Genomic DNA, 576,716 nt, shown 5'->3' with positions numbered 1-576,716 from the left:
GAATTTGCACCAGTTGTTAAAGGTCTAAGTTACTGAATTGAATGAATTGTTTATATGGATTTGTCCTATATTTTCCATATTGCTTTTCAAATGCCTCTTGTATGTCATTTTTCTTGTTACAGCTGTAATAAAAGCCATCATATTCTGAAATAAGAGTACAAAATCAAGTCATAGGGAAAAGAGGGCTAAACTAAAAAAGATGAAGAAACTACATAGTTGATTTGTTAATATACAAACTTTGGTAAATTACAAAATTTGTCCCTATTGACTCTGTATTTTCACAGGAACAGAGAGCCCTAAACTGGTGCTCTTATTAATGGATCCAGTTTATGTGAGAATCTCTACACAAAAAATGCTTGCCATGTGAGATGTTTACATGTTTACATTTATTGTGCATATCTTTTTGGAGAACAGCATTAAGATTTTTAAAAATTAAAATCATTAATGGAAGAAGTATATCTTATATCAGTATACAACAGAGAGCACTTCTACCCAGTAGCGTTCTAAATGAACCATGCTACCAACTCCAATGTCTAAGTGATCACCTGTTGTTCATTGGATCACTTCATTAAAAATGCTAAACAAAATGCCATTTATTATCTTTAGCTTGCTTTTTCATATTTATTTGGCATGTCAAAACTCTAGTTTTCCATGTAATAACTTTGAAATGAGACTATCAATGTATATGGCAGTTTATTCCTTGTGGATTTCTCCTGTAAGAGAATGTTATAGTACATTCGATGCTGCTATAACAGAATATCTAAGACTGGGTGATGTATAATGAATAGAAATGTCTTGGTTCATGATTTTGGAGGCTAGGAAGTCCAAAACTCTGGAACTGTTATTTGGCAAGAGCCTTCTTCCTAACAGTCAAAGCAGAAGGTGGAAAGGAGGACAGAAAAAGAAAGAGGCAACGGGAGAGGAAGAGGGAGAAAGAGAGAGGGAATGAGAGAAGGGATTGGACTCATTCTTTCATAAAAAACTTACTCCTGAGCTAACGAACCCACTCTTTTGATAATGACATTAATCCATGCACAAAGACACAGCCCTTGTAGCCTCATCATCTCCCAAAGGGCCTCACCTCCCAGCACTACTGTACTGAAGATGAAATTTTCAACACATGCTTTTAGTAGGGGACACATTCAAATCATAGCATGGAAATTAGCAAAGATCATTATCTATCTTTGTTTGCAGTCATCTCCCATATTCTTTTCTTATATTGAGAATATAGTGAAAATAACTTTTTGAACAGTATATGCTCATTCAATAAAAATATGACATGTAGCAGGTGCAATATTTTAAAAATACTATAAGCTATATCCCTGTTATGCTTTGGATATGAAGTATCCCCCTCAAAGTCTCATATGCTGAATACTTGATTCCTGGGGCAGCAGTGTTCAGAAGTGGGGTTATAGAGAGGTGATTGAATTGTGAGAGTGGTAACTTTACCAATGGATTAATACATTGATGAGTTCATAGCCAAATGGGCTATTCGGAGATGGAATCTAGTTGGGGGAAGTGGGTCACTGGGGGCATCCATTTGAAGGGTGTATATTTGTCCTCCACCCCTTCCTTTTGCACATTTTCTGCTCCTGGCTACCATGAAGTAAGGTGCCTCCTTTGCCACACCTCCCATCACCATGATGTTCTTCCTCACCTCAGGCCCAAAGCAATGGAGCCAACTGACATTGGATGGAAACCTCCAAAACTATAAACCAAATAAATCTTTTCTTAATTTAGGGATTTTATATCATTATGATGGAAAGGTAAGTGACATATCCCATCTTGAGGAGATGTGCTCACAGACAGAAAATTAATGTGTCTAAATGAGGGCTAATTGTTTAAGTACCCCAGATGTTAATACTTATCCTTTTTTCTTCATAATTGAATTGAACCCTCAAAGGGAAAATAAGTTAATAGCACTCACTATGAAATTAATTTAAAAAATCAAGTAATAATTCTTTCACTTATTTATTTTAATAGAAACTTCAAACTACTAATAGCCATGGTAAAACACTATCTTTTTGACATGGATATGAAGATTTTTCTTGTTTTTTTTTTCATTGTTCTTTTATTATTCATATGTGCATACAAGGCTTGGTTCATTTCTCCCCCCTGCCCCCACCCCCTCCCTTACCACCCACTCCACCCCCTCTCTCCCCACCCCCTCAATACCCAGCAGAAACTATTTTGCCCTTATTTCTAATTTTGTTGTAGAGAGAGTATAAGCGATAATAGGAAGGAACAAGGGTTTTTGCTGGTTGAGATAAGGATAGCTATACAGGGCATTGACTCACATTGATTTCTGTGCATGGGTGTTACCTTCTAGGTTAATTCTTTTTGATCTAACCTTTTCTCTAGTTCCTGGTCCCCTTTTCCTATTGGCCTCAGTTGCTTTAAGGTATCTGCTTTAGTTTCTCTGCGTTAAGGGCAACAAATGCTAGCTAGTTTTTTAGGTGTCTTACCTATCCTCACCCCTTCCTTGTGTGCTCTTGCTTTTATCATGTGCTCATAGTCCAATCCCCTTGTTGTGTTTGCCCTTGATCTAATGTCCACATATGTGGGAGAACATACGATTTTTGGTGTTTTGAGCCAGGCTAACCTCACTCAGAATGATGTTCTCCAATTCCATCCATTTACCAGCGAATGATAACATTTCGTTCTTCTTCATGGTTGCATAAAATTCCATTGTGTATAGATACCACATTTTCTTAATCCATTCATCAGTGCTGGGGCATCTTGGCTGTTTCCATAACTTGGCTATTGTAAATAGTGCCGCAATAAACATGGATGTGCAGGTGCCTCTGGAGTAACAGTCTTTTGGGTATATCCCCAAGAGTGGTATTGCTGGATCAAATGGTAGATCGATGTCCAGCTTTTTAAGTAGCCTCCAAATTTTTTTCCAGAGTGGTTGTACTAGTCTACATTCCCACCAACAGTGTAAGAGGGTTCCTTTTTCCCCGCATCCTCGCCAACACCTGTTGTTGGTGATGTTGCTGATGATGGCTATTCTAACAGGGGTGAGGTGGAATCTTAGCATGGTTTTAATTTGCATTTCCTTTATTGCTAGAGATGGTGAGCATTTTTTCATGTGTTTTTTGGCCATTTGAATTTCTTCCTTTGAGAAAGTTCTATTTAGTTCACATGCCCATTTCTTTATTGGTTCATTAGTTTTGGGAGAATTTAGTTTTTTAAATTCCCTGTATGTTCTGGTTATCAGTCCTTTGTCTGATGTATAGTTGGCAAATATTTTCTCCCACTCTGTGGGTGTTCTCTTCAGTTTAGAGACCATTTCTTTTGATGAACAGAAGTTTTTTAGTTTTATGAGGTCCCATTTATCTATGCTATCTCTTAGTTGCTGTGCTGCTGGGGTTTCATTGAGAAAGTTCTTACCTATACCTACTAACTCCAGAGTATTTCCTACTCTTTCTTGTATCAATTTAAGAGTTTGTGGTCTGATATTAAGATCCTTGATCCATTTTGAGTTAATCTTGGTATAGGGTGATATACATGGATCTAGTTTCAGTTTTTTGCAGACTGCTAACCAGTTTTCCCAGCAGTTTTTGTTGAAGAGGCTGCTATTTCTCCATCGTATATTTTTAGCTCCTTTGTCAAAGATAAGTTGCTTATAGTTGTGTGGCTTCAGGATATGAAGATTTTTCAATTCCTTTTTTGCTTCTTGAGTTTACTTTTTATTTTAGAGTCACTGTGGCATAAGCATTGGAGGCAAAAACAAATAAATACACCTGCATAATTTCAGTCCAATTTTTTGTGAGCATGTCAGGAATGCTGAATTTATTAGTAACCATTTCCGTACAAGAAAAGCGTTTTAGGTTTTGGTTTCAATGCTTTCTTCAATTCAAGTCCAGGACCTGAAGTTTTCTGTTAAATTGGAGAATGGGAAAAAGAATAATCTAGGGTGCAGGTAATTAGAATGGCATTTGTAACATTCATACAGAAATGTATTCTTGCTGGAGATCTCATCATTAGTCCACTGTGCCTTAAAATAAGCAAGAATAATACTGAACGTTATTAATCATTCAATTTTCACAGCAGTGCACCAGCATGAATTTATTTAGCACAGCTACTTGCATTATTTTGACACATCAGAAAAAATATTCTGTCTAATTGGCCTTCAGACTCCCACTTTGACCAGGATGGTGTGTTAATCTATTATTATTTCACATATGTGCTATGTGGCACACAGAGAACACAGCCTAGTTTCAGGTCTGCGAAGTTTCATTGTGCTATCCACATACTCCCTTTAATCATGGTCCTCTTCTTCTTTTTCAGTGATTACAAAAGCATACCGTTGCAAAGACAGATATTCAAACTAAAGTAGTGTTCTCTATACAATTCCATGTGGAACTCCACTGTCTGAGTAGCTTTCAGAGTTTTGAAGACTGAAATGAGAGGCCCAAGTGCTCCCTTTCATGTGTGCCCCATCTGTTTCCTTCATTTCATTATCTAAGAGTAGGTTTATCAGTGTCTATCACAGAGAACTGTACAATACTCACATTCTGTTAAGCCAGGATATCTTAAAATTACTTCATGGAAAAAAATCATCTAAGAGAAATGGTACTCCATCCTTTTATGGCCACAGGGTAACCTTTGCTTACATATAAGCAGCTGCATTATTGGGGCTTGCTATAATAAAGATCTGACGGAAAAGCACTTTGTGGGTTTCAAGGACTGTTTCTCTTTTATTTTCAACTTCTTTAATTCTCTGATGGTTTCCTTAATCTTCTTATGGTGACTTATATTTGGTTTATCAAATGAGAAGCCATCATTGAGGAACTCTGAATTCCTCCCACTAAGGAAAAACATACCTACATCTGCATGCAGGCACCTACTTCCCCCTACTATAGCTGATGAGTTCCTGCTGTTTCTAAAGACTCACTTTCCTTTCCCTGTTTGAGTTCTGGATCCCATTCCTTCTCACTTCCTTTGCAACTTTGTTCCTATTTTTATTCTCTTCAATTGGGTTAGTTCTATTAGCATTCAGACATGTTTTGGTATTATTTAAAATAAAGAATCCCTCTCTCCCTCATCCTTTCCAATTGCCTCACCTTTGTTTCTCTCCCTGTCTCCCCTCCCCTCTTTTCCTCTCCTCTCCTCTCATCAACAAAACACCTTGAAGAGATAACTGTAATTACAACATTAAGTATTTATTGACATTTATTATTGGTATTTTGTTGTTCTTACTTCTAATTCTGCTCCTCTGTTTTTCTTTTTTTTTTTCCTGAGATATTTCAAAATAAAATTTAGACATTGTATTTGCCTGCTCATAATACTGCAGTTTGTATGTATCCCTTAGATAAGGCCATTTCAAAGTAACTACTGTATTGCCACATCTAACAAAATAACAGTAACTTTTAATAACATGTGCTTAATGTTCAGTTTTTCCTACTTGCCTTAAAAAACACACTGTCCCCTTGCCCTTTTCTTGAGTTGGGTGCAATGGCGCCAACCTATCTCCTGTCCCAGATGCTTAGAAGGCTTAGATAGGAGAATTGCTTGACCCCAGAAATTCCAGGCTGGGTAACATAGTGATGAAACCTCATCTCAAATAAAATAAACAAAACAAAACAAATAGATAATGCAATTTATTAATAGATGCAGCTGAATCATGTACCTAATGTAATTTGGTTGATTACATCTTACATGTCATTTAACCATTTAGCATGTCCGTCCATCCCCTCATATCTCATGTAGTTGGTAGACTAAAGGCTTGATTAGATTATTATTATTTTTTCCTTTCAGGGGTAGGAACTGAAATGCCAATATTGATGTTAGTAATGTTGGCTTAGGAATTTCCTTAAAAAAGTAAACATTTTTCCAGTTCTCCACTTTTAAAATGTATTGTTTTAAACTTCTAGTAGTGCCACTCACTCCATGTCCTTCTTGTTCAGCAGATACCTTCTCCACTGCTTCAAAATGAAAGTCATCAAAAGGAAATCCTTAATATTCTGCCAGGGCATTAATAAACCTACTCCCTAAAATACCTGCATTTTTGTTACAATTAGAAGTAGGTATAGTTTTTCTTCCTAAGATTCATCTCTCGCTTCTCAAGGAAATCACTCACTTTTTAAATCAGTCTGACTCTTCTGCTTTTATTATGGTATGGTTTGAGTGTGTTCACCAAATTTTATGAGTTGGAAGCTTAATCCCCAAAGTTATGTATTAATGATATTTGAGAAATGTGACATTTGAGAGATGGGGCCTGTGGGATTTGGGACATTTGGGAGGTGAGTTTGAGTCCTTATGAATAGATTAGTTTTTCATTGATGAATAGGTTATTGAGGGAGTGACTTTACTGTAAAAGCGAGAGCTCTCTGGCATACTTTCTGGCCCTACTATGCGGTGCCCTCCATCATGTCATGATGCAGCAAAAAGTTCCTCACCAGATGCTCTTGGACTCTTAAAACTCCTCTGTGACTGGACTCCACTGTCCAGATCTATAAAACTGTAGTCTATAAATACCCAGTCTCAGGTATTTTGTGATAACAACAGAAAGCATTTGAACATGCTCCCATTTAAAAAATGATGAAGACTTCTCTTTTTTTTTTTCCCAGCTATGCTTTCATCCTGATTTCTACCAAAACACTTTGAAGAAGTTCTGTATGCTTATCATGAATTAATTCTTAACTTCCTACTCACATCTCAGCCCATTGCAATCTGGTTTCTCCCCGCCAACACTTTCATTGAAATTGCAGTTGCCAGGGAAATTGGCAGTTTCTGCATCAGTAAATCAAATGAGCACTTCTTATCTTGGTTTAGTGCCTAGAAATATTTTCCAGTATCATGATTATTCCCTTCTTGAAAACTTTCTCTGTTTTGTTACATGGCAAGGTAATCTTTGCAGACCTAAAAACACATAAAACCCAGTGTTCTCAGCTCCTTAGAAGCTGCCTCAAAATGAATGGGCTATCAATTGCAATTTTATCAACTGGAATGCTATAATCACCATAGGAGGAATTCTAAATTGATAGTTCTGGAATGTTGTATGATCCAAGGTCCAAGACTTCTCTTGCCTTTCTCTCTTTTGTAATTCAACTTTTGTTATATAGTCTTACTAATTTCTAATGCCTAGTTATTTCATACAGAGAGATTTAATCATATAATCAACTACTTAGGAAGAGAATCTCTAGGCTTAAAAGAAGTATATTCTTTTTATTTTATTTGACTTTGAGCAGGCAAGATCTTAGACTTTCTTTCATCAAAAGCCAGCTAATTAGAATGCCAAGTGTGGTGGTGCAAGCTTAAAATTCTAGGGCAGTGGAGGCAGCGGAAGGAGGATCATGACTCTGAGTCAGCCTGGGGTACATGGCCAGACTGTCACAAGAAAACTTAAAAAAAACACACCCCATTCTACCAATTAGAATGGTAAAAAGAGTCCAAACATAGAATTCCTGACCATCAAACCTAAGGAATATTTATCCACTTGAAATGGCAGCAATTATTTTTTTAAATTCTTAAGCCCTAAGGAATTAATTAAAAGTGAATTAGAATAATACCAGGGCTAGATGGGTCTTGTTAGACAAGACATTTTTATATTAAAATAATTAGCTACACTCTAATAATTCTTTTATATACATTAGAGCATCCTGATTCTCATTGCTCATTTGTAAGTAAAACATTTTCTATCCAAATTAAGTCTTAATTCATTAAAATCTCTTATTAGCTATAATTTTTGATAAAAATACCTTGAAATTTATCTTTGTAAAATACTCTAAAGAAGTAGTGTTACTGTCAAGAAAAGGCCAAAATAATTACAATTAAATTTTTGATAATAATCTACTATCCTTGTTAAGTCTATTGGATGCCCACTTTGGCCTTAGAGTCATAGCAATAAAGAGAATTTTGTGGGGAGAGTCGTACATGGCTTGATAAATAGTCTTCACTGATCTTCAGGCACAGTTTGGTATGTTCCAGGTTTTAACTGGGGTTATTTACCATCAATACAGTACCACACACTGAGCTCCTTATGTACTCCCACTTACTTTTGTATTCAGTGTAAAATGTGGTGCTTAGCATAGAAGTAGATAGCAAAGAAATGTGTATTAATTTGAATTCATCTTCTCTTTTTAATTCAGATGGTGTTTAGAAAATGTTATTAGCTAAAAATATAGTTGACATTTTTGTAGCTTATGACAACACATACTACTATGCACATTATATTAATGAAGCCTTAAATTATTAGTGAGTCAGGTTTTATTATCATTTACACTGATGAGGTGACTGAATCTAGGGGACTTGAGAGGTAGTAAAATAGGTGTTCAAGTTAGCTCTTTTGATTTCAATCTCAATGACCTTTTCATTGGATCATTGCTATTTCTGATTATCCAGACAATGAAGTGAAAAATCAGTAATCTTTCAATAAGTGACCTGCACCAGAGAGACTCATGGAATCTGAGAGAGAAGAATCAAGCATAATCTCAGCTCATAAGTCATGACCTTTGAAAGCTGGTTGACTTACAAGGGAATTAGAAGGGGTTGATGTACCCCCTGTAGAGCTCCTCAAACCAAATTATTACACTATACATGTGCCAGGAGCAGAAATCAGACCAGAAAAGAGATTCATTTTCTTGGTTCACACACCAAAAGAACAAAAGGAAATATTACTGTCTAGGCTTTAACAATAACTCATGATATTATACATTAAAATATATCCACAACAGTGAAGCATTAAAATATTGTGAATGCAGACAGTCTAAGGTTACAATAGTAGAAGATACCTGTTTCTTTGAAGATGATATTATACATGATAATACACCAGTGTATATTGGAGGAAAATCTCATTATTTACTTAATTTTGCCTGGTTACTGTCATAGACAATGTGGGAAAGATTTTGACAAGTATTCCTTATGATTTATAGAAATATTAATTCTGTTGTAGTTATGAAGAAGTTAACAAAAATATTTGATTGTGAACTGTTTGTACTTTCTACTTAATTCAATTAAATTTGATTTAAAAATAAGACAAATATTTTGGGATATTGATTTTAAAATTGGAAAAATATTATTATATAAAAAATTATATTGCTGAATGTGCTAGAGTTCATTTCTATTTTGGAAATAAATTCATGTATAGCTTAGATCCTTAGATAAAATTAAGAAAGATTTAATGACTATATATGGTGTGCATAATATTCAACCAGAAAACTAACAACAGGATTCTGGAAGTCCAAGGCTTTTGAGGGTTCTAAAATGTAAAATTGCTTTATATAAGAAGGAAAATGTAGAGCTGTATTGATGTAGAGAAATTATAATTCCAGTCTTTTTCTTTTCGGGCGATTGAACACATGGCCTTGCCTATGCTAGGAAGCTGTTCTACCATTGAGCTATTCCTCAATCATCCTTTACTTCTTTTGAGTTGGACAGGGTTTGAACTCAAGGCTTCACACTTGCAAAGCATATGCTCTATTTCTTGAGCCCCACCTCCAGTTCATTTTTGCTCTAGTTATTTTGGAGATGGGGTATCATGAGCTATTTCCCTGGTCTGGCCTTGAAGTTTGATTCTCCTGATCTCATCCTCCCAAGTAGCCAGGATTATAAACGTGAGCCTCCAGTTACTGGTTCCTTTACTTTTTTAATAAAAGAAGCAAAATCCAAGTTTTGTAAGACTGCCAGAGCATGCAATAAAATGAGTTTCCTTCATAATCAATAGTACACACATTCTATCACTTTATTATCTATTTGCATGGATATAGCAGAAATTTTATTTATGCTTCAGTGTGGTACTTTCATCCCTCCAAAGTACTACAAAATGTTATGAGAATTTATTTGAATTGGGAAAATGGTCTTTATTTACTAAAAAAGGTATTCAGATACTCAGGGAAGATTCCAAATTATAGGAAAAAATTATGGGAAAATATTAAATCAGTCGGGTTGTAATACACTTGTGCATGGAAACAATGCTAGGAATCTCTGTATAGCTATTCTTATCTCAACTAGCAAAAACGCTTTGTCTTTCTTATTATTGCTTATGTCTTCTCTTCAACAAAATTGTTGAAAAGGGCAGAACAGTTTCTGCTTGGAAGCGAGGGGGATGAGGGAGAAAGAGAGGGGATGGGGGGTAAAGAGGAGAAATGACCCAATGTATGTACATATGAATATATGAATAAAAAGAAAAAAATATTAAGTCAGCAAGGATTTTAATAAACTAAACATAGCATATAGTTCTAGTACCATTTTTTTGGATAGATTAAATATCATAGAAGCCATTAAAGGAAAAAGTTGTAATTTGAACATCACCAAAATTAAAACTTTTTCCTTTTTTTTGAGACAGGGTCTTGCTATGTTGCCCAGTCTGGTTTCCATGTGTGCTCAAAGGAGCCTCTTGCCTCAACTCCTAAGTGCTGGCCACAGGCGAGGCATCATGTTAACTAAACTTTTGCTTTTAAAAAACACCATCAAATATTAAAGGATAAACCAGACTCAGGGGAAATATTCATGATGTATATAGCTGGTTAAGGACTGGGAACTAGAATATACAAAGAATTCATATGCTTTAGTATTAAGAAGGCAAACAGTCAAAAATACTTAGACAATTATAAGAAAGATCATTTTACAAAAGAAGATACGGCTAAACAAGCATAAATGCTTCAACAAGCACATGTAATTCTAGCTAGTTGGGAGACTGAGATTGGGAGGATCATAGTTAGAGACCAGCCTGGGGAAATAATTTTTAAGACCCCTATCTCCAAAATAACCAGAACAAAATTGACTGGAGGTGTGGCTCAAGCAGAAGAGCCACATGGGGGAAAATAGTTCATTCGAATATATTTTAACAAATGCACATATTAGTACAGGTATTTGCAAAAGAATGTGTACCACAATGGTAGCTCTTCTGCTAGCTTGTAGATAAGTGTTTTAGTACATACAACAAGAAATTGACATGTATTTTGAATTTGTTATAATTGCATTTTTCTTTTTTGCTCAAAAGTGACAGAAACTCCAAATCAAAATGACTTAGAAAAAAAAGACACTGGTGTCTTACATGACCCAAGTGCTCATAGGTAAAGTAGAATTGAGGGCTGATGAGCTCACACCTGGAATCTGATTCTGGGCTCAATTTCCTCATGGTGAGTTTCATTCTCAGATACAGGGTGCAGGTCTTCAACAATTTCTGCTCCCCATTCTTCAATTCTGCTGTCCTATGGACAAGACATGGTATTTTCCCTATTTTTGGATTTACTTTGATTTCACTGTTTTGGTCAGACGCTTACCTAATTAATTCCCAGGACCAGTGGAGTAGGACTGTTTAGGGCAGAGGAGTAGAGTTTATGGCTTTGTGAGAAGTTTGGACTGAGTATATTGGGAGCAGAGTGCTCCCCAGAAAGAAGTGAAGCTACAGTTACTAGGGACAGGAAACACAACGAGAGGCTGAAAACCATTCCAGCATTGCTCTACATCATTTGAGCTACTTGCTCGTTTTGAAAATGTAAGATTTAGAAACTCTTTATCAAATAAGATCTTGTTTTGCCTTTTAATGTCAATCAGTGATCAAATTGAAAGTATCATGAGGTGCTCCCCAAAGAAAATGTCTATCTAGTGTTTTGTTTATTCCATTTAATTCCAGACTGTCACCTTGACAACTTTATTATTGATACAACTCTTTCAGAGAACATTGATACTTTTGTTGGTGTGCCAATGATGTTAATACTCCATGTTTCAGTAGACTATATCTGACTCATTACAAATGAAATTACTGCAAACCAAACTCCTTTACTCTGTGATTTAACCCATGTGTTTTCCAGGTGTAGAAACTGAAACACAGATAGGCTAAATAGGTGCTCAATGTCATTTAATGACCAATAAGAATAAAATTCAATTCCTACTAGTAGCATACCTCCAGAATCTCTGAATAGGTGGTAATTATTATTATTATCTATATATAAATATATATAACACTAAAATTTTTAAGTTAATTACAATAGTCCCACATATTTTTGGGGGCAGGAATAAATTAGATGCAAATAAAAGTAGGATAGGGAAGTCTGCAAATTAATTTAACAAAAGTTCTAGCATTTGATATTTTAAAGTGAGCTACGTGTCCCATGAAAGAGTGAGTCTCATATTCAAATGCCAGACTAGTGTACCACTTCCTGTTCTGATGTAATGACATCTAAGTAAGTAAAACGTGTCATGGGTTGCACTGAATATTAAAACCATCATGAATAGCATATCAAATGAAGACTATAAATTTGCATGTGTTTTTTTAAAATTGATTTCATGTTAATAACATATGGTAAAGTGGGGATTTTTATATTACTGTATTCTTGTAAACTTACCCTAAGGTCTCTTTACAGTACAGACTTCTGTTACAAATACATTTCTCAGAGTCATTTGTGTAAATACAGTACAACAATGTGAAAAAAGTTATCTTTTTCTTTTTTTTTTTGGTACAGGGTCTTGCTATACCGTCTTTTTAGATAGGTTAAATATCATAGAAGCCATTAAAAGAAAAAGTTTTAATTTGAATGTCAGATTCATATTTGAGGCTCTTTTCTTTGAGGTACTTGTTTCTTTTAAACATCAGGAGAAATACTCAAAATCATTTCCCATCCTTTGCAGAACATAAAAAAAATGTAGAACAATTTGAGAATCTAATAGTTTTCTTTAACACAAATAAGTCCACTTTTGATCTAGCCATGTATAAATTCAGACTTATACTCCACCACTCATTTCTTTATATTCTGTAGTTCAATCATGGCTGGACCACTATTGTTATCATTTATCAAGTGGTATTTTGCTAAGCACTTTAAAATGCAAGATGAAAACTTCACAATTACTTTATGACAGAGATATTATTCTACAGTTCTCATTTAGTACAGAAGAAATAGAAGCTTAGAAAGATTAAGCATGTCAATGATGCATGGTCACCAAGGGTAGCAGAAGCAAGAGTTTTCACCCTCCACATAACTGCAGCCTCACACTCTTATACTCAGGCTATGTATATTGCTTCCTATTTATTTCTTATAAATTAACACTTTATAAACATCTCCATGTCTTTATAAAAGACAGAAAGGAAATGGATTATGATACACACTCACGAGCACACTTGGTTCCTATATATCTCTCTGACACTATGCCCTATTGTGTAAGGAAGAGTTGTCATAGTTCATAATAAAACATCTTGTTAGTTTAAGAGCATATAATAAAATATGGAAGAATGCAAAATCATCTTTTTTTTTCTTTCCTTTCTTCTTTTTTAAACTTTAGGTACAAAAAAATATAATTCAACCCTAATCGAATCTACAGTGTAGTAGAAATTTGAGAGTAGCTTTTGTAAGATATCAAACTGGTTCCTGCTGGGAAGAGGTCTTGCAAAGAGCGAAGAGCTCCATGCTCTATTGCTTTCTTTCTCTTTTGCTTTCTCTCCAATTCCTCACCCTATAAATCTCCTAACACCCTGCCTTCAGCTTGGGTTGGCAATAAATCACTACTTGATCCTGTTCTTTAGGAAGAATGACAAAATAGTAGTGCCCCTGGGATTTTGGTTCCTGAGGATGAGGTTTGGAAGAATGGTTTCTTCCTCAGTTGTTAGGACTCCAGGTGACATACTGAAAATAAAATTTTACTATTCACTTCTGTTAATATATATCTTATATATTATGTGAATAGGGAGCCCATTTTTAGCTTTACACAAAGCTAAATTTATATTAGTGTTGGAAGTGCTGCTAGGAAATAAGAAAATAAATCCTTCCACCATTACAAAATATTAACCCTTAAACTATCAGGTCTCTCTCATCAAAGATTGACAAACATGGTTGATCATCAGAATCACTGAGAAGTTTTCATTCATATTGGTGCTCGTAAGTGTTTATTTTTAAAATGGCTTTCCCATATTGTGGTAATTTTCTGGAACTATTATACCTTGAAAGTATTCAAATCATTCTTACAATGTGCACCATTCCTCATTTCTATCTCTTTATACTAAAATATGCCCATTTAATCATTTGTTACAAGGCTTCATTACTCTTAAATTCCTTTATAGGAATGAAATGTGAGGCTAGATGGCTAGAAAAAAATTAAAAGAGTTGAAGCTGTCACAGTGTTGGATTGGTGGAGCTGTTAGTCAGTTAACAAGTGTTCAGTGAGCACCCATTTGACTAATAAATCATGGTAAGTCCTATGACAACAGTAGATATTGTATAGAAAAGGTACACTAAGGATGTGGTGTTAAATTTTTTCTGGAGGAATTGGGTAAAACTTCACAGGGGAAGATATTTTAAATTGGACTTTTACATGAAGAACAGATCTTCAAAATTCATCTACTCAGTGGTAAGGTTTAGACTTCATATGTAGGTAGTTATAAGCATTTGGAAGTTTAGACAGGCAAATAACTTAACCAGAGGTGTGTTTTAGAGTTATCTATCATAAGTATGGAGTCAGTAGAGACATATCTGGGAGTAGGGAGACTGCTAGAAGGCAATTATAATTATCAGTAATAATGATGGGCAGTAGATGTTAGGGACAGTATAAACTTTTCTCCATAAATACAATCTGTGTGATAAATGTGATGAGGATTAATTGCATATTTTTGTAATAACTATCTAGATGTATGTTGGTAGTATTGAGACTGAACATAGAGTAGCAGGTTGGAGAGAGATTTAAAGTACTGATTTAGAAATTTTAAGTTTGAAGCACTTCTAAATCACTCAAGATGATTTGTCCAGGAGAAACAGAGAATTTGGAAGAACAGTCAATGTAGCACAGTGATATTTCCAGGCACAAAAATGTAACTTCTTTATCTTTTTTTTTTGTGACTTCTACTCCTTGTTAATACTTTTCTGCTTCCCTTCTCCAAATTAGTAAATGATTCCAGTTATAATTTTAAAGTCTTTGATATTATAAAGAAACCTACTATTTTATTATTATCATTATTATTATTTTATTGTTTTATTATTCATATGTGCATACAAGGCTTGGGTCATTTCTCCCCCCTGCCCCACCTCCTTCCTTACCACCCACTCTGCCCCCTCCCTTCCCTCCCCTCAATACCCAGCAGAAACTATTTTGCCCTTATTTCTAATTTTGTTGTAGAGAGAGTATAAGCAATAATAGGAAGGAACAAGTGTTTTTGCTGGTTGAAATAAGGATAGCTATCCAGGAAGTTGACTCACATTAATTTCCTGTGCGTGGGTGTTACCTTCTAGGTTAATTCTTTTTGATCTCACCTTTTCTCTAGTTCCTGTTCCCCTTTTCCTATTGGCCTCAGTTGCTTTTAAGGTATCTGCTTTAGTTTCTCTGCATTAAGGGCAACAAATGCTAGCTAATTTTTTAGGTGTCTTACCTATCCTCACCCCTCCCTTGTGTGCTCTCGCTTTTATCATGTGCTCAAAAGCAATCCCCTTGTTGTGTTTGCCCTTGATCTAATGTCCACATATGAGGGAGAACATACGATTTTTGGTCTTTTGGGCCAGGCTAACCTCACTCAGAATGATGTTCTCCAATTCCATCCATTTGCCAGCGAATGATAACATTTCGTTCTTCTTCATGGCTGCATAAAATTCCATTGTGTATAGATACCACATTTACTTAATCCATTCGTCAGTGGTGGGGCATCTTGGCTGTTTCCATAACTTGGCTATTGTGAATAGTGCCACAATAAACATGGATGTGCAGATGCCTCTGGAGTAACCTGTGTCACGTCTTTTGGGTATATCCCCAAGAGTGGTATTGCTGGATCAAATGGTAGATCAATGTTTAGCTTTTTAAGTAGCCTCCAAATTTTTTTCCAGAGTGGTTGTACTAGTTTACATTCCCACCAACAGTGTAAGAGGGTTCCTTTTTCCCCACATCCTCGCCAACACCTGTTGTTGGTGGTGTTGCTGATGATGGCTATTCTAACAGGGGTGAGGTGGAATCTTAGTGTGGTTTTAATTTGCATTTCTTTTAATGCTAGAGAAGGTGAGCATTTTTTCTTGTGTTTTTTGGCCATTTGAATTTCTTCTTTTGAGAAAGTTCTGTTTAGTTCACATGCCCATTTCTTTATTGGTTCATTTAGTTTTAGGAGAATTTAGTTTTTTTTAAGTTCCCTATATGTTCTGGTTATCAGTCCTTTGTCTTATGTGTAGCTGGCAAATATTTTCTCCCACTCTGTGGGTGTTCTCTTTAGTTTAGAGACCATTTCTTTTGTTGAGCAGAAGCTTTTTAGTTTTATGAGGTCTTTTATCTATGCTATCTCTTAGTTGCTGTGCTGCTGGGGTTTCGTTGAGAAAGTTCTTACCTATACCTACTAACTCCAGAGTATTTCCTACTCTTTCTTGTATCAACTTTAGAGTTTGTGGTATGATATTAAGATTCTTGATCCATTTTGAGTTAATCTTGGTATAGGGTGATAAACATGGATCTAGTTTCAGTTTTTTGCAGACTGCTAACCAGTTTTCCCAGCAGTTTTTGTTGAAGAGGTTGCTATTTCTCCATCGTATATTTTTTAGCTCCTTTGTCAAAGACAAGTTGGTTATAGTTGTGTGGCTTCATATCTGAGTCCTCTATTCTGTTCCACTGGTCTTCATGTCTGTTTTTGTGCCAGTACCGTGCTGTTTTTACTGTTATTGCTTTGTAATATAGTTTGAAGTCAGGTATCGTGATACCTCCAGCATTGTTCTTTTGACTGAGTATTGCCTTGGCTATTCGTGGCCTCTTGTGTTTCCATATAAATTTCACAGTAGATTTTTCAATCTCTTTAATGAATGTCATTGGAATTTTGATGGGAATTGCATTAAACATGTAGATTACTTTTGGGAGTATTGACATTTTTACTATGTTGATTCTACCAATCCATGAGCATGGGAGATCTCTCCACTTTCTATAGTCTTCCTCAATCTCTTTCTTCAGAAGTGTATAGTTTTCCTTGTAGAGGTCTTTCACATCTTTTGTTAGGTTTACACCTAGGTATTTGATTTTTTTTTGAGGCTATTGTAAATGGAATTGTTTTCATACATTCTTTGTCAATTTGCTCATTGTTAGTGTATAGAAATGCTAATGATTTTTCTATGTTGATTTTATATCCTGCTACCTTGCTGTAGCTACTGATGATGTCTAGAAGCTTCTGAGTAGAGCTTTTGGGGTCTTTAAGGTATAGGATCATGTCGTCTACAAATAGGGATAATTTGACAGTTTCTTTACCTATTTGTATTCCTTTTGTTCGTTCTTTTTGCCTAATTGCTCTGGCTAGGAATTCCAGTACTATGTTGAATAGGAGTGGAGATAGTGGACATCCTTGTCTGGTTGCTGATTTTAGAGGGAATGGAAAAACCTACCATTTTATTTTCAGCACAATCTCTGGCTTTTAACTGGTGGAATGAATGGAAACATAGCATAATTTTCAATCAACAGTTGAAGTAAGCAAAACATAAAGACACAAATGTTATATAGTACATTGAGAGTGGGAATCATAACACAGTATAAAAGACTTGACATTGACAAAGGGGATGGTATTTAGTCAGATTTTGAAGAATGAGCAGATTATGAATGAGGATACTGATGCAGAAAAATATAATAAATTTGAAAATTTGGTATAATATGACACTTTTGTAATTATTTTATAGTCTATATTTTCACGTATAAAAGAGAAAATTCTGACCAAATATTGATTTTTTGCACTGTTAAGAATTGTTAACCTGGATTAAAAGAAATTATAACTATTACAGATTTAAATGACTTGTGCCACCAATACACATAAAAATAGAAAATTCAAGATATATGTTATTTCCTTAGAAGGAAAAAGACTGAAGAAGAAAAAAGCAAGCTATCCTTTAACTAAGCATAACATGAAGAACTGTGTGTCAATAGTTCATGTTAACAACCATAAAAAATAAGCAGTCTACTGGTGCAAACATTTGTAGAAATAAGGTGGAGTGTGAACTTGGTACATACTTAGCGTATCCTTCTATGAGATTTGTTTTGGAAGTAAATATTGTACAATTTCAATCCTTTTGGTCAGGAGATACCTGTTAAGTCTTGACTATAATCAATAGAAATAACATCAGTCTCAATGACTAGGAAAACGTAAATATAAATATGAAATGGACAAATAGAGAAAAGTGAAGCATTTCAATTGTTCACCTGAGTAAAGATATAAGATGCACTAAACCAGAAAGAACACTGGTATGCTGCGAAACTTGTTACAGTTCAATTACAGTTTTCACTTGAAAACACTTAACACAATTTGATATCAAATAGACACACACATATGCATTTTAACAGAAACAACACTTTGTTCTATTCATTAAATGTGAGTTCCCCTTCATATCGAATTGTCATTATTTGTATTTTATTTAGTACCTTTTCTGAAAACAAGCTTCCTTTCCCAAGTAATTCATACAGCACTCAAAAAGAACTAATTCTAGACTTGTAAATCATAATTTATACTCTTTTTGATGACAAAACAAACGTTGAATACCTAATAAAGACCTGTCTTGACTTTAATAGTTACCATAAAAATTGGGAAGGAATACTTCAGTTACTGGAATCCCAGTTTAAAGTCTTCAACTCAAAGATATTAAAAATAAATCCTCATGCAATAGCAATTGAGACCTTCTATTTTTTTGTCTTCAAACCCTTATTGGATCGAGTTGCTCTTAAGAGAAAAAAGAGAGCTGGAAGGCACTTCAAAGGACAGAGCGCTGTTGACATGCACATAGCATTGCCAAAACTCCCCTTGGGTTTTGAAAGAAATGTCAATGATGGGTATTAATTCTTGACAGTTTTATTTCTAAAATCATCTGATTGACATAAAAGACCCTCCATCAATTTTTAAAATGGGGAGAGCAGAATGGAAATAGAAAACAAGTACAATCTAAGAGTGAACTCTAATGTACCTCAAGTAATAAAATTGTTTTCTTAATTGAAAGGAAAAAATAAAGCAATTTAGACTATGAAAACACTGACTTTCCAGATTCCCATTTAATAATATATTCATATTTTAAATTCCTTTTATTCTGCTGCACATAAAAATGCTCGTCCTCTTATTAGAAGCTCTCTTGTGGATGAGACATTTTATTTGGAGTACATTTTATTTCATGAAACGATGTTCCTGATAGATTGCTTTTCAGATCTCTGACATGCAAATAGGATCCATCCATACTTTGCTCTGATACACTTTTGCAAAGTCATTAAGAGTAGGTGGGGGTGGTCAGAGACACCTTTGGTTTGCAACTGAATGGTCAATGAAACAATATGGGTAGGTCATTTAATATAGTTGTAATCGATTACTGCTGTTGCCTTTCCGGCCAAGCTGTTGAGCAGGAACAGATTTTTAATTAAATAAATAGCTGGGTCGGCAGGCAGGTGCTCCTGGGCAAGCAACCTGCCCGGGGATTTGGTTTGCAGCAGTTGCTTGGCAACACAACACAGACAGTCTCTGAACAACAGCTGCACCCTCTGTTAGCAGCTAGCAGATGCTCACACCTCAGAGAATGGCATCAGAAATAATGATTTCTGAATAATAGTTCGTGGCGATCTCTAATAATCAGAAGAAAAAAAGCAAGCTTGAATGATAAAGGTCAAAGATATGACAGGCCGTTATGGTGAATGTGAATTTGCATCCAGTAAAATTAACCAGGAAAAGACAATAAACACAAAATACTATACTCCATCTAAAAAAGGCAAAAAAGAAAAGAAACATTATATGTGAAGGAAAGTGTGAGGTGCTTTGATATATGTTTAATTCTTCCTCATTTAATTCTACTAATAAACTTTGAAGGTAAGCAAAATTCTACTTGAGCAGATAAGTTACAAAGTTCCAGAGAATTTAAACTGCTTATAAATACAAAGTTTCCTAATTAATTTAGTAGGAAAATTAAAAATTGCATAGACAATAGAAAACAATAATAGAATATTTAGTGTATTATAAGATAGAATATGTATAGAAAAATAACTGTTACTTCTAGCAACTGGAAGCTGTGTCAGTTTATAATTACATTTCTTATGCTATGCCTACAGGATCATGCTTGAGTTTAACATCACCAAAAATTCTGAGTAATTTGGTTTATTGAAACTAATTAAAAATATAATAAAATGTAGGACTGGAAACTCTGAATCTCTGTATTCATAAGAACACATAATTAAGTTGTGATGAACCAGAACCCCCTACTGTTTCATTCTTATCAGATTATCCCATGCCATGGCCCCAATTTTAATGTTCCTTTGGTACAAATTCTGTTGAACAAAATCATTAGAGTATTTACTACCTGTATTTTGGTAAAATAAAAATTGCTTTAAATTTATTTTTAGAATTACAATACTTATAATTTTTTACAAAACTTTTTTTACAAGAGGCTTTATGATTTTAATGCAATATGTATGTGAGGTTTTTCCCTCCAGTCTATCATCATAGGGTATGAGAACTAATGTACAGATACAGACCACATAATCATAACTGTGTTTTGGTGTCAATGCACTCATCTTTTACTTAACTTGTGACAAGTGGAGACTGAATAATAAGACAGCTAAGCTATAAAAATGTGAGAAGCAGAGTTTAATGTAACCATTTTGATTACATTTTTTCTAGTAAAGTATATTTTCTGTCAAAACCATATTTAAATAAAAACACATCATCGCAACTATTTTTCATCCATCTTGCCATTTTGTATGAATCTTTGGACAAAATATGAACTTTTCCTTTTAAAACCTTAAGTTAGTCAAGCAGCATTTTGTAGGTTATCACATCTGTTGAATGAATAGCTACAGCTCTTTTAAAAAATAAAAAATTGAAACTCCACTCAATTCAATATACAAATTATTTATGATGCAGCTTTGTTAATTTAATGTTGAGTGACTAAAGTAAATCAATACTTGAATTAACAAATAAGATTTTGCAAATAATCTAGTGCTTCTTTCATAATCTTTTTTAGTATATAAACCAACCCAATGACTCAATCATATAAAGAATTGGATTTCTGAAAAGTAGGATTTTTGAAAGTAAATGCATAAGGGGGAAAAAATATTCTTTTTTTTTCTGTTACATGGAAGTAAACCCAGAGCTTTGTACATGCAACCATACTAGATAAATACTTGACCACTGAGCTACATCCCAGTCCAAATGCCTTTTTAAAGAGGGCAGTTTATGGATTAGGCCACTTTTGAATTTTAGGGAAACATGTCCAGTCTATTTTAGCCTTAAGACAGATCTAAATGCTCAATAAAATTTCAAGTAATAGTAAAAATCCACTTCACTCATTGACTCATTAGCGCCATGTATGCACTGAGGGTTACGAGTAGGAAGTGCCCTCTCCAACTGCTTGTTCAGACTGAATTTTCAAGTAAAGTTTGTAAATGAACAGAATTCTATAGCTGTTAGTTTATCTGGGTTAACTACAAGATTTTGATGAAAAACAAATTCCCATTTTGCTCTTAATTTAGCAAGAGTAAGGAGGTAAACTCTTGGGGATATACCCAAAAGACTGTTACTCCAGAGGCACCTGCACATCCATGTTTATTGCGGCACTATTCACAATAGCCAAGTTATGGAAACAGCCAAGATGCCCCAGCACAGACGAATGGATTAAGAAAATGTGGTATCTATACACAATGGAATTCTACGCAGCCATGAAGAAGAACGAAATGTTATCATTCGCTGGTAAATGGATGGAACTGGAGAACATCATTCTGAATGAGGTTAGCCTGGCCCAAAAGACCAAAAATCGTATGTTCTCCCTCATATGTGGACATTAGATCAAGGGCAAACACAACAAGGGGATTGGACTATGAGCACATGATAAACGCGAGAGCACACAAGGGAGGGGTGAGGATAGGTAAGACACCTAAAAAACTAGCTAGCATTTGTTGCCCTTAATGCAGAGAAACTAAAGCAGATACCTTAAAAGCAACTGAGGCCAATAGGAAAAGGGGAACAGGTACTAGAGAAAAGGTGAGATCAAAAAGAATTAACCTAGAAGGTAACACCCATGCACAGGAAATCAATGTGAGTCAATGCCCTGTATAGCTATCCTTATCTCAACCAGCAAAACCCCTTGTTCCTTCCTATTAATGCTTATACTCTCTCTACAACAAAATTAGAGATAAGGGGAAAATAGTTTCTGCTGGGTATTGAGGGGGGGAGCGGGAGGGGGTGGAGTGGGTGGTAAGGGAGGGGGTGGGGGCAGGGGGAGAAATGAACCAAGCCTTGTATGCACATATGAATAATAAAATAAAAAAATAAATAAAAAAAAAAAAAATAAAAATAAATTGGGGGGGGGATGAAGGAAAGTGGTTGAGGAGGTGAATTCATGTATGATATATTTGATGCATTGTAAGAACCTGTGTAAATGCCACAATGTACTCCCACCCATCACAACAATAAAGGAAAAAAATAATTAAAAAAAAAAAAAAAGGAGGTAAAATTGGGTCATTTTAGTTATTTAAATTTAAGTACCTTTGTCTATGTTCCATCCATTTCCCACGTCGAGTACATAGTTTTATGAGCCATGGTCCCAACTCTAGTCTCAGCAAATGTCATTTATAGCAGAAATGTGTATCATAATGGATTGTCTTAATAAATCTTTAAATGTATTAATTGCTTTCTTGTGAACAGAGAAGTTGATGAGGTTTTGCAGGAAGTAGTCTTTTAGACGCTCAGATGTGAGTCAAGATAATTGCGGACCTTTTATGTGAATAGGTGTTTGTTTCAATATGAATTATGTATTGGCTTCACTTATAAAGCTCTAAAATTAATTTGTTGGTCTCCAATACAGACCAACTAATTAGCCTCTCTGGGACTACACCCTTAGAAATGACAACTTTTATACTCTCTAAATGCTTGATCCTTGTGTGAAGCTAGAGTTGAGAATCATTGCTTTAATAAGGATTAGACCTTTCAGTGATGGAAACCCTGCCACTTCCCTTTCCTGTCCCCTCTTCCACACTAGCTTTGTGATCCTGGCCAAGTTTCTTTGTCTTCAAAATGAGGATGAAAGTAGTAAATACCTCACAGGATTGCTATCTAATTAAATAAATTAATAATTGTAAAGTACTTCAGATACTAGTAATGATTGTAAATATCTGGTAAGTAAACATAAAAAAAAAACATATCCTAAACATTCCCCTTTAGAATAAAGGGGAAAAGGGAAGAAATTTTAGGATAGAAAGGAAGTCAGTGTAGTAGACTGAAGTCCTGAGAGCTCTCACTATAGTTGAAACATTTTTTAAGGTTTAGCTTAGGTTTGATCAAGAAGTCCAGTCAGGATTGGGGGCAAGTGCAAGGCTCTGAGTTCAATCCCCAGTATTCAGTACAACCAAAAAAAAAAAAAATCCAGTTATATACATAGACATTGTTGTACTATTTGATGATTTATTTAGTTATAAATGATCCAACTAAAACTGATTTTTTAAAAATACACATAACTGAAAATACCAGTTGTTCAAATTAGACCTGTCTATTTAGGAACACTTTCCCTAATTCCATAAGTCTGTTTTCCTTCCTAAGCTTCATCTTCAGACATGCTTCTCTTCTTCACAGCAAGTAGGCCACCTTATATGAATTCCACTCAGTAGTTCAAGAAAAGAGAGAACTTTCTTTCCCAAGATTGCGTTTCATTGGCTTTGGCTTCTCCTGCCCCAAATGGTCTTTTTTTATTATAAATTTTTTATTAGATTATTCATTATACAAGGGGGATTCATAGTGACAATTTTGATTAGACTTATATTCTACATTATTTACATTTCCCCCATCTTCTCTCCCTCTCACCCCCTCTTCTCCCCACCTCAAGCAATTGTAAGAGGTTATTTATTTCTGTTTCATATAGGTATTTGAAGTCCATCAACCATATACCATCATCTTAATCTCCTTTCTTCACCCTTCCCCCTCCCACTAGTACCCCCCTCACATACTGTGCCTATTAATATTAATATTAATATTTAAGTTGATGTTCAAAGGGGTATCTTGATGTATGCCCTCTGTGGGTGTGCTTTACTTTGGTCTGTTCAATCCCTTTGAATATTCTTCCTTACCCCTTAACTCTCTCTCCTCATTTTTCAACAGTTTTCAATACACATCTTTATATCCTCTACCTTTATATCTTATGGTATGCAATATTACTGATGCTCTACCATTCTCTTTTCCTTTCTTTTTTTCCCAAGTTCCATAGAGTAGTTCCACTGTTACAAACATGTTCTACATCTGAGTTTGTATATGATCATGCTTGTTTTTGCATATATGTTTATCTTTGGATCTATCTTCCCCAAATGAGGGAAAACAATGAGTCTTTTGTGTTTCTGATCCTGGCTAACTTCACTTAGCATGATGTCCTCCAATACATTCATTTACCTTCAAATCCCATGTCATTATTCCTTGTGGCTGAGTAATACTCCATTGTGTATATGTACCACAATTTCATAATCCATTCATCGGTTGTAGGTCATCTGGGTTGTTTCCAAAGCTTTGCTATTGTGAATAGTACTGCGATGAACATCAGTGTGCAGATGTCTCTACTGTATCCTGCTTATGTTCTTTTGGGTAAATGCCCAGGAGCAGTATCACTGGACCAAATGGCAGTTCTATCTCTAGTTAAAGTACCTTTGCTCCCTCATATTACAGGTTCCTGGTTTGGAACAATAAACTCATCACTGAGTTCAGGAAAAGTTGATGCTCAAATTAATTAAATCAAATTCAAATGCTGATTTCAGGAGCCAGGGCTGTAGTTAACCTTACACTTACCACATAGGTAGAGTAAAGTTTAATAATCCCTAAAAGAAAGAGGGGGGATGCTTGTTATTAGGATAGAAAAACAGGGTAACAACAACAGACATCACTATGTTCAAAGAATAATTATTGTATGCTTCTTCCAGATTTTTCTAACTAGTGAGTTAGCTAGCTTTTGAATATATAGCAAATTCAGAAGCTCTGGGAGGGATCTTCTTTCATTGTACAAAGTTGTCCTGCTTGTTATTTCTGAAATTCTTTTAAGAGAGGACATTACATTTATGCTAATGCTTAAAATACAAATAATTCTAGGCAAGAAAACACTTTTATCTAACTTGGATTAAGATATAATTGACTGGCATGAGATCCTGTCTGGGGAAAAATGTTTTGATAGGAGGAGGGAAGAGAAGCCAAAGCACAAAAAATGGACATAGAAAGGTAAATCACTGGACACTCTGGGCAAATAGCCTACTCTGCATGGCTGCCAAGGCTGGCTGTGTCCCTTGTCAGAGCTTTGAAATACTGACTTCTCAGCATATCACATTCTAGCTTCTGACAGCACTAAACGTAGTTCACAGTTTCACAATCTGCCTGAAGTGCCTTTGATTCAAAATCAATTCTTTGGGTGGTTATGGATAGAATGGCTTGTGGATGCCAAAAACAATCCTTCAATTCAATGAAGGACTTGATCATTTGACATTATGTGGATTAAATATTGTGGTTATGAACCAATTTCTTTCATATTTAAAGATGCTGCTGAAGTATCATGCAGACAAGCCAGTTTTAGCTCAAGCACTTGACAGCAGTCGGCAGAAATGCATTATACCTTTAAGGTTTAGAAGCTTTTATCTTGGAAACTTGATCAACAGAAGACTAGGAAAATTTTACTTTTTTCCAGATACTGTGCTTGGGATGCTGTGTCTGTTACTCTTTTGACTTTGCTTGTCGCCTTTCCCCCATTTACTCTTAATTGACAAGTGTGGACTAAGTGACCTGTACATATCAGTGCTCCATGCAGGGTAATAAGGTGGCTTTAAAAATCACCTTTCTGTGACATCTGAGTTGACTGTCAATTCTCTGTGTGAAATTAAGTTCTCATTTCTCTGGACATGAACTGTTACTTTTACCCTCTCCTGTCTCACATCGCTGCCCAGAATTATGTTTACTTTCATGCACTGTAGTCCTCTAATTTTCCTAACTCACTTTCATTGTGTCCTTCTCCAGCTTCCTCACCCATCTTCCTCACCCAGTGTGTTTTGAGACCCGATTTTCTCATCCTTCTAAAGCTAGGTTAACAGTCACTTCATGTGTCTTCACTATCTTTTATTAAAGAACTAATTGCTGCAGTGGGTTCTTCGCATGGTGATATCTGTACCAGAGTTTATACTTCTTAAGGAAAGAAGATGAATACCATTCATTATTTTAAATTTGCTACTCAGCTCAGTGCCTCGAATTAAAGATAAACTCTTTATTCCTTATATAATATATGAAGTTATTTTGCCAGAGCTGGACACTGGTGGCTTACACCCTAGCTATTCAGGAGGCAGAGATCAGTAGGATCCAGATTCAAAGTCAGCCTGGGCAAATAGTTCATGATACGCTATCTTGAAAAAAACCTTCACAAAAAAGGGCTGGTGGAGTCGCTCAAGGTGAAGGCCCTGAGTGCAAACCTCAGTACTGCAAAAAATAAAAGATGAAAAAAAAAAAGATATTTTGCCTGGGAGAGTCACAGAAACAGAGCGTCTAGCCTTTCCAGACCTTGTGGTGATGGAAATAGACCTGATGTTAGAAAACTAGGTAAGTGTGGTGCTCCTCCATTCTTGGTCAAGGGAAATCAGAATCTTTTTCCATCACCAGCTGGTTTGATGACTTAGAAATCAAGGCCCTAAAATTATACATAGATAATGAATGTTTACTTAATTTATAACTAGAATTAACACAGTAACTTTTCACATTTAAAGACTTAAATCTCTGCCCAGGTAGATTCTGATACTGACTAAAAGAATAATTGAAGACCAGAGATTTTATGAAAATAGGTGTAGTGATAATTGTTATTGAATTGTAAAAATTGATTCTGTGCATCCTTAAAAAATGCATATTAACTGTTACAATGGAATTAAATCTGGAAATTTGTACACTGATGAAATAATAACATATGGAGAAAATTATGATGGAGGGAATACTGCTGAAGTCAAGAAGGAATGGCATCTTACACAGATAGATTAGTCATAGTTTAGAGCACAGAGATTATCTTTACCTAACAGTTTTGTGTGTGTGTGTGTAAGAGAGAGAGAGAGAGAGAGAGAGAGAAAGAGAGAGAGAGAGAGGAGGGAGAGAATACCATATTATGTACAGGAACACAGGTGGAATTGTGTAATTCCTCTTCTGATTGGTTTTATTTTCCTATTGAAATAAGTAGCATGTCATTACTGACAGTGAGAAGGTGTTTGAAAAGTAAATAGAATTATGAAAGTATAAAAAAGAATTTTACAGATGGGCACCAGTGGCTCATACCTGCAATCCTAGCTACTGGGAGGCTGAGATCGGAGGATTGGTATTTGAGGACAGCTCAGGCAAATAGTTCAAAAGACTCTGTCCCCAATATAACCAGAGCAAAATGGGCTGGAGACATACACACAAAAATTTATTTTTCCAACCTAGTGGGAAAACAATGAATGACTTCCACATTACAAAATCCATTAGTCAATTTTCAGTCATGGAATCTGAATGACAGAGAGCATTTAAGTTTGTTACTCCCTTTCTTAGAATACTTTCCTCACATGTTTTTTGATTCCCTTTCTGGCTACTCCCCTGAAGCCTTCTTTGATGGCTCTGCACCATTGCCCTGAACTCTTTAAGTTTACATGTTCCACAGCTTAAACCTTGAAGCATTTTCTACCTACACTCCCTGATGATCTCACTCATTCGTCTGACTTTATAAGCCATATATGTGCTGATGGCTCTCAAAACATGTACAGCCCAGATTTCTCTACTGATGTTCTGCCTATTTCTTGTCTCCACTTATAACTGTGAGACAGTACCTCTGAAACTTAGGTACAAAATGGAACTTTTGATTCTCCCCACTTTCTGCAAATCTGATTCTTTTTTATCCTTCCTAAATTCAGCAAATGACAAATCCTGTCTTCTGACTGCCCATACCCAAAACCTGATGTCATCCTTGGCTGCTGTCAGCAAAGCTAATTTCTAATTCACTAATACATTCTTTTTGCTATAATTTGAAAACACATCCAGCTCAAATTACATTTCCCCAATTCTATTGACATTACTCTAAACTAAGCTACCATTACTGTTAGACTTTTAACTATCTATACTTTTTTAAGGATATTCTCTCTTTTCATCCATCTACTTCAGTTACGCTACCCACCTGACTGTTCCTAGAACACACTAGGCTTATTCCCAATTTTGGGTGTATGCACATACTATTTTCTCTGCCTTGAATGCTGTTCCCTGTGTTAGCCATATGGCCTATTCCCACACTCTCTTCAAGTCTTCACAGATGTATAGAAAAAGTATGAAAGATTATATAACAAAATTTTTACAAGCATGGAATGGGTTCTCCAGATGCTGGAATTTAAGAATATTTTCAAGTTTCTATTTGAATCCTTAAATGTTTTCTTAGTTTATTCCAACGAACATGTAATAATGAATTTCTAAGACACTTCAAAATATTTTTTATTCAAATGGAGTTAAATTATCCCATGATGTATAAGCTTGATACTCATTCTTCCTTAGTAAATGTATTTGCAATACCCCACACACACACTTGCAAATCTCTCATCCGTAACTCAGTTACATTAGTGAAAATTTAAAGGGCTAATACTTGAGGTCTTCAATTGCATTTTAAGATTTCTTTTTTTTGGCGGTACTAGCGTTTGAACTCAGGGCCTATGACTTGAGCTACTCCACCAGACCTTTATTGTGATGGATTTTTTAGAGATAGGGTCTTGCAAGCTATTTGTTCTGGCTGGCTTTGAACTTCGAACCTCAAGCCGCCTGATCTCTGCCTCCTAAGTAGGTAGAATTACAGGTGTGAGCCACTGGTGCTTGGCACATTTTCAGATTTTGTATTCACCTTTAACAGATATGGTAAGTTAGCACAAACCCATATAGAATTACTTATATTAAAGTGAACATTGAAGGATGCCTGGGACAGTAATGACAGTAACAATAAGGATCACTACTGAAGGCTGCACTGCATCAGACATCATCATAAGCACAGTATATTCAAATTTAGATGATCTCATTAGGAATCTCTTTTACTGCCCCCTTTTAAAGATAAGATATTCTGACACATACAGAGATTAAATAAGAGATTGAGTAATTTGTTTAAGATCACATGACAAAAAATCAGGGAACTTGAAATCAAAATGAGGTCTAACTTCAGTAGCTTTGGTATTGACCACTTTTACTTTTCTGACAAGTCAGCTCTCTAATGATACAGCCTCCAAAAGGTGGAAATTAGGCTAAACTAAATCTAAATAAAGTAACAGAGACACCCATCTGAGAAATTATTTTTATCTCACACCAGATAACTAACTCCTGAATCTCTTTCACATCTGTTAAAATAAATTGTTAAATTGTTCATTAATACATGAACTTAAGAAAATATAAACATTAAAATCTAGTCCTCCCTCTTTCACTAATTGGGCATAATTTTCAACAAGTTCATTCTACACAGCAGATTTCTCATTTTAAAATGAGTGTTCCTGATTTATTTTTCTCTGAGAACATTTCCAGCTCAGTATTTAAAATTTATTTTATTGTTTGCCTCAAATGTACAAATAACAAATATACATACAACAACTTTGAATTCCAGTTGGAGTCTTAGAAATCAACTTTACTATAACACTAAAATATAAAGAAGCTTGGGCGGTGGAGTGACTCAACTGGTAGAGTGCCTGCCTAGCAAATGTGAGGCCCTTAATTTAAACCTCAGAACAGCAAAAATATACCATTTCTGAGAGACAGAGAGAGAGAAAAGAGAGTGAGAGAGAGAGAGAGAGAGAGAGAGAGAGATGTTTGATGAGTAAATTTTGGATTCCTATCAAATCAATAAAGTAGTAAAGGCATTACAGAGCTATTGATATGTCTGAAGGTAGAACTTTACATACTGTCCTCAGATATGGCTTAAACAATAGCAGCCCACAGGGACACTGATGCTCCTATCCTTTCTGTTGAAATGAAGTTAGAAGAGAAGTGTGATTTATCCTTGGAAATGTATGTTTTATGTAGACAAAGCCTCCAAGAAGCAGATTCCTAGTAGCTATAAAGAAGGTCGATTGTCCAGAGCTTATTGTAATGGTAATTATAACTTATCACCCCTTGGAGGACTTCGCACAAAATGAACACTACAAACATGGGTACTGCTTGGCCAGTGAACACGAGGTAGAGTGTAGAGATTGGCGCTGTTATATGAAATGTACTCTGAGTGACTATGTTCAACTCAGAATGAATAAAAAATTTCTTTTAATTTAAAGATTCAAAAGGTGAACAGAATGAGGAATAAATTTCATCTAGCTATATGATCAGTAAAAATATCTGAATCATGCAAGTTGAGAAGGACTTGGTATTTGAAAGCCTTAGCTGAAAAGGAAGTTTCCTCAGACCTTTGCATTTAGGGGTACCTTTGTATGTGTGTGTAGTATTGTTTGTTTGAGACCGGGTCTTGCTATGTTGCTCAGGCTGGCTTTGAGCTTGCCATCCTTCTGCCTGCACCTCCTGAGTCCTGGGATTATAGATCTGTACCAACACACCTGACTTAAAGGTGTTAAATGTCTGTGTAGACATAATGAGGAAGAAATATTCCTTCTAATTACAGAAACCCCTGTCATAACCAAAGAAATGTGCCTTAAAACACAATGTCATCAAACAGGGATTACTTTATGCCAAGGTTAGTAAGTATTTAGGATTAACCTGCTAAATCAGACTCCCCAATATCTAGCTGGCTGTAGAATCTCAAACCATCTCTTCCCATCCCAGCTATGGTCTTGGCGCCATCTGGTGGAAGTTTGGCCAGCAAAGGGTTGATCCTGGTTTCCTGTAGCTTGATGCCAAGGATTTAGCTTGAACCTTCCACATTAGTTAATCTGTGTTTCCTTCCTCAACAAGAGCGTCTGAGCCAGGAAAATATTGTAGATGATATCCACACTCCTTTTCTTCTGCTGTTCCAGTAGAAGCACAAGAGTCAGCAAACTGGTGGCATCATAGGACTTTACTAAATTAGTATCCATCCATAAAGTCCTAGCTGAATCTTTATCCTGAAAGCTAATGATGGCATCATCTCCTCCTGCTGAGGCAGATATATTTTCTCTCCCTTCAATTAATTTTCTGCCTGGATATGAAATACTCCCCAAAAGGCTCATGTGTTGGGGCTTGGTTCCCAGGTGATGGTGCTATTTTGGGAGGTTCTTGGAACTTTAAGTGGGACATAACTGGAGATGGGGGCATGTCCTTGGGGGTAGCTTGTCCATGGCCCTTTCCATGTCTTTCTCTCTCTGCTTCTTGGCTGCCATGATGTGAACTTTTCTGTTCCTCCACTCCCTCCCAACCCTGATGGACTGAAATCTCTGAAACTGTGAGCTAACATAAATCCTTCCTCCCTTAAGTTGTTTATGTCAGGTATTTTGTCACAGAAGAAACACACCGATCATCCTTCCAGTTTCTATCATCTTTGTCTTGGTGTCATTCTTCAGGTTTTACTGGGTATCTCTACCCTGTATTTTGGTTAATTCTGTTTTGCTTTAATGCTTGCAAGTCCTCAGCTTAGTTTTGTTTAATTAGACACTGACCTGTTTGTTCTATAATTTCCAGAATCTTTTCAGCACTCTTGGCTGTTGATGTAAGTAATAGTTTGGATTTTGTTTTATTATTACAATTTATATAGCTTTCCATTGGTAAGTTGAATTTAGTTTATTTATTTATTTAAGTATTTTTTATTTTTTGAAAGAGAGAAGGAGAGGAGAAAGAAATATGTTTGCTTAGGTAATCACTCTGATAGGTAGTTCCTGACTCGCTTTATTTTTAGTGGTGGAATGTAATCAAGTCCCTTCTATTTAAGCAGCTAATCACTCCATTTCTCATTTCAATGTGGATTGAATGTTTGTGTACCCCCAAAATCATATGTTGAAGCCCTAACTTCCAGTGTGATGATATTTGGAGATAAGACCTTTGGGAGGTACTTAGGTTCATAAAAGGTCATGAGTGCGGAGCCTTCATGATGGACTAAGAACCCATAATACGTGATAGCAGATTCTCTGCCTCTCTGTCACTGTCTCTGTCTCTGTCTCTGTCTTTCTCTCTCTTTCCTTTCTCTATTTTCCATGTTCAAACATAGGGAGGAGACAGCTATCTATAGCCCAAGAAGCCCAAGAGCCCAAGAAGAGGGCTCTCACTAGAACTTGACCATGCTTTGAAGCCAGATGAATGCTAGCACCCTTATCTTGGGTATCCAGCCTTCATAGTGTGAGAGATGAATATCTGTTGCTTAAGCTAACAAGGATATGGTATTTTATTATAGCACCCCAAGCCAACTAACACACACTATGCATTTTCAGGTTGCTAAAAGAAACATATGTTGCTAAATTATATCATATGTTGATTGTCACTCCAATGTTTTCACTTCTTCTCAAAAAAATTCTTGTTTCCACTATTTGGAAAGTCTTTTCTGAACCCCACCATTTCTTTAATGAAAAATGGTGATTGTGATAATTTTATCTTGACTCCACTCTATTAAAACACCATAATTTTTTTGCAAATATTTGTTATCTATAAACTGGTCCTATCTTTCTGCCTAGACAGAATAGAACACTTGTAACTGATGTTTTTTAAATGCAGTTGAAGTTCAGATTAGTCATAAGTATAAAAAGAAAGGCTCGTTATTCTTAAATATTGTACAGCAAATAGTATAGTCATGCTTAATGTACTAGAAAATGTTGGTCCTAGGTGATAGTTGTTTGTGTTTATTTTCAAGTATCTTTTTTATTCTACCTTTGCTGTGAAATCTTTGTCTTTCTCTACTTTTGAATGCCTTAGTTTTCTCATCTATAAAATTACAGTATTTAATTACTCTGTGTTGTGTCCCAGGACAACTACAGTAATATTATATCTTTATAGTCACCAACAATTTGTAGAGCCAAGTGTCACAACAGCAGGGTCATGTTATGAGAAATGGATCATTAGGTACTTTTGTTTTGCAGATATCATAGAAGGTGCTTACACAGATTAAGAGTGCTTGTCTTATGGAACAATCTGATATTATATATGGAGTCTGTTATTGACTCGAATGTCATTGTACAGCACGTGACTGTATTTGTGTAACATTCTGTTGGCAAAGTGCTTTAGTATATTATCAACTAAAATTATAACAGCTTTGAAAGGCAAAAAACAGTAATTGACAATTTTACATTTTCCCTTATCAGAGAAGTCAGGCTTTAAATAATTTACCCAGGTAAAAAAAATTGTAGGTAAAGGAGCGAAGATTGAAGCCTGGAATTTCTGCTTCCAAATTTCATGTTCTTTCTATCATGCCGCAATATTTTCTCATTTGGGAGATCAGTTACATACCTGTGTTCTTTTCCACTAGTTTATCATTTAACGGGTTCCTTTATGTCAAACTATTCTTTCTAAAGTGTATTTTACACATGGTTTATCTTAAGTCATTTCCAAAAGCCAGTTCTACTTTCCAAAAGGGACCCCCAGTAAACACATAGGAAATTCCCACTACTCTGATTACCACTTGCTTAAATAAATAAAGCATGAATGCACTTTTTAGACTATCTTGCTATGATAAGTCAAAATTTACTTTAAACTTTGCTATAAACTTCCCTTGAAACACTAACTCCTACAAGCATAACAAGGCAATGGATACGTTTGGCAGAGCAACTATTTATGTCTTGTCTTCTGTGTTGCCAGGGTGATGGTAGCAATATTGAAAACATTGGAGGTGGTTGTTATTGGCAAGGATCCTGACTTTCATTTCCAAATGGAAGGACTGTAAAAAGCAAAATGTAGGCTGGGATGTGGGATGTAGACTGGTTATGGCTATTCATAAACTGGATGAATGGATTATTGGTGATTAACCAAATGTACATGCTATTCTTGGAAATGTAATCCTCACAGGCAATATTTCCTTAATGATATTTAAAATTTTATGAAATTGTTGTGATTGCATCAAATATTTAGTTTTCTGGAAAAGCTAAAACATAATCACTGTATGCTTTCAAAAGTTGAGATTTTTTTGCTCATACTTCTGTTCCTCTCCTTTCTTTCAGTGGGAGATAATTCAAAAGGCATACTAAACTTTCAATACCTCCTTAAAATGAGAATTGAAATGTTGCCACAGTATTAGTTCAGCTTCTAAAGGATTTTTGAAACACATTGATCACATACTTAAAAGGGAATAAGATGATTACATACTAACCTGGAAAGAAAAAGTCACCTGAGAAGCCTGCTGAATTTTTTTGTCTTATTTGAAAGGACCACATTAGTTCAGATACCATGAACCAGAAGGCGGTAATTGATAACATTTTCTTCCTTACCAATTTTATTCTATTTCTAACTCCATATTAACTAGTATCTTGCTACCAAATTAATTAAAAGAATGACAAAAAAAACCCATAAGAATTCTATGGATTAACACTATCGAATGTCCTCCTCTATAATGTATGTGCGTTTGTGTGATAGAGAGGAGAAAGAGAGAGAGAGAAAGAGAGAGAGAGAGAGAACATTTCTTAGATTCTTTGTTGCAGACTTTCTTGATCTTAATTAGGTTTTGTGTGTTTATATGTAATGCTGTGATGCCGAAAGGCAGCAGTAATATGGAAAGTTTATCTGTTTGACCTATTTTGTTTGCTTCTGCTTATAATCAAAGTCATATTTCTGTAAGGTTTTTCTGCAGCCAAGTTTACTATCTTTTTTCTAGATTCTTAGGTTTTGAAAAGCATTTTATAGCTTCTCTGGAGCTCATTTCTCCAACTGTTGCAACAATTTTTTAAAATTATCTAATCCTCTGTTAAATCATTTTATGCTCGATACCTAATGTAGTTTTGTTTCCTGTATTAAATCTTATCTGATATATATCTTGTGTCCTTCTTCTCCTTAAAAACTTCATTCCTGACCCTCTTTTCAGAGGAAAGCATTCCCATAATTAGCATCAGATTAATGAATCTGTTTAATGATAAATACACTACAATTATAGGTATACTCTTATTTTTCCATACAGCCTGTTACAGTCTGCTCAGTATTTACAAGTTCGTTTTTGGTGGAGGTGGTAAGGCAGTTGTAGGTTTGAACTCAGGGCCTTGCTGTTGCTGAGTAGGTGCTCTACCACTTGAGTCATACCTCCAGCCCTCCAAATTCATTTTTCATAATTCAATATATTTAACAGCACAAAAATGTTTATTTATATTTCTCTCTTCTCCTACTTGTTTTTTTGTAATCTTTTTTTTCACCAAGTTTGCATTCTCATCTTCTTTTAGCATTATAAACCTCCCATGATCATCTAAATAGAATCAAGCCCTTTCTCAGTTAAACTAATCTAGCCTTTTTGCTTCTTTAGGACCCTGTGAACCTCTTTAATACCATTCAATTTCAACTGAACAGTGATGACTCTCTCTCCCAAGTTGTACCATTTATCTACTTATCCAATATTTATTGAGCACTTAACAATGAGCTAGTCATTCTGCTAGACACTGGAGTGAGGCATAAAAACACAGTCCTTGCCTTAATGAGTTTTAAATCTTAGAACCTAGATTGTCATTAAACAAATAAGACACTAATAAGAATAAAGGCATAAACTCTGATAGGTTCTTTAAACACAAGTATTGGTTCACTATGTGCCTTTTACATGCAGTTTTATCTGGTTTGAGGGTGGAAGAATGCAACCTATGGAAGTGACACGTATGTGATACCTAAAGCATAATTAGAGATGACGTGAGATAGGGAGGAATACTGGTGGCATGACATGCCATTAAGTCTGTTGCTAAACTGGCATTCAGGAAGAATATCGAGTTCCAGCTCTTTCCTTCAGGGAGCATTAATCACCGAGTGATTCTAGCAGAACTCAATTTGCTTGGAGTTAGGGATGCGCATTTTCTCAAAGGGAATTGATTTCATCAGAGAACACACTTTCCTTTGCCTGGAGGCTCACTGCCCCTATGCCTTTCCCAGTGTCCCTTCTACTCCCAAGTGTTTTGTGTGGACACACACACACACACACACACATACACACTGGGGTGGGTGGAGTTAGTTATTTAAATTGTGGAAAAAATAACAAAATAATACATTTATTGAGTATTTAGAAAAGCCTTGTCATCTTTCCTATTTATTTACATCTATGTGGCACTGAATCTTCACAATAACCCTACAAAGCAGATATTTCAAAAGTATACTGAAGCACAGAAAATACTGATACTTTCTAAATGTTAATATGGGCACCACTGAGCACTTACTAAGTGTACAACTGTTACAAATATTACTTTTAGATTATTACTGTTATTCTCATTATACTGCAGCAACCAAGGAGACCAAGCAGTGACTTGCTCATAGTTATGACCAGAAAATCAGTTGAATCAGGTTCATTCAATATAGCACCTGTGCTATTAACAACTATACTGTTTTTGGGGGCTGACTCTGATACTGTGATTTTGACTTCTGTTTTAGAGGTAACTCTTTAGAGAGTACTTAGCACTTCTTTATTCCCACCAATTCTGGGACAAGGAAATTCACACTCAACATCCTATTATATATGAGAAATGCACACAACTTAGTATTAAAATATTTGAAATATAATTAAGAATGTATACCTTGTGAATATTTTGTATGATCCACAGCATCAATAACTCTTTTATTTTGAATTGGTGAAGATTAACTAAACTATAGTAAGAAGATATAGTTAATACATACACATACATATTCGCCAAGAACAAGAAAATAAGAATGATGGAGGGGGTGAATCTAATGATTATACATTGTAAGCACATATGTGTCACAATGAAACCTCTCTGTACAACTAATATATGTTAATAAAAAAAAGTACCAACCCCCAAAAGAAGAATAAGAAAATATTTCCAAGATTATTTTGCTGGCAAGAAGATCAGTATTGTGAACAACTTAAATCTGTTACAGATACGATTTGTAGAAAAAAGGTCTTAACACACCTAAAGATCCTTTTCCCATTATATGAAAAATATAGAAGAAGCAGGATTTAAAATACATCCTGAACTGAATTTTAAGAATGCCTGTGAAGTGAGGAGATTGGGGAGCAGCAAACACCTCAAACTCTATGTAAAATTTGTGCTTATTTGTGTACATGTGTTTTTCTGGAGGAAAGAGTCTATTGCTTTTACCATGTTTCCACAGGCTAGGAAATGCTGAGCAACATGGTGGTATAATTATCAATACTGAACAGTCCTAAGAGACTACATCTTATTACAAAAATGCACTCATCATTCTCAGTTAAATAAGAAAAACATGGTCTAAAAAAGGTAGACAAGATAAAACATTAAAAATAAGCATTGACTTACACACCTCTGCTCTGAATGAAGTCCAGACAGGTTTCAAGTAGATTTATCCCATGGATTTGATTTCCTGGTGGCAAACTTTCTCCTGTATTGGCAGCTTATTTTCTCTCTATTCTTTTTACTTGAGGAGATTACAAGTCAGAAAAAGTTCTAAGGTCTAATTTTTGGTTTAAATACTCAGGTTTCCTCTAATATGGTTTGCATATGGTTAATGTGTCCCCGCTCCACCACCCCAATGTGATTTAAGTTTTGGCCCACTGTGATGGAGCCCCAGAGAGGAGTTTTTAAGCTGTGGGCTACTGCTGGACTTATTTCAGTGTGTTCATGAAATTTGGGTGCTAAAAATTCTATCATTTTATTAATTTAGGATTGTCTTCTGTTAAAATGTAAACAATAGACTATAGTAATATAAATAGTACCTGGGGCTGACACAAATAGAAATCACAGCTATTTTCAAATTGTGCTATAGCCATTGCAAATCCCTCAAAATGTTGCTTATGTCCATAAACACTTCAAGTTCTGATATTTATATCCATAACTTAGATGTTTAAATCTTATAACTTAAAATGCTAATAAAATGCACTCATTTATATATTTTAATAATGATATTTCAATAGAATTTGTTTCCTATTTAATATGGTACATTTTATTTTATTCGTTTAGTAAACATTATATTGAGAAAGAGCTCATAGTTTTCTTTAGATTACTAATGAATTCCCTGGCACAAAAATGTTTAAGAATTTTACCCATCTTGGAGGATGGAGAAACAAGAACTTGGAAGGACTGGAGTTTCTGAATGTCTATAAGGAGGAGAGCTTCCTGACAGCCTAGAAGACACAGCTCAATTGTTTTTCAAGAGAAAGAAGGAAGGGAGAGACAGAGGGAGGAAGAGAGGGACACAGGAGGGAAAAAAAAAAGAAATGTATCTTTCTATTTATGACAATCTATTTTGAGATCTTTATTGTTGTGTCAGTCTATGCACACCCTAACAAATATATTATCAGCTTCTGTTTACTTATTGCAGGAACAAAATGCTATTTACAACTTTTTTTAAATAAAAATTAAAACTATTAATCAGGTGTGGTGGCACGCACCTGTAATTCTAGTACTCAGGAGGTAGAGGCAGAAGGATCACAATTTTGAGGCCAGCCTGGGCTACATAGAGATTCTGTATCAAAAAAAAACAAACCAAAACTATAAGAAAAATTATTTTCTAAGTCCTATAAACTAGGAATTCTTTTTATATAGAATTAAAGAGTGACATCTTAATACAGTAAATATCTGTGTAAATACATAATTTTTACTGCAAAAAATAGGAAAATAATAAACAGCAATAATATATTATAGTGGGAAATGCAAAATATGGCAGTAAAGAGCCCATAGGACACTCCAAAGTTGAAGTAATGTCAAAGATAGTATTCATAATTAAAACCTCTGCAACAAACTTCATTGTAGATCAAATACTTAGCAATGAAATGGGAGTGAACAGGCAGCCAGTGTACACACACTAACAAATGATCATATGCTTTAAAAAATGATTAAACAAATTGGACTATAATACATATATACATGGGATTGCCACAAGGAAACTCTCTGTGTAGCTATCTTAAACAAGCAAAAATGCCATTTTTTTCTTTTTCTTTTTTTCTTATACAAAATCAAAGAAAAGGAAGGCAGAAAAGGTCCTGCAGGGATGGAGAGGTTGGTGCCAGTGGGAGGAGGAGGAGATGGGGAAAGGGTGAAGGAAGGTGGATATTGTGCAAATACTGTGTACACATGTATGTAAATGGAAAAAAATGATATATTTGAAACTATTCCAGGACTGGGGGAGGGGGCAATGAAGGAGAATGGTGGAGGGGGTGAATTCAACTATGATGTATTTGATATATTGTAAGAACTTTTGTAAAAGCCACAATGTATTCCCACGCAGCACAACAATAAAAATATGAAAAAAAATGGCTAAAAATTGCTAAGGAAAATTTATTTCTCAAATTATCTATAAATATATGTGTACAATATAAATTTTTAGTAGTTGCAATGCATGACAAGGTTTTATATATGTCAATATTTAATAATTATATTATGTACACATATTTTGAATAATATAGGTAATACACAGATATTTGAAAATAAATCTATCATGTGTCATTTAGCAAAATTGGTTTCTGTTCAGAATATTTGAATTGTTGTCATTGAAACATGCTACTGAGAAAAACATGTTTCAAATTTAAATGCTGAAATCAAGCTCTTGTTGGGTAATTTCTTATCAGACCTTCAGGATATTTTTATTCTCTCTTTGTCTTTTAGTTATTTAAAAATATATTTTCTTGATCATTCCTATTTTATTTCCTGTCTTGTGTCGTCAAGGAATTGGTATTCTTTTATGTGGATTTTTGTATTTTCAGGTTAAAATCTCACTCAGTGAGACCTCATTTCTCTCCAGAGTTCAGCACAAAAGGGGAAAAGATCAGCCTATAATAGAACAATGTAGTGAAGTCTTCACTGAGAAACATCTTGCAGCAGAAGGAGAAGCACCTCCCGAGAGCTAAAGGTTATGTTTTCTCATGGAGCTATGTATTTTCTGCCACCAATGAAAGAGAAAAAAAACCTGCTTAAATGATACCTGTTGAAAATAATCCAGGAATGGGGGTGAATTCAAGTATGATATATTTGATGTATTGTAAACGCCTCAATGTACCCCCACCCAGCACAACATAAAAAAAGAAAAACCTTTAAGTACTTTCTGTGTTTCTGTGATATCCAAGTATTTACATATGCATTAGTAAAGATAGACATTTAATATACATATATGGTATTTTATTTACTAATTCCTAGCTATTGTAATATGGACTCAATGAATAAGCTAAGGTGTACACTAATGGCTTAGATATTTCTGTCTCCCCCCCCATCACAGGCCTATCCTCTTATAATGGAATTAGAAAATGGCCCTTTAAAGGTTGCTCATTTCCACTTATTCTCCACTTAAAATTTTACCTTAGTGATACATTTCTAATATCATTCTTCATTTCTTTGACAAGTGTTTAATTCCCTCCTGCCTGGCACAATGCTTACTTCAGGGGATATGATAAGTATACACAGCAAATCCCTGCTTTCATGGAACATTGAATCTGTATAAGGAAACAAATTATGTAATTATCAATTAAAAATTGTAAAAAAAAGAATAATAGGACAGGAAGGTAAAACAATTCTTGTCTAGAGGTTGGTACCAGTAGGAGGGGTGTAGGGCAGAAGGAAAGGGTGAAGGAGAGGGAATATAATGGAAATGCTATGTGTTCATGTATGAGACCTATTGAAACTGTTCTAAAAATGTACCCACCCATACAATTATAATATGCTAATAAAAAATTTAAAAAATTGTAACCAGTGCTACATTGTAACCAATGGTATAAACAACAGTGTTTGGTGGCTTGTTTGAGGAACGTAATGTGGTGGTGGCTAATGAAGGGAAGCTATGAGGAAGGCTTTTATACACCTGTGTAGGGAAAGAAGTAGAGGTACAACAGCAAGGCTGTGGTACATGAGGATACAAAGAGTAGAAGACTTCAAACCAGACAAAGCCTTATTAGATGCTTTCCTTTTTTTGTTTTTTGTTTTTGGTAGTGCCAGATTTTGAACTGAGACCCCCGCCCTTGCAAAGCGGGTGTTCTACCATTTGAGCCATGTCTGCAAAACTTTTTGCTTTAGTTATTTCTCACATAGGGTCTCACGTTTTTGACCAGGATTGGCCCCCAACCATACTCCTCCTACCTATGGCCTCCTATGCAGCTGGGATTACAGGTATGAACCACCATGGCTTTAATTCTTTGCTTTCCTCTTTATCTCATAAAACAAAGAAAAAAATTCAATCATTAAGAAGCATAAGAAAGTACCTGACTTGTATTTTGAGGAGATCATTTTGCTGCATTTTTTGAGACTATTAGAGAGACTTTGGAGAGTTTGTGGGAGAAAGGGGGTTAATTAAGAGGATAGAATTAATAGGGAAAATTAACATTGTCAGTGAGTTAAATAGGGTACCGTGAGAGAAAAGAAATTGTGAAGAATAACTGCTAGGCTTGGAGTCAGCACATCTAGATGTTGCAATGCTTTACAGTGGAAAGAGAGATGCATTTGGTCATAAATTTGGTTTTGAATACATAAATGTGAAGTGTTATTTACAATCCAAAACATGTCAAGCAGGTAATTGGATACTTAGATCTTAAACTAGAAATGTAAGTTTTTGAGTTATGAGTCTATAAAAGAAAACATGTCTCTATGGGTTAGATGAAATCCACTAGGGAACAGAATGTACAATGAGAAGGCCCAAGACCTAAGCTTGAGTAATGCCAACATTTGATGACCAGCTACCAACCTGAGTCCATGTAACATTTAGCTCACAAAGTAAATATTTTGGGGTGTACTACTTGTCAGTGTTTATACAAGAAGAGATCAGAGGCTGTGACTATACCGATCTGGAATTCTACCTGAACAGCAGCTAGTCAAAGTGGAGCAGTAGCCAGTTTACCTCAGAAGTTGAATGAGTTTCCAGTCTCTAGCATGTTGTGTGAACTCTCTAGGTGGGCTGCCATTTCCACTGTAACTTGTGTTGTGGTTTTCCAAAAGCCCAGCTTCATTACATGTTTCCTGTATGTATTCAAATAATTGAACTTTGCATAGACTACATTTCTTTAAAGTTTAATGGGCATAAATACATGCAAACGTACTCTATGATGTGATCTGAACTCAAATAGATATGTGCAGAAAGCTCAGAGGGTCAAATGGAGGGAGCCAATTGCTCTGTCTGGAAAATAGGCAAAGCATAAACAACAGGGGTATATTTTATGTATACCCCTGTATACATAAAATGTAGCTAAGAATTTGTTTTCGTTGTTGGTTTTATTTTAAAAGGGAAATGGGAGCAAAATTCTGAAAAATTGAATTTTATAAAGGCATAGATGTTTCCTGGTTGACAATTAGAAATTTGATGTATGGGAGAGGACAGACTGGATTTGGGGAAGAAGGTCGAGATGGAAATATATTTTGTGACAGAATAAAACAGATGTTCCATCCTTTAAGAGTTAGAGAGCAATAGGGGGAATTTTTAAGCTGTTAAGTGACTTTCTGATGGATAATCTTAGGACTGTTATTCTGCTTGCAAGTTAAGAATTCATTTTCCTACATTTCAGTCACTTCATCTAGCTGCCCTCATACTTTGTATTGTATGTAAAGAGCTATGTTTCAGTTCAGATATCAATAATTTGCTCCCTATATTTCCTGTTGGTTCTTAGAAGCAGATTAAGCATACAAAAAGAGTTTGTGTCGGCCAGGGCCATGGAGTCATCTAAACCAATAAATTTTCTTCTCCAGTTTCCCTCCCATGTTCAACACATTTTGGCATCTAGGGGGCCAGGCATGGTGTGGCATACCTATAATTCCAGCTACACCCAAGATTCACACCCCTGGAAAAAACACAAGACCCAATCCTAAAACAAGAAAGAAACAAAAACAAAAAAATTCCAAACCAAATCACAAACAGCCAAAATAACAAAAACTCCTTTTTGACCTCTAAAAAACACTTTTTATACTTATCCAGATGCTTAATGCAAATAAGTCAAAACATGTTCACTTATGTGAGATAATAAGTGCTCCTCTTAAATAACAAACTAGAGTTCTAAGTCATTTAAAAATATTAGATTCATAAACACATATTATCTATTTTATTAGGACAAATTAATCCTAGATTCTAAAAATAAGATGTAGACTTCGACAGAATGGGAAAATAAAATGTTGTAGCACAAGGGCAAATGCCAGTTTTTGAATTAAATATAGTGATGATTCATGGGCCTAACCATAAATCTTAAATGACAGAGCACATCTATCTTGGGGGAGTGTCAGAAGCATATGGAAGCTTCAAGTGGTAGAGTGAGTAATGAGGATTTGTAGACCAGAGTGAAATTCCAGCTTACTGCTAAGCCTCATGTAAGTACAGGATGAAAATGGTGTCAAAATTCAAGTGGTTGCTTTTAGTACTTTGTGAACCCTAGAAGAGAAATCTAGTACTGAGTAAATCAGATACCGAATAATCTGTTTAATCAAAACATAGTTTTTAAAAATAGAGTGATCATGTTCAATGTCACAAGCCTTCATGTACAGGCCTTTGTAAATGTGTATATGTGAGTGTTCACAAATTTGTGCATGTTTAAAGCTACAGATTCTTTTTTTTTCTTTTAATATTCATATGTGCATACAAGGCTTGGGTCATTTCTCCCCCCTGCCCCCACCCCCTTCCTTACCACCCACTCTGTCCCCTCTCTCTCCCCCCCACCCCCTCAATACCCAGCAGAAACTATTTTGCCCTTATTTCTAATTTTGCTGTAGAGAGTATAAGCAATAACAGGAAGGGACAAGGGTTTTTGCTGGTTGAGATAAGGATAGCTATACAGGGCATTGACCCACATTGATATCCTGTGCGTGTGTGTTACCTTCTAGGTTAATTCTTCTTGATCTAACCTTTTCTCTAGTTCCTGGTCCCATCTCCTGTTGGCCTCAGTTGTAAAGCTACAGATTCTAAACCTAGTAGTTTCTGTGTCATTGTGAGCATTTCAACCAGCCTTTCTCTGTGGCAGTTTATTTTTAGTGTACAGAAGGTTTAGTTATTTATTTTTTTGGTTTGCGTGTTTTTAAAGGAATACTTTTTTGGATAAAAAGAAACTTCCTGGATAAAGAGAGAGAATTTCTGACTTGGCTAAATATAATCTGCCTGTTAGCTCCAGTTTTGAGCTGGATGGCTAACCATGAGCTACCTTAGAGATTAAACACAGAAGTTCATACCTCATAAGGAGATACTGTTAATGAATTGTGGGGAGCAGAACTAATTTAAACAGTTTCATTTCTCTAGTGCTCTGACATGGCTAGCACAGACAGCCTACATTCAAAAACTGATGTAGTTTTTTGTTGTTTTTTTCCTTTCAGGAAAATAGCTATTGGGTGTATTGACTGCCTGAAATAACAGTGCTTGAACCAAAGTGAAAGGAAAAATCCCGGCCCAGCAACAAGAGCGGAGATGTGGCGATTCCTGCTGTGCTTTTCTGTGCTCTGTAAAACCAAGTGTATAGAAAACTGCCTAGTTCTTATTACATCGACTCTACTGGATCCCACTTACACAGAGCTTTCAATATCTGGGCATCTTTGGGAGACTCCACTTCTTCTAGTTCCTTCAGGATCACTCTTCCTGCTGGCGTAGATTATTTTTAGGTCTTAAGAGCAAGGGTTCCAGGTGAAAAACAAAACTGACTGAAGGGTCAGCCTGTGGGGTGTTTCCGTGTTTAGTTACTAAGAACATGCTAAGTAGAGGCAATGGTGTACCTCTCCTTTAAATTTATTTTGATTATGATTTAGTGCACTTTAGCTAAAAATAATTTTGTGTGTAAGAAAAAAAAGGATAGAAATATAGAAAATAATGACAGAATAAAAGCCAAGATATTGTGGTGGGTTTTAAGACTCACATCTATCAGATTTAATATAATCTCCAAGGAGGAACTTAGACAATTCTGACAGGAGAAGCGTAAATTATTCCTGGCCTTAGACCATTTTCTTCTATGTGTCTGCAATTAGATTTTTGTTGATTTCTCCCAGGGATTTTTTTCCAGATGAATAATTAATTGGAATCCATGTCAATTTTTCATGGTCACTGAGTTCTGTAGAAGTCTTCTTAGAATAAATCTTTTGATTTGTAAGAAGTGATTGGTTACATATTCTGCTTTCCTTGCAATTTTAAGGTTGTCTATGTCCATATGAGATTTGTCATTAAAAACCTAATTAGCCTTCAAAGCATAATCCTTTGCAGTTTCCTTGTTTCACTCTTCCTTTTATCAATTCAGCAGTGTTTGAATTTTATCAATTTTACTATATGATTCAGCAACCACTTAGCACTCATGATAGATTGTAAAAAGTACATATAGCCATTCTCTGCTTTTATGGAATCTTAAATTTTTATTCAATGAAAACATTTAAAGAATTTTTTTTTTGCTAAAAATATAGTATGGAAATAAATGATTGTACAAATAATATGATCACATCATTAAAGATAAAACTGATATTTTTTCAAGAAAGCACAAAATTCATTTATAGTTCTTGCTCTAAAATATGAGGAGTGATTCTATAACTTTCTCTAGTAATTTTAATAAATGTTTATCATTTACACATTAAAATGATTTCACTTATAGTTAATTATCTTATGCATTAAAAAGCCTCCTTCCTAAAATAAGCTTTAAAAAATGCCTTTCTTTTGGATCTCATTTTTCAAATTACTCTATTTGGTTTTGACTTTTGTCAACCTTTTAAAGTTTCCAATCTGTCCTTAGATAAGGAATCAAAATCAAGTTCAATATGAGGTGAATTAGTTCTGGTCATGAGATGCTTTATAATTCATCCAATGCTTATCTTACAAACTCATTTTGCAAAATAATGTATAAAACAGCTGACTTGGATCCAGTTAAGGTCATTGAAACACATAGAAATTTCTGTGTCATTCATTGTCATTATACTGCTTACGGCTTGTTTTTTCTTTTTATATTATTTCTCAAATTTATTAATATTTATAATCATGATGCTGAATAAAATGTTGTAATATTTACTTGTAATTCACCATCCTCTACTCTCTCTCTCTATTTTTACAAATCTGTAGAATCTTCATTTTTCCAACAGTAATATATATAGAGAGAGACAAACAGATTTATTCTGTCATGTTCCAAATTCTATATATTTGCTCTTCCTCATACTTTTCAGCCACTTTCTCCTACTATACTTCTTTTTTGTCTTTTTACCTAAGATTTTCTTGCTTTTACTCAATATCCTGCATAGTTTTCCTTTTGTCACCATCCTAATATAGTAGTTCAGATCTCTCAAGTGTCATAGAAATTATTTAATATGTAAATTAATTTGACACTTTCTCATTTAGAAAAACATTTTGAGTACCTATAACGTGCCAGATATTTTCCTAGTTCTGGTGAAATAGCTTTGAATAAATAGAAACAATTCCCTGTCTTAAGGAAGCTTATATTCTAGTGGTTGAGACAAATCATAAACAAAATAAACCCAAAATTATATACTATATTGAAAGATGACAAGAAAAATAAAACAGAAGGTGATAGTAAACTTCTAGAGGAGTGCTTCAGTTTTCTGTGTTTTCCATGAACTTCTACTTTTTCAAATTAATGATGGTTTTGGATTGAATGCCAGGTTACATATGAAAACTTGTATTCATAATTTGAAGCTCTGAGTAAAATCCCTGGGACAGCTAGTCTGTTTTCATTCCCCTGATACTGAATGACTTGGGGGCTTTTGGAGTGGTGAAAGTCTGAGTAAATCTAGAACTTTTCGTCCTGTGAGAGAACCAGGAGTTTTTCTTAACTTCTCACAGCATCTCAGCTACCACTCATGGCATTGCCTTGTGACCTCAGTGTGCTACAGTAATGCAGCTGGTTAGTTTCTGAGCAACGTCAATGATCTGTGGGATCCTGAGAAGTTGCTGAGGCTCCGTGAAGGACCTCTGCTTCATCAGTGAGGTCTCGGTCTTTGGGAGGATGGTCACCGCACTTCTGCAGCAGGGACTGTTCAGGTCACTTGGATGAAGATTGCATGCAGGAACTCCTCAGTCAGGCAGTGAAGACCCCACGTGAGTCATTTAAAATTGCCATTTCTTATAGCTTTTCTTTATATCCTCCACACCACTTCAAGTAAAATTAATATATAAAGCATCTTATATTAGAGACCCATGAAACTAGCAAAATCCCCTTGCCTTGTGTTTCTCTCTCATTATTTAATGTGCCTGCCATCAGTTGGAGTCTAGGTGACAGGAAATGAAAACATATCTGTGACTTCCCCCTTTGCCCTGCTGGTCTTTCCTTCCTCCTGCCTCAATTCTCCAGGATCACAAGGCACAGACTTTCCTCTTGCCTGGAGGAATCTCTACCATAGAACACTAGGCTTCGTGTCTAAGGTGCTGGGAAAGTACTGCAAATGATTCCTTGATGCTGGGTCTTCCAATTTACTCAGTACCCCTCCCTTACCAAAACAACAACAACAACAACAGCAAATAGACATTCAAACTCATCTAGAAAAAGAAGACATGTTTTTTACCCATGCTCTCCCAGTCTTCTTGCTCTTTACTAATAAGCTTCAAGGTCTGGCTGATACAGATGAGATGCTATTTAATGAGGGAAATGAAAACAGATCAGTTTAGCATTTATAAAATAATGGCTTTGATTAGCACTAATACTGGTACTGATAGGGAAGTTTTCTTATTGAATAATGTCCTCTTCAGTGTATGTTTCCAGTAAAATATTACTTTGCCAATTAAATACCAATAACCTTGTGAGAATCTTGCTTCAACACACAATTTTATCACCAAAGGTCGGTCATAATGCACTAGTTCAAAATAAATCATGTATCAGGAATTAGAAAAATTAATATTTATTCAAACATTTCCTTTTTTCCCTATGTGATTCAAAATATTTCATCAAACCCCAGAAAGTATATAAAAGAAACAGATATCACGTACTTTTCAATTTTGTTTTCTGGATTTAGATAACCTATAGTACTTCAGAACTGTTCATTGGGTAGAGTTTTGATGTGAAAAATGGTCTCACCATATATTTTCTACAGATTTTAACCACAACCACGAAATTCTTCTACTCTATTGTAGTATTAATCCCCATTTCCATCGTCAGGTGTTCATTAAGTGCATGGGCTTTGAAGATAGATTGCTGGTTTCAAATGCCATCTTGGCAACTACTAGCTATGTGACTTGGGGCATATCACAAAATATTCTTTCTCTTACAGTAGAGGTGTTTCTTAACAGATAAGGTCCTTGTCAAGATAATTCTTTAGGATTGATCTGGCCATGCCATTTCTACTCATATTTCTTTTAAACCAGTTAACATTAACAACTTCTGTGAAAATCTAGCATCTGAATAGACTTTTATTTCTTTAATTTCTCTGCAATCCAGCTGTCTCATTTATAAAGTAGAGCTAATAATAATGCTTGGCTTATTGGGTTTTAAAAAGATGAAATGAATCAATGTTTGTAAAGCACTTTGAACAGTGTCTGACCCATATTATGTGCCATATAAATAAAAATCAATGTATGTCCAGATGCTGCTGCTATATTTCTACTAAAACCCCAGGATTATGTAAAACATCCTCTAGTTCCATAGTGAACAAGACAGGAAAGTATTTGTAGAATTGAAAACTACTTAAAGAATATATGCAATTTCCTTGATAAGAAACAGATATAGAAAGCTTGGGGTACATATGGAGGGAGGCAAGCTTACTTAAATTCTAGTAGTGTATAGACCTATTCATAGCTAGAGATAAAACAGACAAAAATTCTGTATACAAAAGTCTAGACTGCAAGAAATTGTCTCTGCAACTGACAGTAAATGCCATGGCATAAAAAAGGAGCTAGTCTGCTGTAGACAGAACAGGATATGATCCTCGTGGGACTTGGAAGAGGCCAGTAGATGGTGCAGAGCTGCAAGATTAAAGAAAACTGAAATCTGAGTAGGAATAGCAAGAAAGGCTATGTGTTTTCACAGAATCCTTAGTGAAGGCTCACAGAAGTTAACACTAAAACCACATCATGAAGTATTTTTGTTTGTTTCATATTTCTTCATATATATATATATATATATATACACATACATACATGTATATATGATTATGCTTACATCAACTGCTTACATGATTAAGTATTCATTTTATAGAGCCTTCAGTCATTTTTAGCAACTCCTTTTAAATAACCAACATTCAAGAACAACTTCTTACAAATAATTGTATAGAGAGGAGTCTGAATTGACAGAGCCCTGAAACAGGCAGTCCAGATACACTTTAGAAAATGATGCATAATGACAATTTAAGACCCCATGATCTTTGTAAGATTACAGATATTCATAGAAACTCTAATGTGTATGGTGATAGTTTGTGGAGAGGAATAGATAGGTTTATTTGTAAAATTTTAGTATCAAATTTATTTCTCTGAACTCAACTGAAACTGCCCTGAAATTTAAAACATCTAAACATTTATTAGAAATTTGACTATATTTCTTAAATAATTAAATATTGTAAGATTGACTCTTCTAATCCTTTAAACAATAGACACACAAAAATGATTGCAAAATTCATTATTACATTTATATATCCTTAAGAATCAGCACTATGTGTTTCTGCCTGCTTCCTGTACTGTTTTTGTATCTTATATTATTACCACTCTTATTTTGACAACCTCTTAGGGATTAAGTGATATCATTTGGTTCCTTTTGAGGGTTTTAGTAATGTTTGCAAGACTCATCAGTCATATAATACTTCTTCAAACCCTCTGAGGTTCTAGATACTGAGTAAAATGGTGACAAAAAGCAGATTGCTCTGTGAATATACTAAAAACCATTGGATTGTATCTCGATAAAACTAATGAAAAATTGATTCTTTGCTACTTCTCTCAAGGGAATTCAAAATCTAGGCACCAGTCTTCATTCTGAGTTTCCTTTTACTAGCTAAATTTGGTTTGTTCCATCAATAGAGATTTTTAAGTTCATATATTTCACATATTGTGTAACTTTTTCAACAAGATGATCTTTAGTCTTATTCAGCCACTATGTAGCATATAATTATAATTCTTTAAAAGGAGCATCAGAGTTTGTTGCTCTGTGAAGCTACCAAAGAGTCTGAGTAGATCGTGATTCTCAGGAGTCCCTGTAGAATGCTGGGTGGTGTAGTGTTTGGCTCTAGAGCCCAACTGCCTAGAGTTACAGATCCCTGCCATGAACACTGCACGTGATTATGAGCACTTTACACAGTCCATATTTTTCAGTCTCCATCTGTGAAATGTAGCTTTTATTATTTATAATAATAAAAATACCTACTTACAGAGCTATTGGAAAGATAGAATGATTTAGCAAACATAAGCCAGTAGATCAGAGTAATATGTTGTTACCATGGTAAGTTGTTACTGTGGTGGTAGTGAAGGTTATTACTGTTATTATTTATCCATGTACCACACCTTTCTATCCATCATCTCTTTGTTGGCTCTCCTTAGATTTGTTTTCTTGTGACCACTGATGGTTCTTATTCTATTTTCAGTATAGTAACTACTTTCTCTGCACTAATTAGTTTCCTCATTGTTCCTTGTGTTTATTCTTCTTGCATTAAACAGATTAGAAACACACTTTATGTGTATTTCTAAAACAAACATATAATATAAAAACACTAAGCCTATAAAAGTTAACACTCTACTATGCTATTGAAATCAATGAAAGAGCTAGCATATTCTATTCACCTAATTTTGCTTGACCCTGATCTTTCCACATACTTTATAAAGTCGCATTCAAATATTGTACATCTATGCCCTTTTATTGATTCATATGTTCCAGTTGTCACCTTCATCACCATTACAATCAATATTATTGCCATTATTCATATTATTTTATTGTTGCAATGATCAGACTTGACCATTAGGAGCTAGTGGAAGTTGGATATTGATTCCTTTTAGCATTGCCCCAGAGTTTTTTAAAGTGTCTTCAGGATGGCATCATCTAGATAGTTTCTTCTGTGGCCCATTAGATCAGTCACCCTCCAAGAAACACTGATCTCTTACAGTGGTGGGAAGAGGATCAGTGTCAAAAGTCAGTGCTAGAACTGCACAGGAAGATTGGGGTTCAGAATAAAGAGAATGATATGGCTCTTTGTGCCACTTCTACTCATATCCCAACTAAGACACAACTCACTAATGTTTATAACATTTCTACATCTATCAGTTCATATAGCTTATGCCATTTATTTCCAATTTAATAAGCTATATTGCTATCCCATGCTTTGAACATACTTACATCTATCACCAAAACTCCTCCCTACTTGGATAACAGGTCAATTTTTAATTTATACTTTAAAAATCAGACCCTTAAGATACTTAAGCACATAAGCAGAAGTTACATATTTTGTCCTTAACATGAACTTTATCATTAATCTAGTTTGACTTTTAGGAATTGAAGATTATAAAGTATTGAAAATTTCCTTTCAGGCCAATGAACATTGTATTGAAATGAAAAATGATTAGTCTGTCATATGGGAACAAACCTTTTAATTCCTTCCTTTTTGCTTCCTTCCTTTTCCTTTTTCTGAACTCGAAAAAAAAAAAAGCTTCTGTTTCTGATTCCATATTACTCTTTCTCCTACTAAAAATATTCAATAACTAAATGCTTACAAAAATGTAACATAAAATACGCATACTAAAGTATACAAATCCCACTGATGTAGGTTATAAAATAGTCTGGTGATGTGACAAACCCTTGGAAAAGAAGGGGGCATTTCAATTAGTTAGCAGTTCCTTTTAAAACCTTAGTAAACTTCACATCCTCATATGCATCTATAGACAAATTGGCACCTGAAACTGATAGTTTTTTTATTATTAATTACAAGCCGTGTAGTGACAATTACAGACTAGGCTCTATGAAGGACTCTCCATGTCAAAGCTACATCTAGTCATTGTCTCTTTCAAAGAAAAACATGAAATCAGAGTAAATCTAAATTTTAGAAGTTTTGGTGCAAAAATGACACCATATTTGTTTCTTCTCCAGAAATGTGCTATGCAGGGCAATTGATTTGATAAGATTATTACCACTACAAATACACACATATTAGAAAAATCCTTTTCAGTACATCAGTTTGGCAAAATCAATGTGTTAATTAGACATAAGAAGGAAAAACTTGAGCTCAAACAGATTTTAATTATAATTCTGGCTCCAGAACCTGTTATAAGGCCATACGAGTCAGGACAAGTTTACCTAACTTCTATAACTTTTATTTCATTGATTTTATTTATTTATTTATTTATTTTTCATTTTTCTTTTATTATTCATAAGTGCATACAAGGCTTGGTTCATTTCTCCCCCCTGCTCCCACCCCCTCCCTTACCACCCACTTCCCCCCTCCCCCTCCCCCCCAATACCCAGCAGAAACTATTTTGCCCTTATTTCTAATTTTGTTGTAGAGAGAGTATAAGCAATAATAGGAAGGAACAAGGGGTTTTGCTGGTTGAGATAAGGATAGCTATACAGGGCATTGACTCACATTGATTTCCTGTGCGTGGGTGTTACCTTCTAGGTTAATTCTTTTTGATCTAACCTTTTCTTTAGTACCTGGTCCCCTTTTCCTATTGGCCTCAGTTGCTTTAAGGTATCTGCTTTAGTTTCTCTGCATTAAGGGCAACAAATGCTAACTAGTTTTTTTAGGTGTCTTACCTATCCTCACCCCTTCCTTGTGTGCTCTTACTTTTATCATGTGCTCATAGTCCAATCCCCTTGTTGTGTTTGCCCTTGATCTAATGTCCACATATGAGGGAGAACATACAATTTTTGGTCTTTTGGGCCAGGCTAACCTCATTCAGAATGATGATCTCCAATTCCATCCATTTACCAGCGAATGATAACATTTCGTTCTTCTTCATGGCTGCATAAAATTCCATTGTGTATAGATACCACATTTTCTTAATCCATTCATCAGTGCTGGGGCATCTTGGCTGTTTCCTTAACTTGGCTATTGTGAATAGTGCCGCAATAAACATGGATGTGCAGGTGCCTCTGGAGTAACAGTCTTTTGGGTATATCCCCAAGAGTGGTATTGCTGGATCAAATGGTAGATCGATGTCCAGCTTTTTAAGTAGCCTCCAAATATTTTTCCAGAGTGGATGTTCTAGTCTACATCCCCACCAACAGTGTAAGAGGGTTCCTTTTTCCCCGCATCCTCGCCAACACCTGTTGGTGGTGGTGTTGCTGATGATGGCTATTCTAACAGGGGTGAGGTGGAATCTTAGTGTGGTTTTAATTTGCATTTCCTTTATTGCTAGAGATGGTGAGCATTTTTTCATGTGTTTTCTGGCCATTTGAATTTCTTCTTTTGAGAAAGTTCTGTGTAGTTCACGTGCCCATTTCTTTATTGGTTCATTAGTTTTGGGAGAATTTAGTTTTTTAAGTTCCCTGTATTTTCTGGTTATCAGTCCTTTGTCTGATGTATAGTTGGCAAATATTTTCTCCCACTCTGTGGGTGTTCTCTTCAGTTTAGAGACCATTTCTTTTGATGAACAGAAGCTTTTTAGTTTTATGAGGTCCCATTTATCTATGCTACCTCTTAGTTGCTGTGCTGCTGGGGTTTCATTGAGAAAGTTCTTACCTATACCTACTAACTCCAGAGTATTTCCTACTCTTTCTTGTATCAACTTAAGAGTTTGGGGTCTGATATTAAGATCCTTGATCCATTTTGAGTTAATCTTGGTATAGGGTGATATACATGGATCTAGTTTCAGTTCTTTGCAGACTGCTAACCAGTTTTCCCAGCAGTTTTTGTTAAGAGGCTGCTGTTTCTCCATCGTATATTTTTAGCTCCTTTGTCAAAGACAAGTTGGTTATAGTTGTGTGGCTTCATATCTGGGTCCTCTATTCTGTTCCACTGGTCTTCATGTCTGTTTTTGTGCCAGTACCATGCTGTTTTTATTGTTACTGCTTTGTAATATAGTTTGAAGTCAGGTATCGTGATACCTCCTGCATTGTTCTTTTGACTGAGTATTGCCTTGGCTATTCGTGGCCTCTTGTGTTTCCATATAAATTTCACAGTAGATTTTTCAATCTCTTTAATGAATGTCATTGGAATTTTGATGGGAATTGCATTAAACATGTAGATTACTTTTGGGAGTATTGACATTTTTACTATGTTGATTCTACCAATCCATGAGCATGGGAGATCTCTCCACTTTCTATAGTCTTCCTCAATCTCTTTCTTCAGAAGTGTATAGTTTTCCTGTAGAGGTCTTTCACATCTTTTGTTAGGTTTACACCTAGGTATTTGATTTTGTTTGAGGCTATTGTAAATGGAATTGTTTTCATACATTCTTTGTCAATTTGCTCATTGTTAGTGTATAGATATGCTAATGATTTTTCTATGTTGATTTTATATCCTGCTACCTTGCTATAGCTATTGATGATGTCTAGAAGCCTCTGAGTAGAGTTTTTTGGGTCTTTAAGGTATAGGATCATGTCGTCTGCAAATAGGGATATTTTGACAGTTTCTTTACCTATTTGTATTCCTTTTATTCCTTCTTCTTGCCTAATTGCTCTGGCTAGGAATTTCAGTACTATGTTGAATAGGAGTGGAGATAGTGGGCATCCTTGTCTGGTTCCTGATTTTACAGGGAATGGTTTCAGTTTTTCTCCGTTAAGTATAATGCTGGCTGTAGGTTTGTCATATATAGCTTTTATAATGTTGAGGAACTTTCCTTCTATTCCTAGTTTTCTTAGAGCTTTTATCATGAAATGATGTTGGATCTTATCAAAGGCTTTTTCTGCATCTATTGAGATAATCAAGTGGTTTTTGTCTTTGCTTCTGTTAATGTGGTTTATTACGTTTATTGATTTTCGTATGTTGAACCACCCCTGCATCCCTGGGATGAAGCCTACCTGGTCGTGGTGAATAATCTTTTTGATGTGTTGCTAAATTCGGTTTGCCATTATTTTGTTGAGGATTTTTGCATCAATGTTCATTAAGGAGATTGGCCTATAGTTCTCCTTTTTGGAGGTGTCTTTGCCTGGTTTTGGGATAAGTGTAATACTGGCTTCATAAAATGTGTTTGGCAGTTTTTCTTCCCTTTCTATTTCGTGGAACAGTTTAAGGAGGGTTGGTATCAGTTCTTCTTTAAAGGTCTGATAGAATTCAGCAGAGAATCCATCAGGTCCTGGACTTTTCTTTTTGGGGAGACTCTTGATTGCTGCTTCAATTTCATTTTGTGTTATAGGTCTATTCAGGTGATTAATTTCCTCTTGGTTCAGTTTTGGATGATCATATGTATCTAGAAATCTGTCCATTTCTTTTAGATTTTCAAATTTATTTGAATATAGGTTCTCAAAGTAGTCTCTGATGATTTCCTGGACTTCCATGGTGTTTGTTGTTATCTCCTCTTTTGCATTCCTAATTCTACTAATTTGGGTTTTTTCTCTCCTCATTTTAGTCAGGTTTGCCAGGGGTCTATCGATCTTGTTTATTTTTTCAAAGAACCAACTTTCTGTTTCATTAATTCTTTGTATGGTTTTTTTGGTTTCTATTTCGTCGATTTCAGCTCTTATTTTTATTATTTCTCTCCTTCTATTTGTTTTGGGATTTGCTTGTTCTTGTTTTTCTAGGAGTTTGAGGTGTATCATTAGGTCATTGATTTGGGATCTTTCAATCTTTTTAATATATACACTCATGGCTATAAACTTTCCTCTCAAGACTGCCTTAGCTGTGTCCCATTGGTTCCAGTAGGTTGTGTTTTCATTTTCATTGACTTCCAGGAACTTTTTAATTTCCTCTTTTATTGCATTGATGATCCATTCTTCATTAAGTAATGAGTTATTTAGTTTCCAGCTGTTTGCATGTTTTTTGTCTTTACTTTTGTTGTTGAGTTCTACTTTTACTGCATTGTGGTCAGATAGTATGCACGGTATTATTTCTATTTTCTTATATTTGCTGAGGCTTGCTTTGTGCCCTAGGATATGATCTATTTTGGAGAAGGTTCCATGGGCTGCTGAGAAGAATGTATATTGTGTAGAGGTTGGATGAAATGTTCTGTAGACATCTACTAGGTCCATTTGATCTATTGCATATTTTAGATCTTGGATTTCTTTATTGAGTTTTTGTTTGGATGACCTATCTATTGATGATAATGGGGTGTTAAAGTTTCCCACAACCACTGTGTTGGCATTTATATATGCTTTTAGGTCTTTCAGAATATGTTTGATGAAATTGGGTGCATTGACATTGGGTGCATACAGATTGATGATTATTATTTCCTTTTGGTCTATTTCCCCTTTTATTAGTATGGAATGTCCTTCTTTATCTCGTTTGATCAATGTAGGTTTGAAGTCTACTTTGTCAGAGATAAGTATTGCTGCTCCTGCCTGTTTTCAGGGGCCATTGGCTTGGTAAATCTTCTTCCAGCCTTTCATCCTAAGCATATGCTTATTTCTGTCAGTGAGATGAGTCTCCTGTAAGCAACAAATTGTTGGATCTTCTTTTTTAATCCATTTCGTCAAGCGGTGCCTTTTGATGGGTGAATTAAGTCCATTAACATTAAGCGTTAGTACTGATAGGTATGTGGTGATTCCTGCCATTTAGTTGTCTTAGTTGTTTGAAGGTTTGATTGTGTGTACCTAACTTGATGTTACTCTCTACTGTCTTGCTTTTTCTTGTCCTGTGGTTTGGTGCTGCCTGCCTTTTTATGGTTAAGTTGGGTGTCACTTTCTGTGTGCAGAATCCCTTGCAGAATCTTTTGTAATGGTGGCTTTGTGGTCACATATTGTTTTAGTTTCTGCTTATCATGGAAGACTTTTATTGCTCCATCTATTTTGAATGATAGCTTTGCTGGGTAGAGTATCCTGGCTTTGAAGTTATTTTCATTCAGTGCCTGGAAGATCTCACCCCACGCTCTTCTTGCATTTAATGTTTCTGTTGAGAAGTCTGCTGTATTTTTGATGGGTTTACCTTTTTATGTTACTTGTTTTTTCTCTTTACAGCCTTCAATATTCTTTCCTTAGTTTCTGAACTTGTTGTTTTAATGATGATATGTCGTGGAGTAGTTCTATTTTGATCTGGTCTGTTTGGTGTCCTGGAGGCCTCTTGCATTTGTATGGGAATATCTTTCTCTAGATTTGGGAAATTTTCCATTATTATTTTGTTGAATATATTACGCATTCCCTTAGCTTGCACCTCTTCTCCTTCTTCAATGCCCATGATTCTCAAGTTTGGTCTTTTGATGGATTTGGTGAGTTCTTGCATTTTCTTTTCACAGGTCTTGAGTTGTTTAATTAATAGTTCTTCGGTTTTTCCTTTAATTACCATTTCATCTTCAAGTTCTGAGATTCTGTCTTCTGTTTGTTCTATTCTGCTGGATTGGCCTTCCATTTTGTTTTGCAGTTCTGTTTCATACTTTTTTCTGAGGTTTTCCATATCCTGGCAGTTTTCTTCTTTAATGTTGTCTATTTTTGTTCTGAGTTCATTTATCTCTTTATTAATCGTGTTCTATGTTTCACTTTGGTGTTTATACAGTGCTTCTATGGTTTCCTTTATTTCTTCTTTTGCTTTTTCAAATTCTCTATTTTTATTGTCTTGGAATTTCTTGAGTGTCTCCTGTACATTTTTGTTGACCCTATCCAGTATCATCTCTATAAAATTCTCATTGAGTACTTGTAGTATGTCTTCTTTTAAATTATTCTTGTGGGCTTCATTGGGACCTTTGGCATAGTTTATCTTCATTTTGTTGGAGTCTGGATCTGAGTTTCTGTTCTCTTCATTCCCCTCTGGTTCCTGTACTAATTTTTTGCTGTGGGGAAACTGGTTTCCCTGTTTTTTCTGTCTTCCCATCATTGTCCTTGGTGTTGTTATTGTCCCTGTACTGTGTGCAATTAAATATTTTCTAGCTTGTAATAATAACAATGGTAATATTTAGAATGGAAGGGTGAGCTGAGATGGAAAGCAAGAAGTTAAAGAAAAGGGGAAAACAAATATACAGACAAGAGGGAGAAAGCAGAACAAGGTATCAGACAAGAGAGTTTCAAAGGTATAAACAGGGAGTGTTAGTGTACTGATCAACAGTAAGCTGAGCAGACATTAGAGAGACAGAGAGAGGATTGAAAATCAAAGATAAAAAAAAGTAAAAAATAAGTAAATGAAAGAAATATCTATATATAAAAATGAATTAAAATAAAATGGAAAATAGAAAATTAAAAAAAAAACCCAAAAAACTTCCAAGTTTATATGCAATGCAGTTTCAGTCTTAATAATTTGGGTGTCCATCTCAATCTCCAGTCCTGGAGTTGGTGCCTCAGATGTTGTTCTGTAGTTGTCTCATCAAAGGGGATGCATAAAGTAGAACAAAACTACACACTTACACACACACACACACACACACACACACAAAAGCCCCACCAAGTGTCCCCAGTTCAAATGCAATACAGTTTCAGCAAGTTTTTCGGCTTGCAGGTGTAATTCAGTTGTTCTCTCATCAAAGGTAGGGAGAAAAAGAAAAAAAGCATCTGGAGACAGTTCTGAGAGTGGTATCTGCAACTGTGGCTTGCCTGCCTGCTGCTCTCAGCCTGTAGCTGGTGGCTTTATTTATGCAGATCTCAGGGGTGAGCTTAGCACTCACCTGGTCCCACAGGCTTTGTTTGCTCAGAGTTCTCCTGTGCAGGAGCCTCTGCTACAGGCTTTCCCCTTTCCAAGCACTGGGAAAGGTGACACTGCCCCTGCGTTGTCAGGCCTGCATGTTTATTTACAGTTCATGTGGGAGGTGGGTCTTCCCCCATCTCCTCTGAAGTTTTCCTCCCACTGCCACTTTCAGAAGCTTTCCTGCTCCTGCTTACTGGGAGGTGCTGCTGCTCCTGCTGGCCGCCTTGTTTATTTACAGTTCACATGGGAAGTGGGTCTTCCCTCCTCTCCTGTGGAGTTTTCTCCCTCCACCACTCTCACAAGCTTCCCCGCTCCTGGTTGCTGGGCGCGTGCCCCACTCCAGCCAGAGGCTCTCCTGCCCACCTGGCTTGTTTATTTACAGTCCCGGGAAGGATTCCCTTCCCCCAATCTTCAGCGCTCAGGGCGCCCCACCCTCTTTCCAGCATGTCTTAACTATTCTTATTGCTTATTACTCAGTTTCTCTTTTTTTTTCCCGGGTGGAGGTCAGTCTGTCCAGGGGGCTATGCTGCTCTGGCCCAGGCTTGTCTGTGGGGGTACCGCAGTACTGTGAAGCTCACCTGGTCCACGTCTTCCCAAGCCATATGGGTGCTGGCCACTGGCGGCCCTGGGGGCCCTCCTCGTTTCTCCGTTTAACGTGAAGTGGAGATTCTCTGCACTGGCTGGAGATGTGAAGGGGTCAAAGTTATGCCTTTTCTCAGTGATTATGCCTGCAAAGTGTGTCTCCAGCATCTCTCCAAGATTTCACTATAGAGGCTCGCTTTCTGCTTCCTACCTCTAGCCGCCATCTTGGAATCTCCTATTTCATTGATTTTAAAACAGGGATGATACCTGCCTCTTAAAGTTGTTGTGACAATTACATGGAATAACATTTAAAGTGTAGGATCATGGCCAGCACTTATAATCTACAGAAGTGATGATTAGATGATTCTTCTTTATGGATACGTTTCATGATTCAATAAGGCTCTTCTCTGCTCAGAGTAACAGGAAAAAAACATAGATTTTTTTCCCCCTGTATTGTAGTGTACTGTGATCATCCCCAAGACCTGGCATTTTTGGAAGTTTCTTATGTTCCTAAAGAAAGCAGGGACTCCAGTAGTGTGGCAGTAGCTGTGGAGGTAGAGGAGGGGCACGGGAGCACCACATAGACCTCAGGAGACAGCTGCTCTTTCTTTTCAAAAAACCCCCCTTGATTTGAATTTGAACCTTACTTTTCATAAGTGGGAATATTAAGCAGAATGGGAAAGACACTTGGGGTTATTTGTCCAATATTTATACCATTTAATCCAGGTAAATCTTTGAACATATAGAAACAATAAGATAATATCTCATTTAAGCGTTTCACAATTTAGATCAGGAATTTATTGTCAGAATTTATTGGATTTTTTTTGTCAGTACTGAGGTTTGAACTCAGGGCCTCAGGCTTGCTGGCACTCATACCACTTCAACCACTCCACCAGCCATTTTTTGGGTTGGGTTTTTCGAGATGGGGTCTCACCAGCTATTTGCCCTGGCTGGCTTCAAACTGCAACCTCCTGAGCTCTGCCTCCTGAATAGCTAGGATTACAGGTGTGAGCCAGACACCAGCAACCAGCAAAATTTACTGGAATTTATTAAGATGTTGCTATGTGAGTTAATTTATGTAAAGTTTTTAAATCACATTAACACATTAATTTCTTCAGCGTGGTTCAATTAGCCCTTCAAAAATTGCCATGATCCTTGGTTTCAAGAAAACTTTTACTAGACAATAATGTTTTCCATTTAGTATCACCATTAGGGTACTAAAGGTTTGATAATTAAGTTCTTCATAGCTAAAAACATGGTGTTATACATATGGTCCTGGTGCCCCTTAGTGTTCAAATGGATTATTACACTTATATTGATATCTTTGTTTTTGGTGCTGAGTTAGTTGAATAAACCTCCACAGATCTACGAGAAAGGACACTAATATTCAAATTCTCAAAAATGTATCTGTTAAGAAAATTTCTACATCACTATCTTCTTTGTGATGTATCTAAAACTCCTCAGGCTTTTTCTGTACTGTCAGTTATCTCCTATTTAGTGACACCAATAGATTCAATTTAGAGTTCCTTTTTATTTTGTGGTACTGAGGTTTTGAACTCAGGACCTCACACTTGCTAGTCTTCCAGTCCCTTTTGTTTTAGTTCTTTTTCAGATAGGGTCTCATGTTTTTTTCTGGATCTGCCTTAGACCAAGATCCTGCTACCTTTGCCTTGTGGCACCATGCTGGGCTTGGTCTTTGAGATAGAATCTCACTAACTTTTTGCCCAGGCTAGACTTGAATGTCAATCCTCCTATCTTTGCCTCCTAAGTAGCTGGGATTATAGGTATGAGGCACCACTCCTGGCCTGTTAGAAGTTCCTGATGTCATAATTTCAGGTTATTGTGAAATGTGAATAAACTAGAATTTAACACATTGTACCCAGCATTCAAATTTAGCCTAGATTGTCCATGGCATTCAGGACACCACTATTTTATGTTTCCTCCTTTAAAATATGCATCATACCATGCAGGCTGAGAATGATCTTCTTATTAAAAAAAATTTTTGAATCTCTGTGACCCATAATGAATAAACAGGTTGAAAGAGAAAATGTAGAGGTTTGTCATCTTTGTCTTAACAATTCTCACTTAACAGTGTATTGGAAATTTATTTATCCAAGGAAATATCTTCATCCACTTTTTATTCATCTCAAATTCAATGCTGTTTTATTACCTTGATTTTTTATTTTATTCATTTTTAATTAATTTATTTATTCTTTTGACACAGGGTTTTGTTATATAGCTCAGGTTGGCCTCAAACTTGCTACATAGCCCAGGCTGGTCTTGAACTTGTGATTGTATGGCCTCAGCCTCTTGAGTGCTGGGAGTGTAGGCATGTGCCCTGTGAAGCCTGACTTCTCACATTCCTTCTGTTACTCCTTATGATTTTTATTAATGGCAGACAAACAGTTCATGAGACCCTATCTTAAAAAAATCCAACACAAAAAAGACCAGGTGGAGTGGCTCAAGGTACAGGCCCTGAGTTCAATTCCAAATACTGCAAAAAAAAAAAAAAAAAAAGGACAATGTTAAACTTAAGAGCTTTTGTCAATCAAGAAACAGCAGAGGACCAAACAAAATGGCAGCTAAGACAGGGAATCAGAAGTAAGCTTCATGAGTTTAGAAACCTCCTTGAGACATTGGAACCACACTTGGATGATTCTGATTGCTTCTAGCCAAAATAATAACCACCATCACATTAGGTGCAGATAAAATTCAAAGACTAACCCTTAATTCAGCCTTTAATTGCACCTAACAGCCACGAAAAGCCTACCTGGCACAGCTAGCAAGGTGTATCTGGCACTGGCCCTGGGAAAAAAGCCCCTGGCTGCTTTATTTTTTTGTTTTCTTTTCATCTTTCTTCCAACAAGCAGAAGATAGAGCATCAATCAGAATCAAACCCTGCAAGATCCTGAACCCCCAGGCTATGGAAAGCTTCCCTACAACACCATGCCAAACAACACCATTTCTCCCCAACAGCTGGCTCCAAAACTGCTTGCATGAAACTGCAGAAGATATAGGTGAGCATCACACACAACGTGTGGCTCCCCACCCCCCCATCCTGGTAAAATAATCCAGTGCAGCCCCTGGGCAGCCTGAATCCCCCTCCACCCCTCCTCCCCCCGCCCCCCAGCAAAACTGAAAGCCATAAACACGGAACTGTAATCTAACACTGACATTGGAGAGGGGGAGGGGCAAAGAGTCACTCTCTCACTGCTGAACAGTCAGGGGTGTGGCAAGGAACTAAGCTGTCAGTGCTGAACTCTCAGTGACTGTGCTATAAAGCAGCAAAGGCTGAGTAGAGGTGGGCTGACAAACCAATCACCTAGAGGAGCTGCTGGCACCCAGCAGAGATCAGGAGTGGAGCAACAATCTAACCTCCCAAAGCAGGGCAGGAGGTGGATTCCAGAGCCAATCTCGGGGACAGAGGGCAGCATCCAAAACTGAATTGCCCCACCTTGCTGGGGGAGGAGATGACAAAACAGAGCTGCAGCTGAAGGGCAACACAGCCACCGCCTGTTCAAAACAGCTCTGACCACCCTGCATGAGCTAGCAGTCTTACCTCACTTCACAGCTCCAACTAACTTTGTGGACAGAAGGTCCAAATACCACTCACAAGCCACTCACCTGGTGAGACCACATCAGAGCTTCTGCTTGAACACCAATACCAGGAATGGACACCTAAGGAATACTCCAGAACTTTTATTAATAGACTGCACTGAACCAGGTTCCTGAATATGGTGGGTTTTTTTTTTAACTGTGTTTCTCTTTGTTTTTTTTTTTTATTCCTGTATCATTAACTCCATTATCACAATTCTCTTATCCCTATTCTCATCCTCTTCCCTTTCCCTCCTCCTGTACTACAATTCATTATTTTCCCTCCCAACTACTTTTTCTGCCCCTTCTCTTCCACTCTTTCCCATGTCTTCACCTCCCCCTCTTATTCTCTCCCAACCTGTCACCACACTACCCTTCAAGCCTCCTACACATTCACCACTTGCAGACTAGCCTATTCTACCAACTATGTACAACCCCAACCCCCTGCAGTCCCTGACACAAACACCCTCCACCACAACAGAAATACACCCAAACACACAAGAGCCACAAAACCCAGCAACCCCCATAACTCTTAACTCACCCACCCACTCCTTCTACCACCCCCCCTTTTTTAGTGCCACCTTTACCAATTCCCCATAATCTATAACCAGCCTAATAACCATTACTTCCTGCCCCCAGCTCTGACTGTTTATAGATATTATCATCAGGGGGTTTTCTATAGAACATATTAACAACTGGTCTGGCATTGAACCTGTGATCTTGTTAATGCTAAATTACACCTTCAGACCAGGGTCAGATAGAGCACATGAAACTAGCTAACAACCAAGTCACCCAGAACACACAAATCAGGGAAAGAAATCAGTTACCAAAAATATAGTGGCACAACACCAACTAGAGCAATGGGAAGAAGAAGAGGGGATGGAAACCACTCTCTTCAAAAAAATAATTCAATACAAGGTTCAGTGGGAAATGAAGAAAATGGGTACCCAGTTCCTGACCTCAATAAAACAATGATAAATGTAACTAAGGAACTCAGCAATGCCCACCAAAAAACCCTCAAAGAAGAAATCTGGGAAGAACTGTCTGAGAAATTCATGGAGAAGATATTGGACATGGTCAACCAGAAAGTACAAGATGTACTCAAGAAATTTAAAGACACCAAAAGCAAAGAACATGAAATGACACAGAAACAAATAAAGGAACTTGAGAGGACCACAACAAACACCAAAGTGAAACAAAGGACACTATAAAAAGAGAGATACATGAATCAAAGAGAACAACAAAAATTACTGAAGAAGAGTTGAACAAAAATTTTGAAAACCTCAGAAGAAAGAGTCAAATAGAAATCCTGGAAATAAAAAGTCCCTATAGTCAAACAAAAAGCACAGTGGAAGGTCATTCCAGCAGACTAGAACAAATAGAAGAAAGAATCTCAGAACTCGAAGATAAAATAAAAATCAAAGGAAAAACAGAAGAAATCTTATCAAACAGGTCAAGAGCTGTGAAAGGAATAAGCAAGAATTCAGTGACTCCATCAAAAGACCAAATCTGAGAATCATGGGCACTGAGAAGAGGTGCAAACCAAAGGGATATGTGACATATTCAAAAAAATAATAGCAGAAAATTTCCCAAATCTCAAGAAAGTTTTGACACCAAACAGATTTGACCAAAATAGAACCTCTCCATAGCATATTATCATCAAAACAACAAACATAAGAAATAAAGAAAGAATATTGAAGGCTGTAAGAGAGAAAAAACAAATAACATACAAAGATAAACCACTGAAATAACAGCAGATTTCTCAACCTGAGGTATTTCAGGCACTGAATGAAAATAACTTCACCCCTAGGACATTCTACCCAACAAAACTGTCATTCAAATTTGATGGAGCAATAAAAATCTTTCACAATAAACAGAAGCTAAAACAGTATATGGCCATCAAGTCACAATTACAGAAGATTCTACAAGGAATTCTGCACACAGAAGATGAAAACAAACAAAACCATGAGTGGATAGGAAGCATCGAACCACAAGAGAAGAAAAGACAAGCAATCAGAGAGTAGCTATGATTCAACTACACACAATCATACCCTTAAACACCAAAAACGGCTAAATGGCAAGAATCACCACATACCTATCAATATTAACACTGAATATTAATGGATTCAACTCCCCCATCAAAAGACACAGTCTAGCAAACTGAATTAAAAAGGAAGATCTAATAATCTGTTGCTTACAAGGGATCAATCTTATTGACAGAAATAAACACTGGCTTAAGGTGAAAGGTTGGAAGAAGATTTACCAAGACAATGGCCCCCCAAAATAAGCAGGAATAGCAATACTCATACCAGACAAAGTAGACTACAAACTTACATTGGTCAAACTAGATAAAGAAGGACACTTCATACTAATAAAAGATACAATACATTAAAAGGAAATAACGGTTATCAACTTATATACACCCAATGTCAGTGCACCCAATTTCATCAAACATACACTAATGGACTTAAAAGCACATATAGACTCCAACACAGTGGTAGTCAGAGACTTTAATAACCCACTATCACCAATAGATAGGTCATTCCAACAAAAATCAACAAAGAAATCTTAGAACTAAATGACACCATAAATCAAATGGATCTAATTGATGTCTATAGAATATTTCATACAACAACAGCACAATGTACATTCTTCTTAGCAGCCCATGGAACTTTCTCCAAAAAGACCATACCTTGGGGCACAAAGCAAGCCTCAGATATATAAGAAAGTAGAAATAGCCTCCTGCATTCCATCTGATCACAGTGCATTAAAACTAGAACTCAACAACAAAAACAACAGCAGAAATCACACAAATAATTGGAGGATGAATAATACATTGCTCAATGATCAGTGGGTCATAGCAGGAATAAGAGAGGAAATAAAAAGTGTCCTGGAAGCTAATGAAAATGAAAATACCACCTACCAGAACTTATGGGACACAACAAAGGCAGTACTAAGAGGAAAGTTTATAGCCATGAGTGCTCATATTAAAAGGACAGAAAGATCTCAAATAAACAACTTAATGCTACATCTGAAGCTCCTAGAAAAACAAGAACAAGCAAAACCCAAAATAAGCAGGAGAGAAATAATAAAAATACATGCTGAAATTAATGAAATAAAGACAAAAAAAACACAAAGAATCAACAAAACCAAAATCTTATTTTTTGAAAAAATAAACAAGTTTGACTAGCCCTTGGCAAATCTGACTAAAATGAGGAGGGAAAAGACCCAATTAGCAAAATCAGAAATGAAAAAGGGGAAATAACAACCAACATGAAGGAAATCCAGGAAATCATCAGAGATTACTTTGAGAACCTATATTCTAATAAATTGAATAATCTTGAAGAAATGGACACATTTCTAGATACTTATGACCATCCAAAACTGAACCAAGAAAATATTAACCACCTAAACAGACCTATAATATGTAATGAAGTTGAAGCAGCAATAAAGAGTCTCCCAAAAAAGAAAAGTCCAGGACCTGATGGATTCTCAGCTGAATTCCATGAGACCTTCAAAGAAGAACTAACAAAAATTGTATGTTCTCCCTCATATGCGGACTTTAGCTCTAGGGCAAATGCAGCAATGTGGTTGGACTTGGATCACAAGAAAAGGGGAGAGCACATATGGGAGATATAGGAATAGGTAGAAAACCCAAAACATGAAAGCATTTGATGTCTCCACTCCAGAGGAACTAATACAGAAACCTTAAAAGGACAGGTTATCACTAGCATGGGATCAGGAACCAGTGTAAAGATCAGTTAGAGTTGAATCAACATGGGTTGTAACACATGGGTACATGAAAGCAATAATAGGAATCTCTATAGCTATCCTTAACTCAACTAGCAAAAATGCTTTGTCTTTCTTATTATGCTTATGTCTTTTCTTCAACAAAATCAGTGATAAGGGCAGAATGGGACCTACCTGAAACTGAGGTGGGGTGGGGAAGGGTGGGGTAGGGGGGGTCAGAGTGGGAAAAAAATAAAATTAACAGTACATAAACTTAGAAGTACATAAACTAAAAAAAACAAAAAAACTTCTTAAAATTTTCCATGAAATAGAAAGAGAAGGAATATTGCCAAACTCATTCTATGAAGCCAGTATTACACTCCTCCCAAAACTGGAAAAAGACACATCTAAAAGGAGAACTACAGGCCAGTCTCCTTAATGAACTTCATCCCAGGGATGCAGGGGTGGCTTAACATATGCAAATCAATAAATGTACTATAGCACATTAATAGAAGCAAAGATAAAAACCACATGATCATCTCAATAGATGCAGAAAAAGCCCTTGATGAGATTCAACACCACTTCATGATAAAAGATCTAAGAAAACCAGGAATAGAAGGAATGTACCTCAACATTATAAAGGCTATATATGACAAACCTATAGCCAACATCATACTTAATGGGAAAAAACTGAAACAATTTCCCCTAAAGTCAGGAATGAGACAAGGATGTCCACTCTCCCCACTCCTATGCAACATTGTCTTGGAATTCCTAGCCAGAGCAATAAAGCAAGAAGAAGAAATTAAAGGAATACAAATAGGTAAAGAAATATTCAAAGTATCTCTATTTGTAGATGACATGATCTTGTACCTCAAAGACCCAAAAAACTCCACCAAAAACTTCTAAACACCATAAACAGCTTCAGCAATGTAGTAACATACAAAATCAATTTACAAAAATCAGTAGCCTTTTCATACATCAATAATGAACAAATTGAGAAATAATACAGGAAAACAATTCCATTAACAATAGTCACAAAAAAATTAAATACCTAGGTGTAAACTTAATGAAAGTTGTAAATGACCTCTTCAAGGAGAACTGCAAACCCCTGAAGAAAGATATGGAAGAAGACCACAGAAGATAGAAAGATCTCCCGTGGTCATGGATCAGCAGAATCAACATAGTAAAAATGGCTATACTACCAAAAGCAATCTACATGTCCAACGCAATACCCATCAAAATCCCAATGACATTCATCACAGAGATTGAAAAATCTACCCTAAAGTCATTTGGGAACACAAAAGACTGTGAATAGCCAAGGAAATACTCAGCAAAAAGAGCTATGCTGGAGGTATCACAATATCCAACTTCAAACTATACTATACAGCCATGGAAATAAAAACAGCATGGTACTGGCACAAAACAGATATAAAGACCAGTGGAACAGAATAGAGGACCTGGATGTGAATCCACACAGCTATACCCACCTGATTTTTGACAATGGTGCCAAAGACATATGATGGAAAATAGACAGGCTCTTCAACAAATGGTGCTGGGAAAAGTGGTTATCTGCTGGCAGAAAACTGAAACTAGATCCATGCCTACCACCCTGTACTAGTATCAACTCAAAGTGGATTAAGGACCTTAATGTCAGATCTGAAACCTTGCAATTAGTACACAAAAGAGCAGGGAATACCCTAGAAACAGTAGGAATAGGCAAGGACTTCCTCAGTAGAACTCCATCAGCCCAGCAATGAAGAGAAAGGATGGACAAATAGGACTAGATGAAATTAAAAAACTTCTGCACAACAAAAGAAATAGTTGTTAAATTGAAAAGTCCACTCACAGAGTGGGGGAAAATACCTGCTAGCTATACATCGACAAAGGATTGATAACCAGAATACACAGAGAGCTCAAAAAACTAAATTCCCCAAAAACCAATGAATTAATAAAGAAGTAGGCAACTGAACTAAACAAAAGTTTTTTAAGGAAGAAATCCAAATGGCCAAAAAACACATGAAAAAATGCTCACCATCCCTGGCCATAAAGGAAATGCAAATCAAAATCACACTAAAATTCTACCTCACCCCTGTTAGAAAACCTACCAACAAGAACATCACCAATAACAAATGTTGGCAAGGATGTGAGGAAAAAGGAACCCACAAACACTGCTAGTGGGAATGTAAGCTAGTATAATCAAGAAAATGTGGTATTTATACACAATGGAATTTTACTCAGCCATAAGGAAGAATGACATTTTGTCATTCACAAGTAAATGAATTGGAACTTGAGAACATCATCTTAACCGAAATTAACCAGGCTCAGAAAGCCAAAAATTGCATGTTCTTTCTCATATGCCGATTATAGACCCCAAACAAATGCAGTAATACTATTGGACATGGGTCACACACTAAGGGGACAACACAGTTGGGAGAAATAGGGAAAGGAATGGAAACCTAAAACTTGAATATGGTTGATGTGCTCCCTGTTGAGGAGTGAATAAAGTAATCTTAAATTGGCAGAGGCCACTATGGAAAAGGACCAGGAAGTAGCGAAGAGGTAAGGTAGAAATGAACCAATGTAGGTTGCACTACACAAGTGCATGGAAACAATGCTGGGAATCTCTCTGTATAGCTATCTTTATCCCAAACTAACAAAAAAGTTTGTCTTTCTTATTATCTCTTATGTTTCTCATCAACAAAATCTGAGAAGAGGGTGAAAGAGGTTCTGCCTGGAAGTGGACAGGGGATGGAGTAGGGAGGGAAGGGGGATGAGGAATGGGGAGAGATGGCACAAACAATGTATACACATGTAAGTAAATGTAAAAACAACACAATAAAAGGAGAAAAATAAACAGTAGAAAATGATTTTTATTAATGATGTTCAGCAAATATTTCCAGTCCTCTTGAATTATATTTCTGTGTTCTTGAGAACTAGACCATAGCTGTATAGCTTGCTTTATTCAACGAAATATGGGAGGAATTATGCACTTTTAAGGTGGGGGTATAACATAGGAGCTAGTTATTTCCTTTTCTCGCATCTCTATCTCTGTGGCTCCTTATTCTGTGGTAGCAACAATAATTCATATAGAAGTTGCCTTGTGTTCTAGAAGGAAAATAGTACACATGGAGACTCCCAGTTGACACAAGATGGGAATGGAATGAAGCATGGATTAAAACATAAATACTTGCAATGGTAAGCCGTAGATATTTGGAGATTGTGCCTTCCTACAACATAACCTAGACTACGATGACAGATACTTTCCACTTTTTAGATGAACCTATTTTTAAAATTACTCCATTGTAAAAGTTATAAAGAATGGAGCTGAGGATGCAGCTCAGTGGTGAACACTTGCCTAGCTTGTGCATGGCCTTGGATTTGATCACCAGGTCTGCAGAAATAAATCCATATGTTTATTAGCCATTATTTGGGTAATGACTCACCATTAATAATAGCAGAAATTGAATTTTTTTCCTAGAAGTAATAAGTTGTAATTAGTTGTTAGATTTTTTTCTTGAGTGTAGTGAACTACATTTTGAGAGCGCATCAAAAGTAAAGATAGCAAAGCATCAATTTGACTTTTCATGGAATGTTGTTAAGGACAAATTATATATTTTATTTATCTGCTATTTGTTTAAGTAGAAGCTTATATTTTACATTCATAAAAAGCTTATTAAGTACATAAACCTTAAACTATAATATCAATTATATTATAATCTTTTATTAAATATGTAACCTGAAAAATATTTATATGTAATTTTTTTCTTTTTTTTGTTTGATATGGGGTCTTGCTATGCTGTCCAGGCTGCCTCTGAACTCCTGGGCTCAAATGATCCTCCTGTCTCAGTCTCCAAAGTGGCTGGGAGTACAGGTATGTACCACCACACTCAGGTGGTGATTTATATTTTATTTACTTATATGTTCACTTGTATTAATTAATTAACATTTATATTTATTTACATTTTTATTATAAGATAAATGCACTAATTAGTTTAATTAATATAATCTTATTAAATATTTACTTATTTTTTAGAATTAAAAAATGAAGAAAATATATAGGTGATTTAAACGTTTAAACCATATCTAAAACTAAAATAATGTACAAATATATCCAAAAAAAATAGAATAAAAGTATATAATGACAATAAGATGCCAATTTGAAAGGAGTAGATGTGGCTTAAGTATTTTATGGAATGAGGTAAATGATAGTGAATATCCTGAAAAGATCAGTTACATATGTAGGTTACCTATTGAAATAATAAATAGTGTATAACATTCATAGTGTGAGAGGGCAGAAATACGGGGATAGGAACTAGCCTAGAATTCTGTAGAAAGATAAATTTCTCATAAAATGCAGAGGTTTGAATTAACGAATTTCAAATATTCAACCATCCCTATCCTAGATATTCTTTAAGCATTCTTTTTCAGAAAATATCTGAGAATGTGCTCTGCAAATAAATATCAGAGTGGGCAGGTAGGAAAGCAAGAGAAATAAATGGAGTTATATTAATTTCTAACAGCAGGAAATTATTTTCTCACAGCTCTGGAGGCTAGAGGTAGCAGGTCAAGGTGCAGACAGAGTTGGTCTTCTCAGAGGCATCTTTCCCTTGGCTTGCAGATGCCACCACTTTCTACGTCATCACATGGCTATCCTCTGTGCAGGCCGGTGGTGACTGTGTGTCTTAAACTCCTCTTAGTAAGTCATACTAATTACTGTATACTTTAGTAACCTGTTTTTGTTTTTTTTTTTCTTTTCTTTTTTCAGTGCTGGGGATCAAATTTTAGGCCTTCACACATGGTAGGCCAGGGCCAAACATTGAGCTCAGCCCCTAGGCCATGGCTTCATTTTATTTTAATTACTGCTTTTAAACAGTGGTCTCCAACCACAGTCACATTCTGAAGGACTGGGAGTTAGGGGTTCAAAATATGACCTTTGGGAAAATGCAATCAATCCAATCTGTAACAAGGGCACAATAAAAGCACTGCTTATTTTCCCTATTAAAATTGTGATATGATTCTATGGAGAAGACAGTCAGCGAACAGGTAAAAGAAATAAATCTTCATATTCTGTAAGAGGAAGTCAGTATACAAAATTGATTATTACTGAACAAAAAGCTAAGAATTCATTGCACACTATGCTACTAAGAACCAGAAGGCAAATAAGATGGGACTATGGAATTAGAAGAGTTTGCTTCTTGGAGTAAAATCTTGGGGTTAAATGGAGGTGAGTACTGTTTTTCATTAAACAATCATAAAACCTTTTACTTTTAAAACCATGAACATATATTAACAACAAAGTTTTGAACAATCCGAATGAAAAGATTCAAAAGAACAAATTCCAGTTAAGACTTTCATGCTAATAAGTACAAGCTGAAATTCCAGGCCTACTCTCTCTATGAATATTCAAGTTTAACAGCTTTTTTTTCCTAATATTTGCATTAGCCATTTCATAGGCAGTTCTATCTCACTTCTTTATTCCCTAGGCCTGATTCTTTCCCTTCCCCCCTCTTCCTTTCCTCCGCCTCTTCTTCTTTCTACACTTCTCCCTCATGTGTTTTTCTAGGTACCAAATGGCAACAATATGTAGCCAGTCACTCATTAGAAAACTAAACATTTGCTTCTGACTACTGCAAACACGTAATCACCGAATCCTATTGATTCTACCTCTTTACCATATCTGAGTCCATTTCCGTTTCTGCAGCTCTGCTGATTCAAACTAGTTCTGGTATTATTGAAATTCTTGCAGTATCTGTATATGAAATACTGTCTTTTTAACTTTAGTTTTGGTCCTTCTGTTTAAACCAATTTTCTGTTTTTCTCTCTTGGGGATCAGTAAAAACCCTGAATCTTTCAGAAAGTTCTTCCTAACATATTTGTTCCATTGCTCACAATGGCCAAGATTTTATATTTTGCCTATCATAATGATTGACATACAGAAGATACATAATTTTGTTTCGAAAATGATTAAATGGGTAGACTGATTGAATGTAGATAAATTCTAAGAGGATTGGTTAAATTCTTTCATGATTTAGTAGGCACCACTTCTCAGGTTACTAAGGTTTATATAAAAAATGCTTGTCTATTCTATATAAATTCTTTGCTGGCTAGAAGATTTCAAAGCTATTTTTATTGAGGAATTCAAATGTTCTAGCTATCATCTGCAAATTCAAACATCATGGATTTTACATAAAATAAGAAACTGCCTGTCAGTGTAGGTGTTTTCTTTAACACATAGGTATAGTGAATGAAAGGTCTTATTATAGAAGGTGTCTTCTACTTGGGGAGGTTAAACTCAGTGGAAGAACACTGTCTACTTAAAAGATGTCAATCAGAGATGTAGCTATTGCTTTTCCTTCTTTTCTTCCTTAGTTAAGCAACTGTCAGTTTGCTAGAAAAGACCTCAACCCTTGTTCTGCTAGAATACCAGGAGATGCATATTCATCTAAGATTACCAGGGACAGGGTGAACTTGGTGGCTGCATTTCACTCTGTATTTATTTTTAGATGAAATTATTTTAACATAAAAAAATTCTCCTTCACATTAGGATACAATTTTGACAGCTCAAGGGGGTAAACAGTCACAAGGGGTTGCTGAGTGGAAAAATTTCAGTAGAGCTAAGTTCAAGAAGAATTTAAAATGAAAGGGCTCTGCACAAGCAACATAATTGTCTTTGTCATCACCTTCAACTTTTCAGTACTGGAACTTTCCAGTCACTAAGCACAGAACTAGAATGAATCTCTTCATAGTTCTTCTTATGCATTTGTAAGTAGGAGGTGGTAAAACACAATTACTCTGTTGTGTACTTTTCCTCTTTTGTTTTCCATGAATGTGATTGGTAGAAAAAAACTGAGCTGGGAAATAGAATTCATATGTTAGATCTTCGTTCATCTCTTACTTTATGACTTAGAAAAAACTATTTCAGCAATATAAAGCAACATTTCCTTTTCTATGATATGGGAGTTGTGTTAGTTAACTTTCTGTGTCTGTGACAAAATACCTGGGAAAATTAGCTTAAAGGAGGAAAGATTTATTTTGCTTCATGGTTTCAGAGCTATCAGTCCATGGTTACTTGATTGCCGCTTCTAGGCCTGAGGTGAGGCAGAACATCATGGCAGGGAAGTTGTCATAGAGCAAAGCTGCTCATCTCAAAGTGGCCAGGAAGCAGAGAGAGTGAGAGAATGCAAGGAGCCAGGGTACCATTAGATACTTAACGATCTTACTTCCAGTGATCTGCTTCCCATCTTCTAAAGTTTCCACCATCTTCCAACAGAACCATCAGCTGGGAACCAAGCCTTTAATACACGAGTTTTGGGGAGTCATTTCAGGTCCAAACTATAACAGGGAGGGTAAGGTGTTTTGTCAGAAACAAATTTTTTAAGTACCTCATTAATTTACATAGAAGGGCATATGAAAGTATTTAAACAATACAGTTTTTTCTTACATGATACATATATCACGTTTGTTATTGAAATTTCTAAGCATAATTATTGGTGAGTTAGAGACACATTGAATTCAATATAGACTGGTTATGTACATTGTTTGTTCATGGTACAAGTGTAGTGAGGTATTTTTGTCAACGAAGGAACTATTCTCTTCCAGAGCAGGGAGGGGTTAAGCTTTGAAAATGCATGATGCTATGATTACAAATTCAGATGGGATCTTGTTGATATAAAGAAAGGGGTAGTATTAGTCTCTCTTTTATTCATTCATATCTATTAGCTCCGTAATATAGTTGAGCTACTGCTAAGTTGCTAATTTTGTGTCAGGAATTAAAAATAAAAAGATGAGTATCATTCATGAGTACCTGTCATCAAGGTATGAAGCTTGTAGTAGGGATACAGGAAGATAAAAACCACTTCACCCATGCTCTCAAGTCATATGAATTCACAAAATATGGATGATTAACTTTGTATGGGGAAGGGACAGAAAGGTCTGGAAATGTCTCACAGAAGAGAGAGCACTACCCTGCGAAGGATGAATAAAGGGAAGAGATAAGAAGGTACTCTAAGTTACAAAAGCACAATAGCATGAAGTTACATAAACAAATTGTAGTATGAAGAGCAAGCTGGTGATAGAAGACTAGGATACAAGGAAGTATGGTTGGGATCAGTGTTTCCCAATGGTTCATGTTTTAAAGGCTTGTTCACAAGTGTGGTGCTATTTTTTTTTAGGGGGGGGTGGTATAGCATAGTAGGAGATCCTTAGGTCATTATGTCCTAGAAGGGGACATAATGGCTTCTTCCTTTTTCTCTTTTGCTTCCTGGCCAGGAGTTGAGCAGTTTGTTCAGCTACGTCTCTCTGCCATTGCTATGTAGCACACTCACCAGAGGCCCAGAACAATGGTCCTCAATGATCTTGGACCAAAACCTCCACTGATTTTTGGCTCCACTGTGAGCCAAAATTAATTTTTTCTAAGTAATGAAAATTGGTTGATTAGAGAAGAAAGAAGGCAGGTGATAAAGAGCTTCTTACCATGCTATGAAGTCTAATCTTTATTCTGCAAGAGTTTTAAATAGACAAATGCCCTACTGGATTGTTTGCGTGCATGCATACATGTGTGCACGTGCATGTGCTTACTCTGAAAGTGGTGTGGAGAAGAAAGTCTAATGTCAAGAAGTCAACATTAGAGTGACAGGAAGTTATTGCAACAGATTTTTGGAATGTAGACCCTGTGAAATGAAATTATTTTTAGAGGGATGGAGACTTGGGGTAACCTGGATGAAAATTTTAGAGGTATAAAGAGAATGCAGATGAAACGTGATAGAGTTGTCAACTTTAAGACAACTGTTAAGATTCTGATTGAGCACTGAAAGAGATGTTGGTTAAAAGCTAGAGTAGATGGCAGGTTTGCAGTAAGACTATTAGTGGTTAAAAAATGAGTTTCACTTCAAATGTATTGAGCTTTAACTTTAAGGCATTCAAAAGGAAATTTTTATTAAGAAGCCATACACTCAAGTTTGACCTCTGTAGAAAAATGACTGGTGATGAAAGAGAGAGAACTATTAGAGTTATTATCTTTTTACAAAGTTGACAGTTAAACTCTTGGGAGCTGATTAAAGGACTTAAGAAGATCATTGAGTGTGAAAATAAAAGAGTTTAGAACAAGAACTCTATGCCTGTGTTTCTTAAAGTTGTCATCAAAAAGGACATCAAATTTTATTCACATTTTCTCATTGTAATAGCTATTTATCATCTCAAATGTGCATAATCGCTGCTGTCTGAGGTGATGAACCTTAATATGTATTCCAGGCTGGCCTCAAACTCATGATCCTCCTGCCTCTAACTTGACCAACTGTTTTTTTTTTTTTTTAAATAAGTGATAACAAAGCATAATTCCATTTGCTACCTAATTTTAAAATTCTAGCAAAAGATGGGTTTTGCTCTTGATATGATCTTGCTTTAGGGGAAAAAATAGGTATGATTTGTATATTTTCTAACTACTAGAGTTATTTTTTATTTGTTGGGTTATCAATATGATTGCCTTCAGGTCACTAAATATTTTTCTTTCTTTATGTCATTACATTAATATGAATAAATGAAATATACAATATATCTTTTTAAGAACAAAAGCAAAAAACAAATTTTTTCATCTTTAATTTATGGAAGACATGTCTTGTAGTAATTCTTATCTCTTAGCTATTCCACAACATTCTCTATAACTGTTTCATTACTAATCCAATCCTTTTCTACATGTGCCTCAGTGTATGATTAAAAACTTAAAAAATTATGCAAACTGTTTTTTAAAAAAATTAATTTTTTTTAAATTCATATAATTCATTTATTTGGGCCATTTCTCCCCCCTGCAATCTGCCCCTCCCCCACCCTTTCCTCTCTCCCCCAACCCCCTCTCTTCCAGGCAGAACCTGATCTACCGTCTATGCAAACTGTCTTGACAAAAAATCTTTTCCTTTCTGTAGAACTTACTGCTTCTATTTCTTCTTTATATTTTTAGAAAAATTTATAAGTTTTTCTTTTAAAATATTGTTTGCTTCTTGGACTGGCAGAGTGGTCTAGCAAGCATGAGGCCCTGAGTTCAAACCCTAGATCCACACAAAAAAAAATTGTTTACTTCCATTATGATTTATGTGTACATTTTCATCTTATTACTGTCTTTACAATCCTACTAATATCCTATTTTTAATAATTTTATGTTAGTTGAAGTACCTATAAATATAGTTAATACAATATACAGATTTTACTGCCATTTTGGTAGGAGTTTTCCTATGTTAACCTATTTAAGATTTTGAACCAAAGTTCTGTCATCAAGGTAGATTTACTTTCAGTTATATAGTAGGACAGAATCAATCAAATTCAAATATCTATTTGAATTTCTTTTCTTCCTGAAAAGAAATTTTTCATTTATTTCTTTATTCATACATAGCAATTATCACTAATCAAATTTGTCATATATACCAAATACAATTTTAATGATTTAAAATAAATTGCCCTAAAGCTGTACACACTGGCATACCCTTGTAATACCAACTGCGAGGGAGGCTGAGGTAAGATGATGGTGAGTTTTAGGTCATTCTGGACAATAGAGTGAGACTCTGTCTCAAAAATATTTTTCTCTATTTCTACATATATAATGAACAGAAAGTAAGCTTTCTTTGATTATTGGTAACTTTGGCTGGCATATTTTTCTATAAGGATAGATAATTATGTTAGGCTTTATAAGAAAGAAGAAATATTGAGGATATTGTAAAGTATCTGATATAATGAGAAAAAACAAATTTCCACACTTTTATTGGCAAAATTAGAAATATAATAATGCTTGAGTGTAATATTATTGTTATAGTCAAGTAATAAGGAGAATGAAATTCTTTTTGGGTGAATGACATTTTATTTAATTGGTCTTCAATTTTAGTATTCCCTGTCATCAAGTTAGTTGCAAATGCTCATTCTAGACTTAGCTTGAAGTTCATACAAAATGAGGTGATCAGCCATATGTGGACTTTGGGCTGCAGTTTGCCAATGCCTGAGTTAAAAGATCTTCATATAAAATTTGGAACACAAAAGAATAGTAAAGGGCTGGAATGTATCTCAGTGATAGAACACTTGCCTAGCATGCATGAGGCCCTGGGTTCTAACTTAGCACTTCCAAAAAGAAAAAAATAAATTAAGAAAATGCTGGAAAAATATAATTGCAGTTATGTAGTTTAAATGAAAGCAAAGTGAAACACAGCTGTAGCTATGTCTGGAAGATTGCAGTGTATATATTGTGCCTTTTTATAAATGTCTTGCTTGATTATCCTCACTATAAGAGAGTGATTGTTCACAAATGAGAGAGGCCTGGTCTGTAGATGATATTATTAAATATATTGAAATATGAATAAGGTTTCACTCTAGAGTGGAATTTGTTCTACTGATTGTCTGACTTCTTTTCATCTTATAAACAGTTTTTCCAGTCACTCCACAGACATAAAAATTATATATAAACTTTTCACCAAGTCTTCTGGAGAACTGAGAAATTGAATGTGCAGAGGTTTCCCATGGTATTGGGTTGATTCTTTCCTTGTGATCTATCAGCACAATGAACTGCAAGGTGTTCTACCCAGTACTCCCTTATTTGCATATTTTGGGCAAGGACCAATCCATAAAGACTCAGTTCTGTTCCACTGATGAAAATCAGGTATCTTTCCACTTCAGTAATTTAAAGAGGGTTACTAATCCAAAAACTGAGGACTCAGTGTTGTTTCTCTTTTAGCTCTCCTCTTATTGCCAACTGGGCCAAATAAATATTACTGAGACATTTTACCTTTGTCCTGGAGATTTAACCTCAATTTGGAGGTCTGATGTCAGTAACTTGGTCAGCTCCTATTTTCTCTAAAGCCAGGGTTCTTGCCTCAGGATGAGAGGCTTCCTGTCAGCTCCAGTCTCAAAGCCAGGGCATGGTTGCCTACCTTGGATCCCTGGACTCTACATTCTGGTCTGCATTTCTGGATTTTCGATCTGGCCATCACCACAGTTTTTATTGCAAGGCCTTGCTCTGAAATGATACGTCCATCAGCTGGGGCCAGTAAATGAATATTTCTTGTACTGAAAACTAAGAAAACCATAGTGGGAAATAAGTACTTAATATATTGTGCTTTTTGCTGTAATGTGTTCTCCAATATTCAGATTGAAATGTCCTTTAATTTGTGTAATAAAATTGATATTGTTTGATCTATTTATTTAAGTCTTTGATTGGAAAAGTAAGTTGACAATCATGTTTGCCTAAAGTTTTGAAAACTATTACATTGTAAAATCCAGCATCATAGGGGAGGGGAGGACAGTTCTAGGTATTTGCAGTTACCTCTTTATCATCTGCATAGATACTGAGAGCGTCCCATTTCCACATGTTGGCAGTTATTCTGCTGGTTGGATCCCAGGCCCATTAGCAAGAACTCACTTTGTCCTGTGGTCTGAAGAATGTGCTATCCCCAGGATGGCTGTTAGGTGAGGAGTCATTTTCTATATTTTACCAATCTAGACACTAGGGCTGAAGTGACTTACATCAAGTGACTAGACTACATAGTCAATCAATGCCAAAGTGGGAGCTAAAATGAATGCCAGAAATTCAGCAAGTGACTACAAATCAGAGTGACTGAATCTATTTATCACATCCAATTCTGTTACAGGAAATAGACTTGATGAAGCACAATACCTTAATCTACCCAGACAAAACTTACGTTATCCATCAGACGAGCACGACATCACCTTCATATATTTTTTTTCCTACAAAATAACTTCCTTATAGGATTGTAGGAAATTTCTAGATTTCTCTACACATCTCTTCATGCCTTGTCTTCCAGTAAACTCCTGGTTGTCCTATTTGGTCTTTTATGTAGGAACAATATTAAGATTCCATTCACCAAGGATTATAACATAAGTTAATACTTAATGTTAATATGTTTTATATTAATATGCTTTTATATACATTTTGAATTTTATATTTGTCATGCATTTCACTAAATGGCAATTGAAAACAACTTTCACAGGTTATATTTTCCCACATGTGTGAATGCCACTGTATAAAACAATAGCATCTTAAATGTATAATATTCAACAGGGTCACTTTATAAGAGCTGAAAATACTACATAGGTGAATGTGAAGTTTAGGTTAAGAATGTTTTAGGAATTGCCCACACTTTCAATTCCCCAAGTGCCTCAGCTTAATCACGATTGGCTCTGTGGTGGGAGACCGAAGGACAATTGCAGGAGTGTTGTTTATCTAGTTGGCGAGGATTCATTACCTCAGACATTATTTGACATGAAAACAAATGTACCCCTGTCACTGCTTTGACCTCTTTAACAAGATGAACAACTAGGCTGATACATTTATTGATCAGAGCAAAAGCCGTTTCACTGGAAATAGACAATAGATGCACACTGGTGTAAACGAGGATTTAACATCTGTCCCAAGTAGATTGGCTATTAATCTGAGATCTGCAGCAACACAAGTAGCAGCATGGCAGGGCTACCTTTTATTGGAGGTACACAGATAACAGGTCTATTTGTGTTGCTTCATGGGCAGTATTTTATGAATATGGGTAATTATATATGAAGCTTGTAAATCATATAAAACTAAGTGAATTGAATATTGAAAGTGTTCATCCTTTTGCAATTGGCTTGCCTCACTTTTCCTTTCCAAATGTAACATAAAGTATTTGTGAATGTTAGTTGGTGCTTATTGAACCATTGATTCAGATATCCTTTTCCTATTTATAATATTTATAAAACTTTATAATTTATATAACACAAATCTTCCAAAAGGTGTAGGATTAATAAAAAATAAAAAATAATGAGGTATAAACAGCTTTTTGAATAAATGGAAAACTCAATTTGGCTGAGCACAATGAGAACAATTTTATAAACTTACTATTTTAAGCTCTTTTCAAGACTTTGTATGAATTTTATTTTTCATAGTCTCTAGGGATTGAAAAAAAAAGCAACCAAGAAATATTGAATGCAAATTGGGTTATATATAAACATATATATGTATATATATGACTAGATGAAGAGAAGAAAAATTACCTTTTCCTCACTGACTCTCACTTCATGACTGAGACCCTTATAATAAGAGACAGATTAATGAGAGTAAAGTATACACATTTATTTAATATGTTTCATAAGACACAGGAGCCCTTACAAGCAAATGAAGATCTGAAGAAACAGTTAAAATGGTGGGTAATTTATAGTAGGTTTGATGAAGAGTGGAAAGTTATGGAGAAAGAGCCTAAGAGGACAAGAGAGTGATCTAATGGTAATTAACTAGAGGAACATAGCAAACCCTGTGTGTTCAGATTCTTTTCTGTCACCCTGTGTCTTCAGACAGAGGATCCTTCTTTTTTGTTTTGTTTTGTATTGCTTTGTTTCATTTTCCTCTGGGCATAGAAAGGAGATCTCACTTATAGTAGTTTTATTTGACCAGCTTCTGGGGAAGACCAGAAAATCCTTCTTAGATTTTGTGACCTGCTCCAGAGGAGAAGGAGCGGGAGGTGAGTGACTTTCCTATCTCTGCTCTTTCTACAAATGCTAAAGTAAGTATCCTGGACCCCATCACTAGTTACCAGGAATCATTCAGTAGCTTCCTGGATTCAAATAAATTAAGGTGTGTAAATAATATATGTCTTGAGGAAGGAAGAATGGGAAAGCAGGACAAAATGGTGGCGTCTGGGTATTGCAATATATTTCCATTTCCCCCAAAATACCTTTCCTGGAATTATGTAGAAAGATCATTAGTTGGATGAATACACACACTCACACATTCACAAGCATACACACACACATATACACACAAGTAATTAGATTTTCTCCTATCTAGTCAAAGTTATAAAAGGAAAGAATTATGTGTTTACTGGATTAAAAAATTTATTTCAGGGATATATGAATCAATCAATAGTTTTTCAAAATGATTTCATGGCTCAACTTTTGTGCCAACTCATATGCTATAAATATTAGATGTGCCATACTGAAATTGCTTTTTTCCTGTAGAGATTTACTGACAAGTCTAAATCCTGCAACATTCTAAATGCAGACTTTTTGTAATGATAAATGTTGCTAACCAATCTTCTATCACTTGTTCATTCCTTTGAAAAGAAGAAAACACAAAACTTGTCTTTCTTGGAGAATTCAATTCTTTCTTACACTAGAATTGAAAGGGACTGGGGTTGTTGCTCAGGCATACAGCAAGTGCTTAGAATGTGAGAGTCCATGAGTTCCATTTCCACTACTACCAAAAAAGCTTTTAACTAAAAACCCCACTTAATGGAATTGATTACAAAGTTATTTTAAATGAAAAAAATCATAAAGTATAAAGGCAATACTCTCAAGTCACAAAAGGCAACTCCTGAAATATGGACACACCTTTGAAAATTAAGAATAATTTTGGACAATTTCTCCACTGGTGTCCAATTACTCTACCTTCTTTAATTGTCTATTAATTTAAAAGTATAAAATCTATTAAATAATCAGAGTTACATTGTAAAAATTGACCATATAAAGACATTTTATCCTCATTGGAATCAAACTTGCTTATGGCACCATTTATTAGTGTCATTCTTTACTAAAGTTCTTTCTGCACTTGCTTTAACTACAGAGTTTGCTAAGAACTGTAGAGATGGTAGAAGTGATTGAGAGGAAAGAATGCTGAGATATTCTTAGCCCTCTTCTTTCAGACAATGACCTTCAGGTCATAAGCAAGATGCAATAACTTTGTATTATGGATGCTACCACTATTTATGATGATTAATATATGCATATCATTTAAATCTAAGAAAATATTTTAATTTATTTTTTTCATTAGAGCTTTATAATAAACTGATAGCATAGGTGGGTAAGTGAACAAAGATTGCTAAGCAAATAAGAAACTGAAACAGAAATTAAGAGGCTGGGCAAGGTTTCATTCTGAGCAATAGACAAACAGATTCATCTAGTCTTTTGATTCCAACTCTGATTTTCCATTCTGCTGAGCTGCTAATACAGTCATGTTCCAAGTGTTGAGTGTCTACCTCATGGTCTATTAAGGGCAGCGAGGCACTGCTGTTCTTCATGATCTTCATTTCAGTAACATCCTATCACTTTTAAATGTAAACACCATAGGAGATTACCTAAGATTTTGTGACTGAATTTAGAATAGTATTAAAAGTCTGGATTGTGTGCCAGGAGACTGCAATAAAGTTAATGTTTTTGGAATTTATGTATTTTCTTAATCCTATGAGAATTTTCACCTCTACAGATAAAAGATTTTAACTCTAATATTTCTACCTTTCTACCTTAAATAGGAAGCTACAGAATAAATTATTTTGAACGATGGGACTACAGATTGTTGTCTGAAATTTGTTCCCCAATGATTGCATTTCATTTTTACTGTTTTAAATAATCTTATGTTCACTTCTATATTCCCAGTGCTTAGCAGATCGTCAAACACATAGAAAAAAGCTAAACAGTACTCAATTACTAATGTATCTACATGATAGGGGTCATGGAAAAGGAGCTGATAAGAGTCAGCAATGCAACTACCACAGGCAGGAGATAATTTGTTTAATTTCCCATAGCAACAATATCTCAAACAAAATTTTAAATTTCTCCATTTTTTGCGTCTTTTTCTCCTATGTACATAATATGGATATGATTTAATTGACATATGTAGAGATTTATATATTATTACAATAGACTTTCTTAATTATAACATGATTTCAATAATCCTGAAGTAATTTTCTATGACTTCCTAATAATTAGTTCACTAAAAAGGAGCAGGAATTTACTTCAACATCTCTAAGGTGACGTTTAGTTTGCTTTAATTATTTTACAATTTTTAAAGATTATACTTTGCTGGGCCCCCATGGCTCATGCCTATAATCTTAGCTACTTGGAAGACTGAGATTGGGAAGACTGCAGTTTGAGACCAGCTTGGCAAATAGTTGGCAAGACCCCATCTTCAAAATAACCAGAACAAAATGGACTGGGGGTGTAGCTCAAGTGGTAGAGTACCTGCTTTGCAAATATGAAGCACTGAGTTTAAATCCTGGCCCTACCAAAAAAATTTATTTTTTTACATATATAGGTTTGTTCACAATTTTTGATTACTTTCTTAGTATAGATTCCCAGAAGAAAAAGTTAGGATAGAAAGATATAAATTGTTTTTAAAGTTGAAAATTTTTTCTCAAATCTGGCTCAATTTAATTTCCATAAGCAGTTTTGAATGCACCAATTTCTCTGTGCTCATGATATATGACATGGTTGTTTTTATAATGGTAATATGATGAGAGAATAAATTAAATTATTCAGTTAATTGTCCTTTGTTTTATACTTACAAGTTTGAACATTTTTGCTTATTTAATAATCAATAATCAATTATATTTTCTTTTATAATTTATTTCATGTATTTTTATTCATTAACAACAATATTTGCTGAATGCTTATTTTTTGCTAGATATTGGTTGACACTAAGAATTTAAAGTTGAAAAGAAAGTCCTTACTTTCAAACAGATTGCAGTGTACTAGGTATGGAAAATCTCCAAATAATTTTCTAGCATTCACTCTTTTTCCTCCATAAATATATTGTTAAGTAGTTTCCACTATCTGAGAAAATGTCACCGAAGAAATTTCTTTTTCAAGCATATTATTGCAAAGCAAATAAAGCACATATTGTTACCATGAGCTGAAATGACAAAATAAGCATAAAGGTGCTAAGATAGAAAGCTTTGGAAAACAGATAATGTCAAATGAGCCATTTAGTAAGGCATGAAATGCAAAAATGTCTATATCCGATTTAAAAATACAAATGATTAATAATCACTCCCCTTTTACAAAACTGCCAAGTTTTCTTTTGTGACATTAGACTAAATGATTTTTTTCTGCACAATTTTCTTTCTTTCCAAAATGCTTCACTGCTATCACATTGATTTAAAATAACTACCATCAGCATTCTATTCATTTTATTCAATGATCACTTTTAGGACATTACAATTTGAGAAGTTAGGAGAATTATGAAACATATTTAAGTATATAGCTCTATCTTGGACCCAAGTGGAGCTAATACTTAACATTTGTATAATTGTTTATGATTTCCAAACTCATTCCACCTAAAAATGTCTTGGAATGATAGCAGCCATGGGAGGGAGAGATGTTTAGAACATGGCCATGGAAAAGGAGCCAAAAGTTCCCAGCAAGGTACGCAATTTCCAAATAATCTTGATCATAAAATTCCTTTTCACTTATCTTCAGCATTTTCTCCCAAAATACCTTTATGCTTCACAATTGCTGTCCGTTTTTTAGTTAATGTATTTCTTACAGTTGACTAATTAGAATATTTCTGCCAATTTCTAAGATTTATATCTAATGTCTTTCCATAATTTTTCCTATTTATGCCTTCATTCATGTTCTGGGGAAATTAATTTCTTATTACTGTGTGTCCCCAAAGTATCTTGTAAATTCCATTATACCACCTGTGCACAGTAAGATTGCTATGTGGTTTTTGTTTGATTTCTTTTCTCTCCTTAATTCCAGCACCTAGTAATATTCCTGATGTGTGCTAGGTTGAAAGATAGGGTAGAGGTGACAGCACATATGGACATATCTACAATAGTACTATAGAAGTTTTGAGAAGGCAGCCAAACACAATATCATACGGTCAATAGTAGTCTATTTAAGATTTCACACTGAAGCTGGGCATGGTAGTTCCCATCTTAATCCCAGTCTGAGGGAGGAAGATCATGAGTTCTAGGCCAGCCTGGGCTACACATCAAGACTCTGTCTCGAAAAATGAAAAAAAAAAAAAAAAAAGCCAACCATAGGAGTTTATTTGTGAGAAAATACTATATTATTATTATAAAGTGCTTTTCATTTTATAGGAAAATTCTATTAGTCTGAGTTTCAGGGCATTTTAATGAAATTTTTTGCAATAAGAATTTTGTGAGATGATATAAATTGAAAATATTTAAATTTCCCATAAAAATAAGCTTAGGTATTTTATTTGATTTTAAGACAAATGAGGGTGAATACTTAGTCTTATCAGTGTTAAAGACAACAACCAAAAATAATGTATGAATTTGCTCTAGGGGAAATATTTACAGACAAAACAAACGGCATTAGGAAGAGATTAACAATCTTTTATAAGAAATCCTGGAGGCCAGATGTATTTTGAAACTCAGTACGGTTTGGATATTGATGAGAGCCAGTGCTACCGAACTTCAGAAGGGGCTAGAGAAGCATTTCATAACCACACACATTAATATTTCTGCAGTGAAACATGAATATTCAAAGTAAATAATATGAATAAAAACTAAATTGCCTTTCTCATTTTTTCTGACCAGGGTTCATAGCTGGATGAATTCTTTTTGAATTCAGTTTTTATGTCAATGTTGAATTTCATTATTGCAGATTATGACTGTGAAATTGTACTACTTTTGAGCTTATAATTACAGGCCATATATTAAACAATTTGTTTAGTTTTAGAAACCAAATAAGTGGCTGAATTTTACAAGCAAGTATTCATGGATTTTTACATATATTGATCCTGTATTTACCTATAGTGTAAGTATCATTTACAAGATTTAGACATTCTGGAGATAGCAGTTTCTGATCACTTTTGAAATTAAACTGGAAATTATAAAAAGAAACTCTAAAAATAAAATTTCTACCCTCTTAACATTAAAATAATAAATATTTCCATAATAGTGTTTGCATCAAATGCAGACTAAGATCTAAGGTCACAGGTTTCTTAGAAAAAAATTTATATGAAACTCTGTATATAAACTCTTCTCCCTTCCCTTGAGTCTCTCTCTCTCTTGGGTCTCTCTCCATATCATTTGGAGATGAGGGAGGGGTGAAAGAGGTGACTCTTTTCTTTCTGCCTTCTTCAAGATGTCTTTATTCTTCTTCTTCTTCTTCTTCTTCTTATTATTATTATTATTATTATACTGAGGCCAGGCAATATAGCCTCTCATCTGACTTTCTTAGCTCTTGTGAAGATAGTTTGCTTAATGAATATAAACTGTGGATATAAATCTATGACATACAGACAGAGTAAAAGCAGATCTTAGAGGAAAAGATATAGACTAAAAGTTATTTAATTAATGAGGAAAATTCTAAATAAATCATTAAATTCTCTTCTTGAGAAAGAAAAAGAGCAAACTAAACTTAAGGTAAGCAAAGGATGAAATTGGTAGAGATAAAAACAAATTAGTTCATTATACCAACTCATTAAATAATTCAAATAATCTTTTTTAAAAAAATGGTAAAATAAGTCACTTGTAAACCTAACAAAAAATAAAGAGATGCAAACACAAAACAAGCAACAAAATACAGGATAAAGGCACAATGGGAATTAACTATGAAAAATTATATATATATAACATAACATATAATATATACAATATATTGGTTCTTTCTTTTTTGTTGGTACTGGGGTTTGAATTCAGGGCCTCATGCTTGCTAGGCATATATTGGCTCTTGTGAGGGTGGCTTGTGAGTGAATGGCTGTTTAAATTTGTGTGTCAAATGAAGGACAGTTAGTAAGGAGATGTGCTTTTACTTTGGTACTTGGTGACTTGCAAAAGTCTGTAATTATACAGCTTATGTTACAAATTTTATGAGAACTTGTTTAAAGATATCAAGAAAATAAAAGCTAGAAAACATTAAAAAAATAAAAATAAAGTTGTGTGTCTCTAGGGAGATGATCACTGGACAATCTTACTCAGTAGCCATCTTGACTGCCTTCAAATAAATTTTTTTTTTTGCCATTTGCAACTTGCATTCCTGAGTATTTAAGCATTAGATAAAGATAAAAATAAAAGCAACCAGGCACATACATAAAGCTGCCCATTCCATTACTTCATTACTTTTACTTATGCTATTAAAAAAAAACCTTGAAATAATCTAAGGAAATGTTTTCATATTTGTGGTACCTCAATATAATGCAGACTAATTGTGATACCGGAATAAGAACATCTAAAACATGGAAATTCAGAAGAATGCACTTTGACATCAATCAAAGCTTATAATCCTAGCTACTCAGGAGACAGAGATCAGGGGGATCGCAGTTTGAAGCCAGCCTGGGCAAATAGTTCTGTGAGATCCTATCTTGAAAAACCCTTCACAAAAAAGGGCTGGTGGAGTGGCTCAAGGTGAAGGCCTTGAGTTCAAACCCCAATACTGAAAAAAAAAAGAAAAGAAAAAAGAAAGAGAAATGTAGAGGTTTCTGGGCCAAAGTCAAAACTTGTGCTCTGCTTTAATTTTAGAGCTTCCCTCCTTCAGTGCTCATGGCTTCTCAGAAGAGTTGATCAATCAAAACTTACAGTGAAGAAAAATGTCTTAAAAATGGACACAGATTAGACAATTTATTTTGTCTTCACCTCATTGCTATAATTTAGTGTTGCTTGGAGGTTTGCCCTTGGAATGAAATAATACTATACTTTCCAAGTGGTAGCAGCTATAAGACTAGGTGGATAAGAAACTATTGATGACTTAAAAATACCATTTTTGTGTTCAGTTTAAATGGGTCAAGTGGCCAAAATAATCTACAGATATAGTCCATACTCAAAGTAACCTAACTACTGGATATGAACATTTAAAATTCCATTCAGAAAAATTAGGATCCAAGTATATGCTTCATGCAATAATTGATTTTTCACAAAGAATCTTTGTAGATATTCCTTAAAAAGCAAAAAAAAAACCAGGCATATTTAATATTAACATTTAACAATTAATATTGTTAGGAAAATGTAGTTTAAATAATCATTCATACTAAAACATTGTTTGCATATGTTAAGATAGACTTGTGCCAGGAAAGTTGTTTTGATGTTAATTCAAATCATTTCATGGGTCATTTTTCTGTTCAAGGTTAGTAGTTTATCAGTGATTTCTCCATAATGTTTTGTTTGTTCTTAGAAATATACAATAATGACAAGATACAAATTCTATTCTATTACTTAAAGATGTATTTTCAGTGCTACATTTGTTATTTTGCATCTGTCTTCATTCTTGGCTTCTCTTAAGAATTACTTGTTTCTGAAAAGATTCTCTTTGTTGCTGGTGGGTCAACAGTTCATAAAATAGGAAATGCATAAATAACTGCTAAGGGGTTGGCCTAAGGCCAACTTAGATACATTTTGCATGATTTGGAGAAGACGTGTCAGCTGACAAGTTTCATATGTCTAAGACTTAGACTCCAGCTAGTGGATCCAGTCTTTATTGGATTGTGAGGATTCTGACTCAGTCAATGGATTAATCTACTGATAGATTCACAACTTGATGGCATTATTGGGTAGTGGTGAAAGCCTGGTTCTGGGGCTATGTGGAGGAAGTGGGTTACTGATGGTGTCCCAGGGAGCTGTCTTTTCCCAGCCCCTCCTGGCTGCCATAAGGTGCAAAGCCTCTGCCACAGGCTCCCACCACCATGACAGTCTGCTTCACCTTAAGCCCAAAGCAATGGAGCCAGCTGACCTTGGACTGAAACCTCTGAATCATGAGCCAAAGTAAATCTTTGCTTCCTTTAAATGATCTCTCTCAGGTGTTTGTAATGCAATGAAAAACTAACACACATCTAAAAGCTTCTGTTCTGCCATTCTCAATCACTAAAGGATGGCTGCCAGAGCTGCCTGGACTCACACAGTGACTGAGAAGTGGAGGAATCCAGATTGGACTTGCAGAGAGTAATACATGGCCTGGCCTCTGAGCTGCTTCCTTCCAGAGGCACAGAGCCTCCCTAACAGCTTGGCTGAAAGTGGCAAACTTCATTTTGAAGCTTCATTTGTGCAAAGAAAAAAAAAAAAAAGAAAGCACCTGCCTCTATTTTATTAAGTTCGTTTATTAAACTAAGCAGAGTGACAAACAACTTAGTAAATCCTACTGAAAATTTGAATTTGAGTCATTATTTCTAGAGAAATAAAGGAAATTAATCAGATACTAAATTTGGGAAAGATGGTCTTCATTTAATTTATTAGTTCTAAATTACCCATGTGATTATAATACTTTTATTTCCCAGGTTTTAATTGAATGAGTTGAATTTTTCTCATCATTTCATTTAATTATACTTACACAATATATCTCAAATGTTGAACTATAGTTAAAAGGTGTGAATATTTCGATAATTTTTTACTACTCACTCAGAAACCAATTATTAAATGTTTCCTAAGAAAAAAAGCAAAATAAATATTTTTCATACAAAATGGTTTGAAAGTAATCCCTGATGATTATGAAATTTAATTTTTAGTGTAAACATTCACATTGTTCTGCTCATATCAACTTTTAGGAATAACGTATTTGGAACTGTAATTGGGAAAGAAGGAAGACATCTTCTTGGTACAGTGGATCATCCAAACTATTTATAGCAATAAATAAGTAGAATAAAAATGTCATAACTGGATCATCTCACTTTTAACCAAATATGAGATCTCTAGAGTAATAACTTACAGGCTGGTACTTTATTTATTCCATACATTTTAGTAAACACATACTCTATGAAAGATACTGAATATCATGATTCAAGAAGATACGAAGATTTAAAAAGAACATACTCTTTTCTCCAATAAGATCAATCTAGTGGGCCTAGAAAGTTCTGCCAATTATTTGTTCAACTCTAGTATCATTTGCAGTGAATCAGAATTAGGTACAATTTTGTTATGGTTCAGATATGGCTTCATAGCTGGAAGCTTGGTCTGTAGAGCGGTGGTATTGAGGTGGTGATGGAAACTTATTTTTTGGAAGTACGAGGGTTTTGAATACATGGCCTCATGTAAGTACTCTACTACATGAGCCACACCTCCACTCCTTTTTGGTTTAGTTTGCTTTTAGTTTGCATTTTTTCCCAGGCTGGCATTGAACCAAGCTCCTCTTATCCTTGCCTTTCCAGAAGCTAGGATTACAGGCATTTGTCAATATGCTTAGCCCTGAAGTGGTGGAACCTTTAGGATGTAGGACCCAGTGCAAGCTAATAAGCTTGTCTGGTAAAGTGAGTTAATTCTCACCAGTCTGTTGCTAAAAAGTAAGTCTATCCTACTCTTTTGGCCTCTTTTACGTACATGGCTTATTTTGTTTCTCCACTATGTTGTGACACAGGCAGGGGTGCACATTCCAGGATGCCAGTGTTCTGTGGGATCTACTATCCACCAGAATCATGATCCAAATTACCTCTTTATACAGTATGCAGTCTTGGATATTTTTGTCATTGCTAAGGAAAAGGAACTGGGACAAGTTTGCTAGAGGATTATAATGCACAGTCTCTAACTGCTTCAGGTAGGTTAGATCAAAAAGAATTAACCTAGAAGGTAACACCCATGCACAGGAAATCAATGTGAGTCAATGCCCTGTATAGCTATCCTTATCTCAACCAGCAAAACCCCTTGTTCCTTCCTATTATTGCTTATACTCTCTCTACAACAAAATTAGAGATAAGGGCAAAATAGTTTCTGCTGGGTATTGGGGGGGGGAGCGGGAGGGGGTGGAGTGGGTGGTAAGGGAGGGGGTGGGGGCAGGGGGAAGAAATGAACCAAGCCTTGTATGCACATATGAATAATAAAAGAAAAATGAAAAAAAATAATAAAAATAAAAATAAAAACACATTTCTTACTGTGATAATAAAAAAAAAAAAAAGAAGTAATCCTCTCCCTGCTCATTCCATGACATTTATTTATGGATAATGAAAAGAGATGTTTCTAAGAAGCATATGAGCATTTCATGGAGAGGACACGGTTTATGCAGCAGCACAGAGATGGCAACTGGAGGAGGCTGCTGCAGGGCTCAGATGTTGTTTAGTGTGACAAGTGCAATGCTCCTCTGGGAAAATGCTAGAGGTGAGACTTTTCACATAGAGGTTAATCTTTATAAGCCATGTTGAGGAAATTTAGTAGAACTTCATGATCAGCTATTCATTTTGAAATGTGTCTGAAAAATTGGTATGAGAGATATAAGAGTGAGGCTGACTCAGATATAAGGTAAGAGCCCATACATGTTAAGATTACAACAGAAAGCACACTCAGCCTAGAATGAACCAAAGAAGGTATGCACATGGATTAATTTCAAAGGTGTGGGCAGAGTATAGGGAATCATAAAACATCATACATGAACTGGGTACTATGAGCAAAGGATGAGGAAAATGAAAGGTTATAGGAACTAGATAAAGGGAGAAATGCAAAGTGGATGGTATCAGAAGGATTAGTTGCCTTTTGTCATAACACAGGCATCCCACAGAGAGGGAACCAGGGAATTATATAAAAACCTTATCCACTTCCCACATTCCAATCTCCCTCCAAGCTGCATTGGCTACCCTCAACCTGAAACCAGAGGCACAGCTTCTCATGGAACAGAACCAGGTGGAGATAGCTGGTGAGTGAATTTGGAAGAGCAACCAAAACACATCCAATATTGCAGTGATTCTAATGTAATGACATATGCAGGTCTTGGGAATAGAGGGAAGTTATGATTTTAAAAATATGTAAAAAGTAAAATAACTTGGACATTGTCTAATAAGATGAATGTAAAGGACATAATAGACAAATATAACTCCAAGATCTCTAACCTAAGGAGAGGCAAGCAATGATACTGATGATGTTATTGCCATCCATATTGCTCCATCTCACCCCCAGTGCTAGGCTATTACTGTCCCATCCTCATGTATAACTTATTTTAAAATTTACATTGGTAAACTAACTGTAACTTTTATTGCCCTATAATCTGGTAGCCCTAATGACTTCTCTTCTTGTTTGTGTGACTCACTAAACACTGAATCCTTGCTTACACTTCTCATCTTTGCCTGCCCTATGTGATCAGAAGATCAAAAACTGGGCATCCTTTTCTGAATGACACCATATCATCATACAGACTTCTGAACTTTATGAACATTTTACTTCTTTATTACATCTTCTTAATTATATCTAAGAAATACTGCACATAACTGTCAACTCCAGTATATTATTTTTATTCCATCCTTCTTTTATATGTCTCATGTCTGATGTCTAAATATATTCAACAAACTACGTACAAGATACACACATGACTGGGAGAAAAGGCAGTATTCTCTTTCATTAAGGTGACTAGACTCCACAAAGAATGTAAATGTAACACATAATTAGTTTGTTAGTTCTACAAAAGACAGAGGGAGTTTTCAGTAGAGAGAATATTATGCTAAACCATATGAAAGTAGAAAATACAAGGCATGTGAGAAATTGCACATAGTTCATTGCTAGGTAAGACAATAAAGTAGAGGATGGCGGAATCCTGAGGTAGACATAGTGAAAAACAATTAGTTAGGAAAATCTCATTTCTTTTTATTATGAGGGATACTAAATGGAAATTTGGAAAAGATACTTATCACAGTCCATGAATCATTTCAGTAATTGAAATATAATATCACAGACTGGATGGTTTAAACAACAGAAATTTATTTTCTCACAGTTCTAGGGCTTAACAGTCTGAGATCACACAGCTCTCTGATGTATTTTATAAAGACACCACCTTTATGACCTTATTTAACCTTAAATACTTCCTTACTCCAAATATAGCTACACTGGGGGTTAGGGTTTCAACGTGTGAGTTGGAGGATTGGCTCACAAACTTTCAGTCCATAACATCTACCTACATCTCAGGTGTTAAATAATGAAGTCAATAGTTCTTTAAAACCTATCATCCACTTAATTAGAAGCATCAGCCAATTTTGTTAAAGTTTAAGCTTTACTATAAATAGAATTATACTTGTTATTGTTTCTGGTCAAAATATATAGAGTATATAGAGCTGATATTCAATTTTTACTTCTCGCACTTTCCTTTGAACAGTCAGTTGAATTTTGAATGCTTTTTTTAGTCCAAATTTTTCCTTAACAGATGTCCTTGACAGATTGTGTAAAATAAGACCATCGATAGGTGGATGCTGTGAGCTGGAGTACTGTTCTTCCTGAAGAATTTTCCAGACCAGTACAGCATTACAAATAGTCATGTCTCTAACTGTCTAAAAATTTATAATTTACCACATAAGACAATTAACTAACATGTCCTAAAGTGACAGAAGAATTTTTATCTCTATCCTTGTACCTGGAACTGCAAAGCAAACTAGCAGCATCACAATTTCTTTATCACCTTCATTTCAGCAATTCAACTAGGAAATGCTATGTGCCATCTATCTTGGGTTTATTTCCCATTAAAACTTCATAAAATTTACTTGAAATGAATGAAAACTCTATGTTGTCTACTGTAGGCTGGTCATTCTGTCTGTATGCCAAGCCCATCATATGAATGCTAAATGCAGAGCTCTGGTTGGTGTTCAGTGCAGCGTCATTGTCAGCTTCTAGTTCATCCAGATGGGGCCGCTTTCTCTCAATGTGTCATTCTTACATTAAATGAACAATTACACCCTGTAGTGCCAAAGAAATATGAGTTGTTTTCCCTTGTACATGAACTTAAGCTCTCTTTAAAGTATTAAAAAATTTGCAGAGACAATTGGGACCTTTTAAGATCAAAGTATTCCCATTGGGAAAATATTTATTCAAATACATCATTGTAGCAGGTTTAATCTTCCTTATATTTTATTTATTTCTTATTTTTGTCTACCTGCTACAATAACTTCCCTAAAAATCATTACTAACACCAGTGTTCCTTAGCCAAATTAGAGTAACTAAGGACAATTTCTCCTTCCATAGGAGATAAATCTTCTATAATAACATATTGCCTTCCCTGCTGCTTCTTGGCAAATGAAGGATAGAGAGTCTGGACTTCTGAAGTATAGGCTGGTGATTAATTGTAATAGAGGAAGTACTTCTAATTGCTATTAATGAGCCTGCATGCTTCTATCTGAGTACCTTAATTACTGCACTGTCACTTCCTCTCCACACCTTTTTCCACAATTAAACAGAGCTCAGGACAGGACTGCCTGTTCAGGAGCCTTACATTTCTAGGACCTAGCAATTGTTTGGTACATAATGAAGAGCAAAAATATTTAATTTCAAGGAGTCGTATAGTATGTGAGAGGAATTAAGAGCATGATCTTTGAAGTCAAACATCTCAATTTGAGGTCTGAGTTTGCCACTGATATCTGGGTAGTTTTAGGAAAGGTGGTCACATTTGTTGTTTTTATTCTTCCCATTGTGCCTCTTATTTCTATTGTAGAACCACAACTTGCTTCCCCTTCTTTGGTGAGAAAAGGCATTACCAGTTGGATAGTCATGTGATGTAGGCTAAATAATGTATATATTAATCAACAGATGACCATTGGCTCAAAGACAGACACATCACCCAAGTCAGGCTCTTGCAAGAGAACTTTTTTTTTTTTCATTTTTCTTTTATTATTCATATGTGCATACAAGGCTTGGTTTATTTCTCCCCCCTGCCCCCACCCCCTCCCTTACCACCCACTCCACCCCCTCCCGCTCCCCGCCTCAATACCCCGCAGAAACTATTTTGCCCTTATCTCTAATTTTGTTGTAGAGAGAGTATAAGCAATAATAGGAAGGAACAAGGGGTTTTGCTGGTTGAGATAAGGATAGCTATACAGGGCATTGACTCACATTGATTTCCTGTGCGTGGGTGTTACCTTCTAGGTTAATTCTTTTTGATCTAACCTTTTCTCTAGTTCCTGGTCCCCTTTTCCTATTGGCCTCAGTTGCTTTAAGGTATCTGCTTTAGTTTCTCTGCATTAAGGGCAACAAATGCTAGCTAGTTTTTTAGGTGTCTTACCTATCCTCACCCCTCCCTTGTGTGCTCTCGCTTTTATCCTGTGCTCATAGTCCAATCCCCTTGTTGTGTTTGCCCTTGATCTAATGTCCACATATGAGGGAGAACATACGATTTTTGGTCTTTTGAGCCAGGCTAACCTCACTCAGAATGATGTTCTCCAATTCCATCTATTTACCAGCGAATGATAACATTTCGTTCTTCTTCATGGCTGCATAAAATTCCATTGTGTATAGATACCACATTTTCTTAATCCATTCGTCAGTGCTGGGGCATCTTGGCTGTTTCCATAACTTGGCTATTGTGAATAGTGCCGCAATAAACATGGATGTGCAGGTGCCTCTGGAGTAACAGTCTTTTGGGTATATCCCCAAGAGTGGTATTCTTGCAAGAGAACTTAGAGAGTTTGTCAAACATGAGGAAAGAGAGCTTCTTTCAGCTAGTAGTTAGCAAAGAGAGTGAGGTAGAGCTGGAATGTATAGTTGTCCTCCCAGAAGAGAGAGGCACGACATAGAAGGACACAATAACTCATATTATTGATGTAATAATTTGTAAAGATCCTGATACAATCATTTCAGTTCTACCTCAGGAATTTTCAGCTATGCAAATCAATAAACCCTTTTTTTAAAAAAAACTAAGCATTTGAATTGGATCATCTGATATTTGTAATTGAAAAGGATCCTGATTTACTCATTAAGTCATTTAAAAGTATGTGTATAAAATTGGGATGATACAGAGCATAATTAGATTAATGGGTTTTAATAATATAATATAAAACTTTGTATTGATTATTATAAAAGTAGCCAATGTTTTTTATAGTTCTGTAAGGCAAGCACTGTTGTAAATACTTTAGAAATATTCACTAATCCCAGTAGCTACTGTTTGGCTTAGTCATTTTTCCGATGAAGAAATTAAGATACATAAAATTTAAGGAACTTCTTTTCAGTCACAGAGATTTTAAATGTCATGGGTGGAATTCAAACCTAAAGAATCTGGTTGCAGACTCTATGTTCTTAAACCGCAATGCTTACCAATCTCAGAACCTGACACTAGTCAGGCTCCAGACTTAATCATCACTCGTATAATCTGCAGTTGTTTATTGATTGAATACTTCATTTCTACAGCAGCTATTGCACTCACCCACTGCAGATGTTATTTTAAAACAGTGATTCTCAAATCGGAGCCTGCATCATAATCAGCTGTGGGATATGAATCTAGATTGCCAGGCTCAGCCCCACAGCTTCTCATTCCCTAGGTCTGGGGCAGTCAAGTCATTGACGTTTCTAATGAGATCCAGGAGATGCTGATGTAGGTGCCCTGCCTACCACCTCTCTGAAAACCTCAACTCTAATGGAACCTTGCTGTGACTCTGGAGTAGATTGCTTGTGCCAAAGTAGAGAGAGTAAGCATCAGAAGATATTTCTTCTTTTCATAACCCTAGGAGAACAGATTTTGTTTCTTGATTTGCAGGTGTATTCTCCAAAGGAACAGAATAGAATGTACATATCATTACAAGAGAGGATTTATTAGATTGGCTTACACGATTAGAGGCTGGGTAGTCCCATATGGTGCCAGTAGGCTGGAGAGCTAGGGAGAGCAGTAGTTTCTCAGTTCAAGAAGTTGGAAGTCTCAGAACAAGAGAGATGAATGATGCAGCCCTAGTCTGAGGTTGAAGGCCTGCAAACTCCTGGCGAATTGCTGGTGCAAGTCCAGGTTCACAGACTGAAGCTCTGGAGTCTGATGTTCACAGGCAAAGGCAGCAACAAAAATAATTAACCCATTCAAGAAGAGTAGAAGTGTGTGAGGAGCTTCCACTATCTTTCCATTTTTGTTCCACAGGCCCCCGGTTTATTGGATGATACCCTGCATATTCAGGGCAGGTCTTCCCCACCTGGTTTGTGTCACCACTGGACACACACACCTTTATATGCACCCAGAATTGTGCTTTATCAATTATCTAGATGTCTCTCAATTTGGTCGCATTAGTGGCTAAGATTAGTGATCACAGAGGGTTTCAGTGGGTTCATAAAATCTCCTAAATATCTTGACTTTCACGTTTTCTTTTTTTTTAATTTTTATTTTATTCATATGTGTACACAATGTTTGGGTCATTTCTTCCTCCCTTCCCCCTGTCCCCTCCCTTACCCCCCACCCAAATTTCACATTTTCAAATTTATTTCAAAAATTCAAATTTTTGCCTCAAATACTGACAGTGAGATCTGGGTTATTTAGAAAACTGGGCCCATTTTCCTTAATTCAAGGACAGACTTTTGTCATCATTGTTTTCTGATACTGGGGTTTGAATTCAGGGTCTTGTGCTTGTGAGGCAGTGCTCTACCACACGAGCCATGCCCTCAGCTCTTTTTGCTATAGTTATTTTTGAGATAGATTCTTATGTTTATGCACAGGTTAGCCTGAGCTGCAATTCTCTATTTACTCTATCTGAATAGTTGGAATGACAGGCATGCACCACCAGGTACAGCTTTTTTATTGACTGAGATGGGGTCTTGAACTTTTTACCCAGGCTGACCTCAAACCATGATCCTTCCAATCTCTGCCTCCCAAGTAGTTAGGACTACAGGCTTGAACCACTACAACTGGCCCAGGTTTTGTTTATTTTTAAACTGTTACCCTATATTTTAAAAAAGGCATATGTATTCCCCTTCTCCCCACCACATGTACTTTTATTCATATAACCCACATAGGAATAGCTTAAAATCCCATTTCATGTCCTAGGAAGAAATCAATTCTTAGCCCAAATTTCTGCAACTTTATAAGGTTTACATCTGTATTTTGTCTTTGTACTTTATGAATTCCTCTGTTCTATTTTATGTTCTTTGGAACAATTTTTGCCTTGACCTACGTGTTTTCTGATCTTGACTCAAACCAAACAAACATTCACACACAGTTTCATGTATGTGTGGACTTGCTAAAACATTCAGGGAGGTGGGAAAATCTTACATTTTAGCAAAAAAAGTCAAACTAATTAGTTTACCATTGACATTAGAACCCCCTACAGGCACTCTAAAAATCATAATCCTTTACCCACCCTCACTTTCTACTTAACCACTTTTTCTTTCTTGTTTGTTTTTCTCTTCTTTTGGACATATACAAAACACAACACTCAAAAAAGGATGGAGAAGCTGGAAATAATAGCAAATCCATCCTGTTCTGCACAACAGGCTTTTTGTACCCCCAAACTCAGCACTGACATTGCTTTGCTCCTTAGGGACTAGAAATACTTTAAATTAGTTCATGCATTGTCCCATTAAGGTTCTTTAGAGACAACAATGTTCTGACCCGGTTAGTGCTATTTGACTATGAGGAAGAATAATGTATTTTGTTCTTCCAATTACATAGGTAGCATGATTTTAAATTCCTGGGGCAGGTGGGCTAAAAAACTCATACTGCTTCCACTATACTCTCCTGACACAAATTCCTTTAATAAAAGTGTAGACTTTCATTTCCAAAACATGGTGATTACAAAAAGTACATTAAATTCATACAACTATTTTAGTGATTAACAACATATGTCCAGAAATCACAATGGTATGGCTGAAAAACCTAGTCACATAACCTCAAATTCCTGTTTTAGCTTTCACTTCTACATGAGGACTTCCCATTTTCCTTGCAACGACTTGTGGACTTCACAGATGTTGAGACAGTGTACCTTTGGAGAAACTAATGTGTTCCCTTATCTGTCCCACAATTCTCCCAAAGTTTCCAGGTTTCCTTGATACCATTTTGGGGGTCCTGGCACCTCCTAGATGACAATGATCCAGGATCTTGGTTAATTGAACAAAGGATTGGACAGAATGCACAGAAGTAGCAAGCAAAGTGTGGACTTATTAAAAGTGGAACACACTCCCACAGGCAGCAGTGGGAGCTGACCTGAGGGAAGAAGTTTAAGACCCCGGTGACTTGTTTGTTTGTAATTTATGGTGGAAGCTGGTGCTGAAAGGGGACTAAAAGGGGGTTTGAGAGGGATGTCCCTTTTATGATTGACAGCTTTGATTAACAGAAGGATGTTATGTAATTTATTTTTCACTGGACATGTCCCAATCCATAATGTATCCTGTGATAATTACACGCATGACGTGCAGTTCATATGTATGAAGCTTCAAATAGGGAGTGTCTCAAAAGGTCACCTGAGGGCAGTTTCCAGCCCTTAGTGCATACCCTAGTTCCTGGACTTTCCCTTTGTACAAACATCCTCTTTTATCATGATGAGGCATCTACTGAGAAGATCACAAAAAGGGTTTCCCAAGGATACTCCCAACCAGATGCTTCCTGAAGGGAACATGTCCTAGGCAGGACTTGGGGCAGGTCCTAAGGAAGACTTTGGATCAGTACCCATTTACCCTTCCTTAGCTACACTCTCCTCTCTTCCTGCCTCATTCTAATCTTCTGCCTCTCATTCAGAGAGGAATGAAGGGAGTCTAGGGAGAAGGAGATAGGTTTAACTCTTATTAAATACTGCGTATTTGAAAAAAATCATCTGAGCACCAAAGTTATAATACTTGTTTCATACAAACTTTCATAAAAGCATATTTTTATGTGTTTTCTACCCTAACTACTCTGATTTATAGTGACTCTCAATGGTGAAAGTAGGGAAGGAAGAAGACACATTAGCCCAGGAAGCCCCATTAAAGCTTCAGTACTGTACTCCACACCTACCTTCATACAGAGTTTCTATGCAGACTAACAGGAGTTCCTTTGGAGAGTACTATAATCTTCAGGAGTGTCTGGGACATCTGACCTCAGATTCTTCAGTCTTTTGCATGTAGACATGTACCACCAACTTAATGGGGTGAAAAAAACCCAGAAAAATTTAGAAAGAAAAGAAACATTGAGAGTTCTTCTTCTAGGACAGTTGTCCTTAAATCTGGCTACAGAGTAAAATCAAATGAACAACTTTATAAAAGTGCCTAAATCCCGAGAGCCAGACCAGATCAATTAAATAAGAACATCTGTAAGGAATTGAGCTTGAGTTTCTAGATTTTTGTTTTTGTTTTCTTTTATTTCTTAGCTTCTTTTTTTTCCTTTATTGTTGTGATGGGTTGTGGTATATTGTGGCATTTACACAGGTTTTTTACTATGTATCAAGCATATCATGCATGAATTCAACCCCTCAACTATTCTTCATTGTCACTTCTCCCAATTCCTGGAGTAGTTTCAACAGGTATCAGTTTTGTATTTACACACATGTGTATACACTTTTTGCACTGTATTCACCCTCCTATCCCTTTTCTCCAACACTCCCCCCTGCTCACTGGTGCAAGTCCTCCCCCGTGGGCAGGACTTGTTCCACCCTTCTGTTCTCTGATTTTGTAGGAGAAAAGATAAAAGAAAAAAGAAAACGAAAAACATGATATTTTAGCTCATTTGAGATAAAAGTAGCTACGCAGGGAGTTTCATGTTCCATGTTGGAACCAACCGCAGTTGGTTTATCTCCTCTAATTGTCTTCATTCTACCTTAGTCCCTTTATTATGGTAGTTTCAGTCAGTTTAAGATTTCTATATTCATTCCTGTGTGCTGAGTATATCAATCCAACTCAAGTTCTTAGTTCCCGCCCTGCTCCTGCGAGTGATCCCTCCTTAGTGTGACCAGTGTTTCATAATATTGCTACATTTATATGAGGGCTATATTCCACAAGCAAGAGAAAGCATGTGGCCTTTGGCTTTCTGAGCCTGGCCAGCTTCACTTAAGATGACGCGCTCCAGTTCCATCCATTTACTTATGAATGACAACATTTCATTCTTCTTTGTGGTTGACTAAAATTCCATTGTACATAAATACCACATTTTCATTCATCAGTATTGGGGTATCTTGGCTATTTCCATAGCTTAGCTGTTATTAATAGTGCTTCAATAAACATGGGGAAACAAGTGCTTTTGTTGTAAGCCGATTCACAATCCTTTAGGTGTATCTCTGGGAGTGGTATTGCTGAATCATAGGCAGGTCTATTTTTAGTTTTTTAAGGAGCCTCCACACTTACTGTTTTCCAAGGTGGTTGTAGTAGCTTACATTCCTACCAGCAGAGTATGAGGGTTCCTTTTTCTGTGCATCCTTGCCAACATTTGTTGTTGTTTGTGTTCTTGATGGTAGCCATTCTAACAGGTATGAGGTGGAATCATAGTATAGTTTTGATTTGCATTTCCTTTATGGCTAAGGATGGTGAGCATTTCTTCATTGTTTTTTTAGTCATTTACACTTCTTCCTTTAAAAAGCTCTGTTCAGTTCACTTGCCTATTTATCCATTGGGTCATTGATGTTTTAAGCTCCCTGTATATTCTGGTTATCGACCCCTTATCAGATGTACAACTGACAAAGATTTTCTCCCATTCTATGGATGGCCTCTTCAATTTAAAGATCATTTCTTTAGTTGTACAGAAGGTTTTTAATTTCATGTAGTTCCATTTGTTGATCCTTTCTCTTAGTTGCTGAGCCACTTGAGTTCTACTAAGGAAGTCATTGCTTATGCCTATTGGTGTATTCCCTCCTCTTTCCTATAGTAGCTTCAAAGTTTCAGGTCTTATATTAAGGTCTTTAATCCACTTTGAGTTGATACTAGTACAGGGTGATAAACATGGATCTACTTTCAGTTTTCTGCAGGCAAATATCCAGTTTTCCCAGCAACATTTTATGAGGAGGCTGTCTTTTCTCCATTGTATGTTTTTGGCCCCTTTGCCAAAAATTAGGTGAGCATAGCTGCGTGGATTTATGTCTGGGTCCTCTATTCTATTCCACTGATCTTCATATCTGTTTTTGTGCCAGTACCATGCTATTTTTATTGCTATGGCTCTGTAATATAGTTTGAAGTCAGGTATTGTGATACCTCCAGCGTTGCTCTTTTTTGCTCAATATTGCCTTGGCTATTTGTGTTTTTTTGTGCTTCCAGAAGAAATTTAGGGTTGATTTTTCAATGTCTGTGATGAATGTCATTGGGATTTTGATGGAAATTGTGTTAAACATATAGACTGCTTTTGGTAGTATAGCCATATTTACTATGTTGATTCTTCTATAGTCTTCTTCAATGATTTGTAGTTTTCCTTGTAGAGGTCATTCACATCCTTTGTTAAGTTTATTTCTAGGTATTTGATTTTTTTTGAGGGTATTATAAATGGAATTGTTTTCCTACATTCTTTCTCAATCTGTTCATTGTTGATGTATAGAAAGGATACTGATTTATGTAAGTTGATTTTGTACCCTGCTATCTTGTTGAAGCTGTTTATGGTGTCTTGGAGTTTTTTTGGGTCTTTTAGGTATAAGATCATGACATTTATGAATAGGGACAGTTTGACAACTTATTTACCAATTTGTATTCCTTTTATTTCTTATTCCTGTCTTTTTTGCTCTTACTAGGAATTCTAAGACTATGTTGAATAAGAGTGGAGAGAGTAGGCACCTTTGTCTCTTTCCTGACTTTAGCACAAATAGTTTCAGTTTTTCCCCATTAAGTGTGATATTGGGTATATGTTTGTTATATATAGCCTTTATTATGTTGAGGTACATTCTTTTTATTCCTAGTTTCTTCAGAACTTTTATCATGAAATAGTGTTGAATTTTATCAAAGGCTTTTTCTGCATTTATTGAGATGATTTAGTGGTTTTTGTCTTTGCTTCTGTTAATATGCTGTATTACATTTAATGATTTGTATATGTTGAATCATCCCTGCATCCCTGGGATGAAGCTGACTTGGTCATTGTATATGATCTTTCTGATTATTGTTGGATTCGGTTTGCCATTATTTTATTGAGGATTTTTTCATCTATATTCATTAAGCAGATTAGCCTATAGTTCTCCTCTTTGGATGTGTCCTTGTCCAGTTTGGGGATGGATGTAATACTGGCTTCATAACATGAGTTAGGCAGTGTTTCTTTCCTTTCTCTTTTGTGGAAAATTTTAAGGAGTGTTGGTATTAATTCTTCTTTAGGTATCTGATAGAATTCAGCAGAGAATCCATCAGGTTTTGGACTTTTCTTTTTTGGGAAACTATTGTTGCTCCAATTTCATCGGATGTTATTGATATGTTTCAGTGATTAATATCCTCTTGGTTCAGTTTTGGATGGTTGTATGTATCTAGAAATTTGTCCATGTCTACTAGATTTTCCAGTTAATTTGAATTTAGGTTTTCAAAGTAGTCCCTGATGATTCCCTGGATTTCCTTAGTGTTTGTTGTTATCTTCCATTTTTTGTTTCTGATTTTATTAATCGAATGTTTTCCCTCCTCATTTTAGTCAGATTTTTCAGGAGTTTGTCAATATTTTTTTTTCTAAAGAACCATCTTTTTGTTTCATTTATTTATTTATTTATTTATTTATTTTGGTTTCTATTTCATTGATTTTAGCCCTTATTTTTATTATTTCTTTCCTTCTGCTTGTTTTAGGTTTAGCTTGTTCTTGTTTTTCTAGGAGTTTGAGATGCAGATTTAGGTCACTTATTTGAGATCTTTCTGTCTTTTTAATATATGCACTCATGGCTATAAACTTTCTTCTTAGGACTGCCTATGCTGTGTCCCATAGGTTCTAACAGGTTGTGTTTTCATTTTCATTAAATTCCAGAAACTTTTTGCTTTCTTCCTTTATGTCTTCTATGACCTACTGATCATTGGTCTATTTTGGAGAAAGTTTCATATGCTACTGAGAAGAATTTATATTATGCTGTTACATGATGGAATACTCTGTAAACATCTGTCAATTCCATTAGATCTATGGTGTCATTTTGTTCTAGGATTTCTTTGTTGATATTTCTCTGGAAGACCTATCTATTGGTGATAGAGGGATATGAAAGTCTCCCACTACTACTGTGTTGGGATCTATATGTGATTTTAAATCCTTTAGTGTATGTTTAATGAAGTTGGATGCACCAACACTGGGAGCATTTAAGTTGATAATTGTTATTGCCTTTTGATATATTGCTCCTTTTATTAGTATGAAGTGTCTCTCTTTGTCTCTTCTAACTAATTTAGGTTTGAAGTCCACTTTATTTAAGTATTGCTATTCGTGCCTGTTTTCAGGGACCATTAGCTTGGTAAATGTTCTTCCGTCCTTTCACCCTAAGCCAGTGTTTATCTTTGTCCATAAGGTGGGGCTGTTGTAAAAAACAGGTTGTTGGGTCTTCCTTTTTATTCCCATTTGCCAAATGGTGTCTTTCAATGGGGGAGTCGAATCCATTAACATTCATTATTAATATTGACAGGTATGTGGTGATTCCTTCGATTTAATTGTTTTTATTATTTAAGGATTTGAATATGTGCAGCCAATTCAATGGTACTCTCTGAGTAATTGTCTGTTCTTTACATGAGGTTTAATACTTCCCATCCTTTTGTGGTTATGTGTATTTTCATCTTCCATGTGTAAGATTTCTTTCAGAATCGTCTGTAGTGGTGGCTTGGTGTTCATATGTTTCTTTAGTTTCTGTTTATTGTGGAAGACTTTTATTCTTGCATCAATTTTGAATGATAATTTTGCTGGATAGAGTATCTTAAGACTGAATTTGTTTTCTTTCAGTGCTCAAAATATCTCACTCCGTGCCCAGGAAAAGCTTTTAAGATTTTGGTTGAGAAATCTGCTGTTACTTTGATGGGCTTATCTTTATATGTTATTATTTTTTTTCTCTCTCTCTTACAGTCTTCAATATTCTTTCTTTGTTCTCTGTGCTAATTGTTTTAATGATAATATGTTGTGGAAAGGTTCTATTTTGATCATGTCTGTTTGGTGTCCTGGAGGCTTCCTGTACCTGAATGGCAACTCTTTCTTGAGATTTGGGAAGTTTTCTGCTATTATTTTGTTGAATATATTATGTATCCCTTTGGTTTGTACCTCTTCTCCTTTTTTGATGACCATGATTTGTAGGCTTGGTCTTTTGATGGATTTGTTGAGTTATTATGTATTCCTTTTGCAGTTCTTGCATCTTTGTCTAAGAGTTCTTCTGTTTTTTCTTTAATATCTATTTTGTCTTCAAGACCTGAGATTCTGTCTACCATTTATTCTAATCTGCTTGAGTGGCTTTCCACTGTATTTCTTATTTGACTTAAGAAACTTTTTATTTTCAGGATTTTTGTTTGATTCTTTTTTCTGAGGTTTTCCATATCTTTGTTAAACTCCTCTTTCACATCTTGTGCTTTCTTCTTTATTTCATGTATCTCTTTTTTATAATCTCCTTTGCTTCATTTTAAAGTTCATTTTAAAGTTTGTTGAAGTCCTCTCTGAGTTATTTAGTTGTTTCTGTGTCTTCTCAAGTTTTTTATTTCTGATGTGTTGATATTCTTTGAGTTTATTCTGCTTGTTCTGTTTAACTGTGTCTTGTAGTTTCTCCATGAGGATCTCAATAAGCTTGTTCATGATTTCCTCTTTGAGGCATTCTTTATGAACCACATTGAACTCATTGGTCATGTTTATCATTGTTCTGTTGGGGTCAGGAACTGGGTATTCATTTTCTTCATTTCCCACAGAATCCTCTATTGAATTGTTGGTCTTTTGAGTGTGGAATTCCTTTGCTTTCTTCTCCCCAGGCTTCTACTTTATGCTGTGCTCCTATGTTACTGATTGGCTAGTTGGGGGTTTTAAATCACCTTTAATCTTTCCTTGGAAACAAAAGTCCTGTGTTGTGACTGGCTTTGTTATTAGCTGGGTTGCTGTGCTATTTCTGTTTCTGACCTGGAAGTGTAAATTGGTGATGACAAATTCACAAATTGAATATCAAACCAGTTGTTTACATTTTATATAAAGAACCCCTTGGTGATATTGTCTATAAGCAGTGGGAATTGGAGTGGTAACAATTGTTTGTATAGAGATAAATACTTGGGTAATTTTAAAAGGTGGCATGGAAGGGGAGGACAGAAATGGAGATGGAGTGAGGGGGGAAGAGATGTGGGGGTTAGAGGGTTTTAGGGCCCTTATGTGTGTTAGGGTATATAGTTCAGTTGTTATAGTGGAGGGTGCTTTTGTCAGGGATTGCAGAGGGATAGGGGTATGTAGGGTAGGTGCAGTAGACTAATCAGTGGGTGGTAGGTGTGGAGGAGGGGGGTAGTGAGGTAAAAGGTAGGGGAAGATGAGGAGGGTTAAGTGAAGACAAGAGGAGAGAATGGATGAAAACAGGCAGAAAAAATAGTTGGGGTGGGGGAGAAAAACCCATTGTAGCACAAGAAAACAAGAGAAAGTGAAGGGAGCAAGAATGGAGATAAAAAAATCGTTGGATTAAAATTAAAGATACTAAATAAAAAAGGGGAAAAATTAGAAAAAAAATGAAATAAAAAAAATAAGAACGTCAGGCACCTGTGGCTCATGCTTATGATCCTAGCTACTCAGGAGGCAGAGATCAGGAGGATCGCAGTTCAAAGCAGCCCAAGCAAATAGTTTATGAGACTCTATCTTGAAAAAGCCTATCACAAAAAAAGGGCTGGTGGAGTGGCTCAAGGTGTAGGCCCTGACTTCAATCTTCAGTATCATAATAAAAATAAGAATAAAGTTGAAAAATGGAATAAAATTAACAAAAAATAAAATCAGTTCAGCAAAAATTCTGGACTTATTACTTTGGCATCAAATTCAGTACTAACAATAGGAAAAGGGGACCAGGAACTAGAGAAAAGGTTAGATCAAAAAGAATTAACCTAGAAGCTAACACACACGCACAGGAAATCAATGTGAGTCAATGCCCTGTATAGCTATCCTTATCTCAACCAGCAAAAACCCTTGTTCCTTCCTATTATTGCTTATACTCTCGCTACAACAAAATTAGAAATAAGGGCAAAATAGTTTCTGCTGGGTATTGAGGGGGTGGGGGGGAGAGGGAGGGGACAGAGTGGGTGGTAAGGGAGGGGGTGGGGGCAGGGGGGAGAAATGACCCAAGCCTTGTATGCACATATGAATAATAAAATAAATAAATTAATTAATTAATAACTCTTAAAAAAATTTCAGTACTAACCCTTGTGACTGGGGCTTTCTCAATGTCTTTGTCTCTTCTCAAGATTGGTATGTGTAGAAAATGGTGCTGCCCCTCTTGTTGGACAGTTTGGGGGGGGAGTCAACTGTGGTTTTTTTACTACTGTTTTTCTTAGTCTGATGGCCATCTGGTGCAGGTGGGATCTCTGAGGTGGTCTCATCAGATGCCTGGTTTGTGAGCAGTAGTTAGTTCCTTCTGCCCCCAAGGCAGATTGTAATTAAGGTCTGTGATTGCTCTCTACCAGATTGTCCAAGTTGGTCAAATAGGTTTCTGTTTTCTACAGGCAGCATCTGAGTTGTTCCACAGCTACAACTCTGGCTGGTCAGCTTCTTCCCCAATAAGGTGGGGCAATTCAGTTTTGTGTGCCACCCACAGTCCTATGAGATTAGCTCAGCGATGTAACACACCTCCGCTCTGGGAGGTTGGCTTCTCGTTCCACCCCTACTCTCAGTGTTCTTTGTTTCACCCCAGCTCACAGAGTTTGGCTCCTTGCTCCTCACCCACCTCTGAGGTTGGTTCAGAGTTCCACCCAGCCCCTGCTGACAGTGGTAAATTATATTCATTGTCCATGTCATTCAGTTTTGTTCAGAGGGGGTGCAATCTGCCCACAAGGTGCCCTGGGTAATGTTCCTGAAAGGGAGTGTAATGATGGACAGCTTTTCCCTAGGCAGATGCTCGCCGGACTGGGCTAAGCCAGAGGGTTGTATGTAGGCTTTCCTCAGGTTAGGGGTCCACTATGTTCAAAGTTCAGTTCTATTTGATCCTCAGTCTTCTGCTTTTTTCAAGGGAAGAAAAAAAATTAAAAAACAAAAAAATGAAAAGGAGAAACAGCAAGAGGCTTTTCCCAAGGCAGACACGACATAGTGGCTGTGCTGTGTCAGGACTTTCCTGGTGTTAGGTGCAATTAAAAGCTGTTTTAAGGGCCAACAGTTGAATTTTATGTGCACCTTATATGTTGGTAGTTATTTAGTTGGCTAAAAGAACCAAGAACCAAAATTACCCAAATGCAGCTACCATGACTCTAAGTGGTTTCTGAAATCATGGAGCTCAGGAATTCTGATTCCCTCTTCTATCTGCCATCTTGGAGCTCTTTTGGCCTGTGTAGTCATCATCTTGGGATGCCCTAAATAAATACTATAAGCTAGGTGGCTTAAACAACAGCCATTTATTTTCTCATAGTTCCAAAGGCTAGGAAGTCCACAAGGTTTATTTCTGATGTCTCTCGTTTTGGCTTGTAGGTAGCTTCTATGTTTCTTTGTGCTCACAAGATGTCTTGTGAGCACAGGAAAAAATGTGCAAGCTATGTGGTGATTCAGCTTATAAGGGCACTAATTTCTTTAAGAGAATCTCACTCTTATGACTAATCTAACCCTAATTATCTCCCAAAGTCCACTGCTCTAAATTCCATCACACTTGGAAGTTAGAGCTTTCACATATGATGTTTTGGAACATACAAGCAGTAATCCGTAACTACTTTCCAGGTGACTCTTAACATTCTGCCAGAATGAAGCCATTAATTGAGGGGCTCAATAGAAAAGGAAAAATATCTTCCCTTTTTCTTTTCCTAGGTTTGTGACTGTGGTCTCTGCAACAAGACAGATTAATTAATTCAAATTGATTTAGTATATGTTTTATGTGACGCAGAAACCTCCAGAAGGTAATGAAGACCTGTTTTTTTGTTGTTGTTGTTTTTTTTTCTGCTAAGTCTGAGAAAGGGTGGATAGTCCTGGACAAGGATTAGAAAAAAAACCTAATCAAATGATAATAAACTAGAAAAAGTTAGCAAGGTTGAAATTCTTTTTCCTGTCTCTGTTTCTTCAGAGAGAAGGTTGTTTCTTTTCTTTGTGTATAGGTAGTACACCCCATAAATGAGGTCCCCTTGACTTAGGGGAGCATCAGAAAATCACTTCTGAGTTTCATGACCTGCTTCAAATTCCTTTAGTTTAAAATATTTTGGAGTAACATATCCAGAACCCTATCAGCTGAAAACTGATCATTGGATTATTTTGTTGTTTGGTTTTTAACTTCTATTAGGCAGCTCAAAATATGTAATGCAAAGGTTTTGATGGGGAGGGGACTCCATAAAAATTTTCTGAATAAAAAGATTGTGCTGTATAAAGCAGAAGAGATTGCAAGAATATTTGCAACTTTATGGGACTCACTGCTTTGGTATTTTCAAACTTGCTTAAGGTTGCTACAAAGAATTTTTCTCTACATTTACTACCAACTTTAAAAAAGATATTTTTATATTAATATAATCCTAAACAGAATTATCATATAAAATCTTCAACCTCGCAGACAGCAAATTTATTCATATTTGCATAAAATCATAACTGTTAGACACACGTCAACAGTTAAATGATTTATAGACTTGGTAAAAAATAGGTTTCAGAATCATGCTTTCATTTTCGAGTAGTCCAAGAAATATCACAAAAAATCATATTCAAATGAGAATTTCTCAATGAAGATTTTTTAGTTGGTATGTGTGCAAATTAGAGTTGGTTTTCAGTATGTCAGACACTTGAACTCTCTCAATACCACGTTTTGAGTGATACTACATTTCAAGTAATGTTCTCTGAGTAATTTGAGATGAATTAGTATATTTCCCATTCACTCATAGAAGGCCCATAAAATGGTTGTTATTCTTTCTTATCTTAGCAATGTTATCATAAAAAAGAGCAAGATTCATTATTGTAGTTCTTGGTTTCAAACACTTTCTACTACAAAATATTACCTTCTTCAATTAAAAAAGTAGTGGAATGATTGGAAACTACAGATATGAACTTAGGTATTATTTTTAGCTCCTGAAAATTAAAATATTGTTTTAATAAACTCTTTCTACTACCAAATGTCACTATAAAGAATCATCTGCTAGTGTTCACACATTTAAGGGGATGTATTAACATTTATTACCAGAAATGTCCTTATTAATATTTTATGAAATAGCTGGTACAGAAAATAGCTTTTTACAGAAATCTCTAAAAAGCTGCTGTCTTGTTTATTTCATGCTTTTACTTGAATTTTGTAGGAGCAGTAGGGGATCAAAGGTTTTAGGTGATTCCACTGAATTATAGACAAATTCATAGAATAGTCACTATTTTTTAAATTCACTCATACTCTTTCCTATTCTAAACATAAAATATGTTAATGAGTGAGCAGGTAAAGTATTTGGGTTACAAAAAATAGACAAGTAAACCTTTAAAGTTCCTTTTAAAAGAACCCTTGAACATGGAGTTCATTCTTGTGTCTTCCCTATGTTGGACTCTGCTAGATATTATGAAAGTTTGGGAGAACTTCTCTCTGCATTGTCTTTACTATAGAGCAACACTTTCCAACAGAATGTTCTGTGATGATGAAGAAGTTCTATACTTGCCAACCTGTATAGTATGATTGCCACTGGACACATGTAGCTCTGAGCACTTGAAATGTGCCTACTAAAACTGAGGAACTAAATTTTAATTTTGTTTTATTTTAATTCACTTAAATTTACTTTTAAATAGTCATGTGTGCCTCATGGTTCCAAATGGGAGAGAGCTACTAAAGATGCAAACCTAAACTTATTTTCTCATTATCCTTTTGCAATTGAGTATGGTCATGTGTTATAGTTATACTGATGAGACTGTATATTTCAGAGTGTAGTCATGAAAACAGAAACAATAGAGATGTAATAAGAATTAATAATAAGAACATAATAGCTACACATCTGTTGGAAGGGTTAAGTATTCTATTTATCTGTTAGGAATGTGCTCTGCAGCAAGAAACAGCTTTCAGGAAGCTGGCCCCCTATGAATCCACCTGTCTACACATCATTCTGGATATGTCTCAGAACTCAAAAGCCAAGAAGTTATTAAGAGCCTCACTAACTGCCTGCAGTAGGCTGATTCTCAAGTGAACTAACTCCCAGAGCCAAGAGAACTTACCTACAATTATTTCAGCTAGTACTGAAATACCATTAAATTTCTTGCTATCAGTGTCCCTCCATGGCAGAATTTAATGCAGAATCATTTTGGATAGATCTGGGTGATATTTTGTGAGCTTTGTCCTCATGTTATAATGACAGTGTGCAAGCAGTCAGGAGATAACACTGAGTTTGCAATAGGCATCCTGGCACAGAGACTTAAAGAGTCTGCAATTACTGATTCATCTTCTTGCTACCTGAAATGAGAAGGGTTGTTAGGAGGGACCTGTGACTGTGAGGAAAAATGCATAGGGATGACATTAGGAATGCTATGATGGTGGAGTGGCAAGAAAGAAAGAGCCTTGGGTCCAGATGACTCTGCTGATTACTGTACCAGCCTTGGATTGTTTGCATTTGTTGTTAAGTTAGACAAATAAAAAATACTATAGTGTATTTTTTTTCTGTTTTGTGTAATATAAGACATTCCTAAATGATAGAAGGAAACTATGAAAATAACAAGGCTTCATTTCTTCCTAAGAAAGAGTTCACATTTAACAATTTTATTAATCATCGGTTGCCATTCTGGCAATCACTTCAGGTTTGTTCCTTCTATCTTTTTTGTCTGATCTTTCTTTTCTTCCTCTTTCTCTTCCTTCTGTCCACTCCATAACTAAACCTCTCCCTTGGTATTTCCCCCTTTTTTTCTTCATTCACTAAATATTTGATAAGGCAATGTAAAAATTAAAATATCAATTTGGCTTTAAAAGATGTTTTTGAAATCACAGTGAACCAACTTTATTTTTGAGCTTCATGCTTTTTAAAAAAAGATTATATAACAGTTTGGGCTTCAACTTATAATTTCCTGAAAGACTATACCAAAAAATATGACATCTCTTCCAAATCTTTATTATTCAAATTGGGATTTAAGGACCAGAAGCCTTGGTATCACCTGGAACATTGTAAAAGAAGCAGACTCTACCTATAAGAAGGATCCTTGTGTATTAAAATTTTCTTTGTGGGTAGTAAAGGAAAAAGTTTTATGTGTAATGTGATTTGAAAAATGCAAGAATGTGGGAAAGTGTATGATTTGGAATGGTAGAAATTTAATTAGTATAAAACACATATACAACTTTGTAAACAAGGTGATTTTCATCTTGTCAATTATAGGAGTAAAAGAATTCCAAAGTCATTCACAAAACTTGACAATATACTAGAGAACAGTCAAGTTTTATATCCATACAGTGAGAATTTGTGACAGTATAAGATAACGTATTAGTAAAAATAGTTTTTCCTCCTTTAGGCTTCTGTCAAAGAATCTGGGAACTCTGCCTTCCTTAAATCCTCTCCCCCAAAACCCTGGAAACTCTAGACTTTGGCTGAGCCTGCTTGGCACCAGGTATAGAAGTTTTGTCCCAGTCTCCCCTCAGGAGTGTTTGTGGCCAATATCTGACTTTGGCTGCTTCATCTTCTGGCTTTTTCTATCCCACAAAAAAGGTGGCTAACTACCAGCACTATTGTCAAGTTTCAAAATTCAGACTTCTTAGAAATAATCCAGAATCATAATATACCTTTTTCTACCCTAGAAAGTATGAAGATGATTCACAAACTGCACAATGTAAATATCCCATTTGATAAGACGTTTAAGTGGCTAACAAATATTTTGGGGGGCAGTACCAGCTATTTATCCATAGAATAGATTTACCCAGACCCAATGAAAAGATGACAATGATTTCTGATGAATTAAAAATAGGAAGAATGCAAATAATGAAGAGATGGGTCAACCATTTCCAAAATCCTTTTCAATGACTACTTTCTATTTCTATTTTGAATTCACTCACTATTGTGTCATTGTTGTTATTATTGTGTTTCTTGTTGCTATATTCCTTCTCCCTGAAATGCTGTCTTAGAACTCCATCACTGACAATAAGAAGCAAAAATCTAATGATACTCAATAAGTAGTCAATTCTCTAGTTTGCTCTAATTTGGGGATCATAGACTCTGAAAGCAATCAATTCAGTATTAGAAAAGTTGAATGTTAGCTGATTAGAATAAGATGTGTTCTTTGAGTTTGTTCTGAGAAAGAAATTATGTCTATTATCATTCTTTTCCATGGCACTAGAATCTATATTTTAAAACAGCATGGAAGCTTTTATTGATCTCATATTGTAAGGTCTGGCATGTAATAAGTGTTCAAGAAATGTTTGATAAATTGGTCTGCAGATAGAGTGGTAGAGTCCTTGCCTAGCATGCATGAGGCCCTGGGTTTGATCCCCAGCCCCCCCCAAAATTGTTTAATAAATTATTTCACTAATTAGATTAGGTAGTTATGCTGCAGTTGAGACAAAAACAAAAGCCTGGCTTAGTATTAAGTGCTTCTGGACAAAATACATGCTTATTACAGGCCAGCTTTGATTCTACTTTAGGTCTTCTTCATTTCAGGTCCCAGGCTGAAGGTGTAGCTCCTATCAGAGACTTTGTTGGTTTCAAGAGAGAGCAAAGAGAAAGAATGGTGGAACCACAGAATGGTTCTTGCAATGGCTTGAATATAAAGTGACCCCAAAAGACTCATTTTTAAAGGTTTGGTCCCCAGCTGGTGATATGTTTGAGAGGTAATTGAATTATGAAGGTGGTTTTTTTTAAATTTTATTTCTTTTATTCATATGTGCATACAATGTTTGGGTCATTTCTTCCCCCTTCCCCCAACCCTTTCCCTCCCTCCCCCCTCATTTCCAAGCAGAAACTGTTTTGCCCTTATCTCTAATTTTGTTGAAGAGAGAGTATAAACATTAATAAGGAGGACCCAGGTTTTTTGCTAGTTGAGATGAGGGTAGCTATACAGGGAGATTCCTCGCATTGCTTTCCTGTACATATGTGTTACATTCTAAATTGATTCTTCTCAAACTAACCTTTTCTCTAGTTCCTGGTCCCCATGAAGGTGTTGACTTTATCAAGAGTTAATCAATTGATGAGTTTATATTAAATGGGTTATTAGGAGGTGGGCCTAGTTGGAGGAAGTAGGTTATTGGGAGCATGGTTCTGAAGGGTGTGTGTATCTTTCTGTGGCTCCTTCCTATCTTTCTTTCTTCTTTCTGCTCACTATGAGGTGAGCACTTTTTTTCCACCATGCCTTTCCACCTTGATGTTTATGTCTTGCTGTAGGCCTAAAAGTCAGCTGACCATGGACTAAAACCCTTGAAACTGTGTGGCAAAATGTTTTTCTTCCCTTAAATTGTGTTTCTCAAGTATTTTGTTACAATAATGAAAAGCTAATTAGCATGTTCTTAAAATTTCTTCTTGGAAGTGGCCACTTTGTCTTTCCATTTATTGGCCAAAGGAAATCATGTAGCATATCCATGAGATGGAAGTACAAAATCTTTATATACACAAAAATAGCACATATTTTAAATCATAATGCAATTTAGTAATAACTCAGAACTATTAATCACTAATAAGAGATTAATAAGTATAACAGGCATGGTGCTAAATAAATTACATAAATTTTTCTCATTGCAAGGAGCTATAGGTTCTGAGAGGTCAAGACTAAGTCATGAAGCTAGTAAATGACATGGGCTAGTGACAAGTACAGTTTAATTTGAAGACTAACCACTTGGATCTTCATATTGCTTCCCCAAGAAAGATTTACTAAATAGATACAATTTGCAAGAAAAGAGCAGAACCACTAGCAGTAGGCTGCTTTTTAAAGCCAAAGTTTTGGTTACTAACTAGACGATAAAGTAACATGCTCTCACAGTCTGTCACAAATCTTTATCTGGAGCTGTTGTTTTTACCAAGGCCAATTTTGCCCTGCAGGAATCATTTGACAAAGTACAGAGACATTTTTGATTGTTGCTACTTGCAGGGGGTGGGAGGGCTAATTGTTTGTTACTGCCATCTAGTGGGTATGCCGCAAAATATCCTACATCCCCAGGACAATCCTACAACCAAGAATTATGTGGTCCAAAATGTCAACAGCATCAAGGTTGAGAAACCATGGTCTAATACATGGACAATATATTCAAGTCACCTTTGGATGAGACTTTATTCTTAAAGTAAATAATTATAGGAAGTCTTTTTCCACCTTGATTAGAATAATGCCATTGATACTTACTCCATATAGATTTACAATACTCCCAAACTTTTGATGTGTTCATATATGCTAAAATTTATCCACTATTTATTTAGAAGAAATGGAGGCGCTCTGTAAGTTTAGAAGGATGATGTAATTCCTTCAGAAGGTGACATTTGGAGCAGAGGCTCTGAGCAGCACAGGATGTGGTCGCCAGTCAAGGAGCTGAAGAGGCAGAAACTGCTACAAGCTCAGGGAGCTCTTGGAACCGAATCACGTTTCCATGCCCTCTAGTGACATTTTCCTCTCCCACATTTCTACAAATGCACTTTATATTAATTAGCTAATGACTCAAGTGTTTTGATAATGAAAAATCAAGTAAATAATTAGTACCATTAATGTCTATCCTATCGCTTCTTGAGTTGAACAAGAATAACTTAATTTGCATGTGATAGGTAGAATTATTTTCCCATAAGTTTACTTTGTTTCCTTGATATCCCTTGGATTATTTCTCAAATTTTTTATATTACTGAAGGTTTGAAAGAGTGATTTCCAAGGCAGTTAATTTTTACAGCTTGCCAACTTTCTGGTCAATTTATGTTCTGCTCTTCTATTTACTGTTTTGAATCACATTAAATGATTGAAAAGTTGTCATTATATAACAAGATTAAATAAGTTCAAATTTTAATATAAACTTGCTTCAAGCATTTTCAGATGGTGCTACTGTTTGAATAAGTGCCCTAAAAGTTCATATGTTGGAAACTTGACCCCCACTTTCATCTGATGATAATATTTGGATGTAGAGCCTTTGGGAAATAATTAGGAATAGATGAGGTCAGAAGGGTGGGGCCGCCAAGATGAGATTAGTAGCTTCATAAGAAAATAGACCTGAGCTTTGATGCTTCCTCCATCTTGCCATGTGATGCCTCACATCATTTTACAACACGAGAATGCCCTTGACTGGTGAAGTCCCCCATTCTTGAACTTTCTGTCCTCTAGACCTGTGAACCAAAAAACTTCTATTGTTTATAATTTGTGCACTCTGTGGAATTCTGTTATTGCAGCAGAAGATAGACTAAGACAAACAATAAAATAGTTCAGAGAATCAAATGATCAATGCTGAAATCTTTACTTGGCATTTGGTCACATAAGTGAAATCGATCTGTTTGCAAGTAAACTATGGTAATGTTTTGAGAAAATACCACTTTATAAGGGTCTGCAAGGTTTTTCTGTAAAGGACAAATTTTTAGACTTTGTGAGCCATATGCAAACTTTGTAGCACAAAAATAGCCACAGACAATATGTGAATGGTTAAAGGTTGCTCTTTTCCCATGAAATTTATGTATAAATAAAAATAAAGCAGCCAGTGGAATTTGCCTTTCAGGAAGTACTTGACTGACCCTTACCCTAGTCAAACTAAAAAGCATTCACAACTGCAGACAAAGAAGAAAACTTTCCTTCTAATGAGAACATAACTACTCCACAAACTCTAAAGCTGAGTAATCAAAACTCTCTACCCTGTGACCTATATTCTTCTCTCAGCTTTTCTTTTCTGATTCCTTTAAATACCTCACAATCAATCATTCTCCTATTCTCCATGTAGGATTTATGAATTCCATGCCTGCTATCTCTATATTTACCTTGTAATAGTTAATATTCTACCTTAAATTCCAGATCTGTATAAAATGCTTAATGCTGGAGAGTGATGCTGATATGATTTCTCTTTGACCCTGTCAAGTAATTTCTTGCATCTAAGATAGGACATGGCAACTGTAGGATTGTGAAAAAAGCACAGGGTTTAGGGTCAGACACATACAGGTTTGCCTCTCAGCTCTGTCACTTGTTAGTTATGTGACTTTGCAGAAGATACTTGACTTCATTGAAGTTTATTTTTTTTCATCTGCAGTATTATATAATAAACACTTGCATAAAAGTCCAATAATTGGCAAAAAAAACCTAGCTTATTCAATGAGATAACAAATATAAGTGCACCGTAAATGCCACGTATCATCTACCTTTTTTCACCTTTATGGAGTCAAATTCATTAAATGCATCAAGTAAGTAAGTAAACAAGTAAATGAAGTGTTTCAAGGCAGTCACCCAGTAAAACTTTTCTGTTCTTATTGAAAACACTTATATGATACCAAAGAGTCATGGTAATCAAACAAAAAAGACATTTATATATATATATATGTATGTATATATATATATATATACACACACACCCAGGCACTTAGGGGATATGGTATGTCCAATTTTGGGGTAGAAAAAGTGTGTTAGCCAGCTTTCCATTGCTCTAACAAATACTTGAGGTAAATACAAAGAGGAAAAGATTATTTTGGCTTACTGTTTGTAAGACTTGCCAAAAGGCCCACCTCTTAAAAGTTTTCACCACCTCCAAATAGCACCAGACGCTGGGAGCTAAGCTTTAACATAAGGGCCTTTTGGGGACATTCCAAAACATAATTCAAAGAGTTAAAAACATTAGGCCATAAAGAAACTAAAGAAAGTATGAGTGAATATATTTACAATATTGGAAAATGGACTGACCTTTTGATTAGCCATTATTACAAGATTAAAAATCTTGACCTTATAAGATTAACAATAAAACTTCTACATGACAATAAGTAAATTGCAAAACAAAATTCAAAAATTGATAACAACTTGGAAAAAAGTTTTGTGCATATGACAAAATGGTAATTTTCTTAATTTATAAAAGCTTATGCAAATCAATGAGAAAATATGAATAAACCAATTTCTTAAAAGCACCAGCCATTTTTCAAAAACTACAAATGACAATAAATTGCATGAGAATTATGTTTAATCTTGGTAACAAGTGAAGAAATGCAAACCATGAAAATCAAATTGCATTTCTCTCCTATTAGACTGTCAAAATTAGAAGAATTTGATTTTCCTAGTTTCTGGTCATGGTGTGGATAAATGTGCTGTCTCACACATTGTTGTTGAGAGTATAAATTGTTGCATCTTTGCTGGAAGACAATTTGACAATATCTATCATAATTTAAAATACTTATGCCCTTTGCCCATTGCTAAAAATTTTACCTATCCATGTACTTATAAAACTTTGTCAAATTTATGTACAAGGGTATTCACTACAGAAATTTTTGTAAGAGAAAAATGCAGAAAATAACCAAAAATATTTACACAAAAGTACAGTTTAGCACTTTATAGCAAATTAATATGATATACTATGCCATAATGGCAAACACTGAAATACTGACACGTGTGCTAGTATAAAAATATCTCTAAAGTCTAAAACATATTTTAATGGAAAACAGAATGATGCAGAGTACTATGTTAAAATCTCTTTTGAGAAACTAAATTTAGAATTCGCAAAATATAGTGGAAAATTATGTATCTCAGTGAAGGGAAAAATCACAAGAAATTGTTAACAGTGAGTACTTTAGTGTAGAGGTTAATATACAGGTAGGAAGGGGACAGGTGGTAAGCATTTTAAATTTTTTGGGCTATATTTTTCCTAGCATTATTCAGTATTTTACATTATTTTTAGTATTTGTCACAGAAGTCAAATGGGTAGTAAGATTAGGGGTATTTTAAGAAAAAAATCAACATTTTAAATATAAATACAGACCCAGGAGCAGATATGTTTTTAAAAGTGAACCATTCCCAAGAAAATTTCTCTAAATGATGTGCTTTGGAGCAGAGTGTTAAATATAAGGTGGATATGGAATGAACAAAATGCTAAAGAACGAGGAAATGATTGTACAGCTTGTGGGTAAATATATCTCGGTTCTTTGGTTTCTGTCAGTTTTTCTGCTTTTAACCACAACTTCTTAAAATATTTATGATATCCTACATGTATATTCTTGAGCAATCACTAGCTCTAGATTATACCTTTTTGAATATATACATGTTAAACTCACTAATTATTATAACAATAGAAATAACTTGTTTGCTAATGGGCATAGTACCAATAATCAATATTTTTAGACAATAAGTAGAGTGGATAATTCAAACCTTCAGGTAGGTATTTTGAATATGGAGATTCTCAAAATGTAATTCTTTATGAATCTGCCTCTATTTAATCCATTTTATCATGGATTGTATTATCTTCAAATATTTTGAAAGGCTAATTGTATAGTTTCTAGTGATGTAAAAACAGAAGCCTACTACTCATATCTTTCCTCACTTAGCTGCACCTCAACTATTGTATCTATCTCAAATCATTTTCTTTTCCCATTTTCCATACCAGCTTTTATAAATGGCCATTAGACTTCTCAAATCCTTGTATATAAACAGTATTCTTTTTTTTATGGAAAATGAGCAAGTTTCTGTCATGGAAACTTAAAATGTAGCTGGAGAAGGGTAAGACTAGATAAAATTTATATGATGATTCATCTGCATATCTGACATTGAATGTCTCAAATATGCTTCACATATCACCTAGTTAAATATTATATTCCATTTATCTCTATAATTTTATTGTCTTTTTTTTTCCCGTTAGGGAGTAGCCCAAGTTAGACTAATTTTTTTAATTTACCATATTTGCTATAATTGGCCTTACACAAGTTAATATTAGCTTATTTTTCACTCATGGGTATTAAACTTTATTGAACATAAGTATGGTTTTTAACAATAATTTATTATAAGGATTATAAAATAAATTTAATGGTGTGTATGTGAAGTTTATGACATGATGTTATGTGATAGCAAAGTAGTTGCTATAGTGAAGTATATTAACATATCTATTTTCTCACAGTTACTTTTTTGTGACAAGAACAGCTAAAATCTATTTACTTAACAAGTCTTCAATACAATGTTATTAACTTTAGTCCTTATGTCACAATTAGATCTCCAGAAGTGTTCAGGATACATGTCTGTTACTTTGTTATCAGGATTTTAGAGAACACTAATTTAGATGGGTCTTTTCAAAGGGTGTTTCAACACATAAAGGGCTCAAAGGGTAAATTAGCATCATCAGATGAGTTCTTGACATCAAACACAAACTGATTTTTTTAGATTCCTGATATTGGCCCAGAATTCCTCTTTAGATTCTGGTTCTTACAGAGGTAGCAGAGAAGGGGAATAAAAGAAGTTGTAAGAGGTCTTGCAAGATGGAGAGACTTGATCCAGGTAAACTCTTATTGTGACACTGACCTCCTATGTTCAAGGCTGTGTACTAAACAGAACCCTGTCCTGGATTGCAGATGAACCTCTGAAGAGAGAGAACACGATTCCACTGGACAGTTCAGCCAGTGCTGTGCTCCTCCTCAGTGACCACAAGCCATAGACACCCCTAGATCCCTGGTAGCCTGCTTCTCAGAAATGTGAGGCTTTAATGTGTGAGTGTCTTTACTCTTCTTCCCTACAACAAAATTTCTATAGCAGAACCTTTCTGACCCCCTTTCTCAGTCTTAGTGGGAGGAGTTATTCCTTCGAAGGGTCTTCACTCTTAAGTATTGATGAAACTCAGTTTATTAAGTATTCCAAGTTTCTTTGTTTTGTTCAACTTTTAGCTCTCTCCCTGATCCTTCTTTTGTGCATATAAATATACTCATTTTTATCCTTTTCATTTTATAGATAAACAAAGTAAAACTTTCCTGCCTTCATCTTCTTTTCTTCTGGTTACCAGACTATATTACTCTTATTTTAAGGGTAAAGCAGTTTAGAGAAGTACATTCTTGCATTGTGACATGGATCCATTACCTAAGGCTCACTTCTCATCCATTATAGTCTATTTTCTCTGATTATCACTCTCAAGGGCCAGCTTGTGTCAAAGCACTTTGTGACTTGCCAACACTAAAAATCAACTGACGATCTTCATTTATTTTTTCACTTACCGTTTATATAGTACTAAAAAATGAAGCTGTTCTCTCACATTTCTTAATTTTTGAAAAAAATCTATCTTATGCTGTGAGGTCTCTTTTAGAGTTCTCATCACAGTTGTCTTCACTGTATTTTCCCATTACCACATGATCTGTAAACATGGTCCTTGCCAGTGTTCTCCTCCCTCTTCTCTCCTCTGTTTCTCTCAGAGCAACCTGAACTAGGTTCACAACTTCTACTTCCACAAGTCCTAAACCTATGATTTGAAATCTGACTTTCCTCAGTTTTAGAGCTCATATATTCAATTTCCTTGGGGCTAATTGTACTATATACTCTCTGGGTCAGTCTGGCTGCTATGACAAAGTACTGTAGACCTTGTATCTTATAAACAACAGAAATTTACTTCTCAGATTCTGGAGGTAGGAAGTCTGAGATCAGGGTCCAGTTCTGGTAAGGGCCCTCCTCTGAGTTGCAGAGATCCAACTTTTTTTTGTAATCTCATGTAACAAAGAGTAGAGAGAGAAATCAAGCTTTTTCTCATAGCTCTTCTACAGGCACTAATCCAATTCATGAGGGGTCCATCTTTATTACCTTATCTAGTTGCCTCCCAAAGGCAATACTATCACTTCCTAATACCATCACACTGTGTGTGTGTGCGTGTGTGTGTGTGTGTGTGTGTGTGTGTGTGTGTATGTGAGAGGGGTCAACATATGATTTTTGAGGGGACACATTCAATCTATATCAGATGTCCAGTACATTTGTCAAACTCCACACAATCAAAACTGAACATCACCTTTGCAAATCTGCTTCAAAACTGAAAATTCTTTTCCAAATCTGCTTAAAATTGAACTTTTCTTCTCAAATTGTTACTCCTCTTTTCCCTTACCTATCATTTGCAGATGTCTTTCCAGGTCTGGCAAGCATCCATCTTTAAAATATCTCCTTAATCCCCATCTTAGCTTTGGTAATGGTGGTGCAATTGGCACCATCCCCACTCAGCAGGTGAGACAATTGCTCCCTAAGCAGCTTGGTTTTGTGGTGTATCCTTGGGAAGTTTTTCTAAAAGTTCAGTTAGAGCCTGTAGTTACGGCTTTCCACATTATCCTGTTAGACCATAGCAAACCTCTTGCTCCTAAATTTAACTGTATCAGAATCTTCTCTGCAACTGGATCCAAACTAACACAGATTTCCAATATAATTTTCCTATGACAACACTGGTGAGCTTCCATCATATCTTTTTATTATTGGAAAGTCAGTTTATTTAATTTGACTGTGAGTATTTGAGGACAATATCTCTGTTGTATAAACATGGTATTCAATATTTATAAATTGAATGAATTTACAAATAAACGGTATGTGACATCAAAGATAACATCACAGTAACTACCCTTTCCTTTGGGAGCTATAAGACTAAATAAAATTATGCTTAAAATATTAATGAAAGTGTGACTTCAACTCAGGATGCTAAAATATCTTTTAATAATAGAAATTATTTCCCTAGACTTACATTTTTCTTTAATAGTCATATATAATTTCCAAATTTTCTTTGATCAAGGAAACTACTTTGATTTTTGTCCTAGAAGTTTTCATGCATGATTTCATTTTCTTTGTTGCACTTGGAAATAGAAATCGAAGTTATAAAGTTATAACCTTAAGATACATTGATGCTGTCAAACTGAAGGCCAGGTAATTTCTTGTTTGTATTCCTCTGTGGTTCTTAGCATGTCAAGGATGACTAGTCACTTTCATTAAGCAGCATGACCTGAGTATGAAAATCCAGAGATATTGCAGGGCTTGTCAAAATAGCTTGGCTCTTTTAGCATCTTGTGTGTCATTTATTTTAAAGTTTAAGAGATAGAAAGCAAAGAGAGATTTTTGAAAAATAACATAGCTATGGTTAGTAATTATAAATGCTAAGCTGAGAATGACGCTGAGTAGTGCTTATATGAAACATAGTTTGGAATCGGGGTACAAAATTAAATGTGTGCACAAAAGGGCAGGTTTTGGAACAAGTGAACTGGGCTAGAATGAACATTTGGGGGAGGAGGACTGAGGAGATAAGATTGTGCTTGGGGTCTACAAGGGCTGAGACTGCTCAGGAGGAATGAATAATTGTCATGACGAAAGGTGGACCCATGCTGGCCAGATCTGATTTTTAAAAGAGAAAACAGAAATATAGAGTATTCATGAATTCTCCTGAACTTCAAATATTGACAAATCTATAGCATTTACGTGAAAGCAAAACAAAACTAAAACTGTGAGTCAATTCCAGTTCACTGAAACAATGTGGGTGCCAAGTCTATCTAAGATTTAATAAGAGGAGAAAATTCATCTTTACAGTATGTTTACATTAAGCTTCTTCAGGAATAAGTGTTTGTTTTTAACTACAAATGTATATTTTTTCAAAAACAAATAGATTTGTCCAATGATTTCTGAGGGTTTTTTCATGTTTAGATCGGTAGTTAGAAACCTAGCCAGTATTTACTCATTCTTATCAAGAAAATGAGTTAATAATTAGTGAATGAATAACACAAGAGTGGGAAAGTATGGAACTGAATGTTAGGAACTTACAAAGCTATTGGGAAAAGTGTGTCTCCACACAAAAATTAATTTGAAATAGAAAGCAATCAATCACTGTAAATTAGTAAAATGTAATTAACCATTATATTAGGACCAGGCAATTTTCATTAGTGAATCAAAGCAAGCATGTTCCCTAAGGGTTATAATTCTAGGGGTAAATAGAAAACACAGATTAGGAAATAGTTCACAAAGTTTTGCATATATTGAAATACACTCATGATTTTGTACAGTTGCATGCCACGTATCCATGAATGACTTTTATATTTGTCACCAATATAATGAAAAAAATGATATTGGGTTAATTACTCAACTCTGTGGCAGATTTCCTGGCTTCCATTGTTAGCATTACACTCAGTAGCTATATACATTTGATTGTGCTGCTTGACTTAACTCATTTCCCCATATCATATCATATCATATCATATCATATCACCATTTCATGAGTTGTTAGGAAGATGTAATGAGAAATGAAGTGCTCAGAAGCAGAGTATGTCATGTTGTAAGCACTCAATAAATCTATAAAGCATTACTCTAAAACATGTAGCTTGACTGACTGATGGACTACTTGATGTCTTGATTCTCCAAATTTTTCATTTACAGAAACCAATACTTTAAGCCCTGTGTGTTAAGGTAAGAACAAGAGAAAGATGAGCTGCTATTCTGGAAGTGCTCAATTACTTGTAAAAGAAATAGAAATATATACGTGCCAAAAATACCAAAAAATGTGATTTATATTCATAAATCACAAAATTTTTACAAAATGTTAAGAAATGTACATGGATCAGGAAGGGTCAAAGTATGTTTAATATATAGGTAATGTTTAGCTGGGCCTGCCATGACGTGACATGCTTGTAATCTCAGCACTTGGGTCCCTGAGGCCAGAGGTTCACAGGTTTGAGACAACATATGCTACATAGTAAGTTCCAGGCCAGCCTGGCCTTCATAGTGAGACCCTGTCTCAAGAAACCAAGTAATCGTGAAGGTGAGCAGAGGAGAGGAAGAAAATTTGGCGTAGGGAAGGAACCTGGATACCATCTACGTGACAGGAATATTGTTTTCTCTTGAGAGTATGTCCAGAACAAGAAGAAAATGAGTTTTGGCTCAGTGAGTTTCAGAAAGTTGAGCGGTCTTACTCATCCAAAGTTCTTTGTGTTTGAAATCATCACAGTACCTTTGTAAATTAAATGAATTTCCCCTCAAAACATTCATGTAGGGTTTCTTTTGCACTGATCTCTATTCTATGTATTGTACTTGTATTTATTATCATTTAATCTTCAAATATATGAGGCAAGTACTTTTATCATCCAATTTTCATAGACAATAGATATAAACACAAAGATGTCAAAAATACTTTCTCAAGGTCACACAGATGGAAGCCTAACTCTATATTCACTCCTACAGTAAGACGGTCCTCACAAAGTCTTAACTTTCTCTGCAAGTAGTTTTCTCACTGTAAGCTCACTAGATTGATTAGAAATGTTTATATATTTGAAGATGGTAACTTTAGGTATAAGGATATAGGAAAGAAAATAATAGTTAGGTCATCAAAACCTTGATTTTCTAGCTTTCATTTTGACAAAAAGTCATTTTCTTGAATTATTTATCATTTTGCATAGTCATATTATACATTCCCCTAGAAAGTCTGCTTTTCTTTCTGTAAGAATCATCAGAATTGGGAAAGTTGGTACACACCTGTAATCCCAGAACTTGGAAGATGGAGACAGAAGCATTTTGAGTTTGAGGCTAGTCTAGGCTATATAGCAAGATCCTCTCTCCAAGAAACAAAACAAAAAAATAAGTAAACAACCAACTAAACTCAACAAGATAAACAAAGCCCACAGAGGTGAATGTGAGGCTGACTATTCTTTCTCTTTCCTGTCCTGTGCATTTACAATCTTTATCCTTACCACATAAAATTGAATATGAGGATAATCTACTCTTGAAAGAAAGATCTAGCTAATGAGAAGAGACTAGAACATGGAAGAGGAAATTTGGTCAAATATGACTTTCCCTTCACAATGGGAAATCATGTATGAAAAAACAGTTTTTGTAAAGAAAGTGCTAATTTGAATGGAAGCAATAAAGCTCCAGCAGAAATTCAAAATGTGGAACTGTGACATAATACAGGTTAAAACTGAGTCACTCTGATGCCAGCTCTGTAATGAAAAATATCTCTTTGCACATTTATACTAATGAATCCCTGTACCTGCTTTGGCTTCATCATTGCCCAAGGCTTGATTCCACATTTTTTTAATTTCTTCCAATAAAGTGTTATTATTTTGCTTGTCTGTTTGGTTGGGTGGTTGGCATTTGGTGATACTGGGGTTAGAACTCAGGGCTTCACATTTGCTAACCAGGCTCTCTGCCACTTAAGCCATGCCTCCACTTTTTTACTTCTGTCTATTTTTGACATAGGATCTCACTTTTTGCCCAGGCTGGCCTGGAGTATGATCCTCCTATTTTAAATTCCTGCCTTAACTGGGATGACAGGCATGTGCCATTATGAATGGATTTTTTTTTCTGTTGAGAGGAGGGTTCACAAACTTTTCCCCTCAGGATGGTCTGGAATCACAATCCACCAGATCTCAGCTTCCCATGTAGCTAAGATAATAAGGGCATGTCACCACACCCAACTATTTGTTGAGATGGGGATCTCTGAAACTTTTTGTGACCATAAACTGCCATCCTCCTGATCTTACCCTCCAAAGTAGCTAGGATTACAGGTTTGAGCCTCTGGCACCTGGCTAAAGTGCTGTTTTTAAAAATCAAAATAATTTAGTGAGTTTCAATTGCTTGCATTTGAAGGAAGCTTAAACATTACCTCTTGATATAAAAGTGATAAACAAATGATAAGAAAATTTAGTGGGAAAAGGAAAGTAGAATATGAATAAGAAAAAGATGCTCAACATCACTGGTCATGAGAGAAACGCCAACTAAAACTATCCAAAGAAGTTCCTACAGACTTGAATATCAAAAAAAATTAGACAACATCAAGTGTTAATGAGTATATGGAGTAATTAGAATTCTCACATAGCTACTGGGAGTACAAAACTACAAAGTTTTTCTCTGGGAAACAGTTTTGTAGTTTCTTACAAAGTTAAACATATATTTACTGCATAATTGAGTGATACAATCCTATGTATTTACCCAAGAGAAACAAAAAAACATGCCCAACCAAAGCCTTGTATTCAAACAGCCTCCAAATGGGAGCAACTCAATATCCATTAAGCAACGAACTCTTGATATACATAACAATCTATGAATCTTGAAATCATTATGCTAAGTGAAAGAAGACTTCTAGAAGCAAAAGACTGTACATTGCGGTACATTTGCTGAGTGTCATGTAAAGGCAAACTTATCTATGGTGTCAGAAAGCAAACGAGATCATTGGGACAGAGAAAAGAGGAATTGATTTTTTTTTTTTTGAGTGTTTCACTCATTTGGTCTTTTTTTTTTTATTGTTTTATTATTCATATGTGCATACAACGCTTGGATCATTTCTCCTCCCTGCCCCCACCCCCTCACTTACCACCCACTCTGCCCCCTCCCTCTCCCCCTCACCCCCTCAATACCTAGCAGAAACTATTTTGCCCTTATCTATAATTTTGTTGAAGAGAGAATATAAGCAATAATAGGAAGGAACAAGGGTTTTTGCTAGTTGAGATAAGGATAGCTATACAGGGAGTTGACTCACATTAATTTCCTGTGCGTGTGCGTTACCTTCTAAGTTAATTTTTTTTTTCATTTTTCTTTTATTATTCATATGTGCATACAAGGATTGGTTCATTTCTCCCCCCTGCCCCCACCACCTCCCTTACCACCCACTCCACCCCCTCCCTCTCCCCCCCCCAATACCCAGCAGAAACTATTTTGCCCTTATTTCTAATTTTGTTGTAGAGAGAGTATAAGCAATAATAGGAAGGAACAAGGGTTTTTGCTGGTTGAGATAAGGATAGCTATACAGGGTATTGACTCACATTGATTTCCTGTGCATGGGTGTTACATTTTAGGTTAATTCTTTTTGATCTAACCTTTTCTCTAGTACCTGTTCCCCTTTTCCTATTGGCCTCAGTTGCTTTAAGGTATCTGCTTTAGTTTCTCTGCGTTAAGGGCAACAAATGCTAGCTAGTTTTTTAGGTGTCTTACCTATCCTCATCCCTCCCTTGTGTGCTCTCGCTTTTATCCTGTGCTCATAGTCCAATCCCCTTGTTGTGTTTGCCCTTGATCTAATGTCCACATACGAGGGAGAACATACGATTTTTGGTTTTTTGAGCCAGGCTAACCTCACTCAGAATGATGTTCTCCAATTCCATCCATTTACCAGCGAATGATAACATTTCGTTCTTCTTCATGGCTGCATAAAATTCCATTGTGTATAAATACCACATTTTCTTGATCCATTCGTCAGTGGTGGGGCATCTTGGATGTTTCCATAACTTGGCTATTGTGAATAGTGCTGCAATAAACATGGGTGTGCAGGTGCCTCTGGAGTAACCTGTGTCAGAGTCTTTTGGGTAGATCAATGTCTAACTTTTTAAGTGGCCTCCAAATTTTTTTCCAGAGTGGTTGTACTAGTCTACGTTCCCACCAACAGTGTAAGAGGGTTCCTTTTTCCCTGCATCCTTGCTAACACCTGTTGTTCGTGGTATTGGTGATGATGGCTATTGTAACAGGGGTGAGGTGGAATCTTAGTATGGTTTTAATTTGCATTTCCTTTATTGCTAGAGATGGTGAGCATTTTTTCATGTGTTTTTTGGCCATTTGAATTTCTTCTTTTGAGAAAGTTCTGTTTAGTTCACTTGCCCATTTCTTTATTGGTTCATTAATTTTGGGAGAATTTAGTTTTTTTTAAGTTCCCTATATATTCTGGTTATCAGTCCTTTGTCTGATGTGTAGCTAACAAATATTTTCTCCCACTCTATGGGTGTTCTCTTCAGTTTAGAGACCATTTCTTTTGATGAACAGAAGCTTTTTAGTTTTATGAGGTCCCATTTATCTATGCTATCTCTTAGTTGCTGTGCTGCTGGGGTTTCGTTGAGAAAGTTCTTACCTATGCCTACTAACTCCAGAGTATTTCCTACTCTTTCCTGTATCAACTTTAGAGTTTGGGGTCTGGTATTAAGATCCTTGATCCATTTTGAGTTAATATTGGTATAGGGTGATATACATGGATCTAGTTTTAGTTTTTTGCAGACTGCTAACCAGTTTTCCCAGCATTTTTTTTGAAGAGGCTGCTATTTCTCCATCGTATATTTTTAGCTCCTTTGTCAAAGACAAGTTGGTTATACTTGTGTGGCTTCATATCTGGGTCCTCTATTCTGTTCCACTGGTCTTTGTGTCTGTTTTTGTGCCAGTACCATGCTGTTTTTATCATTATTGCTTTGTAATATAGTTTGAAGTTAGGTATCGTGATACCTCCAGCATTGTTCTGACTGAGTATTGCCTTGGCTATTTGTGGCCTCTTGTGTTTCCATATAAATTTAATGGTAGATTTTTCAATTGCTTTAATGAATGTCATTGGAATTTTGATGGGTTTCTATTTCATTGATTTCAGCTCTTATTTTTATTATTTCTCTACTATTTGTTTTAGGATTTGCTTGTTCTTGTTTTTCTAGGAGTTTGAGGTGTATCATTAGGTCATTGATTTGGGATCTTTCAGTCTTTTTAATATATGCACTCATGGCTATAAACTTTCCTCTCAGGACTGCCTTTGCTGTGTCCCATAGGTTTTGGTAGGTTGTGTTTTCATTTTCATAGACTTCCAGGAACTTTTTAATTTACTCTTTTATTTCACCAATGATCCATTGTTCATTAAGTAATCAGTTATTTAGTCTCCAGCTGTTTGCATGTTTTTTGTCTTGACTTTTGTTGTTGAGTTCTAGTTTTACTGTATTGTGATCAGACAGTATGCATGGTATAATTTCTATTTTCTTGTATTTGCTGAGGCTTGCTTTGTGCCCTAGGATATGATCTATTTTGGAGAAGGTTCCATTGGCTGCTGAGAAGAATGTATATTGTGTAGAAGTTGGATGAAATGTTCTGTACATCAACTAGGTCCATTTGATCTATTGTATATTTTAGATCTTGGATTTTTTTATTGATTTTTTGTTTGCATGGCCTATCTATTAATGGTAATGGGGTGTTAAAGTCTCCCACAACCACTGTGTTGGAGTTAATATATGCTTTTAGGTCTTTCAGGGTATGTTTGATGAAATTGGGTGCGTTGACATTGGGTGCCTACAGGTTGATAATTATTATTTCCTTTTGGTCTATTTCCCCTTTTATTAGTATGGAATGTCCTTCTTTATCTCATTTGATCAATGTAGGTTTGAAGTCTACTTTGTCAGAGATAAGAATTGCTACTCCTGCCTGTTTTCGGGGACCATTGGCTTGGTAAATCTTCTTCCAGCCTTTCATCCTAAGCTTATGCTTATTTCTGTCAGTGAGATGGGTCTCCTGTAAGCAAAAAATTGTTGGATCTTCCTTTTTAATCCATTTCGTCAAGCGGTGCCTTTTGATGGGTGAATTAAGTCCATTAACATTAAGTGTTAGTACTGATAGGTATGTGGTGATTCCTGTCATTTAGTTGTCTTAGTTGTTTGAAGGTTTGATTGTGTGTACCTAAGTTGAGGTTATTCTCTACTTTCTTGCTTTTTCTTGTCCTGTGGTTTGGTGCTGCCTGTCTTTTCATGGTTAAGTTGGGTTTCACTTTCTGTGTGCAGAATCCCTTGAAGAATCTTTTGTAGTGGTGGCTTTGTGGTCATGTATTGTTTTAGTTTCTGCTTATCGTGGAAGACTTTTTTTGTTCCATCTATTTTGAATGATAGTTTTGCTGGGTAGAATATCCTGGTGTTGAAGTTATTTTCATTCAGTGCCTGGAAGATCTCACCCCATGCTCTTCTTGCTTTTAATGTTTCTGTTGAGAAGTCTGCTGTGATTTTGATGGGTTTACCTTTGTATGTTACTTGTTTTTTCTCTCTTACAGCCTTCAATATTCTTTCCCTAGTTTCTGAACTTGTTGTTTTAATGATGATATGTCGTGGGTAGTTGTATTTTGATCTGGTCTGCTTGGTGTCCTGGAGGCCTCTTGCATCTGTATGGGAATATCTTTCTCTAGATTTGGGAAATTTTCTGTTATCATTTTGTTGAATATATTACACATTCCCTTTGCTTGCACCTCTTCTTCTTCGATGCCCATGATTCTCAAGTTTGGTCTTTTGATGGAGTCGGTGAGTTCTTGCATTTTCTTTTCACAGGTCTTGAGTTGTTTAATTAATAGTTCTTTGGTTTTTCCTTTAATTACCATTTCATCTTCAAGTTCTGAGATTCTGTCTTCTGTTTGTTCTATTCTGCTGCATTGGCCTTCCGTTTTGTTTTGCAGTTCTGTTTCGTTCTTTTTTCTGAGGTTTTCCATATCCTGGGTGGTTTCCTCTTTAATGTTGTCTATTTTTGTTCTGAGTTCATTTATCTCTTTGTTAATCGTGTTCTATGTTTCACTTTGGTGTTTATACAGTGCTTCTATGGTTTCCTTTATTTCTTCTTTTGTTTTTTCAAATTCTCTATTTTTGTTGTCTTGGAATTCTTGAGTGTCTCCTGTACATTTTGGTTGACCATATCCAGTATCATCTCTATAAAATTCTCATTGAGTACCTGTAGTATGTCTTCTTTTAAATTATTCTTGTGGGCTTCATTGGGTTCTTTGGCATAGTTTATCTTCATTTTGTTGGAGTCTGGATCTGAGTACCTGTTTTCTTCATTTCCCTCTGGTTCCTGTACTAATTTTTTGCTGTGGGGAAACTGGTTTCCCTGTTTTTTCTGTCTTCCCGTCATTGTCTTTGGTGTTGTTATTGTCCCTGTACTGTGTGCAATTAAGTATTTTCTAGCTTGTAATAATAACAATGGTGATATTTAGAATGGAAAGGTGAGAGGAGAGGGAAAGCAAAGATGTTAAAGAAAAAGGGAAAAACAAATAAATAAACAAGTAGGAAAAAACAAAACAAAGAATCAAACCAAAAAGTTTCAAAGATATAAACAGGGAGCGTTAGTGTACTAATCAACAGTAAGCTGAACAGGCATTAGAGAGACAGAAGATTGAAAATAAAAAATAAAAAACATAAAGATAAGAATAAAAATAAAGAATAAGTAAATGAAAGAAAAAATATATATATTTATAAATAAAATAAAATGAAACAAAATGAAAAATAGAAAATAATTTTAAAAAACCTCCAAGTTCAAATGCAATGAAGTTTCAGTCTTAATAATTTTGGTATCCATCTCAGCCTCCAATCCTGGAGATGGTGCCTCAGATGTTGTTCTGTAGTTGTCTCATCAAAGGGGACACCATAAAGTAGGACAAAACTTGTCCGCGTCTTCCAAGCCATCTGGGCATGGGCGACTGGCGGCCCGTGGGCCCTCCTGGTTTCTCCATTTAATGTGAAATGGAGATGCTCTGTGCGGGCTGGAGGTGTGGAGGGGTCAAAGTTTTGCCTCTTCTCGGTGGTTTTGCCTGCAAGGTGTGTCTCCAGCATCTCTCTAAGATTTCACTGTAGGAGACACGCTTTCTGCTTCCTCCCTCTAGCTGCCATCTTGGAATTCCAAGGAATTGATTTCTAAGGGAACTTTGGGATCTTTCTGTGGTAATGGGAATGTTCTCTATCTTGCATTTGTTGTTCATGTCTCTGGTCATGTCTTACCACTTCAACAATACTTAGTAAAATACATTATACTTAGCAATTATTAAATATATACAGATTAGACTAATAGGGCTTATTTCTTTCAAACTATAATCTGTACACATGTATGTTCTAGCACATGTGACTAAGTATGCTTTTTTGTTGATATTCTTCTTCTAAATACTATGAACTTAGATACACTGGAAATTCTGAAAGGGGCTCATTCAACTCTTATACCACATTTGGTAAAGCTATTTTGAGGATTTTATGTGTATGACAAGAATTCTAGAAAGTTGTGTGAGTTGCATTTATAGCTTCACATTATGCTAATTTTTTTCATAAGAAGTCTCCCCATCAAACATAAAATAAAGGTAAACATATATAAGTTTTTTTATGAACTAAAGAATATTACTACCAGAATAAGAGAATCTAATTAATTCTCTTAAAGTCAGTTTGTATGGAATTAGTAGCTAATATTTTTTGAACTGCATATTTGGGCAAGGTAATTTAAAAAAATCACTCTTGTTTTTCTCTAGTTTAAAACCTATTTTTCTAAAACTGAAATTGCTGAGTACAACCCATAATATAAAACTTTATAAATATTCTATTAGACTTCTCAAAAGATTTAGATGAAATTTTACCTATGATGACAGATGGGATAAGGAATACAGGACATTTTTTACTCTGCTTGTATTCTGGACAGGCAGGATTTATGTTCCTATTTTCTACAAAGGACAGAGAATGTGAGGATTCTTTCATAAATCTGGATATTCTTGCCATGGAAAGAGTATCACAGCCAACTATTTAGCGTATTGATTTTTGGATTTGAAAGGGTCATTTTATTTTGAAACAGGAGAAATATGGGGTGATGGACAAATGCTATCAGTGGCATGCTGGGAAATGTTGGAAAATCAGTTCTCTGAAAAAAAGGAGAAATGATTTGTAGATTTTTTTTATTTCCTTGGTGCAAATGTTTCAACCATTTCCAATTTCCAAGTCACCAATGTGCCGCAAACATGTTCACAAATTCCTGACAGTTAACTTTGGGTTGAAGAAGCCATCGTCATTGGCTTTAGCAAAGCCAGTGAATGGAACAATCAATTTCAAGCCATTGATGACATGATTGAAATAATTGCAATTCATCTTTTAACTGAAAGTGGAAAATAAACTTCAGTTTTTATTGCACCAAACTGAAAATGCTACTGTAGTATTCCTTTAACATAGAAGGAAAAGGCATATATGTAACTTGTAGTCAAGCTGTTGTAAGAGAAATTGAGATTAACCTAGCCAATTAGAATTGTAAGTAGAGCTTCATGCCAATTCATCTTCATGAAGGACACCATGGAGAAAGAAGGAGCAGGAAAAAGCTGAACTTCAAATTTTGGGGAACTAGATGGACATAATAGTCATTTATCACAATAGATAATACAAGAGAATAAGGAGATGATATTTTCAGCATTGGTTAATTTGAGTCTTAGGTACCTGCAAAATACATAGAGGAGCTGTTCATTAGCAAGAGAAATCTAGTGGTCCACAGCTCTGGACAATGAACCATCAGTATACTTGTCATGGTTAAATCAGAGTGACTCTTAGAAGTGCAACCACTTATTCTCAAACCTCTCATTTCTATTTTCATTTAAAAATTATGGCCAATTAAATATTTAAATTAAATCCCAATGCATTTTCAGTGAGAAGTTTTAATTAAAAGTCAGTTCACTATGGTTTCTCATGTAAATTTGTTGCTTGAAGGCTGCCTGGCAAATAAAGGAGGGATAAAACAGAAAAAGCCTTTGAGGTAAACTCAGCAAAATCATAGATGCAGTTCCTCTGAGTACTGCTGTATTGAAAATCCCTTCAGAGATAAGAAAAAAATCCTGTCTGCAATACTGTACATTCCCCAAACTATGCTCTTTTGAAGCAGTCATTAATAGCTTCCTCCTCAGTGTATAGTGTTTTATGGCCTCGCTGTATGTGATAACATTAAACATCATTAAAAGGGTAATTAGAATAAAAATGGGAAGTTCCATGTATCTTTTGAAATAGTCTGTCCTTGAAACACAACCAATAAGGACATAAGAATAAGTTAACTTTTCTTCCTTCCAAAATACATGGACAGAATAAGAAGAAAGTCTCCATGTTGCTTTAAGAGAAGCAGTATTTCCAAAATAAATTGCTAAAAAATAGAAAATTTTGGTATTTTATGACATTCTTAAGAAAGTAAAACAAGGTTCTTAAGGCAACAACAATCAACCTAGTAATATAGCAGTGAGGCAGGACAGGACATACAAAAACCTGGACTCTTACTGAGGCGGGCTAGAGTTAGGGAAATTTTGGGACTCATAGAAAAATATTGCTTTTCAGATTGACCATGCTCTAGCTCAGGAACTGCCCTCACCTGGCCTGGGAACTGCCCATGCCACTCCCCAAGAGATGGAAATCACCTGTCTTCTCCCTTCTCATAGGTCAGCATAAGTTTTAAAAGCACTTGGAGAAGAGAAACGCACACTGTCTGCCTCCTGTCCCCTACCATGATCCCTTTTGCATTTCCTTTCCCTAACTTTTAATAAACTCTATTTACACCCACGTGTCCTGCCATGGATTCTTCCTGGTGGGACACAAAGAACTTGGAAATCTTCTGATCACAGACTCTACCATCAGCTACCAACATGATGACTGAATATTATATTTTAGATTGAATATTTTTTCTCTCTCTGAACCTCTCTTTCAGCTGAAAAAATTTTAACACTTACCAAATATCTGCAGATTGTTCACTCCTAAGCCCAAACCATCAAACTAGCCTGGGAACAGTTCAAATCACCACCCTAGTCAGGTGATCACCCAATTCCTTTCCACTCATTAATTATTGGTTATCAAGAATTGCACAGGTGTTTCCCCTGCCATAGATTACCACAGGTTTTAAAATCACCTGGATACAGGAAGAGCTCTGTCTCTGCTTCTGCCTCATACCTGGCCCATTGTGGCCTTTGTAACTTTTTCCCCTAACTTTAACAAACTTTTATTTTCACCCTCACTACATATATATATTCTGCCTGATGCATACATGTGGGATATGAGAATCTGGATTTTCTGTTTATTGATAACTACAACAGTAGAAGAATAAAGAAAAATAAAACACATAAATGGATCCTTACCCATTTAAGAAACTGCAGGATCGAGCAGAAAGAAATTATTGCTCAGGTTAGTGAAAAACTGGGGAAAAAATTCCTAACCATTCAACCTAAATATAAAACATCCTTGCAGTGACATTATATAAACATACCAAATATACTTTCAAACATAGTTAATAATAGGTAAATACCCACATTGTAACCTAGGGGAAAAAAATGAAAGAAATCCAGTTTTATAGAGAGAATGTTTAAAAATCACAAGATCACATATTTAGTAACAATTGTCTAACAACACATTCTCTAGAGCTGTTAACTATAAATGAAATAGTAATAATTTTTGAAATTATTTAGGGAGATGATTTAGTGTTTTGTATAGTTTCTAATACATTTTTTCTAGGTGACTCAAGCAAATATAAAGTCAACAATATAGTGAACGTTCTGCTCTAGCATACAGAGGCAGAAGTTTAATTGAAAAGATAATTCTTTTGTTCAGGAAAAATTATGCTACAGGGTTGGGTCTAGGGTGAACTGCACTGATGCATGCATTTTTTTGTCTTTAAGATACTTAGCTTTGATTTCAGCTATACTCTGGACAACTTTCATTGGAAGTTACAACTAAATGGATGTGCTAATTTTTAAAGAGTTTTTAATAAAAATATATCAAAATGACAAAAACAAAAACTTAAACATTCAAAATTCCATATTAAACATTAAAAATTAAATAACTCTGTTTCTGACAAGTAGGTTGGTTACTATGGAAAATACTTCCTAAATGACTTCAAATATTGACATGCTAGGAATATCCTTTTATGAATTCATAAGGCACTTTGAAATTAAAAGCCATGATTTCTATTAGGAAAGAATTTACATTGTGCTTCAGGGGAACAAGATGTCTCTCATTTCTTCATCATTCAGTGTTAAATACTTAGTCACAATCATAGCCCCAAGCCTCTTTGGAGATTAGGAAGCCACACAGGAAAAGATGCTCAACACCAGATTCGAAAGATTGACAAAGTCCTGAAATAAACAGGGTCTGTTTTTCCCCCCTCACCAAGATTATATTTATAATAGAATCATATTTATATATAAAAACATTTTTGAGGCCAAGAGATAAAAAATAAATTCAAATTTTAATGTATATATTAAAATTTCTTTCATATATAAATGTATATGAAACCTTTATACATGTTACCAGAATAAATACCTCTGTTCTTGAGTGCAGAAAGAGACAAATTCTAGCAAGACATCAAAATGTAGTAAAAGTTATAGTAAAGCTTATCAGGAAAGAAATTTAGTATAACAGGATCAAAGTGAGGAGACACGGGAAAAAAGGGAGAAATATTTCCTGCTCCTCATGCAGGGCCCCATTGCTTAGTCATGTCCCTTCTGAGTTGAAGGAATACATGTGGTCATTATGATATGGAATCTGGATGTCTAGAATGGATGCTAAAACAGGGAGGTGTCATCCAGACCTTCTCAAATCACAAGGACAAAAGGTATGCTTTAGAATTTTCACTTGCTAGACATGTCTTCCATGCTTTTTGGCCCTCCACTCATCCAAGAAGCCTTGGATCTTTCTAACATCTCAAAGACAGAAAGGTAAATGCAAACAGCCATGCAACACAGATGGCCCTGTTCTTGTAACTTAAAGATCTAAAAGTGAAACTGGAGTTTTGGACCCAAGGCCCAAGTTTCTGGGATTCCCTATACCAGATCCAGCTACTTGCCCCTATCTGTCAAATAAAGACGGATGGTAAAGGCAGAGAAAGGAGGTTTATAACACATCTCAGGACATGCCGTGAGAAGGCGCAGAGAGATGGGCACTCAGCCCATTTTCAGCCATCTTTGGGTAAAGACATGAGCTATAGGTTTAAATAGACAAAGAATTAGGGGCTGGGAACAAAGGTATACATGGTTAAATAGTTTCAGTCACAGGTGTGGTCTGGTTGGCCATTATCTTAGTCCATGTTCTGGGAGAGGGAGAGTTGTTATCAGAAGGTTGGCTCATCTTGAGGAGGCTCTACTGTTGGGGGTAGTTTCAGTCTCTTGTCATAAAGATGTTATTGATCATTCCTGTCCTTCTTTAATTCCAAGGTGGCTGCAGGAGAGAATGGCTCTAAACAAAAAACAATGGGTACAAAATGGAGACAGAGATGCCAAGCTTTTCTCTTGTTTTTAGTTAATTCATAGGCCCAAGTAAGGAGTCAGTGCTTTTCAGTAAAAACAGTTTAAGCATCTGTTATAAAAGGAGATGGGAGGGTGTGGCTAGCTACTCTGGCTTTTAGTTTTTACTTTTAAGTTTTAATGTCTGAGTCTGGTCCTATCAATATTTATTAAAATAATGTAATTTCCCTGTCTCCTCATCTATCTATCCTGCCTCATCCATCATTCAAGGCTAACTACTAACAAACATTCCTGCTTGATGTTTGCTATACTAGAAATGTTGGTCTCACTGAGGACAATTCTCAAAGACCCTCAGAAAAGTCTTTCTTTAATAAATCCAAATGGAACTGGATCATTCAGTGGGGGATCAGGACTTACCTTCCTGGTGCCACTTCCTTATTGCTACTGAACATCATTGTTTTTAGGGTGCATCTTGCATGGAGACTTTGCTAGCAAAAGTACTGGCCAAAACCAATGTTATGAGCACCATTGGTAACATTGTCAGAAGTGCAAAATCTCAGGACATGCTTAATACTTAAGGGATAAGAACTGCATTTTAAGATTTCTATAAACATTATAAAGCTGGGTTCAGAAACTGAGACAGAACCAGGAAATAAGTCTGAAAAATCACTAGAACAGCAAGAAATTGATTCAATAGTTCAAGAATGTATAGACTTGGCTACCTTCCACCATCACACTTCCTTCTTTTTTATATGTTAAATAAGATATACTGCCTCAGAGGAGTAATTAGGACCAGGACCAGAAAATGCCTGATTTTTGTAAATTTGTGATGATAGAAGAAAAGTCTTTTTTAAAAAAAATACATCATTTAGGTAGACATCCATGTCAAAAGGCCAACCCAGACCATTTGCCTTCAGGCTTCAGTAATGGTATCAAAACAGGATAATTGGAAAGTGGCTAGGTAACCACGCATTCACGTGACCAGTTCTGAACTGGAAATCCCTGCCCAGTTAGAGACATAAATATCCTGGGATGAAGACTGCCTACTGAATCATTTGTTCCCACTTTCTTCTTCAACTTTGTCAGAAGGTGCTATAGCCTACTCTCCCCCTTTCTTTGCACCTTACTTTTTCTTTCTATGTTAAATAAATCCCTGCTGGCCTGCTATCTAGTGTACCTCTTTGTGGATTACTTCAAAATTCATTTTGTCATTATTTTAAGATCCTTGTGGGCAGAGAGGAGAGTCACTGTGGGACTAAAAAATCAAGTAGACAGTTCCCCTTCTTCTGGTGGAGGAATTCTCCCATTTTTCAAATACATTCTTGGTAAAACAATGATTTATTAAGTAATATTTAACCTGTCCATGAAAATGATTCTAAGTTCCCTTCTGTGTTTTAGAAAAATCTTCTAAAATATGGTAAACTAAGTTTTCTCTTGCTAGGAAGTAGGACAGATGATATTCAGGTAACTGAGAAAAGAGAGAAATTATGCTGGATTTGGCACTCTCTCCAGCTATCATTTTTTTTTCTCAAGCACTTTTCCAAAACAGTGGACATGTCTTGGAGTCAACAAATTATTTTTCCACTGAAACTTTCCCTTGGCCTACATGCAATAAGAGATTCCCCTTTCTCTTCTAACATAATCTAGGTCTTGCTTTAGTAAGAGTAAATCTGCCATCTCCAAAAATATGTATGTTTTGGAAGGAAGATGAGTTTCTTTATATGCTTTCCTTTCTTATAAAAGGTCAAGTTTCTTCTAGTTTCATTAGCAAACAAGTGTGTGGAAACACCATTTCCAATAAAATTATGTGTATTATATAAAACTAACTCAGTTTTAGTGACTCACTGAGTAGGCAGGGTTCCATTGAAATTGTCCTTTTTCCCCCTGAGGAAGGACCTATCTGTATCTTAAATGACTCCATTTTGTCCCTAACCTGTCTCTCTTTTAAATTTTTCTCCTCTTTGCAACTTAGCTCAAATTCTAGAAAATATAATCCCTGCAGGCAGTTATGCCATGTCATGTCATGCTGGGAACTAAAACTACACCCCCTTCTCCCAAATCTTGCCTCCAGCAGAACTCCAGCAGGACTTTACAGAATCAGACTTGCAACCAGATCACTACTTGTCTGGGATTGCTATGCATAGTTGAATCTTGGCTCTTTCCCTATCCCCCCCTTGTCCAATCCTGATATAATACTGGAGCTATTGCCAGTACTGAGAAGACAACAGAAAACTGCCTTCCCAGTATGGCAATACCAAAATAGACTCCTTTCCTGTTTTACCACCACTTCTCTCCCTCTGCTTATTGGACTCTTGAGGTGTCAGGTGACCAAATCTGGTCTGTTGAGACTCCCAGTCTGATCTCTGGCCTAGGACTCTGGTAACAATTGTGCTTCAAGCAGTGCCTCAAGGCATAACACCATACAGGCAGCTCATAAAGGTAGCTCACTATGGGAAGTGAGAGAATGCTTTTCACAGCTTATGCATTAGGCTTTGGAATTTTTACAGTAGAGTATTGGAAGCAAGGTGGTCCTGGTCAAATCTTGTCTTGAATTCTTCATCTTCTTTATGGAAATACAATGGAATCAAGATCCAAGTGGAAGCAGAAAGGGTTAGAATTGATTCCTGGTGTAATGTCATAGATCAAGAATCCTCACTAATTAGCTTCCTGACCTTCCAAAGAGAGCATCCTCTCCTTCCTCCTGTCCATCTAATCTCCAGAAGCCTATTTTAGACATCATCATCTAAAATTGAAAGCTATATAAGACACTTTTGTACCTCTTACCAGTTGTTAAATTATGTCAAGAATATAAATTGTTTAAAAGAATTGTATCTTTTAGTATTAGTACTTAACTTTTCTCTCTGATTTTTAAACTTACAAGAGAAAGTAGGATTATAGAAAATCCCAGTAGGTATTTGCCACAGAACAGTAAGGCAGTATTTCTTTAGTTCCAATGCTTTTATGATATGCCCATCATCTTCTATTCCTTTTTTCAGAAATAAAAATGCAGACAGATGGCTATTTAGAATTTAAAAATGGGTTTTAAATATAAAGTATATTTATTGGGAGGTCCATTATCAGTGTAATTTAGGATGTAGTTTATTCATTGCTTATTTTTTAAAAAAAAGTATTAGTTTGGAATTCTTTTCTTTAATGGAACTGTATGTTATTCAAACTAGACACAAATAGTTTCATCTTTAGTTTAAAAAATGAAATGTTTTATATGACTCATAATAAAAAGTAAACTTTGTAATATTAGGTAGATCACTTAAAGTCATACCTCAGTAAATCATAAGTGGCTCATTGTGATTATATTGAATCATGCCTATTAAATCTCCTATCTGGAAAATTTATAGTTTGGAGGAGGTCAAGATGACAGGTTGTTGACATCCCTATAGCCCAGCAGTGATTTACTTCCCTGAAAAAGGAAGATCAGAGGACCACAAAGGCATCCATGTGGTCCCATAACTAGCGAGAAGCAAAGTCCTTTTTGAATCCACAAATAGAGAATCAATTAATCACAGGAAGAATGGGAAGAATGGCTCACAGTTCAACACTCCTGATCCTGTGTCCCTGAAGTCACCTTGCAGCTCCAGGGCTCCATTACTCTGTGCTTAGCTGTAAGTCCTGCTTCCCAGCACACACAAGGACTTGGAACATCATGTTCCCCCTTACTACATGACCTGCTGCATTCACCATGAAACACCAGGGAAACTGGTGCCCCTGTGTAAGCAGGACCAATGGCTCTTGCTGCTCCACAAGTAACAGAATGTGCAAGCCATCAGGCTTGGTTCCCCCAGCAGCAGTGTCACTGAACTGCACTCCCTGAAGCCTGTGTGAGAAATCAGGCCCTGGAACTCCTGTTGTGCTAAGGCTTGGTTCCCTCAAGCTGGCAGCAGTGCCACTGAACTGTGCTCCCTGCAGCCTGTGTAGGAAATCAAGCCCCAGAACTCCCACTATCCAAAGGCTTGGTTCCTCTGTTCCTGCAGCAACTGCTGTGGCTACTGGAAGCCCATGCCCCAATGCAAGTACACCCCAGGACCTCCACTGCCTTGTGGGCACCCAATGATATAAGCCTGCTTGCTTTGCTGCCCCATGGGTACCCTCAACTTGCTACACAGTGCCAGGGGACTGCCTCCATACACCTAAGTGAATCCCAGTCTCTAGGTTTTGCTATTCTGCTGATGCCAGGAGGCTTCCCTCCCCACAGAACACAGAGGCCCAGCACTCCCCATTGTCCCTGACAGCAGGAGAGTGCTTGCTCCCCCGCCAAAGTGCGGGAATGCCAGATTTCCCACTGAGGGAAGGAAAACTGTAGCCTGCTACTCTGTAGGCAGCACCAGAAGCCCCATTCCCCCAAGGTACACAGAAGCCCAGCACTTCATGCTGCACCTCGTGGCAGGAGAGTCATGTCTCTCCTGTCCAAGAGTTGGAATCCCAGCCCCTCCACTGAGTGGCAATCCACTACTCTGTTGGTGCTAGGAGGCGTACTCCCTCCACACAGTGCACAGAGACCCAGTGCTCCCCACTGTGACCACAGGAGAGCCCTTGCACTCCCATCGAGAGTAGGAACTCCAGTCCCCTTGCTGAGGGGAGAAAAGAGGTAATCAGCACCATAATAAGGGTGCTGAAAGGGGTAACATATTCAGCACACCCCTCTCTGAGGAACACTGCTGGAGTTCCAGGAGAACCCCAACTGTAGGAGCACAAGGGATTAAAACCCTAACCAAAAAATCAATTCCAGATAAATCTCAATACAGAATGAAACAAGACAACTGCTCTCCATCAAAAGCCAATTCCACCACCAAAGATCCAAACATCTGCTTAGAGGAAGAGCTATCAAATAATGAATTCCTAAAAACAATAGTAAAAATGATTAACAACTTCAAAGAAGAAACACAAAAGTTAGTATTTGAACTCAAAGAGAATATGAATAAACAATTAAATGAGCTCAAAAAGAATACAAGCAGATGAATGAAATTAAGAAGACTATCCAAGATATGAAAGAGGAAACCAATAAAGATATGGAAACCCTGAAAATAATCAGCTCCATATCCCAAATAAATATCACAATTAAAAGCTTGGGAACAGAGTGGAGCAAGTTGAAAACAGAGTATCAGGAACAGAAGACAAAGTAGAGGAATTAGACCAAATGGTAAAAGGTTATGAAAGAATGCTAAGAAAATACAAATGGAACATGCAAGATATCTGGGACACCATGAAAAGACCAAACCTATGAATCATGGGCAGAGAAGAAGGAGAGGAGACACAAGCCAAAGGCAATGACAACTTATTCAATAGAATAATAACAGAAAACTTCCCTAACCTCAAGAAAGTGAATCACCCAGCTGCAGGAAGCCTACAGAACACCAAACTGTCAGGACCAAGAAAGAAACACCACCAGACACATCATAATCAAAGCCTTCAGCACACAGAACAAAGAAAGAATTCTGAAAGCTACAAAAAAGAAAAAACAAGTCACATATAAAGGCAAATCTTTTAGAATAACAGCATTTCTCAACTCTAAACACAAGAAGGTCATGGAAAATATAACTCAGGCCCTGAAACAAAGCAACTGTCAACCTAGACTAGTCTATCCAGAAAAACTGTCCTTCCTGATTGAAGGACAAATTAAAACCTTCCACAACAAGAAAAAGCTAAAAGAATTTGCAACCACAAGACAGCACTGAAGAAGATATTTTAAGGACTTTTACATACAGAAGAAACTAGAGTGAGACAGGAAGATGAAAGAAAAAAATAAACCCTTGTTTATAAGCAGACCAATAAACAAGGAATAAATGAAGCTAAACAACAGGAGAACAAGAATGATTGGAAATACCAGGTACCTCTCAATATTAACACAGAATGTAAATGGCCTCAGTGCCCCACTCAAAAGACACAGAGTAGCACATTTGGTTAAAAAACAAGACCCAACCATATAATGCTTACAAAGACTCATCTCACTGAAAAAAAATAAACACTGACTTAGAGTCAAAGGGTGGAAAAAAGTTTTCCACATAAATGGACCCCATAAACAGGTTGAGTAGCTATACGCATATCTGATAAAGTAGACTTCAGACTAAAATCAATCAGAAGAGACAAAGAAGGTGACTTCATATTAATGAAAGAACAATTAATCAAGGAGAAATATCAATCCTTAACATGTATGATCCAAACACAGGGGCACCCATCTACATTTAAAACAACAACAACAAAAAACTAATGGCCCTATGAGCACAGATAGACACTAACACAGTGGTAGTGGGAGACCTGAATCCCCCACTATCACCAATAGATTGGTCATCCTGACAAAAGTTGAACAAAGAAACTGCAGAGCTACTCCACACATTAGAGCAAATAGACATGGTTGATATTTACAGAGTATTGCACCCAACAACTAAGCAATATACATTCTTTTCTGCAGCTCATAGAACTTTCTCCAAATTAGATCATATTTTAAGACACAAAGCAAGTCTCAGGGAGGATCCAAGATGGTGACTAGAGGAAAGAAGCAGACAGCCTGAGTTCTGTAAATAAAAAATTTTGCTGAGGTGCTGGAGCCACAGTTGGCAGAAAAAAAACCACCAAGAAGAATCAAAACTCTGATACCCTGAACCTCCAGACTGTAAAAGCTTCTCCACACCACATTACACTGAGAAACCAGGAGGGCTCTCACACCACCAGATGCCAGCTCCAAACCTTCTTGGGAGACGCAGATCAACAGGTGAGCAAATAAGTGACACACCATATTCCCACAGCTACCCTTGAGATAAACCAGCATAGCTCCCTGGACAGACTGAACTCCACCCCGCAAAAAAAAAAAAAAAAACAAAAAAAGAACACAAAAAAACAAAAAAACCCTTAATAATAAACAAGGAACTGAAAAGGACACACAGGCAGGAGGCGGGGTGCTCTAAATGCACTGGAGAAGGGGGAAGGGGAAAGGAACTGATCTGCATGCAAGCTTTCAGTAAACAAAGACTAGAAAGGCAGAAGGGCCAACAGTGGGCCAGTGATAAGCTGCTGCCTGAAATAGGGCAGATAGCAGTCCACAAAACTCATCTCCTGAGCCAGTGAGCAACATCAAAAGTCAAACAATGATGCAAAATTGAAAAGCAGTCAGCAAACCAGCATAACACGCTGACAGCAGAGCCAGCTGATGGATCTCTGACCTTGCCCCAGAGAAAAGGCATGAGGCAAAGAAATAAGCCCCCAGTAAACCAACACAGCAAAAACCCAACTCCAAAGCAGGATGGCTAGTGGTACACAGAGCTGATCTCCAGAACCTGAGGACAAGCCACACCTCACTGAGGGAGGAACCGTCTAAGCAGCTGCCACTGAAATACAGGAAAAAAAAAATGGTGAGTCTCTCCCACCACCTGTCAAGACTAAGACAGAGCTTCTGCTTAAATAGCAAAACCAGGACTGCATGCTGAAAGAGTAACACCAGAACTAGTAAGACTGAAATTCTATTGTTCCTGAACCTGGAATTTTTTTTTTTTTAATGTGTTTGTTTGTCCAACACCTCTCCCTGTTGATTTCTTTGGTTCTCTCTCTTTTTTTTTCTTTCTTTTCTTTCTTCCTTTGTTTTGTTAGTTTTACTATTATAAGTTAGCTAATACCAAATTACACACAGACTAGGGACAGAAACGGTACCAAATGGAGAAGTGGAAAGATGAAAAAGGGATGGAAACCATTCTCCCCTCAAAAATAAATTAGTACAGGATTCAGAGGGAAATGAAGAAAACAGATACCCACATCCAGACTCCAACAAAACAAAGATAAATGATGCCAAGGAACCCAACAAAGCCCACAAGAACACCCTGGAAGAACAAATCCTGCAAGTAATCACTGAGAATTTCATGGAGATGTTATTAGATATGGTCAACCAAAATGTATAGGAGGCACTCAAGAAATTCCAAGACAACAAAAACAAAGAATATGAAAAGACACAAAAACAAATAAATGAACTTATAGGATCCCTAAAAAAAAATACCAAAATGAAACAGAGAACACCATAGAGACATAAATTAATTAAGGATGAAAATTGACAATATTAAAGAGGAAGTGACCCATGATATGGAAAACCTCAGAAAAAAGAATGAAACAGAAATACAAAATACAATGGAAGGCCACACCAGTAGACTAGAATAAGCAGAAGACAGAATCTTGGAACTTGAAGATGAAATGGAAATCAAAGGAAAAACTGAAGAGCTATTAGTCAAACAACTCAAGTCCTGAAAAAGGAATATGCAAGAACTCACCAAGTCCATCAGAAGACCAAACCTGAGAATCATAGGCATTGAAGAAGGAGAAGAGGTGCAAGCCAAAGGATTTCATAATATATTCAACAACATAATAACAGAAAATTTCCCAAATCTGAAGAAAACTATGCCCATTCAGGTACAGGAAGCCTCCATGACTCTAAACAGACTTGAACAAAATAGAACATCCCCATGACATATTATTATTAAAACAATAAGCACAGAGAATAGAGAAAGAATATTGAAGGCTGTAAGAAAGAAAAAACAAATAACATACAAAGGTACACCCCATCAAAATCGCAGAAGATTTCTCAACAGAAACCTTAATAGCTAGAAAAGCATGGAGTGAGATCTTCTAGACACTGAATGAAAATAACTTCAACTCTAGGATACTCTACCCAGTACAACTATCACTCAAAATAGATGAAGCAATAAAAATCTTCCATGATAAGCAGAAAATAAAACAATATATGACCACCAAGCCACCACTACAAAAGATTCTTCAAGGAATTCTGCACACAGAAAATGAAAGCAAACAAAACCATGAAAGGATAGGCAGTACCAAACCACAGCAGAAGAAAAGGCAAGAAAGTAGAGAGTAACATTGATTCAGCTGCACACAATCAAACCCTTAAACAACAAAAACAACTAAATGACAGGAATCACCACATACCTATCAGTACTAACACTGAATGTTAACAGACTTAATTCCCCCATCAAAAGACACTGTGTGGAAAACTGGATTAAAAAGGAAGATTCAACAATCTGTTGCTTATAGGAGACCCATCTCATCATCAGAAACAAACACTGGCTTAAGGTGAAAGGCTCGAAGAAGATTTGCCAAGCCAATGGTCCCCAAAAAGAGGCAGGAGTAGCAATACTTATCTCGGACAAAGTAGACCTCAAACCTACATTGATCAAATGAGATAAAGAAGGACACTCCATACTAATAAAAGGGAAAATACACCAAATGGAAATAACAGTTATCAACCTATATGCACCCAACATCAATGTACCCAATTTCACCAAACACACCCTGAAGGACCTAAAAGCATGTATTAACTCCAACACAGTAGTCATGGGAGACTTTAAAATCCCACTATCATCAATAGATACATCATCCAAACAAAAAATCCTAGATCTAAAACATGGCATAGATCAAATAGACCTAGCCTGATGTCTACAGAATATTTCATCCAACTTCTACACAATATACATTCTTTTCAGCAGCCTGTGGAACCTTCTCCAAAATTGACAATATCTTAGGGCACAAAGCAAGCCTCAGCAAATATAAGAAAATAGAAATAATCCCATGCATTCTATCTGACCACAATGTATTAAAATTAGAACATTGATGAAGTAAAAGTTTCCTGGAAGTTAATGAAAATGAAAACACGACCTACCAGAACCTATGGGACACAGCAAAGGCAGTCCTAAGAGGAAAGTTTACAGCCATGAGTGCATATATTAAAAGGACAAAAAGATCTCAAATAAACAACCTAATGCTACATCTCAAACTCCTAGAAAAACAAGAACAAACAAATCTCAAAGCAAGCAGATGGAGAGAAATAATATTTTTAAAAAAGGGCAGCAATCAATGAAATAGAAACAAAAAAATCCATACAAAGAATCAATGAAATAAAAAGCTGTTCATTGAAAAAATTAATAAGATTGACAGACCACTGGCAAACTTGACTAAAATGAGGAGAGAAAAAACCCAAATAAGTAAAATCAGAAATGCGAAAAGGGAGATAACAACAAACACTATGGAAATCCAGGAACTCATCAGACTATTTTGAGAAAGTGTATTCTAATAAATTGAAAATTTTGAAGAAATGGACAGATTTCTAGATACTTATGACCAAATTGAACCAAGAGGGTATTAATCACCTGAATAGACCTATAACACAAAATGAAATTGAAGCAACAATTAAGAGTCTGCCAAAAAAGAAAAGTCCAGGACCTGATGGATTCTCTGCTAAATTCTATCAGATTTTTAAAGAAGAGCTAATACCAACTCTCCTTAAACAGTTCCATGAAATTGAAAGGGAAGGAATACTGCCTAACTCATTTAATGAAGCCAGTATTACACTCATCCCAAAACCAGAAAAGGACACCTCCAAAAGGGAGAACTATAGGCCAATCTCCTTAATGAACATCAATGCAAAAATCCTCAATAAAATAATGGCAAATCAAATCCAACAACACATCAGAAAGATCATCCACAACAACCAAGTCATATTCATCCCAGTGATGCAGGGGTGGTTCAACATGCACAAATCTGTAAATGTAACACAGTACATTAATAGAAGCAAGGACAAAAACTACTTGATCATCTCAAGATGATCTCAATAGATCCAGAAAAAGCCTTTGACAAGATTCAGCACCACTTCATAATAAAAAGTCTAAGAAAACTAGCAATAGAGGAAAGTACCTCAGCATTGTAAAGACTATATATGACAAACCTACAGCCAACATCATACTTAATGGTGAAAAACTGAAACCATTTCCCCTAAAATCAGGAATGAGGCAAGGGTGCCCACTATCCCCACTCTTATTCAACATAGTACTGGAATTTCTAGTTAGAGCAATTAAGCAAGAAGAAGAAATAAAAGGAATACAAATAGGTGAAGAAACTGTCAAAATATCCTTGTTTGCAGATAATATGATCCTATACCTTAAAGACCCAAAAAACTCTACCCCAAAACTCCTAGACACCATAAACAGCTACAGCAAGGTGACAGGATACAAAATCAACTTAAAAAAACATTAGCTTTTCTATACACCAATAACAAACAAACTGAAAAAGAATATGTGAAATGATTCCATTTACAATAGTCTCAAAAAAAAATCAAATACCTAGGAGTAAACTTAACAAAGGACGTGAATGACCTCTACAAGGAGAACTACAAATCCCTGAAGACAGAGATCTAGGAAGACTACAGAAGGTGTAGAGATCTCTCATGCTCATGGATTGGTAAAATCAACATAGTAAAAATGGCTATCCTACCAAAAGCAATCTACATGTTTAATGCAATTCCCATCAAAATCCCAATGATTTTCATCACAGAGGTTGAAAAATCTACCCTAAAGTTCATTTGGAAACACAAGAGACCATGAATAGCCAAGGCAATACTCAGCAAAAAGAGCAATGCTGGAGGTATCACAATACCCAACTTCAAACTACATTACAAAGCAACAGCAATAAAAATAGCATGGTACTGGCATAAAAACAGACATGAAGACTAGTGGAACAGAATAGAGGACCCAGATATTAATCCACACAATTATGCCCACCTTATTTTTGACAAAGGCACCAAAAATATATGATGGAGAAAAGACAGTATCTTCAACAAATGGTTCAGGGAGAAGTGGTTATCCATCTGCAAAAAACTGAAACTAGATCCATGTTTATCACCCTGTACTAGTATCAACTCAAAATGGATCAAGGACCTTAATATCAGACCTGAAACTCTGAAGTTAGTACAGGAAAAAGCAGGGAATACCCTGAAAATAATAGGTATAGGCAAGGACTTTCTCAGTAGAACCCCATCAGCTCAGCAGTGAAGAGAAAGGATGGACAAATGGGACCTCATAAAATTAAAAAGCTTATGCACAACAAAAGATATGATCTCTAAGCTGAAGAGACCACCCACAGAGTGGGAGAAAATATTTGCCAGCTGTACATCAGACAAAGGACTGATAACCACAGTATACAGGGAACTTAACAAACTAAACTCCCCCAAAACTAATGAACCAATAAAGAAATGGGCAACTGAACTAAACAGAACTTTCTCAAAAGAAGAAATTCAAATGGCCAAAAAACACATGAAAAAATGCTCACCATCTCTAGCCATAAAGGAAATGCAAATCAAAACCACACTAAGATTCCACCTCACCCCTGTTAGAATAGCCATCATGAAAAACATCACCAACAATAGGTGTTGGTGAGGATGTGGGGAAATGGCCCAAACAATCTATACACATGTGAATAAATGAATTAAAAATTAAAAAAAAAAACAAAAACAAAGCAAGCCTTAACAAATTCAAGAAAATCAAAATAACCACCTGTGTCATATCAGATCACAATGGACTAAAACTAGACCTCAACAAAAAAAATCCCTAGAAAATATTCAAACACATGGAGATGAACAACACACTGCTGAGAAACCAATGAGTGACTGAAGTAATAAGGGTAGAAATAAAGTTCCTACAATCCAAAGAAAATGAAATATAACCTATCAGAATCTGTGGTACACAGAAAAGGCTGTGATAAGAGGAAAGTCTATAGCTATAAGTGCCTACATAAAAAAAGAGACCTCTCAAATAAACAATCTAATGATGTACCTTAAGCTCTTAGCAAAACAAGAACAAACAAAACTGCAAACCCACTGAAGAAGAAAAATAATAAAGATCAGGGCTGAGATCAATGAGAATAAACTATACAAAGAATAACTATAATAAACAATATAATAAACTATACAAAGAATCAATGAAACAAAAATTGGTTCTTTGAAATGATTAACAAGATCAAAAAACCTTTAGCCAACATGACCAAATGGAGGAGAAGACCCAAATTAATGAAGTCAGAGATGAAAAAGGGGGCATAACCACAAATACCAACAAAATCCAGAGAATCATTAGAGAGTACTTTGAAAACTTATATTCAAGTAAACTGGAAAATCAAGATGAAATGGATACATTCCTAGAAGTATATAACTAACAAAAATTGAACCAAGAAGATATTAACCATCTAAATACTCCTATTACATGCCATGAAATTGAAGCAGTAATACATAGTATCCCTACAAAGAAGAACCCAGGTCCTGATGGATACACAACTGAATTTTACCAAACATTTAAAGAAGAGCTCACACTGATACTTCTCAAATTTTCTAAGAAACAGAAAGGAAAAGAGTACTACCAAACTCATTGTGCAAAGTCAGCATTATACTCATTCCAAAACCCAATAAAAAGTAACCAGAAAAGAGAATTATAGACCAATATCTTTAATGAATATACTTACAAAGATTCTCAACAAAATACTGACAAATAGAACTCAACAAATTTCAAAAAGATCATATGCCACGACCAAGTCATTTTCATTCCAGGGATGCAAGAATAGTTCAACATACATAAACCAATAAATGTAATATAGCTTATAAATAGAAGCAAGGAGAAAAATCACATGATCTTCTCAAGAGACACAGAAAAAGCCATTGACAAAATCCAACACCCTTTCATGATAAAAGCCCTGAAGAAAATAGGAATAGAAGGAATGTTCCTCAACATAATAAAGGCTCTATATGACAATCCTAGAGCCAACATAAGAGGAAGGAGACAGGGTTGTCCACTTTCCCCACTCTTATTCAATATAGTTTTGGAATTCCTAGCCAGAGCAATAGAACAAGAGAAAGAAATAAAAGGGATTCAAATAGGAAAGGAAGAAATCAAACTATCCCTATTTGCAGTTGGCATGATCCTATACCTAAAAGACTCCAAAATTTCTACCAAAAAAGCTACTAGAAATCATAAACTCTTTTGGCAAAGCAGCAGGATACAAAAATTAACATACAGAAATCAGTAGCTTTTCTATATACCACCAATGCACAGACTGAGAAAGACACCAGGGAAACAATCTCATTTACAATAGCCTCAAAAACAGTAAAGTACCTTGGAATAAATTTAAGGAAAGAAACCAAAGACTGTTTTAATGGTAACTATAAACCACTGAAGAGAGAAATGGAAGAAGACATCAGAAGATGGAAAGAACTTTCATGCTTGTGGATTGGTAGAATCAACATTGTGAAAATGGCCATACTATCAATAGCAATCTACATGTTCAATGCAATCCCTATCAAAATTCCAATGACATTCTGCATAGAAATAGAAAATACAACCATGAAATACATACAGAAACACAAATAGCCAAAGCAATTCTGAGCAAAAGAGTCCAGTGCTGGAGGCATCACAATACCCTACTTCAATATATATTACAGAGCCATAACAATAAACAACAGCATGGTATTGCCACAAAACAGACAGGAAGACCAATGGATCAGAATAGAAGATCCAGACATAAACCCATACATCTACAGCCAACTGTTCTTTGACAAAGGAGCCCAAAACACACAATGAATAAAGGCATCCTCTTTAACAAATGCTGCTGGGAAAACTGGATATCCACATGTAGAAGACTGAAACTGGATGCCTGCATTTCATCCTGTACCAAAACCAACTCAAAGTAGATCAAAGACATTAATATAAGGCCTGAAACTTTGAAACACCTCCAAGAAGCAGTAGGAAATACACTGGAACAGATAGGTATAGTGAATGCCTTTCTAAACAGAACTCAAGAGAAACAATGAACAAATGGCACTGCATCAAACTACAGAGCTTCTGCACAGCAAAGGAAACAGTCACCAGATTCAAGACAGTCCACAGAATGGATGAAAATCTTTGCCAGCTACTTATCTGATAGGGGACTAATATCCGGAATCTCAGCCCCTAAAGAATCAACACACCAATGAACAAATGGGGACATGAATTAAAAAGGGAATTCTCAAAGGAAGAGGTACAAATGGCCAGTAAATACATGAAGAAGTGTTCAGCTTTCCTGGTTATAAAAGAGATGCAAATCAAAACAACCCCAGTTAGAATGGCCACAATCAAAGGTAGTAATAACAACAAATGTTGGCCAGGATGTGGCAAAACAGGAACCCTTATACACTGCTCGTGGGAATGAAAATTAGTACAACCACTATGGAAAGAAGTACAGAGATTCCTCAAAAAACTAGAGATGGAACTGCCATATGGTGCAGTCATATTGCTCCTAGGCATCTACCAAAAAGAACATAAGACAGGATACAGTAGAGACACCTGTACAGCAATGTTCATTGCAGCACTATTCACAACAGCCAAGCTCTGGAAATAACCCAGATTCCCTATGATTGATGAATGAATCATGAAACTGTGGTATGTGTACACAATGTATTATTACTCAGCCACAAGGAATAATGGCATGGGGTTTGAAGGTAAACGGATGCATTGGAGGACATCATGCTAAGTTAGCCAGGACCAGAAACACAAAAGACTCATGTTTTCCCTCATTCAGGGAAGCTAGATCCAAAGATAAACATATATGCAAAAACAGGCATGATCATATACAAACACAGATGTAGAACATGTTTGTAACAGTGGAACTGCTCTACGGAACTCAGGGAACGAGGGACAGGAAAAGAGAATGATTGCAAATGATCGGCAATGTCACGTACCATAAGATGTAAAGGTAGAGGATCTAAGGATATGTATTGAAAGCTGTTGAAAAATGGGGAGTGGGAGGTAGAGGGGTCAGGGAGAGCATCTGAACAGATTGAACAGACCAAAGTAAAGCACACCCACAGTGGACATGTAATTGAGACATCCCTTTGAACATCTACTCAAATATTAATTACAAAAACCAGCATTGTAAAATATGCAGCATGTGTGTGTGTGTGGGGTGGGATACTAGTGAAGGAAGGAGATTAAGGTGATGGTATATGGTTGATGGACTTCATACACCTATATGAGACAGAACTAAAAATCTCTTGCAATTGTTTTATGTGGGGTGGGGAGGAGACTGAGGGGGAGAGAAGATGGGATCAGTGTAAATAAGGTACAATATAAGTGCAACTGGAATTGTCACTATGAACCCCCCATATAATGAATATATCCTAATAAAAATTTGTAATAATAAAAAAGAAAATTTATAATTTGATTTGATGGTAGTTTTATGCTGATCATGACTGCACTCATTTATGTGGCAGAAGAAAACTAGGAGAATACTGTGGTTACCATATTGTGGGCTTTAGATGGTTTAAAAATTATGTTTAATTATACAACTTTTAAGGCACAATACTAGCAAAACCCATAGGAAATTAAAATCAACATCTAAGTAGATCTCAGAAAGGAGAAATAATGACAAGATGAGCAACAGGAACAGAAATAGCTCCTCAAATGTTTCAGATATTGTAATCTGTCATCTATGTTTAAGAAGCAACAGACAAACTTGAATATATCTGCTGGAAACAGGAACATAAGCAAAGTGACATATTGAAAATGAATCTCAAATCTCCTAAGAATAGAAATAAATTACAACTGTTGACTGAAAATGAAATTAAACTAGTTGAGAACAAAGAAAATTATATTTATTTGAAGTTAATTAGGGTTGTAATTCTGGGAAAACACAGGTATAAGTAGTTCTGAAAATGTGCTCTGAGGTTTTAAATGGTGACTATATTTATAATTTGAACCACTGGAGGCTTGGAAATTACATGTTACTGAGGAATTGATTGGTGCTGGCAGGAGCGAAGCTGTCTTTTGAGAATGGGACTGGATAGGGTCTAAGTCTGTTGCTAGTTTGGAGCAGCGGACCCATTGCACAGGTCAGCAGAGTAATGCTAACAGTGCTTCAGGAAGCTGTGGTTTGCTCCAGTTCAAAAGTTAGCTTACATGGGGCTCGGGTTGGATGAAGCAGTGGGTAGGAAGGTGGGGTAGTTAGGTATCTCTGCAATCCAGTTCAAAGGTTCCAATATGGATGTGACTAGAAACATTGGCCTCCTGACTCCATTTTAAGTGCCCTGAACTAATGCTTCTCTATTTTTTTCTTCCTTGACCAAACTAATTTAAAATATCATTACATCAACATAATAATCATACTAGACATAGTTGAAGAGAGAATTAGTGAACTATGATGTATTTCAGAACAAAATATTCAGAGTATTTTACAAAGAGAAAGAAATGAAAATACAGAGGAGCAGAGGAGTGATAGAGAACATAGTGAGAAAGCACATTATAAATTCAATCATTATCTCAGAAAGAAAGAATGGAGTGGGGCAGTTTAAAATAAAGAACTTGCCAGAACCAATGAAGAACCTTAACTTGAAAATTCAGGTGACTAAAATAATACAAATCCAGACAAATAATGAATTCTCCTCATAGACATATGACAAAGAAACAGGAGGAGGGAAGGGAGGTGGAGACAAATAGAATATTCTAAAAGAATTTAGGCTTTTTAAAGGATAGATTACTTTCAGAAAAGCAGCAGCCACATTGAGAAAAGCAAGTTATTCATATGTGAATAAGAAGTGAGATCCTGGACAAATATGGAGCAATTAGTCTTTGATGGAAGTAAAAGTACTCTGTTATAATAAGAAGGAAGATATATATAGATGAAGACAAACTCCCCTTTCATGGGAGGAATAGAAGTTCCCATCTGTGAAGTAAGTCAAGGTTGTCAGTGAACAGTAGAGAAAGGATAAAGCCAAGGATTAGAAAATAGAAGACTAGAGAAAGTTCTCATCAGTGAAGAAAGTTAAGGTTTTCAGTTAACAATAGAGGGAGGATAAAGAATATGGAAAGCCAAGGATAAAAAATAGAAGACTAGAGAAAGTGTACAGGAGGATTGAAGCAGTGATGTGCTGTATGGAATGAGGACTGTGGAAAAGTGATGTAAGCTCTCTTGACAAAAGCAAATCTCTGGATGACAGGAGATTCACAAGATTGTACAACAGTTACTGCAAGCAGGAGGCTGGCTGAACTGGCAAATGACAACTAGGATGTATTTTGGCACACATTAAATTTTCTTAATGATTTCCATAAACATTAACAGATAAGAACCTGGTTAAAAAAAGTATGGGTACCTACAATTAAAAGTTGTAGGACTTTCCAAGTAAACCTTATATTGATAATAGGATCTCACAAACTGCTTGAATCTGAGATCTGCAGTTTCTGAATGCAATTCAGTCAATATCTGTGCACAAATATAGATTACAGTCTTTGCATGCTCACTCCTTGGCTTCAGTCTTGTCTGTGTGTTGCTGTAGAGCTGCTCCATAACAGTCTTGCCCAGGTTGGCAGGAAGCCAGAAGCTCTTTCACATTTTTTATGGTTCATCTTTAATAAAAAGTGTGGAGAAACTCAAAGGCTGTGGTAAAGCTCAATGGCTGTTCCTTGGGTATTATTTTACCTGCTCCCACTTATAAAATAGTTAAGAACCTTGGGATATTTGACTTAACTTGTTGTAATAAACACTAGTTTAGTTGGAAAAAGAAAGTAATTTATGAGTCAATGTCCTAGTACAACTTATAAAATATTTGAACAGCTGGGCAAACATTTTTTAACCAAATAAAAAGGAAGTAAAGGACAATTAATCACTGCAATAATGGTACATAAATGGGTCCAATAAAAGCAATAGTCATTGAATCTTAAGGGAACACTAAGTACTTAACTGCCCTTAACTAGCTTTGAGCTGCAGGAGATGAGGAGCCTTTATGATGAATCATATGGTTTAAATAGGGATTAAATTGAGTGGTTACAAATTCAACATCCCACAAAGTAAATAATCATTTAATGCTTGGTAACCTACATTTTTCCCCAAAATGATCAGTTTTATTATTGTGCTATGTAGCTCTTTGCTGAACATTCACTTATATATTTATATATGCATTTATAGTGTGTAGTTTGGCACTCTGCAGAGAGTAGCACCTCAATAATTGAATACCAATTTCAGGGCTAGTGGTGTTATTTTTCACCTTTTTTTTTTTTTACCATTGTATTTGTATCACTTAAGTTACTACCAGCCCATTAAATTATGTAATCAGTATTTCCTGAACTAAATTATTACACTTAGTGTAGTTGTATTGAAATGCTCAAGATCAAAGTCTGGATCATCATTAAGTTTTTGGAATGGTCTTTAACCACTCAAAATTTGAGCGAAGATGACTGCTGTATTCTAATTTATTATGTATGTCTGTGTTATATTATCTTTCTATGAATTTCATCCTTATATAATTTAGCATATTCTTCAGGGATGCCTTGTTTGTCACTAAGTCCAGGGTTGGTCTTTAGTTTGTCTAGACTTCAAAACTTACATTGTAGCTGGGTGTTAGTAGTTCAGGCCAGTAATCCTAAATACTTGGGAGGCTGAGATAGTGAGCATCATGGTTCAAGGACAGCCTGGGCAAATAGTATATGAGACCCCCATCTCCAAAGTATCCAGAGCAAAATGGACTAGAGGTGTGTGGCTCAAGTGATTGAGCACTTGTTTTGCAAGCATAAAGCCCTAAGTTCAAACCCCAACCCTACCAAAGCAAAAAAAAAAAAAAAAAAAGCAAAAGCAAACTTTGTCACATAGTTAGACTCAGTGGTTAAATCATAGTAACCAAATTCAGAGAAGTGTGTGTGTGTGTGTGTGTGTGTGTGTGTGCTGTATGGGACATAAAACTATACTTTGATTTGTAGTTGGTGAATATTAGCTATAAACTGGGGCTCTTTTTTGATGGAGGGGGTGTGTTACTCCCCACCCCTTTTTCTAATGTTGTACCAGGAAGGTACAAACAAACCCAGCCCTTTTGAACTTTAAGATAGCGTCTCACTAAGTTGCCCAGACTGGCATTGCATTTGCCATCCTCCTGACTCAACATCTTGAATAGCTGAGAGAATGTGTATGTGCCACCACACCTGGCCTAAGGGTTGATGATGGTAAAATTTATTCTTGAGAACTTCTTCCTGGAACAGTCATCAATAATTTTATATGTTGTCTTTACCCTCTTTGTTGTAGGTTTTCATGTAGATCAAACTATTTCCTTCTTTTGGCCTGAATTTTTGTTTAACTAATTAACTTCATGGTTAAACTTTATATAAATTAATATTATCAGGTTTCTTATTAAAATGTTGCTGTTCTCAGATCTTTTTGGACACTCACTGATCTTAATGTATGCATCCTTGTTTTAAATATACTTTTCTGCACCCTAGCCACTGCTAACAAATAAGGCATAACTGCTCAAGCAATAGAGGCAAAATTAAAGTTGAGAAAAATTATTTATTACCTTTCCCTTCTAATTCAAATGCACAATAAATAGAGTAGATTGAGTTTGGAAAACTCAGGTTGTTTATAATACTATCATTTGTATGACACACTATGTTTTTGAAAACATGTTTAAAAAATTGCCTCAATTCAGTTATCAGTACGACTCTTGTTGACTGGAATGAGCCCAATTATATATGTGTGTCACTGAGGCTCAGAGAGGTTTGGTAATTGCTAGTAAATAGATATGAAGAAGTTAAAGGTTTGTTGGGGATACTTTAAGATCAATTCCATAGTAATCAACTTGAAAGACTGTCACATGAAAGTAGACTGCTACCAATAAGCAGGTTCTTAGATGATTGTTAGACTTTGGTGGTTCAGATAGTACATGAAATAGTATATAGAAATATTGTGAGAATTATAAGGACATGATGTAAATAGAATAACAGAACCACTTAAAGAAAGACTTTTTAAAGTATTTAAACTTAAGCATGAAAGGTTTCAAAAGTCAGTAGCATGTATTTCTTCTTTAACTTTTAGATCATTCTTTGTTCAACTGAATTTAAATCTTTCAGACCAGCTAAATTAGTGGACTTTGAAACTTTGCCACCTTCTTTGTGATTTTTCTTGTTCAAATTCTAAAAATAATTTTCCTTCTACCTTCCAAGCATGCACTTTGAAAAGTAAGTTTGGGATCAATATATATTCATCATATATCATACTTTTATTGGGGCTGTTACTGTTTTTGCTGTAACTCTCACAGATTTGTAAACATCATAAAATATTATTTAAGATACTAAGAGGACAAAAAGAGCATAAGAACATTTAAGAATATTTCTTAGCTAAATATCATTGACACAGTTGAAATCTAGATTATTCCAAATTTTCTATGCAAAACAGTAATAATTGCATAATATTCTAAGTATATCAATAATTGCCATAATAGTATATTCATATATATGATAATTTTATAAATCTTTTAAGATGCAAATATTTTGTCTCCAAAATAATACCTGAACACCTTTCAAATTTGAGTGTTTCCCATTTTATAATAATCCCTTGAGTAGAAATATAATAAAAGTACCTGCATGCATCAAGAATTGCTAAATATTTTTTATTTCCCTTAGCTCCAACTAGTACTCCTTGAAAAATACGATGAATCAGTCAAAGGATTTGAATTTTTTAAGTAGCATTTTGCATGCACATATGTATATCTGAATGTAATTTGTCCTAGCATTAATAGTTTCTTACTTACCAAGTTCTTTCAAGTGCTTGAGAATGAACTCAGAGTCTCATTCATGCTCGACAAGTGCTCTGCCACTGAGCTACATCGCCAGTCCCCAACAGGTGTTTTGGTGGAGGCATTTAAACCACAGCAGTGACCTATCAAATCCTTTTAATAAAGAAAATAGTGACTCAAACACATTACTTTTATTGTGAGTAATCACTTCCTCCCCATGAACTTATCTAGAAAAAAAGTCATAAAATAAGCATAACTATTTGATTTCTTCATTATTAGAGGAAATTTTGTAAAGATTTCTTGGTATGACATTTATATATATTCAGAAGTGAAGACATTTAGAATATACTACCCTAAAATGTGGCACCTTGGCATAGCAAATTTTTAAGCTGAAAGAACTTGAGAAATACCATGTGCAGGAAGGATGTTCTGACCTTTCCTGGAGATCATAAGATCATAAGATCCTCAGGTGAGAGGTGCTCTCCATGTAGCTGGAGGAGAGGAACATGCTTTCCTCCTAAAACAGAGGGACATGACGAGGAATGTGAACAAACAGGCCATTTTTTGGGGCCTTCAGTTTCTTATGAAGCCTCCCATGTCATATAAAACTCGTATTTGATAAAGATGCATTCTTTTCTCTTATTAACCTATATTTTGTTACAGGGGCCCAACTGGGAATTTAGAAAGGTTGAAGAAAAAGATAAGATCATTTCCTCCCCTGCAGAATTTACATATTTAGAGAAGGAAAAGGTTGTTCTTTTGCATTTTATTTTGTTATAGCCCAATACTTCAGATCATTTTTGTGATTATGATGGTGTGTGCATTTATTTAAGAAACATCTAAAAATCAGAATTAAAAAGTCACTTTCTTGAGACTCTTTTGTGACAACTATTAGTTTTCTTTCATTTGTCTTTCTCTCTTTTTTTCTCTCTCTGCCTCTCTCAATAAGAAAAATGAGGGAAATTATTTTTGTCCATATTTTGAGATTTATTTTCAGAAAGAAAATGCAAGTTTTTGGTCAGACCATGTGATGTTCTCTCTTGCTCTACAAATGCACACTGTGGAAATTGTTATAAATATTATGATTCACAAATGTTAAAAATATGGCACTATTTTGACCTGCTGTGCTTCCTTTTTCTAAAAATAACTTGTATTTATTACATTTTCTTTTTGAAATTTTAATATCTGGGTATTATAGTAATAAAACTGTTCACTAAATATGTAATGGGTGATACTGTTATGTTAACTACCTACTTTATATTATAGTTATACATAATTTTTGACATCCATAAAGGTGATTGAATATTGTAATAAAGTTTAAAGCGGTTATGCCATTTTTCAGTTTTATTTCAGGTAACAGAATATTTTGTTCCAAGCATGTGGTAACCATAGTATTTGAAGATCTAGCCCTATATATGGTGTTCAGGCTTTCATGTTTCATTAGAAATGTCCTTGGATTAGAAACTTAAAAACTGGGTTTTCAATTGAATTTCACATTACACCAGAAAGTACATGAATTTTTTTAAAACAAGTTCATATCCTAAGTCTCCTTTCTTTTTTTTGTAATATTCAGTTCATGCAGTAAACATTCCCAAGATCTTGCTGTATTCTAAACACTGTGAATATAGGGTTGAAAGGCACAGACTCTAAGAGACTAGAAATGTGGAAGTATAATTTTCAATAATTTAAGTACTAGCTAGGCACTGGTGGCTCACGCCTGTAATTCTAGCTACTCAAGAGGCAGAAATCAGCAGGATCATGGTTCAAAACCAGCGTGGGCAAATAGTTCATAAAACCCTATCATGAAAAAGTCAGATACTTTAAAGCAACTGAGGCCAGTAGGAGAAGGGACCAGGAACTAGAGAAAAGGTTAGATCAAGAAGAATTAATCTAGAAGGTAACACACATGCACAGGAAATCAATGTGAGTCAACTCCCTGTATAGCTATCCTTATCTCAACTAGCAAAAACTCTTGGTCTTTCCTATTATTGCTTATACTCTCTCTACAACAAAATTAGAGATAAGGGCAAAACAGTTTCTGCCTGGTATCGAGGGGGTGAGGAGGGAGAGGGAGGGGGTGGGGGTAAAGGGAGGGGATGAGGGGAGGAGGGAGAAATGACCCAAACATTGTATGCACATATGAATAAAAAATAAATTAAAAAGAAAAAAAAAAGTCTGTCACAGAAAAGGGCTGGTGGAGTAGCTCAAGGTGTCAGCCCCGTACTCAAACCCCAATACTGCAATAATGACAATAATAATAATTATTATTATTATTTAAGTGCATAACTGTCATAGGAACATGAGATAAATATGTGTCAAGGACTTATTTCACTTATTAAAGATAGACTCTATAACATGGTAAGGATTGTGTATTAGATAGATTTTTTGCTCCTGAGACCAAATACCAAATACAACCTAAGGGGAGGAATTACTTATTTTCACTCATGTTTTCATGGTTGCTTGGCCTCATGTGCATGTGGTTGGACTGAACATTATGGCAGTGAGAGTGTGTGGTAGAGGAGAGCTGTTCATCTCATGGCAGATTGAAGCAGAGAGCAGTAACAGGGAGGGGCCTAGACCCAACATTATGGCCCCAGTGACCTACCTTCTCCAACAGGGCAATCAGTTCTACTTCCTTTCAATAACCTATTCAGATTTTGAATCCATCAATTAATTAAACCGTTCTTTAGGTCAGAGTCCTCATAGTCTAATCCTTTTTAGAAAAGCCTTCATAGATACACAAGAGATGTACTTACCAAACTCCTAGGCATACTAATCCAATCAGGTTGACAGAATTAAACATCACAGAAGGTTCAAAGAGAATTGGAAAGAAGGAAATATTTAGAGTGACTGAAAGAAACAATGTTTAATAATGATGGTTACCAAAGCATACCACCCCATTGCATGTCTCTCTGGCATAGGTTTTTTGGAGCCAAAGGCAATTGGAAATATTCAGATTACATTTCCCCAATACCTAAAAGAGAGTATAAAATTCCATTTTGTGAAGGAAATTTATATTGATAAATATGTCTCCTATCAGAGATAACTCTTCATTTAAGAGATCTTATCTACACAATGAAACAACTCTTCTTTGCCATACATAGTCTAGGTTGGCCTCAACTCAATCTTCTTGTCTCAACCTCCAGAGTGCAGGGGTTACCGGTGTAACCATATCTGGCTTGAACCTCATTTCTTTGCATAGTACCAGACTAAAATTTTATTTTTTTGTCTTATTAACCTGTCTTTTAACTGTTTCATTTGTAAACGTGAAGCATTGTAACTAAGAAGGTAGAGAGGAAAAGATTTTTTCCTTACCTACAATAAGATTGCTAATTTAGACAAAAATTAGTTGAACTTACAAGGTTAATGACTATCCTTACAGAAGTACAAATTGTCTAAATCAATAGTAAAATAGAAAGTTAAACAGAAGCATATACCCTTAGGATTTAGATAATCTCTAGCTGGACTTGACCATGTTTGACAAAAACACTGAGAAAAATCATAGCAATCATTTTTGCTTATTTGCAAGTGTCAAAAACAAAATCACAACAAATTTAGCTTAAAGATCTTAATTAGCTTTATTTTGTGATTATAGACTCAGACAACAGTTTACTCCACAAAGAAATAAGCTTTCTGAAGGTCTGAGCAGAAAAGATTAATTTTATAGATGAAGAAAAGTTGAAAAAGTAGAAACAATGAATAAGAAATAGATTGATAATTTCTAAGCTATTATAAGGTTGTTACTGAAGTTTTAGGGCAAAACCCCATTCTGGGTTTCCAATGGACTTGATGAGACCACCTGTCTCAATCCCATTAAAAAGAAAACAGTGGCAAAGGGCAGAGAAAGGAGCGTTAACCAATGGGGCCACTTTGGGAAGAACAGATAAAAATGTTCAGTGACTCCAGATCTGATAAGAATTTTTTTTACAGGAAAGGGAAACAAAAGTGAAGGCTGGATGTTTGCAGAGCTGACAGAGCAGGTAATCTTGTCAGGCCAATGTTCTGGTTGATCATTATCTCAGGCCTGCTTCTGCAAGGTGGTTCCAGAGAAGTGCTTGTCACTGTCATCGCTTGAGGGGAGCGATCTGGTTCCCATGATAAAATTGCTCCCGGTACTACTGTGCGTCAGTTCCCATGATGGAGTAATTTCTTCCACTTAGGGGATGTTCTCATTATGGGGTGATGTATCCTATGTAGCATGGTGATCATTTCAGTCCCTTGTTTAATTGATTGATCGATAAAAGATGTTTATCAATCTTGGAATCCAAGACAACTTTAGAAAAGAGTGACTCCGGAGCAAAAAAGAAAGTTAAAAGAGGGAAAAGACAGCCAGAGAAGGAAAAAAATGCAGTTAGCGAGGCCAGTGATTGAGCTCTCCATCAAGGTGTGGGGAGGGAAACAGAACTATAAAAAAATAACTGCTAGGAGTGGTGGTGTATGCCTGCAATCCCAAAATTTGGGAGGCTGAGGCTGGAGGGTCACAAGTTTGAGGCCAGTCTGGGCTACATAGTGAGACTCTGTCTCAAAGCACAAATAAAAATACTTGATTGATTAGCATCGCATCACTTTCATCACTTTATTTTAGATTATTTTTGTAAGGATTAAAAGATATAGAAATTAAAGCAGAGGGAACTTCATTCTCATACTGACTGCCCTGTTTCAAAAATCTGACCCTTATTCTCATGATTTTGAGAAGATGAGATAAAAACTCAGATTCAGTTGATTTAGCATGGGTGACTGCATTTTGATTTTTCATCTGATCTGTTGGGGCCAGTGCAGGATCTTAATCTAAAACAATGGCTTTCTATAATTGTATTTAAAATAATTTTTGTATATTTTTCTTAGTAGAGAGAAAGATCAGTAATTCAGTGATTTAGGTATAAGTTCTTTGATATAGGCAGGAGCTAGGGTATTATAAAATTACAGCAGAACACTATTGCATACTATGAATAAGAGGGGGAATATCTTCAAGGAAAATGTTATAAAATCTTAATAATATTTCTCCTGAGACCTGAAGAACAGGTAACTAGGGAGTAGAGGAGGGAAAACAGGACATGAAGGGAGGACTCTGCCTGAATCTTCATTCTACTATTATGTGGAATGTGGATCATATACAACAAAGAATCAGCAAAGAAATAATCTGATGAATGAGCAAATGCAGTGGTGGAAAAGCTTTTTGATTGCTGTTTTTGAAGAGTTAATCTGACTCAAGAGTTTGGGCAAATGAAATTGTCCAAATCCTAAATCCTAAAACAAGCTTTGGTGTCAGTAAAAATCTTTCATTATCTTGAAAGACAACTTACTGGAGAGTAATTCTTATATCTCGACCATGGCTTTCTTGTCATTTTGTAAGGTAATCGTGTTGGTGCTATTTATTCATCTCTGGTCAAGATTCTCTGTAGAAGTAGTGCTCACAGTTTCAGATCTTGACTGTAGATTCCATAGGGGCTTCTTTTCATCTCTATAACTATGCTCAGTCACAGACTGACACAGCTTCATTATCCCACTTGACTGCACATCATTGGAGGATTAAATCAATAACCTTGGTATTACCATTGGCATGATAAAATCATTTATTTAATTATTTTCAAATCATCACATCTTTAATTTACTTGCAGATCCATATGTGATTTTTGTAAGTCTTTTTTCTAAAATTTAAGATAAAAACCTTGTTGAACTTTCCATTACATCAATTTTGAGCAAAACCCTAAGTTCATTGCAAAGGTCTCCAGTTCTAAATCTCTCTCAGTATCTTTTAACCCAGGACCTTAGGAAACTAAATAAAAAATAACTTAAAAGGATGTATAGCCAGGTTATTGAATAAAATGGTTTTCATTAAAAATGGTAGCTTTTACATAAGCACACATAATAGTCTCTAAATTAAATATAATAAAGTCCTGAAGGAGCATTTAAAATCCACTTCAACTAAAGAGTTGCCTTTAATGGTTAGTCTTGTTTGTATAAAAATTATCCCTGCTCTTATTTGTAATTTTTCTTTCTCCTTTATTTTCCAAGATTTGTTATTCTCTACTATATGACCAAATTTATTTTTTATGAGGAAGAAATATAGCCCCAACAGCAAAAACTGTTCTTAAACTGTCAATTAGACCTTAGTCTGGTGAGCAGCTCATCCGGCACTTCAGTGTCCTATTGTCAAACACAGACAATTTCATAGGATCTCAATATCATACTATGCCAGAGATGGCACCAACGTCTGTGACAGATAATAGGTGAAGATCCAAACAATATCATTCCATAATCACCCTTAAACACATACAAAACATGAACATCAAAACAAAAAAATGACCAAATTTCCCCCATCTTGATTAGCACAAGTGCTGTTTCTTTACTAATCACAGCTTTAGCCTTGTTTTGTTCTTCCCTCATTCTAGGTAAGAAGTTAAGATATCTTTAACAGACTTACTCTAAGATATCCCAAATTATTCCCACCTTCTCTTGAATGCAGACAGGACTTCTGATTTGCCTTCAACCAGTGGATTAAGGCAAAGATGATGAAGTTTCACTTATGGGATTATATCAAAATATATTGTCAACACCCACCATTCCAGCAGACTCTTTGACGCTCTGCCTTTCTGACTTTGTTCAAGTAAGCTGCAATATGGAGAGGCCCACATAGCTAGGAACTCAGGACAGCTTCCAGTTGTAGGTGCCCCCAGTAAGACAAACCATACAAGGAACAGAATCCTGTCGACAACTATATGAACATGGAAGTGGATCCTTTCCCAGTAAAGCCATGAGATGACAGGACAGCCAGAGTTGACATCCTGATTGTGACTTTGTGAAAATCTCTGAAACAGAAATCTATGTCTACAGTAGCCTTTACCCACAGAAATGATAAGTATGACTAGTTTTCAATTGTTAAGTTTGTGGCTATATGTTATACAGTAAAAGATAAGTAATACAACAGCCAATTATAGAATTGCCCCCAATTCCTGCCAATGGTCACTCTGTATCAAAGTGTGACTTCCTTTAAGCTGACCCAAATTATCCAGCAAAAACTCAGTTTTAAAATGCCTTCCTAGCACCTGCTTTTTGAGACACATCCACATTTGCCATGGTATGCATTTTCCCTTTGCTGCAATCAGAGATCCTTCCAATTTGTTCAACTCTAGCTGCTGTATTTGTGGTGTTTATAGGCTGTTGGGTATTGACACTTCTTTAAATAGTGAGTGAGTTCTGTCTGTTGACCACTGACCTTCCAAGAGGTCAACAAAAGCACAACTAAGTTTCTTAGACCTACTGCAGAATCCAGGTTACAATAGTGTCTTCAAATACAGAATGTAAATGATACTTTTGAGGCTTTCAGACCTTGGTTAAGTGATTTTAAAGTGGTTAATATAAAGCAGGCAACCTGGTTGTGTCTGGACTAAATTAATGATATAATAATTCTGGAGGAGTAAAACTAGGTGGGGATCTTGAAATGGGATTTGATGAACAAAGACTTTTGTCTTGATAATTAAGATATTTTATTTATTCAGTGTTAATTTTCTAGGAGTAGTTTTTCTTAGATCAAGTTGCTATTTTTTCCTTGCCTTTAGCATTGTTTAACATTGTGACATTAAAAAGTAAATTTTGAACTGGTGTTGTTTAGTTTAAGATGGGCATTAGTCTGGTTTCTGTTTCATGTTGTGATGTCATCACCCCTGTTGCTATCTGTAAGTAATGACCTGTCCAATGGCATAGATCAAATTTCTCTAAACATTTAGATTGTATTTGATCTTCTGTTAAGGAGGGTTAGCCTAACATTAGTTATTCCATACTTAATATTTATTTATATCTTTCTCCAGCTTATCTTATTCTATATTTCAATGATAGGGTCCTAGAAAACATACCAAATTGAAACACTAAGTAGTTCGTAACTCAGCATTTTTGGCATTGGTCTCAGTGTCAGGCCCAAATTAAAAACACACTCCTTTCTGGACCCAGCATGTACACCTTGACTCTTCTGAGCAATATTACTAAGAATCCTTCTTGGGCATAGGATCTGAGAATTTTAGTATTTGAAAGTCTCACATTCTCTCCTACACTGAAACATTCCAATACTGAAGTAACAGCCCATTTGATAATTTCTACAAATCAAAACTTCAAGCTATACAATCCTAGAAAAGAATGAAAGCCTGTAAGATTCATTGCCTTGTACTAAAGTGTCGAAGTTACGTTTTCTTCATGGTATGTCATGTGGCCTTCAGTTAGGACTCACCTTTCTTGTCTTACAGCTTTCAGGTCAAACCATCTCCTGAGCAGTGTCCTTTGGAACTTCTTTGTATTTGTTGTCTGAACACAGAAAGGCAGTTTCTTCCCTCACTAGTTTTATAAGGAAACTAAGGGCAAGGGTACAAAGTGTAAGCTACATATCTATCATGGTTGTGGGGTGAACACAAACTGTCATAACTGGAAGTTTATATTGACCAAAATTTAAAAGCAAACCAAATCCCAAGAACAGCTATGTGTAACTCAAGTCACAAATTTGAAGAACGTAAACATTGTAATTCACTGGGAGAAAATACAGAAAATCTGTGGTCTCACTTTCTGCAGTTTTTAGTTATCCAAAGCCAACCACAGCCTAAAAATATTGAATGGAAAATCCAAAGGAATGTGCAGGTCACAACTGCTATAGGATTGCAAGCATGAGCCACTTATTATTCTAATAAGTATTACCAGATAATTAGATGACATCATGCGTTAGAAGGTGATAATTACTATCAGCTTCAGGTTCTTTGAGGGATGAGATGGAAGAAGGTAGTAGGGAAGATGTCACTATGTGAGAACAGCTCAGCTCCTATAAGAAAGGGGTAGTGTCTCTAGCATTTAAAAAAAAACTTACAAGAAAGCCACTGTGGCCAACAAAAATAGAGTGAGCATAGAGAGAATAGCAGCATGACACATGAAGTCAGAAAAGTGATGTCTTCATTTATGTAAGTCCAGGATTTACAATGATTTATTTGATTAAATTTCTCTTTTCAAAAATTATTTCCATGAATAGAAACAGCTAAATGGATATGGAAAATATTTTTATATTTATTATGCTCCATTATAATGTTGATGATAACTGGCATTTGCATTATTAAATATATTATTCTGTGACAAATGGATCTCATTCAGAGTTATGAGACAAATAAAAAAATTATGTTAAAAATCCAACTTTGGAATAGGTTTTCAACAGACAGCCAGGCTATAAAAGCAAAGGTAAAGGCAACTGGGCAACACATACAAGTAGACATAAATCCTACTAAAGTATTTGTTGCAAATGCAGAATTTTCAGTAATGTTGAAGACTTCCTAATTTAGAAGATTTTTTTCCCCAGAAATTCAGAAGTTTGGTCTCTTAGTATCACCTAGTGGTGCTTTTTGGTATAACAAGCAAAAAAAGTTTAAAAATTATTTCCTTATCTCATTTGTCAAATTGGTATGAAAGGAGTAGAAATTATAGGTGGCATTGAAAGTACTGTGATATTTTACTTGGCCACAAAAGGGAATAAAATTTTGTCATTTTTTCAGGTGAATGGATGGAGCTGAAGAACATCATCTTAAGTGAAGTTAGCCAGGTTCAGAAGGCCAAAAGCCATGTTTTCTCTCATATGTGGAATATAGACCTAATACAGGTATGAAAAACAGGTCACGTGAAGGGGGAGGTCACATATGAGAGAGGGAGGTAAAAGAAGGAAGTTAAGAAGGTGAATGTGGTTGATGCACTCTCTAGACAAGAATGAATGTGGAATTTTTAAACCTGTTGAAACCACCATAAGAAGGGGACTAAGGTAGAAAGAAAATAGAAGAGATGAACCAATTTAGGTTACCATACAATATACATAGAAATGTCACGAGCAACTCCCTGTGTAGCTATCCTAAACTATAAAAATGTCATTTTTTTTCTTTTCCAAATCAGAGAACAGGAGACAGGAACAGGTCCTGCCTGGGGAGAGAGCAGTTGGTACCACTGGAAGGGGGAGGAGGTGGGGAAGGGGAATGGGAGGGTGAATACAGGCAAATACTATGTACACTTGTATGAAAGTGGAAAAATGATACCTGTTGAATTCCAGGAATGGGTGGTAGGAGGATAAGGGAGAATGATGAAGGGGGTGAATCAAATATGATTTATCTGATATATTGTAAGAACATTTGTAAATGTCACAGTGAACCCACACCCAGCACAACAATAAAAATAAATAAATAAATGAAAATACTGTGGTATTAACCAATAACATAGTAAAGGTTGTTAAATCAGTGATGTGGGAGAAACAAGAATAATTAATAAGGACTGCAGTTTCCATACTGACACAGCTGGCAATGACCAGACACTGCAGGGTAGTTTTAGAATAAGAATTTTGTCTTTTTTTGGTTTTATCAAAGCTAAGAAATTTCTGAAATTTCTCAAGCCACACAGAAACTATAAACAGCAATCATTTCAATGTGTGAAAGTGTAAGTTCAGCAAAGTGCATGCCTCAAAATATTTAGTTTCATAACATTAAAAATTAACTTAATTTACAGCATAGTCTAGTTTAACCATTTATTCCTAAAATCTTGGTTGACAATTTCCTCCGTTAGTGCCTCAACTTTTGTTGATACAATTCTTTCTATTGAAATATCGTTTTATAAACATATTGTTTATTTTTAAATTACTATATTACTTATTTTATAATTTATTTATTTAAAAATTTATTTTGCTAATTGTTAAATTAACACTTGCTAGAAAAGTACTCTACCATTTGAGCTGTGCCCGTGAGTTTTGATTTTTTTTTTAGATAGGGCTTTGCTAATTTTCTGCTGGACTGGTCTTGAACAGTGATCCTCCCGTCTCCACCTCCAAAGTGGCTAGAGTTGCACTAAGCCACCATGTCTAGCCCAATTCTCAAGTGTATTTGCTCATTTATTGATTGTGTGTGTGTGTGTGTGTGTGATGAAAGGAATCAAACCCAGAACTCATGCATGTTAGGCAAGCACTTTGCCTCTGAGCTTCATCCCAAGTTCCTGAATCATGCATTGTTTTCTAAAGCATCAATGTGCAATTGTTTGGGTACGTTAAGGGTATTTCTGATGGAGCACTGTTCTTGTAGGCATGAGTCCTGCCTTCAAATCCAGCTCCATCACTGTCTCTGTGAACTTAGTTCACACATGACAAGTGCAGGTGTAAATGTCTGAATTTTACAAGAGATTTTACTAAATCACCCTTGCTATATCACATTTCAATTGTTAATACTTCATGTACTCTGGGAAAATGCCCATTAGGTATTTTAAATACTTTTAGATAGGCAAAAAACTTCTGAATCTGATTTTACTATGTTGTGTTGTATGAGTTTCAATGGAATGTTTTATAAAAAGCACACATGCATATCACCTTTTCTGCAATCATTGTTTACTTGAATTCTTACAGTTCAGTGTGTTTTACAGTCTTGAAGAGCCCCAACTCACATAATTTTAATTTTATAATCTTGATTTTTAAAATTAGGGCTAAGAGGTACAGTTCTAAAAATAGGTGATTTTAAACACCAGTGATAAGTAGATCAGTTAGACCTAAAGAGAGCAACAAATCTATGGTTTACACTTGTTTCACAAGGGGCACCTGTTCAAAATACCATTTCCTAGGCTCTGTCCTGGACCTGGTACTTCAGAATCTTCAGAGAAGTCTGAATATTTTGCTTCTGTGAAATGCACCTCTGACTATTGTGTCATGCTGTTATAAAACACATCACCAATTCAAATATAAACCTAGAATAGGACACAATCTTAAAAGGCAAAAAAATGAGAATACTTGATCTTACATTTCTAACTTCAAATACATGCCTTAGTTAACCTATGCCTTGTTGTTTTTTTTAATCTGTGAAAAGGGTGCTGTGATTATAGCTGTATCATCATTCTTATAAAGTGATTTCAATTCTGATGATTAATAGGTGTTCAATAAAGCTGTATTCCCAATAGAAAACTTCCACAATTATTAAATCTGTAGATAAGTTATATTGTGAATCAAAAACATGATCTACTTATGTTTTGTTTTTATAAACTTTGAAATTAAGTATACACTTTTGAGGTTTTAACTTTAAAAGTTATAGCACCACCTTGTGGCAAAAAGACTGTAGCGCAAAGACAATTTACCAGGCTGTTCCTTAGGTATCATGGATGAAAAGATTATTTATACAAGTGAGGAAATGAATTCAACTCTACAAAAACTTGCCAATACATGTAAATGAGTGAATGAATAAAAAAATAAATTCCTAAGTACAGAAGTAAAATTTATAAATAAAATTCTCATTAGAGAATTGAAAATCATGCAGCAGCAGGAACCTGACCTGTTAATGACCTGCCAGTTGGACAAGTCACCCTGGGCTCAGAAAGCCAGTTGAGCAGCCAAACTTCTGGCCCTGAAAAGTCAGTGCTAAGTGTTTGGCCTTCAGGCCATCCCCATGGCAACTCATGGAATCCTGCCTTTCCACCTCCCGTTTTGATCCTGACATTTTTCAAAGTGATCACACCATTCCTTTAGAATGCCAGCACAAACTTCAAAAGTTAATCATTTATTTAATCTGTCTTTCATTGTGAAACACAATGATATGACCTGTCAATGGTACACTGAATTATTTCCCTCTCATGAGTTTAAGTGTAGATTTTACTACATATTGACTTATTTTTCTGACAGGTTAGCAGCACTGACCACTTAAAATTAGTTTTAAAAAACCATCTCATGTAACACAATTAATTTTTAGTAAGCTCCTCTGCATTTTCCTGTTTTGAGTTTAATGAAACTCTTCTAAACACACTTTGACATTCTCTATTTAATTCTCACCCACAGGTATTCAATTATCACTTTATTAACATATACACCAAAATGGCTTCCTTAATCTACTTCACTGTGCTAGCAATTACAAGGACATCACCTCTGAATATGTGGGGGGAAAAGGACATTTCTTTCTGTCATTCTTTTTCTTTCTTTCTTTCTTTCTTTCTTTCTTTCTTTCTTTCTTTCTTTCTTTCTTTCCTCCTTCCCCCCTCCCTCCTACTTTCTTTCCTTCCTTCCTTCTTCCCTCCATCTTTCTCTCTCCCTTCCACCTTTCTTCCTTCCCCCTCCCTCCTTTCTTTCTTTCTTCCTTCCTTCCTTTCTTTCCCTCTCTCTCTTCCTGCCTGCTCCTCTCTGCTTCTTCCTCTCTCTCTCTTTCTTTCTGGAATACTGTCTTTTTAAAAAAAAATAGCACTGGGATTTGAACTCAGATCCTTACATTTGCTAGGCAGGTGCTCTACCACTTGGACCACTCTACCAGCCCCTCCCCTTTTTTGCATATGTTGAGTATTTTCAAGATAGGGTCTCTTGAACTGTGTGCTCAGGCTATCTTGATCTCTGCCTTCTGAGTAGCCAGGATTATAAGTGTGGGTCACTGGCACCCAGCAGCATTGCTTGATAGTCCTTAGAATAACAGAAGTCATAAGAACTTTATTATTTAAAAAATATGCATCTTTGAAAAAGAGAATGTGGAAAGGCTAAGAATAACAAGAACATTAAAGATCTTTATTGTGTTTGTTAATGTTATGATACAAGGCTTCAAAAATGTTTATTTGTTAATCATTGATTATTAAAAGTCTTTTTTACATTCAATGCACCACAGATTCCATACACATTCTTCAAACTGTGCATTAGATATATAGTGCCCAATGAACTTATAGGATAAGGAGACAAAGGAATAAGTATGAGAACAAGCATACCACATAATGGTAACAACTATGAGATTACAGAGCCAAGAGAGGTTTCTCTGTCAGCAGTATTGCTTGCCAGTAATAAGAACTGTTCTCTCATCAGTATCCTTCAGTCCTTCACTCTTTTATCCTCCTGTGTAATCCATCTAAGTCCCATCTAAGTGCCAACCAGAAGTCATTTCCCAAATCTACTTCCTCAGCCCATACACTCAATTAACTAGTTCAACTCTGACAGAGAAAAATCAGAAAAACCAATGTTGCATAATGCCACAAAGTTTCATAGCTTTTATTCATACTTCTGAAACAGAATCACTGTCAGCTTTTTTTGGTTCTATTCAAATCTTGTTCCATACTTTTGGGCAATTATTTCAAAAGTCACCACTCTCTTCATGCCCCATACAGAAATTCCACTACTGTCTCCCTCTCCCTGGTCTTCTATTTCCTTGAGAAACTTGAACTCATCAAATATGTGGTTCCATAAGATTTTATACCACAGTTCATCCCTCCCCATTTTACTTGTGAAAACATAAATTCTTAGGAAGTCAGAAGAAATATTATCAAACATGATAGAAATGACACATTTTGTATCATGTTGACTATGACTTTCCCAGAGAGAAAATTTGTCCTATTCTTTTTACATTTTTACATTTCTAACATATCAGCAGTCAGAAATTCAACATATTGAATCATGATCATATAACATAAGTCCTTTATATATTTAAGGCTTATGCGCTGTAATTTAGACAACCACAATTAATCACTTAATAAAATGGCATATACTTGGTTTGAAGCTGCAAAAGTGAATTATTATTTAGGCTTCTTCAAAGATAAAGCAAAGGTGATACTTGAAATGAGATCTACAGTGTGGGTATTAGATGTGCAAAAAGAATAGCCTGGGAAGATGTCCTGGGGCAGGAGAGAACCAGGATGTTTTTAGAAATTAGAAAGTTGATGTTACTGTAGCAGATAGCAAAAGGTAATATAATAAAAGAAGGGTCTTGGAAGGGGCTTAATCCCATCAACCTTTGGAGGATCTATGCTAAAACCAATGGAAGACCAGCAAAACTTTAAGCTGGGAAATTTAGTTCATGCAGGTTGCTATAACAAAAATACTGATGGGTGACTTTTAAACAAAAGACTTTTATTTCTCCAATTCTGGAGAGAGAAGTCCAAGAATAATACTGCAGCAAATCTGGTATCTGGTGAGAGCCTATTTCCTTGTTCATAGATGGTACCTACTTGCTGTGTCCTCACATGGTGGAAGAGACAAGGCAGTTCTCTGGGGTCTCTTTTACAAAGGCATGTCATCCTTGTCATAAGACTCTGCTCTCATGACCTAATTACTTTCCCAAATGTCCAATTTCCAAATAGTATCTTCTTATGGACTAAGACTTCAACCTTTGAATTTTGGGTTGACACAGCCATTCAAACCTTGGCAGGGATGAGATGATCACATTTCTCTTTCAAGTGAAAGTCTCCTAGAATTATATCCTTATTGCCTAGCATTCATGACTTCCATTGCTATCTCCTCTATCATTCATGGATCAGGTGTAGGCATGTGACTGACTTCCTGGGAAGAAGGAACAAAGGTAGCAGGAAACCTTTACAGATGAACTGTGTTGCCATGTTTAATAATGTTAGCTAGGCCAATCTGATCCACTGTCTTGGTAATTTAAACTAATATATGAAAATAATATGCCAGTTGTGAAAAGATATAATAACGTATACTATATAATAATAAAGCTGAGGATTTATCTAGAGAGGCCATGAATTCGGATATTCATAAAATTATAATAGATTTTTGACTTGGAAATAAAGTAATTTTGAGTCCTTTGCTGTGTGCTTCTTAAACGTGCTAATATATTGATACCTGTGTGTTTTGAAACAGACTACAGTTAGCTACACTATGGACACATCCACACAGAGTAAATGTAGCCTTCAACATTTTCACAATCTCAAAGTGCTTAGAGATCCAGAGGGTTTTTAGACACCATCTCAAATGATTCACTCAGCAGTAAAGAGACAAGTCAAATGGGTTCATTTCAGGTACATAAAGCAGAGTAATTTCAGATACATTTCTGAAGGCTTAATGGAAATTACCTTTTTAATAATATTGCAATGACAACTTCCCTTACTTTATGCCAATTTCCTAAGGAGGCATGGTATTTTGTTTTTCTTATATTATGCTAGACCACTGAGTTTTGCACGAAGTAAACAAGTCTCCTTGTCTTCTTCTATTCTGCTTAGTTATCTTCAACTACTGAAAATATTTCAGGGATACACTTAATATGATGACCTTTAGCTACTGCCAGTGGAGTTAAGAGAGAAGGAAGATGGCTAGAACTTATCTGTCAAAGCCAAAATGGCAGCTGCTTAAAGCACTCAGATCAAAAGGAAATGTTCTACTAGAATTCACCCCAGAAATGAGAGGAACAAATCTTCAGGGCACCAAACTCAGCTGCAGTCTGATAACCTGAAAATTTGCTGACAGTTCCATTGTCTGTTACTTATACATATTATTGTATGAAGAGAGCTCACAGAATTCTGAGGTCAAACAGACAAGTACCAGCTCCAGAAGAAAGTAAGTAGTGATACATTTCATTTCTCTATCCTCAGTGACCAGTTATGGTATGCAAATAATAGCAAAGGACATTAAAGAAAGATTATTATGTTCAGAGATATATTTTGCAAGTTTAGAAATTAAAGTACCTAGTTTACTTTGAAGTTTTCCCTTTGTGATCATTGTTTTATAAAATTTAAATTGGCAAAAAACATTTTCATACATTCCTGATTGTTTTAGACCAGTAGTGTGGAAAATGTATCCATGGACTGGGATTCTCCCCTTCCTCCACAATCACCACTCAATTGATTAGAATGTTCTGAGACTTATCTAAAAGGCAGATCAATGGCATAGACTCTCAAAAGTAGTGCATGGGCAGGGGCCCTGGTTTCAGAGAGATAAGCAAAGAGAAAAGATGCCAGACTTAGGTAAGACAGAATGTAGACAAAAGTCAGAATACTGATCTTTAAAAAAAAATTTAAGGTAAATTTGCAAAATAATGGATTCAGATGTCTAAATCAGGCAGTAAAATAAATCATTCTACAATGGGCCAAAATTATAACCTATACAATTCAACTGTGGCCAACCTTCTTGTGCAGTCATAGTTTTATAATTGTTAAATAACAAAAATGTTTAAGATCTACTTCCCTGTATCTTCTGGGCTAATGAAAGAAGACAATAAAATAAGACATTTCCAAAACATATTGAGCTGTCTCATTACATTTTAAGAATTTCAGAAGAGGTGGTCTATTCTGTTGGTAATTCTGTAATGGAGGTAGATGTTTCATTGTGTCAGGAGACCACTGAAATGTTGTCTTATTACCATATGCCTAAACAATGAATCTTTTTCTGAGAATATTCAATTTTACCCATGTCTTTTTGCCTCTTCCTACCCCTGACCTCAAGACTGGGGACAGCAAGTGATATTTGGCAGCCATGATCTCTAGTGGCTCAATAATGTAAGGGTCTTCTTTAACTACAGAAAGGGAGGAAGAACCTCCACTCTGAATTTGTAATTTTTTTGCTCTTTGAGAAGAGAGAAAACAAGCCACATACCTACAGAATAAAATTTGTCTTATGCCATGCTCTCTTTGCTTTGCAGTAAGGATTTACATATTAGTTAGAAAAGGAAAAATTTTGGAAGACTAGTATACATCATAGCATAGACATTCTAATGGTGCCAAGTCATCATGTATTTCCACCTGAAATCTAGCAGTAAGATTTCCAGTTAAAGATGGCAGATTGGACACACAGACATAGCTCTGCTATCTTCCTAAGGCTCATTAGAATGAAAGTAAAATGTATTTTTAGAGATCTAGCATGATAAGTACAAGAAAAAAAGATAATAGTAACAAAATTTTAGAAGTGGGGAAGAGACCCTGAAGAGCTAAGCTCCAGAATGTCTATGGAGAGATCCTTAAAATAATAATATTTATACTGCAGAACTGCCAAATAGCTCAGAATTTTGTGGTCATGAATACTTCTGATAGTGGGAAATAAAGAAAAACAACAGAAAAAGTAGCATTTGATGAAATTATGTTTAGGCAAAAGCTAGTTTCCATACTTCTTCTCCAGTACAGGTGAGAGATCATCATTTTCCCACTGTAGAGAACTGAATGTTTATGCCCAACCCCTTACATTCATATGCTGAAATCTCAACCCCAAGGTGTTGGTATTGGAAAGTGGGGTATTTGGGTAGTGTTTATGTCAGATTATGTCAGGAGGGTACCATAATGAATAGGATTAGTGCCCTCATAAAAATAACCCAAGAGAGCTGTCTTCCCTTTTCACCATGAAAAGACACAGTGAGAAGCTGTCTATGATGAAATGGACCCACATTAGGTACTGAGTCTGCCAGTGACTTGATCTTACACTTTTCAGTCTCCATAAATGTGAGAAATAAATTTATTTTATTTGTAATCCATTCCATTTATGGTTTTTTATTAGATCAGCTCGAAAGATCCAAGGCAACCAGTCAGGAAAAGCTTAGAAGTTTACACCCTGGAAAGGATGTAATTGTGGCTTGCTGAGGGACTCAAACACTAGAAGAGGGAGACAGCATCATTCTGAAAACATGAAGAGCAAGAAAAAAACTAGTAACTATTTACATGCGAAATATGTGACCTCAACTTTTTCCTCATAACAGCTCTCAAAGCCAGAAGAATTTCCTTCAAGTCTTCCCTGGTGAAGAAGAAAGTGCTCATGATTCTAACATCAGCCAGAGTTTGAAAAGGGAGTGTCCCCAAATCATTCTACAGCAGGATCATAGTTGAAAAAGTTCATCTAATATATTTGATACATTGTAGGTGTTAGGAAAACGCCACACGTCGCACACAAAGGAGGCTCACGAAAGTTATCTCATGTCCAAAAGTTTAATAAGCAGGCTGGTTGGCCAAGAAAAAATGGTGCAGCAGCTTCTCTCAGCGGATCTGGCCTTAAGTTGCATTTGGGAGAAAGCAAGGGCTAGGGACTGGCAAAGAGACATGGCTGGAGATAAAGGACAGTGGGGCTTTGTTCTGCAAGGGATGAAACCAGCTGCTGCTCAGGCTGCAATATGGTGGCAAGGGGCAGTTCTTATCAATAGGAACCTTTGAAAATGCTACAATGTATCTCCACCCAGCACAAAAACAACAAAAAATAATCCCCAGCACCTAAACAAAAAAATAAAATATAAGTTAAAAAAGAAAAACTTCATCTAAACTCAGAATTTCCATTTGGATTTCTAATGTCAAAAAAATAAGGAGACAAAACAAAGAGGAAAAAAAGAGAAAACCTGAAATATGTGGAGAGAAGGAAGACATCATAAATAGCATTAATATCCATACAGAAGTAAGAAGATAACCAAAATAGATACACTGGAAAAGTGACATTCAAAGAACAAATAGAAACTGGGTGTGATGACTCATGCCTGTAATCCTAGCCACTTGGGAAGCTGAGATTGAGAGGACAGCTGTTCAGGCAGAAATCTCGAGAGCCATCTCAACTCATATTGAGTGCTGTGGTGCTCACTTGCCATCTCAAACTATAAGAAAGGCTAAGATTGGGAAGATCAGGATTCCAAGTCAGAATGGGCAAAAAGTGAGACCCTATCTTCAAAATAATCAGGGCAAAAAGTGCTGGAGGAGAGCAATAAGACAGGAAGAAGAAAGAAAAAGAATACAAATTGGAAAGGAAAAAGTCAAACTACTCCTATTTGCAGATGACATGACCTTATACCTAAAATACCTGAAAAACTCCACCAAAAAACCTGCTGGATTTCATAAACAGCTTTAGCAAAGTAGCAGAATACAAAATCAATTTACAAAAATCAGTATTCTTTCTATACTCCAACAATGAACAGACTGAGAAAGAATATGGAAAACAATTCCATTCATAATAGCCTCAATACCTAGGAATAAACTCAACAAAGGATGTGAAAGATACAAGGAAAATTATAACCTATTGAAGAAAGAAATCAAAGAAAACTACAGATGATGGAAAGATCTCACTACTCATGGATTGGCAGAATCAATATTGTGAAAATGGCTGTATTACCAAAAGCAATCTACATGTTCAAAGCAATCCTCATTAAAATTCCAATGACATTCATTACAGAGATTGAAAAATCAATCCCTAAAGTTCATCTGGAAGCACAAAAGACTGCAAATAGCCAAGGCAATGCTGAGGAAAAAGAGCAACACTGGAGGTATCACAACACTTGACTTCAAACTATACTACAGAGTCATAGCAATAAAAACAGCATGATACTGGCACAAAAACAGATATGAAGACCAGTGGAATAGAATAGAGGATCTGGATTTAAATCCACATAGCTATGCCCACCTAATTTTTCACAAAGATGCTAAAAACATATAATGGAAAAAGACAGCCTCTTTAACAAATGTTGTTGGGAAAACTGATATCTGCATACATGAAACTGAAACTAGATCCATGTCTTTCACCCTATACAAGCATCAACTCAAAGTGGATTAAGGACCTTACTATAAGACCTGAAACTTTGAAGCTAGTGCAGGAAAGAGTAGGGAATACACTGGAATTAATAGGCATAGGCAATGACTTCCTGAATAGAATTGAAATAGCTCAGCAACTAAGAAAAAGGATGGACAAATGGGACTACATGAAATTAAAAAACTTCTGCACAACAAAGGAAATGGTCACCAAAATGAAAAGATTGCCTGCAGAATGGGAGAAAACCTTTGCCAGCTATACATCTGACAAAGGATTAATGACATAATATACACAGGTAGCTCAAAAACTAACCCACTCCAAAATCAATGACCCAAAGAGGAAATGAGCAAATGCACTGAACAGAGTTTTTTCAAAGGAAGAAGTTCAAATGGCCAAAAAACATATGAAGAAATGCTCAACATTCCTGGCCATAAAGGTAATGCAAATCAAAACCACATTAATATTTCACCTCACACCTGTTAGAATAAACAATAACAAATGTTGGCAAGGATGTGAGGTAAAAGGAACCCTCATACACTGTTAGTGAAACCACTATGGAAAAAACTAAAAATAGATCTGCCACATGAGCCAGCAATACCATTCCTAAGGGTATACCTGAAGGAATGTAAGTCAGGTTACAATAGAGGCACTTGCATCCCATGTTTATTGCAGCATTATTCACAATAGCTAAGCTATGGAAAGAGCCAAGATGCCCTGCTACTGATGACTGGATTAAGAAAATGTTGTATTTATATACAATGGAATTTTATTCAGCCACAAAGAAGAATGAAATTTTGTCATTCGTAGGTAAGTAGATGGAACTGGAGAACATCATCTTAAGTAAAGCTAGCCAGACTTAGAAGGCCAAAGGCCACATGTTTTCTTTCTATGTGGAATATAGACCTAATACAAATACAGCGATATTATGAAAAACAGGTCACGCTAAGGGGAGGTCAATAAGATAGAGGGAAGATAAAAGAAGGAAGTTAAGAAGATGAATACGGTTGATATACTTCTTATACAAGAGCAAATATAGAATTTTTAAATCTGTTGAGATCACCAGATGGAGACAGATGGGGACTAATGTAGAAAGGAGAAAAATAGAGGAGATGAACCAATTCAGGTTATAATACATATATACATGGAAATGTCACAAGGAAACTCCCTGTGTAGATATCTTAAACAAACAAAAATGTATTATTATTACTATTTTTTATAAAATCGGAGAACAGGAGGGCAGAACAGGTCCTGTGGGGGGATTAGCACCATTTGGAGGGGAGGAGGAGGTGGGGAAAGGGCATGGGAGGGTGAATATGGTGCAAATACTTGTATGTATGTATGCATGTATGTAAAGGGAAAACCGAGGCCTGTTGAAACTATTCCAAGAATGGGGGGAGGTGGGATAAAGGAGAATGATGGAGGGGCTAATATATTTGATATAGTCTAAGAGCTTTTGTAAATGCCACAAAGTACCCCTAGCATGACAATAAAAAGGGAAAAAACAGAGAATGTTTTGAGGCATGGCTCAAATGGTAGAATGCCTGCCTAGCAAGCATAGGGCTTTGAGTTCAAACCCCAGTACTGACAAAAAAATTAAAAATTTGATAGCAGACATGAAGAATGAAAAGCAAGATTTGTAATAGTAATTCTCTCATAAGTGAAGAAAAAGGTAAAGAAGTGGAAAATAGTGAGAATAAACAGAGAAATAGTCCAGGAGACCCAATTTCAATTTTAGAAAAAGAAATAAAAAAGTACTTTTCCCTGTTGGCCAGGTCTTTTTGTGGGGATTGCAGTCACTGTATGAGAGATTATGAAATGGGAGCAGCTGATTACTGGACTGGCAGGAGCCAAGTGGCAGAACTCACGTACCACATGGCCAATCCTGACCACACGATGGACAGGATTGTCAAAGCAGCAATCAGAGCACCCAACTTGTTCAGATCTATGTTGCTTGCTACTTAATCATGGTGCTCCCAGAACTAAAATACGAAGCCTTCTATACTTGATCTGTATAAGCAGACACTTTCTAAGTAAAGTGCACATAATTCTAACCTAAATCATAAAAACAGAGAGCAATAGTCTCTCAGTCAATGCTAGTCTTGAACTACTTTCCGGGCACAGAACTCTAGTTTCCTAAGGGAAAGACTCTGGCACACTTTAAAAATATTTAGTGTTAGTATAGCAGAAATTCAGGGACCTTTTACATTAATGAAATTTCTAGGGCATACAGTGGGGTGAGGCATATTTAAAGTAAAGAATAAGTTGCTGTATCTGGCTGTTCCTATAACCAAAACATTAATGATATGAACACTATGATTTTATACATATTTTCAGATCTTGCACTGCTTAGCCTCAATAATTGTGTTAAGAAATTCTTTAAGGTAAGTCTGTCTTTCTCACTCTCTTCTCTTATTGGCTCTGTTTCTCTGGAGATACAGAATAATGGAAGTTTGAAAGGAAATGAAATGGATTTTAGTAGATTCAAGTTTTCTAAAACCAGATATCTTATATTGATAGAAATTATGCATTTTTTGAGACAAAGGCAGAAGAGTTTTATTGTTATGAATTCACAAATGGTAAACAGCTTAATTTCTATTTTCTATAGGAACTGCTTTGGAAATACTTTTAAGACAGCCTGAGTTGGATATTGGTGGTGTTGATAACAAACATAATTTTCTTTATATAGGAAACTCCTTCCTGATTCTACCACACTACTGTGCTTTTTTGCATAAAAAAAAAACTTTCATGGACTACAAAGGTCACTACAAAATAACACATAGAGTCCAGCAGAAAGGTTCTCATCTCTGAGAGACTGCTGAGAATACAGTTTGTATACTTTCTCCATTAGCAGGGATAACCACTGATTAAACAGTTCCTAGTGTGTTTGGTCAAATCATGTAACATCTATTAAACTGAACTCGTGGGACACCAGCAGAGGGCATGATTCACAAATATTGGAGCAGGGAAAGCTTTGGCAGTTTATGTAAAAGAAACAAAGATGAGTCTGGAATTTCCAGCCTATTTCAATCTCAATTCTTTTTCCTTTTGCAGTGGTCTGGATTCAGACAGTCAGTAGTTCAAACTAATATAACAGAATTCATGTTTTTTATGCTTAAGAAAAACAATGAGAAACAGAAACTTATCTGGAGAGATTATTGAATAAAATATTCTAGAATATTTACTGAAAAAGCATTTCAAAAATAAAATTTCATTTTTTCTTTAAAATAATTAGGAACATATCTTCCTTTGTCAATATGAGCTGCCTGACTGAGACTGAAATCTGAAAGAAGGAAAAAAGAGCACATTTTTAAATGCCAAGTTAATAGAGAGGAAGGGTGACCTGTGAGAAGCACCTTCAGCTTTATAGAAGTTCTCAATATTGAGTTCTAAACATCACTAAATAAAACACCACTGAATAATATTGAACTTGGCTCATTAGATGAGTGTCTTAAAATATATGATACTTAAAAAATATTACTGACATCAAATGAAGAAGAATGAAATCTTATAATTCTCAAATAAATGGATGGAACTGGAGAACACCATTCTGAGCAAGTTTAGCCAGCCTCAGAAGACCAAAAATCGTATGTTCTTCCTCATGTGCGGACTTTAGATCTAGGGCAAATACAGCAATGTTGTAGGACTTGGGTCACATGCTTAGGGGAGAACACATACGGGAGGTATGGGGATAGGTAGGAAACCCAAAACTTGAAGGTGTTTGATGTCCCCACTGCAGAGGAACTAATACAGTAATCTTAAAGTGACAGAGGTCAATATGGGAAGGTGATCAGGAACTAGTGAAAAGGTCAGGTAGAGATGAATCAATTTGGGTTATAACACATTTGTACATGGAAGCAATGCTAGGAATCTGTCTGTATCTCAACTAGCAAAAACACTTTCTTGCTTATGTCTTCTCTTCAACAAAATTGGAAAAAAGGGCAGAACAGGTTCTGCCTGGAAGCAAGGGGGGTTGAGGGGAGAAGGAGGGGGTGGGTGACAGGAGGGAGAAATAGCCCAAACAATGTATGCACATATGAATAAATGAATAAATAAAAAATATTCAGGGGTTATGGAGAAACTGGCTGAGGAGCCAAGGAATCAATCTACAAACGTCATTAGAACTGCTTGGCCTCTCCCTCATGTCAGAACAGCTTTCATGAAAATTTTGAGTGGCTATCAGGGCTTGCCATGTTCAAGTCTGGCTAAGGTTCATGATGATTGGAAGAAAAAAAATTCCATAAGCCTTCCTTCTCTTTCACCTTCTAACTTGAGCGCCCAACATTTAGTCATATTGTTTCTGAGAATATGTTTCTATATTCAGTATGTTTGAGTTTTTAGCTTTAACTTATATTTGGCCCCCCAGTCCTGACTCTTATTGTATATAAGAGGGTGAAAGCATCATCCCCGATGGGGTAATGTTTAGCATATTGAAGACAAAGTGATACTTGTAATAGTGACTTCTGATGTTGTTGATGGTAGTGATAATGATGATGAATAGTACTTTGCAAGTAGGAGAAGTACAGGAAAGAATATAGAAAACAATAGAAATGACCATAGGCTACATATAGTTCATCTGAGACCTCAATGAAAACAGAGTAATTTCTGTCTCAATTACACATCTCTGTATCTAGGTCTCAGGATTTAATTCTTCCTTGGGAGCAAACATACTTTCATATTGCACTTTAGGGGAATACTGAGAAATTGCAAGTGCAGTAGCTCTGTGCATTCCTTTGAAGCATATAATAAGGAGGCTTTTCCACACTATTAAAAGTAGGTTATGTCATCATTAAAAATCAATATTAAAATTCAGGAAGCCAAAGTATGTTTATATAATGGTAAGACATTTTTTCACATTAAAAGAACATCAAATTATCCAAAACAACTTAGTGCAAAAGGTCTCTTCTTGTTTAGCAAACATTTTTTATTCATATTAATATTTTTAGTGCTTTCTTTGTATAATTTTTATAGGGCAGACCTTAAACACATAATATTCCATTTGACATAAGAAATACTCTATTTGAGGAAAACAAACTCTTACTTAAGACAAACAGGAACAAAACCAGTGTTCAGTACTCTCCAAAATGGAATGGAATAGAACAGACACTATTTTCTAATTTTAAACCTAACCCCAATTTGTTCTATAGTCTTAAATTTTAATTTTCATTACATTTCTCTAGCATATATTTCCATATCTTATACTCAATTATTATAAATAGTGTTGGGTATGGAAGTGCCTACCCAGATTATCATGAAAGCCTGCTGTGGGGAGTATGATCACCCAGTAATGTCTAGCTGCTCATGAGCACTGAAACCCTGAATCCCATAGCAGGTACCAGGAAATGGCTCAGCACAGCCAGTCCACATCCATCAGAAGTGATGTTTCCCAAGAGCCTCTTCAGCCTGTCTGAGATTTCCTTACAGTTGTTCTCTGGTCTGAGGCTCTCTGTACTGTCCTTCTGGTTTTTTTGTTTTTCCTCACACTTCACACTTGTCTTCTTTTCATCTCAGTCTGAAGATTTTCCCTGCCTTCTCTTCCTTCCTGTTCCTTTATCTTTCACAGACAACATGCCCACAAATGCCTCGCACCCTCAATCCTCTTGTGGTGTCTTCTTTTTGGAGTCCCCAAACTGCAGCAAATGATACAGAGGGTAGTCTGAGAAAGTAGGTAGCAATATGAGGTTTAGAGACCAGATCCCTCACTGTCTGGCTGGAAAGTAAAACATCATCCTGGGAAATGTGAGGTGTGAGAATCTCTGCATGGGATGTCAGCCCAATCATTGATGATTTCTGGAGTGGTGACTTGGGAAAGGTCCCTATGGAGAGGACTGTCCTTGTGGGTGTGATGAATAAAGCATGTGAAAGACATAGAGTGAAAAATGCCTGTATGACAGTTGAATTGAGATGTTACAGAGGTTGAAAAATTGAGGGCAGCTGACAATAGTCAGAGCTAAGTGAGAGTGTCTCTGAGACTCTAAGTACAAGTTTGTATAGAAGCCCTTGCTGGCTGCAGTGGAAGAGCAGATACGTTGAAGAACAGATCCAGGATTGCCAGCTCTGAGACATTTAAATGTTCGACACACAGTACTGGCTCCCCGTAAGTTTACAGTTCTGGCTGCGAAGTTCTGAAATCCTACCGCATAGGATTGGAGCACCTGAGTGAATGCTGACCAACACGGTCTTAATGCTCCTTCAGCTTGACTGAACTGTGGACAGCCTTGTTCCTGCCTAAGGCCCCAAACCTCTGTTTTATTGCTTTAGAAACCTGTCAATGTGCGTCTAGGGTGTGCGGACCTGGTGATAGAGCCCCTGTCTGGCAAGGGCAAGAAGACTTTAAGTTGAAATCCTAGTACCACCAAATAACAAAACAAAACAAACACTATCATTGTAAATTCTTTCTTTGGTTTTTTGAGGTGTAAATCCTTAAACAAAACAAAAAGAAGAAAAATCAGTTTTACAACCCAGGAAAGTTTTTGTGAAGACTTGGAAGCCGTCCTTCCCAATATAATCATGAGCGAGGTCATTTACCGGTCGTGAGGGGCCGTGTGAGAATAGAAACCAAACTTCACAGGCATCAAGTGGCAAATGTGAATGGTCTGAACACTGAGAGTGTTTGCAAACTCAGGAATAGCGTATCACATGAACCAGCTTCACCTTCTCATTCCCACATCCTCTAGCCCTTTGTTTCAGTGGAGTTGCACACAGACTGAGTTTTGGATTCTCACCCTTTCTTCAGGAGTGGTGAATAAGATATTTCTTATTTTCCAGTGCAAATTTTGCTTTGATAGTCCCTGAGAATTGTGGTTCTTCACACTCCTCAGACTCAGATTTTGTGGAGGGGAAAAGGCCATTCTTCATGAGACCTAACACTTCTCCCACACAGAGAGAAGCTGCAGAGAGACCTGGCCTCTGCAGAACAGATGTCCTTCTCGAAAATTGCTTCTCTTCCTCATCCTGTCTTCCAGGCTAGCTATGATTAAATTCTAGCATAATCTAACTACATCACACTGGGACTGATAAGGGGGAAATGAGGTTATCCATTGAAGATGCTTCAAGAATTAGCTACACTCTACAGCAGTAGGCAAAGCAATACCTCTAAGGTTAAGCTTTTTTTTTTAAATGTCTATTTGCAAATGCAAACTTCAAAATTCTGATCAGAAAACCTGAGAAAAAAGTTGCACTGTTGCAAAATGAGCAATATTCACATATATATTTGCTTATACATATTCACCCACACACATATATGGGTGTATATATATATTATATATATATACATTATATATATATGTATAATTTTCTTTATCCATTTATCAGTTGTTGGGTATCTTGACTGATTCTACAGCTTAGCTATAGCAAACAGAGTGCAATAAACATGGATTGGCAGTTATCTTTATTGTATGCTAATTTACATCATATACATACCAAAGAGTGGTATGGCAGGGTTATAAGTTAGTACTATTTTTAGTTTTTGTATGAAACTCCATACTGATTTCAATAATGGTTGCACTAGTTTACATTCCCACGAACAGTGTAAAGTATTCTTTTTTGCCACCTTGCATCCTTGCCAGCATTTGTTGTTTGTTTTCATGATATAGCTATCTTATTGGGATAAGATAGAATCTTAGTGTAGTTTTGATTTGCATTTCTTTTATGGCCAAGGATGTTAGCCATTTATACATCTTCTGAGAACTGTCTATTTAATTCATTTGCTTATTTATTAACTAGATTATATGTTCTTTTGTTGTTTGGTTTTTTTTTGAGCTTTTTGTATATTCTGGATATTAGCCCTTTATCTGTTAAATAGCTAGGTTGTCTCATGATTCTGGTAATTTTTCCTTTGATGTGCAGAATCTTTTTAATTTGATTCAACACCATTTGTCTATTGTTCTTATTTTCTGGGCAATTGGAGTCTTATTTAAAAAACAATTACCTATGTCAATATCTCCCAGTGTTTTCCCTATATTGACTTTTAGTAATTTCAAAGTTTCATGTCTGTTTTTGTCCCAGTACTACACTCTTTTGTTACTATAACTCTGAAGTACAATTTGAAGTCTGGTATTGTGATACCTACAGCTTTTCTCTTTTTACTCAGGATTATTTTTGCTTTTCACTTTTTTAAGTTTCTATATGCATCTTCTATATGCATTTTAATATTGATTTTTTTTATTTCTGCAAAGAATGGCATTGGAACTTGGATGAGTATTGCATTGAATCTGTAGATAACTTTCAATTGCTTAATAATTTTCACACTACTATTTCTGCCAATCCATGAATATGGGAGGTCTTTTTCCATCTTCTGGTGTATTCTTCCAATTCCTTCCTCAAGGTTTTAGAGCTTTCATTGTAGAGTTTCTTCACCTGTTTCATTACATTTATTCCTGGTATTTTTTTTTGTTTTTTGCAATGCTGAGGTTTGAGCTCAGGCCCTTGTGCTTTCTAGGCATGCGCTATATCTTTTAAGCCCATCCCTGTTTGTTTATTTTTTGAAATAAAACAAAAATTATTATTTTTTAATTTTTTGAATGGAGTTTTTTCCCCTGATTTCTTGTTTATTTTCCCAATTGTCTGTTCACTGTTGATACAGTAAAGCTACAGTTTATCAGATCTAGGAGTTTTATTGGAATCTTTAGGATCTTGAGTATAGAATCATATTATCTTCAAATAGGCATAATTTTACATTTTTCTTCCCTATTTGAATGGCTTTTATTTCTTTCTCTTGCCTTATTGCTCTGCCTAAGAGTTCTAGTACTGAGCAAGGAGAGTGGACACTTTTGTATTGTTCCTGAGTTTAGAGGAAAAAATTTCAGTTTTTCCCCATTTAGTATTATAAAGGCTATAGTTTTGTCACATATGGACTTCATTATGCTGAGGTATGCACCTTCTATTCCTGTTTTTTTTTTTTTTGACAGCTTTTATCAGGAAAGGATGTTGAATTTTGTCAGACTTTTTCTGCATCTCTTGAGATGATCATGTAATAGTACTCCTTTAAGCATCTTCTGCAGTTCTGGTTCAGTGGTCATGAATTCCTTTGGTTTTTATCATGGAAGTTTTTTTTTTTTTAATTTCTCCTTCAATTATGAAGGAGAGCTTTGCAGATATAGTAATCTAAGTTAACAGTTATTTTCCTTCAGGGTTGGAAAATATTTCATGCCTTTTAAGAGGCTTTTTTTTTTTTCAGTACTGGATTTGAACTCAGGGTCTTCACCTTGAGCCACTCCACCAGCCCTTTTTTGTGGTGTTCTTTTTTGAGATAGAGTCTCATGAACTATTTGTCCAGGGTTGGCTTCAAACCGTGATCCACCTGATCTCTGCCTCCTGAGTAGCTAGGATTATAGGTATGAGCCACTGGCACCTGTCTTGTTTTTAGAGTTTTTGTTGAAAAAGCTACAGTTATTCTGATGGGTTTGCCACTTAATATGTGAAAGCAATCCAATTAATATTTGGGCAACTGAGTTATATAGACAGCTTTCAGAAGAAGTACAAATGGCTAATAAAATACATGAAGAAATCTTCAAGAAGAAATGTTCAATATTTTTAGCCATAAAGGAAATGGAAGTCAAAACCACACTGAGATCCTATCTCACCCCTGCCAGAATGGCTATCATCAAGAAAACAACAGCAGCAAATGTGAAGAAGGATATAGAGGATGGGAACACTCATCTATTATTGGTGGGAATATAAATCAGTGCAACCACTATGGGAATCAGTATGGAGGTTCATCAAAAAACTAAAAATAGCCCTACATTATGACCCTGCCATATTACTCTTGAGCATATTCTGAAGGAAGGGATGTAAATCAATATATAATAGAGAAAACTGCAAATCCATATTTATTATAGCATGATTTACATTAGCCAAGTAATGGAATAAGCCTAGGTGCTCAACAACCAATGCATATATAAAGATTATGTGGTAGCCGTGATAATTGTTAAAAGTATAAACATATCCCAGATCATAGTGAATTTTTTGTTTATAAGTAAAAGTACTTTTAATTATTGAACTTCTGTTAAACAGAAAAATTAGAAAAATAAAAGGAATTGGTATCAAAGCAATTCTTTCTTCACATGTGTAGCTGGGGATTGATTATTGTTCTAAATTCAACGAATATTTTACCCAATGATAATGTTTGAGTAGTAGATGTGAAAACATTTGTGTCATTAAAATCAATTTGTCAGGGAAAACAGGATATCTGCCTGAAGAAAAGTGAAACTAAATCCATGTTTATCAAGGATCAACTCAATGTGAATTAAGGACCTTAATATAAGACCTGAAACCTTGAAGCTAGTACAGGAAAGAGCAGGAATACTCTGGAAACAATAGGCATAGACAATGACTTCTTAAATAGAACTCAATTGGCTCGGCATATAAGAGAAAGGATGAACAAATGGGACTACATTAAGGTAAAAAGCTTCTTCACAACAAAAGAAATGGTTTCTAAATTGAAGAGACCACCCACAGAATGGGAGCTATACATCAGACAAGGGACTGATAATCAAAATATACAGGGAGCTCAAAAAACTAAACTCCCCCCAAATCAATGATCCAGTGAAGAAATGGGCAACTGAACTGAACAGAGACTTTTCAAAGGAAGAAGTTCAAATGGCTAAAAAAACACATGAAAAAAATGCTCACCATCCCTGGCCATAAAGGAAATGCAAATCAAGATTCCACCTCTCACCTGTTAGAATGGCTACCATCAAGAACACAAACAACAAATGTTGGTGAGGACATGGGTAAAAGGAGCCCTCATACACTGCTGGTGGGAATGGAAGCTAGTACAACCACTATGGAAAACAGTATGGAGGCTCCTTAAGAAACAAAAAACAGACCTGCCATATAAGAAGCCAGCAATACCACTCCTAGGGATGTACCAAAAGGATTGTGAATCAGCTTACAACAAAAACAACTGCATACCTGTGTTTACTGCACACTATTCACAATAGCCAAGCTATGGAAACAGCCAAGATGCCCCAATACTGACAAATGGATTAAAAAATTTGGTATTTATATACAATGGAATTTTACTCAGCCACAAAATGAAATTTTGTCATTTGCAGGTAAATGATTGGAACTGGAAAATGTCATCTTAGGTGAAGTTAGCCAGACTCAGAGGCCAAAAGTCACATGTTCTCTTTCATATGTAGAATATAGAACCTAAACAATTGCAGCAATGTTATGAAACACTGGTTACACTAAGGGGACATCATGCATGGGAGGTGTAGGGTAAAAGAAGGAAACTAAGAACTTGAATACGGTTTATGTACTCTATTCAAGAATGAACATAGAAATCTTAAACTGGCTGAAACCATCATAAGAAAGGGACTAAAGTAGAATGCAGATAATTTGAGAAGATAAACCAATTGAGGGTATTGAAGCAAGCCTTTTCTTGTTCCTGGTTATTACTAACCTTACTGGGCCTAACTGGGGGCAATGAGAGATGCAGAAAGGACACAGGATAGACAGACAGAAAATTGGGGCCAGGTGTGTTGGGAACTCAGGTGGAGATACACAACAGCCTCATTGCTTTTTATCTCTATTAATCTCTTCTCTTTACTCTGTGTCTTTTCTCTATCTTTATTCTTTAAGGCCTTGCTCCTTTACAATTCTTTAAAACCTTGCTTCTAAAAGTCTTCTTTTCTATTCTTTAAAGTCTCTTTCCTTAGACTCGCTGTGTCCCATGTTTTCTCTTAGCTTTTCTTTAGCATAATCTCTCTTAAAGTCTTCGCCCTCAGACTTGCACTGTCCTGTGTTCTCTCTTTAGCTTTAGCAATTCCCCTTTAGCAGTTCTCCTTCAGCAATTCATTTCCCTTCAGCAATCCTCCCCTCATCAAAAAGTCTCCCTTCATCAAAAAGCCTCCCATCCTCCTTCAGTGAGTCTTTTATACCCAGTGATAAACAAGGAAGTAGAGCAACATTTCTCAGGGAGGGGCATGACATTGTAACTGGAGAAACTTGCTTTAAACAACTTAGAAAAAGCAGCTGAGCTGCATCTTGCCTTCTCATTCTCTTCTGTGGCTGGGGCTGTGCCAAATTTCAGCCTACAGATTATTTGACATAAATATATTAGGAAAAGTAGCTGCTCTGCATCTCATGTCCTCATAAGCTTCTCCTACTTTGCTCTTCACAAGGAATAGCACACACACACACACACACACACATACACACACACATATATATGCAAATACCACAAAGAAACTTCTTATATAGCTACCTTAACTCAAACAAACAAAAATGTCATGTTTTTCTTTTTTATCTTTTCTCTTCTGCAAAATCAGTGGAACAGGTCTTGCCCAGGGGAGGGTTGGCACCAGTGGGAGGGGGGAAGTAGAGAGAAAGGGGGTACGAGGGCGAATACAGTGCAAAAAATGTGTATACGTGTATGTTGCTGCAATAATGGTACCTTTTGTATCTATTCCATGAATCGGGGGAAGGGGGATAAAGGGGAGCAGTGGAGGGGGTGAATTCAACTATGATAAAATTGAGACATTATAAGAACCTTTGTAAGTGCTACAATGTATCCCCACCCAGCACAACAATAAAGGAAAAAAAAGAAAGAAAATAATGAGAAGTACAAGGGGAAAAAATCAATTTGTCAGAAAAAAAATGTGGTATGTATATATATACACAATGCAATATTATTCAGCCATACTATTCTCAATAGCCAAGTTATGGAAACAGTCAAGATGCCCCACCACTGATGAATGGATTAAGAAAATGTGGTATCTATACACAATGGAATTTTATGCAGCCATGAAGAAGAACGAAATGTTATCATTCGCTGGTAAATGAATGGAATTGGAGAACATCATTCTGAGTGAGGTTAGCCTGGCCCAAAAGACCAAAAATCATATGTTCTCCCTCATATGGGGACATTAGATCAAGGGCAAACACAACAGTGGAATTGGACTTTGAGCACATGATAAAAGCGAGAGCACAAAAGGGAGGAGTGAGGATAGGTAAGACACCTAAAAAATTAGCTAGCATTTGTTGCCCTTAACACAGAGAAACTAAAGCAGATACCTTAAAAGCAACTGAGGCCAATAGGAGAAGGGGACCAGGAACTAGAGAAAAGTTAGATCAAAAAGAATTAACCTAGAAGGTAGCACACACACACAGGAAATTAATGTGAGTCAACTCCCTGTATAGCTATCCTTATCTCAACCAGCAAAAACCCTTGTTCCTTCCTATTATTGTTTATACTCTCTCTACAACAAAATTAGAAATAAGGGCAAAATAGCTTCTGCTGGGTATTGAGGGGGGGGAGAGGGAGGGGGCAGAGTGGGTGGTAAGGGAGGGGGTGGGGGCAGGGGGGAGAAATGACCCAAGTGTTGTATGCACATATGAATAATAAAATAATAATAAAAAATATTATTCAGCCATAAAGAAAAATGAAATTATGGTGAATGCAGGAAAATGGCTGGAACTGGAGATTACTGAATTGAGTGAAATAAGCTAAGCTCTAAAAATCAAATATTGTATGTTTTCACTCATGTGTGGAATCTAGCTTTATAATGATAAAAAAACAATAATAATGTAATGAGTGCAAAAGGGACACTGTGGGGTGTTCAACAGGAGGGGGAGTAGAAATGCAGAGGGTATGAGGGGGTGAGGAGAATCAAAACATGTTGCTTATTTATGAGTAGAGATGGCATAAAGAAACCCACCAAATATTATTTTTAAATAGGAGGGATGAGGGAGGAGAGTTAAGGGAACATAGAGACAGAAGATGGAATGTGAGCATATGGTGAACTCCAGTGTGTGAACCACATATTTGAATTGGAATGGTGGGGCAAGGCCATGCCATCTGCAGCATGAGACTTGGTCATAGTACAGATGGAACCCTTGACCATGGGTCAACAAGTGAGCATGTGTCTGGAATTGCCCGTAATGAACTGGGTTTCAGCAGGCTTAACAACAGTTCATTGTAAATTAGAAGTGGTACATTTGAGATCAAGTCTGAGCCATGGCAGAGGGCACAGGCAAGCTGCATTGCATTGGTCCAGACCCCTGTGTCAATCGGGATGGTTGTACCAGTGTTTTTTTCCCAGGTGAATTCCTTATTACCCAGTGAAGAAAGAGAAAAAAATTCAGGTTTGATTATGGAGAGGTAGGCTCACTGTATCAGTTCAAACTGAAAACAGATGACAGTAGATCATAATATTATTTGATAACCATTGGGAGAAGAAAATCTTCCAGAGAAATGGGTGTGCAAGCCGAGAACCTGGTCATCCACTCTGTGAAGGAAAAGTGGTCTGAGGGGAGAATACATACAGATTTCTTGACATTTGATAATGGTTATAAGACAGCCTACAAGGAAAGAATGAAGGATCAGAAATAAGAAGGCTACAGGATAGCATTTGGATGGACAAATGAGGGCTGGCACAGAGTGGGATATTATGTGAATAATGCTAATGCCTGGTAGAAAGTGGCCACCAAAGAAAAGACACAGAATAACATGGTCAAATGACATTTGCCACCTTTGTCATTGACAGTCCAGGGATGGCATGAGGACACATGAATGTAATAGCCCTACCTAATAGTGATATTTCTTGGTCATAAGCAAAGGCTAGATTATACTTGTGCTTATTGATTTATCTTTTAATTGCCTGCTGGAACATTCTTAATTTACCTTAATGATGGTTAATGGTCTTGAATAACCCTTGTGTGCAGTTCTTTCAATATAAATAAATAAATAAAAACACAAATTGACAAAATGGAGGCAATGGTGAAAAGTGTGAAAAGTTGGGATGTATTGAAAAATCCAAAATTACTAATTTGTTCAACCTATTTGCTCACAGATTTTGTAGTGAAGATGTTTTAGAAAATGTTAGCAAACAAACCACTTCTGGGCACTTAAAAAACCCATAAACTTCCATTTTCCTTTTTAAAAGGAAAACCTCTTCTTACATTATTTCATGCCTATTTTCTTGCTTTTTCTTTCCCAGATTCCTGCAAGTGCTTTCATCACTTGGGCAATAATTGTACAATCACAGCATGTTAAAGTCTCACCCGAGATTACTTTTTATCCTATTTATTTTCCAATTTAGTCTTTAACTGTGAAATGTTTTTTACTATGCAAAATGTATTTTATGTAATAGTGATCATTTTGCAAATATTTTACAGGCATTTCATTGCAAGAAATGTTCTGTCAGAATTTGTAAGGAAAAATATTCACTTGTCTAAGACTTAACTGAATTCTAGAATCTGGAAAGAAATCTTACATATGGCCAAGAAAGTTTAATTGATTTTTCATTGCTCTTATTCTGTAGAATGTTGAAATTCATAAAAGTCTTTTACTATTGTACCAGCATCTTTCTGGTTTCAGTCCTTCTTCCTCTTCTTTCCACACCACACTTCCTGACATGCCATCACTTCACTCTTGGCCCACCTCCTTATAAAGTTCTGAGGGGATGTAGTTCTTTGTTCTCTCAGTGTTTCTCATGACTTTGATCTTGACTGTTTTTTTTTTCTTATTTCTTTCCACAGAAAAGAAAAGTGTACCTGTGTATGTGTGTTATGTGCATGTGCATGTATGTGGCTGCTTGCTGGAGATGGGAGAGGGAAGTGGATGAGAACTGAACCGATGACCAAGATAGTCTCAGAATGTCCCTCAGATTGACCAAATTTTAGAAGGACTTCTTCTAGACTCTAGACTTTTCCTATTTCAGGCCTCAGGTTGATTTACAACCCAGGAATGTCCTTCTCAATAACCCGAGAGCCATGTCTTTGAAACGTAATCATCAAGAAGATAGTGCCCCTCTCCCAGTCTCTGTGGGAGGGTAGGACCTAGTGGATGGATGCCTTGCTCTAAGTTGCAAAACTACATCTTGTCACGAGAAGTATGTTCTTTGTGGGAGAGAAAGAGAGGAAGATTTGCTTAGAGCCTGAATTTAAGTATTTATGCTTTCCCTTCTCTTCCCCTCCTTTCCTTTCTTTACCATTCTTCCTCCCATTTTTCTTCCTTTCTACTGATGGCTCTTTTTCTTCATTGTATATTACTGGGTTGTTTTTATAAAATAAACTATTTTAAGTTATTTTATATTGGGAAAGTTTAAGGTATCATGAATATGTTCTCTGATTTTCTTCTAGGGTTAAAACTGTGTGAGAAGCAATAATCCTTTAATTCAAGCAAGATTTATTGAATACCTACTTTCCCAAATACAATGCTAGGAAGTAAGCTTATAATGATCAGCAAAGACCCCACAATTCTTGTTTTTGTAAAGTTTATAATCTTGCATTAGTCAACTAATAACAAAAATCACAGTAATTTGTGATAAGTCCCAAGATGAAAAATATAGCGTACTATATGTAGTATAGTACATAGTACTGTATGTGACTACAGTACACAGCATGTGAGACTGACTTGTGAATAGATGGGCAAGCTCTGGACAGAATTGTGTGAGGCGAAGCTGGAACAGATGGCATGGGTTATACAAGGGTTTTGAGTCTTTTATATTAAAAAAACAGTGTCACACAATCAAAACATATAAAGTTATGGGAGAACCATGAAGGCAGAGAATGATAAAACAAATTTGTCCAATTGCAGAGGAAATATGAGAGAGAAGGGGAGGGAGTGGGGGGGGAGAGACCTGGATTAAAGAGAATTTAGGGGGCTGGTGATAGAAAGTTTATGTCAAGGGTGATGCCCAGTTTCTTGCTGTGGTTTTGGCAATGTGAACCACTGAATAACTTTAAGCAGAGACATGTTAGGGTCAGATGTGCATTTACTGTGAGGAAGATGCATTTGAAGGAGGCAAGACAGCAATACTACTAAGAGGTTGCTGGAGAAGTTCAAGTAAGAGTTGATAGGAACTGAATCAGGCATAAATGCATTAAATATTGTAGGCAGAAATAATTCATCCTGTTAGCAAGTCCTAACTATAAGTATAAGGAAGTATAAGGAAGTAATTCAATAGTGTATGGCTTTCTTTTAAATGTCTAAAACAGCAGAGTTGAGTAACCCCTTCTAAGGAAGTATTTGAGCCATATAAAAATGCTAATCAATTAATCAACATTAACAGTTCTTTGATTTTCATAGGTAGAGCAAAAAATTGAAAGAAAATTCTCCAGCTTAACAGAATAAAGTCTGTCCCTACAATGGAAACTTTCCACCACTAAAAGCACAAATGTCATCTGAACATCTTGGGGTCAGGATGAGCTGAGTAAAATATTATAGAAAATGAATGAAATTGGTCAATTTTGTTAATAATAAGTTATTGTCTCAGGCTCAGCTATCTTTTTCCAAGTGTTCAGGTGCAATTCTGAGTATATTAAAGAAAATGGCAGTCTCATTTTTCAAAACATGTGAAGGATAGATACTTACATATGTCTAGAAATATTTTATTTGCAAAATTTTATTCATAAATGAAGGATAGAATCATATCTGGCCCCTGCTAAATCATATTGCTTATTTTATTACAATATCATCATTCAAAAAAAAAAAAACCAGAATTCATGGCAATCTGATCCAAACACCTAACGAACCTCCCTTTCCAGATCTTCCCATTATAAACTATGCTTGGGAAAGTTTCAGCATTTCTGAAATACATTTCCACCACCTGTTTGCTTGTTAGCAATATTCCCCCAGCTTTAACTGTTATTTTCTTAGTTCAACTAATAAAACTCTATTCACCTTGTAGGCCTCGACTCACAGACCCTTGTGATTTTCCAGATTTGTCCAGGGATGATGAGTTATTATTCTGTCCTGTTGTTTAATTTTTAAATGTGTTTCTATTTCCAATTCACTATCTTTACCTTTATTTTCTGCTTTAGCTAATATATATTTAATCGTCCAGCAATTTGAAATAAAAATCACCCTTCCCGCACTTGCACATCTTTTTGTTGTTTAATCCATTGGACAAATCCTGCATTAATTAAAATTTACCATGTTTCCCTGCTACCCCATTACACAAAAAATTTAGTATATCCTTTCTCTGTTATTACATTTAAACTTTATGTCCAGGCTGGGAAATGTCACAGGTGACAGCAAGGCAGATTGATGTCAGTGCTCATTGTCACTAAACTCATAGGAGCTCTTGATAGGCATAGCATCTTTCTCTTCCAGTCTACCTGTTCTCCCACTTTACTCTGGGACTATTTTAAGCTTCCCTGACTATCTTCCAATAGTTAAGCTAATAAGGATGAGCTTCCTGTCCACTCATACTTTATCTCACCAAGAAAATAGTAGCCATCAAAAAGAATCTCTTTTAACTTCTTCATATAAAACTTCATATAAAACTGTGCCTGTACCAATCATCTCTTTTCCTTTTTCTTTTCATTCTCTTCTTATCATTGTCTCATTAAGGTAGTAGTTTTAAACTTTGAATGCACGTTGACAACATGTGGGGAGCTTTAAAAATATACTTATGCCCAGGCCCAAAAACTAGATAAACACATCAAAGTTGGTATTTTCAATATTTATTAGTGAGGCTGAGACAACAGCCTTTATACAACACAATTTACATAAATTATCAAGATATATCTTGTATACAATCACAAAACCAAGACATATTTTTACATGGAGTAAAACTCAAGACAGATTTACAAGCATTATTTTTACACAATTCTCATGTATTTTAAGGTCAATTTACAAATCTTTAGCCCAAGAATTTGCTTTTGCTTATTAGATTTTTCTAGAGGGATTTAGGTAAACCAATAAAACCAACCAACCAACCAATGAAACAAAAAACCCCAAAACCACACACATGGCAAATTACCAACACGGCATGCAACATATAGTCAGAAACAAGACATATCTCCAAGTATTTTATTTTTTATTTGAAATAAATTTTATTATGATTTAATCTTTCAGACAAGGAATTTTTTCTTTACTATCAGGTATGTTTTTAGAATATTAGCACACAAGTTTATCAGTGGTGGGAGCACCTGAGCACATCACTAAACAAAGAGACAGACACAATCAAATGATAATTATATTCACATGCTGATTTCCAAATGAAATGAACAGTTCAACTTTGCCTATTTTACCAAATGTATACTTATGTACAGGGTAACAAATTAAGAAAATGTTCTCAATCTATTTATCAGATAAGGAATTTGATTAAATGAGTTTGGTTTAATGGTACCTTCAATAGTAACAACATGGGACGTACAGAAAACATCAATGTGTCAGATTAAATGAGAATATCTGCATCACTCATTCATTCTTGTATTACATTAAAGGCAAGTAATTATTGAAGAAACAGCTCATAATTATTCATTGAACTTTCGTTCATTTTCATCTCGAGCTCAAAAAGAGGGAAAATTATTTCTGTCATACATATAGTTATCAACACATGTAGTTGGCTGATTTTGGAATATTAGACATTATAGCAATGAAAATAAGTTTTTAAAAATATTGTCAGTTATGATTTAAATAAAGTAAAAAAATATTATAAACATCTTTATGATATCTCAATGAAATGTAGCACTGATCAAAGAATTTCTAATAAATTGGGCACAATATAATAATCTATAATTTGTTTTACTTCATGTCACCACCACCACTAGCATTGCTACTACCACCACCACTGCCATCACAACTGTTCCTATAGTAGTCAGTATCAGCTGGTTACCAGCTATAATATATCCACAATATGACCATTTTAATGTGTGTGATCCACAAAATTAATCTCACCAATATACTTAAAATATGCATTTAATTAGTGTGATTTATTAAAATATGGGCAATATTGAGGAACAAAGATAATTATTACCCTTTAGTCTTGGATATTGTTCTTTTAAACTGACATGGTAAATGAAGAACTCGAAGTCACAAAAATTTTCCTCAATAATAAGTAAAAACAGGGGAAACACCAACATCTTGCTATGAGTGTTATTTGTGTCTGTAATGATGATTTTGTATTTCCCTTTCTTTTGTAAAAATTCACTCTGTGCTTTTTCTTCTATGGCTCTAAGTTTTTTTAGGACCAAATTTTAAACTAACAAGCAGTTTCAATCTTTGATGATTCAATGAAATTGAGATGTTTTTCAAGGTATAAATGTGCTATAATTGGACCAATACCATATTAATTAGAGATTACAAACTTTGCTGCTATTAAGATTAAAAAAGCTAATTCTAATAAAATAAAATGAAATAATATAATATATGGAAAATCATGTACTGTGGTATATACAAAAAAGTAAAAAAAACACCAAGAGCCCTATTTGCAATTTAAAAAGAAATTGTTTTGTTGTAAGAAGGGTAATTACTCTCACTCAGAAGAAATGAATTCATATAAGGATCAGTGTTGCATAGAATTATTCCAGTACAACCCAGGAGTTTGGTCAGCTGCAAACTTGGCACGCTGTCAGCATCTTATACTCTCCAAGGGGGATGCTGGTGCACAAAAAGAAGCCCTATCATTGACTCTCTTGAGTGACCTAACCCCATCACGAATTCCTTGGAATGGTGAGGCACCTATAATAGAAAGGCTCTCACTTTTTCAGGTTAAATAGCTACTCAGGGATGATCTTGTTTTGGTGGTCCCTTCATTTGTATTATTCGAAAAGAAACTGCAACTAGAATGAAGTAAGCTTACTGGTCACACAACCTCTCATGCATACCTTGGATGCAAGTGGCTACTGAAGAGGACCAGAGATGAGCCACAGTTTCCTTTTAATAATAAATAGCAGAGCCTTTTTATGTGAAAAGGAGTTCTTCCCAGACCCTTACCTCCCTCAATTATAACTGGTGATTAGAGGCTTCCTCAAGTGCTAGCTTTTGCTGGAAATATCCATGGCAACCCTCAGCAGATCTAGTAGTCTCTAAAAATAGCATCACATCTTTGATAATTCTTTCCCCCATGCTCACTTAGAGCAACATTAGTGATAAGGACATTGCATTGTCAGAGGAGGGGGGTAAAAAATAGAGGAAAGGACAGTGATGGTTATATTAAGTTGGGGAAAAGTAAATTTGCATTTCCTTATGAACATAAAAAGACAGATTGTTGGGATATCTTAGAAATTTCTTCATATCTAGTGTTTTATAATCCTTTTGAATTTAAAGTATTTCTCTCTAAAAATGAACAAATTCAATATACAACCAGAATTTTAGAGACGGTTTCCTCTAATCCCACTAAAACGTCACCTTGAATAAAGCAGCAGCCTTTAGATTTAAAATGCTCTGAGAAGCAATTTAATTTATTCTGGGAATGGGATAAGACCAATATAATTTATTAAATTTAGTTTAACAAATACGCAAATCATTTTCATTTAATTCTTTATCTTTTTCAGGTTAAATGAAAGTTTAATTTTAAATAAAAATTAGTTTGGGAGCTAATTTACTGCTTTTATCTATGCTAATGCTTATTGGTTTGGAAGATGGTTTTCATATTTAAAATTTGAGAATTAAAAAGGCAAAATAATAGTTATCCCTCACTTTTATTTATAAAACCATATTTGGAAATGTGCTTTCATCTTTTATAGATGTCTTGATTTAAGCATCCCAACATCCTGTGAAGAAGGCTAGGAATATATCACTAGTTTTATGCTGCAGAAAAGAAAACTGGGGGAAGGTGAGTTTTAGTGACATTTGCAAGGTGACACGTGCAATGTCAACAGCAGAATTAAGACCAGAAGCCAGAACTTTAATCCTGGTTAAAGTATGTTTTCTATACCTCTCTGCTACATTCTTTTCTAAGGTTGGCTGGTGGAAAAGAGGATGCTTCACTTTAATGATTCAGACATTGTTTCATTTTCTATTATTAAAATAGTTCAAAGCATATTTTAACTGCAAATGTTTACTTTTAACATATTTTCTCAACATTGATGAACGTTACCACTTATACCATCACTAATGGAGGAGAGTAGAGCACTGGAGAAAATTTGAGTTTGGTGTCAGAGGTTTCATTATACTATTATTAGTATAATGAATTAATAAGTTTGGGGGAAAACTTTATGGAAACACAGGGAATGACACCAATTAATTACTCAACATCATAGATTAATATAATTTGTTTACCAGAGGAAGAATTTTCTCTCTCTGACAATGCATTACTCAAGAGAAAGGAAATATGCAGGATAGTACATGTAGTTGCAAATTTCACAAAGAACAAATGATCTTATTTCACAGAATGTACCAATTTAAGCTAGGTCATTTGGCATACAGATTGAAAATGCCTTGGTTTAATGGTAAATTATGGAGATTTCAATGTTTTCAACAAAGATTCCGGTATTTTTGTGTGTCAAAATTCTTCATTAACCAGTCTTGTTTTTATGTCTAAATAAATGTAATTTCATTTCTACCTAGTATTAGATTCACTCTACATTATTCCAAATTATACTGAAACAAGTGTGCTTTTTCTACATAGATTCCAAAACTGCATTGTATACCCTGTAACAGACACAGGGAAAACCTGTATAATATGGTCTAAAATCTATGATTTCTCTATCTCCTGATTAATTTTCCCTATGGACATAGCCACCTCACTTCCAGTCTGGTATACATGTTGCAGGTGTATCTCATATCAGAATCTCAAAACAGTAAGTTGTCTAAGAACAGAAGATGAAAAGGGATGTTTGAAATTTTGAAAACAGAGTCATTACATCAGTTCTTTCAATCAAGGTTTCTTTGCATAAAGGATTACTTTTGCTCTGCCTTTGAAAACTGATTTAATCTTTGAGGCTCTGTCTCTACAGGTCAATTTTGCTCAAAGATTTTTGTTTTAATTAATCAAAATTCTTCTCAGTTTCTTTTTACGCTCTCGAGAATTCAAGGTCTTAGAGCTCTATTTTTTGTTGTTGTGTTTTCAACACAGGAACTTTTTCAAGTCCTTTTCTAGCTCCACACAAGAAAATCACACAGCATTAATGTATGATTTTTGCTAGTTGTTCTTTCTCAGGTTTTCCCTTGAACACATACTTGGTACAAAAGTATCGAATGATAATCTTGATTTGAGATTATTTAGGTCCATTTCTATACCCTGAGCTGATATATTTCTTCAATGTGTTTGAGTAGGACTGACCAAAAGTTTATGCCAGTTGACTATTCTTTTTCTGAGATCCACTTTATCAAGCCAAATACAGGCTTCTCCAATCAAGGTCTTTTTCATAAACTTCCCTCCATTGGAGAAAAGTAAAATCTAGAAAAAATAGTTGAAATTATATAAATTACTACACATTTGAACACACATATAAACATTTTTCAACTTTTTAAAAAACATTTAATCATTTAAAAAAGCACAGAAAGAGAAGGTGAGGGTGAGAAGAGGGAGCTGGTACAATTTCAAGAGAACTAATAATGAACATGTCCTCAAAGATTTGTGAATGTAACTAAACTCACAACATTTTTTTTGTTATCCCCCACAAAGGAAAAGACAAATCCCAAAGAGTATGAGAATACTAGATAAGAAAAGGCAGGTAAAACTAGCTAATTCTAACTAGTCATATGCTTAAATTGTAGTTTCACAAAATAACTTTACTAGATATAATTATTTTTTGCTAAATCAAATACAAAATTATTTAAATGCTGAGTAAATAAATAATACTTTACCAAATACTTCTCCTTAATATTTTTACTGATGGTTTTGCTGGAGTATAGACTTAAAACATGGTTTCTTAAATTATTTGTAAAACCTGCATGAATTCACAGGATCCCAGACCAAAAAACCTTTTTTTTAAAAAAAATAGATTGTGGTTGAAAGATCTGTAGGTAGCAATAGGTTGATCTAACCATTAATCCTTGACAATTCTCTCTTCCCCTTCTCTCTTTTCTCTTCAGAATTTGACTCATAACTCAATTTCTTTCCTGTCTAAAACTTTAATTTCTGACTTTAAAAATAATAATTTCTAGATATGACTATCTCTTCTGGTTTTGGTTGGGAGGATTTCAAATGCTTTTGTATCATGACTTGAATCCCTGCCTTCTTATCAAATTAATTTTAAACTCATGATCTTCCTCCTTCATAGCTCCTCTTTCTGATTGTTTAATCTCTGAATGGCATGTTTGTTCACACAGACTTTAGACTTTTTATTCCATTCCACCTAAACATGAGTTAATTCTCTCAATCAATTTTTACTTTGTGATGTCTCATTATTTATCTCTACTGACAGGCTTCTTATACCTGTATCATGAAGTCTTTTTATATTTCTTATCTCTATGCTCCCTACATTTCTTTTTTATTCCTTGTTTCTATGTCTACTGAGGCACACTATGTGGAAAATGTTGTGCTAAGCTATAGAACAAAAAATAAAACAAAACAAAAAGCAATAAAAATGAGACCTTGACCTAGCAAATCAGTGAGAGGTACATATATGATTTATTATAGAAGGCAGATTGGAGTTGAAAGTACAATAAAATAAGCAAAATAATTTGTGGCTAATGTGTGATGTGTTTTATCCAGGGTCATCAGTAAAAGCACTGAGTTTATATTGAAAGATGTGGAGTGTGATGATGGATGAAGAGAAATGAGAAGGGAGTTTTGAAAGGGAAGAAAAATACCATCAAAGGATTGGAGGCTTTACCTGATTTAAAAAGATTCTGGTGCAACTAGAGTATTGAGTAAGCAGAAAAGTATACAAGGAGTTGAGACTAAATCAATACAATTAAACCACACATTGGAGGACTCAGAATGATTCATGATAGTGAGTAATTGAAGGGCTTTAATGTAACTCAACCAGTGTTTTTAAGATAACTCTGGCAGTTGTGAGATGAAGTGAATCAAAGTGGTAGGACACAAATGATAAATTGGCCAAGTAAACTACCAAAATGATGTGAATAACAAATATGGGGACACAAAGAGGACTAGTGGCCATGACCACAGAAGTAAGAGAAAGTCTTGGTAGCTGATTAAATGGTGTGAGTGGGAAGTAGCAGTATTATAGAGATACTGGGGAGCTACCTGCAAAGTTTGATTATTTTTTTAAAATGTTATATAGTGTATGATCAGTACATAAATACAGAATAATTGAATGGAAAATAAATACAATATGAATAAAAATTTAAAATACTAAATGTCTAATATAGAGTTACCTGAAGAGAATGCTCCGAAGGACTTAGGCTGAATCTAAACGTTTCATTAAATGAGGGCTCTCGATCATGTCTACATACTCTTGTTTTTTTCTTGATCACCTTTTTTTGGGTAGAGATGTTCATCACATATAATTTCACATATAAATCTGAAAATAAGAATTCGGCTCATTAAATATCCATCAGTCATACAATTGTCTATTGAAAGAATTAACAACTGCCTGTTGACAGTTTTCCCTATATTTGAGAAGTTGATTGTATACAACGTATTTCAGACAACCTTACAAAGTGAAAAAAATAATTTGTCTTCCTATTTTTCATTTTTATTTAAAGTGTTTTATTTTTAAATTTTTTATTTTTTGGTGGCAGTGGAGTTTGAATTCAGGACATCATGCTTGCTGGGCAGGTGCTCTACCATTTGAGTCACATTTCCAGTAGTTTTCTTGTTGTTTAATAAACACAGCACTCTATTCACTGATAATCTTAACCAAAATCTAGGAAAAATTTGACCCACATAGTAGAAATTAAAATAAATTCTTTTTTCATTTTTTTCCTTATATTTTGTATGCAGACCAAATTTTAGCTAGGATTTCTCATAATATTTAAGATATACTTCAAATAAATTCCTATACGTATCTTATATTGAAAATGTCATAAAATTAGATACCTGGCAAATGGTCAGGAGACTTAAATTTGTAGGTAATATTTCTGCACTGGAGAATTTCAACTATTAGTTGTTCACCATCTGTTTTCATTTCCTTTTTCAATGCAATCTTGATTTCTCCCATTACCTGAGCTTTTGCTGAAAGAATTTAATAAAATAGTTGAGGATTATGCAATGCTATTTATTAAATGATTACTTCAATTACTTCATACAAATCATTTATTGAATATTTATTGAGTGCTTAGCACTTTATTACATTATGTTGATACAAGAATGAGTAGAAGTATTGTAAATACAACAACAAGCTATTAAGAGAGGAAGTAAAAGGAATTATAAGCAGACGTATTACTCATCTGTGGATTCCTTTTGATCCAGAGGTAACAGATGAGATTATAGGTAAAAAGACATACACAAAAATAACAGAATTCTCACATAATTTATAGGAAATAATAAGGAGTCGTGAAATACATGTTGTTTGCCAACAAACGTTTGTTGCCAGGCTTGTTCAAGAACACTTGGTAACACAACTAAATGTCATTGTATATTATTTGGACTTCCTTTCTGTTTCCTTTGTAAAATAGCCAGCAAAAATATGTAGTAAGAAAATCGCATAACGCAAAATATGATGAAGTAAACTGAATACTGCATATTTTCTTCCAGTGTTTTATCACTGGTTTTACATTATTGAAGAAGTAGTTCATGCTATGTCAAATCCCTTATTAATCTACTCTTACCTCTTATCAATTCATATAGTCTTCCATGGGCTCAGTCACCAATATTTTGCTTCCCAACCTACTCTATGCTGGGCACTCTTCTATAGAGAATGAATACATTGTTGAGCTAAGTCATTTGGGAAATATAAGCCCACGTGATTGTAAGTATTGTTAATTGAGACTATGTTAAAAACTTGATTTTTTACCTTTAGAGCACAGGAATCTATTGAAGGTCTCCAAATGTGGCTGCCAATAATTTGTTCTCAAATATTTTGATCTTAAAATTTTTTTGAATTCTCACAAAAACTGACAGTCTTCAAAGAACTTGCTTAGATGGATTATAGCTATCAACATTAGAAATTTTAAAATTCTAATTGTACCTTATTTTATTTTTGGAATCATTAATAGTACAAAGGAAATGCAGTATGGAAATTTCATGAATACACAGAGTACTTTGAAAAAGTTCATTCCATACATTATATATTTCATTAATCCTCTCCCCTCCTTCTCCCTTTTCAAACAGCGTTTGGTGGGCTTCATTCTAAAATAAAATGTAAGTTCAGATAATTTTAAATATTTACTAATCCAGTTAAAATAAAAATACCCATCTACAAATAAGTGTTTTAATGAAAATAACCATATTTTCTAAAACAAAAATAAAATGAGGAGTATTGTTCTATATTTTTCAAATTCCATAGTCCTGGTTTAATAAAGGACAGATGGTATTCTCAGATTTATTTCTAGATTAAATACATTGTAATATTATTTAATAGAAGTACATGAAGCTCAGTTTTACACAGATAAAAAGTTTGAAAATGGAGGAGTATTTTTCTATCCTTTTCAGAAAATTGTAGATAATATTTGATACTACAACTTGACAAGAGTTATTTCTTAAAGGTTAGTGGCAATGAGGAATCCCAAACCAAATCAATGAGCTTTTGTACTATTATTTAAAAATCTATCAGTCCACATTGTACTTTGCATCTTTCAACTCTAAGTTGATAATAAAGAGAGTACTCTAATTTATTTGTTGAAAAATATAGCTAACAACTAGGAAAAAATCACTTTGATACATATCATAGAAGTTGATATAATTTCTTTTTTTCATATTTTATGATATATTTGGTGTACAGGCCAAGTTTTAGTTAGCATTTTGACATTGGCTCATAAAGCAAAGCCTAACAAAAGCAAAATCTAGTTTGTTCCAACAGTCGAAAATATAAGGATTGGTACTTTTGTCAGGTATATGAAATCAATTAGTGACTCGGAGTTGAGATATTACTGTCAGATACAATAGTTTTGAGGTCAAAATTCAGTAAACAAGACAAAGGAAAGCTCTATATAAAGCTAAAATCCATAAATACTAATGAAAATACAATAATTATGAATATGCACCACATATAAAATTGAAAATAAAAAATGAGAGGTTATAAGACATGTAAGGAGGAATAAAGACAATAATAATAAAGGTCTTTAATATTAGCAGAACATGACAAGCTAAGTGGAGTAAAATAAGTAGACAGAACATTGAGACAAAGTAAATTTCATGGACATATTTAGTCTCTATCATCTCTGAGTCTACATCATATCAGAGATGATAAAGACTGTATGTTTTTTCTAATTGATCATATATTGCACTACAAAGAAGATATCAGTGATTTTTTTTCTTTTTGCAGCACTGTGGTTTGAACTCAGTGCTTTACACTTGCTAGACAGGTACTCTACCACTTGAGCCATGCCTCCAGTCCTTTCTGTTGTGGTTATTTTTGATACAGGGTCTCACTGGCCAGCTTGGACCATGATCCTCCTATTTCACAATTCCTGCCATAGCTAGGATGACAGGCATGTATCATAGCACCCAGATATTGGTTAATATGGAGTCTCATAAACTTTTTGCTTAGGCTGGCCTTGACCTGAAATCCTCCCAATCTCTGCCTTCTGAGTAGGTAGAAGTAGGCATGAGCCACCATTTCTGGATTAGACATCAATAAGTTTTATAAAATAAAGCTAATATAAAAATTACCTAATCACATACAAAAACAACTCTTGGGTGGATAATGAAATAATATGAGAAAATAAAGAAGCTCTGAAAAATAATCATAACAAGTGCACTGTGCATCAAAATTTGTGAGAGCTAGTCATGAAAGGGAAATCAGTCTCACTGCATCTATAATCTCATTTAAAGCAACAATAAGAAAAATATGCATATGTAATTCTGCTATCAGTAAAAAAAAAATTAAAATTTCATTGAAATTCTAACTCTAAAAGCTAAAAAATAACACCAACATAGAAAATAAAAGAAAGAATAAGGACGGAAATAATAAAGATAACCACTAAAATCAATGAGGTAGATTATTAAAAAAGTAGGTAAATTAACATAAAAATTTTGTTAATTTGGAAAATATCAACAAAATGGAAAAGCTAATAGTGAACTTAATGATATGCAACCCTTTAACTATAGGTGGATTCTCCTTTCAATGATTTAGTATAAAAGTTTTGGTGTCATAAAAATACTCTAATTGATTCACATCCTGTTTGCACTTTTTTTGTTTTTCCTTTATTGTTGTGCTGGGCAGGGTTATAGTGTGGCATTTATAAAGATTCTTACAATGTATCAAATATTATACTTGAATTCACCTTCCTAACTGATTCCTGGAATAGTTTGAACAAGTATAATTTTTGTATTTACATACATGTGTACACATTTTTTTGCACCATATTTACCTTCCTACCCCATTTCCCTACCCCCTTTCCCTGTCCCTTTTCCCCGCTACCTCCCCCTCCCACTACTGCCACTCTCTGCCCCCCACCCCCAACAGGACCTTTTCTGCCCTTCTGTTCTCCAATTTTGTAGAAGAAAAAAGGGAAAAGATAAAAAGAAATACATGACGCTTTTGCTTGTTTGAGATAAAGGTAGTTACACGGGGAGTTTCCTTGAGCTGTTTCTAAGTATATATGTATTATTATAAATCCTATTGGTTTATCTCCACATTTTCTTCACAGATAGGAAACCACAAATCTCATCTAATAATATTTATTTTTACTTGCAAGCAAGAATCTAGTTCTGGTTAATTGACCTTTTTTATTTTATTTTATTTTATTCAGCCATAAAGAAGAATAAAATTTTGTTGTTTGCAAGTAAATGGATGAAACTGGAGAACATCATCTTAAGTGAAATCGGTCAGGTTCAGAAAGGCAAAGACTGCATGTTTTCTCTCATATGTGCAATATAAACCTAATACAAATACAAGCAATATTATAAAAAACAAGTCACACTAAGGGAAGATCACATGGAAGAGAGGGAGGGTAAAAGAAAGAAGTTAAGGAGGTGAATATGGTTGATGTACTTCGTATATAAGAATGAATATAGAATTTTTAAACCTGTTGAAATTACCATAAGAAGGAGACTAAAATTGAAAGGAGAAAAATAGAGGGAATGAACCAGTTCGGAATATGATACATGTATACATGGAAATATCACAATGAAACACTCTGTATAGCTATTTTAAACAAACAAAAAATGTTTTTTATTTTATTTTATTTACAAAAAATAGAGAAAGGCTGGTCAGGTCCTGTCTGGGGGTTGGTACCAGTGTGAGGAAGGAATATAAGGACAGGGTGTAGGAGGGTGAATATGGCAGAAACATTTTGTACATGTGTATGTAAATGGAAAATGAGACCTGTTGAAACTATTCTGGGAATGGGGGAGGGGATGGGAGGAATGATGGAGGTGGTGAAATCAACTATGATATATTGTAAGAACTTTTGTAAATGTCACAATGTACCCCAAGTACAATAATAATAATAAAAAAAAAAGACAGGGTTTCATTATATAGCTCCGGTTGGCTTCTAACTTACAATTCTCCTGTCTCAGACTCCTAAGTGTGAGTATTGGAATTATAGATGTGAGCTACCACAAGTTAGTCAGACACTTCAAATAAAAATGAAAAATCCATTCCAAGCCATCTGTTTTCTGTTTAAGCACTTTCCCAGGAAAGTAAAGAATCTCTAAAGCAAAAATTAAAAAATAGATCTTAGAATCAACCTTCTTTAACAGCTAGTGAAATTAGAAAATAAGCAAAAATTCAGAAAAGTATCAACTAGTAACAACCAGACAAGGAACAAGCTTTAGTGTCCCACCAGAAACCTGAAACCTGATATCTAGGAATAGAAAGGCTAATTCCAATAAGGCAAAGCTTAGAGCACTCCTGACCACACCATAATAGAAGCTTGACAGGAATGGAGTGAGTTGACCAAACCCTGAGTCTATCTCTAAATCCCCACCATTGAGAAGTAGATGAACAATGAGCACAGCCAGCCCTAGGCAAAGTCAAGCTAAACCTTTAAGAGTGGCAGCTTGGCTCCTCTGAAAGTCTCTGTAGAATTAGAAAAAAACAACCAAGGTGCCCTATTAGTAGGGTTCCAAGATGATGTAGAAGAAACACACAAAGCTTAGAATATCTCTTCATAGGATAAAGACACACCTGTGCTTATTGGAATAAACACTGGCAAAAACCATTTGGTCAACTCTCAAAAGAGAGAGCAAAACCTAGTCAAGTAGGTTGGCATAGCTATCAGGCAACAACATCTCTTTTCTCCAAAATCATAGAAAAGTAGACAGAAGTATTCCCCATCTCTCATTCCATTACTGGAATAGAGGGGAAAACAGAATTTTAAAAAAAATTTTAAAATTACTATTATTAGTTGTACAAAGTAATGGATTTCATTGTGACACATTCACATATTCATATAATATAATTTGATTATATTCACCCTGCCCCTTATCCTATCTTGTCCCAATCCTTCCTCCCTTATCTCCTTCCTGGGAGAAAGAGAATTCTCACTGAAAGGGAAGAAGTCAAGGAACAGTCACACCTACTACTTGGAGCCAAGTAATAGGGAAATTGTGGGGAGAATCGATTACACTCGTAAGTATGATGAATTTTTTTTTGGTAAAAATGCACTTTTACTCTTTGTTTCTGGGCCTAAAACTCCAATACATTGACCATGGGAAATTTGTTGTTGTTTCCCACCTTCTCCCTTGGGAAGAAAGGTAGATTAAAAACTTGTTAATTAAAGTTCTCAAGTCAACTCATTGCCTGTTTCTTTTTTGGAATTTTAACATCACATGCTTTATAGTGTGATACTTGTGAAGCTTTTGATAAGCTTCAACTGTGTTCAAAGGTTTTTTTCCCCAGCTTGCTCCTTAATATTTCTACTAAATATTAGACACATTGACTGAGTTGTCTTAAAACAGCTGATTTTGTTAATTATGGATCATCATATAAATCACATCTGCCCTTTCATAAGTTCTGAGTGACTCTGTCTTTTGAAGCAGATGTATGAATGGAGACAAAATCCAGTGTCCACCGTCTCCACATGGTGGGCAGTAGCTCCTGATCTGCTTGAGACTTTGAACCAGAAAAATGTTACCTACACAGAAGATATGTGATTATGTTTTGGAATAAAGAAGAAATGGCAGTAGAAAATGCTTCAACCAGTCTGCAGGTCTTTTGATGTCTCCAAACTTAAGTATGCTTCTTTGGTTGCACCAAAATAGTAAAATTTAAAAGCTAGAAGAAAAATTTTATGTGTTTTCACTGCAAAGAAATGAAAAATGTTCAAGGTAATACATATGTTTAATCTGATTTAAGCATAAAACAATGTACACATGTATCTAAACATCACATCATTCCATAAGCATACACAGTTTTAACATGTCAATTAAAAAGCATAAAGTTAATTTTGATCTAGAGATTACATTTTTCCTGCAATGTGGCATAAAAATATTACTTAATAGAAAGAAGGAGAAGAGGAAGTGATAGAGGAAGGTAGAGAACATATTTCAAAATAAAATGTCAAAATAATATATGAGGTTAAAATGGGGCTTCAAAATATTAAGAATTAGAAACATCAGTGAACAAAATTAGGTACAACAGAAAGGAATATGACTGTTACAAAGGAAAGAAGGCTTAAAATAATATAAAGAAAAAAATAGCAAAGAAGTTATAGAACAATGAGATATGTAGAACAGAAAGCTCTGATACTATAACTGGTTTCTCAGAAAAAGTAAATTTAAGAGAATAATAAGTAACAAATTTTATAAAATATAAAAATATTTCTCCCATATAAAAGAAAGAAAATCTGTAGATTAAAAGATCTTCCCATATTCCTGGAAATACTGATAAATTGATACATTAATATATCACATTTAATACTGTGATTCACAGCTATAGAAACATTCTTAAAAGATCCATGGGGGAAAAGAATAAATTCTTTGAAAGAGAGCACTGATATATAAAAGAAATGGTCATTCATAAATATTTAACAGAATGTATATTTAATGGGATAAAGACCACTTAAGAAAATAAAGCAAAGAGTGATAAAGAAATGCAGGAAGCAAGGAAGGAAGGAAAAAAGGAAAAAAGGAATTATGAAAGAAGGAAGTGGAAGAAAGAAAAAGAACACTGATTTTTTTATATTTTAAAGTAGACAATAGAATTTTAAATTAAAATATGATATTAAAATCATAATTACTGAACTTCTTAAAATTTATTTCTTAAACAGTGAAATTTTATAAGCTATTACAGCTAAAATATTGATTAAAATTAACTCATTCCTTTATTTTTACTTTGATATGTTTTCTTCATTAAATTAAAAAACAAGGGCTGCAGAGTGGATCAAGTAATACAACACCTGCCTGGAAAGCAAGAGGTCCTGAGTTCAAACACCCAGTACAAAAAAATTATTTTTTATAAAGACTATGAAAAACTCCATTTGACAAAATTGGATTTCATTATTTCTTTAACTTGCTAAAAGCTTCCAACTAATGCAATTGTCAAATTGTCTTATTTTTACTTTCAACACCTTTCTTTTTTTTTCTTTTAACACTTTCTGGTGTTTTTTTCTCATTAAAATATGCAGTGGTCTTCCCACTTTTTTTCTCAGAAAAAAAAAGTTATGCATATTTTACCTTTGAAAAACGTGGTATCATCTTTATCTGACCTCATTTATATAAATACTTCCAACTCCATCTAATTTATATTATAGAAAAACAGATTTTAAGAAAGCATTGAAGCTAGCAAAACAGTAATCATTATTTCAGAAACTAAGGTTTGTATAGTATCCATTTTACAGAGTGGAAAACAATGGTTTGGGAATTTTAAGTAACTTGACAAGTCATAAAGAGGCTCAGGCAGAACTTTCACCTAGATCTTCTGATTTTATGTTCAGGCTCTGTTCTCTCATAAACATCTTATATTTGCTAAGGGTAAGGTTGTTAAAACATTAACTCATTTATGGGAATATTCACTTTGAAAGGGTTTTTAAAGGCTATTTTTTTGGCTTTATTTTAGCCACACGATGGATTTTAAAAAGCAGAGAAGATGCAGCCAACAATTTCTTGAAATGATTTAACAAGTGCAAGCTATCTTCCACAAGTCATTACCTACAAGTACACCTTAGGAGAACTATGAAGGCTATTTAAACAACAAAAACAATAAAATTTTTCTGAAAGACTCAGTTATATGAGATCCTATATGAAATTGCTTAAATATGCAAAGTAATTTTAAAAAGCTGAATAGTGATTGAGAATGTATTTCTTTTTTATTGCATTATTAAAATCTGTAATATTTAACTGGACATCGTGTAAATTGAGTCTTATCTCAGAATTCTAAGAATACTATTGCAACCTCAGGTACATTTCCCAATGTAAGATCATTTTAGACAAAATTCTCCTCAATGGTAATGCCTACTTAATTGAAAGTGAGTAAAATGTTGAAAACAAGGAGAGAACAGTGCTTTGTACAGGGAAGTCTAAAAAAGTATAGTCACTAAAATTCTCTCCAACACTTAGATTTCTTTGCATTTATTTCATTAATAAAGGCCAATCAGCAATGAGGTGACTCACTAGTGCTGGCTAGCAAAGTCAGATTTGGTGTATTCTAAGTGTATTTATCCTTGGCAGTCTCTCACCACATCATCTGCGACCTGGTTCCCACCACTTGTCACAAAGATAAGGATAGTCTAATGTAGAATTAAGATAAACATCTTAAAAAAACAAAAAACTCTGAGTTCTTAGCCCTATGAAATGGCAGGAGGCAAGTCATTAGATCTCTCTGGTTTGCAGTTCCTGATATTTAAAGCAAAAATGCTTTTTAAAGTATTATAAGTACTTAAAATATTTTAAAGTATATTATAAATAATGTCTGTTTCAGCTTTATAGGATAATAAAGTTTTGGTACATTTTCTTATATTGTTTAGTTTTGGTCCTCTACTAACTGAACATTTTCTGTTCTGAATAATTTTTCTGTTTACCAAATCCTATTGTTATGGAAATTTTTATTACTATTCTGATACTAGTTAGTAGCCAAAGTAGTAATGTATATTCACCCATGTATAATTTTATTTTCTTTCCTTTTATCGTTTGTACTCTACCAGTTTCATGTATATGTAATGATTTTTCTTTTTCAAATGTCAACAAGCAGTAATTCTTTTTATTTTCAACATTCTTTAAAATTTTTAAATTTTATTCTTAATGGGAAAAATTATACATATTTGTGTGGTAAAATGTAATGCTTTGATATCTGTTAAAACTGTGGAGTTATGATTATTGCACATACTTTTTTTCAGCATTCTAGATGCAATGGAAAATTAGTTCTAGAACTAATTAATGATTTACTGCAAGCAAAGAGGTCCATACTATTAGGTAAATTGGTCATCAACTTAGAATAAACAAAACAACACAAGAAAATCATGCCTTGAAATATTCAGATGTCAATACACTTAAAACTAGAAATTTATTTTTAAAAAGAAAAGGGACATTTTCTGTTCCTCTGAGCCTGTCAGAGGGAGGAAGGAAGCTCACTATAATTTGTTCTAATCTCTCTATATAATTTCCTACCAGGTGGATGAGCGCTACATTGGAGTCTGTAATAATTTTACTTTCCATGGTGAAATTGCATTTCTCTCTTCCAAAAGTTCAAAGGCTTTTAGACTGTGGATCTCAATAATTATCTAAAATTAGCACTTATCTTTTCTTTATACCATATCCTTGAATAACAAGAAAAGCTACTAGATTTTTAAAACAAGTCTGGCAATCTTATTTGTATTGAATATCTTCTCCTGGAAGGTATAGTAAAGCCACTGACATGTTTCTAAATTTAATTCCCAGAAGCCTGTTTTCTGAACAAAGTTTCTTGCCTATATAGAATAATTTATATATAAGACAAAATAAAAGGAATGAAGAACTACATTTTTAAATGTTTATCCTAGTTGTTTTATGTTTGAAAGGGGGATGCAGAATACAAGTAATTTACTTAATTCAATATCCTATCTTATCCTATCCTAGATACCCTTGTGGTGAGATCTAATGAGGTTGGTTCTGGACAAATCAGCTTGCTTATTCAACGAAAAAGACACTATGTGACTAGCTATGTTATCCTGCTCTTTTTCTATCTAGGTATTTAAGAGAGATGACTACTGGGTATAACACGTTATTAAGACATACTATGAATAAAGAGTTAGAAAGAGAATTCTTAAGATAGGATTTATTAAAAACTAAGAGATCAGATAGGAATATTCTTTAGAATGCAATTCACTGGATTTGACTACAAGATTAAAAATAATATTCATCCTAAAATATATCAAGAAATTTAATTTTCTACTCTTTCATAGTATATATTCAAGTGCAACTGTTATGTTTTGAATATGAAATGTCCCCACCAGACTCAGGTACTAAAGGCTTGGTCCCCAACTGGTGGCACAATTTTGGGAACAGCTGAAAACTTTTGGAGGTGGGGTCTAGCTGGAGGAATTAGGTCAGAGGGCAAGTGTCCTCAGTGGCTGTATCTTGTCTCAGGCCCCTCGCTGTCTCTCTCACTCTTTGCTTCCCCATGGCCATGAGGTAAAAAGCCTCCTTCCACACATGATCACTCCACCATGATGTTCTGCCAGTCACATGGACCAAGCAACTCTGGACTGCAACTGTGAGCCAAAAAGAATCTCTCTTCCCTTAAGTTGTTATGTCAGGTGTTTTGTCAATGCAAGGAAAAGTCTAACACAGTAACTAAATAATATTATGTTATTATGAATGATAAATACAGCTAAATCATTTAAAAATAAGTACGTAAACTTCTGCAATATTATCTCATTTTTCCTCAACCATGTGAAATAGAGTAGGTATTTCTGCCCTCACATTCAAGAAACAATACTGTACATTTTAGATTAACTAAATTTGCAAAACTAGATTAGATGTTTCCAGAGAGACAGGTCAGAGTTATTGGCAAAATTGTGGTTATCTATTATGTGATATTAATTCTGTGCCAAGTTCATGGGGTGCCTTTGTGTATACATGTGTTGAGGAGGGGTTGCAATTTGGGGAGAGGTCAGCATTTGTGTGTGTATATGGATTATGGGGCTCAGGATTTGTGGGGAGGTTGTCCTGGAAAGACTAGGTCCAATCAAGACAAGGAATAAATGATTACCCATTTCCCTTCCAAAGCATCAATTTATGAAAGTGTACTTTATATGTTATATGTAGGAAGTTATGATTGACTTGAATAGCAATGACAATATATAGTGTATTGAACAGGTCTTGTGTTCTGGACACTTTATGTATTGCTCCATAGCCTTTATAGTGTAAAGACTAAGCTTTGTTTTTCCTTGACTTTTCATGCCATAGAAAAAAACACTTAGTCTGTATTAGATATTAATGAATGATTGTGTATAATTTCTCTAATTGCAAACCTATAAGGTAATTATTTCCACTTAGATCTGAAGAGTGATTTTTCAGATTTCACTCAAAAGTCTAGTCTCCGCTCTTCAACCACAATGAGGCCACAGATGAGAGACATGACAGAATTCTTTTGAAGCCTATGGAAAACAAGTGAGTACATGTTTTCTTATTAATTTCATTTTATGTAGTATATATCAGAGGCTCCGTTGTTTAAATCTGTAGAGTGGCATTCTAGTAAATTTTCATGTCTTGAGCTGATTGGGGACTGAGGAAGGAGGTATTTTGTTATGTTTTTATTACTTTTTTCTAAGGGAGAAGAGTTCTGTAAGTTTTTATGAAGCTCACTATTTGAAGTAACCCACAGTTAAGGAGATATATCATACAATAAGACCAACATACTAGACTGATATAATTTAAGATTTCTGTGCAAATAGGACAAGCCTGAACATTTTTTCTATACTCTGTCATATAAAGAAATCTTTTCTTTCTGAGATAAAGCCAAAAAGAACACAATTTTAGGAGGAAAAATAGATTTTTTTCTGATTGATCTCCTTCCACATTTTTGACTTTAAAAAAAAATCCTTTTAGTACATGCTTTTATAGCATTCATTTGATTGTGACTAAAAATATCCAGGCTTCTTTGTAAAAAAATTTAATTAAAAGAATTTTATTATCTGGCATGAAACAACAACAGAAAATTCTCACAAAAAGAGAAACTGAAAACTTAAATGTGCATGAATTTTTAAATGACTCTCAAGAACCTCTAGAAAACAAAGCCCAGGAATCAGGTAGGAGAGCTGGTATTATAACCAATATGCTAATAAAATCCTACCCCAGCTATAAGGGAAGAAAAAGAAGACCAGGCCAGCTTCCTGAGTGCAGCTAGTTTTGGGTGGAACCCTCATGTAGTCCTGTTGACTTTCCACATACAGAAAGGCAGGCCACCCACGTAGGAGGTGTGGGGGATCTACTTATATTCTCTTAATATGGAGGAATGTTAGCATCATCCCATAATAATTCAAAAAATAAAATTATGATAGTGTAAAATATAATGTAAAAGAAATAGAAAAAATAAAACTTTTATGATAGTATAATTTAGGGAAAGTGGGAGCTCCTGTGAGGAAAACTGTCTGTGTGAGAGTAATGACAGAACAACTGCACCCTCTCACAGGAGGGGAAGGAGAACAGGGAGCCACATAACCTCTGGGTGAACACTCTCAAGTGGAACAGATGGTGGGTGCCAAATGTCTATACTGGCCCATGGGGTTATTTCTATCATTCTTTCCTCTCTGTTCTCTGACTTTTTCTACCACTCTTAAAGAACAACAATCTGATTCCCCTTGCACATCTATCAGATGCAACCTATAGGAATATTTTACTGTTCTATTCTATAAAACACGTCTTCAACTTTATTTTTTCAGCTATCATTTTATTGTCTTTTCTTTAGCTGCCATGCTAGATAAAAGTGAAGTAAAATTGCCCCACATTTATTCTTAACACATGTGTGTCAGCCATAGTCTTTTCCTCTCCAGTTCCCCTCTTCATTAGCTTCAGCTTGCTTTGCACACAACGTTCACTAGAACTTCGTCATCTGTGTTTCCTTATCATGCGACTTCTAGTGGGGTTTTAGTAATAGGCACCAGCAGACTGAGGGTAGCAGAAGAGCTATGGATATTTACTTCCTTCTCTCACTCAGTTCTTTCTGCAGGAACATTGTTCACGGCATCTATGTTTTCCCTGCTCCCGTGTTCTAGCTTTTGTAGGGTTCTGATAACAGCCTCCCTCCTTCTGCTTCATTAGACCAAGGGATGGCAAAGGCTTCCTTGTATGGTTTGTTCCTGTGTGCTTCACCTTCCTTTCTTGGTTCTCTTCACTTTGAAAGAGAAATTTCCGTAAGTCTTTTTAACTACCTTCTTGAACGTGTCAACTGATGCCTACTAGGACATTATGTGGCATCTATTCTTGCATTTGAAATTAGATAAGGACCCAGGGTGTTCTTTTCCTCACAGGGAGACATAGACTATGTATTTTTGATTTGTGATGTCACTTTTAGTCCCCACATATTCCTGGATCTATTTCCAAGCTTTATATATTCTGGCATTGTTCCTTTTTGTCTCACACAAATACCGGTTCACTCAAAATTAATAGGATCTCTGATCTTTATTGTCACCAAATCTCAGGTTGATGAGATACCCATTACCTTTTCCTTTGCTGATGCAAAAATGCAAACATGTTTGTTACATTGTCATTAATTTTTTTTATATGAAGGAACTGTCATTTCTATAACTGCTTGTAATTATATTTTCTCTCTTGTGGAAAGAATGCTCAATTATATCATGCAGGCCATTAACATTTTGTTTTTCATTATTTTTATTCATTTTACTTAACCACAGGGACTTGGGATGTCAGTTTTAGAAGACTGATTTTGCAATTCTTTCAAGATTGCAAATCTACTATAGCAAAATATACATACCCTGAAGAAGCTGAAAGAAAAGAGTAGAATACTATATTTCTGGGAAAAACAACTTAGAAAATATCTGTATACTAATGCATTTGAAAATCTTACTGGCCAAGGATTTTAAGTTTCTTCAGTATCATGTTATATTTCATTTTTGCTTTCAGCTTACAAAAACAATTATTTTTTATTGTCCTATCAGAAAGTCTTCAATGATAGAAGCTAAGAGGTCATTCCAAATATTCCTGTAGCATTCTATCTCCCCGTCTCTGAATGAGTTTAGCTCACACTATGACAAAGAAGATACAACTTAAAAAGATGATTATAATAAATGAGGTTGGTGGAATGAGAGAGGCATTGAGTCTAGCAAAAAAAAAAAAAAAAGAAAAAAGTGGTCTGGGTGCTGCCAGGGGCAGTGGCCGAATGGACAGCTTCCTGGAAGAGGTAGGCTGAGGAGTAGGTTTCAAGGGTAGGTGTTTTCCAGGACAGGATCATTTGGGAAGTGGTGATCATATTAGGCAGAGAACAGCCTAAGCAAATGTAAGGAGAATGGAGTTCAGAGCCTTTTTTATATAACCAGGACGTAAATAAAGTAGGAGAAAAGACAAACTGAAGAAGTAGAAGGTTGTCTTGAAATAAAACATGGCTAGAGTCATGTTATTGACAGGGGCCTATAGAAATGTTTTATGCTAGAGACTCACAAGGTCAGGATACAGAATAACTGCAAAAGATGGATTTGAATATGGCACTTCACCTTCAAATGTTAAATGTAGGTGAAGGGAGCAATTATTTTGGTGAGACAGAATGAAAACCAAAACATGGGCAAATAGTTGGAGTAGAAAAGAAGGAGGAGATTCAAGAAACACCTGAGAGGTGAGATCTTTCAGTTGCCCAGCTGTGTAAATGAGATAATGATTGGACAAATAATGCAACCCAGCCTCGGATGTAAAAAAATACAAGGGATAAACTTTTTTTTCTTGTGGTTTTGAGCTCAGGGCCTCATGCTTGCTAAGAAAGTGCTATACCACTGAATCATGCCTTCAGATTTAAAATATAAGAAGAAAGTTTAAAGGTTAAGAGACCAAGTCCTCTGTCCCCTGGTAAAACAAACAAATCACAAACTAAAATCTTATGTAGTTCACCACATGTCTGTAATCTTAGCTGCACAGGAAGTGGATGTAGGAGTATAGTGGATCGAGGTCTGCCCAGGCAAAAAAGCTAGCGAGACCCTGTTTCAAGAAACAAGCTGGAAAACAGCAGAGAATTATTGTTCTTTCCCTCCCCTCCCGCCTCCCCCCCCTTTTTTTTTTAGCAGTATTGGGGTTTGAAACAGGGCCTCACACTCAGTAGGCAGGTGCTCTACCTCCTAAGTCACTCCCCCAACCCTTTTTGCTTTAGTTATTTTTTGGATGGGATCACGTTTTTGCCCAACACCAGCCTCAGGCTGTGATCCTCCTTCCTATGACTCCCAGTAGCTGTGATTAAAGAAATGAACTATTTGTTGAGATGGGGGATTTGCTAACTTTGTGTTTGGATGGGCCTTAAACTGTGATCCTTTCAATCTCAGCCTCCCATGTATCTGGGATAACAGATGAGAACCACCATGCACAGTCTTACAATTATTCTTAATAAGTTAAGTGATTGTATTCCTTCAAGTAACAAAATTGTAAATTTCTTTAAAATGCTATCCATGTTACCATGTTTGCCATGGTAACAATTCAATCTAGACTGAATTCTAGTCAATATTCTGACAAGAAAAGTCATGTTTTTTAAAAATTAATCACTTTAATATAGGAATAACTTTGAAATACTGTTTAAAAAATCCATTGTGTTTTGTATCTTTCTATTCTTTTGACATAATTATTTTCAGAAATATTTCATTAGACTCTTTTAACATTTGCAAGAAACCTTATTAAGGAAAACATCTATGAACAAGAAAATGATTTAGTAATATTAGAGCTTAAAGTATCAAGTGCAAGCTATAGAAATTTGAATCTGAGACTGCTACTTCCACGTTCCTAAAGCCACAACAAAACACATTCTAAAAATAGGTCATATTCAGAGCTTCAAACACCCAAAAACCAACAGCTCATCTCACACACTAATTTTACTCAAATAACCTCATTGGTAACTACAAAAAAGAAAACTGAAGTTGGCTGAGAAATGTGACACAAGTCTCAAAATCAAACTAAATTGAACAAATTGACTAAGTTTTGATCCAGCCAATTCATTATTAATTAAAAAGAAATGAATTCAAACCATTAGAACATGAAAAGTAATAAGCACTTAGAGAAAATTGTCTTGAAAATAAATTGTTGAAAAATGACTCTTGTTCTCTGGCCTCTTGTGGTAACTGAAATCATTTTAAACTATATTTTCTATTGATTAAAATATTTAGAAGCCAAACTGAGGATATCTCTGCCTAATTCAACTCAAAGGCATAGGACATAAAATGGACTCTGATACATCAGTACTAAAATACTGCCTGTTGATTGAAATTGCTCAACCAATAAGCCTGTTTCCATCATTTAATGAAATATTAGTCAGGAAAAGTCATGTTTTTTAAAAAGCAAAATAATCACTTAGTTAACTTTCTTATTTTAGGAGATAAAGTATTTTGATAAATTCTGATTCAATCATTCAATATTCCCAGAAAACTTTGTAAAGAACACTTATCAACATATGTCTTTCCAGATATAAAATTATAACTTTTGATTAAATTTGCTTTCAGTACTTTACGGTAGCATTTTGAACTTCTAATCTCTTTGTATAATACCATAGAGGCATAAAATAGGAAATATTGAGCTAATTCTCTCACTGTCTTCAGACACAGACTGGAAGCTTTTATACAATATTAATAAAAAGAACATCACTCATCTGAATTTGTTTGCCACAGATTCTTGTCTTTCGCTCAGTGCTCTGTGGGCACACACACACTGATCAATAGGTGGAAGGGTTGCGTTCATCATGCATTCTGTATATGGAACAATAGATCAATGTTACCATTTATAGGGTCAAAGTTAAGAGAGTAACATTGAAGCATCCTGCCTAATTTAAGTTCTACTTTACTCTTTTAATTCATCTTTTAAAATGTGCTCTGAAGTGCTGCCAGATGGCTTTGTAAAGCACAGCCAATTTCTTTCTTTAAAATTCTGGGAAGCATAGGTTTGCATTTCATCATTTTTTCACAGATCCCCTCATATTCGTTTTTCACATGACCCTAAGTTATTAACACTTTCTCTTGTTTTCTCCTTGGTAAATCATACTCGAATTTATTTACTGACAGTTCTACAATGGTTGTTATCGCATCATTTCATCTGTACAAAGTTAGTGCCCAAAGCTGTTTTATTATTTGCATTTTGATTCTCAATAATTTTTAGAACAAAGGTATTCCCATTTGTCTTCCTACCTAGCTGCCAGACCTGTCTGTCTCCATTTTTCCTGCCTCTCCTTCTACTTGACTTCCAGTCCTTATGTTGTCTTCTTTGGACCATTGAATTACCTCTTAGTGGGTTCCTTGATGCAGATATATTTCCTTGTAGTTGATCCTTCACTGTAATTTTCCTTTTTAAAATCCATCTATATCTTCCAGTTGCTTATCTATGGTGTGGAGTCTAAATTCTTCCTGATGACATACATTATTTGCTCTTTGACTTCCTTTCAAGCCCTATCTTCCATTACTCCCTCCAGCACAAAACCATGACACAGTGAAACAGAAGTGTCTGCAGGTTCATCCATATCATATATCCTGTCATGTTGCAAAAGCTTTGACCATGAAGTTTCTCCCTATTGAAACCCTTGCAGTACTCTTTCAGCTAGACTATTTATAATTTTATTTCAAGGACTATCTCAAAAAGTATTCTTCCAGGAAAGTTTTCCCAATCTAACCTAAAGCACCTTAACAACAATGTACAATCCACCTCTATCGGAACTCATCCCAAGTGTTCAGGAACTCAGTATTAATCATCTAAAGATCCAGTTGTTAAAAAAGAAGTACAATCAACAAAAAATGCAGATTTAAATATCCTTTTAAATAGCTTATGTAGGGGGTTTTTATGTAATTGTTTTTTGTAGTGCTGGGGATCAAACCCAGTGCTTTATCCGTGCTAGGCAAGTGCTCTACCACTGAGCCACATCTCCAACCCTTGGCTTTCATCTCCCTCAGTCCAGTTATAGGGTGGTAAACTCCTCAAAGGCAGTACATTAGCAATAGAATAACATCGCTTTTTAATATGCTCAGGTATGACAAGCATATATAAAGAATATTAAGTTTTAAAATTCTCTTTCACTATTTCTGGATAAATATTCATTTCCGTTTCATAGCTATCTTAGTAGGTCTGGTTTATCTGAGTTTTGATTTCTAGATTTAATTTTGGGTCAGCAATATTTTTCTTGTGGATATGTTATGTAAGTCCCTTTGCTAGACACAAGGATAACATAAATGCAATACTGGTTATATAACATTGCCATGAGAATTGAGGTCACCAAATTTTTTTTAAAGATCCTAGCAGAGCGCTTGGCAAAGAAATGCTGTGTTGTTGTTGGTATGGTAATTAAGGGGTACAATGAATCATTAAGAGAATGAATATCTACTTTATTCTCTTGCAACAATGTCACAATAACTTGTGCAAGGTAAAACTCTGCTCTTGCTACTTAGTATTCCAAAACACCAGTGAGAGCAGTCAGGGCTCCTGAGTGCCATGCAACTTACAGAAATCACACTGGTGTGCTGCTCCCTGGTTAAGTAAGCATCTGCTTTGAATGATAACAGTCCCAGATCACATCTGTTTATTGCTGGAAAATACTCAAGGACAAAAGATGACTTCTGTAGTCAGCAATTCTTTTTAAAAGAAAAGATTTAAACAGAATGTTCATTCCCCCCACAGCTTTTAATGACACAAAGCAAATAATAGAAAGTATTGATTACTTTAAAGAATAACAAACACTTAATAAGCAAGCAGTGAGCACTTTCCTCAGAGTATATTCTATATAGGTGTATACGTCTATATACACCTATGTGACTTTCTTATCTGTAAAGTTGGTTCTTTGGTGGATAGGATACTTGGCTGTTCAAAGGCTTCTTTTATAAAATGTGCTAGCTGTTACTTTTTTCAGTTCTTTCTTTTTTAAACTCAGATATAAAAAGTTTTCCTTCATAGGAAATTATGTAAATTTCCAAGGCTTGCTGGATATGATAAGAAAGAATGTGTTTCAATTGAGACAATAGTAATCTAAATGGAAAAGCAAAACATGAATTTTAATGTTTTCCAAAATTCTGAATTTTTTTTCTTGCAGAACATTTATAAATTTCATTTTAAATTTTGAGTGAAGTGAAAAAAACACTTAAAATAATCTGGTAGTTTGAATTCCATAGACTTCTCCTCCCAGAGAGTTTGCTTTTTGTTGTCATCTGTTAAAAATCAGACTTTTTAAAAGTGAAAACTCTCTCTATACAAGATTGGGGCTATAAGAAAGTCTTTAGTGAGTATGGTGAAGAAAGTATTTAAATGACTACTACCAGAGAACTTTAAGGCAAATAACTTTTTCACCTTGTTACTCATTAATGTGCCTTGATCACTATTATGCACTTTAATTTCTTCACACATCAAAATATTGAATGCTATATATTTTATGATTTTTTAAAAAATGTCTAATGTCACATACCTCAATGCTTCATTTTGTCTAACCTTTAGTAAAATTGTCAAGAAAACTATTGTCAACATTTTTTTGTTTCATTTATTCTTTGTGGTACTGGGGATTGAACTCATGGCCTCACACTTGCAAAGCAGGCGCTCTACCACTTGAACCACACCTCCAGTGCAGTTTCATTTATTCTTTACATTCATATTTTCGAGATAATTTTATATTATCCTTAAATTTTAAGGATAATATGAATAATTTTATATTATCCTTAAGTTTTAAGGATAATATAAATAATTTTATATTATTTATATAAATAAATATAATATAATATAATTTTAAGGATTTTAAACTTTATTATAGTAGATGAAGAGAAGCTTCCTGCCTTTCACTTGTCTTTCCTCATCCTTGAAATATAGTTATGTTATAATCTTAATTAAACCTTAGCATTCATATAAACTTGACTGATTGTTTTCTCTGCTGAGACAACTGACATATTACATGGAGTTGTTTATTTTTTTTTTTTTTACTTTTTCCTCAAATTATTAATTACTTTGTTTTATAATTTCCTTTAATTTCTATGTACTAATTGTAATTGTTCATATTCCCATGTATACTAAACCTCCTCTTAATTTCATCATTATGTATTTCAATTTCTTTTGTTCCTTCCTGCCCCAAACACCTCACTCTCTTCCCTCTCACAGCCTTGAATACACACACACACACACACACACACACACACAAAATGCAGATGATATAAAAGTTCTTACATTATTTTTAAGAGTGTATAATGAGTTTGTGTAAGATAACAGCTCAGCTCCCTTAGCTTTTGTTTTAGTCTCTATTGCATTCTAGATATTACACATCTACCTATCAATCTATCTATCACCAAATCATATTCTGGTGGAGATATCAAAAAGAAGAAAGGTTTGCTTTCTATGAGAGTATGATGCTTAATCACCCCTATCTTCGATTTTCCTATCCGGGTCCTTTAAGAGATTGTTTAAGTTGGCTGAGGGTCAGTTGAAAATGGAGAGTATCATTAGCTCTGGTTTTGAGTTCCAGCCAAGTGGATGTGCACTCTGCAGTTACTGCCCCCATGGATTGACAAAGCAAAGCCACAACTGAGCCTTGTTGATAGAGCTTGGTGGCCACTGTGTGACAGGTTGTACTAAATGAATTTCTCACTGTCTCAAGCTTTCCCTGGGGGCTGATAATTTTTTTCAGGGCTATTGAGCATATCTGAGACCTCAAAACACCTTTGAATGAAATTCAACATCAAATCGTTTTGAAAGCTGGTGATGAAGCACCACATTCATTTATTTATTTCTTATTTGTTTGTTTATTTATTTATTTATTTATTTATTTATTTATTTTATTATTCATATGTGCATACAAGGCTTGGGTCATTTCTCCCCCCTGCCCCCACCCCATCCTTTACTACCCACGCTGTCCCCTCCCTCTTCCCCCCCACCCCCTCAATACCCAGCAGAAACTATTTTGCCCTTATTTCTAATTTTGTTATAGAGTATAAGCAATAATAGAAAGGAACATGGGTTTTTGCTGGTTGAGATAAGGATAGCTATACAGGGAGTTGACTCACATTAATTTCCTGTGCATGTGTGTTAACTTCTAGGTTAATTCTTTTTGATCTCACCTTTTCTCTAGTTCCTGGTCCCCTTTTCCTATTGGCCTCAGTTGCTTTTAAGGTATCTGCTTTAGTTTCTCTGCATTAAGGGCAACAAGTGCTAGCTAATTTTTTAAGGTGTCTTACCTATCCTCACCCCTCCCTTGTGTGCTCTCGCTTTTATCATGAAAGCACCACATTTAGATCAGATTTTCCCCAGTATGCCCTAAATGCTGGCTTTAGATTCTCCTTATTTCATTATGGAGGTTCCCTACCCTTCTTTTCTCTTGGTGTCCAAGTAATTGTGTGTGAGAGTTACTGTATTTTTATGTGTGATTTATTCTCTATTTTGGTGGAGGATATCTTTAAACAGTTTTCTGGGATAGTTAGCATGGAAAAAATTTTTGATACTAGTCTTTGCTCAAAAAATTTCTTGGCAACCTTATACTTCATGGACATGTTTGAATAGAATGTTATTTTGTAGTCCCTTCAATTTTGAATTTTAAAGGCATTACCTAATATATCCTTTCATTTTTAAGTTTCTATTATTGCCATTGAGAAGTTAGACTCAATTCTTTCTTTCTTTGTACTTAATGTATATGAATTAATTAATTCCTTCTAGAAATTTTAGATCTCTGATTTTCTGAATTATGATGATGTCCCATATTAGTCTCTTAATTCACAGTCCCTCCAAAGTGGAAAAATTCTCTTTCATATAAGGAAAAATGTACAAGTGTTTAACAATATCTCTCTCCATTTCTTGAATCTGTATATGGAATTACTATTAGTTAGAATTTGAACTTCATGTGTTAATCATGTGTTAATTTTCTTGTTTTAAAAATTGTAAGTTCTTTTGGTAATATCTCTTCAGTTAAAGACCATTTTCACTGAAATGCCAGTTCATACACTTTGACAATTTTTTTTCTTGATTATCTTTTTTTGAGCAAAATGTAGGAGATACTTATTTAGGATGGTAATCATTTAGCATTTATGTATGAAATATTTTTAGCTTATCTGTTATTTGTTTATTGCCTTTGGATTATGTTCTTTTTCTATATAAATTTTAACATTGTTTATAGACAAAAATACTTACCACTTCTATGATACATATCGGTTTCTTATTTTGCTTAGGAAGCTGCCACATTCCACCAAAGTTATATGAATATTCTCTTGAATTTCAAACATTTTTGTTATTTTATTTTTGAAATTTATCTCCTTACTGTACCTTAAATCACTTGCTATATGCTATGATCTAGGAATATGCTTTTTTCCCACAAAATAAAATTGTTAGAACTATTTGCTAAATAAACCAGTAGATCATCTTTGAATGAAATGTCTGTTTTATTGGAATTTTTAATAATAATTTTAGAGTCATATAGATTATTACATTTACATATTTGTTTAGTTTGTATTGTTGTTTTTGCAGAGATTTTATGGAAAATTTTAATGTATGATAAAGCAAGATGCTTTTTTCTTTGGTAAGCTACAAAGTGCCTGTAATGGACATGGTGTGGATAACAGTTGTTTGGCAATAATCATCAACAGTGTTGGATGTTTTACTTCCCAAACCATTAGCTCAGTCTTATAAATTGAAGCTATCTTTCCATGGACTAGTACTGTAACCATCGGTACTAAAATCATAGCATCGATTAGTACAATTGCCAGAGTAGAATGATATTAAGTTATTTATGTAGAGTTTAGCCTTGGCTTTTTAATAGTTGCTTTGTATCTCTACTGAATGGTTTCACTGTTCTGGGATTCTGTTTCCTTAACTACCAGGTAGAAATCATAATTTAGGTTATTCCATAGCTTTTTTTGACAAATGAATTGTTTTTTGACAAATGTAAAGGCATTTACAACAAAATAAACACTACATATTTTTAAATGTATACATCTTTTTAAAATTATGTATATCTATGATAAAAATAATCTTAGCTTTTATTCAAGTGCCCTTCACTTTGCTTTGTCTCAGTGTTCTTATCTTGATTCAAAAGCTACTCTCTCATAAGTAAGTCAGAGCACCAACTCCCAGTGCAACTATTTCAGGGACTTCTAAGCAAAGAAGACATTAAAAAATATACAGCAGGTTCCAGGAGTAGGTGTGAACTGGTTATAGTGCATGTTAAATTCGTGGTTTCTAAATTTACAGTTGCACATCTCATTTTAATGGTTTGCTTAGCATTTCACCAGAGCACTGGAGTATTCTTCTTGCACAAATGAAATTGGTCATCTTTCATGTTTCAGTAACTCAAAATAAATATTAATGTTTAATTTGTAAAAAAGTAAAAAATATTGAAAACTATCATTTTAGAAATTAATCTTTTTAAGTCTAAAATAGTCTGGGCTTTAAATTTAGTAGTCGACAATTCTTTGATGCATGCAAAAGCTAAGAAAATTTCAAAATAAGTTCAAGAAATTTTGAAACTACTCCAGGAATGAGGGGAGAGATATAAAGAATGATGGAGGGGGTGAATTCAACCAGGACATATTGTAAGAACTTTTGTAAATATCACAATGTACCCCTAGGACAATAATAATAAAAAAGTAAAATGAAACACTCTGGGCTTTCAATTAAGTAGTTGACAATTCTTCTGTGTGTGTAAAAATTAAGAAAAATTCAAAGTAAGTTCAAAAAATTGAATTCATTTAATTTTTCAGTGGTCAGTTAATAGCCTGAGCTTCTGGCTCAGAGTTAAGACTTGTAATCTTTTGTATTTTCATAATGGGCTATTTTTCAGAAGATGCTTCAATTTTTAATTCCCAGCTGGTGTTCCAAGCCTGGAAATCAATGGTGCTGAATTTTAAACTGAAGAAATTTAAGAAAGTATGGTAAGTTCTAGGGAAACCATCGCCTACAGAGAGGAGGCATTTCTGTGCAGGGAGTCACATAGGAATAATTAAACTGACAAATGTAGGACTCTTTAAAAACATCTCTTCTTGGCTGAAGGCCAAAGAACAGAAAAAGAAAGCATTTTAGAGAATATATGTTTAAGGGACCTGAGAAAATTATGGTAGGAAAATCAGGTACATGATAAGGGGAATGATTGTGACAATGACATTGAACACTTATCCTATGTACCAATCACAGTGTCAAGCCCTTTCCATTCACTATTTTCATTAATCCTTGCAATAAAATATGGTAGGTTTAGCTATTGCAATCTTAGCTTCTGTAGATTAGGAAGCAAACACTAGCAGAATTCAAGTAACTTGTCTAATAGAATGTTTATAAAACTGTCATTAAAAGTGATGTTTAAATAATCATAATTTTCCACTTTAGATCTCACAATGGAAATTCCTCACATTTGCATTTGAGTTTGCTCTTGTGTCTTCACCTACCAATAATAAAACATTCCAGCAAGTTTTTACTTTTTATTTGGAGGTGATACAGAAGGTGACACTTACAAGATACTCCTCACCTAGAATTTCTCTCATAATATTGCTAGGAAAATTTATAAAACTACTTATTAGCAACTCTGTCATTTAAATCTCTTTAGTAGTCAAAGTATTACATTATATGACCAGTGCTTAATTGCATTCTGTTTGCTTTAGGAGATTAGTCAGCATGCACAGCAAAAACTAATAATCGATCTATTCGTTCCCCCTCAAATTACTTGTAAATGGAGTGTTTGGAAACACACACACACACACACACACACACACACACACACACACACACACACAAATAAATTATTGCCATCCATTAATTGTAAGTGCTACCACCTTTTCTCTTATAATATAATGACTTTAAATGAAATTAAATCTCAACAACTATATTAAGTAACATACATCAATCAGTTAAAAAATTAAATAATTTTATCAAATAATAGCAAGAAGCAAGCAGCCGTCTTTCATATAAAATGAACAAAAATGTTTTAAATGTATATGAAGAAAATGAGAACAATTTTACCCAGCAATAATAATATATTATGTAATAGAGAGGCATATGATGTTCATGAGAAGGAAATACATATATATAAAGATGTTAATTCCTTCAAAATTTGAGTTATTACATAATTTAAATAAATCTTTATGTAGAACTCCTTTACCTTCTCAACAAAGAGCATTTTAAAATTTCTTTAGAAGCATTTTAAAAATAAAAAAGATAAAATCAGTCCAATTTAGAAAAAACAAATATAAAGTTAGAATAATTGAACATGGCACTGATGGGTATGAGTGGACAAATCAGTGAAATAATCTGTAAAGTTCATTACCAGAATAAATCTCCTTGAGAATTTTCCCTGTGATGAATATGGTATTTCTTATTAATGAGGACATAAAAGTTTATTCCACAAATATTTCCAGGAAAATTGGTTGAGTATTCCCTTTTCACATGGAATAAAAACAAACTGATTTAAAGAATTAAATATTACTGCTTACATCACAAAAGTACTACAAGAAAAATTGCATAGGAATTGTCTATGCAATATCTTCTATATAGGTAAAGAATCCACAAATAATTAAAGAAGAAATAATAGAAGAAATTATTTATAAACTTGATCTTAGATTTCTACATTTAAGCTCACAAAAGGAAGGAATTTAATGAGCATTGTAAAGCATTGGACTCAACCTTTTGTTTGCATATTAAATCACTGACACTCAGAGTGAACAGTCACCTTTTGAACTTTCCATTCTTATCAGTAACTCCCTAAAACTTCAATTGCCAATCACAAATCCTGGTGAGGCTAGTTAAGAACACAGACTTCAGTATTGGACACAAACTGAATTTATGTTTTGACTTCGTTCTTAAAGAAACTAAAATCTGATATACAATTTTACTATCTGTGAATTGCAAGAAAATAAAGCCTCTTAGATGGTATCACTGAGGTTTTTGTTTTGCTGGTGAATGGGAGTTAAAAGAGATAATATTCCTTGCTGCTTCTGCTTTATGTTATTTTTTCCATAAATGTTTCTATCTCATGACTCTGAAATCTAGATTCAAATTGAGACACATATCCTGAATTCTAGATCTGTAGTCTCACTACATAAAATGCATTTTTCTGCTTGTAACTCTCCTGTATACTTCAAACTTTCAAAAATCTTAAAGACTTAAATAAAGATGGCCATCTTTTACTTGTGTAGAAATAAATGCTGATGCCTTTAAACTCCTCACTAGCATATAATAATTCTCACATCAATCATTCCTTTTGTGCACAGAGCATTGAATTCACATTCCTGACCTAACTTGGTATGAATTTCCAGTTGCTCTATTCTCCCCTTGTAACCATTCTCTAACTTCACTGAATTACATTCCTCCTCCATACACCCAATCCTTCCTTCTATTTCTCCAGATTTTTCCATTAATTTGGACTTTGCTTCTCAGTAACCACTCTCTAAACAACCCTATTTGCTTTTGCTAAGCCTTTTTGCTAAGTGCTGGAATACCACGATGAACAGATCGTGGCTCTTGCCTGAGAGTTGTTCAGTTGTATGGAGGAAACAAGTATAAAAGTAGGTAATTTAAATCAAAGAGAAGTAATAAAACATTCAAATTATGGTATAAGTAGGTAAATTTTGAGAGCTGAAAGAAAGCTTAAAAGGAAAAAGAGGCAAAATGAGGAAGAGGGTGAACTGAGTCCTGAGTGTACATAGTTTGATGCATTTATGGGCTCTCCAGGTAAATCCTGTGCTCCCAGACAGATTCTTTGGTCTTTCCCTTGTTCTCTTTTCAATGGCTGTCACCTAGGTGTTTCCCAGACTCCCTTGTTAAATGGCTTTCAATTGGATTTGATCATTTGCAGAAATTGTAGAACTGGAGGAAGGGCGAAGCCAGTATATTTCTCCCCACCCTTGTCTGTCTCAGTGTGTACTTTCGTCATTTGTTGTATTTCTTCCTTTTCCTGATCCTAGTAAGACAAGCTTGCCCTGATTTTAGCACATACTGTCCTCTAGCTTCCTTCTGTTTCCCCACCATCGTCTTCTTATACTCTTCTATGAGTATATAATCAACAGCCAGCCATATATTTCTTCTACTTTTATATTCACAGTGGCTTCTGTTTTCTTGATTGTACACAAATGCATGAATGAATGTGAACTCTAGGGAAGTATCTGGCTGAATCTGGATTCCAAGAAATTCGAGCAGTGGATTTGGGACTAATCTACACAAAGAAGAGTCGAGTTTGTACAGAGACATTAAGAAAAGGATTGGGGTTTGAGAGTGAAATTCTTAGGAAAATAGCTATAGTAGAGGAAGAACAACTTTTGAGTGAGTCCAAAGAAAAACTGGCAAGAACCAAAAAAAAGTGTAATCCACTTAGTCCATGAAGAAACTGAGGTATTATTTAGACTCTACATTTATCAGGTGAGGTTTCTGAAAGCTGAGAAATAACATCACATATGTGGAAACAGAAAATAATTAAAATCCATCTACTTGTTCTCCTTAGTGACCTTGTGATACCATGCCTATAATTATTCTGTTTAACAATATGATATTTGGTGTCATTTTCTGTATACTTTGCTTTCTACTATGAAATGCCAATATATGCTATCATTTACCTCATAACTCATCATAAAAATTAAACAAGGTAATATGCAAAAAGTGCATTTAGAATAGTGTAAAATACTTAGAATAGTCAAAATAACTGAGATTGATTTAATTCTGAAGGCTAAGTAGCTACCAAATTTGATCACAATATAATAAATGATATTGTTTAGCTCATAAACATTATGTGCTTGCTGAAACTAAAAGATTGTCTTTCATTTTGAAATAATTTAGAATTTGCTTAATTAAAACAAACTTAATTTCAAATTTAATTTTACATTTGACTTTTACTTTAGAAGTTCAATAGCTAATTTTTTTATAAAATTATTTTTAGAGCATTTGTTTCTTCTGATCTTCATATACTTAAGATTTTTCACATACTTGAGACTTAAATGAGGCTTTATGATGGATTTTCTATTTGCATATTTTAAACAAACCATTTCTCTATATTTCAAGAAGATATACTTTCCCCTGAGAAAGTCTTCTGAATCTCTTTTCTGTCACCTTCTCATTCTTTCTTATTTTTAAAATTTCAATAGTCCAAGTTTTAAATATAAATGAGGAAATTGAGCAATTATTAAATGAATGCAAAGCCACTTTTGTTTAATGGAAAACGATGATTTACTAACCAGTGCTTTTTACCATTAGTGCATATTTAATTCATTTTAAAAACAAAGAAGTTATAATGTAGCATATAGATTCTACACAAATCCAACATTGTAAGTTTTAACCTACCGTCAGTGTCTGCTAGTCCTACTCCTCCCACTCCTGGCTGTTTCACAGACTCTTGTCCATTCTGTCCCATCTTCCCTCTGTTTATAAAGCAAATATGATATGTTCAGTTATGATTCCCAAAAGCAAATGAGAAGGTTATGCTTCCAAAAGTAAAATGACATTATGTATTCAGACCTGCAATGAATTATTTCAATGGCAAATTTACAATTAACTATTTTGTCATGTTAATTTCAATTAATTATTAATTAATACATGATCTCACTGTGTAGCCCTAGCCTCAGATTCCTGATCTTCCTGCCTCAACCTCCTGAGTCTTGGGATTACAGACATGTGCCATGACATCTGACTTCCTTAATTTTAGCAAGGAGTTTGTTTATTATTCTTGATCAACCTTATTAAATATTCTAAAATTCAGCAAGTTTTATTTTGTAGACTTATTTATCAAAAAATAAAACCATCATGAAAATTTCAAATTTTTTTCAGATTTTTTTCCCCATCTTAAAAATTCTTCATTTAACTGATACTTAAAAACAGAAAAGTTGCTTATATTAATGGAACAGCATGTGATTGTTCAATATATGTATACCTTGTTGATATCCATACCAGGTCAAACATATCCATGTCCTCAAACATTTTTATTCCTTTTTCATTTTTAACTCAAGAAGGACTTGTTATGTATTCATACTATTAATGTTTTGTTACATAGATTCTTTGGTGAGAAGGAAAATACTGAATTAAATAACATATGGAAATAATACTGTAACCTAATAGGTGTTTCTTAAAAAACATACAAATGACCAACAGTTGTCTGAAAAAATGTTCAACATCATTAATCATCAGGGAAATATAAATTAAAACCACAATGCCAGTAAAAATGGCATGTGAATTGATAACAAGTGCTGCTGAGGTGGTAGAGAAGAGGGAACCCTTACACACTGTTGATGGGAATGCAAATTAGTACAGTCATTACAGAAAACTGTATGGAACTTTGACAAAAATTAAAAGTAGAAGAGCTGGTGGAGTGGCTTAAGTGGTAAGGATGCCTGCTCAGCAGGTGTAAGGACCTGAGTTCAAACCCCAGTGCCACCAAAGGAAAACAAAAAAAAAAAAAAGGAAAAGTATAAAAATTAAAAGTAGAATTACCTTATGATCAAGCAACTCCATGACTGCTTTTGTGTATATACACAACCATGTTTATTGTAGCAACATTTATAAAAACCAAGAAAAGGCAGTGTCAAACTGTTCCATAAATTGATGAATGGATAAAGGAAATATGGTGCTGTACACTCATATGTAGACTCTGAAAAAGTTGATCTTATGGACATTGAGAGTAGAATATTGGTTATCAGAGGCTGGAGGAAGTAGGGAGTGGGGAAGGGCAAGGAAAAGGTAGGTCAATGGGTATCAAGTTACAGTTAGGAGAAATAAGTTCTCGTGTGCTATTACATTGTAGAGTGCTATACATAATGACAATGTGCTATGTATTTCAAAGTGGCTAGAAGAAAGGATTCTGAATTCTTTCACCAAAAAAAAAAAAATGGCAAATGGCTGAGGAAATCGATATGGTTACCCTTATAAGAACACTGCACAATGTGTACATTTATTGAAACATCATATGTATCGCAAAATATTTTCAGTTTTTGTGTGATTTACAAAATGAAAATAAAAAGCTATACCTCAAAATATTGTAATAATATTCATTTTCTTCATTTCAACCCATGATTTCTTTTTCAAAGCCCACCCGTTTTTTCTGGCTGTCTTGAGCAAGTTGGATTTTCAAGTCAAACTGTTTGATCTATGCTTCTGCCTTTGCTATCTGTGGCTATGTGTAATTTAAGGCAAAGTACCTCGTCAAGATTCTTTCTTCTTTTATAACAGAAGTGTAGTAATATTACATACCTTTTTCATATGAGAAAATCAAATGGAAAATGTATATGAAGGTTTAACACAGAGCTTGAGAAATTATAAGCATTCAATAAATATAGTGTATTAACAGGTTAATACGTAGCTACATATAAAATAGCTTTAATTCAGCTAAAATCTGCTACTCAATTTTAGATTCAGCCATATAGTTCTGAGAAAGCCAACTGGATGAAGAATTTATAGGCTTTAAAAACCAAGTTTACAATGTTGGCAATGCAACACACAAATAACTGTAGACCTTCTTATTGCTTCAGCCAGAGGAAAGGCTCCATAGAACACAAGTGATTTGGATTTGCCTTTCTATGTACTTCCATGAGACATTCTAAAATGACAGAATTAAAACTCTTAAATGCTATAAAGGATGCTTGAAACAAAAGAAAGTCTTGACACTGTCTTTCTAGACAATAATTCTAACAGCAAAATTTATTAATTATGATTTTTGCATAATTACTTGGTTTGCTGAACCTGCTGAAAATGTAATACTAATTTCTTAAGAATCTAATTATATCTTCCTTGAAAATTGACAAAAATCCTCTTATTATTTTACTCCAGAGAAAATGCTGAAGTGTTACTGCACATAGTGAAACAAGAACAGATGTAAATTTAGAAATTATTTATCTTGAAGGCTATTATATTGTTCCATTATGACAATTCTAAGTCAAATAGTTAAGCAGAAATTTCTATTAAGTGACCACATGGGAATAAAAAGTGACCACATGAGGATCAAGTGCATGAAAATTATGCAATTTCTAAAGTGTGTGCATATGTGTCTAGTGTGTATGGTTTAGAGCTGAACATATAGTCTTGTTTACATAATGCACAAACTTCAACTTGTGTAATTGCTTCGCTAAGATTCATTGAGTTTAAAAATGAACTCTGCTCTTTTTGTTGCAATTAGAGAGGAAGAAAATGTTAGTAACAGCAACAATGTGCATGCTAGTAAAATGAACCAAAATAGATCTTGCTACTGAGACAAATACATTGAAAGTGAGGATTCCTTTAGCATTGCCAATCCAGAAAATCAGATAACTGAAAAGTTACTAACCTTCTACTATGTAAAACCTCAATAAAAGGAGCTATAATTCTTGGCAATTGTAAGTAAACATTTTTATGATTTTTAGACTTGAGTAACATCAGATATTTATCCAAAATGTGTGGTATGTCCATGTTGAAGATGATACAGCATAGTGAAACTAAATGAAATACAAAGGAAATGTCTCTGTGGGTTGTGCAAAGAATGCACAATTCTGAATTCTCAATAAATAATACTCAGCTCAGAACATTCTGACTACATATATTATTGTTTATATATTGTAATAAATCACCAAATATTTATCAAATGCTAATAGCCCAAGAAACAATTGTGTGAGATATAATGAAGCATTTAAAAGAATTAGCAAATACTGTTTCTTACATATCTCATGTAATAAATTCAAAAAAGTGACTTTTCTTTGAGCTCATATAGTGAAACTATATTCAACTAGACAGTTTTGAGACATTTTGCTTTAAGAGAAAAACAGGAAATAGGAAAAAATCCTCTAAATTAGAATATAATACATATGTAAAAAATACTTATCTAATTTCACAACAGATATTCAAACATTGAGGAAATAACATAGGTTGCTCTCTGGAAGTTATAGCTATACAATCAGTGTTAAATGAAATATTCTGGAAGGTACAGATAAACTGGAAGGATATCAAATTATGTGTGGTGCAGGCCCTTCCTAAATTCATATGATATTCCCAGTCTAAAAAGAAATGCAATGAATTTGTAAAATTCTTTTCAGTCAGTCAAACTGGATTATCAGAGGCCAGAGATGAATGAGATGGTATTCCTTTTAGGAATAATTTCCAGTAAAATAGAACTGATGAAGTACAAGTAATTCTATTGACTCCACAGCCGAAAGTCTCCAAAACAAAAAAACAAATACAAAAACCCCTTAGATGGATAGGGGACACAATGATAATTTCCTTATATTAAGCTGGAAAAATGTAATGTGAAAACTATAAAATAAACACATTACTCACTGTAAAAATCTATTTTCCTGCTTTTCTTTTGTAAACTAAATCATTAGCACCATTCTGGGATCAAAACGAAATGCTTATAAAATCTTTGGTATTAAAATAATGAGAACTATCACTCAGAGAAGACTTCACTCAACACTGGAGAAAATGCAAATGACCTTTAATGAAAGTCGCTGACAGGATGGGCAAGCTCTGTGAAGGCCAGACAGTAATGATTTTCTGTCTCTGTGGCATCCTCTCAGTTCTGTCGTGGCAGCACAAGAGCAGCATCAGGCAACACCTAAGCTTACGAGAATAGCTATGTTGCAATGAGACGACTCAGTCTGTGCTCATTAGAATTTCACTTGCATATAATTTTCACATGTCACAAAATATCTTTTCATTTTAAAAAACATCTTAAAAGGCAAAAAGCATTGCAGCTCCCAGGTCTTAAACAGAAAGCAAAAATAGGCAGCAGGCTATATTTGTTCAGGCCTAGATCCTAGGATTTGGATAGCCTCTTGGTGTTTTCAAAACCCTTAAGACCAGTTCATAGGGAGTAGAAGGAAAGTTCCAGAAGTTTAGATTTGGATATTGGAGCAGACATAACCTACATGTTTATCTTGAATGCTGCTAAATTTTGCCATCAGTATGTCTAAAATTCTTCTAACGCATTTTCAACACAATCTGTTTTAGTTTCACATTTGATTTGCAAAATGATTTCTTGAGGCTTCACGTACTGTGAATGAGATTTATTCCAGGAGAAACTGCTTGATATTTGTTCTAGAAAATATGAAAACATTTTAAAACCTTCAATTCTAATGTAGAGAGATTTACAGGTGAAAAGTCCGTGTGATTACCCTCCATGTGTCAAGTATTTCAAAGATGATGTGGGTTCTTTGAATATGTTTAAGTCTCTCCTAATTCAAAGTAAGTTAATATAGCTATGTTCATCTCAAACATCAATGTTCGTATTTGGTCATTATGAGATTAAAACACCAATGTACCGCTGAACTTTGGTCTGGCATGGTTAGGTTATGATTCTGACAGTTTTATATTAAATTCAGATTGTACAGATTAGGTAGTGCTGGTAATGACTAGCATTCATCCTTAGAATTAACTACCTGAATCTAATCTTTCCTGAATAGTCTATTTTTAGGTAGATGTAAACAGTTCAAAAATTTCAGGGACAATGATTCAGAATTGGATAATTATCTAACTCTTTAACTGTTAAGAATGTCTTACTCATGATGCTGTTATCTTTGTAGTAAAGAAAGGAAAAAAGGCACCACTTACATCCTTGGGATAGGAAATAGATTAGTCTCCCCTGCAGTGCTGCTGCTTCCTTCACTGTCCACACTATACCCACTGCCAAAGCTGCTGCCCGAGGAGCCGGTGGACACAGAGCTTTCTGCAGGACGGTGATTGGTGGGCTTTGCTGTATGATGTGGGAAGAGTCAACACCACAGACAATAAGTGAAGCTCGCCTTGATCTCCAAATGCATAATTGTGTGCTTTCTTAATCCACATTTATAAAGAAAGATCACTACCTTCCTCACTCTGACTTTCATCTTCATTTCCTTAACCAGTAACAAGCAGTGTCAACATTAAATTACTTTACTTTTTTAGTGGACATTAAAAAAAACCTCAGTTATTCTAGGAAAAATGCTCACAATTGTTTAACCTGAGTTTAGACTATGTTAGACTGCAGTTTGTCCAATATTGCAATATTGATAGAGCAAAGAAATAAGAATTTTGGGCTATTTCACTGAGAAAACACTTTAGGAAAAGTTTAGTAACTAGAAATAGCAGAAAACAGAGATTGCTTAATTATTTTCCCTTTTAGTTATCAATAATTCATTTTTCTCCTTAAAAGTAAAGACAAGGGGCTGGAGGTGCAGCTCAAGTGCGAGAGCACCTGTCTAGCAAGCTTGAGGCCTGACTTCAAACCCCAGTGTCACAAAAAAAGTGAAGGCAGAACAGATAATCTTAAGAAATGAGTGATGTGTTTGTATGTGGCTCTACCAACTATCTTCAGGAGGTTTTTAAAAATTAAAGATATTTGTCACCCCTTAGACATATCATTGTTTATGATAGGGACTTATTTCAAAAATTTTGTTTGAGTTTTGGATATATGACTCCACCTTCTCATGGAAACTTGTAAATTTGTGCTACAAATTATTCAGTAGGAGTATGGTACTAATATTGCCAGCAGAGTTCGGATTTAAAGGAAATTAGGAAGAAATATTTATCTAAAAAGAAGGAAGAGAAGACCAGCATTTCCTCATAGTTTGTGAGGAAGAAGTTTTTCTAGCAAGTTTTTGAAACTGTTAATATCTGGTCATCTCGATTTGGGTTTGAGTCCCAATCCACCTTAACAACTCTAAGTCTGAATTTTTTTCATTTGAAAACAGTGGGATCAGGATGTGTGCCTCATAGGACTGAGATTAAGGAGGGACAAGATAAGGAAGGAGCTGCTGGCTTACTCTTCTTCCTCTTGTGATATTATTTGCCAGTCCCCCCAACCTCTTTTCTTTAGGGCTTTGCTACCCATGCTGCTTCCTAGTATCTTTGAGCTTACCAAGTCTTTGGCAATGAATTTCTCTTCTAACTCTAGGTGTGTTCTGAACTATAAAACTACTTTGTCTCCTCCTCCACAAATACATCCCTTTTCCACCAGAAGACTTTTAGTCGAATGGTTTCATACTATGAGTAAAGTGCGGATAATCATTTTATGATATTGAAATAGCTAACTACATATTTCTTAAGGGAATGTATAAAAACACAATGATTCTTAATCTGGAGGAACTTTAACTAATATAAGCAAATAAAATGGTAAAAATTTAGATCCTGTGTGGGAGACCATTTGAAGACAGGATATTCACCACTAGAGTAAGCTAGGATTGGGTCTTCCAAAGCATTTAGCTTTACCCACTCCTCACCCCTTCCCTTCCTCTGTTCCAGCAATAGCAGATTCTCTAGGGCCACCAGAAATTTTCTTATCTATTCCAGTGAAACCAGGATTCCCGCCTCCCCCATAGCGGAATAAAGAAGAAAATTTTAGTAATAAATCATTTGTCTATCAGGTATAGAAAAAGTTTCAATAGTCCATCACCAATGAATTACTAGGACTAGATAGAAAAAGAACAGTTATATCATTTGTTTAATATTTTCTTCAATTTATGTAGAAGAAATGAGATGATGTTATTTAGTGTTAAAGAAAAAAATTTTTTCATTAAAAGGACAATTTAAAAAACTAAAAGGACAATTAATATATATATATAAAGGTAATTCTACTAGGATATAAAATTATGACCATATATAAAGTGGATTAAACTTCAAAACCAAACACATAATGAGTCATATTAGTCAATTGACTGTAAAGGAAAGCTGCTGCACTTTTTTCTAATTTGTTTGGTGGTACTGAGGTTTGAACTCAGGATCTTAAACTTGCTAGGCAGATATTCTACTACTTAAGCCACTCCACAAGCCCAACTTTTTAATTGGCATTGTACAATCCAACCAACTAGATTATTAATATTGTGTAGTAGAATGGAAAACATTAATTTCATCAACACAAAAACTCTTATTTTCAAAGACAAATATTAACAGACATTAATTTTAAGCAACTTATCCTTACTAAAGAAAACATTTCATCTAAGCAACCTCACAAAACATCAGAATTGCAACATTATAGAAATATTATCTTACAATTTATATTTCAAAAACAACCTTATCTTTTGTCAACTTCAGTTTTATCTGATGTAATTTCTAGCTTCTAATTTCTTTGGGAAAATTTCAGAAATATATACAGAACATAAAGCAGCATAATAAGAAAGAACAAGGCTAAAAATAAATTTAAAGGAAGATAGTATTTTCATCTTGCCTATCTCCTTCAACAGAAATCTCATTTGAAATGCCTATGAAAGTGCTGTCACTATTTAAATGAAAATGAATATTTTAGAAGTAATATACATGAACAGAGAAATTATAAGTTTATGTAGCATCTGTACAAAATGAGATTCCATCTAAGGTTGAATGTATAGAAATTTGTGAGCAACTAGGTATATATTTTTTAAAAATATAAATGTTTGGCATTACTGTTAAGAAAACAACCAGTTCCTGATTGAATTTATTCCTAACCTGGTATGTAGATGTAGTGTAGAGATAGATAGCCAGCTATTTAGTTAGTTTCTAAAAGTTAAATTGCAGAATGGACCTTACCTTTTTTACCAGGCTATACCTATGTAGTGTAACATTCTATAAAATATATGAAAATGGACAAATTTTGGTAAGATGATACTAAAATGCAAGCATTTTTAGTAGTTTTCCCATACATATGAAACAGCATATGCTATTTCTAGTTTCTCTTGAAAAACACCCCAAATAAGAAAAGACCAGTTCCATTAAATTGCGCTAAATCTGTATTAGTGCAAACTTCTTAGTGAATGAAGTGCTTTTAGAACTTAACACTGAGGTTCAATCTTATGGAATTTCAAAATACCTGAAGATTTCAGTCAAATTCTCGTTTGCCTCTAAAAGTGATTTATTGGTCTGCTCCTTTCCAAATTTGTGTCCCATAATTTTCTTTCATATTTCTTATTTCAAAGCCAACTCATATCATTTGCTCTAGTTCTCTTTGGTTTGTCTTTGTTTTTCCCAACTTTGTTATGTACTCTCCCACCTCATTGATTTCTTATATCTAGCTTATTTAGTGATTTTTCAAATATCACCTCCTTCATGCCTTTGCTTTGTTCTCTCAGTCAAAAGAGACTCTCTTAAACATGGACTTTCTATAGCATACGATCTGAGGATTTTCTACAGAAATGATCACTTTCTAATTTTGTTTATAGTTTGTACATAATGTCACATTATTGGAAGCAGAGCTTATGTTCACTCCTTGGCAAATTTCCTTAAAAGCTTGTCCTGCGATCATGATCAAGCATTGTTTAATGAATAAATAAATAACAGCACAGTGATACTTCTTTCCCTAAATCAAACAACCAAAACATCTGAATGATAGGTAGTATGTCACTTTTTATCCACTCTGTGCTTTAAGCAAATCATATGAATCATCAAAAAGGACACTTGATATGGCAAGGTTTTTTTTCCATTTTCTTTGCCAAAGAACCTTTGTGGAATCAAAATTATTTGTAGCTTTTAATATCAGAAATGGTGTTAATCTGTCATACATGTAGACAAAAATGACCCAAATCCTCTCAAAACTTTTTGATTGAAGAAAATATTTAGTAATAGTATATAAATACTGGGAAACACACGTTTATGAAATTCAAGAAAGTTCATAAAGTCCAAGAATAGTATATATATTTAATTGTGGTGATAAATAATATGCATAGTACCATTGTGTGATGCCATCATTACTATAAATGCTAAAATTTATGTTCATCTCTTATTTTGGTACAAAGAGAGCTCTAGGCTTTATTTAAGTGTAATATCTTTCTGTCTTTTCATGTTTCTGAAGGAAATAACATATTAAAACATTAGGACTAAGTATGATCTCCCATAATTTTATAATCTCAGAATTAACAATTTAAAAATAGTCTACTTCTGCTTTATTATTCTAACAGTTTTAAGCAGTTTGAGAAATCATGCAATGCTATGTAATTATGTACTAGTATATTCTATATGAAAATGATAATTTTACAGAAGGATTGAAGTTTTTAAAATTTAAAAAACATAGTTTTGGGTCCATTTCTTTATGAGCTACATTTGTGTGTTTGTGTTCATCTCTACTTTCTTTTTTAAAGTCCTAATTACGCTTCTAAGTACCAACTAGAGGGAAGGATGTATGATAAGCATGTAAGAAAAATAGCTCACTACTATGGAGAAGAACCCTGTGCCTAGAAGAGTAAATCTCAGAATAATCATTTTTGAGGCTTGGGGCATTTCAGGTAAACTTTTTTTATCTTCTGTGAGGCAATTCAATCTGCTTTAAATTATTCTTTGACCTCTTCATTTTCTTTGGCTGTTAGTTGGTTAGACATCATTGTGTTTTATTATTCCACTGTGGCTAACCTTAATTAAATCATGTAGTGCCTCTTTGACTGCACATCTGTCTTCAATTAGTTTGCTCTATTGTTTTCTCTCCACCACCTACTATAGCTAACTATGCCAAACTATCACCATTCTTTCCACACGATGGCAGCACTGTGCTCAGAGTCCTCAGATCAAATTGTAGCTTTGACTTTGTAATTGTGGAAGCATGGAAATCAAAATCTTATCAGAATTCTAAAGATAACCTGCTCCAGAACCATTATTCTGCTTTTAGAAAAATTAAGCCCTGTCAAAATTAAGTGAATTTTCCATGTCACATGCTTATTAATGAGAAAAAATTTAAGAAATGTTAATTTACTTTTTAATATCACATCCAGTTGTCTCAAATTAAAAAGGTAAGGTCTCTATCTACCTCAGACTTCAGTGCTTGAAATAGATTTAGCCTTGCTGCCTGTGATGTTCTATCACTTGCTTGTAACTGTGGTCCAGCACAGAGATATTTATACATATAATTTATTGTGTGGGTATCCTGTAATTTCCTGGATCACTTGGCTGATACAATATTAAACATTATCTTTATAGACATGCCTTATAGGATTTTAAGAAATTATAAAATTATTCTTTTTTTATTCCAGTAGTTTAACAATGAAACTGAACTACCTAGTGTTTTTAGAAATCATGTTAAGTTGTGCTTTTTTTTCTTTCAGTAGCTTTAACTTTGAGAATCTTTTTTTCCTTCCTTCCTCCTTCCTTCTTGCCTGCTATTATCTTGCTGAGGAGATTGTATAGTTTTATCACATTTTTAAATCTCATTTGAATGTGGACCTGAAATATCAGGTTTTAAATTCCTATAAGACCAGGATTATTGGATATGTTTTCCTTTGAATTTTGTTATCACATCTTTTTGTGTATTTCTCATTGGAGTTCAGGGTTATTAATTCAAAGAAAGATGTTGCATTTTATAAGTAGTTTACAAGTTTAATTTTCTTTCCTAAATATACTTCAGTATATTTATTATCTACTTTGGAAAAATTTCAAGGAAACAAGACAGAGAAAAATGGCATAGATAGCTTCAATATAGCTACTGGTAAGTGTTCACACACTTTCAAATTGCAAGTTTTCACAGATAAAATTATTCAAATCTGTATCAGTCATTTGTAAACCTTGGATTGAGCAATTGAAGGAAGGATGTAATCTTTTGAAACTAACAAATAAATAACTATATATTAGTTATTATAGCTACTATTCTAGTTATTATTATGTATATTTATATACCACACAACTATTAGTAAGGTATTATAAATCATGGGAAATGAAATATTGCTCTTTTCCTCATAAAAATAAAAACAAGCTATTAAGTTATTCCATATTCACATAGCTTTTTCCAGAGAGGAAAACGTGTTACATCCCAGAAAACATGGTAGGGCTCTTAATTATGTTTATACTTTTCCTTTTCCATGCATATTGGTCTCAGGATGACATTTTCAAGACTTATTAACGAACAATTCACTCTGCTTTTATCTAATGCTACAGCAATTGGCAGGTGTTTCTCATACTCACTAATCACTCTGCCATTATAGATAATAGAATCAGTGTTTACTTCAGGAAACTGAAGTAATAGCATAAAACTTCAGCGTAAGTGAGAGTAAAATTAGTTTAACCAATAATATGGTAAAGAGAATTTTTTCTTACATAAAATTTATACATGACTGCTCAGTACACTATGGTGTTTGCATTTATCCCACTGCCTTTTAAAAATGCCTTCATTTTATGAAATGATTTTGGCTCAGAACTGATTTTGGAAGAAGCCTCCTAAGTATAATTTAAGTTGGTGTAAAAATTTCATAGGGAATGGTGCAAGAAAGTGTCATTATGACATTGTCCTAAATGAAAGTCAATAAATTAAATTTCTTTTACTTTATCTTTAATAAATGTAGGCTGTAATTTTAGCTATGTTCAATTCAATAGAATGAACAAAGAATTACCAAGTGACAAGTCTTGATTTTATGTTAAGTACGCTAGTACAAAAAAGATTTTAATTTTTAAAAGATTAATAGTTATGGAAACAGCCAAGATGTCCCACCACCGATGAATGGATTAAGAAAATGTGGTATCTATAAACAATGGAATTTTATGCAGCCATGAAGAAGAACGAAATGTTATCATTCGCTGGTAAATGGATGGAATTGGAGAACATCATTCTGAGTGAGGTTAGCCTGACCCAAAAGACCAAAAATCGTATGTTCTCCCTCATATGTGGACATTAGATCAAGGGCAAACACGACAAGGGGATTGGACTTTGAGCACATGATAAAAGCAAGAGCACACAAGGGAGGGGTGAGGATAGGTAAGACACCTAAAAAAATTAACTAGCATTTGTTGCCCTTAACGCAGAGAAACTAAAGCAGATACCTTAAAAGCAACTGAGGCCAATAGGAAAAGGGGACCAGGAACTAGAGAAAAGGTGAGATCAAAAAGAATTAACCTAGAAGGTAACACCCATGCACAGGAAATTAATGTGAGTCAACTCCCTGTATGGCTATCCTTATCTCAACCAGCAAAAACCCTTGTTCCTCCCTATTATTGCTTATACTCTCTCTACAACAAAATTAGAAATAAGGGCAAAATAGTTTCTGCTGGGTATTGAGGGGGGGGAGAGGGAGGGGGCAGAGTGGGTGGTAAGGGAGGGGGTGGGGGCAGGGGGGAGAAATGACCCAAGCCTTGTATGCACACATGAATAATAAAAAAATGAAAACAAAACAAAACAAAACAAAAAGATTAATAGTAAGGAGGATCGTATTTGAAAGCAATACTACTCAAGAGGACACCAATTTTTCATGGGCAATTCTTAATTTTTCAGTATTAATTTTATTCTCTTTTGAAGAACTATTCTCCCTCTTGTGGTTTGCTTGCCCTTGCAGTAGGTTTAGACATGTACTTTCAATACCTGACAATCAGAGAAAAACAAAACAAAACAACAAATCAGTCATGAAGGAATCAAGACTACTGTAAAATATGCTGATTGGAAAATAATTATAGAAAAAGTCACTTAAAAATTCTAGAAAAAGTCATTTAAAAAAGTTCTAACATAATTCTGAAGCTATAATAACTTAGATCATCAATACTTTGATAACTAGTATGTTGTCATTAAATGAAATTCTGCCCAAATAGAATAAAGTTGAACACATTTCCAGTATAAATCAATAATAAATTAATAATAGCAAAATGATTTATATGGTAATGCTACAACAGCACTGAATATTGTTTTTTATATCATTAAAATTTGGTCAATGGCCATAGAGTGAAGAGGAAACTTATACTGTTATTGGAGAAATGCCTCTGCAGATCCACGAGTTCTAGCTTTAGTCAATTTCCAAACAGACCATTGTCTCCTCTCATAGTTGGTTATATCCCAGTAGACTGTAACGATTATGAGAGAGAAGTAGAGCTGGATCAAATTAAATATAACTTATTCTACTTGCACATATTTCTAAACATGATGTTTGGTTGCATATAAACTTAAGCCAATGACTGCATTTCTTTCTCCATCTCAGTTAAGATGGATAAAACTCACATGTCATAATTCTCAGATACTTTTAAATTGGTTATTTAATAACCAATTTACTAAGGTGGAAGATTCACAGGGACAGTGATCCCATCTGTTTTTTTTTCATTGTAGTATTATCAATAAGTCAAAGAGGTTCTGGAATATAATGTGCACTTGAAGAAATAAACAAATGTATGTATAAATATGAACAAATAAATGATTCACTGTTACAGAAAATTCAGATAATACTCTATAAGTGACAAATTAAAAGTATTTTCAGAATATGTCTCATTTTTAGCATTAAATATTTAAAAGCTCACTAAATTATATATCTGAAATTAAGCATCAAGTGTTAGATAAGAGGTAAGAAACTTTCAGTATTTCCTCATATTTGAATCAAAGTGATAATCTTCAGATTTTCTACTGTTTGTGCCAACACAACAAATTTGTAATATATAGGGCAAGTAATGTAGATAATACAGTGAGATAATACAGTACAGTAGAAAAGGAATCCTGTACAATCAATTATTTTTCCAAAAACTTTTCATCAAGGCAAGAACAAAAATAAAATTTATTCTCTTTATAATACTCCCATCACTCCATCTTAGGTTTGGGGCAGCTTGATGAAAGCTGATAAGCAACTTACCAGTCATATTTCAAAAGGAAGAAATAATGGATGTGAATATATAATTTAATCTAAATCATGGGTAATGAAAAATTTTAAATTTACTGTATTAATTGAAAATTTTCATATGTCAATCCTTAATAATTAGAAATTAACATTAAATAACAGTGCAAAGGGGACTCTAAAATGCAATTAGAGAGATGTATAAGGTACAGAAAATTTAGATGCAAAAATGGTAACTATGTCTTGGAGGAAAGCCTTCATTATCTAGTCTTTGGCTATTGTAAATATTATGACTGTTCATAAGAATTAGGTTAATGGGTCTAAATTAAAAAAATATTTAGTAATCCAAAAACATTTACTTTACATAGGTTATATCTATTGATATTTGTCATATTCAAAATTAAGAAAACAATTGACAGGCAGATATTCCATTAGCCATCAAAGAAATGAGGTTCTCACACCTTATGTAGCCACTGGAAAACTCCACTGTATACTTGAGAAGAATGACAGTGAGAAAGGCAAACAATATTTCATTATTGAAGTTTTTGGCTTTGCAGAGCCATGAAAGGTTTTCTGAAACCCCCCGTGTTCAATGGACATATTTTGAGAATTGTTGGTCAAGAACTTCAGTGATGGAAATGAATAACATGAAAATGAAAAGAAATCAATTAGCACCAACTAATTAGGGAGTTGCAAAATGTCTACTTTCTATGTTCATCTACTAAGTCATTTTTATATAGAGTTTGCTAAAAATAAGTAGTAACTGATATAATTTGAAATCATATAGCTTTGAATTTGAATTGTTTTAGTGAAGAAAAGCATATTTTGCTATGTTCTTTCTAAGAAACAAATATAACAAAATTTTTATTTCACTGTTTTTATCAAGCATTTTCTTAAAAATTTATCTAGCTTTTATGATTTGTGACATTAATTTTTGATTAGTTTCTATTCAAATTATCACCTATTAAATTCCTTTATTAATTATCTTACAGTATTTTTGAACATAATAAGGTATAAAGCTATGGTTATGTTGTTTCTGTTCACACATATAACTATTTGAACATCCCAACTGAAAGTTGATACTTCTGAAGTGTTTTCTTTTCAGACTATGTGTTTTTGGCTTCTTGGCAATTATATAAAAAATAAAAAGTATATTTTCACAGATTGGTTCAGTACATATGAAGATCCCCTATATCCTATTCCATACCCACATTTCATCTCCCAAATAAATCTTGCATAATGGAGAATGGGTTAACTTTTATGGGTTTTATACAATTTGTGTAATGTATGTAGATGAAATGTAGAATAATCAAGTAATTCATGGATAGCTCCACATCTGGAGTTAGACAATATTGTTAAGTAGCCAAAAACATGTCTCCACCTCTCCTTAGGGGGCATTTCCCTATTCCAAGGTCCCTCCTACTCCAGAGGAGAAAGTTACTGGCCTCATCCTAGTATTCTGACTACCCAGCGTTTCACTGTGCCTCCATAAGCCTTCCCAAGCTCCACGCTTCTCATTTCCTTTCTCCATGAGACTTGCTTGCCTCATTTTCTCAGGTCCTACTCCCTGGTAGCAATTTGATAAAACAACTTCTTGAAAATAATTTGCTTTAAAAACTAGGTTTCATGACTATTACTTGCTAAAGTAAAGACATTTCATATCTGAAGGATCTTGGTACACTAAAAATTAGGACTTCCTCTTCTTAGATCATGTTTTGATAGTGCCTATCTCATTATACAGGCCCCTAGTTAGATCATTTCACTAAGATATAGCAATATTGAAGTCAAGTTTTGATATTTAGTTTGACATTTAGGATCAGTTGATCTTGTTGCTCATGTCAGAGGAAACGAACATAAAAATCCCCAGGGTGGATTAGATCAAAGGATGTGGATGGCTTGGTGGAAGTGTAGGAAAAGAACAAAAGCACCCATTGGTAGTAGGACAGAGGATTGAAAGTGTCACATGAGAAGTGCTACAGATTCCCTGTCTGTGACTGTGCATGCACAGCAGAGATATTTCTGGCAATAAATTCAAATGACTACAGAAATATTCGAAAAAAGCACATGCATCCATTCTAAAAAGATATGAACACTCTTAGGAAACATTTGATTTTCATAGATAACAAAGAAAGAATGCCCTCACTCCTGGGAAATAGGCACAGAACTCTGAAAGTTGAAAAATTATTCAGATATTTTTAGATTTTGTTGGATGTCTGCCATGTTCACAACACTATTATATCAATAGTTTTTAAATTTTAAACTGATTAGGCTTTTTATTTTTTGTATGTTGCAATTTTTGCTTTTACACAAATACATTGAAATGAGGAATGTAAAGTTTGTTTTTATTAAGCATGTACATACAATGTTGAAGAAGACTTTACCTCCAAATGAACCCATTCTGAGTTCCTTTAGATTTCACCTTTCCTTCCCTTCTGATGGGCCCTGTTCTTACTATAAACAAGAGGCTAATTCCTTCTGACTGAAGTGATCCATGTACTTTAGAAGTAAATGAGATGTTGATTAGCCACTATGATCTATCACCAACAATTCCCTCCACTCCCAGTGCCCGCCCGTTCCCAACCCAGCCACCCACTACCGCTTGCCCAAGAGAGCAACTCCCACAGAATGATGGCTTGGCAAGAGTTCACCAAGGCAAAACATGGGCATGAATCTTGTCTTTGATAGGTGCCGCAAATAAGCTTTATTGAAAGTCGAATTTCCAGCAGTGGTCTGTGGAAGTAGCTTCAGCCTTTTCTCCTACAATTCGCCTATACAAAGGGATTTGCATTTTTAATTCCCTCAAACAACTTATTTAATAATTAATCTTCTCATCTAAGCACTTCAACCTGTCCCAGCTGTTCTTGTTTTATTGCCCAGGGAGTAGTGGTTTACTCATCTTGTATGATCTGTTTCTAAATTCAAAACTCATACCTAAAATCTTAGTATCAAACATAGACAAGAATGTTTAAATTGCATTTAAAATTTAACATGTTAGATGTTAATAAAATCTTCAAAGTTTTAAGAAACTTCCATTTGTTTTTGTTTTGGTATGATCTTCAAAAAAGTAAAATTGAAAAAAAAAAAAACTACTTTATAAATGCTTCTTCCCTAGCTGGTATCACAGGCATGGCCTGTGTTCAACTAAGGCACTTGGGGAAAAAAAAAAATGAAAACAAAACAAAACAAACAAATAAAAAAAAACCACCTCCAGGGATCTCTACATGCAAGCAGAGTTGTTTAGGCATCAGGGTGATTTGGCACAATCTGTCTAATCTGTCCCTTCAGATTTTCTAGCATGCAACTAAACCCCAGAGGGAGAGAAGTGACTTTTGCCTCACTCCATAATTCTTGCTTGACCTATATATTATGTTACTTCAAGCAGAAATCTGCTGAGACGCTTACAAGAAATCTTTGAAAAATACTTCAGGGACAATTTTGTCACCCTTGGCAGAAACGCCGAAAGAGGTGCACGTACAGCATCCTCCACAGACCTGCCTCCTGCCTCACTGAGCTTGTGCAAGGGGAAGTTTTCTTCCTTTGCTGTCAACAACTTGAATCACTAGCCAGAGAAAGGAGGATGAGGTAGACAGGGAAATTAAATTGCATTCTGCTACCATTTCTAGTTGTCAATAATAATTTGTAAGAATTTTAGTGATAAATAACAAATAAGTAAATGACCATTGTTTTTATTGGAGAGTTTGATTTGAAGAGTCAGTGTATTAAAAATGCAAAGGCTTCAGAGTCCTAAGATAAGGGTTTTGACTGCTGGTGCTGAAAATTTCTAGCTGTGTGTTCTTACATCAGACATCCTACACCTCTGACTCTCTGATTGCTCCCTTATGAAACAGGAAGAAGAATATCTGAATGACTATCTCATCTACTTTGTGTGAAAAAATGAAAAATGGATGACAAAACACTTTATACAATATGAAAAACTGTTCAAATGTGGAGTATTTTTAGAATGCAGATGGGATTATATGAACTCTATTGTGAGGACTGAAATGGGAGACTTTTGTCCAAACACATAAAATTATTACTAATACTTCAGGAAGTGAAGTAATGAGCAGAGACTTGCTGGCTCTTTATATGTTTATATCTCTGATCAGTTTTTCTCTCCAGGCTTTAAACAAATTACATTGAATTTTATGTAAATTTAATCCTACAGAATGTTTATTATTAGGCATTTGGCAAGATGCATGGTTCAATTATATAATTGTATTTATAGAACTAATACATTTACATTTTAGAAAATAGGGCATTTTATTTATCATCTATTAGGACAAAATGAGACAAGAAAGCATGCTGTGTTGTCTATTTTTCCCTTTGTGACATCAGTAAAGAATGACTTTTGATTCAATTTTAGTGCTTTAAATATAAGAGATATCTATTATAGCCTTACTCAAAGGAAATTTGTATTTTCATATAAATTTTAAGAACTGCAGCTATGATGAAAATCTTACAAAATAATTACATATTCACCTACATCAGAATACTTAAGTAATAAAGCATGAGATAAGGGAAGTAGTTGGTTACTGTGACATTTATAATTAATGCAATATTTCAAGTAAGAAAATGAGTAACAAAGAAATTAACTGATCTTACTTGTGAAGAAAGGGTGAGAGGTGGAATTTTAAATACTTTTGGAATGTACTAGTAAGACTAGCAAGGAAAGAGAAATTGTGTTCTGGTGACAATCTATTAACTGGGCTGACCAAATATGTATTTGAATTATAATAATGTTTTAAGCTAATTGCCTTAACTACCTGGCAAACCAAAGAAACAGCTCAATGGTTTGCCTCCACATTGCTACATACATCTACTGGTCCCCAAATATCTGATAAATTAGATGAAGAGGACATTAAATGTTTTTAATTTTCTGAGAATAAAGGGGCAATACAAGAGTACAAGGTTTCATTTTAACTTTGTAGCAAATATACAAAATACTCAATCATAAAATTGAGTATTTTAGGGCTGGGAGGTACTTAAGAGAGCTAACGCTGCTATCCTGATTTAAAAAAAAACACCTTATATGTGTGTCTGAATTAAATTAGGAGACAATTTTGTGATCACTGTCGTTTGACTTATGTCATTGGGTAGTGGCAGTTTCTTGGGGAAAACTCCACAAATGTGGGAGTCAAGTTAGGGATAGTTATAAGTTTGCTTTTCTTTTTTACTATAGCTGTGGGATCAAGGTTAGCTGCATCTCCAAAGCCAGGGCTCATGGGATTTACTTTCTTCTACGCAGGAACCTGAGAAGATTGCCAAGTAGATCAGACACTGGAGAGAGAAACAGTGGAAATGTTGCTTAGGTTAGTCCAACCCCATTGTTTATTTGCTTTTTTATTAAGCGCTGATGCTTTTACTTGGTAATGACTTTCCTTCTGTCTTTTGTTTCCAGTGTGGAACTTTGTTTGCTCCCAAATGTTTCTGTCATCACAGCTCTCACTAGTAATGGAGCAATGACTATACTCTACTGAAAGGGATTAAATGAGAAAACAAAAACTGACACACTGGTTTTGTGCTGCATCATATAACAATGGCTCAGAACCCAGTAGTTTATGAATGAAATAAAGATACTTTATTTATTACACAGGCACTTGGATATTCACATGCCCAACACATCTGATACACTTAACAACTATGGAAACACGAATGGAAAATGTCTGCTTGTAGGATCAAGAAAGAACTTTCACTATGTAAAGGTGAGTGAGTGCATTAACATTTTTCCTTTACTTTCCTCTAAGAATTTCCAAAAGTTACACTTCAAATAATATGTAACAAAAACTGAACTACATTTCAACTGGTATACTAACTTGAATTGTGAGCAATTTAAACTTTTATCACAATGCAACATATTTATAGTCATGCTTGAACAGATTAGGTTAGTAGCATGCATTCCATTCTGCAATATGAATACTGTTAAAGTCTATTTCCCAACAAAGGTCAAAGATGCCCAATGCATAGAAAAATACAAATCACTGTAGTCAGTATATTACGAGACTGATCTTGGGACTTACATGGTGATGATGAAGTCCTAAAATGCCATGCCCACAAAAGCACATTAAAAAGTGGATAAACATATTTATCGGACAATCTCTAAACATTAAAGATGAGAGCTTTAAATGTGGGGGATTTTCTTGCTGTGTGCTTTGAACAGGGCCTTTCTGCTCACCTCCTTCTGGCTTGACTGGTCCATCGGACACCACCTTCCTGAGGGCTAGCTGGCTTTGGTCTTGGTTGCCATTGGCTGGTGGAGGCAGATTATCAGACTGAGTCCTTTGAGTGGGGAGGACTCCTGCTATGCTGTGTCTGTGATGCTTCCTGGCATGATTAGACTGACCGCTTTTATGTGCTGCTGTGGCAGTGTGGGTGAAATGGAAACCCAGAGTATGTATCCTCAGATGGAACCAGCTTTAATGTTATTCATGCAAACAGAAGTGCTCTTTTGTTCTATTTAAATTGTGTTTTCAAATGCCAAAATGATACCACATGCACAGCACTAAAGGGGTTTAAAACTGGCTGTTTCTTTGGAATAATGATTAGAGAGATGGGGAAAACAACAATGTATCTCCATTGCCTGGCTGATACTTCTTGGAGATAACAGTGCACATACAATTGCAAAACATCTGCATTGAGGCTTTTCTATAATTATATCAGTTGACTAAATTTTCACAAATAGAATGAAAATACAACAGTTCAGATGGGTGAATTATCATATTTTAATTAATTTACAGCTACTACATATAGCATACCTTGGATTTTGAAGGATTTCAATGGTTGGGGAAAAGTGGCCTGTAAGCTCTCTGCTGTCCTATACAAAGTGTGATCCAATAGAATGGACTTAATTGTGCTCCTAAATGAGGTTATATTTCCTCATCACATATTCTTATACTAATAATACGTATTTTTGATCACAAAATTTTTAAGAGACTAGGAGGCTTCATACATGGAAAGTTATATCATCTTACATGCACAATGTCTTAGTGTTTTTAAGCATTGACTTGAATGGCTTTTTTCCCTCTAGGTTCTAGAAATTGACTGTTGGTTTAATTTTGCTTCTGCCTAAAATTTTTTGAGTGTTTTTAGGTGCAACCATTTCATTGCTAATCTGCTCTATATACTTGTGTGCTTGTGCTTTTTTGCTGTAATGCCTGGAAAACTGGCAACCCTTTGTGCTTTTAACTCCTGCCTTCTAAGGGATATTTAAGCACACACAAAAAGGACATACAACGTTGCTTTACCTGCAAACATCATAGACACAGCTACCAAATACTATGAGCCAGGTTGGATGGATGGGGGAAACAAAGGAGAAACAGCCAGTTTTATTGCAGTCTATATAAATTAAAAAACAAAAACTAAATAAGGAAGAGCATATTTATGTATTGATACTATTCTTACACAGACAAAGGGACAGAGAACAAAGTGAGCAGGGAATGCCAAAAACAGAAAGCAAACAGGGAAGGACAGCAGGAGAGAAAGGCAACAGATGAACATTAAGCTGCCATGCTGAGGAATTTATTTGCGTCTTTTACTTGGTTGAATGCGGAGTTGTTGCACGGCAGCTTCGGCTGCAGCTATGGCAGCCCCTGCATCTTCCAGGTGGGTTTGAGTGACGCTGGTCTTGCTTTGACTGCGAGATGGTCCATGAGAGCGGAGATGGCCTTCAGATGATGATTTTGAGCTACCAGGACTACTGTGGGATTTCTCAATGGTAGGAACCTGCATGTCTGGTTACAAAAGGGTAAAACATGAGTTAAAGTTGTTCCAGTCTTCTTACCATCAAGCTTGGTCTGCAAATAATTTGAAACTGTCTAAGATTTATGTTAACAATGCTTTTTATGGCTTATTTATGAAATTTTTTTACCATATTAATTGTGAGTAAACATTTGGAAAATGATTTTGGGAATGAAAGGCAAAAGGATAGCAGTCCTGAGAAGAGATACAGTCATAAAAAGCTACATCTAAGTAGCCTCAAGTAATGAGGCTCACTTCTAGTTTCACCCAGCAACTCTGCTCATTCTAGAAGAGGTCAGTAAGTTTACACTGATGCAGACTTTTAAAGAAACAATGTCATGAATTTTGGGATGAGTGGTGAGAGTCACATAATGTATTAAATGTTAACCATTGTCTCAGGCAATTTTAGAAAATGCACAGATCACACGTTTGCTAGGATAGTTAGATAGAAGGAGAGATCTTTATTCTAATCATCTTGGAGACTGTTAAACAAGGCACTGTTGAGATGTTGGATGGAACCCATAATTGATCTATAAAACCCATTCATAAATAATCTACAACAGTCACTGTAGTCAGTGGTTTACTATATTTACTGGATGACCTGATGGATATGTCTTCATTTCTCATCTCCTAGCACACTTAAATTTGTAATCCAATTCCTTTTTAATGTACATAGAAGTACTTTTCAATTTGATGTACTTTCTGAGAAATGTAGCAAAGATAAGGAAGCAATACTCAAGTCCAATATAAACATAGTATTTAATACTTACAAATAGTTCACTATATCTAGATAAGTTATCACATATATTCTATACAGATAAGAAATCAATTTATAATGAAAATTAATGTGTTGTAGGATAGTTGGTGATAAACCTCCCAACATAAAGATCATTTAAATGGGAATGCTTTGTATGTTACATAATCTAATACGTGGCACTGTTGTTTTAAAAAATAACAATAATTAAAAATTTGTTTCAGTTCAACATTCAGAAAAGACTGAAGAAAATTTTAGCATGTGGATTGTTTTGATGACATGCAAAAAGTATTCTTGATATGATAGGTAAAAGCAGGATGCAAAATTTTATTTATAGTTTAAGAGTACACTTATGAAAAATCAGAAATTCAAACAATAAAAAGAAATATACCTAAGTGATAATGATTATGTTTAGTCAATGTACTAAAAGGTATTTTATAATTTCTTTATGAAACGTGTCAACACATTTTAAAAAATCATTTTATTATAGATTTTGAGAAACAGAAAAGACAAAGTTCATATACTCTAAACTCATCCTTTTAAAAAATTGAAAAATGGAGTCAGAAAACCAAAAATTGCAAAGTCATTTACTCAATTTTGTGCTAATCTGAGATTAAAGTTCATTTTTCCAAATTCCATATAACTCCACAGGATATTCTTTTAATTTCTTTCAATAGAATCTGACTTTGCAATATACATTAACTCTAGAGGCACTCTGGTCAAGAAGCTACTGAGTAAACAAATGTACAAATCACTTTTTGCTCTTGAAATCACTCCTACCCTTGGATGGGTCAGGGAAGATACCATGGCTTCTGCTTTTGATGACAGATGGCTTTGGGGAGTGTTGGCTGCTCTGACTGGAATGAGACTTGCCATGATCAATGCTTTCAGTCTGCTCTTTGAGTGGATACCACCTAGGAGTGTTATCGAGGTGAGATGTGCTAGACAAATCGATCAATACCTGCAAAGAGTATAACAAGTTAATGAAACTTACGTATGAAACTATAATGCATTCATTAGTTTTTTCTGTGATTTAATTATTCAAGGACATAAATCAAAGGATTCGGTATCAACTTTGACAATGATGATAGGATCTTCCTCATTTGTATTTTTTTCTCATTTTTCTTCAGCCATGATAATGAGAACAGTGTTTCCATGCATACTGAATACCTAGTAAATGTATGATTAAATTGAGCTATTTAAGGTCTTTGACTATTAACTAAATTATTTGCATATTATGAAAGAAGGTAGTATAAATCAATCTTATCACAAAACTTTTTTGTTCTATGAATAGTCCTAAATTTGACAAGCAACTTAAAAAAGGTATCATTTTAGTCACAGAGGGACAAAATGAAAAGAAAAAATGAATAATTTGCAATTACTAACTTATTTCTTCAATTTAAAAACACACTTTAATATTTGAAATAGAAATATGACTGACAACTGATGATGAGAAAGCATTGTGTCATAATTTAGCTAACTTTTTTCCTTAGTGGTATATAAATAATGATGCAATTTACAATTGCTGGTATCCTAGATTTGAATATGTATATATATAAAACTCTAGCACCATGGATATATGCAGGTCATTCACATAAATATAAGACAATAAATTAGAAGGACTTCAGTAAGTCAGTTTTGAAACAAGATAATAAATCATAAGTAACACTACATCCTAGAGTAGTCCTGTCTAAGATCAAAATTAGTACCGGAATCTGGACTAAAATACATTGTGAAGATGAGAGTTAAATGGTCTGGTTTGGGCAGGAAAAAGAGGTACAGAATCTTAAGAATTAAACAAGCCTAAATTATCACCTAGACTACATAACTGTTTATATAGTCTTTCTCAAAGGATGTCACATTTTGTAGGCTTTGCATTTCTTACAGATAACTTATTTTTAACATATATGCCAAACTTCTTCTCTTAGAAAAGAGAACTAAACAAAACATGTACTTTCAGAACACCATGTACGAACAAATCCACAAGGTCTTATCACATACCTGATTTCATGATTAGATTATTTTAATTCCTTGCAAACTTATATAAAGTTGTATAAATTATCTTCTTCTGTTTCTAGTTTTGCTTTTGAAAGTATTTGAGAAATTTTTCTCAGGATATTTAATCATAAATAGTAATATAAATGTTACAGTGATATATTCAGTGAGGACTAGGAACTAAAGAACCTGAAATTGCTTTTTTTATTGTTGTGCTGGATGGAGGTACATTGTGACATTTATAAAAGTTCTTACAATATATCAAATATACACTTGAATTCTCCCCCACCATCATTCTCCTTTATACCCCCTTCCTCCATTCCTGGAGTAGTTTCAACAGGTCTCATTTTTCCATTTACATACATGTGTACACAGTATTTGCACCATTCTCACCCTTCTACACCCTTTCTCCACATCCTCCCCCCTCTCAGTGGTGTAAACTCTCCCAGAGAGGATCTGTTTCAGTCAACAAAACAAGCTCATTAGTAATATAAATTTGTTACCTCAAGTTTCATTTGGACTCACAGAAAGATTGTATATTTTCCTATTGGAACAATTAATATTGAATCTTACAAATTAGTCACCAAGTATGTCAAATGATAGAATAAAACCATTTCTCAAGTTGCTGTTCAATTTATTCAAAGACTAACTCAGGAAATAAATTTTATCTGTGAAAGGATTTTATTAAATAACTGTCTTATAAACTTAGGAAACAGACTTTGCATCATGCTCTAATTGGTGGTTCATAATGGCAATCATTAAGGAAAAGCAAATCAGAGGCTTACCTCCCCAAGGAAGTCATTAGAAGAAAATCTATCATAATCCCAAACTGTCACCTCCAGGGTTTTCTTCTTGAGCTATAGTCCAAATAAAATTGTTATTAACCCCATTTTCCCATCGTAATTTTTCATTACCTTTTTAAAAATAAACTAATTTATTTTCATATTTGAATCTTGTCCATTTGTGTAAAAATACTTGAGATTTTATCTGAAACTATGTAGATTTATACTAATATTCTGTGAAACTTCAATGATTATTTTGCAGACCAATCTAGTGTTTGATCATAAATAGCTCATTATTTTGTGATCAAAATAATAACTCTTACTTATTCCCATTTGTTCTATCCCTTCCACCCACCAATTTTTTAAAAATAGAAAGCAGAATCTACATTCTTTAAATATTAGGAATTCATAGACTGAAAAAATTCCTGAGTTATTTAGATAAAGTATTTAGGTTATAGATTTTTGTTTCGATTTCCAAAAATATAGTTGCACTATCTTATCTCTACAGGTGAATTTCACTTATTTTAAAATAAGAACCCAGATTATAATTTTGAAATCAAATTATTCCACTAGTGGATAAATTGAAACATCATTTTGAAGGACAACTTGTTGATAAATTGTCTAATATGAATTAGAATTCCTTCTTCCTGTTTTATTTGTATTCTCTTCTCTGAATTTAACATCATGAACTATCAGTTATTTTCTGGTATGTAAGAAAAGTTATGAAATTCAGAGTTTCAAAAGCACAATCATGTAATATTGTCTAGAATCACTTGTTTGTGGTGATAATCTTTTATACTTTCATCATTATGCCTTCTGTACAGTTTAGTTTCATAATGTCTCTTCTTGGAGACCTTGACTTAGAAAAGAGATGAATTTCAGAAATATTATTTCCTAGAGTAATGCATTTCTATGTATTTTTTCTTTTTATTATTGATGAAAGTCAAAAGATGGTCAGTTGAAAAGTATTCTTGCCCAAATTATAAATACAACTCACTCTATTGAAGTTGAAATTTTTAAATAATCAATGGATCCACTAGTCCTATTTCATTTACTTATTTGTTCATTTTTGGCCACTTTGTCAAAAAGCACACATCTACTTTCCCCCTATCTTTGAACTTCACTCATTTCTTCTCAGTGGCTACATTTCCTACATGTAGTTTACTGAACTGTTTGGTTTGTATGGAAAACACTGATATGGGTCCCAATCTTCCAATAATTTCGTCATAACTATAGTGATATTAGCCTAAATCTGTCACCTGGAAAATCATCATAACATACCTGTTCCATGGAAATACTTTTATAAATTACTGTTTGATTCCACTCGGGATTAAGACTTTTCTGGACATATTTAGTCCTTCTCTTGTACTCAGCACTGAAATGGAAAAAAAGAAAGGGTTACTTTGATTATTCACATTAAGTGATGACTTCATAGTTAAACTGAAAGACATGCAGACTTTTCTGGACATTTTGCTTCAAATCACCATATAATTATCTCATCATCATCATCATCATGCCTTCAACCTTATTTTAATCTGAATACAAAATGACAATTTAAAAATATGTTGGATGTCTTTAGTTTTGTTTTCCCTAATGAATACTTTAAAAAACATTTTTACCTGCATGTATTATTTGTACAGAGGGTTTCATTGTGACATTTCCATACATGCTTACAGTGTACCTTGGTTAGGTTCATCTACACCACCATTCTCCCTCATTCCCCTTCCCTCTTCTTAAAATGATTTTGACAGGTATCAGTGTTCTATTTTCATAAAGTACATTGACCATATTCACCCACCTTTATCTTCTCCATTCACCCACCTACTTCCAGTACCCTCCCTTTTACAGGACCAGTTTTACATCCTTGTCCTTCATTATTTAAGTGTATACTCATTGTTCAAAGGGGTTTCGCCATGGTATTTCACCAGTGAATATACTGCATTTTATTTGGTCTGAACCCCTCTATTACCACTCTTCCTTACCTTTCTCCCATAATGAATATTTTTCAAAAGGAAATGCCTGTAAGTATTCTAACTTTGTTATAATTTAAAAAATCTTATTCTTTCCTGAATGTAGCAGCTAATTACATGAACTGTATGGTAACACCAATACATTCATGCTCTATAATTAATAATTTGGTCTAGTAAACTCCAAGATGTTTTACATTTATTCATGTCAGAAAGTTAAATGGTCTTTCAATTCATATTTTTCAACAAAATAGTCATGATTGCATTAGCTGAGAAAATGATGAAAAATGGCCCTTGCTATATCTGAAATTTCATAAAAATTTATCTAACATTTACAGTATATTTTGGCATTCTTGGTGACATATGGTATTTAATGTAGTTACAAAGCAGTTTTAGTTTAATATAAACTCTTGCTTCATGCCAATGGCTTATGTTACTATTGAACCCCATTCGTTGTAACTTGGAGTATTTGTGTTAATCTCTGACTCTTCCATTCCCCTTGAGCAATAGTTAGAATCTTATATCCTATACATTTCAAAACAACTTATATAAAAACTATCCCTAACTAAGTCTGGGAGTTCTCTGTAGCAGGACCAAATAGTGGTTGGGGTTGGAATTACATTACAGCAATATGCTATTTGCAAATGGTGTCCACACAGGCAAGGCCTTTCTCTTTCATTGCCTTTTTCTGAATCAAATGAATCTCAATAATTGAATAACATTTTTTTTCTCTGGTGATTACCACAGTTCTGAAAAAAACAGATTTGTTCAGAGTTCCTGACATGTGTTTGGACATTAAAAAATGACTTTCCCTAAAGACACTGGATATGTTCTATTTGGAACTCTAGCTATATCCATCTTGGTACATTCTTGGTCTCAAATACTGCCATACCAAGGGATGCCCAGTGTTTTCCCCAGGAATTTATTTGCCTGTGTTCCAGATAAAGCTCTTGAGACTCAAACTCCAATTTGACACCCACTTGTAGAGATGGCTCTATAGCTACATATCTTCCTTCTCACTCTGGTTTTATTCTCTTACCTGTCAGATGTAAGGACAGTAATTTCCAATATTGGTAGTAGTGTATGTGTGTGTGTGTGTGTGTGTGTGTGTGTGTGTGTGTGTGTGTGTGTGTGTCTGTGGGGGACTCAGTCAACACTTCATCCAACTTCCCCTCCAAGGAGAGTCTGATTTGAAGTTAACCTAGGGCAACGCTTGGGCAACACAAGATTTTTTGAAAACTCCCTGGTAAATGTAATGTGTTGCCAAGATTTTGCAAAGACAATAATTTAAAGAAACTGTTATAGACTGTGGATGGAATGTATAAGCTCGTGCACAAACTTTTTAGGTCACTTTGTCAGTCTCTAGTAAAGCATAAGTTTATAAACCCCCAAACTCAGAATACCACATTTCTATTAATTCTACTTCTACCCTAGAGAACTTCTCCCAACCATGTACAGGAAATGTTTTCATATTCATTGCAGTATCATTCCTAATAATGTCAATAAGAGAATGAAAAAATACATTAGGATTTATTCAGCCAATGTAATACTAATCAGCAGATTAAGTGAATTAAATAAATCTCCACATATTAAATTAGAAAAAATTTGAAAAAAATATTTATCAAAAAATTTGCCAAAGGATAAATGTAGTAAGGTATCGTGATATAAGTAATAGGACAAATTATTTAGTTCACTTGAATAACTTGAATATAAGATATTATATTCTATAAAAAACCTGAGAAATATAAATATTAAATTCAATTTAGTGGTTATTTTTGGCATATAAGAATGCGATCTCAGAAGACTTCAGGTATACTGTAAAGTACATTTTATTGGACAAACATCTGAAGTAAAAATCACAAAATATTAATATTTGATAAACCTGGAATAACAAGCATACAAGTACTCATTAAGATATAATTTTCAGTAGGTTAGAAAGATTTTGTAACAAAAATCCAAAAGAGTTTGGTAAGCTATGTTCTTTTATACTCACTTCTGGCATTTTTTTTCAATAATGGCATAGATAGAATTAATGTGGCCACTTCTAAGTTAACAATAGACTTAGGTTGGTATTCCTCTAGGTAGGGATGTAAGAAAAACATAGTAGTATGAGTTTTAACATTTCTGCTTGGTTTTGGACTTAGTTATCAAAGTAGTGAGATCATGGGAAAAGCATATAAAGGATAGGAGTCGTAATGCAGTGAGCAGCAGTAAAGTTTTTGTTTTAAATTCCAAGATATTGAGTCTATATCATTTAACAATAAGGGAATAAATGTTAAATGTGAACTCATATTTTCACTAAAATTCTGTATATGTCTGTATATTAAAATTATCTGCTATGTTGAAATGTCTTCAAAAGAATTTATAAGTCATCATTGTTTCTAGTCCATAAATATGAATAATTATTATTAAAAATTTTATATTCACAGTTAGTCATTCTTTTCACTTATACAGTTTGCAAAAAAATTATTGAATACTAAGTCTGTACCAGGAATTATGCATCGCTATCAAGATGTAAAACTGCAAAATCCTTATTTAGTTGCAGTGATATATATTCATATATTTAACTCAAGCATAAAAACATTTTATAAAGTAAGCCCATTGAAATACTAATAACTAACATTTGTTAAATTCTGACTTTTTCCTAGGCAGAGTTCTGAATGCTTTTTATGTGTTAGCCCATTTAACCCTCAAAGCATTCTTAAAACACAGTTACTATTAATTATCCCATTTATTAGGTAAGAACAACAGAAACTCAGAGGAAATAAAGTATCTTGACAAGGTTGTACAGTTATTAGATGGTAGGATTAAGATTAAAGCATAAGAAATTAGATTCTTTGATTTTAAATGTGTTATATGAAGTGAATTAAGCCCATCACAAAATGCCACTAATTCATCTGTTTTCTTTCTTGTTTCTTTTTTAAATATTTGGAAGCCAAGCAATGAGCTTTTAAAGAATTATTTAATTTTTGAATCAGCATATAGTAATAATAGGAGGGATTTCATTGTGATAATTCCATCCAGGCACACAGTGTACTTTGAGCAAGTTCACTTCCTCCATTATATTTCCATTCTTCTTCTGCCTTCCTTCTTTCAAACAGCATTTGGTTGGTTTCATTATGCAGTTGTCACATGTATATATGAAGCATACTTATAGTCTAATGTTCCTACACCTCAAATTAAATATTTGTTTTAAGTAGATACAATATAAATTATATATAATGTATGTGTACACACATGTCATAAAAATAGGCCACTTTTAGCCTGGAAGTATTCTGAATATATATTTTAAGTGAATGCTGTGGAACAATCAGGGATAATTATTATAAGTACTTATTTTTTGAACAGATCCCATCAGAAGTAACATAGATTGGTCACAAATAAAGATGTTCACTTTAATAGAGTATTTTAATTCTATTAATGAGTTTGATTCTTCAATTTTCTCTATACCCAAGCCCCTTTTCACCAGCTCTGACTGGTCTGTGTAGATACCAATGAAATCCTTTGTGGCTTTTTTTTCTTTGAGATAGGGTCTCACTATGTAGTCCAGTTTGGTCTCAAACTTGTGATTTTCCTGCTTCAGTCTCCCAAGTGCTGAGATTACAGCCATATACCACCATGCACAATGACAGCTTTTTTTGCATTTACATTTCCTGACATTCAGAGTTGGCCATATGAAGCCACCCCTTCCATAACACTTCTTTACAACAACTATGTTCCGACCATCTAGTGTATGATTCCAGTGGGCTTTATTATTACATCCTACAACTGAAAACTTGCCACAATTCTCAAAGTCATGTCAAATCTGTGGAATTACAAATTGAACATTAGCAGCTAAGCTGGGGGATTTTTGAATGTGAGTATAAATTCAGGATGAGAAAAAATTGAGTTTACTCTCCTGTTTCTTTCTTGTTTGGTAAACATACTACAATATATTCCTTCATGGGAAGATTACATTAATGGTATTACATTATGAAAATCAGGCCATATATAATAATCAAAGATGTATTAATATGGAAAAACAAAAAGTCAACTCATAAAGATGAACATGGTGCTTATCTTCATGTTAAAATACATTTGTACTTCTTGTTTTCCTTTAAAATTTACTAAGATAAAATAAGTTTTGGGCATCATATTGTAAATACATGCAATACTTGTCCTGGAGGAAATAGTTTGACATGCTAACAAAGATATTCAGAGAAAGTCTAGCTGTTAATTGCGCTAACAGGTAGAATGATAGTTAAAACTAGTTACGATCATAGCAAAATATCATTAGTGAGAAAAACTTTGCACTTTGCCCAAAGTGTGATGAGAGAAAGTTGAAAGGAGACACCAGGTGCATTTATTTCCATGTTTTAATTATCTGGGCATGCACTGAGTTCATGGGCTATTTGTGCTTGTCATTCTCTCACCTCATCTTGCCTGACATTTGCCCTTTCAGAGCCTATGAGTATATTGACTAAAGGGTAAGAAGAGGAAATAAAAAAGATAAGTAAACTGGAACAGTGCAATTTTTTATTAGTTAAACAGGCTTTTGTTATTTTAGTTTTAATGTACTACATTTTGTTACCAAAGGAACATTGTTTGGTTTTCTGTGTCACATTGTTAAATAACTTGATACAATTTGAGTGGATCAAGCACATGGTATTTCTTTTTTTGCTACATGCAATACTAACAACAACTGCCATTTATTAAGAGCTTATTATGTGGCAGACATTATGCTTACCACTTTTGGCTCATTACTCAATGTAATTCATCAAAAAAAAATCTATTAAGAAGGCTATTATTACTCCTAGTTAGCACAATATAAAACAGTTTTAGATAAATCTCATAGCTTCCTGATGTCAGGGCTGAACTTGCAACCCTAGTTCCTAAGGACTTCATTCATTGGCTTCCATTGCTTAGCTTCCAAATTCAGTACTTTGCCATTGTAATTTCCTCTCACTTTGACAATTTTCCCAGACATAATGGAAATAACTTCTAGATGATAGATCAACTGCTAGAATCTCCCATTTGTAACCTTAGACATTCCATACTAATCTAGCCACTATTCACATTTACAAAACATGCTCTCCTCTAACTTAAATAAAATCACTACTCTGATAATGCTCCCCCAGTTTCTCTAGAAGAAAGAGAAATTCTGAATAATATGATTAATAATGTCTGTTGTAAAAATTACATTATCTCTTTCAAACAAAACTAATTTTATGTTTCAGAGACCTACATTGTGTTCTGGAATGAAAGAACTAGGCATAACAAGAAACTCATCCCAGTATCAAAGTTCACTGCTTGCTGTAATTATGTGGCTTCATGTTTCTGGGTACCAGTGAGGCTGTGGCACTAGTTGTATTGCTTGACATAAATACTTATGCCTTTAAAAAGCACAAGCAGCCTCTTCTGGGCAACAGCTTGTCAGGATTGATAAAGATGTCACATTTTAATATCACAGCCAAAGCAAATGTTGTACCATTAATAATCTGGGTGGGATTAAATTTCTCATCATCCTATTGCTACAGATGGTACGTGATTTGTCTCCTCAGCTAAATAACACATGTAATTTATAATGTGATAAGAAAAGTGCAAAATAATGCTTTGTGCTGTGTATTAAGAGGCAGTATTGTTGATAATGTGTGATTTATTGAGAGTTATATCAGAAAGCAGGCTCCTAATATTGGAAACAAACAAGAATACTCTTATGTCATTGGCAATATATTACAGTAAGATTATGGTTTCTAAATTGCATACCAGTAATTTTGTGCTATAAAGGGTATAAAAAAATGGGAATGTCCCAATACCATGTTCAAGTGAGGGAAAAGACCAGATCTGCACATATTGTCTTTAAGATGAGATACATATCTAGTACATGATATGCAGAAGATCAGTGACTCTAGGTATTTTTATTTGTAATAGAAGACTCAGGAGAACTTAAGATGGGTTTTAAGATTATCACATGAAAAGCTACATAAGATTTAGTGAACAGATTATAAATGAAAATTTTAGTTATGTCTAATTTCAGAGTGATATTTCCTTATTTATGTTTTTAATATTTTCTACTTTTTTGTCTGATTATACACATCTGCTAAAGCTAGTTAGAAATATGGTCAGAAAAGTTTTGCTGATGCATAATCTGAAAGACACCAAATAAAACTTACGGCCCAAATTGAAGTTCAGATCAATATATGTAAAAATACATGAGTATAATAACTTAGTCATAACAGCCTAGTATGACACTGTAAGGTAATCAACTCTACCTTGCATTCTGGACAACCATGACTTGACTGCATATATTCCAAGAGCGGGAGTGAAGGACACCACAGGAAAGTAAGAAAGACAGGAAGAAAATAGTTAGGAACAGAAATAAGGAGGAAAATATGTGAATAACGAATAGAGAAGCTATAGCATAATATATAAATGACATAAGGCAGAAGATAATCTTAGAAGTATGATGAAAATAATTCGTCATAAGTGTAATAAATTCCAATGCCTTTACCATGGTAGTAATTAGGAATAATTTAGTGAAAGAACTAGGAATTGCATATGAGTAGCATAGTAGCTGCCTTTGAGCTAAATCTCACTCATCAGGGATATTTTGATGGAGAAATTGCACCAGGTTAGCTTGGGTGGACCATTCCCTGGTACTTGTACCAGAATGAACTGACGTATTCATGTTACCTGCCTGTCCTGGTTATGCAAGTTTGCTAGACTGCAAACAAACATATCCTGTATAAAGAAAAGACACTCGCTTAATTTGATTTGTAGTATAATTTGAATATTGCTATGGAAGATGAAAAATAAAAGATAATGCTTATTTTCATCTAGTCATTTAAAAAATATTAATTAAAGACAAACTCTTGGGAGTGATTTCACCTTATTTCATAATATTAGTAAAGAACACTAAAGGTCAAGTGACCAAATACACAATTAGAATACAGTTCAGTTTATTGTTTATCCATATATTCACTTTAAAAGATGTAGACAAATCATATATACAACTATATAAATGTATAAATTAATTAACATAAAATAAAAGATTGCCTTTCCTAGACCGGTAGCTGGTGTGTAATCATTATGTAAAATTGCTGAAAGTTTTCAAAAACGTTTAATAAATTGAAACCAGAGCAACTATACCAACAACTCTAAGTTTCCAAATGGAATTATTGGGGAGGATGAAATTAAAGTCTATATACTGAATTTCATATGGTACCTAGCAATTTTCAAATTACTTTCTGAGTATCATTTGATTTGTTTCCTCTGACAAACTGAAAATTACAGATCTGCCTACATCAGCTCTCTCAATATTGACAAGGAAACTGAAACTGAAAAAAATTGGTAATCTGCCAAGGTGACACAGTCAGTGAATAGCAGATTCAAACGCAGCCTGTAACTAATGTGGATCTATTCAGATGCGTCAACTACAGCCAGAGGGCAGACTTTGTATGATTTCAATGCTTTTAAATTTACTGAGGCTTGTTTTGTACCCAAGAACACAGTTTTGCTGAATGTACTGTGTGTACTTAAAAAGAATTTGCTCTTGATGGGTAGCATGTTTTATAAATATTAGATTCTCAAACCAGCTAGGAGCATAGTATAAAGCATCTGAGGAAACTAAGGAATTATTTAAAAATTTTCATGGTGATATATGGTATGATTATTTTTGAGTGAGTATTTCCTAGAAATACACACTAAAATGCTTGCACTAGCAAGTTGCAATAGCTGAGACTGACTTCAAAATATCATGGATGAAGGGAGTACATGAGGGTAAAAATAAAACGTGATCAGCCACTAAGTGGTAACTGCTCAAGATGAGCAATGGGTACATGGTGGTTCACACAGTATTCTCTCTGCTTCTGTACCATGGTTGAAAATTTCCAAGAAAAACAATATTCAAAAGTCACTCTTCAAATTAAAGAAAAATAAACAAAAAATAATCTAGTGTCTTCAAATTACCAATTTATAGTTCTTTTAATTATACCTCCATTTGTTGATTACTTATGGTTTCATCATGTTAATTTGGCACAAATTGTTCAGATAAAGAATAATGATTTGTAGAGGCCAAACCTCCATTTTGAAACCACCCTCGAGTACTGATTTACATAATAGATCATAGCAATTAGCATTAATTATATGCAAACTGAACATCTCCAAAAGCACTTTTCCTTTATTTATTAATTGTCCTTGGTGCTGGGGAATAAACCCAGGCGCTCACACATGCTACACACTGGCTTTATCACTGACTTGCACTCCTCGCCCTGAGCACTTGCATTGTATTATACCGACAGCATATGTAACAAGAAGAAGACTCAAAGAGGTATTTTTCATTTGTTTACCAAAGTGAGCCTCTCAAATACTCTTATTTACTATTATTTTTAAAACATCGATTTGAGAACATGAATGTTAAACATATACATCCTATAAAAATACACAGTAAGTGAACATTGACTTTTTAAATAAATTTGGGAATGTAAGTAAATTCCTTAAACCTGCCACAAGTAGATTTAACTCACTTCACAGTTAACCTGTCTGGTCGTCACAGGACTGGTTCCCAAAATTGAGATGCTGATTTGTTCTCACTGAGGCTGCTCTTATAGAATCCTTTAAAGCTTAATTATATAATTTAAATTCTACCTTATCTACTAATTATAAATAAATAAATATGTCATAATAAAGTCAATTAAGGTGAGGCTTTGAAGTTTGAGACTGGAAGACATTGTCACTATTTTCAAAACACTTTTGGAAAATATTTGGAAGACATTGATTCTTTACTTACCCTCGCCCTGGAAGAAGGTACACTTTAACAAAAGGGTCAGAATAGCCATTGTTATCTCGAGGGACAAGGTTTCTTGCTTGGAGAATATGGATTATGAGATTTCCAAGATCATAGTTGATTTGAAGCTTTAGGGGATAGAAAATAATTCCATGAAATTTTTTAAAACATGTGATACAATATCATTCAATGTTTCTTTGGTGGTGGTGCTGGGGATCAAACCCATGACCTTGCACATGCTAGGCAAGCACTGTGTCTCTGAGCTACATCACTATTACTCTTATTTTCTAGTTTTTAAAAATCTTACAAGAAATATCCACCCTCATTTCCATTTTATTTGAAACTAAACTGAAGAGTTAATGTCTAATTTAATTGGGACCTCCTGGGCACATTTTAATTTCTAATCAACACGCTGTCCAGTCGTTCCATGGTAAAATGTCTTGGCCTTGCTTGCTAAGATTCATTTAGAAGGAAACTCATACAGTGAGCGCTAGGTGCATTTTTACATTGAATTTCTTTTCTTAAGAAAATAGCACAAATTATGAGGATTTTGAAAATAAATAATTGGAAAATTTATTATAAAATGTCATTTGGATTTCAGCAAATAATTAGCAGTGGGTAGAACAGTTATGTAAAGATAAATCTGTCAGTGCTGAAATGTAAGAATTTTTCAAAATGTTTAGGTTTTCCCACTTTCTCTTTTACATTCTCCAATGTTTTTGTCTGCCTACTTTTCTTATAAAATGAGAGACTGGGATAATATGACCTTTCTCCTTAATTTTTCTAGAAGCTTATAAGAAAGAAAAGTCATGTCACATGGGTTCTTACTGGCTGTTCCACATCGGCATTAGATAGTAAAAGACTTACAGTTCAAGTCAATATTTGAGAAGCCTGCATAATCCAAAATCATTGCATTAACTGATTTTCCTCTTTCAAAATTGAAAGATTCTTTTGACATCATTCAGAGTAAGACTTAATTCTCATCAATTTTTTATTTTGGTTATCAAAAAAAAATGGAAGAATGAGCTATATTTTAAAGGGAAAATCCATAAATAAAAATTTAACAAGAACTTCAGCTGCTTTTGCTGAAAAGCTCTGAGTCCTTACTTGAACACATGAATTAATTAAAAGCAGAAGAAAAGCTTGGCATCCCTGTCTTCATTGATTATCTGTTTTCTTTGCTCTGAACTATTCTCTCTACAATCACCTGCAGCTATCTTGGAATACAGGAAGTACAGGACTGATCCATAAGTGTTTCCAACAGCAGAGCCTCCTGAGGACAGACTACCTGCCAGGCAGCAGTGACTTGCTTATTCTAACCAGATATCCTGTTATTGCTATAAAAGGGATAACAACTTCTCCAGAACCTCTCCCAAAACAAAAATGCAGATAAGGATCAACTGGGCCACTGGGCCACAGCTGTAACTGGGGCTGTTTAATCATTATGAATACTTCTCTACCCCTACCCAAATTCTTTGTTTATTTAAAGTTAGAGCTCATGTCTGTGCCCCAAAGATGGCTGAAGATGGACAAAAGTGCATTCTTTCCATGGCATGCCTCTGTCTTTCTCTCCCCTTCATCATTACTTCTCTCTTTATTTGGCATATTGGGGTGAGTGGCTGGAACAGACAGATAGAATCCCTGGAGTTTGGATCTGGGACCTAAAACACTGGTTTCAAAAATACTAACATTTTTATAATCCTTACATATTAGATATTCAGTATTTATATTGAAAATATAAGGTAACTGAAATGAGTCAACCTTTGTTTAAAATTCCATATTTAAACAAATCTTCCTTCTACCATAATTTTGATCTGATTATGTTTTCTAGCAGAAATTGAATCTTTAATTGCCTGACTCAATATGGAAAAGGCTAGATTCTATCTGATCCTCATGAAAGCAATGTGAATAGCAAAGAAACCAAAAAGAAAGAGAAGAAATAGGAAGTTTAGAACTGTGTGTGCTGAAGAGCCACTGAAATGCAGAGCTGGACATATACTACAATTAATTTCACCGAAACTTGGAGTAACTTCCAAATCTTCAGTTAAGGAGAACTACTTCATTGTTCTCTCCTTTCTCTGCCAGACTTGGAATTGACTCTCAAATGATGACGCACCAAACCATTTCTTACTGAAATGAAAACTTAGTCTGCCCTGAGACAATGCTCTTCATATTTTGCTCTACTATGGCCTTAGAGAACACTTAGGGTGGCTCAGGGCTCAGTGCTGGGAGAACCTGATGCCCCCATCAGTCCTCAATTGCCATAGCTCCCCTGCCAGCAGACTCATGGTTTGGTTTTCTATATAAAGTTTCATTTGCAATAAGGCCAAAAAAAAAGAAAAAAGTAACTGAAATGACTACCTTTAGAATATCCCAAGTGTTAAGTGAAATACTATTAGGGTAAATTTCAACTACAGAATGAAATCTTACTATTCAAGGGAAAGACTACTAAAATAAAACAAACAGCAACAACAAAACAATAACCAATGAAAAGGAAACACAGCAAATAATACAAAAGCAAGAAGTTAAAAATGGGAAAGATATTAACAAACAGAAATTCTAGTGTTTTCTTTGTTGCTTGTGAAATGACAAGTCTGGTGAAAATGCTTCCTCTGAGGGGGAAACAGAAGAGACAGCAAGATCTGGAGTCCTTAGGTAACAAGTTTGTCCTGCCAGTTCTTTCTATGTCTATGTGTCGTTCTGCACTTTTCCATTTACACACTCACACCCACCCCACTTTTGCTTTCCTCGCTGTGTGCTGAGATAATCAGTTAACTGATTTTTTTGACTTTGTGTCCTCTCCTTACAATGTTTTTGTAGGCTACTGCCATAAGAAGCTTTATTACATATTTTTTCTATTAGTTTCTCTCTTACTACAAAATATTTGTAATCATTATATTATATAGCAGTTAGTATCCTTCTGCTTGCATCCAAGTTCTTGTTAATGTCATCTCACCTACCTCTTGAAGCAGATCTTCTCATTCCTTAGCTCTTTGCATACAGTACCTTTTCTTATTTCACTCCCCCACCTTTTTTACGCTCAAATTAGTTCAGATCCTATTATCCTCTGTGAAGTCTTTTGTGAGAATTTTCCTATAGATTGTGTTGGAGATAAAACTAAGAGTGCTTCTTTATCTTTTCTGAAACTTACTATCTCCAAGTAGTTCGTTTATATTGTATTAATTCTTTTTATGTGACTTTAAAAAAAATCTACTCTAATTTATTTTTATCACCTAAAATACAGTTTTTCTAATACTTTTTACTATGACAACCCCAAGAAATGCCGTGTTACAATAGACAAATACAGAAATAAAAACCAAACTAAAAAGCCATATTGATCTATACTCTGTTTATTCTATTTTCCTGGTCAAAATTCTTTAATTGGTCTTATAAGTTACAAAGTTGTGATGATCTGCAATATGGAAAACACGTCTCCATAATAATTATTCAGCAATTATAGATTTAAAAAGACAGCATTACAGCTATGAAACTTTTAAAGAAGAACCTTCAGATTTCTGGCAGAAGCTGTTATGCTTACAGCATATGCAACAATTACATAGTAGCTGCCACCATAACACATATTGGCAATGCTAAGGTTATCAGGCAAATTAAAAGTATGGAATTCCATATCTATGACTAGATTTCATATAACTCATATTTATATTAATACACTACACTATACAATTACACTTTATAGTTCTGTATGTGCCAGGAAATAGGGCAGATCTAATGGTCCGTTCACAATTTCAATAGACCAGTAGCAAAAACAGCCAAAAAAAAGGTAAAATGGTGACTTTAAAAACTTTCATACCTGAATTTCTCCTGTAATTGGATGAGAGACAACTTTTGTTGCATCAGTTGGCTGCAATATTAAAGACCATATATTACATTAATAAGTAAACTATTCATAGAATTTATCATTTTAACTTTCTTCCTAAATTAATTTCCGTTTGGTCAGAGCACATTGCCTGGAAAATATATTTTATCCATTTGGCTGCTTCAGAATAATAGCATCTACACATCCTTCTCAATACGTGTTTAATTTTATAGGCACATAAATCTATTTTTCATTTTGGTAAACTTGTTTTGAAGCTATAATTTTATACCAGCAGCATTTTTACTTACTTATGAAGATAAACACTTTTGGTTTAAAGTGCTTCGTTGAAGTATTTCTGGATTTTAAAGATGGCATATAGTAATGTAAAAGTGTTTTTATTCAAGAACTTCCAGGTAAGAGCACAGAAGTTATCGTGAAATGTTTTCCTATACTTAGCTGGGTGCTCACTTCCTTCCTATTGCCTTCTGGAGTGGTCTCTTGGAGTGAAGCACTCAAGTCACCCCCTCCTATTAATGGACATTCTTAATTAAAATTCCTTCCATTTCAGATAAGTTCTCATTTCCTTAATAAGCTCCTTCCACAAGTAAGGCCTTTAAGACAGTTAAGACAGTGATCTGGTAAACAAATGACTGTTCATTGAGTTGTTACAGTTCCAGGAAATATTCATACAAAAGGAGAGATAATGTCCGTGGTTCTAAAATCTATAATAGAATTTCAGAAAATGTGGCATTTACATAGAGGAGATATTTATAAAAGTGGCAGCCACCTTGTCTCCTTACACTTAACACCTGACCTACTCATATGAATGAATCTTGCCTTTACTTCAGTAAATAAACGGAAAGCAGAGTTATGTTTACTGATACACTTGATTAGTTACCCTTTCCTTATATTGTTATTCTAGAAATGAGAGTAGCTTAAAAGAAGACAGCTTTCTTCTAAGTGTTGTTTCATAAAATGACTAAAGAATAAAATTAGTGTAAGCATTGGTAAAGTTAAGGGGGGTGTTACAGTCTTTAAGCCACATACCTTTTATTAGTTCAGCTCATTGTTGATAAAGTACCATTTATTAATACCAAAGCTGTGCTCTGGCTTCAAAGGCTAAAGTATTAATTAGTAAATAATTATATTTATTTAATATAAACATTTAAATTATTTTACTTTTAAATTTCAAAAAAAAGAGGAAAATTAACTTAGAGAACAAAAGATCTACACAAATTCCTGGAACTATTTATATCTTGAGTAAAGATTTGTAGTTTCCTCAATCATGTGAGATGTCCTTACATCTTTCTTTTAATTTTCTATTTTCTTTTACATTTTTAACTGAAAAAAGGAGACATATAAATGGCCAGATAATGAAAAAAAGCCCATCATTAGTCAATGTGAATCAATATAATATCATATCACCCAAATAAGAATGGCTATTATGAGTAAGATTAAAGATCAACAAGTGCTGGCAAAGAAGTGGGAAAAGAGAATCCCTGGATACTGTTGGTGAGAATGTAAATTAGTATTGCCATTGTGAAAACCAATATGAGAGTTCCTAAAAAATGAAAAATAGATGTACAATATGATCCAGCAAACCAATTAATGGAAATACATCTAAAGAAAATGAAATCAGATGTCAAGAAGCTATCAATAGCCAAGAAATGGCAGAATCAAACTATGTGTCTACCAACTCATAAAGGCAATGTGATACATTGATACATCCCATGTGAAACAATGGAATATTTTTGAGTCAGAAAAAAGGATGAAATCCTATCATTTATAACAACATGGATGGAACTGGAGATCTTTGAATTAATTAATAAAGCCAGGCCTACAAAAACAAGTACTACACAATTTCATTTTTATATGGAATCTACAAAAAGCTGATCTCAGAGAAGCTGAGATAGAATGGTGATTTGTCAGTGACTCGGTAGAGGAGGAAGGGGCGAGATGGAGAACTAGAACATTGTTGTAGTTAGACGGGAAGAGAAAGTTCTGGGTTCTATGGCACAGCAGGATAAGTATGTTTAATAATGTATTCGATCTCTCAGCATATTTTAAAAAGAGGACATTGAATGTATTCACCGTAAATAAATGAATAATGAATTAAATAGACTAAAGGTAATGAACATGCTAATCACCCTGAGTTGGTCATTGCTTAGTATATTCTTGAATTAAAAGATAATAAATATGTATATATGACAATCAAAAGCACAAAATAAAAAGATAAAATGTTTAATAGATGTGCTGTAAACATCTAAATATATAATTATGTTAATTATAATTAAAATACTTTAGCTACATTCTATTACATTAATGTGTTACATAATTTAATTAGTCCTATACCTAATGAAACAAAAATAAAATTCTTTAAGTTACTGAGGAACATATGATATATTTGGACATATGGGGCTATCTGACACAGGGATATGTATGTTTTTGATTATACTTAATGTTTATATAATCTCTTTTTTTTAGTGGTATTAGGGTTTGAACTCAGGATCTTTACAACTCGAGACATATTTCCCAACCTATAATATCTCAATATAATTTTTTTGTCATTGTAGGGCTTGGGGAACAAATAAAAGGAAGTATTGACTTTTATGCATACTACATGTTGATGGGTCAAAAATATTAAGTTTATTTAGCCATGCATTCATTTAGCAAAAATTCTTCAAGAAACTCTACCTGCTAAATGTGAAAGATAAATCAAAAAGAAAAAAAGTTGAATAAATAATACTCCCTCTTTTCACAAATGTTAGCAACTATTGAGTATAATTTTTCACTGTGGAATATACATATATATTGTATATATATATCCAAGATAACTAGGTTTGATTAGTGTTACTACCAATAGATTTAGTGATCTTATACAAGTACTGTCCAACAGATTATATTGCAAGCCACACAGGAAGAATATTCACACTAAAAATAAACACTAAAAATTATTTTAAACATGTATTTTATAAAACACAACTCATCTAAAATATTATCATTTCATCATAATTTAAGTATAAAATTGTAATGAAATATTTTATTTTTTATAGTAAATCCTTGAAATTTGTAATTCACATATATATCAGATTCAGAAATGATTACATGTGGCTAGCAGCTATTCTTTTGGATAGTGTAGCACTGTAACTTTGTAGTTTAGCAAATATACTGTAAAACTACATAGTCTCATATTCTTGGCAAACAGAATTTACTGCATGTCATAAAACCTGTTAATACCATTTCCTTAACAATTTCCCACTTTAACTGTTTTCATCTTAAAGTCATTGTCCAGAAAGCTAACATACTATGTTGAATCAGATAGTTACTCTTCATAATAGAGTGGAGATTCACAAGTGATTAACTGATGTTTAACTCACAGATATTTATGTTGTTATTGTTCTGTACAAGTCATTCAACTATATGCACAGGAAAATATAGAGAAAAAAAATCAACAGTTCTTAGTTCTTATGAAACACGTAGCCCAATTGGGAAGATAAAACAAACAAACAAGTAACTACAATCAAGATTAAAAAATGTCTTATGATGGGTAAAGCATCTAGTACTTTGGAAGGAACGAGGGAGGAGGAAGAAAAATTGGAAGGAAGGAAAGAAAGAAAATTTCTGATGTTAGAGAAAGATTACAATCTGTAAAGACTTCATGGAGGAAGCCTTCCTGTTACTCTTCTTCATTTTTACTTAATCCATTACTGGCTCATTATTACCTGCAGACTGCATGGAAAGATCAGGCACAACCCTAATGTTCTCTAATTTTCAACTTTCTAAGCTTCTACTTTATTTCTCACCCCCAGGTCTTGTGTACACCTATGTTCTAGGCACACTATTTTCTGTTTCTGAAAACTTTTTCATGCTGCACTCACTGTTGGGAATGTTGAGTCCTTTGCACCTTTTACCAAAATTGATTTTTAAATATGATCTTTCTTACTGGCATTCTCCCAGTGCCCTCACTCTACTTCTTAATGGTATCCAGCATTAGATGGTCACTGAATTTGACAGATCATCACTTTTCAAACTTCAAGGGGCATCACACCCAGTTGGAGATCTTACTAAAACCCAGTGAGCTGGGCCCTCTCCACAGTTTCTGATGTAGTTTGTCAAGCAAGTGTGGTAAGATTTACATTTCTAACAAGTTTCCAGCTGCTGATGCAGAACTAGGAGCATAATTTAAGTACCACTGTTTTGCATTCTATGGAGTGATTGCATATTTCCATCTTTTGGGTAATAGGGCATTATTCCTCAATTGAAGTGCATTGAAAATTTTCTGTGGAAAATAGGACTAAGTTGAAAACCCTAATAAATAGAGTATGCATTGTGAGGTTATTGGTGAAGATTTGACATTACGCTTATTATGGTAATCTTCCAAAGAAAACCATTTGACCAGCCTCTTTTTGAATGGGTAGAATGAGGCCCTACAAAGAGATAGGACCGAGAATATTTTAAACAGGAGAGTGACACATAACTTACAAATTGTCTATGTTGTCATCTGCTTTTATAAGGTTAAAAATTTAATCCTATTTTCTCTTTTAGTTCTAAAGAAACTTTAAAATAATGGTATTGGAAGCATTTGTTTCAAGTCAAAATTCTGCATTAAGAAAAATTGATTAGCATGGAATTGGGAATAAAATTCAAAATGCTGACAATACATACTGGTTTTCTTTGTTACTGTCTTAGAGTCTCTTCATGTATTTTTTATGTTTTACTTATGTTAGATATTCTAATATAATGTATATCTTTATTTCCAAGATACAAAGTTCTTTCTACAAAGAAGCTCAAATTCACAAAAATGGAAGAAAAATAACCAGAACATGTTTTTCAAGTTCCTTATAATAATAACTACTGAAATATTTTAAGAGATGTGAAAATACATCTTGATAAATCTTGCTTAGTTATACAGTCAGAAGAGGAAAAATTTTTTTTGTTTTAATAGATCATTAGGAAATGAGACATTAAAAGGAAAATACTTCAAAATATTATATCTACAGAGGCCAATAGGAGAAGGGGACCAGGAACTAGAGAAAAGGTTAGTTCGAGAAGAATTAATTTAGAAGGTAACACACATGTTTAGGAAAGCAATGTGAGTCAACTCCTTCTATAGCTATCCTTATCTCAACTAGCAAAAACCCTTGGTCCTTCCTATTACTGCTTATTCTCTCTCTTCAACAAAATTACAGATAAGGGCAAAATAGTTTCTGCCTGGCAGCAAGGGGGTGGGGGGGAGAGGGAGGGGTAAGGTAGGTGAGGAAGGGGATGGGGGGAAGGGGGGAGAAATGACCCAAACATTGTATGCACATATGAATAAAAAAAAATCGTATCTATTCCCTTATTTCTTGACATGATTAAAGAGCCAGAAAATACAAGATTCAGAGGTCACCTCGAGCGCTTCTCACCTTGCTGCTGCTATGCTTCTTTTTGCTCACCGAGGGTGACCCTGGCTGCCCAGGGCTGGGAACAGAACTGGATCCTGCTGACGTAGGACCTGAATGAACGTGAGAGCCTTTTTCGACTGATGACAGCACCAGTGGCGACTGCTGTAGTGAAACCTTCTGGAGCTCTGCTGCCAACTGCTTGGGGTCAACCCCTGGGGATTTTGCCTTGTCCACTGCAACAAGATGACATGACTTTACCTACTTCTTCATTTCATAGGACTTAACAGCATCTCGTCCATTACAACAAAATGAAATGGCTTTATGTGCTACTTCACTGCGTAGGTACTTTACACCATGGAACCTCTTTGAGTTCCAGGTGACAATGGTAAAACGTTACTTATAAACTAAGCTAAACTTTTAAAATTAACTTAATGGTACATTTATATATTCATTTCTAAGGAAGTGTAGCTGGCCCAGAGAAAAGTGGCACAATGCTGAATTATGAAGGGAAACTGAGGTTCCAAATACATCTTAGAAAAGTGTTTTTAATATTTTGTACAGAGATTTGTATGAATGATAGAAATCCTGTTGATCCACTGGAACTCATTTGTATGACTGGCTATTTTTCCTTCTCTAAATCTTACAGTTTTTGTTCTTTAAGGGGGAAATTTCACAGGGAATATTTACATTTATTGATGTATTAAAATCCCTATAAGACTTGGTTTGTTTTGTTTATTTCAATAACTTAAATTTTAGAATTATCAAGGTAAGGATAAGAAGCACTCAAAAAAGTTAAAGAAAAACAAGATATTTTAAGTTAAATGTGTATATTATATTTGATATGTAAGAAAGAATTAAGTTATTTTCATCATGTACTTATGAAATTACATGTTGATGTTTATTTACTATAAAAAAGCAATCAATAGGTCCAGGAAATGTTTCAAAACATAGTCACAGGGCTGTAGATGTTGCTCAGTGGTAAGCATTTGCCTTGTATACAAAAGGCTCTTGGTTCAATTCCTAGCAATGAAAACATAAAAAAAAAAAAGTTATGCTGAAAAGAAATAAGTACTAACTAAAAATTACATAAAATGAGAGAGAAATAAATGGCTTCATGGGTTACTTTCATAGAATGAATTTATATTTCAAGAACTGAAAATGTGAACTCACATAGCAAGGATTTAATATGAATTTCTTATCAAGTCTAAAGTAAACATGTTTTTCCTAAATATTAACACATTAAAATCTGTCTATAATTTTTCTGTACTTATGTTTATGTCTGTGTCTTCATCTACGGCTACAACTGCCTCTACAACTGTTTCTGCATCTGTGTTTTCATGGTTGACAGCAGATCGCTTCCACCTACCAGCTTTTGGTGGCTCATGAAGTTCCAGGTGCTGGAGATTTTCAGAATCTGATAGCATATTGAGGTCCCTGAAAATTAAGACAAAACATTAAGAAAGAAATGGAGGAAGCCCAACACAAAAGGTACTTTTCTTTTTTCCAACTACCCTGTTATTATTTTTTCCCAAGTAAGTAAATGAGAAGTGGTTAATGATATAAAGCAACTCCAAAGCATGCTTACCCTTCTAACCCAATATATATTTGCAATGCTGTTAAAAGTCAGAGCTGATAAAAATGATTATTTAAGGTGAAATCTTTATGGGTTAAATGCAAGTTTGTTTTGATATACTATACACATTCATGAAAACTAAATGAGTTCAGACTTTCATTTAAATGAAGCAGGTTTTAATCAAAGCATGAGAAGGGAGAGCTATTGGTGTAATCAGAAACTAAATTAACTTAATTCTATCTATGCTTTAGACTTTGATTCTGAACACAAGAAATCTATAAACCTTGTATTCACATTATTTTCTTATTACTGAAACTCTTGCTGACTGCCAAAGGTTCCACCTTAACAATTTTGAATTAAAAGAGCCATGAATAGCCAAAAAATGGAAACAGAAAGATGGGGAAAAACTCACAGTCTTACACATATTTCTGCTTCCCCACTTTGCTGACTAATGATACTCTGTACTTCTTCATATGTTTTAGAAGTTAAGGGAATTCCATTCCATTCCAATACTTGCATCCCTAAAAAGACAAATTCGAATATAAAATCAAACATGTGTGCTATCTCTAGTTTGGGTCCATAAGGCACAGAAGACATTTCTTTGTATTTAAAAGTCAAAGCACACCATTTCAGAGAACATTAGTTCAAAGTTCTCTGGAACATTATGTCATTTGAGCTCATAAACTTACCTGAACACATAAAATATCTTTACTATAACATGCAAAATTTTACTTTTGCAAACCAATTAAATATTGTCAAACACATGCATTCTGTTCACACTGCTATAAAAAACATTATTGAATGTATATTGCTTAGACCAATTTGTATAGAAAACAAACAATTATAACCATCAAGTATAATTGGTCAGCAAGCTGCTAGAAGAGTGTAAACTTCCATATTCTATGATGGAATGGGAGTGGTGGAAAAAGTCATTAGGATTTGCTCATGAAGCGCCCCTATAGGAACAAGTGTACCTTGGTTTTGCCCAAATAAAAAGAGATTGCACTTTGTGTCTTTTTCTGACTGCATGCCAGACATTACTGACCAGAATAGCAGGAATGTTGCATAAAGGGAGCTGTGTACAAGGTCCTGTGCTCAGAAAGGCTCCATGCTTGATATAATACTGGGCTAATGGCATATTTAAATTTTTTATAATGTTTTAACAAAGAGCCCAACTGATATCGATTATTTTGCACTGAGTCCCATCAATTATGGAGATGACCTATCTTTTCTATCAAAAAGAAAATTTTATACAAAAAGAAAGTAGCAACATATTAATTGGTTACACACTGTATGTCTAGTTTGTTTGTCCTATTTTTTGATCTGTCATAATACTTTAGGGATGCTTATTTGGCATGACTTATATGGTCCTAATGTGTGGCTGTGTGAGCTAAATATAAACAGGTGAAATCATCTAATGTAGTGCCCAAATATATATGAATGTGGTGAGATTTGCCTGAGAAAAATATTTGGAAGTGATAACAATTTAAATAAAAGTAATAATTATGGAACACTTAGGTTTTAATAAGCTTCACCTTATACAAAATTCTCAATTGCTCACCATTGGTTTCAATAGAAAGTTGAAAACATGGCATGATTGTGTCTTTCATTGTTTTAATGATTATGATATCATTGTAAAGCATATTACCAGTTGCAAGCAAGTAAGGGAAATACTTTTACACTATAATGAAATTCCAAAAGAGTTCCACAAAAAGGTTCAAAGTAACACAAACAAAAATGACTTTTCTATAACTTACTCCAAAAAACCCTTTATCTTCAGATGGGCCTTAGGTTTATTTCAACAATCCCAGGCTGTTGTACACACAAAATGAGAAAATTATGTAAAAGACAATGACAACACCACTAAAGAAATACATATCACATCAAAAGAGGAAAACAAAGCACCTTTTAAATTCAAGAGAAAATGTACATTTATAAACAGATGATTTTGAATTAAAACAAATTAATGCTGTAATAATTCAGAAATTGCATTGTCACATTTCTGCAGCAGCATATTCTGTGAAAAAAGTCACATCTTTATTCTTTTTCAATTGAATTTACCTGTTTATTCTTGTGAAAATTCGAAATAAAGGGCAAATAGATAAAAGATAATAATGCAGTGAAACAAAATGCATCACCTCATAAACAGGAAAACTATTATTGTTAATAAAATTGCTGAAAAAATTATGCAGATAATCAGGGTCTTGCCTAGATACACATCTGAGACCATGAGACCATGTCTGAGCCAAATAATCTTCTCTGTCCCATGGGCAACTCACCAAAGTTGGTACAGTGCTGCAGTTAAAAAGATTCAGCCAGTTCTTTTTCCTGGCATATTGCCCATGACGAGATACACTATAGAAAAGGAACTATTGGAAAACAGCTACTCTGTACCCCTCCTTTCAATTGTTTCCCTAACTTCCTAAAAATCCTACAACAACCATACTAAACAGTAAATGGAATGAAGCACTCTGCATTCATTTCACAGAGTGGCTTTAGAATTTGGGAGAATTAAATATTATATGATTTCAAGAAGGACATATTTTATACTACGTCAACAGAATGAAGGACAAAAATATATGATAATCTCAATGGATACGGAAAAGGCATTTGATAACATTTAATGCCCCTTCATGATTAAAACTAGGAACATAAATAACATATCTAACATAACAAGCCAATAGCTAACATTATAAGGATGGGAAAAACTGCAAGTTTCTTCCTAAGATCTAGAACAAAGCAAGGATGCTCACTTTCACCACTTTATTAAACATAGCTTTGGAAGTCCTCAATAGAGCAATCAGGCAAAAGAAAGAAATAAAGTGTATCCAGATTGGGAAAGGAGTCAGTTTCTCACTTGCAGATGATTTTATACGTAGAAAATCCCAAAGACTCCACCAAAAAAAATACAAATTCAGAAAATTTGTAGGAGTCAAAACCAACATACAAAAAAATCAGTAGCATTGCTACATTATCTGAAATAGAAATCAAGAAAGAAATTCCATTTATAATAACTCAAAAATATGGCTAGGAATAAGTTCACCCAAACAGGTGAAAGAGCTTGACAATGATCATAAAACATTGATGAAATAATTTGATAAGGATACAAAAAAGTGGAAAGAAATCTTTTGTTCATAGATTTCAAGAATCAATATTATTAAAATATCCATAGTACCCAAAGTGGTCTAAAGATTCAACGCAATCCTTATTAAAATAACAATGACATTCTTCATAAAACTAGAAAAACAATCCTAACATTTGTATGGAAACACAAAAACTTCCAAATAGCCCAAACCATACTGAGCCAAAAGAACAAAGTAGGAGGCATTACACTATCTCACTTCAAAATATTTGAAATATATTTGTTAGTTGTAAAGTGCAATAAGTTAGTTTAAAATGCATGCAAAAATTTGTTACAAGTTATTATATATTCTGTGGATGTTCACTAAAGTAATATTTCATCATTTAACAATTCGAATGTATTTTCAATCTTAAAATAACTTTTTATACACTTTTAGAAATGTTTCCTAGAAGATAGCATACACAGAATATTTACTATTATTATGAGCAGACATTCATATTTTCCCTATATTTAAATTATATTGAGATGTATGTTAAACAATTTTTTCAAATTGGAGAGTGCATAGATGATTGTTCAATTATATCCACAGAGATTGCCTATGATAACAGTTTCTAGTAGGAAAGACAAGACACATACTGGATTTTTGACAAATGTGCAATAGCAAAAGTAAGATTTGTTGCTTTTCAAAATTTCAAACTCAATAGGTTACTAAACACCAGAAAATTATTATGTACTTCTAGAACTTTTAAAAAAGTGATCAACATAAAACATTCTTATGTATGCTTTCCTTAACTTCTACATTTTACTTAATTTTGAATGTTGTTCAAATGGCAAAGTCATTTTTTAAAAACCTGCCTCTTTTTTTTTATTGTTGCACTGGGGGTGCCCTATGACATTTACCAAAATTCTTACAATATATCATAGTTGAATTTACCCTCTCCATCATTCTTTATCCCTCCTTCACCTATTCTTGGAATAGTTTCGACAGGTCTCATTTTTCCATTTTCATACATGAGTACATATTTCTACCATACTCATCCTCCTATACCTTTTCCTTATATCTTCCTTACACTCACCGGTACCATCCCCTAGACAGGACCTGTTTTACCTTCCTGTTCTGTTTTTTGAAAAAAGACATTTTTGTTTGTGTAAGATAGCTGTACAGAGAGTTTTTATTGTGACATTTCCATGTATATAATATGTATTATAACCCTAATTGATTCCTTCCCAGGAAAAGCCATTCTTATCATTATAATACAAAACTTCATGCTAGGTTATTATTTGGTATATGTTTAATATGTACCATTAAATGAAAAATATCTTACTGACGGGAATTATTCAGTTAACAGTCAAACCTTACAGGTTGTTGTATATACAAACATGTGTCACACCAAAGCTCTTGACTTTCATTCATTTTGTTCTTTCCATAAGTATTTATCAGCATTTGGTATGTAGCAGGTACTACACAAGTTATCATTTCGTTTATTTCTGACATTTGTTGCTTTTGCAAAAGTTAATTAAAAAGAGATACTCTATTAGAAAAAAGTTAGAAATATCTCAACAAGCAGTAAAATAAAAGCAATTCATAAGGGAGAAAGTCCAAAACTATTGCAAGTATATTAAGAAAAGCCCAGATCCACTAGTGATTAGGTAATGTAAATGAAAGAAAGAATGGCATAATCTAACTCTTGTCATATTGGGAAAAGTGTAAAAGTGTGAAAGCCAGGATATGTGACGTTGACTGGATGTGGCATCAGAAGACCTTGAATTCATGAAAGGAAATTGTACTTGGTAGATGTTTTTTTCCTGGTTGATCCCCACTCTGTGCCATGAAATTGCTATGACTGTGACAGGATGTAAAAATAAAGCAACTTTTTGTTAAAAATTTACAAAGGAGTAATTATCTTAATGAGAATGCAGATGAGTGCAACCTTTCCAGATTGCAATCTGGCAGAAACTAGTTAAACTAAATACACATATATACAGAAATCCTCTCCTTGAGTATGTATTTGTGGAGGTATCAGGAGAAATAGCACTGGGAGTAGAGTAAATGCTAATGATGGAAAAAAATGGCAGAAGTTGGAAAAAACAGACCATACCAGGTGTTAACACCAGAAGGTGACTCCATCTTAAAGAAATCTTTGGCAGGTAAAAAACAAGTGTGAAACAGGATCTAAACTATAAGGCAATGTTATTTATGTGGATTTAAATGATATGCACAATAAAACAACATTATATATTTTACAATTAAGTAATAGGTATCACATAAATTGTAGTACTTGTCCAAGAGGGGAAGAAAAGGATGTGAGAGAGAAATAAAATGAATGAGTTAATAAACAAATGAAAAAGATACAAACACAGGAATCTTGAATGAACTTGTGAGGCTGGTCTGCTATGAAAAGAGGATTTGATACAGAGGGAGCCCAGAAAAGAAAAGCCTACACCTAAATAATAAGGATAATAATAAAAATATGTGAATAATATTTTGTAATTTATTTTACATCTTAACACTAACATTATTAGCCATAACCACATATTAATTTCCTAAACTTGGAAATCACTCTCAGGAATCTTCTATAAAGAAGCTAGTTCAGCACCAAAAAAATCACTGACCTAAAATAGCAAAAATCCCCTGCAAGTGGGCTTTGGGCGTCCAATACACCATCCACATCTATTATACTAATTACTCATTAAGTTTTATGCTCTGCAATATTAATATAAGAGAAATATCACCATTCTCCTATGCCAACCCCACTGCTACAATTAGGCATACTTACAAGAAACTATGTTTTCCCCATCTATGTGAATATGTTATGAATTTCAAACAACTTGAATGTGGTAGTCAGCTGTCCATTACTATAATCAAATACCTGAGATAATTTACTTAGGGAAAAAATGGTTCATTTTTGGCTTACACTGTTGGAGGTTCCAGTCCACAGTTGACTGGCCCTGTTGGTGTAGGCCTGTGGCAAGACAGCACATAACAGTGACAGAATGTAATGGAGCAAAACCATTTACATCATGAGCCATGAAGTTCACAGTCACTTTCAAGGGTACTGCCATAATGACTTAAGGACTTCTCACAAGGCCCTACCTCCCAAAGTGCCACTCTTGGGACCAAGTCTTTAATACATGGAGCTGTGAAGGATAATCAAGATCTAAACTGTCACACTGAATAAGGGTGTAAGAACAATGTATGTTAACCACGACACTATTTCTATAGCTATAATGGAAAGAAGATAATCTGAACTTTGCTTATTGGAAACAGAGTTTGAATTGATTAGAGAAGAACAGTAATTTTTTTTTACCAAATAATTTAATAATGCTTTCACATACAACTACATACACGTGTGATATTTAGAATTTAAAAATTTTCCAATTTGTATGATTAATGAAAATAAAACACACCTCTTGGCAAAAAAAAAAAAAATTCAGCCTCTGTATACCATTTAAGAAACATTAATGATTTATTCACTATAAATATGTTTTATTAACTACTTTGCTGGTAGTAGCTGACAGTTTATACTTTATCTTCATCATGATAAAATTCTGCTGATGCTCTTGAGCAAGTTGATTAATATGCAAGGAAGCTTAAACTTGCAAGATGACTGGCTTATTTTTATTCTGTAATGGGAAGAATGTGAAGATCATGAAAGAATAAGAAACAAAATAATGTTTGTTTGCAACTTATGAAAATGTAATTTTTGAGTTGTAGATATATATGAGAAATTTTAAAAATATTTTAGAAACTTAAAATTTTGATATCATTTTAAATTATTTTCACTATCGACAACTTTTGTTCACATGTACATTAAAATGTCCTCAAACAGAGAAATCATGTTATCTAGTTTTTCTTTTTTGCATCTCTCAGATTTCCTCTCTCTACCATATTAGTGGCAATTTTCCAAAGTATTCTGATTTTTCTGTGGCTCATCAAGGCTCCCATGGTATCATGCATAACTAGTTCATTCAGCCCCCTTTACTATTTCTACATTTGTTTTGAGATAGATTAACTCAAAGTTTGGAATAGCCAATCTGCAATCACAATCTAAATTTGGTTTAAATTTGCATGCCAAATAAATAATTTAGTTCTAATACTATTTAAACATAAAGTCAATATAAATCCCAAATGCATTTCATTAATTTTAGTTATTTGCATTAAATGGTCTCCAGCTATGCTTCAAAATAAATAAACAGTAAAATTTTACTATATTAAAAATGGCTTTAAAATAAATAATGAGTAAAATTTTACTATATTAAGGTGTACATTTTTAAAGTATGTGATATGTCACAATTTCTTCTCTCCATGGTATGAAAATAATGGAATCAATCATAAGTGCATTAGAAATTTTAATGCAAATCTTATACGTGCACATTCTTTCAAATTTCAGTAGTATCAAACATACACATACAGGAGATTTGCAGTAATTTTATACTGTTTTGATTTAACTACTGCATTTTTATATTGTATTGGACATAGGATGAAAGAAACATTATGATGAAAAAATGAATGCTATGATGATATACTGTATTTCCATTCTGGCCAGGACCACTGGCAAGAATCCTGTACAGAAACATTACACAGCTCAGGTAAATTTTGAAATTGTTGCTCAGAATGGGAGAAATTAAATTTTATATTTGAAATTGCTATTGATTTGGGCTGTGATCTGGAGGAATTTACTTTCCATATCTCTTCTTTCACTCACATTTTGGAAAGAACAAGCAATTAAAACCAGAAAAGTAGATCTTGCATATGTAAACTCAGAAAGGAAATTACTTTATGCATTAAAAAAATCTCATTCCGTTTTGAAGAAAAAAAAATCCCTTATGAAATATCAAAGACTGAAGTTGAACTTTCTGAGCTGGTCCGTACTTTGGCCCATACTTTGGTCTAGGTCTTTTGTACATTGAAAAAATACTTAAAATCAACAGCTTCCTGCACTCACATATCTAAAATGGATTTAGTTTCAATCATAAAAAGAAAAATTGAAAAAAAACAGATTCTCACTTATTTTGCAATAATAGCTAATATTACAAATATCTTGGTGGAGAATTATGTGAATCAAATGTGTTGTAAAACCACAGATCACCACCACTTTATAATCTAATGTTATAAAGCAATTAAGTTCTCACAGAGACTCTAGTTTAATCTGCCATCCTGTATTTTCAAAAAGTGACACATAACTCTATCATTATATAGTTAATGACAGTACGGAAAAATGAACCCCAACAAAGTGTCTCCTGAACCAATATTAGTCTCAGTAAATAGGAAAATGTATTTAATTTATGTCAAATAAATCCACATCATAGCTTACCTGAATACAAAGTTCAAATATTAAAACAGGACAAAAGATTCATAAATTATTTATAAGGTCATTTAAATAACAATAAACCAAGATAATTTAGAAATTGTATTATTTACATTACAATATCATTGGATGATGGGCATGTAAAATTGAAGATATTTTGAACAAAGGGAAAGTTGCTATGGAATATACCATTTTAGGGTGGGTAGCAATACAAATGGGGAATGAAGAAACATTGATTGAGTTCTCATCCCTCTCCCCCAGCCCACTCATAGATAAGAAGTCAATATCACATTCCATTATGCACACTGATGGGAAATTATTCTGATCTCTGATGGAAAGGAAAATAATGCGGGAATAATTAATGAAATGGAAGGTGTAGAGTCACTTCTAGGAAGGAGATGGTGGTTGGAGTTGTTGACAGTAGTAAGGACCATCATCCTTCTTGCTCATGTAGTCTAGAGAAGATGGCATTGCTTCATAGAAAAATAGCTGACGGGTACCTTTAGAAAACTGAGCCCTAGATCTTATGATTTTCAACATAAGCAGAACTTCTCTTGCAAAAAACTTGGGCACAGTTAAGAGAGCCACCTACTATTGCCTCAGCAGTTTTCTCTGTTTTAAATATCTTACTGAATATTTAAGAGTTTGATTTAAATTACATTCTTAATCTTTTTTTGAAATTCCTTTTTGAATATTACTTAAATGCATCCCACTATCACACAGTACATTTTAACATAACATATCACCACTTTATTTCAGGAAAATTGTTTCCTAATAAAAACAGGTACCATCTGGAGTAGTAGCAAAATCATTATTATTGCCATTGAGCCTACACATAGGACAATATAAATTCTACTACATAACATTATTTGAAAGATTATACATGCACAGAACTTTGCTTATGTTGCTGAGATATAACTTAAAATCATATATAAATGGGGCAAAAAGAGCATTTTGCTTTTGAGATGTTATAAAAAAGGAATCTACCAATCAAAATATATCAGTAAAAGGAAAATTAAAATATTCTTATCTTACAGCATAAGAAAATAAAATGTTTCCCTTGACAAAAGAGGAAGGAGGTCTCATTGCAATCCAAATATGTTTCTTCCCTAGAAATATTACAAAGTCATCATTTGCTTTTCACAAAAGTTTAATTGAATTTTTATAGGTATTTGAGGAGGAGGAAAGCTTCTAAACTCATTTTTTTAGGCCAACATTACACTGATACCAAGGACAAACAAGGATACTACAAGGAAAGAAAATTAAAGCCCAATGGACTTTATGAACATAGGTACAAAAATCCACAATATATTCGTGAATCTAATTCAACAGCATACCATGATCAAGTAGGATTGGTCCCTGAGATGCAAGGATGGTTCAAAATACATAAAATAATATATGTGATACACCATATTAACAGAATGAAGGATAATAACCAAATGATCAGCTCAATAAGCACAGAGAAAGCATCCAGAAAAATTCAACATCTTTTTATGATATAAACTCTCAACAAATTGAGTACACAAGGAATGTACCTCAAAATAATAAAGACAATATACCACAAGCTCAGAGATAACATGATATTCAATGGTAATAATAATCTGACATGGGTAACCATCCTCACTACTTCTATTCAGCATAGTACTGGAAATCCCAGTGAGACAAATTACCACAAAAAACAATTTTTAAAAGGCAGAGGTAAAATAGTCTCTGTAGATGACATCATTTTATGTGTAGAAACCATCAAGACTCCATTGGAATACTGTTATAATTACTAAACAAATTCAGTAAAGTTGCAGATTACAAAATCAACATACAAAAATCAGTTGCATATCTATATACTACAATAAACTATCCAAAAAAGAAAAATAAAAAAATAAAAATCTGATTTACAATAATTACAAAAGTAAATAAAATAGGTCATAAATCCAAACAAGGAGGTGAAAGATTTGTGTGCTGAAAACTGTAAAACATTGATGAAAAAGAAAGAAGACACAATTAAATGGGAAGATGTCCAGTGCTTATTCATTGGGAAATTAATATTGTTAAAACTTCTATACTACCAAAGTGATTTACAGATTGAATGTAACCTCTATCAGAAGTCCACAGCCTTTTAACAGATATAGAAAAAATTATTCTAAAATTCATGTGAAATCATAAAAGACCCAAAATAGTCATAGCAATCTTGAGAAATAACAAATTTTGATTTCAAACTATACTACAAACTGTCGTCATCAAAGCAATATAGTATCAGAAAGAAAAGGACACACATAGACCAAAGGAACAGAATGAAGGGCTTAGAAATAAAACCAAAAATACATGGTCAGCTAACAAAGATTAGTGCATCAACAATACACAATAGGGAAAAGATAGTGTCTTTAAGTGGTGGTAGGAAAATTGGACATCCATATGCAAAAGAATGAAATAGTATACTTATTTTATTCCACTTACAAAACTAACTTGAAATGGATTAAAGATTTAAATTTAAAACTTTCCTGAAGCCATGAAACTTCTGGAAGAAAATGTAGAGAAAAATTTCCGTAACATTGATCTTGGCAATAATTTCTAGCTATGACACGAGAAGTACAAGAAACAATGAAACAATCAAATGTAACTACATCACACTAAAAAGCTTCTGCATAGCAAAAGAAACAACAAAATGGAAGACAAGTTTTGCAAATGTGTCTGATAAATTGCTAAAATCTAAAGTATGCAAGAAATTCATATGCAAAACCAAAACAAAACAATCTGACTTAAAAATGGGTAAAATGACCTGAACAGACATATTTCATCTTTTCAAAGAAGACATACAAGTGACCAACAGGAAAATGACAATGTTTTCAGTAACACTAATCACCAGGGAGATGCAAATAGAAACCACAGTCCTTTGGGATGTGGTTTTAATTTACATGAGAATGGCTATTACCAAAAAGTAAAATGTTAATCAGGATGTAGTGGAAAAGGGAATGCTTGAACACTGCTGGTGGGATCTAAAATGACACAGCCATTCTGGTCTCAAAAAATTAAAAATAGAACAATAATGTCATCTTGTATCTAGCGATCTCACTTCTAGGGTAAATATCTGATAAGAGTTTTTTGCTTTTTTTTTTGGTTCTGGTGATTGAAGTCAGGTCCACACACTTGCTAGGCAGGTTCCCCAGCCTGGGTTTACATCTGAAGGCAATACAATCTCCTATTCATCACATCATAAAGCAACTAAGACATGGAAACAACCTGTGTCTGCTGATGCCTGAATGGATAAAAAGTGTGTCACACACACACTATTGAGTTATAAAAAAAAAAGAGAGAAAAAAATCCTGCTATTTGCAATGACATTAATGAAACCTGAGAGCATTATTCTAAGTGAAATAACACATATTGTATAATCTCACAAGTGGAATCTAAAATAGTTGCCTGGTGCTGGTGAATGGAAAATGCTGGTGGACACCTGGAAATTTTCAGTTATAAGATGAATATTCATGATGACCATAGTTAGCAATATTGTGTGTGTTTTACATGAAATTGTAAAAAGAATAGAAATTAAGTGTTCTCACCAATAAATAAATATGTAAGACAAAGGCAATGTTAATTAGCTTGATTGTGGTATTTACCGAATAATAAATACACATACAGAAATAAAAGAAAGTAATAAAGTGAAAGCAGTTTTTGAGGAAATTTTAAAGTATTTTCTTGTTTAATGCTGTATGGTTATTATGAATAGTAAAATCAAAAATAAAGAGGTAAGCATCACTAGAAATATCAAAATATACAAACTATATAGAGAAACTACTTCATAAGAAGTCTCAATATTTAGTTCTTTACATCATAAAGAAGGTTTAGCAAATGATCAACTTTGGCTTGATAGATGTTCAATGAATAACAAATGATATTTGATGGTTGAATTCATTCAAAAAGTTCTCAATCACTTTTGATAAGTATGATTCAATTTCAAATGCTGTTAATCAATATTGCAGCAAATATGACATCCTACAATAACTGAATTTCCATTGAATAACAAGGATCGTTTAAGAAGAAACTAGTTTAACAGCATATCTGTCAACTGATACAGAACAAACTTCACTGTTTTCCCTTCAGCTTTCTAAGATTCATGTAGAGAAATAATTCTGCTCATAAGGAAACATGAGTACAATTATAAAAATAGAAATATAGCTCTAAATGAATAATACAGTTTATCATATAAGAAGCTTTTTAGTTAATATGAATAAATTTATTCCAATTTCACTTGGGTTAAAACATGTGGTATTAGTAAAAGTCATCAATACGGGGCTTTAAAAAATAACAAAAAAGTTATTTTGCTCACTTTTTCTCATTTTACCTTCACAGAAATCTAATAAGATAGATTACAATTAGCAATCAGTTATGATTTCCCCTACTAAGGATAAGGAGACATTATGAACAAACACCACAGAAGGTAAATGAGGCAGTGGCTCCAGGGCTAGAGTGAAGTTGTTGGATGTGAATCAGGGAAGTGGGAGTAATGATGGATGATGAATTCAAATGGGTTGGCACACATTGTGAAATAACATTACCCTCAGATTTAGTTCATTTAATAATAGTAAGGCAATAATACAATCATTATTTTAATAACATTCTGCCTTTCTCCTATGTTGCTTTCAACTTTATCAGGTCACTGTCAGTCCCTTCATTGTTTTCTATGCTGTTCATACTTCTATTGCCACACTCAGAACACTTAAATTTACTTATGTAATTGTTTCCACTGCTGTTTTATGACTTCCTATATTCATTGTACATATGTTTACTGAATGAGTGAATAAAATCAGAGATAGACTAGAAGCAAGGAGAGTGGTTAAGAAGACAGGAACTCAAAATAATTGATTTTACATTTTTACATTAAAAAAAATTTTCAGAAATGCTGTCATGATGAAAAAAATGGGATTACTGTGAATCATTTCTTCAAATCATTTTGGAACTTAAATCCATTTTTCTCAGTTCATTAATGCAAACTCTCTAAGCAGTATAAAATACTGAGAGATTTTGCTCATTTTTGTTCCCCCCAAATACTTTAGACAATATTGACAGAGGCATAATTTTCATAAAGAAATACTACATGGTGATTTTTCTTCATGAACGTTAAAAAATATGGCTCATGGCCATCTTTGGCCACTGAGATGTGAATTGCCAGTGGCAGGAATAAAAAGTACTGACTGAGCTGTCATCTGGAGACACACAGGTAAGCACAAACGTTTAAGAGGTTTGGTTCTGGTTAAAGGTATGTATTCATTTGTGTTTATTGAAAACAACGCATAATACTTGGGAGCCAGATACTATCTCTGTAGGTTTGCTATATTATGTACAGATTTAAGTTTGAAAAAAATTATTGGTGTGACTTTTGGCTTACTAAATGTGAAAGCTATGTATTGGAACAAATGACTCACCGTATTGAGGTCTTTTTCATGGAGTTGAAATTTAACATACATATGTACATATAAAATAACTAACCATTTCTCACATCTGCCCTTTTCTCACCTTGTTCTCAACAGTCACATCTCATGCCTGGGTTATTTCTCAGTGTCCTACTTTCCTTGCTTTTACCTTTTACTCCTTTTATTACTATTAGATCAGTAAGAGTGATCCTATTTTGTATATCATTCAGTTCATGTCAGGTCAATGGCTTCTCTTCCTACATCAGTAGAAGTTATAACCTACAAGATTCACCTTCTGTTACTTCTCTACCCAATCCTCTTGCTAACCTCTGTTTCATGTGTTCAATTAGCAGCGGTCATACTGGCCTCTTTCTTTTCTTGCTTCTCCTTGACATACAACAAACAAGTTCTTGCTCAGGGCCTTTCCTTTTGTCAGCCTTCTCTCTATAACATAGGCTCCTTTCTGTTATGGTTTGAATATGAAATGTCCCCCACAGGCTCATGTGATGAATGCTTGGTTCCCACCTGGTGGTGCTATTTTAGGAGTTAGTGGAAACTTTCAGATGTGCGGCCTACTTGGAGGAAGGAGGCCACTGAAGGAATGTCTTTGAAGGTTTCCCGGAGTCTTTTCCCCTTTCTCTGCTTTTTATTCACCATAAAGCACATAATCTTTGCTACATGCTTCTGCCACCATTACATTCTACTTCAATCTGGGCCCAGAAACATGGAGCTAAGGATGATGAACTGAATGTCTCATACTGTGATTCAAAATAAATAATTCCTCTCTAAGTTGTTCTCTCAGGTGTTTTGTCACAGTGACAAAGTATGACTAACCCTCTCTCCATGGTGGCTTTGAAGAATTTTTCCTTCCTCATTGGAGTATTCTTTAATCAATCCTTTTATAAATGCATTGCCATCCTCCTACTTTCCATATGGTAGGCATGCTATATTTTTCTCCTTAGCACTTATTGCTCTTTAACATATGACATTTATAAAAGCTTTGTTATTTTCTGTATTAGTTATTTGAAATGTTAAGGTCCAAGCATTATTGAATAAAGTTCCTACAGGATTATGAAAAGAGATTGCTCTGTATAACAGGAACTGAAACATTTTTTTATTTTTACTTTTGGTGGTACTGGGGTTGAACTCAGGGCTTTCGCCTTGAATCACTCTTCCAGCCCTTTTTGTAATGGATATTTTCGAGATAAGGTCTCACAAACTGCAATCCTAGAATAGCTAGGATTACAGGTGTGAGCCACCAGCACCCAGCTCTAAAATATTTTTTTAAAAAAGAATAAATGAATTAATGATGCCTCTCAGCAAATTCAAGCACCATGGTGGCCGACAATGATGAAGATCTTTGGAATGAGTAGACAGAGTAAAAGAAAACAAAAGTGGTTTAGATAAAATCGAAGGAATCTTAGTTCCTTCCACACATTCAGTGAAACAATAAATATATAAACAAATTTTAATATGAACTTTTTGAGTGTTGAAGTGAAGACCTGTATTCCTGTACAATACTGTTTCTGCATCAGCTCTGATCACCGTATCCAGAATGTAGTAGCACTTTATAACTGTGTCGATGTATTAAAATTAGTACATGGAGTAAATGAAACCCATGAAAGATTTGTATAGTTTCGGAAGTGTATTGTCTTCAGGAGCTTATAATCTGCTCTTTGATACTACTTGACAGTTACTACTATTCTTTGGGCTGGAAGAATGCAAACCTGTAAGCTCTGCTTGGTCATGATACTTGTTCTAATGCGTGCAGAACTGTTCAATGGATTTTGCATCTTTCTATTTTGGTATTGCTTTCAATAAAATGAAATGCAAATATTACAATGAAAAAACCCACAAAATTCTTTAGATAAGGAAAAGAGTTTTCTTAATGGTGTACTTCCCATAATTTTTCAGATTTATTTTCTAAATTTATTTTTTTAATTCATTCAGACTTTCATCAAACTTTCTTTCCACATTCAAACTCTTGTATCCACTTGCCCTTCTAAGTTGTAGGCACTCTGAAAGCAGGAAGAACCATATCATTTCTATTTCAGTCTTGATATACTTTTACATAAATAGTTACGCAGTAAATATTCTGAACTATTTGCATTCTTTGTTATTTTCAGTGTTCCTAATATTCTTACCTCTACTCATTCACAACAACCATCTCTCTGAACTTCCTACTTATCATCTCCATCCATATTTTCAGCATATTACTACTTCACATCAGTAGGTTCTTATAATACTGCATTAAATACCTCAACATCCTCCACCAGGAAGAAAAACCATTTAATTCAAAGGTGAATCCAAGTTTTGTGTAAAGCCTGATTTATCTTATACACGTTTAGGAAAAAGTATAAACTTATGAATATAAAATTAAGTACAAATATATAGTTGTTAAAAGAAGAAAAAGTCACAACAAATTATAAATATTAAAAACTCTCAATGTCACAAAGCTCAGAATTTCTGAGATTTGCAAGCTTATGTCAATGTGCCCTGTGTATCCAGAGGGAAAAACAGACAGGGAGAGCCCCAAACTTAAACCATTTGGGACTGAGTGGGATGTCTCTGTGTTCCTGGCCATGGAGATACAGGAAGAAACATTAGTGTAGATCAACTATTCATTTTATGGGCAAGGAAGCTAAGGGTTCAATTGTGAAGGATTTCTTTATTACCTGAGATTCTTGTAAGGGGAGACTTAAATATAAGTAATGATTGCTCTGTTTTAAATTTCACATATTCTTTTGTCCCATGCAGTTAGTCTCATATTCTTAATACTAGTTCTTGGATCTCTGTCTTTGATAACATATCCATCTTATTTTTGCTTACATACTACTACCTCATCTCCCACCTCCAAATTTTCAACTTTTTTTTTTTTTTTGTCAATACTGGAGTTTGAAGTCAAGGCCTTGCACTTGCTAAGGAGACACTATGACTTAAGCCACTCTGCCAGCCTTTTTTAGTTTAAGGGTCTCATTTTGGGAATGCCTAGACTGTGATCCTTCTATTTGTGCTTTTCCATAAAGTTGGGATGATAGGTGGGTGACATCACAGCTGACTTATTTGCTGAGATGTGGTCTCATGAACTTTCATGTGGTCTGACTGCAAACTGTTATCCTACAGATCTCTGCCTCCCAAGTAGGTGGGATTACATGCTTGAGTCACTGCACCTGGCCTTAGCTCCATGTTTCTTAAGGTTCCATCTGCCCATCATATCTCTTCAACAGGTGAAATGTCTGATAAGTCTTTTCAGACATTGAATTATCTGACTCCTATGCTATGACTGGTTAATTAAAAAGATGTGTTTTCAGTGACAAAGAACCTTACATCAAAGATATTCATTATATTCATGTCCATAGACTTTTAAGTAGAACATCATGATTACTGGTTATCATATTGTAGATAAGATGAAAAAATCCAGGAGTGTTTCAAAAGAGTAGGCAAAACTGTGCTTTTAGAGTTAGAAGTTAATATATTTATATGAGAAATGGTTCAATCACTTTAGGCATTTTATATAAGGCATTTATAATTTATTTATACTTATAATTTATTTATTTATACATAAGTTTAATTTGCTTATTTCATTATACTGATATGGTATTTAAATAATATACACCATTAAATCAGATACCTCTGTCAGTTAGATATTTCCTTACAGAAGTCTGAACTTTGTTATTAGTAATCATCCATGACAATAATTTCACCTATCCATAACAAAATAGCCTCTAAGGCTATTTCCTTATTGCATACATTTATAAAAGACATGAGCTCTCTTGCTGTAACCCTGTGAGTTAGAGCTTAAAGCTTTTTAATTGTACAGATGAGATTAAAAAAAAAAAGACAGAGACTCAGATAATGTGTCATTGGCCTAAAGTCACAAAGATGGCATGCATTTAGTCTCAGACTCCAAGTTTGATGCTTTTTCCTTTAGGAATATTGTATATTCCTATAGCTCAGAGTTCAAAACAGTATGGTCAATGATCTATATACAAATATCGGAACATAGACTTTAAAGTTAATACAGCAAATATTCTTTTTACCATCAAAGATCTTCAAAGTTGAATGTAAGCACAGTTTTGTACCATTTACAAGGTACCAAACTCTATTATACATAGACTATTATCCTAATTTTCATGCATATATATTTATATATGTATAAGTTGTTGACATGGTGCTTGGTTTGAACTCAGGGTCTCCCACTTGCTAGACAAGTGCTCTACCACTTGAGCCATGCCCTGAGTCTTATCTTAATTTTCTGAGAACACAGTTACTAAAAGGAAAACAACTTAATCATGCAGTAAGTGTTAGTCCTGGAATTGAATCCTGACCTATCTGGCTCTAAAAATATGCATTCTCTGTATTATTGGAGATGCTAAAATATAGAATATTTAAAGATCTTGTATGGATATTAAGGGGTTTAGCATCTTGGTGCCCAAAATATCTACTCAAATTCATGAAAATGCAGCCTATTTTATGTCATATTAATTAGACAAATCCAGAAATCTAACTATGGAAAGAATTGTTAATAAAGAGGCAATATCACCTGAACACTCATAATTATTTGGGGCATATTTTCATTGCTCTCAAATTAGGATTTGGAGTATTATACTGTATAGAATAGAATAACTCTTAAGTTTTCTTGATCTCCGTTTCAGAAAGATTATGACTCAAACATCATTTTCCTTTGATAAATGTCAAATTAAATGGACCAAAGAAAGAAATATCATTCTTTGTCCTGGAAATGTAGCTAACAGCTAAAATTCTGATGTGATAAGTATGTCATTGCACCCTAAAAGTATATTACAGCCTACCCATCCAGGTACTGACAATTTGTATTTTTATACCCAGAGGACAGTTTTCCATATATTTATTAAAAAAATCTGTGTCAACATGAAATATACTCTTTTGTCAGGTGTACCTAACATACCAGCTTTAGAGAATTTGGAGAAATCTCATGCTAATGACCAATCCGTACCTGGTAATCCCCCTGGAAGCTCACTCATCTGTGTTCTGTGTTTCTTGATCTCCAACCTTGATCACTGCCATGCCATCTGTAACATATGCCAAAAATGCATAAGCAGAAATAGAGACTTTCTTGCCTAGGAATATTCTCCCTTAGTTACACAGGAGTGTGTCCTCTAATAATGCTAGTGGAAATAACTCTTCTATCATAGACTGCATGTCAGGGACTTCCAGAGGCCATCCTCTAAAATCAAAATCACCACTCCCAAAACAGCTAACAGTCTTCTCATTCCAATCATCAATTTTCAACAATAAATCCAACAGTATTTTCTTGCCAGAAACTATCAATTCATCTTTAAGAAGAGTTAGCTAGTTGTGTCAGTATTAATCACCTATGCTGAAACAACTAAACACTATGGATTTAAAAATATCCATGAATTAGGATTCGTGCACATGCACAGTTCTTCATAAAATGGCCCATGGGCAAGCAAAGAGATTTTTTTCTCATTTTTATAAAGGTCAGGGAGATGCTAATTTGCCATACAGCTCTGGCTGAATCCATATGCAAACACTCTCCTCTTCTGTATGCTTACTGATTCATTAAGAAGTTTCTTCAAGCTGTATTCACACTTTGATGCTCTATTCCTACTGTAGCTCCAAACAACTTTCTAGAAATATTTATCTATTGCAATTCTACAGATACAAACTTAGTCAGACGCTGTATCAGTACATACAGACAGTTGTTTTAGTTCATTAGACAGATGATACTTTCTGCCTTTACGGATTTATTATCTTATGAAATTTGTTGAAATTTTAAAAGCATCATGCAATAATGTATTTTACAATTATGATGTTATGACAAATAAAACTAAGAAAAAATTAATGTGGAGAACAAGCCAAGAAATAAGTGATTAAATAAAGTTTAGGACAAATGATATACACAAAATAGATTAGATTTATCCACTATATTTCCCTTCCCAATATTTTATAGTCTGCCTTTTCTGAAGAAAGTACAATATTTTCACAAGTTGATATAAAAGATACAGCTTGCTAACACATCAAACAATTGCAGCATATTAATTTTTTAGTTCTTTTAAATGTTCTAACTTTATTGTACTAATTCAGAATAAAATGATGAAATCTCCAAGTAGAGCAAAGATTGCATTGTGAACCCATTAAAGACATAATGGATATAACTATATGAAGAGATTTTTTTGCATATTAATCTATGTCTTTACAGTAGTCACCATCAAAGCTCATGAAAATTGGAAAGCTGATTCTAGAATTTAAATGCAAGATCAACGGGTCAAGAGTTGTTCCAAGAGGATTTAAAAAACATCAGTATGGGGATATTCCTATCATATGTCAGGACTTAATATAAAGATATCATAATTAAAGCAGCATGATATTGTTACAGAGATAGATAAAGAGACCAGTAGCATAGAACATAGAAGTCAGAAAAGACCCAGGCATGTATAAAAAAATCAATAAGTGATATACAGTATTGTTGATTAGTCAGAGTAATGATACACTATTCAAAAATTGATTAAGCATATTGAAGAGAAACATAAAATATAAAGTTTCTACTCCAGACCACAGATAAAGTAGAAACAACTTAATTCTATGACTATAAAGACATTTATAAAACATAGGGCTTTAAATTTTAGAAGGATGTAATATGTTTAAGATTTTAGAGCATGGGGAATTTCTTAACTAATATAAAACATGTATAAATGTATGGAAAGAAAATTACAAATTTGACTACAATAAAATTTTACCTTCCTTAAAATAAAGGCAGAAACCAAATAAATAAACTGCATACTAAGAGAAGGTATTTACAACCTACATGCCTGACAAAGGATCATAATAAAAAATATATAATGATTACCCCCAAATCAATAAAAGATGCACAAGCAACCGAATTAAAGAATAAAGATAAAGAACAGGTAAATCACAGATGAGAAAAACTGAAGAGCCAATAAGATTGCTAAAACATGAGCATACTCAGCAGTATTCAAGAAACTTAAGTGCAAGGAACAGTAGATAACATTTTGCATTATAGTTGAAATGACATTCAAAGAAAGAGGAATAGGGATTAAAGAATTAAGAACACCAATTTGCCACCAATGAAAACATTAAAGAGTACAATACTCTTGAGACAATTTAGAAAATTTAACATGGTTTAAAAAACCACATAATATTCTCCTACATTACTAAATAGGATTATAGTCATTAAAACCTAGAAATTTGACTTGTATTGTAGAAGAAACTCAGCATATGTACACAAGAACAGTAGTTTGAGAAATTACATATGGTATTATTTGAAATAGTAAGTAAAATTATAAATAACCTAAATAGTCAGAGTATATTTAAATTAAATCATAGTAGAAATATGCAATAAAATTGATTCCTACCCTGTAGTTGAAGAACAGAATTTTGCTCTGTACTTAAAACAAATGGACATGTACCTTTGGTTTAGGTAATCTCAAAACTTCATGTGGCTAAGAAGATGGAGCATAAAGACATGTACAATAAGACATTATTCATAAACAATTTTGTAAAAAAAAAAAGATGGATTGTTACATAGCTGTGAATATGTAGCACAGTGAAGAAAAGCAAGCAAAAATGCAGTGCCAAAAATTACATCTGTGAGCTTACTTGAGGGTCACTAGTAGGCTTGTGAGAGAGGCTTTAAATGAGTTAGAAGTAGTTACTCCTTTTAAAAATACAAATAAAATATGGTCAACTATTAAGACAACAGTACTCTACGGTGGGTTTGCAACTGCTGGCTGTATTATTCTCTAAAGATTTAGTGCATACTCAAATATTTGTAATGAAAATTTCAGATCAGTGCCTGACTCAATATTAACTTGCATACATTAAACCATGAATGCTAAAAGGTAATCCCATGCTCAATCTAACCTCCTCTTAAATCAGAGAAGGAATAACAGATGTGATCTGCTGTGCTGGGCATCTCAGTAGGTGAGAGGAAGATGAAGGAAGAATATGCTCTATAAATCTTATAAGGTGATTTCCCTAATTGGGAAGGGCCTCAGACTATGAAGAATAATAGCTATTTTTAATGTACATTAAACTTCAATTTCTTATTTTCTGTAGTGATTGTGTAATGAGAAATTCAACCACTGAATTGTTTCAGTAAAACTTTGTAAGATTGAAAGCAAAATACACTCAACATTTAAGTGCAAATGAATCAAAAACAAATGTATCAGGAAGCAAACAATTTCACATAGTACTTACTATTTTGAGTTGAGATTTCAATTTCAAATTTAAAACTCCTTGTTTTGGGCTTTTCACCCTCTCTGAACCACAGAGCATCCACAGTGTTTGGAGCTTCTGAGCTAGAGAAGAACTGGTGGAGAAAAATTCTCCTTCTTACATACAGACACTGCAAGGGAAGATGGTGCTGCAGTTTCCAGATTAGAGGTTTTTATTTATCTATTTATTTTCTTATATGTCAGTAATAATCCTATACACCCACAGGTCTAAATTTAAATTCAAAGCAGAAGCCACTGAGAAAAAACAACAGGAATCAATCTTAAAGTACATTTATGTAAACTGATGAGTAGTCAAGTTCAATGTTGTGAAAAAGTGTTCCATTTTACACATCTTTTGTGAAAATATAAAAGTTATATTACCAAATATTGATGATGTCCTAAGTGTACATGTGAACATAGTTCTTCACAGATGTAGAGTTTATACTCTACATGTTACATTTGACTTGTTTCTCATAATCCCACAAGGAGTCACATTTTATTAAGTATCTGACTTTTGTAGTTAAAAAGGAATTTTAAATCACATTTCTTCTTATATTGCTTGAACTCTTGTTTTATTAGGCATTATGCTGGATGCTGATCATGTAAAAAAATTCACGATGCTGAAGGCCATGATAGATGTGTGCACAGAGGGCTATGGAACACAGAAAGGAATCAAAGGTGGCATTTATCAGATAACAAAATAAAGTCTGTGCTTTCATGATTTAACAATTGTAATTATTATGGATGTCTCACATTTGGGAGAAGGTTGGAACATCAACTGAGCAGAATATATAAAGTGCTATTTTTTGAGAGAATAAATATGTCATGATTTCAAAATTTTCTAAAATTAAAATGACATTGAGTAAGCTTCTCTAAGTAAAGTACAGAAAAGAGAGCTGAGCCTATTAGTCACCTTGTTGATTATACTGAATTTGATATTGTGGTGTAAAAATGGTCACAATCATTTATCTAAGGTAAAGATTTAAAACATAAATGGTAAGTTATCATTAAACATTTTTCATATATTCTAATGTACTTTCAGATATTCAAATTATCAATAAGAAAGACCAAAATGGGAGAAAATATTACACAACATTTAAAACAAGATGGGTGAATATTTCAAATCTCTGTTGCTCTAAAAATTGTTAAAATGTTAATACTAAAGCCAATAGCAAGAAGGAGCACTTTAGAAACTTCATTAGATTAGTAGTTAAATCCCCAACAAAGCTTAATGTTATGCAATTTAAAAAGGAGAATAATAGGTAACAAATTCATTCTCTGCTTGGTATTTGTTCAAGAATGTTTACTAAATGCTATTTGGAAATAAGTTTTAAGATTTTGGAAGATTAAGATCCTGCAAGTACCTGATTGCCTGAATTATGTAAGAAAATCACTGTAGACTTGATGCAAACCTAAAGGATTTATTCAGGAAATTTTGGTTGATGGACTCCTGTACAAAAGCTATTGTAGAAGGGTTTCTTTATTATTTATTATTCTTAATTCTCAGCATCTAAAAGACATTTTCCTCCATTGTTAAGCAATATAGATCACCCTGTTCAGAAATGGTTTTCAAGAAAAGATTTAATCAAAATATTTTTTCAAACAAATAACTGCAGCAGTGACTCAGGAAATATGCTAGGAGATCTTTTGCCATTTAAAAACAAGCACGTACATTCAGAATAGCATTGGCTTATGAGCATCAGAAAACCTCCATGATAGGTCAATTTGTTTTGAATGCATCAATACAGAAAACAAAAAGCTAGAGAAAATTTGAAAACACTTTTGTTTTCCTCAAAGTCAACATGATCAGAATCTATGCCATTGAGCATTAAAATGTCAAACCCTGATGAGTCTAAAAAGACTTTCATATGATTGATGGACAAACTCAGAAAAAGCATTAAACTCAGGCAAACTTTTTTTCACAACAGCTTTGTGTTCAAAATGGGAAAAAAATACAGTTTAAATATTGTATAGCCAAGTGAATTGTCATTCATGTGTTAAATCACCTGAAAGATAATATATGATCTAGAAGAGCTCAGTCTATATACTTGTATATTTCTATATATTCAGAAATACAGAGAGCAAAAATATACCTAGAAGAAATCATTAATTCTGAAGTCAGTCTTTCATTCATTACACAGAGAAATTCAATTATAAACAAACACACATATCATCTAAATTATCTACTACCTATCTCTTCATAAATGAAAATTTTACCTTTGGAAAGAAATAAATTCAAAATATGAAAAATTAACCACCTTTATTGCCTTTAATTAATAATTTTTAAATATCACTGGTAATAAAAAATGTTAAATTACAATAAAATGAAACTTCAAGTGATAGGTAATTGGTGTTATTATAGTAATGCCTTACAAAAAATTCAGGTTGTATCTCAACTACTCTACTCCTTTTAAATTTATGTACAATACATCAAGAGTTGAGCTGAAGTCCTTAAGTGTTCAGGATATGCACAAATTAAATAAATGATTTTAGATTAAACAATGAACACACACTCACACTCATATACATACACAGTACCAGAAAACATGCTGGTGTCAAGATGGCAAATTGTTGTGGATTTCCGCTATGGGTTCCCATATGGGTGGTGGCCTTCTAGCTAGATAATCTAATCTTTGGACTTAAAAGGAATGAACCTTTATTATCCTCAGCTTGTGGCACAAAACATAGGCATATCTCTTGTGAGTAGAAGAAACAACACAATTTATCCTGTGTTAAAGTCATTCCCCAGGATATTTAACATTACAAGTAGTATTTAGGTATTGACAGTTAAAAGAATATCACAAATCTAATATAAATATTACCAAGTGTGTTTATTAAGGACCTATGATTTAGGAGTAAATAAAACTGAAAATGATAAATTACAAGTTATAGGTGTGGGTTCCTGAAAACTGAACTCTAAGCTGAGGATCTGTGCTCATAGAAAAGCCTGCATTGGCGTCATGGCAAAAGTTTGAGAGAATAAATGAATAAAATTTTAAAATCTAATTTTTCTATCATATGCACAGTTTTCATGATTTCTCACATAAAGGAGCTAGGTTCCAAAATAAAGAGTCAAAATGAGAGGACCTTAGTAGCAATCTTAGAGCTTGGAAAAGTCATAAGTATAATTTTAGATTCACACTTCAGTATTCTCATGTGAATGAGTTTGTATTATGTCTATTTTTAAATTGAACTTAAGAACTTAAGGCTACATAAGCTACCAAGTGCAAAGAATAACACTTCATCATAATATACTCCATTGATATTGTCTTTAAAATCATCCTAATTTGTAGCATATGCTTATTACTATGGAGTATGCTAGTCCAAAGAGGGTTATGAAACTTTATCTATAAACTATTCAAGTATCTTTGTGAAGTGAGTGATATCAGATATTGGTTATTATAATCTTCATTTTAAACAATAATCTCCTTCTAGAGTATGTCATATTGAAAGTGATCCTTTTACCCATCTTTTTAAAACTGGGTTTCAGTTCATGTGCCCTAACTTTCGGTAACCTCAAAAAGTAGTTCTTGGCCATGAAAGGATAACACTAGTAGAAAATTCACACAGACCTGGTGTATCATTCATAATTGTTATTTCTTGATTCACACAGTATTTTTCTTTATTAACTGTCTGGCTTCCTCTTTCAACTTTCCCTTTTCCTGAATGCCACTAAAAATATTTTTAATAATATGCTGTTAGTCATGTTTGTTGTACTGTAATCTGGCATTCTAAAAACAAATAAGTAAGCAAATGACAAATAAAAAGTACTTATAGCATTTGCCTATTTCCACATTATAAATAGAAATACTTCCAGCTTGGCCATTTGAAGCTATCAACGTGATGTCAATGAACTTGAAGCTGTGAAGGGATGTATACCGCATATTTTAATAAGTTGGATTAAGTTCTTCCAGCACAACATTGTGATAAGTAAGTTCTGCCTACAGTTTGTGTTTATTCTAATAATTTATCAAAATATCCAAGGGCTATTTTTGGTAAGTTCCAATATATTTGATTTAAAAAGATGACAGAGAATCATTTTTAACATAGTTAAAGGTTTTAAACAACAGGCAAAAGTTAAGCAATGAAGTGACAGAAATACACTTTTCCAAATAAGTATTTTATTTAGAATAAAAACAAAAAGTATTTAATTTAGAAAAGAAATCTTATTTATGATAAACAGTGCTTATTGTAAACAATATCACTGGAAGTTCACTATTTCTATATATTCGATCATCTGATTGACAACTGAAAAGTATCATTTTGAGACAGCTATAGTATTTTACTGAAAAAATGAAATACATACCTTTGGCCAAATGGCTACATCAGTAAATTTCATAACTTTAAGTTTTTTATAAAAAAACGAGGTAAATAACATCTAAAAGTAGACAGTAGCTAGTATAGGGGGTGTCAAAAGTTTTTATCTAAAAGGCTAAAGAGTAAATCCTTTAGATGAGGCAGACTATAGAGTTTTGCTGTTGGAGCAGGAAAGCCCCTATGGTAAGTTAATGACATGGCTGTTTTCAAAAAGACTCTGATTATAAAAACAGGTGGAAGATGGATTTGGCTTGTGGCTCTCTGTAGTTTGCTGACCAGATCTTACCTTGTACTGGAACTTCTTTTAATTTTCATAGCTGATTTCAATATAATTTTCATCTTTTTAATGAATTATTCAGATAAACAAAGTATTTTAGGTAAAATTACTAGTATCACTAAAAACATCATGATTAATTAGTGTTTTTGAAAGAACGTATTATTGTAGTTAACCAACTGCCAAAAGGACAATGCAATTGATAGTAAAATAAACATGTTTGTGATATATCTTCCTTTCTATTGCTACACCAAAACTCACAACCACAAGAAGAGAGGCTTACCTGCACAGTAATTGAGAGAAACTTTGCATATTAAATTAAAATGTATTCAACATGAGTACACTCATTTTACTTTTCTTTGATATCTCTCATTCTTACCTTCCATCAGTCTCCCTGTCTGCTCTGCACTTCCTCCAGGAAGAATCTTGGCAATGTAGGCTCCAATTTCTCCACTATGGCCAGGGATTTCTTTACCTCCCACAATTCTGATTCCTAGTCCATTACCTGTGGTAGAAAATTAGCAAACTATTAGCAATGACTTAAGAAGGGACAACAGTTGTCACAAGTTGTAGGGTGAAGTGCATCAGGGATAAAGTGTATCAGTTACTTGGAACAATATTAAAATTGAAACTGGACATCAATAACAAAAGGATATTATTTTCATTTCAGTAATTGGTGATAAGAAGTAAGGATTTCTGAGATCTTTGTGTAATCTACAACATATCAACCAGCATTAACAAATGCGTATTTGAATTTAGCCAAATATAGTCATATACTAAAGTATTGCCATTTTTAACCATATATATTACAAAAATTTTACAGAAGAATATGTTCAGTGTATACAAGTCACCTATGAAACTCAGGAGCATCTCATGCACACAAAGGAAATTGTGGCTGTTGTAAACTGAACAGACATAATTCAAACAAATAATTGCAACTGATAATGTGGAAAGATAATCATCATCTATGAATTACTATTCACTTTTCAATGATTTTTCTTTTGTGGTACTGGGGTTTGAACTCAGGACTTTGTGCTTGCAAGTAAGCACTCTACCTTTTAACCATGCCTCCAGTCCTCACTTTTCAACTTATTGACTAATATTGTTTGTGCCATGATAACATTTTTCTGGATTTTTTAGATAGGGTTTGGCTTTTTGTCCAGGCTGGCCTGGACTGCAATCTTCCTATTTTACTGCTGTAGTTGTGATGGCAGGCAAGTGCCACCAGATTTTTTCCCTTTGAAATAGGGTCTCACCAATTTTTGTTTAAACCATGATCCTCTCAATTTCAGCCTCCCAAGTACGTAGGATCATGGGCATGAGTCCAGCTTCAGGGATTTTTTTTTTTAATCTAGTTAAAACCTAGCAAGTGTATATGTAAGCAAATATATTTTAGTTACAAATGTTAAGGGTATTTTAATATAAAAAATACTAAGGGAAACCAGACTTCATCTTTAATAAGGACACAATTAACTATTTCTTCATGTTGAAATTCATTCCATTCAGTAATTGAAGTACTCTTTTCAAATGATTTCAGATTCTTTCAAAGTCTCCAAATTTTAACAACTAATGCTTTTTAAAATTCTGTTCCCTTCCTACTTTGGTCTTCAGAAACAATGCTATGACCAGCAACTATGGAGTTCAAACTTTGAAAAAACAGTAGCACTGGATTATGGAGCCTTTTGTCACTGGTAAAGCAAGGACATATTCTGGGAAAACATAATTTCTTCTTCCCAGCTGATATGTTAATTTCTCTCTTGCTCCCTCCCTCCCTTGCTCCCTCCTTCCCTTCTGCTCTCCCTTTTCCTCTTTTATTTCCCTTCCATCTCTTTCTCCCTCCCTATCCTTCTTTCTGATTTTTGACTAGGATAAGTATTCTGAAGATTTAGATTTAAAAAGTGCAAATCAAAATAAAATAAATTGATGATGTGCATCAAAAGGCCCTGTTGTTATGGGTTCATAGTTAAGCAAGACACTGGCTTTCCCTAGCCCCACCTGTGGATATTTTTCTGCCATGATAGTTTTGGTCCAGCACTTTTATTCTTAGCAGAAATTATCTTATGATATAAATTTAATATAGTATAAATTCAATATAATTGTAAGAATATAATCATTTTCTATTAAAGAACTTAATAGTCAGCTAAGTCTGGGTAAAGACATTGAGTTCTTAGATATTAGACTTTAAGGAATCACCAAGACTGACTCTATGGTAAGACATTAGAATACTGTGAATAAAAGGTAGCAGCTGAGCAAAATCTTACTAGTCAGTCTTCAATTAGTTTAGCCTATTTTTTTAATGTGTGAAGGACATTTTAGAAATTACAAAATGATTTTCAAATAGCTAGCTATAAGTAAAAGTCTATTCTATAAAATTTATCTCTAAAAAGTATGCTGTTATACAAAGTTGTGGTTTTGCTTTCTGTGGTTGAATCACTCACAAACTGTAATTCATTTTTTTGTAATGATTTTATAAAACCTCACATGTTTATTGGATTTCCAATGTTGGCAACACATTCATATCAATTTTAGGAAATGGTTAATCTGTGAACTCAAAAGGTGATTCCTAAGATTATTTTAGTATAAAGAGGTATGTTTAAGGTCAAGTTTCACATTACAATTTCTCACATAACATAATTTATGTAGAGTGTAGCAGAGGAGGGAGCTCATGACTTGTACTTGTGTATTTCTTTTAAGCTTAAAGAATGAAATGTAAAGGTAGTATATAAAAATAATTTTACCATTATATCTGATGAAGCCATATACTTAGAATTGACAAATAGATTTAAGATTGTCACACCTTTAAGGGTATAGCTAAAAGGTTAGTTGTTGAAATTCAAAATCTATTAATTAGCATGACTATTTTATAATTTAATTATAGTTTAATTTTGCAGATGGCAATGACTTGAGGGTTAAATCATTGGATCCTTAAAGTGATCTGATTTTTCAATGAACACTTTCTAGAACCCTATAGCAAAGGTTCAGTGGCAGGAAATCGGAACTATATTCATCATGATAAATTAGCACAGATAATGGTAATATAGCCTTACAGTGAATTCAAATAGCTAAAATACTTTTAAAATAGGAATAACTCCTTACATTCTATCTGATCACAACGCATTAAAACTAGAACTCAACAACAAAAACAATAGCAAAAAATACGCAAATAATTGGAGGCTGAATAATACATTGATCAACAATCAGTGGGTCATAGCAGAAATAAGAAAGGAAATCAAAAGTATCCTAAAAGTTAATGAAGATGAAAACACAATAAAGGCAGTCCTAAGAGGAAAGTTTATAGCCATGAGTGCGTATATTAAAAGGAAAGAAAGATCTCAAATCAATTACCTAATGCTACATCTCACACTCCTAGAAGAACAAGAACAAGCAAAACCCAAAAAAGCAGAAGGAGAGAAATAATAAAATAAGGGACAAAAATAATGAAATAGAGACCAAAAACCCATACAAAGAATCAATAAAACAAAAAGATTGTTCTTTGAAAAAATAAACAAGATCGACAGCCCCTGGTAAATCTGCCTAAAATGCGGTGGGAAAAGACCGAAATTAGTAAAATCAGAAATGAAAAAGAGGAGATAACAACACCACAGAAATCCAGGGAATCATCAGAGACTACTTTGAGAACCTATCTTCCAATAAATTGGGGTATCTTGAAGAAATGGACACCTTTCTAGATTCTTATGACCATGCAAAACTGAATCAAGAAGATATTAACCACCTAAACACACTTATAACATCTAATGAAATTGAAGCAGCAATAAAAAGTCTCCCAAAAAAGAAAAGTCCAGGACCTGAGAGATTCTCAGCTGAATTCTACCAGACCTTCAAAGAAGAACAAATACCAACACTCCTTAAACTTTTCCATGAAATAGAAAGGGAAGGAACACTGTTCAATTCATTCTATGAGGACAGTATTACACTCCTCTCAAAACCAGACAAGGACACATCCAGAAAAAGAGAACTACAGGCCAATTTCCTCAATGAACATTGATGCAAAAATCCTCAATAAAATAATGGCAAACTGAATCCAACAACATATCAGAAAGATCATTCACCACAACCCAGTTGACTTCATCCCAGGGATACAGGGATGGTTCAACATACCAAATCAACAAATGCAATACAGCACATTAACAGAAGCAAAGACAAAAACCACATGATCATCTCAATAGATGCAGAAAAAACCTTTGATAAGATGCAACACTACTTCATGATACAAGCTGTAAGAAAACTAGGAATAGAAGGAATGTACCTCAACATCATAAAGGCTTTATACGACAAACCTATAGCCAACATCATCCTTAATGGGAAAAACCTGAAACCATTTCCCCTAAACTCAGGAATGAGACAAGAGTGCCAACTCTCCCCACTCCTATTTGACATAGTCAAGGAATTTCTAGCCAGAGCAATAAGACAAGAAGAAGAAATAAAAAGAATATAAATAGGTAAATAAACAGTCAAAATATTCCTATTTGCAGATGACATGATCCTATACCTCAAAGACCCAAAAAACTCCACCCAGAAACTCCTAGACACCATAAACAGCTTCAACAATGTAGCAGGATACAAAATCAACTTACAAAAATCATTAGCTTTTCTATACACCAACAACAAACAAACTGAGAAGGAATATATGGAAACAATTCAATTTACAATAGCCTCAAAAAAAATCAAATACCTAGGAGTAAACTTAACAAAGGATATAAATGACCTCTACAAGAACTACAAACCACTTAAGAAGGAGATTGAAGAAGATTACAGAAGGTAGAAAGATCTCCCATGCTCATAGATTGGCAGAATCAACATAGTAAAAATGGCTATACTACCAAAAGCAATCTACATGTTCAACACAATTCCCATCAAAATCCCAATGACATTTATCACAGAGGTTGAAAAATCTACCCTAAAGTTCACTTGGAAACACAAAAGACTGCAAATAGCCAAGGCAATACTGAGCAAAAAGAGTAATGCTGGAGGTATCACAATACCCAACTTCAAAATATACTGGAGCCATAGTAACAAAAACAGCATCGTACTGGCACAAAAACAGATATGAAGATCAGTGGAACAGAATAGAGGACCTGGCTATGAATCCACACAGCTATGCCCAATTTATTTTTGAAAAAAGTACCAAAAACATATGTTGGAGAAAAGACAGCCTCTTCAACAAATGTTGGGAAAAGTGGCTATCTGCCTTCAGAAAACTGAAACTAGATCCATGCCTATCACTCTGTACTAATATTGACGCAAAGTGGATTAAAGACCTTAATATCAGTTCCAAAACCTTGCAGTTAGTACATGAGAGAGCAGGGACTACCCTGGAAACAATAGGTATAGGCAAGGACTTCCTCCATGGAACTCCAGCAACTAAGAGAAAGAATGGACAAATGGGATTACACTAAATTAAAAAGATTCTGCACAATGAAAGAAATGGTCTCTAAATTGAAGAGACCACCCACAGAGTGGGAGAATATATTTGCTAGCTATACACCAGACAAGAGATTGATAACCAGAATATGCAGAGAACTCAAAAAAATAATTTCCCCCCAAATCAATGAACCAATAAAGAAGTGGGCAACTGAAGTAAACAGAACTTTTTCTAAGGAAGAAATCCAAATGGCCAAAAAACACATGAAAACATGCTCACCATTCCTGGCCATAAAGGAAATGCAAATCAAACCACACTAAGGTTCCATCTCACCCCTGTTAGAATGGCTATCATCAAGAACACCACCAACAACAAATGGTGGCAAGGATGTGAGGAAAAAGGAACACTCATACACTGCTGGTGTGAATGTAAGCTAGTACAACCACTTTGGAAAACAATATGGAGGCTCCTTAAAAAACTAAAAATAGATCTGCCATATGACCTAGTAATACCACTCCTAGGGATATACCTGAAGAAATGTGACTCAAGTTATTACAAAAGCACCTGCACACCCATGTTTATTGCAGCACTATATACAACAAGCAAGCTATGGAAAGAACCAAGATGCCCCACAACCGACAAATGGATCAAGAAAATGTGGTATTTGTACACAATGGAATTTTATTCAGCCACAAGGAAGAATGAAATTTTGTCATTTGCAAGTAAACAGATGGAACTAGAGAACATAATTTTAAGTGAAGTTAGCCAGGCTTAGAAGGCCAAAAATCACGTTCTCCCTCACTTGCAGATTATAGACCCAAAACAAATGCAGTACAATTATTGTACATGGGTCACACACTAAGGGGAGAACATGCACGGGAGATATAGGGAAAGGAAAGGAAACCTAAAACTTGAATGCGGTTGATGTGCTCCCTGTTGAGGAGCAAATAAAGTAATCTTAAATTGGCAGAGGCCACTATGGGAAGAGGACCAGGAAGTAGTGAAGAGGTCTGACAGAGATAAACAAATGTGGGTTGTAATACACATGTGCATGGTAGTAACATAGGAGTCTCTCTGTATAGCTATCTTTATCTCAGTCTAGCAAAAACACTGTCTTTCTTATTATCTCTTATGTTTTCTCCTCAAAATAATCACAGAACAAGAGGGCAGAACTGGTTCTGCCGGGAAGCAGGGGGGAAGGGGAGAGATGGTGCAAACAATGTGTACACATGTAAGTAAATGTAAAAACAATAAACTAAAAGGAGAAAAGAAAAAATAAAATACTTTTAAGTATGTTTTATAGGCCTTAGTGCTATGGTAAAATGGAATAATGCATAGTCATGATGACACTATGAGAAATGAGATTGTGTACATGGGAAGTACTCTAGGTACATGGTCAATTTTCAAAAATTTCTGTCATTGTTGATGTCACTGCTGTTGTTTTAATGTATACAATAAAATTGCAAAAAATATTAAAAGTTTAAGGATACATGGTACAAAATAAAAATATCTAAGAAATGTAACATTTTTGTTATATTTTTTTACAGTAGTTGCTTGTTACTAATTTAGATGTCATGAGAATGAACTGATTTTTGCAATTTCTGAGAATTTAAATTTGGATATTTGGGCTTCATATCTCTATGGTTGCAGCTTAATATTTTGTATATTAAGTATAGATAAAACTGGCAAAATATTTTTATAAAACTATGTTGCCTTTCTTCAAATCTAGAAGGCAGGTGCAGATGGAAGTTTTGGTACATTCAAGAAGCACATTACTTTTGAACAAAAATGCTTAACTGAAAAGGACCTTGATAACTGATTTATATAATAGCATTGTTTTTCAACTTTTTACACTTTTTTTAATCTCATGTTACTTAAGATTGTTGGGGATCAGTCATGACCCTGGACTGGAAATAATGGAGTTTGCACAGCCTCTCCATACAGGAATTTGCACAGACTCTCCATGGAAGTTTGCACAGCCTCTTCTCTCATATTTTTCCCAGCACCTGGTGTCTTGACCTTTGTTCTTGCGTCTCCTTGAAGAATACAACCTGCCTTGTCTGCATACCAGCCCCCTGATGCAAAACTAGATAAAGTACCAGAACTGTTAGGAAACTCCCTGATGCCAGATTAATCAATACCTTAGATAAAGCGCTGCGTGCCTTGATGATTCCAGAATTGATGTGCTGTCATTAAGCTTCATTAGCCTTAGGAAAATTAGCCCACCAAACCTCATTCCTTTTACCTTGCATCAAGAATTGTTAAAGCTTGATTTTTTACCTGAGTCTTTTCCTTGTACTGTCCTAATAAAATAAACACTCTGGCTCAGATAGGCACTCACGTTTCTCATGAGGAACGTGCAGTCCTCCCAAAACCAGAGCTCTGTTTATGCTGTATGTCTGTATGTTTGTGTGTGTTTTATTTCTTGTTCCCCATTGCTCTTAGTCAGGCTCACACAGCATATCCACGCAGGCCGGGGCTCATGATAATCTCCTTTGCATCTCTGCTTCTATTCCATCTAAAAAATAGGTGAATGCTTCCTCATGTAGATACTATGAAATACATTAGTATTCATCTTAAGTTCAAAATTTGGCCGAGTAGAGACCTGTGAACCAACAGTTACTATGGAGAGCAAAACTGATTTAATACAAAAAAGAAAATCAAAAGTTAAGAGTAATTTCAGAGTATTCAAGTATAGCTATAACAAAGAATGTCTTACAGGGTAATTTAAAATTCAGAAAACAACAAATTATGTTGGGCAGAGATGATCAATAATAAAAATTGCAAAACCATTAAGAAAAAATATTACCTTTACAACTTTTAATTATAACTTAAATACACTAGTCATTTATAGCCTTTATGTATATTTGCTAAATATGTTGTGGTATTTGCTGGGTGATAAAATAAGCAATGCATAAAAATGTGAGTGTTATTTTTAGGGAAAATCTTTACATTTCCACATAAGCTTGCAGTTTATGTCTACATTAATTTTGTATGTTTATTTACATGTTACATTAAAAATTTAGGATTTTAGAGTATCATAAAGAATGCATTTTATTTTCATCATTAAAATAATGTACAAAAGTATGATGTGGTTATAATGAGAGCATCACGTTTAGGCAAAATTACTGTTTCACTTCCACCCTATCATTTAAGCATCAAGGAAAAGAAGAATTTGTATCAGTAAGTATAATTTACCTTATGAATAAGATCTTAAATCAATTATGCTTATTATCTATCTATAATACAGTTATGACGATGAAAATGTAATATGTGGTTTAGTATCTAGTTGGGCAAAAGAGAAAACAGATTATCTGTACAAATAAATATTAATGTTTATGAAAAGCCAAGGCTAGTAGAAATGCCCCTATAGGAGAGCTCAATTACATCTACTTTTATGTAGTTTGAATGTTAATTATACTCTTAAGACAATAGATGTTTATTTTTATACTGTTTCACACACTATGTTATAAATTATAAATATAAATATTTAGCAAAATAAATAAAAGTACATTAAAAATCCAGTGTAATTTTCCCTTTAGGTCCTATGAAAAGCTAAAATTTGTTCATTAATACCGGAACATGAGGAACTAAAGACAATGTCCCTGTTTTTCCTAATTTTCAATAAATTTTTACTAATTGTAAGAAAAAAATTTCTACAATATAGATTAATGACATTATTAACTATATATACATAATGGCATTCAGTAGTATCAACCTGGAAGTTCACACTCTTCCCAAGGCCAATCTAAATTTAAGACTGAGGAAGCAAATTATAAACTCAACTATTCCCATTATCCTTTTCTTATTTGGTCATTGATATTTAGCATTCTGTCCCTCTAGATTTATATATGTACCCATATACAAGAAAAATATGTTCTTTGAATGAAAGATTTGAAAAGACTATTTCATCTCATATTTTAAAAAAAAAACTTGTTTCTTGGTGGGACTAGGGTTTGAACTCAGGGTTCCACACTTGCAAAGCAGGCACTCTACCTCTTGAGCCACACCTCTAGTCCATTTTGTTGTGGTTATTTTGGAGATGGGTGTCTCAAGAGCTATTTGCCTGGGCTGGCCTTGAACCATGATCCTCCCAATTTCAGTCTTCCAAGTAGCTAGGATTACAGGTATAAGCCACTGGCACTCAGCTCATCTCATATTTTCTGCTTATAATTTAAGTTCATAATTGGTCTTTCTATTGTAATAAAATAATATAATTAAAAATTGAAATACTACAGTCTGAAATAGTATTAATACAAAAATTTTATATTTAGCTCAAAAATTTTTGAGAATATCCATACTCACATCAAATTGGATGAGATGAATCCATGTTGGCCTGTCAGAAGACTGAAATGACCATTGCCAGAGGATATAAAGAAGAGAAGTCAAAGTATACAAAAGAGAGGATTGGTATTCTGGAATTCATATTATTAAACATTTTTCAATTAATACATGATGAGTATGTTATTAAAGTGTAATTTTGTTTACAGTGTCTAAGATTTCCTGCTCTTGATGTACTAAAGATAATTCCCACTAAAGTTCCAAGGATTGCAACATTCAGAACTGCATTTTTAATTAGGCAATGACATAAAATTTTCACTCCTAGGTGAATTACCAAATTAGAGCCAGAGCCGGGAAGATTTTCTTGGTACTTCTCTAAAAGGTGGTTAAAATAAATTTATTACATTTAGTAGAACTTAGGGCCTAAAACAAAATAATTGTTTGATAGAAAATTGGATGTTAGCACATTAGAATGTAAGGTCACTTTATAGGTATGGCCTCAATACTGAATTATATTGAATTAGTCTATTATACTTAGATATACATATTAATCTCACTAGGACTAGCAGTGGGGTCCTTCTCTGAATGTATTAAAGTTGACTGTTTTATTGGGAGATGCTTATATAACCTGATAATGTCACTGGCAATAAAAGTTTATATTAGGGCAAAACTAGAATATGCTTTCCAAAATAAATGTCACCTTTACATAAGGAAAATACCAGAAGAAAGAATACTCTTCAAATTCAAAGTTGAATTGCATACATGTATTAGCTGAATAAGTAGTTGAATTAATTTTAGCTACTTGAGTATGCAAATCCTCAAAGAACAATGTGCATATAGATCTGGTAACACAAGAATTATTACAGTATCTACTATTTTTTGTGGTGAGTTCAGAAACTGATTCATGGAAAAAGTTCTAAGTTTGCTGAGTCACTTTAGAGATATAAATAAAATCCAGATTATTTTTATACTACCAGACAAAATTGTTGTCATCCAAATCATTTTGCCAATAGTGAAGAAGGTATTCAAAATAGTTCAGTTGCTTCTATCTTCCAATATATATTAGGTGACATTCTTTCACTGAACAGTTATTTAATACAATCATTTTGGTCATTTTCATAATTTTACCTAAAAATTATTACACTATCTGGTGTGCACAAGAATTAGGCTCATGATGTTAGATAAATGGGCTAAGAATATTGAAACGTTCTATGACAACTGAGGCTTAAATAAAAACAATGAGCTGCTTTAATTTATTTTCATACTATATCAGATTTATCAATGTCTTCATTATCAAAACATTTCAAAATATATGACTTTGAACAAATAGATTCTACTTGGGTTTATTCTGTTTGTACCTTGTGAAATATATATTTTTTATCTTATTGACTATAAACCTTGGTTTCACTACTCTACCTCACATACATGTATCACTGCATTGCTTTGTGCCCCCATAAATAACTGCAATTATAATGTGGCAATATTGTTTTATATTTAATGCATTATTTGATTTTCCTCAGTCTTATCAGTATCTTCTTCACAGAAGGAAACAGAAGGCAATGGACATTTCTAGTTGTTCTCCTGTGTCAGACATAATGGTGTAAGTTTTCTTTTTCCTCATTTTTTTTTTTTTTACTTATCTCTACAAAGTTATGATTAGTTACTATCTACACCATTTTCAGGACAAAGCAGCTGAGGCTAAGGAAGGTTCAACACTTTTAACAGGTTGGCCGGCATACAAAATAGGTAAGATTAGAACTCATTATTTTTTCTTTACTTTTTCTTTCTTTGCTCATCATTCTAATTGTCAAGAAAAGATTCTAGAGAAACAATATAAATCTTTACTTCTTTAACTGAATTTCATTTCTTCTTGCTCATTTCTCCACGGCCAATTCATATATACTTTACATTTACACCCTTATATTTCACATTCATATTAACATTTATTCTCTCTTCTACATATTAAGTATCTGGAATGTCTTTGCCTGATCCTCATGGAATTAATTATTCATGCCTTTAATTTCATTTTATTAAGAGTACATAGGAAAGTGTGCTAAATGATCTGCAGCTAGAAGCAAAGCTTACTTTGTTACTTCCTTAGCAGGACCACAATATACAAGCAATATTTTTCCTTAAACTATCAGAAAACAGTGATAATGTTTCTGGGGCAGCAACCCTGACAATAAAACCTTTTGTTACTAAGGTAGTGAATCCAAATTTTCACCAAAATTTACCAGGAATGTATGACTGCAGCCAATTCAACCTCAACCTTATTTTACTTACATGATTTTAAACTCAATTTATTCCAAAATGGGACTTAAGTTAATAACTGAATCATGCATTACAATAAAAGAGGAAAAAACCATCTGTGTGGGGAGAGAAAGACTTAGGCATCCAGTCTCACTTTGTAGGTTTGTTCAGTTCCACTGAAGTTCCAGCAGCTAGCACAGGACACACATGTCCTTGAGGTGGCAATCGTACTTTGTCTTGGGCTTCCACAACAAGTAGAAGGGATATAATTTGTCTTAATGTTTTTGATTCAAAGACCAGTAGAAAAAAGTCAGTTTTCTCATGAAATCTTCAGGTATAGAATGTTGTAAGGTTAGGATAAAATCCTTTCCCAACAAGTAAATTGCTTAATTGGGCAAAATACAGCACTTTGGAAGTTTAGTAAAAGCATAAAAGCATACAGCAAACAGAGGAGCATTTGTTCATGAAAAGCTACTGAATATTGAGTAAGAACAGGGAATTTTGGTTGTGCTTTGCTGGACTACTTCAATTACCAGCTCAGTTTTCAGGGTAGTTCTAGTGGGCAGGGTGGGCCATGAAAGCCAGAAGTTTTGCTGCTATAGGAAATGGAGGATATGGCAGATCAGCAGGTTATTTGGCTATTAAGCTGGGTGACTGGGAACTGATGTAGCCATAAGTACATTTAATAAACTCTCTACATATCTCTGGGTAAATGAAGTCCTGGTGTGTGTGCTTGGCACTGATCAAGCAGAACCTAAACTCCTCACACATACCTAGCAGAAAGAAGATTACACAAATGTGCAGCACAGATGAGAACCTAGCTAGATGAAAAAATTGCTTGATCTTTGAGTAGTCTCCCAAACTATATCCCATTCCATCAACAAAACTTTACTGCTTTATAAGTAGTTTGAAGTTGCTTGAGGAGAACTTATGACTAATCCTTGGCCAACAACTAGACAATGAAGCTACAACTCCTAGGAATCTGATTCAAATAGTAAACACTGAAACAACAGAAATAAGATAATGATGCTGATAATAATACAATGCTGAGCAGAACTAATACCACATCAGAGGAAAGATTTCCCCTCAGAGAATATATGAATCTAGTGGTGCAACATGTATTATCTAAAACATGGCTCAAGTGGCAGAATGCAAGTGCAACGCCCTGATAACTTGTAGCTAGTTGGTTGAAAGGAAATGTCACCACATGGGAACTCAAATTTACAAGGAGTAACAAAGTGCACTGCAACATTCTTTGAGATACAGTATATTCCAGGCCATAAAACAAATCTTAATAAACTTAAAATGACTGAAATCAGACAAAGTAAGTTCAGCAAACACAATAGAACTTGAAATCAGGAAGAAAAAGAGACCACAGATTCTTAAATATTTCGAATTAAAATGTTTCTAAGTAAACAATGGATTAGAAGAGGGAATTAGAAAATACTATGAACAGAATAAAAATAAAAATAAAATATATGGAACATGGTAAATAAGAAAAGTCCCAAATCAATAACCTAATTTTTCAACTTAAGAATCTAGAAATCAATAGCCAACTAAACATAAAATAAATTAGAGGGAAAGAAATAAATGATCATAAATTATTCAAATATGACAAATAATAGATCATAAATTGATAAAATACAGAAAAAATAGAGAAAAATAAATGTAGACAAAAGGTGGCTCTTTAAAAAGACTGGCATGATTGACATATCTTTAGCTAAATTAGTCAAGAAAAAATTGAAAAGAACAAATGATCAAATTTAGGAATGACAAAATGGCCATTACCATGTCCAAAGAGAAATGCACAGGTTGATAAGAAAATGTTATGAGTAAGTTTATAACAAAAATTATAAAACTTAGATGAAATAGATACATTTATAGAAAGACCCAAATTACCAAAAGTGAATCAAGAAGAAATAGAAATTCTAGACTGATAACCAGGAAACACTGAATTCATAATGAAAATTCTTGCCACAAAGAAATGCTCAGGTGAATTCTATCACTGGTGAATTCTTCACTGAAGAATTCTATCATATGTTCAAAGCATATATGATACTAATTCTTCACAAAGTCTTTTAAAAAATAGAAAGCACTTCCCCTACACATTCTATAAGGTCAGTAGTACAAGATCACTCACAGTCATCACAAGAAAAGAAATCTACAGAATATCCCTCATCATCACCAACATACAATTACTTAACAAAGCAAACTAAATCATGAACCATATAAAAAGGACAATAAGCTATCAACAAATGGAAATCATCCTAGGAATACAAGGTTGGTTCATTATATAAATATCAATTAAAATGCATTTTCTTAGGCAGGTTCATACCCATGTTTACTGCAGCATTATTCACAATAGCCAAGCTATGGAAAGAGCCAAGATGCCCCACTACTGATGAATGGATTAAGAAAATGTATTTATACACAATGGAATTCTATTCAGCCACAAAGAAGAATGAAATTTTGTTGTTTGTAAGTAAATGGATGGAACTGGAGAACATCTTAAGTAAAGTTAGCCAGATTCAGAAGGCCAAAAGCTGCATGTTTTTCCTCTCATGGGTGGAATATAGACCTAATACAAATACAGCAATATTATGAAAAACAGAGATCATGCTAAGGGGAGGTCACATACAAGAGAGGGAGGGTAAAAGAAGGAAGTTAAGAAAGTGAATATGGTTGATGTACTCTCTAGACAAGAATGAATATAGAACTTTTAACCCTGTTGAAATCACCATAAGAAAGGGACTAAGGTAGAAAGAAGAAAAACAGAGGAGATGAACCAATTTGGGTTATAATACATGTATACATGGAAATGTCACAAGGAAAGCTCCATTCACAGTAGGATCACACATAATAAAAGACTTTGCACCACATTTGATAAAAAAAATGCTAGTCTTGTACAAGAAAAATGAAAATTTCAGTAGGATAAATTTAAAAAGATCTAAATAAATGAAGAGATATATGTTTGTGGATTGGAAAACCCAGTGTTATTAAAATAGTCTCTCTAAATTGACCTGTAATTTCAATGCAATCCTTCTGACAATTTAGTTGGGTGATCCTACAATTTTATTAAAATTCAAAGGCTTTAGAACACTCTTTTTTTGTTGTTGTTGTTGGCACTGGGGTTTGATCCCACAATCTCACACTTGCTAGCCAGTCAGTCACTCTTACCACTTGAGCCACACCACCAGTCCAAGAGTCGTCATTTTTTTTGAAAAACAAAGTTTGTGGACTTAAACTACCAGATTTCAAAATTTAATATTAAATTATAGTAAACACAATATAGTGTTGTAATAATAAGTAGACATATAGTCCAATGGAAATAAACTAAGAATACAGAAATAAGGAATTATATTAATGGTAAACTGATTTTTGACAAAGATGTCAGGATAATATAGTGGTGGATTTTTTTTCTAACAAAAGATTTGAGAACAATTGTATATTAATTTGTGGTTCAAAAGAATGAACTCTGATTCCTGCCTCATACTGTATACAAAAATCATAACATAGGCCATCTACTGAAGTGTAAAAAGTTCTGGGTAGAACTACAAAGTCACACTTTTGTGACTTTGTGAAAACAAAGGGTTCTAAATATTGTCAAGAGTCATATGATCTATATAATAAATATATCAGCAAATTGGATTCCATTAAAGTATAAGTTCTTTTGTTTAAAGTCAACATTAAATAAATAGGTGGAGAAGAGGCAGAGAGGAAGGAAATATATGTGCATCATATGCCTTATAAGGACTTATATATGAGGAACTCTTAAAACTCAAAAATTCAAAAACCTAAATAAGCCATTAGCAAAATATTTGAATAGATGTTTCACTAGAGAATATGTATGTATTGTTTACAAACACATGAAAAGATGCCAAAAATCACGTCATTGGTAAATGCATTGAAACAACAAGGCATCACCCGTATCTACTATAAAAAGACAGATATTGACCAGTGTAATCAATGACATTGAGAGAGTAGAACCCTTAGACATTGCTGGCAGGAATGTGAAATGGTACACTCACTTTTAAAAATGATTTGGCACTTTCCTAAGCAACAGTACAGTAAATAACAGCCCAGGAATTTCATGTCTAGGAAACCACCTAACAAAAATGACAAATATCCAACTAAAACTTACATGCATATGTGTTTATCAAGTGGAAAAATCCTATAGGGTAAACCAAGTGTTGAATATTCAAACACTATAGAATATATTTAGCAGTAAAAGTGAAAAACCACTAACTAGCATATGCCATAACATACACTAATTAAATTTTTTTGGAACATTAGAGAAGGAAGTCAGATATCAAAATTGCATATGAACAACTACATTTATATGAAGTTCTTTACAAAAACAAACATGAAGAGCCAGAAAATAAATCAGTGTTTTGTATTTTGTATCAGAGGCACATTGGACATAGTGATTATTATCAAGTTCTAGTTAACTTTTCATAATGATGGAAATTTCTAAAACAAAATTTTGGTGATGATTGCACAATTCTATAAATTTATTTAAAATATTTGCTTGCACATTAACAGAATTTATAAAATGTAAATTATACTTCGCTAAAGTGTTTATAATAATATAATAAAAAGAAATATCCACACTTGGTATTGCTAGTGAGATCCAATGAAATCCATTAGAATTTGTCTACTGTTTCAAAAGACCAAAAAGATGATAAATAATGAAGAATAGAGAATGAGCCACTATTTCTTAGGAAGATACTGCTACCTTCTGAAACTAAACAACATTTTGAATGTTCTTCATTAGTATAATTGTTAATTAGTGTTCATAGCTTCGCAGATGTAGCCAGTCCATTTTGGAATTGCACATAATAAACGCCCTTTTTAAAACCAGAAGAATTTCTTTGGCTTGTTTCAAACAGCTGTGTTTCTGGAACCGTAAGATGGAGTTCTTAATTTAAGAAAAAAGTTCATTTCTTGAGCATTACATTTTGTTCTTTTCTGCTTAGTTCTCTTTAAGTAAGAAGAACATAGCATTTGTTGAGTGTGTAGTAAGTACAAGATTTTGCATTAGATTCACTAACAATTATGTGAAGAACATGGAGCTCTTATTTTACAGGTTAAAAAAAATTACTGTCAAAATTTAAGTAAGTGTTAGAGCTGAATTCCAACTCAGTCTTTATGACTCCAAAACTCATTAGCTGTCCTCACCACTCTGCTGCCTATATGCCTAGTTGAGCAAAGGTTCTGAAAACCATTGTACAATTGTCAAAAAACGCCTATTAATTACATATTTGAAGTTTACATGTTGAAAGTTAAAGGATTTTCTAAAAGTTATAGATCATGTAATATGAAATTCTTGCATATATTTCTCTCTGCATACGTTACAAAATTATAAACTATGATGCATATCTATGTTTGTAGATGTAATATATCTATATATATGTAAGTGTGTGTATAAACAATAAACTTTTATAAATCTCTTGGCTTTTGTCTCAGTTCTTAAAATTCTATGGTAGCAATGACTTACATTACAAGTCCTCCTACTCAATCAGGAGCAGGTTGATGATCCTGGTCTTTATGAAATCCTCTATTCAGAGCATCCAACATGATTTAAGTCATATCATGGGAGTTACATAGGTGACTACCACTGAATAAACACTTAAAACAGTTGCACTATGAATTATAGAAACAAAATAGATTTCATGTCATAAGTTTTTTTTTAAAATAAAGAAAAAAAAGCATATTGCTGCCACCTTTTTTTGTCTTTTTAACGTTTTCTGACAACATCTTTAAAGTTTTTAGTTTCAGGAGACATTTATCACCTTTAATACAACTAAGGACCTCAAAGAGCCTTTGTTTGTATGCATTACAAGTATATTTTCTGTATTATAAATTAAAAATTAAAATATTAATGCATTAAAAATAATAAACTCATTCCACAACAAAATAAATCATATTTTTATTAAACAAAACTATTTTATAAATGAAAACTTACGAGAAGGATGACACTCATTTACATTTTTTCAACTATATAGCTTACAAGAAGAGAGCATAATTCTCTTATCTGCTTCTGTATAATCTCATGTGATGTCACATAGCATATAGCCTCTGCAAATCCTTACTAAGGGTTCACAAGATGAGGAGAGGGTCTTACTACTCTAAAAACAATTTTGACCTGTGAACCCCCTGAAACTATTGTAGGTTTTGAGGGTTCCAGTCTCAACATTTTGAGAATCATGAAAAGGAAATGTTAAAAACAACACTTTCTATTCATGTTTCTTATTTTGAAATTATTTTGTTTCTTATAAATAAAAATATTTTTTCTTTTATTTGAAAAGCATGTTCACTTAATATAAATTTTTTTTATGCTACACTCACCTAGTTTTATAAAATATCATGAAAGGTAGTGTAGTTCTACTTTCAAGTGGTTCACATAACTGAAATGACAATATGTTAAGAACTATTTTCTTCTCTGGTATACTACATTTTATTCTTTACTTCTTCTTTGCACAAATTATCTCATTTTTCAAAGACAGTTAAACCATTAGCTTTGCTAGTTTTTTCATTATTGATAAAGCTATTGCATATTGCTGTATACCTGTGAACATGAGAAACAAGTAAGAATTAAAAAAATTTTACACATATAAAATGACAAGACTATAATAAAACGCTACACAGTTAATTTTCCGGCTCCAATTATCACAAACAAAATACAGCTAATTTTGCTTCATGAATCTCGGCACCATTCTCCACACTTAGTTCATTTTGAAGGAAATCCCAGATATGATTTTCTCTAAATATTTTAGCACGTATCTCTAAAACATATACTCATAGCTATAAAATCATATTATACATTTTTAGTCGTTAGGAGTTAAACTAAGGGCCTTGTCTGTGCTGGGCATACTCTCTACCACTGAGATACATCCTAAGATCAACATACTGTATTTTTGAAAAATGCCCAGTGAATAAATGTAAAGTGTTCTCCCAAAAAACATAGCTGTGTGAGGTAATAGATAAGTTATCTAGCTGTGTTTAGTGATTATACACTGTATATATGTTTAAAGTACATTTGTATATGATATACACATAGAATTTTAAACATCAATTTGAAATAATATGTAAGAATTAATATAAAATGGTAATCATAGCTAAAAAAGTAACTCATTCCTTTCAACAAATATTTAGTCAATCCTATTAGGCTTTGATTTGGGCAGTAAATAGCACAGGGCTAGATAAGAGCAGAAATGTTCCATTCTTTGCCTAATACTAGACACTGTTCACAATGATTGTGTTTCTGGCCCTAGGGTTGCATGAACATGCATTTAAAGTTATTTATAGTTCTACAAACTTATTTGAAATTAGTTTCAAATCCATGGGATCATGGTTCCTAAAGACACATGGATAATATATTTAGTAGTAAAAAAGTGCAATGGTAAATAAAATAGGCAAAAGATATGTTATTATTTTATTTTAGAAAATGGGACATGAAGAGAGATAATACAGTATAGTACTAGCAAATTTATTCTTTAAAACAGTAATCTTCTATCCTCATTTTGCAAAATATACCTACACAAGAAATTCAATTCAGTTTTAAGAGAATATTCAGAACAAGAAATTAATAGCACCTATACTTTAAAACTTTTTTCTAGTTGAAGTAAAAGAAAAAAATAAATATGAACTATAAAAGATAAATAATATGGCCGAGGGGATAATCTTTTAATGAAGAATAAAAACAATTAGGATATGAAACAGATACCCTGATTCACTCATGATTTAGGGTGAATGGTTTGAAGATTTCTATTGTGTATCCTGAAAAAATAATTTTGGCATTGCTGTAAAGTATTATGCTGTTTTGCTTTAGCATCTGGAAGAAACTGAAATAATTTTTGGCAAGTAATAAGTTTTGTGAATAGACTCCCTAGATTTTAAAGTTCACTCTTGGAATTTTTATCAACACCTAAAATACAGTCTGAATATCAATAAAATTATGAAAGCTTGCATTATTTTCTCCAGCAGAAGAAAAATTACCTAATCTTAAAAGGAAAACAACATGAAATTCCTAACTGATTCATTTTCTATGAAAATAGACAGGAAAATTGCCCAAAGCAAAACTCATTCCACATCTATGTTTTCCATGGTCCAGAATCTGTGAGGGCAATTATGAACAAAAAAAATAGGTGCTTTTGTTCTTTGTGATATTGGTGCTTACAAAACCAATTTCACTAACTTCAAAAATTTATATTTTATCTCATTGATTTAAATAATGAAATGTTTATTTGTAATATAAATACTCCAATATCTTTCAAAAGTTTTAAGCTCATGAAAGACAAGGGAAGACTGAGGAATTATGAGGTGGCAGTAGACCCAGGAGTCATCACAATTAAATGCAATGTTGGATCCGGAACCAGGAAAAATAAAAATTGGATTAGTGGAGAAACTCAAAATTTTGATACAGCCTATAGATGTTTTAGTAATGTCACATTGATGTTCATTTTTGGGGGGTTGATCATTTTGTATAGTTAGATATTAACATTAAGGAATCTGAACAGACTGATGGATGTCCAAAATTATTTCAAAATAAGTTTTAACATTCCATCAGCATAACTGATAGTGCTCACATTGAGTAGGTGTAGGTAAATTTATTCATGAGAAGTTCTTAGTTTCCTGTATAAAATGTTTTACATTCCTAAAGCAGTGACCATATTACTGAATAGGGTAATAATTAAGGAGCATTGTAATACCATACACATTTAAAAATGCAGTTAATGAAAACAATGATTTAAACATGTACCATTTAGTGACTCCTCATATTAAGGATCATGTCATTAATGACTTTTATGTTCAAATGGATAGTCTGCTTATTTTATAAGACACCATTTTTATATAAAATGTGGTTTTCTGAAATTTAATAAATCAGTTAAACTGAAATCCTAAAACATATGACAATCTAACATTAGAATTAAAGAGAATTAGATTATTTTATTTGTTTTACCTGAAACTGTGTGATCCTTAGAGTCTCTTGTTATTTTTATCCTTGCATGGGGGAAGACGTAGTGCATGGTCTTTCCGTTCATCTGTATAATCTAAGGTACACATGTGATAAGGTGAAAATCCATGTTAGAGACACTGAAAATACAATACTAGACTATCACCTCTAAAAGCACATTGATTAAATCAATGAAAATGTATTAGATTTTTAAATGTTGACAATTTAAGCATCTTTCACTCATACTATATAATGATTAGTTTTGGAGTTCATTGTGGTATTTGTATTTATAACCACTTGTTCTTACAAACCGATTTGTTCTATTTGGGAACTTAATGAGTACATGTAACAGGTTCACAAAGATTTCTGTTACTATAGAGTGTGTAGTCAATATTCATGACAATGGATAGAGAATATATATGGAAAATAGCTGACTACTAATTTTGCTCTTGACTGCATAGAAATGCAAAGGTAAATTTCAGCAATTAAGTGATGCTAGTGAAGAAAAGCCAGAGATGTGGAGCCACACTTCATCTTTGACACCATAATTAGGATTACATTGTGTTTAAGTTGTTTGATTTTGTTATGGAATTGTACTTCCACAGAGCACAGTTACTAGAAGCTTCAATATATGTGAAGACTAATTCTAAGTAAATAAAGCCATTACTCATTTTAACACTTTCTGAAGCTTACTTTGTATCCATTACTTATCAATTAATATAGAAGTTGCTTATAGTAGGAGGAGTAACACTTAAAGCTACGATTGCCAAGTAATTTCAATTCTCATTACTGAGACTTGAACAGGACTATAGATTGTATTATATCTATTCCCACCTGGTGAAATGAGATTTCTAAAACAAAAGTAAATTAGTGAATGCAAACTCATGCCTTATATATTTTATGGAACTTTGCTTTCAGAAGAGATTTGTAAAATAATGAGAAATTGAGATAATAAATATTTATTCATACCTATACAAACAGGATTTTATTTTCAAGTTCAATTACAAATGAAAGAAAGTTTTAAAAATATGGAAATTTCATAGTACTTATTTTAGAATATATTTAAGAAATATATATCAAATTATTAAATATAATTTAGAAACAAAGAAATGTACAGTTCTGGAAGAAATATTTCTAAGAAAACTTCTTTGGTCTTAAAACCTAAATGTAAAATGATTAGAATTCTGGATGTTAAAAGTCAAATAGTCAAAAAATGCAGCTGAAAGTATAGCTTTTAGTCTTTATTCTTCTTATGGAAGAATAAGCTTGATCAAACCTTAGAGGAACACAAAATACTCCCTAAGCAACAGCCAAATTCTGGAAGAACAGGAATATTATATAAATCTTTGATAGAAAAAAAGTATTGTATTCAGTATTATAAAAATGATTCTCTTAATCAGATAATCATTATCTAATGCTAACTTTCTAAAGCACTGAAAACCTTATTCATGTACTCAACAGTAAGAGCTTACATTTTTCTTTCTTCTCTTGTTTTCTGTTGCCTTTTGTCTCTCACTTCATATCTGCTTGCCTCTAACTTTTTCCGTACTATCTTCTCTTTTCCTTCTCTTACCAACTCTCTTCTGCCCTCCTAACCCTCTTCTTTGTGTGTGTGTGTGTGTGTGTGTGTGTGTGTGTGTGTGTGTGTGTGTGTGTGTGTGTATAACAGGGTCTCCCTATGTAGCTCAGAGCTTAAAGCATGCAACACTCCTGCTACAACCTCCCAAATCGTGGGATGATAGATATGTACCACCACAACTGTCTGGCTCCTTCTATATTCTTTCTGCTTTGCCTTATTCCTGCATGTAATTCACATTTAAAAGATTTTTATTTTTTTCTAAAGAATTAAAACAGCTGCACTGAAACTTGTACAACTATTATATATAACAAATCTTTGCTTTGGTGCCATACATAATTCATTAAAAATGGAGTATATCATTTCACATTTATTTCAAACATCTTCAAATTTTTTGTAGTATTTAATGATGATTTTAAAATGTCTTTTCCCCACTTGGTCAAAAATAAACAAAGAAACACTATTTTGCCTTTGGATCTTTCTAATTTCCAGTCTGTGGAATATTGTAGATATAATCTCATAGTGTAGCTGCAGTATGGTTTAGAAGAGATCATGGGTTACTTAAATTTCTCATCAGTTTTATCAGCTGCTAATTGTGTCTTTTTAATAATGTCTCTGATGATGTTAGAATAAGGGATCTTGAACATCTTCATTTACATGAATGATGCTTTCAGAGCATCTACAATGTTCTTGTAGTTTCTGAGACTGTCTACAGTCAGCTCCTTAAGTACACAAAGCCAAAACAATGAACTGCCATGAGGATGATCAATGTGACCAAGAATCTTTAGAAAGCAGAAGTGTCTTTTGCCACATAGTCAGTAAGCATTACAAGTGAATGTTGAGAAAGTCCTCTAGAGATGGTGTTACTTTTGCCAAATAAGAGTAGGAACAAGGTGAAGGGCAGAATTGGGTTTAAGTGGTGCCCCAGGGCTGGTCTCTGTTACCATTGTCTTTTGGTGATTCTCTACTGACAGGTCTCCTGGTAAAAGGATGTTTTTTCTTCCATAACTACAAATATTTAAAAGTAATTGTTTTCATGAATTGAGTCTTCATATTTTTGGAATAGTAAGAGTTGTGCTAACATACATCTTATTTGTATAGATATTTGTGAACTTAAACACCATGCATGAGAGATGCAGGGAACAGATTGCCCTCCTGGGAACCTAGCCCTTATTCCCATGCACTGTGGTGGAATAGTAGAGAGCTGCTGTGCTCTAAGTGCTTATAGCCCAAAACATAATGCATAGATTTCTACTGGAGAACAGCAAAGAAACTTTTTCCAGACTTTGGGGAGATGGTGTTGATGATGTCAGGAAATCTTGTTGCAAGAGTGGGGCATGCGCATGGGGACCTGAGTGGTAAGTGTCGCTGGGCAAGAGAAGAGAGGAGGAAAAAAATCCAGAGAGAGGAGACAGACTATTGTAAGGCCAGCATGAGAGAGAGAGAGAGAGAGAGAGAGAGAGAGAGAGAGAGAGAGAGAGAGAGACTCCTTCAAAAGAACTCAATATGCCTCCATTCCAGCAGCTACATGGTACATGAGGATTGCAGAGGGCATGCTCATTAGTGCAGAGTGGAGGTGTTTTGTAGTAGTTGAAACATGTTGACTTTTACAGCCACCCTATAAAGAGTACTAATTCCCTTTATGGGTTTATGGGTTTATGGGTTATGTGACTGAGGAAAAATTAAAAAGAAATGTGGTCAGGTGATCTGTTCACTTCACAAAGCAGAGCTGTATTTCTACTGAAGACTGCAGAAGTCAAACATTAAGTATAATACTTGAAACAAATATAAGTTTAAAGATTTGATTATTTTGTAGTTAATATGATTGTGAATCTAATAAAGTTTTTCAGCAATATTTTTCTCTCCCTTTAATGTAAGTTTTATATAAAGTATTTTAAAGCAGATAAATTAGTGTTTGCATTAGTCAATTTGGTTTTATTCCTTTTGCCTCCAGAGCACTTTATGAGCACAAATTCTTATTATGCATATGTTTTCCAATAAAAGCATCTGAGTTTATTGGCATCCAGAGGTTAATATTACCATTTTATGTTAAAGATGCAAAGAACTGAATAAAATGAAATGTAACTTTGTTATTCTCCAGACCAAAATATAGTTAGGATAAGTTAAAGAAGGAAGGCAGTTTTTGAAGATAAGTATTAATGCAGAAAAGCATAAATTTTGAACTTTACATAATAAAACATTGACATGTTATAGAATTACAGAATATGTTATCTTCTATGTAATTCCTATTTATAAATATTATAAATAAAAACAAGGAAATTAGTGTCACAATATCAACACAATTGTTGCTTGGGTGAGGAGAAGATTAAGATTGTAGCATACACAGGTTTCTGGGGCAGGCAATGTTCCCTTTCTTGACCTGTGTGGTGGGTCATAACTCATTTAAAACTTAATGCATTTGCACTTTTGACAACTATTTAATATTTTTAGTTTGTATGACAGATATCAAAGATGTAAAAATTTTAAATCTAAAGATTATTATCAGCAAGAAAATATATCTGTCTTTAGTATTCACTTAGCAAACATTCTTGCTTTCTACTTTACTAAACATAGTAATCTATTAAATAACCCTCAATATACCCTCTCTGCTTAACTTTGTATCATACTAGTCTGTAAGTACATGTTGCTTAAAATATGACATACTATGTCCTCAGTAAATAAGAACTGTAAGTCCATATGTGTTAGTAACAAAAATTAGGAACAAAATATTATTAGGAATATTGATATTTCATCTACCTATTTAGAACAGAATTTTAGAAAGTTTTTAAGGGGTATACACTGATTATTTAAATGTATTCTGAAATAATATTAAGTGGCTAGATCAGCTGGACACCTCCATTCTGAGCACCCCGTGATTAATAGTGTTGGATGGCAAATGTTTAGAAGTTGTTCTTCTTTAATTTCTCCAGTTTATATGGTTGCACTTACTACGATTTTGTTAAAGCATTTCTTGTTTTCACTGATTTTATCTAAGTTTGTGGGGAATGCTGAACTTCAAAGAAATAAGTGAGATGGGTAAGAAATACCAAGTGTACTATTACAGGGAAAGCCTTTCAATAAAAAACACTTAAGAACATTATTTTCAACTGAAAAATTTAGTATTCTAGAATTATAGATTAAAGAAGTAAATTTAAAATTTTAAAACATGTTCAAATGATTTTATTTTTCCTGAAGAAAGAGGAAATACAATGGCAAACATAACATTAAGAATACCAAGATTAGCTAATAAAAGTATAATTCTAAGAAAAGTAAAATTCAGTATCATCTGAAATATTAAGGTCAAGTAAAAAGAAATTAAAGCATACTGAGACATGTTTAGAGTGGTAAATATTATGTCTTTAATACATTTTTAGAGTGTTAAAAATGTAAAACACTAATGAGAGATAAACTATGTAGAGAAGAATCTCAAAATTTCTAGAAAATGAAATAGCATATAGAAAAACAAAACAAGAAAATCCTGAAAAAATAATTATATTTACTACTCAGATGTTTACCCATGAAACCTGAAGTTTCCTAGGACCAAATCAAATTTGAGAGCATAAATAATGTATCAACAACAGTACTTACTCAGCAAAAACCTTGTTTTGCTCTACTTTTCAAAATGATGAACACTTTGTGAATTAAATTCAATCATAGTAAATTGAATTCATGTGAATTGTGTTAGCTGTTCAAAATGTGGTCATCATCTATAGCAACCAACTACTCAGTACAACAATTTTGGAGTTAGCATAAGTGAAATAAGTATGCTAGCTCTTTAGAGGATGTTTCAGTGATCATAATGACTGCCAACAAGCATGTACCTGATGTGCTAGGGCAATTGACTTAAGGCCACTGGATTTGCCAGAGGAATGGCTTTCAATTTATCCAACCTTTATTTTCCTAGGAGTCGTTCACGCTTCAACTCAACATTACCTCATTTGATCTAAGTAAGATCATAAATTTTGGTCTCATATTTATCTAATTGTAAATTTATTTGTTTCATTTTCTTCACTCCAAAAAATCAACTTTATGAGAGTGGTTATGTAGATACAATCCAAAAAAATGATTGTTTTCATATGTAAAGTATCAGTCACCTTTTCTCCACCATGTGAAACCTTCCTTCTCTCCTATCTAACTTGCTTTGGTCACCCTCTTATTTGGTATTTCTTAGTCCCTGAGCATACTGTTATTGGAAAGCAATAAAAGTACACAAATCTACTTTGTCTATTATTCTCGCAAGCTCTACAGGAGCTCTGTATACTCTCCTTCTATAACAGTGCTGCATATGTTAAACAAATTTAATAATTATCTCCTGGATGAATAAATCATTTAAATTACCTGGTAGAAGCATCACAGATATGATCCAATGCCAAATAGTTAGAGCTGAGGAAGTGAAGTACTTACTGCTTTAAGTTACTGAAAAAAATCATGTGTGAACTTGACTGACACACATTTAGGATAATTGAGATCATTTTAGGGTAGAATTAGGTCTTTTCTGATAGGTAAGTATTGTACTTACTTGTTCTTGATGTTGACTAAGTGGTCTAGAGTGAACCAATCTTTCTGGCAGTTTTCGGTCCAGACCATGTCCATTTTCCAAACGAGACTCTCTGGGTTTATCAAACCAATCTGTTTCCTCACGACGCAAGTGATAAGCTTTGGAGACCATGGAAAATCATACATTGCAACCAAAACTAGTCAGATGGTTGAAGGCAGCAGACGTTGTGCAGTATTAATATGCACTAGGCTTGTTAACCACACATGCATTTCAGATAAAACTCCCTCCCAATGGAATCAGAAACATCATTTTCATTATCAGCTCTAAGGGGAAATTATGTTAAAATTTCATACCATAGAATAGCCAAGAAAAATGATGCACATAGAAGTTTATCCCAGAACAAAATAAGACCAAAAAAATCAAATTTTGAATCAGAATAAAATGATAGTTAGGTAATGATGGAACAGATAAAAGAACAGAGCTGTCATTATATTTAACTTCAGCCTGTCAGTTCCCATTTTATCCCCTTTCCCTCAAACTTAAAAAACAAAACAAAACAAAACAAAAAATATATGCCTTGAGTATGGTGGGGGAAGTTTCGGTTACTTTTCCACTGTTACATAAACTCAGTACCAATATGTGGCTACTGGATTTCACATTGACTGATTTAAAAAAAAATGGCATTTACAAAAATGATACTTGTTCAAACTATTCCAGGAGTTGGGGAAGGGGAATAAGGGAGAGCAGTGTCAGTGAACTGAAGTATGATATATTTCATACATTGTAAGAACTTTTGAAAATGTCATATTGTACCCCCACCCAGCACAACAATTAAAAAAAAAAACCCTTAGAGAAAAAAAACTATGGCATTTATATGACATTTGCAAATAAGCAAAAACATTTGTTTCTAAGAATTTCCCAAGTGTTATTGCCAGGGACATGTATGCCTTTAGTACATGGTGGATTAATATTAAAAATATTTCTTAGAATTTTAATACAAATAAATCTATTATTTTCTTAAAGCAAACTGATTTTGAAATTTTATTGAGAATTTGACTGCTTTTTAAAAAATATATACTATGATAAAACTTTACATCATAAAGTAGTTTGTTGAAAATGTGATCATATTTAAAATATACAGTTATTTTAAAATTTCCATCTCATTCCATTACTATTTCAGGTCTCTTAAGGCTATTCTGTAGTTACTAAGTATTCTATTTTACCTAGTAATTTGACTTTGGGCTGGGGATGTGTCTCCAGTGATAGAGCACCTACCTAGCAAACTTGAGGTCCTGAGCTCAAACCCCAGTACTGTCAAAAAAGGGGGAGTGTATTATAAATTGCTGTATTTTTTAAAAGGTCCCTGATTAAAAGTCTTTGGAAATTCATTGCTGACTCCTACATGGCAGATGGAGCATCCCTTCTCCAGTGCTCATCCTGAAGGATTTACTGAAGATACTGTCAACCTTTGCTTTCTTGAAACTGCAGTTCATATGATACTACATTTTGAGTTCTCCTCTCTGTATCATTGTGGTTTCCTTTTTGTGCATACTTCTGACTACATTTTTTCCAAAACTCCCTCCCTAGATTTTTTTCCATGCCATTCTCATCATATCCAAGGCTGGTCTGGACCATTCAGTGTATGTACTACCACATGTACAGGCTTGCTCAGTACTGCTGCTATTTAACCATAGCATTTCCTCCAATAAATATGGAACGAGAGAAGATATGTCATGGGGTAAGTGCTCTTATGTGAGAAATACAATAATCCGTATCTGGTTTGTGGTTGCTTATGTACTTAACTGCGTGCCTACTAGACTATCAGGTGCCTGGAGGCAATGCTGTCCTCCCTGAACACAAAAAGAAGGCTTTGCAATGGCATAACTTTAAATAAATATTTGTGGTATGAATTAAGAACCTCATTAATAGATGCAACTTTTCCCAATATACTCAACAATTACTATGGCGCACAGCATTATTAATTTGAAACCAAGCTACTAATTTACAAAAAATATTCAGTGTAACTGACATTTGATAAGCAAAAATAAAACAACTCCATTGTTTAATCATCATTCTCTGAAATTTTATTAGATTATCCTTAACCACACTAAGGATAGAAAAATTCTGTCTATGTCTTATTATTTTACCTTAATATTTTCATCAAAAGCAACCACAATAAGGACAGAAGAATTTTTTTATATCTTACATGTTTCTATTACCTTATTGTTTCTTACATGTTTCTATTACCTTATTGTTATCTTTTCATGAAAAGAAACCACAGTAAGGATAGAAGAATTTTGTCTATATCTTATATGTTTTTATTATTTCATCTTTATCTTTTCATGAAAAGACACTAATATCCTGAATAATGATGTGTATGAATTTATTTGAATATATAACTTTCCTAATTGCATTTGCAATACACATTTTTAGGAAACACAAATGTTATTCTTGGCCATAGCTACAAAAATGAGGCAGAATCTCAATCTGTTCTAAATTTTTACTGATTTATTTCCAATTCTTTTCACCTACTTTGGTTTTCTGCTATTTCTAATAATAACTCTACATATAATTGAATGAGGAGCTATCATCCCGTCATAGAAATATAAAATTAACCAAAAGCATTGAGAATGAATAACATGCTTCTATACTGGATTCTACCTTTCTCATTTAGAGCCAGTAGTACATAATGGTAATTGCTTATAAATGTAATTGTCTGACCTGTCATGTTAGGGTCACATTTTAAAAATAAATTTAATAAAAAGTAACATGTTCCAAGTTAATTCAAATAATTTCCTGGAGATTAAAATGCTCATTTAAAAAGTTTTTAATATTTTCTTGAATTCTTAAGTATAAAAATGCACATAACCTATTTTGGGGTCTAGTATTATTCACAGATAATAGTCCCATAAATAGTTTAATTATGCTCAGTAACAAATATTGGTTAACTTTTTTTAAAGACTATATGTACTAATTCTTTTGTGGGACACAGGATTAAGCACATTATAAAAGAATGTTTTCAACAAAAGATTTGTTGTAGTAGAAATAAATATAATTTGACCATTTATGGCTTAGCTGGTAACCATAAATATTAAGCACAAATTACATTTCAAAAACTAGATATAACTAGTGTACATCTGAAAAAATCTTATAGCCTATAGCATAAAGTTTAATTGAATTCAGAGAATGCATACAACAAACAACTTGAAGTTAAGTTTGCTTAGTCTACACTAAATAACCTGTTCAAAGTTATTCTAGGAATATTCAAATACAGAAATAGGATTATGTTTGCTAAAATGTATTTAAACATCTGTAACATTATGAGTTCATAAATGTTAGGAGTAATGTCATTTTAAAAAGATTTTATATTTTCCCTTAAATACCCAAAGATTCAAAAATCTGAAAGATTTCAAAAGAAAAGTACAGCAATTTTCAGTAGAGAAGAGTGATACATTTTTATGGTATGAAATCAAGAAAATGTATCACATTATATGATGCATACCTCTTAAAGTCACTACAACTCACAAACTTATTACATACTCAATTTAAGTCAATATTAAAGTTGTCTTTTATCTAATTTTGTATCAACAAATCTTTGTGAACATTTATTTGTCTAACTTCTAACTATATTTATCTCTTAAATTTCACTAAAATTGGTTTCTTCTTTGGTATCATCTTTATCCACTTCAGAATTTTGTAGGCTGCATGATGTTTTATTTAGTTTATCAAAACAATTTTGGAGCCTTGATGACTGTGAGTGTACATCAGTCAAACATGTAAATAAGAAATAAACACTCAGTTGTTTCACATATTGGGCTATCCATGAACATATTTAACACCATGTGGAAAAACATTTGTGAAGAATAAATGAATTTCTCCAATTCTTCCCTATCTGGAAAGAATATGCTCACCTATGTACACAAAAAGTTCAGTTCACACAGTGTTCAGTTATGCAATACATTTAGAGTTTTTGTTTTATTTTGTAAATGTGGCTATTGAAGACCATTGTTATTCTTCTGCAAGTTCTATGTATGTAAAATGTGTGTAAAATGCATATTAGAAAAAATAAAGAAAGCATTAACGGCTGTTTCAACATAATATCACATTTCTGGTAAGCTATGTCCATCAATTAAAATAATTGGATAAATTTTAAAAAGTACACAAATGCAGTGTTTTATTTAAATGACTGTCAATAAAAATGATCAATCCAACAGCCTGGAGAGAAGCATACAGATCCCAAAGTGACTGGACTATTGGGATTTCACATGGAAAGGCAGTTTGTCTTCCTTCACATCAAATGACTACTTAACTTCTGCAAAATCACATCTGTGTCTAGATACTAAAATAGGAAGACAATTCTTTTTATGAAAACACATTTTCCTGAAAGTCTTCAAGAAAGAAGTTAGATTTGAAAGGGAAAATATTCATGCCAGTTTAGTTCTTTGGAGTCTCCAAAGCAATGAAGTAAAGATGCTTTTATTCAAAATGTTTTATTTCCAGGACTATAACTCCACAAACATTAAAATGTAAACCAAAAAGGAAGTTAAGAAAAGAAAAAGAACTGAGATCCATTCTTGGTATGCACAAGGCTCTCCACAATCTCGTACCACTTCTCCGTCATGTTGAAAATTAGACTTGGACTAGATAATTTTCTAAGATCCTCAAGACATTATATGATTAAACAAAAAAGATTCATTTAAATCAGTTTTTAGTTAAGTGTGTGTCTGTCTTAAAGGAGTTGTTCAATATGAAAAATTACCAAAACAATTTAGGGCAAAAACAACAGATAATACAAAAAGCAAAGCCAGGGAAAAGTCAAATGAGCACACCAGGAAGGCTTGAACTGCAAATAGCCAAAATCCCAAAAGTAGTTTATAATTTTTTCAGTTTTAAATCTAAAAAAATACTTCTTACATACTGATTAGATTTTTAAAATTTTATTTAGTGCTAAATTTTCTAGCATGTAATGCAAAATTTACAAATGTGTTAATAATGAGAGATGTAAAACAGAAATCTTTTATTTAATGAAAATTATAGAATTCTGTATTATACTAATATCAGAAAATGATCCAAAAGTTCTCAAAAAGAGAACATTCTCTGAATTAGTGAACACTTATCACATAAAAGTAACATAAATCTCTACTAAAAAACCTAGGAAACTATTACTTAATGGCTGTAACCCAGTTGTGTAATAATTTCACAAACTGAAACTGACCAAATAGTTAAAAATTATTTCAAAAAATGAAAGACCCATACAATGAAAAACTTTCTATTTATGAATTTAAAGAATGGCCATATGTTACTGATAGAATACTAACAAAAGCAAAACAAATCAAGCAATTAAGACAGAACAATAAAAGAATAAACTAAAAATAATTACAGAAACGCATGCCACAAAATCTATACACAAGATAAAATTTCCATGTACAAGAAATAAAATTGAAGTAAACATGCAAAAGATGCAACCAGACAGATAGAATACATCCTTGGAGAAGGAGAATTAAACATGCAGAAAAATATGAGTTTGAGTTTTGAGAGCAGCAAAGTAGTTTTAGGCCCAATTTACCTTCACTGTCTGACATTGCATGTTGGAAGTCATCCATGATGAATGCTATATCGCGGTCATAACCTCGAGTTCGTGATTCCTCTCTCATGTGTTGCTGAACTTCAGGCAATGAATGACTTGATCCAAACTGATCCCTCGTGTCTGCAGATATTGGTGGTAGGGGTCCAGCTGCAGCCCTAGCCATTCCCATTGGCTGGCCAACAGGACTGAGTGGACTTTCTTCTTCAGAATTCTGGGCCACAATTGGTATCCTTCCTCTACTCTGGCTAATTGGTAAACTGGTAGGCTTAGTTCTGGCAGAGGATGATGCATGACTAAAGGAAACATCTAGAGCTTCAGCCTCCTGAGCTTTCAGTCTTAGTGAAGAGCTGGAAGAATCCCTTTTAATTGATAAATCAAGCCCATAGACAGAGGAAGGTCTGGAGGAAGGCCTGGATCTGCTACCGCTACTGTATGGTTTATCTGCTTCATCCTGCAGGGCTGACCGTATGGTACTCCCTAAAGTGCCTAGTCCTGAACCAAGAGATGATCCCATGAATTTTTGTTGGTCTGTAATATTTTTTCGGAGGCCAAAAGTGATGTCATCTTGAAGAAGTCTTGCTCTAGAAGAAATACCACCAATAGATGAAGTGCTAGAAGACATATAGCTTGAATAATCAGGTTCAAGGTCTCTGCTTTCTTGAATAGGTGAAAACTTGGACATTTTAGGGTCAATTATTGATTTCTTATGTTTTGACTGCTTTTGATAAAGTATGGCTGCTGGTAATTGTTTGGCTGCTTGTTTTTCAAGTGTGAGTCTGCTGATGCTATACTTTTCAGATTTTGGAAAATGTCTATAGCTAGTATCAGCATGGTAATAATGTGAAAGACCAGCAAGGTGATCTAAGCTCTCTGTCCCCCTACGGAATTCTTGTTTAATCTGATGTTTCAGAAGCTTTAACTCATATGGATCCTCCATTGGGTCTTCCTCTGCTTTCACATAACTATGTAATCTAGAAGAAGTCTGTAAAGGTGCTAGGAAATCTGTCACTTCTTGAGACCTACGTGTCTCAGTGGTTCGGAGGAGACGATCTGTTTTTGACAGATCCTTTTCATGAAGGCTAAATGCGGTGCTTAATGCTGCTGTTCCTTTGGTAATCTCTCCAATATCATCAATTAGGACATAATTTCGCGAAGTATGATGGTCAATATCTGCATAGAAAGAATCTGCAGATATACTTGATATTGGACTGCTTGCCATGCTACTTCTTTCCTCCAGGCCTATTCTCAGATCTAAACTATTGTATTTACTACCAAGATGGGAAACAGCATATGTATTATCCGTTGAAACAGGTGCTATCATCAGGGGCTGGTTGCGAATCACTTCATAGTTTGAAGTTATCTTGGGCTCCAAATATAATGTAGTTTGCCGTGGCTTCTGTTGTATCACCATCATCTGGGATGGTAACTGGTAAGATGGTTGTGGGGCTGGTGTAGCTTGTGGTGTGAAGGACATGGTTGCTACAGCTTGGAAAGTTGGTTGAGTCTGGTAAGGTGAGACTTGCTGATGGTACAGAGTTTGTTGTTGGAAATGGGACTGCTGGGTGAATGGAGTGGGTGCTTGGGTCGGAAGAGCAGGAGAAGAGTATTGATATGGTGTATAAGGACTAGTGGGAGGAACTAGTTGAGACTCCGTTTGGGTTTGTGGTGGTATAAACTGACTGAACTCAGTTTGGGGAGCAGTTCTTGGTCGCTCAATCCCATGCTGACTTTCTATTCGCGTTGGTCTGGTGCTGCTGACTTCACTGTCAGACATGTAGTCACGGTCCTCAGCTACCCCCTGCAGGTAGGCTCGTTCCCTTTTTTCTCTTTCCTTTAATAATGCCTCTTTCCTCCTGTTAATTCCCATTTCCAGGTACCGGAGCTTGGCATCAATCTCCTTTTCTTCTTCATCCAGTTCTGCTTGTTTCTTTCTAAGCTTGGCAGATTCCCTTTCCACAAGATCAAGCTCTCTGTCTATGTCCTGGAGAATCTTGGCTCGAGCCATGGTATTGGTTCTGCAGATCCTTCTCCTAGAAGCTGTGCCCATTGTGCTGTATGTTGACTGAGTTCCTGTGGAAGCCTCCTCAGGAGGTGGGTTTGGCAGTGTTCTCTTAACTTTTTTCTGGGTGCCAGAGGGTGTCATGGTTTGAGAGCCTTTTGCCTATAATCAAGAAAACAAAATATAGGACTTTATTATCAAAGAAAATGATAAAGACCAAAAAATTCATAATTTATAATTGATACTTAAATAAAAATGATTTCATGTATGTTGTGGCTATCACAGCATAATAAACTAAAAAACTCTAATAATCTTAAGTGTTGGTAACAATATACAATTCACTGCAAAATGTTATTCTTTCCTGACAAATTGGTCTGAAAATTATGCTTTATTATTAACCTGTAATCATAGAGGTGAGTTTTAAAATAAGTGCCAAACTCATTGTTATAATAGTTTTATATTTTAGACTCTTAGGAGAACTATTAAAAACTCATTTTCCATCAAAATTAATATGTATATGCATAAAATTAATTACTGAATCTATTCCCAAAGTACTAGTGTTGTCTGTCTAAAACCTAACTTACATTTGTTGAGGATGTTGGTTTACTGCACTAAATTCATATCACACCAATCTTACATATCCCACCCTTGGAGTGGCTATCATTCTTTTTCTAATCCCTGCCATATTTTGAAATGAAATCCTCAAATTCTCTCATTTTTTTCTCCCAAAAGAATAAACTGAACTAATTTCCTATTTAATATTAATATTTTCATTTTTATTTAAGTCTGTATTTTCTTTTTTTTGCTTTTATCACAGATTGCCAATTTACTTATTTATTTTTGTAGAACCACCAAATGGAAATTTTATTTTTTTTTCATTTATTCATATGTGCATGATATTTTCTTTAAACTTTAGTATTCTTTAATAATTTTAGTTTCTTCTTGGTGCTTTGGCAATTTCTACATGGAGCAAAAAGTACTGATTGTAATAAAAATTCATTAGAACCATTTTTGAATGTGATAAAGTATATAGTTGGTGAGCTGACAAGTATCTTTTTATTTTATTTATTTATCATAAACTTGCCTTCTGAGAAGCACAGGTCTTCAGGAACATATAATCGACTATTAGAAGACATAAGAGACCATTTGACTACTTACAGTTACAATAAACTTGTGCTCTTCAACATTGGTGAAGTATCAGTAACATATTTACAACTAGACCTCAGGTCTTCTGCCTCCTAATCACATATTTTTTACAAGATGCTATCTTTGTTCTTTCTCTTTTGACCCAAGCACATTAATTACTCTCTCTTTCTCCATTTACCAAATAATGATGGCAGAAAAATAACAGAAAATAGATGAGTCTATGAATTTTGGAAATGAAAATTATGGTTTATTAATTAGACCCCATTTGTCCAAGAGCCTGTGCTTTCGTTGAAATTTTTTATCATTTCCAAATTCATGTTTTAATCTGATTCCTGGTATCATTTTTCTGCTTATTTCATGTACTTCCAATAGTTGCTTCTTTAATAGATGTCAGGATATGAAACAATATCCCAACAATTTATTGGAGTTCATGTGCATTTCTGAACTTTAAGATGTTTGGGTGGAAATGAATAAATGCTATGAGTCTATGAAATAGCTTACAGAGATTCTGAAATTGTAGTTTTTTCATCCTCATGGAGAAATCTGAAGAAATATTAGGAAGACATATTTCCAAAGCAGCTGACTGCCATGTCACTTATTCTCTCTCCTCTTTAATTATTTTTATTTTATGTAACAGGCACAATTAAATCATAGAGCTCTTATGAGTATTCAATGAGACAACTGTGTAATAAGGTAGGCACCCATTAACTATTAGCTCCCTCAAAAATCTTATTTCTACAGAAAACCTGGGCTTTTGGTAAAACCATATTCCAAATATTTTTATAAATCCTTATTTACAAAAAATGTATATGCCACACCATTGAATATCAGTTGAGCAAAATTAGTAATAAAATGAAAGTTGAGTTCTGCTATTTTCTTTCTTTTTTGGCAGTACTAGAGATTTAACCCAGGGCTTTGTGTTTTCTAGCAAACTCTCTACCACTTAAGCCATACTCAAGCACTTTTTACTTTAGTTTGTTTTTCAGATTGAGAATGTCTTGGGCTCAGACATTGATCTTCCTACATTGTCCTCTTGAGAATGCAGATGTATGCTGCTACACCCAGCTTGTTTTTTAGATGGGGGCCTCCTAATGTTTGCCTTTGAACCAAAATTCTCCTATCTCTGCCTCCTATGTAGCTGTGATTGCAGAGTAGGCTATCACATCCAGCCCTAATCATTTTAATAGTCAACAGTTTTCCACAACATTAATATAGATATATGTTTCAAGTAATTCTAAAGTTTTTCATAATAAAGAATATAATGGTGTGGAACTGAAGGCTGCTTAAGAATTTAAAAATTTTAAATGTTCTATACTACATGATCATGATTCTGAAATGATTTGATAACAGGGTGTTTAATTCTGTTAGGAAATGAGATGGCAGTGAATAAAATAGAGATATTTCAGAGTAAGAAGTCTCTTACCTACCAAAGGAGACAGACATCCTAAGTGCCTCAATCTTATTATCATACGATGTTTACAAATATCAAAACAGCCTCCTATATCCTATGAGTATGTACAATTAAAGTACACCAATTAAAGACAAATGAAAAAAATGTTGGTTAATGTAAAACTGAATGCAGATCTTGGCAGAAAGAAAACACACGAAACAATTTTTTTTACTAGGAATGGAGAAAACAGAGAAAATGAAATTTCTGGGTACACAAGTATATTTTGAAATTTAATTTTTAAAAATATTGTAGAGACCTATTAAATGAACATAAAATAATTTTTGAATGAAATAATTAAGAGTTGAAAGAGTAGAACTTGTGACTATTTTTAAAGATCCTGAATTTTTCAAAATTCACTGAGTAGAAATGGAGCATGCAATAAGACAAACCACTAAAAAGTCTATAGCATTAAGATTAACAACAAAAATAACATAAAATTTTGTCAACTCTTGTTATTATTCATACCTGCTCACAATTTTTTTTCTTAATTTAACTTTTACTGTTTATAATTTTCATTTGAATAGGCTTAGTAGTCTACTCTACTTTTTGCCTTTTTTATAAAGTCCTAGATTAAAGAAACATTCCAGTTATTGGAAATTTCTAATTATTCTCCATGGTTGCAAATTTTTAATGACCTGTGACTTGTGTTAATTAATATTTTGGGAGCCAGGACATGAGCCATGGAAAGAAGAGACAAAGGTGGTTGGTAGAAGCAAGATACTTATTGAATTAACCTTATTGATCACTCAGTCTCAGACTTAGAAAGTGCTTTGCTATTAGCTGCTTGGTAACACAACAGCTTTTACAGTGACTACAGAAATAGTCACAAAGGTAGAGACTTGTTAAGATGTCAACTGTCTCTCTCGTAAATGAGAGATGGTGCTATTCACTTTTCTAATTACTTTTCTCTGGCCAAACTTTATAATAGTTTCTATCCTAGTGTTGCCTTTTGCAAACCTTGAGACCTACTAAAGGTCTCAAGGTTTCTCTGGGCCTCAGTTTTCTTATATGTAAACAAATGGTTACTATTTACTATTACATTATTGGCCTATCTAAGGAGTAAATGAATTAATACAAACATAGATTAGAAGGTGCAAACAAAACACCTTCCTACCACTATTTTATTGAATTGGTACTTGAATGGGATGAACCCTAATCAACATTTTGGTCAAATTCCTTGTGCCTCAAGTAATCAAACCACAAAGTATTTATTGTTTTCAAAAAAATTATCCGATAAGAAATTACACATCACAACAAAATTGACTTAACTTTCAAAATGTCACCATCTAGTTTCTGTTTAAAAAATCAAAGGGATTATGTTTCTAGAAAGAATTAGTTTGACGACTAAGCACTTTCCCATAAAATGAATCCCCCATCCCAGGTTTCAAAGATTAATTAAGGAGAATATGTAACATTATCAGAAAAGTGTTCTAAAAGTGTACTGTTTTCAAATGAAAATATATAATCTTTCCTAAGTGACAAAAGATTCTTTTTGAAAGAGGAGCCTTTGATAGTACAGTATCCTATAAGGACATTTTAAGTCGGTGTGGAAACTTTTCTGTAGTAAAAATCTTTTTAATCATGTGAAATAAACTGTATTTTAAAATATTTATTGACTGTGAGGAATGATGAAATTACTCTCATAAAAAGAATAGCAAAAGAAACCAAAAGCAAATGAACAGTTCTGTTTTACACAGTATAATTCCAAAAAAGTAAGTATAATAACTCAACTTTATCCACTTAACAAATCAAGACACCTTTCAATCAAGTTCATTTATTCATCCCTTCAGCAAAAATGTTGGGTACCATGTGCTGGGCACTGACATAAAAATGTTAATAAATAGCTTTATATTCCTAGGCTGCTATCTATTAGCATATTGCAATATAGGGATGTCTTAAAATTACATGAACACTTCTAGAAACATAAGAGATATTTTTCCCTCAGTATAGACAACAATTGCTTCTAACATTCTGATTGAGGGCTGATACATGCTCATGATGACATAAATATCCAGAAACTTGGTTTTTGAAAAGGGATTGGATCACAATCTGAGTACATGGGATTAAGAAGGCAGAAGGCTTCCATGCCTAATAAAAATGCAATGAAGACAGGAGGATATCAAGTCAATTTTTCTTGAATCACTTCTATGATTGGCTTCGTAACACAGTGCAGGATTTATATCTACGTCCTTTAGGTATGACACATCAGAGTGATGTGTCAAGTAAGAAGAATAGCTACTAATCAATGCTTGTTCATTTAATTTCCTAAACACAAGAGGTGACAGCCTACAATAACTATCTGTAGTATATAATATGAAAAGAATTGACTTCCAATCCCAAAAGAGTGTCTAAGCTGGACTTCCTCAGGACTTGAACTTTTCATCATTCTTAAATTCTTTGGAATACAATGATGTTGTCAGGGGTTATATTTAAATTGCTGTTGTTGATAAACATGAGGCTAAAATGTAGGTCTAGGAAAGTTACATTGGGGATGAAAATTGAGGGTTATCTTGACTACAACAAAGTCATAAATACAAAAGCCAGAAGGTAACATGGGTGTGTAACCCACCTTAATAGGGTTAAGTATGTGTAACCCATACTTAATAGCTTCCTTTACTGAAAAACACAACTTCTTAACTTGGGCCCACAAATAAATTGAAAGCAGAATAAAAGCTAGGCATCCCAGCCTCCACTGTGTATCTGTGTCCTTTGCTCTGAGCCGTTCTCTCCTGCAGCCACTTTGCAGCTATCTTGGCATCCAGACAGGACCATACAAGAAACAGACTGCCTACCAGGCAGCAATGATTCTTACCATAATAAGGTCTACCTGGCCAGTCCTAAAACGATGAGCTGTCCATCACCTATGGTTACTGTCGATGGCCACCTATGATCATCAGAACACACCTGTGCCTAGGACTATTTAGTAATTATGCATACTTCTCCCTCTGCCCCCAATTCTTCCTCTTATTTAAACATAAAGCAAATTTCTGTATAGGAAAGATGAACTGAAATGCAAACCTCTTCTCTTTCCACTCTGAGCCTGTGCCATGTAATAGACCTCCTTTCTCGTCCTTCATTACTACTTGTTTCTTTATTTGGCATGTTGGGGTAAGTGACAGACTTGACCTCTGAAATCCAGGAATTTGGGCCTATGATCTAAAAATCTCCTGAAACAAGTGAAGCAATTTAGTGTGAGATGAGATAAAATGAAAGCGAATGTGCGGGCTGAGCGAGCTCTCTCTAGGTTGCTACCATTGAGAAACGGAGGCCCTTTGCTGAGAGATCTTTTTCATTCAGGAAAAGTAGTAAATTCAGTTCAAAAATTTGGCCTGCATTTTACATGGCTTCAAAACATTGCTGAGACCTAAAGAAACCAATGTTTTGAACTGCACAGAGTGTTGGAAATCACTGTTCTGAAGAAGATTTTTACAGCATACGTGGAGTGTCTACTGAGAATCCACTGAAGGACCAAGCATAGTTTTAATGGTTGGTAAGTTGAGAGAAAGCAAGAAAATCACAGGTTTTGAACAAGGAAGAGAGTATGGAAAGGAACCTGAAAGAGCCCTAAAGACAATCTCCAGTCATTTATTAAGTTTTATAGTTTTCCTTCCTCATCTCTGGTTAGCTCTAAAATATAAGCACTCATGCATTTTCCTCTGCAACACACCTTTTTTTCTATTGTTGCCAAAATACTTATAACTATTCGATCCATTGAGACGGATAATTTACACTCTTCCTTGGGTCATAGCTCTCTGCCAGGCACCTTTATGTGTAGTGAAACCAAACTCTAGAACCATTTAAAAAAACACGGATTTAAATGTATGTATGGATGTGTACTTTAAGAATTTATTAGTGGTTTAAGAGACAGGCAGAAATATATGAGTGAACTTGAAGTGAGGTTTTGCTAACATATAATTTAAAAGAAAACGACTCTCAAGACCATGAAAACTTCTATATATTTAATTTAAAAATTAAATTAAAAAACAAAAACAATATAATTTGATTAGAGAAGATCAAGAGTTGTATAAGAAAGTTTATCATGATTACAGGTGATGTACTTGGAAATTATGATTAGAGGTGAAAACAGTCTAGAAAAGACTTGGTGTTTAATAAGGTTTCCTTGTCGGCCAGCCTGGTGAAAGCTGTTTTCAGACACAATTCTTGCCTTTACTCTGAAGAAAAATACTGTACTAAAAATAGTGGATGTATACATTTAAGGTATTTTAAAATAACTGTGCAAACAACAGATGAAGGGAATAAAAAAAATGGAATAGCCTAGGATTAGAAGGGAGGTTGAAAGGGAGCTGCAGAAAAGCTAGTTATAAATTGCAATGCCAAGAGAATAATTGGGATAACAAGCAAATAACTTTCAGGATAACTTTTGATGTCCAAAATATTTCCTCAATTTTTTATCTCACAGTGTCCATTTAAGTCATTCAATTTACATGGCAAAAGAAAGGATTTCCTGTTTTTTCTGAGAAGTTGGCAATGTTAATAAAAATAATAACAACTAAGACATATAGAGATACACAATCTTAAGGACTTAAAAATATACATACACATATGTAGTGCATAATCTCAGTGTCAGAATAAGCTAAGATCAACCTGAGAATGTAAAAAAAGTAATACTTACTTTCTTAAAAAAGCTGAAGCTTATGGGGTGGGAGGGAGTTGAGAAATGGCAGGGGTGATCTAACCAATATACAATGTAAGCCTATTAGGAATTGTCACAATGAATCCCCCTGTACAACAAATTTATCCTAATAAAATGATTTAAAAAAAGGTAGACAAGTTAAAGAGTTATTGTTTAAAGTCATAGATGCTATATACAATTATTCAATTGTAATAAAAATGGAAAAAATTAAATTTATTTAAATAGTTACTAAATATAATTCTAACATTCATTGTTCTAGACACAAAAGCACAGAACAAAGTTAGAACCTGCCCACAAAAAATACTAATAGATGGGAATATTTTTAAGGAAATTGTTGTATGAAGAAATGAATTCAAGGTAGATATGTTTAGCATGATTTGAGCATGTACAAAGTGTGTAAGTATTGAGACACATGGTACTTCATTAATATATGCAGTTTTTATGCTGTTGTACATCAGTTAAAAATAAGCACCTCAGAACTTTAAGAAGCTCTTTGTCTCAATACATAGCTCTTAAATACTGTGCCATCTGAGAGACATGGGAATGTGTTTTTCAATTCATAAATACAGAAAGCCACACTTGCTGTTTGAAAAAAATAAATATTCATCATGATAATCATGACATGTCTTGCATTTTCAAGTTTGGTCTTTCAAGTAAGCAGGAAAGACTGTACAAGATGGAGATATGTATTCAATTCAAAAAGTACAATTCCACAAAAAGTTTTTGGAAAAGAATATAGTTTGATAGATAAAAACATTGTTTAATTATCTTTAAAGGTCATGTACACAACACGTTAGTAGGTGAGTTAGAAGAGGGTATGAACAGAGTGCTTCAGGAACCAAATAAAAGTGTTTACTTTTAGCTTTCAAGAGGAAGAGAACAGATGTAACAGGAAGTCTGAGTCTTATTTAAGAGATGATGGGATTTAAGCAGGAGAATGTTTTCTAAGTGGAAAGAACAGTGTAAAATATAAAATTTCAGAGAAATTCTAACAACAGTCTGGCTTCATTTGGGGCTAGAGAATGTATTAATATCTGTGAGATGGAAACATTTCCAGGGAACGCTCAATGCAAGCACAGAAAGCAAAAGTAGAAAAACAAATTAAAAATGTTTAGGAAAATGCAAAACAAAACTTTGAAAGCTGCATTTACATTAAAATCTCAATTCATTCATTTTCTTCTTTTACAGGTGAATAAAGCAACTCTGGTTATTACAAACTGGTCAAATTAACTCCAACCACATGTGAAATATTAGGTCAAACCAGAGAGCTCTAAATGTGTAATCAATGACAACGACTTGCAATGCAGTGTCCTGGGTAGCAATCAGTGTGGCTTTGTCAAGGGAAAATTGTGACAGCCCAATTTAATTTCCTTCAAAGACAATGTTGCAGTCAGTATTGGCAGCATAGAAGGAATAGGTAAAATGTAGCGCTTCTGCCCCAAATTTACTGTTTTCCCAGGACAGTCACCAAAACAGTTTTGGCCATAAGAATATAAAGTAATATAATTTGTCAGGTAAGCATACAGACCATACCTACTCATATTCATAGTCCAGCATTAATGTAGGTAATTAGTTTATGACCCCTGGTACTGATAACATTTTTTGCCCAATGATTCTATGTTTTGTGTGTGTGTGTGTGTGTGTGTGTGTGTGTGTGTGTGTGTGTGTGTGCGCGCGCATGCGCGCGCGCTTGGGGGGGGGGCTGTTCTGTGCATTGTAGAATATTTAGCTGTACCTATAGCCTCTACCTGTCAGATAGCATCAGCATATTGTGTCAATCAGAAATGTCATGATGGTCTTGGGGATATACCCAAAAGACTGTGACACAGGTTACTCCAGAGGCACCTGCACACCCATGTTTATTGCGGCACTATTCACAATAGCCAAGTTATGGAAACAGCCAAGATGCTCCACCATTGACGAATGGATTAAGAAAATGTGGTATCTATACACAATGGAATTTTATGCAGCCATGAAGAAGAATGAAATGTTATCATTCGCTGGTAAATGGATGGAATTGGAGAACATCATTCTGAGTGAGGTTAGCCTGGCCCAAAAGACCAAAAATCATGTTCTCCCTCATGTGCAGACATTAGATCAAGGGCAAACACAACAGTGGGATTGGACTTTGAGCACGTGATAGAAGCGAGAGCATACAAGGGAGGGGTGAGGATAGGTAAGACACCTAAAAAATTAGCTAGCATTTGTTGCCCTTAACGCAGAGAAACTAAAGCAGCTACCTTAAAAGCAACTGAGGCCAATAGGAAAAGGGGACCAGGAACTAGAGAAAAGGTGAGATCAAAAAGAATTAACCTAGAAGGTAACACACACGCACAGGAAATTAATGTGAGTCAACTCCCTGTATAGCTATCCTTATCTCAACCAGCAAAAAACCCTTGTTCCTTCCTATTATTGCTTATACTCTCTCTACAACAAAATTAGAAATAAGGGCAAAATAGTTTCTGCTGGGTATTGAGGGGGTGGGGGGGATAGGGAGGAGGCAGAGTGGGTGGTAAGGGAGGGGGTGGGGGCAGGGGGGAGAAATGACCCAAGCCTTGTATGCACATATGAATAATAAAATAAAATTAAAAAAAAGGAATGTTGTGATGGAGGAAAACAGTCCATGGTTGAGAATCAGTGATATAGGGGATATAACACACAATGTCTTCAGGAAGGATCTCTATTGATGAGGAAAATGCTGTTATTTTTATATAATAATGCTTTAGTCTGAATGGAAAAACACAGGCTTCATAGAGAATCTGAGACTTGAATGGCACTTTGAAAAGACAATTTGGTGGATTAAAAGACAAAAGAAAAAGAACCATTTTAAATGGTTCTGATGAAAATAATAAAGATAAAAATGTACCATATTATTTTGTCTTGTTATCAGTTTGACTTGTGATCCTAAAATTAAGCTCTTTATTCTGATTAGTAATGACAAGAGTGGATTGTTAGGAAGCAAGGCCACCCCACACACTTGGGCCCTATAGCCATTTCCCTTCCTAATTCTCCACCATGTTGTGAAAACCACGTGGGTCAGAGGGGCTTTTGCTAGAGACCAAATTGATGGAGCTGCTGATCTTGGACTTCCAGCTCCAAAACAACTAGGTAAATAAACCATTTTTCTTTATAAAATATCTACCTTCAGATATTTATCTTTGCTATAGCAATAGAATATGCACCAACACTGCTCATAAAAATCCTGGGAAATTCTCCACTGCTGTATTAACTAAGGAAAGGTTAACAAGAAGGGAATTGACATTCTGATTGAAAAAATTTCTAAATTCTAGCATTGTTAAAAGTTATCTGTTATTCAAAGATCTTTAAAAGAAAGATGAATGATATAATCAAAGTCAGATTAAAACCTTAAGAAAAAGGATAATTATTTAGTTTGGGAAGTTAAATTCCAGAGTTAATAAGGGTGATCCAGTGAATAGCTAAGCTTAACTTGAAATTGAAGAAAATCCTCCTATTTTAAAAATAATTTAAGAGAATAAGAACCAAAAAATGTGCCTAGGAGCCCAGAGGAAGTTTAAAAAAATCTAGCTGGGAACATTTATGATGAACAATAAAATATTTGCATGTTGTTCCCTGCACTAAAGAATGAGAGTGTAATGATGGGTAAGATATGATCTCTGTTCCTTAATTGTTCATATATATATATATATATCTATATCAACATAAATTGCATCCAGGACCATTTGTCCTATCCTATTTGAATTGTCCTCATTTATGAACTCCATTTACTTTGAATATGAGAATAATTCTTATTTTTTACCTTGGTAAAAATAATAATGTGTTTACTCTCCTGCACTTTAACTTTTGTCCTTCAGCTCTGTTCTTGACTTTTTATTCTTTTTAGGATGTGAAGATAATCTAAAAACAGCTATTACTCTTGAGCATTAGGAAGAAAGAAGAAATCCTCTGCCAAACAAGATAGTTCCAAAAAATATATAAACATAGCTTGTCATATTTCTTTAACTTTAGAAGATGATAGAAGTAGCTATAGAATAGGCAAACATGCCTTTTAGTCCATTCTTACTATGCTGCATAATAGTTTTCATTGAAATATCAATGAATACATTAATCTGCCTTCAAGGTGTCCCCACCTGTCCCTCAACAGCAACAATTTTCTGGTTGGAGAAAAAAGAGCAGCTGAATATGGAAATATTCAGCAGTCTGTCTATCCCCTGCAGTGTATCATTAAAAATGTGTTCCCAGAAAGACATTATTTATCACCATTGCCTTGTCCTTCACTCCCACCTACACAGACATGTTTCATATAAAGGAAATTCTAAATGTACCACTCAGAAAAATACTTTAAACACTGATAAAATGTTTCAAACTCATTATACATTACAACAGGGAGCAGAGTCTTGCACATATAAAACAGTCTTCAAATATCTTCAATTATAGTACAGTGAGACAGTTTAATAACTATTTTCATGAATCAAAGCACTAGATAAGCAGTAGTATCATTACAAGAATATATTTGAATTATGGAAAAAGTATAGACACATCAATAAACAGACTTGACTCTGCACTATTATTAAAGAAAATGTATCCTTTTTTGAATGTAATTGAAATTGTCAAAAAAGTAGTTTTTCTCTAGTTGTAAGATTCTAGTGGCAATAAAATGTAGAACTAAGTTATAGTACCTTATTGACAAGAGACTAAAACAAAGAATAGAACATTTAAAAGTATCCTACTTATAAGTTATTTCTCAAAATCTAGTAGTATAGACAAAAATGTTCTCCAATAAATATTGTGAAAATGGCACTCAGTGTTTCATCTGACTTCTTTAAGCTTTTCCTAAAGTACCTCCTGTCCTGGTTTGTTTTGTTTTCTTGCTGAAAGTCATTGCTCTTGGGCTATGCAGTCAAGCAGAAAACTGGTTTCTACTTCATTGGACAAAGCATTGGAGATGCCAGTCTGTGTGACATTTCTTGCCTTGTATTTTTTTTGCAAAGTCCCAAAGAAATCATTTTCTTCTCTTTCCTAAAATCTGTATAAAATATTTTAGAAAGTCTTCTTAGAAGTATTTATTCAAGTGAGCATTTTTTGATGCCCACATGTATGTATGTGTGTGTATTTCTCTCTTCCCTTTCCTTTTTTCCTTCCTTCCTATTAAACTAGATGACATTCCTACAATGCGCAAAATAGTGTACATTCTGTTTATAGGTGCCTTTGATACATAGTTCAGTATGAGGACCACAATAGGTGTGGGGAGCGGATTAAAGCCTATGGGAACTGGACACAAGCAAGGCGAGATACAGTTAATTGTGCTAAGATAGGCACAGCCCCTTGGTCACAAAGCAGGGAAAGGCAGAACAGCTGCTTCTTCTAAATTGTGTTCAGAGAAGCAGGAATGCAGGTTTCTCCTGTTGCAATGTCACACCCCTCCCTGTGGCTCCACCCTGCTTGCTGCTATAAAAGACCCCTGAAGGAGGAAGAGGGGCTTTTGCTTTTTGGGGCTTTTGGACTTTTGGACTTTTTGCTTGGCTTTTTGCCTTGGGAGGCGTTTTGCCTTTGAATATTGGGAAGAACCTTTTACTTTGGCCTTTTGGTGTGGGAAGTTTTTGGAAGCGAAAAGAATTATTGAAGGGAAAAATTGCTGAAGGGAAAAGAATTGTTGAAGGGAAAATGCTAAAGGGAAAATCCTAAAGAGGAGTTGATAGAAAGTCTGCACTAAGAACTTTAACATAGGCTTCAGAAAGCAAAGCTGAGAAAGAACTTCATACAGAGGCCATAGGAAAGCTAAAGATAAAGAAAAACCAGAGAACATGGGACAGTGCACAGTGCAAGTCTAAGGACCAAGACTTTAAGAGTTATGCATATGCAGGTATAGGCGGGGCTGTTTGCAAGTTTGAGCACAGAGACTTTAAGTGAGCTAAAGAGAGACGGGACAGTGCAAGCCTGGGGGCAAAAGACTTTAAGAACAATTAAGCTGAAGATAAGCTAAGCGCAAACATGGTAATCTTTGCATCAGGTTATGCTTCTAAACTTAGAAACTTTGTTTTTCTAGTGTTTTGAATTTCATAATTGGATACTGAGGCAACTTTCTAGAAAACCTCCTCACTTTAAGCCATTTCTGAGAGCCCCAACTGCCGTCAAGTCAATCCTTTTACTTTTTTCTCCAAATTACTCCATGGTGATAATGTGGCAGCAAAATTGTATTACCAGGATTTCAACACTTCCCCTCCCCACCTTTTAAATAGTGCTTGCCTAAGGAGAGAGGTTTTAAGCAAGGTTTTAAAGAAGTCTTTAGAAGCAAGGTTTTAAAGAACTGTGAGGAGTAAGGTCTTAAAGAATCAAGATAGAGAGAGGAAGCAATTAGGGTTGGGCATCTCCACCCGAATGACCAACACACCTGACCCCAACTTTCTGTCTGTCTATCCTGTGTCTTTTCTGAATCTCCAGTTGCCCCCAGTTAACCCCAGTCAGGTCCAGTAATAACCAAGGAGCAATAGATGAAAAGATGTGCCCTTTGCCCCAGCAGATTCCCCTAGCAGAGATCAGTAAAGCCAGTACAAGAGGCCCCTCCACCCCGGATGCAGATGCAGGACCAGATAAACAGGATGGGGGCATATGGAATGTGAGGAATGTGAGCGGGTTGTGAAAGACGACCAGATGTACGTGCAAGATGTGCCCTGCCTGCTTGCTAAATGTAACCACGCACGCAAATGCTGACCTTTGAATCTATAGGCTAAGAAGTAATGTACTCTTAAATGGATAGGCTGGAAATGTATGTGGTGTTACAAACTCATTGGCTATGTACTGTGCGGGCTTTTGCTGTAACGGCCGGTAGGGGCCTACATAAGATCTTCCCCAAAGAGGCTCGGGGTCTTGTCTGCCCAATCGGACCTGTGTGTCTGTGTGGGAGCTTGACCCTGGCTTGCCAGCCCAATAAACTCTGCTTTGTTGATTGCATTCACGCGTGACTCTCTGTCTCTCGAAGGAATAGGATTCTCGGACCCTAACAGAGAGAAAACCTCACTCCAGCAAGGGAGGGAGTGCAAGAAACAGCTACCCCTTCAAATAGGTTTCCTTTTTTCTGTCAACTGCTTTCATTCAACTATCACACATAGCTAGAGGATAATAGAACTATACATATTCCATAAAAAAAGTCACAGAGTAGTATTTTACGTTTACTGCTGCAGTGGAGAAAGGTGAATTCTTTCTGAAACTCATTGTAATTAAATGGCAGTCCATAAGCACTAAGGCAATTATGACTGATGATATATTGCCTATGAGACTTTCATCTATCATTTTATCATATATTTCATAATAGTGGGTCTGATATTGTTACCACATGTACAATTCTTGGCTGAACATTTACTGTCCATAAAATCATGACTATTTTTTTAACAACCTATTAATTACTATTTTGTTGCTTAGAGGTGCTTCTGATAGTAATCTTTGCATCAGGTTATGCTTCTAAACTTAGAAACTTTGTTTTTCTAGTGTTTTGAATTTCATAATTGGATACTGAGGCAACTTTCTAGAAAACCTCCTCACTTTAAGCCATTTCTGAGAGCCCCAACTGCCGTCAAGTCAATCCTTTTACTTTTTTCTCCAAATTACTCCATGGTGATAATGTGGCAGCAAAATTGTATTACCAGGATTTCAACAATTCCCCTCCCCACTTTTAAAATAGTTTTTTCTTGTCACATTCTCTCAAATTTCATCTATTTGTACTTTCCTGCCCTGCGTCTTTACACATTCTGATTACTATGCATTTATATTTGAATTTTCTTACGCAAATTTGTATTTCTAAACATCAGTTTGGCAGTCTAGAGGAGATGTGGAACCTTCAAAAGGTGGGGCCTGGGAGGGGAGCTTTTAGGTCAATTGGGGAGGTGCCCTCAAAAGGACAGAGGGATCCACCCTCTTGGCTGTGATCTTTTCCTCTTGCACTTGTCACTATCCCCGTGATGCCATTGCCACAAGGTCCTCATCAAAGCTAAGATGATACCAGTGCCATGCCCTTGAACCTCCAGAATGGTGACCTAAATAAATCTCTTTTCTTTATAAAGTAGACTTCCTATAGTTTGTTAAGAATTGTAGTGTGGACTCAAGTGAAAAACTGGGTAATACATCATATTTGTAGGTAGGATAGGTAGACCAAAGTTCAAAAAATGAAGATAAGGCTTAAGGCTGAACATAGACACAGTTTATGTTCTTTTTACGTGAAAGAGGAGGGGCAAACTAAGTTTACTTTTTTTGGTGGTACTGGGGACCTTGTGCTTTCTAGAGAAGGAAAACAATCGAAGACATGCAAGATTCAAGAGAAAACTGGCAGTCTTCATATAATGATCTTTTTAATCAGGGAAAATACAATGTTTCAACAATAATAACTAGAGATTTGTATTTGAGGCAGGTGCTGGTGGCTTGACTGTAATCCTGGCTACTCAAGAGGCAAAAGTAAAGAGAATCAGTTTGAAGCCAGCCATAGGCAAATATTTTGTGAGACCCTATCTTGAAAAAACCCAACATAAAACAGAGCTAGCAGAGTGGTTTAAGTGGTAGAGTGGCTACTTAGCAAGCTTGAGACTCTGAGTTCAAACCCCAGTACTACCAAAAAACTCCCAAAACAAGAACTATATCGAAGCATGTATTGAGTATTATTGAGAGATTCATATATATAGCATCTTATTAAATCTCTAACATGACTTTATTAGAGATGAAATATTATTATATTTTTCAGTATTACAACTTTATGGATATTTTATAATTTGACCAAGCTTGCAACAATAATAAGTGGCAGACTGGGATTTTATCTATGGTTGTTAATGCTAATGCTCAAACTTAAAAACATGATTTATTTAAAGTTTAAATTAAAAAATCTAAATTTGCAATGCAAATTTGAGGATTAGCATGTATGATAAATAATAAGCATGTGTTAAGACAATGTGCTCACATCTGATACATAAAGTCAATGCTACACTTGGTTCAGAGGAAATTTAGTTTCAATTTTCTTCATAGTTATACTGATCTGTTAATTTTCTAATGATCAATTCTTACTCTGTAAAAATAATATGTATTTCCTAAATTTCTAGATGATAGCTCAAAGAATTTACTATTCTTGGAGTCAGATGTGCTACCGTTGAGCCATGAGGCCTGTAAATTTACTATTCTTAATGAAGTGAGCTAGAGCCATTGTTGATGAGCATAACATTAAATGGATACTTTATATACACGGGATTGGAGAATTCTGATTGTCCATCTGTCCATCCATCCAATAAGTATTTACTAAATCTCCATTTGGTGCCATGTTCTGTGCTAGTTCTGATGAATGACCCTTATATCATTTCTTCCTTCTTGCAGATTTTAGAACTTAAAAATGAATACATATATTTCATCCAAACCATAATTTCATATTACAAATTTTATAATGAAAACATATAAGACCAGGCATGCCAGTGCAAGCTGCATATCTATAATACCAGCTGTGTGGTAGGTATAGGTAGGAGGATTATGATTAGAGACCAGCCAAGCAAAAGTGAAACCCTATCTGAAAAAATAACAAAAAGCACAAAGGGCTAAGGGCATGGCTCAAATGCTAGAACCTTTGCCTAAGAGGCCTCAGGCCCTGTGTTCAAACTCCAGTACCAACAATGAGGGAAAAAAAAGCTCATATATGGTTCTTAGATTATGTGGAGGAAGAAACTTTGTATCTCAGGTTGAAATGATGCACATAAAGCATCCAAGGAGACAATTTGTGTGGCAGATGGTAGTTTCACATGCTCAGGGGAAAATCACAAAGTTTGTAAGGAAGAGATTTCTTGACAGCAGACACATGGTCAAAGACGTAAACACATGGATGCACACACATCCTAGGAACTACAATGCCTACTACACAGTGTTGAAGCCTGTATGGAGAAAAGGAGAAACCGTCAGGAAGAGAGAGATGTGTCAGAACATTTAGGACTTTGAACACCAAACAAAGTTTACATTCCATCATGCAAGCAAGAAGAGCTATTGAAGAGTCTAAGTACAGAAATGATAAAATAATATGTGTTTATTAGAAAATATGTTTGGCACAAGCTTGCTACTATAAATGGTGTATTTTAATATTAAAATTTATCAAAACCTTTTTACCGATATCTAATTGCCCAGGTGATAAATGTTAGCATAACACAAAGTCACTCAACTGATAATTACAAAAGTAGAAACTCATGTACAACGTGGTTAAAGTTTAATGCACAAACTCTGATTTCTGTGGTAGATAATTTTGCATGTACAAAATTATATGTTGACCTCTAACTTCTACTCTTATTTTTTTCCCAAATATATCAAAATAATCCCTTTTTTGAAACTTCGTAGTAATAACTTCTTAAGGCTTTTCTGAAACTATGGTACTAGGTTATGTGCTGCTTCACCCCATAATACTTAAAGTCTAAGGATGTTTTATAATCGTTTGGTTCCTTTTACAAAAGTTTCAGGTAATACTTTGGTAAATCTTTCCTTATATTTCTACTTCTGAAGTTAAGTCTTTGAATTAGTTCAGGGCACCATGCATCCTGCTAATACTCAGCCCCCACTTTGCTGTGAGTCGAGTATTGATTTTGACTTTAGGGAAACTGTAGTGAATAAGAGCTACATGGCCTTTTCAGGGGAGAGAAAAACAGACATTAAATCATAATGTATTACTGATAAATGTTATGAAATGGGAGTTAGCAGAGGGAGTGCTACATGTGCACAGGTTCAGTGTCAGGTAAGAATTTAGGATATGCAGTAAACTAAACCCAGCTGAAACATATTGACCAAGCAGAGGCTAGTGTAGGTCTAGAAAAATAGGAAGGTTCCTGTTAGTCATATTGGCAACTTGTTAACTCAGTGTAATTTCAATGGGAAACAATGAAGAGGAATGATGGCACTAATAACATTTACATATGAAAAACATTCTGGCTGATGTGCACAATGGCAGGGTGAGAATAAAGATAAAATATAACAGATTATGTTGGTCCAGGAAGAAAACATGATATACATTTTGAGAGCAAAGTGGTAGGAGGGGAGGTTAGAACTAGTATGTATTAAACACTAAGGATTTCAGGCTTTGCTCTTGTTGCTTTACTATGTTAACTTATTTCAATTTAATAGTAAGATAAGTTCCATTATTATCTCTACTATACAAATTAGGAAAATTAACAGCAAGGTTAAGCACCTTCCTCACATTCCCACAACAGGAATTAAATTAAGGAAATAAAGAGATCTGAATGGAAACATTTCTAGAAACATTCTCTTGAATAAAGCAATTTAGAGGTTGACTATTAGTTATCTATTGCTCCATGTAACAATTTGCCTCAAAAAGTAGTGGCTTAGGATGACAATTTGCTATCTTATGTTTTCTGTAGGTCAGCAATCGAGGCATGGCTTAGGTATGACAAGAGCTTCTCCTGAGCCTATAATTAAGCTGCTATCCAAGTCCATGGTATCCGAGGACTTGACTGGGAAAGACCAGTTGCAGGTTCACTCATGTGTTTTTTTGATAAATACAGGTGCCAGAAGACAGTTGAACTATGGTTGATGGCCTCCCTAGTTACTTTCTGTTTGGGTCTCTGTGGAGCAGCTTACAACATGGCAACTAGTTTCATCAAAGTACAGTCAGGGAGAGAGTGTTAGCAAGATGGGAGCACACAGGCTTTCGTAACTTAATGTTGGAAATGACATCCCATTATTTTTCCATATTCTATTCATTAGAAACAAGTCATTAAGTTCAGCCCACACTTGAGCAGAGGGGATTCCACAAGGACACAAAGACCAGGATGTAGAGTGTTTCAGAACCATGCAGCAGCTGTGAACCACAAAAAATAGATCTTATGATTGATTGTATATAAAGTATATGGAATCAGGCAGAGTCTAGGAGCACTCTTTGGGAGTACGTAAGATCATCATATATTTGGTGACTGAAAGTTGAGGCAAGTTATATCTTCACTGTAAATTTAGTTATATATACAGTATTATCTACTGTGATAAAGTAGGAATTCTCAGGGATTTGAGCAAAATAGACAATGAGACAGCAAGTTGCGTAAACCTTGTGGGAGTGTTTGGCAGTGTTAAGGTTTCATTGAGATGGGTGGATTTTAACTCATCTTCAATAGTCCTGCTGTGTGTCTTCCTCTGGAAGTGCTCAGTAGGCCAGATGCAGATATTTGGATTCATTCAGGGTAAAATTTTTTTGCCAAGGTTGTGAGATAGACCAATGGCAAGCAGATTGTTGGTGTGTTTATGATAGATACAGAGATGGAGGGTTGATATTCAGGACATTTCAGTGGTCTAGAATATGGGTAGACTTGAAGAACAAATATGAAGGAGGAATGTAAGTGGACACACTGAGAAAGTTTGTATGTTAGGGATACGTATGATTTCTGAGTTAGACAATTTTTGAGTGATTTCAGGTCAGAAATCAATTGTGGGAAGGGATGAACAACATGAAGGGGATACAGCCATCAATGGAGATGAACATTAAGAAGGTGAATGAATAGAGCTTCAGGTACTAGATCCAGGTTTTAGACCATCATTCTCACAGACCCTAAACTCACTTAGTACCTGGCAGAACTTTTGATGGTGAGATGAGACTTTATTACACAAATGTGGAGTCACACGACTAATGTGCATGTGGATGAAACATGCTGGATTATACTGTTAGTGCAAAGGTGTTCCTGGAGAGAAAAATAAGCATCACTGAGCTCTTTATGCCTTCTTTCACAAATTATATATTAAAATGAACCATGAGGTATTTGTTACACAAAAAATGTGGCTAAGATGCTCACAAGCTTTTCTACATTATTGAATCCCCCCATATATAGATAGATGTTATACATATCTATATAACATCTATCTATATATAACATATATAATATATATTATATTTACCTTGCTGATAATATGCTCTCACTTTCTTTTGACAGTTCCTCCACCCCAACAAGTTCTCCCTGGAGAGCCTGTTAAACTGTGTGGACTCATGCCTGCCTTGTTTCACCTAGTCTTTTGGGGTTATTTTCTCTCACACATCCTCAACTCCATACACAGAAGAGACTCGCTGTGGAGCAAGCAGGGCCCCCTAGGTCACTGCTTCAGCCTTTTTTCCTGTCTGACAGTGCCCACGAGGTAAGATTGGACTAGTTACTGAGCTGCTTTCAAGAAATGCAGATCATCTATTAGGCAGTTAATTAAACACCATGGGAACCCTTCCTTGTTTTCACAATACCTCAAGACTTTAGATGAAATCTAAATTTTGTCTTTTGAAATGTACCCTAGAATTTTCAGTTTTCTAGAATTTTTCAGTGGAAATTATTTCAAGTGTTGCTCATACTGGCTACTTTCAGAAAGAATAGGCATTTGAGAAAGCAGCTTGTTCTGGGCAAAATGTGCTTTTTAGGCCTTGCCATTTCCTGAAAGGCCTCAGCCCTCACAGCCTCCTTTTACATGCATGCTAAGTGTTGGGTTTCCTGGACCTTAAGAGAGGCCAGGTTTTTGATATTCCTGTTATATAAGAAATGCTCCCAGTAGGGTCACAAAATGGTGATATATTTTAAGTACTGACGTCAAGCCATTTGGTTCCAAATATATAAAATACGCAATGACTTGTACTTGGAGACGACACCAGACGTCTATATTTTGAGGTTCTTTGTCAAAATAAAGTTCAGATCAAATGGCCTCCCCTGGTTTTCTCTGTGACTCTTCTTTTAAATGAGCAAATCCTTCCTTATAAGCTTGAAAATTAGACAGCTGTAAGAAACTTGTAAGCTTTAATAGTTTGTTTTGTGTGTGTGTGGGGCTAGTTTACTTATAGCAATATATTTATGCCATTTGGTAGATTTGTATTTGGGAGGTTTGGCCCAGTACTCCTTTAAAATCATTATACAAAAATAAAATAAAATCATTATACAAGTTCACCTTATTTTCCAACTAATTGACATTTTTTAGAAGTTAGCTAACTACTACAGCAGCAATAAAATTAATTAAATTAATTAATATTGTTTAACATTAAAACATGACTTTTACAATAATCTAATTGAAAACTTGGCAAAAGTCTGGAATAGTCATTTCTCCAAATAAGAATGCAAATGGCCATGAAACTGGAAATCTACCAATTGGAGCATGTATGCTATAACAGAATTCAACTGTATGAAGAAATAAAGAACTGATACATGCTACAAAGTGGGTGAACCTAGAAAGCTGCTTAGAGTGAGAGAGGACAAGCACAACAGATCATATGTGACATGATCCCATGTGTATCCATAGACTAGGTAAAAATCTGGTTGTTAGGGGCTAAGGAGAGAAGGGAATGGGATGTAGCCATTGACTGGGTGCAGGCTTTTATTTTGGTGTGAGGTTGGAGTGATAAAATGTTCTGAAACTACACAGTTGGTGGTGGCTGTTACAGCATTATAAATGCACTGAATGCCGGTGACTTGTTCATTCCTAATGCTTAAGTTTATTTTATTATTATTATTCTTTCGCAGTACTGGGATTTGAACTCCCTTTCACTTGTTAGGCAGGTGCTCTACCACTTGAGCCATACATTTGGTCTTTTCGCTTTAGCTATTATTTCAAATAGGGTCTTGCATTCATGCCTGGGCCAGCCTGGACAATGATCTTCCTATCTATGTTCCTGCCTAGCTGAGATGACGGGCACACACCATCCTGCCCACCTATGGTTGAAATAGGGTCTTACCAACATTTTGCCTGGGCTGGCCTCAAAAGTCCATCTTCCTGATCTCTTTGATGTGCTTATTATTGTGTGAAATTCACCTTAGTTTAAAAAAGCAGTCCTAAAATAATTACTATTTTTAAATTCTGAGACATGAGCAGAACTATTTTACATTTTAAAATACTCTTCACCAATATTTGAATGTTGTAAAGTGAAATAATCATTGATTACAACAGTATAAAACTTACAGCGTGGCTAGTGCTGATATATTAGAAAACATATTTCTAAGTTTTACATTTTCATTAGGAAGACCTGTGTTACATGAAAGGTAGATGTTTTTAATTGATTTGTTGCTTTTACTTAACATTACATTTTGGTTACTTTCCAGGAGAAAAGGTACTGAAAGTACTGACAGCATCCCTCTTTTCTTCCCTTTCATCTTCCAATGTGAAGTTTTTACTAAGCCACAGCAGTAGTTATGACTGTAAAAACGGGGGCAGCTCTGCCTACCACCCACAGCCAGCTGAAGAGGCCCAATGACTGAGCATGCAGAGAAACAGCCCGGGATGTAAAGATATTCACATAACTTACAGTGACGGATCTGTGATGAGGAAGGATTAAAATAACAGATCAGATCACTGGAAGATGGGGCAGACTAGAGTTCTGGTCCTGTCGTGTGTACACGACATGGGTGCTGTTGGCAGAGTTTACTGAGTGATGTGCACTGTTGTCTGAACTAATCAGGTGCCGTGACAAAGGGATGACTGCATTCCTGCCTCAGAAACTGGGGTGATAGGTGAAGCAGAATACGCATTTAACAGAAGTTCCCAAGAATTAAACAGACGACTTGCCCTAAGACATCCTTACAAATGCCATGTTAAAATACTTCTTGCCCCCTTTCTCAGCAGTCCTTTGGTACTCCAGCGTGCTGAATGCACAGTACTGTCTACCTGTGGATCTGCATTTGAGAAACAATCACTGTTCATACGGAGAGAGGGCAGTGACTCCAATGCCTCCATGAAGTGTTAACCTTCAAGGGAACAAAATTAACTCTATTTTCTATGTTATGAAATTGAAATCTCTAATTATGCTACTTTTCTGGACATGAAAGATTCAAATTATTACTGCTATATAACACACTTTCCAGATCACTGGATCATTAGCAATTTGAAGAATGACTCAATAACTACCCTTCAAATGCTATGGAAATATAATGGTTGTTTTAACAGTGGCACAGTCTTCACTAAATTTCCTAGGGTAACAAAATTATTTTATAGTCAGGTTGTTATAATCCTTAACCACAAAATCACAGGAGTCAGAAGCTCTACTGTTTCTTGTTTCTCTCTCATTGATTGATTATCCCTTGGTCTAGAACACATACTCGGAACATGACATTAAAATACCTAAGAGATGTTTCATCTATCTGTGTTTGCCATGAATAAAGTATTTCTTCTTCATAAACCTAAACCATGAGAAATAGCTCTCCTAAATTTAAATTTAAAAAATTGTTATTGGATCTGATAGAGTGACTTATACTTGTAATTCCAGCCACTTGGCAGAGATTGGGAGGATTATGGTTTGATGCCAGCCTTTGTGAAAAATTAGCAAGATCCTGTCTCAACAAAAAAGCTAGGTATGGTAGAGTGCTCTGTAATTCTAACTATGTGGGTGGTACAAGTAGCAGGATTGTGGGAGGTGCAAGTATCTGAAAAATAACTAAAGCAAAAAAGGGCTAGGGTGTGGTTCAAGTGGCAAAGCACCTGTCTAGCAAGAGTGAGGTCCTGAGTTCAAACACCAGCACTGCCCATGGGAGAAAACAAATTGTCATAAAGTACTTGGTGATGGGGATATTTTGTGTCCACTGCAGAAGTACTTGGTTCTTTAGAAGAGAATACTGTTCAGAACTTATTAAGGGATGGGAATTTCATTAAACTTAGTGTCAAGAAACTTTTTTATATAAACTCACAGGCTTATAAAAACCAACAACTTTTTAAAAGGTTAACTTATTTTAAGAGATTAACTTATTTTCTCAATCCACTGTCTACACATTCAATACCAGGAGAACAGAGGTAGAAACGAAGGGATAATTCAATGATTTTCCAAAGACATAATTCATGAAATCTGAGCTTATTGGCTGCTCTGAACTGGTGATGGCATAGGCTCATGCCATAAATATAGGGACTGGTTGAAACTACCAGGAAAGAGGCTTGTTCTGAATAAAAAGCCATTGTTACTCTTGTTATAACTACTTCTATCACATTAATACCTACATTACACCAAAGAAATTCATGCACATTTATTCAGGTCAAAAGGAAAATCAACATTGTGATTTCAAGTGATTTATGAAGTATTAAAAATTCTGCACTTAGCATCAATTACTACTTTTCTTGGCAGCACTCAGGTTTGAACTAAGGGCCTCATGCTTGCTAGGCAGGCACTCTACCACTTGAGCCATGCCCTTTTCGCTTTTTTATTTTTCAGATAGGGTCTTGTGCTTTTTCGGGGGAGCGAGCGCAGACCTCAATCCTCCTGTCTCTGCCTCCTGCCTGGTTGGGATTACTGTAGTGAACCACCATGCCAGTATGCTGATTGAGATGGGCTTCGTTAACTTTTTGCTGGCATGGAACTATGATAATCTTATCTGCACTTCCCAAGAAGCTGGGAAATATTTCTTTTCCTTTTTAATTGTTTCAGCACTAGGGATTAAACCCGGAGTTTGTGTATTGTAGGCAAGCATTCTACTACTTGAGCTATATCCCCAGACCTTAACTAATACTTTAAGCAGTGGTTTCACCTCAATGTTCAAAGACATAAATGACTAAACTATACAAGTAGCTTTCCACCTAAAGACTTGAGTTTTGCTAGAAAAAAACAATGGGACTCATCTTGTCCTTGTCTTGTCGTGCTGTGAGAACCACTTAGTAGATCAGACGTTAGATTCCGGCTCGCCTACTAAAGGTGATTTATTCATGCAGTTACAATGGGTTAGTTGAGAATGAACAATTTTTGTATTTTTTCCACACACTTTTAATTAATCACAGAGTTGGGAAGGAAGAAGAGCGGGAACGAAAGAGAGATCTCCTTCAGCTTCAGATCTATTGCTGCTGAACCTGGCTCTCTCAGGAGAGCTACTTCCTGTTCCTCACAACACTGAGCTTCTATTTGCCAACTCATAAAATTAGAAGTTGCCCCAATTTTTTTGAACCAGAAAAAAAAAGTCCAAAGCAATACCGTAATATTCTTACTTATTGTTTTCAATGATTAAGGTCATTTTCAACTGTTGTAGCTTGAATTCCTCACAACTTGTCCTTAATTGTGAAATTGAAAGGATAAAAATCGACTCTGTTGTTTATAGCTTGGGCTAATCTCCTTCAATTTACTTAGCCAGCTCGGTTAGGACTCAGTTCACCTTATCATGTTTGTTCTAATACTCTTCTTATTCTACTGCACAGAGCTGTCTCAAGATTAAAAGCCTGCTCAATAGCAGAGCCTTATTTCATGCAAATAGAACTGATGCTGGGTTGGTTAGAATTGATGCTGGGTTGGTTAGAATTGATGCTGGGTTGGCTAGCGATGCAAAGCATGCTGACCATGACTTCAGACTCTTCCTCTTTAACTGTGGTATAAAACAAACATAAAGCCTGCAGAGACTGAGTGGTTTGTACCTAACCAAGGAAGTACATATGGAATATTTGATTTGTTATATGAAGCTAGACTCTGACATTCAGTATTACAAGTATGTATGTGTACACACACTACATGTATGTATATCAATATATGCCTAATGTAAACATGTATGATGCTGTTGAATATGATGGTAACAGAATGCCAAAGAGCTGCTGGAACATGCTGTGATGGTACAATTTAATTTATATCTCAAAAATACACCCTAGACTTTTCCAAATTTGTTGTGACCATCATTTTCAGTTCCTTTTTCATTTTTTTTATTAATGCCTAATGAAGCCTATTAAGTCCTAAATAATAATTACTCTGTAGAAGTACAAACAAAGAAAAGTATGCATGTATGTGTGCAAATCTCACAGCTGTTTGAAATAGAAAGTGTACTAAATTATTAACAATTTGATAAAATAGTAAGCTAATTAATGTTAAATAATTTTCTTAGGTTATTAAGCTATGTCAGTACTAATTCTCAGTTAGGTCAGGGCTACCCCAAGTTAGCTAAACTGGCATATCAGAATACCAATTGCTACGTTTTGGCAGCAGTCTTTCACTGCTGATAAATAAGAATATAAATCTGTTTCTTAGGATTTTTTTTCATATTTTGAAATATGGCTGGCTGAAAAGGATAACAAAAATGATCTTTCCTTTAGAACACAAAGATTTGTCTTATAATTAATCCTTAATATTGATTATAATGAACCAGCAATATAGGTAACGAACACTAACCTGAGATCACCATAAAAAGTTTCTGTTTTTTAATCATTGCCACTTGCATACATGCATTAATTTTTTAATTGATTTTATCAAATCTTCTCAATTATGAATAACTATAAATTATCTCACTGCTATTCATTCTGAAAAACACTAACATAGTACTTCAAATTTTAATTTTATAACAGTTGGATTTTAAGATACAAGATTTTGATCATGAAGAAAAAACATCACATGAAAAATACTAGCAATGAGGAGGGTAAGAACTAGAAAGGATGATGCTTCTATTATTTACAAAACCTATTATTAATAAGTGAATAATTTTTCTGATATTATTTAAATACCCTATTATAAAACAGCCTATTTCATCAGTGTCAATGTTAATAGGATGATTTCTTATGTTGCTTTTGAAGAATAATGAAAAACAACTGCTACTAAATACCATTTTTCAAGCCCCATTTGGCCACCATAGCCAGTATTTATTAAATCTCTGTATTTTAAAAGAAGAAAAAATTCCAAAATTTTGATAGAAATAAATTTTCTCAATTTACACTCTGGAAATTACTCTCAGAAATAGCATTGAAGGGTTTTAAATATCTTAAATTAACTATCCAAACAGCAATCAGCAAAGCAAAACATATTCTTGTAACAATCAGCTCATGAATACCATCTGCTTTTCAACAGGATCCTGGCTTACACTCTAGAACAAAATAATTTTAATAAATAGTTTGTCTAATACTAAAACAGCTCTTGAATTGTTAAGTCTGAGACTCTTAAAAGTCTATGTGCTTTTATGGACATATAGAAGTGTTAAAATTTTTTAAATAGCCCTTTTTTAAAGTGTAAAAAATATTATGTACTATAATTGACAAAACCTGTGCTGTATCTGAAATATATCATCTTTTTGAAATATAAATATCATTAAAAGTTGTTACATCTTAAGAGAGATAAATCTTGGTACGAAATCAGTCCCTTCTAGTTCCAAATTCTTTGAACTTACCTTGCTCTGTCCTCCAATGGTAATGTCACTTTCTCCCCTGACTCAATGAGAACATGGGCATATTAACCTCCTTTCCTAAAGTTATGGATTCTCTAGGGTAGTGATGCCAATCAGTCTCACTGTGACTGACTGGCATCGGAAAAGAAGGAAATGAGGAACATGTTTTTGTGCTATGGTTTATAAAATCTTCATGGACCTGAGGCTGGAGATAGTGAGAAATCTCCATCTGAGCATCTGAGAAAGTATAATGTCATACATTCCTGTAGTGCAAGAGCAACAAGAGGAGAAAAGGATTATAACTCTGAATAACACAAATAGTTAAAAAGTACAGTAGGAAGATGAATATGGTTTTGTGTGTTTCTTTGTTTTGGATTTTTTATTTTGGGTGGGAGTGAGGAATTGTGAAATCTTTAAAATGAAAGTAGTTTAATGGTAAAGAGGTCCATTCACTCATTAATCTATCAAATTAAATTATCATTATAGAGAACCTATTATGAGGCAGGCAGCTCCCTGGGTACTAGGTACATAGCAGTAAACTTAACAAATAAAAATCCTTATTCATAAATACATTTAGAGATTATATTGTACTGGATAAAAAGATGATATTTAATGAAATTCATGATATATTGGATAAGTAATTTGTACAAATTTGGGGACATTAATAGAGACTCTTGGTGATAGTTTTAGAGATGTAGAAGATGGTAAGGGGGGGCTTCTCTGTGGATGTTAAATCTGAGCAGAAACTTGAAGAGAAGAGTGATTTGTGTGAAAATCTGGGGAAAGATCCAGGTGGGGGCCCAGGATGAGGATGTGGGTGGCACATCCAAAGAACAGCAAGGCCTGTGGATGGGGCAGAGCAAGGCATGGGGCAAATACAAAGAATGACCAACGAGTTCGTGAGACAGGCAGTGATCAGGTCATAGATACTTGAAATTGCTAATATAATCTGAACTTGATGAAACACTACTGGTGAGTTGAAGCTCTTTAGCAAGTGATATAACCTTATGCACCTTTTAGAAAATCACTCTAGTTTTTTTCCTTCCTTCCTTCCTCCCTCCCTCCCTCCCTTCCTTTTCTTTCTTTTTTTTTTTTTTGGTACTGGCAACTGAACCCAGGGATTCGCACTTACTAAGCAAGGGCTCTGTCACTTGAACCACACCCCCAGACTTTTTTTTTTTGAGATAGGGTTTTGCTAACTTTGCCTGGACTGGCCTCAAATTCGTGATTCTCCAGTCTCTGCCTCCTGAGAGGTGGAGTTGTTTTATACAGGATTGAATACAAGAAAAGCAAGAAAGGAAGGAGTCCAGAGGTTAATACGTACTATAAATAAAAAAATGACTGATGGTCACTTTGGTCTAGGCTCTTATGGCCAAGTTAATAAACCTAAATAATTCTACACTTTGGCAAATTATATCTATCTCCTGTATGAGTGAGTGACCCTCACTCACCATTCAGTTTCATTTACAGTAAACTTTTTTCTCCTACCCTTTGCTGTATGTCTTTTTATTCATCTGAACCTTTGCACACTGCATTCCCTCTATTCAGAATGACCTCTATTTATCTCTTCATGGTCCCACATAGAGATCAAACATCATGTCCTACAAATTCATTTTTGAAGCTTTTCATGATAGTTTGGGAAAAGGAGGTATAGACACAGAATCTCACACTGTCTTTCACACTGTATTATATGTATCACTATCACCTCAATGTTGAATGAATGATGACTTTTTTCTCCATTTTATTGATCTATGAGAGTTAGCAATTGGCAAACTACAGAGATAAACTTCTTAAATTACACTTATATCACTATGATTGTCATTTACAAAGATTATTCTCTTTATGGATTATTTAATAGCTCATAATCCATACTTATAATGAAGAAATTAATTTACTTTAAAATAGAGTCAAAGTATATCAAGACATTTATATAGAAGTAAATTATAAAATTCATATATTAGATTCAAAATATCTCAGATACTAAAATAACTTTGCTTGGATATAAAATATTCTACCTTGTGCATAATAACAATAAATTTAAGTTTTATACAATTATTCCATAGTAAAGTATGCATTGTGTTTGGTCAATTGGAAGAACTGCTGAGTTGTGTTCTGGGACATAATAAAATTAGTATTTTTCAGACTCTCTATTATTTGGTAATTCCTCCTATTTCTTTTATGATTAGATAGTTAATCAGTATTGCCTATACATTGAGAAATACCACTTATATCACCATTACACTTCTCCTTGCATATTTCCAAACTCAAAGTGAATACTAGGAGGAAAAATATTCACATTTTGAATGTCTTCTTTAAATAAGTTCATTAAAATTAAAGGAGATAGAGGCATATAGCAAGTAGATGATCAGTTCACCAACTGACAAAGCCTATTCTTTCTAATGACAGAAATCTAAAATATTACTTTAAAAATACAATCAAAAACATAATTTGAAGTGTTTTACACAGCTCAGTAAGTTCACTTATAAGCCACAGCTATAAAAAGAAATATCTACAAGCTATAGCTGAGTTAAAAGTTACTTTTCACAATAGACTTAATTCTAGAAATGAAAGCACTGAATACTTCTCTGTGAACAGAATGAATCTCAGTGTACCGGTGGTTCCTTGACTCTGTAGTTATGACCTAGTTCCCCATGTAAAGACAGTTTTACTTCAAATATATACTCTTTGAGAAGGAGAAAGAAGAACGTGACAAAAAATTTCAGTATAAAACTAGAAATTGATTTTTGATTTATTAATATGATCATCAACATGTTTTTGTGCCTGCAAATAGACTTATAGTGACAAAGTTTGCATTCCACAGGCAATATTTAACTCATAATGCTCAGTGAAAATATAACAAATATCTAAGGCAAACCTACTTGTTAGCTTAAGGGTTTGAACCTTGAGTTCAGAAACTAGTATATCAGGGAAACTTTTCATTTAAATAGACATATGCTAAATTGAACTATTATACTTATTGCTCACCTTCTAAACAACATATATTATGTTCTCTTAATAACAATGTACCTGCTTTTATAGATGACTTTTTTTATTTATTTTTTTTCCTTTTTCTTTTATTATTCATATGTGCATACAAGAATAGATGACTTTTAACATTTGCTGTTCTCATTTGTAGAGACAGTCAAAAATATTTTGAACATATCTATATAAGTTGTATCCCTTGAAGCATATCTATGATTATAAAATAATTCATCCCTATTATTCAAAGAAACAGAAAAACTATTTTTGCTTCTATGAGCACCAGGATTAAGGCTCACCTGAGTTTAGTTTAAGAAAGTTGTCAAAAAACAAAATAAGCATGTATGAACCATGATGATTACATTAATCTTTGATCTGCCATTCCCAGAAATATTTTATCAATTTCATTAAGTGTTCTAAGTTGTTTTTATTTTTGTTTTTGTTTTTTTTTTACTTGTTTAAGTTTGTTTTTCAGATAGTGTCTCATGCTAACTTTTGCCTGGGCTGGCTGCAAGCTGAGATCCTCCTACCCCTGCCTCCTAAGTATCTGGGATTATAGCTGTGCCCCATCACACCTGTCCCTGAATCCTAAGTTTTTCTTAATGTAAGCTTTCTGGCTGAAAGAAGACGAGACTGAATAGCTAATCTCAATCAACCCTCTCAGTAATTAATTCCAGTATCCATGACCTAAATGTATGGTCATTCTTTGCCTTATCTGTTTATCTTGAATGTTTATCCCATAATAGTAGGAAATGAATATTAATTACATTTTACTAAGATCAGTCTATAATTGGTATTAAAACAAAGTCTTAAATATTTATTAACTCATAAAATAATAAACCTTGTTTTTCATTTTGCCTCTATAAAAAGTTTTCTTTCTTTGGTGTTTTTAGGTAAATATGTGCTTTACTGTTTTTTTCTTCAATTTTATAATGCAACAGTCCTCCCTGAATTTTAGTATTAGGTTTCTAAATTCCCAGGAGTGCTGTTATCTTCTAAAGTCTGCAAACACATGATTAACATTAACTCATCCACTGTCTTCTAACTGAAAAGAATCACTCTTACCGTGAAGCCCTCGGCATACTGAAAAGAAGCCCTGGAACTTTCATCTGCTGTTGGACTCAGAGGCTTGGGGTCAGACAAAGAACGCTGCATCATCTTGGCTGTCTTAGGACTTGCTGGGGGAACTTTAGCCATATCTGGATGCAGTATTTTCTGTGGACTTATGTCATCAGGGAGGGGTTTCTCATAAGGTACAAAGGCTGATTCTAAGGCTTTGCCTGGTGAAAGTGGTGAGATGGGTGAGTAAAGGACTTTTGGAGATTTGGGTGGGGAAGGAGCCAGCTGGAGTGTGGAATCTGCCCGAAGGTGAGATGATGAATAACCGATCTCTAAAGGTGTGGGGCGTTTCTTGTCTTTGGGTGGAGATGTGGCACTCAGAAACTGAGGACTTTGTGTGTCTGAATCTGCTTCTGTTTGACATCCTAAACTGCCCCCTTTGTAAGTCTTTTCAGGTGCAGAAATGTGTTTAATTATTTCTACCTTGGCATCCACTCGTGCTCGTATGGAAGGAGTTCTGATGGTTCCGACTGGTTCAGTTTGCACAGATATCTCTGCAACTGTCTGAACCGCGATGCTGGAGACTTTGGAAAGTGGTTTGCTCTTGTCAGCCTCTGCTGTGCTGTCACCATATTTCCCTACGCGTGCTTTTCTCCTTGACCTAGAAGGGATATCCCATTCATCCTGGTCCTCATCATCAGTTTGGACACTGGTATCAACACTCTTTTTGGTTCTTCTTCTTCTACTCACATAACTCCGGTCTGCAGTGTCTTCGTCATCAGTTTGCACACCACTGTCCACTATCTTCTTAAAACTCCGGGGATCGTCTGCCACAGTTTCCCCCATCTCATCATACTGTCCCCGGACTTTAGCTCCAGAACTTCTCTTTTTGGTTTGTTTTTCCTCTTTCACAACAACATCTGTCAGAGGAATTTCTGATACAGTGCTCAGGATGCCAGGAGGAGCAATGTACTGAGTCACACCATCAGACTGAACTGTGTACCACCCTTGGCTCTGTGGTATTTCAATGGCTACGACAGCAGACGCAGTGGTGGTGGTATCTTCAGTGGCCCAGAACTGATTGCCTTCTGGAGCAACGTACTGACCTTCCAATATTGCCTGCTCAGTGGTGGTTTGTGGAGAAGCTGTTCCCGAAGGGTCATAGTTATATTGGTAGATCTGGCGAATCTTTTGCTCCTCTAGCTGCTGGTGAAGCTGCTGTTGCAGCTGTTGAATCTGTTCGAGCTGCAACTGCTGCTGAGCTAGTGTTTCCTGCCTCATCATGAACTGTGCCTGTCGCTCTTCTTCTTGCTGATAGAGGAGGTGCTGCTTCATAGACTGCAGCTCCTCCAGCTTTTTTTGAACCATGATCTTTTCTTGTTCTCGGAACCTTTGGATTTCCTGACGTTCCCACTCCAGTTCCTCAGCAAAGCGCTGCTGCTTAATTTTCTCCAGTTCCAAGAGCTCACGCTCCAAGTCAAGTTGCTGCTGTTGTTTGTCTTCTTCAGGGACAATTAAAAGGGTGCTTTCATCTCCCACCACTTCAGAAAACACTTCAGATGCTGTGGTTAAAGTGGGAACAGAGGCTATCGTCTCAGCAGTAAGAGTTTCCATAGTGATAGTTTGCAAACTGGCATTGATATCAATACCAGTCACTGTGATGTCTGTTTCGGATGCACCTGTTGTTATGAAATATGATCGAGGCATTGGCTGGCTCTGGTGCAGGGCAGATAAAGAAGTCACCCCATCAGTTGTATGAATACCAGAGAAATCCCTTACAGTGGTGCTGAAGATGGAGCCAGGTTGTGTGGTGATCGCAAAGGTGGAGGGGACTGGAGTCGCCACTGAAGAATAGACAACACCATTAGATGACCTCAATACACTACCCACACCATACTGGGGTCCTGGTGGTGGAGTCATTCTTGCTGTGGAATACTGTGGGGTACTAATCCCAACTCCTGAAATGACTTGTCGTGTTTCTGGATATGGACCTGTAGTCTTGCTTGAATAATCCATTACCTCACCTGAAATACAGGGTAGAGTTATAGTCCAGTTCTCAGAATGAATGATGCTTTTGGGGTCTTAAATCCCTCTCATCTTGATGAACATAATGGATGGGATGGCATGCAAATCCACAGGTTAACCTAATTAGATGCAGGAGAAAAGCAATGTCGAACATGCAGGCACATGCAGGCGACTTTGGGCAGAACAATTTAAAAAAAAAAAAAAAACGAAGAAACAAAAGCGCACATATACTCCAAAATATGTTGCCAAAATATCCAAAGAAAGAGAAGCAACAAAATTGGAATAGGGACCACATTTTCATCCTGAAATGAGATGAGGAACACCATATTGGTATTTCAAGGAAAGGTCTGTTGCCACATCATACTGACCTGTAGTAATTCTCCCTGAAGTTAGATCTACTGCTGCATCACTTCCTCCAGAATAACCAAAAGCATTCTTACTCTTGTAGAAAAAATGTCCAGCTTCTGCTAAGTTAGTGTCAGACATAGAAGGTTTCATGCCACCTATCCCTCTATAACCATATGGTCCTGATCGATCATATTGATAGTGGTCATCCCTATAACCAAAACGATCCTCAGGAAGAGTAGTTGCAGGCTGCTGTGTGGTACAGCTCCTTCCAAAAGGTAGTTTATAAACCATGTCACAGCACACAGCTCTTCGTCCTGCAGTCAAATCAACAGGCTTTTCATCGTCTTCTATTATTTTGGTCATCACATTTGAAGTAGATTCATCCATTGTTACAACAGTTCTATGAGACTTTGTTGTACTAAGATCTACCGCTTCCCCATCAGTGATCCCCTGGGACATAGTGCTATCAGTCCATCCATTTGTGACACCAACAGGAGGTGCAGTGACAGGCTTGGTAACAGCTGATGTCACTGCATGTGCCGAGGTGCTTACAGACAAGTTTATTGGTGCTTCCTCCCTAACTGTAGGAAAGACCTGACTACTTGGTATCCTGTATGAGGAATCAGCATGCTTCAATGTGGTAAGCTGGAGTGGTGTTGTCATTGTATGTTCTATACCTACCAGGCTTTCTGTGCCTACAGTGTAACTTGCAGTAGCTGTGCATGTTGCAACAGGAACTGTCTCAGTGTCCAGGGGTACTGGAGTCACTAATGATGAAGTTGCACTGAGATTTATAATAGAAGGTTGGACAGCACTAATTTGTCTCCCATAAACTTCATTCGCTGTGGTCTGCCTTTTTGCATCCATTGCAGAAGCAGAAAGATCCATACATTTTTCAGTTGCTTTAACTTCTGTTTTTGGTGCTGTTCGCAAATCAATGGCATCTCCAGCAAGTTGCAACTGTCCATTTTCCTTATACTGATGCTTCTCTAAATGTAGGTTATCTAGTGCAAGAGGCTCTGAAGGAACTGATATAGAAATACTGTTGGGACTAATACTCAGAACTGTACTTCTGGTTGCTGAAACCTCAGCCTTTGAGAATTCAGTTGTGAGAAATGGTGTAAGTGACCCAGGAAGTCCCTGAAATGAAGACGGTGCTCCAACAGGGGCAGTTGAGAAAGGCGCCAAAGCTCCTGAGAGGTACAGGGTTTGCTGTGTAGAGCTTGGAATTTCAGCAGCTGTTACAGGAGGAGCTATAGAAAACAATGGTTCAAGGGAAACCAGATCTTTCGGGGGTGATCCCAAGGGCCAACTGGTAATTGTTTGACCAGCTGAAGAATCTGTTGGAGTGCCAGGTTCAGATGGCAATGTAATAACCACATAAGTTTCCATAAGGGATTTGGAATATCTCGGGGAGGACTTGTTAGAGTGTGGGGAAAGTGGAGAGGTGGGAGAAGGCAATTTATAATCTGCTGAAGTCACTAAATTTAAGGACATACTTGAAGTTAATGGTAGACCTGTTGGTTTTGGGTGTACATCTGTTGTTTTTTGTGTAGTTACTGGTTGCTGAGGAACTGCTGGTTTGGGGGCAATTGGAGGTTTGCTTGGCTCAGGCCTATGTGTAAATACAAGACCAGATGGAATTGAAGAAGGCTTAGGAGGCACAGGAGGAGGTGCAGTAGTATATATTTTTGTTCCAGATAGCGCATCACTCCTCCGAGCAGTTGTGGTCTCTGCAGTAGTATCAGTATCCATCAGAAGTGTAGCTGTACTAGTTGGAGTCACTGAAGCTACAACTGTTGATTTTTTTTTAGGATGAATAGTTGGTTTAGGTGAAGTTGGAGGGGGCAGTGGTGGGGGAGGAGGAGGAGGAGGAGGAGGGGGAGGGGGAGGAGGTGGTGGTGGAGGAGGAGGGGGAGGAGGTTGGGCTGATATGTCCAAAGAAGACCTTCGGACGAATGGACGAGATTTAGTTGGATGAGAGGAAACAGGAGGACTGCCAGGTGGTAACTGAGATGGAGGTTTTTCCTGACCAGAGATCTTTCCAGATTTCGAGTGTGTAGATAAAAGCTGCTCCTTCATTGGAGGGCCTATTACAGAAGAAAGTGGTTGGTCAAACCCAGTTTCATATAAGCTAATTTTTGTTAGTTCAACCTCAGGCTCTTTCCTTTTGTCTTTGTAAGCTTCTAAAACCGCCAGAATAATTCCATCCCCAGCTTCCTTCTTGGTTTTTTTAATTAGATCTTTTTCAGATGCAGCTAAGTCAGTGGAAACAGTACGAACACTTGGCTCCCCAGGTTTCATTCCTACAGATTCGGTGGCAGAAGATGCCAGGTCAGATAAGGAAATTACAATATGATCACCACTAGTTCTACTTTCTGGTACGGTGGCCCGATCTAAAGATATACTTATTTCTTCTGGGTAGTCTATAATGCTGCCTGGAAAATAAGTTGATGAAGACATTTCCTCAGCATCTTCAAATTTAGTTATTATGTCCACTGGCTCTGTATAAACTGTGGTTATGCTATCCAAGGTAGAAATGGGGGAGGAGCTATCTGTTGTGCAAACTGAAGAAACAGATGATGTGAGGGAAGGTGTATCAGAGGGTGGGACAGATGTAGCACTTTCAGAAGGCTCAGAGTAAGTCAAAATTAGTGATTCATGGGCAATTATTTCTTGAATTTCTCTTGTGTAATCGGTTACATATTCATCCTCAATTTCTTCTGTTGAAAAATGCTGGGTTATTTTAACATCCGGAATAGAAAGTGTTGCACTGCTGGTTGAGTCTGTAAGTGATGCTCCTGAGAGAACACTTGATGTCAAAGATGCATCTGGCATCCTGTCAAAGTCCATGGTGGACTCTGTCAGATCATCTCCAAAGGCAGGCTGAGTGGGGCTGGATCCAGGCGTTAACTGCATCTGTTGCCGCTTCATGAGTTCTTCATAGGCAGTATCAGCATCTAATAATTTTTTTTCTTCACCCAGATCCACTATCTCATGGCTTTCTGGAATGATATAAGAGCTTGAAACAATGTCTTCTTGAGGCACAACAGATAAGTTTTCTAACTCATAAAACTCTTTCTGGAAGTCTGTAATTTTCTGCATAGGATCTTCATAAATCTGTTCTTGAAGTCTTATTTTTTGCTCTCTTCCTCTCTGCTGCATGAATCCATTTTCTTCTTCTTGCCTTGTTAGTAGACTCCCAACTACTGATCCGTTGTATGTGTCCTCTACTAAAGATTCATAAATATAATCCTCTATTAACATGCCACCATACAAAGGCTCTTTTTCAAACACCTCATCTCGTTCATTTGCAGCTGGAAAAGCTTTATATTTGTGGGTTTTATGCATCATTTCTTCATACATCTCCTCCGCACTTTTTAATGCTTTTTGACTACCTTCTTTCTGCATAACAGATTGCTCATCAGTTGGGGAGTATAAAGACACAGCTGTGGGCAATTTATAAACTTTTTGTACTTCTATTATTTTTTCTGGGCTTATTTCAAAACCTTCTGGGTCTGATTCTATGCTAGGTGAGTATTCCGAACAAGATGATCTATGGAGCTCCTCCATTTCTGCGGCCTGGCGTAATTCTTCCGTTGGTGATGCATCCTCGATGGGAGAGAGATTACTGGGTGGTGTCTTTGGTCTTTCCCTCCTTCTCTGAGCTCGAAGTTCATCTTTATCCTTTTTTGATTTCTTACTCGAACTCTTTCTTTGTTGCTGTTCTAGTTCCTTCTGCTTTTCTTGCTCTTTTAGTAATTCTTCTTCCTCTCTCAATTCTTCTTCCTCTGAAGAATCTTCAATAGTAGGTAAAAGAGGTCCATGCGATCTGTGGCGAGCTTTGCGTTGCTGTTTACTCTCTCCTTTTTTGTGACTTGGGCTGCTGTCACTGTCCTCATCCAGTGATGACACAGAGGTAGGGGATGTGCCAGGAGTGAAGCTGGAAGCATGAAGACTAGAAGATCCTTCTCCCCTTGACCTGTCCTCTGGAGAGTCTGTCAAGCTTTCCATTTCTAATTCTGGCTCTTCATCAAAATATAAAACTGTTTTTTTCTGTGATGACTCTGTGGAGTATTTATCTGCTATGGTACTATTGAGCTCAATTGTCTTAAATCGACGTAGCCCTCCACCTCCAGCAACTACCAGTTCTTCACTCTCCTGACTTTTAGTTTCTCTGTATTTGAGTTCAGGACTTTCATCAAACGTCTCATCATCCTCATCATGCCATGAATGACGTCTCCCTGCATCATCATCAAAGCTTGCACTACTTCTGCGAGTCAGTCGCCTGTGTTTCCCTGCTGTTCCCTTCCCTTTCCCTTTTGTTTCCTCCTTCTTCTGGCTCTCAGTAATATTACTAATCTCTTTGAGCTGGCACCTAAAAAACTCATCATCTTCAGAACCTGAAGCATCTTCATCAGCACTCATTTCTATGATTTGTTTTCGAATGAAGTCCTCCTCTTCCCCCGATCCTTGACTGTCTTCCTGTTTATACTCATCACTGCTTGATGAACCAACACTAGTTCTCCTTTTTCTTTGTGGAATAGGTGAGTTTTCACTTTCACTACTGTCTTCAACTGAATCATAGGACTGTCTTCTTGCTGTTACATCATCAACGAAGTCAGACTTTTCAGCATGCTCCTTACTGGAAGGAATGCCTTGTTGGCTATCCTTTTTTGCAGTGTCTTTCTTTTCTTCTTGACTCTCCTTGAGTTCCTCTTTTGAAGTAGTAATTTCCAGAGTTTCAGATAAAATCTGAGTTTTCTGTTGGTCCTTTGGCTGCTCAGGAGAAACCTCATCGGGCTGTGTTTTCTTTTCTGATTTTTCACTCACAAGTGTACTTGCCTGAGCTTCCAAAATGGATAAGACTGTGCTTTCTAACTTAGCTAAGTCTGAGGGGCTGGAAGGGCTGCTTTCTTGTGAAAAGGAGTCCTTTTTAAGACCCTTGATCCAATCCTTTTCATCACTTGGAATAAGACTTGGAATTTCACCAAGGGAACTTGATATTCCATCAGAAGAATAGCCTGTGTCACTCAGACCTTGTGGGCTTTTAGGCTGCTGAGAACTTGTGTCTGATTTGTCCTCTTCCTTTTCCTAGCAGAAAGGAAAAGACAGGCAAACTTAACATGGCTGAACCAAACAACAGGCCTCTCCATTACTCCCAAGTTACCTTTAAGAACTGAAGAATAATTATGGAAATATTTCAACTATACAACAGTATTTTTAAAAGTTTAAATGAAAATAAAAGTGGAAACAGTTGACATTTCTTAATCAAGATTAGTTTTCATTTAAATTTTATTTACACGTTAATTCTCAATGGCATTTGATTTTCTTCCATTAACACTAAACCCTTTTATATTTCAATTTAATTTTCCTTCACATGTATTATCTTTCTCACTACATTTATTTTGGGATAAAGTCTAAATCACGGAAAAAGTTTTTAACGATAATTTTTCATTAACATAATTAAGACTTTTGAGGAAAGACCAAAGAAAGCACATCACGGGCTTTATGCTAGACTATGAGTTTTATGGAATGGTAACGATTTTACTTAACAAAATAAGCAGTTCACATGCTATAATACTACATGTGTCTCCTACTACAAAGGAATTGTTTTGCATTTGTTATAAGATTCAAACACAGCACTGCTTTAAAGCAGGACCATGTGAAAGCTGTAAAACAGTATTTATACCTGGAACTGTTGTTGTTACTAGTACTCTATCACTTGGAACAAATGTTTAGAAATTACAAACTTTGAATGTATCTTTTCTTCACGTGTCTGTTTTTTTTCATTACTATGTCTGGCCCACTTATCCCTCCTGGTCCTGGTCTTTTTCCTCACATGCTTCACAAGATTCAATCAATATTTTCCTGTGGTGCTGATGCTGTGATAATTTTGTTTCCTAAATGACTCTTTCTAGTCTATATCAGAAGGTAGCAAGACTATAAAATGCTTGCTCTAGTTTCTGGCAGGTCTAAGATAACATGTTAGGAGTGTTTGATCAGGAAATCAAGGTAGCTGACCAAAAGGCATTTCACTGAAATATTCTGAAGGACTAAGTCATGTACTTATTTTACCACAATATGTTGAAACATTTTTAAAGTCAATTGTTCTCATACTAATTAGCCTTAGGTGCGTAGTCCCCTAACTTGTGTCCTACTTCACTGCACTGTTAGCTTGTGAACCATGGATTACAAACAGCTCCTTTGCCTCTTTGATTTAAGGCACCTAAACTTTTATCTTTACAAATACTGTTAATAATTTTTGAAAATCTCTTCTTTATACAGAGAGATCAGCATAGTACAACATTTATACACTGTTTATCCATTTACCCTTCCTGTACTATCCACTTGCTTTTTGTAAGAGAATTTGGTTAGAAAACTAGGACAGTTTGTACCCATGTAAGTTAGCTAGTCTCTATTGCTTGACACTGCTTCATTAATAGCATCCATTAACAAGAGAAAAATCAGATCAAATAAGAAACAGCAGATGGATCACAGAAAGATGTAAAACACAGTGTGTATGTTAGACCACATTTGCTCTAATTATTCATCTTCAAATGGGTATCTGAAGTACCATAAATCAGGAGGATGTGATCAAAAGATTCATATGAGGGTGAAATAATTTGGCTTGTTTTCTCCCCAATATCTCATTACACAGGACTAAGACATTGAGAATTTTCTCTCAGTTACTTCAAAAGTGTATGAGGGTGTACTTATTTTAAATAAGATATAAAGCTTTTTATTAACATAGTATTTAATGATAAGAATGGATTCAAATAGTTCTTTCTAAATTACTATAGATATGTAACACATATATACATATAAATGTGTGCATAAATATCACTGATTTTTAAAAATATATTTTTTCTCATTTTAATAATCAGAAAATTGGCATTTTTATTGTTTCACTTTTACATGTAATGCAATATAGAACAACCTCTGAAAATTTTACATAAGAATAAAATTCCAAGTGTATTCTTTTTGCATAAAAATTTTATTTGACGGAGGTGCTGAGTGAAAATAACTACACTTAGAGCATATTTTATTTATTTAATTAAAATTTTTTTTGTGGTAGTGGGGTTTGAACATAAAGCCTCAAACCTGCTAGGCAAGCACTCTACTAGAGCCATGTCCCCAGTGCTTAAGTATACATTAAAAAATAGAAATATTATTTTACATTTTGCATGAGGAAAATAATTTCTATATATTTTAAATTTTTAGCATTTGGCTCCATTATACTGACTTTTACTTTTAATATATATTGTACTTTTTCCATGCATAGCATTATGACTACTTGAGTCTTTCTAGAATGTGTATATAAAACAATTGCTCAAAAATACTGGAGGTTAAGATTCCCTTTCCTAAAAACACAGTGAAGAGTTCCTTTTCCTTCCAAATCTTACTACTATTTATTGAACAACAGGTCAGTCAGAGAAAGGCAGTGATTTGTTCAGCATCACTAATAGTGGAGAATGTGCTGAAACCTATTCGCACTGTTGAATTTTGCTGGGCCCTTTTGATAAATGTTGACGCCTATAACCTTCCACATTGATAGAAAACAAAAGTGTTTTTTAATATTATTGTGATTAAAAACTGAATTCTAGGTTATATGGAAAATGTGGAAAGAAAGTCCACAATAAGTGTTTGGTTAATTTTCCTAAAACAATTTAATATTGATGGATTAAAATTGAACCACAAATGAATGATCTTTATCTATTTACATAAGGTTCATGTTAACATGGATTGATGGTCTCACATTTGAAATACTCTAAACAATATTAAGTAGATAAAATTCACTGGGCCTGGAGCAAAAGATCAAATACTTCTACTCAAAACACTGGAACATAAGCATTCTTGTCACTACAGAAAGCCAGATTATTTTTCACCCTATCGGACCATGCAGCCAAGCTCACACAATGGCTATACGCAAACTGTGTATTAATTCTTCAGTCATTTTAAACAGAAGCTGAAGTACATGGTAAAGGCTGTTCAAAGTTTGCTTTTCATCAGAAGGACTGTATAGTCTCAGTATAATATATTTAAGATAGATGAATAGTATTCTGCTTAGGAAAATGTGTAAAAAGAAATCTGAAACAACATGACTTTTAAGGATATTAAGCTAAAAAAAAGCTAAAAAGGTAAACTTTAAAAATATTTATTATATTTCAGGGTTAATTTTAATTCCATCAAATCTACACATTTTGAAAGTTTGAATGGAGAAACAAAATGATGTGGCAACAAGGAAATGTAAACAACATATAACAATATCATGAATAAATAAATAATATAAATGAATGAAAAGTGAAAAGTACATCATTTAGGATTTTTGGTGGGAGTTGCTAAGACAGAAGAGTGTCTATAATAATGAAAAGGCAGTATACTAAGGATCTCCCAGGAGGATAACATCTTATTTGGTGGCTACAAACACAGCTTTTACATGAGAAGTGGACAATAACCTTACTTTCCAGCTATGTGATTTGGGGTACAGCAATCCAGTTTCCCCATCTTTAAAGCAGCTATCATAATATTTATCACAGTGCCAGGAAAATGGTCAGAAGTAAATTCAGTATTATTTTGATTTTAGGCAACAATAGATTTAAAAAACTAACCTATTCTAGAGTCCAGTAGCTGGAGAAGTGACTGCCACTAGGGAAAAGAAGAGCCACCAGGAATTTTTCTGACAGGGTTGAAATAAAGTTGTTACTTCTGTGCTGGTTCAGAAGGGAGAACACAGAATCTGTGTTCAGGAATCATACAAAAGTGTACTGGCTTGGTTTTGATTTCTCAATTGTGGAGACTGGTAAGGGTTTTTTCTATGATATATTGGAGTCAGATTCCCCAGGGCTGAGAAAGTCAAACTAAGCCATTAATATGGGAATCACCATGTGGAGAGCAGAGATCCTGCCAGCTATACAAAATGACCCACTGATCTGCAAGAAGAAAACATTAAGATTATTACTGTATGTTTTAGGTACACAACAGAAAATAAGTTTTTTCTCACTTCTTGTTAGTGGTCTCATGTTCTATGGAAATCCTGGGAGAAAACTGGAAGTTCTAGAAGGACAAGTTGCAGCAAGACAGTCACTTCATTTATTCACCTTTAAATTAAAGATTTTTGTTGACTAAGAAGATTTGTGGCTTACATTACCTAGTTTTGACTAAATAAATTTTCCCCTACTGGGTAAATGGCAGAGAAAACATTCCTGCAAAAGAATTTTATGTTGATAAAGCAATGTAATAATGTAAGGAATGCACACATTAAGAAGGAAGCTTTGGGGGGATCCAAGATGTGGTTAGGGTACAGAATCAGAAATCCTAAGTTCTGTAACTCCAGAAACCACCTTGAGACATTGGAGCTACACTTCAGTAATTCTGATTGCTTCTAGTCAATATAATAACCTGCCAACACATTAGATGCACATCAAATTCAAGGTCTGACCCATAAATCAACTTTTAATTGCACCTAACAGTGCAAAAATCCCACGTGGCACAGCCAGCAAGGCATGTCCCACCCTGGGAAAAAGCCCCTTGGCTATTTCTTGTCCTTTTTTTTCCCAACAAACAGAAGACAGAGCATCAATCAGAATCAAACTCTGCAACATCCTGGACCCTTAACCTGTGGAAAGCCTCCCTACGCTGTGCTGAGAAAAGCAGTGCCATTTCTACCTGCCAGCAGGTTCCAAAGCTGCTTGTGTCAATCTGCAGAATGAACAGGTAAGCATTATGCACCAGGGGTGACACCCCTACCCACCCCTTGGGAACATAATCCAGTGAACCACCCCCCCCAACAAAACTGAAAAGCAAAAACAGTGAACTGTAATCCAACACCAACAGCAGAGGTGGGGGTGGAACACTGAACCTGCCCCAGTCTGCCAAACAGACTGAATTTTTGTTGTGTCGTATCTGCTTTTTTTTCTGTACTATTAACTTTACCATCAGTATTTTCTTATCCCTATTCATACCCCCTTTACTTTTTCTCCTTTTCCTATGCTACAATCCACTGTCCTCTCTCCTAACTACTCTTTCTTCCCCTTCTCATCCACTCTTGACCCTGACTTTACCTTCCTCATTCAAACTTTCCCCAACCTGTCACCACACTACCCCTCCCTCCTACACACTCACCACCTACTGACTAGCTTGCTGCACCAACTGTACATGACCCCAGTCCCCTGCAATTCTTGACATAAGTACCCTCCACTACAATAGAAATACATCTAAATGCATTCAAGGACCACAAAACCCAGCAGCCCCTATACCTCTTCTCCCACCCACTACTCTTTTCCCACCCTCCCTTTATCAATGACCCAAGTTTCTATATCTAGCCTAATAACTATTACCCCAATGACTCCCACTGTTTGTATTTATTGTCACTAAGTAGTTTTCTATATAATATGTAAACAAATGGTCTGGTATTTTACCTGTGATATTATTATTGCTAAATGACACCTCCAGACCAGGGACAGAAAAAGCACCTCAACCTAGCTAACAACCAAGTAAGTCACAACACAAAAAATAAGTGGAGGGAAAGAAAACAGGCAATTAAAACCAATAATTAGTGTGTCAAGAACATAGTTGCACAGCACCAAGTGGAGCAATGGGAAGAAGGAGGGATGGAAACTATACTCCTCAAAAACAAAAAAATTCAATAAAGGAGTCCATGGGAAATGAAGAAAATGGATACCCAATTCCTGACCCCAACAAAATAATGATAAATGTTACTAGTGAGCCCAGTGATGCCCACAAATAAACTCTCAAAGAGGAAATCTTGGAAGAAATCACTGAGAAACTTATGAAGAAGATACTAGACATGGCTAACCAAAATGTACAAGATGTACTTAAGAAATTTCAAGACACCAAAAATAAAGAACATGAGAAGACACAGAAACAAATAAATGAACTCAAAGAGGACTTCAATAAATACCAAAGTGAAACAAAGGACAATATAAAAAAACAGATATATGAATTACAAATGACAACACAAAATATAAAAGATGAGTTGAACAAAGGTATGGAAAACTTTAGAAAAAAGAATAAAACAGAAATCCTGGAAATAAAAAGTCCCTTTAGTCAAACAAAAAACACAGTAGAAGCCCACTCCATCAGACTCCATCAGAACAAGGGGAAGACAGAATCTCAGAACTCAAAGATAAAAATAGAAATTAAAGAAAAAAACAGAAGAAATCTTAGTCAAACAACTCAACAGCTGTGAAAGGCATATGCAAGAGCTCAGCAACTCCATCAAAAGACCAAACCTTAGAATCATGGGCACTGAACGAGGAGAAGAAGTACAAGCCAAAGGGTTATATATTATATTCAATAAAATAATAACAGAAAATTTCCCAAATCTTGAGAAAGTTTTGCCCATTCAGGTACAGGAAGCCTCCAGTACACCAAACAGACTTGACCAAAATAGAACCTCCTCATGGCATATTATCATTAAAACAACAAGCACAGAGAACACAGAAACAATATTGAAGGCTGTAAGAGGAAAAAACAAAACAAAACAAATAACAAATAACATACAAAGGTAAACCCATCAAAATAACAATAGATTTCCCAATAGAAACCTTAAAAGCAAGAAGGGCATGGAGTGAGGAATATCAGGCTCTGAACGAAAATAATTTTAGCCCTAGGATACATTACCCAGCAAAACTATCATTAAAAACTGACAGAGCAATAAAAATCTTCCACAATAAACAAACTAAAAGAATATATGATTAATAAGCCACCACTACAGAAAGTGCTACAAGGAGTTCTGCACACAGAAGATGAAAGCAAACAAAACCACAAGAGGGCAGGAAGTATCAAAGCACAGGAGAAGAAAAGACAAGTAATCAGAAAGTAGCACTGGTTCTGCTGCACACAATCAATTCCTTCAATAACAAAAACAACTAAATGGCAGGAATCGCCACATACCTATCAATATTAACTCTGAACGTCAATGGACTCAACTTCCCCATTAAAAGACACCATTTGGCAATATGGATTAAAAAGGAAGATCTGACAATCTGCTGTTTAGAAGAGACCCACATTATTGACAGAAATAAACACTAGCTTAGAGTGGAAGGCTGGAAGAAGATTTTCCAAGCCAATGGACCCAAAACCAGGAAAGAGTAGCAATACTTATATCAGACAAAGTAGACTTCAAATTTACATTGGTCATATGAAACAAAGAAGGACACTTCATACTAATAAAAGGGGCAATACAGCAAAGGGAAATAACAATTATGAACCTGTATGTACCCAATGTCAGTGCACCCAATTTCATCAAACATACACTAAAGAACTTAAAAGCACATATAGACTCCAGCACAGTAAGAGTGGGAGATTTTAATACTCTTCTATCACCAATAGATAGGTCATCCCAACAAAAAATCAACAACAACAAAAAAAAGTCCTAGAACTAAATGACACCATAGATCAAATGGACCTAACTGGTATCTATAGAATATTTCACCTGGCAACAGCACAATATACATTCTTCTCAGCAGCCCATAGAAATTTTTCCAAAATAGATCATATCTTAGGGCACTAAGCAAGCCTTAGCAAATATAAGAAAATAGAAATAATCCCCTGCATTCTACTGATCACAATGCGATAAAACTAGAACTCAACAACAAAAGCAACAGGAGAAAATATGCAAATAATTGGATGATGAAAAACACATTGCCTAATGATCAGTAATAAGAGAGAAATCAAAAGGTTCCTGGAAGTTAATGAAAATGAAAAGACCACCCACCAGAATGTATGGGACACAGCAAAGGCAGTCCTAAGAGAAAAGTTTATAGCCATGAGTGCATATATGAAAAGGACAGAAAAATCTCAAATCAATGACCTAATACTATATCTCAAACTCCCAGAAAAACAAGAACAAGCAAACCCAAAATAAGCAGGAGAGAAATAATAAAACTAAGGGCTGAAATTAATGAAATACAGACTAAAAAAACCATACAAAGAATCAAAAACAAAACAAAAAGCTGATTCTTTGAAAAAATAAACAAGATTGACAATCCCTGGCAAATCTGACTGAAATAAGGAGGGAAAAGACCCAAGTTAGTCAAATCAGAAATGTAAAAGAAGAGATAACAACAAACACCAAGGAAATTCAAGTAATCATCAGAGACTACTTTGAGAACCTGTATTCTGATAAATTGGAAAATCTTAAAGAAATGGACAAATATCTAGATACTTATGACCATTAAAACTGAACCTAGAGGATATTAACCACCTAAGCAGATCTATAACAAACAATGAAATTGAAGCAGAAATTAAGAATCTCCCAAAAAAGAAAAGTCTAGGCCCTGATGAATTCTCTGCTGAATTCTACCATACCTTCAAAGAAGAACTAATACCAACACTCCTTAAACTTTCCCACAAAATAGAAAGGGAAGGAACACTGCCTAACTCATTCTATGAAGCCATTATTACACTCATCCCAAAACCAGACAAGGACACATCCAAAAAAGAAAACTACAGGCCAATCTCTTTAATGAACATCAGTATAGAAATCCGCAATAAAATAATGGCAAACCAAATCCAACAATGTATCAGAAAGATCATTCACCACAACCAAGTCAGCTTCATCCCAGGGATGCAAGGACGATTCAACATATGCAAATCAATAAATGTAGTACAGCATATTAATAGAAGCAATGACAAAAACCACTAGATCATCTCAATAGGTGTAGAAAAAGCCTTTGATAAGATTCAATGCCATTTCATGATAAAAGCTCTCAGAAAATTAGGAATAGAAGGAATGTACCTCAACATTATATAGGCTATACATGACAAACCTATAGCCAACATCATACTTAATGGGAAAAAACTGCAACCATTTTCCCTAAAGTTGGGAATGAGACAAGGATGCCCACTCAACCCAATTCTATTCAACATAGTCCTGGAATTCCTAGCCAGAGAAATAAGGCAAGAAGAAGAAATAAAAGGAATACAAATAGGTAAAGAAATAGTCAAAGTATCCCTATTTGCAGATGGTATGATCCTATATCTGAAAGACTCAAAAAACTCCTAGACACCATAAACAGCTTCAGCAATATAGCAGGATACAAAATCAACTTACACAAATCAGTAGCTGTTCTATACACCAACAATGAACAAATTGAGAAAGAATATAGGAAAACAATTCCATTTAAAATAGCCTCAAAAAAAAATCAAATACCTAGGAATAAACTTAACAAAGGATGTGAATGACCTCTATAAGGAGAACTACAAATCACTGAAGAAAGGAATCAAAGAAGACTACAGAAGATAGAAAGATTGCTCATACTCATGGATTGGCAGAATGAACATGCTGAAAACAGGTATATTGCCAAAAGCAAGCAAGGTATATGTTCAATGCAATTCCCATCAAAATCCCAATGACATTCATCACAGAGATTGACAAATCTACCTTAAAGTTCATTTGGAAACCACAAAAGACTGTGAATATCCAAGGCAATTTTGAGCAAAAAGAGCAATGCTGGAGGTATCACAATACCCAACTTCAAAATATACTCCAGAGCCATAGCAATAAAAACAGCATGGTACTGACACAAATAACATGAAGATATGAAGACCAGTGGAACAGAATAGAGGACCCGAATATGAATCCACACAGCTTTACCTATTTTATTTTTGAAAAGGGCACCAAAAACATACAATGGAGAAAAGAGAGCCACTTCAACATAGGTTGCTGGGAAAAGTGGCTATCTGCCTGCAGAAAACTGAAACTAGATCAATGTCTGTCACCCCATACTAGAAGCAACTCAAAATGGATTAAGGTGCTTATTATCAGACCCCAAACCTTGCAGTTAGTACAGGAAAGAGGAGGGAATATACTGGAAGCAGTAGGCATAGGCAATTCTCAGTAGAACTCAAGAGTCCCAGCAACTAAGAGAAAGGATGGACAAATGGGACTACATGAAATTAAAAAGCTTCTGCACAACAAAAGAAATGGTCTCTAAGTTGAAGAGACCACCCACAGAGTGGGAGAAAATATTTTCTAGCTATACATCTGACAAGAGACTGTTAACAAGAATATACAGAGAGCTCAAAAACCTAATCTCCCCCAAATCAATGAGCCAGTAAAGAAGTGGGCAACTGAACTATAGAGAACTTTTTCAAAGGAAGAAATCTAAATGGCCAAAAAACACATGAAAAAATGTTCACCATCCCTGGTCATAAAGGAAATGCAAATCAAAACCACACCAAGATTCTACCTCACTTCAGTTAGCATAGCTATCATCAAGAACAACACCAACAACAAACGTTGGTAAGGATGCAGGGAAAAAGGAACACACATACACTGTTGGTGGGAATGTAAGCTAGTACAACCTTTTTGGAAAACAATATGGAGGCTCCTTAAAAAACTAAACATAGATCTGCCTTATGATCCAGTAATGCCATTTCTAGGAATATACCCAAAAGAATGTGACTCAGGTTACTACAAAGGCATCCCACACTCATGCTTATTGCAGCACTATTCACAATAGCTAAGCTATGGAAATAGTCAAGATTCTCCCCTACCAATGAATGGATTAAGAAAATGTGGTATTTATACATTATGGAATTTTATTCAGCCACAAAGAAGAATGAAAATTTGTCATTTGCAAGTGTATGGATAGAACTGGAGAACATGATCTTAAGTAAGGTTAGTCAGGCTCAGAAGGCCAAAAATCACATGCCCTCTCTCATATGCAGATTATAGACCTAAAACAAATGCAGTAATATTATTGGACATGGGTCGCACACTAAGGGGAGAATGCACACGGGAGGAATAAGGAAAGGGAAGGAAACCTAAACTTGAATGTGTCTGATGTCTCATTGTATAGGAGTGAATATAGTAACCTAAAACAATAAAGGTCACTATGGGAAGATGACGGGGAAGTAGTGAAGAAGTCTGGTAGAGATGAACCATGTGGGTTATAATACACAAGTGCATGGAAGCAATGCTAGGAATCTCTCTGTATAGCTATCTTTACCTCAAACTAGCATACACGCTATGTCTTTCTTATTTTCTCTTATGTTTTCGCTTCAACAAAATTAGAGAATAAGAGGGTTCTGCCAGGAAGTGTGGGAGGGGAGGAATGTGGCACAAACAATGTATACACATGTGATTAAATGTAAACATGATAAAATGAAAAAAAATTTAAAACATAGAAAAAAAATGTTTAAAAGGTAGCTTTGTTACAAGCTTTTCATCAGCAACATAATAAGGTAAAATAATGTAAGTGAGCTTTGCCAAAAATGTTTGACGTTGTCAGAAAAACTATTTGAAATCTCTATCTATGACCACTATGAAGAGTAACTAACCTTACCTTAAGCAAATAATGTGCATTGAAGTTTCAGTTAGAATAGTGTGACATCATCACACACCTGGATAATCTTAGCAAAGAAATTTTTCAGCACTTTACAAATTTTAACTGAATTTAATAAAAAACATTTGGAATGTTTGTTCTTATTTATAGTAAAAGACAAAACGTCACATATCATTTGAGGGAACTTCCTGTCATGGAAAAATGGCTTTAAGTCATATGTGGAAAATGAAATGATAACAAACTGAGCTACATTCCTTTGTCAGAAAACATTGCTGGAAGGAACAAAAAGATAATTGTGGAAGGTTTGTGGGAGTTAGTAGAAAAATCAAGAGGGAAAAGGTTCAGTAACAACAGAATCAGATGATGGATATTTCTAATGGTGTACCAATTCATATATCCTGATTTCTGCTTAAGTAATGAAATACAAGAGAATTTCTATAGTGAGAATCCTGGAAAAATGTACCAATGAAGACACAGCCTTAATCTTAAACCATCTGTTTAGTAAAGAATATAACATATATGAAAAACATAATATATATATGAGAAAACCCTGCATATTAAACACAGAGGAGTGGAATTATAAAGTTACAAAGGTCACATAAAAAGCAGTAAATGTGAAACTCATTTACTGCCACCTTTTTAAGTAAGCCAGGATTGGACAGAGTGCCTCAGGATGGTGCTGAAGTAATATATATTTGAAACAATATTTTTAATATTTCATAGTGAGATGAAAAAGAACTATAAAATGATTTTTTTCTCACAGAAGTTTACTGATCACTCCATGGGGCATTATGGTATTCATCTGTAATCCCAGCTATGTAGGAGGCATAGTTAGGAGGAGCTAGTCTGAGTTCAGCTCCAGGCAAAACAGGAGACCCTATCAGCAAAATAACTAAAGGAAAAAGGGCTGAGGCATGGCTCAAATGTTAGAACGCTTGCCTGTCAAGCAAGTGCAAGACCCTGAGCTCAAACTCTAATACCACTAAAGTTTAAAAGCTGCAGAATGTGAAGGTTTAATTCTTTTTCTTAAAAAAAAAAAAGAAATTTCCGACTTCTTAGTGATGCCCTGTGGTAATCAATAAGTCACTATTTATTTGATACTCAGGTAGAAAGAAAACATTGGCTATCAGCAATGTGTTACCTACTAAGTGTCTAGGAAAAATCTGCTCAAACACTATCTGAGAATATGATGAGGGAAACAGTCCTTCTAAGGTACATGCACATTTTGAAATCATCATGTGATTACACTACATAAATGACATATGCTACTTTTAAAACTTTACAAAGAGAAAATTTTAATTCAAAACTTTAGAAACAGTTCAATTTAAAACTTTAGAAACAGAAAATTTCAATTTAATTAGAAATGAAGAACTAGCCTCAAATGAAGGCTAGTTCCCAACTGAAGAACTCCAGAATGATTTTTGAAGCTATTTAAAACAAATAATCTTTTTTTTTTCCCTTTATTGTTGTGCTGGGTGGGGGTACTTGTGGCATTTATGAAGGTGGTTACAATGTATCAAGTATATCACACTTGAATTCACTCCCTCCACTATTTTCCTTTATCCCTTTCCTCCAATTCCTGGAATACTTTCTACAGGTATCTTTGTTGCATTTACTTACTTCTGCACCCAGTTGCATCACATTTACTCTCCTAATCCTTTTCCCCACCACCTCCCCCTCTCACTAGTATCCCCTAACACTGCAAGACCTTTTCCACCCTCCTATTCTCAGATTTTGAAGAAAAAAAGAGAAAAGAAAACATGACATTTTTGCTTGTTTGAGATAAAGGTAGCTACACAGGGAATTTCCTTGTGCTATTTCCATGTATATATGTGTTATATCTCCAATTGGTTTATCTCCTCTAATTTTCTTCATTCTATCTTTAAGAAATGCACATTTTTTTTCTGATAGTTAACAAGACCACATGATGGGTACCAGTGAACATTAGCATTTGTTTGTGGAATTTCCACAATTTTTTCAAATTAATGGTATTTAACTATACATTTGGAAATCAGGTAACAAGATTGAGTATGACCTCTGATCTACTGCTTCCGCTTGTGGGATATTCTTGTGAAATATCCTTTTCTTCTCCTGTGGGTGCTCATTAAAACCAAATAGCAAAATAGCAAAAAAATTAAATTTACATGTAGCTAATTTTGAAGCTAGATTTCAGGTAACTCTAATATAAAATTTTAGATAGAGTTTTTTTTTATTGTTGTGCTGAGTGGGGTACATTGCAGCATTTATGAAGGTTCTTACAATGTATCAAATATATCATACTTGAATTCACCCCCTCCATCAAGATTTTAAAAGATACTCATGCATAGTCAATCAATGTTATCTCAAAAATATTACTATTTTTAATTTCCTGATAGTTAATGGGGTTTGCACTCAGGGCCTCATGCTTGCTAGGCAAGTGCTCTACTACTTGAGCCACTTCCCTAGGTCTTTTTTGCTCCAGTTATTTTTCAGATAGGGTCTGGAGTTTTTGCCTAGGCCAGTCTGGACCACAGTCTTCCTAATTCAGCCTCTCATGTAGTTGGGACTGCAGATGTGCTACCACCATGCCAGACTATCTTGCTGAGATGGGATCTATCTCTCTCTGGCCTGGCGCTGAACTGCAATCCTCTCAATCTCTGCTTCCAAAGTAACTGGGATTACAGGCATGTGTCAACAAACCTGGCTCTAAAATACAATTAATCATCTTTAATGTGAAAAATTTATCTACATTTAAAGAAATATAATGAAAATAGTGATTTTTAGTTTATTTCACTTATTATCTATTCTTTGTGAATATTTTATTATGTAATAATGCATTAGTATAAATAATGCAAGCATTCAATTTATAAATAAATAAATATAGGTTGAGTATCCCTTGTCCAAAATTCTGGTGACCAGAGTGCTTTTGATTTCAGATATTTTTTTGATTTTGGAATATTCACATATACATAATGAGTTATCTTAGGAGTGAGGCCTAAGTCTAAACATGAAATTCATTTACGATTTCTATATACCTTACATCTAAAACTTGAAGATAATTTTATGCAATATTTTGAATGTGCCTGCATTCTGATGGAGATCTATCACTTGAATAAGGTGTGGAGTTCTCCACTGGTAAAATGCATGGGCACTCAAACATTTCAGATTTTTAGATTAGGGTTGCTCAACTTGTTCACATATATTGAGGTTAATATGATGATATTATGATTAATATAATGATTCATGTGTACTAAGATAATGTTTTATCATGATGCTAAAAGAAAATAATAAAAAAATGATAAAGATGAAAAAAAGTAGTACATTGACAACTTATTTGACATCGTCTTTAGGTTACGTTTAGAATGCAATGGAGAATCATTCAGAATATCTGAGCAAGGGAGTAAAGTTATATGGAGAGAAAGGAGAAAGGGAAGGTGTGGTCACCAGTCATCAGAACACTCACAACATTGGCAGCTCATGAAGGCTCTGACCAGGGTAGGGTCCATCAGAAGAGGAGCTACTAGACAGGAGTGTGATCACTTCCATGTGGAGAACAAAGTGGGTGGGGGAGCATTAGGCCATTTGGAAGATTAGCCACTGGGAGACTGGACATAGTGAGTGATGGCACCATTATTACAGACAGAAAGTCAGAAATAGAAACTGCTACTATAGGAAAGTGAAAAAGATTCAGACATACTGAGTTTGAATTCACAGTGAAGCTTTGAAGAGAATTGACTGAAAACAGAGGCAGAAGAAGTTGCACAAGTATTTTAGGCTGTTGTTCATGAGACTCACCTGGAGGAAAGACAACATAACTCAAAGAAAAACTTTCTTGTTTGAAGACTGGCAGAGAAAAACCATGGAGATCATGGACGAAGTCAAAGTAGAACTCATAAGGGGTGATCAGAAAGAAAAAGAGAAAGAAATGGAGGTCATGAAAGCTATGCACAGTTTCCTAAAAGGGGAAGCAGCAGAAAACATGAAGTTCTACAAATGATCTGGAGAAGCAGAGTGGTGACCGCCAGTGCTTGTCATTAGAATAAAGGATGTACTGACAGCCACTTTTTATTTTTTGACTCTTATCTGTATAGTACTCATTTATATAATGAAGAGAGAACAGGATTTATTTAACATGTACAGATGGGTTAGTAACCATGTGTGAAAACTGTAAACAAACAACAAATGAAAAACAATTGAATCAAAGTTGGTCATTTGTAAATTAAAGTTATTCAAATATATATGATGAAAGAACTTTTTGTAGCTCTAAACATTATTTTCTCTAAAAATGATACAATTGTTTGTGCAAATATTACTTAACATGGGGTACTCCCTACAAGTTTCCACTAAAGAAAAGGAGTATTATTCTAGATTCCAGATTGTGCTTGGACTTAAGAGTAATCATTCAATATTAAAAGTATTGAACAAAACTCCTAATATACATAACATTAAAATGATAAATACTAAAATAAACTATGAATTTGTAAAATGATATTTTTTTATAGATTTTAGGCATACCTCTTTTTGTTTTTTTCTGTTATCATGTCAAGGCTGACCATATCTTAAAAGCTTCAGTGTGAAGAAATGTGTTGCCTCTTGTAAAACCAAGTGGCAAAGTGAACAGAAACTTATATGATGACACATTGCTTTATGTTGAAGGGACATACTGATTTTTATGTTCATCATGAAGAAAAAAATGAATATATATTAAACTTCCTTAATCACACTGTATGAGTTTGGTAAATTATTTGACAGAAAATAGAAAAAATAAATTTGTACTTATGCTTCATATAAATTTGTTTAAGCTACCAGAAAGGAAAAGTTATTAATTTCAGCCAAACAATTGTTATGCTTCTCTGGAAATGTAATGATTGTCTGGAAGCCATCAGCTCTGTGCTTATCCCTGAGCAATAAATGAATGTAAGCTAGTACATTGCATACATGACTGAAAAGTTAGGAAAAGAAAACTTACTGTTTTTTCTTTCCCAGGTTCCATCTGATCAGGTTTTGCTATGCCTGCTGTCTGGAGCTGTTCTTTCATCTTTTTGGTAGTCTTAGCTTCTTCCTTATGCAGATCACCCATTTTGGTTTGTGGCTGCTTCTCTTCTTGTTCTGCCTTTGGAGCTACTCTACTTTTGGGCTTTTCATCAGCAATTTGTGCTTGAGTTTTAGGAATCTCATGATGCTCTTCTTCTAGAGCCAATGTCTTTTCTTCTGGGGGTAACGTTTTGTCTTTAGGGATTGGCTTCTTTTCTTCATGAGATGGCTTCTTTCCTTCCAGGGCTAACATTTTTTCTTCTGAGAGTGGTTTTTCTTCTGGGGGTGGCTTTTTTTCTTGAAGGGTTGAAACTTCATCTTTCTCCAGTTTAATTTCTTCTTGTTTTTTATCTGTAGTTACCTTAGGAGGTACTTTTTCAATTAAAGGTGTTTCTTTCACTTTTTCTGGAATGAGTTTTTCAGCTTCGGTTTTTACCTCCGGTTCCTTCTTTTTCACTTTTACCTGGGAAGGCATTGCTGTTTTCTGAGATGGTGGCTCTTCAGGGACAGGCATGGGGGATGCCTTGGGTCCTGATAGCATTTTTCCCATGTCTCCAAGCTGTCCAGAGATTGCTCTCTGGGTTTGGCAACTTAAACAAAGCCATTCTTGAATCTATAAATAGAACAAAAATGAACTGATTAACTATATGCAGTGTATCTACTGCAGTGCATTTTCAAGAAGAAAATTTGACAATGTCTAGTCACATTTTTTGTACATGGAGAGGGTAGGTCATTGTTTACTATATCAATGAAACAGTTATTTCAGAAAGATTATTATTAGAGACAACTTAAAATCTAAAAATGGGCAGAAACTCTATAGACCAACAATCCACTATGCTCATTATAAATGATAAAAGAAAGAAAGAAAAACACATGAAAGATTGACCATGGAAATACCCATTTTCAGGGGTGGGGTGGGGAGGAATTTGCGTGTCTGAAAGAAAATTATTTTTAAGCTTGTTTTGTTCAAACTTAGTATTTCCATCATAAACTCATTCAAACACTATTATACTTTATAATAATTTTCATTTTAACAATTAATTAATCAAAATTTCATTTAGGATTTAGCCTGCTATCTGCTATCTGCTATCTCTTGGTACTGGCCAAATATAGTTCTACCTATCAGTGTAGGCAGAGTTTTCAGGAACAACTTGTGCATACACAATTCTGTGCTTTCAAATTAAGAAAATAATTTGATTGTTAATATTGATCATATTTTGTCATTTGATTCAACAGGAAGTAGTCAGTTGCTCAAATTGTTTGGTCTCTTTCCCTGAGAAGCGTTGTTCTGATTTGTAGACTAAAACATTCCTTTGCATCTCTGCTCTCCAGTGTATAAGCCATGGTTATCTGCACCAAATCAACCGAGGTGGTACTTAGACATAAAATTTCCTAGGGATAATAGCAAAATTGTTTTAGCAGAATCCTGGGAGTAGAGAAAAGAGGATTTGTCTTCTTGGAAAAACTGTCAGATTGTTTTTGCAAACTAAAGAGTGAGAACTAGTCTCTGATAAGAATGCATGGCACATAATCAGTGAGGAGACAGATGAGGCTAGACAAATTGTAGAACTACTCCCTGACTGACATAGGTTGCACTTTTTCCTACAACATACCTACCCTAAAGTAAGAAATAATGACTGCACACGTAGCTTGTTTCTAATTATTATCATTTAAAGTGTACCCATTCTGTAAGATATAGGGTGGGAGGATCCAACAAATAGCATCATTCATATGGTGCATTGTCTTCTGAGATGCTCACTTTCAAATTACTGGTTTTCACTCTTTTTAGGTGCTCAGCTTTAATTATTTAGGGACAAAAATGTAACATACTATCAGAAATCTAAGTTTGTTTTCTAACTTCAATCCTCAATTTCTTTACAGAGATGAAAAATGTTGCTTAAATCTGTGTTTGTTCTATAAGCTATAAACTTTTATAATTCTTACTTGGTAATATAAAAATATAAAGACAAAGTCAATTCTTTAAGTTCAGAAAAAGACTGCCTATAAAACATTAGGATGTATTATGGGTACATTTGCTTTTCATGTGTATGATTAACCAATATCACTTCCCTGCTGGTTTACAGCAGCTCTGAAGTGAATTGTGGCTTTTGAATATAATGACTTTGCCACAAGTCATAGGAAAGAAACTGATTTGATCCCTTGTCAAATACTAAAAGCTCCAGTCCTGCGTTGAATATTCAGTCCCCAAAAGAGGCATTTCCACAAAAGCTTCAGAAAATCAATCAATCTATGCTGTGGTTTTAAAAACCATTACTTGGTACAGCCACATCTTAAGATATTTTCATTCAGAGTCTGTCTTTTTAAAAAAACAAAACCAGATACAAATAGCTGCATCATAATGGGAGTTTTGTCAGATGGATTCTAAAATCGACATGCAGGTGTGTGTTAAGCATTCTCACAAGGCCATGTCCTGATGTAAATAAGTTAGGAACTTTTAACATAGCAGGAATACAGGTTTTATTCTACTGGAAAAAAATGCCTGTTAGAAATGCATGATTATTTTATCTGAAATTATTCTTACTGCCTATAGCACAATGGTACACAGCACTTGTAAAAATGTGTTGAGGAAATGAAGCATGGTGATTATATAAAGGCAACACACTCATTATTTTCAAACCATTTGAAGCTTAAGAGGATAAAATGTATAATTTCACTAATTTATTATGTCATATAAAGTATTTCTTTTTCCCAACTTAAAGCAACACTTGATAAACTTATAACACATATTACTAAGGTCTGTAGTGTGAAAAGAGGCAATAGTATAAATTTAAGGATCCCTTTGTGGGCTACTGCAAATTAATGTTTTGCTTAATTCCTTTATGTACTTAAATCTAGTATTTTTAAGCATTGCCACTTTTCAATTATTTTTAATCTGATGTTGCTATTCTTAGTCCTTTGAGTGCATGAGTGATATTATTGTGAAAAAAAAAAAGACAACATAATTATTTTGACTTTACATTTAGAAATTGACCTTTCCTCTCTCCCTCCCTCCTTGCTTCCCTCCCTCCCTGTCTCTCTCCCTTCCCTCTTTCCTTCCTTTCTTTCTTCTGTCCTTCCTTCTTTTTTTGGTAGTTTCTTGGTCTTGCTATGCTGCCCACGCTGGCCCCAAACTCATGATCCTCCTGCGTCTGCTTCCCAGTGCTGAGATTACAAGCATAAACCACCGCTCTTGGCCTTGGAAACTGATGTCTCAATTATATCAAATAAGTACACCCTAATTCATCATGTATCTATTAAGTATATTTCTACTCTGTTTATGTCTATTGAGTACATATGTCTCTGGGGAAGTGTATGTGCAAAGCTTATTCTATCACAATCTTACATTCAAGTAGAAGAAATAAAGCATGGGTAAAATAAGTATAACAGGCATCCAGCACAACATTAAAGGGAAAAAAAAATTGGAATCCTCCCCAAGAAAAAGCATAGAGATGCTGTGTTGCACCGTATAGTGGAGGAAGACACTATTTCTAGCCAGACATTTTCCAAAATTAGGCCTTAAAATTGATGCATTAATAAATTGTGAACCTAAAATGAAGTTATATTTTGTCAAAATATTTGTCACATTTTTAACATAATAGAAATATCAATTAAATTATTTATATGTGGTAGAAGTTCGTCAAGGTATGAGGACAAGAACATCAGACTGAGACATTATTTTACGCATATTGGAATTAAATCATTAGGGGCATAGCAAACCACATAAACAAGACTGAAAGAAGACAATGGCTAAATTAGCTGAATACAGATTGAAATTTAAATCATAAATGTGTTGTCTAGCTCTAAGATAAAGAGGAAGCTTGAAGAAATAAGTAGAGATACTCTCTTAGCACATTTTGCCAAATAAATAAAGTTAGGTAGTTAGGTAGTTTGTGGAACAAAGTGAGACCAAGTGAAGGTTCCTGTGGAGGACTTAGGCCTGTGTCCTAAGATCAATCTGGCAGATTATGATTACCTACCTATACTGGTAGAAATTAAATATAGAAACAGAGAGAAATTAACATTATTAGAAGAAATAGGACATAATAGATGTACCAGGATTGTCCAATGAATATATGTAGATCACAAGAAATTTGAGGAATTGTATGTCCCACAAGAGTATTTTTTTTAACAGTTTGAAATGATGAGCTGGTGATCTTATGTATGTGTCTCTTTTCTTTTCTGCAGCCCTACAACCAGACTTAGAATACCAACAGAATTCATCAAGCAGAAATTATAATGTCATGTAGAAGTTATAATTTCAATAATGACAATATTTTGTAGGTTAGAAAAATCATACAGTAATAACAAAAATAATATATGTATATATATATATATATATATATATATTTTTTCCCCCTTTCTTTGATGCTGGGAATCAAACCTAGGATGTTAGCCAAATGCTCTACTGTGAGCTATACTCACAGTCCCTTACAAATTTCTTTAAGTATACAACTTTTATTTTTGCTTATTAAGGGGAGAAAAGGCATGCTAATAAATGAAACGGTGGAGGCTAAGTAAAATTAAATGCAAAGTGAGAAAAGCAACGATGGTCAAATATTTAAAAATGAGTAAGAAGGAATAACATTGAATTTCTAAGGACATTCATTTTGGACAATAAGAGTCAGTATCATTAATTAAAAACAAAATTACCAGGAACAATTTACTTCATAAAAACTAACACTGGGGTCTGTGGCATGGCTCAAGAGGTAGGACACTTGCCTAGGAAACACAGCAAAAAGGACAAAAAATGAACTTGGAAAACTTTAACAACATAAGAATATAAGAATCTGTTGGTCACAATTTTTTCCTTCTTTAACAAAATGTGAATTTTTTTGTATCACTGTATTCTGAAATTTAATGAAGATATATCATATTTCTAGGTCCAAAACATAGTATCTTCACTCTTAGTTGCTCGATTGCCACACCATTTACCATCCATAATATTTGCCAATCAGCAGCAACAGAAAGTAAATTACTCAGGATTCCTTAAGATATATAAAAATTCAATGTGTAATGTATCACTGAGTATGACTTTTATTAGCTGAAAAGATTTGAGAAACAAAATATTAAGCCTTTCTATGGTAGTAACAACTGTGAGACACATGGCTCTTCACATTGTTCCTCAAGATTAAATATCAAATGAGTAATAATTTCACCTTTGAATTATTTTCTTCTAAAGACATCTAGCGATGTTAAAATATTTTTTATGTTGAGGATGCTATCTGTTAGCATTGCGTCATGGCATAAACTGTAATAAAAGCTTATGTTTCATCTATATCATGACTAAATATGTTCAACGAAGAAGCCACCACACCATGAGAGTGATCACATTTCTGTCCACTGCTCTAACATTAATAAATAAAAAATAAAAATTCATCTGCAAGAAGTAGAGAATATTCTGATAAACAAATGGTGTCTAAAAAGTAACTCTATGTTGATCACGCACCCTTGAACCTATCCAGTTGTCAGCTAGTACATGTTAATAAAATGCATTTATTTTAACTTCATCAAAGCTTGTTCAAAACAAAACAACACTCCAAAAACACCCATTAATCTTCAGAGGATTGTAGGAATTGAAAGCAATAAAAACCCAGGAAAGGGATGCTGCTGTGCTACTCAGCATTTTTCCATCAATAAGCAATTTGCTTTATATAACATTTCAGCTGTAACTATAGCAACAGTACCATTAAGCAAAATCTCAGAACTTCAGGCCTGCCTACTTGCTTTTCTAAGTGTCTTTTCTAGAGCATGATAATAAGACCTGCAGCAGGTTGAAGTTTGCCTTTAAACTTCAAATGGCAGAGAGGTGATGCTCCAAAAGCATCCATAAGCATTCATATTTGTATTTGGAAATCTTGCAAATAGCATTTAATGTGAATTTTCATTAAAAGACCAAATGGACTGATTTGGAAGCTAATCTCCTTCAATAGAAGTAGCTAAGCAAAGACTATGGCCCCATCTTAACATTCTGCAAGGGAAGACAGAGATTTGACAGATAGAGCCTTAAGTCTTTCTAGAGTAGTAACAATTGTGAGACACAATTGATCAGGAGAGTTTGTACTATGACCAAGTGAGCTCCCTGCCACTGTGCAGTCTTTGAGCTCACAATAAAAACAAGACATTAAGATTTTGTTGGCCTCTCTGTTTGCTTATCATTCAGAAGGTTTTGTTTTTCTTTTTTTATTATATCCATATGTGCATACAATGTTTGGGTCATTTCTCCCCCCTTCCCCCACCCCCTCCCTTACCCTCCCTTACCCCTCACAACAGGCAGAAACTATTTTGCCCTTATCTCTAGTTTTGTTGAAGAGAGAATATAAGCAATAACAGGAAGGGTTTTTGCTAGTTGAGATAAGGATAGCTATACAGGGAGTTGACTTGCATTGCTTTCCTGTACGTGTGTGTTACCTTCTAAGTTAATTCTTCATGAACTAACCTTTTCTCTAGTTCCTGGTCCCCTTCTCCTATTGACCTCAGTTGCTTTAAAGTATCTGCTTTAGTTTCTCTGCGTGAGGGAAACAAATGCTATCTAGTTTTTTAGGTGTCTTACCTATCCTCATACCCTCCTTGTGTGCTCTCGCTTTATCATGTGATCATAGTCCAATCCCCTTGTTGTGTTTGCCCTTGATCTAATGTCCACATATGAGGGAGAACATACGATTTTTGGTCTTTTGGGCCAGGCTAACCTCACTCAGAATGATGTTCTCCAATTCCATCCATTTACCTGCAAATGATAACATTTCATTCTTCTTCATGGCTGCATAAAATTCCATTGTGTATAGATATTATATTTTCTTAATCCATTCATGTGTAGTGGGGCATCTTGGCTGTTTCCAAAACTTGGCTATTGTGAATAGTGCTGCAATAAACATGGGTATGCAGGTGCCTCTGGAGTAACCTGTGTCACAGTCTTTTGGGTATATCCCCAAGAGTGGTATTGCTGGATCATATGGCAGATCAATGTTCAGATTTTTAAGAAGCCTCCATTCAGAAAGTTTTTAAGCAGAGAATTAATTACAATAATAATATGGTTATAAATCTCCTTTTTTACTCATTGACAGTGTTACCTGAGGCTTGTCACTTGTACCATGACATCCATAATCTTAGCGATATGATGTCTATATATCTTAGTTCCATGCATTTTTACAACTCGATTTGATATCTCAATAGACTTTTTTCTTAACTTATAAATGTATTGTCTTTGTTATCTGTAAAAGGGGAAAGGATTGAATTCCCAGTTGGTGAACACTATTTTCAGACAACAAACCAGTAATTCAGACTATAAAATTAGGATGTTAGAATTCATGAGATTGTCATTTATAGTTGCGTGAAATGTCCCTCCTGAAAATGAATGAACGAAATGTGTATAAGTTTCTTTTATTACTACACTTATTTTTTTGCTGGTACTGGAGGTTGAACTCAGGACCTTGGACTGCAATCCATCTAGCTACATCTCCCTTGTACCCGCGATTACAGAGGTACTCATCACATTCAGATTGTTTGTTTAAAAATGACTTTTTTTCTTGAGCTAGCCTCAAATTGTGATCTTCATACCCTTCATTGATATTTTTGCATCTGATTTTCTTTGATTATACCAGAATAATTTTCTGGTGGGTTTTCCACCACAATTTATATACATTTTCCTAACTAAGAAAGTAATCTCAGTATTTGAAGTTATAAACAAATATCATTACACAACTAACATATAACTATGTGCTATAATCATTACATTGATAAAATTTTGACAGAACTCACCAAAGAAAATCATGGGCTTAGACTCCTTTTACAACATATTCCACTCAAGCTGCTTTGATGAAATACAATAAACTTTGTAGCTTATAACAAACAGAAGTTTATTTCTCATAGTTCTAAAGTCTAGGAAGACCAAGAATCAAGGTACTGACAGAGTTGGTGTCTGATGAAGTGTACTTCTAGTTCCTAATTCATTCCAGCTGTTTCCTCAGATAGACGTGCCAGGCCAGCTTCCTCAGGCCTCTTTCATAGGGGAACTCATCATATTCTTGAGGACTCTGCCCTCATGACATAATCACATCTAACACGTCACCACAGGGGCTTGACCCTTCAACTTAGGAATTTTAGGGGGACAAACATTCAGACACTTATGTTTATAGTAGTCTGAATATATATGAATGTTCTGAATATGTGTGTGTATGTATGTGAGTGTAGGTATTTCAATATATTATTTATTTTATATGGGCTTCAAGTTATTTCTTATATATACTAACTTCTCATCCTTTAGTTCTTATAGAGTTACATTTTGTTATATTCCAATTACAAGAGTTGTTTACTGACATTGCATATATGAATAATTGTATAAAAGACAAAAAACCTTTTTAAGTACTTAGGACTACAAACAATTAGTGATTGAATTTTGAGGGAGAGAGATGGTGGGGGTGAACCTAACAATGTGCAATGCAAGCATATTCAGAAATGCCACAATGAATCCTCACTGTACAACTAGTGTATATTAACAAAAATGCTTTGAGTAAAAAGTAAGGCCGTATTTAAAGATTCTAACAGGTTACCACAGGAGATTTTTATGTTTATTAAGATTACAAAGCCATATGCATTTGAAATTATTAAAAACACTCTACAATGAAATAAAATTTCACGTGTTTATAGAATAGATAAAAATTAATCCCCGTTTTTAAATTATAGTATCATTGTGGGGGTAGTATTCTGAGGGAAAAATCCTAAGGAGCCTGGCATGGATAGGAGCAGACAGGTTGGATGATGGAAAATGGACACAGGTGGATGGAGAGATGGGTTAGGGGCCAAGGCCCCTGCAACACAGTACTACCCAGTGCAAAGTCCTTGCTGCAAAGGCTCAGAATGTTGACTATGCAAGGTATGAACTTGTCTAGAATGACTTATGTTTCCTGGAATTGTCTTCCCTAAGAGATTTCCACTATAGAGTCACAAATCACCAGCCATATCATGTTTTGTATGCTCAGAAAATCTAGGCAGGGTCACCAGGTGCTGTTGTAAGATCACACACGTTGTCACTTAAATGTTTGGCTCAGAATAGTAGACAGGAATGCAGCTGCTCTACTTTCCTCTAGATTTTCCATCAGCTTGGCCATCAGCTTTTGGGTTATAGGTGTTCTGGGCTTGTCCTTACGGGTGCCAGTTCATTCTCACTCTCCCCTGTGTTAGGTTTATCTTCCCGTCTTTTGCCAGCCTTTCAGACTTCAAACTTCAGCAGTTTTTCAGCAATCACTTAACCAGGTCCCACAATTACATTAGCTCAAATCGCCAGAGCAAATCTCTTATATACACTATATTTCCTAATGGTTCTGCTTTACTGATTAAAGTCTAAGTGATACAGGCAGGTTGAATGAAGTTTTATTCAATAGGTGATGATATTTTACACTTTCAGACACTATTGGTGTGTGTGCAAAGTAATTCTAACAAACTAAGATCTTATGTTGTGTAGCAAAGAAACTGCACTTCACTGGAATTTAAGGGAAAGTGGGATTGTTTGTGTCATACATAAAGGGACATTTGAGAGGTTTAAGTTTTACTTTTAATAGTGGTGACATATTCCAGTCATCTAAATACTTTGCAGCATAAGGGTAATGGGCATGTCTAGAAGCATAATTCAAAAATTCCATAATGTATACATGCATCAAAACATCATATTGTACCTCATAAATATATACAAATAATATTTTCATGCAATAATAAAATAAAAAATTTAAAAATATCAAAAATAGGTGAACATCTATGTATCCATTATCCACTTTAAAAATAGAACATTGCAGCTGGGCACCGGTGGCTCATACCTATCATACTAGCTTCTTGGAAGGCAGAGATTGGATCACAACTCCAGACCAGCCTGGGCAAAAACGTTTACAAGACCCCATCTCAACAGCAAAAAAGCTGGGCCTGGTGGTATGTACCTCTCATCCTAGATATGGCAGGAAGCTTAAACTAGGAAGACAGTAGTTCACACTGGCCTGGGCAAAAAGCAAGACCCTCTTTCCAAAATAACCAAAGCAAAAAGGGCTACAAGTGTGGCTTATGTGGTAAAGTGCCTGCTTAACAAGAAGGAAGTTCTGAGTTCAAACCCATGTACCACCATTCCCCCAGTAAAGAGAAAGAAATAGAATACTGCCAATATTATTTAGTACTTCATATAACCAGGTGCCTGTTTCACAACACCCTATTTTATTACACTCCAAGAATAACCACTACTTTAATTTTTGTATTGCAATACCTTTGTTATTTGTTATGGTTTCAATATTATGTACTTTTATATATTGTTTACTTTTGTATATTTTTGAACTATATATTATATTTTGGACTATCTTTCTTTTCCTTTTTTAAAGTAAAAATTGCCTTAGTGCATAAGCATCTATAAAATATGTGTGGGACATAAAAAAATAACTTTACAATGAGCACCCTTGAGCCATTTATCTAATCAGTACTTCAGGAAAGTGAAGACATGAGGCACTGAATGAGTTAGGGGAGAAGAGGAGTTGCAGAGAGACAGACAAGAGCCCTGCCAGAAACACATGGAATGTTTTACTTGCACACCTATCCATATGCTGTCAGGGCTACTGCAGGAGTAGTACACAGTGCTCTATGTGTTCCTACTAGAACAGGAGACAGAGTTTGTTACATGGAGAAAGTCAGTTGGAGCCTCACGGCCTGAAATTCTCAGCTGACTCAAGGAAGATTTTTGAGTCAGACAGTGGCATGATTGAATCTGTCATTTTGAAGAGTCTGATAAAGAAACATCCCAAAAAACCAACACTGCTTTCTGAGCCTTTGAGTATGCACAGTATACAGAGCTAAAAAATAGAACTCCCATTTTTAACACATAGCTGGTTTCGTTTAGCATGTAGCTTCTTCCCTAGGCCACATGCATTTGAAGAGGATAAGTTTCCCCTAAAGGAATGACACTGCTTTGCAGAGCTTGCAAGCTTGTATAGATGACTAGGGCAGCAGCAGAAGAAACTGAATGATGGACTTGACATTGCCAAGGGAAAAGAATGTCCTAATTTACAAGGAATATGGTGATTTAAAAATAGAGAAGTATGTCCTGGGGTGGGGGTAAGATTGGATGGGGTATGATGAGTTAAAGGACCTTGTGAATACACTTTATCTCATTAAATTGTCACAACAATCCCACAAGAAACGTTCTATAATTACGTTCATTATACAGAGAAGAAAATGAAACATAAAAACTGAAAAAATAATATTCAAAGCCGGAAAGTGGCAGGCTGCAGAGATATGTCCATAGTTTTATATTCAGAATTTATGATATAGAAGGTACTTATGCCATAGTAAGAGGTGGGGTTTCCCAGAGATTATGTGCAAAGAAGAGACCAGAGAGCAGATTCTTGGAGAATAGCACCATTTAAAAATTAAAGAATTATTAATAAAAAAGAGTGGAAAAGGAACAGTTTTTAGTACACTTGAGTGAAGAAAGAAGAGAATTTGAAGGAAGTAAACAGACATTACTAAATACTGCAATGGGTCTAAGTAACATAAACCTCAGAAGAGATTGGTAGGCATGTCTTTTTAAGCAATCGAACTGCGTACTCTTACAGTTTCTTCTTAATGTCTGCTTTGTTTCTTTCATCTTTGCAATAATGCTTTTGATTTCTCTCAGTCTGCATAACTAGCTTCAGACAATTGTTATGATGTACATCACATTACTCCATCTTTATATATGACTGAAAGCATCTAAACACACAAATGGAAAGACATCCCAGAATTAAACTCAAGTTTCATGGTAGACATCCCCTTTTGAGTGACATTAGATTTTGGAATAGAAACTCATATGTGGGTGTCATTTTCTTATTATACAGTATTAAATAATTAAACTTCATATAGACCAGTTTACATAGAATAGGACATAATACTTTCCTATTTTGCTTTTTTACAGCCTTTAAAATGGAAAAATTAAGTTATAAATAAGAAATGAGAATGCTTTGCAAGCTTTGTATATATAAATGCATACCTAGCAACTACTGCAGGAATCTTTATTCTTAGAGAAGCTATTGAAATATCACTCTGAATAATTCAATTAATTTATAATTCCAAAAATTTCACTAGTGTGTTGTGGTATGTTAATGCTGAGATTAAAGGCATTATTGCTTAGTTCAAGCAAGAAAAAGAAAAGATAAGTAGTCTCAATATCCTTATAATAAAAGTTAGAGAAAATGTTCTGGAAACACATGAAGATATAACTCATGTGAAGTGGAGACAAGGAGAGTCAGGGAAGGGTTTTCAGAGGAAATGACAAGTGAGAAGTAGTGGTAGTGAGTCAAAGAACAGATGCTAAGAGGGGCCAGTTTGACAACAAATATATTATGAACAGAAGAAGAATGTCCATGAAAGAAGAATAGTGATTGAAACTCTATGAAGGAGACTCAATAAATGGGATTTTGCTTTCCTTCATATCCTATTCCTTTTTTTGAGAACCAAGCCAAAACCTAGAAAATTAGATATTAAAGCTTTATTGATTTTTAAAAGGAAGCAAAACCAAATCTGACATTTAGCTTTAAATGCATATTTAGTAGAGTGAACTGGCTATTTAACTTTGAAACACATATTTATAAATGTAATACTATCTAACACACAGCTAGCAATGAATTACGATACTCGATGTTTTGGTCATATTTTAATGTGGTTTCATATGACTGATAAATTCTATGAAATTCAGAATACTTATTCACTGCATTGTTACAAGGTTAGGGTCTAAATTAATCTCTATGCCCCCATATTGCTATTCATAATGATATATGTGACATGTTAAATAAAAAATATTAATGAAATAATAAAATATTACATAAAACTTTATTATATATGAATTTTTAATGTCTAGTCCATTTGTATTTTCATTTTCTCACCTGTGAAATTATGATAATATTAAAACTTATTATATTTAACTGATAAATTATGGAAAAGAGTGAGGTAGAAGTTACTTGGTTTTGGCACAAAAGCAGACAAACTGACCTATGTAAGAGAATAGACCAGAAGTAAATCCCTATATTTACATTCAGCTGATCTCTGACAAGATGCTAAGAACCTGCATTTGAGAAAGGACAATCTTTTTAATAAACGGATTTGGGAAAACTTGATATCCCCATGCAGAACAATGAAACAGGATCCCTACCTCTTATCAGATACAAAACCCAACACAAAATGGATTAAACATTTATGTATAATATCTGAAACAAATGAACCACCAGAACAAAAATATGAGAAATGCTTTAGGACATTGCAATGGATAAGGATGTTTTGAACAGGATCTCAAAAAGTACAGGAAACAAAAACAAAAATTCACCAATGTGGTTATACCAAACTAAGAAGTTTCTTCTCAGCAAAGGAAGCAATAGCTGCTGAATACAAAAGAGACAGCCCTCAGAATGGGAGTAATTTTTGCCAATTATACATCTGAAAATAGGTTAATATCTAAAATATATAAGGAACTCAAAAAATTCAATAGCAAAAAAAAAACCCCTCAAGCAATACCAATTTAAAATGGGCAATAAACTTAAATAGACAGTTTTCAAAAGAAAACATAAAAATGACCAACAGGTACACCAAAAAATGCTCAGCATCCATCAGAGAAACGAAAATCAAAACCACAATGATGTATCATCTCACATCAGTAAGAACAGCTTATATCAAAAAGACTAAAAAGTGAGGGCAAGGATGTAGAGAAAAGGGAACCCTTGCACACTGTGGGTAGGAATGTAAGTTAGCTCAGTCATAATGGAAAATAATATGAAAATTCATTAGAAAATTAAAATAGTGAGCTAGGGGTTTGACTCAGTAGTAGAGTGCTTGCCTAGTATGTACTGGCCCTATATCCAATCCCCAGTATTCCAAAAACCAAAATTAAAAACAGAACTACTATATGATCTATCAATTTGGTGGAGGGAGACCATAACAAATGACAATAGGAACAGTTTCTGAAAAAACAGAGGGTATAAAGTAATTATAGCAGGAAGAAAACTCAAATAATAGTTCACAAGGGAGACATCTTCACATTTCTATCATACATTTTAGTATCATGATTACCAATATATTATATTCAGGGAAAGCCATTTAGTAAGTTTAAATTTTTCTTATAATTACTTAATAAGGTCAGGAATGAGGTCATAATAACATTTGAGAAAGACACAGGAGGAAAATTATAAGAACTATACAATAATTCTGAAAAGATCATTGGAATCAGAAAATAGATTATAGGTTGCATTCATTTTTAAATCTGTCACTAAATTTCATAATAGCTTACTAAAACCATTGCATGTTTCTTATTGCAGATGGCTTCATTCATATATGATTTGTAACAGCTTTCTTCTCAAATATATTTAAATATGTACCAAAATAAATTAGAAACATGCTGTGATATAATTAAAAACTAAGGTTTTTTTTTTATAATTCTAAGTATGCTTGTTCTAAAATAGCAACTCAATTATTCTCTGTAAAGATCAAACTACATTTGAGTAAAGAGATTTCACTGACAGACACATAAGAGATTCTTTTTAATGCTTTCATATTTAAGTTATCAATTTATAATAAATTCCTTATTTTACTTCTTATTGTTAATGTAACAAACATTCTTATTGTTGGTATAATGAACTCCATAGAAAGCTGTTAAATAATAGGGAGTTTCTTAAGTGAGACCCCTGAAGTACACAACTGATCCTTGACCTCAAAACACATACTGTACCAACCTGTACACTAGGAACTCCAGCTGCTTTTTTTTTTCCCTGAGTAAGGATTAGGCCTGGGTCCTGAGCATGTGGGTAAAGTTTTCTCTATTTAGATGTATCCCTCCTCTTTTCAGTGGTTTGAAACTGTGTATTGGCCCAGCTACTACCCAGTCCTGCCTGAATATTGAGAATACTTCAACTGAAAGATTAATGGATATTAAAACCCCAACCAACAACTCTGCCTCAGATATGCAAATCCCAACAGGGACATACAAGAAATATGAAAAAAAAAAAAAACAAGGCCACACGAGTCCTTCAAAAGTCAACAATTCCACAATAGTGAACTCTAAAGACAATGATGTGGATTGAATCATAGACAAAGAATTCAAGGGAAGGAATATAAAATTTATCAACAAAATTAAAGAGGACATAGATAAATGTTTAATGACTTTCAAGAATACCTTTGTCCATAAGAGTTATATATACAGGAAAATAAAAATACTATATTTGCATGAAAAAAGTATTCAAATAAACAGAAATTTGAAGTAAGGAAGACAATGAAGAATATGAAAGAGGAATTCAATAAAGATATAGAAATTCTGAAAAAAATTTGAAATACGGGTAATGAAAAGCTCAGTAAGTCAAACAAAATACTCAGTTGAAAATCTTACCAACAGACTGGATCAAGTAGAGGGCAGAATATCGGGAGTTGAAGACAGGTGGATGAGTTTGGAAAATAAAACAGGAAGTATGAGCAGAAAATATAAGATTTCTGGAATACCATTAAAATACCAAATCTACAAATAATGTCCAGAGAAGAAAGTTAAGAGGTGTAATCTAAGGGCATAGAAAACATACTCAATAAAATAATAGTAGAAAAATTTCCAGATCTAGGAAAAAAGATGGTCATCTAAGTACAGGAGACTTTTAGAACACCAAATAGACAAGACCAGAAAAGAATCTCTATACATCATGTATAATTAAAACACTGTACAGAAAACAAGGAAAGAATATTGATAGCTGCAAGAGAAAAGTCCCAAGTCACAGAGAAAGGCAAACCCATCAGAATAGCAGCATATTTCTCTATCAGAAACGCTAAAAGTAAGCAGGGCATGAAACTATGTATTTCAAGTCTTGAAAGAAAATAACTGCCAACCATTACTGTTTCCAGCAGTTATCTTTCATAACTGACAGAGAAATAACCTTCTAGCATAAGCAAAAAATAAAGCAATTCATGCTAAATCAGCACTGTAGAAGATACTTAAAAGATCCTATACACAGAACAGGAAGACAAACGCAACAATGAAAGTATAAGAAATAATAAATCCCACTAACTATGTAGATAAACAAATAAGGATTAGCAAAGAATCAAACATTATTAAAAAAAAGCAAAATGACAGGAATTTCTGTAGCCCTTTCATGGATTTTTTTTTTCTTGCAGTGTAGGGGGATGACCTTAGGGCATTATGCTTACTAGGCAGGCACTCTACCGCTTGAGGCTTGACTTCAGCCTGATCTCTTTCAATAATAATTCTGAATGCTAATCATCTCAATTGTCCAGTCAAAGACACAGACTGACAGAGTAGATTAAAAAGCAAGACCTGACCTATTTGTTTCCACAAAAACTGTACTTCTCTAGTGATAAAGACACCAAAGGCTTAAAGTGAAAGGATGGGAAAAGAAGTAAATGGCACCCCAAAGCAAGCAGGTGTATTTATACTCATATCTGACAAAGCTGACCAAAATTAGAAGTGACAAAGGCAATTAGCATATACTAATAAAAACAAGAAAATCCACATATTTTATATACCAAAATTGGTAAATATACAAAAATAAAGATATTCCATGGTAGTAAGGTTAAATATATTTTTCAACTGATGACTTATTGTAGGTAGAAGTTACAGCAAATGTATATAATTTATGAACCAGTTTAAACCATCAACCAACTTCAGGTGGAAATCTAAGACTACCAATAGTTTAGCTATGGTTTACAAAATGTATTATAGCAAAGAGATTAATATTATGGAATAGCTGAAACATAAAGTAAAATATTCATTTTTCTGAGTACTAGTTATTTGACTTTTGAAAAAAGTCTTATCAATTTCTGAAATAGAGGTCACATAAGGTTTGTGGGCTTACATGAGGTAGAGTACACATATTGTTCATAAGAAACACTGGAAATAAGTCAGACACCAATGGTGTGTTTTTGTGTGTGTTGGGAGAGAGAAAATATAAGAGTTTAAGGTTAAAATACCCACTTTATGTCAAAGCAAAAGTAGGAGTATTTGAACATGTGGTTGTTGCACTTATTGAACACATTTCTGGCTAATCTGGTAACACTTTAGTATCAGGCAGCAGCCTACAAAATGTAATTTTAAATAGTACTAAATTGTGTGACCAAACTTCTACAGATAAAACTTGACCTGAACTATTAATATTATGCTTTCAATTCAAATAAGAGATATGTTTGGCATTAAGTAAGTTTAATTCCATCAGTTTGAACCAGTGACTAACATAGAGGTTATATGTATGTAAAAATGAAATTAAAAGTGAAACATATTAAACTGCTTTCCCTCATGTCCTTAGTTCTTCCCCATTCACAGACACATCTATTCTTATAAACTAAAGTGAGAAATAGTAAAATGAGAATAAAATTCATCACTATGCTATGTGTTAATATTAGCTAAACTTCTGAATGTTTTTTAAAACCATGACTAATGACCAATGATCTTAAATCCACTGTATTCAAAAATTACTTTAGGCAAAACATTTATAAAGATATAAGATACATATTATTTGCAGCTAGACAGATATTATTCTAGGAATATTAACTGGTACCTTTTTCTTCAAGAATTTCCTCTTATTTCTCTTTATTTTCATCAGATATTTTATTTTTCATTGAGTTCCATGGGCAAAAGATTTAGCAAACCTAGTCTTCTCTCAAATTTGTGTTTCCCAAACTTCAATCCACTGGAAAGATTATGTTTGATGTGCTGTGGCAACATAATATTTTCAGTGCATCATATGAAAAAATATTAAAAATTAAGAGTGAAACATTTCCATATTAAGAAAAAAAAACATTTCCTGTGCTTCAGTGGTGTGAGAGATTGAAGGAAATTTTGGAGGGCATACAAAGTAAGAGGAGGGAGAAGGACCTGAAACTATACTTCTCAGAAAATGCTTACATAGCTGGGCATGAAGAAACATTACTCAGAAAGATTGAGTTGAGGGTAATACCAAGACTGTCAGTGAATTCACTGTGTAAATCCATATGGCTATTTCTCAATGGTTTGTTAAAGTTTTATATAGCTCAGAATGACACCAAAGAAATATTTCTGTGCACTTGCATTGCCTCCTAAACTAACAGAACCATGGAAATAGGAAAAGACATGGCTTACTAAATAAAACATGTGTAGACCAAGACCAAGAACAGTGAATTTCTCCTTATTTTCTTTGAAGGCACAAAACTTGATTATTAGACAGATAATTGGATAATTAATTACTCCCTCTACCCTTCCCCTTTACAAATGCACTGGATCTTGTACAACTATTGCTATAAACTGATAAAGATGAGGTTTTCACTAACTTAATGAATGGGATTCAGAATATACCTTGAATTTTGTTACAGACAAAAATATAATTGAATGGAACTTATCATTTTCACATTTGACATTGCCTGTTGAGGTCCCAAATTAATACAAATATAGAGACTTTGTCCTCTATCATGTCTTTAACAAGGACTTTATTTTATACAATAATGTATTATCTATATGCATGGTTGATGTTATTATTAATTAAATATACTGTCTCCCCAAATATATCTAAATGTGATTTTGCTGTAGGAGAAACATCATTAAGCATTAATATAAATTAATTTTATCATATAAACTGGGAAATTTATTAGGAAAACATATCATGATATAGCAGGCAAAGAAAATCATCACCAAAACCATATATAACAAAACAGCAAATTACCAAATGAAGCATGAGTTATTTCTGTTTTTCAAGACTGTTATTCATTAGTTTCTTGCTTACTAATTTTAGAATCAGTTAGTATTTACTAATAAATCAGAGTAATAGATACTCAAGTTCTGCAAAAGTAGCCATTTGTTTGGAATTACCAAAAATGACTTATTCATATCTTGTTAATTAAAATTTTTTCTTAGATTATTAAAACCTTACTATCCCTTTCTGTTATTGTATTCACATGTTTGATAACCTTGAAGAATATAAATGAGCATTTGTTTTTTGGAAAATTTATATCTATTACAATTAACTGATTTTCTTGTAAGAACCTGAATCAATGGTATAATTGCAGAAGGCATTTTCACTTTAGAACTTATTGACTAGTAATTTCACATCTTGGGGCCACTATTCCCTTTGAAAGTCTTTGGTCATAATGGTATAAATGTAGAGATGATTTAGTTTTTTTTTTAACTAAAATGTTTACTTGGAGTTTTAAAGGAGACATCTCAAAGATATGCAGTAGGATGGGAAGTATACATAAAATTGTTTTCAATCATTATAGTGTATTTTCACTTTATTCGGAGGAGATAGTATTCATACAAAAATGAAGTATTAATGAACTTCACTGTATTTTTATCACATTGCCACAGAACAACACCTAGACTTCCTTCTCAGGGGAAAGAATATATAAAGAAAATATAAAATTCTCAGTGCTAACACCTGCTTAAATTACTTTTATAGGGAAAGCATCTCAGACTTCCTATATATATATATTCTTATAGGTAGTTTAAACTAGTTTATGGCATCAACTTGGATACTTTTGAAAACATCATTGCATATAAAACTTACTAATGACTTAAGAGAGACAAGCATTGCAAGTTTTAGGAAGACAGGAATCTTTTGTCTATATCCTGTAATGTATTTTAAGGAAGTTGATTTTGCTTCTTGATCATCATAAAATCACTGCAAGTTTTCTATTTCATAATCAGAATAGTAATTCTTACTGAAAATACCTTCTGATATCTATTCTGAGTGACTAAGATTGGTAATTCACTAGCTAAGTCCCACACTGTCAAAACTATATCTTAGTATCTGTATCTTTTGTTCCAAAGACAGCTACAAAGACACATATGGCTCATCTTCTTTGTTTCCTTCGAAGATTATAAAAGCTTGTGTCTGGAGGGAAAAGAAAACAAATAGCTGTGTTCTGTGTGCCTGCTGCTCTCCACAATTAATATCAAATAAAAGAATCATTGTTTAAGATGAGTTAATAGCCAAATGTTCCAAGAGTCAATTATAGTGGATTATAATAATGGAACATCTTATCTATCCAGCATTTTGAAATCATCAATCTGGATTGATATGCCTAAATGCCTTTAATACTTCTACAAAAACTGATGCCTGACTCTTTGTGAGTTCAGACAAAATTATGACATTTGTATCATTGCTACACCTTTAAATTTAGGTCATTCTCCAATTATTTAGAAATAATAACAAATGCTTTCTGAAATAGGACAGGAATGATCTGACAATCAATGGTTCTATATCAAATGTGGTTTTTTTTTTGGTGGAGGTGGGTGCTAAAATGATTAAGTACACCTATAGTCAACAATATACCTAGTAATCAATACCTGTGCTCAGTATTAACTCTGTCGTGCACTCACACACTGAGAGTCACAGAAGGTTGTATTTGATTTTTCCATCAAGTTGAAAAAATATACCTTTATAATCTCATCTGTTCTATATGACATAATGTCTCTCTCTATATAATTGCTTATATTGATTGGCTAAAATTTTTTCATGTATCTTACTCAAAAATAAAATTATAGAAGGAGATAAAGTACAAGATATTTCTATAAAATGCTTAAAAAAGTGAAAATTCCATCATTATCTGCCACAGAGAAATTCTTTATTTAGGGTCTTTCATTGTAGTGAGTTTACAAGTTACTTAACTGGCCTGTTTTGTTTCATATTCAGGAGTAGACCAGGTATGCAAAAGGGCTTTAGAGTTATTAATAAAGCTCTGAATTTGAATTCTGGTTCAATCCCTAATATGTAGTTTGATTTGGATAAATTATTTAAAACTCTGACCTTCTTTTTGTTATAGAGAAAAATAGTGAAAACATTTGATGAAAGTAATAGCATGAGATTTATAAATTACTTAAATATGATGATAAAGGCTGCAGATGAGCACAGTGGTGGAGCACATGCTTATCATGTGCAAGGCTCTAGGTTCCACCCCAGTAAACAAAAGAAAAAACTGTTAAAGATTAGGTCTTGTAATAAGAAACTATTAAGAGAGAAAATTAGATTAATTACTAGGAAAGCAAATAGACTGATGCAATAATAAATAACTAACTTGAGAGATAGAGATCGAGGTGAGAGAAACTCAAATTTGAAAATTTTTAATGACAGGAAATTTCTCTCCCTGCATAAGGGAAGTAAAACAATAATCTTAGACTCCATATAAGATATAAACCAAATACAAAAGTCTCAAAGTATGGAGAATCATTTCTTGGAAATATTGTCAATCATTCGATAATTATATATTGATTGACTACCGTGACAAGCAATAAAACTGTGAATGAACAGACAGTTTTCACCCTCTGGAGCTAAAAATGTAGCAGGAAGACAAACAGTAACAATTAATGACAAAATTAACAATTAAAATTATCACTAGTACTAGGAAGAAATATTTCTCTGTGTTTTGAAAATGGAGATATAATTTGGCCTTTCAGGAAGAGAGATTTTTTTCCCTAAGGCAGACATATGTAAGGTAAGAATTAAGCAGTGAAAAGAGAAGGTAAGTCAACTGGGAGATTAGGGTTTATGGGAAGAAGTGAAAAGATGGGGGATTGAACCCCTTGGGCAGTGGATCATGTAAGCTAAATGAGGTATTTTAAATATAATATATCAAAAGCATTGAAGAGAGCACCAGAAAGTGTTTAGCCAGGTAATAGCTTGGTCAGATATCCATTTTTAAAATACCATTATATGGAAAATAGATTAGTGAAAGATAAAAATGGATGAGAGATCTGTGTGCAATAGGATAGGTAAGACATGAAGGATGACTTTTTGGTAAGAGAAGAAGGGATTATAAAGATGAAGTGATTTGAGATAAAGTACATCTGGTAGAACATGGTGCTTAAGTGAATGTAGGAAGTGACAAAGAAGGAAATATAAAGATTATTCACTAATTCCTGGCTCAGGTTTCTGGGAGGATTTTTGTGTCATTTATTAAGATATTAAAGCAGGGAGAAAAAGATATTTGGACATTTAATATTTTGAAGGCAAACCTTAAGGAAGCAAGTGATGAGGTTAACATAATTGAATATAGAGGTCAGAAGCTCAGAAAAAAGACATGATTCCGATGCACATTTGGATGTTACATTGAATGTATGACGTCTTCAACTAGGGGAATGGATGGACTCTGAATACAGCGTTAGTTAGTTAAAATACCTGAGAAAAACATCTTAGAAGGGAAGATTTATTTTGGCTCACAGGTTCAGAAGTTTCAGTTCATGGTCACTTAGCACCATGGCTTTGGGCCTGTAGTGAAGCAGAATATCATGCGAGGAAGTGCATGGTGGAACAAAGTTGCTCACCTTGTGGAGGCTGGGAAGGAGAGAGAGAGAGAGAGAGAGAGAGAGTGAGAGAGAGAGATGGAATGAAAGAGAGAAAGAGAGATGGAATGAGAGACAGAGAGAGACAGAGAGAGAGAGAGAGCAAGCCAGGTTCCAATTCAAAGAATGCCCTAATGACATAATTTCCAACCCAGAGGCTTCACTTTATAAAAAAGTATTTAACACATAAGCCTTTGAGGAACACTTAGTATACAAATAATAAAAGAATCCTAGGGAAAAGATACCAAGTAAGACAACATGAAGGGCTGTTGCCAAGCCCTGAATTTACATAATCTTTAGAAGCTGGGTTGAAGTTAACTGCCTAACATTAGTCTGAGGAGAAGCGAGCAAAGGCACAGGTGGAGCTTAGGAAGAGTGCTGTACCATAGAAAACGAAAAAGGACAGTGATGGAGTTGTCCTGTCTTGCCTGGGTGGGTAAGAGAGTGCAAATAAATTGGACACTCAAAGTGTCTACTGGATTGAAATGCATTATAGATTTTAATAAGAACCAACAGTTTTGGCAAATTGGTGAAAGAAAATACTGGATTGGAGTGTGTCGTGAAGTGGTTGGTATCTGAGGAAATAAAATATAAAATATAAATAGCTCTTCTGAGAACTTTGGCTGTGAAAGGGTGGGTGGAAATTGCTTGCAGTGAATAGAATATCAAGGAAGAAGCAATTTAACATAGTTTTTTCAAGATCACAAAATATGGAATCAGATGGCCTAGCTTTCTTCTCTGGCTCTTATACTTCCTAATTGCATAGTCTTTGGTAAATTACTTATTATTTATGTGTTTTATTTAATACTTACATCTTAAAATTGACAGCAGTCAAATGACTTACCTCAATAGGGTTTTGTGAAAAAAATTACAGAAATATTTAGACTTATGCCTTGTATGTGGTAAAAGCTATGTAAGTGTTTGTTAATATCTTATTCAGCATATCAAATGTCATTACTATCTGCCAATATTTCTACTGGAAGAATCCAATAAAGGAGAATAAAAGTGAAATATATATTTAGGGGAAGAGATTATCAGTAATTCTTATCCTACTATACTTAGGAGTACATTCTATTTTTTATGGTGAACATGTTATCATCCTTATAATAAAAACACTAAATAACATTTTAGAAGAATATTCACAGTGCCATCAAAATGATACATAATGCATTGGGAAAAAATAACAAATATAATCAAAAAGTAGTAGAATTATGATCTGACTTAGTTCAAAATCATGTTTGTATATATATAAAAGAATAGAGTAAGGATTTATGTTAAAATATTGATAGTAACTAATTATACATAGATAGGTTATAGAGTATTACAATTTACTTTTCAGTATTCTTTCATATTTTCTAGATTTTCTAAAAATACCATTAATATTTTTTGTAAGAAGAAAATGTTATTTAAAAATTAAAGAGATTTTTATCACCCACTTGGTGAATGTCCAAGTAGGACTTGGTAGGAGTCCTAAAATACTTACTTGAAACTGAAGTGCTGAACACATCAATCTTGGGTCACTGAGTCAGCACTAGACTTTCTATCCAAATCTTGAGGTTGTATGAAAATCTTGTTAGCTACATACTGCTGTCCAAATGATATGGACAAAATGCAAGTCTGAATATGGTAAACTCCTACATTGTCCTCCTCCTTTATGAATAAAATAGCACTTTTGTAAGCCCTGCCACACACATTCAGGAACCCAAGGAGCACTAAATTACCTTTACTCCTAAGAGTTTAATGTTTTTCACATGGCCTCTTTGCCAAGAAGCCCCTTTTCTCTTTTCTTACATAGTGAAGTGCTATCTGTTCCTCAAAGCTTAAGTTTGTCAGTTAACATTCTCAAAATATAATATAGTGGTAATATACTATACTAATTTTTTCTCTGTGTAGGTTTCCCCTGGACTTTCAGACACTTGTATTCAAGGACACAAACAAACACACACACACACTTTCTATATCTAAACACTGAATTGAAAACATTTTTGTCAAGTGAGTTGACAAAATTAAAGTAAATTGATGTTTAGTGGAACTAAAGATGCCGAAGCCTCTGTAAATATTTTATAAGCAAGTTGTAAGCTTTTGAAAGTACTATTAAGAAAGAACAGTCCTATATTTTTTCATTTATGCCCAAGGAAGAACCTAGACTAATTTTAAATTGAATGGTTTAAGCAGGAAAGACTAGAGTTAGAACAAAGACATTCGGGTCATCGCTGCACTTTAGTGGATAATCAGACTCAAGAGTTCAGTGAAAATTTCCGTATCACTTCATCACTTCACTAGTAGCACTGAGGAATAATTCAGGGAATACGTGTGCACCAGCAGATAGTTACCATGGTGCAATTAAGGTAGCAGTCCTGTCTTAAGAAAAGTGATTGCTGGCTATCACAGGAGAGCACAAGGTCCGGTCCTGTTGGATCCACTCTAGATGGAATCTAGAGCCATTAGCTGGTAAATTACCTAATTATATCACCTAATTTCCTTATTGACACCAAGATAAATATCACCATACTCTTTTGTCATGGTTAGGGGGTATGTGGAGGGAAAATGTTTCCTTTTATCTTTTTTTTTATGGTTGCCAACCTTCAGATTTTAAATAACTCCTTTTAAGTCTGTCTGGAACCTAGGCTAACTGATCAGTAACAGTAACTACAACTTTAAACTATGAAAGCTATTCTCCTCTCATCTCTAAATTACTTGTAAGCAAATAGAGATGTATAAACAAAAATTTCACGATAAAAACACACATACCACAGACAGACTTAGAAAAATCACTCTTATAAGTCAGCCAAAGTTTTTGTCTTCATATCACTTTAATTCAATTCTGTCATTTAGATGAAAAATACATATGCATTGTATATATTTATGTACCTCTGTTACATTCAAAAGAGACTAAATTTAACAGTGAAATCAAAATGTGATAAAAACTGAAAAATCAACTGACTTCTGGTTATAGCATGTAAGGAGCTTAGAAGTCAACACTCCATCCTTACCACAAATGAAAAAATTTTTAAAAATTAGCAACCCTTATTACATTTGGAAGAAAGGTGAACTCACAGGGCATATCATAGTACTCAAAATTGAAGAAACAAATGGGCAGGGTCGATATAGAGAATCACAACAGAGTAGAAACTTGGGGTAGAAACTTCCATAGGAACTAGTGTTGGCATAGGAAAACCTGACCTCTAATTGACAAATTGCCAGAGTCGTGGTGTAGACAAGTCTTGAGAGTTAAAAACTGCAGGATACTGGGGCATGGGGGAGAGGTTCCATGCCTTTGTGAGTTTTACTTCTTGGAGCTCTATCAGGTTTTTACAGTAAATGTTGAGGGGTGGAATCCTCTCATGTTTCTGGCAGGAGAAGGGGAATGAAACCATTTTGAAATAAGCCAGAACACTGTTCTTTTAAACCAGGACTACCTTAAGGAGAAACTATTAATCTAGCACCTAACTGCTAGGGGTATGAGTCTAACTGATTAGGGGGAAGGACATATCTAACTACATCAACTCCAGTCTCCCTCATGGGAGAAGGGAAATGCCTAACTCCAGCTTACTCTAGCTATCCTGTCCCACCCAAGGGTATTGATAGGGACTGAGACACACTTGTGAAGTTCACAGCCCAGGGAATAAGTCACTGAAAGATCGAGACTCAATTAAAGTACTATGGAGTACTTGCTTCCCCCAATACATTACCAGCCCATGACTAAAGGCTCATTTACATCATTTCCCTTCACCCAGTACATCACATAGAGCTGTCAAGAAAACAAATTACAAGGCATACTTCATGGAAAATAAAAAGCAGAGTTTGAAGAGACAGAGCAAGCATCTGATCAGGCATTACAGGGATGTTGTAGTTATCAGACTTGGAATCTAAAGTAACTATGATTATTATGTTATTGATCTAATGGATAAAGTAGACAACATGCAAGAACAGACGGGCAAGGTAATCGGAGACTGAGAATCTTGAGAAAGCAAGTAAAAATAAATGCTTCAAATAAAAAACCCTAATAGAATTAAAGAATGCCTTTGATTGGCTTATTAGTAGACTAAGAATGTATGACAAAGAATCATTAATCTTGGGAATATGTAAATAGACAAATCCTAAACTGAAAAAACAACAGAACAAAGACTAAAAAAATATGCAAAAATTGTGGGATGACTACCAGAGATGCAACATACATATAAGAAGAAGAAATATTTGAAACAATTACAGCTAAGAGTTTCCTCCAAATTAATGTCAAAACCAGGACACTCAGAGAACACCAAGAAATATAAATGAAAAAAACAAAGAAAACAAGACAAACAAAGTAACTTACATGAGATATACCATATTCAACCTACAGAGAATCAAGATAAAAATATTCTGAAATAAGTGAGAGGAAAGAAGTAACTTTTTTCCTTTTTTATTGTTGTGCTGGGTGGGGGTACATTGTGGTATTTACAAATGATCTTATAATATATCATATTTGAGTTCACCCCCTCCTTCATTCTCCTTTATCTCCCTCCCCCATCATTTAGGAATAGTTTCAAAAGGTCTCATTTTTTCCACTTACATACATGTGAACACAGTATTTGCACTATATTCACCTTCCGATACCCTTTCCCCACCTCTTCCTCCTCCCACTGATGTCAATCCCCAGACTGGACCTGTTCCACCTTCCTGTGCTCAGATTTTATAAAAGAAAAAAAATAACATTTTTGTTTGTTTAAGATAGCTACACAGGAAATGTTCCTTGTGACATTTCCATGTATATGTGAATGTAGCCCATCTCCTCTAATTTTCTTCTTTCTATCTTAGTCCCCTTTTCATGGTGGCTTCAACAGGTTTAAAAATTCCATATTCATTCTTGTACAGAGTGTATATCAACCATATTCACTTTCTTAACTTCCCTCTTTTACACTTCCCCTCTCATATGTGATCTCATATGTGATCTCGTATGTGACCTGTTTTTCATAATATTGATGTGTTTGTATTTGGTCTGTAATTCCACATACAACAGAAAACATGCGACTTTTGGCCTTCTGAACCTGGCTAACTTCACTTAAGATTATGTTTCTCAGTTCCATCCATTTTTACCTGCAAATGCCCAAATTTCATTTTTCTTTGTAGCTGAATAAAATTCCATTGTAAATTAGTACTACATTTTCTTAATCCATTCATCAGTACTGGGACATGTTGGCTGTTTCTACAGCTTAGCTATTGTGAATAATGCTGCAATAAACATAGGTGTGCGGTGCCTTTATTGTAACCTGATTTATGTTTCTTCTAGTATATCCCTAGGAGTTGAATTGCTAGATTATATGTCTGTTCTATTTTTAGCTTTTTAAGGAGCCTCCATATTGTTTTCCACAGTGGTTGTACTAATTTACATTCCCACCAGCAGTGTATGAGGGTTCCTTTTCCCCACATCCTTGCCAACATTTGTTGTTGCTTGTATTCTTCATGACAGCCATTCTAACAGGGGTGAGGTATAATTTTCATTAGAGGAATAAAGGTAAGAGTTACATCTGTCTTCCTCTCAGAAGCCTAGCAAGCAAGTAAAGAATGAAATGAATGAAATATTTAGTGTTGAGAGAAAATGAAGCCCAAACAACCAATTCTGAATGCCATGCCCTATGAAATTACCCTTCAAAATTGAGGGAGAAATCAAGGTTTTCTCAGATAAACAAAAACTAAGGGAATTTTCTTTTTTTTGCCAGTAGACTTTTCTAACCTTTATTTGTTCACCTGCGATACAGTATGTAATTCCCATTTTATAGGATTATTGTAGGAATATGTGCAGTAATCATTATAAAGCTGTTATCATAAATCTGGAGAAATAAATAAATGACAGGTTTTTTTCTTAATAATAACAAAAAGAAAACAACTTCTGGAGCAGTTGGATAAACATATACTTTCTCTGGTTTTCTACTATAGTTTTAAAAGAAATCAGCCAAACAATAGATATTTCTCCAGATTTTCATAAAGCATGAGAAAAAAGAAAAGAAGTAAGAACAAAAGGAAACAAAACAATCAGACAAAATAGTAAGAAAATTCTGTTAACCCACTGCTCCATTACTGTCAACCTACTGATTTTGTTTTCAACCTTTCACTATCATTCAAGACAAATATTAGGTGAGTGTGTTTGTAATGAAGTTAAACATTTTAAATTAAAGGATACTACTTTGGGATTTTCTCCTTCCAGACTTTTGCTGCTAAAAATGCCCAGACCTTTCAAAAATGATGCTAGCATTTATAAGGATTGTTTTTTGTTTACTTTCTATGACTTTAGTTGACAAAATAAAAATTTGACAAACTTACTTCAGGTACATTATTTTCACTTTAATTTTTGTGTTTGGCAAGTTTTAAAAGTGTGAGAACCATGGTCCTAAGTATATCACTGGAGCTAGGGATAAAAAAAAAAAACAAAAAACCTGAGCTATGTGGATGCAGAAAGAGAAACAGCGAGAATCCTCGATATTGCTGAAACTGAAATGAAGTAATCTCAATTATGTGACAGAAGGCTATATGTGTTAGCACAGAAAACTTATCTTTTGCATTCATAGAAAATGCTGTGGATAATTAATACTTTGTGTTACATAATGGAATGCATTAGCAGGTACATCTGATTTTTAAAAAAATCAAGCCTTTACTGAGGAGCTTTGTTCACTCTCAAGTTGGAAAGAATATTGGGGTTTGATCAGATATCTATACTGATATTCAAACTTAGTGGCTCCAGAAAAAAAATGCATGCATTTCCCATAATCCTTTGTGTTGGCTGTGACTACATCCAATTGGGGAAAACAACATGAGCTGGGAGAAACGATATGGCCCATGTGCATGTCTGCCACATGGAGCCACTTACAGATGGGCCTCTCTCTGCATATTGTCTTTCATTTTGACAAGCCACAGCAGTTTCTGGGCTGTATCTGAGCAAGTGTGATTTGTGGGTCCTGTTACAACCGTATTCTACCACAGGGGCCATATGTCTAAGTCCTTTATTATACTCCAAAGGATCTACATGAATTTCTTTGTATAATATGGTGCATCTAGATAGACATTTCTTTTGACTCCATTTCTTCTTTCATTGCTGAATTAGTTCATCTTCAAATGCTATTCTTTCCTTCTATGATTCCATCAGAATCTCTAATTAGACATATGCCAGTTTTTCCCTCATTTATTCTATTACCTGCATCATTAGCTTCTCATTTATATTTTCTTTTTGTTTTTTTGAAGGGGGCAGTACTGGGGTTTGAACTCAGGGGCTCATGCTTGCTAGCCAGTTGCTCTACCACTTGAATCACTTTGCCAATCATTTTTTGTGTTGCTTATTTTTGAGATAGGGTCTTGCTTTTTGTCCAGGCTGGCCTCAAACCTCCATCCTCCTGATTTCTGCCTCTCAGGTAGCTAGGATTACAAGTATGAGCCACCAGCACCTTGCTCATATTATATTTTCCACCTTTTTTTCTGTTGCATGCTTATTTTATTGCATATGTTTTTCCCTTCATCTATTTTAAGTCTATACTCAATTGGGTCTATTCAATCCATTCTTGCTCTTATTATAATAATTATGTCTTCCATTTCTCGTTTTCCAAATTGGTTCTAAATTTTATCTTTCACTTTGACTCTATCCTTATACACCCTACACAATCACTATTGTATAGTCAACAATGTAATTTTCTACACTATAAAACTGCCCTTTGATTTAATTTGGCTTTAACCAATATGACTCCATTTTTAAAGTGACAATGTATTATGACGAGTTGAAAAAAATGCTCTGAAATATTAATCCCAGTATCTTTTATAATACTCAAAACTATTAAACCATTAAAAGTACAACAATAGAAAGTAAGTTGAACAAATTATAGTTCAACAAGATAATGGAATACTATAGAGTATTTTAAATGGTGACGTGAACTTGCCTTTATTGACATGGAAGGTTTCCACCAAAAAGTGAAAATAACTGGTTAAGAAGCAGTCATTCAATTGACTATTTCAAAAGGGCTAGCAGAGAGGATTCTGAATGTTCCCAGAATGAACATATAATATATGTCTGAAGTTAAGGATATGAAAATTATCCAAATCTGATAATTACACATTGTAGACATATATTGAAATCTAATGTCACACAGAACCCCAGAAATATGCAAAATTACCCTAGATCAATTAAAAATATATTTTAAAAAGAATCAGTTATTCACATGCACAATATATATTTATTAAACACTTTTTATGTATGTGCCAGACATTACTTGATGTGTTGAGATACAACAGAAAATAAGAGATAAAAACAACAATATAATTGTAATAATTTTCCTCTATTACAAATAACTACTTATTCTGAAATGTGTCATGTGCATTGCATGTATTTTTCCACTTTTTATTTTAAATTTATCATTTGTCATTTTAAACTTATTCTTCCTTTTACCTTGGAAAATGGAAATATGTCTGAAAGATGATACTTTCATGTTTTAAATGTTAAACTGCAATTGGTTTTATGCAGAGAGTTTTCAGCTTTTTCCTTGGCTATATTTTGTATTGCTTTCTTCCACTTGCATATATGTTGTTTGCAAAAGAACCAATTGACATGTAATTATTTTAATAAAAATGACCTACTAGAGCACACAAATAATTTCATAGAATATTTTTAAGGTGTAATCATAAGAAACTTTAAGGTGTATGTGTAAAGATTTTATAAAAGATGCTGGAATTTTAAGTCAAAGCTAAGAGTAAAATGTTACATATATATGTATATATGTCCCTTCTAAATGCACACTGCACAAATACATAATATTAAGATTTGATCACATACATAGTGATGTGAATAAGCATAAGTGTGTAAAATATTGCTAAATAGTCTGGAGGAGATAGAAACACATACACAAAATATGGAGTCTTAGATGTTTGTGTAAATTGATAACAGTGGAGTTAAAAGTAACTGTGAGGGACCTGGTATGGTGGACCTGGTAACAGTTACTTTGGAGACAGAAAAAGGAGGCTCAAAGTTCAAGCCCAGTCCAAGAAAGGAAGTTAATGAGACTCTATCTCAAAAACATGCTGGGCGATGTGGTTCATGCCTATAACACCACCTGTGGGGGAAGTAGAAAAAGGAGAATTGCAGCCAAAGACTGAACCTGGCAAAATGCAGGGAACCTTATCTGAAAAACAAAGTAAAACCAAAATGACTGGAGGTGTGGCTCAAGCCTTGTGATCATTCCCTATACCACCAAAAAACAGTTATCGTGAAAGGCTGCTGGTTTTATCAAATTCTTTTCATTTACCGAGATGATTATTTACTTTCTTCATTGTGTTAATATGAATGTGTATGTTAAACGATGTTTACAGCCCTCAGATGAATCTAACTTGATCACAAAGTGCAATTCTTTTAACGTGCTGCTGAACTTGACTTGTGAATTTCTGTTTCTATGGACTTCAGAGATACTAGCCTTCAGTTTTCTTTTTTTCTATCATCCTTGTCCATATCTGTGGTTTTGCTATCAGAGTGATGCTGGCCTCATAAAATGAGGTTGGACGTGTTCCCTCCACTTCAAGTTGTTTGGGGGAAGAGTTTAAGAGGGATTGGTATTAATTTTTCTATAAATATTTGTCAAAACTCCATAGTGAAGACATTTGGTACTTGGTTGTTTGGGGATTGTTTTATCACTACTTCAGTCTCTAGTGATCAGTTTGTTCAGATTATCTTTGAGGCATTATATGACAAGCCCACAACAAGGGTCACATTCAATGGCGAAAAGCCGAATCCAAACACTGTCAAAACTTAATGACATTCTTTACAGAAATAGAAAAATATCCTAAAATTTGTTTGGAACCTTAAAAATAAACAAATAACCAAAGAAATATTGAGAAAGAACAAAGACTGAGGCAGAACTCTTCCTGATGTCTAACTATGTTACAAAGTTATAGTAGTAAAAATACTCTGATAATGGTATAAAAATGAACACATAGAACAATGGAATAAAATAAGGAGTTAAGAAATAAACCCCATATGATCAACCAAACTTCAACAAAAGCACCAAAAACATAACATCAGAAAAAGATAACGGTATCCACTTGCAAAAGAATAAAACTGGACCCTTATCTTGCATCATACATAAAAAGCAAAACAAACTAGATTGAAGAATTACATGTATGACCTGAAACCATAAAAATCCTAGATTGACCCATGGAGAATAGTTCCTTGACATTGGTCTTGGCAATGATATTTTATATAAGACACCCAAAGAAAAGTGAATACAAGCAAAAATATACAAGATGACATCAGACTGAAGTTTTTTTAAACAATGGAAATAAGAAAATAGAAAGGCAGCCTATGGAATGAGAGAAAGTATTTTCAAAGCATATGTCTGATATGGCACTAATATTCAAAACATGAGAAATTCATAAAGCTCAAGAGCAAAACAAAAAAACCCTAATTTAGAAAATAAGGGACCAGAGTATACATTTGTCTCAAGAAACATACAAATGATCAAGAAGTTTATTAAAAAGTGTTCAATAATCAAACCCATAATGAGCTATAACCTCAAACCTGTAAGAAAGGCTGCTATCAAAAGTCAAATAACGAACAGGGGAAACATTTCAAGATATTGGCATAGGCCATTAGTTTCTGTGTAAGATTCCAAAAGTTCAGGAAATATTAGCAAGAACAGATAAATGGGATTGCATAAAATTAAAAAGATTCTACATAGCAAAGAAAACAATTACCCAAGTGAAGATATAGTTTACAAAATGGGAAACTTTCCCAACTATTCATCTGATAGGAGATTAATATTCAGAATATATAAAACTCAAAAAATTAAGCACTGAAAGAACAAATAAGACAAGAAATTATTTATAAAGCTTTTTTTCCATCCAAAGTTCCTACTTTAGTTTTGTATCTTAATTAAGTACTTGAGGGGGACACTGTTAATTGCATTCATCCTCTACATCATATACAGTTAAAATCATATGTCCTATTTGCCAAGACAAAAGAGCTTGGGAAGTATTTGTCTTCACAAGAAAACGTACAAAAAAATTCCTCCTATATTTTTCAGTGATATCTATAGTTAGAATTTTGACTCAAGTTGAAAGAACTGATATATATTTTTTCCTGAATCTCTGTGTTCTTTGATGTTCATATAAACTTTCTTTTAAATATCAGCTAGATAATTAGAAATTTAAATTCCCTTAATTCATGAAATATTTAGCTCTGCTTTGACCCCACTGCCAGCATTTTTGGTGTACAATTTACAAATCAAAATCATAAATACTTATGGTGCACAACCTGATGGTTTTCCAAATCTATACATTATGAAATGACTACCACAATCAAGGTAATACATCTATCACCTCACATGGATGCCTTTCTTTCTATTCCCTCTCTTTCCCTCATTTTCTTTCTACCTTTCTTTCTTCCCTGTAATGAGAATACTTAAGACCTACTCTATTTGCAAATTTCAAGAATAGGATACATTATAATTAACTAAAATCATGCTAACAATCTGTTAAGATGGTCTGCATTTAATTTTTTCTTACCATTTGCTACATTATGACATGATCTGTTTTACATACTTTATTTTCTATTGGGCTTCTTTCATAAAAACGGAAACTTCACAAGGACTTGGAATTTTTTTGTGTTGTACATGATGTATCCAAAGATCCTTGAATGTTACCTTGTAATAGTAGGGTCTCACAGGGAGTGGTAGCTCAAACTCCCAATCCCTGCTACTCAGAAGGTGGAGATAGACAGGATCACAGTTCAAGGCCAGCCCAGGCAAAAACTTAGTGAGAATTCCCCCATCTCAATCAATGAGCTGTGTGTTGTGGTGCACCTGTGATCCCAACTTTGAGGGAGTACATAGGAAGGAGGATCACAGTCTGAAATCACCTGGGGAAAAAACATGAGACCCTATGTGCAGAATAACTAAAGCAGAAGAAGGCTAAGGGCATGGTTTAACTGCTACAGCACTTGTCCAGCAAGCTCAAGACACTGAATTCAAATTGCAGTACTTTAAATATTTATTGATAAAATTACATGTATTAAAAAGGAAAACTTCGTATTTTCCTTAGAAACTCAAAATTCTCTAATAGAAAAATAGCCTAGGCATATGAACAGGAAAGTCTTTAAAGAAAAAGCTAGAGAAATTTAACTTCATTACTATCCAAAAAATGTAAAATAAACACTAGTGAAAAAGGCACATTACAAATTATAAAATAAGATTATACACAATGTAAGTTAGGGAAACAAATTCATTTCGGTATAAATTGGTATTATATATATAGGTTTATATACATATATATAGGCATATATATATATATATATGTTCCTTTGTTAATAGTGAACTAATTAAATTCATGATTAAATAAATAATGGAAACAGGCAGCACTGTGTAATTAATAGCTGTGAACAAAGACAAACAACGTAAAATTTCAACAACTGGAAATTATTTTGGCAAATGAAAACTATCAAGAGAAATATTTTGTAACACTTTTTTAATTCCAAAGGCAAGATACCGATTTGCTATTGTTAGCTGTAAAAAAGGGCTAAGAATACATACAATATATACAAATCATAAAATATTACCGGGAGAGGGCATTTGTAGAGTCAGCATCTGAGTCTGAGCCTCTTTTCCACCCCGTAAAGCATATGAAATAATGACAAGTTGCTTCACTTAGTGGCATGTCTAAGTCTTAATCTACACATTTGCAAAATGAAGGCACAATAGCACCCACTGTACATTTATGTGATGAGATCCATCCAAAGAACACAGCTGAGTGTCTGAGACACTGAAATGCTTAATAATGGCTAGCTGCTACTGGTGCTGATATGCTTTTCTTAGATGTATGTGAGTAAAAGGTAAAAAGAACTCACAATAAAGCAATAATTTTTTTTAAAAGAAAATAAAACAATATTTTCTTTTAAAAGTCTATGTATATTTCAAGAATGCATGTTGTTTGTATATAAATATAAACATACACAAATTGCATAGGAAATACGTAAATTGCATGACTAAGTCATGTTTATTATAGGATCCCACTGTCCTACCTGTGGCTAAAAATAAAAGATTACATAAAGCTGTCTCTCAGTACTCACAGGGACTGGTTCCAGGATCTCTTGCAGATAGCATAATTCATGGATTCTGAAGTCCAGGATATAAAATGGCATAGTATTGGCATATAAACTATACACTGCCTCCTGTATATCTTGACTAATCTCTAGCTAGATTATTTACAACACTTAATTCAACATAAATGCTGTATAGTTGTTACACCATATTGTTTATGGGCTACTGAAAGAAAAAACTCTGCATGTGTTCAGTACAGACATATTTCCTCACTTTTATTCCATACTGGGGATGGAACCCAAGGCCTCTGAATTCTAGGCAAGCACCCTACCACTTTGACCACTGCCCAAGCCCCTTTTGTCACATTTCCTATCCATACTAGATTGAACCTGTACACACAGAGCCAAGAGTTAAAGTGAGATGAGTATAGTAGCAATTCTTCTCTAAGGATTGGACTATATTTAACCTATAAAATGTAAGGGTTTAACTACCAGCTCGTGTGGTTGAAGTGGTCACTTTACTGCAGAATGACTCCCTTCATTAAAAACCAGTTTATATGAAAGAAACAAGAAAATTTCTGGTAAGTTTTAATTAGCCTTAAACTCTCAGGGCATGGATATTTGTGGAATGCTTTCTGTATATGAGGCACTTCATATATTTTGCAATTTAATTATATCCTTGTTTACAAGGAATACATTAATTAGCATATTAAGGATCAACATTATTAATAACAAATGGATAAACTGAGGCCAACCTTGTTGATTTAGTGGCAAAGTTCATGGTCTTTCCACTATTCAATACCAACATATAGATTTGTTATTAAGAATACATGAAAAGCCTAAGGATGAATAACCATGAGAAGGAGAAATATTTTTTAACGTATTTATTTATTTACTTATATTTTATCATTTTTGTATTTACTTACATGCATACACATTGTTTGGGCCACCAATGTTTTATGGGCTGTGGGCAGAAAAATAATGTTCATACATTTTCATTAAAACATATAATCTCAGGTAGCACAAACAGTATTAAAAGAGTCAGGAGAATTCTATAGGAAATCTTCTACAATATATTAATTATCACATTAGTATTCATAGAGGAACATTACTGGTTCAAACAGATGAACAAAATATGTATAATCTGATACATATCATATTTTATATTCTGATATATATCTCCAGATAAAATGTATACTCAAAGTTAAATGAAGTAGAAATATAAGGGTAAGTGGATAGAAAAAAGATACATCAAACAATTATCAAGCAAATGCCAGAGAAGCGATAATAATGTAGATGTTTAGGGAACAAGCTCATGCATTCAGTCAGGCACTATATAGTGATGGCATGAGGGAGGTTGTAAAGAAATAACAGTTCTGAGTTTACACGCACCTCAAAACACAGAATCAAAACTTTATTGCAGCAAAACTTAAAGCACTAAGAAGAGATGAGAAAATTCACAGTTATGGGGAAGGAATTTTAACTAATTTCTACTAATTTCTCAGTCATTGATTGTTCAAACTGACAAAAGAATTAGTAAAATTGAAGAATACCTTTGATTTAATGGCATATATATGAACTTATACTCAATAATCAGAGAATTAATATTCTTTTAAAATAGAATAGGTTATTTATTAAAAAAAAGTGACAAAGTGCCAGGATATAAAGCAACTATCAATGCATAGTAATAAACCAACATGATGCAAATGATAATATCTGACCATCATACAATAAAATTTAAAATTAACACAGCATAATAAACATGTCTATATATAAAAATTAAAATACATTTCACACGCATATAGAAAAATATTTCATTGATGATATACTAATATGTATTTAATATGTGTGATTCATATCTGACATATAGCAAAATTCTAACAAATGCCTAATGTTTGGAGTAGAGAATTTCTGAGCTTTACCATATAACATTTTTAGCAGGAGACAGAAGAGAGAGAGAAAGAGAGACAGAACTGTTTAGGAGAGAACGAAAATATCCATATGTAATGATGAGTTTAAATGCAGGATGCTACCTTGTCACTGGAAGTATGCAATAAATATCTATGCAGGTATTAATAGATTATATAAAAAGACTCTTACATTTTGTAAGCAATTAGATTAGCTTTAAATATTTTAAGATTTTTGTATTTTAAATGTGGTATAAAGGCTAAGAAAAAAGATCATATCTACAACAATTTCTATGCACATGAATATCCCATACAGAAAAATCATTTTTACCCTAACTCATCTTAATTTATTTTTAAGATATGGTATAAAAAGGTGTTTCAGGGTGTTTAAACATCAGATGTCTATTGGTTCCTGCTTATATACATGCCCAGTTTCTTGACTAGCAAGTAATGGATCAAACAGAGACTTAGAATATTGTATAATATTTGCCCATTTTAAGAGACAAATAATTCCACTAGTACCAAATGAACTCATTGGCACAATGATTAATATAAGGATAGAAAATAACTGTCTGAAAAGTTATTTCAGTATTGTGAAATTAGCACTAAAGAAGGACGACAGCTGGAAGCCTCTGTGGCATGTGTGAGATCTGTGAGCATGTTATTTAGCCCATCTGTGCCAAAGATTCCCAATTTTTATTTAATTATAATTTCTACCAGCTTCAGATAAATGATTGAAGTGTAATGAGGAAAAGATTATACTTGCTTTTCAGAAAGCATTATTTATTCTATAGCCTAAAAACCCTTTGAATTTCTATGTCAATTGAGAGATTAATTAACATTTGATAATGTGCAAATAATATACATTTTATAGCAAATAAAATGACTTGTTGATATAATCAATACCTGGAACTGAGATAATATAAGTTTAAAATAAATGCTTATTACTTATGTAAAGAGTTGGATTTCATTAGAAAAAAATTTACATAAGAGTTTCTTTATTCTAGGCAAAGAAAAATAATACTGGGTTATACATGAAATGACTATAAGTATGATGCTCAAAAGCATTTTCTAAATAACAGAATCACAAAGTCTTCAGGCTAAAACATAAATTATTATCACTTACTAGAGATCCTTTAAATTCCCAATTAAAAATTACTTTAAAAATTACATTAATTTGTAAGACGACAAGTAGTAAATAACCCCAAGCAAGTGGCAAGGCCTCACTGAGCCTCAGCTAGCTGCGTGTAACACTGAATGACTTCTGTACCCACCTCCTAAGACTGGTGAGAGGAGTACAGTAATTGCTGTCACTCAGCGATCATATTCTGGTACATGCATACCTCTCTTCACACTTCACATCTAATGCATCATAGAATCCACTCCAGAACTACTTCAAGGAGTTGATTTGGCTTCAGATTAATTTATAACTTCTTATGCCACTTTCAGCTGAATATATTTAGTATATCTCAATTCATCATACCCCAAACTCTAGACTCTAGATTCATTCACCAGATTCATTCTCATTCTCTCTCATTCTCTCTCTCTCTCTCTCTCTCTCTCTCTCTCCAATACACAAGGGTTCACAATTTCTAGGCAAGTGTTCTATCACTTGAGTCACACCTCCAATCCTTTTTGCTTTAGTTACTTTTCCAAAGGTTCATGTTTGTGCTTGGGCTGGACTTGGACTACAATCCTCCTACCTACACTTCTCACTACACAGATGGGATTATAGATAGGACTAACACACCTAGCTTTATTTTGTTGGGATGGGGTCTTACTGACTTTTTTACTCAGGCTGGACACAGAACACGATCCCCCCTATCTCTGCCTCCCAAGCAGCTGCTATTACAGTCATCTAGGAATGCAAGGACACTGAATCTAGCTTAAATGTATTCTTAATCTACCTTCCTCAGCAAAGTACTTCTCATTCTTGTCCATCTCCAAGTCTAAATGTATTGACTAGTACCAACATCCATCCTACCTACTGGACATCCAATTTAGAAAACTTGAAATTATCCTTCACACAGTAGCAATATTATTTTGGCCAACAAACATAATGATTCTGTGTATGGGATATTGGTTTACTTATATCCCATCACCATCCTTCCTTGGCCACTACTGAAATTACTCTCTAGCTTTTCTCCCTACCTCCAGTTTACAACCATCCTCCCTTCACATATCAGCTTAATGATGTTTTTAAAGCCCTACTTTTGTCCTGTCATTTCCTCTCTAAAATATATAAAAGTCCTTTCTCCATGAGAGATGAAATCTCTAATCCTCTAGTCGAGTAAGTCATTCAATAATTGGCCTTACATATATCGCTCCCCGTCCTCTATTGCTTTATACTATATTTTGGACTCACATGAATACTTGTCATACACCAAACATGTATTGTTTCTTTCCAACTTTACTTCTTGTGGTACGGATATGAAATGGCACCTGAAGGCTTGTGTGTTGAAGGTTTGGTCTCTGATACAATGCTCAGCGGTGGAGCTTTTGGAAAGTGATTGGATTATAATGGCTCTGACCTCTCCCTTGGAAAAATCCATCGATGAATCGATTATTTAATGGACTACCTTTAGAATGAGGAAAGTGTTGGAGGTGGGGCCTGACTGGAAGATCCTGGCCATTTCTTCTCTTTCTCTCTGTACTTCCTGGCTGCCATGAAGTGAGTGAGCACTCTGCCAGTTCTCCCACCACCATGGTAGTCTGGTGGCCTCAGATCCAAAGCCATGGAACCAGCTAACTGTGAACTGAAACCTCTGAAACTGTGAGCCAAAATAAACCTTTGCTTCTTTGCCACAATTATAAAAAGTCCTGAATAACACATTCCTATATGTTCTTCCCTCTGGCATAGTTCCCCCTGCCTGAGTGTTCTGGAACCACAGTAGATACATGATCTATGGACCTGCCCCTGATTCTCCCCTGACATTCCCATTACAAACCTTCCACCTCTGACCATCATTAATATCTGGAGTATAACTGTAACACGGCTGTGATGGAACTCTGCTGAGATGGTCTACTTATCTTGCTCCTTCAGGAGATAATAAAAACTTGTCACATAGCTCTTCCCTTACAGTTCCTAGGAATAGCTTGCATACTCTGACCACTGAAAAAATGTTGAAGGAAAGAACAATGTAAAGCTAAGGAAATAAAGGAATGAAAAATGTGCAAAGATTTGTATGTGTATACACGTTAAATAATAAATATAAATATTTTTCCATAAATATATAATGGATTTTCTAGATGAGTTAGTTTGATGTATTATGTTTTCTCTTTAATTTCCTATAATTAGTAACTTCCTCCAAATGTCCAAATTTACTTTACCTTTCTAGCTTTTATATTATATTTGTAATTTCATTTTTGTTCTTGTCTTTTCAAAATTACCATGTAAAATTTATTCAATGTAAAAAAGTAATTCTCTATAAAGATTAATGAAATATGTGTTTTATTCCCAGTGTGTACTAGTTAAATTTTATATATATATTTAAAAATCTGGTTATAATATAACTTTTAATCATTCTGCATAATTATATTTTTATTGAATTTTGTTTTTTTAATCTGGTACTTGTAGGGCAGTTGTATGTTGATGGTTAAGCTCTATCTTATAGAAAATACATATTCAGTTAAAACAAAAACACCTGGATTAGATAATATTTTCATGATGTCAAACTATTATTATGTGATTTTATTTCACAAAACTTAAAAATAAATGAGAAAAATTCAAGTATATCACACCACAACATTAAGGTCTCATTTTAAAGCTTCAAAAAACAAAGTCCAAGAGAATCTAAGCAATATCTTCCAAATTTAGTTTCAAACTACTGATCTATCTCTCTTAAGCTTGATGAAGATATAGTCACTACTAAATCCCATCTGTTTGTAAATATAGCAATAAAAGCACACATAGCCACAAATCAGAGGGATTTGATCTTCAATTTAAAGATCAGTGGATGAGGTTCTCACAGAGATAACATAAAGATCTACAATGAGGTTCATGTCTTCATTCTGTAGAAGGATGGAGAATTCTTCCAAATTTATTCTACAAGGTCAGCTTAGACTAACACTAAAACCAGACAAAGTCCCCCCTCAAAAGGAGAGGACAAAATTCTTGGTGAAAGTAACTGCGAAAATGTTAACAAAACACTAATCGACCAAATCCAATAGTTCATTTAAGAGAATATTCAGTATTATCAAGTGAAGTTCAATCCAGGAATTGGAGGATGACTTATTGATACAAAAACCAACATATGTGGTACATTCCATCAACTGAATGAAAGACAATATCCATATGATCATCTCAATAGATGCACAAGTGGCATTGGACAAAATCTATTTCTTTTCATTACAAAAGTGCTTAACTAATTAGATATACAGCACATACCTCAACATGATAATATTAAAAGCCACAAAGAATATGCCCATAGCTAACATCATACTGAATGCAGCAAAGCTTTTTGTTTTCTCTCTAAGATCTAGAACAGCACACAAATAAAAGAATCAACTAAAATAGATTAAATCCTTGAATGTAGTATGTGAAATTATGAAAGTACTAGACCAAAAGATAGAAGAAATTATTCAGGATACTAGAACGAACAAGAAACATTTTGGCAAAAATCTAAAAGAACAGGAAGCAAAGCAAAAACTGACAAATGAGATTATATCAAAGTAAACAGCAAGGAAAATGATTATTACAGTGAAGACAACCTACAGAATATGAAACATATTTACAAAGTATACATCTGACTAGATGTTAATATCTAGAATTTATAAGAAACTTCAACAAATTCATAGCCAAACAAATAACCCAAAAATTCCAATTAAAAAGTGGGAGTTTTTAGAAATTTCTCAAAAGAAAACTTATAAATGGCCAAAGACACATGAAAAAGTGCTCAGGGAAATGCAAATGAACAATATCTCTTTACCTATAAATGACTATTATCAAAAATGACAAAAGATATCCATTACTGGCAAGAAGGTAGAGGAAAATAAATTTTTTATATGCCATTGGTGGCAAAGTAAATTAGGACAGTTATTATAAAAACAGTATGCAGTTTACCCCTAAAATTAAAAATGGATCTACCCTATAATCCAGAAGTTCTAGTACTAGATCTTTCCCAAAAGCAAAAGAAGTCAGTATATCAAAGAGACATATGCACTCCCATGGACATTGCAGTATTATTCACAATAGCCAAGAAATGGAACAATCTAAATGTCCATCAGAGAAATTTCTGTGTTCCTATCAATTGTTATTATGAGGAAGTAAAAAGGCAAAGATGCTTCATAATCCAGTTTTTAAAGGAAACTTCAGAGCTCAGATCTTTATATGAAATTACTTGGGGTCTGAATACTCACAAGAACATTACAACTACTCTAAAAACAAAGTAGAATGCTGTGGGGCCTTGTCAGTACAGGTCAAGAAAACATCCCTGTTGATGGGGTCTGGTGTACAGGCCATTTGATCAAAATATGTGGGAATCTAAATAAAAATAAATGTCATTTAATAGGAAAATAAAAATAGTCACATATAATATGCTGATGACAATTCAGTACATTTCTGAAGGCTATAATGAGAAGTCAATACAAATCAATAATCAAAGTATAACAAAATTCATATCAAATATTTTAGAATTTAAATGGAATTTCTCCTTAGTATACTGCATTGCATTGCCCTATTATGCCTTATGAAATCAGTGTGCTTTTAGGATATTCTGATCCTAAAGCAAATTTTAGGAACTGTTTTTTCTTCCTCCTTGATGTTTACTTAGTTGCCTTTCTCTTTCCAAAATTCAAAATCTCTCATATCACCTAAAATTTTGTTTTATATATGCAAAGGATACAATATTGTATCCAAATACACATTCAGCAGAGTTAGGAATTTTGGTAACATTTAAGGCTTCATCATATCATTCATATCATCAGACTTTCTGTTGCTTAACCTCATCCTAGTAGTTAGGAATTGCCAAAATACGTGAAATTCAATACAAAGTTAGGCAATATAATTGACTTGAGACCTTTAACATTAGATGATACATCTAAGAATAGATTAATATATCCAATAATTTATATTGGCACATCACTGGAAACCTAAATGTGAACTAGAAACCGAAAGATAATGCAACAGAAAAAGACAGAATTAAAACATATTTCAAAAATAAAAGGCACAGTATTCCCATACAGGTGTCAAATGAACTTTTAGGTAATGATGAACTTAATAAATATTATAGCTGGTTCAAAAGAAAGCTCAAAGTACCCTATATTTATAGGCATACTTAAAAACATTAAAATGAACTTACAAATGGATGTAAAATTAGAAATCATTACCTATAACTTGATAATAAACTGTAGCCCACACAAAACAATTAATATCAGTTTTCCACAACTTAACTTCTACCACTAAAAGTTGCAAATTAGCCTGTTCAAAGGCAAAGAAATATGAGGATAATCCAGAAGTATGAGCTAGCCTCCACACTCAAATTTCAAAATCTTTCATGCTTTTCTTTAGGATGATTAACAGCAAATACTAACCATGAACATTCAATGTCTAATACACCTTAAACACATTCTCATCTCAATAAATAGACTAGCTCTAGAGATTTCAGTTTTATATCTTCATTTTTTTTATTTGACTTGGTGAAAATCAACAATCTTAAAATGAATTTAAAAGAAATATCTAACCAAAAGGACAGAAACAATCTTCACTAATTAATCTTACCCATTTAATATGAATCTTTTATACTTTCAAATAGATGTAGTTAGAAGTTAGTAAGTTAAGGATTTAAAGATGATTACAGCAGGCAACTAAAGTGGCAAAGCGAAACTTCACCCAATGGCACTTATACAGAAACAGTATTTGTTCTGCCACAAATTCTGTTTTGATCTTTTACTGTCATTGTGCCAGAGCTTTTTCATTCAAAGTTGTAGTAATATCAGCCTCTCAGGGATGTTGTGAGGACAAACTGAAAGCATATGTGCGAGGTCTTGCATAGTTTACAATGTACACCTCTCTCCTACTGGGCCCACGAAATTGTTGAACGTTTCCTGAAGCAGAGCTGCAGACCTGATACGAGATGCCAGTCTTACAAGGGACAGCCCTGCTCCAGGAAGTTTCACTGTACAGTAGCCTTGGATTTGTACCAATCCAAGGGAGGAACATTTTTCTAATTTTCTACATAAGGAGACAATAGATGGAAATGCAAGTCTCTTGAGATTGCTTCCTTGGAGTCCTATAATAAATTTTAAGTGGAGTAAATTGGAAATATCAGAACAATAATAATAAAGACAGAAGAATTAAACAGCTCGATATATGTCCTTATTATGTGAGATGCTCTTTGTAATTAAACATATTAAACACAGTTTTGAGTTTTTGTTGTTGTTGTTGCTACATCCATTGCAGTTAACAGCTCCTATAAAAGAATCAGTACACCGTCTTATACCACCTGCACCTGCAGAGCATAAGAACACAAACGATAGGAAGAGCAACCAAATATTGGACAATGATTCTGGGTCTTGCTTTATGCTTTAACACAAGGAAAGGCATTTGAAGTATTACAAAGTCTCTTTTCAAAAAAACTAAATTATAATCACCTTAAGAAGGCAAGAGACACTCTTGAGATGGAAAATAAGTCATTAAGTGAACAAATGCTAGAACAAGTAATATAAATAAGAGGTCAAGTAAGGTCTTGAGAGTATTTTTATGAAAGATTAGCTTATCCTATTGCCAAACCAGTGAAAAATGTCAATTGTCAGAAATTTAGAATGATAATTATGTATTTATATATGTAATGAATTAAGTACATAGGAGTATAAAGTTAAGTTCTCCCCAAGAACTTGGAGATATGTAAGGCTTCCTACAAAGGCTCAACTATGAAATCAATATATAATGGATCAAAGAACATGCTTCTGTGAAATTCCCAGTCTAGAGCACGATTTCCTGAAAGTAACATACCTCAAAAAAGAATGTGCAAGTCATAAGGGAGTAGGGAGGGCCGTCTGTTCACACTGGAAGATGGGAAAAAAAAACAGTAATTGCAAAGTCACAAAATTAGCAGTGCTCATCTAAGCACCAACCAGAGAAAAATCTTGGTTCATAGACTGTAACCATTTGGTTTCTGAGGCAAGACTGCACCATTTGTGAAAGTAGATATATCAGACTACCTCTTCCTAAAAACATTAGACAAATTACATAATACTTTTGTCCTACTTCCTGCTTAAAAGAGAAAATGTCGGATTGTCATAGAGCTTCTCCACTACCTTCCCAAAAGGGAGAGAAAGATGCAAGAAAAAGGATATGAGTGTTCTGCCACTTTTTAGTTGCATTGGTCACAATAATTTTGATAGGGAGCATTTTTGAACAATACTATATGCCTGGAATTAAGTGTTTTTTTTCCTGAATTATCTTTGCAAACATCACAATCAAGCTATGAGCTATGCATAGTTACTATTTCCATTTTACAGACAAGGAGACTGAGGCACAGAGATAATATGACTGATTGAGAACATTCAGCTGGTTAGCCAGAGATACAGGATTTGGACCCAGGCTAACTGACTCCACATTCTTGGCCCTCCTTAAATAAGATACTTTGTTGCTTTTTCTCACAGAATCATATTAAGATTGTAATTTATGCAAAATTCTTGGGAGTTTGTTGGATATAAATCATTTTCTCCAAATCACTTATCAGTTCCAGACTCTGTGAAGATCAAATTTCTAGACTTTCATGCTAAGCTAGATTAAAAAAAAAAAAAAGCCACACTGTGGTAGTCAGTTAGCCTCTTCTGGGTACTATACAGGTACTAGCTGACCTCAATACCTTTATTTTCCGTTATGAAATTTCCCCTCAAATTCCATATATTTTCATCTATTTTTATAGGATATAGATAAAACATAATGCTTTGTATTGCCGAAATAAGACACTATTTGTTTCAAATAAACACACAGTTGTATAAATAGGTTATTGCTTCCTGATATAAACAGATGGAACAAGCAATAATCTATAACAAATTGTCATTAGAATTTTTTATTATGAAACCAGGACAAATAAAAATAACACTTATCCATAAATGTACTAATATGAATAGCTAAATGATGCATAGACATATCTTTCAATTTCTTTGGAAGTAGAATATATCATGTCTTCTATCAAATTACAGATTAGTTACTTTTTTCAAGTTCATTTTTCCCCCCAACAATAAGGGTTCATAGAAAAGCTCCTAAAATGTAACTATTTTTTTTTCTATTCTCGACCATATGCTTTTTTTGCCTGGTCAAAAGCCAAGGATAAAAAAAAATTCCTTAACACAATAGCTCTTCCAAGACTCATTTTAATTTTGAACTGTCACACATTCTTATGTCTATTTCCTGAAAAAAATGCAGAAACTTGGCAGCATTCAACAATCAGCTCCTGATTTGTTTTCATGAAAGTACACAGCCTGGGTAGAAAATCAAACATCGGGAGGCAGGTGATGTAGTTCCCTGTAGCTCACTGAGTTCCTCATGTAAAAAAGGACATGGCACAAGGTTGAACACCCACAATCAGAGGCCCAACAACAGATGGACTGACTAAGAATTAATGCTCATGCCAAAATCTGTAAATGTCACAATAAAATAAAACACATAGGTGGAGGAAAATCAGAAAAATATGTGAAAAGGGGTACCTGAAATTAGAATCAATGTCAAAGGAAGAAAGATTAGAAATATGTTTCAATTGCTGTAAAAAAAATTCAGTTCACAGGGTGAAAAAATGAAGAAGGATGCTTATTTTTCCATTTGTCTAAATGACTGTCATGTAACAAGTTTTTTCATGTTGATTTAGAAATATTACAGAGGACTGGGGGCATTAAAGAATAGGTCTTTTGATTTTTGCTTCAAAGGAAGCTTATTGTTTAAATGTTTAGTGGTGTTGGGAAAGATATTTGTTGATATAATAGAGATGATGTTTGAGAAATAGATCTATTTTGGAGGGCTATGAGTGCCAGGTTCATTAATGTTAAGTTACCACTGGAGTATTCACTTTAGGAAAGGATATAATATGTGACATGAAGAAAGTAAATTTCAAAAAAATTATTTTGAGTGTTACAGGAGACAGATTGAAATAGAAAGAATGGAGACAGGGAAGTGGTATAGCTGAAAATTGTGCTAGATATTGAGAGACTGGCAAAAACTACATATAAACGTTTCCTTCCAGCTATGTGAGCAATCAGTCATTGTTTATAGGATAGAGCCCAGACAAGGCCAATTCAAATGCCTCACTTACTGGTTAAACCCCTATCAGGTTTCACAGCCTTCACTGAGGGTTACTCAAAGTGGTTAAACAGGGAGAAATGGGTTCCATGTTCTTTATGAATAAACTCTAAAAGACTAAGTAAAGTACTACAAGAAAAGTGAGAATAAAGAAGGTGAGAAACTTTCTGATAACTCAGAAAAAGAATCAGGATCTAAAAATGATTTACTAAAGAATCAGAAAAAAGTAACCAGAAAATGATTTGGCAATTTTAATGCAATGTTGAAAATATTTTTAAATGAATTAGTAATATAAAGTTCTGGAAATAAAAATGTATCTTTTATGAGGTAATGGAGGAGATGGATGAGAAAAAGAAAAATTAAAGATAAATTAATGATGCAGTTACAGAATTAAACTATGTTAATGTTAGAAAGGAATATCAGATACATCTTTCTAAAAAATTAAGAACTTTATCAGGGTGCAATTGAATAGAACAATGAGAAATATAAAGACAGACAACAAAAGGACTTTTGATTAAAAAAACTGTAAATATTCTCAAAAATGAAATTTGAACAACTAGAATTGGAGTGATCATGAGATACATTTGTCAATAACTTTCCCAAGCAGAAAAAGAACTAGACTATGAAGATTACATGGGTTTACTAAACTTCAAGAAAAATCAATGCAAAAACATAAATTGTGACTTACTATGTAGTTAAAAAATGTTATACCATCCTTTATTGGGGTGATATTAAAACAATAGCACACATACAGTCTCCAAAACATATTACTCGTCTGCATCACTAGATACTAGGAAAAAGGTTACACACTGTCATATAAATGAGCTGGTATTTGTGGGAAGGGGAGGGAGAATGGAGAGGGTGAATATGGCTGATACTTTATATACATGTATGAAGATAGGACACTGAAACCTATTAAAATCATTTCAAGTAGCAGGAAGGGGGATAAAGGTGAGTGATCGTGGTGATCAATCTAACCAAGGTACATTGTAATCCCATACAGAAATGTCACAATGAAATACGCTGTATAGCTACTATATGATAATAAAAATGTTTTTAAAAAGCAAGTGAAATATCATAAAGTTCTTTAAAAATTTTAAGTAGTTCCTGTACAACTATTCCTGTGGTAGAGAAATATATTAATCAAATAGCTATGAAGTAAGTCAAAATGAAGAAACTTTATTTTGCTTTTATAAGAATTACTCCTACTGAAAGACCACAAAAATGAATAACTGATTGTGGCAGCATTATTTATAACAAGCTATTTAGTGTTACAATTTACCTTCATCCAGCACAACAATAAAAAAAAATTTAGAAACAAGTCAAGGTTCCACAAGAAGTTGTCATATACTGACATAAAATTTAGATTTCAAAATGCTTACAAAGTGATTTTAATACCACAGAATACATTTGTGCACAATCGTATTAGGTGAAAAAGACAAAATGTAAACATATAATGGGCAACAAATGTATAAAATGTCAGAATAAATGTGAACAGTAAAGGTTATAAGCAATTCTAACAGTACTTTCACTATTAGGGAGTCAGCAATGACACATCACTTGAGTTTATTTTGTTTTTCTGTATTTTGTAAATTTTCCACAGTGAGCACTATTATGACCAGAAAAGTATAAACACAAAGGAATGTCAAATTTTGATGTTCTGTTGAAAGAATGTATCTTTTGTTATTGAGCTAAAAGGAATCTCACAGAATTACACAGTTTTAGAATGGTCTAAATGGGTATACTAAAATTATCTAAGCTCCTTTTATTTAGTAATATATAAATCATACTATAAATATGCATTAAAGATGAATATTTAAGAATTTTAATTACCTTTTAAATCCAAGGCAGAGTTCTACTGTAGTTTGAAGTTGATTTGTTTTGCTTTAGCTTTTTGATGATGAATAATATGCTTTGACTTTTAAACAATTATTTTTCAAAAAAAACTTGGAAATTTCTAAACAAGATAAAGGAGTACATTTCATGAAAGATTCCACAGCAGGAATGAATGGAGAACCAGTTTAAAAGTACCCTGTTTGTTAAACATAATTTCCTAAGATTTTGTTAGATTCCCTATTAGAGGAAAACCATTTATTAAAAATTTGAGTTTTGCAGAAAATAAATTTTGGATGGTGAAATTAAGGAAGTGAGAATGAAAGAAGCTAACACATATTCAAGTACATGAGTGCTTCCCAGTGAACTTATGTTCCAACATTCATTTCATACAATACTTTAAAAATTGTCAACTGTAATCTCTTGGCCTGGGATTCTGAACACGGAAATGCATGTTTACTACCAAACTGAAAGGATCTAAAAGTCTCTACTTAAGAAACACTGAACAATTAGGAAAAAAGAATCTTGAAACTTTTACAAGTCAGGGCCAAAGCAACATTTTCAATTTTCTTCAAGGTATGTTACCTTATTAGTTTTTTTTTAATCCTAGATGCTGTATTGGTTCCATTTCATACCCATACTAATAAAATGTCAAGATATGAGGAAAAAGAAAATGATAAAATGAAGTTGGAAACTCTGAACTGAGTAGTCTTCAAAGTCAGATCATAAACATACCTATAATCATTTTATTTTCTTCTCTTAAGAATAATCAAGCAAGTACGTAAGGAATTTCACCAAAAAGCTACACCAAAAAGTAAGGGCTCTAAGGTAATCTGATCACTAACATTTTAAGCAGACTTAATATCACATCTTATATAATCCTTTTAAGAATTTATTTTACTCACATCTTTTCAGGGCTACTCTTCTCTAAAATCCTAGGCTTTTTCTTATTGTTCTTGATTAGGAACTTTTCAAATTTAGCTATGGGATTTGTTTCATGGTTGTCTCAGTTATATGAATTTCTCTTTTCACTATTTCTTACCATATGAAATAATGTCAATCCTCTTAAGACCTGCAGTGAAACTAAATGTTATTTTCTTAGCCCATATCCCTTGCATCCATTTGCCATTCCTACTCCTCTTCCAATCTGCCTCCATTTCACCTTACAAGTTGTCTTTGAAGGATCACTGTGACACTGGACAAACTCATTAAGTAGCCCACACTTCAGCAACATTAACTGAAACTCTCTTCCCTTTAGCTTTATAACACAAAAGCACAGAGTCCTTGGTTATGTCTCTTCATCCTGGCTAAACTTTCATTATCGAATTCCCCTTCTTCTTTCCCTCAATATTTGACATTTGTGTTCTCTATGATTTCACTCTTTTATTATCCTTTTCCTTATACCTACAGCTCAGTCACATTTTCCTAAATTCTAGATATAATTTACATTTTATTTCATGTAATTCCTGGGAGTCTTGCTGATAATTTTTCATGATTAGCATGCCTACAATGAAATTATTTTCATTTATAGTACCAGTATTTTCCAAATCACCCACCCATGAAATATCAACAGCATTTCTAACTATTCTTTTCCCATTATGCCCTACATCTAAGATTCTAGAGATTAAACCATGAAGTTTTAACATCTGTAGTGCTTCAAACGTCTGAGATACAGATGAATGAAATGAAGCACAAAGTTAAAACCAATAAGATAGATCTGATAAAGAATACCAGCCCAACTTATTATTTGACTTTAGCCAGGTTATTTCCTTATGTAGTTATGCTGTTACATAACATCTTATAAATATTAACCAAAATAACATCTGGGAAGTTGAATGCAAAAAACACCACTAAACAAATGTTTCTCTTTTTATTGTGTCACCTTTCCATAAGTATCACTTAAATATTCTATGTCCAGATGTTCCTGCTTCTGTCCAGAATATCCTCCTACAGGATCATATTTATCTCCCTCTTATCTGTAGTGCATAATACTCATCCTTATTCAATAACATTCTCTGTTAACTTTTGTTAAAGAAGTTTAATTTAAAAATCTATAAAATGACAGTAAGTCCAGTGACGTTAAGTAAAAAATCTAAAGCATCTCTTATTATTACCTGTTATCCCATTCTATGCCAGAAAAATCAGAAAATACATAAAAAGAATTCAATTGCTCCTATTGTTTTTCTTGAAACCCATGGTGATTACTACAAAATATTTTTTGAAAAAAAATTGGATATAACTTTTCCCCGGTGATTCAGGATTTTAAAATAAGAAAATTAGTACTTATCTCCTTAGTCAACTACTTCTTTCTGGCTAAGATCTGTTACATATAAGGTTTACTAATATAATTTTGTGATGTATTGAAATGACTGTTCAACATTGTCCATATTAGTGCTCTAACTACCTATATTCTCTACTTTGCTTAATCAGACAGAACGTTATACTTGTGCTTTTATATCCAAGTTGTGTGATAAAAATGTAACGCCTCTAGCTGACACAATCATCCCAAACAATTGTATTTGCATAATGGAAAAATGTACTGAATGTTATACTACAAATGACTCCAAAATACAACCCTTGGCTACCTTGTACCTTTGATGAAGTATTACTTTGACCAGTCAAATGTCCAAATGGTTTCTGTGGACCAACTGTCCACAGTATGTGTGAGTTTCTCTTCCTTCATAATGCGTCCTTAGATGTTATAATGTTCATACAGGTGCTCTGGCGTAAGTTGTTTATTCTTATAGTCCATTTACTGTTCTACAGACCAGCAATGCTCCAGGATCCAGAAGCATGTCCTGCTTTTTCCTATAAATCAGTTGAAATAACTTTGCTTTTGCACTATTTCTTATGAGACACAAATTAAGAAAAAGTTATCCTGAAATTGGAAACAGGCTAAATCAATTACTGCATGTTTTTTCAGAGTAGTGTTAAGGTACAGCTTCAATTGACTTTCTATTAACTAGGTTATTTTTTACAATTTTGTAAGTTTGGAGATAAATGTAGAAAATTTATAGCAATCCATACACTCTTTATCTGACAGTAAAACAAATAATGACTACCTGTAGCAATGTAAATAAATATTCTCTAGGAGAAGTACAGTTGTTTGTAGTCTGATAAGAAAATAACTTCAAAGACAGAAGGCATTGTTCCAGATGACATTAGTGGGTTTATATCCATTGGAAATCTCTGCACTCTTGACAAATTAAATTATTTTGTGCTCTCCAAAACCTCTTGTGAATCATCTTGACATAATACTACTTACTTAATTCTTTAAAAAATATTTGACATATTTTGCTTTATTTTGAATGAGAGCAATGTATTTAACCTTTTGAAAATTATAATTTTTGAAACCCCAAACCTTTGATAAAATCAGTAATATAGAAAGTGAGTTAACACCCATTTTTTTCCATGTCACACACTTATTCTAAGCATTCTCCTTAATTCATTTAATTTTCATAGTCACTTTGCAAAGCTAGCCCCACTTTTATTATATTAATTTAGAGAGGAAAAAGTTTAGGCATAAGCAGACTAGCTTCTTGCATGTTATACAGCAATATTTGAAGTCAAGATTTTTTTTTAGTTACATCATACACTTCCTAAACAGCATGTCTTTTATGTTTCTAAGGCTATTTTTTTCTACACAGTGCACTAGTTCTTTGGGGACTGATATCCTGTCTTGATTCCTTTCCTTCTAAGACTAGGTACTAACTCTTACTGTATCCCTACTGCTTCCCAAGCAATATTCAATCTATGATTTGATCATCAAATCTTGCAAAACACCTTATTAGTATTATGGTTCTCAAACTTTGTTGTGTATCAGAATCACTTAGGAAGCCTCAGAAAATACATATTGTTGAGGTCCACCCCAAAGTTTGTGGGAAGCTGTAGGAAGAAAAAGAGAATTGGCAAAGTGAAGTTAGCTAGGTTCCGAAGGCCAAAAGCTTTATGTTTTCTCTCACATGTGGAATACAGAACTCATACAAATACAGCAGTATTATGGAAAACAGCTCAGGCTAAGGTGTAGTCACATATGAGAGGGGGAGGGTAAAAGAAGGAAGTTAGCAAAGTGGATACGGTTGGTGAACTCTCTACATTAGAATGAATATGTAATTTTTAAACTCAATGAAACCACCATAAGAATGGGACAAAGGCAGAAAGAAGAAAAATACTGGAGATGAACCAAATCCAGCTGTAATGCAAATATGGATGGAAGTGCCACAAGAAACCTTCTGTGTAGCTATGTTAAACGAGCAAATATGTAATTTTTTTCCTTAACAAAACTGGAGAACAGTATGGCAGAACAGGTCCTGCTGGAGGTGCGGGTTGGTACCAGTTGGAAGGGGGAGGAGGTGGGGAAAGTGTATAGGAGGGTGAATTTAGTGCAAATACTGTGTACATATGTATGTAAATGGAAAAGTGATACCTATTGAAACTCTTCCAGAATTGGGGGTAGCAGTGAATAAAGGAGAATGGTGGGGGGAGTGGTGAATTCAAGTATGATGTATTTGATACACTGTAAGAACTTTTGTAAGTGCCACTATGTATCCCCCACCCAGCACAACAATTAGAAAAAAGAAACTATGACAATTAAGAGTAATTATAGGCATGAATTTGACCAAAGTATAGTATATTGATGCATGTAAATATTCCAATATAATCCCTTTGTACAATTCATTCATGCTGATAAAAGTTACCAGGTAACAAAAAATAAAAAGTTCCCAAGTGGTGCTGATCCTGTTCATTCACAGACCACACTTTGTAAACCAATGAATTAGTCTATACTGCTAAATCTCCTGTAGATCAATCATCAACTAATTTAGATTAGGCTACCATCCATTTCTTGATCATGGTATTTCTTTTGCTCTTGGATGTCTGATGTCTCCTCTGCCTTCTGTTGTTATCAAATACGTACTTGTCCTCACGTGTTATTATGACTACTGATGTAAACAGCCTCAAAAGTACTGGGGCAGAAAGCAACCTCAGCGTAGCAACTGATTCTCCTAAATGCTTTTGTACACAGCCCTATATATTTTACCTGCTGCAAAAAGAAAATAGGATCATTAACATTTTGTTGAAGAATGGGAAATATCTGGACTATCACCTTTCTGTTGTTATAATGTCTACAGTGTTTTACCCTGGACACAGCTCCTAATCACACGGTGCCTACTATCATTACTATTGTAATTGCTTTCAACTCATCCCCTACTGCTTCCTAGCTCCAAGGCTGCTTCTTCATGGCCAAATGGCTTTATAGACACTGAGTCCTTTTTTCAAAGTTATTTCCTGGGTTAGCATAGATGATTTATGGGGTCAATGAAATAATGGCTAAGTAGTAAGAAGAAATGAAGAAGTAACCAGACTTGACATTCAGCTCTCTGAGGCTATCACACTGGTATCAAAGATAGGTAAAAATAAGTAAATAAATATGTATTCATTTTTGAAAAGTAGAAAAGTAAAAGATGATGAAAAACAGCCTATTATTTATTTACATAACAAATCTGTTTTGGCAAACTAAACAACCCTGTTTGTGATCAAGCTACATTAATCAGGTTGCCAGGCCACATTAAACCTAATGCATTGATAGTGACAGAGGCCTGGCTTGCAAATGGGCTGTTAAAACCACTTTCTTCCATATTATTTTCTTAGTAGATTTATGAGTGACCACCAGCCTATTACCATATCATAAAAACAAACCATATGAGGCGAAAGCAATATGTTTAGAACAGCAGTTAGTTTGAAAGGTTTAATAGATTCTTACTGAAATACAGTTTTTACAGGAGCTTGTGAGTTAGAGGATCTGATCTGGGCATGGGAAAGTACACTGTACTTGCTTGTGATAGGTAAAGAAAAAGAAGTATATCTTGGGGCTCGAGAATTCTCTACCTTTTCTCAAGTTATCCAAAAATGCATCCAGAAAAATTCAAAATTGAGTGGCAATTGCTGAAATGATGTCATGACTTTCACTTAAAAATTATCCATCTTATAATTTATCAGTTTTAATTTTTTGGTTTTGGTGGTACTGAGGTTTGAACTCAGGAGCTCTACCTCTTATGTAACACTTCCAGTCCATTTTGCTCTTGTTATTTTTTTGGAGGTAGGTGGGAGTCTCATGAAATATTAGCCCCTCGTGGTGTTGAACCACAATTCTCCTGATCTCAGACACCTGTGTGGTTAGGATTAGAGGCATGAGCCACCAGTTTCTATGAATTATCTGTGGTAATAAGTTCTTAATAGAAACATTAAGGGATATAGTGCTGAATTACATTGGCAATCAATGTTCCACACTTCCACAAGTAAATTTCCTGTTAGTTGAAGAAAATAGGTGTGGGGAAGGAACTTTATTATTACTATTTAGTATAGCAGCTTTATTGAGATATAATTTAAATATCATTATTTTTATTTAATTTATCCATTTAAAATGTATAGGTTAGTGATTTTTAGTATATTCACAGATATATGCAATCTCACCACTGTTAATTTTATAACACTTTTATCACCTTGTAAAGAAACCCCATAACCTTTAGTTACCACTCTCCATTTCACCTAATTTTTCACCTTACCCCATCTCAAACAACCACCAAATCTACTTTCTGTCACTATAGATTTGACATATAACTGGAAATATACAACATGTTGTCTGTTGTTACTAACTTCATTCATGTAACGTAAGGTTTTCACATTCACTCATATTTTAACATGTATAGGAATGTTTGTTCATTTTTATGGCAGTATAATATTCTATAATATTACACTTTATTTATTTGTCCTTTGATGGTCATTTCAATAGTCTCTACCTTTTGGTTATCATGAATAAATCACTATAAACACTTACTTACAAATATTTCTGTACACAAGAGTTTATTTTTCTAAAATGGTAACACCATTCTGTACCCCTACTAGAAGTATATTAGAGAATGGACCAATGTGTCTATACTTATAGACACTTGTTCTTTTCTAAATTATACATTGTAGCTATCTGAATGAATGTAACATACTTTCTCATTGTGGATTTAAAAAAATTTTCTATTTCCCTGATGAGTAAAGATATCAAAGCACATGTATTTTGGTCATTTATATATTTTCTTTGGAGAAATTCCTACTTACATACTTTGCCATTTTTAAGTGTGTTATTCCTCTTATAATTGACTTTTAAGAGATTTTTTATAATGTAGACACAAATTTCGTATCAGAAGTATGATTTATAAATGTTTCTTCCATTTTGAAGATTATCTTTTTATTTCTTGATAATGTACTTGAAATCAAAGCAGTTTTTAATTTTTGGTGTAATTTATTTTTTACTTACTCCTTGTACTTTTGGAGTCATATCTATGAATCCATTGCAAAAATTCTATTTCATACAGATTTATCCTTATATTTTCTTCTAAGATTTTTACAATTTTAGGTCTTAAAATTAGGTCTTTGACCTATGTGAGTGAACTTTCGTATATGGTGTGAGTTAAAGTTCCAATTTCATTATTTGGATGTGGATGTTCAGTTGTCATGGCATAAGTTTTTGAAAAGACCATTATTTGCCTCATAAAAGTGTCTTGACAATCTTATAGTATCAGTTAAACCTAGATCCATGACTTAAATTCTGGCTTCTATAATTAAGATCGTTATGTCTATTCTGTGCAGTACAAGATTACCTTGATTATGGTTACTATGCAGTAAGTTTTGAAATCAGAAAAATATGAGTTTTCCATTTGTTCTTTTTCAAGATTATTTTAGAAATTCTGTGTCCCTTGCAATTTCATATGAATTGTTAATATTATCTCATTCACTTCTACAAAAAGCCAGCTTGTATTTTGGTAGGTATTCACACTGAATCTCTAGAAGATTTTGGGTAGTATTTCTATCATAATAATGTTATCTTCTAATCCACTAACATGTAATATTGCTCACTTATTTAGATCTTTTATAATTTCCAAAAAAGTTCAGTAGTTTTCAGAGTGTAAATTTGGCTTTTTTTGATAAATTTCTTGATAAGTATTTCATTCTTTTGAATGCTATGATAAATACAATTACTTTATTTTTGGGTTGTCCATTACAAATGCAGAGAAATACAACTGATTTGTTATGTTGATCTTTATCCTACAACTTTGCTGAACTTGCTTATTAGTTCTAACCGTTTTTAGTGAATTCCTTAGGATTTTCTATACATAAGATAATATCACATGCAATCGTAGGTCAAGCTTTCCTGTTTCTTCACATGCCTTATGTTGTTTTGGTCACAGACTGGATGTTCTAGCTAATAAATTATAGTAGGCATGCATAATGGTCATACTTTTGAAATGTGTTATTATTTGCTTCTTTAGGGACTGAGTGGTGAAGTATACTCTCCTATCTGGCCCACACTGTAGAGCAGCTAATGCATAGAGTATACAGACTTGGATGTCTGAGAGTTACTCTGGAATGACAGAGGTTTGGATCACACTCTAACTCCTTCTGTCTCAAGATTATGCCAACTTTTAAATTTCGATGATTACAGCTGATTATATTATTATCTTCAATAATGTCCTGGAACATAAATTGTTTCACGATTTAATCTACTCTAATTTGGGCTTTGAAGGGATAGTTCCCAAGGTTAGTGTTAGAAATTTTTTCTGAACCCAGAAGAGCACCTCCCAGCTGTCTCTTCCTGTCTCCTTTATCTCCAGCAGGCCAGGTGACCTACAGTTCAGTTTATATCTCTGATGAGTCTATCATTCATCCCTCAATTGCCTTTTATTACAGCTTTTACTCTTTTGAAAGTGCCCTTTTTTAGGTTAGAACTCCACAATCTGTTGGTGTCTGTTGCTTTGGGGAAGGGATTGTGAGCCTGCTTCTCCCTCGGACAGAATCTTTTTGCTCTGGCCCTGGTGCTGAGCCAACTTTCTGAGTTAACACACCCCCTTTTCTGGTAGAGAACACTGGCCAGATGTGGGTGACAGAAGTTCCATGTGTCTCTCTTTACCTTTCCTCTGTCTGTTTGGATTTTGTCATGGTGAAGGTGGTCCCATTCACAGACTAGATCCATTTGTCAATCTCTCTTGCCTCTCTGATTTTCTTTTACTTCTGAATTTTCCTAAATTACCTAGTTTTCTCCTACAGTAATCATGGATTCCAAGAACAACAGGTTTGAGGGATAAATATTTGATGATAATAGGCTATCCTCTAACCACTGCGGGGCCGCAACAACTTTCTTATTTCCAATAAGGCCATCCTGACTGCCTTGACACAATGTTCAACCAGACTAAGGCCTAAGGAAGGTTACCTGCTTTGCTAGTTATATAAATCCCATGTGATACTTACACTTGATTGTCCACTTGATTCAACTGAGAAGCACCTAAAAGATTAGTAAAGCACAACCCTGCATAGGTGTGTGAGGGCATTTCCAGATACAATTAGACCATGAGGGCTGTCACTTTATGAATAGTTTTATCCATTGATGGATTCAAAATTTGAATAGACTGTAGGGAGATGGTGGAACTGTGAAAGTGTAGCATGGTTGGAAGAAGTACACCATTGGAAGCATGCCCTTGGAGGTTGTATATTGCCTTCATCCCTTCTATTTACTCTGATCTGCTTCCTTTCTGCTATGATGTGAGCTGCTCCCTTTACCTTCATCAATATGATAGGCTGAAACTCTGAAACTGGGAGCAAAATAAGTTTTCCCTCCCTTAAGTTGTTTCTGTCAACTGTTTGATTAAGTGACAATGAAACCAGTACATCTCAAGTTAGGCAGCTACTCTCCTACCCTTACCTTTCTTCCCCTTTTCTATAAAACCTCAAAGTTCCTGTCAGTCCCTTAAAGACAGATCTTACTGCTTGCTTACTGACTGGGGTCATTTAAAAACAGTAATGATAGGAAGATAACCTCTTTCCTGTTCTTCCCAGTGGCCATATCGATTAAAGCTCTTTTTATGTCTTCCAACACTATTCATCTTTTTGAATAGTATCTTGAGACAGAAGCTGAGCCTAGTCCATTGGATCTTCCAGAGCTAGTGTCATTTCCCTAAAACTCTGGTAATGATGGGATGAGGGTGATAGGCCCAGTATTCCCAGTGGGTCCCTGCTAAAGACAGAGTTTCTATGCCCTAAAAGAAGGGATAGCTGTCATTTCTCAACCACAATGGTCCAAAGCTACTTAGTTTCAGTTATAAGTAGTTGGGAGCAGGATAAGAAATGAAGGGTAAGAAATTCTTCCCTCTGCTGAGAACAGAGATGAGGGAGTAGCACTGTAGACTATACCAGTAGAGTTTCTATCTCATAGAGTAGGGAGAAGGGAGGAAGGTGGTGGGTCTTGGACCAAATGTTGCAGATTCTCTCCGTTCTTACAGAGATCTAGTATATTTCATAAACAATGCTTATTAATTGGCTGATGTCCCTCGGCCATTTCCAGATACTTTAAATCATTGTTCATTTTCTAAATAATGGTTATTGTTTGTTTTCACCAGTTTCACTAGCTAGTAGATTCCTGAAGCTCCTCATGCTATTATTTCAAAAGTGGAATTCCAGGGACTTTACTTGCAATAAACATGAATAGTACTTCTTTTTTCTTTTTCTTCTTTTAACAATTATAGAATCTATTTTATTAAATCTACAAGTACCAGAAATTGTAAGCAGTTACATTACAAGGGAGAAATTAAGTATATTATGAAAGAAGTTTCATACATTTCAGACCATCAATAAAATCTCGAAAAGCCTAGGACATATTATGAGTATTTAACACTATGCAGGTTTAGGGGCAGGGAATGTGTGCTTCATATTCATATGAAGAATATGGTTTTTGGAGAATCTGGTTATATATATAACATATATCTTATAACTCCCTTAAAAACAAGTGCATGAAAAGATTTGCAATACATCAAAATTTAGGTGATGTAAAATGAACCATGGCATTAGTAGTTATCAATAATTTTCTATTTATAATATTAATAAATATCTATGTCTTTAACAAATAAACCAGTTTTGTGGGTTTATCTATGTTCTATTGACTCTTGGAAAAAAAACAGCCAGAAATAATATGTACAGATCATCAGCAGAAGTGAACTACTAGTCGATTCTGTAATATATTTACTCAGTAAATTAGTTAAAACAATTTATTTCTCAGTGGAAGTCATTAGCTTTACTTCTGAAATCTAAACTATCCTGATAATATAATTTCTATTAAGGCATTTAATAATTCACTGTGATCTATATTTTGCTTCCTTTTATGTTTCTAATAAGTGTATTCAAACATAAATTCTGTAATGCTATAGTAATCACATAGTAAATAGAATAGTATTTTTATTTACCTGGTGATCTCATTTCTCCAGCATGCATACACCTCTTAGCAAATTTTATTTAAAGGACAACTATGATAAGCACTTTTAAGATCTACTTTTAATAATTCTGAAGTATATAATACACTATTAACTATAGTCAACATGCTGTTCAAGAGGTCTCTGCAATTATTCTTTATTAAACTGAAACTTTGTTCTATTCAAACAACATATCCCCACTTCCATTCCTCATCTCTCCCCTGCCATATACACAGTCTCTGGGAATTACCATCCTACTGTCTGCTGTGAGTACTGTGATATATATGCTAGTGAGTACATGATTTAATCATTTGACAATGTGATCATATATCAAAGCATCACACTACATCCCAGAATATATAATTTTTTTCAATTAAAAATAAACACAATTTTAAAAGGATAATTATGGCTTTTAGAGTGAGAGTATCACATAATCAGAAAATCTAACTTCTACAAAATGTCTTAACTTTTAATGACATTAATAATAATTACAACTATTATTCTGTGTTTTTAAAATTCTAATTATGGATTTTATCAATGTTTAATTTACAAATATATGAAAACCACAAATACCATGCTGATATTCAATGCACGTTAGCACATATACAAATATATACATCTACATAAATGAAGTATGTACTTTACTAATATGAAGTGACCAGGCTGGTTTTGAGGTCAATATGAATTGTATATTGACAGGAATGAAGATTCACAAGTATCAAGTAAGTGTATATATGAAATTAGCTTGTAATTTCTGACTTCAAAAGAACTGTGAAAGAACTCCTTTAAATATTCCACAAGCTGTTAAAAGTCTGTCCATTAAAAAGGACTTATATTTTTTGAAACAGTAAAGTCTTAGTCCCTTCTTTAAAACTTGGCCTTGTTATGCAGTGTTACTTGTTTAACTTTCAATGATTTTCTAATAGGAAGACAAAACATGGTAAATAAAATCCAAAAATCCTAATCAAAGACACTTCATAGTCGTAAATTACTAAGTTCAAAATTTCAAACATAAAAAAATCTAGTAATAGCACAATTTTGATTTTTAGTATCTTTTCCCTAACAAATGTTAGCCTAAAATATAAAGTCATTATAAAAGTACAGAGCACAAAAATGGAGCAGACATGGGCATAAAGCATTTATCAAGTGTTCACTCTAATACTCCATAATGTTATGACAACATTAAACTCTACCCTCTAACAACAGTTTTAAATTTAATTTTGACAATTACATTCAAAAGAAATAAAAATATTACAGGGCTTGGTCTACTTTTATAATTACATGCTAATAAATTGAATCAGGAAATGTTACTATATGTAATATATGAGTACTAGGTGGAGCTTCTAAACATATGTGCTTGCTTAAAAGGGACAGAAAATATTAAAAGAGATAGTATAATCTGCTGGAACTCAGATTTTCAGGTAAGGTGAAATGCGTTTTATAGCATGAACACTGATAACACTCTGAAGTGTTACAACTTAAATTGAATTGATGCCAAAGCTGCTTTAAAACACCTGTTTTTTTGAAGATGCACCAATAATGTTCTTCTGTTGGAAGGATATTAGGCAAAGTATTTATTATTATTATAAAAATTAATAGTCATTTTATCATAGGTATTTTACACACAAAAAAGGAATATCTAGTCCTATAATTTCATGCTTTTTAATTCTTGCACACTATTGAAAAACAGCATGTGAATCATACTTGTATCTCTGCATTGATATGTATTAAATGCTTCACCAAAAGAATAAAAATTGTTATAACTTGATTACATGATCACTTAAAATAATTTCACATATCCTCTCAAAAAATGACAGAAATATAAATCTAACAAGATTTAAGGGCTTTGGGCTCCTTGACAGATGATCTAATCAAAATCTTCATAACCAAGGAATCTGGATGGTGGTTTGGAAATGAATTGTATAAGATGACATGACAACAAAAATAGAATAGATGCAGTAATTAGGAATAATGATCCAGTTATGTTCTGGGACTATGTCATGCTCTGTGCATTCAAGTGCTTATTCAAAGCAGGGTTTCTGAAATTCAGAGATATAGACTGACATTTTGTCCTGAACAATTTATCACAAAGGAACTGTTCTGTGTATTGGGGGATGTTCAGCAGCATCCCTGGCTTCTATCCAATAGGTGCCAATAGCATCTTGTCCCTAGGTAAAACAATTAAATGCCTCAAGATTTTGTCAACTGGGTTAGTTAGCTTTGCATTACTGTTACAAAATATTTGTTTTGGAGCTATCAGTCCATGGTCAGTTGGCCTTGTACTTTTGGACTTGTAACAAGGCAGTCTGTCATGGCAGGAGAGCATGGCAGAGGAGGCTGTTCATTTCATAGCATCCATGAAGCAAAAGAGAGGGGAAGTAGAGAAGCCAAGGTCCCAGCATCTGCTTGAAGATCCTCAGTGACCTAATTTCCTTTCCCTGGTACTCACCATCTAAAAGTTCTACCACCTCCCAATAGTGCCATGGACTGAGAAGCAAGCCTTTCGCACATGGCTTTGAGAAACACTTATCTAAACCACAACACTAAATATTCTCTAAGGGTAAATCCCATATAACTGATTACCAGATAGAAAATGAGTGAAGCTGAAGTTCCAGAGAAAGCCTTATAATAGTAACACTAGACAAAAAACCAATATTTGTGAAGCCAGGAGTGGTGGTGGTACACACTTGTAATTTTAAGAGAATTTTAAGTTCAAGTCTAGCCTCAGATACATAGTGTGTTCCAGACCATTTTGGCATATACAGGAGGCCTTGTATCAAGAAAACAAAATAAAAAGCAAACCAGGAAATACTGTGAATCTGATTGCTTGTTTTCTCCATTTCCTTTCACTTTTCAGGACATATAAGCTCCTTGAATACAAAGCTCTGTCTGACTGATCTCTGTTTCCTCATAGACCTAGGGATTTTGATGAGGTATGCAATAGGTAATTTGGTTTGAATTGACATTGTTTCAAATAATTTCTATATTTCAGAGAGGAAAAATGTGCTGGGTATGTTGTTGTATCACCCTCTTAAAATCTAATAAGGCATGAAAGTCACTAAAAGATTACTTTTATAACTTTCATGGCAACTTCTTATATAAGTGTGGAAGTGGCGAGTTCATGGAGAACGGAAGTGGTGTTAGTTTTCTTTTTCATGCATCATTTGAGTTGTCCTCAATTTTCATCTGTATCCCACATACCAGACTGCCAACATCCAGGGAGCTCCCAAAGCTTTTAACAATAATTTAAAGATCTAGACTGTGACTTGGGTAGACAGAAGAAGCCTGCTATAAGCAAAAAGTGATTGGAAATGTTCATTTTGTGCAAATGCATTTTCAGTTTATGGTTTACTTTCTAATTCTAAAAGAGAAATCAGAACCTTGTCTTTTCACATGAAGCACAAAAGGCAGACTTAAGCCAAGCTTATTATTACTTTTTATCTTCACTATACCTCTGAGAAAAATGAGACTTAGTGAATTTAAAAAGTTTTATCTTAGTTATGCATGAATAACTGGCATATTCATGACACAAAACAGGTATGTCTAACTCAATACATGACGCCTGAGTCAATAATTCCTATGTGTTTCCTCTCCCCAACACACATACCCAGGAACCCATGACAGGAAGATGAATTGTCTTAGATAAACCAGGAATACTCTTCATGTGACAACCAGGCCCAATGTCCAGATCTTGTCATAGAGTCAATGTCTACCTCCATGGTGTTTTCTTACACTACTCCAGCATTCACTCATATCTTCATTCCCTGAACTTGTATAGGATTTATAATTTAAATCACATATTTAAGCACTGAATTGACCATTGCCTTGTTGCTGTTTTATATCTATCTATCTCATTTTCCAACATTTATAATGAATTTAAATTTTAGATTATTATAGAATTACAACATTGTTATATGTAACATTATTATAACGTTATATTTGTTATGTGCCCAGAGATCTTATACAAGGACAATGCACCTAGTTTGACCCTGAATAAATACATTGCTGGCTTGTTTGAATTTCTGATCCTCAGTATACTCAGTACCTACAAGATCGGATTCACTCAGGTTCCCTAGACCAAACTAACTAGATGAGTACACAGATGAGGAAATTTCTATTGAATCTGATCACTTCTAAAAATCTTCTCCATTGATATAAAGCCAACTAGGGCCTAAGTTAACTGTGATCTTTGTCACTTCTCACTAATAACTTCAGGCAATTCTGAAAATTTACTTGATATTCTTTAAAAGGAAGACATATTTCTTGAAGAAGATAGCCAAGTAGCTCACTGGCAGAATACCCTTTGAGGTATTATTCTGAGATTGTAAAAGGAACATTGTGAGACTCCCTCTTTATTCATGACATTTTGAACATGCTCCAGATTCTCATTCTAGGGACAGTTTAAAGAGCACAACATTGAAAAATCTTGCCTATTTCTTTCTGCTCCTTCAAATCATAGCTGAGAAAACTGCCCTGAGCAGAATATAATCCACTAATTTAATGTGGATTAAATTTAATGTATGTTTTCTTGTATTTTTATGATAATTCTTTCCTTAACTTACACAATTGGGAAAGTTAAGTGTCCTCTGGATGGAAGCTATTAGAACAGGTGTTTCAGTCATGGTTGAGTATTCTCCCAAGGGACAATAATGCACCCTTCTGTATTCCTACTTAGTCCCCTGCTGCTAGCTGCTCACTATCTTGATTTCTATTCTCATCAAGTTCACCTTTTACGAAAAAGGAAGAATAGGAGAAACTTCCAGCCTGCCCTGACATTATTTAATAAAAAAATCTCATAGTAATGACATGTCTGATGAATGTTCTAGTGTGTGAAATATAATTCTACTGATTTCACAGAACATGATAGAAGTGTACCTTGTGGTCTGATAGTATAACATGAATTGTGTTATAACTTATAACAACATAAGACTAATTGAAGTTCCATTAATTTATTGTGAATAAATGATACAAAAATTTTGTTCCCTATTCTTGTACCTTTCCTCCAAATTTGTTATTTCTTCAAATACAATCTTCCCTTTCCTAACCCATATATATGTTCTTTTCTAAAGCCCTGCTCCTGGTTACTACTTCTTCTCAGATTACCACAAAGGACCCCAGTCAATAATATTGTGTGGTGATTGAAGGCTTGAGTTCTAAAATTAGAAAATGTGGTTCTAAAACTCAGTTCTGGTGAATATTATTTAACTCACTAATGCATCAACTTTCCTCATTGATGATGCAATAAACTTAATAGAAAGTTAACAGTGCCTCTTTTTTGAAGAATAAATCTTTTTAAAGCCCTTAGAACATTGCCTAATATAAAAAATTAGATAATGTAAATTATTATCATCATGATTAATAATATTAGTCTGTGTACAGTCATTTCTTAGATTCAAGTACCACACTTTACTTTTACTCATTGATACTTCTTAGCAATTATATACAGTTCATTCCAAAATTAAGATCCCCTTCCTAGACCACTATACGAGAATGACTAAATAAACACAAGTTCTCAACAAAATATTATTAAATCAAAGTCAACAAAATACAAAAAGAAAATTACATTCTATAATCAAGTAGAATTTATTCCGGGTATGTAAGGATGTTTTAACATCCAATAGTTAATGCAATCCATCACATAAACATAAAATTTAAAAAATTATATAATCATACGAGTAAATACAGTAATATAATCTCACAAAATGCAAATGTCACCCATGAAAAAACAAATCTCAGCAAACTAGGAATTGAGAGGGACTTTTTCAGTTTAAAAAAGAACACCTCCAAAAAGCCAGAAGCTGATACAATAAAAAAACAGTGGGAAATCAGAATAAGGAGAGGACATCGCCTCTCTCCCTGCCTATTCAACATTATATAAGAATTCTTAGCTCAGGGAAAAAAGACAAAAGAAGGAAACAAAAGGTATACAAGTTGGGGAGAAAGACATGAAGCTGTATTTGTTCACAGATCACATAAATATCTATGTGGAAAAATTGCAAAGAATCAACAAAAAACTTCTTGGAACTAATAAGTAATTACAGCAAAGCTGCAGGTTATATGGCTAACATACAAAGATCAATAGCTACTGAGCATGGTTGCACATACCTGCAATCTTAGCACTCAGGAGGCAGAAGCAGTATGATCATGAATTTGAGGCCAGCCTGGGCTTCATAGGAGACCCTGTTTCAAAAAAAAATTCAATTTTTTTCCTACATATGCAAGAACACTTGAATATACAATTAAAAACATACCAGTGCTTTAGTATCAGAAAAATGAAATACTTAGGTATAAGTCTAACAAAATATGTACAGGACTACTAGAGGGAAACAACACAACTCTAAGAGGAGAAATTTTTCAAAATCTAAATAAACATGGAGATACTCCAAATTCATGGACAGAAAGATCTATGTAGTCAGAATAACTACGTGAATTATTTTGTGTATACAACAGACTAATTCTAAAGTTTGTCTAAAAAGGCAAATGACCCAGAATGTACAACATAATAGAATACTAAAGGAGAAGCAGAAAGTTGGAGAAATGCCACTATATACTTTTAATATTTCTTAAGATGTTATAGTTATTATGACAGTGAGACAATATAGTTTTGGCAATACAAAGAATAGATAAATTGACAATGAAACAGAAGACAGAATCAGTCCAGAAATAGTCTTATACAAATATAGTCAATTGACCTTTCTGAAAGGAACAATGGTAGTAATTCAGTAGGAAAAAGAGATGGGTTTTCAACAAATGGCTTTAGATCAACACATACATTTACATAAAAAGGAATTTAGATTTAGATCTTACACTTTCATAAAAACTAACTCAAAAATGGATCAAGGACTTAAAAGTAAAAAGCTCAAAAACAAAACCCCTAAAAGATAGTATCAGAGACAATCTAGGTGATAGTAGGTTTAGAGTTGACCTTTTAGATACAATACCTAAAATAAGATACATGAAAGAAAAAATTTGTCAATACTGGCCCATCAATTTGTAGCAAATGTAGCAAGCTTATGCAGAATTAATAATACCTGAAACTTTGGGGAGATATCAAGACTGTATCTTCTGATCAATTTTTTTGAAATCTAAGAAGTCAAACAATAAAAAGTAAAGACTCTAAAAATAATGTCTAATAATTAACACACAAAAATACAAACAAAACATTTGGAATCTAATATTATTTTCTAGATTTTTGTGCTCAGATTTTATTTAATTTCAGCTATAGTGCACTGGTACAAAGGGAATACTGTTGGTCCTACTTACCCACATAATACTGAGAGTTAAATGAGATAATTCTTGTTATATGCTTAGCATAAAGCCTCTAATAATTTTATTCAGAGTCATATCTGAAGTGACTTATGGATGTCCCACAGGAACAAGAAATTCAACTAATTTATCTTTGCTTCTCTACTTTTATACATATTCTGCTCAGTTCTCAATTGTCATGGGTATTTCAGAACCATTACCCCGAGAGTAACATTTATAAGAAAAAATAGTATTGACTCCTCTTTCTGTATTTTATTCTGTGTAGGTAACTGGTGACCAAATCTTTTCAATCCTAGCATGTAATTGGGTTTACAATTCAACCTCCTCCCTATTTAGATTCTGTATAATCATTTCTCATCTAATCTACTATACAATCCTCTAAATTAAAGTCTCTGACTTCAGTTTAACCTTCACAATTCTACTCGTCCTTGACACTGTTTTCTGAATAATTTTTAAGGAAAACAATAACTTACTTCTAATTCTTAAATTAAGTTCACATTGCCCTCCAAAAAAGATTTGGATGTAGGCCCTTGATCTGGTCTTCCTAACCCTTTAGACTCACTTGCCACCATTACAAATTTAGATATTCTTCACTCATAGTATCCAATTTGAAATATTCTATGGATTCTCTACTCCCAAAAGTCAGTCCCTCTTCTTGAGTCAGGTATCATTTCTTTTTTATGCTCTTGATATTTCTTATTAATTCTTTGAAGCACAGATCAACATCATCAAGTAACTTTACTTCCCTGACAGCTCTGACAAAGTATGTACCTTCCCTCTGCAAACCAGCACACTATTGAAAAGCTGTGTCCTCCTCTCTGCTAGCAAATCAGAGTAAGTAACTTAACATGGGATAATACCAAGTTCAAAAATGCATTTTTTTCAAACTTTAATACATGCTCATTAAACATTTGTGAACACTGAAAGAAAAGGATGGGGGAAGAAATGGATGCAGGGTACATGGAGGGAAGAATATTAGGCAAACACTAATGTGGAAAGATTATTTAATTATAATATTTAGTGACTTTCATGGAAAATAAGGAATTCAGTCCTTTTTTCAAGAGTCATCCAAATATCAATAGTAGTCTGGGAATTAATTTAAAATGCACTCAGTCATTTTGAGTTTTCAATAGTCCTGTTCTTCTTGATCTAGATAAGCTACCATAGTATTGAAATTTTATTTCATTGAATGTAACATGGCATCTCTTTTTAAATGACAATCTTTTATATCTCCTACAGAAATAAACAGATATGTCATACTCTAACAATACTGCATGGCACATCTTCACTTCACAAATGTTAAAATATATAAAAAAGCATGTATTTCAGAGTCTATGAAATACAGATAGAGTGTGGATCACTCTTTATGTGTGCCAAAAGTATAGAAATCTTTTTAGTCATTGCCTCTTACCTGTAGAGATCAGCAAATATCAGCTGTATTATCACAGAATCATCTATAGTTCTAAACTTTTCAAACATGATACTTTATGTGACTCAAAGGTTGTATAGAGTATTTCTAAGCATAGATAAAAACAATTTGTGCTAGCTATAAAGACAACAGGAAAATCTTCTACCATAGATAATAATTATTTGGACCTGTTTAAAGCAAAATGGAATGCTACAAAACCAAGCTCTAGAATGCTTTTATGCAATACACAGACACAAAATGCTCTTACTGCAGTACATTAATACTGCAAATCTAACCAATGTCCTAAAGATAACAGTACCTCACGTGTTTTTCTTTTCAATGCCTGGCTTAATAAATGTCAAATATATTTAGCTTTTCACAGGAATTTTCTCTATTATTACAGCATTATTCTAATATCTACTTAATAAATTGAGAGAAGCCATTTTGTAACTACTAAATTTTAAACATTACTTTTAAAACAGAATTTGATTTAAAAAATGTTAGTTGTAAAGAATGACTCTAAGAATCAATTCAGAAACTAGATCAGACACACAGGGATCAAGTGGCTGAACAAAATTTTCCTTATGGCCAAAATGCAGCATCAAGGCCAAAATTTGCATAATAGTTCACCAGCATAAAACCAGAAGGTCAGTTCACTCAAAAATGAGTAAAATTTTGATACAGATGTCTGGCAAACAAAGTGTGTACTAAGGCAAATGGACTGCCAATGAAGAGCAATTTTCTGTTAAGGAATTTAATTTTGTTTAATCAGTTGACCAACTGCATAGGTACATGTATTAACTCAGATGGAATTTAAATTTTTCAACCACAACTCAGTAAAATAATTATATATTTGCAAACACAAAAAAGCCCCAATTTTTTTCTCTATACTCACAGTTATTTTTTCAATGACTATCTTGGCAGGGCACAGGGACTCAGTCTGCAATCTGGAGGATCACAGTGCCTCCAGAGCACTCTGCTACTCAGGGAGGCACAGATGGGCGGATCAGGGTCCAGGCCTGCTGGACATAAAAGTGAGGCCCTATCTTAAAAATAACCAACAGAAAAAAAATAAAAAGACTGGTGGAGTGGCTCAAGTGGTAGAACACCAGCCTAAGCAAGTTGGAGACCTTGAATTCAACCCCTAATACAACCTCCCCCTCCCCCAAAAAGAGTCTCATATATTTACGTTTGCTGAAAGAACTGAGTAAGAACAATTCTAGATGGCGGCTAGAGGGAGGAAGCAGAAAGCATACTTCCTAAAGTAAAATCTTGGAGAGATGCTGGAGATATACCTTACAGGAAAAAACACTGAGAAGAGGCAACACTTTGACTCCTCCACACCCCCAGCCCATGCATAGCATCCCCACTTCACGTTAAACGGAGAAACGAGGAGGGCTCCGGAGTTCCACCAGATGCCAGCGTCCAGACTGCTTGGGAAGACACAGATCACAAGGTGAGCTAAGTGGCACACGGTACTCCCACAGACAACCCTGGGCCAGATCAGCATAGCGCCCTGGACAGACTGACCCCCACCCAGGGAAAAAAGAAACTGAATAATAAGAAATAACAAAAAAGACATGTAACAAAGAGGGCGGGGTGGCCTGAGCACCAAAGAGTGGGGGAAGGGAAATCCCTCACAGAACTATAAATAAACAAGCCGGCTGGAGAAGGCAGGAGCGGCAGCACCCGCCCAGCAACTAGGAGCAGGAAAGCTTGTAAAAGCGGCAGTAGGAGGAAAACTCCACAGGAAAGGGGGGAAGGACCACTTCCCATGTGAACTATAAACAAACACGTCAGCCTGAGAAAGCGGGTGCAGTGTCACCTCCCCCAGTGTGCTTGGAAAGGGGAAAGCTTATAGCAGTGGCAGTAGTGCCCAGGAGAATTCTAAGTAAACAGAGCCTGCAGGGCTAGGTGAGTGTTAAGCTCACTCCTGAGATCTGCATAAATAAAGCCTCCAGCAACAGCAGGCTGACAGCAGCAGGCAGGCAAGCCACAGTTGCAGATAGCCATTGACAAAACTGTCACCAGACTCTTTTTTTTTCTCTCTTCGTTTGATGAGACAACAACCAAACTACACCTGAATCCTGAAAAACTTATGAAACTATATTGCATTTGAACTTGGGACACTTTGTAGTATTTTTGTTTTGTTTTGTTTAGTTTAGTTTTTTTTTTTTTTTTTGGTTTTTTTCCCCCCCTCTGATGAGACAACAACAGAACTACCTCTGAGACACCACCTCCAAACCAACTAAGACAACTAAATGACAGGAATCACCACATACCTATCAGTACTAACACTTAATGTTAATGGACTTAATCCCCCCATCAAAAGGCACCCTTTGACGAACTGGATTAAAAAGGAAGAGCCGGCAATTTGTTGCTTACAGGAGACCCATATCACTGACAGAAATAAGCATAGGCTTAGGATGAAAGGCTGGAAGAAGATTTACCAAGCCAATGGCCCCCGAAAACAGGCAGGAGTAGCAATACTTATCTCTGACAAAGTAGTCTTCAAACCTACATTGATCAAATGAGATAAAGAAGGACATTCCATACTAATAAAAGGGGAAATAGACCAAAAGGAAATAACAATTATCAACCTATATGCACCCAATGTCAACGCACCCAATTTCATCAAACATACCCTGAAGGACCTAAAAGCATATATTAACTCCAACACAGTGGTTGTGGAGACTTTAACACCACATTATCATCAATAGATAGGTCACCCAAACAAAAAAAATCAATAAAGAAATCCTAGATCTAAAATGTACCATAGAGCAAATGGACCTAGTTGATGTCTACAGAACATTTCATCCAACTTCTACACAATATACGTTCTTCTCAGCAGCCCATGGAACCTTTGCCAAAATAGATCATATCCTAGGGCACAAAGCAAGCCTCAGCAAATATAAGAAAATAGAAATTATACCATGCATTCTATCTAATCACAATGCAATAAAACTAGAACTCAACAACAAAAGTAAAGACAAAAAACATGCAAACAGCTGGAAACTGAATAACTCATTGCTTAATGAACAATGTGTCATTGATAAAATAAAAGAGCAAATTAAAAAGTTCCTGGAAGTCAATGAAAATAAAAACACAACCTACCTGAACCTATAGGACACAGCAAAGGCAGTCCTGAGAAGAAAGTTTATAGCCATGAGTGTATATATTAAAAAGACTGAAAGATCCCAAATCAGTGACCTAATGATACATCTCAAACGCCTAGAAAAACAAGAACAAGCAAATCCCAAAACAAATAGAAAGAGAGAAATAATAAAAATAAGAGCTGAAATCAATGAAATAGAAACCAAAAAAAAAATACAAAGAATTAATGAAACAAAAAGTTGGTTCATTGAAAAAATAAACAAGATTGACAGACCCCTGGCAAACCTGACTAAAATGAGGAGAGAAAAAACCCAAATTAGTAGAATCAGGAATGCAAAAGGGGAGATAACAACAAACACCATGGAAGTTCAGGAAATCATCAGAGACTACTTCGAAAACCTATATTCAAATAAAGTTGATAAGATTCAACACCATTTCATGATAAAAGCTCTAAGAAAACTAGGAACAGAAGGTAAGTACCTCAGCATTATAAAAGCTATATATGACAAACCTACAGCCAGCATTATACTTAACGGAGAAAAACTGAAACCATTCCCTCTAAAATCAGGTACTAGACAAGGATGCCCACTATCTCCACTCGTATTCAACATAGTACTGGAATTCCTAGCCAGAGCAATTAGGCAAGAAGAAGGAATTTCCTTTTGGAACAAATAGGTAAAGAAACTGTCAAAATATCCCTATTTGCAGATGATATGATCCTATACCTTAAAGACCCAAAAAACTCTAAAGTTCCTAGACACCATCAACAGCTATAGTAAGGTAGCACAATATAAAATCAACATAGAAAAATCATTAGCATTTCTATACACTAATAATGAACAAACTGAGAAAGACTATATCAAAACAATTCCATCTACAATAGCCTCAAAAAAAATCATATACGTAGGTGTAAACCTAACAAAAGATGTGAATGACCTTTATAAGGAAAACTATAAAATTCTGAAGAAAGAGATTGAGGAAGACTATGGAAAGTGGAGAGATCTCCCATTCTCATGGATTGGTAGAATCAACACAGTAAAAATGTCTATACTCCCAAAAGTAATCTACATGTTTAATGCAATTCCCATCAAAATTCCAATGACATTCATTAAAGAGATTTAAAAATCTACCGTGAAATTTATATGGAAACACAAGAGGCCACGAATGGCCAAGGCAATACTCAGTCAAAAGAACAATGCAGGAGGTATCACAATACCTGACTTCAAACTACATTTCAAAGCAATAACAATAAAAACAGCATGGTACTGGCACAAAAACAGACATGAAGACCAGTGGAACAGAATAGAGGACCCAGATATGAAGCCACACAACTATAACCAACTTGTCTTTGACAAAGGTGCTAAATATATACGATTGAGACATAGCAGCCTCTTCAACAAAAACTGCTGGGAAAACTTGATAGCAGTCTGCAAAAAACTGAAACTAGATCCATGGATATCACCCTATACCAATATTAACTCAAAATGGATCAAGGATCTTAATATCAGACCCCAAACTCTAAAGTTGGTCAGGAAAGAGTAGGAAATTCTCTGAAATTAATAGGTATAGGCAAGAACTTTCTCAATGGAACCCCAGCAGCACAGCAACTAAGAGATAGCATAGATAAATGGGACTTATAAAACTAAAAAGCTTCTTCTCAACAAAATAAATGGTCTCTAAACTGAAGAGAACACCCACAGAGTGGGAGAAAATATTTGCCAGCTACACATCAGACAACGGACTGATAACCAGAATATATAGGGAACTTAAAAAACTAAATTCTCCCAAAATTAATGAACCAATAAAGAAATGGGCAAGTGAACTAAACAGAACTTTCTCAAGGAAGAAATTCAAATGGCCAAAAAACAAGTGAAAAAATGCTCACCATCTCTAGCAATAAAGGAAATGCAAATTAAAACTACACTAAGATTCCACCTCACCCCTGTTAGAATAGCCATTATTAGCAACAGCACTAACAACAGGTGTTGGAGAGGATGTGGGGAAAAAGGAACCCTCATACACTGCTGGTGGGAATGTAAAGTAGTACAACCACTCTGGAAAAAAATTTGAAGGCTACTTAAAAAGCTTAACATTGATCTACCATTTGATCCAGCAATACCACTCTTGGGCATATACCCAAAAGAATGTGACACAGGTTACTCCAGAGGCACCTGCACACCCATGTTTATTGCGGCACTATTCACAATAGCCAAGTTATGGAAACAGCCAAGATGCCCCACTACTGACGAATGGATTAAGGAAATGTGGTATTTATACACAATGGAATTTTATGCAGCCATGAAGAAGAATGAAATGTTATCATTCACTGGTAAATGGATGGAATTGGAGAACATCATTCTGAGTGAGGTTAGCCTGGCCCAAAAGACTAAAAATCATATGTTCTTCCTCATATGCGGACATTGGATCAAGGGCAAACACAACAAAGGGATTAGACTTTGATCACATGATAAAGCGTGAGCACACAAGGGAGGTATCAGGATAGGTAAAACACCTAAAAAACTAGATAGCATTTGTTGCCCTCAATGCAGAGAAACTAGAGCAGATACTTTAAAGCAACTGAGGCCAATAGGAGAAGGGGACCAGGAACTAGAGAAAAGGTTAGTTCAAGAAGAATTAATTTAGAAGGTTACACACATGTACAGGAAATCAATGTGAGTCAACTACCTGTATAGCTATCTTTATCTCACCTAGCAAAAACCCTTGGTGCTTCCTACTATTGGTTATATTCGCTCTTCAACAAAATTAGAGATAAGGGCAAAATAGTTTCTGCGGGGTAGCGAGTGGTAAGCGGGGGGAAGTGCCGGAGTATGGGGGCATAAAGGAGGGGAAGGGGGGAAGGGGGGAGAAATGACCCAAACATTGTATGCATGTATGAATAAAGTAAAAATTAAAAAAAAAAGAACCATTCTAATTAATTATAAACTCTATCTCCCACACCTGGAAATCTTCAGAGTTTGGATATTTAATGCACTGTTATCATAATTTCATCTCTATGAAAAGAGCATTATTTTGGCCATGAAACACTTGACTTTTTCACACTATTTTCCTTTAACACTGTGAATAATCCCCAAATAAATTCAAACCCCAGAGGGTTGCAGAGACCAGAGAATAAGTAGGACACCTTCCTACCCATTGGCCAATAAGAGTGTGGAAAAAACTGCCCAGAGAAGAATTTTTAAATGAGATTTATAATGACCTGTGACATTCTGTCACAATTACTTACTGATTTTATTTGAAGAAACTTATGAGGTTAATTTTTGGAACTAAAAGACCCTTATGAAAAATCTATTCACATCAGCATAAAATTATTTGGTGGACCTATCATCCACTAAATGATATCCCCAGTGTGTATGTGGACTTTTTGCGATTATTTTCTTCACATTTGTTTGGATCTGTTTTTGAAAGGCAGGCATTTAAAAAGTTGACAAAGTCAATTATCTGCCATGTATGAAGGGGAAAAAAGCTATTGCAGTAGGTACATATGATTTTACAATTTCATGAATTTTCTACAAAGCAAGAGAAGCGATGATGAAATAAAGTGTCTCCTAAAATTTCTTGCTTTATTTCTATTTGATCCCACACAATATGAAAAAAAAATTTTTTCAAGTAGAAATCAAGTCAAATACACAAATGCTACAATTCTTTAGAAATCTAGTTACAGGAATGCTTTAGACCATGGATGAGAAGTCGTGTAGTTTCTATGATTTGCATAGGTACAAATATAATATAACAGTTCATAGGCAGAGCATTTTGAACCAGGATTCAACCAATTTTTTTCTTATACTAGGCAATTAAACTGTATTTTTCAAAGTTTCTGGACTTTAAACAGAATCACTTGAAGCGTTTATTTGAAATGCAGGTTTAGGGTCTCCACACCTTAGATTGAATCTAGAATCACTTTAGAGGAAGCACAAGCTATTGATCCTTATATTAATCTGAGATTTCACAACCCTACCCTGAAATCCTTGCACACAATAAAATTGGAGAGCCATTGCTTCAAAAATACTATACGTGCTTTTGAAAGATATGCTCTGCATTTCACTGTGAGGAAGGATCATTTCTGGATTGAATGACAATGAATTTAGACTTCTTCAGGGTTTAAATTAAATTGTACTCCAACATTTAAAAATACCAAACATCACAGCTCAGCAACATGGTTCTCTGTAGTGTGTCAGTTGCTTACACCTCTGATCACACAGCTGATTGGGAGTTGGGACTCACTGTTGCTGTCCAGCATCTCCAGAAAGAGAGCAGCATACTGCATAGCACTAGGCCAGAAAAAGATCAAAATTCATAATTTGAAGTTCTGTTTCTACTGAATATAGATTGCTTTTGCACCATTGCAGTGTGGTCAAAAAGTCCTACATTGAACCATCATAAGTTTTTGTGCTTAGCTCTTATTCTCATCTACATGTATATTCTAAGGATATTTTCAATAGTGTCAAAATATTATTTTAATCTCCAAATTATACAAGTCTAAGCTAACTGGAGATGTACACTTCAGAATCACAGAAATTAAAATTGGAAGAAAACGTGTCAGCTTCACTTCATAAAGTTGAAATCATAGTTGTTAAAATAAAGGTGCAAAAAGCCAGAATTACTTATTTTGAACTTACTACTCTCTGTTACTGCTTAGATAACACAGCCTCCATATATTGTTGTTCTATAAATGTCTGGAATAGTGACATTTCTATTTTAATTTGACTATCGGAAATATTTCTTATGCTTAATAATTTACATTAATTTATATTAAAATAATTTATAACTGACAACACATGTCAATTGTACATTCTATCAATAGAATGGCTTTAAAAATGATAAATTTTCTATCATAACGTGTAGCCAAAAAAGGATGAAATCCTATTATTTACAGTAACATGGATAAAACTAGAAGACATTATGTTAAGTGAAATAAATCAGACCACAGAAATGCACATACTGAATGTTCTTATTTGTGGCAGCTAAAATGTTAATCAACAGAGGATAGGAAGGGTTGGGGGGAGGCAAACAGTGAGTGGGTAGATAATGGGTATTATAATACTACTAAAAAGAGGGAGTTCAAATGTTATAATGCACAATGGGGTAACTAAAATTTACAGTAATTACTTATACATTTAAAAATACCTAGAAGAGTTTGAAGAATCCTAACACAGGGTGTGTGAGGAAACTAAAATGCTAATCACCCTCATTTGATTATTGCATATTGAATTATAATATTGCATCTCATTTATAAATATACATATTATATGTCAATTAAAAATAAAATGCTCATTCTTTAATCATGTAAGATTTTTTAATAATCTTTTGTAGGATTCTGTACCTACATGAGGACAAATCAACATACTTGAAAGATAGAATCAGAAGTGTGAGTTATCAGGAATTTTAATAGGAAAGATAGTCTAATCTTATAATTTTCATATTTTATGATTTCACATGATCAAATTCAAAGTATGGCATATACATCTCTCAAGTACTAAGTAAGACTTGGAGTGTTTTATATCCACTTTGTAAACTATTGTTATGCTGAAAAGAATTCAGACAGCATCACTCCAAATCAACTGGACAAAATATAACTAGCAAATTTGACTCTACAATAATATTAGAGAACAGAAAACATGATTCTAAATTTATTGCAAATTCCAAATAAAATGGAACAAAATGAATGAGTGTCTGGGTAAATAGAATGTGGTCAGTATAACTGTAGCCTGTGAAGCGTCCACAGAGGAGTTTTGAAGAAGCGCATTAGGGTGGGGCCTTACATATATTTAAGGTTCATGCCTATTTTATGTGGCTATAGAATTTACAAGTATGGATGGAAGCTGCAAAAATTATAGATTCTCTTCATTATTTGGAAGAACATTCTCATATTTTGAGTTGTTTGAAATCATATGTTCTACTAAGCATTTAGGTATCTTGCTTTTTGTGTGTCATTTGTGGGAAGTAACCACAAAGAAAACAGCATCTTCTGTGAATTTTTCTGCTGTTAAAATTCAAAGTGCAGCATATTTTGAACAATTATAATAGTACAGAGAGCCAAGAATTTCTCAGAAAGTATTAAACCCTTTTGAAGACAATTAATCTAATGTCCTTCCCTAACAAACAGTCTCACAAAAGTGTAGCATTAAATTGGAACTAGAATTCTATAATTTGTTGGGCAATTTAAATACCACATACCAATACCGATAACTTCAGTATAAATATATATACCAACAATAATTGCCAACATTTATAAATTACTTAAAATGTCAGTCACTGCTCTAAGAATATTATGCAAATCCTCTTCACAGCTATCCTATTACTATTCCCCATTGTGCAAGTAAAGAACTAAAAAGTAGTGGGGGTTGGAGGATTTTACTGTATGCACAAATTCATACTGCCATTAAGTAATGAAATAAACTCCAAACCTGGGCATTCTGGTTCCACAGCCTGCCCCCTTAACGACCATGCATTGTCACCTACATCCAGGCAGCCAGGGCTGACATGTTATTGCACAAGGACAAAAATTTAAAAATCGATATTATAAAAGAAGCATTATCAAACATGAGCAATGCCAGTATACACTAAAGCAAAATTACTGTTATTTCCTAAACAAATAGGAAGAGTGCAAACTATAAGCCACCTCAGATCAGAAGGAACTAAAATTCTTTCTTACATTTATTCTTGTTGAAAGCATAATTATACATACTTTAATAAGCTATAGCTTCATTAAAATAGAAACTACCTATCTATCTATACAGAGAGAGAGATTCTCCATTTAAATGGAAAACAGAAAGGCAGCAAAACAATCAGAGACACAGTGATAGAAAACCATGAAGTGAATAAGTAACTTTCAAATTCTTTGGAAGTGTACTGAGTCAGAAGCAGTATGAGAAGAGGTTAAGAAGATAACAGAATTAGACTTCGGAGTCTGGGATAACCTGAAGAGAAACAAGAAAAACATATAATTTCCATGGCTTCAAGAGTCTCAACATTCATTTCTATGTCTTAAATAATCCTCACTATCAGAAAAGAAATGCATGGATAGACCTCCTGGGCAATTATTTTGAAGCAGCAGAGCCCATTGCTTCCACACTGCAATGATAGTAGCTACAAATGTCACCTTAGAAATTAAAATCCAGGTTTGATAGGGAGAGCACTCACTGGTAAAAGGGTTTGACATCAGAACACTGTTAAGCCACACTCCTGATGTGTGGTCCATGGGCCTCACTTCAGGTGTCCTATGTGCTTCCAAGAATGAAATCAGAATGCTGATCCTGCCTGGCTCTGGCTTGTGCTGAAGCTGCTTACTTGTAACTTCCATTAAGCTCCAAGCAATTGCCAGTAGCTCTGCCAGAAATGCCACTTAGCCCTCCTGCTCATTACTGATTGCTCTCTGCTGTTGTTTCCACCACACAAGGACTTGAGACCTGCTGCAGCTTGCTGCCCCTCTGCTTCTGCCACTGCTCCTTAGCACTGCCACCCTTGGTGGGATGACACCGACACCTGCCACCACAATTCTCTCTGGACTGATGTCACCCACACAATTCTCTAAGTTCAACTCTTTTAGACAGCACCTTTGGTACACAAGGTGCACAAAGGTCGGTTCTTTCAATTTTATTACTCAAGCAATCATTTCTCATAAGTGTATAAAAGTCAGAGATGATGATGGTGTTGGGTAATCAGCACAGGCTAGGACTGAGCAGGTTCTGAAGTACTATGCTCTTTGCCACTTTAGTCACAGTTGCTAAGTCCAGCTCCACAAGGATGACATCATTAAAACTAAATAATGTGTGTGTGGGTATATATTTATATATACATTTTTTTCTTTGGTTGGTATAGTACATTCTGATAATTTGCTCCTCATTATTGTTGTCCACCATAAACTGCTGGTCTAGAAAGCTTAGTAGATATACCACAATGTGTCAAAACTTCAACTTTGCAAAGATTTAATTTGTCCCTCAAATTATTTTATGCTCCCAAATAAATTATTGAGTACAAAAATATATATGTACAGGTAGAATATTAGTTTCTATTTTCATGTAAAAATTACCAAAAAATTAGTAACATTTTCTTTAATGTCATGCTTTCTAGAAATCATAAGTTTAGGAATAACATATAGGGTTCTCTGCTCAGGGTTTCAGAAGTTTGAAATAAGAATATTAGCTAGTCTGTATTCTCATTTATAGCTTGGTGTCTCCCAAGGTCATTCCAGTTATTAGCAGAATTCAGTTCCTTGTGGTTCTAAGACTGAAGTCCTCACTCCAAGAGGCCTTCTGCTTTTTCAACAGCACTAAAGTTCATCTCTAAGGCCATACTGCTCCTGTTGTCTCCCTTAAAGACTAACATGATTTTAGGCCTGGATAATCTCTAAAATCAACTAGTGACAGTACTTCAATCTTCAAAAATGGTTTTGCCATATAATATAATATGATTAAGGAAGTGATAATCAGCCTTATTCACTCACTGGTCCAGCTTGCACTGAAAGGGAGACTACTATACAAGGCACATGCATCATGGGCAGAGAGATCTCAGGGACCATCTTAAAACTCTTCCTATCACCAGCAGATTGGTTATATAACTTACTTGCTACTTTTATTAACTTGCATAAAATACGATCTTTTTTTTCCTTTGCAGTTAACTGAATTGTATTACCCTGCATGACTCCACAATGAAACAGTCATAAGCCATTGGCTTTAAAACTAAGTATAGTCTTGAGTCAGCTCAAGATTCATTCTATAACCATGTAGGTGGACCCTGGCTTTTAGGGTATTGTGAATATATAAAAAATGACTTAGCTCAATACTATTTTGGAGAATCTGAAGCTATTTTGGCATCAAGGTCATGTATTTTAAATGTGTGGGAATTTAAAATTTGATGGGGAAAAGAATGCAGAGGATATTTCCATTACCCTATTCATGTTATGAAAATATATATGACACTTGGTTACTAAGAGCCAACTGAAATAAGGTTAAGGGTTAGCAAATAAATATGCACCAATCTTTAAGATGTATGCCTTTGGATATGTCAAATATGGTTATTTCATGCAGTTTATTATGGACACTTTGGATGACTGTTTTGATGAAACCCTTACAGAAAGGTATTAAGAAACTTCTTTTGTTAAAAAGCAGTGAGTTCTCATTTAGGCCCACATCACTGCCTCTGTTTGATATCTGTCTCTTTTACTCTGACCCATTGTCTTTTGCAGTATCTTGGATTCTGGAGAAAGACAGGACTGATTAATAATTTCTTTTTTACAAGAGACTGAAATTACCCTCAAGCAATAGTGGGCCTTGTAGAACAGACCCATCTCCCAATGAGGTCAGTTACCTATAATGCCAAGGATACAACCTGGAGCAGGAGTAGCAATCTCATGGGAACTACACTTCTCCCCTCAAGTGATGATGGTATAACAACTTTTTCAGGCCACCTTGCAGAAACAGAACTGAGAAAATGATCAGTCAGAACATACTTGACCAGGACTGCTTAATTATGCATACCTTTTTTCTTCTGCCCATTTCTTCCTCCATTTAAATTAAAAGCTCATGTCATCACCCTGAATATGGCTGAAATGCTTATTTTTATATTTTATATGGCCACCAGGCCCCCATGTTAATACATCTTCTTTCACTGCCCTTGATCACTACTCCTCTCTTCAATTGGCCCATTGAGGGGAGTGGCAGATCTGACATGCTGGAAGCACCAGACTTGTAACTCAGGACTAGGACTCATGCCTACACTTATAAAATATAATAATATCTATAATTGTATCTGATTTCAAAGTTCTCAAATAATTGCAGTCATCATAAGATTATGAGGAATTAGTACCCCTACTGAAAAGTAATGTTTGATTTCACCAATATGGTAAGTCACGGGTAAAATAATAGTATTCTAAAATATGACAGTCACTGTCTCTCTGTAGTTAAAAGGCAGCTTATATCTAAGTCCACAATAAAGGGAGAAGGGAGATTCATTTGAAAATGAACAAAAATTCCATGTTCAGGATGATAAAAATCAGTATGTTTAAATTTCCTTCATGAAAGTATCTCTAATTTGGGTTTCAATAGCATCTAAATCAAATACCTTAGTTAATCTCTAACCATTAAATAAAAGCAAACATAGTTTCGCCAACACTTGGTATAGGACACCCCTTGTCCTATTCATCAAGAGCAGACATTCACAGTGGGACTCCTGTATGTGAGGCATGTGTCAAATCTAACACCATCCTACCTCAGCACCAACTGTCTTAAATCAAGAGGTTTCATCCAGTGCCATGATGTTTTCTGTCTACACCCCACATTACCTCCATTGACCATAATCAACCTGGTTGATGTTTTTGTTGTAATAGCCATCATTTCATTTTCCTTCTCCTGGCACTCTTTTTTAGAACCACCCATCACAATCCTTTATTTTTGTTATTATTTAATTTTATTATTCTATTATGTTATTATAGTGACTTTCTAGAACTAACACTTATTACTATTTCCAAAATTTCATATACATAACTGCTGAATTAATATTCCCAAATTATTAATAGAAGTTAACAGTTTGTCCATATAATTGAATGATTCTGTTCTATTTGCTAGATTGTGTTTCATATACATTTTGTAATTTAGACCTATAAAAAATTTGTTCAGTTCTGGGTAGAGACCTCAGTAATTGAGTACTTCTCTAGCATACACAAGACTTGATCCCCAGCACTGCCAATCTTGCCTTCCCCCCAACAACAAAAGAAAGAAACTTGCTGAACTCTTACTATTTCATTTTTCAGAGGAAGAAAACAAATAAAAGAAGTTCTAAGGCATTTTACTAGAGTAATCTAGGTATCTGATTCCAGAGCCACTTTATTACCTCTACTCTATACTTTCTCATGTGAATTATAAAGTGGAATGACGTCCACTGTGCATGAAGCTAAATCAGAATGCTCTAAACTGGAACCAAATCTGATCACCTATTCAGATGTAATTAATCTTTTAGATTGACTTAGGGTTCTGTGTGTCCATGAAGTCATTTCAAACTATCCAAGTTATTGTGTTTTCTCCTCCTTTAAGCTTTTTAAATACTTATCTCGTCTTTGCCTTATAAAATGTCCCCTTCTACTGTGGTCATTTGACTATACTGTATGACCTTGACTTCACTGAAAGAGTAAAAGCTATTTAACAACACATGCTTTGTCTTATATTGTCTTATGCCTTTCACAGCACATAGGATTTTGCCTTACTCTATTAGTAAATGTCTTCTACTAATGGCTTACTTTATTAGTAATTGCTTTGAAGATATGGGCTTTACTTCAATGCAAACTTATTAAATACCTTCTACAGGTAAACTCCTGTGATGAGAAAGGTAACATAAATTCTCAATATAGGGGTAAATAAACATGATCTCAGAAAGATTTCCTTCCTATGAAGCAGCTTCTAGTCAAATTATGAGATAAAGATTCAATAATTACAGCAAAAGAGATACATATGCCACAGCAGAAACTAAAGTGATGATCTATGGAGTGGTGATATATCATATCACAGGAATAAAACACAGAAAACAAAGCATACGTTATATACTTTGGGAAACATGAATAGACTAGTCTGGAAAAAATATAATACAGAAAATGAAAGAATAAAATTAATAAAACAATAGATAGAATAAAGCAGGGAGTAGCCACCTTGCATAGTAGTCAATGGACCTTTGATAATCCTTGAGGATGTTGCATGTTTTCAGTACGAGCTTATTTGACCACAGTATTGCTATGATGAAAGAAAATAGTGTTCATAGAACACCAAGCATGGCTCCTGAAAAATAATAGATGTTCATGAAAGGATACCTTCTCATTGTTCACTGATTAAAGTTCTGGTTTATGCAGATAAAACTGCCAAATTTCCATAAGATGGAGACCAAAGGAGGAAATGAAGGCAGAAGTCTAGTTAAAGTATCTCTGAAAGGACAAATATGGTACTCAGCACATTCAAATTCAGTACGTATCTGTGAAGGCAATAAGAAAATTGTGATTTCATCTGCCTTGCTTGAAAACCATGGACATTCATGCTCCCTCGGGGAGATGTTAACATGATAAGAAAAGAGAAAAAAAAAAAAAAAGAAGCATGTAATTTCTAAGGAGTCTCCCTAAAATGATGGAGTCTGTTGGAAACACAGACTACTACTATTTTGTCCTTTCTAGCATCTCAGACATTTGATTTCCTTCTCTGGAACTATTCCATGTAATTTACCTTGGGCTAGTCATCTTTACAAATGCTTGGGTTCCAAGAGAGAGACTAAGTGGAAATGAACCATTGATATAACAGGGGCTTACTTTTTGCTGAGGAGCACTGACTCCTTTCTTGGGTCCAGAAATTAACGGCAGAAAACAGATGATTGTGAGGCCTCTTTTCCATAGAAATGAAGGAATAAATTGACAGTGGGGAAAATGTAACCGAGACCACAAAAGGGGAAAACTTCTAGTAAAGCCAGTTGCCTGCTGGCCAGTTTACTCTGCTTGTTAATAAAACTAACATTCTTTCCTTTGTCTACATGTTGGAGAAGCCAAGGGTAACTCCCTTTGTTCTTCAATTAAAACAGACGGCTCTTTACCCCTTATCTCTTACTGACCACTAGAGCAGTAACCTGCCATCCTAGACATAGAGCTTTAGAGAAGTGGCTCCGGACACCTGGAGAATCAAGGCCAGTGGCCATGGAGAAGCTTGGTCAAGGTGAGCCCCTGAACTGCTTTAAAAAGGCCAGCATTTTCTCTTGGTAGGATGACAAAGCTTTGAGAGGTTGATTCTCTGTGTCCTCTTTTTCTGATGAATAATAAACCTTATTTCCTTTTCCTCAAAACCCTGTTTTGGTTATTTATAAATGGTAAATTGGCCCTGAGGCCAGGGAACAGGTTTTCTGGTATAACATTGAGGGTACTTTGACTTTCCAATTTCCAGAGGCACATACTTTATCATGTGCTGAAGAACAAGGAATAAATTTCTAAACTCTTCTGCTGTTGAAGAAGTTTGTTTCCATTTGGTTTGAAGATTCTCAAGAGAACACATTTGTGAAATAGCTAAAAATTTGAAAAAATGGACTTTTTTACTAGATTTTAAACTGTATAGTAAAGATTCAAAAAAAAGAACTTTTCTCCTGGCCAATGAAACATTACCTTCTCTTCAAGTAAACTTTCTTATTAAAATACAACACATTCTTTTAGATAAATATTTATTCTTTTAGATAAATATGAAGATGGAATAAAGAAATAGAGATAAATTTAGACAGAAGTAAATAATAATGGGAATCATTATGTTTTACAATAGGACAGAAAATAAAGTGGGAAAGCTTTCATTCCTCTTCCTGTGCAAATCAGTCAAATTGTGTTGAAAACAACTATACATAGTTATGATAAAATCTGAGGTATCTCTGATAACAATGAAAAGGTGAAATCTATAATCTCCTTTTGGTTGTTTTTCCATCATATTTTCAGTAGACTTATTTAATAAGAGATTCTCTGTTTTTTATTTTCCTTCCTTGTATTTGATCACTTTTACATTTATTTTTATGTGTATACATTGTTTGGGCCATCTTCCCCCCTTGTCACACTCCCCTCCACCCATTTCTGGGCAGAACCTGTTCTACCCTCTTGTTCTCTGATTTTGTTGACAACATAAGAGATAACAAGAAAGACATAGCGTTTTTGCTAGTTTGAGGTAAAGATAGCTCTACAGAGAGATTCCTAGCATTTGTGTATTTCAATCCACTTGCCAGACCTCTTCACTACTTCCTGGTCCCCTGCCTAGAATGGCCTCTGTCAATTTAAGATTATTGTATTTGCTTCTCTACAGTGAGCACATCAGCCACATTCAAGTTTTAGGTTTCCTTCCCTTTCCTATTCCTCCCTTGTGCATTCTCCCCTTAGTATGTGACTCATGTCCAATAATATTACTGGATTTGTTTTAGGTATGTAATCTGCATATAAGGGAAAACATGCGACTGCGACTTTTGGCCTTCTGAACCTGACTAACTTTGCTTAAGATGATGTTCTTCAGTTCCATCCACTTACCTGCAAATGACAAAATTTCATTCTTCTTTGTGGCTGAGTAAAACTCCATTGTGTATAAATACCACTTTTTCTTAATTCATTCATGGGTAGTGTGGTATCTTGGCTATTTCCAGAGGTTGGCTATTGTAAATAATGCTGTTAGCTATACATCAGACAAAGGACTGATGAGCAGAATATATAGGAAGCTCAAAAATTAAACTCCCCCCAAATTAATGAGCTAATAAAGAAGTGGGCAAATGAACTGAACAGAACTTTTTCAAAGAAAGAAGTTCAAATGGCCAAAAAGCACATGAAAAAATGTTCACCATCCCAGGCCGTAAAGGAAATGCAAATTAAAGCTACACTAAATTCCACCTCACTCCTGTTAGAATAGCTAGCCTCAAGAATACCACCAACAACAAATTTTGGTGGGGATTTGGGGAAAAATGAACCCTCATACACTGCTGGTAGGAATGTAAGCTGGTACAACCACTTTGGAAAACAATATGGAGGCTTCTCAAAAAAGTAAATATAGATATGCCATATAATCCAGCGATACTACTCTTAGGGATGTGACTCAGGTTATTACAGAGATTCTCTTTCCTTAAACATATCCTGCCTGCTGTACTCATGTTTTCAGGACAAAACACAAGCTTTTGAATTTAGATTTTCTTCTGAAGATCTCTGGATGGGTTTTAGTTCTTATAAATAAATACAATGTTCCATTTCTTACAGGTTCTCTTCTATTCTAGAAGAAGTGTTGCTAATCCCAAAGTTTTAGCTCTATATACCAAAGAATATGGTCATTAGTTAATCTTATTAATGCAGGTCTGAATTGCTATATTCATACTGATCTTCATATTTATTATATTTATAGATTGCATTAAATTTTATCCTTCACTCAGCTTTTTATATACTGTGTATACCATACTAGTTTCTTCATTTTTATAGTCACCTTTTTTTTCCAACTATATGTCAGAACTTCAAGGGAAGGAAGAATTATACACACACATGTGTACAAGTATATACACATACATACACACACATGTGCACACACACACATACACACAGATCTAAAAGTTGAAGAAATGGTCTCAGTTTCAAAGACAATGGGACTAGAAAATTAACTTTATGATAATTCTAATATATTTCTTTTTTAGCATGTCAATATGTGTTCCTTTAAAAATGTTAGGATTCTAGTGGGTTTAGATTATCAAAATATCTGTTGAGCCTGAACACTGATAAATAACCAAATGTACATTTTCACTTATACAACATGTATTCTTTCAGCTAAACTCAGCTCTGAGAAATGGCCAGTGTGGCAGAGGAAAAATAGAAATAAATGGGGGCTTACCTACAAGTTGTATCACTGTTCTTCACATATGAGTAAACATGTATTCTACACTTCCATTTTCTAATCTGTGAAATCAACACTTGGATACTTCATTGAATTGCTGTAAGATCCCTGCAAAAAGGGATAGCCTCATCACTGGCTTCCCTAGTCTAGGTGCTTTATCCTCTTGGGTTCCAATTCTTAATTTTACTCAGATTCCAGTGATTTTCTCTGAAATGTTTATCCATTTACATCAATTAAGTTGGTCACTCAAGATATTCTACAAAATAAATTTCAAGCATGGAATTTAAATTATTTTCCTTCTCAGCAAGGTTTTTTTGTCTATAGGCACAATTTTGAACTCATTACTGTAATAAAGAGAAAGGACAGAATAGCAAGAGTTCTATATTATTGAACTCCCTGAAGACTACATGGCATACTCAGTACAAGGGCTTTATTCCACAGCAGCTGAACACCAACTGTGCTGACAAGTGGCCTGGCTCCCTCAGTCCCTCTTGATTTAGCTACCACCTTGCTTTGTGTTAGCTATTAAAGATGTATACCTTTGCTTAACAGGTTTTGCTGTGTTTTCTTTCCTCAGTAAAATATACTATGTTTGTACCTTTCCTTATGCTCTGAGGCTGTTGAAACTGGTACATTTCACTTGTAAGACTCATAATACAAGGAGGTCTTGTGCTAAGAAAGATCACAGAAGCCAATATGCAAAATTTATAAGGTAACTTTTGGGGGTAAATCTTACATACTTTGTATGCATATCTGAAACCAAGCAGTGGGGATTAATATCCAAAATCTATAAGGAACTGATTCTAAATTGATCACTCTTTGAATAATAAAACAATGGCACATTTCACAATATAAAATCATTACTTTAATCTCAATTTCTCTTCATCCTTCTTCCTTTTTATGTCTTTGTGTCTTCAGTCAGATAGATTGTGCTTCCTAATTTGACAATTATCAAGTATGTCACTAATAATACATCAGGACTCTTTCTACAAGTAATGAAGCATTGCATGAGTAAGAGTGGTGAAGAACAAACATCATACCTGTATTTCTTTTCTTTCTGGATTAACTTCTAAATAAATATGTGAAAATTATAATGATCTTGACTTGATCATGTTATGAGAAGAGAAAAGAGTAAAGAAAATATTGCATAAACATATTCAAAATAATTATATATATATGACTTTAAAATACAATCCTACATAAGACTTCCCTGGAAGGCAAGAGGAGAACTATTAAATCCTTAGTATTTTTTTTATGTGGAAGACAATTCACTTGTGATTCAGACAAATTATGCTACTCAAATTCTTTTTTAAGCTTAAATCTGTCATTTTTCTTGAATAATAAATAGCTTAGTGCAATTTGGAGAAAATTTTTCTAAAAGAAAATAAAAATTTATCATAGCTCCCAAGATTCTTATAATACTTACATGATAAATGGATTGTTTCTATTAAAAATAGGAAAAAGTATAAATCACAATAAAAACCAAACATTCTGCAGTGGGGAAGAAAAGCACATTGTTTCTTGTATATAGTTTTACCCCCCTGCAATTACCAATTAAGAAAATTCTTAATGCAAAATAAAAAAGCCACTAACTTGTTTTGTTTTGTTGTAAGCATTTAGTGAAAACTATTAATTCTAAAATATCCCAAAATTAGATATTAATGCTAGAATGCAAGAATAAGTGTTGCAATATTATAATACTAAAACTTGAAATTGGAATTTTACTTTAAAATAAATTACATTCTTTAAAATATTCAGTGTCAACAATGAAATTATTATTATTAGCATTATTACTAAGGGTCTCACATGTGGTAGGCAGGTGCTTTGCCATTTGAGCCGCATTCCCACCTCAGCAACAAAATTACTTATTCAAATCATAATCATGATCAAATTATATTTAGAGAGGACAGACAAAAAGAACTATATGAGTGATTAAAACAAGTTCCATTTATTTGTTTTGAAACCTTCTATTATTAAGTCTTATACTATTTTGTGGCATTAAGTATAGAAAATTAATTCAGCATACTATTAAATACAAATTAAATATCTTATACTCCTGTATAGAAGCCCTGTGTTTCTAGAATATGTCTAGGTCAGCACTTTAAATAACTCATTCATTAAAATTGTTTTTCCCTAGTGGGGTGGTTAATAAGAGTAGTTTCCCTTATGATATTTCTACTACATGACAAAGTAGACTAAGAAAAGATCCAATCATGTGTAAGGTTGCCTAGATACAATATCTGCCAGATTAATGTTATGGCCTTTCAGGATCTAGAACACACTGTCTTCTGATTTGACCCATACCAGCAATTGAAGTCTTCCAAATGAGTCTTTTATATGGAAAAATTTAATGGAGCAATGATTTATCAAATTGGTTTTTAAGTGCTTGGTGGTATAGGACAACATGGGAAAATTGGATGAACTGTTACTAGGTATTTCAAAACTATAAAATGACCAACAAAGGGTGATGCTGTAAAAACAAAAAAACAAATCTGCTTAGGAAAAATAATATTCCTGATTCAAAAAATATGAAACATAATTTTTGTGTACACATAGGAAAAAGAAAGGAGAGCATACTACTAATAAAATAATTGTCTCATGTATTATTGCCTTAGCCAAATATATACTGAATTATTCTTACAAGGTGGTGATCATAAAATATCACATAAGGAAATGTAAAGCAAAACAATAATCTAAATGTTCCCTAGTGGAAAGGTAAAATCAACCCAATAAATAGTTAAGTAAAGTACATCTGAATCTGCTTATTAATCATATCACTAAGTTAGTGATAGACTCATAAAAGTCATACTGTTATTTATAAAATACACTTTCTTCAAAGAGATTATTTTTGAAAAATCAATATGCCATTCTTTTGTCCACATTAAAACTAAAAAGGACATGTAAAACTTGAGAGATATCATGAAGTGCAAATGCTAAATAGAATTAAGACCTTTTCTGGAATAAAATCCAGAGTTTTTAAGGGCTGAATTTCTTGTTTTATGACAATGCTTAACTGGATAGACTTGAGTAAGGAGCCAATTAGACTACAAGTAAGTCCATTTCTGAGGGTTTCAAAGACTGTAAGTCTTGCCTCAGTTCTAACATGTCCCACCTAGTGAGCTGGTTTTTGTATCAAACTTTGACCAAAAAGAAGCCTTGGCGCTAAACTGCATTCCCTAAATTTTTAATATATAAAATGACTGCAGATAAGAGAGTAATCGGTAAAACCCATAAATTCTAAAACGTGACAAATGATATTTCTATCCTAAATATAAATGACAATTCTATCAATGAAGACTGATGCAATTTAAATAGCATATTAATTTAAAACAATTACTAGCTTTTTAATGTATTTTTATCAAAATTATAACTCAGTAATGTTTTCTGTACAATGTCAAGTTAAATTATGAGGAAATTATTCATCTATATAAATGTGGTTTTGATTTAATTTAATTAGAACATTTTTAATAATTATAAATATTAACAATAAAAGGTCACATTAATTCATGTCCTCTAAATAAATATATATATTAAGTCCACAGGATTTTCATTTCTTTTTTAAAGTGAAGTATATATATACAGATAGATATATTTATGTGTACTTGAATTTTATTTTATTTTTGAATTAGCAAATATGAGGGAATTTCATTAATAATACAAGGGGATTTCCTTGTGATAGTTCCATACATGAGTACAATGTACTTTGAACAAGTTCATTGCCAGGATTTTCTTTGATATATCTTTTGTAGTTTAGTAGGAAATAAGAGGTGGAAATAAAAGACAACATATACATGTGTTAAAAAAGATTAAATAAGATTTGAATAGAAAAACCATGTGTTACTTTAAGATCATTTAAAATGTATCAAATCATGATTTCTCTATTCACGTTAGAACTGAGTTGAAAACTGATACTGAATAATATTTGGTCTTTAAAGACTCCATGAGACTATATGCCTCTTAACTTCAGCATGCCTCTCCAAAACACCTTACGTGGTACTTTCATAGGCTTTTTAAATGCATATACCTTTCAGGAGCCTTTTATACCAGTTCATACTGAAATACCTATAGATCATTATATTCTCTTAATTTACTCCTTCCACATAGTTGATTTCAATCAATGAATACTTTTAGGGGTAAATGGTTGAGAAATTCACTTCTTTAAATTTTCATGTAAAATATTTGTTTTCTGATCAAGTGTTATTTCACTTTGGCCAAAAACACAAAGACAGTAACAAATATAAAACAAACAAATCCAGGTAATCTTTCTAATCTGTTCAGCCATTAACGATGATTATCCACAGAACAAAGGACCTTCTTATGGTGAAAGAGCTATCCAAATCATCAGTTTCTCAAGTTAGTCTATTGTAGATATTGTAACCTTACATGCAGAATAGTAAATACTACTATTCTAACATGGTTACTCTAAGATTTTCTTTAGCACTCTTCCTATATTTAGCTATAATATCCTGTTAAAAATATTTATAATATAAATATTATATTTATAATGTAACAATTTTTAAATTTAAATATATTGATAGATATATGTATGCCTATAATGTCTGTGTGAACATACTAAGAATTTCAAAAATTCCTAACATTTTTCCTTTTTATACTAAAATATGATTACATTCTGCATTTAGGAAGCAATTTTATAGAAGCTAGTATATAGAATATAAGAAAGAACTGGAACTTGCTATTACATTTAAAGAGTACTACAACTGTTTAACAATGAAATCCATTTCTCCTGGCACCTACTGCTGTTGATATCACTTGTTTCTTCTAGATTGTGAGGTTGAAACAAGTCAAGGAAAGAAGGCCAGTTCTTAGTTATTAGGATTAGAATTCTATTTCAAAGAGGAGTTGAATTCTTCTTCATGAATGCTCCCTAGCTTTGCCCTTTTGATTTCCCACCTCCTTCCCTGGTCCATCCTTGACTGCTTGGTGTTGCTATTATTTTTGAAACTTTAAAAGTGATTTCACCATCAAAAAAAATTATAGCGTATGGAGGCTGGAACCAGCTTCTGGCAGACTTCATGCTAAATATAAGAATGAAAACAACTGATAACTCTAACTGGAAATAAAAAAGCATAAGGGACTGATACATTCATTTAGTAATAAGTGCAGTCAGGCCTAGATAAGGTTGCACCTAAATGAAAAACACAATTATTTTTAGTGCCATGAGAAGTTTTTCCTGCAGTGTTCTGATACTAGCAGATTCCTGTTCTCCTGATGCTAATCACTCTGAACCAATATATTACACAAATGAATTATCTTTTTTCATAGAAAGTCAGATAGGTGAACATCTGAAAAGATTTATCTGAAGGAGATGAACATAAATTATGAGATCCATCAAGGAAAAGCATTTACTTTAGAATAGATAAATCTAGAAATGCAAACCTTTAGGAGACTTGATGGGAAAGAACCAACCTGTCTTAGCAAATGATGGTGGAGGGCAAGAAAGAAAAAATCAGTCAGGGTAATTCAAGGTCAAGGATTGCACTTGAAAGCAGAGCCATTGGCAGCACTCAGAGTACAGGAAAAAGTTCTGCCCTGTCCTCCTAGTCAGATGCCTCCTAATAATGGCTATGCAGAGAAATAAATTATTAAGTTCTCAAATATAACCTGATAAGTGGAAACTGACCTACTATTGTGATCTTATAACCAGCAAAAAAAATCTTATTAAAACATCAAAATAAGGATATTTAGCTAAGAAATTTGCTAGATACCGAAAGCACTCAATTCTATTTTCAAATAGAATTTTAGCCTGGTAACTCTAAGCCAAGTCTTATTTATTCCCAAAATAGCCTGAGTCAACCTTAACTGCCCTATTTTCTTTTTAACAGAAATTGTGAAGATGCAACCAAAAATGAATAGCTGTATTTTCTGACACATGAAAGTATACCTTTTCTTGCCTATTTAGTCAAATAATTAAGATTCAAATGTACTCCATATGTTGCCAGCATTAATTGTTAATATGAACCTATTTTGTAGAACTTGACAGCTATAAATTAGGATCAGCAAATATGTAAGCTTATGAATACAACCAACTGAAAATAAATAAATATTATAAAAACCATACATAAGTGAGAAACCAAGATTTTAAAAGGTTCTCATCAGAATCCTCTAAATCCAAATAGTGGAGGCAAGGTTAATAGACAGAGATAAGTAAGATACATGAGAGGTATTATGATTTTGAATTGCTATTTGATATAACATTGGCAACTGAACCATATGTAATAGGGAATAGCATTAAAATTAGAGGATGAATTAAAAATTGATTTCTATATGTCAATGTAGTAACATCGTAAGAATATTAAGAAATGTTTCAGCAATATATTCAACAAAATTGCTCACAACTCAATCAGTGCTAACTTAAAACCAATGTGAAAACTGCAGTATGGCCTATAAAAATAAGACAAATTATTTTTATTATTTCTAAATGGGGTCAACTGAAATAGAAACAGGAGTGGTGACGAATAATCAGCTCTCATTTTCCATTCCTGCTATTCAAGGGGCAAAAATAACTCTGATAGAAACATGGAGGAAGAAGAAAACAAAATAAAAAAATTTTCAGCACCTCCTCGTTACCAGTTTTCAACTTTTTCTAAATGTGGATTTGTTTGAATGTAAAATGACAAACTGGTCTCTGGAGGCCTTCTGCTTAGAAAATTTTGGTGTAGATGAACCTCACCAAGATACATTGTAAGTATATATGTATATGTCACAATAAAACCCTCTGTACAACTAATGTAATAAAAACGTTTTAAAAAAGAATTAAAACAGAATTTGTATTCTTGATATGAGCTAAAAGAATACATGTACATATATACATACAAATAAACTTTGGACTACATATTGCTCATAAGAAAGAAATATTTTCAAATTGGACAAATATGAATTTTTACTGTTGTGCTGGGTAGGGGTACATTATGACACTTACAAAGGTTCTTACAATATATTGAAATATATCATATCTGAATTCACCCCTTCCACCATTATCCTTTATCTGCCCCTCTCCCCATTCCTGGAACAGTTTCAAACAGGTATTAGTTTTCCATTTACAAATTACTTGGAAAATTAAAAATTACTGCATATGTACTGCATACAGGAATTTAGCAGGGCATTTGACAAAAACAATCTTAATGATACACTGGTGAGTTTAAATGGTCTGAATGGTAGACTTCAAAGAGCATCAGCATCATTCACTATGGTGCCAGACACATCAAATAAAAATGGAAAATATCCAGACCACATTTACATATTTGGAAATAAGGAAAATTGAAACCTTTAAATTCACTTACTAGCAAAATATTTCTTAAATAAATCTACCTGTCTATATTATGCCATATTTTTAAATACTTAATTTAAATTAGAATTTGTCTTGTGGTTTTGTGTCTTATAATCACATGAAATTCAGAGCTTCAAAGAGCTAAGGGTAGAATCAGCTATACTGTGGTCAAAATATTAATTTTTATTAATAATTTTCTAAGACATGTTAGATATCACTAATATATACTTTACATTGTACAATTGTTTCTATAAATTAGATTTTAAGATTATGAAAGTAAAGTTGTTGCTTTTGATACCATATGCCATCTAGAATAATGTTCTTATTAAATGTTTGCTGCTTATAAATGAACAAAATATAAGTCTTTTAGCATAAAGACTGTCAAAATATTAGTTGTATATATTTTACTATTAAACAGGATTAAAAACTATTATTTCTATTTTATGTAAAATACCAAAAAGGATTAGACAAAAATGATGCTGATTATTTTAGTGAGGTAATTTACAGAAAATTTTCTCTATTTAGCTTATATAATTTCATGCTATATTGTTATTTTTATATATAGTTTTAAAATATCATCAACAATGAAACAATTTCTACATAAAGGAGGCAATGATCAGTTAAACATACAATGGAAAACAACACTATTCTTGATGACACTAATAAATCATTTTATTTTAAAATGTAATAATACTTATACATTTTCATATATTTTATATGTAGAATATACATAAAAATTATTTTGTTTTATATTAAAGGCAAATCTAAATGGATAACCCTAAATGAGAACTGATAGTAATATGAAGAATTTAAATAGCTTAAATTAACTAGCAGATTAAAGGTGATTCTAATAAAATCATACATATTGAGAACTTGGGAAAAAAGACTATCATAAAAATATACAAACAAAATAGTTATGAAAATATGCAAAAAAGATTTAAAAAATTGGAAAAGTCTATTCTTTGAGCTATTGAATATATAAAACATCATTTAAAAACTGTTATGAAACTCACCAAAAGAACATGGTATCTAAAAAGAATGTCAAAAAAGATTGATACATTCAATGTATGATAAAGGATTCTCATAAATCACTGGGGAGGAAAATTGCTATGTAGTAATGAATACTGATATTATCAAATATTTCCCTAAAATCAATTTAGATCTTCATCTTTCATTCCATATTCAAAATAAATGCCACATGATTAACATAGTCAATATACAGATATTAAGTGTAAAAGAAAATATTTATTGAGAATTGTGTTACAAAAGTAACTCGAATAGATAATACTATCGTGTTTAAGTATATTGTTACAACTAAATAATAACTTATATAAAACTAATGCTTAAACATTTTGGTAATATGAAAAATAACTAGTTTTTAATAGTAACACATATAATCAAATATGATTTAAACTTTACTGAACATTATGTAGAAAAATGGGCAATTCAAAAATATTAATTATCTTTGGATGGGAAATACCAGCTTTTTTCTTTTTGCAGTTAACATGAAGTTAGATATTACAAGTTAAAGTCTTGCATGTTTCATAGTATATCCAAATTAACCTACAAAATCTTTTTCCCTAACCTTTACTCCTGAGTGCTCACAGATTACTCCCAAGTTGTAAAGGAAACACCCTACTTATTCATAGATAAATTATAATCACCTTTGTAACAGCTGACTTCCACAATTTTGAGCAGGCAGAAAATTAGTCCATCTGTTTCTTATTAGTAAATATGTTTTTTTAAAAAATGGTAAAAATAAAAAAAGTAGGTGCCCTAAGTGTCCATGTACAGAAAGCTGCAATTCAGTTCTCTCTCACTTCAAACAATAGGAGTGATGACCAAGCACCCCCACAAAGATTTTTAGCTATTGAAATAGATTCTTGAAATTCTGCTACTAATAATGTACTTCTTTTAAAGAAATATCTCATCTTTAAGCAATGAAGACTTTTAGAAAAAACTAATATATTTCAGTTTCATTCATTATGTGTAAGAATAAGAATAGGGTGAACATAGCTTTCTAAACTCCTCCTAAGAAAATGTTGCGAAGAGGAAGACTAACAAGAAAGTATCTTCTCTCTGTGAGAAAAAAAGTCATAGCAGCTCCACTGAGGGGAAGATGGAGGCTAGAAGAAGAGGTGAGAATAAAGAAAAGGATCTCTTCCAATGTTGACCTTTGTGAATTACAATATTGAACCATGTAATAATGGCAGAAATTCACATGAAATTTCTTAATTTTTTAAGTTGACATTAGGTTGAAAATTAAAACTGTTTCATGTATACTAATAAATTGGAAATCTGACTTGGAAGTGCTGCATTTTGATAGGTAAACAGATAAAGTTCTGTATGTTTTCAATCTAAACTGAGTTCCAGTTGGAGCTTTGAAACAAGTTAAAACTTGTTCCTGTGCTGGGGATGTAGCTCAGTGGTAAAGCACTTGCCTTGAATGTACCTGAGTTTGACCTTAGCACCACAAAACAAGCAAATAAACAGGCAGGCATACAATTAAACAAACAAACAAACAAAAACCTGTACCTGTGTGCCTGGTGATAACTAAAAATGTGATAGTGTGCACAAAACTGATCAAGAAGAAGATGTGTGCAAATCTCTTAAAATCTCCTTGGTTTTTAAAGTGATGTGGGGGGAGTGGGAGACAGAATATACTGGAGAACAGGAATAAAAACAAATGCAAGTGCAACCTTTAGAAATGAGGAAATCAAGGCACATGGAAGTTAAGGGTCACATAACTGGTAAAATCTTGTTGCGCTTAATACCAGGAAACCTCCACCATAGCCCACAGTCTTACCACATGCCTCAAAGTGGACTCAGTGAAGCCTGATGCTCGTTTTCCCTTATTTCAAAATTTTGTGCTCAGATTTCACAGTGCCAAAAAGAAGCATTTGGTAAATATAGATTGGATGAATTTCCACAAACAGGAAAGCTATCATGTTTACGGGTTCTGATATTTGAAGAATTCAATTTCCTTTTTTAAAAAATTAAATTTCTCAACATATTAAATAAAAAAGAGAAAACTGTCTTGTGCTGACAATGGTAAGTTCAGCTAAATTAAGTAATTAGGAAAAAACAACCATATACTAAAAAATATTCAGTTAGTCCAGGAAAATTACATTTACACATTGTTTTTATATAAAAAACATAACTTTATTTGTCTATAGTTTTAATAATGGTGAGTTTTATCATTTTTCTTTATGTTTTTTCAAATATTCTACATTATAGTTCCATTTCAATGAAAATGAAATGTCACTAAACTTACAAGATCCAGTAAAAATGTAAGTAAATGGACATGTAAAATTAGATATTTCAGACAGAGATTTATATATTACTCTTGAATAGCATATTTGCTTAATATAGTTCTAAAAGAATGCATGGTTACTATAGATTTTTAAAAACCCTTACCTTCATAAAGAGATTTTCGTAGATTCTAGGATCCTTTATATTTAATTGCATTCAAAATTGCTAAATTGATTTAACATTTAATTCAGAAGGTTACTCCAAATATTACACCCAAATATTTAAAATATTATAATATTACTTTATATTTATCAAAATATAATTCCATGTAATAGTTCCTTCAAGTGTATTATAAGTAATCACTACATTTTTGTATCTTGAGCCAATTTCTCACTAAGGAATCATTTCCTTCAATTCTCAAATTGTTAGTTTTGAAATTGTATAGTTGGTAAACAGCCAACTTATACTTCCTTCCTGAATCATAAACTATGTCTGCCTCTTGCCAGGTATCTAACAAAAGCAGGTGTTTAGGAAGATGGAAGACTGGGAAAAAGGAGGAGGGTGAAGAACAGGCTTTTCCACACAAGACAAGAGGTCTGTTGAAAACTAACTGCTCAAGCAAGTTCTTCTGGTCCCTAAAGCCTAAAGGAAGCTGAGAGAAGTGATGCCCTTCTCATTAAACCTACCCGTCATCCACATCATTGTTTCCATCCTTGGTGTTTCTAGATCTATGTCACCAGACTATTAAGTCTACAAGATTGTAGGTTAACTCCACCAGTATTTTGTGCAAGCTCCAACAATATTAGTCCATTACTGATTCATCATCTTCCTTGCAACATGACTCCTCCCTTGCTTCCACTGCTACCCTGGCCTCATAAATACTCCTCAGTTACTGTTCCTCATTTCACTCTTCACTGATGCTACCTCAGCTTTAATGTCTTTAGTTACACAGAGAGAGCATAAAGTGCCCTCCTTTCAAGGTCTCACCTTTACAACCTTCTCTTAGCTAATAATCTTGTGAAAAGTCAAAAGTGATCCTAAAAAATCCCTCATGAAACATTCTCCAATATCACTCCAATTCCATCAGGATAAAAATACAAAATCCATATTATTATTTGTAAGCCACTTCAATAGAACTGCATTGCACACTGAGAGACCAAGAATTTGAGAGAAATGAGTCAAGTTCACCTTTGCACAACTTCTCCAAAATTGTACAATCAATATCTTGGAAAGAAGCTACTGCTACCACATACAGATATAAATGTTTTGTTTTCCCTTTTAATTAAGGTTATTTAATTAAGGTTATTTATTTAGAACTTCATTTTCAGGGCAGATATATTTAGAAGTGATCAAGCCTTCTGAATTCTCTCATTTCCACTCTGACCTTCTTAAGCTTAATCTTTCTATCTCACAAGCTTCATTTCTGTCAAGTCATATCCCTGGCAATCCTTCTCCATCTTTGTTCATTTGTTTATTTTAGTGAACGTAATAGTAAAGTTTATTAGGAAAGGGATTTAGTATAACAGGATAAAAATGGGGGAAAAAGGGTGACATGTTTCCTGCTCTCCATGCAGGAAATGGGAGTAAAGACTCCTTTCCCCATCTTTTAAATACTCTCATACTGTAGAATATCTTGTGCTCTCTTGTGCCTCTATAGCTTTGCACTTTTTCCTGCCTACCTGAAACGTTCATCTCTCCCTTCTTCTTGAAAAATGTCTATTAACTTTTTAAATTCATTTTGGTGGTTCAGCTATGACCTCTCCAGAAAAGCTCCTTTGGCTCAGGCCACAAACACACACACTATTGTAGAGAATGTTTCCCACCTACGTTGTATCACCTGCCAATTGTGCAAGTTTTACTAAACTCTCTTGAGAACCAATTGTTATACAATTTCCTCTCTTTACATTTTTCATAATTTACTGGTATAGATTTTATACACTTGCTTGTAATAAATAGTCAATTCATTTTGCATTTTGAAAAACAAGGCCGGAGTATGTTTCAATCATGTAAGAAATAATCTTTATCCATACTAGTAAGACAATTAAATGTGTTATCAAGTCCTTTAAAAATATTTTGCATGAAGGTTTTAATCATTTACCATAATAAAATAAGGACCCCTGGTACAATGATGAATATCATCTATCATCTCTGATCACCACAGCCCCAGTATTTACCAAAGTCTCTATTCAATATTTAATATATTCTTCCACTTACATGAAAGAAAGATTTGACACAATTCACTGAAAAACCCAGTGCAATGACCCTGGCATGGCCAGGTGGATGGACAAGTTGGGCAGGAAGCCTCAGCACTAATGCTATGGGATCACTGAGGAAAAACATGAGATCTCATAGAACCACATTATATCTTCCATCTACACTGGCATGTCCTCAAATGCCCTTGGCTTCTAATTCATCCACATTATGTCTGTTAAAACTATAGTCTGAACACTTCACTCTAAATTCAGTACTTCTTTCAATCAATGAATATCCACTAGCCTGTGTTCATGTAAAACTTGCAACAAACTTTTCCAAGTTAACACGCTATATGAGAAGTCAACAATATGATGCCTACATAAAGCATGCTAGTAATTTGCCACCTACATAAACTAATATTACTAACTGGCTGATATATAATGAAGACATAAAGATTTCAGTGAATGTAGCTATAAATTCAGGAAACTGAAAAGCAAATAAAAAGAGACATTTTTGTCTCTCCAAAAATTTAAGTCCTTTCAAATATTTCATCAATTAGGGAAGCTATTTATAAGACTTTATTCCAGAAAGTTTTCTACCAACAATAAACATACATATAATGTATGTCCCTTGCCAAAATGAAGTTTCAATAAGCATTGAAATATGCTGATTCAAACAATGTATTTTTTATTTTCTAGAAAATTGATTTATAAAAGATACAACCTTGTCCTTCTTCTAGTCACTGAAAGAGTTTAAGTATATATGCATATACATGTAGTTCCTACCACTAAATAATGTGTAGAATGAAGGTATTTTAAAAAATGTTCACCTTTTTAAAGCCAATTCATGTCTCAAAGTTGGAAAATAATTTGTCAACTGAATATTGAAGCCATAAACAACTCTCATTTCAGAGTATATTAAAAGACTGCTGAGATAAAAAAATAGTTTTGGAAAATAGAATTGTATTCTCTGCAGGCAATAGAAGAAAATGGCCTTTTTTTTTCTTTATTGTTGTGCTGGATGGGGATACATTGTGGTTCTTACAATGTTTCAAATGTATCACACTTGAAATCATCCCTCCCTCCTCCTTTGTACCTCTCCCCCGATTCCTGAAAGAGTTTTAAAAGGTATCATTTTTGCATTTACATACATGTGTACCAAATTTTTGCACCATATTCACACTCCTACCCCCTTTCCCTTCCACCTCCCCCCCTACTAGTGCCAACCCTTCCCCCTGGGCAGGACCTATTGCACCCTCTCATTCTCCAATTTTGTAGGAGAAAAGATCAAAAGAAAAACATGACATTTTTGTTTGTTTGAGGTGCAGGTAGCTACATAGGGAGTTTCCTTGTGATATTTCCATGTATAGATGTATTATAACCCCAACTGTTTTACAAAAATGGACTTTTTTTCTTCAGTATTTGCCACTTCCATGAGGGCTTATGAGAAACAAAACTGCTGCATAAGAATGGTACAATCTTATGAGTGAACCCTGAAGTGACTGTGAGAGCTTAAACCTCTAATCAACTGCCAATTGTGCAAGTTTTACTAAACTCTCTTGAGAACGAATTGTTATATAATTTCCTCTCTTTACATTTTTCATAATTTACTGGTATAGATTTTATACACTTGCTTGTAATAAATAGTCAATTCATTTTGCATTTTGAAAAACAAGGCCGGAGTATGTTTCAATCATGTAAGAAATAATCTTTATCCATACTAGTAAGACAATTAAATGTGTTATCAAGTCCTTTAAAAATATTTTGCACGAAGGTTTTAATCATTTACTATAATAAAATAAGGACCCTTGGTACAATGATGAAATCAAACCTCAAAACTTATTTATAGGATTTTCCCCATGTTATATCCCCAAATCACTCAGAAGTTAGCTCTTGACAAGTAGTATGGAAGCTTCACCCAAATTTCTTCTATTTCTCACTGGTTCATTAAAACTCTACCTGGCTTCACACTTGAACTTAAAATGACTATTGAGTATTACATGTGGCTGAAGGTGGGAAAACAGATCATGAAATTTAAAAATTCAACTTAAGAAACTAATCCACTACATGAAACACATCAAGTTAGTAATAACTCAGGATTTCCTGGAATGGCAGTTGACCATATAATGTCCTTTTCACAACTGTGCATCTGTCATTTTAATCCTGAAAGTTTTCAAGTCTAGAGATAGTCTTCACTAAACTTAAGCCTCCTTGAAGGAAAAAAAAAACAACTTATCCCTGGTTCATGATGCACAGGCCTAGCAAACACTTGAGAACTGAGACCCATGGAGCTGAGCAAAACAAGACAATGGCAATGAGAGAGGGGAAAGCATCAAACACAGAATTTACCTATTTAATTTCTTAGCCTTGGACCAACCCCAAAAGTTCATTCCAAATCTACTGGCAGAATCAAAACTAAATCTAGCTCACTTTTGCTGTGTCACACACCCATTCAAGTGTAGAAGAGTCCTGAATCCTGCCATTTGATAAGAGGAAGATAAACATAATCTAAAAAAAAACAGAAAGACAATTCTGACAGATGCCAAATGGTATTACTTACAAAAGAAAAATACACAAGGCAAATATTCTATATACATGACTTCACTACACTAAGAAATCAGCATAGTCCTTCCCTAGGGGGGAAAAAACATATTCTAAATCCAGAATTCTGTGGCTTCTTTAAGCCTTCAATTGCAATTAAAGTGCAGAAAATTATTCCAAATTTTAACAAAAAGTCATGTAAGTATGAAATAAGAGTTAAGTATTTCTAAATTCAAAATAAATATTAACATTCATCCTATAAATGATTAACATGAAATATGTAAGAAATCCAAAAATTTTAACAAAAAACAATTGAATTAAAAAGTTAAATTATCTGAATACATATTTCTCAAAAGAATAAATACAAATGGGCAATGAATATATGAATAAATGTTACCACAGTAACGTTAATAGAAAACCCATATGCAGATATTCACAATCTGGCCACTGAGAAATGGGAAAAATTCTACCTTGCATTACTGTCAACTCACTGAGGAGCCATAAGACTCGTTAGAAGAAAGTCACCTTCTGGCAAAGCCCCCTTTATAGCTATGTGAGTTTTTATCAAAGGCTCAGTGACCAGAGAGAATGGTGAGAACTGAGGACTAAAATACTGTTGTATGCAAGGGCTTGGCTAAAGTGTCTAAAATGTGTAAGCACCAAGAAGGAATAGGGAGATCAGGCAACCTACGAGAAAGTAAGGGGAGGAAAGAGTGTCTTAAGGGTCAATCTCCATTTATAAAAGAACCAGAAATGAAGAGATAACTGTGGAGGTGTCTGTGACCTGCAGCAGGAGTCTTGTCATCTCCTCTAACCTCCCATATGCTCCAGTTAGAAGAAAGTCTTCAAGTGTTTCTTATCACCTTCAACAAAAGCTTCTGTCTTCCTACAATGGGGTGTCCAAGAGCCATATGCCCTGACCTCACACTTTTTTATGTCGTTCCCGTTCCCATCTGAGTGAGACTGAGCCCTCCACCCTCAACCTCATGATGTAGGAAGCTCCTCCCCCACAGGGAAAGGTAGCCAGAAGAGTCAGAATCTAGTCTGGGTGTAAACTCCACCCAGCAGAGGCAGTGTTACTTATATACACAGGGATGAGTTTTAATACATTCCATCCAAAAGGAAGACTATAGAAACAAAGGAAACCAGTCACCAATAAACTACTTTCACCCAGATAAAAGTGACAGTGCACATACTATCAAATTCTCATGTGCGGCCTACACTGCACCTTTACTCATAGGATCTCAAACGTGTGTATCAGAAAGAGTCACTGCTTCAAAAGGAACATGGAATAGCATCACAGTAACATAGTAACAAGGCTAACTTGACACAGTGACAGACATGACCAGAGAGCAATAACATACTTAAACTAGGCAATAATCGTTCAGGAGAAATCCTCTCCCAGAGTGGAGATTATAAATTCCAAGTTAGCTGTGAACACTCTTCTCAGAATCCCCTTAAAGCTACAAGTTAAAATAAAACAAAAATCAACACATAAAATCTCTTAAAGAACAAAATGAAGAAATACCAAGCCTCTACCAAGTACCAATTTTTTAGGTTTCTCATTTGGAGGGCTCTCCCACCAGATGGGTGATGGGATCACGTTTAAAAAAAAAAATTGAGTCCACTACAAAGGGAAGGGGTTGTTTGGTGCAGGAAAGTGGGGAGGGAAGGGAGGAGATTTTCTACAAATAACCTTCCCTTCTTAGACTCCATCCAAAATGAAAATCTATCAACCACCATTAACTACAATGCCCATCTTAGTAACAATCCTACATTTCAAGTAATACTATGTATAAACTATAAAGAAAAGTTCCAAAGGAAACCAGTAGCTTTTTTTTATACAGGCACATGACTCTTCTGAGAAACTAAACTGAAGAGTTTCTATGTGCAGTACAGAAATTGTTAAGACACAACGTGCAAACCCATATCCACACCCATCCAGGACGCCTGAGATTTCACTCCAATTCTTCCCTTTTTGTTGTACCTTATTTAACAACTCTCCAGTACCAAAGCATTACCCCATGACCTCTCTTTAAACACTTCCCTGTAACCTCAGTTTCCTTATGGTTTTCATTATTTGGTAAAATTATTTTATACTTAAAAAATAAATATTCAATAAAACCAGAAAGTAAAATAAATAAAACTCAAGTTACTTTGCTGTGCAGAGCTGTATGAAGTGAGGAAAGGGCCCTTGTGTAATTCCCCGTGGGCCTCGCCTCTGTATATCTGCTTGCTGGTAAGCTGAGGTAGGGATGGCACCCTTACTCCTATTCCCTTATGTGCCCTAGTAAGGCAAACACAGAACCTAAGGGAAGAAGAGCTGGCAGAGTTGTCAAATGCCACACAGCCAATCCCTCCTGAAATGAAGATAGGTTCAGTTGGTTTCTTCTGAACAGAAGAGAATGTCCAAGAAATGAAATACTTAAAAAGCCATTGAAGAGCCGACTACCTCAGCACTGGGTTTGTCTGAGTGTTCATGGAGTGTGTGGGATGAGAAAAGAATCAAGTAGCAGCATTCAGCAGTCCTGGGTTCATCCTGATGAAGTGTCCCCTCTTCAGGGAGAGGTTGCTTTCCATGTTGGGAGGGAGGTGGAAGGAGGTCTACCTCAAACATTGGTGGTGGCCTCCTTCACAGGTTGACTACTGTTTATCTCTCCAGGGCCTTTCCCAGATCTACTGGCCTCCTGTGCCTGCCCTTCAAAGGCCCAGGTGATGTCATCAAAAGTCCTGCCTCGGGTCTCAGAGACATTGAAGAAGGTGAAGGCCAAGAAGATGATGAGGAAAGCGGCGAAGATGATGAAGACATATGCCCCTAAGTAGGATGCAGCCAAGGGGAAGAGCAGTGCAACCAAAAAGTTGGAGGTCCAGTTGGAACAGCCAGCCACTGCTATGGCAGCCAGGTGGGGTCCCTGGCTGAAGAGTTCGACCACAAAAAACCAGGGAATGGGACTTGATCCAATCTCAATGAATGCCACATAGATCAAGATAACAGAAATGCAGACAAAGCTCATGGCATCATAGTCATCCTTCAGTAACAATGAAACAGTCATGAGAATGGAACAGAAAGCCATGCCTCCAAGGCCTGTCATATGCAGGGTCCTTCTTCCTGCTCTTTCCACCAGAAATACAGAAACTATGGTGAAGATAGTATTAACCATGCTCACTCCTACAGTGGCATAGATTGGCTCCTGCACCCATGTCCTTGAAGATTCCCATTGAGTAGTACAACACAGCATTGATCTCGGAGAGCTGCTGTGAGAGCTGGAGCATGATGGAAATGAGGATGGGCTGTTGGTAGCTGGGTGATCTGAAGACCTCCAGTATGATGACTTGATTTTCCTGTGACATCCTAATATTCTCTTCTTTCATCTCCTGGATGTCCTCAGTCACATTTGGGCTGCCACACAAGCCACTGCAGGATCTCCTTGGCATGCTCTTCATTTTTGTTAATGAGCAAGAACCGACGACTTTCAGGGCAAAGTGGAAGAGCTACACTTTGCAGGATAGCTGGAATGATGGTAAAACCCATAAGTAGAGGCCACAGGTCATCAGACCCCAAGAGGATGTCCAGAACGAAGATCTAAGCCACCAGAATGCCAACAACAATGCCCAGTTGGTTTAGAGTGTGAAGGTCCCCTGCAGAGCAGTGGGTGGACCTCTCCAATGTGCATGGAGAAGCTGCAGAATATGCCAATGACCAGGTGGCCCAGGATCAGCATTTCAACTGACTTAACTATCTTGCAGAACCCCGTAAGGCAGGCATCAGCAATGGCCAATAGGTTCATCATAAGCATGGAATTGCGCCTGCCAAAGCAGTTCACAAAGAGTCCAATGGAGAAGGAGCAAATCATGCCACCAACAGAGAAAATGACCACAGGCAAGGACCAGAGGGCCATAAGCAACCCCTCAGTGGGAAGATCTTCTAACTTCTCTTCCAAAGTGTACATAAAGTCCTTTATGATCGTCTCAGGAATACTGATGACTCCAGTGTTGTAGCCAAACTGGAAAGAGCTGATTATAGCAACATACATGGCGAAAATCAGAGATGGGGTCACCTTCTGTGTCTCCATGGTCCTAATTTAATTCTTTTCAAGTCTTTAAGAAAGATCTAGGGGTGGAATTCCAGTGACACCTTTTCCAGCCAACAAAACCTTCAAAATGTCCTTCTGAGCAGAAAGTTTTCTTGAGGTCCTCAGCGATCTGTACTCACTGTCACCATTACAGGAAGCATCTCCCCTTTTCATTCTTAAACCCTGGCAACCACTAATCTATTTTTCTCTTCTACAATTTGTCATTCTAATAATGTTCTATAGATCATAGAACATGTTGGTTCATATAGGACCATATAGATCATATAGGTTGCATACTGAGAATTATTCAGTATGTAACCTTTTGGGATTAGCTTTTTTCACTCAACACAGTTCTCTGGAAATTCATTCAGTGTTGTGTGTATCAATGGTTTCAGTTGTTTTTTCTGGACTCTATGATGCTGCACAGTTTAGCCATTTACCTATTGAGGACAGTGGGACTATGTACGGTTTTGACTCATTGCAAAAAAAAAAGGTGCTATCAACATTTATGTACAGGCATTTGTGTGGACATAAGTCTTAATGTGGGGAGCATAAGCTCCTAGGAGTGCAATTTCTATGTTACCTTGAAATTATCTGATTAGCTTTTTAAGAAAAATAATCAAACTTTTTCCAGACCATGTAATTCTTTTTACCTCTTGTTAAATTATATTTTCTATATTTAAAAAGTATTTCTGTGACCATATTGATAATGGAGATTGATTTGAAATTATCTGGCCTTGAAGTCTTTCCTTGTTTTAAAATGAAATGAACTGGAAAGTTACTCATCCCTTTTTCATTTTCTAAAAAAGACTGTTAGAACCCTTGTTCAAATGTTTAGCAGAATTCGCTAATGAAATCATCTACTCTTGGAGATTTCTTTCTGGGGGAGCTTCAAATTACACATTCAATTTCCATAATGGTTAAGGAGATATTTGATTTACTTACTAGATATTGTGAGTTATGATAGTTTATTTTTTGAGAAACTATTTTTGTCTTTTTGGCAAATTTATGTAAGTAGAGTTGTTTATAGCATTCAATTGTTTTTTCAATGTCTATAGGGTCTGTACTTATATGCCCTCATTTTCTACTGATATTGGTAATTTGTATTTGTGATTTTTGTTTTTTGTCAATCTTGCTAGGGATTTGTCAATATTGTTTAACTTTGCAAAGAACCAACTTAATTTTTCTGTAATTATTTTCTGTTTCAATTTCAATTGATTCCTTCTCATTTTTTTTTCTTTCACTTGCTTTGGAGTTGTTATTTTTCACTCTGGAAGTGGCAGCTTATATTATTCACCTCTTTTCTTATAGGATTTAGTGATGTAACATTCCATTCAGCATGGCAGAGATATGTCCAACAAATTTTGATACACTTTATTTTCAAATTGATTCGGTTCAATGTATCTTTTTCTATTACCCATGAGGCTTCGTCTTTGACCCATAAATTAGTTAGGCATATGCAGTTTAGTTTCCAAGTGTTGGCAGACTTTCCGGTCATCATTATATTATTGATTGCTAGTTTATTTCATGTGTTAGAGAATATATTCTCTGTGATCAATTTCTTTTGAATTTCCTGAATTTTGTTTTATAATGCATCACACAATATATTCTAAAATGTATCCTCTTGCTACTTGAAAAAAATGTAGGTTTGTCTACTGTTGGAGGAAAAGTTTACAAATGTGTATTAGATCCTGGTTATAAAACCTACAAAAAAACTTTCCTCTGCAACAATGAAGCACATACCCATTCATTAAATCAGGGGCTTTTCATCACTTCCATTATAGATCTGTTTTTTAAAATCAAGTTTAATGATGTTGAACGCAGCTCAAATTAAACTTCCGAGTCTATCCTCTGAGACTTTACACATCATTAGTATGTGAAAGACTGTGAGTCATTTTTTACCAGTTTTACAGTGCTTTCTTGTTTAGTAACTAACATGTTCCTCACATCACCCCTTTTGAAATATTTGCCTATCATCTCCAATTTTGGTGATGATTCAACTATTGCAGAGAAGTAGGCTATTAGAAATTGCAGAAGAGACAAATCAACCTGCTAAATCTTAAATTCACATTCTCTTCCCATTCTGCGCTGCAGAAATTTAATAGTCATCTGAGTTACTATTAGTAGAGTGGTTGGATACAGACTGCAGCTCTAAATTGTTATAGTAGAATGGCTAGATTTGGACCCCTGAGCAAGTTACTTAGGCGCTTAACAGTTTCCTTATCTTAAAATGAATGCAATGATACTATGTATAACAACAGATTATTTAAGAATTAAACATTAATACATGCGAAGAACTCAGGGATTAGTGTCTGTCAGAGTAGATGAGTTGTATGTGCCAGCTATGACTACATATCATGTATGAGGAAAAAGACAAGATTGCCAACATTTATATTAATATTTTATAATTTGCCTGACACTTGTTATTTGAGCATTATAATAAAAGTAAACAGGCAAGGTAAATGAAGGTAAATTAAACCTAACTGAACAGGCCTACTCTTTTTGGCATGTGAAAAAATCTTTATTTTTAATAGACTAAAGTGCTTACCCCTCTAGTTTTTTACTATCTTGCTTTATAAACTGTAATCCACAATACACATTGTAAAGTCTATTGATTTAAAAACTGGTCCGGCATGGTAGGAAATGCTGAAAATCTTTATTATGCCTGTTAGACTTTATTATGCCTGAAAGAACTCTTCTTTATCAAGTGAAATTATCTTTAAGCATTGAATACTAAATGCCTTATGAATATATTATCCCCCAATCTCTGTATTTTCTTTTTTAGTTTGATATATTTTATCTAAATCCAATATATCCAAAATACTATTTTGACATGTAAATTTATGAGACATTTCACATCCTTTCTTTTCAGTCTTAAAAACCTGCTGTGTATGCTTGTTGCATATCACTAACCACACTTGAAGTGGTACCCACAACTGGCCAGTAGATGTGGCATACTGGACGGCCCGGATGAAGAAAATCTTATCAATAAATAGAAAAACCTGCACCTGACAGTACACAGTCTTTACAAGTATGTGTCATATTTTTAAAAATTGACCTCATGCTAATTTAAGAAGTCTGATAAAAATTCAAAGAATCAATACTATATGAATTACTTTTTCTGACAACAATGCATGTGACAGGAACTTTCAAAATGTATTAAATAGCATATGATTAAAGAAAAAGTCAGAAGGAATTCAGAAAATTTAGAAATGAAGTTCTCTATTAAAACTTGCACTTCTAGCCAACAATGATATATTGCACTTAAAATTTTACTTTCTTTTTACTAGCATATATTAATTGTATAAAATAATACATTTCAATATGACATTTTCATACATGAATGTAATGTACTTTGACAGTATTCATCACCATTACCCTCTTTTGTCACCCATGCTACCTCCTGCTGGTCCCTTTCTCCCTAAAGGATCATCTTTCTACTTTCAGATCTTTTTTTTAAGTCTAGATTTCACATATAAGAAAAAATGCAATATTTTTCTGAGTCCTGTAAACATTATAGTTCTAATGAATGACATTTGGATTAATACTATTTGATAAAATTACATATAAAAATATTTTGTTCTGAATTGCCTATTTCCAACTTTTATTAGGGAAATGAACTGACAGACATTTTAAGCATATTCAGTAAAGAAAGCTAATAGTAGCATCTCAATGTTTCTGAGATGGATATTGAAAACACTATTCTAAGTGCAGGGGAGTTATTGATATGCCATGGCTTTGAAGTTCTCAGAACATCACAGTTTCTCCTCTTTTACTCATGCTATAATTATAATACTCAGAGTAGAGATCACTAATATCAATTCAAGAAAATACTTTATTTATAAATTCATTTCTAGTTTTAGGAAGAAATAGCAGCCTTATTGGTAAATATTGCAGAGTGAGCACAGAAGGTATCCGCCATCTTCCACATGCACTGTATACAAACATATAAATTAGTATATTACTAATAACCAAGTAATCAAATTAGAACTGAATTAATCATATGTCATGAATAAGAAGAGTCTTGTGTTGGATATCAGGAGAAAGCAAAATTCTTGTCTTTATGGAGCATGTGCTGTGCTATAAATGACAACTACATGTCTTAACAGTGAATCTGAAACTTTATGTATCTGTGGAACACTTTGAGTATTAGAAATTTTGGAGGCATGTACAAAATGACTCATTGGAATACTAGTCACATCAGTGATGGACCTTAACAATTTCTCCTTTATATGCCTTAACATGTGTTAAAAATGAACCTGCATATTTACACCTTGCTTTCTACAACATCCTTCAGCACTGACTTATAATAAAGAGTTGCCTTCTCTGACCAGTGTCTCTTTTATACTGAAGAAAAACATTCTTTCTTGTTCCAGTAAATATGCAATATTTTTTGTTCTTGAGTCAATGTTAAATGTGTCCATTGAGTGATATGAAATACAGGAAACAAGCAATGACAATGACAAGGTACAATAATCAACATCTATTCAACAAAAGAAGAGAAAAACAAGTTGAGACTTAAGGAATAAATAGAATTCAGAAAAGAAAGAAGAGATTTACAAGACAAGTGTGAACAAATGCCCTGGAGTAGAAAAGCACAAGACATGTTTGAATGCCAATGAAGTTTACCTGTAAGGTTGAGATGATAAATCTTGTAAGTTGCTTATAGAATATAGCTTATAAAATCCTAAATTTATAATTAAATAAAAATTTAACAGGTCTTACATATCATATTAAAGAGTTTCAAATCTCTTCTGTAAGGACAGCCACTGAACATTTAAGAACAACGGTCTGTTGACAGCACGGAGGAGGAAAAGAAGTACCTGAGCAAATGGGTACTGAAGTAAGTGGTGTACAGGAAACCAGGCCGGCAGTGACAGAATCCAAATGAAGATTATGAATGGGAAAATAAATTGAATAAACAATATAAGAAGAAATACATAATATATTGTGACTTTGTTTCACTATCTTTTTTTAAAATCTAGTGCTGGGGCTTGAACTCAGGGCCCCGCACTTAGGCAGGCACACTACTACATGAGCCACTCTCCCAGCCCAATATTTTTTTAAATATGAAATATAATTGCAAATCTTCTAGAATCACATAAATTTTAGGCATAGATTAATCTAAATTTACCTGTTAGGAAATGATACATTATCCATAAAATATCCCTAATAATCCTTCCTCTTTTTCTACCACTATTATTGAATTTATAAATAAGTTGAGGAAATCCCAGAAGGGCCAACAGGCTAAAAAGTCATTTTGAGGTGGTTAATCAGACAGCATACTATCTTTTTGAATGTACTTATACAACACACACAGGATTATAATCTATTTTCCGATAATATTAAATAATATTTTGAGATTGATGAATAAATGAATCTCTAATTTTCTGGAAGCATTTGAGAACTGCTACCTTGTACAAATAAACACATAAACCATATAATATGATGGACATATTTTTTCTCTGGTACATTGGAGTATTTGAGAGAGATAATAAGATACAGATATTAATGGTTCATTGGGATTCATTAAAAAGAATTTTATAGTGAAACATAAACATACTTTTTTTTGCAGAGCTCATGTTTGAACTCAGGACCCACACCTTGAGTCACTTCACCATCCCTTTTTTGTGAAGAGTTTTTCAAGACAGAGTCTCATGAACTATTTGCTCCGGCTGACTCTGAACCACAATCCTCCTGATGTCTGCCTCCTGAGTAGCTAGGATTATAGGCATGAGCCACAGATCCCAGCTTAAATGCACTGTTTTAAAATCAAAAGCAATATCACATGAATATTTTTAAAGCCTTCATGAAACCATTCTCTTTATCAGATAGATCTGACAATATACTTATTTTGAAATATTACAATTAAGATATAACTTTTCAGAAATAAGCCAAAATATCAATCTAGAATAAATCTGTATACACATATAAGTTAATCTATTTCACTTATGATTATCCCTAAACTACATGTAAAAGCTTTCTGTATTTAATAAAGCTAATTAAAATTTTAAAAATCTTTTCTGGAAATAGACACAGATGTATTTTTAATACATACCTTTAACCATATGCTTATATGTATGGGTATGTATACATATATCACTGTTATGGTTTAGATCTTAAATGTCCCCTAAAGGTCATATTCTAATAGCTGAGTCACCAGCCTGTGGCACTATTGGGAAGTGGTAGAACCTTTAGGCAGTACAGACTAGTGGAAGGAAGTTAAGTGATTAGGGCCATGATGTTGAAGGGAATACCAGCACCCCAGTCCCTTCCTTTTTCTGTCTTTGCTTGCTGACTGCCATGAAGTGAGTAGCTTTGCTCTACCATATGCTCCCAGCCATGATGTTCTGCACCACCACAGGTCCAAAGCAACAGTGCAATCAGGGATTGGAACTCTGAAACTGTGAACCAAAATAAACTTATCCTTCTTTTGAGATGATTACCTCAGGTATTTTGTCATAGTGATGAAAAGCCGGCTAGAACAATTTCTCTATCATCTATGTATCTGTCTATCTATCTGTCTGTCTATCTAATCTATCAAACTTATGCCAACAATGTTGCTCATCTGAACAATTAAAGAATATACACTTTGTATAAAAATTGTACTTTCTATGTGAGAACGTCATAGTATGAATACTAAAATTACTCTAAAACAAGAAAACATCACAAGGGCAGAGATGTACAAACATAAATTTTACTCACTAAAATTTATAGTGGGTTTGAATCCTCATTTTACCAAAAGTGCAAAATATTTGGATTTTTAAATATAACAAAGTATTTTTCCATTTGTAGAAATATAAACATGGAATTTGGGCATCTGACTTAGATATTTTTATGGATCTTTACTATATTGATTAACAAAAAAATCCTTCCAGTTATTTAAATCAATTAATACAATAATTCTTATTTCTTTCTTGGTTAAATATAAGCATTATTTCTATACTGATAAAGGGGACATCACAATATCAAATCACTTTTCCCTTTTACATGTATTATGAAAGAAAATCATAACATGTTACAGCTTATTGAAAATAACTCTTCAGAAAATGTTTACGTCAAAAATCCAAAATAGGAGATGAGCTAGCTTATATTAAAGTTCTATTATTTATTTTACTTAGGGATGTATACAAAACCCATTTTATATACAACTGCATACTCTTAATAGCCAAAGAAAGAAAATATCACAGCAGCTAAATTTGTTTTGTTAATGATTTATCTAGTAAATTTACTCAGTTGGATAGTCACTATTAATGGAAAAGAATTTCAAACAACAAATCTAACAACAATAGAAATATATGATTAATAGGAAACAAGTTTTTTGCTCTATAAATTAATTTCACTAAGATTATTTTTGTATATTTTTAAAATTTTTTTCTTTTCTTTTTTCCTTGTATTTATTTGTTAACATATTTACCATTGTACAAGGGGTACATTGTAACATTTATAAAAGTGCTTATAATGTATCTTAGTTAGATTCACCCCATCCATCATTTTCCTTTATACTCGCATCCCTTCACTGCCCAATCTTAGAACAGTTTCAATAGGTATCATTGCTCCATTTTCATACACGAACACATAGTACTTCTACCATATTCACTCTCTTTCACTCTTTCCTTATGCCCTTTCCCTTCCTACTGGTACAACCCCCCAGACAAGACTTTTTTAAAAATCTTCCTGTCTTTATCATTTAAAAAAAAGATACTTTTGTTTGTTTATAATGGCTACACAGGAAGTTTTGTTATGACAGTTCTATATATGCATGCATTATACCCTTAATTGGTTCATCCTGTTCATTATTCTTTTGAGCTTCATTCTTTCAGTATAGCCTCAAAGTTAACGTATTAGGTGCTTTGTGCTTCTGAGTGGGATTAAGGCAAAGACATCATCAGCTATCCAGCCTGGAGCTTAAAAAGTCTTTTTTTCCCTCCCAATATAACTGGGAAGTGGTAGGGGTGATATAAAGTGAGTGGAAGAGCAACTATGGCACAATCCAAAACTGTACCCTGAAAACAAAATGTATGTGGTTACTAGCAGGCCTCCAAGACCACAAGCATATGTGTTGCAGGTTTTCTCTTTTTCACTATAGCCCTGCCTGCATTGGGATGGCACTCATTTACAAATGGTTTTCTAACTCTAGCTTCAAGATTTAGCACATTCATTACTAAAGCAAACCCTGATGCAGAATGAGCTGAAAAATTATGTAGAAACTTTAAAAGTATCACAAAAAGTGACTCAAAGATGAAAAATTAAAACAGCTTCCAGTGTTATGCAGAATTCAAGAAGAACTAGAGAACATGTCCTTTCTAATTTGGATATTTAGAGAGCAGAGCCATTTGGGACCAGCACAGCTAACTAAAGGACACAGACAGATCGTTAAATGGCCACCACACTTTGAGCTCAATTAACATAATTTTGAAATAGAGGTAGGGCCTCCTTCATTTCCAACATGCACACTCTTGAGACTTTCTACCTTAGAGGATTATGGAGTGAAATGGCAGATAACAAGAGAAACTGTAGAACTAGTAGATCTAAGTTCCTTCCATTTATCATTATTATGATTTACAACTAAAATTACTAAATAGCAATTGTGTTGAGGTTTGATGGACAACTGATTTAACTCTGCAGTGTGGTGAAAGATAGCAATTAGCTGGAAGTATTTAAAAGGGTGTTTAAAACATTATGAGATTTTCTTTGTTCTTGTATAGATGAAATCATACTAGTTACAGTTAAAAGTTCTTTTGGTTTTTATTTTAACCACTCAAATGCTTCCATTTTTTCCTACTTGAATATCCTTTATATTACACACTTATATTTCCTATGGCAATGAGGGTAAAGAATATGTTGGTGTTTAAAACACAGGGCATCCAAAGCAGGTCCCTGAAGTTCAGAGCAATCTACCCAGGTGAGGGACACAACATGGCATTTGTATTCAGGCATGGTGACACCACATTGTCAAGGACACCACAGCTGTGTCTAACAGAACTCTAGACTTCTTCTCCAGCCCTTGGAGAAACACACAGGTTTCACTTTGGGTTATTTCAACAAAATGAACTGAGTGTCCATTCTTTAAAGAAGAACTCTGCTCTGTTTTGTACACAATTAAAATAGGAAAAGAATGTCAGGGCCTTTATCCCTACAGAGCTTACATGCTGGTAGGACAGAGGCTATTGGAAGGCAGGGAATAAGAATTTCGCTAAGGTAGAATTTATGAGGTAAAACCATCAGTCAGGTATAGTTAAGAGACAAACAGTCAGGTTATGATAAAACTGTATTTAGATTACAATGTTAGATGCAAACATTAAATAAGAATCCCTTCCTCTTTTGTACTCTGCAAGAAAGAAATGTACACAATACAGTTTCATTACTTAATATCCTATTATCATTTACCATAGGTTCTAACAGAAGAAAATCTTGTTTTTCGGCTTGTATGGTCAAGAAAGGAAAGAGGAAAATAGGCTTTTTCTTTTTCTTTTCTTTTCTTTCTATCTTTTTTTTTTTTTTTTGCCTCACACATGATAGGCAAGTTCTCTTCCACTGAGCTACATCCCAGCCCACTTTTTAAGTGTAATTATTAATGTTTAAGGAAATGTAAGTGCTTATGAAAATTAGTGCCTCGCTCCTGAAAAAAGAAGAACTTCCATTGAAAGTTACTTACCCTTTTCTAAAATTATTCATAAGAAAAGTCTCATTTGTTCACCATGTTTTTATTTATGACAGTCATTTTTCTTCTGTTTCTAAGCTGAATGACATCTCTGTGCTAGACCTAAACAGAATTTTGAACATGGAAGGGGGACATGAGGCAAGAACGTACATCAGAATAATTTTGCAGATACAGTCAATACAGAAATTAAGATTCTTTAATTAGATATGTTTCCCCAATAAATATGAATGACCCAATCTTGAAAATGTAACAAAGTAATTTGTGCAGCAGAGGAAGTTGAAGAAAATCTCTCTCATCCATGGCATTAATTTCTGGTGATATTTTGTCACCACAGAACCTCTGCATTATTTTTCTTGTTGTAGGGTAATAAATCTATCTTTCTATTTACAATAATATGTATACATCGATACCACATTTGGAAAGCCATAATTCAATGTATAAGAATTTGCTCTAGAATTAAGAATAAATTTTATTTTTAAAAATTTGTCACATAAAATATACTGCAGATATGCTCTACTTTGTTCTGCATCCAAGAAATAAAGGCTAGTTTTACCTAATAATACGTAAATATCTATTAACAATATTTGCCTATCCGAAATCTACATATGAAATGTACACAAGACAGAAATAATAACTTTAGGAATTAAAGCACATTAGAATATGGACTGTCTTTTAAAAAGGAATATTATATTTTGCCAGTAAATTTAGTCTGCAAAGCCACAGCCAACATTCTTTATTCTTAGTTCTTTGAGCTGTGAAATGTGAGTACAACAGTGAGATAAATAAACATGCATACTGTCATCTAACTTTAGTATAAGATAAAGTAAATAAATATAATAAGTAAATTTAATAAACAAAATAAATAAATGAATCTGTTTAGCAAATATCACTTGATGTGATATTGAGTAATCAAGCTGTAAGTAATGATGGTTTTAGATTCTAAATACTTATGATCAGACATAACAGTCACTGGAAATATATTTAAATGCCTCAGGATCCCAAGTCTTAAATAAATAATAGGCAAAGTACTTATCTACATGACTGAAAACAGTGTCATTTGTGCAAAAATCTGAAAATTTTTTAAGCCTCATTAAGCAACTGCCCAATGCAGATTACATGAGCAATTTTACTCAGAATAAAATACTACTTCTTATTTGGATAGTTACTCTCTTACTTTTTATATAACTTTCTCTCACCTCCCCTCAAACAAATACACAAACAAATCATTGGTGTAAGGGAAAAATGAAAGACAGAGATTTTGGAATCTAGAAATTTTGGGTATAATTCTGCCTCTACCATTTTGTGATGTCAAGCAAGTTACTTAAAATCTCTGACATTCAGAGATTTTCAACTGCAACACTAAAATAGTAATACTCACTTTATGTCATATAATAATTTTAATTGTGCCTCCTTAAATATTTGTTATAGACATACAATAAATATGTATTGAATAAAATTCTTATTTAAAGACATTGATTTGTGGTTTATAAAACTTGGTGTTTTATATCTAGCTAAAATATTAGTTTTGAGTTCTTTGACTTAACAAAAATCTTATTTTCGACTCTCTTTGACTTAATGGATATGGCACAGAATAAATTAAACTCACTAACAAATCATTCCTTAACCTAATGGTGTGTTTTCTTGAAATTCCATTGAGAAATTCTAGAACCGTTAGTTTATCCACATGAAATGATGAATTGTACACGTGTGTCATACAATGTTTAGCTAAATTTTACTTAATGTGTACTTAAATTTTCTATAGAGTTTTCTAAATTGTAAGACAGCTATTTTCTGTATACAACTATAAGTTTAAATTTAAAGTATAATTATCAACATAGATAAAGATGGACATTGTTAACTACTATATGTGGAAATGAAGGATAATTTGAATGGTTTTAGTTTTGGCACAAGAAATTGTGTCATTTCAGAGCCTCAATGGCTGAAATCTGTTGCTTCTAAGAATAAGTCTTCCAAAATTAACTTTGCCAATCACGAGGCAATCGTACCTCACACTGAAAAAAATTCAAATTTATTTATTTCAGAATCATCCTCCCCAGAGGATCCTTAAGTCTAAAATTTTTCAGTAGATATCTAAGTTGTTCCACTCATAAAAGCTTAAACTCACATCCACATTTTTTTGAGGAGAAAATATTATTACATCTTTTTTGTAATCAAAAGTCAAAAGAACAATGGTGACTTTAATGAAGCAAACAGGATCTGCAAGAAATCAAGGAACTGCATTGGTACCTTAAGAACTGGGTAGGGGAAGGGAGTTTTTATTAAGTTGAAAAGTTGTTATAAATTCAATCTTAGATTATTATAATTTTTCTAATTATTTAGAATATTTATATCTGATTGTACATTGTATAGCAGCTTCCTAACTCATCTACATAATGAACAACATTTCTTACAGATGAAAGAATAAAATCTATTCTTTCCACAAATCTTAGATATTTATTAATTCATATACCAAAAAACATGCTCCATTTTGTTAGCCAAGTAGACCAAATGCTCACAAATACAATCATAAACCATTCATAAATTTAATGTGCTTTTTAAAATATACCTTTCTAAGGGATATAAAAACCTTAATTTTATTGATATTTTTAAAAAGCTGATTATTAGGAATACTGACTGGCTATTCTAAAAAAAAATACTGACACTAAATATCAGAGGTAAGTTTTTAATGTAATTATTTTGAAAAAGTTTTGACACTACAAAAAGTAATTATTAATTTTAAGAAGATATACTAACTACATTCTGGAACAAAGTACTATAATAATGTTCAACATACAAATTAAAATTAAATTTAAAAATAGTTTTATGTTTTGACAGGTTATCATGGCAAAAACACCTTTTAAAAAGACATTAAACTCGTGAGAAAAAGATAAAATGAATCAAGAGAAATTTATACTACTGAACACAGATAGAAACTAAGAATCATTTGTGTTTCAAGCCAAATCAAATGTTTATCTTCAAGGGAATGTGTAAATTACATAGTGTATTCATAAAATACTTATACAATAAAACAGCTTATATGACAATTATGGATGTACTAGGGATGCATGTATTATCATAGATTAAATTTCAAAATAATACAAGTTTAAAAATTCTGTATTCATTCTTGTATAGGAAGTACAAGGAGAAAAAGAAGGACCGATTTGGGTAATAATACATATATACATGGAAATGTCACAATGAAAAACCCTGTATATCCATCTTAACGAAACAGAAATGTCATTTTTTTTTTCAAAAATAGAGAACAGGAAGGTGAAACAGGTCCTGTCTGTGGGGTTGCTATCAATGGGAAGAGGGAGGAAGGAAAGGGCATAAGAGAGTGAATATGATGGAAATATTATGTACACGTGTATGTAAATGGAAAAAGGACTCCTGTTGAAACTATTCCAGGAATGGGAGGAAGGAGGATAAAGAAGAATGATGGAGGGGATGAATTCAACTGTGATACATTGTAAGAACTTTTGTAAATGTAATAATGTACTCCCAGTACAACAATAATAATTTTAAAAAAAAGATGGGAAGGGTTATGCCTTAGTCCATTTTGTACCACTTGAACAGAATACCTGAGACTGGGTACCTTACAAATGAATGGAACTTTATTTCTCACAGTTTTGGAGGCTGGGAAGTCTGACAAAGAGGCTGACATCTGGTGAATACTTTCTTGCTGTGGCATCTCATGACAGAAATCATCAAATGACAGAGGACAAAGAGAGATTGCTAAAAAGAGAGCAAGAGGGACCAAACCACCCCTTTTTAAAGAAGCCACTCCTAGGATAATGGGTGCACTCCCAAAAATAACAAACTCACTCTCACAGCAACAGCATGAGATGGTACCTTGAATATCCAAATACACCCCATTGGGATGCACCTCCCAACATGGCCGCATGGGGTATCAAGTTTCCAAAACATGAATTTTGAGACATACATTAAAGCTATATCTAGGTGTTCATTATGCCTTTTTCTATGTACTGGATGTATTACCTAAGTTGAAAATTAATTTTAAAATAATTTATTTTAAAGATTATTGTTCATCAGTATGTAAATTGTATTGAGATGTTTGAGCCCAAGATGTAAAAGTGTTGATAACCATGAAGCTACCAAAATAATAAGAATTTAAATGCAACATTTAACACATGCAAAAATGACACACACATTTATGTTTTCATGAGAATTCCAGAAATTATTTGTAGTGAAATAAAGACTCACAGTAATTCACAACTGCAACTTATATGAAAAGTAGACAAAAATCTTTTGCTTATTAGACATAAAGAACAAACTGCAATTTCTACTACAACACTTAATAACTCTATCCCAATGTTTACCCATTAGATAAACTTATTAGAAAACACATCCATGTGAATGAGGAGGTAATTCCTGGGTAAACTTCAATCTGCACCAATTTACTTATGAATGTTGTTTACAAACATTAGTCTTCCATAATCTAGAGAGAACCATCTCATGCCACTCCTTCCTCACTCATTCTCCTTATGTCACCATTGGCTCTCTCCAATACTCGGGCCTTTAAGATGCCATTCCTTCTCTCTGAATAACTTGGTTCCTCTCCTGTACCTAAGCTAAATGATCTGACTCCAGAGTGCCACTTGGTGAGACACACATTTCAGTAGTGTTCATTTATTTGCTTCTGTTGCCTGTCTCTGCCACAGATTAGAACCAGCATGGCAGACAGGTGCCTGCTTATCTTATTCACTCAAGTGGAGTTAAAAGCTGATCCAATCTCAGCATTTCATGAGAGCAAAAATGATGCAGGTTGATGAAATGACAGTATTTAAAATATATTTTTAACTTATCGCTCAAGTAATTACAAAAACAATAAGACTTATTTTTTGATTAGCAATTTTATTTCTGTTCTTTAACTACATTTCTTCCATAAGACATATATAAGGATGAATAATAATTAATGGGGGTAAAGTGCTTAGATTAGTGCCCAGAATATCAGAATACAAAATTTTGGTAAGGGAGATCTTCAGGGATCATCTCTGAGTCTCTTCCTCTTATAGCTAACCATCTTTCTTTTCTAACAGAAAAAAATATAGCAACTCACTGTGTATCCCACTATATATGAGACATTCAATCATGCGTCCGAAAATTGTATTAATCTATCCATATTTAGCATAGAAAAAGAAGCCTACATATTTTTTCTTTCAAAATTATAATCTCAACTAAATGCTAGCCAGTTTTCAATTTTATCAAACCATAAAGAATACTTTATTTCAGTGTTCTTTTTCAACTATCAAGTTATCAGAGGAATACATGTTACTGAAATTTCAAAAAAAAAATAATTATTCTGTCCTACAAAGATCAAGGAACACTGCATCATAAAATATTAAGCAACATCAAATTCAAGGAAACCTTCCTCATCTTCCTTACCATTATTACTATTCAGTGGTCACAATCAGTTTGAGTTCAGCAATATTTCACAGAATCTTCCACAAAAGAAATCTCATTTTCCCAAATAAGTGTTTTGCCTATTCCTAGTAAAAATAAAATTGTAATTTCAGAAATGTCAGTTTCCTTAAGGACTGACTGATTCCCAAGACTCGCCTGAAGATATGAAACTTGACCCAAGATTTCTTTTCTTTTAATGGTACTGGGGTTTGAATTTAGAGTTTAGTACTTGCTAAGTAGGCACTCTACTGTTTGAGCCATATCTCCAGCTCTTTTTGCTCTGGTTAGTATAGAATTAGGATCTCAGCTTCCCAAGTAGCTAGAATTACAGGTGTGAGCCACCAGTGCCTGGCTTTAAGATCACTTTTTAAGATTACAAATTATTTTCTTCAGTAAGTAAGCCATTTACAGCCCCTTGTCTTTAAAGTATTTTGTACCTCAAATACATGTTCTAAGGAAACATAATAACATTGCAAAAAATCTGCAAAAAAACACTTTCCTATTTCAATTTATTTGGAAATATCTTGAAAATGTTATTTTTAGGAGAAAAAAAGAAGACATGAAATGATACAATTCATGACATAGAATGAGTCATAGAAATGTGAATGTACATTTGGCCATACCACTATATTCAAAAGACTTATTTTGTCTTAAATCATGACTAAATTATATTTTAAATGACAATCTCTTCTTTATGAGAAATGAGCAAAGTACATTTTTAATGTATCTTTGTTCAGTAACTTTAATAATATACACATATACCACATTTCATTATTACGTTGTTCTTCCATAATTCCATGAACCAGATTCTTCACTAAATTATGAATAATATGCAAATTCACCTAGGATTTACTTAATATAGCTTTCCTTCACTGTCATAACACTATTAATGAGGCACCCAAACAAAATCATCCCATGGCCAAAAAAAATTTTTGTCACCTGGCTATAGTAGTTACTTAGAACTTGAAATTAATACTTTCCATAAGCAATCAAAAGGAGCTGATTTTACTATCTTATAGATACATCTTTTTTTCTTAATTTAGAACTAATGCTTTTAAATTTACAATAGTGGTGACTTTCAGATTGTTCAGCACCTTCTTATTTTATTAAACTCTACTCTTTCTTCCGTTTTAAGATCAAACAAAGAAGTGATGCAACTAATGGGCTGGGTCAAAACGACCTGGAAAAAAGGCTTCTAAGTCTCTGATGCTGCATTTAACCTTCTCAACAGTAGGAAAAACTTTGCAAAGTACTCAATAAATATCTGTCAGTTGAATGAATGAAGAATGAGCTAATAAATCATCAAGAGGCAGAATTCAAGATCACAGATTTCAGTAGCTAGCTACAGCACAAATATTAATGGTAAACATCACTTTTACATACCAATTTCCAGCATAAGTAAAATTTAAAGAAATGCACACTGATTACCAAATACAGGATATGTTCTATATAATATGGGTTATGATAGACCAAAAAAAAAAAAAACACAACTGGTTGTTATGTTTAAAGATTCCAAGGTCTAGAGCTACTTAAACGCAACAGGTTGTTTACAAAAATTCCATAATCACAGAATACTCAAATTTCTCATCCTGACAGTCATACCTCTGCATATGTTTTTTTAAGAAATCACAATAAACTTAGTTTTCATTGCATTTGATGTATTAATGCAAATACCCCAGGCACAAAATCTAATTGCTATATTTCAGGAAAATAAAGATTTGACTTCCAATTAGCCCATATTAGCTATTCATATGTCTATAGTCAAATCATCTAAATTGTAAATTACAGTTTTTTTATATTCACATCCCACAGCACTATTATAAGTTTGAAATAAGAAACATGAATTTTCTTTAAAAAGTAAAATACTAAGAATCTTTTGGCTTATGGAGTCCAAACAGAAGGTGTAGTCACCCTGGAAAGCCATGGTGAACTGCTGGCCACTCTGTGGGTATTTCAAATTTTCAGAAGAAGAAAAGTACTGTTAGATAATTCATTTTGCCTAGTTGCACTCTGAAAAAACAACCGACTAAAGGTTCAAAATCCAAGAAAGTTTACACATCTCTGTTCTGAGGTAGCAAATGATTTCCTGCCACTTTCTTTCCTCTCTGGTTTAACAAGGATGCTCTACCTACAGGATTTCTCCTTTGTCTTCATTTAATTTGAACAGGAGAAGCCAGGTAATACATTTTCTGGCAAATTCAACTTTGAAATCTGAATCAGTAGGATCCTTACTTGAAAATAGCAAATGCTTAATTCTCACAAACAGGACAAAAAAGAAAACTGGTTGGGGAAGGTAGGGAGAAGAGGTAATAAACTATAGCTCTTGAAGTGCAGTAAGCTGGAAAGAGAGTACCAGAAAACAGAGAGGCAACAAACAGACTGGACAATAGAAGTAAGAATCAAGACCAAGTTGCAGAAGCAGGCTGTACTGACATTGTTGCCACCACAACTCTGCTCATTGCTGTGTATGAAATCTTGCAACCAAGGGCAAGAGTGAAGCCTAGATGCTGGATCTGAGCATCACTGGAGGTTCCAAGCCCATGAAAGGGTTATAATAAAAAAGCCTTAGCTTGCACTGAGGAGAAACAGCAGCTACCCTCCCCCATCTGTATATGAGGCAAGGCTGTGCTTCCCACTAAAATTACTGAATGGAGCATTATCCTAAATTAAACATTTGTTTGGATTCTGGAAAGCCAAAACCACATAGCAAATATCATCACAAAAGCCATGTCCACCTTCAAGGAGAGCTCAAATTGTATAGCCCAAGTTGAAACTTTTCATTTCTGTATATGTTTAAGAACACATTTTCAAATTTCTACTATAGTTACTACTACTATATGACTTCTATTAGCTATTTTTATATTTTGATATTTTCCTAGATTATGAATTTTGTAAGGGCAGAAGTCATACTGGTGCTTTTTTGAAGAAAATCTTCTATGGCATTGAAATTTTATGTGAAACAATAAAATGTATGAGTGGGAAAGGGAAATATAGGGAAGTATTATTTCATATGATTATTCAGTTTGGATAGACGATAGACTAAGATAGATAGATAGATAGATAGATAGATAGATAGATAGATAGATAGATAGATACATAGATAGATAGACTATAAGAAACTTGACTAGGTAAACATCTCCAGAAGTATGTTATAAATAACACACACACAAACCTAAGCACATATATGAAAAAATCATGAGAAAGTTATAAACACCAATTCACTAAAGGTTCCTCTTGCACATTAATGACATTCAAAATTCTGAGTATTAGCTATAGTAAAAAGTTAGCTTTTTGCCAGGCACTGGTGGCTCATGCCTATAATCCCAGCTACTTGGGAGGCTGAGATCAGGAGGATCCTGGTTCAAGGCCAGGCAGGGCAAATAGTTTGTGAGACCCCCATCTCCAAAATAGCCAGAGCAAAATGGACTGAAAGTGCGGCTCAAGTAGTAGAATGCCTGCTTTGCAAGTGCAAAGCCTTGAGTTCAAACCACAGTCCCACCAAAAAAAAGAAAAAAAATAGCTCTTTGACAAAAATGATCTAGTCTTTCAAGCAGACATATTTAATTATAATGTGATTTTATCTTACAGGATACTTAAAAACCATCTATTAATATATGGAGTTTTATAAACTTTTCTCATATTTGAAGTATCACACAAATATGTTAGAAAATATATTAAATGCTTTGAGACTTTTGTTCTTCCAAAGTACAAGAAGAACAGAGAAAATATACATGGATTTTTTTTTCTTTCATTCTCATATCAACAAAGCCACATGCTGACTTACTGTGGAGTACTGTGTATGACTAAATGAAAAAAATCTAATGTTGTACTGATGTTACATTTTTTTCATTCTTAAGGCAGTATTCTAGAATTTTTCTTTAATGGTTTAGATCCCATCCTTAGTAAATATCAACTGCTATAGTTATGTGAGCCAATAACTATGACAGGAATTGTCAAGGACTATTTTACTGGTCAAGATCTTTGTCTGTGATGTCTTTGAAAATACCTTCTGTTTGTCAAAAAAAAATCACCACCTTAATATATAATCATTAATAGACACATCACAACACTGAAACAACTAAATATATTACTCATCAAGAGCCACACCCCTTGCTTGTTTGTTTTTAAGGAAGGAACAAGAAATATTTAAAAGAAAAGAACTTCTGAGTATTAATTACAAGTAGATGTGGAAATTTTCCAGAATTACTAAAGAAACTAATTGAATGGCTACATTATCATCAGCCATGAATATGGATTTTATCTTGTCAGTGACCAATGTAACAAGAAGAGAACTCGGAACTTTCAAATCACCAGTTCTATGGAGCAGGCTGGCATTGAGATTGTGAAGAACAAAATTTAATATTCAGTGAAGACCAACATGGATCTCTTTGGCCAATTCTGTCCTTCTGTTTCTTGTCGCATATACAAACTAAAATAGCATTTAGTTGTTAATTTATTGTTGGTCTTAGCTGAGATTTGAATATGACAGGTTATAAATGAATTGTGACCAAAACATCTTTTATAATCTAGACTTAATCACTTTTAAATTTAATTAAGTTGGCATTTGGAGTTTTGAAATGCATAAATATTTCAAGCTGAATTCACTAGAAAACTTATTCATTAAGAGACACTTAACTCTTAAATACACAAGCTAGTCATAAATTGCACACACACAAACACACACGATAAAGTTTCAAATTATAATGGTTTTTAATCTTATGGCAATAGTTGTAGCCATTAAAATATGGCTAAAGATAAAAAATATAATTTAATGTATTTTCTTTAACTTTGTTCTGATTTGCATATGAAGCCTAAAGTCCATATTTACTTGATAATTTTTCATATAAGTCTGGTGTTATCTTAGTACATAGGATCTATCTAAGTGTCTACCTACCTACCTACCTTCCAACTTTTCTACATATAATAATTGAGACATAATATCAGAGAAATAGAAATATCTTCACATGAAAATTTTAACATGTAAATGCTATTTTAAAAGTCAATTTTCCCATTGTGTATGCTGTGAAACCCTAAATGAAATATTATACCAAATTTTATCTTTGAAAAATAATATTGCCCCATGAGATATATTTTTAAAATAATAGATGCAAAGACATAATTTTGAAACAAACAACTCCATCTTTAGTTTTTCTTCCTTAAAGGCAGAAAAGGATGCATGTTCCATATTTTTCATGAATTTACATTGCTTATATTATTTTGTAAAATGTATTGTTTTTACCTGGGGGAGAATTACTCAACAGACAACACAAACTCTTTCATTCATTTACACCTGAGTCACACTGATATCTACAAAATGTACCAGAACTAGAAATGTATGTGGCTAATTGAACTCTTACAAAACTACTCTGAAACTTGGATTCTTCCTACTTAGTCGCTCTAGTACCTGTTCACTTCCCGCTCTCTTCACTTTCATCCTCTTCACATTGTGCTTACAAACAATAACAAACCAAAGTACTTGTCCATATCTCAAACTTATACACCCAAGTCTTAGCCCTGTCCCATGCTAGGTGGACTAAACAGGTGCCTATAATTCTATTGGACTTTCAATATGACCTAAGCAAACTCTGTTTTAATTGTATAACTTTTCCCTCTATTTTTCTTCTTAATTAACAGGCTTCTCCCAATTATCCTTTTTCTCAGGCTTATTTTCAAAAACATTTGATGAGAAGAATGATGGAGTTAGGCAAGTAGCCTATTTCCTGCTCTCCATTGCCACTTTCCAACCACTGTTCACCACTTAGAAGCTCCTCTTGAAATCCACTGTTTTAGTTATCTTGCAACATGTGAATCTCACTTCCAAAGACCTTCAACAGCTTCCCAATAGCTTTAACCCTAACTTACACCTTTTGGTATTCTATCTTCTGTAACCTTGACGTTAATGTAGGTGATCATTATAGCTGTCTGGCTTCAGAACAAACAAAATGAATCAGGTTATGTCAATGATGTATTAGCCACCTATTCATATGATACTCTTCTGATATTAACACAACACTGTTCCCATTCTCACTAGGTGTGACTCCTCAGCATGAGGCTACTGATAGCCATTCATTTTCATATACTTTAAAAAGATTAAGGATAAAAAAAGAAAAATTATACCTTAATTGATCATCCTAATCCATCTATTTTTACCTGAGGAAGGTTTTTCCAGTTATTATAAATTAGTATTTTTATTTAACATTGTATTATAAACACATTTTTCAAATATTATTGTCATTATTTTGTTTCATAATATCCTATCAAATTTGAAAGGCAATTTTGCAGATTAATTAAGATTTCCAAATTTGGAAGCAGATTGTCAATGCTAAAATTTCTTTTCTCAGACTTAACATTAAATTGGGAACTCAGCCACTTCTCTCTGCTCAGTTTCCCCCACTACAGAATAAGGACAATAATAATGTATCCTTAAGTGGTTTTAACTTGGCATTTGAGTAAATGCTTAGTAAGTAGGTTATGTAATTTACAATGTGCCATGCTTTATGTTACTATGTCTATTGCTAGAAATGTAGGTCTGTGTAGGTTTTTTTAAAAAGTTTGGTTTACTATTAAAGAGAATGCTGCAATAAGCAGTGAGCCTTTTTTCTGCTGAATCATTCATCTGGGGAAATTCTCAAGGATGTTATTAATCAAATCCAAGCACATAGATTCTCTTTATATGTCTTTTTAAAGAAAATGTAATAGTTTATAATACAACTATTAAAATATCAATTTTATCTCCATATTGTTGGAAATCACTTGCTTTCCTTAAATATTTCTCATTCCTTTTCTTTCAAAATGTTCTTGCCTAGTTTTCCTCTCTAACCCATTTATATGCCATTCTCACTTATTTCCTCCTTCCTGACAAAGACTGGCCTTTCTTAATTCTTAGATTTTATGTCTGCTTTTCTATGTTGTTTTACATTCATATCTATGAATTACCAATACGTATTTATGTTTACATGCCCTGAGCTATGATTTGAACATGGCTTCTTCTCTCCAAAACTCATGTTGGAATTCAATTCCCATTTCCAGGTACAAACTTAATCCGACTACATGTTTTGAGAAGTGATTAGGAAAAGATAAGGTCATCGGGATGGATCTCCATGCTTGAATACCACAGGCTGTTAAATACTGTTAAAGAAGAGAGAGGGAGAAGGAGACCACACATAAGCTCCTCAGTACTCTGCCAGCAAAGCCAGATATAGGTCCTCTCACTTGGACAAGAACTGTGAGCCAAAATAAACCTCCTTTTTAAATTTACTTAAACTGTGGTATTGCATTATTAGAAATAGAAAATAGACTAGCACACCCTTTGACAAAATCAAACAGCTGTACTCTTTTTTTAAAAAAAAAATTTTAATAAATCCAATCAATTGTTCTGTTAAAGAGAATTCTAAGCAGAATTCACTCCATTCAGTGAATTTCTGCTTTCTAATATGCATACCTTTTTAATTCTCTACCCATGAGTGTGGAAACTGTAAATAGGATGGGATATCACACAATGATTAGATTACTAATCAGTTGGCTTTTGAGTAAATCAAAAGAGATATTACCCAGTTAGGGTCACTCTAATAAGTTAAGTTCTTTAAAGGGCCTGAACCATGAAGCAGGGAATGCCAACAGCCTCCAGGAACTAAGTCTGTTGGCCAACCAACAACAAAGTAGGACCTCAATCCTACAACCACAAGGTACTAGAGTCTGTCAACACCTGAATGATTCCAAATAGAAACTACACTTTGACTTCGGTAATGTAAAGTCCCTGGTTAGAGAATCATTGCATGCCATGGTGAGCTTCTGATCTACAAAAGGATGCACTAATACATGGGTATTGTTTGAAGCTGGTAAATTTATGGCTACTTGTTACATAGCAATATAAAACTAACAGTTTCAGAGAAAAATCAATTTTTACTACATAACTTACATTAAGCCTTTTTTACATGGATTCTCTGTTTAGATTACGATTAAATGCTACCCTTTTAAAGACAGAACAAATATCTTTAAAAGTACAAATTACATAATTACTTATTTTGTATAATTTAATGATACCTATCAAAAATATATTTACATTTCACTGAGAGTGACAAAATGTTTTAACCAAGAAATGTCAACTTGTTTTTTTAAGAACTTTGAATAAATCATCATTGTAACAGTTCTGGTTATGAGTTATGATCTATCAAAAAGTCATGATAATAATAAACTTTATAATCTCAAATCTTTAGAAATACAAAAGTATAAGCAACTCATTTTAGAAAGGAAAAAAGTAAATCTCAGACCATATCTGACATGAACTTAAACATTTAGTCCTGAGTTTCAGTCAGCATTTCTCATGTCAATATATACTTGTTGCTGACCATTAGTTGGCAGTGTTGTGAGGCTTTCTAAGTATTCTCACATTATAAGCAGTTCCATGGTAAAATCTCTCCCAATAAAACCGTTTTCAAAATCTCCACTCACATGTAAAGAAAGCATACATATTAATATGATCTGATCACAGAGAAAAGCTCATCAGATAAGAAAAAATAGAAACAGTGTTGACATCACAAATGAAAAAACACATCAATGCCTCCTATTTCCACTTTAGTCTAGTCCTAGTACTTTTCACCACATTATATGAAGTAAACTGAAATAACCTAATTTTAGACTTGGAGTGAAGGCCCTCACATACTATTTAACATCAAAGCTCATTTCCTTAAGCACTTAGAAGTGACACTTTATTTTTCAGTCAGAAAATAGTTTTATCTTCTTTGTTTAGCAAAAAAGTGTATCTTGACATTACAAGACTTCTAGACTTGGCAAGTATAGCTAGCAAACTAATGTTTATTTTGCTCTATCAAGTGCCATGAACTGTTTTTAAAAGCTTACATGTATTTAAGTTCAAATTCTTAATCAGTCCAGCCCTAAGAGTATAGGAAATTTGTACTGGCAAGATGGTTTGGAAGTCCTGAGAAGCTTTAGAAGCCCAGACAATCAGATGCCACAGGTCCCAACTTGACACTCTGCTTCACTGCCCCTGTATGAATTACCAAGCCCAGTATCTCTCTTCCTTGAAGCTTCGTTTCATTCATTTGTCCCTCAGCCTTAACAGAAGCACATTATTCTCTACAAGCCCAGTTTTATAATGAGAACTTATTTGGAGAGAGTTTCTTAATATATGTGGCATGCAATTTTTTCTCTTTACCTTTTGAAATGAGGTATGCTAGGAAAAACATGGTTAAAACATTTACAACTAAGAAAATATGAGACTGACCATTATACCAGTTTTTTTCTTATTTAGCTACTATATCTGTAATAACTATATAGGATGAATTCTTTCATAGTTTTTTTAGAATTTTTTAGAATCTACTATATGCTTTTTCATAGTTTTTTTAGAATCTACTATATGCTGACCAACTGGAGTAGATAAGTAACTGGAACTGAAACTTGCATTCTAATAAGGTACAGAGATAATTCAAAAAATGTAAGTTAGCAAATTAACTACACTGCTAAAAATAGTAAGTGCTATAGACAAAAGAAAAAAGACCAGGGTAAGAAAACAACATTATGGAAAGTATGTATTAAAATTAAATGATGTGGCCAACATAGAATTTATTGAGATAATGCTAAAAAAATGATTTTAAAACATAACCGTATAGCAGTGAATACAGGAATATTAAGCTAGCAGAGGCCACTATGGGAAGGAGACTAGAAAGTAGTGAAGAGGTTTGGTAGAGACGAACCAATTTGGGGTGTAATATACATATGCATAGAAACAACAAAAGGAATCACCCTGTGTAGCTATCCTTATCTCAAACTAGCAAAAACACCAGTTTTTCTTATTATCGTTCATGTTTTTTCTTCAACAAAATCAAAGAAAAAGAGGGTGGAACAGGTTCTGCCTACAGGGAGTGGGGGAGGGGGAGGTAGCCCAAATAATGTATACACATGTAAGTAAATGCAAAAATAATAAAATAAAATTTAAAAAGAAATTATGACTGAAAAAATAAATAAAACATAACTTCTCATTTTTTTCCATATGTAAAAAGTTCATTCTCTTTCTCATCCTCCCATGCTTTAAAAATATATGCAAATAGTTGTATACTGATACATAAAACTTTTTACTAGGGCTTTAAAATTTCTTGCAGCAAATATAGAACCAAATAATCAAATCATGTCATTTCTCACTATAATTAAAACTGACAACATAAAGCATTTTACTCTGTATGCCATTTACCAAAATACTGATTTATCCTTCACCAAAAGAAATGCCTGTACCTACCATGTGCAGGCATTTTGATAGTGCTGAGAAGACTAATTCCTGTGTTCCTGAACATTCTTGTGATCTCAAAGAAATGAATAGAGAATTAAAATGCTATATAAAAGTGCTAACTAATGATTAGTGCGCATGTAGTAGGTGACAAGTAGAATTTATATTTGAGGAAAATATGAAAGAATGAATAGAAGATAAAGATGCAGTGTAGTGGAAAGCATTTGGAGCATATACACAGCCATAGAGTATAGAAACCATATACCGCTTGTGGTGTTGAATAAAGTTCTGCATGAAAAAAAGAGATTGAGTAGAATGAAAGAAATAATCAGAAACACTTTAGTGGATGAATTTTGAGAAACTGAGTTTCCTCAGGTAAATTATTAAGTAGCAAAAATGAAAAAGAAGCATACAAGACCCTTATATTGAGGATAAGAATGAGATAGATTGAATCCCAGAATGAGTCAGAGGATTTGTAATATCTTTAGAATGACAGGGAACAAATGAAAAAGAACGGATAGGGAAGAGAGAAGATTAACCCAACATGAAGTATATGGGATAGGAAGTGGCAATGGTACATTTTAATGGGAACGTTCCCTAAACATAATTTATGGATCTGGAGGCAAAGGAAAGAATTCAAGGAATATGAAAATTAAGTATATAATATTTAAAATACAACTTCTTGAGCTTATGCTATCAGTGTCTATACTGAGAAGATAAGTAGATGACTTTGTTTAATCCTCAAAACTGCACTCTGAAGTCACAACTAGTTCTATTTTCACTCATTCAGAAATGTTTATTGCAGATCATTATGTGTTTGGAATTATTCAGGGACATATTGGCAACCAACAGGACAAAGAAAGCCCTGCCTATACGAGATTACTTTTCACAGATGAAAACCTAAAGAATAGTGACTCACTCAAAATCATAAAAGTGGCCAATAAATGATAGGACTAGAATTTAAATTCAAGAGTATGAGTCCTTGACCATCATGTCATATTGTCTTGGATATTATAGGTAAGAATATTTACTTTTTCTATGAAAGAGTGAAAGATCATAAGGCTTCTGGGATGTCATGTGGCTTTGCAATCAGTCACTGTTCTGAGTTAGTTATGTAGAAACAAACAGAAAATAGTCTGAGGATGATTTTTCTCACATTGGTCTATGTGTACATATGATTCATCCCAAACAATGTTATTTAATCTAATTAGAAAGGTTTCCTTCATCAGTTTTTATTCTGTTTTTAAACATACATAGTTTGATTTCACATGCATATATGGTCTGATTGTTCCTTAATTAAAGCAAATCTCTCTGTTCTTCCATAATGACAAAATATTTTGCAAACATATCTCTACTTCAGCAATTCCCAAGGTCTCCTATAAAACTAATTCTGCCATCAGCAAAAAAAAAAAAAGATTGTGCAGTAAAAAATATGTGTCATACACCTGGTTAAACAATGTCCTATGTTATAAGATTTCTCATATCACTAATATAATAATATATACAATTTGTATTGCTAAGTGAGATTAAACATGCAACATTTTGCCAACTTTCTTGACCAACAGAAACATTTTTAATGTAACATCTCCTGGGATTATACCTTAATAAAATACATTTTTGTTCAAGATTATTCAACCAGGTATATTATCTAACCATATTACTAACCATTAGTTAGTAAATGTCTTTATGTTGCATTACAGTGCTATGAAAACATTGACTTTAGGTGGCTTAGTGCCCTGATAAGTGAGCAAGCTTGTTATATAGAGGAATTCTTTTATAAAAATCACAAAACACGTTCATTCTTTTGTTTTACATAGTTTAGCCGATGCTATTCACTTCTGGATCTTATAAGTATATATATTTACGTAATACCTATGTAATTACTTTGGTACATCTGTTTTTTAATAAAGAATGCTATTTTTCTAGTATTTGTGTGTTGTACTTTGTGGATTAAACAAAAATGTGATGATAAATATGTGATAAATAACAGATATATGAAGTCCAGAAAGTAATGAGGGTTGAGAAAATAAGCCAAAAATATTAACAAGCATTCTTGCAGTTTACTCAATGAAAAGGTGTATTGTTTACTGAATGGTCCAATTAGCTTTGTTTTGGAAGTGTGCTTCAAATAGAGTTGTTCTATTTTTAGCAGGTACAAAATAAAACTGCTTATGAAGTACTTTGAGATGATGAAGAATGTGGTATGTTGAAAAAAATTCTATTTATACAGTTATAAAATAAAGTAAACTGAAGTGGGGGGATTTATAGTGTTACTCTTACATGGTTGAAAAAGTAAACTAAGTGAATGTAAATTTAATTCCAAGATTTAACTGATAAACTTCACAGCCAACATTGAAACTTCACCAGTTGTTAACATCTTATTTTGTTGTTCTTACAACAAGTGAAAATGCTTTAAATTAATTTGGGAAGATTGGTAAATTACTATGATATGTCTTCTCATATTTAACTATCTTTAAATGTGTTTTCTCACAACATTTTTAAACTACAACAGAGAAGCAAATAGTACTTAAGTTTAAGTTTAGCTATTACACAAAAAATCATGAGGTTGTTTATTTCTTTGATTAATTCCATATTAGTCATTTCTTGGTTCTTTCTCTCTGCTATATTTCCCCTTATTACGACAGCTTACTTTTCAAAGTTGACACTGCAGATGTTATTGATCTATATGGTAATATACAACAGTGTGTATATCACCTTCCATTTCCCCAAACAACTTATACAGGTACTTTGTTGTAGTATTTAGGGTCCTAATATCTTCTTAGGCAAATTTTTATATTTAAATATAACATATAGATAAATACAAGGAAATAAACACACACACACACACATATAAATTTGTGCAACAATGCAATACATCTCCTGATTCATGAAATTAATAAATATCAAATGCAAGTAAGTGTAGGAAAGAAGCGATATCCTTATGTTATTGGCAATACTACAATTTCCATCAATTTCTGACAAAGCAATGTGAACATTTTTACACAATTTAAAAACTCCACTTGCCTTAGCCTTATAAATTCATTTCAAGGAATTTATCAAACATATAAAAACGCAATGCATAATATATGCTATTTTACTGGTTTCATTTATATAGTAATAGGACCTAGAAACATTTTCAATTTCTCACTCTTCAAGAGGACAATGTATATAAGTACTGTGGGAAATACATACAACTATATAACTCATAAGTAAAATGAGGAAAGTCTATAAGTGTTCACTTTAGAATGTTGTATACTGCTCAGCAGAAAAAATGTCAATGAAGATACATATACTAACATCACATATTCATTTCAACATAAGTAATTAAAGGAACATAACTGGCACATAAAATTTTTTAAAAACTTAAATTCTTCTACATGTTACTGTGTATAACAACTATTTAAAAAAAACAAGCAAAAAGCAGTAAGACTTATTTGAATAGACAGAAGAGGCTTGGGGAAGAAGCAGCTACTCACTTACCTTGGGACACTTCACTATTCTATAAACTGTACTAAAGGATACTACTTTTGTAATTAAAATGATTAGAGCTGTATTTTAAAAACAAAATGAATAGAAATAAAAAAAAAGAAAGTACTGAACTAGACAATGCATTCAATTTCCAATACTCTGCATTTGTGAGCCTCCTAGCAGCAACTGATCCAAAAACTGACTTCTCAACCAAAGCCACAGCAATTCTATAAACAGACTAAATTTTCTGAAAAGAATAGATGGATCATTTCGAACTAGAGGAGTCAGAAAAACATGGAATATGTCCTACAAAGGTCAGTATGGTCACAGAGATAGTGAGGTTAATGTTTACTGAGACCTAAGACTTTCGATCCTAAGGCCAGGCCAGGCATTGGAAGTATATCTGTTGATGAGAGCTTTAGGACATACCCACTTGCTACAACATGCAAAAATAATCTTGCATAAGAAAGTGCTCTGTCAGCAAATATAAGAAAATATAACTAATCCTATGCATTCTATCTGACCACAATGCATTAAAACTAGAAATTAAAAACAAAAACAGCAGTAAAAACCACTCAAACAATTGGAAGCTGAATAACACATTGCTCAATGATCAATGGGTCACTGATGAAATAAAAGAGGAAATTAAAAAGTTCATGGAAGTTAATGAAAATGAAAACATGACCTACCAGAACCTATGGCACAGAGCAAAGACAGTCCTAACAGGAAAGGTTATAGACATCAGTGTGTACATTAAAAGGTCAGAAAGATCTCAAATCAATGATCTAATATTACAGCTCAAACTACTAGAAAAACAAGTACAAGAAAATCCCAAAACAAGCAGAAGGAGATAAATAATTAAAATAAGGGCTGAAAACAATGAAACAGCAACAACAACAACAACAAACATACAAAGAATCAATGAAACAAAAAGCTGGTTCTTTGAAAAAATAAATAAGATTGATAGATCCCTGGCAAACCTGACTAAAATGAAGAAAAAACCCAAATTAGTAAAATCAGAAATAAAAAAGGGGAGATAACAACAAACACCATGGAAATCCAGGAAATCCTCAGAGACTACTTTGAGAGCCTATACTCTAATAAATTTGAAAATTTTGAAGAAATGGACAGATTTCTAGTAACTTATGACCATCCAAAACTGAACCAAGAGGATATTAATCACCTGAATAGATCTATAACACAAAACAAAATTGAAGCAGCAATCAAGAGCCTCCCAAAAAAAAAAAGACCAGGACCTGATGGATTCACTGCTGAATTCTGTCAGATGTTTAAAGAACTAATACCAACCGTCCTTAAATTGTTCCACAAAGTAGAAAGGGAAGGAACACTGCCTAATTCATTTTATGAAGCCAATATTACCCTTAGCCCAAAATCAGACAAAGACACCTCCAAAAAGGAGAACTATAGGCCATTTTCCTTAATTAATAACAATGCAAAAGTACACAATTAAATACTGGCAAATCGAATCCAACAACACATCAGAAAGATCATTCACCATGACCAAGTAGGCTTCATCCCAGGGATGCAAGGGTGGTTCAACATATGCAAATCTATAAATGTAATACAGCACATCAATAGCAGCAAAGACAAAAACCACGTGATCATCTCAATAGACGCAGAAAAAGCCTTCGACAAGAACCAACACCACTTCATGATAAAAGCTCTAGGAAAACTAGGAATAGAAGTAATATACCTCAACATTGTACAGGCTATATATGACAAACCTACAGCCAACATCATACTTAATGGTAACAAACTGAAACCATTCCCCCTAAAATCAGGAACGGAACAAGGGTGCCCACTATCCCCACTTGTATTCAACACAGTACTGGAATTTCTAGCCTCAGCAATTAGGCAAGAACAAGAAATAAAAGGAATACAAATAGATAAAGAAACTGTCAAAATATCCTTATTTGCAGATGATATGATCCTATACCTTAAAGACCCAAAAAACTCTACCCAAAAACTCTTAGACACCATAAACAGCTACAGTAAGGTGGCAGGATACAAAATCAACTCACAAAAATCATTAGCTTTTCTATACACCAACAATGAACAAACTGAGAAGGAATATATGGAAACAATTCCATTCACAAAAGCCTCAAAAAAAAAAAATCAAATACCTAGTAGTAAATTTAACAAAGGATGTGAATGAACTCTACAAGGAGAATTACAAATCCTGAAGAAAGAGATCAAGGAAGACCACAGAAGATGGAAAGACCTCCCGTGCTCATGGATCAGTAGAATCAACATAGTAAAAATGGCTACACTACCAAAAGCAATCTACATGTTTAATGCAATTCCCATCAAAAAACCAATGACTTTCATCACAGAGATTGAAAAATCTACCCTCAAGTTCATCTGGAAACACAAGAGACCACGAATAGCCAAGGCAATACTCAGCAAAAAGAGCAATGCTGGAGGTATCACAATACTCAATTTCAAACTATATTACAAAGCAATAGCAATAAAAACAGCATGGTACTGGCACAAAAACAGACATGAAGATCAGTGGAACAGAATAGAGGACCCAGATATGAATCCACACAACTATGCCCACCACATTTTTGACAAAGGTGCCAAGAATATACGATGGAGAAAAGACAGCCTCTTCAACAAATGTTGCTGGAAAAAGTGGTTATCCATCTGCAAGAAACTGAAACTAGATCCATGTCTATCACCCTGTACTAGTATCAACTCAAAATGCATCAAGGACCTAAATATCAGACCCGAAACTCTGAAGTTAGTACAGGAAGGAGCAGGAAACACTCTGGAACTAATAGGTATAGGCAAGGAGTTCCTCAATAGAATCTCAGCAGCTCAGCAACTAAGCGTTAAGGATGGACAAATGAGACTTCATAAAATTAAAAAGTTTCTGCACAGTAAAAGAAATGGTCTCTAAACTGAAGAGACCACCCACAGAGTGGGAAAAATATTTGCCAGCTATACATCAGAAAAAGGACTGATAACAAGAATATACAGGGAACTTAAGAAACTAAACTCTCCTAAAATCAATGAACCAATTAAGAAACGGGCAACTGAAATAAACACAACTTTCTCAAAAGAAGAAATTCAAATGGCCAAAAAACACATGAAAAAATGCTTACCATCTCTAGTCATAAAGGAAATGCAAATCAAAACCACACTAAGATTCCAACTCACACCTGTTAGAATAGCTATCAAGAAAAACACCAACAACAACGTGTTTGTGAGGATGTGGGGAAATGGAACTCTCGTACATTGCTAATGCAATCACTCTTGAAAAAAATTGGAAGCTTCTCAAAAATCTAAACATAGATCTGCCACATGATCCAGTAATCCCACTCCTGGGGATATACCCAAAGGAATGCAACATAGGTTACTCCAAAGGCATCTGCACACCCATGTTTATTGCAGCACTATTCACAGTAGCCAAGTTATGGTAACAACCAAGACGCCCCATTATTGATGAATGGATCAAAAAATATGGTATTTATACACAATGGAATTTTACTCAGCCATGAAGAAGAATGAAATCTTATCATTTGCAAGTAAATGGATGGAAGTAGAGAACATCATATGAGTGAGGTTAGCCAGGCTCAGAAGACCAAAAATCGTATGTTCTCCATCATGTGCAGACTTTAGATCTAGGGCAAATATAGCAATGTTTTGTACTTGGATCACATGACAAGGGTAGAGCACATACAGGATATATGGGAATAGGAAGAAAACCCAAAACATGAAAGTGTTTGATGTCCCCACTCCAGAGGAGCTAATACAGAAACCCTAAAGTGACAGAGGTCAAAATGAGAAGGGGATCAAGAACCAGTGTAAAGATCAGTTAGAGATGAATCAACTTGGGTTATAACATACGTGTGCATGAAAGCAATGCTAGGAATCTCTCTGTATAGCTATCCTTAACTCAACTAGCAAAAACGCTTTGTCTTCCTTATTATGCTTATGTCTTCTCTTCAACAAAATTAGAGATAAGGACAGAACAGTTTCTGCCTGGAAGTGGGGGGGAGGAGGGAGAAGGTGTGGGAGAAGGACAGTGGGGAGAAATGACCCAAGCAATGTACACACATGTGAATAAATGAATAATGAAAAATAATAATAAAGAAAGTACCCTGGAAGTAAGTAGAGGTAGGTAGATTGAAACAAATGTAAGAATATTCATGTTTTTCTTATAGAGAGAAATAGAAATATATTCTATGTGGCAGTAAACTATAATGCATATACATGTAAATACAAAACTAAATGATAAAATGCAGTACTAATAGAAATATTTATGGAAAAAAAACCTCAAACAATAATAATTGAATTTGAATGAATTCACAAGAAGCGAAAGAAACCGTACAGCTTTTCTATGTTTTAGAAATATTAATCACTTCTCAAAAAAAAAAAAAAACAAACCAAAACTCAAATCAGTGGGAAAAGAATAAAGCCCAGACTAAGAGAATTTTAATAATAGCTTTCACAAAAGATCAAATAGTAGCCTATATTTAGCAACAAAACAAAAACAGAGAACAATATAAACCCAATATATAAAAATATTATTTTCTCAATATATAATCAACACAAAATTATTAATGAAGTATTTTACATTTTCCATACTAAGTCTTTAAAATCTAATGTATAGTTTACACTTAAAGTATATTCTAATTCCTAAAAAAAACTAAACTAAAAATAGAACTACCATATGATCCTACTATACCACTCCTGGGCATAAACCCAAAAGAATGAAAGTCAGCACACAATTAGATACCTGCAAAGTTATATTCATTTGGCACTAATTCACAATAGCCAAGTTATGAAATCAGCCTACATGCCCATCGACAGGTAAATGGATAAAGAAAAAGAATATATATATATATATATATATATATATATATATATATATATATATATATATATATATATCCACACACATAATTCAACTATAAAGAAGAATGAAATTATGCCATTTACAGGAAAATAGAACTGCAAATCATCATGTTAAGTGAAATCAGAAAAACAAATATTGCATGCAGAATCTAGATCTTAAAAAAGAAGGACATGAATGCAAAAGGGGATTACTTGGAGGAAAACAATGTGAGGGGTAGGGGAAAAAAGAGAAGGTAATGGGATAAATATAATTAAAGTACATCATATGCATGTATGGAAAATCACAATGACACCCTTTACTTCATACAATTAGTACATGCTAATAAAATAAAAGAAATGAAGTAAAAAAACACTTTCTAACTTGAGTCAGCCACAGTACTTCTAAGCACATGTGTCCAGTGACAATTATATCAGAGAGTGCATCACAAGAAAAACAGGAGCATGCATGCAAAGTTGGCAAGGGTATGGTGTAGCCAGTATGGAGAATCAATTTAAAAGATGCACTCCCAGAAATTCTGTAACTGACAGTGTAACAAAGAAGACTACAAACATGTAGCCAGGAGCATAAATAAACTGTCACTATCACCAATGAGTACTTAAGATGGTCATCATTTTCATGAATAAAGACTGAAGTCTTTGCATGCATTAGCATAAATATATATGTTACAACTAAACAAATATACTTTATATTCTCACACTCACTACACTTGAAGGCAAGTGCATCACTTTATTATTGAAACATATGTACACCTAACAATGCTGACCACTTAGTAGATTTGTCTAGAAAGAAAACTTGCACAGTGATGCTGGCTTCTATGCTTCTGAACCTCTGAATCCACACATTCTTCTAAATTTAGCCATTGAACCCAGCCACAGTCATTCCATAGGCCCTAAATGTTACCTAGACTTTATGTACATATTTTCAAATTTGTTGGAATTAAAATCCTTGCAATTACCAACTGACATACCTTAGAGATAAGAGAGGCTAGAGCAATGGCATTTGTTTTCTAGTTCCATAGAATATTTAAATATAGCATAGTAAAGAGAGTACTATCTCAGTCTCATTCTCCTAATCTCCAAAATATGGGTAAAACTAACCCCAACAGATTTGTCTGGATAAAAGTCCCTGACACAATACCTCTAACATAGGTCTAATAAGCCATCCCCCCACATTGGAATAAAAAACAAAGGAGCATGGCTGATATCAATTTACCATTTCAAACATTGTCTGCCCAATTTTTTCTGAGTTATAGCAAGAATCCTGTTTACATTTAGTGTATATTTTTTAACATAGAAAGCAAAGAAAAAGAAATCAAAGCAAAAAATTTTATACCAATTACAGACTTCCAAATTAATAAGTATTATTTAGATGACATTGTCCAGGTAAGGAGAGTATGTAGTGAGAAAGAAATTGCATGAATGAATGGTTGCTATGTTAACTGCTATCACATTTCCAAAGAGATTTGATACTCCAAGGTCCTTATCATTGATTTAGAAACCCTAATACAAGTTTTCCTTGGGAAACAGTTACAAATATGATTATGTCCAGAAGAGTTGAGTTTGTTTATAACAAAACAGTAGCAACCTAAATCCCTAATAGGAAGAGAAAATGTACAATAAAGCATGCATTCATAGAACTGAGTAATATTTAGTCATTGTAAATGACATTTAAAGTGTTAATAACAAGGGAATACATTATGTGTTGACTGAGATACAAAATTACAATGCAGAGTAGAATATTAACACTGAAAATACACAGAAAATGAGAATTATTGGGAAATTGCTTTTGTTTAAATTATTCAAAGAAAAATATCTCAATTTTGAATCCATATTTGAATATTTTAACTAAATATCACTTAATAAGAAAATAGCATCAAATATTGTGTAAACATGTATGTAAATGGAAAAATAAGACCTGTTGAAACTATTCTTATAATGGGGGAAAGGGGAGTATAGGAGAATGATGGAGGGGGTGAATTCAGCTATCTATGCTATACTGTAAGAAATTGTCTGAATGTCACAATGTACCCCCAATACAACAATTAAAAAAAGAAAGTAGCATCAAATTTCTCCTGAAAGTCATAAACTATTTTTTTCAACAGACCAGGTAATAAATTTCCTGTGTCAACGAAAAAGTGTCACAGGCATCCCTCTTTGCCAAGGATACCAGAAATTTTCACATAGAATGTGATTCTTTTGAAATTGATTACAAATAGAACTCTTTTCTTCATTCTTCTAATCTTTAATTGGGGTGTGCGCATGCATATGAAAAAACGTGCTTGTGTTCTTAAAGGCTTTTGAGCATTGGCCATGCTTTTGACAGTATTAGGTAAAACTATTAAACTAAAGGAAAGATAGGTGCTTGCCAGTCTCAGAATGCAGCACATCCTTAATAGGCCATCTGTGAATATTTGATGGAGAATGAAAAAGCACTCCAGCCAGAATGAAGATCCAAAGGGATCTCAGTCACAACACTGGGTTTCAATCAACTCAAAAGGCTCATTTGTTGCCTAGTGACAAATGTATGCTAGCTGTTTATACATCATTTAAGCCATGAATAATCATCTTGCTAAGGAAGCAAAATTATGACTCTAGGACTTTCTTCATCATGAGAAACATATTTCATTTTAAGTCTTATATTCATATGAAAAGTTACTTTAGAAAAAGGTGGCAAAAACAATAAATACCCACTATGAGTAATTTTGGGTCTTTTTCCATTTAAACTAACAGAGAATGATTAAAATTCTCTATGTAAATTCATTGCCAACTGAGGCTGTTTTGCTCAGTAGGCTTCAAAATTGTAGCTGGTCTTGCAGAAAGCCTTACTGCCACTTGTAAAACTCCTTCCGAGACAAAAGATCTCTTGTTCTGGCAAAAATTAAAGCCTAAAAGAATTGTCCCTTGCTCTCACAGGTTATTGAATTACAGCACTATTTATACAAACTAGTCATCAAACAGTTAAATTGTAAAACTCAGGCTGGTCTGGCTGTCTCCCAGGGTTTATTGGCAGTCCTTGGCACTCTTTAGGGGCAGTGACGAATACTGCACATGAGGGACAGAAAGCAACCTTAGAGACAGGTGTGTTTGATTAATGGGTGGGGAGGAGGAATACAATCGACAGCTTCCCAATCCATGACAAACTATGAGGAGCAACTTTCACCACTAAAAGATCAGAATAGCAAAAAGGACTGGGGGCAGGACAGCACCTGCTGGAAAAGATACCCTGCCTCAGTGACTAGTGTAACACAAGCAGAGGCTTAGAACAGAATTAAATACGCTGTGTTAGAATATAAGTGGAAATCCTGAATCCCTTCTTAAGGAAGCATACAAGTCTAAATACTTTCAGCATTTCCTCTTTAAAACTAACATAAAAGTATAGTAATCAGCCCAGAAGAAAATACTGGATCACAAGAAAAATATAAGGAGAATGAAGAAAGCATAGTAACAAAGTAAGGATCAGGAAGAAATGCTTTCCTAATTCCTAAGGAGGGAAGCAAGATAAAATATTTTAGTATGAACACTGGGATCATACCACAAATCAAGGCTACAAATGATATTTAGAATTTCCTGGATGTATACAAACATACTAGTGTATGTGCATTAGGTATATATGTACAAATATGTGTACACATGTAAATGCATTGCACATTCTTTTCAACTAACCTCTGTATCATTCTTCCAAAATGCTTTGGAGTAATAATAATAGAAACTATTTAAACATAGACTAATTCAACTAACTTTTAACTTTCATTCATTCCCTTGATGGCAAACTAGCCAATAGACTTTACCTAGAAGCCAGATACCAACTGAAAACTTTATGGAGATTATCACAGTCAAGGTGAACAAGGACCACTAGTCTCTTTTGTTACATCAGATTTTCTTTCCTTCTAAAATAAATCTCTAAAATGCAAAGAATTTACTGTAGAGCAAAATAATTTGAGCAATGACAGATATTCTGAATCCCAATAACCATACTTAAAATAGGACCTCAAACCACCTAAACTCTTGGGACAATTGATATTTTCAAATTATTCAAACTTGAAATTCATACTTCTTCATTAATTCTGCACTTCATTCAAGAAATTTTGCTCCCAAATTACTACTTCCAAGTATAATTTACCAATGCACAGAAAATCAAAGATTTTTCTGGAAGATTAGATGTATTACAAATATTGATAGAATTCTAACAATTACAATGGTCCAAATGTGTACATATGTATGTACAAATACACATATACATACATACATTCATATATTTTTAAAGTATAAGTTATAGTCCTCCCCTTGCCAGGTACACACTTCTAGTGTTCAAAAAATATACAAATTGTATTTTTAATTTTAGTGGTGGTTTGTTTTAGAACTATTTCAATTAACTGCATTGTGTTGATACCATAAGACTACTCATTAAAAGATATAATTTTTAAATATATTAATAAATAGAGCCTGATATCAATAGCTCACACCTGTTATCCTACCTACTTGGTTGGCTGAGATTGGGAAGATCATGGTTTGAGGCCAACACAGGCAAAAATTTCATGACACACCATCTCAATCAATAGCTTAGGTGTGGTGGTGTCTATCACCCCAAGCAATTAGGAGGCTAAGATCAGGAGGATTGTGGTTCCAGGCCAGTCTGGGAAAAAAACTTCATGAGACCACATCCCAGTGGAAAAAAGCTGAGCAGGGTGGTGGGTGCCTATCATCCCAGCAAAGATAGGAAGCTTAAAATAGGAGGATTGTAGTCCAGGCTGGCCTGGGCAAAAGCAAGGCCTAGTTCCAGAATAACTAGCGAAAAAAGGCCTGGAGGTCTAGCTCATGCAGTACTATGTCTACTTAAAAAGTGAAATACCCTGAGTTCAAACCCCAGTACCACCCCTCAAAAAAATTAATAAATAGGAAATGAACTGAACAGATAATTCTCAAAAGAAGAAGTATAAATGGCTAATAAATACATAAAGAAACATTCAACATCCTTAGCCATAAAGAAAATGCAAATCAAAATGACAATATGCTTCTATTTCACTCAAGTCAAATGGCTATTATCAAGAAAATAAACAACAATAAATGGTGAGGATGCAGGGAGAAAGGAACCCTCATATGCTGTTGGTGAAAATGCAAACTAGACAACCACTGTGGAAATCAGTATGGAAGTTTCTCAAGAAACTGAAAATAGAACTACTATATGATCCTGATATACCACTCTTGGGCATATATCTGAAGGAATTCAAGTCAACATACAATAGAAGTACATGCACACTTACATTTATAACAGCATTATTTATAACAGCCAAGCTCTAGAATCAGTCTAGGTGCCAAACAACTGATGATTGGATAAAGAAAAGTGGTACATATCTACAGTGGAGTACTATTCAGCAATAAAGAAGAATAAAATTCTGTTATGTGCAGGAAAATATATGGAACTGAAGGTCATATGCTAAGAGAACTAGACCAAGCTCAGAATGACAGACATTGCATATTTTACTCATATGTGAAATCTAAAACAAAAAATTAATAAAAACAGGCTTGCGAAAGGGGGACTACTTGGGAGGGGACCAATGGAATGGGATGGGGGTAAAGGGAAAGGAGAGGGTGACAATGGATGAATATGATAAAAGCATATTATACATATACATATATATATATGTTCATATAAAGCAGCATAATGAAAACCACTAAAAACTGTTGAAAAGGAAGGGGGAGGAAGGAGGTAAGTCAATAAAGAGTAGTACAGGTAAGATGAGACTGGCCAAGCCCATTATATACATGCTTGTAAATATCACAATGATATTCAACAATTAATTTATGCTAATATTTTTTAAAAATAAAATAAATGCAATTGTATTGGAAGAAAACAAAATTGTCTTCATCATGAATACGCAACCAAAGCTGGCTTTCTAAAAATATGAAAGAAATGTAAGGTTTTCTATTTGTTTTACTTTTCTATTGAATCCAAATCCTGAAGGTAATAATTATAGTTGTTATCATACATGAAGTGCTGAGAGAAATCAAAATGTATCCACCTTTAAAATGCATTAGCTAACATTATTCATCCCAGCTGAAGAGAAAAACTCTGCCTAAGCCTTTAGTGATAATGCATTCAAACAATGCTAACTAACTAGGTCAAAGCAACCTAATGGGTTTTTTTAAATGAAAAATTAAAAATTTCTATGGGTTGTTCCTAAAGCAAATTATTTAATGCACAAACACCACCATAATCAATCAAACTTTAAAGCTTCTATTATATAAACTGCTAAAATCTATTTAATTTTTCCATTCCAATGAATTACAAAATCAAGGCCAGAGGAGTGAAATGGTCCTTAATTATTCTGCAGTTGTACAAAAGCAATGTCAATTGTTTTAAATTAATTTTCAAATGTTTATTAAAACATTGTTGGAATCAGTTAACCCCTGAGATTCCTATCATTCAAATATTATAATAGTCCTAATATCTATAGATTTGTTCATTTGTAACTATAATATTAGGTAGAAAGTCTCATCTGCTTTTTGGTCTTTTACATTGTAGAGAAATCATTCTTGATAGCCTAAAAATATCTTCACTTAGTCACAGAAATTTATATATATTCTCCCCTTCCATAGTTTCCAGTAAGGTGTACTGTTTTATTAATACCAGATAATGTCTCAAATAGACTTATAAAAAGCCTAGACATAATATATATGAGCCACTAGTTTTATTGGCAACATTACTAATTTGCACAAAATTCTTAGCAGTTTTTGTAAAATAATGATTTCATATGGCTAGGGATTTTGCAACCAATTAAACTTTCAAAAAAATATCTTAAAGAGACTAGAAGGATTAAAGAAAATGGGAACAGCATATGATTACAAGTCTAATTTGGAGTTTCCACATGAAAGCCAAACAGTCCTCCTAAGGGACAGCTCTTTAACTCATGATGGATTGGGATCACTTTAATTTATGGGCTTATTCCATCTTCTTATTTATGGTGCATTAACCCTTAGAGTCAAAGAACGTGAACTCTTAGTAAGAGTTTGATACTGCATGGAATGATTGCAACTTCTAAGCTATCAATATTGATTTGTGATCTTTAGATGAAATGCATTTTTTTACTCAGATATTTGGCCCTCAAAATATCTCAGAAAAAACAATATAACACATGCATATGCAATATATGTATTGCTTACCTCCGTCAAGTGTGGTGTAGGGTTAAATCCACAGAGATTACATACTTGATTCTTGCATTCAGTGCAAGTATTAAAGTTAGGAGGATCCTGAGAACCTATGTTGAGCTCAGTTTTGCAGAGTGGACAGGCTGATTTTGGTTTGGTGATTTTCTCGGGTTTCTGGGGAGGGACAGCCTTCTGAGACTCCAAGTCTGGAGGTTTGCTATCCTTAACAGGTGGGGGCTTTTTGTCTGTTTCTGTTCTTTTCACCATTGGAACTTCTTCAGCTTTGGACTCTAACTTTTCAGCTACAGGAGCTTTTGTTTCTCTTTTCACAGGTATAACTTTTGCAGATGGTGGTGGGGCCTGACCTGTAGACTTGGGTGGCCCCTGAGAAGTAGGAGGCTGTGAAGGGGAAGGGGCTGGTTTTATTGAGGCTGCTGGCCCACCTTGTGAATGAGGTCCAGGCTGGCCTGCTGTGGAAATTAAGTTTGATGCCTGGCTAAAGATTGATGCTCCAAAGCCAAAGAGTTTCCCAGTCACAGTTTCTTGAGGAGTTGTGGGCTGTGATTTAGGAGCATCAGTAATACTTCCCAGATTCAGACTGAAACGCCTCGACTGCTCCTGAGGCTTTGGGGGCTGTTGAGGTGCAGGGGTGGTTTGGCCAGTGGTAGGTCGTGGGCCAGATGGTATGGGTGACCCTTTTGGCACTGGCTTGGCCTCTGGTTTAGGACTTGTTTTGGTTTGTGCTTTCTTAGGTTCCTCCTTCTTTTGAACTTGGTCAACTTCTTTTTGATCTTTGCTCTCTGAACTAGGCCCACGGAATGAAACAATTTTTGAATCTGATGCAGGTCGTGGCATGGCTTTAGAATCCATTGGGATGACTTTTTCTCCTGTTGGTGGAAAACTCTGTGAGGATTTGGCAGCATCTGTTTTTACAGGAGAGGCTGGTTTCTTTTGGGCCTCTGGCAGTACTTGAGAGCTTAGACTATCAGGTTTTCTTGCTGCTGATGATGAAGAGTCAAGGTCTGTGGGTGACTTTTCCATCTGGAGCTGCTTTGGTTTATCATCTTCAGTGGAGGCCTTGGCTTGCTCAGATGGGGGCACAGAAGGCTCTTTGGGAGGGGCTGGCTTGGATGACGCCTCTGCCACAGGAGGCTGTTTGGCCATAACTGGGGCAGGACCATGAAGGGTTGGTTGTTTCACTAGTGGTGGTGGCTTTTTAGACTCAGGTACCTTTGTGATATCCTGCTTGGATGCAGAGTCTTTCTTTGGGGAAGCCTGCTGCGGCTGTGGGGATGACTGGCTGGAGGCCGTTGCAGGAGAAAGAGGTGCAGTCTTCGGTTTGGGTTGTGGTGATGATGGAACCGGAGCCAGTTCATCTCCCAGGGCTCTTTGCATCTGACAGTTTAAACAGAGCCATTCTTTTATCTAGAAATAATATAAAACCATGGTCACTGACATAATAATAATGTGAAAACAAAAATCTTTCAAAACATGTCTGCTCCCTTTTCAAACTCTCATTATTCAAAGTATAACATATAGACAAACTTACTTTAATTTATATTAAAATATAAAAAGTTTAATTATATGAAAACATAACTAATTAACCTCACCATCAAAGCACACTGTGTTTTTGGGAAAGTGAAAAAGTAAAAATTGACATATAGTTTGAAGTTTCTTCCAATGTTAACTGTGTTATTCCATGCTTATGATTTATACAATTTGATTATTCCCAGAAATAGAAAACTATGTGTAGTAAAAATATGAGTTTTAACTTATTAGATTCCACTAATCATTTCTGATATATTTTCTATATTGATGGTATACAAACAGTTTTAGTTATACAACCTACAGTAGGCTTGTCACATTATGAAAACATTACCAATTTCTTAAATTAGCAGAGCATTACTTTCCTCTCCAAGTTGACATACTCAAATATGTGAAAATCAAATTGTTTTCACAATGCTGAATTAGAAAGGGAATATTCTATCCAAATAAAATAAATAAAATTATAAAGACATTCTCTCCAATTATCATAAATAGCATGATTTAAAACAGGAAATATGATTCCTTTGAAAATTTTATGAATATATTTGAAAGAGTAATGGAAGCAAGCAATACACATATTTGACTGGTAATGTGTGTATGTGTGTGTGTGTGTGTAAGAGGGAGAAGGGGGGAGAGGTGTTTATACACAGTCACAACTGCACTTTTCATATTGCATCTATCGCGAACACATGGCAAATTTGATACCATGTATATTAGAAGATAACTTGAAAGTACATATACTTAATGTTTATCTTTATTTGTAATATTGTTCATGAAGTTTGCTTATTGAAGAATATTTTAAATAGTACCAAAATAATTTACAATTTCAAATTGTACCATGATTTAATCTTCTTCACCCAAAGTAATCAAGATGAAAAGTTTGGCCATGAAGTTCTTTGTGCAGAATGCTATATGGTAAAAAATAAATAAATGGAGCACAGACACCAAAAAATTTCCCCTAGTACAAAATTATGTTAGGTTGCCAAACAACATTTTTCTCAATTATTCTATTCCATAGGCTTACATGATCATCTCATACTTATGCATCCAGACAAGATAAAAAGAAGAAAAATATAACTAAAAACATAATTCTTTACAAGTACAATAGCTATTTTTCTATAAAATATCTATTATGTGAGATGTGTATTCACCTTAACCAGTTTAAATTTCACACTACTATGGTTACTAACTCTCATTATCATTTATTTCTCTTATTCTTTTTAAAAAGTGTCATAGTCAAAGCAGATGCAAATTTAATCAATATTCTTTCCTTTATTCTATAGAGCTCATGCCACTGAATAAAAGAACTCAAAATCCCTGTCATGATGAAAGCTGTGTTATAGTGAAGAGTCAAAAAAGATGCAAGTAATTTAATGCATATTGCAATTTCTGGATATATATGTAATCTCTATATACATATAGATATATATAATTTAATAATATTGTGATAATTCCTTCTTTCTTTACTCCTACTTTCTCTATATTATTTCTCTGAAATTTTTCTTTGGATGCATTTGGCTTTACCAATAAAAAGAATTTCTTTGCAATGTAAACCTTGTAGCTTCATGTACTTCCTGACATTAGGCCCTAACTTGATCTTTGGACAAATGCAAAATTAGAACATCACTGTGACATATCTAATGTATGATGTCCATCAACAATTGGGAACACACTTTATGCTGTTCTTATTTCAACACAGAATGATTTCTTATAGTTTCTAAGTGTAGATAAATATATCTCTACCTAAACAAAGAAGAGTTAGGAAAAGGAAAGTAGAAAACATGCATCACTGGCCCTTTACACAGAGAATTCTCTTCTTTTAACATGTCCTTTTCATGAACAGACTTCTGTGTCTTATCATTTGTGGACTTTATCTTTTAATGACCAAATTTTTTAACTTGATTAAACACATTAAAGATAATTGATTCTTCCTTGTTCTTCGTCACTGATAGATGCTAGAACAAGGTTGAAATCATTGTCTATAGCAGTCACAATATGAAAAGCTTTTTATCCTCTTAGGATTTTTTTTTTTTTAGAAAGCCTCCTTTTTTATTTAACTCTACTGGCAAAATCAATTGGATTTAGAAATTATTTTTTATCTCAGCACTTAACAATCTTATGCTGAAAACATCAGAATTCTCAATTTCCTAATTGACAAAAAAAAAAAAAAACAGAAAGAAGGGAAGGGAAGGGAAGGGAAGGGAAGAAAGGAAAAGGGAAGGAAAAGGAAAAGGCCTCACTGTACACTGGGCAGATGAAAAGTCTACAACTGGCCCCAGCATTAGCATAATTAACATCATGAGCCATCTCCACTTTGCTGTCATTCCTGTCTTTCTCAATAGACTTAGAGAGAGCATGAGCAGTGTGCTGCTGCACTGTCATCCGTGTTACAAATCTGGTCATATTTTTACATTCTCAATTATTCCCCAAGTCGCTCTGCAGTGCTTATTGAAACATAATTCCCCATTAGTATTCTCAAATTTCCAAAGCCACTCTCCTTCATTTTGCCTTATAGTTGTTAGACATTATTTCCATCAAAAGTAATGTGTTTAAAACAAACAGTGGAAGTGACTGATGCTAAACACTTCTGCCTAAACTTCAATACCTCTCCACTATCTATGAAATAAAGTTAATTTTTATGAGAAATTCAAAATATGTAATTTTGTTGGTATTCTCATGCTAGCACTTCCACAACTCTCTTTCCAGCTCTATAGAGCCCCGAAGAATCTAAGGAAAAAATGGCAAAGACTTCCTCACAGTACTTTTTATTGACCCCACAATCTAACCAAACCTATAAGCACAACAAATATTCACAAATATTTTTTGATTTGAATTGCACAGATCATTTACAAAAATTTAAATGTGCTCTTCAAGCTATAGCATTTCCATATTTACTTTGTCAGTCCCTACTGTTTACCCAGTCTGCACGGCAAGCGCCTGTCTTCATTTTCTAGTTGCATACAGCTCTGCTCAGAACCCACTCTGCACCTCTGGCCACAGAAAATATATCACCATTTGATTCAAATTGAAAGGAGTCTCCTAGTTTCCTCATCTGGAGACAATTAGTGCCTTATTTCACTTCCAAAATTAAACCCTTGCCTATAATTCTGAGTAGAGATGCACTTGGTACACTACCACCACTGCCTCTAACACTTGATGCCAATTATACATGATGCCCATGTATATATTACAGTTGCCCTCCTCATGCTGTATGATTGTGTCTTCATTCCACTGTATCTACAAAGGAGAAATCTGGAAGATTTTTTCCTTATCAGTTCCTCCTACTTCCACAAACAATTCATAAACAACTTCCTAGGTCCCCTGTCACAAGTAGTAACCTCCCAATACTACTTTACAACATTCACATCCATTTGACAAATACTGAGAAATGGGACAAATGGTAGCAGAATCACCTACAACTCTATCCATGTGTCTTAGAAGAACTCTTACCTTCAATTTGCAAACATTAAAAGAAAAGAATCTCACTTTATTAAATAGGTATGTCAAGCCTGAATTCTAGATTGTATATGAAAAGCAAGAAAAATAGTCATCTTTTGCTTTCCCCTCCTATAGCCCTACTTACAAAAGGTCCATTAATGAAATTCAAGATATGGAAACACAATTGTTTATTGAGCTACTCTAACTCAATTAGCTCAACGGAAAGGACAAAAGAAAGGAATTATATTATTGTTCATTCATTTGGACAGAAAGGATTTCTGTTCAATCTCAGATCACTGTGTATGTTAATGTAGATCTGAACGAAGTTACTCTAACACACTTCCCTGATTAATGCAATCCTCACGCTTCCTTTTTGTGGAGCATTTGTTATATATCCAAGCTGGGGAAATACACTAGTGTACTTCCACTGACTAAGGCTTTTGCTAGATAATCATAAAGGTCTTATTTAGCTCTTTTAAGAGGCACCCCATACAGTTTAATTGTGAACATCATACACAGAAATTCAATAGTGCCACATTCAAAACCACTGATGACAAAAAATTGTACTATGAATTTTTAGGCATGTGTATTTAATAATAATTCAAGATAACCAACTTGATACATCTAAGTAATGAAATGAATATGTCAATTTGGGGGACCCAGAATGAAAGTATCTTCCTGTTCAGAACTATTATTCGTTTATTTAGTTTCAAAACAGAATGAAAGCATCTCAAAACAGTAACAACAGACTACTTCCACTTCTAACAAACATGAAATCAGCATAAGATATATGATAGAATCTCTGCTCAATTAATTACATAGCAGGTGCACATGAAATAATGGAACATTAAAAGAACAATGGAAAGAATTTACATTTGTTGGATTTTATATTAGGTGTTGAAAAAAAAATTCTTCAATTATGATTTCAATTCTGTCCTTGTACAATACAACCTATTGGGTTCATATTCTTGATTCATCAAAATTAAACTTTTCTGCAAATCATAACATCTAAATGGACCATCTACTTTACCAAGTCAGTATTCTCTCTTACCTGAGCCATGATTTTCAGTCAGTTGTGGACTCCTCTTTAATTTACCTAAATGTAAACCATTCTTTACAAGTCACACTGAATTTTGTCCTTTAAACTTATTTCATCATCAGTTAAGGCAGGCTACTTCTTAACTATTACTACTACACCTAAAAAAATAGCATTTAGAGTCATGTATACAGTGGTTGAAAGTATTTTCAAATTACTTCTTCTTCTCTCATCTTGAGACTTTAAAAAGGACTGACTACTTCTCAGGCTTACTCTTACCTCTATTGCATGCCAAGAATATTTTGGATTTAATTAACCATTCCAAAGCTTTTTTTCCTATTTCTCAACAAATTACCTTGAAGTTCTTATTAAAGTCCTTATATTATTTTGAATTCCAGAGAAACATATAATGAGACAAAGGTCTAAGAAATTCAGACTAAGTTTTCGTAACAGATTATGTGCTTTCTGCTACACAAAGATAGCCTAAACCCCTCCTGACCTCCCTCGCAGAGGTAGTTACTCCCAACAGCCGTGGGCTGCAGGTGGCTCACTGTATTATCATCCTTAGCTATGCATATTAATGCATAATTTATTTTGCTTAAAAAATAGACATTTACATTCCTTACAACTGTGGTAAAATGCTCAGCCACTTGGAGAAACAATTTCATTTAGAACATTCAGAAGCTGGATGACACTTCCTGTATGAAACCATGAGTTTTACAATTTTCTAACTGCATACTTCAGAAATCATAAGCAAATCTTGTGATACAAGAGCTAAATATGCACTCTTTTTCCATAAACCATAATAATGTTCACCAGTTGCTAGCAATAACACTTTTAAATCCTCACAAACAGGATCAAATGACAGAAGCATATTTTAATATGTCAGAGTAGCACAAAACAAGGAAAACTGATAACTTAATAAGGCACAATTCACTCTGGTGGTGTGGCAGGTAGAGCACCTGCCTAGCAAATGTGAGGCTCTGAGTTCAAACCCCAGTACCGTCAAAAAAATAAAAGTACAATTCACAAAACAATTAACAGTAGATGGACATGAAAGTATACCCATATTCTATTACAATTATACAAAAAGAGGAGGATCTCAAATTAGATAAACTGAATTTACATATATTTTACATTAACACTTCTAAACTGTCTTTCATATGGTGAATTCAAACTTTTATGCCTCTATTAACACACGTCAGGCTATCATACAATTTTCAGTTTGCGATTCAATGGCTTGAATTAGTGTGCAATTACTTGAGTAGTTTATTGCATTATTCCCTTATTTTATTTAAAAATGAAAAATGAAAACACAAATTGCATTAGTGAAATGAATCAAAGGTCTTTTAAACTTAACATAGAGACAAATATGAACTCAACACAAATGCCAAAAAGGAACATTTCTTTAAATTGAATCAAATGCTCACTGGAGTTAAGTCAATTACTAGTCCTAAAAAGAAATACAATTTTAAAAATATATGAAATACTTAAAATGTATTAAATCGTGTGTAAAAAGCCAACGTTTCATTATGTAATTTTAAATCTTGGAGCATTTTAGCTCACTGAGAGTGGAACCCCTTATAATTTGTAAATAACTCAAATTTTATATAGCTGTATATGAGAACATTTTTATGAATATATGTAAGAAAGATCAGATTTTTAAAAAAATTATGCTTAATCAGTTTATATTATTCTGCATTTTTTCCCACAAATCCTATCTACATTTTTCATTATCACCTATTTTCTTCTGATTAAATTTTTTAATCCTCCCAATATCAAAAAGGTAAAAACTGCACAGATCAATACATTAAAAGTCTTATAACCAGTCTAATTATAGAATTACTAATCATATTTTCACATGGTAAATCCTTCCACTTGAATTCTTTGTTTTATGTAAATAGATAACTGTTGCTAAGTATACAGCTGAAATTTTTAACTGGTAAATAAATGATATAATTATCATAATTCCATAAAATATTTTACAATTAATAAAATTTCACTGTGCCAAGAGTCCACTTTACAAACTAGATTCCATCTTAAATTGCTAAATTATTAGCTCTCCTTCTACATTCTGAATTCTACTCTTGACAGTAAGCACAGTTAGCACTCTCCTAATCACTGTCATCAAATTGTAGCAGGGTGGCCTGCTCATAGTAGGAGCTCACGTTTTCCTAGAGAACAAAAAGAATGCATCAATGTAAGAGTTGTGGCATCAGTGTATAGGAAGGTACAAAAGTAGTGCTCTTGAATCTCAATTGTTTTTAGACTAAATATTCTGAAAATAAACTGCCAAAAAAGTTAAATTTATTTTCATCATTTAAGGATATGTAATAATACACACACACACACATATATATATACACACACACGCTTCCTGTAGCATAGAAATTTAGGAAATGGTATACTGAATCAAATAACCCAATTAAAGTAAATGTGATTTCTTATAAAAAGATGCTAAATTTTGGGTCATTAGATCAAAACTTCTTATATGTGATCCACTGCTAAGCAATTTTGTGAAAAACATACATAATTTCTTAGTTTCCTGAACTACAAATGAAACTAACAATAATGATACTACTTCTACTTGTATATTAGAATATTACAAAGTTGAATAATAATAATGAATGTGTAACTATAATTTCAATTTTAAAGCAGTCCCACTTTTATGGCCAAATTTGTGTTTTAATTATGAGTACTCTCACATTATAAATAATGAAATTAAATACTCAGAAAAATAAAGAAACCTAACCAAATCACAGCAACAATAAAAAGTTGAGCTAGGATTCATACTCACATTGCCCCAGTATAGAATCCTGCATATTTTCCCACTTTTCCAAAAAGTTACCTATGACTAATATTGAATATTTTAAAATACTTTAGAATAGTGATTTTCTTATTCAGCCTACTCATTTTTAAAGCACAGATACCACCTCATTAAAACAACACTAAATGACAAAATGCATATAAATTGCCTCATAAGCAGTTGGAAATGTACAGTGTTCAAACTGCTGTCTCCCACCTCTGTGACAAAAAAACAATCTCCTTTCTAACTGAAGTAAGAAAAAGGCAAGGAACATGATTTGTAGTGAATTTGTTGCTAAGGAACTAGAGGTATTTTAGGTGAATTTTTAATAATATCAGCAAGAATGCACATGTGTAAATGGCTATCGCTTGATGCCCTATCAATGTATTTGATATTATTTACATAAGGAAAGTTATTGCACCCTCTTATAGATTATTTACACCTTTGTATTCAATCCAATATCTTTGGAACATTTATAAATAATTGTATATATGTTAATTAAGATATGGAATAAGGGAATTAGATATGTTGTTTCAAGAAATTAAACAATAAGCATGTTAACATATGACTATATTAAGCTTACTGATCCAACAAATAATTTTGTTAACTGTGGATATCTGCTTTCACAGAAGAACATCTATCATTATAAAACTATATAGATCATTATGCCAGTTTTAATAATACAACGGGCTTTCTAGATAATATAAAAGTCAGCTTTTCAGAAAGACATGTGAAACATCTTGTCATATAGAAGCTGACTGTAAAAATAAAAAGAGATTAAGCTTATAAGTATAGTATGAAAAATACACACACATACACATAAATATTCAAGGTATGTCCACATCATAACGAAAAAGTTATAAACTGGACTTCATCAAAGATTAGAAGTTAACAAATAGAGTGTCTTTAAACATTTAAGTAATGCAGATATTTTTAATGATTGAGTCCTTCTATTCTTTTATCTTCATTAGAAAACTGTTTTAATAAAGGTAAACTCATTTTATTACATTCAGGATATTTTTGTTTTTAATTGTATGAGTAATAACAGAAATAATCAGAGCACTGCAACAAAATCAGTATGTTTTGTCTTCCTAAGGCTATTGGCTTAGAATTGAGGTACTTCATTTCCCTTTATTGGAGCCATATAAACATGATGCTATTAAAGCACAAACAGCTTTGACAAGTGAAGAATGAATAAAGAAACTAGCCAAACAGCATTATAGACACAAATTGTTTCAGATCTTTACGTTTATGTAGAACCAAAATTCTTCAAATTTCCCCCAAGTAGAACACTGATATATTTTATATATGGAATATCCCCCAAAGATCCATGTGTTAAAATTTAGGTCCTGAGGGCTGCACTACTGGAAAATTGTAGAAACCTGAAGAAGTAGGGCACAGTAGAAGACTTCTGGTCACTGGGGTCATGCCCTTGAAGGGGAAAATAGGACCATAGTCCCTTCTTCTTCCTCCTGATTATTTCTGTCTCCCCATCCCACCCAGGGCAAACCACTACATGTGTCTGCCATGATGTGCTGACTCATCACAGATCCAAAAGCAAGGGGGACAACTGACCATGGACTGAAACCTCCAGAAAATGTGAGGCAAAGTAACCTTTTCCTTTCATAAATTTATAATCTCAAGCATTTATTATAGTAATAAATAGCTGACTAACGCAAATGACAAGGCTAAAGATACAAAAATCAAGAATTAAAATGCTTTAGCCATCCTTTTACATCATATATTTGTTTAACCAATCATTTCATGAATTAGGATATTTAGATTACCCCCAATGTTAATTTTAGTTATAAAATGAATTTAAAGTCAGAAAGTAGCAAAAAAGAAAGAGAAAGAAAGAAACAAAGAACCTTAAAAATAAATGCCTCCTTTACCATTAAGGCTGGCACTCTAGAGTCAATCAGAATGCTTTTAGTTTTCTATTGTTTGCCATTATAACGTCAAACAACACTTTGACTTTGATTTTGATCTATAAATTTAAATTTTATGTTTTTATTGTGTTGAATTAGCTGATTTTTTTTCAAAATCCAACCTTATCTTGTCCCCTATTTTAGGAATCAGAAGAGCTCTGTATGTGGGGATTTCATAAAATGACCATTCCCCAACCTCACATAATCATAGGTAGGAGTGAAGAGGCAGTTTAAGAATTATACATTCCTGGGTGCATTTCTACTCTTTCCTTATCACCCTCACCCCTTGACACTCAGCCTCAGTTAACACTATACCCACCAATCAGACCTTTAGTCACCATTAGAAATTCTGGAATACCAAGGCATCATCAACTCCAAGACTCTTATCTTCCAAATGAGAGAGTGACAGAGTGAAGGAATCTCACTGCCCATCTTAGTTCCTCTCTTGCTATACACTATAACCCTTCTGTATTGCACTTTTCTCCATAAAACTTACAATCATCTGTCATACCATATGTTCACTTAGTTGTGACCCTTGCTAGAATATTCAGTCCATAAGAGAAATACTTTAGCCCATTTTTTTCACTCCTATATCCTCAGCATCTAGAATATGCCTGCAACATAGTAGATGGTAAAATGTCAAATAATTTTGTTGGCTTTTTTTTATGTAGGTAATCTGGGGAAACCCATCACTACATTTTTATACTTGTTGATTCCAGGTTTAGAACCACTCTGAGGATCTCTGGGAAGCTACTTTTACGGTGGTTTTCTCAGCTCAGTTCAGTAAAGTGAACTCTCTACTTTTCTTTCTATCTTCTAGAAATTCCTCAACATACCAACTCATGTTACTGTTGCTTTATCATGCTTTTTAGAGTCAGAACACCTCAAAATTTTTTAAAAAGTGGAACCTTTAGAAAGAGGAGATGAACATACGTGAGTTCAGTCCTTTTTTTTTTTTTTGTATGTGGTACTAGGGTTTGAATCCAGAGCTTTGTGCTTGCTAGGCAGGAGCTCCACTACTTGAACCACACCTTCAGCCCTTTTGCCTGGTTATATTTAAGGAAAGATCTCACTTTTGGGGGGGCCAGCCTAGACCATGACACTCCTATTTTAGACTTCCTGTCATAGCTGGGATAACAGGTGCATGCCACCACACCCAGCTTTTTTCTGTTGAGATGGAAGTCTTCAGTGAACTTTTTTGCCTAGGATTGGTGTTGAGTTATGATCCTCCAAATCCATCTTACCAAGTAGCTAGGATTGCAGGCTTAAGTCACCACACCTGTCTCAGTCCTTTTAAAGAGAAACTATGTGGCAGTTTAGTTTAGAATTTGAGGCAACAAAACACCTCTGTGCTAAAACCAGCAAGCAACTGAAAAAAGAATATGTGCTTTTTTAAAAGCTTCTTTGGTTACTCTGCCAGAGGGAACATCTACCTTGTATGGTTTCTCCTCAGGTTCCATCCACCTAAAAGATGAAGCCATTTTACCCAACTAAACAATATAAAGGCATTTTTGTTTTGTCCTCTTAACACATAAAGGTTTGCATTCAAGTCTACATTGTTTTTCCCTAAACAACAGTCATGGTTTTGTTTTATAAAATACCTAGTTTCAGCCAAAAGACTGATTAATACATGACTAGAAAAACTGAAAATGAAAAACCCTACCTAAATTTACTTTCATCACTACCATTTAGTTCATTATCAACATTCTCAAAATGAGAAGTCATTTTCCTATATTAAAAATTTTCAGAAGAGTTGGGAGAATTATCAAATATTAAGGTCAAACTTTAAAATCTATCCATAAATGTATCTGTCCTAAAGCTGTATACTAAAAGTGATAGAGCAAATCAACAAAAAAATTACAATAAAAATACTTTTGTCACTAACTAGAAAGTAAATGTTCAGTTCCTATGTTCACCAAGTAAATGAACTACTTTGTATAAATAGTTATAGCAACAGCTATAACTTCCTGTCAGCACAAAAAATCCAGACTTGGAGCCAATAGATTCTTAAGGACAGCACTCACCTCAATAGCCTCCAGAAAGGGCAGTTAATTTAAAGGCCATCCTCTCCACATAGATGATTGAGCTGTCTAGTGTTTGTGTGTAGCAGAGTGGGGAAAGGTTGGAAATTTATAATTAAGGGAGAAAATATGTCTCTAGAACTTGTGGGTGATTGTAGCTACCTCTCCAATCCTTTCCCCCTTCCAGAGCTGGTAATCTCATAAATCAGAATAATCACAACTAAATAATCCTAATTCTGATATGACAGGTAACAAAAAAAGTCAGAGAAAATTTTCTAATCTCTCAATACAAGACATAAGTAGTAACAATACGGAATTACTTGTATATAAACATCAAGCTGAAAAACAAATTTATGTAAATTGGAAAGACTGTTTTCATTCTCAATCTGAATATTTGAGTGCAATTTGGAAGATTCAGAAAGATATACTTCTTCATGGATACCTTCAACAGTTTAGAAATTGCATCATCCCCCTTATCTCCAGGAACAGAAGCTTCCAGCCTCTTCCAGCTCTAACTTCCCAACTCTAACTTCCACATAATAAAGAAGTCTAAGAAACTGGTAATGTGGTGATTAAAAATTAGGGAAGATGCCTTTTCAGAGTTCAGAATTAGAACTTTGATTGTATCTTTCCTTATGAGTGAAAATAAAAGTTAAAATGAAAAGCTATTACTAGCATTGTTGATCAAATGGCTTTAGATTGCTACCTCAGAACCGAACAGCTTATGATATTGTAGCTCTATAGGGAACGATGTGCAGGCAAACTTTAAAAGCCAATCTGAGCCAGGCGCCGGTGGTTCATGCCTGCAATCCTAGCTACTCAAGAGGCAGAGATCAGGAGAATTACAGTTCAAAGCCAGCCAGCACAAATAGTTCACAAGACCCTATTTCAAAAAACCCTTCACAAAAATAGGGCTGATGGAGTGACTCAAGGTGGACACCCTGAGTCCAAACCCCAGTACCATAAAATAAATAAAGACAATCTGTTTAAACTATTAAGATTATCTGTGCTACAATATGCTGCAACTTTATAAGCACTTTATGTATTTAAAATACTTTCTCACATAAACATTTAGATACTCCTATGAACAACCCAAGAAGCTTGGCAAAGAACATGTTACTACTGTTATTTTACAAATGGTGTCACAATAACAAACTTTAAAGGACTTGTCCAAGGTCATCCAGTCAGTAAGGTATGCCTTCTTTGACTTAGTGAAGCCCTTTGCCTTCTACCTTACTTACTTCTTTCATGTTCATCCATGACTGTCCAAATTCTGCTATTATGAAAACAACTCCATTCCCCACTTCTGATAGTGATGGCTTCTTCCTTTGACCTCACATTTTATCTTTCTTCCCACATAAGTAAACACATTTGGAATTAGAAGATTTAGTTTGGGTTCTGCTTGCTAACTTACTATCTAGGCAAGCCTAACAACTAAAGTAACCATAGCAACCATTTGAACACCAATTTCCTCATTAGTATAATAGAAAAAATGGAATGCATGCCCCAGCAGTATTTGGAAGTTTAATATTGACAAAAGACATAAGAAATAATTATGTGAAATATAAACACCTATACAAAGCTACTATAGACACACACATACATGGAAGACTCCATATCTATCAAACAGTTGATTCTGTTACCTCACTGAATAGTGCTTCATAACTAGGTAAATTTCTAAAGTGAATGATGAACATATGGCTACAGTAGCAAGGTACATTTCATAAAACAGAATTCTCATCACTCCCTGCCAAATATAAAGGCAAAAATATGATTTCAGCCTATCTCCAACATCATTTTCCATTTCCTCCCCATCACGCCAGCAAACCTAGATTGATTCCCTAAATACATCCTGCATTTTTCTGTCCAGGTCCTGTTCCAAATCTGACCCTCTTTCATGTTCCCTATCTGCTGAAATAGTACTTATATTCGTATACTGAGTTCAAATGCCACTTTCTCCATGAAACTTTCCTTAATCTCACCCACTGGGAATGAGTACTTTCTACTCTGAAGTTCATAATATTTGTTCATATCTCTCATAGCTCCTATCATCTGGACACATATTTCCTTGTGCATACATGAATGCATACATTCATTATCTAATTGGGTATATTTTAATCATGTTAAGATCACTATGTTTTAGTTATATTTATATCCCATTAAACATGTAGCAAAATGACTTCCATAAAGAAGGTATTCAAATATCTGTCTTCTAAATAGTAAGCATACAAATAATATACATAGCTTAAATTTCTAACTGTATGTTTTTGCATTAAAAACTGCCACCCAAACATAACAAATCCAAACATCTGATGCAATTATCATCCATCATTCAAAGTGATTACTTCATATTCCTAAGAAGACAGTCTATTATGGGCAGAAACATACCTTTATCAAAATTTCAAAACTTACATATTAAAAAACTATTTATAATTTGAGTTCCTCCATAATTTCAATGTAGAATGTCCTGAATTAATTCCAAATTTATATGTAAAAAGTGGATTATTACAAATGTTAAAGTATCCAATATGACTTCTGGTTGAAAAACTAAAATATACTTTAGAAAATAAGTAGAGATTAACATATTTTAACTCTACATCTTTTTTCATATTTCATTGTAACTAGTACCCAAATTAACATGAGTTAGTTAATACTATTTTTATTGCTATCATAGCATAGACTTCATGTACAAAAGTACACAAACCTCATTTCTCAGGGATATTTAAATCACACAATCCTTCATTGCCTTCTGTAATTTACTTCTTTGGCTGTCTCCTGACATAATGCATGGGAGTCTACTACAAGCTGTCCTCCAGATGGATTAAATGTGCTTTCTCATCAAGTAGGAACTATTTGATCTCTTTAGAAACAAAAACCCAAAAAGATCCACCTCTCGTATGTTTTCTGAGACCCTAAATCTCTTTATTCTCACTTTACTTATGTTATTATTCCATCTTCACTGCATTATTTCTTAACACTAGAGAATTTCCTATTTTTTCTGCTGCTTTTATTTATTTTTTGTCCCTTCCCTCTAGAATATTCCCAAATCTCTACCTAATAAGATACTACTTTATTTAGGACACTTCAATGCTGAGTTAATATTAACTAACTAGCTGAGAACACTTTTCTGTCTTCAATCTGAGTAAACAACCTTGTTCTCATCTGTGTCCCTATCAGCCCCTTTATTATCTGATGGTTAGGTAGACATACTTAGATAAGCTATATCAACTGCGATCTAAGATGACACCCATCAGTGCTGAACCTGCTCTAATGAGTTCATGTTGTGGACTGCTCTGTGCTGTTATCCATGACTCTCAACTAATGAGAGAAGCATACCCTCACTGAGTATAATAGAAGCACCTACAGAGAAGGGGAATGTACAAATTAAAATTTATATTTAATTTTATATTGAAATTATATTTAGAATTAGAAAAATCTTGTCCACTTTTTTCTTAACACAAACATGATCTTAGTTAAGAGTACCAACATTTGGTAGGTAGGACTATTAATTTAAAAGTTAAAGCAACATCATTTTCTTCTAAATAACAAATAATGTAAACTGTACACGCAAAATGAAATGAGTAAGAGGAATTTAACCACTTTCAATAAGTTCATAATTATTTTACATGCCAAATTATCAGAAACTGTGCTGGTATTTTGGGCTTACTATTGGAGACTTTATGAAAAATTTACAATTGGCACAGAAGAAAAGAATGAAGAGGGGAAGGAAGGGAAGGAGGGAGGTAACATGGGGAAGGACGGGATGGACTAGAAAACACCCTCCTGTCATGTAAGTGATAAACTATGCATCATGCATGGAAAATTATAATATGCTTTAAGAGCATGGACTCTGTGAGTAAATTCACTCACCTCGTTTAAGTGAGGATTGGGATTAAAACCACAGAGGCTACACACAGTGGTTTGACACTCAGTACATGTGTTAAAATTGGCCTTTTCTGGAACGTGTAACAGAAGTTCAGTGGTATTGCAAAGAGGACAGATAGTTTTAGACAGGCCTTGTTCTGGAGTCTGTGCTGCAGATGGAGAAGTTGGTGGTGGTTGCAGAGGTTTCCCAGTTACTATTTGGCTTACTGGTTTTGTAAATTGCTGAGCTGGGTGCTTCGCTGGGCCAGCTTGTTGAGGTGGTGGCTTTGCTGATGTAGGTTGTTGAGCTGGAGGCTTTGCCAAGCCAGCTTGCTGAGGTGGTAGCTTCGCCAGACCAGCTTGTTGAGATGGTGGCTTTGCCAATGTAGGCTGTTGAACTGGAGGCTTTGTTAAGCCAACTTGTTGAGGTGGGGGCTTTGTTGGGACAGGCTGCTGAGTGGAAGGCTTTGCTGGGCCTGGTTGTTGAGCTGGGGTTTTTCCTGGCCCAGGATGCTGAGCCGGGGTCTTTGTTGGCCCAGTTGGCTTAGCTGGAGACTGTGGTCCAGGATGTTGAGCTGGGGGTTTTGTTGTCCCTGCTTGCTGAGCTGGGGACTTTGCTGGCCCTGGCTGCTGAACTGGAGTCTTTCCAAGCCCAGGAGGCTGAGCTACTGACTTTGGCCCAGGCTGCTGAGATGAAGACTTATCTGACCCAGTCTGCTGAGCTGGAGGCTTTGTGGTGCCTGATGGCTGGGTCTGGGGTTTCACTAGCCCTTTTTGCTGGACTGTGGACTTTCCAGGCCCAGGCTGTGGTTTTTCAGATCCAGGCTGCTGGGCTGGAGGTTTTCCAGGACTTGCATGCTGAGTAGATGGTTTGGAAGGGTTTTGCTGCAAGGGTTTAACTGATTCTCCCCTTACTATATCTGACTGCGTAGTAGTCTGGGGCCTGGATGCTTCTCGTTGATGAGGCAATTTTGCCTGATCTATCTGTGGAAGCTGAGCAGGCCCCTGAATTGACTTTACTGTACTAGGAGGTTGTGATTTCATTTTTTCTGGCTGCTGAGAAGATAATGATTTGGGAGAGCCATTCTGCTTAGGGTCCTTAACAGGTACTTGCTGCTTAGAAACTGACTTGGGTGACTGTTGTTGAGATGGAGGTTTTGTAATTCCTTCAGGTTTTCCTTGTTCCTTCTGAACTACCTTTTGTTTCTTGGTAGTTTCTTCCTGGGATGACTCAGAGTCTGATATTAAATCAAAAGGGTTGAATTTATTTACAACAGAAGAGACAGCACTTAAAGGGTTAACATCTGAGAGGAAACCAGGCATCATACTAGACTTGTGCTCTTCCTTTAAATCAGTTCTAGACTTTGATTCTTTCAAGCTAATAGTAGAAGGACTCCTTCCAGGCAATTTCTGCTCTGACCTGAAAGTGTCTGTAGTTCTACTTTTACTGAGACCAGGCTGAACTGGACGCCCAGGGTCTGGTGGTTTTCCTGGTTGCTTTGGAGGATGACTACTATCCAACTCTTGTTTCCTAGAAGAGAAAAAGAAAAAGTGAATATAGTGGAAGTAACTTCAAAGTATATTACAGACAACTACTGTTTGCTTAGTCTCAAAATTGTGAATGCATAAGCATAAATGGGAACAATTTTTATAGCATCCTATAAGTGATCATAAAACCTTTAATACTTTTGTTATTTTTATGCATGGGAAGAAATTTTCAAAAATGAAGTGAAGAAAAGAAAAAATGATATGATGAAAAATTTAAATATTTAAAATTACTTACATGAATATGCTTAACAGAATACCTAAAACCTAATTAAATATATGTTTAAATTAAAACCTCAATAAGTGAATGCTATGTTATAATATAGTGCTTGTGTGGTCACCAGCATAACTTTTTTTTATTAAAAGATTTGATCAACAAAATTTTTCTAAATACTAGTAGCATCAAGGAATAAAATTATTCCTGCTGAAATATACAGGTTTGTTGGGATTTCTCTCTACCTGATTTTGAGAATTTATATTAGTTACATAAAGTACACAATGTGACATTAGGGGGTGTTACATGATAGTTTTAGGCATGCCAAAAGCATTATCTATTCAATTTTGCTCTATTTCGTCTAGAAAGGAATATCCATTAAATATTATCCTTATTAAACTTTATAGAATAAGGATTTCTACTTTCATTACTTAAACATTCTTGAGAAACAAACCCCTCTTTCTTATACAAAACATTATCTTTTTTTTCTAATAGCTAATTCTTAATCTGAAATTTCTATGCAAAGTAACAACAGATGCTTAAAGCATCTTGAGATGTAGCCTAGTATCCAAACAGTGACAGGCCAATTGTGGACTCATTTTTGAAAAGTATTGTTACTTTCCTCAGATGAAGAAAATACATAGCTCTTGGCTCAATGTTTTCCATATCATTTGTTATTACCATTGATAGAAAATTACTAATCTTATTTATTATTAATGACATAAAGAAATAACAAATAACTAAGACTTCTTTGAATTCATAACAGATATACAAGATAAAAATTTGTAAATAGCTTTAGAAATATAGTTGATTTTAAAGGACTGTGGTTAAATAATTAAAATAGGTGTTTCTTATCATATATGACATATATATATGTCATAGTAAGTACACTAACTTTTTAAATAAGCCATTTTTACCAATAAAGTTGCAACAGTCCACATTATATCAATGAAGGAGTCAGATTAAGTATTTTGCTTGAAACATATATGTATTTTTTAATTTTGGAAAAGGTATGTTTCTCTTTAAAAGAAACAAGGGTAAAGAAACAGTGATTGAATAGCAGCACCTAAAATAAGAGAATTTCACAATAAAGTTGCACAGTTTTTAATTAAATTTATCAAAATTCACCTGTAAAGGGGCCAGACCCTTTTCTACCATTTAATATTATAAATTAAGTTTTTCAGGACTTTCCAAATGATATAGAAATTTGAGTACATATCAAGAACTAAGACATAGTAAAAAGTAAGCACAGAAGCACTAATTATAAATAGCAGAGACTAAGAAAGAAAATAATTCATAAGTAGTAACGTGCACATGACGTGATTTTCTGATTAAACAATGAACATACAGGGCTGGGTGTAGCTCACCAGTAGAGATTTTGCCTATAGTGGTGCAAGATCCTGGGTTAGGTCTCCAGCACCACCAGGGGAAGGGAAGCGAGGAATAAAGAGATTTCTAAGTTGGGATAATTCACTCTAGGAAAATGTTTACAAAAGTGAGCTTTTCATCATGTCTCTAAAACCTTCACTTACACAGGGAACTAAAATTATGTCCCTAGTTAACTCTGACAGTTACATGATTTTTAGAATACATTGCTACATATTTCAATTTGAGTAAAAAATTTTGAAAGTATCTTATGGACTTCCTATGGGCTCCCTTCCATATGAAGGCAGAAAAGCCACAGTAAACACCTGAAATAGATTATCTTCAAAGAGTATAAATTTAGACATTATTCTAGAAATGTTCTATATTCAATTATTATAAGGTACCACTCCCTTGAAGATACTACTTTAGAGATGTGACTATCTTAGAAGTGATTATTTAGGCATTTTATTGAATCGGTTATTTGTGCAGGATCATGGAAATCTATTTTTAAAACAGAATACAAACAAATCTATTCTTAATTTTATGAAATTGTTCTTTCATGAAAATACTATTAAATGTATTTTAATTACTGCCTTTATGGTAATGTTTTTTCACTTAATCCAAAATGTACAAAACTTCATAAAGTTCCAAATGAACTTCATGAATATGTTAAGTTGTACCATAATGGAGACTCTCCCTGTCAAAAAAGACCTATACAAACCACAAAAACTGTGCCATGATTTAAACTTACTTTAATTGCTATGATTGTGTAAATAAAGTAAAACACATAGCTCTAAGGGTGAGAAATAGAAAATCACTAAGAGAAGATGTCAACTTAATACAAAAATATAAAGGTGCCTTAGTTAATTGCAGTTTTCTGGTGGATTTTATTTGGAATAACAGTCATCTTGATAAAAGGAAAAGCAACTAAAATGCAGTATGTGACTAATACACTGGACTGCTAGAGAGAAAATATTTTTCACTCAGCTTTTCATCACTAGTCCAAACCTGGCAACTAGGAGATAAGCATTAAAGTCTGATGAATTAATAAATGAGTGGGTGGCTCACAATGATCAATGAATGAACAAAACAGGTTTTTTAGTACTCTAAACTAATGTTTGTTTCTTGACTTCTTTTCACTTCAAGTTCTCTTACAGGCCTTCTAAGATATAAGTGGATACATTACATGTTCATCTTAGAACCCTGACTTGTCCTGTTGCCCCAGGGGAAAAAAATATAGTGAAGGGAGCTATTCTGAAGGGGATGTCCAAAGGAGCACTAAAGGAAATAATCAATTTGGCCAGAATTCTTATAAAATGTTCCATTAGAAGAGTTTCCCAGTAAGCCCTTCTCATATGACACATCTTTAACTATACACGGAATGAATAGGAGAAGTAATAAAATTACACCTCCCTGGTCTAAAATGAATCAATAATCCAGGAGGATTTCATTTGTAACTTGTCTTCTACTCCTAACTACTTAATGTTTAACACTCCCCGCCTTTTCATTTTACTATTGTCATCCACAGATTTGAATTTGTCTTTCATAAGTTAGTAGAAAAACTACTTCAGATAAAATGAAGTAAATATATACGTGAATATAGGATGAAAAGCAGCTGTAGTGATAAAATATTTAAAAAATATAATGTAACCATCAATGACAATTTGACAATGCTGAATCACATAAAATTCTATAGTTTTAGAAATATAAGCAAATTTAGCAATGCCTATGCATTTTTATACTGGAGAGCATGCTGGGACTTAAGAGAGATAAAAGACTAATTCACAGTCATTTAAAACTAGTTAACCAGAAAAATCTGCAATCTGACTTCTATTCAGAGTGCATAAAAATAAATACATCAAAATAACTCATAACAATGTATAAGTCAATGCACAACTTGTTAGTAACCATTACTGACAGTCATTTATTGTGTTATTGAAATTAACACTCTGTATTTGTAGGGTTCCTTTAATTTAAAACTGTGTCTCTGTCAATTTTTAATTGATCCTCATAATGACTCTTTAAAATAGGTACGGCAGGTATTATTAGCCTTATTTAGAGGCAAGAAACCTGAGACACATATTGGTTTATAAGTGCATATTAATTTGCTATGAGTCAGTTAAAAATCAATGAGATAAGAACCTAGGTCTTGTGGCTGTCAATCAGTGTTTCTTAAAAATAAAAAAATAAATCTCTCCAAGTCCAAGTAACAACTTTTAAACACTTAAAACCTCAACTAATTTGGATATACTTTCTTACATTATATATATGCATATATATGAATTAACATGATTTGAAAAATCTAAATGAGAGACCACGTGTTTCTCTGGTTATCATTATGGGGATAACTTTCCAAAAGTTATGTATCTTTCATAGATATCTTTCAGTAAAATACAAGTGTGTTGCAAAAATCAGAATTAATATTTGAGTATTTGTAGGAAATCTTAACCAAGAACTGTTTAGGCCACAGAAAACCTACTAATAACAATTTCATCACAACCAAATAATGAACACAGACCTTTAAAAGTGTGCTGTCTGATACAAATGTTGTATACCACAACAGTTGTATAAACTGAAATAATATTTTTCAGCCACCATCTGAACAAAAGAAAAGATAGAAATCTAAAAGTCAGAGATTACATTTGTCTTGGTATTTGTAAGCAGGATGCTAAACCTGTTGCATGTTCCTCTTTGGAAAAATTATAGCTCTGGCATACATTTCTAAAAAGCTGAGGAAGAACTATACCTTGTCATTATCCTATAAAAATCCAGTACACTAACATCAATCCTTTTTCCAAATCAGGTTTTCATCAAGTAGAGCAAAACAGTTCATGCTGTAAAATCTACTATTGAAAGTAATGCATAAAAGGGCTTTACATTAAAGAAACAATCCAATATATTACTAATTTGAAGAAATGCAAAACACTTAACATAATGAGGCTAATTTTCACAAATGGTGGCAAAAATTCCCCTCTCAAGAGAATACGGCATTTAATCTGACACGTTTTCACCATTTAAAATGTTATGTGCAAATACTGTCAGTACCTATAAAATTTTAATTTCTCCTATATTAAATTCAATATTATACTGGACAAAATTATGTACTTGTATTTACATGTTAGTGACTAAGTAAAAAATGTTTTTATTGTACCAAGTACAGGACTCTATTCTTATATATCCAAGTCTTTCACATTTTTAATACCTCTAATGAAAATTGAAGATTTCCCTTCAGTATTCACAAAGGAATGGTTCAGGACCATGGAGAGAGACTTGTTCTCAGCAAAGAGCACAAAGTTAAATGGTTTGTTTACAAAAATAAAGGCAAGGAAGGCGTAATGATTATACCCTCTTAGTACTCTAATTAGAAAACAACTAATTTATTGGGGTGAAGGAAAATGGAAAGTTGGAGAGGAAATGAATAAGTTAATGTTACAGATTAGCTCTTATAATTGCCTGTGCAAGTTGTCATTTATCTGTTCTATTTTTAAGTGTGTACTGAACGTTAATTTTAAGATGATACAAATTCACATGTTCTTCCATAAACTGAAAGTTACTTTGCATAAAAAAGAGCAGTGGTTTTTAAAAAATAGCATATGCTAATTCAGAAATTCATGTACAGCACCTGCTCTGCTGTGACCAAACCATCTGTTTAATGTCACAACATATTTTAGGGTCTCTCACTGAGTATAAAAGGTATATTCATTCTCTGTCTTTTACCTAAACAGCTCCTGCTCTCTGGGGGTAGGGTGGAATCACCTCCTGGAGAGATCAAAGGAATCGCAACAGGAATATTTAGACATCAATAAAAGAGAAAAATACTCCAGAATGCTATGGAGGTTAAAACAGAAACAGGTAAACACCCAACCCAGCTCTATCCATCCCCTAACACGTCTGTGCTGTATCCATGGAAGACCTCCAGATTAGTAAAACACTGGAGGGCGTTTCTCCACGCCATCCTTGAGGGACAAGGTTCCGAAAGGCCAAAATTAACAACCTAAAATCATAGTTCCAAGAATGCAACCCCTTGACTATCCCACCAGAAACTCTACACTGCATCGTTTTCACCCCGCCCATCCAAAGGCTCCAGATCTCTTTATCGCCGCCCATTAGGGATCCGGGAATCCACGGAGGCGACATATATGCGCCGCCGTGCCCGCAGTATGTGCACGGAGCCGAACATATATGCCGGACATACGCGTCATGCGGTGCGTGCCTGTGCATGGAGGGCGACTCCGCGGTGGCAGAGGGGACGCTTCCCTGGGGCAGCCCCTGCGCCCTTGACATGACAGCGGCGATCTGTCTCCTCTCCTCTTCGCTCAGCTGGCTCAGGTTCGCCTCCATGCCCGCCGGGATCACGGAGGGCAAGGGGCTCCCCGCCCCGCCCGCCCCAGCTCCGGCCGCCAGCCCTTCGGGGAGCCCTTCCCCTTCCAAGCTCGCCTCGTTGCCCATGGCTCTGGGAGGCTCCGGGCCGCCGCACGCCCGCCTTGTGCCGCGTCCGGGTGGAGAAGCCGGCGGCCAGAGCAGCGACGGGAGCCGGGTCCACCCGGGGCGTTCGGGCGGCCGAGTCCCCGGCGCCGCCGCCCCGAACGCCAACGGGGATCAGTCCCGTCCGCAGGTGACGCCCGCGGCGGCCGGCGTCTCCTCCATGTTGGACAGCGCCAGGCAAAGCTTTGCAGAAGACACCTCCCTCCCGGACGCCGCCTCAGAGCCCCACGCCGCGGAGCAGCGATCTGAGCCGAGCAGCCGGGCGCCGTCAGTCCCGCCCACCGCGCCCGTCCCGCCCCGCCTCGCCCCGCCCCCTCCCGCCCGCGTGGTCGCACTGCGCCTGCGCGCCATGGAACAGGTGATGTTGCGACCACGCCCACCCTACCCTGCGTCCCCCTCGTCGTTCACCACTCGCGGCACTGATTTAAAGGAGCCCAGCCACAGCGCCTCGGAAAGCTAGCGCGGACGGTGGGCGTTTCTCTCAGGCATGTTTCAGGATGCCTCAATCTGAGTTTTAGCGGACTAGATAGGAGGGGGAATGGCGAAGGAGGATAGGAGAGTAGGTGGCTGTCCATCTTTGGCTCCTGGGATTTGTAGTTCCTTTTCTTAGGGGAGGATTTTAAAACATCCTAGGAGAGGATTCAGGTAACTGAGCATGAAGAAGAAAGACCCCTTATGCCTTTGAGATAGATATGCCAAAAGGAGCTAAGAATAGCCCTTGTCATTTAGAACTTTCCCAGAACAATTAGATTAAAACTATTTAAAAGGACACATTAGTCAGCAGGTAAGGTTTTTTGAATACTTCATAGCTTGTGTTGTTCCCTAAAGGGACTACACAAAAGTAAAGGATTGTGAGCATTTGTGCATCAGGGGAACTAAGTAAAAGCCAGATTGTAAAATATTAAAATGTTATAGTAATGTGAAATTTATTAAGACATAGTAAATCCCCACCCCCGTGCGCGCGCGCACACACACACACACTGTTCTTGCTACTCTTGTTCTTACAGGGCTCTATTCCAGTTAGCACTGCATCTGTAACCCCAGTTTTGCTACATACTTTTTCTCACCCATATGGGCTAAAAATATCAACTTTTGAAATTTAAGAAAATAAAAAACTAACAGTTGAACAGTTAGTAATGAATAAACAAAAATGAATGAGTTGCTCAGACATTAGTTTTCTACGTTTTTGCAATAATTATATATGTACACATACATACATATGCTTTCCATTTGTTTTAAAACTGTGACTATATTTATTATTTGTAAAGATGACTATTCATTAAATGAAGTGGCATTATTGGTTGTATTCCTGCAAAAATTTAGAGTAATCTTTGATTGTCTCATAACATACTGATATGTGACTTCCAAAGTCAAATCTGCACTTGTACACTGAAATAAAGAAGAAAATGCTCTCACTTCATATAAACTAATCAAGCTTAGGTAACGTAACTTCCTGATGGCCACATTTGTGCACAAATACAGAATGCTCATACGTCCTATAAGTTAGTTTGCTTCTAAGGACTTAATTAAATACATAAACCTGGATCATAGTTCTCTTTTTCAAAAATAGTAGTTGCTTCATAGTTACATTCATGGATGCATGTGAGGAAAACGGATATGATTCACATGCTGGCTGCTTTCTCATAATACGCTCAGGTTTTGTGAGAATAAAACAATGTCTGATGAAGCAAAATCCACAAATTACAAGCTTCAAAAACTGAGAAGATGAATACCCTTTCAAACTCTAGTCTTAGAATAATGATTAAGCTGAGAAAACATATTAATTCCATATATTCTTCCCTCACAGATGAAAAGGAACCAGAGAAGTACTAAGAGAGAAGTGAATAATAATCAATTTAGAAAAGAAATGTTGATAGACTAAGAAATAATAATTCCTAAGAACATTATATGGACCATTTCTCATTCACTCTCTTCTGCCCACCCCCCAGCAAGCCGCATCAGGAAGCAGAAGAATGGTATGGTGGAAAGAGTGAATGAACTGTGTAACTAGAGATCTGAAGTATTTTGATTGTTGTCTTTTTTAAACTCTTTTGCCTTCAGGAACTATATAGCTGTTGAGTTTTAAATAGCTTTTTTCAGTTTTCTACTTGGGTTAAGGTTGCTTGCTTTTTAACTGAAGAGAAACACTAAACAGAGTCCAGGTGCATTCCTTATGTGTGAGTTCTTAGAAATCTAAGGTACAAGGAAGAATAGTCAGGTGCTACAGATAACTTTATGAAATTTCTTCTTGTTTGCCCAGAAAATATCATTATTAGATTATTTCTGCAAATAAACTTATGGTGCTATATTTAAAATCTTTGTTGACCCTGTTCATTATTCAGTCACCCTAATGATTATTTTTTAAATTTGTATTTAATCCAACAAATTCGATCTAATCACTCAGCCTAGTACATTAGTCATGAAAGGAATCAGTTCATGAAAATGTTTACTAAGACATCCCTTATGTCCTTCCAAAGTGTCAACTCAAAAACACCCAATCTTTTCATTCTCATCACAGTTTCTAATTAGTTTGAAATTTTTTCAATAATAGCCAAGTAAATATAATAGTTAACAACTATTATAATAGAATATTATATATATTATATAATAATATAATATATATTATTATATAATATATTATATAATAATATATATATTATATTATTATTATATTATATTATAATAATTATTATATATATTATAGTATTATATATACTATAGTATTATATATATAATATTATAATAATTATTATATATATTATAGTATTATATATATACTATAGTATTATATATATAATAGTATATATATATTATATATATAATAATATAATTATATTATTATTATATATTATATAATAATATAATTATATATATAATATTATAATAATTATTATATTATTATTATTTATTATTATATATAATAATATATAATAATAATATATATTATATAATATATAATTTATTATATAATATAATATATATTATATTATATAGAATGATGCTTTGGAGGAGAGTGCCAAGTCTGTCCAGGTCCTTGCATATATCATTAGTCCCAAGATTTTTTTACATGTCATTTATTGACATGTGCAAACATTGTTTGGGCCATTTCTCCCCTCTGCCCCTCCCTCACCCCCCCACCCCCATGCTTCCAGGCAGAACCTGTTCTGCCCTTATCTCTAATTTTGTTGAAGAGAAGACATAAGCAATAATAAGAAAGACAAAGTGCTTTTGCTAGTTGAGATAAGGATAGCTATACAGAGAGAGTCCTAGCATTGCTTCCATGCCCAAGTGTGTTACAACCCAATTTGATTCATTTCTACCTGACCTTTTCACTAGTTCCTGATCCCCTTCTCATATTGACCTCTGTCGCCTTAAGGTTTCTGTGTTAATTCCTCTGCAGTGGGGACATCAAACACTTTCATGTTTTGGGTTTCCTACCTATCCACATATCTCCATATGTGCTCTCCCCTTAGTGTGTGACCCAAGTCCAACAACATTGCTGTATTTGCCCTAGATCTAAAGTCTGCATATGAGGGAAAACATAAGATTTTTAGTCTTCTGAGCCTAGCTAACCTCACTCAGAATGATGTTTTCCCGTTCCATCCATTTACTTGAGAATAATAAGATTTCATTCTTCTTCATAACTGAGTAAAACTCCATTGTGTATAAATACCACATTTTCTTAACCCATTTGTCAGTAGTGGGGCATCTTGGCTGTTTCCATAACTTGGTTACTGTGAATAGCACTGCAATTCACACCCATGTTTATGGGTGTGCAAGTGCCTCTGGAGTAACCTGTGTCACATTCATTTGGGTATATCCCCAAGAGTGGGATTGCTGGATCATATGGCAGATCTATGTTTAGATTTTTAAGAAGCCTCCAAATTTTTTTCCAGGGTGGTTGCACTAGCTTGCATTCCCACCAGCAGTGTACCAGGGTTCCTTTTTCCCCACATCCTCGCCAATACATGTTGGTGGTGGTGTTTTTGATGATGGCTTTCTAACAGGGGTGAGGTGGACTCTTAGTGTGGTTTTGATATGCATTTTCTTTATGGCTAGAGATGGTGAGCATTTTTTTCATGTTTTGGCCATTTGAATTTCTTCTTTGAGAAAGTTCTGTTTAGTTCAGTTGCCCATTTCTTTATTGATTCATTGATTTTGGGAAAGTTTAGTTTTTTAAGTTCCCTGTGTATTGTGGTTATCAGTCCTTTGATGTATAGCTGGCAAATATTTTTCCCACTCTGTGAGTGGCCTCTTCAGTTTAAAGACCATTTCTTTTGTTGTGCAGAAGCTTTTTAGTTGTATGAAGTCCCATTTGCCCATCCTTTCTCTTAGTTGCTGAGCTGCTGGGGTTCTATTGAAGAAGTCCTTGCCTATACCTATTACTTCCAGAGTGTTTCCTGCTCTTTCCTGTACTAACTTCAGAGTTTCGGGTCTGATATTAAGGTCCTTGATCCATTTTGAGTTGATACTAGTACATGGTGATAAAAATGGATCTAGTTTCCGTTTTTTGCAGATGGATAACCACTTTTCTCCCAAGATTAAGTAAAAAAATATCAGTTGTGGTTTGCCATATATGAAAAATCTGTATTAAGGACTTAGCATAATTAAAATAGCTTTCAAATTTTAAAAAATGTGCAGATTTCCCTACACGATTTAATTTTGCCTTGTTCAAAGTACACTGTATGCATGTATGGAATTATCACAATGAAAACAGAACAAAAAGTGAGAAAAAAGACACACATTATCTATCCACAACTGCATACACACACACACACATGCACATACACACACAAAAGGATGTGCAAGCATACACCCACTGTGAGGCACAGTTGCCCTTTGTATCTGGGGTGGTGCATATTGGTTCCAGGATACTGTTCACATCAGATATCAATATCCATGAATGCTCAAGCCCTTTACTTAAAATGGTGTAGTGTTTGCAAATAATAAAAACAACTTAATTTTACCAATTTGGTTATAAGTATAGCATATACTTTCTAAATTATATTTGGAAAGTAATAATCTAAATATTAGCTTATTTTATAAATGTCCACTGTATCTCTTCAGAAAATATTATCATGATAATGCTAGTGAGACTTGTGTAAACTCAGCCCATTTGTGACCTAAATTCAGACATTTTGGATAATAATTTGATGATAGTCATCAATAGCCTCTAAAAAGATGTTTTATATATGTTATAATATGGGAAATAAGTCCTAAAGAAATCATTTGAATTACAAAAATAGTTTTGTAATTATAATTTATAATAAGTTAAAACAGTCAATAGGGAAGAATAGAGAAGTAAAATCTGGTACAATTAGGTGATAGTTATTTTATGAAAATATTTATTTAAAATGATGCTTTTGAAGTGTTCATTATAATGGAAAATTTCATAAAGTGTATATGAAAGCAAACATAGGTAAATTTTTAGTTATATAATCATAAATATGCAAAAAATTAAAAATTAAATCACAAAAATGCGTGCAAAAAATCTATAAGAAACAAATCAAGCAAATCAACAAACAAAACCCGTATTTTTTAATGATCAAATTGTAAGTAATCTTGCTTTTCAAATTTTTCTGCAGTTTCCAAATTTTTTCCAAGTGAATTTGTAGTTTTATAGTGTAAAAGTGCCAATAATAATTACTAATCATTTTTAAAAACAACAAAAATGATGCCACCTGCTATGTTATTGAACAAACATGCTATCTTTTGTAACAAATGCACTACAGCACTTATAAAGAAGCAGAGAAAATGACAGTATATATACTACAACAGTGTTTCTATGTGAGAGGATGAGTGATACAACACAAACTATCATTTTTTCTGTGTTTAAAAGCATCTGTTTTTTTTTTCTATGTATGGATGTGTAAGTTTTTGTTTATATAAATATAGACAACATAGCTTATAGCTTTCACATAGGTGATTATATAGATCCTTTCTTGATGTTCCTTCTCTAATAGAAGGTAAGACAGACTGTGCTCCTCAAGGGAAACAACAACCTGCAGTGGCTTAAGGTCTATCATTTTTCTGTGATGGTTGAGCTACTTCTGAATTGCTGCTCTCAGTCATTTTTGTTAGTTCTACTTTAAAGTGGATTTACAGCTCGAGTGGAGGAAATTCAGCAAGATTACAGTTGATTATGAAGCAGCTTCTCAATTTTAAGGGGAAATCACAAGAAAAACTTTAGAGAAAAGTTGGGTTAATGTATTTTTTTTTTTGATTCTGACATAGGCAGCATCTATTTTTTTCCTTTTACACTTATTCCAAAATAAATGTATAATTTATTTAAATTTCTCTTATTTAAAAAGAAAAAAATCACTTTTGTAATTAAAATGAGTTCGTATAGAAAAATGATATGTTACAAAATTAGTTTCTGTCACTTTAAAAATAATTATTTTATAAATTGAAAATATATTAACATATCACATGTTGTAACTTGGATGACCAAGCATTGTTTATTTAACAATTTATAATTGAGCTTTAAAACCTATTCTTTGGGAAATGGGACATGTATGCAAGTCTTATTCTTTATGATTTTTGATTGACAATGTCAAACTTTAAATCCCAGACCTACCATCCAATTTTGTAACTATTTGGCTTTTCAGTTCTTCGGTTCCTCAACTGTAAAAATGGAGAAAATGTAAGAGCAAGTGAAGAGGGGTAGGAATGGAGGGGCAGGAAAGGCTAACTCTCTGGGGGTTGTGAAAACTAAATGAGATAAATGTGTGAATGAATCTGTATACTGAAAAATATATTATCAGGGTGTGTTAGATTATTACAATACTGGTCTATAATGACTCACAAGTCCTTGTATCCAGTGTTCTTTGCAGTGGGACTTCTACACCTCCCATCAAGAGGTAGAGTCCATTTCTCCATTCCTTAGATAGACCTGAATTCCTGCCTTGATTTTTTGCCAAAATATTGTGGTTGGAGTGTCATGTAACAGCCTTGTTTTCCTTGTTTGTACCCCAAAATCCCAGTGCTCTGAAACCTAAGGAAATGAGACAACATGGGGAGAGGAGTCCAGCTGTCCTGGCCTTCATTCATCCTTAGTGAGGCCCCTTAAAGCACCCTGATTTAGTTAAGCCCCTGATAGCTACAGTGAACTGGGTGAGAGCAATAGAACTATGTAGCCAACCTAAAAATCAGGAAAGTGATGATGATGTTAAGTAAAAATAATGATTATGATGGTGATTTTGATAGAAACAAGCAGTTGCTATTGAAGCCACGTTGTTTCAGGGGATTAGTTAAGCTATAACACTGTGATTATACACAATGTTTCAAATTTTCCTTTTCATTACTTTTACTTGGAGTTACGGTTTTCCCATTTACTATGCAGTTGGAGTTGAGCTATTTGTTTAAAATTTCCAAATAGTACCTTTCTGAACTACAAAGTGTGGAAAAGTTCAATTATCTTAAAACTTAATGTTTAATTCATGAAAAGTTACAAAAACAAAATATGTGTGAAGGTGTTTTTTAAAGTCTATAACACTACCAAAGTGTAAAACAATACACAAAAAATGCAAAAGTTACTCATGAGAAATTTTTTCTGAGAACTATTTCTGTATTAGTGTATTACTGAGAACTACTATCTGATAAACTGTTGGGGAGGACAGTGACACTTTCAAGGCCCTATCAAAGGTGGCTAGCTAGACCACAGATTTATAGATTCCTGGGCGAAGCACATTGGGTTAGAGATTGAACGTATTGGAGGAATTTTTATAAGATTAATATGCATATTGTACATTATATAACCATGCCTTTAATATATATCCAGTCAAGCCTGTTAATATTCATACAGACTTCTAAAGGAGCTGATATAATATCAATTAGAGGATACTCAGTTTTATCAAGGCCAGCAAGGGTTTGCAGGGCAGAAATTTTGACAATAGCAGCATAAGCTTATCTAAATATCTCTGCAGAATAAAAACAGAGCAGAATAAAAACAAATTAGCATGTATTAGAGGTCAAAGTTAGATAAATACATAATGGAAAAATTAGATATAAGTTCACTTATTTTGAATAGAGGAAATAGAAATTGCCTTACTGCTACCTCCAGTGACCAGGTGGCCTTGGAGGCTTTGTAGGACCTGGCATATTAATGAGGCTTCAAGGTATTTTCTATGGAATGTATGATTTAAACCCAGATTTGTCTCTCTCATAGAAATGCCCTAAAAATCCACATTGCTAAAGTACTGTAGGCTTGTGATGCTTAGTTTTATATGTCAACTTGACTGAGTCACAGGGTGCCCAGATATTTAGATGAACATTTTTCTGGATGTATCTGAGAAGATGTTTCTGAATGAGATTAGTATTTCAATTAGTAGATTTGGTAAATAGATTTTCTTCCCCAGTAGGAGTATTCATCATCCTATTCATTGAGGGTCTGAATACAACAAAAAAACAAAGGTAGAATTCATCATTTTCTGCCTGACTGTGTCAGCTGGAACTTTGATCTCCTCCTGCCCTTGGGCAGAGATTTATATCATATCAGTTCATCTGATTCTCAGTTCTGCATACTAGGGTTGAGTTACATCACTTCTTTCCTGGGCCTCCAACTTGCAGATTGTAGATCATGGGAATTCTCAGCAACAGTAATTGTTTGAGACAATTCCTTTTAATACATTATATATGTACATATATATGTATATATATGTATGTATCCATCTTATTTCTATTTCTCTGGACAACA

The 576,716-nt window shown here is 34.4% G+C and overlaps 1 protein-coding gene and 1 pseudogene across 5 annotated transcripts; both read right to left on the bottom strand.

The window, feature by feature from the left end:
• Nucleotides 1–197,165: 197,165 nt before the first annotated feature.
• Pclo (piccolo presynaptic cytomatrix protein) lies at nucleotides 197,166–568,281 on the bottom strand. 5 transcript variants are annotated; one of them, XM_074064870.1, is made up of 26 exons: nucleotides 567,750–568,281; nucleotides 560,419–561,943; nucleotides 543,790–545,199; nucleotides 395,787–396,464; nucleotides 374,543–379,616; nucleotides 372,633–374,173; nucleotides 338,794–340,975; nucleotides 333,249–333,385; nucleotides 327,160–327,250; nucleotides 306,663–306,788; nucleotides 280,072–280,180; nucleotides 279,453–279,520; nucleotides 278,108–278,319; nucleotides 272,697–272,747; nucleotides 268,889–269,013; nucleotides 266,373–266,399; nucleotides 259,436–259,529; nucleotides 258,158–258,229; nucleotides 256,158–256,338; nucleotides 254,422–254,616; nucleotides 253,062–253,136; nucleotides 237,996–238,137; nucleotides 232,773–232,849; nucleotides 204,393–204,527; nucleotides 203,729–203,874; nucleotides 197,166–201,839 (listed from the first exon to the last, which is right to left on the bottom strand). In XM_074064870.1, exons 1-26 carry the CDS (start codon nucleotides 567,983–567,985, stop codon nucleotides 201,699–201,701), a joined length of 14,850 nt encoding a protein of 4,949 aa, XP_073920971.1. In that variant the 5' UTR covers nucleotides 567,986–568,281; the 3' UTR covers nucleotides 197,166–201,698. The 5 variants fall into 5 exon arrangements, with proteins under 5 accessions (XP_073920971.1, XP_073920970.1, XP_073920968.1 ...); XM_074064869.1 differs by having other exon boundaries at nucleotides 372,156–373,993; XM_074064867.1 differs by having other exon boundaries at nucleotides 372,156–374,173; nucleotides 567,750–568,280.
• Nucleotides 499,242–506,109, bottom strand: LOC141420659 (solute carrier family 2, facilitated glucose transporter member 3 pseudogene; annotated as a pseudogene).
• Nucleotides 568,282–576,716: the final 8,435 nt, after the last annotated feature.

This window comes from Castor canadensis, chromosome 2 (genome assembly GCF_047511655.1).
Source record: "Castor canadensis chromosome 2, mCasCan1.hap1v2, whole genome shotgun sequence".
In the NCBI taxonomy this organism is placed as follows: Eukaryota; Metazoa; Chordata; class Mammalia; order Rodentia; family Castoridae; genus Castor; species Castor canadensis.
Note: the sequence above shows the minus strand (reverse complement) of the source record. Positions and strands in the feature narration are given on the sequence as shown.

What these genes read in the sequence shown, in the direction of transcription:
- Pclo (XM_074064867.1), bottom strand. Translation starts at nt 567,985, where the DNA reads ATGGGCAACGAGGCGAGCTTGGAAGGGGAAGGGCTCCCCGAAGGGCTG. An exon ending in AGAAGCATAGCAGCAGCAAG is followed by an intron (nt 272,748 to 278,107) that starts GTGAGAAGCGCT and finishes TTAATATTGCAG; the next exon opens with CCAACTGATGCAACAAAAGT. An exon ending in CTTCCCTGACCCATCCAAGG is followed by an intron (nt 254,617 to 256,157) that starts GTAGGAGTGATT and finishes TTTTGTAACCAG; the next exon opens with ACATGCAGGTTCCTACCATT.